Consider the following 576,716-nt stretch of genomic DNA (forward strand, 5'->3'; position numbering starts at 1 on the left):
TCAAAGTCACACAATGAATGACACAGCCCTCAAAAGAGCCAATGAATATCACACTTGAGAAATTAATTTGTAGATTCCATGGGATTAGATTACACATCTGTGCAATTATGGATAGTATCATACAAGGATCAAATTAGGAGACTTAGAGTTTATTCAAACTTTTTACTTTTCAGGTGCAGAAACTGAGATCTTGAGATTTTAATTAACTGTTTTACTTAGAAAAATATCAGTGAGGGGGAAAAGACAGGATTTTTGCTGACTCCAAGCTCCTAGGTTTGTTGCCCTTCCTCCTTACTCCAAAAACCCACACAGTCAGTTTTCAATGGCAAAACCTTTAAAAACTGTGAATTTAATAATTCCTAGCTCTCTGTGCTGCACTGGGAATTGTTCAACTCAAAATCCCGTTAGCTCTGCAGCCGTGTTTTCAAGTCACATGTCCTCAGCTTGCTAAAAATTTCTAGTCTATGAAACACAAAATGAAATGCCAGGATGCTATTTCTGATTGACACTTGAAGCAAGGAAGCAGATTTTATCCATTGGCAAAACCTTATGCTGATAGGGAGAAATTGCTACTGATGAGCTATAAATGTTTGCACAATGCATTGAAGAAGGCTCTGTTTTTTCTATCGATTGGGCTGAGAGGGCTTCCCTTTGGCCTCTACCTTCTAATATTCCAAAATTAGACATTCAGCTTTATTGGAAACCCAACTGTAAATGTAATTGTATTATAGGTATGATTCAGCAAAGAAGAGTAAAAAAAAATGCAAATGGAGGCCAGGAAACACTTGCTTTTTTTGTCAGCTTCTATTTCACCTGTTTCCCTTCACTTGGTATATGTTTTAACACAATTTAATTAAAAAAATATTTCTATAAGTGGTCAAGCTCAGAAATGTATATGAATTAATTTTTTGAGTAAATATTACATGCACAAACCTAATTCAGTAACTGTAAAAAAATTGTTGATCCTCATGTATAATGTAGGACAATAGAGTGTGTTACTCTGAAAGATACAAAGTGTTCATTTAACTTTAAAAAAAATATTTCACATGTATTTTGATATCAACAAACCCTATACCACAGGGAATTCAAGATAAACACCTAAAAATGTAGGTAAAGTATGTCATGTTTAAGTGCGAGCACATATATGAAGCAATGTAAAATTCTGCTTTACTCCTTGGTTAATGAACATAATGGTCAGACTTAAAATAAACAGTTAATTTATATGTTTATCTAACACATTTATATAATATAGAATATTGTTAAATAATACATACTTATATTTCACATATAGTAAATAAGTAATTGAGACTACAGTTGGGCCCTGGCTGGCATAGCTCAGTGGATTGAGCGCAGGCTGCGAACCAAAGTGTCACAGGTTCGATTCCCAGCCAGGGTACATACTTGGGTTGCCGGCCATAACCCCTAGCAACCACACATTAATGTTTCTCTGTTTCTCTCTCTCTCTCTCCCTCTCTCTCTTCCTCCCTCTCTCTCTCTCTCTCCCCCCCCTTCTCTCTCTAAAAGTGAATAAATAAAAAAAATAAAGAATAAAAAAAAATACAATTGGAATCAATTGGAAAGTTCAAAATATAATTGTGTGTACATATATTGATATATATATACTGAGTTAAATATTATCATATATACAAATATATCAATATAAAATGTAAATATCTCAAACAAAAAGATGACACCTTCTTTTTTCCCATTTGATTAACGGATGGGCCATTTGTTCTCCCAATGGTGCAGACACTGAGAGTGCGCAGACAAGACTCTGTGCTTCCAGGGCCAGAAAACAGCCTGGAGTGTTCTTGTTTTAACTCCTCTTTCATTGTCCCGCATTTTCTACTTCTAGCCTTCAGTGTTTTTATGCTAGTTGTTTTCCAAGTTGACTGTGTTTTACTCTTTAAGTCCATGGCATTGTTTGCTGACATAATGAAATGTGATTTACAGCACAATAACCAGCCAACTGGAGAACATATTATCTGGAAACCAGGCATACAGGCAGTAAGGAATGTCAGGATCCACTAAAAATAGGGTTCACGTTTTCAGTTTAGTCATCTTTGTTTGGCATAAAAATCTCTTACGTTAGCTCATTTGTGGGTTGTTGGGTTTTTTTAAGCATAGTGGAGGGAACAATTCAATGGGAAAGTTATTTTTTAAAAACTGGCTTTCTTGGCCCATCAAATTTCAGTGTACGTACATGGTTAATAACCACTTCAAACTGCTATGCCAGGAGAAACGACTCTTCCCTAATTGCCTGCCAAGGCTCGTAAAGCACCTCTGCGTCATTGACAAGTCATTGGCCTACCGATACCATAACTCACATTGAGATTTTCTGGTTCTCACTTTGCTCTCATACTGATGCGTACATCATTGGTTTCTCACCTCACCACACGTGCACACTTAATGCACACGAGCCTGTTACTTTAAATGGTTAAATATATTCCCCTCCACGTGGAGTTTTTTCATTAGGCCGAAACGTTTCATTTTCATATTGGTCTATGGTGACATATGGGTAATGAAACCACTTCGTCTCGGGATGCCAGAATTTTTACAAGATCGCAGCTAATGAGTTCGCTTCCAGCACGGTGTCACGAGGCTCAGTTCTTCTCACGGCAGCGTGTGTCGTCTCTGTTGGTATAGAGGGAATGTAGCACTGTGCCACACTCCTATCGGGACATCTCCGTCATTTTTCCCAGATGACTGCGTGACGCTGAGAAAAAATGTTAACACCTGCCAGTTCTGCCAAATTTCTTCCTCTCGTGCCTCACACTACTAAGATTTACACTCTCTTGAGAGAGCGGAGAGTGTGAAAACCAGGGTGGCTAGACCTCCTGAACTACCTTAAAGGATGGTGGCATTCACCTTCTCTGCTGGGTGGGGAATAGTTTGCAATGTGGTGGGAAACTGTTCCCGCAAGGTGGAAGATTTGCTGGGCCGTGTCAATCCATCATCAGCCCAGGAACCATGGAGACCATCTCCAGGTGTGGCTCGCTCTGCGATCCTGTCAGCCGCCACTTCCTGAGACACGAAGTGACTAAGCAAAGGGGGGAAACTTGGTCAGCGTGTGACCCACGGCTGCCCAAGGTAAATGCCACAAAGAAATGAGTCATTTCTACAAAAATTAGTCCACTTCGGCTGCAGTCTTGTTATATGAACCACAGCTTACGATTCTGATTAGAAAATGTACATTTGGATCATTTTCTAGAAAGTGACTAAGAGGTGATACATGAATTGCATTTGCTTTTGAAAAACATTGTCTGGTGTTTTTTTAGAACTGTACAGCCTGCCATGATAAGCTATTGAATTTACTGCCTGCTTCTACCTCCCAGATCATACGGTTACTCAACAGGCCCATCTAAATGACTAAATGGCAAACAAGGGACTGATCGCAAGCTCGTCTTCTCCATCCAAGATTGTCTCGCTAGCCTCCTGAAGCCAGCCAGTCCCCCCTGGGTTTTGCAGCCAGGACTGCTACAACTCGGCCACATTTTCTCCAGCAGTCACATGAACCTCTTTATTTTTCCAGTTGCTGCGTCATTAAGGGTCATATGCTTGAAATTTTCAAAGGGAGCATTATTCACAGTGACTGAGACAGGGAAACAGCCAAAGTGTCCTTTAACAGATGATTGGGTAAAGAATATGTGGTACTCAGCCACGAGAAAAGATGAAATACTGACCTTTTGCAACAACATGGGTGAATCATGAGAATTTCATACTAAGCCAAATAAGTCAGCCAGAAAAAGTCAAGAACCTTATGATTTCATTCATATGTGTGATATAAAACCGAAAGCAGCAAAGGAACAAATAAGACATACAAACAAACAAAAACTCATGGACGTAGGCAGGGTATGGCAGAAGTGAGGCCTGCTTCAATGCGGCTGGTAGGATAATAATACATGGGTGTAATAATGCACAGTTTTAATTCAAACATGTCACCTAAAATGTCATATGGTATGCTTACGTATGATATTGCTATGTTACCGATCTACATGCTTATGATTTTGTGATAAAAGAGTTTATAATAAAAAAAGGTGCCATTTGAGCCACCATGTATATGGTGACAAAAGGAGATTGGACTTCGGGTGGTGAACACAGTGCGATATACAGATGTTGTAGTATAGAATTGTACATTTGAAACCTATGTAATTTTATTAACCCATGTCACACTAATAAATTTAATTTAAAAATTTTTTTAAACTACAAAAAGAAAAGAAATTGCTGTCAAGCCAGCACTCAGCATTTGTGTGAATGACGTTGTGATATTGTGATTTATAATAAGAAACATATATTTGGTCTTTGTCTCTTTGCTGGCACAGAGCTCTGAAAACTCCTGGAATTTCCTAAAGGCGTCTTTTGTTACATTAATGGGTGACCTGAAGGTGGGAGCTTGTTGCTAGCGGAACCAACCTGGATCAGTCTCCCACCTCCCCACCCCCTCACCCCTGACCTCCAGGGTAAGGTGGAGCTTTCCGGTTAGTGAGCAAGTGGAGAGCTGGGAGAGGGGTGCATGCAGAGAGCACATGGAAGCTTCTTGCCCATTTCTCATGCCTTGCCCTGTGCATCTCTTCAATCTGGCTATTTTTGAGTTATGACTTTTTAAAATAATCCAGTAAGTTAAATGTTTTCTCGGTTCTGTGAGTCATTCTAGCACATTAATCAGACCCGAAGAAGAGGACGCTGGAGCTGCCAACGGTAGCTGATCGGTCAGAAGCACCGGGCACCGGTGATGAACTGGACCAGTGACTGGGAAGGTGGGGCATTCTCGAAGGACTGAGCCCTTAGCCTGGGGCGTCTTCCCGGAGACAGTGTCAGAACTGAATTGAATTGTAGAACCCCAGCTTCTGTCCGGAGACTCACTTGGTGGTTGGGGGAACCCCCGCAACACACATACACCTTGGAATTGGGTACAGAATCAGAGGTGTGCCTTGAGGAGAAAGAACCTGAGACCTAAATGTTGGGAGATTTCCTGTGTGTGGATGTGAGTGGTGGAGAAGGGATTTAAGGAAGGGCCTGGGGAAAAACAAAAGATGCGTGGGCTTCAAAACAATCTGTAATGCAGGGCCAATCTTCCCCCTGATTTGTGTTTAAAATTAAAATAAAATCCCCAAAGTCTAAGACATACACAGCATAAACCCACTGATTCCATACTTGGCTGTCATAGCAACATCAAGTTCCTATCAAGCTATCTCAGCGTTTGCTGTCAATGACTTGCCTAAGGCCTAAGACGTAATTCCCAGGCCAACGGCCTCCCCTCGCCAGTGAAAAAGGCGGCCATTTCCTGCCGGCTGATAGATCGGGCAGAATTTCAGGATCTGAGCTTTTAGTCTTCTCTCCCGCGGTGGCCTCCGGAGAGCAGCGCCTTTGTTCTGGGTTGCTGTGTTTCAGCTCTGCAGCCGCTCTGGCCCTTGGTGAGTGCAGGAACACTGACGCTCACACGTGACAAGCTTTTCTCAATCTTTGCCAGCCTCTCTTGCACACATATAGAGATCTCTACGGTCCTGGGTCCGAGGTCTCCTGGGTCCGGGATCGTGCTCCCACCTCCTGGCAAGTGCAGCTTCCTAAACCCTGTGTCTGTCTGCTAGCAGCTGGTGTCACTGCTTGGAGAAGCTCGACTTCTTTCTCTCTGCTTCTGGACATGCCAAAACGCCCATTTTATGTGGAATAAGATCATGGGCTCCGGGACCTTAATCCCTCCCTGGCCCTTTATGCTTCAGATGTACTCCGGACTTGTTCCCAGGCCTGCTTTGATCCTCCTGCTCACTGCGGGCTTTGTGTCTGAGAAATGCAACGTTTTGTGGACCCTGAAAAGAAAGATTCCCTTGATGCAAACTTAAGACAGAATGTATCTGCTGAAATGGACTCCCCATGGTCAATTGAGAGTCCAAGTTTTATGAATAATAACAGTCTACTGGTAATTTACTGACAGGGGTTCCTCAAGTATTCCGCATACAGGGAGGAGCCTCAGACCAAGCTCTCAGCTGCCCGCACTCCGCCCTGCGTGTTTACAACGTCTGAGCCAACGTGCAGGGAAGCCCCGGTGGCTTCTTCCCACTAATGAACTGAAACTCGCCACATCCAATCAGAACTCTCCCGTGACAACCAATCAGAATGCATAATATCAACCTATCAGGACCGTGTGATTAGGAAAAATGAGAACCCTATGAATTTGGATAGCTCATTTACATAAAATGAACCTGGAGGGGGGGAACTTTCTGTTTAAAGGATGACCTCCCTTCGTCTCAGCCAAGAACCCCTTCAGTTTCCACCAGTGGCTATGTTTCCTCAGTTTGCAAACTGTTTCACATGAATAAAGCCTCTCCATTTCCTAATATTCTTTTGGGGAATTTTGGGTTATACCATCCCCAGCTCATCTGAAGACCTTTGGTGATGCACATAACCCAAATCTATCAATGCGGTCCTGTCCCAGTCCAATTCAAATCTCATTCCTAACTGTAAGATGCTAACTCTTGCCACCCACAGTGAACTTGGTGCAAAAACTTGACATCAGAAACCCTCCCCGAGCATTCGGGAACGCTGCCGCATGGAAACACTGGTTAGCTGTTCTCCCACATCCCTTCCGGAAGGAAGATAGAAGATTTATGGACTTTCAGTGGAATTTTTCCCGACTCCTGGTGACTGGCTAGACAGAAACAGGGAAGATTTATTTTCTGACTGGCCCTCATATGTGCAAGCTCAGTCATCTGCAACCCAGTTAATTAGAAAGGTCAGCGGTGCCTTTTGAGCGAAGCAGAGAACTAGACCTCAGCCAAACTGCAAATGTGCATATTACTGATGAGGTGCTGCACTGAAGCAGGGGCAGGACTAAGAATAACACTGACGCCTGGTTGAGAACCTTTGTGAGAAACTTTTTCAGGCAAAGGAGTGAATGCTACTGCGGGAGAGGTCACTGTCAGCAGCTTCTGCGCAGAATTAATAACCTAACGGGGATGGTACCCGGCTCCGCTGTTCCTGCAGGAGGGGATGGCTGCGTTATGAATAAAGGACCACTGCAGGAAGAGAAAAGAAAAGATGAAGTACGAAATGTTCCCAGCTCATTAACAGACTGTAGCAGAGCATCCGAAAGCTACAAAATGCCACCTAATTTTTTCCTGTAGTGCGGTGAAGGGTACCAAAGCCTTTGGTGTGTTCCAGACACGGTATGAAGGTGATTTGCTATATTATAGAAGTGATATGCCATTGTCCTCTCTTTATGGTTGAGAAAGCAGCAATGCAGAGTAATTAAATACTATGCCCAAGGTCACACAACACGTGTGTTTGAATACTAAGCCCATCTCCCGTGTACCCATTACCACCCACAGCAGATGGGTAAATGTCTTTGCTGCCAGATCATCATACACAAGATTGCCACTTCAAAGCTACTCCTCCATCAGACTTAAATAACAGTGTAAGTTCATGTGACATTAGATTATAATCAAAGCACTAAGACAGTGCCTAGCCCATATTTGTTAAATAATACGACATAGAAATACTATATGAAACTTGAACTTGTAGTTCAGAAACATGAACACAAGTCCATTTGTTCTACTGTAGCCAAATAGATGTTATCTAAACAACTCTACGAAATTTTATTCCATTAGATTACATTCCAATGCAAGAACGACACGTACACTCAGAGCCTCCGCACATTTCTTTATCTGAGAGAACTTGATGAAAACACAAAATTTCTCTAGAACATATCAGGATTTGAGAACAGCAGGAAATTACGCCACTGTTGAAGGTCGCAGTATTTTATGAAGCCCTTTGCCACTGATGGGACTACAGTTTCATCTACAACAGGAAACCCCAACAGAAATATTGCAGCCCATTTGAGCCGCAGGCGCAAAGCTCCACCTTCATTCCCAAGGGGTGTTTGACATATTCCCAGGGACAGCTGTCTGCCCTGGGGGCGAATGAGAACCTTCTAGGAACCCATGTTTGTAAACATGCAGATTCTTAGACCTTCCCTCACAGAACTTCTGCTGCAGCAGGCCTGAGGTGGGGCCTGGGAATCTGCATTTTAACAGACCTCAGTTCCTAACACAGGTGGTCTCATGCCTATTGACTGAGAAAAGAAGATCCTTCTAGAGTATTCTTCACTCCAATTTGGAATGAGTCCCTCAGGTTTGTGCTTGTAGGGCTGTCACAAAGCTTCCCAGCCCAGTCGAGGGTGTTTGAGGTTTTCCCAGATTTTCAAATTGCTGGAGCATTGCTTAAACTGAACCCGGTCTGCATATGATAAGTCCCTAGGGCACACCTGCTCGAGGCTGGCCTTGACAAGCAAGATTGCTGAAGTTCTGTTCAGATGCAGATGTGCTTCCTTTGGTCTGTTCTAGGCTGTTCTCAAAACAGAACTGTGACCTGGAATAATTCAGTGTTTGTACCCTATGCCTTCAACACTTCCAGCTTCAATATGCAAACCACACGTGGGAAACGAGACCTTCTTGGCTAATCAAGATCACCAACTGAGGCACCCAAAGCAGCCTGGTCCTCCTTCCCTTGCTCTGGTCTGAGTTTCTCTCTATTTGCTGCATCAACATATACTTCATCCATTTCCCATTTGGTCAGTACAGTGAAAAGAGTGTAATGTGATACATTTAAACAAACTAACAGATTATATTATCTGGGAGACAGGCTAGAGCTAAGACCAGCAGGTTTTGTCTTGGGTCTCTCACATTGCAAATAAAGTTAATGAATACATTTAAAATATGGTGTCATTTGGAATATGGAGGAAGGCAAAGACATTCATTCCTTCCTCGACTTTTCTGTTATAAAAAATTAAACCCACTTAATTTACTAGTGATCCACTGCTTCTGTTGACAATTCAATGAGGTCATAGAAGGACTTAGCTAACCAATCAGACTTAAGGATTCAACATGGCAAAGCATGGATTCTAAATACATTTTAACTTTTGAAGGAAAATTTGGGAAAACTAAGTAGAATACTAAATAAAATTAAAATCAAACATAAGAATCATAAAAATTGCTTCATTAAACATGAGGTTCCATGACAGTGTATAAAATCGCAATTCCAACCTAAGACCAAGTACTTACTGCCCTGACCAGTGTGGCTCAGTCACTTGGGCATCATACCACAAGGCCAAGGTCACCAGTTTGATCCCCCTTCGGGGCACATACAAGATACAACAGATTGACGTTTCTCTTGCACATCAATGTTTCTCTCCCACTCTTCCCCCCCCCTTCCCCTCTATCTAAAAATAAATAAATAAAATATTTTTTTAAGATGGACACTAGAGCCAAGCCAGGTTCTCAGGGGAAAGAGAAAACCAGTTCTCCCGATAAACTCTAGAAGGAAACAGACTTACCATATTTTAGAACATCTACAATGACCTCACACTATCCACCATGATTAACACTTCAATATATCATGAAATAGTAGCAGTTCAGGCAGGACAAGATAAAGGGGAGGAATGGAAGATCCCATAATTTTTAGATAATTTTGTGTCATTAGAATCATTCGAACTTCGGCTCTGTCTTTGGATTCAGACATAACTAGAAGCCTTGGCTTCTTAGTAATAAATCATTTCACTATAACTTTCCATCTTCACAATTATAATTAACACTTAAACCTTAAGGGATGCCAATGGGTTATTCTTTTTTAGGTAGCATGGATTAGTTCAACAGGATCTTTTTATACACAAAACCTTATAAACTCCAAGGAATCATTCTAACTGCACTCACTCTAACAAGATAGGAGGATATTGGGAAGGGGAGAGAGTAAGTGGTCTTGTAACCTCTAAAACAAGTAATTGTACGTGTCACCTACTGTCTCCAACAGCATAAGGCCTCATTGTAATGTAGGGCTTGCCACATGGTCCAGTTTCAGCAACAGTGGCTTTAACTATCTCAACAATGAAGAGCAGAAGTGCGGTTCATATTGAACAAGATTCATCAGGAGCTAACGCATAATCCCAGCTCAAGGGCAGAATTCTCAGCGTCATTATACCTTTAGGACAATTCATGTTGCTTTGCCTTGGAAGTCTCTCCTTTGGGCTGGGATGCCAATTTCTGAAGAGATCTTGGTTGTCTGTGGAGACTAGGAGAAGGAACACAGGGAGTCCTCCACAGAACCTTCCACCTTAAAGTGAGATAGGTCTGGATTATATGCCTTTGACACATCAGCACAAATATGGGGCTCAAAACTGACACAATGTGAGTAATAACAGGATGTTAACTGCCATCGATCATTTGCTCACAGCCAACCACGACACTCAGCTCTTTGCTGTGTCAATGCAATACACTTCTGTGTTTCTCTCAGCTCCTGCTTCCCCATGCGGACAATGGATATGATAATAATAATATATGTCTATAAGTCTATGGTGAAGATGAAATGAGACTGCAAGGAAAAGCACTTGGCAAACACTCAAGCCCCAGGTCATTCTTAAGCAGTAATGATGCAAAATCAAATGTTTTTTCTTTTCTGTGCATATCTTTCAGTAAATAAGTAATTGGCCCTACCCAAGTATACAGAAGCCTTAAGAATCACTACAAATGAGAATTCCTACATTCTGTGAGAGAGACCAAGTAACAACCTGTTTGTTTGAGCTTCTGATAAATATAATTAGCAGAGTTGTTAGATGTATTTTGGAGACTTTTGCCATTGACAGAAGGGTGGCTGGAAAGCCAACCCTCCGGACTGTTCATCTGCAGAACACGTATGAAGTGGTGGATTCCCCAGCCTCCTCTCTCTCCCCCGGTGTTCCAAGCCACACTAGCCTTGTGTGTCCTGGTGGCAGACACTTCTCTTCACTTAAGTAATACCTCAGTTTAAGGTCCTTTTAACAAGAAGAAGAGAACCACTGACCCCATTCCAGACTACATCAGACCCCTCCGTTAAACTCTCTCATAGCATTTTGTGTTTTCTTTCACTGTACTTAGTGTCACTGATGAATAACAATGATTTGTGTGATTCTTTCATTAATGTCTGCCTCTTCTCCCACATAAGCTCATTAGTAGAAAGCATGACTGCTGAATTCACCGTTCTTCCAAGCCAGAGCCTAGTGCAGGGTTTGGCACACAGGAGAAGCTGCTCAAATATTCGGTGCTTTAATGGAGAGGGGGAGCCTAAAGCCAGATCCTCTGATCCCACAGCCAGGGTTCACTTGACTGCCAAAACAACGGCTCTAAGTCTTACCTAAGATGCTCCAACCCTGCAGAACCAGAAATTCCCAGGGCTGAAGAAGTCTGTACTTCCTGGTGGTGGCCACGTTGTGGACCGAGAGCAGGAACCATGGCACTGTGCCCACACGTGCACCGGCTCTAACCCCCAACAACATGCTGCTAAACAGAGGATCCAGAATCCTGGTGTTGTTACTGCCTACGCTCTGCTCAGTGCTGGAAGGGAAAACCCTCCAATCTGTCCCGTATGGTGTCAAGGAAGCAAATATTAAAACAATTCTCATATCTTTGCATACAATATATACTGCGAAATATTTTTCTCGAACTATAAATCATATGCATTAGAAAATAACAAAACTTAAAGCGTACTGCTAAATGCAAGAAGCCAGTCTGGATAGTCTGCATACTATACGATTCAAATTGTATGACGTTTTGGAAAGGCAAAGCTATAGAGATAGTAAAATGACCAGTGGCTGGCTGCCAAGTCCTGGGGGTGGGGTAGGGGGGTAGGGGCAAGGAGAGAGTGATGAATAGGTGGAGCACGAGGAATTTTTAGGGTGATGAAATTGTTCTGTTTGAAACTGTAATGGTGGGTACATGACATCACACATTTGTTAAAACCTGTGGGAGCAGAAAAAGAAATTTCTTCCTGCCCTTCTAAATTCTTATAGCTGGACTAATCATCAAGTTCACATAAGACAATAAGGGGAAATGATGGAATTTAATATGTATGTACATACAAGAGTGTCATGAGAACGGGGGTCCAAGGACAGATTGGGCAGTTACGGGCCATATGCCATCTTGAGCTGAGGAGGAGGGCGGTGGGGGTAGGGGGATTGTGATTCAGGATTTCATAGGGCAGGAAGGCAATTCACAAGGAGAGAGAAACACAAATATTTGGTAAATGAATGTTGGCTGGGCCATCTTTTAAATCAGGACACAGAGAGCAGTTTGATCCAATGGCCCCAGCTAGGCTCCTCCTCGTCCTCCGTCACACCTGGTTCACGTGAAACTGTACTCATTGATGATGGCGGCTCCCTTCTTGGAGCAGGTCCTCCCGTGGATTCTTTTAGGCAGTTAGGGGGAGTATCAACAGTTCTTCCTCAGTCTTTTGTTTCTGAAAAATACCCAGCTTAACATAATCAATATCCCAAAAGGTACATTTTAGTGTGGCAAATTCTGCTTCCCCTCAATCCGGAGAACCATACAACTCAGAAAATGAGCCCTAATGTGAACTATGGACCACTGTTAATAAGCATGTATCAATCAATACCGGTTCATTAAATATAAAAAAGGAACCACGCTACTGCAAAATGGTAATAGTAGGAGAAATAATAGGGAAAATATAAAGGGTAGGAGTAGAGTGGGTATAAAGAACTCTTACTTGCTCGATTACTCTGTAAATCTAAAACTGGATTTTTTAAAAGCCCCCCCCCCCAAATCAAAACATAACAAAAACAGTAACTGTGGGAGTGGAACTCAGCCGCAATCCCTGCCTTCGTATTTCCTGAGTGGGCACTGTGGGGGAACACCCAGCTAAGGATTTTCAGACACCTCCTCATTTGGCCCTGACAACACTGCTGGAGGGTTGAGAGACCTGAGAATAAGTGCAGTTGAGCCCTTGTGCAAGGAGACATGACCAACCAGTCACCAGGTTTCAAACGTGGGCCTGGGCTACCTCAAAGCCCCTACATTCACCAACTGTGTGAACCTGCTTCAGTTTACATCCTTGTAGTTGCTTTTGCCCAAGCACGAAACAAGTGCATTACTACAGAGTTCAATCGATAACTAGAAAGCCAAAATGATTAGACTATGATAACACAGGATCAGATGAAAAGATTCTCACCATCAGTCAATGCCTACAGATAAGCCAGGGACACACACACACACACACACACACACACACACACACACAGTGAGACAAACATCTGAGAGCGTTAAGTGGCGATGAGTGTCTGGCGAACAATAGCATAATGGCTTTAGCACGAAATCACCGTTCAAATGCTGAAATAATGTTCTAGGCCCAAGATGGAGCCAGTCCTGCCTGGGGTACCACATCCCCAAAACAAAACTTAATTTTTGTTTCCTTGTAGATAGTCCCCTAACCAGGAACACATTATACCCACTCAGGGAGTCCCCGAAATCCAAGCCAACGCTGGGCCTTCTCACCTCAGACAAGGTTCACTGTGCGGCCCCAGCCAATCAGATATTTTCCACGTCTCTTCCCTGTCCTTTATTTTTGTCCTGTAGAAGCTTCCTGCCTGCTGTCCCATTTTTCAGTTCTCTGAAAGGGGACTATGTCCTTCATGAAGTGTTCAATAAAGTTTGTTCACATCATCTAAGTTGTCTTCTTTAATCATTTTTAACACAAATAAATCAATCATGAGAACATTGATGCATGCGCTGAACCTACAATATTTTGCTTTAAAACCAAACTATTTTTCAAATGCAATAATAAAAGGCCAGTAAAAAGAGAAAAAAAACAAGGAACCATCAGAGATTCAAAGAGATTTAAGGGCTCTATGAACCTAACAATGTGAGGCTCATACGGATTATTGTTCCAACAAACTATTTGAACATGGAATGAACATTATATGATGCTAAGTAATTATGAAGTTTTAGGTGTGGTAATTTTATTAAAATTAAGATTTAAGGCCCTGGCTGGCATAGCTCAGTGGATTGAGTGCGGGCTGCGAACCAAAGTGTCACAGGTTCGATTCCCAGTCAGGGTACATGCCTGGGTTGCAGGCCATGACCCCCAGCAACCGCCCATTAATGTTTCTCTCCCTCTCTTTCTCCCTCCCTTCCCTCTCTAAAACTAAATAAATAAAATCTTTAAAAAAAATTAAGATTTAAAAAACTGTCAAAACCATTGAATAAATGGTAGGTGCAACATAGACAGGGGGAGGTTAAGAATAGTATAGGAAATGTTGAAGCCAAAGAACTTATATGCACGACCCATGGACACGAACTAAGGAGGGAGGAATGCTGGTGGGAGGGGGGATGCAGGGCAGAGAGGAATAAAGGGGAGAAAAAAGAATGGGACAACTGCAATAGCATAATCAATAAAACATACTTAAAAAAACGACCGTGGACAAAAAAGGGGCCACATACGAAACCTGACAAGCTCAGGGGAGGCTGCATGGTGGGCCTTACAAACTCAGAGGCCAAAAGTCGCCACAGAGGGTGGTCTGAACACAAAAATTTCAAACTAAAAGCTGGTCATGGTGGGTCATCACGTCCTAGGCCTGTAGCTTCTGTTGACAAAGGTCAGCCTTTACCTTTGAAATAGTGTGTTGTTTTTGTGGATCTAAGATAGCATACCTTGGAAATGTCAGAGTAATCTCCTTCTCTGGACTCCTGAAGGCACAATCACAGGTACCAGAGCACGGAGCCTGGAATACTCCTCACGGTCATTTTCTTATCCACCTACCATCTCTGTGTGCTGTGAATGGCAATCATTAGCGAGCCCGTGTCCCCAATGTAAAAAGTAGTATGTGTCTCTCCGTTTCACTCTGTATCCAGTCCCAGAGATTTTCCTGCTTTACTTCCACCTCCCTCCCTCACCTACCACCCATGGATTTAATATAACCAACCCTCCTACATCTTCTCCTTTGATTCTAACAGATAAACTGCAAAACTTCTGTTCTTCGAAGCATTTTCTCAATCTGTTGAAATTTTGCTTCTCGGCAATTTTTGCTAGTTTGACTCAAATAAATTCTTATTAGACTTTTCCTTAGGCTGGGTGTCCTTTCACCTACACTATTAAAGGTAAACCTAATAGATACGCATTATGTCTGGGATTGACTTCAAACAAATTTGAAGAGGAATGAAGATTGGGTGCAGGTCAAATTAAAATTGTCTGCGAAGTGATAATTATATAATTGTCAGAGCAAAGTGATGGATACGTGGAGTTTTTATTACATTACTCTCTCTCTCTTTGAATATGTTTGAAATTTTCCATTATGAAAGGTTCTTCTTAAGTTTATTATCCGGCTTTAGTTCTAGCAATTACCTAACCTCATGCCTACTTTCATTTTATAAATATAAATATGAATATTAATTATGAACTAATGACTGAAATTAAAATAATTATACAAAGGATAATTAAAGTTATATCACCTACACTCATTTTCACTCTGATGGTTTTGATAACTCATGCCCTTTCCTTTCTGTGAACACTTCCAGGCGCCAGCCCACACGAGTCCTCACTGTGGCCCCTCCGTCCAGACCCTCTAACCATCTATTTCCTCCAAGCTCCTGCGGCTGGAAAAGGGTGTCCCCGGCAGAAGGGACAAGTGCAGGGAGCACCTTTACCTGTTGATGATTTCTTTCCCCTCAACAGGGGGCCAGAATGAACTCTGGGTTCCTGGGGGCTGCTCTGAATTCAGTCAAGGTCTCCTCCACCCCTACTCGCCACTCACTGCCATGGATACCAAGCCTCAGACCTGGGCGATCCAGAGGATCTGACTAGAGTCTGTGCCATCCCCCGCTGTGTTCAGATGGTAGTTCTTCATGTGTGATATCTGGGAAGGATGACCTCAAGGACTCTGAGCAATTCATAAGAAACGTATGGAGGAAAAGGAGGCTCTACCTCCTTCCCAAACAGAACTAGAACATTCTTGTCTAGCCACAGGGAGATACTGGCCCGGGGCTGATGCCAAGCAGGAAGAAACAGTGGAAATTCCCTCTTCCCAGTGACAACAGTATAAGCCAAGCACCTTCATGGAGTCTAATTTCAGGGGCCAGTGCATTCTCTTGTTGCAGAAATCTCTTTGACAGTGACGCCCTAGGCTTGCCCGGACGTGGAAGGATCACAGCAGTCTGGAGCCCGCGCCATGGGCTCTCCCTGGATTGCAAAGTGTGGTTTTGTCTCATATAGAGCACGTATAAATAAACATGCAGCTCATTCTGTTTCCAGAGGTGACAAGGGGTGAGTGTGCTTATCTGTTACCCTCATTCCCTCAAGGAATCCCTCACTTGGTGGAAGAAAATTTCCACAGACAAGTTAAATGAACGTTTCAACTTTGGTTGATTTATTCAACCAGCTGTTAAGGCATTCTTTTGAAACTCTTATCACTTACTTGTGGGGTTTTGGCTGTTGGTATTCAAAACATTCCACATGCCCGCCTTCATTTGCCTTTTCACAAATTCGTGAAGGTGTCTGGGGAATTGCACTAAGCCCAGTGATGCAAAATTCTGAAGGTCAGGGAGTATATCACTTCATGCTTAAACAACGATCCTGCAAGGCACAGAGCAAAATATTGATTATGCAAATTAACAAGTGCATATTATCTATGTCGCTGTTGCAGAATATTTAACTGAGGTCCAGGGGAAGCAGGTTCTGGTCCCATCGTGTCCACTCAAAAACTGTTTCATGCCAGGTAACTTACTAACTTCCTAGCAGCCTCTGTAACATAAGCGATGCCGGTTAGATGAGTATTGACAATCATTCAAAATCTCACATTCAATGAACTTGTTATTACCTTAATAACCTCTCACCTTGTAACTATTTTGTTTTCTCTGGGATGATAAAGATTTGAAACACGATATTAAGCTTCTGTGGGGTGGGAAAAAGAATTTGTTTTTCTACCCTTTACGTTTTTCTGGCTGGACTCATAATCAAGTTAACATGAGACAGATATACAGAAGAAAATGACCAGATTTGTTAAATATATACACGTGAGGGTTTCCTAAGAATATGGAGACCCAAGGAAAGATCAGTTATGACTCTTATGCCATCTTTAACTAAAGAAAAGGAAGTGGGGCAGGTGGGTGGGGGTGCAGTTTGAGACCTTACAGGGCAGAAAGACAATTCACACGGAGACAGAAATGCAAATGTTTGCTGCATAAATGTTTGCTGGGCCGTTGTTAACAATGAGACACACTGAGGACTTTGATCAAATGGGCCTGGCTGGGTTCCTCCCTATCACACTAGTCCATATCAAATTCTGCTTATCTATGATGCTACCTCCCTTCCCGAAGCAGGTCCCGTACTAAATCCTTTTAAGTAGTTAGGGGGAAGATCAAAGTTGTGTGTGCGTGTATTGAATCTTTTGTTCCTTAAAAATAACCATCTTAAAATAATCAATATCCTAGGAAAGGCAGATTTGAGAGTGGAAGACTCTACTTCTCCTGACTTCTAAGAGACGACCTCCAACGAGAACTCCAATAGGCTGTTTCATGCATGGGGAGCTTGATGTGAAAAATGGCCATTTGTCCAGGACACTCCCTTCCTGAGGTTGGCTCCACTGAAAACACCACATTACAGATCAGAGGTGGCTTAATGAACTTAGGATCAGAACATATGCCATGTAATTCTGAAAATCAGCTTCCTTCAATCTAACACGGCTTGTTAGGCTTCAGCCAATATAGAAATATAGCGATTCAGATTCTCCACATTCATCAAGAGAACCAGAGAATTCTCTTCTGATGAATGCCAGAGAAATGCCTTTAATACTCATTTCCCGCTCTGTAACACCTGGGACCCACCAACAGCAACATTACTTCAACTCTATTATAGATAATTAGATCAAGACTTCTGACACTGTTTGCTTTCTGTTGTACAGCAGACACTGGTGGTGCCCGGCCACATCCCCTGGCTCCCTGGGTTTCATTAGGGCTGTGAAGGACAATTCCATGCAAGTGGCCAGCATCCTCCCTTGAGCCCCACTGTGGCATCTCTCAGATTCAGGACTTTCTCTGAAGTCCCTCAAGGCAGCCCAGCCCACAGTTCTCCCAAACAGGCTGGAGAGGTCAGTTTGCCACCCTCAGATCTGTCTTTTTTGGAACACTGATTATTTCAAGATGGTTATTTTTAAGGAAAAAAAAATTAGGAAGAAACTTTGACCTGCTCATTAACTGCCTAAAAGAATTTAGACAGTGGGCCTTATTTGGGAAGAAACTATCATCATAGGTAAGTAGAATTTAATATAAAATATATGTATGTTTTTTATTTACTACATAAAATTAGTGCAGTTTAATATTGAATTAGGAGGAACCTAGTGAGGCCTGTTTGATCATAGTCCTCTCCGTGTGCCCCATGGTTTCAAGATGGCCCCAAAACGTTTGTTAAGTAAACATGAACTCTTTTCACCTTCTCGTGAATTGCCTTCCTTCCCTTTGACCCAGATTCCAACTCCCCCCTCCTTAGGCCAGAATGACATAGATACCTCATTTTGCCTTATTGTCTTTAGGATTTTCATGCTTATGTACATTCCCTGTGCACACCAGTTAAAACTTGACTTTTCTCTTGTTAAACTGCTATATGTTACTCCAGCTGATGTAGCTCAGTGAATTGACCGCTGGACTGTGAACCAAAGGGCCCATGCCTGGGTGGTGGTGGGGCAAGTCCCCAGTAGGCGACATGTGAGAGGCAACCACACACTGATGTTTCTCTCTCGCTTTCTCCCTCCCTTCACCTCTCTCTGAAAATGAGAGTTTTCTTTAAAAAAAAAAGAAAGAAAGAAAGAAAATTGCTGCATGTCATTTGAATTATTCCACCACTCAGGACAACTAAGGTGGGAAGGGGGGCATCCTTCCATCCCCTACAAGGCACAGTTTGGAAGTACCTGGTGCAAAACCACCTCTCAGCGCAGCCCTCCACCAACAGAAGATAGGACAAGTGCCCCAGCCACCCTGTCCTTAGATGAAACATCTCTGATGTGAACTCTACAAAGTAACCCTGAAAAGGGCTCCACCAGAAACAACCTCCAGTTGTCAGGAGAGGCAGCCAACTCAATAATTCACCATTTTCCCTACATGATGTCTAAGCCCCCTACTTCCTCGCTCCTACTAGTGGGGTTAAATCCCAAGTAAACTACGTGTGCCCACATCTTTCTCTCAGGCTCTGTTTCCGGGGAGACTTAAATGAAGTCAGTCTTCTTGATGTTGACTGGAAGGCCCTTCATTCTCACCAGCAAGATTCTCTAAGTTCACAGTCCCCTTAAGAGAAAGATTTTTATTAACTTTTCCCCCCAATTTTGAAATCGCCTCTGGGGTGGTATATGCATCTCCCTGATGGGTAGGCAGAATGTGCCAGCCCAAAATATGTCTCTTTGGCATAGGGATTATTTTGAACTAAAATTAACATTTTTGATACTTTCTGAAACTTACAATAACTGTTTGAACATTAAAAGAGTAAATATATTTGCACTCATCAAATACAAAAATAAATTTACATTTCCAAAACCAAAATTCTCTCAACAGTTCTTAAGGAAATTTTATTTATATTATGACTTTGCTTTCATCTGATTTTTTTTCTTAATGAATTGTTTCACCTTTAAATAAATGACTTTGATACAAACTACTAATAGTGCCCTACATTTGCATAACATTTTCAAGTACTGAAATTACTTTAACTTAAATTTTTTAACTGAGTCTCAGAAAAAACTTCGTGAAGTTATGATAATACCCTGTTTTACAAATGAGGAAACCAAGGCCACGTTGCTAGTAAGTAGCAGTGCCAGTGTTCAAATCTAGATCTTCCAACTCCAAGTTCAATAATAAGCCATTTGTCCCTTAAGTATTAACATTTCCTTAAAGAATAGCTTAAAAAATCACTTCAAACATCTCACAGAGTGAAATAGAAGCTACTTGTCAGCAGCTTCTGAAAGCAAGCAAGAAAGAAAGAGAGAGAGGTGTGGGGAAGAGAGAGCAAGGAAGGAGGGAAGGAAGAAAGGATGGAAAGAAGGAGGGAAGGAAAGAAGGATGGAAAGAAGGAGGGAAGGAAGAAGGGAAGGAGGGGAAAAATGGAAAAAGTAGCCCCTCCTTCATGGAATGAACAACAGAAACAATAGCTATGCCAATTCATCAAGAAGCGACACTGGTCACCTTCCAGGTGCCTAGACCCCAAGAAAGATGGCTTTATTGGGTGTGAAACACAAATAGCAACCTGATAAAACATGAAAGCTTTAAAGAACTCATTTTGATTTTTTGATTTATCAAATCGGTGACCCATAAAGCCAAAAATTCCTCTAAAGTAGAATTTGACATAATACACTATAATAATTCTGAAGGGACTATTAGGGTTTATCAAATTCATGGCATTCTGCATTTGCCCAACAGACTAGAGCAAATCTTAGCAACATGCTGCTCAGGACAGAAGTGACCATTGATCAACGACACCAGGTGGTGGGGTGCTAAGGCTGGAGCCCTAGACAGATGTCTCCTGTGGTTCCACCTGGAGTTCCACCTGACCTGCTTCTGTATGGTGATCTTACCTTTGCTGTGCTCCTGTCTTATCACTAGCAGTTATATTTTAGGAAGCAGATCACTGTTCCTTGCATAAAATATATTTGTGACCTAGTAAATTAGTAAATGACTTAAGATCACTTGACACCTCCAAGATAATATTATTGGAGAGCATTTACATTGTTGATACAGAGAGGTACGCCCCTTGGAATCACGAAAATCCAGGACCATTTCTTAGTAGCAAAAAAATGAAAGTGGAACTGTGGTAAAAGGAAAATAAACATGGTTAAATGAATCTTGACTGAAGGGGAGGACATGTGTGCTAAAGCTTTGTCTTAGTTGAAAACTGGCATCTCACCTTCACCTTCTATAAGCCATTGATCAAGGCTCTCTCTTCCATGATGCAATAATAAACTCTATTGACAAAGCTCAGAATTTCTATAAACTAATACAAAACAAAAAAACTTTCCAAAAAACACACCCATCCCTCTCTTTTAATAATATACTGAGTTGTTTAAATATTTTAGGAGTTTGGTATTTAATTCTAAAATCCAATGAGTTGTTGTTCCTTTCCTTCTTTTCCTTTTGAAAAATTTAACCAAAAGTCCAGTAAGTGGGGCACAGCAAACTAGACAAACAGGCCAGCAGGGTGGGGCATGGAGAGCTGAATGGCCCAGCTCGGGGCAGCAGGGACTGAAGGGCATGAGGACATCTGTGTAGGAAGGCTACGCAGAGTGAGGTGTCAGAGCCTAGAGGAGTGAGAGGTCAGACCTACAGAAGGATGATCTACACAGGGTATCAGGGCCCAAGCAGGGTGAGGAGAGCATCCATGTAGAGCAGGGGGAGCAACAGGGGCATTGGAGATTTGGTGATCAGATAAGTATACAGATTCAGTGTAATTGGAACCCCTCCCTGTCAGAGAAGGAAGATACAAATATTGAAATACAAAAAAGTAGAACTCAGTGGTGTCGGGTTGAAATCGAAGGTATTATTGGTATGAATACATTGATATCAATATAGATGTAGAGATGAGAGAGAGAGATAAAGTAAGATAAATATATGTGTATGCATATTATCACATATTCCTTAGTTTTGCTTTCTGAGACACTCTGGAAGCAGTGACACCTCAATAGCAACAAACACAGTAAGCGCCCAAATCTTGGCTTCTAAATACTATTCTCACTAAAAGGAAGCAGGACTCCATTGAAGAATGACCAGTTCTAGGGTGGGACAGTGAAAGTATAAGATGAACCTAAAATGTTTTGTTTTGCTGGACAGTAAAGTAATGCTCAAAGAATAATGGAGACATCAAAAAAATATAAAGACACCCCCTGGCTGGTGTAGCTCAGTGGATTGAGCGCAGGCTGCAAACCAAAGTGTCGCAGGTTCGATTCCCAGTCAGGGTACATACCTGGGTTGTAGGCCACGGCCCCCAGCAACTGCACATTGATGTTTCTCTCTCTCTCTTTCTCCCTCCCTTCCCTCCCTAAAAATAAATAAAAATAAAATCTTTAAATATATATATATATATATAAAGACAAAGTGTCCCCCACAACATTTTTAGCATCAAAGTAAATGATGACAGTAGTGGATTTTAGTCCACTAAATAAAATAGTAGACCATGAGTCTATAAAGAAATAAACAAATAAATGAATAATTTGAAAGTTTGAAGAATAAGATATTTGCATTGCTTTAAAGTACCTCACCATGAAATACTTATTATTTGCAAAGGAAGAAAAAGCACTTTACTGTGAAGAAACCTGGCAGACACCACCTCACCCTCGTCATCAAACCTAACATCATCGGTACCTCGATGAGCCACAATCCTGCACCACGGACAGGATGCAGGTGCAGAAGGCTGCTTCACTCCTGTGATACTCCTTCCAAAGGTGCCTGAATTCAGCCATGAGGTAAAAGTAGACGAATCCAGATGAAAAGACATTCCACGAAATAAGTAGCCCATGCACTTCAAAAGTCAAAGTTATGAAGTTCAAGGACAGTTTGGGAACTGTCCTAAACCTACAGAGGTCAAAGAAACAGGACCACTCAAAGATCTAAACTGGGTCAGTACATTGTAAAGGGACTAATTGGGACACCTGGTGAGACTGGAGTGAGACTGAGAATGAGACGAGAGTTACACACCGGGTGTCAACCTCCTGATTTTGACGTCTCTATTGTGGTTCTGCGGCAGCAGGTCTTGGCCCGGAGTCATGGGACATCATGCCATCAAGTTGTTTTCAAACGGATTGAGGGTCATACAAACGTTCTCTGTACTATTCCTGCAACTTCCTGTAATTTCGTGTTTGTAAACCAAAAGATTTAACCTAGTGAATTGTTATAAATATTTGGTATATATTTTTTAAAGATTTTATTTATTTATTTTTAGAGAGGGTAGGGAGAGAGAGAGAGAGAGAGAGAGAAACATCAATGTGCAGTTGCTGGGGGCCGTGGCCTGCAACCCAGGCATGTGCCCTGACTGGGAATCGAACCTGCGACACTTTGGTTCACAGCCTGAGCTCAATCCACTGAGCTACGCCAGCCAGGGCCAAATATTTGGTATATATTAATGAGAGTACCAAATACATGAACTTTAATTTCCATAAAATAAAACAAATAAGTATAACTTGTAAGAGACCCAAACTTTTGCTGATGTCCTTAGCCTAAACACTACCTTGAGCTTTGATTTAAAAAACTAATTAAAACAAATAAAAATGCATTGATTTATCGTGTGATATAAATAAGAAAAAAGAATGGGGAGGAATTGAATGTATTAAATTTGACTTAGCTATTATCTATCCCCTGACCCACCCCTAAGAAGCTGAGGAAATCATTCAGTGGAGTGCAGTTCTATTTAGCTTTTAGCTTTGCAAAATTAGATCTGTGGAAGTTCTTCTTTTGATCACCCTGGGTTATTTTCACACAGATTTGACTATGAAACAAACAAGTTTCGCATCAAATCGAAATGAAGAAGGAGAGAATTTCAGGGCTGAAGAATATATAACCTTTCTCTTTTGTATAAAAATTAAGCATATGTATAATTTTTTAAAATGTGACTCAATAATTAAATTTCACGGGTAGCATTTGCCTCATCATCCCAGTAATTGACAACTGGTAAAAATAAAGTTGCAGATTGCCACCCCAGCTTGCCAAGTCTGAGGTGGCTGTTCCAGAATGGTGTTTTCTCCTGAATATACTAATGTTATCTCAGCCCACATGTGATTACACTTCATCACTTTTCAATTGGTCTTTCTTAAGCAATTATATTTAATAGGCACATGTCCCTTGGTCATAGGGGGCACATTGTGTGTGATGAAAAAGGGAACGGACAAGGTCAAGAGCCAGATCTGCCACAATCCACCGATGACTTTGAACAAATCACTTGACCTCAGTATGTTCCAGTTTTCACTCCCATAAAATTAGAATATCAAACAAGACAATGTCTAATGTTCCTTTGAAATTGTTTTCTATCTTCTTTATGTGCATTCAAGATATTGTCTTAACTAAACTGTAAATGAGTGAGTCTAATTTCTTTTTCATTTTCTCACAGTGCCTGGTACCTAGTCCTTTATTCATTTGTGTTTTGTTTTGGGGGTTTGTGGGGAGTGTTTTCTTATCATAAGGCCTCATGCATATCAACAAACTGTCAGTATTCTATCTTAAATTTGTAGGAATTTTTTCCAGCAGGGTGTAGAAATGATATGCTCTGTTACTGCATGATAGTTCAGTGTTTCAGTTTATGGTTGCAGTTTCACACCTGCTAAGGACATGTATCCTTTACTGGGAGTGATGAAAGCCTGCTACACTTCAAACATCTCTGTTTGTCTTCTCACAGGCATACCCAAGGACCAACTCAGTAATGTAAATCGTGTTAGCAATTCAAGCTATTTATAGGACCCCAATGAATCAGGAAACATAGTAGAAGCATATCTATTATAGAAGCAGTGCATGAAATCCATAAAACGTAGAATTTCTATAAAAGATGCCATTGCTACTTCAATATGTACCTAAATTAATTTGCTTATTATGGCTTTTTTTTTTAGCAATAACAATTTAATTTTCTTGGAAATTAAAAATTTAAGTATTGGTTTGGAACAAATGAGCTATGACTTATGTTATAATTATTTGAATTTTTAATAGTTATTAATGTATATAATTTATGTTTTTTATTTCATTATGTGAATTGTTTGCAGAATATAAGCTTTTAACAATGTGGTAAAATGAATAGAGGGTTGCTAAGTAATGTAGCTTACCTTCCATAAGTCAACTTTCTCAGAAATTTAATGTCAAACATGAAGAGCTCATACCCTGACTGATACAGCTCAGTGGATTGGGTGTCACTTTGCAAAGCAATTCCTGGTCAGGGTGTATGCCTGGGTTGTGGGTTTGGTGCCCAGTGAGGGTGCACACAGGAGACAACCCATCGATGCTTCTCATTCACATCAATGTTTCTCTCCCTGCTTTCTTCCCTCCCTCCCCTTCTCTCTAGAAATAAATAAATAAAATATTTCTAAAATGAAGAGCTCTTTGTAACGTTAGATAAAATGTTGCTTTTAAAAATAATAGCTATCTTCTCTTCTTCAAAGAATCCACTTGATACAAATGGATTTTGGAAAATCCAACAAGCAGTAAATCCTAAAAGTCTCTATGAGCATTAAGTTGACACAGGCACAAACACACCGGTAAGATTCCAGTGATAATAATTTATAAGAATTTGTTTATATTAAAGCTAAATTAAGCCTTAATATAAATTAAGGCACAATACTGCATTAAGGCACAATAATGTAAGCATTCTTCTCAGTGTGGTTTTATGAAGAGGAAGATCCTTATGGAAATTTGAAGTACTTGGTCTAAATTTGAAGTACAAAGTCTAAATTTCATTTACCTATTTCTATTTAAAAATTAAAGTATAAAATCTGAACAATAATTAAGAGAAAAATAACACTTCCATTAATAGATGAAAGAAGAACCTATGACAGTAATATAATATAATTAATATAATTACTATAATATAGATACTTTTCTTTTAAGTACTTTGGAAAATTATTCCTATCAATTTATCTTGGAGTTCAGTCAAAATCTTCACCAAAATATAACCAGCTATATTAGCACAATAGAACAAACTCCTGTTCTCTGGGTCACATTCTAGCTCCTTATTCAGAATGCTCGCTGCTATACTCAGAAAAACTACATACACTGGTAACTTTAATGTTCTAAAAAAAAAATCCTAAAAATTGTGACAAATCAAATGGGAAAAGATATTCACAAGTAGTATTCGCTATGATTATTGAAATGCAGATGGGTTAGGGACCAAACAGAATAAATAAATCAAGACTCTAAACTCAAATGCATGGCACACAATGGACCGATCTCTCACACTTCAGAGTCCTTATGTCCAAAATGCTTGAAGAATTTTACAACCTAGATGCTAACAGTCAGTGACTCCTAGAAATACAAGTAGCATTTTCTTTTTTTTTTTTTTTCAGGGAAAAACAGTTAAGATACCAAATAGTTAGTAAGGAATAGTCACCCATTAAATTATAACTATAGGGTTGTTTGGTAAGGGTTGGGGGATCCATTTGTCCCTGTGACAATTCCAGAATATGAACTAACTAAAAAACTTTAAGGCAATTGGGAGGAGCTTAGACATTGGTATATATTTGGAAACCCTATGAAACCACACAAATGTAGTCAGAGTCTATAAACACCAGAGATTATTTGCAAAAAGCAATGAAGTCATACCAGGAATGATTACAATACAGCAAGCATGGCTTAGGAGCTCATTCCTGCCTTTTCATGCCTGTAACCACAGTAAGGGCACAGGATCCCAGCACAAAAGAAGTGCTCTCCAAATATTGGTTCAATCAAAAAATGAATGAACCTCAATCTCAAATTTGTAGGCTTTTTCCTTCTTGAAGGAAAAAATCAGAACAGAACTTGTTGTCCTGTGTCTGTCTCAGCATTTCTCATTTCCCTTTCTGTCCATTCCTCATTTTGTGCTTTCCTGGACTTCCAGAAACTTCTGCTCATACCAGGCAGATAAGCACAGTATGACAGAGAAATGTGCATTCCAGTCCTTGATCACTTAGGGTAAATTATGATTGTTTCAATTTTGTTGACCTTTGGGAAGCCAATTTAAAACATGTATAATCTTTGTCCTCTACAAACCAACAGTTTTTGGTCAACACTTATTAAAATGTGTTAAAGATCCTGTTTTCACAAGATTCATAACACTAATGAATTCATCAATCCCATTATCATACATCTTTCTGTAAATGTCAACAGGACGTAGCCGACAAGGTCATGGCCATTGAACATAAGTTCATGAATGTACACATTTGTTCTCGACAGGAGTCATCTATGGGCAACCATGGACTGTCCATGCTCCTGTTGCTGAAATGTCAATAATTGCTACAATTTTCATATCATCAAAATTATCAAGCATCTATGCATATTTTAGATATTTACATGGCTATTTTTATTACTTTATCAACACCCTATTTCTGAAAATGGTTTAAAACACTATATTTTAACATTTTTCAATATTTACTCTTATTTGAGACTCATGAGTGTTTTCACACACATTGCTAGGTGGGGTTTCTTAGAGTCCAAGGCTGAGGTAGGGATCCTTATGCAAGTGATTTACTGAAGGAGTGTTTCAGAAGAAACTTGTAAGGACATGAAGACACAGAATACAGTGAGGGTGACGCAAAGCGTAGTTGTGGTTTCAGCTGAAGTCTAGTCTCCGCCTGATGCCATAAGGAGTTGGGGAATGAGTGACAGCATAAAAATTGCCCTACTTTGAAGCAAAGGGGTGGGTTGGGCAGCTGTGGCCTTTAGCAGCAAAAGCTCACAGCAGCTGCAGGTAGTCACACAGGCCTCGAAGAAGGTTTCTTTTATGACATTTAATTTTACAAAGAGCCCTGGTAGAGTAATTCAATTGGTTAGAGTGTTGTCCCAATACGCCAAGGTTGCGGGTTTGATCCCCAGTCAGGGCACATACAAGAGGCAAGCACTGAATGGATGAGTAAGTGGAACAGCAAGTTGATGTTTCTCACTCTAGCTCCAGGGTTAATTTTAAAAAAGAAAACTTCATGAAACATTTTATGAAAGAGAAATAGAACTTCCTATGGATTGATGGCTGAGCTTTGTTGTCTCAGTAGTATAAATAAGAATCATATTTTCAGTATGTAAATATTGTATGTAAAACTGCAGAATTTGGTAACCCACCACTGGACAACTGAAAAATTATAAAGCAGATGAAAGCAGAATGCTTACATCGTGCTTGTAAGAAAACCTTAAATTCCAAACACAGCCTTATCCCAGGAATTCAATTCTGGAGATCGCATTTTATAAATGATATCCACTGTGCAAATTTCAGTAGATGTTGCAACTCGCACATTTTGATGTCACAGATAGTGGTGATTTAGGAAAGTTCTGTTTCATGTACGTCAACAGCAGACTTGCCAGGACGGGTAGAAGTTCTGCTTTCACCGGGGTAAGCCCTCCCTTCATGAAAGGTCATGGCCCACTTTGGCAATGACCCACTTTGGCAATGACCCTTCTTAGGAGAGTGCACTACTACGTGAAGTTAGATCGATTTGGCAATGCAGACCTTACTTACTTACCTCAAACCTGTTCTCTGACTTCTGGTCCTCCTCCATCTTTTTCATTCTTACATCTTACATTTAGTGTCTTGCAGGTTCCATCATGCCTTCTTCCCTGCTCATTTTCCACGCCATAGAGGGCTTGTTTCTCTTTCACAGGGATGACTATTATAGAAGCAAGACAACCTCCCAGGAGGCTCAAAGGGCTGAAAGAATCAGAAACCGCCCTGTGTCTTTCCCTCTTGTGCTTGTATACATTTATGGCTCTGGCCATCATCTGGAGACAGTTATGTACAGGTATCAAGGCTACTCTCGGGTCTTCCTTGTCACCTTCTCAACATGGACTAGTGGATGGGAACAAAGGTCGGGTAGGCTGACACGTGCTCAACTTACAGGGTTACTGAGGAACATGGATCATCTATAGGCTTGCGTATGGCTGCCTTAACCTGGAGACAATAAATGAAGATCAAGGATAAATACATAGAGCTTTCAAAAAAGGAAGAGGGCAACTAGTGACCACTGATAGCACATATCTAAGAATAAAATGCGATGCAGCTCCTGATAAAGCCTCCTATCTGATCTTAAAAACTTGGAAATATCCAAACTTTACAGGAGAATGTAGACTACTTTGTGAAGAAATGAGTACCAAGACTGCTACGGGAGAGCTACAGAGGCTCACAAGCCACAGCCAAGAATTGGCAGAGACCCATCAAATGTTCCCAAACAGCTAGTAGGGGAGGATTTGAGGTCAGATAAAAGGTGCGCCCTTTTCATGAATCACGGAGGGTGGAGTTGGAGAAGGATAAGTGCAGACTTGAACTTGGGGGTTGGGAATGTTCTTCTCTAAGCAGTCAGCATCACTGGGGCACCAAGCCAGGGTTGAAATTCATCTGTTCCCTTTTTTCAGAGATCTTCATTTCAATCTGTTTCATTTGGAATCTAATCTATGGCATAGCTTTTTAATTTAATACAATTTTCTCTGTACAAGCCTTGGCTCTATTTGGGAAAATACTAGAAAGTTCTTTGGGGCTTTTTTTTTTTTTAGCAGTTCATGAGTCCCTTTGAAAATTACTTCAAAATATTTTTTATCTTAAATTCCCACTGGCAGGTTACATATCAAGCAATTGTATTTCCCTTTTACCGATTCTGTGTCCTAGAAGCACTTCATGATCAGCAACGCTAAATGACTTGTACCATGATATTTCTTACTTCTGGGTCCACTTAAACTGTTCCCTCTTCCTGGAAGTTTCCCACCCCCACTCCAGTCTCTCTAGTCACACACCACACAGGAAGCCTTCCCCAGTGACCCCAAAGTGGGTAGGAACAGCTCATCAACACAGCATTGTATTATAATAACCTGTTTATGTTATTCCTTTCTGACAGGAAGTGAATGCCTTGAGATCTCTCCCGTCTAGCATCATGATTGACAGACTGTAGGTGCTCAATAAATTTGTATGGCGTGAATGCATCCTAATTAATGAATACAGAATGAATGCATAAATAAGCAGTATGAACAAGAAGCTTCTGTGAGAGGGGCTAAGAAAGATGACAGTTTATTTAGTTAACCAAGAAAGCTGCAGGCTAAGTGCTCTTTTTGTTTTCTTAAATAAATAAGGTCGTCTACAGTTTGTCGACTGCAGATAAAAGTCATTACTCTCCTGTCAGGTTCCATCTAGACCCCGTAGAGACAAACCCAGAGCGCCCACCAAAGCTGTCCAGTGCCTAGAGCATTACCTGACCTGCTGTAATTGTTCAGATTATTAACTGCATGGAAAACATCCAGAAAATTTAGGATTATCACAAGGAGCGTTGGAGGGAGCTGAGGGTGGTGTCGCTAACTCTTGACCTGCCCAGGGAGAAGAGCAGCAAAAGAAGCCTGAAATCCAGCAATTCCACTCCCAGGCATTCACCCAAGAGAGATGCATCAATAAACCAACGGACGAATGAAGAAACAACGTGGGGTATATCGATTCAAAGGAACATTATTTGGCCATAAAAAAGGAATCAAGTGCAGATACATGCTACCACAGGGATGGACTTTGGAAACATTCTGCTGAGTGAGAGAAGTAGGTTACAAACAACACATATTTATTATTCCATTCATATGAATTGTCCAGAACAGGGAAATGTCTAGACAGAAAGTACATTAGCAGCCACTTAAAGCTAGAGAGAGGGAAGTGGGGGCGACAGCTAAAGGACATGAGGTTTCTTTCAGAAGTGATGAAAATGTGCTAATATTGACTGTAGTGGTGGTTATACATGTGTGTGACTACACTCATACCATTGAACTGTATTGCTTTTTTTTTTAACTGTATTGCTGTTAATTGGGTTAACTGTATGGTATATAAATTATCCTCCAATGAAGCTGTTTAAAACTAGAGAATGACAGAGACAGAGAATGCTGAAACCACCTGAGACTAAAGACTGCCTGTCAGGATTCTCCCAATGCGTTAACGAGATTCATTTCAGGTATTTGCGTCCCCGAATGTGTCCCAGGCTGGGCCCTCATGTCTACCTAATTAATTTTCCAGGACCAGATAAGAGCTCACTAATACTCAGCCTGTTTTAGCCAACTGTCCCACTGTGAACTTGTGTGTACATGAAAAAATTCAGGTCCAAGCCAGATCCATAGCTCCCATACCAAGCTCGCCTGTACTGAGTGCTCATTATGTGCCAAGCTCTTAGCATATGTCATTTCTAAGCCTCATCATAGCCCCAGGAAGTAAGTTATGTTGCTTCATTTTATAGAGGAAGGTACGAGGCTGAGCTTGACTAATGGCCATGGTGTCATTATGTGGGAGCGGATACACCCAGGTTTAAGGGATATGCGTGATTCACAATACTTGTGTTCTGTTCACCATGTGTGTCCTGGAGGCCTAGTGTGGTGGCTGGAAATGCATAGTACCAACATGAGACAGGAGGCACGGTGGGAGAGTAGGGAATGCCTGATGAAGACAAATAACCTGATTCAGTGCTCCAGCGTGGAGCAGCGAGGTGAGAATCCCGTTTTAAAATCTTGCCGTAATGGCCTGGGCAATGACAAACAGTCCTCTTGGGTCTGGGGCTACTCAAGCTGTCTGCTTGAAGAGGAAGCTTTTAAATCTTGTTCTAGCTAAGCAAACAATTGCTTCCTCCCAGGTCAGTTCCTTCTGAGAAAGACCTGCGCTTCTGTTCCTAATCCCAGCTGTCAGTCCTAGTCCGACAACGTTTGGTGCATCTCCAAAGCCCCATATACTTCCCTGGGTTCAAATACCAGGCCGTGGGTGTCATACATGATGCGCGTTGGTACGCAGACATAAGAGGCGTCACTCAAGTTTTATCCCCCAGGTCGCCTCCTGTTATTTTCACGTAAGAATGTCTGAGGACGCTCTCCATTCCGCTGCGTCTCTCTCTGCCACGCCCCTCCCTGCCACACCCCTCTCTCATCTGCTTTGGTACACTTTTACCAAGACACTGCCTTCCATACACCCCTTCTGGCAATTTTGAAAGTAAACTGGCCACTTTCTTACCATTTGATCCCCCATGAAATGCAAGCTCCTTCTTGTTTGTAATAGTCTAGAATACTAAATCAAATCCAGCTTTGCTGTCATCTATGATGATAGCATGTGGTTCTTCCCTCTCATCTCCCTTTCTCCTCCAAACTCAGTCACTTCTACTATCAGAAAAGGAGAAAAGGTTACCTCCAGACAAATGAGAGCAAGCATGTCAACTAGATTATTAAAAGACTCACACAAGGACACACGGAAAGAGAGGCGGGGATCTCTGGAAGCCGCAGCTGACACAGACTCGCCAGGAAATGCATACCAGACTAACTTCTATTAGATAAGTGTGGCTGGTGTGGCATTTTTGGACCTTAACTGGGCGTATGATAAGACGCTCATGATACTTTTATGGACAAGCTATATTGGGTTAGGGAAGAACATAATTAGATATGTCAGAGCTGCCTGGATAATTATAATAAAAACATCACAACTGGAAAGGGAACCCTCACTCATCGCTGGTGGGAATGCAAACTGGAACAGCCACTCTGGAAAACAGTCTGGCAGTTCCTCAGCAAATTAAGAATAGAGCTACCATATGACCCAGCAACCCCATTCCTGGGTATCTACCTGAAAAACTCAAAAACATTTATTTGCAAAGATATATGCACCCCTCTGGTCATGGCAGCATTGTTCATGGTGGCCAAGACATGGAGACAACCAAAGTGCCCTTCAACAGTGGCTTGGATAAAGAAGACGTGGTTCATTTACACAGTGGAACACTCCTCAGCCATAAAAAAAGATGCAGTATTGCCACGTGCAACAACATGGATGGACCTTGAAAATATTATGCTATGTGAAATGAGTCAGTCAGAAAAGGCTAAGAATCATGTGACTTCACTCATGTGTGGAATATATTATAAAACTGAAACTCATGGACACAGATAGCATTGTGCAGGTTGCCAGAGGGAAAGGGGTGAGGGGTCTCAGGGTGGAGGGGGCTTAATTTATGGTGACAGAAGATGGTTTGACTTTGGGTGGTGGGCACACAGTACAATATACAGATCTTGTATCATACACATGTACACTTGAAACCTTTATGATACTATTAACCAGTATCACCCCAATAAATTTAACTTAAAAATGTTGTGATTTAAAAAAAAATTACAACTGAAGGGTACTTAATAATCTTATCTTCAGAAACTTGCAAGAAAATGCCTCAGCGTACCTAATTTTGCGGTGACTTCAAAGTGTGTAAAGTAAGATTTTAAAATGATCTCAGTAGATAATAACACAATGTTATTACCAAAATAATTTTAAAATATATGAGGTTAACCAAGAATTATAAATATATATATATATATATATTTAAGATTGTATATATTATAATACATCTGTATCAGGAAAGAATGTACTATAGAAATCATGCAAACTTACACCCTCATCACCGCCACCTGGACCCATGCCGTCCATTAAGGTGGACCCCAGCCGATGTGGCTACTGAGCACTTCAACTGTGTCTGCTTTGAACTGAGATGAGCTGTCAATGTAAAATGCACATCAAACTTGGATGACAAAGTATACAAAAAGGATGTCAAATGTCTCATTAATAAATGTGACACTGATTGCATGTTCAAATGATAATATTCTGCATACATTAAGTAACAGAAAATATATTATTAAAATTAAATCCACTTTTTTCCCTTTATTTTTATTATCGGCACTATTAAAGATGCCCCCATTTTCCCTCTATTGCCCACCTCCACCTGGCCACCGCCCCCTCTTCCCTTTGGCGATTGCTTGTTTTTGTGTGTGTGTGTGTGGTTACAAAAAAAAGTTTAAAATTATCTATGTGGTTGGCATCATATTTCTGTTGGCTGCACTTATTACACCAGCATGGCAACCTTATTGGGCCCTCTATCTGGTTCGAGTTAGTCACCTAGGAAGCCTGGATTCCCAGCTCATCCCTCATCACCCATCACCTGGAACACCCTGTCTGACTCCACCTCCTACTCTCCACAAATCCTGAATCCCTCTCATTGCTCCTGTGGAACAAGCCGTGGTCTGTCATGAGCCATGAACCCCACCCATCACCTCCAATCTGTGCATTTCCTTCATCCTCTTGCTCTAACTCAGGACTCCTCAAACGCGTCTGTGCATCAGAATCACCTTGGGAGATTTAAATAGACCAGGGCCCAGGCCCCATCTTCAGAATGTCCAATCAGAACCTCTGCTGTGGAGACAAGGCTTCTAAAGGTTTTAATAGCTCACCCAGATGATTTAAATGCACAGCTGAAACGGAGAACCACTCATTAAATCAGCCTCAACCTCCCACCTACGCCAACGCTGCGCCTGTGCTGATGATCGTGGCTGGAGAAACCCAGGCAAGGTGCTGCGCAACTCCCCAAATTAAAGACTGCAAACCGAAAGTGGATCTTTAAAGCTGTTCCGAAATCTGACCATTTCCCCTTGTCTAGTCACTAGCCTTACTTCCTAGAGAACTATCCTTCTCCAGCTTCGGTCTCGGCCCATGACCTTGCTTCCCATATAAGGGAGAAAATAGAAAACAATAGTAAAGACCTTCCATTAGCTCCCTTCACCACACATACCCACCTGCCTGCGCAGGTGTTCGTACATATGCCTGTCCCCGCCCCGTGACTATACTTCAGCCTGTCTGACAGGACGTCGCGTGATGATCAAAATGTTCTAAGCTCGTTCTGTCTGGTATTTCCATCACTAGTCATGTGTGGCTATTAAGCATTTGAAATAGGCTATAGCACAACTAAGAAAGTAAATTTCAAATTCTATTTAATTTTAAATTGATCCAAATGCAAACAGCTACCTGTGGCTAGGAGCACCTGTACAGGGCAATGGAGCCATAGATGTTGGTCCCAGGTAACACCAGCTCCTCCAACTGTCTCGGGTGCCCATTGCCTCTTACCTACTCCAGGACGTTGTCTCAGCAATCAGCCCCTCTCCGCTGCTTCAGCCATTTTTCTTTGTTACCAGATCATTCCTCTCACCGTAATAATATATTGTAATATCTTCCATTAGTAAAAAAATCTTCTCTTATATTCCCCTTTAGCCACCGTACAATCTCCTTGCCCCTTGAACAGCGAAAGTCCTCTAAAGAGTACTTTATAATTGCTGGCTTAAATTTCTCTCCCCAACACCTTCTTGAGCCCATGCCAAGCATACTTCTGATTCCAGCACTCCCTGAACCAGGTTTTTGATGTCACCAGGGACCTCACCGTCACTGTTGGTTCTTGATCTCGGTCATTCCCTGGTAAACATCTGAAAATGGGCCTCATACCCAGAGAGGAAAGAAAGACCGAAGAAAGGCAGGCCGCTCCAGACTGGTAGATGGCAGGTTTAATCAACAAAGGAGCTTACTTACAAGGCTGGTCCCGGGAAGCACAAATCTCTGCACCCACCCACCAAAATCTTAAAACTTTACGTAGTGTCCTTAATGGCATTCCGTCACATAGGCAGTCCAGATGGTCTCAGCGATGCCTTTCTCTCTCAAGGCTGCGTCCTTGGTGTGGCGGCTAGTGTGGGAAGAATGGGCGGAACGTACATACCAAGGAGGGGAGTAGATGAGGAGCCTCTGATTGCCGGTCCAGCTCTCAGGTCAGCCAGTGGTCACGTCCTCTAAACAGCATCCTCCAACAATCACTACATCCACTAGGGTCCTTATGTCATTTGATGCATCTGCAGCATTTATCTCCGTCATCACTCTCCCCTCATGGAGCCCCTTCCTCACCTGGGCTCTTGGAACCCCCTTTCCCACTTCTCTGTCTGCTTCACTTGTTCTTCCTTCTCTGCTCGGTTTCCTAGTTCCTGCTCTTAATATTGAAGGTGGAAGAAAACACACAATATTTTCAATACATTATGCTTTATTACTTCAAGAAAGGTAAAAATGCAACTGAAATGCAAAAAGGAGGTGTGTGCCGTGTATGGAAAAGGTGCTGTGACTGATCACACATGTCAAAAGTGGTTTGCAAAGTTTCGTGCTGGAGATTTCTCACTGGATGATGTTCCATGGTTGGATTGCCCAGTTGAAGTTGATAGCAATCAAATCGAGACATTAACTGAGAATAATCAGCATCGATTACCATGTGAGTGGTATATCTTATATTTGACATATGCAAAATATCCAAATCAATACAGTTATTGGTGAAAATGAAAAGTATGTATTTCATTTTTTGGACAAAGCCACACGAAATTTTTGGCCAACCCAATATTTTCTGATTTACTTGATTATTTTTATCTCTCTTCACTTAGTAGTTGCTCATTAAATATTTGTTGAATAAGGGGATAAAAATGACATATTCATTTGCAGAAAGACATTCAAACTTCACCATTGCAAGGACTCTGCCAACTATAGCCTACATGCCACAGCTGACAAAATCAAATGTTTAGGCTTCAGAAGAGAACAGAGGCTTAAAGGGACACTACATATATGTTTTGAAAGTTCTAAAGCAGCCTCCTATGGAAGAAAGTGAAATTATCCTTTGTATTTAGCATTACTACATATGGCAGAATTGAGACTAAGGAATAGAAAGGAATAGAAGCTAAATTTTAGCTTGATAGAACAACAACAACAAAATTCTTGTAACATGTTTTCTCCTGAAGGTGTATCCCAATAATAGAAAATGAAGAAGCACAAGCCAAATAATTGTTTCAAGAATATTGCAGGCACCTGTGTTTGTGGGAGGATCAGACAGGTGATTTCTGAGTTGAGTTCTAACTCTAAGTTTCTAGAAGGATAAAGCAACTTTAGATTTTTTTAGAAATGTACTACTTCGTAAAGTAGTAGTAGCCCATCTCCTTGGCCCACCGTTTTCATGACTCAGGTCTGGTGAGATCAGCAGACCCGGGAAGCAACACAAAATGAGATGAGAACAGGAATTCAAGGGAACTAAGGGCGAAGCGTGGCCAATGCATGGTCACATGACCGCAGGCAAGTTACTGCACTTCTCTGGGTGGCCGATGGGTCTTCATCAAATGAAAGGCTTGGCCTATGTGAGTACCAGACTCTCTTCAGTTCTGAACACTGTAATCCTAGGTTCTTCTTCAACTCCCTGGAAAAGACAGAGAGTTGGAGGTGAAAAGGCTCAGTCGCAGGTTATTATGGGATGGTGGAGGAAGCACCCAAGCATGTTCAGATTGAGGAAAGTTGTGTTAAATCAGATCTTTCCTTAACAGAGACGTTCAGAAATGAAACAGAAAGTGCTCTGAGCCAGCCACTCAGCATCTTCTCTTCAAGTGTGACAGGTGAGCACTCCAGACTTGAAAAATCCAGGTGAAATTGCTTATCACTCCCGGGGGACCAGCAAAGCTCTAAGTTGTCCTGTGCTTTGGTTCATGGAGACTCAATCTTACACATTATCGCTGAAGACAAATTCCAAAGAGAAGTAAGCCTTTGAGTGAACACACATCCAGTGCTCGCTTGAGCTTTTCTTCACCGTAATTGAAAACATCTATCTCATGGCTGCCTTCTAGGTGTTGCCTTATTGAGACAGCATTAGAAGCACAGTTTCTAATACCGTGGTCTACCTTCTTTTACACAGAGCCTGCATATGGCTTTTGGGGTTGTTTAGAGATTTTTGGTGGAAAAGCACCCAATAATGTTGATAGAATCTGATCTTTTTAACATAAAATCTCCCAGATGCTCCCAAGTAGTTGAGGCTGAAATAGTACAAGTGAGTTTAAGCAAATCCATTTTCTAAGGTTTAAGCTGGGGTTGATGCTGGGGCTTGAGGAAAACCAAAATTTGCGTTTCACCATTTTTTCCCAGTTTATTTCCATCTCATTCTACCCTTCCTTTGCAAAAGGAAGTGGGCCTGCCTGCTTTTGCTTTTAATGTGGTCAGTATCTCTTACCAGGCTTCCCAAACCCACCAGAACATGGCGATTCCTTGGACTCCTGACCTTGCAAGGTTTAGATAACAGAATCTGTTTTCACTGACAGCTGAAAAACAGAAATAACCTCATTGCTTTTCTGACCAGGCTCCCTAAACCTTTCCCTTCTTTTTCTTTTTGGTCCAATAATGAGGGCTGACAGGGATGCTTGACACCATTAGCAATAAATGAATTTTTCAATAAGGACTAACAGAGTAAAGCTATAGACATTCAGATTTATGTGTTTATTTTTTACTTAGAGAGTTCTCTATCTCCTTATGCTTTTGCTCTCTATGTATACTGTATGAGACATTTCAGCAAAATCTTCTTAAAATTGATCCAATACCTGTCTCCTTCAATTCTCCTTCTTGAATCTCTTTACTCATCTTCATACAGGCCCTGTGTATTTCTTCAGGGCCACTGTCCCCGAAGATTAAGGCAGTGCAGTGAGCTCAAGTCTTATCCCGAGGCTTATCTTTGGAAATGTAGCAGTTCTTCCTCTTTTTCTCGTAGGAAAAATGAGAGAAAGTCACAAATGTGAATCCGATTCTGTCCCATTTCTGCCCGAAACTGGGAAGAAGCTAGCCATATACTTGCATGTTTATATGATAAAAATTCAAACGCTCTCCTCCAGTATCTTCCATATAGCACACATTTTAACTCCTACTTTCAACATTCAGCATGCTTTTTTATGGCATGTGTTATGCCCTACTTCAAAATGTCTGTCTGCCTAATATTTCTACTTCTTCCTTTATTAATTTATCTTCAGGGTCATTCATAGAAACACCGTTCAATGGAAAGAACCCATCTGCTGTGATAAAAATGTATGCTATAAACCTTCATTTCCACAAAGGTCTTAAAGAAGAAATCTGCCCTGGCTGGTGTAGGTCAGTGGATTGAGTGCGGGCTGTGAATCAAAGTGTCACAGGTTCAACTCCCAGTCAGGGTACATGCCTGGGTTGCAGGCCATGACCCCAGTGGAGGCCACGTGAGAGGCAACCACACATTGATGTTTCTCTCTCTCTCTCTTTCTCCCTCCCTTCCCTCTCTGAAAATAAACAAATAAAATCTAAAAATTAAAAAAAAAAAAGAAATCCAAGAGTCCACTAGCATGCCTTCAAAGCAGAGCCCCCTAAAGCTTGCTTTGTTTACTGCATTGAATCTAAACAGTTGACGCTATAAATAAAAACAAAAACAGAAATGGGGGAGAGAGAGGGATGCTGCATAAACAGGTCCTTTCTTTAAAACTGAAAAAGGCATGATAGCATTTTAAAAGGGTTGTAGGCATTCTAAAGTCAAGATATTTGTTAAGTTCTGTTTAACCACTTATTTCTCAAACTTATTTGATTACGGAGCACTTGCCATGTACGTATGTACACTTAGTCCCAGGGTTCTACAGCACGCAGTTTGGAAATTGTGCTAGAAGATGTTATTCATTTTTCAAAAATTATCACTCCAGTGCATCATGTGTTGGAAGATAACCTTGAATAATAAATATAATGCACTTCTTTCTCAGACAGTATTTACTGCGGTATTGAGGGTTCACCTCACAAATATTAAATCTCCATATGGCTATTTGGTTCTCAGTGGGTAAATGCAAGAAAACACGGCTGTGCTTTTGTAACATCATGTCAACATCACCTGAACAGTTTTCCTCTCCTCTGTTCGGAATAAACCACCAATCACCACAGAAAGCTACCGCAGCCACATCTCCAACATTCATCACTCCTTGTCCTTTCCTTCAATCTTCATTCGCCATGTTCAAGTTTCTTCCTGTTGCATGTACGTTTGATCCCTAGAACAAACTCAACATTTTATTTATGATTTCCATTATTTGAAAAAAATGTAATTGATGGTGTCCAGGTGAGACAGAACTGGGTGCAAATCCCTCCTTCTCCCCCCCTTTCTGTCTGGGACAATGTCTTGCCTCCTCATTTGCGACAAGGAAGGTTAACCCAACACAAGCCTCAAGTACCCATGAATTTTTCACAACCTTTTGACAGGTCCCATCTAGGGTCCCAGCTGGAAGTTCTCACAGGCCTTTCCCTATTCTTTCTGACCCTAACTTTTTCATCTCCAAATGTCCCTGAACTTCCCCTCCACCACCACTGATGGACCACCATCCCGAAAACGGCAGAGCATGTCAGACGCACAAGGAGACCTGCAGTGAGTAGCCTCGTGCTGCTGCCCACTTGGCTGACTCAAACTCCTCAGCCTCTCAAACGCCAACATGCCCGCCCTGCTGCTAGGTCCCGCTCATCAGCCCCAGCATGAACACGCGATACATTTACACGGTCCTTCCACAGGGAATCCTCCTTCTTGCTGCCTTTATTCTTCTCTTTGAGTTTGTTATCAGATCTCCTGGGGGGAGGGGAATCCCTCTTCCTGAAATCCCTAATTTACCCATCCATGTGCTAGAGGTCTGTAACTCTAATTTTCTTTTGATAAATTTACATATATACACATAAATGCTTCATACCGAATTGTGCTTACTGAAGCGTGTTTTTCACCAGGCCTTGTTCCCAGATATTTTTCTTGCATAAACACTTCCAGTGGAGCAAGTGTGTCCGTGGAAGTGCAAAAAGGTTTGATTGATCCGCCAATACTAAACACTTTCATTCCTATGACTAATATTTCCTTCAAATGCAATAAATTCACATAGATGAAAAGATGTTCATTAAGAGATATGGCAAAATTGGATGCTTGCTTCAGGACAAAGGTTGTCCATCGAATGACTGTGAAGTCTTTATTTATGTGTTGGTCAGCGTGTGTGTTTATCATTCAGGATGCTGCTCATTTACCAAATGTGTTCATGAGGACTCAGGGCTTACCCTCTGCAACCTTCCTATTTATCTTAGGTTTAGGTAACACTTCTCTGGCTACAGCCTTCACTTGGATTTTGAGAGTTGAGCCGCTCATCAAACACTGTGGAACTTTCTCTCTCCTTACAGGGCAGAACATAAGGACAATCCTGAGGTATGATTTGTGTGGCAATAATGAGGGCACTGGTGTGTACCCTCCTTGGCCTTGATGTTTGTCAACAGTGAGTGGTGGCAGTGGCACCACGGCACGGTGACTCCTGGGGAGAGCTGTAGCTTCCTGCTCCGGGGCATTACACACTCTGTGGCCATTCTGCAGGAGGTGGGCGGTCCCATCTAATCCGCTCGGCACCTCTGGCAAGCAGCCTTTGCAAGCCCTGGGCCTCCTGCACACAGGGTACGTATCTTTCACGCCCTTGGAAAGGGTCAGACTTCTGCCTAATTCTTAGCAGATTGTTTAATTCTAAAACTCCATCCCTTTCTCCCCCACTCCAGGCAGCATGTTGCGATACAAATGCATAACCTGATATAAGGCTAATTTTGAGCCTTTCATTAAATTCTAAAAAAAAAAAAATGTGAAACACTCACAAATGTGGAACTCTCAATAGCAACTTATTACTTATGGACTCACCTAAGTAACACTGGGTTGTGAGTCACAGTGCAAAATGGCAGCCCTGGTTGCAGTCAAGACTATCTGGGTCACTTCAGTGACAGCTATGTGGAATCACTGCTCTCTCAAGAAGAGTGACTTCTGTTGCACACCAGGCCCTGTGCTAGGTGCCTTCCCACCTTGTTGAAGACATTTCACCCACCTGATGAAGACATTTCGGAAACAGATGCTCTGGTGGGTCCCATGACTATTTCCAAAACTGACACAGAGTGGTCAAGCTTTCTCAAAGCTCGATACCCTTCCCGCCAGTGCATGTTGCTGCCCAGGTGCTGAGGTTCTCTGAAGAAGCAAATCCTACTTCTGGATTGATTTTCACACTTCCTGCCTCTGGGGTTGGCGTGAATGTCCTGTTTCTCTCTCCTCCCTCCTTCTTCCCTTTTACTCCATAAAATATAGGAATATTCTTTTAAACTAGTCCTTGTGGCAACCTTGGAATCACGATTCTTCAAATGAGTTATATAAACCAGCTGCCAAAGTGGTCTTTGTGTAAACATATAGTTTTGATGTCCCATAGAGTTGCGACCAAAATACACTAAGCCTGTCTGTAAACTATCACTTATTTGAATCTAAAGGTTGTCACTGAAGTAGCTTCGTGTAGTGATTGCAGAGTAAAGACAAATTTTAAAAGTACTGCATTGTTTGAAAACATATGGACACCTCATGGGTGCACTACTGAAGTAAAGACCCGTGACTGAAGTAGTAACTTAAGAAAAAAAGCAAAGTAAAATGTCGCATCCTCTGTCTACACGCAAGTCTGGAATGCATCGATAGTTCAGTGTAGATGTGTTAAATGCTATTTATTCATTTCAAAATGTGTCTATTCACTAAAAAGAAAAAAATCTTATATAGTGAAAAAAAACTGCACCCATCCTTGGGAGAAAGGATTTTATTGTGAAACGCTTGATTGCTCTTTAGTTTAAGACTTCTGTAGATACTGAAGGCTGCTATCAAGAGAAAGAAATGAATAACACCCTTGCATCTTGGAGAAGGTAGAAAGAGGTGAGACGGAATGAAACTCAGGATCTACTTACTTGTGGTCCACAGAGAGGAATCGGCATGAGGTTCTGGAAGGCAAGACAGGTTAAGGAGCACATTCAACTCTCAAATAAGTCACAGTGTCTGCCATTACAGCTAACATCCAGCCGGGGAGCACCTCTGTAGAAGGTACCATCATTCCCAGCACTACTGGAAGTCTGGAGTAGCCTTGTAATCCAAATATTCAACCAGGAACAACTAAAAGAACCACTCTGGTTACCTAGGAAGCACTCTGGTTTTAAAAGGGCATAAATAAAAGGTGGGAAAAAATCCGCTCTGAAGGATGGATAGGAGAGTAGCTTAAAAGTGTCAGAATAATTTTAGGGGTTCTGTTACGGACTGAATTGTGTTCTCCCCCGGGTTCACACGGGAACCCTAATTTCTGTTATCTCAGAACATGCCTGTGTTTGGGGAAAAGGCTTTTAAAGAGGTCATTAAGTTAAAACGAGGTCATCAGCGTAGACCTGAATCCAAGCTGATCAGTGTCGTTGTAAGATTAGGGCATCCAGAGAGGCGCCCAGTGTGCTCAGTCACCCAGCCAGCTGAGGACACAGCAAGAGGGTGGCCGCTTGTAAGCCAAGGAGAGAGGCTTTGGAGACATCCAACCCTGTAAACACCTGAATCTTGGACTTCAACTTCCTGGAACTGGGAGAAAATAAATGTATGTTGCTTAAACCACCCTGTCAGTGGTATTTTGTTACAGCGGTTCTAGCAAACTAGTACAAATTTTTAATGTCAACACGAGTTTAATATTTGATAAAGTTTTCTAGAGAAAAATGTAACAGGCCATTTTATTTCTGTTCAGAGCCAGACGATCCTGGAAGAGATAAACTAGCTGCTGGGGATCACGGTGCAAGGTCGATCGATGCCTGATGCAGAGAAAATAGAACTGTTCCCAAATTTCTATTTTTTTTCCTAATGAAATGAATGCTCTTCCCATTGAAATGGCGGAAGAACCATTGGCCATTGGCCATTGGTAAGTAAGGTTAGAGATCAATGATAGGATCACAGAGCAAGTCCCAGCTGCCCCAAAATCAGGGTTTGTTGTTTGCTGATTCATGCCCCTCTCCCAGATTCATAAGTTGAAATTCATGTGTTGATATCCTAATCCTTCATACCTCAGAATATGACTCTATTTGGAGACGGGGTCTTTAAAGGGGTCATTAAAGTGAGGCCATTGGGTTGAACCTGAATCCAGTATGACTGGTGCCCTTACAGGAGAGATCGGGACACACACTCCCGCCGAGGGAATACCATGTGAAGACATGGAGAAGGCCATGTGCAAGTGCAGGAGAGAGGCCTCAGAAATAGCCAACCCCACCGACACCTTGACCTCAGACCTCCAGCCTCCAGACCTGCTGGGCAATAAACTTCTGTCGTTTAAGCCCCCGGTCCGTGGTACTTTGCTATGGCAGCCCTAGCAAACCAACACAGGGCTCCCCTTTCGGCTTAGGCTGAGATGGTTTGGGGTGACATTTGTGCGGCAGAGATAACATCCTACACATAAGAGAACAGAGCTGGGGCTCCCAGCACTGTGCATAATACAGAGCTGGGAGGACTGATGGCGAGTGTGACCAATCTGAGTTGGCAAAATGGAATGGTGATGTTAGGCTGCACATGGAGATGGACCACAGACTGCTCTGTGCCGCAGCGGCTGGACCCTGGCAGAGTATGATAAACAGAACCAGGACACAGTCAGGGGGCCTTGGCTGAGCCTTGAAAGAGACCGGAGACCATGCCCTCTGCACAGCAGATGAAGGAAGGGTCTGTGTTACTTTGTGAGGAGAGGACTCCAGAGGCAGAAGCAGCTCAAAAACTGCTAGCAAATAGGGAAAGATGTGCAGCGTGGAAAAGGTTTATCTGCTTGGTCACAGGGGTGCAAGCACATCTGGGGGGGGCGGGGTTAAGAAAAGGGAGTGAGATGAGAACTGTAGAGAAACCAGAACAGTCCACAGACAGAATGCCCTACCTGAAGGGATAACAGACATCTCTGGAGTTGAGGCATTCAGGCCGAAGTTGGGAATGTTGTGGAACTATCAAGCCAACTGGTGGTGGGCCCTTTCGTGGGGTTCTAACTAGGGATGTTCCTTTATTTCCCCTCGGGAAATCTGAAAGATATCTCAGGGCAGGAAATGGCATTAAGTGCAGACCAGAGATAGTGGCTGAGAAGTAAAAGCCATCAGATCTCTGAGTGGTCATGGAACCGGAGAAAATGTAAAGACGGCCCATTGTTCTGACAGTCAGCCGCCAATCAGCTTCCCCGTGAGCACATCTTGTCCAGGGAATGTGAGAGTGCGGTGAAATCCAACAGTGGAAAGGGAAACCACTAAATCTAACAACTTTTATTTTTATAGATTATAACCTCCCTATATTTGTGAATTGTGTGCTCAATAAAAGTCCCTTACTCTTAAAAATTGCTTCCTCCCTTCCTCCCTCCCAGAGCTGGCTTTGTGGGCCTGCCACCTGTGTAGTCGCACAGAGCCCTGTGTTTCGAAGAGCCCCGTGGTTGGCTTAGCAATCTGGGTCACCAACTTAAAATTCTTAATGTTGGAGGAAAGGGGTCCTGCCTTTTCGCGTTGCACTAGACCCCACAAAATTTGTGGCTGGTCCTGCTCCCTCTCCACCTTCAAGCCGTACTTCTCTTTGCATTCAGATGGTTTCAACTGCTCATACAAACCCGGGACACTCTGGGAATTACGGTGCTGGGTAAGTGTGTTTGGGAAGCAACTGGGTTTTGCTGCCACGTAGGTTTTTCCCTGCTGTACCAACTTCATGTCATTTGCTTACTGTTAGATTTGGGAGTTCCTTAGTTCCAGTTTCCTGGCTTATATAAGTGGGAATAATAATAGCAAGGTCCTCATTGGCTTGTGTAGGAAGTATTATAAATGACATAAGGCATGTAAATAAATACTGCATTTTAACAAATATTTATTATTTGGGGAAGACTTTCAAAGGACACTCAGGAAAAAGTAACCCAAGGGTCAGCGTTGGATGGGGTGGGAGGGGAAGAAAAGCACTTGTAGGGAAGCTAGCAGACAAACGCGGCCTTCTCAGGAAGGAAGCCCCCTCCCCCGGCTGAGCCAAGACCACACGCTTTCCCTCCCACTAGCCCCACTGTAGCCTGAGGCTTAGTGACTGACGCTCCTTCAGGTCAAGGGGCGGGACTACATCCGGATAATTCTAGATCATTCTAGACACAATAAAGAACAAGGAAATAAATCCTATGGAGAAAATAGAGTAATAAATGAGATTGGAGGAAAAAAAAAGGACCGAGTTGGAGGTCAGAAGTTCTTGGTTACGGTGGTCAAATAAGAAGCATCTTTACAGACCCTTTCCCTTTTAACTTTCACTCCCCCCCACCTCTGATGTTTGTTCCATCCCCCATGACCAAAAAAAAAAGAAAAAAGAAAAAAGAAAAAATCCCCGTTGACCCGCCGCTTCTCTTAAGGACCGCCCCCCCATAATCTTAACAATTAAACAAATAAAAAATTTTAAACCTTTCTTTCAAGGGTAAGTAAATGGGTCGTCAGCTTCTTCACTAGGTCCGGCTCCTTTCTCCTTTGGTTCGTTCTAAAGATAGAAATTCCAGGTTGCTCGTATGCTTTTGGAGGGGGGATGAGGCGTCTGCTTTCTCAACCAGCGAAGAGCGCATTCCATTTCCTTTAAGCTCATCTCGTCCCCATTCCCTTTCAAAAACGCCTCCACTTCGCCAAATTGAGACACAAGTCGAAAGGAGGATAAAAACGCACCCCAGCAACAGCCCTTTCTACGGCATCCCCGAAAGGCCTGCGGGGTCAGATGAGTCAAGCTCACGGGAACGAGCGGGGAGCGCTCCCGACTTTTTTTAGAGCCCAGACGTCCTACGACTCACCTTCCCCTGCTCCAGCACTGCCCCTCTCCTGGCCCCAGACTCCCCCACCCATTGCTCCCGGGGCCCAGGTGGCCGGCGGCATTGGAAGCGCGCAGGGTGCTGGAGGAGCTGGGGGCGCTGCACCTGTGGGCGCCTGGGCCGGGGGCTCCTCCCGGCCGGAGCGCGCGCAGCTCCCCGCCGCCTCCGCTAGGGGTCTCTCTCGGGTGCCGAGCGGGTTGGGCGGGATCAGCTGACTCCCGGGGCTGGAAGCCCTGCAGCCCCGCTCCGGCTCCGTCAGTTTGCTCGGCAGCGGTGGGAGAGAGCACCAGGAGCAGCGCGATCGCTGGGGCCACCTGAGACCGCGACCGCGGCAGCAGCAGTGGCAGAGCAAGGGCGCGGCGGACTTCACTCGCACAGTAGCGCACTAGGTGCCCCGCGCAGGGTCGCGATGCTGCCCGGTTTGGCACTGGCCCTGCTGGCCGCCTGGACGGTTCAGGCTCTGGAGGTGGGTGCCGCCCTTCGGAATGGGGGGAGGGGGCACAGTGTGGAGCCGATCTTCCCCAAGTCTTTAATCCACAGAAGCAGGGTGGGGGGCAGTTGAAGAAAGCCTTTTCCCTTCCGCGCTCAACGCCCCACTTTCGGGAGCTCTGCGCATCCCTGCCTTCGGCCCAACCCTGTCCTGGGGACACGAGAGGGAGAGGGCGAGGGCGAGACGTCGGACTCCCAGGTCCGCGCCACTCTGGGGCGAGCAGAGGAGGCGATCCTGAGCACCGATCCCGACTCAGTCCCTGCCTCTTGGCCCGGGGCTGGTGCCTGGAGTAGGGACTACAGACATCCAGATGAAGCACGTGGAGTAAAACCGAAAATGCAGCGCCCCTGTATCGGTCCCCAAATCGTAATCTCTGCCCTTCCCCTACTCGCGGGCCCTGTGGAGGAGGAGTCGGGACGGCTAGGAAAGCTGCCTCCCTCCCCCCACTTCCCTTCGCCTTTTCCGCCCCGTTTCACCTTCCCTTTGCATCCCCACCACCCTGTCCCTGCCCCATCTTCTCTGCCTTCTCCTCTTGGCGGCTACTCACGGCAGCCTCCTAAGTGCGACCCCTATCAGGGTCGCGCACCACCTTCTGCAGGCAAACTTTGTACATTTCTGCGTCTCCCTTTTGTGTTAAGTTCGGGGAGATGGGAGGGGTCGGAGACCCGCGGCCACCTCGCACCTTCCCCAAGCCTGGACGTCCCGGGCGTTCTCTTGCACCTTCAGCTTCTGGAGAAGGAGAATGTCCCCGGGAACAAAAGCCGCGACCGCCTTCGCCAGCCCGGGGCGCGGTGGACTGAGCCTCATTAGTCTGTGCGCCACCGAGGCTGTCGCGCGACTCCCTACCCTGGTGCTGCTCCTCAGTCCCCGAAGGGGCTGGGGCTCTCTGGGGCCGCTTCCCACCCCCCATCCCCTCTGAGACTTGCTAATTCTGTGCGGGGCTGTTAAGTCTTTAGTGAGAAATACACGGAGAGCGGGGTGTGCGGAGTCACGAGCTCTCCTTTCCTGTGCATCAAAGGAGGCGTTTGTCTGATTAGGGCGAGGCCTCCTCCTTGGCAGCACTGGGCACTCTGGTGTAGAACCCCTTGGGGGCGCGGGCTGTTGAGGAGGGTCCTCCGAGTCTTTTTTTTAGGGTGCAGATAAAAGGATTGAATTGAGTGAAGATTAAGACGGAGAAGATGGCGCCTCTGCAGTGCAGCAAAGAAAAGCTGTGTGGAGGCTGCAGCCTGGTGAAATGCACCCACCACTAGGTGTATAACAAGTCTTCCCCATTTACCCAACTCTGGAACATTCCGCTAATGCTTGTGCAAAATGACTATTTTTCCTTTTATCTAAAGATGCTTAGAGAAGTTTGTTTGCGTGACAGTCGGGGCAGAGGAGTTGTATTTTGCATTGGTGGGTTCCCGTCAGGTATTTTACCACTTTGCAATCTCCCCTCCCCTTTTTTCCCCCTCCTGTGCCCCTACCTCATGGTAATTTTCCAAAGAAACAATTTCCAGACCAGTGTTTTTCTGCAGTTTCACTGAGACTATACAGACTATCAAACCATTACAGTTTTTTAGTCCCTAATTTATAGGGTCATTGAACTTTCTCTCCTCATGTCTTTTACCTACAAGTAGCTCAGAAAGTGACTTAGGGCTAGTTAAGACAAATTGTTTGAAGAATTAAAGAATCTGGTTTTCGATATTTAAAAAAAAACATTTAATTAAGGGAATTGTCATTTCTCCCATGACTTAAATTTACTCCTACATTTATTTTTTCATGATTATTTTACCATATTTAAAAACACAAATCAAGTAATTAAAGTCATACCATAACCTTTATAGTTGAAGCTTTTGTCAAAAAAAATATTAACTCTACTGAGCAATTATTTTTTCTGTATAAAAAGAGGCAGCATGTAAGAAAATGTAATTCAGTGCATTTTTTAGCCTATTGATTGCATTTCTTTGCTCTTTATGCCATCTTTTTGACGTGCTTACTGGTTACAGTCAGCTCCTGCAAAGGGTGGAGGTGAGATTCACATTAGTCCATTTTTCCAAGCGTGGCTGGAACAGTGGTATTTCACTGTAATGAGGTTTGAGGGGGCTTACCCAGCTGTATCTGTGTCCACTGAAAAGATAAATTATGACTTGACTGTCTTTTGTAGGGCTCAGAAAATAGGTCTGCTGCAGGTGTCTCTAAAAGAGAAACCAATAAGGGCAGTGATCATGGGACCTCAGCTTTTGGTGGAAGTGTTATTCCATGGGTTGATGATTTTGCCTGGTGTTTCAATAGAGGATGAGTTTGTTTGTTTCTTTTTTTTAAAGCCCCGACATTTATTCTTAATTCCTTAAACCTGCTTCTCCTTAAAGTTGTATTTTCCTATATTGGGAGGTTTAACCTCATCACAGTTATATAATTTGATAGTGGTGCCAATGCATGGATTGTAGAAACCTATCCATACAGACGAGTACCGCCTTAAAGGCAGACACCTGCACGCAGGATAGTGAAGCCAGGATTTGATGGTGAATCTATGAGGAGTTTCTTGCGAATCAGTGGAAAGTCATGATAACCAGCAGGGCACAAAAGCTTCTCTTTTGTCACCCTAACCAGCAGAGGCGCCTAATGGCACTTCAGGCGCTATTAGGACGGCAGACAAGTACTCCAGAGAGACTGAAGATCCCTGGCTCTGGCAGGAAATGAAAAGGAGCGTGCAACCAAAGAGATCACAAGGTTAAGTTAGGAATAACCGATTGAAAAATGAACAGAATGTGGTGCATTGACTATGGGTGTGTAGGAAAACTGGGTTCATCAATGGACAAGGCTTTCTCCCTGTCTCTGAAGGATCCCTGTGTTAACAGTACTGTTTATGGCTGACTAGAGGCTTCCATACAGATATTTGGGTGAAGATGTCTGTGTCAGTCATTCTATAAGTCAGCGCATCTATTATGTACTTTTTTTAATGAGATCACTAAGCTACCACTGAAGAAGTATGATCGGATTCTGTAGAAATGTGCCTTCTGTTTGTGCAAGTGTAATCTAGGTGGAGACAAGTATTAATGACCTTAAGAGACTTACAGAGCACCTACCATAATAGATTCTTTGATCTCCGCCTTGTTATATCAAGTATGGAGTGCAAAGATAAACCTTGTCAACGTGCTTTAGATGCAGAGTTCCAGGATGTAAGATTTAGTTGGTATACACGTCATTACTTCCCATCCTCACTCCACCTCGCAGGAAGTTTACAGAATAAGATAGGCACAAGATTCATTATAAAAGACGATAGAAAATGTTAAGTACCAGGAGGAAAGTACAGATTAATTGGGACTCTGAGGAAAAGTGTATATTTAAAGAAAAAATAATGACAATAGAGTGAGGTGATCCTGGATGTCTTAAGCATCTGTTCGGGATGTAGTTTTTGCTATAAGTCTGCCGGGCAACTGCTTAGCTTGCTGCCTGCTGAGCAGCCCGGCACCAAGGCATAGACAAGAGTCACACACAGGAATGATTCTGTTTATTTAGCTTTTATTGAATGCAGGTTCACTCAAAGGAGAGCATCAACATACGTTAATATCCTACTCACACTCTAACAGTCTAAGAGGAATATAACACACACACACAGCAGTGAATGGGGGGTAATGAATCCGAGTCCCAGAGTCTCAGTCTGCAGGTCCCAAAGACAGCACGGTGGGCAAGGGTGTTGTCAATGTCTTTCAAGGAAGGATCTCCAGAGCCAGGTGGGCAGCAGGGCAGATGAAGTCCTCAGTCCAGCAGGGCAGAGCCTTTGGCAGCCAGTGCCAAGGGAGATCAGCACGGCAGGGGGCAGCACTCCGGTGTGTGGAGCTCGGCTGGCTCAGCAGTGGTCCGGAGCCTGCCTCAGTTATACCTTGAAAGTGGTGCACTCCACCCTTCTGGGTCTTTTCGATAAATATCGTGGCACTCCTGATGCCAAGTGGGGAACCTGCCCGGGAGCCTACCTATGGGTGGTCCTGCTCTGCAGACGTGGCTGTTCTGATCATTCGTGTAGTTATTAGGTGTGTCTCCTTGCCAGATGAGTCTGCTCAGACTTGGGTAGTTTCCCTCTTGAACTACAGTGTCATGGCTGACGGACAGCCATTTTGGTTGACATGAGTGATTCCACTTTGTTTTGCATACTTTATGATATCTTGACCAGACCAATGCCGTTTTATCACTCCTGCTCGCCACACTGGAGAGTTAGTAGTTCCTTTTCAGCCAGGTCTGTATGCTGGTTTGGGGGGTGGAAGGTAAGCTATTTTGTTTACATGCCTCTCTCCACATTACCCCTCCCAGACAGACACACAGACTCCGTCTGTATCTGACCCGGGGGGGTGGGCGGGGCCTTTGTCTTCACCTTCCACCCCGCCCCCACCACTCCGACAGATTAGAGCGAGTCAGGCCGATAAGGTCCTTTAACAACAAAAGGTGAGCAAATGTGGGAGGTGATTTCATGAATCTCTCCATCTGCTCTTTAGTAGGGGCATTTTTATTGATCCTCTTTTTGGGGCCAAGTCGTGTCCCACAGCTCCTAAGATACCATGATGAAGAAAACAGCATTTTCCTTCATGAAGCTTCCAGTCTAGTGGGGAAGACGGACCATACAGGAATGATTATAAATGTATATTCGTGAATTATGACAGATGCCAAGACGGAGAGGAAAAGTGTAGGGAACATCCTGGAAAGGAGTGGGAAATTGAGGGGTCTAAGGTAAGGGGCTGCAAGCAGGGTCTGAGACCTCTGTATTTTCAGTAAGACCTTGACTCAGGAAGGACATGACAGAAAAAAGGGGTTCACTGGGCAGCAACAAGGAAGGTGGGGAAAATTAACTTTTTTTTTTGGTGGGTTATTTTTTACCTCTCTGTGGTCAACTTGACTATGAGATGGTTTCCTTTTCTTAGTGGGTTCTCAGATACAGGTATCTGGAGTGGGATTGCTGCTGAATGTTATTTGCAAACCTTGGGGGATGGTGTCACGCCGCGTCTCCCAGCCAGGGTGCAGGTACGCTTTCCTGAGTGATGGGAAGGAGACTAGGGGTGGCAGGTGCAGGAAGCTAAGGTGAAAGAATGCACACGCCCCCTCAATGAGTAGTGAGTTTAAGGAATACAATGCCTGTTACTCAAATTGTTTTTTGTTATAAAAAGAAAAGCAAACAGTACCTAACCCCTCCAATTGAATTTGCAAATGAAATCCATACTGAAGAGGAAAATGTTATGTAACTGTTTCTTCAGTTTAATGTGGAGAGCTTAAGAAATAACCATTTCAGGGAGGACACTGGTGTTTTTCTATGAAAAAATATTTAGTGAATTTTCCTTTTCAGGTTAATTTTGGTGAATCTGGTACTGTTTTAGAAGTAGAACTCTACTGAAAACTGAATTTAAAGCAATTAAAGGAATTTCATTAAAAAAAAAGAAAAAAGCCTGGTTATGTTCATCAGTTTATAGTTCTATGAAAAAATGATGCTTGATGCTTAATGGTTTCCTTAGCTGTTTAAACTGGGGTGGATATAGAGGATTTAGGTTCACACAAGTGAAATCTTAGTTGGCAAAAAGGAAGCTAAGAGGCCATTTTATTTAGATTTAGTGTGTGTGGCTACATTTTTTTTAGAGCGTGCAATAGAGATTTAGCTTGAACTTTTGCTAGGATTATAGTATTTTATCATAAAAGGTAGTCATTGAAATGGGGAACATGAGAGGTCTTTAAAAGCTCAGCAATGTGGAAAGTGTGGAATTGTTCCCACATTTGCCTTGTTGATTTCGATGCCAGTGAGATGTCTGAGTCACTGAGTTTCTCACGTGCCCCTCACTGATCTAGAAGAAGGGGGACCGGGGCAAGATTGGTTGGGTGTAAACCTCGGCTTCGTCGCTTTTGAGCTACTGACTAGGGGCTAGCGCTCTGCCTGTATTTTTTTTCTTGTAAAATGAGGATAATAAAGTTTATGGTTGTTGAGGATAATTGGGGTAACACATATGTAAAATACCTGAAACAGTGTGTGAGTTACTATACATGTAACATGGTGGCATGTTGTCAGCACTGAGTTAGTTATTACACTTTCTTTAATAATGATAATGATGTAAAATGGATATATTTAAGTCACACATAGTTGAAAGTTTAAACAAATTATGAGTTTTCACTTATTGACTAATACATTTAATAACCAGGTAAGACTGTTACAGGAAATTGGCAAATATGTTCTCTGTAAGAACAAATGAATTTGGCTTACATTAAAAAATAGCATGGTGCAGATAAAATTTTTATAATACGTGTTGCAAAACTTTATTTATTAAATATGTATAGTTTATATTTCAGTTGGCTTTTGGTTAAACATTAAAGTCATTCATGCTCATTAGAAATTTTAAACCGCACATAAATGGCTAAAAAGCAAAGAGTTTTTATGCAAATGGGGAAGACCTGTTTTGAATGCATGCATACTGGCAACTTGCCATGCATCCTAATATTGCTGCCTCGATTATTAACTCAGCTATTAGATGACTGTCGGCTATGCGCAGGGACCTACGAACAAGCTTGGTTTACTTTTCGGCAAAACCTTTTCTAGAAAAATGAATAAACAAGCTTTGCCAATCTGGGCAGAAGTGAAAGATTTCCTGTGCCAGCAAGAGATGTTTGGTCTTGGAATGGAAGCTTGAAATGATCTTCACCAGAATATGAGGAAACCAGAAAACAGACGGCTTGAGAATACCGCGCTTCTGGAAGGCACGTGTTCTCGAAATCAGATGAATGACACCTCTGGTCAGAGGACCGCTATCGCACCTTTTACGCTGCATAGTGAGCTACTACTTAACTGAAAGACTTAAAGCTAACATATCTTCGCTCACTATAAAAGAAGAGGTTTTCAAGCTCGATTTCTGTATCAGGCCAAGGATATTCGAGAGTACAGGAAATTGGTGTTGCTGTGGTTCAAGTGTGGGACACACTGAAGAATCAACAACCAAAGGCCCAAGGAATCTCTGGGCGTTTGTCACACCAATTCATGTATTTATTGCTGTCCTGATCAATCAAAAAAAAGAAAAGTGGGTTTAAGTGGGAGGCTGTAATTATTGCATGCTTATAATAAGCATCCTGCCCGGAGTAGAGATACAAGGAGGAAAGAATTAGATGGTATCACAACCGCATATATAAGGGCCACCGAACAGAGATAAAGAATAATCAGCAAGATAAACATGTCAAAAAAAGGGAAAGAATGATAAGCCTGTTTTGTGGACGAACAAATTCTAGAATTCTGAAGGTCTTATTAGTGATGGGCACCAGTGTTTGTGTCTCTTAATTTCCAGATGGTCTTTCGTTTTGATTTTTCTTCCCAAGTTCAGATGATTTTTAGCTGAGACATTTGGTTGAGCTAAAAAAAGTTACTTTCTTTGGTGATGTGTTGATATGAAATTGTTATTTATTTATTTTTAGAGAGAGGGGAAGGGAAGGGGAAAGAGAGGGAGAGAAACATCAGCACGTGTGTTGCCTCTTGCACACTCCCCACCGGGGACTTTGGCCCGAAACACAGGCAGGTGCCCTGACTGGAAATAGAACCAGTGACCCTTCAGTTCTCAGGCCAGTGCTCAATCCACCGAGCCACACCAGCCAGGGCTACCCTTAAAGGATAGTAAGAGAATAAGAGATCTGCTGTACCAAGAGAAGTCATTTGTGTTAAGTGAAGAAATGCATTGTTACTCTTGTGGCTTTGTTAACTTTCAGAGCTTTAATGACTACCATAGTTTGACCTAATGGAGACACTTTACTGGAAGAAAAATGAGATTTAATCCCACCCACAAGCAAGATTTGTGTACTTTAGACTTGACCTCTTTACTCTTTTACCACAAACTCATTTGTTTAGTTTTTTCATGTCTGCACGTGCTTGATTACAATAAAATTACTGAGGCAACACAATTTTTATTTTTAGTCAAAAATAAAGAAACTAGTATTTTTAATGAGGCTTAATTAGTCCAAAAAGGGACTTTTTATATCTGTTCCGCCTGTTGGATGCACTTTCAAAGGCATAATTACTGTTTTTATAAATAACCACGACTTGCTTTGTAATGGAATTAATAGACACACATGATACAGACAGATGTTCACTATTTCCTAGCCATATTTATTGATTTTTTCATCTTTCAGAGAATCTGCATTTACTTGGAAGGTTGAGCATCTAAAACTGATGTAATTGTTTTATAAAATCTTAGCTTCAGAGACTACATTAAAACCTATCCCATGAAAAGTGGTACTTTTGAGCAAATATCCCCAATACTGACACTCTTAATTGCTTATTATGCTTTGTTTAAAACAACTACAGTTTCATCATTGCAGAGTGTTGGTTTGAAGATATAGGAGATGCGTTCTTAACTTAAGAAGCTGCCACAAAAACACACATACACAAGCTAATTATTCTAAGAATCATTCACAGATATTTAAGTAAATTAACAATTTAAAATTAAAATCAGGTTTCTACGGAAAAATTACCAGCTTATTTTTATACAGAGAAACCTAGATTGTTATGGGCACACCCAGAAAAGGGAATCCACTCCTTCATTTAACAAATATTTCTAAGGCTCCTTGCCCTCATGGGGGCTTACAGTATAGTAAGGGGCAGATAAATAGGAAGTAGTGGAGGACTTGGAACGTATTAAATTGGTTATGGGGTCTGCCACGTGGAAGTCTGTTGCGGGGTGATAGCTTATGTGGTATTGCCAGGAAAGGTCTCTGATCTGGTCACCACCCCAGGGTAAACTTTGACATTGGGAGGAGAGACTCTATTAGCTGGGGATAGTGCGTCTGCTCTGGAATGGTTAAATACTAAAAAATGGTGAGGGAGAGAAGTTAATATAGATTGTGATCACAGTTTCTTACAGTTTATTTCATCACCACAATGCCTTACACTTACTAAATTTTTGACAGATATTTTCAGTGAGTGCTTGAGCAGCTTTACATGGTGGTGGTAAAGAATTATGTGCTTGATTCTTGAAAGTTGAGTTCATTTCTCTTATATTTAAAAAAAAAAGTGAAAGACACCTAATTCCAAAAGAGGAAAGTTAGAGAGGAAATTAAGCCTTTTAAATTTAGTTTTCATCTTCTAGAACATTTTATTGTGAAAAGGTTTTATAAATGTTGTCAGTAACTTAATAATGACCAGTTATATACACCTCTTATTTCAGAAATTGGTCCAACAGAGAAACACCTCATTCTTGAAATATTTTATCCATGCTCTAATTGGCTGAGACACTTTCAGTTGAGGGTCCCTGGAAATGATTTTGTTTGAATGATATAGTGGATTTTAGGAAGAAAATGTTGAGTATTGGACTTCCATGGGATGGTCATCAAAATGAAAATTTTATTATCGTCGTCTTTTTTTTGGTTTGCTGCTTTTTTGCCATTTTACAGCTCATATTTATATTTTACTTCAATGTGAACTAGGGTTAAAATTGGCCCTGTAAGAAAAAAATTGAGTTGTTATTTCCTTTCTCTAAAAGAATTGTGCTTTTTGAGTTCAGATGTTTGAAGCCAATGCCCCTATGTGCTATGACCTTGACAGGCATTGAAAATCTAATTGAGGTCATTAGGATTAGCCTTGCATCTTGCTAGTGTTTCCTGAGGCTTGTTTGATGTTTGGAATAGTGTTAAATCTTCTTACACCACAGAACTTAGGAAATTTAAATCCAAGAAAAGTACTTTAAGTCAATTTTTTAAAATCTTACAGTTGCTGGGTGTTGAGGTTCTTGGCTAACTGATAGGGTGTTTGAATGTGAAGGAGTTTATACATTGCCGTCGGTTTCAGGAATTGTGACAGTCTCTGCTTCCAAGAGTACATCTGTCATAAAACTGCAGTTTGGGGATTATTACATACCTGTTCAGTGATGTATGAGGGGAGGAAATCCTCTGAGGGCAGCCGCGTGACCGGATGGCTGAAACGCAGTGGAAGCAAAGCTGCTGGATAGAGATGTCATTAAGACAGTGCGGGTCCCTGGAACTAGGCACAGAGTAATTTATCAGCATGGTCATTCGAGATATCCAGGACAAAGATAATGAATTCGGTGTCAGGGAAAGCATACTTAATCAAGATAGAATGCAGACCTATCTTGTTCCTGGGCAATGCCTTTCCTTGACTGTATTTGTCATTTGAATATTTCACTTCAACTTTTGTGAGCTGGACGGAAAGGTCAAATTTGAGTCATTGCGCATTTTCCGAGTCATATTGTAAGGAGAACAGGTGGGAAGTGTTCTGTTTGGAGTATTTCTTATATGTATATGTTATTAGTTGTAGTTACAGATTTCATAAATAGCCAAGAGCAAAAAATGTTCATATAAGTTCTTCTTCATGGAGAGAAAAAAAAGACACTGGTTAAAACAGCATTCTAAGTGTCCCAGGTTCGATTTCCAGCCAGGGTACATTCCTGGGTTGCAGGCCATAACCCCCAGCAACCACACATTGATGTCTCTCTCTCTCTCTCTCTCTCTCTATCTCTATCTCTCTCTATCTCTATCTCCCTCCCTTCCCTCCTAAAAATAAATAAATAAAATCTTTAAAAAAAAAACAGCATTCTAAAGCTTTCTTACAATGTGTTGCATTATTTATACTTTTTAAAAATAGATTACTTATTTATTTATTTTTACAGAGGAAAGGGAGAGAGAAAGAGGGAGGGAGGGAGAGAGAGAGAAGGAGGGAGGGAGGGAGAGAGAGAGAGAGAAACATCAATGTGTGGTTGGTGGGGGCTATGGCCTGCAACCTAGGCATGTGCCCTGACTGGGAATCGAACCTGGATGCCTGGTCTGCAGTCTGAGCTCAATCCACTGAGCTACGCCAGCCAGGGCTTTTTTTTTTTTTTTGCATTATTTATACTTTTTAAAAAATCAGACACATGACCTCATGGTTTGTTTGCTCATTCATCTCAGAGTGGGACCCGTAAAACATAGATCGATTATTCTGTTAGGAGACGAGGGGAAGGTTTAATGAAGGATGTTTAATTGGATATTTAAATTATGTATTCCTCTGTTCTGTTTCTGCTCCAGGATTTTTCTGGGCATTTGTGATTAACTTCTGTGATATTGAGACTGATTTAGAGTTATGGTTTTTTTTTAATTAAATTTGTCTGTGTAACATGGGTTAATAACATTATATAAATTTTAGGTGTACAACTTTAAAGTACAACATCCGTACACTCCATTGCATATTTTTTATTGTTAACTTATCTCATTGTATTTTTCTCCCCCTTACCTTAATTTTTTTTAGACCTCATTTATTTTATGGACATATACCAGATGCCTTCTGTGTTTCAGTCACAGGAGCCTTGGTATTTAAGTAGGGCTGTGAGTAAAAAGAGAAGTAATTCAGTTTGTGCCTTGAAGGATTTTGTGCCCTGATGGGGAAGAGATGCAGAAGTAATTAAGCACAGGCTACAATGAAAGAATGTGAGTGTGCAAGTCTTCATAGCAAAGACAGGCAGCATTGGAACTGGTTTTCAAGGATGATTGGAGGTTAACTAGAGCAGGGTAGGGCTTCCAGACAGACTGCACAGTGAAGGTATAGAGATTGAACATGGGAAGCTAGGAAAATATATGGGTAGCAGAGATGGTGTAAACTGTGGGAGATTCAGGGCTTTGAAGTCTTGATGAGTTGAGCTTTGTTTTCTCAGCAGTGTTGTACTGTTAAGTGTTCCTATAGTAGGGGTAGCCATTGATGACAGTGGTTCAATCAGTTAGGTTTAGGAGACTTTGCAGAACTTCTCAATGTCTGCTTAATCTCTAGTGGGACGGTAGCACCTAGCTGCAAGGGAGGCTGGTACATACAGTTTATTAGCTGAAAGCATATACCACCAGGAATACATTCCAGGTTTTCTTCTGAAGGATACAGGAGAGAGAGAGGATTTTAGGTGACAGTTGTCATTCTGGGATGTAGAGGAAATGAATAGATTAATAACTATTCTACTCACATATAAAAGCAGAACAGAAGTCAGAATAAAATATATGATCTTAGGGGATTTGAACCTAACCAAAGGAAGGTATTCCCGATGAGTAATTACAGTAGGTTTTGGAGATTTGCCCACTTCTTTGCTAGCTAAGCATGTAGGAAGCACATCTTTGGGGAGCAGTGGAGGAGGAGATGGGGAATGCTTTTTTATTTTTACGGCAGAAACACCCAACAGTTGAGCTTTCACGCTGTCTGATTGTAACCAAGATGGTTTAGACTGTGTTTCTGTGAAATGCTTCCAATCAGAATGATGGAAAAAGAAATTATCCCACTAGCTCTGTGGATAGTGTCAGTTTACTCTCCCTGCCAGTAAACTATCTTTCATTTGATCTTGACACTTCCCTAAAGCAACTTTGTTGTGCTTGTTCTTTGAAAGGAATAGCAGATAAAACAAGCTTTGAGGTTTTCAGAAAAGCATGATACAGAGAACCTCTTGTAAGGGAGATTTGTCTCCATGTTCAGCAACTTTTGTGTTGCTACACAGCCCGTGTTCACCTGTGTTATTAAAGCAGAGTGGAAGGAATTAAGGGAAAGGGGAAAATGAACCAATATAAATATGTTAAAATATTTATATCAGTAAAAAGAGGACTGCCATTTTAAAACTTATTACCTATTGTTTATTTCAGTTATTTTATAAGTGGTCAAATGAAAATATTGTAATTGTTTATTTCAATTATTTTATATGTGGTTAAATAAAAATATTGTAATGAAAGTATGTGGTGAAACAAAGATGTGGGGAAAACCTAGAGTCCTGAACTTCATGTAATCATCAGCATCACAGAGTGTTTGGAGTTGATACTACCTGAAGATTTATTTAAAAGATGTCTGAATAGTTTGACATATTATGCGGGATGTTACCAAAAAGGAAATGTCTAAACTATTATGTATGGTTCCTTGAAAACCACTCTTAGTTTTATTTTCTGAATATTTTTTGAACTCTTTGTTCTCTTTAAGAGTAATCAAAAGCTAAGTCCAAGTCTGACCCTCTTAGATCTTGGCATTTCTTTTTATTTTGAATGTCTATGAAGAAAATATATTGTCTTCTCATTTTTTTAATACCGCCTTCAGAAAAACAGTTGCCAGTTCTTATGTCTCTGGAATACTTATACCGAGAAAGAGTAGACAATATTTGTTTGAATGTATACTTCCTATTATGCTGGTCACATTTTGAAATTATACCTTTTTTCTCATAAGAATAGGTGATAATTATATCATGTAAGCAAAAATTTTAAAAATTAGATCAAGTTTGAAAATATAGGAAAATTGTGTTCTTTAATTCCTGCACCATTTCCTAATAGTCATAAAGCTTACCTACTTTGACAATTAAAAACATCCCCTAAGATCATATATCTTATTCTGACTTCTGTTCTGCTTTTATGTATGTGAAAATCTTTGACGTAGTTACTGGCCAATAATGAAAGACCAATTCGAAATGGGTGTGCCTTTAGCTGGCTCTGGATTACAGAGTTAGCTTGCTTTATTGATTTTATAGGTAATTAGGAAGTTGATTTTATAGGCAATTAGAGGTATGTCTTTACTTAAGAACACCTCATTGAAAAAGTTGGCAGTCCAAGAACGTGTGCAGGGAAGGATATCTGAGTATTCGTGTACTCACTCTCGACTTACCTGACTCCTATGAATATTTTATTGAGTCTGTCCATAGTCGGTTGCATTTCTAAGTAAACAGGCTCTCTAGAAACCATCCCTGCTTCTATGATCATTACAAGTACATTAAATAAATTGATACGGATTTTAGTAATTAGTGGAAAAGTTTCTAATTAGTTGTCAGTGAAATGTGGTCCGTCCATGCAAGTTCATTTTAGTTGTTTCTATTAAATTCAAAAGTGTTTTCTAAAAAAGATTGTAATCCTCTTTATGAAGTAAACAAAATTATATATTCAATTTAAAGGAAACTGAAAACAGGATACAAGTGCCTGTGTAAAGGCTACATCCATTCAGAATGCTACTTCAAGCCTGCTGTTGGTAATTAAGATTTAGCCCTAGAGTAAACGAAGTCATATTGATTGTTTTCGGCCCAATGTTATTTGCTATTGATTCATTGTTAGTGAGTAAAATAAGAGAACACAAGCGTGACTTTAAAACAGCCGTTTTTAAGTCGTATTTTATTTAAGCTCCAAGGCCCAAGAGTGAGGAGCCAGGGAGTGGCAGTGCTCCATTCACAAGGTGTCCTTTCTTCTCCGAGTTGCCCTGGGCTCCACTGAATGCCTGCGCCCGACCCTGAAGCAACACTGTCCAACAAAAGTATAAATGGGACCGAGTGTAATTTAAAATTTTCTAAGTAGCCACATAGGGGAGTAAAAGCAACGAGTTAAATTAATTTAATTTTTATTGCATTCAGTAAACCCAAAATATTTCAGCATGTGATCATTACATAAATTATTAATGAAATTTATTACAGTCTCTCTTTTTTTGTAATTTTATGTCTTCAAAATTTTACCTGGAGAGAATGTTTTCATTCGGACTAGCCACATTTCAAGTACCCAGTTGCCACATGTGGCTAGTGGCTGCCATATTGGACAGTGCAGCTTTGGAAGGGCCAACTCAACCTATTACTGTCCAGGAAAGTAATCATAGGTTTTGGGGCAGGTAGTATCCATAAGACCCTTTTAAGCCTCATTTTGCAGATGAAGAAACTGGGATCGGGAGACACTAAGTTGCCTAATATTTCTTGAACAGTCAGGGTCTGCCCTCTGACTTCCAGTCTCTTTCTTCAACAGTCTGACTCTTGCTTTTTCTGTTCCATGTTGCTGTGCCCACTTCTGTGTGTACTGGTGTTAAGGGGTTTGCTATCAGCTAAACAGCGAGCCAGTGGCCTAAAGAAAATCTGGCCCACTACGGAAGGCATGACCTCATCTGGACAAATTTCTGTTCTGCGGCTGGCTAAACACAGTTACCGTGCATATCTAGATCTATCTGTGGAAGAGTAATAGGAGATGACGCTGGGGCTAGTGATCAGTTTGTCTTTTTAGGTGTGGGCCCTGTCGGGAGACAGTTGGGGGCACCCCTTGGGACCCAGGGCATGTGAGTCTGAATGGTGGTTGAGCTGTCAGCTGCCCACTGAAAGGAGAGGTTGGCAGGGCGTTCGTTACTCTACACATCGTGTGGTCTGTTCCTGGGAACCCTGGGGTTAAGCTTTCTGTTTTCTTTCATTTTTTGGAAGGCTGCCCGACTGTGCCCATAGTTCTTGCCCAATTATACTTAAAAGTCTGATATTTTCTGACAACTTAAGCCCAGTCTTTTCTGGCATGTTATTTTCAGAAGGTAAGCAAATGTGGGAAGCATTGTGCACGGTATGGTGGGTTGGGAAGGCGGGGGTGAGAGACCCCTGTGCTCCCGGGATGGCAGCTGCTCTCAGTATGGGTTTTGCAAGAGGAAACTGAACTGGAGGGAGAACTTGCAGAGTTGGAAGTCGTTTTCCAGGTCACTCCTGAAACACTTGTCAGCCTGGATTGCTGTCGGTTGTGTGAAGGTGCTTTCTTTGAAGGGCGTGTAAGTGTATTCATGTGACTTAGGTTTAGTGATTTTAGATTTAGTGTTAAACGGAACAACGTTTCTATGTGAACCTTAAGACTTCTCATCTGCAGCCAGACTTTCCCCACAGAGGCACGGCGGATGTTCGAGTTAAGCGTGCACTGCATTGTCTTTCTGTTCTTTCATGAAGACAGTTGCATTTTGCAAATGCTGGTGCATGGGACAGTACTTAAAAGGAGGGAGTTGAAAGGACAGGGGTATCTGCGTTTCTTTTGGCAGTTGTCTCGTATATTTTGAAAAATTGTCTTTAAACTTTAAAAAAATCCACCTAAATTTTCTAGCAGTTTTACCTTCATTTTTCACAGTAAATCTAACCAAGTGGAATGGAAGTTTAGAACTTCCAAATGTTTGGGGGAGGAGTCATTTGTAAAATTATATGTAAGGAGATTTTTTGAATTAGAAAAGTATAATGTTACAAATGCATTGTAGGTAGCTTAGAGAAAATATGCATAATTTATTGCCCATTTTGTATCCTGCATTTTATTTCTTCACAGTAAATCTCATGCCATTATAAGCTCTTTGTAAATATAAGTTTTCATGGAGACATGAATCTGTTTAGGGCAACGAGGACTATGTAATTGTAGATTTGTGGGTTTTCGTGTTTGGCATTTCCAACCCCAAATTAGGCTGGAAGTGATGATGTAGGGAAGGATTGTGTGCCAAAAACTCGTTAATACTGTAGGTATTGAATGATCTAAATTGCTGCTCTTGAGGAGCGTTTATTAACACGGTGATCCCTCAACTGTAATGTAGCAGTACCAAAAGAAAACGAGATGAACGGAAAACGTAAAGATGAACAAAGATACATCAGGAAAGCCTCACTTCGCAATGAAATCTGTCCTCTTACTTTAGTAATTCCGTGATCCTTCCTGTAGGAAAAAGTTGCACCGTGAGAAGGGTTAGGACACGCAAACACCGCCAGGGCTCCAACACAGACACCAGTGGAATCACCGTTCGTTGACTAGAGCCATTTAATGGAAGCAGTAGCGGGGTTAGGTGATTCCACAAATGTCAGTTAAGTGCCTCCTTCCGCTTTCTCCTGGTGTTACGTGATTAAAAAGTACGTCAGGAACGTGTGGTATATGAAGTCCCCAAAGGTCCGACTCTGTAGCCACCGACAGATCTAGATGTGTCTTTCAGTTTAGCAATGCGTGTTGAGATGCCACTTCCATAGGACCCTCTGCAGGGTCATGTGGAGCTCCTCCCGCCAGACCCTTGAAATCTTTGCTCATTTATTTGGTCTATTAACTAGTTTTATATAACTCTATTTCCTGTTACTGGTTTTGGGAGAAAAGACTATGTTGTTTATTCTTCACGTATTTAAAATAAATACGATCCTGTAAGTATAGAATGAATAAACCCCACCCCCAGGAGTGCAAACCTTTTTTCCTTTGTCTTCTCATGTCTCCACAGTTTGCTGCTCTTTGTTAAAGTGGATTAGAAGTGGATGTATAATTTAATAAAGTGTATTTCACTTTGTCAAAGTGGATATAGGCGATGATACAGGCCTGTTTCTTTGTGGGATTTACATCTTTTTTTGTGAAATCCCGCCTCCCATACCCCCAGGTCAAAATATTAACATGAAATAAAATTTATATGCCTTTTCTCATGCTGATCTGTCATTCGTCAGTTTAATTTGCATTGCCCTAGTTCTGAACCTAAGAGGGTAGAGGAAAACCTTTTTTTTTTTTTTTCATTTTCTCTAAGTATTCCAGCTGGCAGGAACAGAAATGCAGAGGCTGTGAGGAGACAGCCTGCTGAGGTGTCTGAGAAGGTACTCGAACTGTTACAATCACCTCAACAGTTATGGGTACATAATTTATCAATGGCAGTTCACTCTGATGAGCCGTTTGTTAAAACTAATGGTAAATATACATCCATACTGAGTTTACTCAGTCGTGGAGAAGTATGTATGTTTTGATAAAGAGGAATTTATGGAAGGCATTCTGTATGCTGAACATTTAAAAGACCTCTTAGGGTGTATAATAATTCATCTTTGCCTGTGCATTTGAAAATTTTAGGACAGGAGAAATACTGTCTTACAGTTATTTTAGGTTTGTTGTGAGCTTTTTTGGTCCCAACCGAAAGAAACTTGCATGAGAAGCTTGGCAGTTAGTCATGTCATATTGTGATTTGTTAGTTCTGGATTAAACACCTCTATTTCTGGCCTGTGTAAAAATAGGCACTTTCTTGGCTTTTGTCGTAATAATAATAATCAGGTGTGTCGCTCTTCCTCAGAGCCAGGCGCTGTTGGAAGTGTTTTTTGCACAATCCTCGACCACAGCCCAGCAAGTGTCTGCCGTTTTCCCCATTTCGTGTATCGAGCAGGTTTCATGTTTCAACCCGCTTCAGACTTTGTCTTCAGTTCATTTCTCCTGCCTCCAGCGAAATGGAATGATGGGTGGAGTCCATCCTGTGTTTCCTCCTGGCCTGGGCGGTTAGCTCCTGGAGGAAGTAAAAGATAACAGTGCCTACGTGATAAGAAACAGGACAGAACTGCTTGGGCTTCAGTTCCTGGCTGCCTCTCCCTCCCTCCCGCCACCCTCACCTGCTCCGATGCAGAGCACTGACTGTCCACACGACCTCTTCTCTCCCTTCCACAAAACTCCTTCCATCCTGATCTCTTTTTTTAACCCCAAATAAAATAATCCAGGCTGTAGATACTGGAGTCACCCAGGTCTTGGATGTGAGTCACAGTTCTTTCAATAACTGGAGTTATAACCACAGGAACAGGACTTAACTTCCTCAAAGCTAGATTTCCATATCTGCAAAGTATCTGGAAATAGGTTGGTTGGGAGAAGAGTCAAGCTAAGAGTAAGTTACAAAACCCAGAGCTGGGCCCGTAGTAGTCGGCCCCGAATGAATAATGGCTCTGATTTTCATTGTAAGGCTCTTTGTAGCATCTCTTCTCGGACCCTTCAGAACTGTCCTTGACCCCCGCAAAGACGCAGGGGCTGCGGCAAATGCCCCGCTGCCTGCGGCTCTGCCCTGCCCAGCTTCACGTTTCAGTGATATCGAATGGCTGGAAGGCTTTCCCATCTCAACATTTCATCAGTGACATTTTTGATCTCTGAAAACAGGACTGACTTGAAATGCTGCATCAACTTTGTAGCCTGGTCGTTAAGAGTTGAACATGTCTTTGGACCCAGAAGAAAACCCACTCGGAAAGGAATCTAAGGAATGTCCAGGACGCAGCTCTCTGGCTCGTCCACTTTCCTGCCCCTCCTAGCTCTGCCCCTCCTTGACATTTTCAGCAGGGACCCTGCACGAGTGACAGCCTTGGCTGCTGGGACCAGCTGGAGACAGCCGCCCGAATTCCTGGCTGCTATCTTGCAAACATTTTTGAAAACAAAGGGATTGTTTACCATATACGGAAGGGGACGGGTGGAGGAGGTAATTGGGATCTTTCTGAAGGGACCTGTGGCTTCTAACACCTGCAGAAGCTTCTTGAAATGGTAGTCATCGGGACTGGCAGCTGGACCTGCTCACACACAGCGTCGACTGTGTTAGAAATGTGCACCGCTGTTCACATTTTATTGGTGCACTTCTCGACTGAGCTCATGCTGACAGTAGATTCAGGAGACAGTCACCATGGACCTTGGGTGCTTAGATTTCAAGGGACGCTTAGATTTCCCTAATTCACAAAAGGTGAATTGAATGGGGCGGTCTGTTTTTCATTTGGAGGAGTTTTATCTTAGGGTGGGGAGTCCATCCGGATGGGGAGAGACTGAATGTTTGAAGACAAACCCCAGAGGCCGCCGGGTTTTTGATGTCTGGATTCTAGGATAGACTTTCCCTCTTCTCCGTTTCTTCCTTCTGACCCAGCCATTGTGAGGCCCTATCAGGTGTTCGCCCTGCGGTCCGGTTACACCCACATCCTGTAGCTGGATCCGCGTGCTTTGAGGCCGACTTAGCACGGATTAATTTAACAGTTGCTCTGTGAACACAGATGCTCGCTGCCGGTTATTTCTAATAAATTGATCAAGCTACATGAAACATGTTTTTCTTCTCTCAGTCCTGTCTTCCTAGGAAGCTGTAGACCGCTAAAGTAAAACTAAAAGGCTTATGACTAAAATTAGTGTATTATATTTAAAACCCTTTGCTTCACACTCAGTATGACATGCTCCTTTGTGGAGTTTCTAGGCAGGTGCTTATTTATAAAACAAGGCTTATATAAATGGTGGTGTTCAAATGTTATACCAGTCTCTGTTTTGGCAGCTTGACCTTTCACAGTAACTAAAAAATATATATTTTTTACACTGAGAAAAGAACCAGCTACGGTTTGCGTGCTGGTAGCAGTGCGTCAAGTGAAGTGAGTCCGCATGCAGCGGACCAGGCCCCAGGTAGCGACGCGAAAGTGCACGGAAGAGAAAACCAAGTTGCAGTTTGTCGGGGAGGCAGCGATGCAGGGAGGGGTGTTTATAAGTACAGGACAATTAGCACAACCATTTTGAAGTCATTCTGGGAACATCGTTAGGTAAGAATAGCCTGAAAAAAATCTAAAGAAACGCGTAAAGGTGTAGAAATGAAAACTGTGCAGCACATGCAAAGACAAGGTAATGGGGCCAAATGGAAGCCTTGACATACACTTGTGTGTGAGACATTAGTGTGGGAGGAAGGTGGTTTTCCACGTGGTGGGGGTGGGGGGGATGAATAGTGTCGGGCTCTCTGTCCCTAGAAAGAAGCTCGGGAGTTATCTATAGAGTACAGTGAACCAAATTTCTTTATTCTGCAAAGTGTTGTTACAATAAACACTCAAAACCACTAAATATGAACATCTTAAGAGAAAAAACAAGCAGATTACTTAAAAAAACTTTTATTATGAAAAAATTAAAACATACCAAAGAGAATAATGTGATGAACCTCCCCAGGTACCTGTCACCCAGCCTCAGAAATTAAAAACTTATTATCAACTTTATTATTTATTATTATTTTGTTTTATCTGTAACTGCCCCCTCCCATTCTCCATTTCCTCACTGGGTTATTTTTTAAACATTTGGTTATATAAGCTTATTCATATGTATCCAATTATGAGCCGCTAAAAGAATTGAAAAGAACAGGAAAAAAACCAAAAGAATTTAACAGATATTCAGAAAAAAATAGACATAACCGGTAAACCTATGATGATATGATTACTGACCAGAGAAATTAAATCAAAATTAAAACATAACATTTTTTAGCCATCTGGTTGTCAGAGACTAAACAGCCCTTCCCAGAATTGGCAAGAATGTGAAGAGACACATTTTCTTCTACTGTCAATGGCACAAAAATTTTCAAGAGCAGTTACTCAAAACTTGATGTGTGTTCTTCCCAGTGGAGCAACCCCAGGAATTAGTGCCACCATGTGTTGTGTAAGTGCCCACAGATGAGGACCCTGCCGGTGCACTGTTTGTATCAGTGAAACACATCTTGCTCACCGTTAGTACCACGCTGGAGTATGACACCATCAGAAATGAAAAATAGTGTTAAGTGAAAAAAAAAGAATTTGCAGAAAACAAGTGTAATAAGTTAAGAAAATTTTAATACATAAAACAAAGTTTACGTGCATAGAACACATCTGAAACATTCAAATAAATCGAACAAAATTTGCCTGTGGGTGGTGAGATGGATCGGAGGGGAGGGCAGCACCTGTTTACTTTGTACGTCATCGCCTTCTGCAAGTGAATCGTTGGAATTGGAAGCAGACCCTTGAGAGGCGTCCCACCGCGTGTTGGATTTATAACTCCCCGTGTCTGTCACTCCTGGTAGGCGATCCAGCAGTTTCTATGCAGTTGTCCCCAAAGATAACTGCCACTCCGTTTAGAGCATCTCTCGTTTAAGAAGACGTGTACCTTGATGTGATATTTAGAATTCCCCCAGTTGTTCTTCCAAGGAGCAACACTTCTACAGAGTTGAAAATAGCAAGTTTTATTGAATCATAAAACTAGGTCATTTCCGTGAATTTCATCTATTTCCATGGGTAACTGGTTCTCCTATCAAGACTCGCTTTTGAAAGTAGTGGAAATGGGAATCATTACTTCAGGCTTATTTGAGCTGCCTTGAGCATCAAAAAGTAACTCCTTCAATCCAGAATTTCTAGTGTCGGTGTTTGTAATACCACTCCTCAAATTGGCACTGACGCCAACTATGAACTTAGGCTAAAGCTGAAGAAAACAGTTTGATGGAAGTACTCTCTCTCCCACTGAACTTACACTGAGATTTGTTACATTTTCTGCATTTTAACCCAGAAAGTTACGGAAAAAGATTGGCTGTGATAAATATATTTGTCTTCATCTTATTTTATATTTCTTAACAAGTAGAAATTATAACTGGCTTTTTAACTTACGGTTTTATGTAGACCTTTCCGAGTTAATAATGAATGTTTTAATGACTATTTGCATATGGGAGATTAAAGTAAAAGGCACACTGCTTAAGAAGAAATTGTGTAGTATCATGCTGAACTAAAACAGTTCATGAAGATGGCATCAGGGATGATGTCAACCAAATGTGAAATACAGAGAACACTTTCTAATTTACAAAGATGTTTGTAACACAAAGACTCATTTACTCCTTTCTTTACATCTTCATGAGAAAGGCAGGGCAAATACTATCTCCAAGTAAAACGAACAAAGTTAGATTCAGTGCAGCTGCCTAATTTGCTCCAAATCGTAGTGAACCATAGGGCTGCGGCAGGAGCCCTGGCACCGGCTACTTGATGGGGAAGGGACTCAACCAGGGGGCCTCTGTGTGGCTCCAGGGGTGAAGTCAGAAAGGTTAGTAGTAACCAGTGACTTTCGATTTTCAAAACATCCTTATTTTTGAAGGCATTGTTGCTACTTACCTCCTTTTAGGCTTACATATTAAGTATTAAACATTGAAGCATTTTCCTGTTTCAAAATTGATTTTCGGTCTCATTTTATGGATCCAAACTGTTACCAGAATTCATTCCCATTCCACATAAGTTCTAAAAGTCGGAGGTTATGGCAAGTAAAATGATACTGAATTTTTCTAGAGCTGTCTTTGACCTTCAATAAAAATTTTTAAAGTCCTTATAACTGCAGTGATTTAAAAAAAATTCAGCCTCTTTTTTAAATAAAAATCTGGTATCAACTCTTTCACAATAAGATGAGCCTATTACTGAAATATAGGCAAATCTTCTTTCTGTGTGATGCTGAGTGACACCATCTTCGTTTTGACTAGGGAGACATCCAACAGGACTGAAACGGTTCTGCAGAAAAGTGACTGTGGCACTCGGTGGAAGTGAGCACAGGATCCGCCCTTCTGAGAAGTGTGGGTCCCTGCAGGAAAGCCGCTTCCACGTTCCTAGCAAAGCCCAGGACCATCGGAGGCGCCAGACTAGGGATGTCTGGTGATACAGCCTTTTAACTTTCCCTAGCCCTCACCATGCTCGGCCCAGTCACCATGGTATCTTGCCTGTTCAGGATGGACCCTGCCAGCTTTAGGGAAGCCCGTGGAAGTATTTATCACACCACTTATACCCCCACGCAGGTTACAGAGAAACATCAGCATCACCTCTTAGCAGTTGCAAAAACTCCTGTTGTCTGTACCCCATCAGCCAGACCTACCATCTGGTGCCGTTCCTTATCCTTCCAGCTCACAGCCTTGTCTGTGGTCCCACAGGGTGACCGGGTGTCACACGCGTGCTCCTGGCCTACAACGGGAGGTCAGCACCCTGGGCATTCACAATTGGGTTGTCGATGAGGGCTCGGCTGTCTGCAGGTCAGAGGCCTCCCTCAGATCCAGCAAAGCAATTCACTGCCTTTCTGAATTCTTGAATGCTCTATTTATCAAACTTTTTTCATTTTTAATATTTCATGGTTTATGCTATTACAGTTGTCCCAGTTTCCTCCCTTTGCCCCCCTCCACCCAGCCTGCCCCCACACTTCCATAGTCACTCCCCACACTGCTGTCCATGTCCGTGGGTCCTTCATGTATGTTCTTTGGCTAATCCCTTCACCTTCTTCCAGCAGTATTTGTAAAACTCTTGATGCAGTAACGTGTTTCTTTTTGAAAATTCACTTTTTTCTTCTCAGTGTCTCTATCTGTAAAGTAGGAGTTATTAGAAAAGTACTTAAGTTCCAGGGCTGTTGAGAGTATTAAATAATACAGCTTGTAGGACATAATATATGCTCAATAAATACATATTATTATTGCTATTGCTGGAAGCCAGCACTGGTAATTGGCTCGTGACATTTGCCAGACATTTCGGTGACTCTGCCCGTGTACAAACCCATGTTTGTAAGTTACAGCATGCAACCTTGACGTGCCAGCCTTGTCCCCAAAGGACAAGAGCTGAGTTATCCATGACCCTGCCTTGCAGATAGATCTATTGTTTAGTAGAAGATTAAAAGCTGTCTATTATCTTTCCATAGAGAATAGGTTTATCTTGCTTTTGTTGCTTTCTTTTTTTCTTGTAATGTGGCTGTGGCCAGAGTGTAGGCAAAATCAGGAAATTGTGAAATACTCTCTCAGGCTACTCACAAAACATTAACATTCAAGTTAGCTCGTGGCTTTTACAAACTTCCAAGGCTCAGATAATGGACAGATGATAATGTCATTTTCTTCAAGTTTTATTAGACTCTTGGTATTTGCCACTTTGAATTTACATGTCATCATTAGCATCTCCGGTTTTGCTCCTTAAACAATTTACATGCTCATGTAATCCCTACACTGTTCCTCTGAGGAAGGTACTACCCTTTTGTCCCCTAATTTGCAGATGAGGAACTGAAACCATGGCCGTGCATCCAGGATCACAGTTACGTGTTAGAACTCAAGTCCGTGCAGTTGGATTCCAAATCCCCCATCTTCCTGCTCTAGAACCGTCTGTGTAAATAAATTGTGTTCTTAGGCTTGGGAACAACCACACCCCAGGATGTTTGCTGTATTTGCTGCCATCCTTGCCATTGGCAAGTTGAGTGCAAGTGAGAGGAAAGTCTGAATTGACACCCGCATCAGATCCCCACAAAAAAGTGGTGTTGAAACCAGATTTTTAAGGGTGTTATGCTACCCACCCACTGAGTCGCTGCCTAACAGGTTTCCTAAAACTGGTTAGCTTACAATCGTTCTCACTGTGGCGCAGATGCAGTAGGCTTTGGATTTGTGGGCATCTGAACTGTTTTCCTGACTCGAGCTGTTTTCTGGAGGCCTGGTTTGGAGGAAGTGGTTAGTAAGGATGAAATCACGGGTAACCTGGGGTGAATTTTGACCAGCAGTTCCTTAGGATCTGTCCTTCCTCCCCAACCCTGACGCTGGGCTTTGGGTTCAGGAATTTCCATAAGGACATTGGCTTACCACACCCAGGCTGAGGTGGTCCATTGTTGCCTCTTAACCTGGCCCCACTGCCTGTGATCCAGGCCTGCATAGCACAGCTTTGCTCCGTGCCCGGTGGTGGTTGGGTCAGTTCTGTGTTGACTCTGTTGGCTCGCCCACCAAGGATGGAAGCTCTGACGTGTGGATCCATGTGGGTCCCTTGTGGTCTCTGCGGCAACAGTTTGCTGATGGCAGGGAACATTCCACAGCCACTGATGTCACTGCAGGTGATGGGAGCCAGCTCTCGCACAGATACAAACAGTCCAATTAGAGGAGCTGGCACTGAGTGTATCAGCTGTTTGAGTGAGTTCTGTGAAGGAGACGTTGTTCGAAGTGCGTGTTTGGGTAAGGTGGAACTCTGGCTTCAGACAGTGTTATCCTTTTGTAAGTCACAACATTGTCAAAGCTTATAACTCCCAAAGTACGGATGAGGTTTCCAAATTATTTGGTTTAACTATTTAATTGGTTGGTCTGTGAAATGCAAGTCCCTCACTCAGGTGATAATTTCTCTTCATAAAACACTCTTGCGCTGCCTGTAAATTCAGTTTAGTAAAATGCTTCTCATGGAATGTGCATTGAATTTCTAGAAACTGTGGCTGCTTTTAAAAGCTGGTAACTTGCAAGAACTGCTCCTGGACTAAGTCCATAATTCTCAAAGTTGTGTCCTAGGGGTGGGCCCGGCAATACATTCAACAATCCCTCTGGTTGATTCTGATGGAAGGTAAAGTTAGATAACCATTAAAATGTTGACCAGGGTTTGAGTTTCTAGAAGAAACAACCCTTTGTATCTTCCACAAGGTACACGATTTTTTACACGATTATTTGATGCTGTGTTTCCTTTGAAATGAATGTAGATTTACATGATAGAATGGATTCTTCTTCAAGGTCAAGGAAGATACATTTTTGGTTCTTCTGTCCTTCTTTTAAATTATTTGGTTTTGTGCGTTTACAGATCTTTTGCTTTACTTACTTCTCACTCTTACCTTGCATTACGTTGAGCGTCATGTAGGCCCTGCAGTTGGATACTGATGTTGAAGTGTATAGACTCCACCTGAAGCCGTGGTTCCAAGGAACACAGTGTGCACACCAGCTTAAGGGCCACAGTCTTTCCTCCTGGTCACCTTCTTGCTCGCCAAGAAAATAACCTTCCTTTTCCTTTCCTTTGACCAGATAGTCAGTTTCCTTTCTGAGTCACTTCTGTTTTGTGTTTGCAGTTTATAAATATCAAGTAACAGACACGTTATTGTTATCTCCATTGGAAACTCTCCACTGACAAATTATTTATGTAACTGAATGTTGTTTTATAAGTTGTCTTAATCCTTTCGTTTAAGTACACCCTTTGGTCCTTTAGCATGTATAATATTTGTGCATTGTTTACATAATCTGTTCACTTTTCAAGGGAATTTTGGAAGACTTTTTATTATGGAAAATTTCAAATATAGATCTTACCCAGCTTGAACAATTGACTGCATTTTGCTGTTCTGGTTTCAGCACACCACACACACAGGCACGCCCACTTTTTGGTTTTCCGTAGTCTTTTAAGGGGAGTCCCAAACATTGTGTTATTTCACCGGTAAACATTTCTGCACGTAGGTTTCTAAAATAATTTGATGAAAGATTTTATTATTATAATAGTATAGATCAGCAAAAGCCCACCTGATACTAGTCCATGTTCTGGAATTTAGACAATCTTTGTAAACTACATTATAGCTCTTAGAAGTTTTCTAAATTATTCATTAAAGCCACAAAAAATAGCTATCAGACTACTCTCGCGGAAGAGGAAGATGAGTTCCCTGGGACAGCTCTCTGTTTATTACACAAATGCCTATTTTACTTCATTAATAAAATCCCAGGGACAGCCATGACTCATACCCACTAAAAGAAGGAGCAGAAATAAGACACCCTGGGGATTCTATTTTATTTTACCCCTGGGACTGGTGACCAGAATATTTTTACATTGTTGCTAAGTAACCTTTCTAAAACTCTGGCTTATATTATTTGAATTTAGGGAGATACAGATTTAATTCTGCCTAGAGCTTCCAAGTGAGAAGTTGCAGCTCCTAAGACTTGTCAGGTTTTGGTGTCTCCAGTTCTTCTCTCGCCCGGCTGGGGATGTGTCCTGGTGACACTGAGCTGGCCCTCGGCTCTGCAGCCCCTCCCCCACTGGCTTTGTTTGTGACAGTGAAGATTATCTTGCCGCCACTTCAGAAACACTTGATGTGTGAGTTCTACTTCTAACATTTTGAATCAAAGTGTAAGGCCCAGGTTCTCACTTGGGTTTGAAACAAGGGCAGCATAACCCATTTTTTTTCGAACAAATATATGGCAGGGATAGGACCTCAATCTATAAATAGATTTTTAAAAAAACCTATCTGCTTTCACTGAAACCTTAAAAAACCTGTTTCCTTATTCGACTTGCCCTCAAATGCTGAGGCACCGCGAAGGACCCCAGGCTTCCCAAGAGCGCAGTTGGAAAATCAGCGGTCCAAGGGGTCTTGATGGATGTAGCCAGGGAAGACAGATTTGCCTTGCAGTCAGGGCCAAGGCTTGATCCTACGTTAGAAACCAGCTTTGTTTTTTCAGGAAATAACCAGCCTGTGTTCTAGGTTCATTGCTTATAAGTTGCTCAAGGCTTAGATATAGGAAGTAAGTAATCACACCTTTTTACAGGAACCTTCCTCCTAAAATAAAGTAGACGGGCTGCTCTTTAAACACCCACATTTTGAAATTATTTATGAATCAAATTGGCATCGTTGCTGCAGATGAGTTATAGAAGATAGACTTCATACAATTCAAATTTCAGTTCTTAGGGGGCAGAGCATTGCACTCAACTTACTGAGAATCTCAACAAACTTGTGCACATTCAAAAATAACATTCTCTGGAAAATCGAGTAAAATCATCAAACCATCTATTTTGTGAAGGCTTTTTTTTTATTTCTAAAAGATTTGTTGGGATCTCCTGATGATTGTATATGTTATGGGCGCACATGTGAGTTTGTGTGTGTGACTCAGAGAGGCACTGGGGTGCAGGATGAGAGGTTCTCACGTGCCTGTGACAGCACTATTTCTCCGAGACAAAGCGGCATTTTCCTACCTCTCTTTTCCCTGTCGCTTCCTCCTGAGTAGTGCACAGCATTCCTGGCGTGGTGAAGCGAGGAAGCTGGAAGTCTTCTGGAGTGAGAAGAGGGGAAGGCAGGCAGAGCTCTGTACCTCTGTCCAGTATATTCCAGGTAAGGCTTGCGGCCGACCTCCCGTTGGAGGACTGGCCCTTTGGCAAGTGCAAATAGGTACTTACTTAAAGATGAGTGTGAGGGAACAGCTGAGGATGTTGGCTTCTCTAGGAACTTTGCCTTTTTCCTGATGCTGTGACTGAGAAAATGGAAAAAGGGAAATGTGGGGTGGTTAACGTGAAAGAAGTCTATGTGAAGTAATTGGATTGAATTAGCATTGTATGAAGGAGAATATGTCTGGATTTCATGGTTCTACGATTACTAGCGGGGAGGAAGTATCAAGTTAAATTATTTATGTTTGTTATGTACTCGAATGTCTAAGTTACAGAAATCATGCACCTTTTGTAGCTGTTGTTAATCCCTGTTCCTTCCCTGATAGGCTGGGGAGGTCTTGAATTCCTAGGGAGGAAGTCAGGGGCAGCTGGAGAGGTCAGTCATTCGCCAGCTTTACCTTCTTGATAAACTGAGAATTTAAGAAGGTAATTCTAACCCTGCTTTATCTTTGGCTACTATCTGATTATGCACACAGCGTAATTATAATAAGGGATAATACAATACCTCTTGCTGTCTATTCACTATCAGGAAATGAGCACTATTATATACATACAGAGAGGTATGGCGAAATGTTAAAAATGGTGAATGATTTTGTTAGGATCTTATTGAAAGTGGAGTGGTAAAAAAATTTATTTTTACTCTCGTGGGTGCCTTAGATATTTGGAAACATTTGGGTTATAAGAAATACCAAGCGTCTTGACTCGAAGGAAATGCTCAGCAGATTTTGTGAGGAGGTTTTTGTAAATCTCATTGAAAACGTAGAGTTTCTTCCTGAATGTTGACTTATTCGTAAGAGAATTTTACAAAGTAATTATGGAAAATTATTATTATCACTGTTCTGGGGAAAGGGGTTGGGAACTGAAGGGAGCAAATGAATGGGTCTGTATTTTCTCATAGTCACACATAGAAATCACACTCTGTGTTTTCTTGTAGAATCTAGTAGAAAATTGCTGTGAAAAGCAAATTGTTTTGAAAAGAAAAGCATTCACACTTTGCATTAACTAATAAGGGCAGGAAAGTCCCATAGGAAGAATTTCAAGAGTGAATTAATATTTTTAAATTCTGCTTCAGAAAATGGCCTTAATCTTACTCACCACGTTGCTTGATTACCTAGTAAATTAATTATGTGGTCTCTTAAGCTGACTTTTAATTGATTTGCAGCCACGGTTGTCTTATTTGCAGGTATTCATAAGATTGATGGTTTCATATGGATTATTATCAGTAATTTTGTTTAGCAGTTTCTGTTAGGATGATACTCCTTAGAGGGAATAAAATATGGGCTAGACACTGAAGCAAATATGTAAATAATCACAGACAGGCATACATTGCTTTTCCTCCTAACACTGATTTCCTTAACGCCTTTGGAAATTCTTGCAAGGGAATGCCAACATTGGTGAAGTCTGTCAGAGGTTGAATGTCATTTTAGAGGTGCCTGAAATCAGGATCATTAACCAAGTTAAGTTCTAGATCAGAGCGTGGAAGAGAGATTTACCTATCATCTTGTCAGCTGTAACCGATCTGTGTTTTAGTGGAGGAAAAATTTTATACATGGGTTCCTGCTGGTTTGATATTGACAGGAGAGCATTTTCCTTTATGCTAATGGTTAATCAGTGATAGCCAAAGAGATGTGGAACAAGGGTGTACACATAATCCTTAGTCTAGTGATTCATCTCCCTAGTAATTGTAATGAATAATTAAGACATTCAAAGTTAATCTGGAACTAGCATCACACAAACACAAGGCTACTCCTAAAATCAAGATGCTATGGCACATGTGTTAATAAAAATTGCAAATGACATATTAACAGGTCCCTTCCGATTGCTCAGTACTATCAGATGTTTTATCTTCTCTTTGACATTGAGTTTCAACAATGAGGTATATGCAGTGAACTTTATAGTGAACTGTATAGAATACTTGAACTAGAAAGATAGCTCACTTATTCATTTATTCACTTTCTCATGTCAAATAAAGCCCGTTCTTGATCTACTTTGACTTTAGGGATCTTTGCACTTAGAATTTAACATAGGTACTCAAGGAGGATTCTGTTGTAAAGGAACACAAATTATTTTCCTTATAAATGGCCTGAAAACTCAAAATACCATATGCCACAACATAATTTACTGTTTTTAAAAACTAAATTACAGTAACCAAATATTCATATGTTCCCTGGGGAAGCACTATGTCAGAGGATTCAGGATTGCGAAAATAAAGGCGGGTTTCATAGCCTGCGTAATGGACATGTAAAGTCACGTGGACGTTCAGGAGTAGGAGAGGTTGTTGTGTAATGTCAGGGAGAACTCAATTTCTTAAGAGGAGCAGCTTTTGTATTTCCTACTAAAAGTAATTCAGTGCACAGGGGCCTTGTTCCTTTTGTAGATTTTAGTGTGACTGAGTTTCAGTTTGCTGAATTATCTAATGGGGACACGGTATACATTTAATTGCAGGGGTGAGCTGAAATCAAGAGTTCTGGCGTATGGCATACATAATACCAATTCACTTATTTTTCCCTTAAACTGAATAATTTTGGAAGAACCTCAAATACCCAATAAGAGTCACAACTTCTTACCGTGGCAAAGCAGTTTTACCTTGAGTTTGTTTGTTTATTTTTAACTTTCCCTTTTAACGGCCCTTTTTTACGAGATTAATCTTTTATCTAGTGGCTAGAGAGTTGAGCAGTCATCTAAATAGATGGTCAACTTATTTATTTATCGCTATTTAATGTGGTGAGGGGTTTTTTTGCAATGTTTTTTATTGTTTTAGAAAATAAGACCTGGATAGAAAACCCTGACTATATCACCATCCCTTGTGAAGTAGAGACCCAGGTCTGTATACTGTATGCATTGGGTGTGCATTACACTAATATTTCTCACTGCTGAGAACAGTTAGTTGGGTCTCTCCAGCGACTTGAATTAGATATTAGTTCAAGTCAGTTGTCAATAAATCAGGCTTTATAATTAGAGGAGCTTCTTATGATTGGGTATTTTTCTCAGTTATTACTGAGTATCTCTTTGCTATGAAATGTCCTTCTATGCTTCAATTTTACTAAGTACAGTAGACATTTTCTTATTTCCCTTTCTATTTAAGCATGCTTCCATTACACAGTTGATGTCTCTGTAAGAGTTTAATGATCTTTGTTTCTGGCTAACTACATCGCTCTAGACTCAATTGTTTTTAAGGGGAAACGAATTTATAGGACAACTAACTATAAAGTATAAAATGGAGACATTTTGTTGGAAAACCTGGGTGCTCCTTGGGTAAATAATGAAGTGTTTTATTTTACAGGCCTTTTCACTATTTTATTGATAATATAAATTTATACCACCCAGGAATAGGTATACTCAAAGGAAAATCATAGAATGTATTCTTAGTCATGAACCCCCGTCTAAAAGATGGTTTTGCCTGTTGCAAGGAGAACATTTTCCTGCTTTGCTCTTTTCTGTGATGGCGAGGGAGGAAGGAAGCAAGCCCTACCGCTAAAAATACGAACTGCTAAGAAGTGAAGCCCTCATGTTGAAGCTCACATATTTGTGCTGTCCAGACATGACACATTTAGGAACAGGAACCTGCCTGCAGCATAATCTTCGCCAAACAATTGAGTCATTTCTAAGTATGTTAATGTTAAAGGATGTCCTGTGGAATGTCCTGAATATCTAAAGCAAGTCATCTTGAGGATTTTTGGAGTTATGTAAAATACAGGGAGGGACTTGATTCTAAGAGCCTCTCTCCAGGATTCAAAGGCAAGTGTTAGTGGGTGTGTTTTTCAGTTATAAGCCACTGTTTTTAGAATAAGCATGTCACCTCATGAAAAAAAAATCCTTGCTTTTCCCCGCAAAGTTTCCTCATCCCTTGAAAATTGAGTGGGATGCTACCACCAGAGAAACCCTAAGTAACTTGATCTTCAAACGGGAACTTAAAACAAGGAAGTTTTCTTTCTTTAGCCAAAAGTTCAGCAACTTTTGGCTAAATCTGACCAGTGAATAACTATGGGGTCCTAATTGTGGCATTTGTTTTTCTAAAACAACAATACAGATTCTATTGTCTTACCCATTACAGAATGGTATGCTCTGTCTAATTTTGTCAGTGAATGTACCCTTCATAGAATTGCAGTCTCTTATTTCCAATTGGAAGTGTAACTACTCTGACTTTTGCATGATGTTGGACCGTTTTCTAGCCTCTTTAAGAGGGGAAATTCACATCACACTTTAATATGTCATTTGAGAAGAATGGTATTTAAGGAGTAGTGAGGTTCTGGGTATTATGTCATCCTTTACTCACTGGGTGCTTTCCGCTTCACCGTAGATGAGCTCCCAGTTTTGCAAAACAGGTGGAACTGTCTCTGAAGGTCATCTGAGGCCCTTCCCTTTGTAGAAAGATAAACGCAGTTTAGGAGCCCGGCCAACGTCTCTCTCACGTGTGTGAAAGTGGGGAAATCAGAAGTGATGTGTATTATGTGTTGTAAAATCAGTGTTAATAACTCATGGTCTGTACTGTGCAAACAAAAGCACTGATTTTCTTCTCCCCTCGAGTGTGTGCATCAGTTCAGAGTTCTGACATCCAGGTCTTCTGCCTTTTCTTTTCTCAGTTCTTATTAACTGGTTGTTTTTACTTAGTACTACTTCATTGAATTTTACAAATGTGATTTGGGGAATCCAGGGATGTGAGTTAAGTACATACACCTGCCATCAGCCTTCTCACATGTTTTTCCTCCCAAATGAAAATCTAAGTAGCTTTTTTTTAAACAAATCACTTTGATTCCCTTTACCTGTATAATTTAAAAGGCAAAAGACATGGAGTTTTGCATTGCATTCAGACCTCATAAAGTTCCTGAGTTTTACTTTATTACATGTTTCTTTTGAAATATCTGGGGCACTTGGGAGCACGTCTTCACTCTCAGCATTTCTTTTCTTGCTCTGTATTTTATACGTGGTATCCTGTATTGCCTGGAGCCCAGTCTGATGCTTTGTCATGATCAGTTCCCCGGGCACCTGGTAGCAGCCACGGCTGTTGTTTCCTTTTCCGGCTTGTTTTTGGTTTATTTACTTTGTGGCACTCAAAATGACCAGGTTAAATTTTGCTCCGTCATCCATTTCACATTTTTTAAAACGTTTTCTTTGTTTCAAATTCTTTTCAAAATATGTTAAATGAGCTACAGTGTAAACCTTGGTGTAAATACAGTTAAACTGGCATCATTATTGTAGGATTTTTTCCAGATCCTTCATTCAGTATCCAAATTAAAGGATCCGTTTCCCATATCTGTTTGACTGTAGAATTTCTCCCATCACCACGAAATAACTCTTACCATCTTTTGGAAACTGTTTTTGAGAACACTAGTTTAGAGATTTAGTGAAACATATATTAATACTTTGAGAAATATGTGTTAAACTCCACTGGGCCACTTTGAGTATACGTTATTTAGCGATATATTTAACAGTTTATGGGTATGAGCATGCATCAGAAACATTGTCTATAGGCGAGCTCATTATTTTTTTAAAAAGCAAATTTATTGCTGTGGCTAAACAGACAAACCAAAAAATTCTTAACATCTTGAAATTTGCTACATCTCCTTAACCCATTTGTGCATCTAAACTGTCAGAATGGACATCATGAACCTTACATTAGACGTTTTGGAAAAAAAAGCCCAAGTTGCCATTAAACCTGCATCATGAGTTAAAATATTTCAATGGTTTAAAAATACCCTGAGACTTGGTGAGTCAGCGCCGCCCAGGGGAGCTTGCAGGTTGTGGCTGGGAGTGAGGACTCCCGGGCCGCACTGTTGTGAGTAGTTTGTCTCTCCTGGAGACCACTTGGCAGGCAGATGTCTTACAGATAAATGAGGAAAGATTGTCTGTTTCAAGTGGCATCAGACATTCTTTCAACCAGTGTGTCATAGCTAGTTATACAGTCAGCATTTTACTTAGAGCAGAAAATCCTCTCTCAGGATCCCTGAAGCAGAAGCAGACATCTTTGTGAAGATGACGCTCTGGAGACTTCAAGGGCTGTGTATTCATTAGTTCGGCCTCTACCTGTCTCAGGCAGGCTCTCCTGTCGGAGCTCCCTCCTCCTCCCTGCCAGACACTAGCTGAGTCAATATGGCTAGTTCTTTAAAAAAAAAAAAATGCTTTCTATCCATTCGAGGTGCATTCGTGAATTTTAATCCTCGCAGTAACCTGTTGTGGGTGAGAATGTTAATGTATCTATTTTAGAGATTTAAAAACATCTCTGAAGTTAAGAGGTTTTCCCCTAACACTCAGTAAGTGTTAGATACAGAATTTGACCTTTTCCTTTGGATTCAAAGGTTCATATTGGTACTTTCAGGTGGGGTTTCCCTCAACCGTCACCTCGTACAGGCACCCTGAACCGTCCATAAGTCCCTTGAGGTCTCCAGAGCTACAGTGTAGTGAAGTGATGGATAAGACCAGGTTCATTGTTGCAGGTACAGGACATGAAGAAGTTTCTGGAAACATTTTTTTTAGTCCTGTCTCTTTATATTGTTTTTATGTAACTTGTTAGTATACACTTGTTATTCCAGTAGAGTTAATAAATTATACGGTGGCATTCCAGTGGTTTGGCCCTCTCATCCTTTCACTAAGCATTTATTATGAAATGATTGGCTAGAATTAAAAAGGCTTCACCCAGGGAGGCCTGGATTTCTCAGTCTTAGAACTCTAGTTATGAGTGCTTGATCCTGTTCTCTCGAGACTTTTGCCCGGAAGCAGTTACCACCTCTTTCGTGTGTCTGTGTGTAGGTTGGGTAAATGAACCACAGAGACTTCTCCATGGATAGGCTACTGTTACAGATCAATCCACAAAGTTAATACAGTCAAGTTAATTTTTATTACTATATACAAAGTAATTATGGGTCAATTCGGGGGGTATCCTACTAGTTACTTTTGATATCCCAGGTACCTTTAAAAAATTAGTGTGTATATATATATATATACATACTTGCATCTGTGCAAAGCAAGCTATATTTTATAGAATTTATGTATTTATAATTTTTACATTATTTCAGTTGGATTAGTTTACAATGTGTTCTGGGAGGAAATCTATTCAGTTCAACCAATATTTGAGTACCAGTATTGTTCTATTACCCTAGAAATAGAGATGGGTACGTCCTGACTTCTTCACCCTAGGGAAAAGCATAGATTAGGGCTTTTGACCTAGGCACTATTGATATTTTGGGCCCAAAAGTCCTTAATTCGGGGGGAGCCTGAGGAAGGCTGCCCTGTGCATTGTGGGATGTTTAGTAGCATCCCTCGCGTCTTCCTACCAAAAGCGGCACCCAAGTTGCGACCAGTACCCTAGAAACAGTTCACGGACCTCAAAAACACAAGGTGGCTTACAATCCCTTTGGGTGAACAGGTTTTTCTCGGTGCGTAGCTAACAACACGGGAAAGACTACTGCGGGTTGCATAAAGCCCCTCTTGTTGAAGCCCGGCCGTGCGCATGAAAGATATTTGGCCGTGCATGTGGATATTTGAGGGTGTCCCTCCGTCAGGCTAGAATAGTTCAGTGTTAGCTGTACATACACACCACTCCCTCTTTAGAAACAAGCCACGCCTGTAAAACACCTTTTAGCAAATCTGAAAAGGTACCTCCATTCTAATTATTTAAGTCGTATTACTTCGAGTTATATACCATGAGCAGCTGGATTAAAGAGAGATGCCGGAACTCGCTTGCTGACTTGTGCGTGTTTCTGTGTGTGTGTGTGTGTGTGTGTGTGTGTGTGATCACAGCTGTGTACTTCTGGTTTATTTGAACTGATTTGTTTAAAAATGTGCTTATGTAAACACTCCATGTTTGATCTCGTGGTAGAACATAAATTTTTCCAACAGAATGTAACGCCCCTCTTCCGCAAGAGCAGGATGTAGATTGCATTGCGTGCTCTTTCTCTGTTCTAGGGCTTATTCCTCTGGAGACAAGCCAGACAGGCATCGCTGTGGTGCAGGAAAGGACTCGCGGTGCGAGATTCCGGCGCATTCTTTCCCCAGGTTACGTCGGCACGGTGTGCCGTGACAGAACAGCAGCCCTGCGTGGCTCCATTAAACATCTGCTCATTTTGAAAATTAAAATAATGTTCCGTCACTCAAGGCAATGAAACATGCATGGATGGATATACCATGTTGACTACGAGAACCCCTGGTGTGGCGTGGGGCACACAGCAGGAGTGGCAGAACGGGATGTTTGCTAATAAATTACGAAAGCAGCGCTAGTATGATGATTTGCCTTTCTTCTTCCATCTCTTCGGGACAAACTTGAAGCTCTAGCGTTGATGTGTGTATGCGGAATCCTATTGCTGTTAGCTGGAAAGGTACTGCACTCATTCTCCACCACCACCACCAGCCCACGTGTTCTCATCCTGAAATTTACAAGCCCCATAGCCTTCTCCATTTCCGCCCTCTCTGCCATGGTTCTGCTTCTGGTGTTAAAGCTTACGCTGGCTGCGGCCTCTGCTGAGCACGTCTCCCTTTCCCTAACCCCCCCCCCCCCCCCCCGGGGTTGACTTCCTCATTATTCATTCTAGGCCCAGTGCCTTGGGTCCACAGTATCTTTAGAGACCCAAGAAAATGTCTCCACTTTAATTTCTTTTAAAAGCAGAAGAAAAAATTACTGGAATAATGAATATAGACGAATGAAGCTAGCTTGAATCATAGCCATCTTTATACCAACACAGCCCTACAATAACAGCTCCTAATATTTTTGTAGCTAGGAAAGGGCCCAGGAAGGATGTCACGCACCGTAGCATCCTCCTCGGACACAAATGGGACGCTGCCCTTGTTGCTCTCTTTGAAATGCGACCGTTGCTCCCATGGCCATGGACAGTTCTTACAAATTCTAGGTCATTCACACCTAACCCTGCCCCTGTCTTCCACTCCTCCTCTCCCACACTCACCCTGTGTACATATTTTGTGTTGACTTTGGTCTACCCACACTGTGCAAACTCCCGTCTTCTTCCTCCTCCTCCACGTCAAACCAGGCACAGCGTTGTCACTTCAATACCTTTTTTGTTAGTAAGTGGGGCCTCCTTATTTTTGTCCCCGCCATTGTCTGTCCACTGAAGTCAGGGATGTCCAGGTCACACCTGCATCTCCAGTCCCAGATGTGCTCAGTGCCTGAGAAATGGTTATCTCACGGTAAGGCATCAAGCCAGAAGTTTCCTGAAACTTAACCCAGGAATCAAACAACTCTGAAACCGTGTCTGTTTGAAGTGGGAAGGACAAGTGTTTGATAACCACCAGCATAGCTGTCCAACAATTAGTTTTCTGTCTCTTCGACCTAGTATTTTCAGGTGTATTTTTTTACACGCGCCTTCGCTTGAGGGGTTAGGTTACACTGAAATCTCGGAGAATCAGTTTCATGCCGCCGAGGGCTTTTGGCTGCAGGCATTTTTTAAATAGTTGATTGGATGCTCTATTAAAGAAGTCTGGCTCTGCCCGCTGCTGTCTGTGCCATTCTTGGAGTCCAGTGAGATAATCTGATTTTTTTAAATGCCGCCTGCATTGCAAATGATGCACCTCTCAGGAATGTGTTATCAGAGAGTCAGGAAATGAACATTGAAGCTTATTGAGCCACAAAGATTATAAGCTACCTTGCTTTTTTGTACCCTTTTTTTTTTTTTTTTGAGGAGGATCCTGAAGTTCTTAAACAAGTTGAGCTGTAACTGGTATTTGGGAATTGGGAGAGACGGGGTGGGGTGGGGTGTGGGTGCTGCGTCTTCTTTTTTTCATGTTAGGAAATTACTCTCCTGGTGCCACAATAAAAAAATCTCACAGGTATGCTAAGTTAGAAATTATTTTGTATGATTCCACGCCTTTGTCAGGAATTACATTTTCTGCATTCTACTTTACTGTTGTTCTTTTTCATGCCAGGCATTCCTTAATGCTTTCCATAAATATTTACTGAGTGCTTGAATGTGGGGGGAAGATAGAGACACAGTAGTAAAGGGCAAAAAGGATCTCAGGTGAACGGCGAAGCAGTAACTCTCATCTTGTTTGCATTTACATTAAATATTTTGTTTTAAAGAACTAGGAATCCATGTTCCACTCACTTGAAGTGTTTAGGTACTCTTTTCTTCTACTCTGACAGCTGGGACATAGATGAGTACTTACAGGTGGTGCCATCAACTCCATCCTCGTCGTGACGCATATCCTGCACACTGTTACCCGTGCCACTCTCACATGCCTTCATGTGGATCACATCTGGGCTCCTTGAATTCTGTCCTCACTTAGAGCTAACGAAACTGACTCACACCCTTTCCTGTGCCCTTTTAAGGTTGACACAGTACCTTAGGAGGCTCCCACAGAAGGGTAAAGTAAGTCTCTATAAAACCCAGAGAAGAGATGGTAACACTCCTCTTTGGATCCTGTCTGGAGTCACAGCTGAAAAAACAAAAGAAAAGAAAAGAAATTGACTCAGATGTTGTATCACTGAAACTGACATTTGAACTCAGTGGAAGAGAAAACTCTAATATGGTTTATTTTGGCTCCTGGTCATCTATTATTTCTGTAACTTTTTTTATGTAGCCAAGAAAGTAGAAATAGTGTCTTCACTATTACCTTACCTTCAGAATTATTTTCTCCAATGTATTGTAGTTCCCAACAGTCTTGATTCCACGGGGAAGGCAGTTTGAAAAATTCTTAGTGTGTCTTAGGGCTGCAGAGGGGCAAGCTCCTTTGAGAAGTGCCTTGGTGCCTTATTTAAGAAGGATAATCTACCCACGCTTATCAAGCAAATAGCCTGAAACTTGAACCTTGAGTATTCTTCAGTGTTATAACCCTGAAAAATAATCTTGGCTTACACTAAAGAGATAAGGTAACAGAATACAATTTTAACAATGAACAGGGATGCTATTTGAAAGTTACTGTAGATTTTTTTCTCATCCACTTAATATTCTCTCTGAATTTCTATTATGTTTGTAAAGCGGTTTTCTCATATGCCACAAGTCCTAGTAATAAAAATACAATAGTACGAGGAGTTATAAGCAGATGGGAAAAGAAGAGAAGTAAATATTATGCAACTCGAAGCGGAAATAAACCAGTGGATATAATGTAAATATCCTTTCTGCTTATCAAAAATAAATAGTTCATGTTTTCTTCCTGAAATAGTTTTGTAAATATTCTGAAAATAGAAAAGTTCTCAGAGACCATGAAGTCTTTGATCCACTTCATATGTGGATATTTGAACTCTTACTCCATATAACGTACTTGTTTATAATCTTTCTTGTTCCAGCGCACCGCAGGTGACTGCTTACTGTCAATACATGGATGTGGATGTGTGTGCATATGTGTCTGTGTATGAAGAAACAAGATCAGGAAGTAAATCGTAAACATATGAGTTCTCTGTCTCCATTACCTTTCATGGAGCACATTCTTTTATTATTATTATTATTATTATTATTTCATTGTTGTTCAAGTACAGTTGTCTGCATTTACCCCCCACCACTCCCCTCCCACCCCAGCCCTCCCCACCTCCCTCCCCTGCTTCCACCCTCCCCTCTGGTTTTGTCCATGTGTCCTTTATAGTTGTTCCTGAAACCCTTCTCCCCTCCCCCCATTCTCCCCTCCCATCTCCCCTCCCCCCATTATCCCCTCCCACCTCCCCTCTGCGTGGAGTAAATTCTTTTCTTCCCTCTTCTTTCTCTTCCCACTCACCTGGGGTCACCTCTCAGGTGACTTGCTTTAAAGATTTTTCAGGAACTTTTTTCATGAATTTTGCTAATTATTATTCCTCCCCTTATGATCTTCTTGTACTACTAACTGAAAATCTAATGACGAGGACAGGCTGCTATCATCTTACAGACCGGAGCTCGTGGGCCCATGCTGAAATGTATAAGTGCCTTGAATGTGGCATGACGACAGCATGCCAGCTGACTCTCAGAGTGTTTTCACTGCTCCTTCTCAGGATTGTAGGAAATCATATGCGAAGGATTTCTGGGAGGGTTTAGTAAGGCTGAAGTTGATGTGTCTGCCCCTCATCCTCTTGACAGCCGCTCTGAGATTCTCATGTACACTGAAAAATGGTATTATATCTTAACTCGCTTGGAAAAATTAGGATTATTAGGGTGCATGCCATTTAATACTAGAAATTATAAGGATATTAGACGATATGGACATTCTGGAGTGTGTCAGGCCCAGGTATGTATGCTGGCTTCCTCACTGCAGCCCAAGACTAGGAATCCCAGTCACCCCTATTGTAGCCCTCATTGTCCCTCCACCTACTGGGTTTCACGATAGCCTGAAGCTGGTTAGAGACTGTAAAGGGAAACAGACACACTTCTGAGCTGACAAAGGGTAGAGAACTATGCTCTCTTTCCCCTTGTCTAAGGAGTATGGGCAACTCTAAGATGTAGATGTGTGAGTGTGACCCTACTGTACACGATCTCACTGAATGATAAAGTGGTTCCATTTATAAACCTGCTACCTCTCCTGGAAGCTTGTATTCCATTTACCCCGCCCACAGCTTGTTCGCAGATCCGTGCTCCCCTCTCCATCTGCTGATCCCTGGTGCTCTGTGTTGTCCATTGTGTGCACTGGGAGTGGGTCAGCACGGCGGTGGGTGAATGAGAAGAAATGAAGAGGGAAAAAGAGAACTGAAAAACTTTTCAATTTTCCCTTATTTGGTGCCTTGGACATGTTAGCGTAAGCTTTATGTGCTAGAAAATCCATTGGAGGTGCTCCAGATGAAGCGAAAGTCCGTTTTAGAGCAGTGTCATTGGATAGTGATGACTATGACACTGCATTAAAGATAAGTGCATCTTTCAGGCGATGGGAGGCATCACAAATGTCATGGCAACATCCACAGTCTTAATATTAAAAAGAGGAATAGTCCTACCAACTCAGCTTGCAAATTAGGTGGGGATAGTAAGTTCCAATGCAGTAAAATAAATTCTATTTTTAGCTCGTAACTCTTCTGCTTGTGTGGCTGTGTCTGTGCAATACGCCCAAGTGATGCTGAGGGTTTAATTTTGGGACTTGTTTGGTGCCTCATGGGCAAAATCGACTTTCATCTCAATATGCGGCGTCACATGGCTGAAGTGCTTGACCCAACGACATTCCAGAGCTCCTTGCGTCCCCCTTTCTCACCCCACCCTCTTCTCTGCAGACACATCTCATCAACCTCCTGGAGTGGGCTGGGCCTGGGACTGTGTGTGGCAAGAACCTTCCCTGCTTTGTTCCTTGGATTTCAACAAGCACATACTGTTTGGTGGACTGTGATGTTACTAGTGGTGGGGAACTTTGCATGTCCCTTGCCTGGAGAAGTGTCATTAGAACAAGAGTTTTTTGTATTCATGTAACCACAGGTAGACTGAATGGGAGGAGGTTCTGTCTAACAGCATTCGACGCTTCGGATTTCAAACATGCCCTTTGAAAAACATATTGAGTGAAAACATACATTTAATTTTTAAAACCCTATGCATTTAAATAAGTTGCTTATTACTTACGGATGTATAAAAAAAAGAAAGAAAAGTTAAGTCCACAATACCAGTCAGATTTAGAGACGGCAACAATTGAGTGCCCTCCCCTTAAAAGTGACAGTGCATGTGTCGGGAGCAGCGTCTCACTTTCCCCTTTAGGGGATAAAACGAAGAGCATGTGGTTCATATGCCACAGCTGGGCCTTTTCCTCATCTGATCCCTGCCTCTTACAATACATAAAATACTAACTATTTGTCCTGTTGCTGGGTACAAATCTGCTGATCTGTGCCAATTGAACCAGTTGAAGTCCTGACTTCCCAGAGTTTAGAAAAAGAGTAAGATTATTTTTGTACATTGTGCTAAATGCTGTTTTCTTTTTTAACAAAGAGCCAACAGCAGCAACATCAACAAAAGAAGATGACGAGGTAGCAACATGTGTACGAGAAGATTAATAAAAGACAAACGGGCCGCTTTTTGACATGAACATAATTTATTATTTTGTTGTGAATTTTGTACTGGCCTGTGTGTGCCATATTTAGGGCAGCAATGTTCAATAGAAATACAGTGTTGGCCACATGTGTAATTAAAAATTTCCTGGGAGCCACATTAAAAAAAATAAAAGTACAAAGTTGGAATTAATTTTAGTGGTACATTTTATTTAACTGTGTGATATAATCAGTCAGCATATACAAATTTTTAATAAGGTAATTTAAACATGTCTTTCATACTAAGTCACTATAATCTCAATTGCGACACTAAATTTTTATCAGAAAATAATGATATTTAGAAGTTCATAAAATGATAGAAAAGATTTGCTTATCCAAGTTGTTTCAAACATGCTGAAAGTTTTTCAATAATAGGATTGAAATAAGTTTTTAAATTTAAGCTTACATTACCATGAAATCAAATGAACAACTCAGTTTCTCATGCGAACTAACTACATTTCAAGTGCTTAGAAGCCAGGTCGAGCATACTCAACAGTATAGTGATCTCCTTAAACTAAGGAAGGAAGGAGAGTTTTCAGGAATGCACGGCTCTGAAGGAATGCAGAAGGGAGCAGAAGAGTTCTGACCATGGATAGGCATACGGCCCATAGGCTAAAAATAGAAAAGACAGAAACAAGTTAGTATTTGGGAGGCAAGCGCTTCACAAGCTGTGTGGGGCTGAAATCCAGGTTCCGATGGGGGAGCGGACCCAGGGGTGAGAGTTTCACACAAAATTTCATTTGAGCCCAAGCTCCTACTGCTTGAAAATTTTTTAAAGCTTTTAAGCTCATCTAACTTCCCACCGGATTGAGGGACCATTTCTGAAATCCTGATAGGTGGGTGTCCATCTGTTTAAGGGGCTCCCTGGCGGGACTCAGCGTCTCCTGAGGTTCCTTCACTACCACTCTGAATCACTGTTGTTCTTATTTAAGGCTATTCCTTCAGATGTTGTCTTCCTCGTGTTACCCTATTTTCTTTAAAGGCTGATGAAATTTGAAAAAAGGTGGAGATTTACTAGGCAAGAAAAGGAGCCTTAAAAATAACCCCTGTTATTTCTGTTGGCACGTTGAACTTGAACTGCTAACCTCCAGAAATAAATTCCTGTTGTATAAGCAAAAAAAAAAAAAAAAAGATAAAATTTGTCCTGATAAAATTTTTTCCCCTCCAGAGTAGCCTTTTTAGTGCTTATCTAAAAAAATGTGAGTGCTACATCATTCTAGATGTGACTGGGCACACCAAGATTTCCCATGATCACCCAGGGCCCTCCTCTTTGTAAAGCATAAAGATGCATAAGCTTTTTTTTTCCTTAAAATTTTTATGGGTTTATTTCTGGGCTCTGTTCTGCTCCATTGATCTATGTGTCTGGTTTTATGCCACTATCAGGCTGTTTTGGTTACTATGGTCTTATAGTATATTTTGATATTAGGTAGCGTCATGCCTCCAGCTTTGTTCTTCTTTCTCAGAATTGCTCTTGCGCTTGCTACACGGGGATTTTGTGGTTCCATATAAATTTTTGAAATATTTGTTCTAGTTCTGTGAAATACGTCATTGGAATCTTGATAAGAATTGGGTTATTTCTATAGATTGCTTTCGGTAACATGGACATTTTAATGATGTTAGTTCTTCCTGTCCATGAACATGGATGTGCCTCCACTTATTTGTGTCTTCAGTTTCTTTCTTCGGTGTCTTATAATTTTCCAGTTCAGGTCTTTTACATCCTTGGTTAGATTTATTCCTAGGTATTTGATTCTTTTTTAAGCAATCGTGAGTGGGATTGCCTTCTTAATTTCCATTTCTGATAGGTCATTATTGGCATATAAAAATGCAACTGATGTTAATTTTGTATCCTGCTACTTTACTGAATTCATTTATCAGTTCTAGTAGTTTCTTGGTGGAATCTTTAGGGTTCTTTATGTAGAGTATCATGTCTTCTGCAAATAAAGGCAGTTTTACTTATTCCTTTCCAAATGGAATGCCTTTTATTTCTTCTTGTTTGATTGCTGTGGCTAGGACTTCCAGTACTATGTTGAATAAGAGAGGTGAAAGCAGACATCCCTGTCTTGTTCCTGATCTTAAGGGGAACGCTTATAGGTTTTGCCCATTGAGTAGGATACTGGCAGTAGGTTTGTCATATATGGCCTTTATTATGTTTAGGTATATTCACTCTATTCCCACTTTGCTTAGAGTTTTTATCATAAATGGGTGCTGGATTTTATCAAATGCTTTCTCAGCACCTTTACAGTCAATTAATATTTGACAAGAGGCAAGCACATACAATGGGCTAAAGGTAGTTTATTCAGTAAATGCTGTTGGGGAAATTGGACAGATACGTGCAGAAAAATGAAAGTAGACCACCTTCTTACACCACACACAAGAATAAAATCAGAATGTATTAAAGACTTAAGTGTTAGACCTAAACCATTAAAATCCCAGAAGAAACATAGGCAGTAAAATCTTGGACGTTACTCATAGCAATATTTTATCTGACGTATCTCCTCAGGCAAGTGAAACAAAAGAAAAAATAAACAAAAGGGACTACATCAAACTAAAAAGTTTTTGCACAGTAAAGGAAATTATCAACAAAATAAAAAGACAACCCATGGAACGGGAGCACATATTCACTGATACGTCTGATAAGGGGTTAATATCCAAAATTTCTAAAGAACTTATAAAACTCAACACCAAAACAACAACCAATTAAAAAATGGGCAAAGGACCTGAATAGATACTTCTCCCAAGAGGACATACAGGGCCAATAGACATATGAAAAGCTGCTGAAGGTCCCTAATCATCAGAGAAATGCAAATTAAAACCACAATGAAATATCATCTCGTACTTGCCAGAATGGGGGTATCATCAATAAATCAACAAAGAACAAGCGCTGGTGAGGATGTGGAGAGAGGGGAATCCTCGTGCACTGTTGGTGGGAGTGTATTCTGCTGCAGCCACTGTCAAAGGCAGTATGGTCTCGCCTCAAGAAATTAAAAATGCATCTGCCTTTTGACCCAGCAATTCCACTTGGGGGGATATACCTGGAGAAATCCAAAACATGAATTCGAAAAAACCTAAGCACTCCTATATTCATTGCAGCGTTTTTTACAATCACTAAGATATGGAAGCAGTGTGTGTCCATCAGTAGATGGGTGGATAAAATAACAACAGGACATTTACACAGTGGAATTCTACTCAGCTATAAAAAGGGAGAAAACTTTACCTTTTGAGACAGCATGGATGGACCTGGAAAACATGCTAAGTGAAATAAGCCAGTCAGATGAAGACAAATACCATATGATCTCACTCCTATGTGGAATCTAATGAATAAACTGAACTAACACGGAAAATAGAGACAGACTCATAGTTATTGAGCAAGGATGGGTTAGGGGGTGGAGAAATCCAGCAAAAAAGAAAAAGGACCAGACAACAGGGTGGTGATTGTGGGGGTGGGCAGTATAAGGGGAATAAATAGTAATGGAAAAAATATAACGAAAAAATATTTTTAAAAAAACAGAAAAAGAAAAATCTTATGGAACTACTACCCAGTTGTATCTTTTCTGTCTTATCCTGCTTCAAAAAAATTATTTCAAGCAAAATACAGGATCTTGTGTATACTTAAAAAATTCATGTGAAAAATTTCTACCTTCTGAATTAATTTGCAGCCCTGACACTGTTACTTAATATTAGTTATTCCAATCAAATACATGTCTGTATTAGTTTCTCTTAGTATAATAATGTTTCAAAGCCACAACCCAGTCCAAAATTCAGTGGCTTAAATAACCATTTATTATATCTCACAGGCCTGTGGGTCAGCTGATCTTGGTTGAGCTTGGTTAGAAAACAATAGAACTATAGACACTCAACACGTATAGAATATCTCTTGTGTCTGAGATGGAGAGGAGTGATGATAGAATGTGGATTTTCTGTACTGCATTATGTGCTGCATGGTATGCCTGAGCTGTTACAACTCGTGGAGACCACGCTGGAAAAAATGTTCATTTGTTTCCATGAATACCATTCAAACCAGCATCTTGGCGGAGCCCAGTTTCCAAGTCCTCCAGCATTTTAGCAACACGACTGATATGCAGTAACTCTAGAAGGAGGTTTTAGGAAACACATTGGCATTCGAGATGTGCTGAAACTGAACTGTTAGTAAACTGTGCCTGTTGATTACACACTATACCTGTAGGTCTGTAGGAAGTGTATATTGGGTTGGCCAAAAACTTTGCTTTTATTCTGTAAGAGCCTCTAGTAAATAAACGCACGGTTGTCTCTAACTTAATTTGAAACAGTTTTGTTAGATTGTATTGTGACAGCTGCATATCAGTGTGTATTTTTTGAAAAAAATTATCAGTATTGGTGAGTTTTTGTGTAGACATTTTAATATTGAAGATGGAAGATAATATGCAATATTTTTGGCATATGATGCTTTAAATATTTCAAGAAAGGTGAAAACGCAACTGAGAAGAAAAGAAAAGATTTGTGCAGAGTATGGAGAAGGTACTGAGACTGATCAAATGTGTCAAAAGTGGTTTGCGAAGTTTCGTGCAGGAGATGTCTCGCTGGATGGTGATGCTCCACCGTCAGGTAGACCAGCTGGAGTTGACAGTGATCAAACTGAGACATTAATTGAGAACAATCAACGTTATACCATGTGGGAGATAGCTGATAGACTCAAAATATCCAAATCAATAAAGTAATTGGTGAAAATGAACAAAGTATCTTTTATTTTACAAAAAAAAATGGACTTTTTGGCCAACCCAGTGTATGCTTATGGGATATACATAAGTAAGCATATGCTTTCTGTTGAAAAATTAGAAAATACAGCTTAAATAAGCTAACAGGTGATGAATGTCCATTAACAGCTAGAATGTTGGCAGCTCTGGACCCTACTCTTCACACTCGATTGGCTTCTTCTGATTTAAGGAAAAAACTAATTTGGAAGAAAGTTTTGCATTTGCACGTCAGGGTAGATTTCATAAAGAGGAGAAGCTGCCCAAAGTTAGTAAATGTTAACATCTAGTGGTTTAAATTTAAGAAATGCAGGTTAAACATTTGAACTGTGGATTTGCTTCCCCTTTTACTTACTCTAAAAGCGTATTTTTAGAAGCCAGTAACAAAGAACTGCAATATACTGCCACAGCAGGGAGGAAACATTGTTTGACAGTAACATTCAAGATTTAAACATAAAAGCCTGAGAACTACTAGCTGGAATGTCCACTGACCTAATGTGAAAAGAGAAAGCATGGTCTTGGGTGGCAGTAACAGCCTCGGAGGATTTTGAGCCTTTCTAGTTACCTAAGTAGGAGCGAAGGTGACTTACCTTTGTTTTTCTGAGAGCCAATGAGATAGCAGAAGGAAAGGCCTAAGCAGACACTGCTGTTTTTGCCCATCACTCTTTTTGTAAGTCTGTGTTTACAAGGTGAAGACTGGAGAGATATAGTAATATTGAGAAAACCAAAATAGTAAAAAAGTGATGCTACTGTCTGTTTCTGTACGGTGGCTGCATGAAACCTGCTAGTAAAACTTACAATGAAAGAGACGAAACTTACAAGAAAGATGAAATGAAAGAGAGAAGCCATTTCTCCACCAATGATGTTGAAACGAATTTGGCTGTTACCAACGTGAGAGCACATTCGACCCAATTACACATGGTACAGTACATATATGATATATACATATCATATATATATATATATATATGCATGTAGGAAATGAACATTAATTGTATTGAAAACTGCTTTCTAAGCAAATAGTTTGTTGGAAGGAGTTTAGGCAGCCTCCTATTTGTGGGTCCCCCTGTAAGAGTTAACTTGTATCAATACCAGCAGAGGCCATGTATTCCTCAAGGAGTGATAACTTGTCATTTGAAACCAGGTCAACAGTGTCAGATTTCAAGGAGTGAAGTATGTGGATTAGTTCCCTGAAAGGAATGTTTCTCTACTCGCTTTTGTGGCAAATCAATTTTAGGCTGAAATTTGAGCTCTGAAATAGTCCTGTGACATAGTGGACCTGAGGAAGGTGACCGGCTGCATGCAGGTAAGTTAAGGCTGTGTGCAGTTTCGGTGGCCATATTGCATTTTCTGTATGCTTTGACTCGCTGCGGCATGCCTTCTCACCACAGATACATGCACATGCATGCACACACACACACACACACACACACGGAAACCTTGGAAAACTGCAGCTTTCTTTTTGTTCATTTGAGTGTCAGCCTGATCACGTCAACAACACCCTTGACCGAGCAGGTCCAGCTCCTGTCTCTGCTTCCTCATGATTGTGTTGCCTGAGACAAAGCCTGGCCGGAGCCTTTTCCTTCTCAGAGTCGGGATGGATGACTTTGCAGACTCTTCCAGTTCTGTGATTCTAACTTTAATGTGAGTTCGCCTCGTAGATAAAAGGGGCAGTGGCAGACGCTCTGATGTGCTCACGGTGCAGGCAGGGCATTAAAAGGAAAATGATACAGATAACTCTGATAACTCTGTTCCTTTAGAGAATGAAAATTTGTTTATGTTAAACAGTAAGTGTTTCTTACTTTTGAAAGAGGTTCACTCTCAAATCAGTTAATTGCATTGAAAATGGAAAATTTATTTTAACATGAAGTTGAAAAGTATGTATTTTAGCGGGGTATCCTAGAATTCTGCCCAGGTTAAGGGAAAACTGTATTTATGGCAGGAAACCACAGTTGTGATAGAAATAATATCACTGTTTTTTTTTTAAAAAAAATGCTATACAAGCGTCCGACCCTGAAGAAACAGTGAACTGATAAAATGTACCGAATGCTTCCCTCTGTGAGGCCAGCTATTCAGACCAACGAGAAGTCAGTTTAAATGCAGAAACCAGATGGTTTTCATCAGCTACAGACCTTAAAATGACATAAATCCACAGAGGCAGCTAAGCTATGGATCCGTGCCTTCTCCTCGCAGGGGGAGCCTTTTCGGCCAGGGAAACAGAGAGCTCCTTGTTCCCTCTCCCTCTTCCTCGGGACTGAGTGGGGAGGAATGCGGCCCAGCCTGCTCTAGAAGGAATTTTGATCTCCTTGATGATAATAAAGAGAAACTTTGGGGGGAAAGGGAATACCCAGTTTGAAAGCCAGCTGGAGAAGCTGGCTTTGCATTTGTAAACTGCAGCAATATCAGCTGTCTGTTTTCTAGTTTGTCTGTGCAGTGTGGCCTAGATTAGGTATATATGTTTATTTTAATTTCCTCTTAAGCCATGTTTTAGCTAACTTTCCTAGGAAAGTCCATTTTCCCTGTGACCCTAAAATATTCTTCTGGTAGCAGACGAGTGTTTTAAAGATGCGCAGCGTGCCCTGGCTGGTGTAGTTCAGTGGGTTCAGCGCGGGCTGCGAACCAAAGTGTCACAGGTTCGATTCCCAGTCAGGCCACATACCTGGGTTGCAGGCCACTGCCCCCAGCAACCACACATTGATGTTTCTCTCTCTCTCTCTCTCTCCCCCTTCCCTCTCTAAAAATAATAAATACAAATCTTTAAAAAAAAGATGTGCAGCGTTATGAGGCATAATACCTACATCTGTGTAGTTCAGAACATTCTGTAAATAGCCTCTTGATTTTGAGGCCACGTGTGGACACTCCATTGTTTTAGCCAGTTATTTTGTTCATTGTCACTGAACACTGTGTTCCCATGGGAAAGCATCTTTAGTCTCATGATGCCAGTGGAAAGTCATTCAATTTACAAGGACCGTCTTCATCTTCAGTCTCTCAGAAAGGCATAGACTGTGAATGGCTGGCTGCTGCAGGGTTCCTTCCAGTCTTCTAGGTGTCTTCTCAGATGTCTGCGAAGTAACCTTGAGTTGCCTTAGATAGTGTCAAGATGAAAACGAAAGTAAATCGTAATCGTTACTCAAGTGGTTATATGTCCCATCTCTTCAAGCTTTTGTATTTCTTTTCCATTAAAAGGGAAAACGGTTTCTGAAAAGTTAGAAATAATTATCTCTAGGATGACTTAGACAGAGTATGCATTTTAACTGGCAGCAAAGAACTTACACTAGGACACAAATATTTCCATTTTAAGAGTGTCCGTATTAACAGGACCCAGATAGGACCATGTGCATGATATATTAAGCATTTTCTGTGGGGATTCATTCGGTAAAAGAGATGTGAGTACACCTCCTGGGCCTGTGGATGGCTCAGCATCACCTCCTGTATGGTCATCCTGGGCTGGCGATGGGCCAGAGAGTGGACCGCCCCTGGCAACCGGGCTGTTTCTCAAATGGCTTAGGTGTTTTTATTTAATTAACTTAGCCAATGACGCAACTGGGTTATGTTACTTGAAACATGGAATTCTCTGCAGGCGTCCTTCACTACGAAGAGAAAAGCTTCTGGTTCGGTTGGTATCTCGCAGAAGATTGCTCTGATCTTCTTGTTCACGTGCCGTGTTGGTCTGGGAAAGAGTTTTTGACTGCTAAGCGTTTTTGTGATTTAAGTATTTATCTGTAAAGGACTTTTTGTAAAGTCAAATGTAACAGCTGTATACATGTAGCCCATTTTTAAAAATAATTTTTAAAAATTTACTTTTAGAGAGAGGGGAAGGGAGGAAGAAAGAGAGAAGATATCAAGGTGTGGGAGATACCTACATCAATTGGTTGCCTCTCGCACACCCCAAACTGGCAACCAGCCCCACCACCCAGGCATGTGCCCTGACTGGGAATCAAACCTGCCACCTCTCGGTTAGCAGGCCAGAGCTCAGTCCACTGAGCCACACCAGCCAGGGCCGTACAGTCCATTTTTAAATTTCTAATGTAATAATTTGCCCTAATTATTGAAGAATCAAAGTTTGAACTATTAAACAATCTCCACTTTAAGAAAACTGGGCATGTTAATGATTACTATCCTCCATACATATATTTTTTAAAGTTACTATTAGATCCCATCTTGTGGAAAACCCCAAAGGAACTGAAACATACTTTTCCTGGTCTGAACTCCCACTGGTGACAATGAAGAGCATGAGGCAGTTAAAGATGTTCTTTAGTAATATTATTACCAGACTAAAGGGGTCTGTTTGCCTGTGTGCACCAGAGCCCACTCAGACACGGACAGGAGTTTGCAGCCAAGAAAGTAAGGGTTTCTTGGTCGAGGACATGGCACCAATCCTGGAGTCACAGGTAAGCTGTGACTCAAAGACCTGGCTCTCTGACGGCTTCCAGGAGTCGGATTATATAGTGGCAGATTTATATGGGGCAAATCATTCATCGTGGTGGATCAAGGATTTGGGTCCTGGGCTCTGCTGATTGGTTGGGGCCTGGGTAGGGGGCTGCTGATCTTTGAGTCAGGTCCTTGCATCAGCTGTGGCACTGCTCTGTCTGATTTTGTGAGGGTGTGGTCCTTGGGGTTGTTCTGCTTTCAAGGGCCTGGGGCTGAAACGTAACCCGAGTCAAGATGTCCTCTGTAGTTCAACTGTAACTCTGCTTCTATGGTCAGAAGACCTGCGACTTCATTCTTAAGACAGTTGGATGTTCCGTGCGGGGGAGCTATGGAATGACAAGGAGGTAGAAACTGTAGTGAACAGATTGTAGAGAATCCGAGGTATTGAAATTCTGAGGTGCAGGGGGGGAATTCAGTCAATGAAGTAATTGCCAGCTGTAACAGAAGATCATTAATCTCTCTGCTCCCTTAGAGATAAGGTACCAAGGCTCTGTGGAGATCGGAAATCGTTGGGGCAGGAATGAGCGTGAGCGGAATATAACACCACGGGGGCTGCAATGGCGATTCCATGCTGCAGTGTGAATTCCTTGAGGGCAAGGCCCATATTTTATATATAAATAAATTAAATGTGCATATTTCATATATTATAAATATACGTCTTATCCTCTGTAGCATTGAATTTAGGACCTTACCTCTTGTTGTCTGATTGTTATTTGTCTTTCTTGCAGTGTTGTTATCTTACTACTTACTTCAATAGAATGGACAAAGTTGGTATTCTGATTTCTAGGATCAAGGCGTTGGATTCTCTCTTATTCCCTCGGGAAAGCTGTTGAAACTGAAGTTTATAGAGCATTTCTCTTAGGCTGCTTCTTTGCATGTGTGGGAGAATGAGCCTCTTGGTTTCTGGCTTAGAAATCGAGGGAGGTGGCAAGGGGCCCAAACTGGGGAGCTGGGAGGTCCCAGCTATTCCTGGGGACGATCCAGTACTGTGGCCTCGCTGCTGTTTGCGACATCTGGCAACGTAGGGGGCACAGGCTGCGTTAATTGAATATGCCTGACAAAGCAGAACTGCAAATGCAGCAAATGTTCCCTGGAATATGGTTTTAAAGATTTTGCCAAGAGTTTTTGCACTCAGGTCAGTGATAGGACTCAGCTGGGGTCAGGGCCAGATAGTTTTTCAAAGGACGTAAACCCTCGGTTGTGGTTGGACAAAATACGAATGAAGATGACTGGAACGGACAGATGTTTGCTCTATTTTTACATTTCTGTGGGAAGAAATGTCAGGAAGCCGTTTTCTTTAACTGAAATCTCTCCGTGCAATTTCAGGAGTTTTTTTTTCCGTCTTGTGAACAATTTTTAGAAATGATACAAGTTATTACAGAATCACCCAGCTCTTCGCTGCCCGAATGGCTTCTGCTGGTAGTTAACCCTCCCTGGCCTGGACGGTGCACAGCTCCCCAGCAGCTGCAGTTAACAAGGGAGGAATTGTTTTGTTGCACGTGTCTTTTGATTCCTTGGTTTCAAATAACAGTTTTGCTCCTGTTGGTTTAATTTTCATCTCTTGCTCATTCCTTTTTTTTTCTTTCTATGAGAACCCATTAAGTGAGGTAGGACAGATATTTTGGTTCTCCCATTTTCCCTTTTTAAAATATGTACGTGAAGGTAATACCTGTGCACAGAAGGGTTTGGAAGGGTTGAAGGGCACGCTTTCCCGGGTTCCTTCCCTGAAATGGTACATTGGCTGCAGTCAGAATAGCTGAGAACTACTGAGAGCTCACGGCACAGTAGGTGGGCGCTGTGCTGGGCTCAGGCACAGACCTTTTTGACTCCCTGCACTGTGGTTGGGAAGATGGGACCCCAGCACCCCTAACCTACTCTGGAGAGCTGAGACCGTGATAACCAGGAAGTGTTATGGGTGGGAAATGGCTGAACTGCCAACAGAGCCACATCTGGGCATGGTAAAAAAACAAAACAACAACAACAAAAACCAGCAGTTTGTTCAGATAATTAGAATGTAGTCACTTGCTCACTAATGGTGCACACTGACACTGCACCTTCAGCTCTGTCAGGTGACACACGACATGACCCCCAGACCTGGTCACCGGGACTGGGCATTGTTCTTTGTGTAAATCAGCTGGAGGTTATTGTGAGGTTGTGTTTTTCTTCAGAGTGAGTATATTTATTTCAGAAAAGCATCTTATTTTATCATCAGAACTTTTCAGAAGGCACCACAAAATCTGTCCTGGGGGCATGTATAATCCTTACAGTGAATAGATTCCTCTAAATATTACTAATTTCACTTTTCCATGCAAAAAAACCCAGTAAGCACTGTATTGCAGGTGGTTGGAGATGTATGTAGCATACATAATAATTCACTGCAAGGAATGCCGAAGGCGGGGCTAATGTGCAATTGAGAACTAGCAAGAACAGAACTGGTTTTGCTATTGTTGCCTATTTCCACAGCCCCCTTGACAGCCCTTCCCCCAGCCTCTGCCCCAGAACTGCAGATCCCTATCACTAACCAAGACCTGTTTTTTTTCAGGTGCCCACTGATGGCAATGCTGGCCTGCTTGCAGAACCCCAGGTGGCCATGTTTTGTGGCAAACTGAACATGCACATGAATGTGCAGAATGGGAAGTGGGAGCCAGATCCATCAGGGACCAAAACGTGCATTGGCACCAAGGAGGGCATACTGCAGTACTGCCAGGAGGTAAGACCCTGCTGGTGGCTATGTTGGACCACATGCTTTTACTCATTTTTTAACTTACATGCTTGCATTTTATCTCTTACAATGAAAAATCTTTGTTCCTAATGATTCACTACACTATTAATGATATGTATACTTGCTTTACTTTACCATATGCATAAATGTTTTTAAAAACTCTGTAATATCATGACCATCGTTAAAACAACTAAGATTTCAGACATCTCGGCATGTCCTTTTATCTTCAGAATATATCTCACTACAGCTGCACAAAGTATTGTGTGCAAAAGACACTAGAATTAAGTTTCTCTATTTCTGTTACCAAGTGGATATATTTAGTTCCTTTATTTTTGTTTGTGTTGTTTTTCCCTCCTTATTAATTTTCCTTTTTGAAAATGTAAAGTGTTTACACTATTAAAACATTGAACCAGTAAAGGTGATACTCAGAAATGCCATTTGTCACCTGTCCTCTACTGATAAACAGTTCCATGGTCCTCGATTTACCCTTCTTGCAAAACAGAATATTTATTTTTTTCTTTTCTTTTATAACAAACGTAGCTTACAGTAAGCACTGTTCTGCTCTTTGCTTTTTTTACTTAAATTTCATCCTTAGTATAATTTTTCCTACTTTCCTTTCTGTTATTGTACTGTGGATTCCTTCCTTATGAATTCAGTTTAAAATAACTGGAGTCCCAGGCATTTTGTTCCTCACTCAGTAGACACTTACCGGGTCTAAGATATATGGTTATTTGTGTTTTAAGCACATTTAAGGGAATTAATCTTACGCAGTTTAGAAACGCAAAATCCCTTACTCTTCATATCATATAGCAAGATAGCCTGGCAATATTTTTTTTGTTGCTATAATCTTTTATGTACTAGGAAATTTCTTTTAGCCTTCTTGGCTCCAAAATGACTATGTAATGAATTACATATGATGCATATGTATAGATAGATACAGATATAGACACGCAGACACACATAAGTATATATACACCCACACACATAGGTATATATAATTTTAAGGTAGCATTCTAGGAAAAAACAATCTCTAGGCCCTTGCCAAGTAATTCAGTTGGTTAGAGTTGTCTCGAAATGCCAAGGTTGTGGGTTCGATCCCTAGTCAGGGCACATACAAGAATCAACCAATGAATGCATAAATAAGACAATAAATCCATGTTTCTCTCTCTTTCTAAGTCAATAAAAAAAAGAAAGGACAGTTTCTAAATATTAACTTTCATGTTTTGAGAATTAGCAAGAACAGAACTATTTTTGGTATAAATACATTGTAACATTTTATTCCATATCAGGTAATTTTTATCTTGAAGGAAAATGAATTGTGATGTAAAAAGGTAATTCTTTATATTTAAGTAGAAATAACTAGTATAAGTGATATTTATATGTCTTCTTATAAACATTCTGCTTGTAATTAGGGATTGATAATTAATCCACTTTTGCCCCTTTAGGGCATTTCTGAAACATACTCTTTGGAAATAACTTTCACCGTCTCCTGAAGAGTCCCTCTAGTATAATGTTACACATAACATGATTTTGGCAAATTGAAACTCCATGTGTGCATGCTTATTATAGGTGTTTGACATCACTTCATTTTTCTGGATATAAATACAGATTGTGCATTCTGAATGTTAAATATAATTTTTTCAAAGAAAGGCTAGAACTCAAATTTAGTTCATGACATTGACTACATCGTCCTTTCTCTTGAATGGCTCTTTTGATATGCATATCATAGTTTGCATTTAAGTTTTTCCTCCATTTGTTATGAACAGTCAAATGTTTTTGCATTTGTGTGATGATTCTATAACAATTGCTCTTTTTGACCCTGAGACTGACCTTGACTCCTGCTCCACTTAGAGATCCCACTAAGGCCTGGGCAGCCTCACTTCCTCTTTTCCTTATTGTTTGTCCCCGGGCTGAGCCACCGAGTGGTCATTCCCAGCCCCAGATTGCCAGATCATCAGTGACCATTGGGTGAGAGGGTAGGAAAGTGAGCGTCTTTGGTTGTTTCTCGTTTGTTTTGCAATTCTGGCGTTTTCTGCCTTGCTCAGCTCACCACCCACGGAGGTCTTATAGAATGATGCACACAGGCCCGTCTTAAGATGGTCATTAGACACACAGTAGATGGGAGAAGTTAAGAAAGGGCCAGAACACCAGGTCTTATTAGCCCTTTTAATGAATTTGATCTTTATTCCATAACAACACGAAGTCACTGATGGTATTTTTTTAAAAGAAAGAATAACTACAAATTTACGTTTTGAAAAGAGAAGGTCGCCCTCCTGCTTTGTCACTCTGTGCCCATACCTAGTTTCTCATTCCCATCGGGGGCCCCCCTGCCGGGGCCCCCACCCTGTGCTGGGCAGCGCAGTAGTCACGAGCCACACGTGCGTGCGTGGGACACCCTGGCGTGTGCTGCACGTGTACATTAGGTGCCGTATTTCAAAGATTGGCACGGAAAGAAAGTTAAAATGCCACATTAATGATTTATATCTATTTCATGTTGAAATATTCCATATATAGTGTTAAAGTATTATGCGTATGTGTTACTAAATGATAAATATCTATGTTATTAAAATGAATTTCACCTTTTTCATTTTACTTCTTAATGTGACTACTATGGAATTTAAAATGACGTGGGCATATGTTTCCATTATATTATGTTGTCATTGAACTGTGCTGCCCGCCCCACCCCCACCCCCCCGCCCCACTACCACACGGCACCCGTGACTCTGGGCTGTAGGGGTCTTCGGATGTCTTTTTTTTATGTTTTTAAAGATTTTATGTATTTATTTTTAGAGAGGGAAGGGAGGGAGAGAGAGAGATAGAGAGAGAAACATCAATGTGCGGTTGCTGGGAGTTATGGCCTGCAACCCAGGCATGTACCCTGACTGGCAATCGAACCTGCGACACTTTGGTTCGCAGCCCGAGCTCAATCCACTGAGCTACGCCAGCCAGGGCCGGGTCTTCGGATGTCTTGATCTGACAGGTGGGAGAGGGAAAGTGGAGAGACCCCCCCTCCCCCAGGTGGTTGGGAGTCAGGCTTGTGTGGGTCCTTTTTAATACATCTCTCATTAAAAACATTTTAGTAGAACACAAGGCCTGCTCCTAAAGAGAGATCTAAAGGGAGAGAAAGGTTTGTAAAGTAATTCTAGCACTCGAGTAACTGACAGTGGCGATGACGGCACACGGCCGAGGTGAAGACGATGCTAGTACTTTTTCTTGAGCATGAACCAAGTGTCAGCTACCTTGTCAAGTGCGTGCTGTCGTTACGCCCTTATCCTTGTAGGGTGGAATCCTGGGAAGGAACCTGGGGTAATCGCAGCAGTTTAGGGGAGCAGAGGGAAAGAACGCCATCCACGGAGGAGGAGTCGTGGCTGGAGACCTGGGACCAGACCTAGGAGATGCTGTGTGCTGGAAGTCAAGCCAGGTTGATTCGTAAATGGGGGAGGTGATGAGAGTTCAGGTGTGATGCACATCGAATGTGGTGGACTTACAGTTTTCGACAAGGCAAAATCAGGACTCTCTTGCAAAATGAACACACAACAAAGATTTCATTCAGCACGTTCATTAATGAGGTATCTTGTTAGATATTAAAGCTGGTCCAGTTTGACTTGGAGAGATGGAAAGTCTTTCCCAACAGACTTCACTCACAGAGCTACGAACACTCACCTGAGTTATGTTGCATGGGGCAGGAAACACAGGCACTGCCCTCTGTCCCTGCGGTGTTCACCCTCCCAGAGCCATAAAAGAGCCCAGCCGGGCAATCAGAGGAACACACCCTGTAGAATCAATCAAGACACTTTTCCTGGAAGACAACGCCTGATTTTACTGCTGGGGTACCCAGTAAACTCTTCTGTCCCTTTCTAAGTTTTGGACATATTCTTCTAATGAGGCAAATGAAAGATCATTGTTGATCTTTGGGATAATCGTTTCAGTGGAGCAGAAGTCAAACTGCTGAGGATTACAGGAGGAGTACATGAATGGGCAGTGAAGACATCTGTGGATTCATTAAGGAAAGACCTAGAAGCCAAGAACTCGAGGGCAATTCAAGGAAAAGGGAAAGGCTTGGCTTTTTGTTGTGTCTTTGTTTTTTAAAGGGAAGGACCTTAAGCTAAAGGAAACTGAAACTTAATTGCGGGAAGACCGGATGTCGGTCAAAAGAAAACTAGGCTCTGGTATCTGGAGAGAAATGGAGTCCAGTGGATAAGTGATTGGCTGAGTCTTGACAAAGGAGAGGGGAGAAAAGGAAAGGAAAAGAAGGGGAAAGGAGGGGAAATAGTGAGGAGGGTTAATGATACAGCGTGTGGTAGTGTATAGAATTTCAGTGAAGACCTACAGAAAGTAGTTCCTCAGAGAGTGGAGCTAAGACTCGGTGCTGCCAGGAATTTCTCTGTTGGGGTCTCTCTCTCTCGTTTTCTGCTAATCCCTTCACCTTTAGGGCCGCCTGCTGCTGAGATGGCCCTCCTCAAGGAGGCCAGGAGAGGCGGCAGCCGATAGCTCTGGGAGTGTGTCATCCTAGCCCAGCCTCCCAACTGCATTATGCCAACCTGCAGTGTGACTCCAAGAAGGGATTCTGGTTGGCCCTGCTTTTGGTCACACATCTGCCTTCAGCACAAATACTGGGACTGGCCCGCATTGGCCATGTGGGTGTGTGGCCTATTTGACAGCCGGGTCTGAGCCGTATGGTGGGGGAGACGGGCTCTTGGGAGTAAGGGGATGAAGGTGGCATGGGGCAAAGTAGAACTGTGAGCACAGTCCGACACAGTGGGGTTAGAAACACAGTGCGTTAGAAAAGCCTTACAGGGTGGAGAGCGGGAGCCAGCTTTGGGGAGAGTGTGCTTGCAGAGGAAGGGGGAGTGGATGTTTATTCAGAACTTTGAAACAATGTTTGACTTTTCTGTTGAATGGTGCATCCTGAATAACATACAATACTCCTTGTTGATATTTTAGGGTCTTCCTCCCACTTCTCACTCTGTCGCTGTGCTGATTTTTTATACACAATGAGAAATAAAGAACAGTTTTTGTTTGTAAGGTTGAATTTGATGTGTGTCGCTGGAAAATGTTTATGTCCTTTTATTCCTTTTTTTTTAGCACCATGTTTTATTTTAGACAGTGTTGATTGAGTCCCTGCTAGGAAGGCCACAGATAATATTCACAAATTTTCAACTTCCTCTCCCAGGTTTTGTAAATTATATTACTTTCATAATTCCAATGTCGTAACACAATAATCTGCTCTCTTGGCATAAATCCCCATAGTTGTAAGTTCTGCCTTTACCTGGAGTCGTTGTTCACAGCCAGTCCTTTCGCCAAAGCATCCCTATTCCTGTATCAGTTATTTTTATTCATTTCTTGGACGTCTGTCATTTCAGTTATTTCCAGAAGTTGTCATTCTTATTGAACAGTGACTCAATCAGATGTAGAATTCCAGATTGATGAGCATTTTTGTGCAGGAAGATATTTATTCCCTGTATTCAGTCATCTACCACCATGCCAATTCCTGTTAAAAATAGGTATAGAAACCGTGTCTGTTTGTGACTATTTATAGTGCTCCTCATTTACCGATGGTCTGCCTCCCAATAGTGAAGGACACATTTTTTTTTCTCTTCGTACTCACTCCGTCCCTCTTCTGCCCCAAACACAGATGTTTTAGAGGCAGGTGGCTGAGTTGGGGAAGCAGCCGTTTGTAGTCTGTGGACCTAGGCTAGAAGAAAACCCACTGAACTCATGACCATGACCTCATTTTGACCTTTTGCTAACTAGTGTAGCTTACTTGTTAAATTTGTTTTTTCAAAGGATGCTCTGTATAAGCTGCCAGTTGTATCTGTTGTCGCTTAACTTAATTTGACGTGTCAAGTAATATTTTAGTGAATCATCTGGTCACTTTGTAGTCTCGTGTTGCTCTCAGTTGGCAGTCCTTGCCATCGTTGTGCTGTTGTTACTATGAACGCCGTACTTCAGCCCCCTGATTTCTCCTGTCCTATCATGAGTCAAGGGCAAAGTTAGAGAGCAAAAAGAAAAATTGAGTCTTTTACCTTTGTCCCTGGTTATAAACCCATATAAAGTTTTATTGGGAGCATAGCTCGACACTTAAGGTTTAAATGAAGTATTTGTTTAATCTGCATTTTATCTCAAATCCTCCACATTCCAGACACCTATATATTCTTCCCCTTTTTTCCCCAGAAATAATGGCTGTGCTTCTGCCCTGTCGTCGTTCTGACATTTGCCTTCCTTCGTACTTGACTGTGTTATTGGCACAGTCAGCGCCGCTTGAGGGATGGTCTTTTGTCACTTTATCAAGTGTGGAGCGAAAGCTGCCCCGTGCAGACGTGTGTGAAGACATGCTTGTGCACATGTGTCCTCCCCCCGCCAGTTCTTACACAGAAGCCCTGACCTATAATGCGGTGGTGTTTGCACGTGGGGCCTTCAGGCCAGGTGAGGTCATGAAGGTGGGCCCTCCTGGTGGGATGGGTGCCCCTAGGAGAAGAGACACCAGAGAGCCCGCAGAGAGTTTCTCTCTCCCCCTGCTCACACAGGAGGTAACGTGGGGACACACAGAGAAGGTGGCCGGGCCTTCCGCCCGCCAACCAAGAAGGGAGCTCTCACCAGAGCGCGGTCATGCAGCGCCTTGATCTCAGACTTCCCGCCTCCAGATTTCTGAGCACACTCATTTCTGCTGCGTAAGCCGCCCAGTCTGCGGTCATCTGTCATGGCAGCCTGAGCCAGCACTAGGACCTACTGTGGGTTCTAGGGGCAAAAGGATTACAGACTCAGAGCATCTCTGGGAGCAACTGTTCCTAGAGGTCATGCCTTGCAAAGCATTTGTCTGAAACTCAGCTCTGACCCAGCATGCACTTGTGGCTGTTCGTTTGCTCGCTGCTGCGGACGGCCTGCCGTCTGTCGGCGTGGGGGTTTCAGGGTGGGGGCAGCGGCTCTGCTTCCCTCTCTGCACTGGGACAGCATCCCCGCAGACGGGTTTGCGGTTTCCTTCTGCAGGGACTGTTTCCTCCCATTAATGGGGTTCTAAAGACGTTTTTAGGGGAGACTTTGGGAGCATCTTGGCCCAAAGTCCAGAGTTGCCCTGAATTTATTTTTATCTACTTATGCAAGTGGTATGATCATCACTCAATGGTACAGCCATAAACATATGCATGCCTAAATATTCTTAAGCGTGCTCAGTGATCACTAAGTCTGCTCTCCGAAAGCGCGAGGCAAGTCCTAGATTATTCTTTATGTGCCCCTGAGGTAGGAGGTTCCATCGTGGGCTGTTGACGAGCTAAGCCTTCCAGCAGTTACACCCTTCCGGCAGTCTGGGTTGAACCTGAGACTTGCTTTACCCAGCAGAATGGTGTGGAGGTGACGCCGGTTCAGTTCTGGGTCGAAACCTTAAAACGTTGGAGAAGTGTCTCTTTGCATGCTCTGGGAAGACAGCTGTGTGGAGAAGCCCAGGCAGAAGGAAGGGATGCTGTCATTCGTCGCCCCGCCGAGCTGTGCCCGGCCAGGTAGGATCTTTCAGCCTCCCAGGTCGTGCTCCCGCGGACACTGCCATGAGAAGAAAGACTGCTCGGTCAGCACCCCAGAAGTGTGAGAAACTGTGGATTATGATGCACTTGCTAGCTCCCACGGCTTCCAGGGGTCCTTGCCTCTCTCCTCGTATTCATGGCCACCTGCAGTCTCCTCTCACACTGCCAGGCTGCCACTGTGGGTGACCAACGAGATATTGCAGAAATGGTGCTGCATGTGACTTCTGAGGCTAGCTCAGAAAAGACACGTGGCTTCGGCCTTGCACGACTTACGCTGTGGCGGAAGCCAGCTGCCATGCCCTGAGGACACTCAGGAGCACTGTGGAGAGGCGCGTGTGTGAGGAATGGAAGCCTCCTGCCGACAGTTGGCTCTAGCCTGACGGGCGTGCGAACAGACCACTTGGAAGTGGATCTTGTAGCGCAGCCAGCTCTCATGGGACCATGGCTGACATCTGACTGCACCCCTGGAAAAGCCAGGATCCCTCAGCTTAGCCACTTCCAGATTTCTAACCCACAGTAACTGTGTGCGATGAGAAATACTTATTATTTGAAGCCATTAAGGTTTGGGATAGTTTGTGGATAATAATAGATGACCACAACAGACATGCCCTCGATTATTATTTCCCCCTGTGGTCCTTTAATAGAAAATAGCTCCTTTCCTCTGTTTTGTATGAGATGGAGAAAGTGCTGCCATCGTGAAAACAACTTGAAAATAACAATAAATTATTCATCACTTAACAGCTTAAAGTGGCCACTTGCCTTAATGAACTGTTTTAGTATCCAAACATTGACCAAAGGAACTAGCAGTCTCATAAATATAAATAGAACAACACTAGGGTAATATTCCTCTGGAAACATATACTAAAACTTAGGGACAGAAAAGAAGATCTTCAGGTTTTATTGTCCTCTTGAATGAAATGAGGGTTTTTTTTTCTTTAAAAAAGTTTTATTTAAACTAAGGGCTTTAGGATGGGAAAAGAAAAAAATTAGAAGTGTATTTCAGTTCTTCATTGATTTAGCAAATATTTATTGAGTGCATTCAGAATAGTATTTTGTGTCATATTTGCTCGGCTGATGAGGAACTTACATAAGTATATGATTAGATAAATTGAAAACAGCATTTAGAAAAGTGAAAAGTTGGAGTGATGCTATAAGAGGGTCTTAATTATAACTCTGGGAGTTTGGAGTCTGATTCTGGAGGTAAGAAAGAGCTCCAGCAAGGGGTTGATACCCAAAATATATAAAGAATTCCTACAACTCAACACCAAAAATAAGCAATCCAATTAAAAAATGGTCGGAGGACCTGAACAGACACTTCTTCCAAGAAGATATATAAATATATGAAAAGTTGTTCCACTACACTAGCCATTAGGGAAATGCAAATCAACACTAGAATGAGATACCACCTCACACCTGTTAGCGTAGCTATTGTTAGCAGGACAGGTAGTAACTAGTGTTGGAGAAGCTGCGGAGGAAAAGGAGCCTTCGTCTCATTCACGGATGGTGGGAATGTGGACTTGTACGGCCACCATGGAAAACAGTATGGAGATTCCTCAGAAAATTAAAAATACAGCTACCATATGACCCAGTAACCCCTCTCCTGGGTATCTACCTGAAAAAATTTGAAAATACTAATTCACAAAGATATGTGCACCCCCACGCCCATTGCAGTGTTACTCACTGTGGCCAACACATGGAAACAACCGAAGCGTCCTTGCATAGAAGACTGGATAAAGAAGACGTGGTCTGTATACACAATGGGACACTCCTCAGCTGTAAGAGAAGAGGAAATACCGCCATTTGTGACAACATGGATGGGCCTTGAGAATATTATGCCAAGCGAAATAAGTCAGACAGAAAAAGCTAGGAACCATACAATTTCACTCATGGGGGATATAAACGGAAACCATCGACACAGACCAGTGTGGTGTGGTTACCAGAGGGCAGGGGGCAGCCGGGTAGTAAAAGGACAGAGGGGGTCAAATGTATGGTGATGGAAGGAGATCTGACTTTGGGTGGCAAACACGCAATATACAGACGATGTATTCAAACCTATATAATGTTATTAACCCGTGCCATCCCAATAAATGTAATAAAAATAAGAGTTGTGGGACTGTTTCTCGTGTGAGTGTTTTCTGGTCAAAACACTGTTAGAAGTATCAGCCTGTTATCCAAAGATAGGTTAGATTGGGGAGAGAAGGGAATTCAAATCTGGAGATGTTAGTGCAAAAAGGAATGTGAAAGATCATCCTGCTTGTGCACCGGGTTGTGTACAAGTTGCCGTGATGAGGGAGCCCCTGGGGTCAAGTGCGGTGAAGGGGCAACATGGGCCTTACTATCCGACAGACCTCCCTTCAAACCTAGCCTTTGCTCTTTGTCACCTGAGTGATGCAGAGATGCCTAACCAGTCCTAGCCCTCCCTGTATGGCAAGAGCACAGAGGTGTGTTGTAGTTTAAAACTGTCAAATTAAAGGAGAAATTGTATAAGCTCCAGCACTGTTCTTTTTTCTTTTTTTAAGGAGAGTACTTAAAACAGGCTCTGCCCCCTCTCCCTCCCTAACCTTCAGAGCACGTTGCATGAGGTAGGGGCGTGCAGCAGGTGCCTACAGCTCTGCGAACACCCTGGAGAGCAGCTCCCCGGAGGGAGTTTGGAACAGGTTAAGCCTATGGGTGAATGTGGCTTTGTTCATCACCGCTTCTGTGAGATAATGGGTGTGCTCTCTTTTCCTAAGTGTTTTCTTTTCCACGGCAAACAATGTATGTTCGCTCTGCTTCTTTAACCTTCTTGCTGTGAATGAACAGTTGTTTTGTCTGTGAACTAACAAGATCACCAGACAAAGCATTCCAGCACCTGAACAAAACAAAAACTGTTTGATGAGCTGAATCAAGCCATTTTCTTTGCTCAGCTTTCCACTCTAAAATATATAACCAGACATGGAATTCGCAGACAAGAATTGTTTCTCAACCTTGTTTTCATTCCACAGTAGGATGGAGTTAAAACTCATTTAGAAAACAGACAACAATGCAACCTTTTTGATCTAACCAACTCAGAGAGCATACCGCCCCCCACTGTGCTGTGGCAAAGCCGAGGTGCACCCTTGACCTCTAAGGTTTTGCTGTGTGTGCATCCACCTTTGTAGGCTTAAAACCGACCCACTAATTACAGGCACGTAAACATTGGTTTGGGAAAGATTCAGAAATTCCTATCAGGTGAAACAATTTTTGTATCAAGGTATTTGTCTATCTACATATGAGAACAGATATGTTTTATGCATTAATGATCTGTATAAATATAGAAATTGCTTGCACAAACCACAGTATTTAGAGATAAGTGAGATGAAAACCAATTGGGACTTTTTTTTACAGTTATTATTTAATCAAATTGGTGTTTGATTCAACATTTCTTCTTTTTATCTCATTCCTAAAAGCATGCTCAATTATTACAGATTTGCAGTCATACTATACTTCTGTAATTGACATTTTATTAAAAAGTAAGAAAACTGGCAAAAATTGACAGAATGAGAATCTGGGCTATCTGTGTGCACACGTGTGTGTGTTTTCACATTTGTGTTTTCACTATCTATTTTGGTGGACCCCTCCCCCCCACAGTTTGTTGCTTCCCTGCCTTCAGCACATGGGAATAAAACGGATAGCAAGCATGGTTCATGGGCGGTATTTTCCAAGTCTGAGTACATATGTGTGTATATATAACACGATACACTTACATACAATGTGAGCGATAGACTTGGGTCTGATTATTGGGAAATCAGCTCGTGCCTCCCATGCAGCACTTTCTGGCCCTGGCTTCAGGTTGTCATTGTGCAAACACAGCACCGCTCGTAAGTCCCATTGTTACGGCCCATTATGACCGTGGCGTTTCATCAGCTGCACATTGTGGCTCAGCACCTCATTAAATCGTGAGCAGAGAAGTTTTCGGTCAGTTTCCAGTTCTCTTCCTCAATGAAATTAGTTATTTTGCTTCCAGTATCCCTCATGATTAAAAGCATTTATGTTGAAAACAGTTCGATAGGGTTTTTCTTTGTTTTCGGAAAATTTTAAAGGAGAAAGTGCCTCATTTTAACCCAGAAACAGGGAGTGTATTGTCTGGCACATCCTTTGTTACAGTGTAGCTACCGAAGTGTAAGTAGTTTGAGACTCACCCTTAAGGGAGTGCTCAGGAGTGGCGCCCCCTTTCTGTCAAATCCCACCGCTGTCGGGCTCGTCTTCTGGGAAACGGGGCAACTGCCCACTGGCAGAGGGTCACGTGACTGTCTACACATAAACCAGTTGCAATGGTTCTGGCACATAGTAAACCCTCAATTATTATATATGTTCCTTATTCTCCTCTTGGATATCTTCTTTGACAAAGAAATTAGTGCATGAAAGCTCTCAGAGGACACTGTCCCATACTTAGGCTACCTCTACACCATTTTGCTGTAGAGTTTTTGATTCTTTCATGTTTATGTTCACGCGTGCCAACTGCAGTCATGCATATACAATTGGGATCTTGGTTGGTGTTGTATTTGTTTTGTTCTCTTGGAATGTAAATTTAGAAATGCAACTCTTCCCGCTGGGCTAGTTTTTACTTTTCATTCTTTAATTCAAAACTTCAAGCATGCATACAAAGTAGAAAGAATCGTAGAATGAAGGCCCCGTGTCACTATCACTCAGCTTCTGTGATGATCACATCTAGTCAGGCGGGTTCCCGCATGAGCCTGGCACGCAGGTGCTTTATCCTACCCTGCTCGAGGCGGGGGTGAGTTTTGGCCAGCCGCCTGCCTGTGCAGACTATTGCCTGTTGCTTTTGCAGAGCTGTAAATTCTAAATCTGCTAAAGGGAATGTTACTGATTGACTTCCTGTGTATTTAAAGTGCCATTTTATTAACACAACATAATTGCTAGCACTTTTTTTTTTCATAAAAAGAAATATCCTTGAGAATCTGTTTAAAAATTGATTTCAAACGTTGAAAGACTAGAAAGAACTGTTAAGTAAATTATTTTCAGAATTAATAACAATTCCCATTAACTGCTTTTTGGGCTTTTCCTAGCTGCACTTGGTTTTGTGTTCTTGAAATATCCTTGGTCTTTTGGAATTTAGTTGTATGTAAATAGAGCTTTTGGCATTAATCCTTTATTCCAGGTGGCTTGTTTGCAAAGGGTTTTCAAGGGTGCCCCTGCTTGCTCTTAATACTGGAAATAGAGGAAAGTTTCTATAGGAGAACTCTGACAATGTAGGTCTCAAAGAAATATTTTCATATTTCTGTGTATATAACCACATGTTCTTGGCTTTCTTAAATATCATCAGTTTTTTTCTTTGCTATACGTATTTAACAACTTAAATGTCATCTTGTTGGAGATTAATATATTTCCAATTTGGATAGACAGAGAGGAAAAAAAGACTTTAGTTTTTTTTAACTTAGAATGAAAAAAATGTTCTGATGGTAATCAAATTTTAAGGTATTTTTCTCCAGTGAGCAAAACTACTTATGCTACCAGCTGTAACCTTCTAATACGAATGTCAGATAGTTTCTGGTTTACCGGACTCCTTGCTGTTAGCATTTGGAATTGCTCCAACACTCTTTTTAAAAACAGCAGCATGTTTCTATGGCCAGTGGAGTAGGCGGTTTCTCAGGTGCCTGGACCAACGGGCTGGGCCCTTTTAGCCTAAATGAGAGCCTGACTCTTGATTCTTCCCAAGCATCTTCCTCAGCTGTGTAAATTATTAACATTTATCTACAGCTTCTTACCTAGGATGCCGCTGTTCATATAAGTTGACACATCATATTTGGAAGGATAATATTAGAAGACACTGAGATGCTGGGTTTTCTCAAACAGCTCGTAATCCAACTCTAATCTTCTACTATTTAGATTATCTTATTTAGGAGATAACATTGATAATACCCAGTGGGAGAGGAATATATGCTGACTTTCCTTCCCAGAATGGATTCTGAACTTACCCAGAAATATTCATTAGCTATGTATCAGCAACTTCCTGTGTTATCACAGTGTTGGCCATTTCTGAGGGAACACAGAAATGAACCATACTGTCCCTGCCTTCAAGGAGGGTTTAGTCTGATAGGGCAGGAAGGCACGTTGAGTGTCAAGAGAAGGCAAACAGTGGTGGGTGATCAGGGAAATGTGGTCCGATAAAATGCTTTGGACACAGACATTGAAGATTCGTGAACCTACATTGGAGCTAGGCCTTTTCCCAGGGTTTTGTTCAAAATAAAGCTAGCAAAGTAGCTTATGTTTGAAAGGGGGGCTGATGAAGGGGACCTGTCACGCCTCCCCGGGGTAACAGATAATCAGGCAGCCCCTGTCTGATCTTTCTCTTGTCTGTCTGTCTGTCTCAGCTACAAGGCTCTCTCATCTTAGTTCTTCCTCTGCATATCTTCCTGGTCTCCTGTGGTAGACCAGCTGCGTCTTCCAGATGCCTTGTTCTTCCTCACCCGCCTGCCGTCTGTCTGGCCTTGACTTACCCTGCCTGCCGGTTGGGTGTCGCCCTCATCTAGCTAGAGCCTGTGTGTGCTGCTAGCTCAGAACTCTTGAAGAAGAGGATGCAGTGTACCCTTTGCTTTCTGGTGGCTGGAATCAGCTACCAGGATGGCGCTGCAAAGTTCAAGTACTCACTAAGGAGTTTTCCTGCAGAGGACTGGGGGCGGGGGCTCCGCGGGGGGGGGGGGGAGGGGGCGGGGCTCCGAAGCTTTCTGAGAGCCTTACAGCAAAGATAATGAATGCGGGGCGCCATAGGGAGGTGACGGGGTGCCAGATTGTGTTTTCTGCGCTTCAGTAAAGCGCAGGGGGGAAGGCGGTACAGCTCTGTACTTAACGCGAATGTGAGACACACTGTGATAAACACCAGAAAGCATTCCTGCAGGAGGCTGGAGGGGTCAGCATTGTCGTTCAGAGGCTTGTCCTTGTGGGAGGGCCCCAGTGGGCGTCAGGTGTGCGGTGTTGTGTAAGTCTTAAGAGAAGAGGGTGTTTGAAGCGCAGTGTATGTATTTATTCCATGACTGGACCGCGCAGCTAAAATTTAGGAAGATTTGTAGGAACTGAGGACAGTTTGCTTTTCTAGGAACTGACCCAGCCCTAGATTTGCTGCTTCTTTAAGTTTTTACTAATATAATTTTGTAATTATCCCAAGTCTTTTTTTAGTAACCAAGGAAATAGTTACTGATAATTGGGGTTGGAAAACATGCCAAGTAGCTAAAGGAACTCGTGTCCTTGTTTCCTGTGTTATGATTTGAGACGCAGCAAAGAAAATAGAAGACATTGAGCTGATGCTTGTAATTTACGGTGAAAGTTGGGGCCTTACAGCCACAAGCACATTTGTGTGGCAAATTTTTTAAATTTTTACTCTTGCGGAAAACTATGAGCTAAGCTCTTGTTCCCAACATAAAGTGCTCATTTGTCTTTGGTCATGTACTGGAACTGCTTAATTAAACAAACAAACAAACAAACAAAAACTAGGTACCTAGTACTTGGGATTTTTGTCAGAGACTCAAACATTTTTTTCATTATGTTCTTTCTTCTGTCGTTTGCTTTCCGAGTTGGGGGTTGCTTGTATCATGTGATCCCTTCTACTGGGACAGGCTGTGTTTCACAAGAAATGTGGTGACTTTGATTGTCGATGCCCCTCCCCCCTTTTAAATAAACATTAATTGAGAACAACACGATTTTATTGTCTCTGGCAGACCCAAGTTAGTGACTGCTTGTCTCTGAATAATAAAAGTAGGTGGGGCCAGTTGAAGTTACTGCCGCCATCCCATCCCAGGGCGGTGGGTGAACCGTGCCTGGGGTGTCCGTGGTTCGGATTCTGTAATCTCGTCCATCTGCAGAGGAACCGTGGCTGTTCACGAGAGGAAAGTTGTTGAAAAGCAGGACATTACACGTATACCCTAGATTTTTGTGGTGGGAACTAAGGCAGATTCTGTGTTTTTGCTGATCACTTCTTGCAGCTCGGATGATCTTGAGGAGGGAGGTGCTGTTCCCAGAAAATTAGCACGGGAATAAGTCACTGCCCTGTTGTGGCAGCGGTTACCCCAGGACACTGACGATGGGACGCCTCGTGAACCAGGGATCCTGTTTGCCCGCTTATCAGTTTGTAGCGTGCACACCGAGGTTTTGGTTTTGTGTCGAAAAGAAGACAGTGTGACTTGACTGCCTGCCACCGGGTTTGTAGAAAACCGAATGCTCCTGGGAAAATTCTCAGCAGGGCAGTATTTCTGTGAAGTGGCAGCTGGAACCCTTTTAGAAAAAGGCAGTAACTCACACTTTACTGCACATAAAGTCTTGTCCCTCAGGGCGAATTCTCTCGTGTCATAGCGTTTATGACTCATGAGTGCTGTGCTTTTGTGATACAATAAACAAGGAAAGGTGGTGGGAGAATTCTATTCCTGTGCAAAGAACCACTTCACCTGTCATCATAGAGAAAGAGGCCATGGGGTTATTAAATTTTTAGTGGCACTTTTCAAGTGGAGCATTATCGGAGGCTGAAATGCACGCACTGTAGTGCCGAGATACTTAAGTACAAAATAAAATGAAGGGACGGGAGCCGCTGCCATTGGGAGCTAAGGCCCTGGCGTTGTTTCCGAACAATAACTTTCTCCATCCCCTCCCCATGATGCTGACTTAGGTATCTCTTTGCGTGTGTGTTCTCATAGCACATGCTTTCCACACGGAATTCACCCTGCGTGACACTGATCAGTGCCTTATTTTTTATGTTTTTTAAGCAGACTCTTTTTTAGAGCAGTGTAGGTCCACAGCAGAATGGGGAGGACAGTATAAGACATTTCCCACTAACGCCCTGCCCCCGACACACACTCTCAGCCTCCCCGTCGGCAAGGGCCCCACCAGAGCGGGGCACTGGTTACCATCGTTGACTCTGCATTGACACCTCCTCACCCAAAGTCCATAGTTTATGTCAGGGGCCACCAAGTTTGGGCCGTGTATGTGTTCACCATTGTAGTGTCCTATCGAATAATCTCACTGCCCCTAGAAGCCTCTGTGCTCCTCCTACTCACTCATCCGAACCCCCTGCCTCCGGCAACCACTGATCTCGCACTGTCTCCATAGATTTGCCTTTTCCAGAACGTCATATAGTTCAGCGGTCCCCAGCCTTTTTGGCACCAGGGATCAGTTTCACGGAAGATAATTTTTCCACAGAGTAGGGCGGTGGGGGGGGGGAGCAGGAGGTGGAGCTCAGGCAGTGAGGCGGGTGGCTGGGGAGCCCTGATATATTTGGAATCACACAGCATGACGCCTTCACAGATTGGCTTCTTTCACCAGTGCTAGAGGGGAAGGGACTCCCCTCTACCCTTCTTGAGTTCTCACTGCTAGGCTACTACTAAAATGGGCAAAACACAGGACAGGAAGATCCCAAGTTGGATTACTTGTACACGGGAGAATTAAAAGGGTAATTCTCCGTGAGAGAAGAGTTGTACAAATGAAATTTTACATAAAGAAACAGTACATCATTGGGGAATCTGACCAGACAAGGAGCTAGGTTTTGGGAGCCACAGTCAAGGACTGAAGTAGAATGTGGGCGCAGGGCAGTAAATTACTAAAATTCCCAAGGGTTTGTGTGTATGGGCCTCTGAGCTCTGGAGTCTTTACCTCTGGTGACCAGGCTGTGTCCGCCTGAGTCCCTGTGCTTTTTAGGCCTTTTCTAGCTTGGAAGGCACCTTTCACATGGGGATTCGTTTTCTGCATTCAGAGTCAGAGAGCTTCTGCTTCTGCCACTGCTGCTTCTGTTGCTGCTGCTGCTTCTGTTGCTGCTGCTGCTGCTTGTCAGGTTATTTTAATCCACAATAATTAATATGCCATTGTGAGATATTTGGGGACGGAGTGCTCTGTGCCCCAATGCATTGAAGGCTCCTCCGTGGCTTTTCATGATTTAATAGCTCGTGTCTTTTGAGCGCTGAGCGACCCATTGTCTGCATGTACCATGGATTCAATGTCTTATTTTTTTTAACTGATTTATCTCAGGGCTGGGACTAACGGGAAGTAAGTGAGGCACTCAGGAATAAAGATTAAATAATAGTTTAGTACTATATTTTAAAATATCGAAACCAGCGTAAAATTTTCAATGAACGAAGTATCAACATTTTGATGAAGATAGGATCCAGGCAGGCCTCTCTGAATGTCCCTGGCAGGCAGTCATCAGCAAACCTCCTTGCAGCCGTGTCCTCCACTGGGGGCATCGTCTTCTTGCTCTGAAACCTGGTTCTGCCCCAAAGACACTGCTGCCCGCGCAGCCTCTCAGGTAGACAGACGTGCTTTTCCCACAGTCCTCATGGAATTGTGCCAGGAGATGGGGGTGTCCTCCTTCCTCCACATTTCCACCTCCAAACCCGTCTTCTCTCCTCCCTAAAACGTCTCCCGCCCCAACTTTGAAGTACACCCTCTCCTTGTTGGTCATCTGGAGCTGACCTTCATCCTCAACAGCGTTCTCTGTCATCTCGGAAGGTTTGGGCTCCTGGCTTCCTGGCTTCCCAACAACTGCCCCTTCTGTGATTCTTAAGTGATTTTACTATGAACCTCGAAGATGCTTCCCCTAGTCCAGTGTCTCAACTCCTTGGTTATCATTCCTCCAGCCATCTTGCTTTCATCAGCCATTCTCTCTGACGGTCGTGTCACGCCACACGCGATGGCCAAATACTGGGACTTCTCCCAAATCACAGTATCGACCGTCAGACACTATGTACTACTTCCAGTCACTTCACTTTCTCTGGTAGCTTTATGCTAAAATCCCGTAATCTACACCGCATGCTACAGCCTTTTTGTCGTGTTTCCCCCCATCCTGTTCTCCCTTCCCTCCCGTCTCGATTTCATGGCCCATCATTCTAAACACCCCTAGCTGTCTCAGCTCTCTTAATTGTACTTCTCTGGCAGACTAGTACTGCTGGTGAAATGCAAGATTTTTGTAAGGGACAACTCTTGGTAGAAAAAATTGTTTTTAAAGATTTTACTTATTTTTAGCGAGTGAAAGGGAGGGAGAAAGAGAGGGAGAAACATCAATGTGTGGTTGCCTCTCATGTGTCCTGTACTAGGGACCTGGCCCAAAACCCAGGCATGTACCCTGACTGGGAATTGGGCCGGTGACCTTTTGGTTTGCAGTCCATTGCTCAGTCCACTGAGCCACACTAGCTGGAGCTAGAAATATGTGATATTTTCTTTCAAATACCTACTCATTATTAATAAGCAGAAGAGATTTGATATTTCACAAATATATCTTGGTTGATCCAAATTCCACATTGCATTTCAAGTGCTCAATAAGCACCATGATTTACTGAAAACAGTAAAAAGTAAAGGGCTATAGTTAATTATCAAGGGAAGAAATTCATAAATGCAATTCTTTATCTCAATGACAGACCTGGTAATTGTTTGATGAATTATTTTTATCTAAATTACTTTGAGTAAAGAGGATTTTTGTATAGAAAGTTTGCTATGAATCATATCCTGTGTGTAGAATATTTGCCTACAACCAGTAAGATAGGTCTGGGTTGAATTTCAGTAAAGGTGATATCTCCTGGCAAACCTACCAACTATAACATTTATATAGGACATTATAAAATATAATTCTCCTGTCAGTTTACTTTCCACTGAAAATGACCCCATGCTTGGGGTGGATCCCTTCCTCCTGTTTCTATTTTTATCTCCTCTGGGGAAAAAATAATTTAAGCCTGAATAGGTGCTGTAAAATAATAAAGTCACGTTGTTTAATGTTTTTGAATGAAATGCTTAGATGCTTATCACTTGCATCTTTCCCTTTCCTTTGAATTGCTTCAGCTTGATTGGACCTCAGGGCTTGCTTGAGTGTGGGGGATAGAAACACATTAGAGTAACAGTGGTGGTGAATCAGGTGCTTGCTCAGCCCAGCCCCTGCCTCAGGTAGCAACTGACCCTTTTACTGTGCTCCCCCAGGTGTACCCGGAACTGCAGATCACCAACGTGGTGGAAGCCAACCAGCCAGTGACCATCCAGAACTGGTGCAAGAGGGGCCGCAAGCAGTGCAAGACCCACGGCCACATGGTGATTCCCTACCGCTGCTTAGGTGAGCCCGTCAGCCATGGCCCGGAGCCGTGGGGGTGAAAAAGAAGGATGCTCTGGTTAGCACATGTGCACAGACTCTTCCTTCTTTGTACTGCCACTCTTTGCTGGACTGTAAGGCTTTAAGGTAGCTGGTGTTCTAACAGTACAGGAGATGTATGTGTGAATTTCCTGGCACGGAATGAATTTACCCAGTGTGTTTTTCAAAATTACACATTCTTGGGCTGATCCCAGTTCTGCTGAATGAAAGTGCCTGGTGGTGGAGCCCAGGGATCTTAATTTTAGCAAATTTTGTTGGTGTTTCCCATGTACACTGACTATCTAGACTTGGAGAATTAAGGTCTTGTGTGTTTCCTAGACTTCATACAAGAAACAAGCTAATGGGAAGCTCCAGCATTTTGCTAGTTTCTCAGTCTGTTCCCCACAACACTGGCTGCTCTTCCAGTTTGCCACAGCCGGGAAGTTGGAGTTGGGGAATTTGCTTTTTTTCCTGCTCACATCAAACTAGAGGAAGCAGTTTGATCACTAAGGTTTCAATGTGTGTTTCTCTCACCGATCTAAAATTTTACATTAACTTTTTATTTTGAAAACTGAGTTTTATGTGTTACTATACTTTTTCCCTGTGGAAACACTATCATACTCCATAGTTATTCTGAGCTGGTTGTTAGTCTCTTCCTTGTTGCTATCTGTATATATCCAGGCATTGTGGAAATCGGCAATCTATGACCTGGTGACTAGCGTCTAGATGGTTTCCACAAGTTTATTCAACAGCAGGATGATTGTAAATAAGGGCATAGAGATCTATATAAGGACGGTGTGGACAAATGTGCATATATATTCTGATGACTGCTTATAAAGACTAAAAGGAATTTTTTTAAAGTCCCAGCTGCAAATTTAGAAATTTAAGGATAAGTACTGAAGATTCTGGAGTTCTTTATTGTAATACTTGCTTCAACATGAATGTGATGAGAGTGTGCTGGTTACTGTTCATGCATGTGTATGATTTCAGACATCAGTAAAAAATGGGCATTAGTATGAAGATTTCATCTGGTAGATTTACTGCTACTTACAATACAATTGATGAGGAGAGCTGGAAAAGCAAATTCTTAAACATTTGATAATTCAAGTGTTTCCTCGTTATTCTTCCTTCTTTGCTCCTAAATAATTTACAAGGCCTCTCAAACTATCTTAGTTGTTATACCAAGAGACCATATAATTCAGCACTCGAGCTAAATTACATGGTCTCTTGGTATAAGTTAGGAAGTAATCAAGCATCAGTTAATGAGCCCTTGCTAATGACTTGTTTTCTGTTGGTTCTCACTTGCCCATCTATGAAATGTTTCAAATACATTTTCTTTCCATGCTGAGCTCACTGGGAAGAGGTACTAGGTCTCTGGCTGAGAGTCACTGCGTATGTATGACACGTGGTGTGACACGCTGCAGTTTGTTTCAGGATGAACGCGTGTCCCTTTGCCTAGAACTTGCCGCTTCACAGTTCTGTTCAGAGTCTTTAGAATTAACTAAGAAGGGCAATCCACATGAAGATGGTAATTCACTACCCCGTGCCCCTTAGTTGTGGCTGACGGGCACCTCCCCACCTCTGAAAAGCTCTACTCCATGACAAGAGTCAATTGAAACTCAAGGGGGAAGAAAACACACAGAAAAGGAGCAAGAAATGTTTGGAAAGTCTTCAGATGTAAATGTGAAGTCAGGAGATTTTATGATAATGCTGTGATTGGATAACTGTCAAAACTATTTATTTATTTATTTATTTATTTATTTATTTATTTTTAAAGATTTTATTTATTTATTTTTAGAGAGGGAAGGGAGGGAGAGAGAGAGAGAGAGAGGGAGGGAGGGAGGGAGGGAGGGAGGGAGAGGGAGAGAGGGAGAGAAACATCAATGTGCGGTTGCTGGTGGTTATGGCCTGCAACCCAGGCATGTGCCCTGGCTGGGAATAGAACTTGTGACACTTTGGTTCACAGCCCACGCTCAATCCACTGAGCTATGCCAGCCAGGAAAACAATTTATTTTTATCGTGGTATTCTGTGTTATGCACAATTTAGGGAAGCATCCTAAGTGCTCCCACCCCACAGGCGCCAATACTGAGAGTCAGTGAGGTCGGATCTCTGGCTGTAACTCACACAGCTCAGCAGTAGGGGAGTCAGGAGCGGTGCCACAGGTCTTTCCATTCTTCACCCAACATTCCTGACAGTATTAACACAAAATTGTTTCAGAGCAAACATCCGCCTGATTTACAAAAGCAGATCATAGAGGAAAGGCTGTGATATAGAGGCAGTGTGTAGCACTTTCTTTAAAAACTTACAGCAGATGCTTGTATTTATAAAGGAGACCACCGTGACCCTGAAACAGGATAGACCCCCACCCCACAATGTTTTCCTCCTTCTGGGAGTAATAGACAGCAGCCCTGATGTATTACCTGCCACTGGAACAAAGAATTACTATTTAGTAATAACATAAGTATCCTATAAATGTTCTGGCTGTACCCAACTATATCCTTTAGACAAAAGAGATTATTTTACTGAAGTTAATTCTCAGAAAGGTGCTACCTAGAAAACAAAGTAAAATTGTCCTTTATATTAAGCTTGAATAGAGAAAGATGCTTGTTATATCTGGCATGCGCCCTTCCTGCTCTTTTTATCAGATGTAGGATCTGGCCTTGCTCTGGGTTGTTTTTCTCTAATCCACGTATTTGCCCCGGGCATACTTGCTCTAGGTACCTTGCATCCCTTGTCTAGATGGAGAAAGTGTATTGGGTTGCTGTTGCCATTTTCTTCCCTCGGAGCGAGTGATTTCCCTTGAGAGTGAGTTGGCTTTCTCATTTTACCCCTTGCTTTGGATTGTGCCTCTGGACCCGGAGGATAAGATCTGTCTTAATCATAATAACATTTTATTATTTGTCTCATATGGGATTCAAGCACATCATTATCATTACTCAAGGATAATTTTTTTTTGCAAAGCTTTCAACCCTTTTGCATTTGAATGACTGCTCCCCACCGTGTATTAGATCCTCTTGTGAAATTGATGCCCTTCTGCACTTGTCTCTGGCCAGTGTGGGCAAGGTGCACTGCATTCGCTGAATGACTGTTGATGAATGCGGGCAAAGTCGGGTTCATAAATTAATGCAAAAGAATTAGAAGGCAAAGAATTACAACCTTAACTGTCATTCTACTTCATTTTACATTTAAGGCTTTCTGAACATACAGGTAGTAATGACCAGGAAGCTGTTCAGATATGGTCAGATGAAAAATTGAAGGCATTCAATTCATCTTAATTTTAAAGTGTACTGTTTTTAATAAAACTTGAGAACAAGCAGCTTTGTGTTTTGGACTGCTTGTGGGTGGATTGGCTACAGCTATCTTCTTTATTGTGAAAAGGATATATTCAGATATTCTGACAGATACCGTACCCGAGTAGTTTTGTAATTTATTTATGCTACTACTCAACATTTCTCCTAAGATACATCGTACAGCCAACAGTATTCAAGAGTGTTGTTACATGTGACTTCACCTAATGTTAAGAAAGTGGATGGGGATGGGAGAACATTTTTATCGTAGACCCCAGTGATTTTGTCCGTGCTCACCTGTGCTAGCACAGCGACGCGGCGTGTTAGGGAGTCGCTGCCTGGGACTCCTCCAGGCTCCACGGACCGCTGTGCTCTGCAGATCTGATGCGCGTGAAGTCCTGGAAGGTGCACGTGCCAGGGTTGTGCATACGTACTGTGGGGACGAGGCTTCACGAACTTGGCCTCTGCGCGCCAGAGGGACAGAAATTCCTGCACGTTGTATGCTTTTAAGAACTGTGTGCGTCACGCACTCCTAGCGAATGACCAGAATTACTGGGCACGTCTTCACCGGGGGAGGTTGATCACTGTCCTTGGAGAGAGAGCAGGCTCCTCTCTATGTGGTCCTCCACACGGGACGTTTGAGCGTTCGTTTCATGTTAGTCGTACTTCACAACCAGTTTATAGAGGCTGACTCTCAGCTATTCAAAAGAAACTACGCATGGAAGAGAAATCTTCCCATTGGCGTATCTCCAAACAGTGGAATTACAGGTGATTTTGACTTTATTTAAGCCTTTTCTGTTAGTTTCCAAAATAATTCAGTAGCTTGTATGATCAGAAAAAAAATGGACTATTTAATCAGTCCATAAAATTTTGCATTATCATCAGATAGTAGTTTAAAAAAAGGTCCACCCCCTTGAAAGGGCACACGGAATGATTGTGTTTAGCTTCCGGTAGTTGCATTTTATGCGCTTTATACAGTAGGAGTAAATTCTTATGAGAAAACATTTTTTAAAAAGCATGCTGCCTAATCAAAAGAACCGTCTGCATTGTTGTGGTCAAGCACCTTTAAGCAGCATTAATCATTGCTGGGGTTTTTTTTTTTTTTTGAAAGATCCTTGATCTTGCTTAATTTTTTCTCTTCAAATTTGCATCTGGGAGCTACATTTGTTTCAGGGAGGATTGTAGAATGGGAAGAAATTGCATTTATCTTCTGGGTGGGGGAGGACTCTTATTTGGTTGGGCAGGAAAACCTGTAGAAAGTGATTTTTTCTAGGTAGGTCACCCACCAAAACCAGTGATTAAACCTCCTTCCTCCCTCTCCCATTTCCCTGTTGGCCCCCAAATAATTGGCTCCCGCTTGATTCGTGTTGTAAAGTTGAAAAGATTGGGGTGTTTCTTTTTTCAATAAATCAAACTTAGGAGAGAAAAATTTAGTGATGTTTATTGGCTCCAACTCCAATTTAGTTTTATCTTCTCATTTTTAACCATTGTACCTGTTAGTATGTAAGCCCTCTTGCTGGGACTTTTAACAAGGTATGTTTTTTCTGGGATAAGAATTATAATAGTGTGAATGATGTACTGAGTTGAATCTTTAATTTCGTCTTTGTTTTTAAACTGGAGATGTATTCCAGCGTCATTAAGGAGCATGGGTCATTCATTTTTGAAAATTTGCTCTTACGCCCTGTGGGTGTGCTCTGTTGTCACTGTTTTATTAAAGCAGAAAATGCACCTGTGCAGGTCCCAGGTGATAGGCATTAAAGGAAGAAACCCCAGTGTATTTGCCATGGTATCGTTTCACTCCTCAGCGACGCACTGCAAAGTGAATGATGACATTCATGGACATCTCTTTTGTGGAACTTGCTAAGAATTGCAGTGGTGTGCTTAAAATAAACCTCTCTGAATACGAATATGATACATGCTCATCATAGGAAGTTTAGAAAATGAAACCACTACCCAGATATAACAGCCAGAACCATTCAGTGTCCTTCTAGTATATGTTCTTCTGCACATATTTTTTGCTCTTATTATTTTTAACATTATGTGATTCTTATCTCCTGGTTTATGACCTATTTTTTTACACTTACCATTTTTATAATCCTTTATTCATGAAACTGAATAGTCTTGGAAAGCATGCATTTTAAACTAGCATCACACCAGACACGACAATGTGTTTATTCCTTATTTTTGGTTATTTATGTAACTTTCGGTATGTTGTTGTGGTGATTTGTTATTGTGGGGGCTAAAAAAAAATAAGACTTCCTCCTCCCCCCCAAGTTCTTCTAGATGGGCTAAAAATCAAATGAACAGAGACAAAAGGAGAAAATCAAACTTGAATTCGTGTGAATGGGGAATTTATATATGCATGAAAACTCCAAAGAGAATGAGATAAATTTGACAATTTATCGTTTTGGACAAAGGGGGATTAGGGCTCTGAGATTTCCCAGTGAGAATGGGTGATTCCCAGGTAGGAGGAAAAGCGGATCACACAGGGCAGGTAAACTTTTGCTGGGCAATCCAGAAACAGTGGGGTGGGGTTAATGTGGTACACAGGCTCCTTTTCAAGCCCCCTCTCACCAGGCCCGATTCCTGTGAGGCAGCAAAGGCAAACACCCTAATATTTCTTTCCTGGAGTAGCTGTTTCCCTCCTGAATCTCTTAGGTGGGAAAGGGGAAGGGTCAAAGGTTCCTTCTGAGATTTTTCTTAATGACCAGCTTAAACAAATCGATATCCCAAAAGACACAAAACTTGATAAATCATTATAAATGGTTTATAAATGATGCTATGGCAAACATCATTGTTCTTTTTTATACTCAGTCATTAGCTGAATGTCTTGCAAATCTTCTACTTGCCTTAATACAATAAGTGTGCTATTTAATTCCATCTGAAAACTAAGTGTTAGTATATACTGAGTTTAAAGACACTCTTATATTTAGTTACATTTTTAAATTGCCGAGTAAAAAACTCATGATTTCTATTATTGGTTAGTCATAGAGGGACTATTTAAAATCATTTTTTCTCTAAATTTCCATCTTGGGAAACACTCTGTTGACTGTTTACAGAGAAATAAATCCTGCAAAAATGATTAATGATTTATACACTCATTGTGTAAGCATTTATTGACCTGTGTGTATGGCCAGGAAGATGGGTGCAACCGCCCCTCCTCCGTCAGAGTCTCACTCTGGTGGTGGGGAAAGCAGGACTCCAGCCGAGGACTTGAAGGCAGGCTTAGCACGAAGCGGCATCTGAGCGCAGATTTCAAGGACGGGGGCAAGGATTGAGACTATTAAAGTTTAGGTGTCTAAGGGGGAAGAGGATGAGCAGAGGTGGGACCTTAAAGGGCAGGTGTGGATGAAACATGGTTCATTGTCTTCAGGAGGAAGAGGTAATTGGTCATAATAGGGTAGCAGTTTTTCAGAAGTGTTGTTGTTTCCATTTATAATAGATAGCCCTGTCTTATTATTTTTAATTTAACATCCTGTCTAAAGACTTATTTTCAGGCTGGGACTAAGTAGGTACTTCCTTTATATACACCCATGGCACTTCTGCTTTTTTGGCAACTGAGATTAGAATTTTTGAGGGTAAGTCTTTTTTTTAACTAAAAATTCAATCATTAAAAAAAGGTGAGTAGAAATGCAGGCATCACCTGCCGGTTATTCACACTTTGCCGTTTTTATATGAAATACCAGCACTGTTGGGGTTGAAGTACTGGTTGTGTGTGTGTGTGTGTGTGTGTGTGTGCATGCTTTCTCCAAGAGAAAGTGGAATATGAACATAAAAAAATTGAGATGATTATAGGCTATCCCTACAAGGGAATTATGACCCCCGTATTTACTGTTATCTCAACTCATGAAAAGCATATTTTGAGCTTAGTTTCCTTTACATGTTCCTCTTACAGTGCATATATATGTATGTGTATATGAATATATATGTATGTTTATATGCATATATATGTATGTGTATGTATGTACACACACACACACACAAGCAGACACTGGTGTCCAAGAAGTAAAAAAGTCACACATAACTTAAATTGCACGTACTCACACTGTCATCTACTTTATCAACAAAAGATAAAAACACCTCTTGGTTTAATAACACATTAGCTGAATACAATGGACATACACTATTTTGGTTTTTAATTTCATTCTCTAAACATTTGCAGTTGATACTGTCACAGCAGACCTGTGATGGTCAGAAACACTGATTTTTTGGTACCAGCTGGTAAACAGCTGCTCTCTGGTTGTATCTGCATAATTCAATCTTGGAAGTCATTAGCTTGCTGTTTTAACACAAATTGGATATGAAGAGCCGTGACACTTCCAGATAACCTCAAGCTGTGTCTTTTGTCATGAAATTTTCTCTCTTTTCCTGATGTAAATGATTACAAGTGATTATAGTTGGGAATCAAGAAATTTGACATTCTCAGAGTTCTGGGTTTATTCCGGCAACTTCTAGCCCCTTCCTCAGGCAGCGTATTGCTTTGCCATCACCTCCTACCGCCCCCACCGCCTCCCACAGAGAAGGGAAGCAGCTTTTCCCTTTTGTCTTTAGAACGGAGCATTCCCCCAAGCAAGCAACACCCTTGAGATCCTGTTTTGATTTTGTTTATCGGTCTAGTAAGTAAATACTTTTCCAGAGGGCCATAATACAAAACACAGTTTGTGTATAATGAAAGTTGTGCAAGATTTTGGGGGGATTTAGGGCCCCATGTTTCATGCCACATGAATAATTATGACCAAAGAATATAAAATGTAAGGGGAAAAGTCAGAGCAGCACAGACAGTTATTACTATGGTTCTTGGGGCGGGAAAGTGGCTTCAGCCTCTTATAAAAAATGGAATTCACTGACTTAACTTAAGCTCTTGCCATGAAACCCTAGTGTTCATTATATTTTAATTATGAACTACATTTTTAAAAAGTTACGTAAATAATATGTAAAATATGCGAGGTATAAACTGAATGCCATCACAAATCATAGGAAATTTTTGACATATTTCTTTCCTAAGAAAGAAACTAAGAAATATTTTTGTGGTCTAAAAAGTTTTCAGTTTTAATGTGATTTAGGTATAGGATGTCCTTATATCTTCAAATAATACTTATGAAAGCATAACTGTTTATTGTAAAGGGAAGAGTTCATTATATCAGGAGTCCTTGAAGTGAAATTAGGGAAACTGATTTTTCTCAAGTATTTTAATACAACTTAAAAAAGTAACGTGATGTTTATCCTCCGTGCAAGAACTGACTGGAATGCACTGAGGAGGAGAGTGTGCCGGTGGAAGCCGCGTGACTCTGAGAAGTGACCCAGAGATGACAGTGAATCTCTAGCCCGAGTTAAGATGTATTTCAGTTTCAGGATCCAAGTGTGTTATGAAATTCTCGGGGTTAGTGCCTGACGCAGAATGCTCTCAGGTATTTGTTTTACTGTAGAGTCTAGGGATAAATTCTGGGTTTGTTTGTTTTTTTTTTTCTTTCTTATCACAGCAGTCACTGAGTGGCTTCATTACACTTTCCCTCTCTTTCAGTTCCCTTGATAAATTTCAGCTGCTGCTTGTGACTGTCCCAGGAGTCTTTTTCCTCCCCCTGTCATTGAGTCTCAAGCTTTAGCTTTGAAACCTAATGGTGAAGGGAAGTCGCAAGGCAGCAGCTGTGCCTCAGTCTGGAGAGCGGCCAGGCCAGATTGGAGGGAGAGGGGGAGGGGATCAGGGGGAGGGGGCAGTCCCCAGGAAAACACGGGCTCTGATGGACTTGCCGGTCCTGAGAGAGGCTTTAGAGTTCTGTTGCGGAGTTTGGAAAAGAGACAAGACTGACAGCTGCATCACAAGTGAGAAAAGTTTTAAAGTGGGGCAAGGATTAACTTGAGAAAAAGAAACACTAAAAGCTAAAAAATGTACAAATAGTTGTAAGCTTAAAAAAAAGAAAACGTCATATATTGGATAGTCAGCATAGACTGCCCTGGATGGGTGGTGGGGAGGAAAGGGAAGAGATCAGATGGGAGATTTCACCTTCCTTAGTGGGGAGACTGTAAGGCGGACAAATAAGCGATAGCTATTTAAACGCAGAGTTTAGAAACGTGGGGATGTATGGCACCAGAGACAACTAAGTAAGATGGCAGTGAATGATTTTTATTACCTCTTCTTGCCACAGAGAAATTTACCAGGTAGGTCTGTGGTGAAATAAGTTGAATATAAGGTTTCCAGGCATATTTTTAATCTGGAAAATTTCTTTTAAAATTAAAAGTTGGGTTTGGCTGGGGTGAGGGAGCAGTAGGAGGAAAATGCAGACAACTATAATTGAACAATAAAATATTTTTTTAAAAAAGAAAAAAAATTGGGAAAATAATCCTAAAATTGGTCATCAAAGGCAGGAAAAGGTAGCATTATTTTAGAATCACTGCCTTATTTTTCTTACATTTTTATGAATTGTGAATTACAACTTAATGATTAGTTTCTATACTAATTTCAACCAAGTTATCACCGGGGCCTCCATATTACCTGGGCCATTGGGAGTTGGCCAGGTCAGGTGAATGTTAATGAAGTCCAGTTCTAGTCAATGTAGAAAATGATTTCCAATCATTATCACTGCCCCAGCACTTTCTTGCTTTTAATTTATAGCCTTAACTTGGATATATTAGGCTCTATTTCTCTCTCTCATTTGTCATAAAAGTTATGACAGATAATCAGTGTTTGAGTTGATCTTGTCAATGCTCATTTGAAATAATTAATATGTGATACTGTGATTTATACTAATAAAAGTATATATTTGGTCATTCAGCTTCCCCAAACCATTGGAATTTTCTAAGTGTTGAGAGGGATAAAGGTGTCTTTTATTAACTTAAGGAAGTGGCTTTTGAACAGCACCTAAGGGTGGGGCTAGTTGTCCGTGGTGCCAAGCACTCACGTGATCACAAGGTTGGAACTTTCCGTCTTACTCTCCAGCCTGCAAGGACAGGAGAGGGTCTTGAGACTGAAGCAGTACTGGCGGTCAATGATTTAATCTGTCACGCCTGTGGAATAAAGCCTCCATAAAAGCCCAAAAAGATTCAGTTTAGAAAAAATTGCTATTAAAGAGGTGTCTTTATTTTGCTGTCTGACTCGAGTTGGGTAAAGCTCAGCTGTAATATCAGAGAGCTGAGTTGTTTCTGCATTATATATCAGCCTCACAGGATACTTGCTTTTCCTTGGGTAGAAGGTACGATCATACACATACGAGGTTACCTTTCTATGTATTCTATAGAATTCAGGGCAGAGTTTCGCTATTTTAGATGTGGAGGTTTGTCCTTTTGGTCATTGTTCCTCTACAACATGCTTATCTTCTCGAATAATTTAGTGGTGGGTGTTTGTTCTGGGACCCAAAGTCAACAGGGTTAAAAGCAGATTCCTAAGCCCTGGCTGGCGTAGTTCAGTGGATTGAGCGCGGGCTGCAAACCAAAGTATCACAGGTTCGATTCCCAGTCAGGGTACATGCCTGCGTTGTAGGCCATAACCCCCAGCAACTGCACATTGATGTTTCTCTCTCTCTCTCTATCTCCCTCCCTTCTCTCTCTAAAAATAAATAACTCGTAATAAATAAATCTTAAAAAAAAATAAAAAGCAGACTCCTCCTCCCCAGAAGTTTCCCCCCAACCACAAATCTCTTTAAATTTCCAGTCCTATTTAATAAAGCACTTTATCATCAGTTGGCATGAATGTTTTACGCCAGATGTGGGAATCTGTAAGAACAGGAGTTAGGGAGACAGTAGTGTGAGCTGGAGCAAACAATAGAAGCTTCTGGAAGAGAGTGAGGCATGATATGGATTCCAAGACGTATGTAGAGAAAATGAAAAGATATGAATTAGAAAATGTATATTGGGGAATTCCCGGGGACAGTGGTTTGTGTTGGTACTGTTGGTACATAATGTTGGAAAATTAGAGTAGAACCAAGATGGTTCATTAGTTAAATTTGGAATCGTATCAAATTCACATTTTTTATTTATAAAGACATTACATTCACTGGGTTATTTCTTTTATGTGGTGTCCAGAAAAAATAGCTGAACATTCAACATGGTTTTGTTTATCTTGTACATGTCATGAATATGCTGAAACCCCCTTTAAGATACACACATACCTGCTTTCTTAGTGCTTGCTACAGTGTGTATTCTATGCCTCAGGATAAATTCTTTCTTTTTTTTTTTAAGATTTTACCTATTTATTTTTAGAGAGGGAAGGGAAGGAGAAAGAGAAAGCGAGAGAAACATCAATGTGTGGTTGCTGGGGGCCGTGGCCTGCAACCCAGACATGTACCCTGACTGGGAGGATAAATTCTTTCATTATTTCTGTTCTTTTAATAGATAATCCAGTGGGATTAGGGGAAACACTGCTTATGCTCTGGAGTAACATTTTCATAAACAGTAGTGACCTGGTAGTATAGCTCCTCGTCATCTGTGAACTTCAATAGCAAACACATACGAAGGTGGCAGGTGGGGAGAAGGGTTTACAATTAGAGGGCTTTGAGGGCCTGATGAGAGGAAAGAATAATTGGAGAGCTGTGTGGGGAATAGACGGTACATGGTGCTGAGCACTAAGAGGCATTCTGGCAGTGCCTGTAAATGTAGAAATAATTGTTTTTGTGTCTGAAATGGAAGTGCTATGAAAATTGGGACTTTGGTTTTATTCACTGAAATATCCCCCAAGCTTTGAGCCTGTTGGGGCACATAGTAGGTATTTCATAAGTGCAAATCAAATGAATGAATGGAGGCCTTCGCTGAACACCGTAAAAAAGAAGGCACATCAGAAGGAGAAATAGCATAACAACCAGGAGGGCAAAGTGTGTAAAGCATCAATTTCACGTCCCTGAAAGAATCTCCGAGATTACGGTAACTGCGGTACATGTGTGCCGTATTGACCCACAGAGGAAGGGCAGGTTTTCTTTTGCAAGAAAGAAGTTAACAGGCATCTCAGATTAGGAAGAAGCTCCACCTTTTCAGATCTAAATAAAAGCACATTGAACTCTTATCTGCAGGCAGTAGGGTCTAACCTACCCTGCGTGTGTCTAGCTGAAAGCCAGTATACACCAGTGGCATCTGTGTTGAGAGATGAAACACGTTCTTAGATTAGTTTATAAGTTTCATTATCCTTAATTCTAATGATAAAGGATTGTTTTAGCAAACCCACTTTTAAATATTATTTGTAGGGGTAATGGAGTTTATAAGATTGTTTCAGGTTCATATGTTATACCTTAAGAGTTAAGTAATATTTCTGTATGCTGTTTATTCCGATATTTAAATGTCTTTATTAAATGACATGAATGTGGTGTTTAGTACATGCTTGATGAGTAGATTTTAAGTACTCCCCTTCTAGAGGCTTAAATCTTTTCATTGTATTAAATTTTGGGACAATCCTATTCATTCATTCATTCATTCATTCATTGCACACATTTTCAAGAATGTTACCCAGCTAGAGTTCCCTAAATCTTCGCCTTCAGTGTTAACTACTTTGCCAGAATATGGTACAGCCTTGTTTTGTCCTTAAAGGTGTGGCTGTCACTGGAGATCCCCTTCTTTGTTGCATGACATCTGGATCAGCTCCGTGTTGCTGGATTTCGGTGAGGTCATGTGACTCCTGCCTCTTTATTGGAAACTTAGTCTTAATTGCCAGCGAAAGCCTTAGGATATTCTAAATTCTCTCAGCATATTTTATATAACAGGCTCATGTTCAGTATGCCAAGACTTTATCCTATGTTTTGTCATTTAAATAATTCGAGTTTACTTTTTCCCTCACCTTTGTTCTCATTGGAAGATTTTAGGCAAAATTCTGAATTGAGTCTAAATTCATGGGTACCGATGCCCCTATTTTGTTCAGTACGTTCTATGTCCTCATTGTATCTGATCTTTGTATGTTGGTCTGTAGACCCTTTATTTCATGTATCAGTAGTTATTAGCCAACTCATACTTCCCTATTCATGGCGACCCAGGGCCCTCCTATAAGTCACCTGACCTTGTTATCCATGCCCTTAATTTCCGCTGCTACTCTCCCCACTCACAGCTGTGCCTCCTGATGTGGCTTGCAGTCCGCCTTCTCTACTTTCTCTGTCTCACCTCCAACTCTCTGAGTCAGCTGGTACCAGGCGTCCATCTCTTCAGCTGCAGGGAGTGAGCCCCGCGCTGCCCTTCAGGCTGTCAGATCCCTGGGGTCCCTCCTTACCTCCTCAGTGGTGTCTAAGCCTGTTGATCACTGCCTCCTCCTGATGCCGTAATCATGCTGCTACTTCCATTTTTCTCTCTGCTGACTCTCACTTTCTTTCCTTGGCTCCTTTGTTTTGAAACCCGCGCAAGAAACCCTCAGTATTGGTATTTTGTAGATATCCTCCTGGGCCGTTCATTGTCTCACAATGCTCATACCGCCTGGGAAATCTCATGGGTGCAGGTCTTTCCCAAAGGCCTGGCTTGAGGGTTCCTGAGTCATTCTCTCCAAGCCAGGCCTCCAGGATTTACGGGTCATGGGACTCGATGTGACTCCCAGAGTATTGATAGTTAACCATAGCTTGGAAGGGTAAGAGCGTGCAGAGTAGGCTAGTAATGCACAGGGTTGGTTACTGGCTCACGTGAGCATTTCATCTCAGATGTGTGCCAGTCTTCCTATCAATAAGTGGTCAATTTTAATGACACATGAGCAAGGGATATGTCTATCTCATTTTCCACTGTTGGTTTATTGTATCATTTGTGATAAGAATCCGTTTTAGGCAAAGGATAAGATTGTTTTCAGCTTTTTTAAGGTTCCCTGGGCCTTTGACTTCCCTGCATAAGAATTAATTGGATTTAAATGAGCTCAGTGGAGAAACCCTGCTATTGATGCAGAAGTATACCGCATACTGGGATACCGCCATAATCTAGGGCTTTGTTGCGTTGCTTCACTTTTCCTGCCAGTTAAGGATAACTAGTATGCAAGAATAACATGAACCAGGCTTAAACCCCTAGGAGGTATTCATGTACGCATTTAAAGAAATAAGGATAAGCAAGTAAGCATAATCCTCACTTAAAATTTGACTTTAAAAAGCATAAAAATGCTTTTTAAGTATAAACTTCCTTGCAAAACGTATGTTTTTATGTAGACAGGATCTCAGTGCTAGGATTAGCATCATACAGGATTAGCATCTTACAATGTAGGATCTATAACTAGCAGGAGATTTACACCTGGGAAGAAGCAAATTGAATCACCTGAAAACAAAATATCAAAAACCATCCTAATAAAGGAGAGTCAATGAAACATACTTAAATGAGTAAAGTATGATCAGATAAGATGGTCTTAGTGTTACAGAACAACAGGGGCAAAGGGGGGGCCTGGGGTGATATACTGTTACCCAAAAGGAACCCCCCAGGTTCATTATGTTCGCCGCCTTATAGGAAAGACATTTCTCAATGCCAGAGATTCGTGAAAAGGAAAGGAAATGTTTATTTAATGCTATATAGACTTAAAGTAGTGACCTAATGTCTTCATCAAAATACCAAAGTCCCTTAAAACACCCACAAACACCCACAGTCCTTCCTTCCCCCTTTGCCCAGTCTGGGGTACCGTATCTCAGGAAAAGAAATAGAAGTCCTTGGCTCAGGCAGCCCCCAGTTCTTCCCAGTAATCCGTCTCGTCTGGTAGGCCTCCCTCGGTTCCTGGCACCGTCAGCTGTGTCGCCGGGATCTCTGCTAAAGCTGCGTAGTGGTTCTCTCTCTTCAATGGCCGAGGGAGTCCCCACTCTGGCAAAGCTGCATGGCTGTGGGAGTCTCCACTCTGCCAAAACCGCGTAGTTTCCCCTCCAATGACCACTGAGTCTGGGTTTAAATCCCCGAGCCAATGTTCCTCTGCAGCCCCATTTCTGACTCCTCTCACAACTAGCTACACGTGCCCGCACTGCCATATCCTTCCAGCTTTACTGGGCTGCCATCGAGAGTCTGGGCAGGCGTGGCCCCATGTCATGGAGCCAATCTTCTCTAAGCTCCCATGTAGGCGCTGTAACTCGGGGGACCTGCCCTCAGTTACATCTTGGTGGGGAAGTTACTTCCATCCCCCTGGCTCAGAGTGTCGCCACAGCTATTTAACATATCTATGTAACCAGTTAAAGGTTATAGATATGTTAAATGACCACACCAGAGGTTAGCTGCAAAGCTGTTGCTATGTAAAACAGCTCTCAATGGCCCTGCTCCATATGTCCCTTCCCCCAGCTCACACCTGTGGGGGAGGGGTGAGGACATCCTAATATTTCCTGCACACCCTGAGTTCCGGATGCCATTCCAAATCCCTATTTGGGCCCCCCCGCTCCTAGCTGTACCCTGTAACATTAGCAAGTTCTCAGACATTCCAGCAAACATACACTTGTTCGAGTCCGTGAATGCCCATTTGCACATGGGAACTGTTATCAAAGATGGACTTATTTGGTATGACAGCTGGCTCTTCCAGTCATCAGCCCTGTTTGCCCAACAGGGTGGCCCCCTATATATGGTCTTAAAAGACACATCTTCTAAGGACCTATATAAATAGCCAGCTACCCTGTTATAGAAGTTTAAAACGGAAGGCTTTGAGATATCCAGACAGTTTGAACATCAACCAAAAATGAAACATCTGGAATTATTGTGTAATGGCATGAGTGTGAAGGATGTCAGGTCGAGAGAGGGAACTGACCTCCGGCTTCTTGTAACTGGAAGAAAGGCAGACACGCCTTCCTCCCGGGTGACCTGGAGGTAAAGTCTTCATCAGACCGTTAAATGGGTCACCTTCAGCTTACGCAATGGAGGTCTCACGGCCTGTTAGCCTGATTGCATTATTAGAAGGTCTGGTTTTAGCCAGAAAATCACTGACACTTTTCTTAGAAGATTCTAATAGACATTCTTACCAAACATCTGAAGTCTTTCCTTAGCCATTTCCCCTAAACCACAACATTTCCGGGAATGAAGTCTGATTTTTTTCTCTCATCTCTGTTTAATTCATCTTTATAACTTTACGTGGAAGACTGAAACTGTATTACTTGGAATGAGAGCTACTCTACAATACTGCTTGTGATTATAAGCTTGAATCACACGACATTTCCTTGTTTATAAATGTTAAATCTGAAATGAGAGATTTCCTTCTTCGGACACTTTTTGTGTGCCGTCTATGTGCTACAGGGCTGTACATTGAAAAACTAGGGAAGGTTGAGTTGGAGTTAAGGCCTCAGCTTCTGCATGCCTGGAATGCTTGCCCTTCAAGCTCTTTGCTTCCTGGAGTGGTCAAGTGAGGGTGGAGTTCTCAGCAACTCTGGATTGTTGACCCAGAAGACACTCAGGTAATGGAATGGGCTTTGGCAGAGTTCCAGGGCTTTTCTGGCTAAGGAGGGGCAGGAGAGGAGGGCGGGGCTGCTGTGTCCAGAGGGCTGGAACTCCTCTGAGGTTGTCTGAGGCCTAAATGCACCTTCTCTGGACACCTTTGCTTTATTGCTTCCGAGAATTCTAAACTCCAGCATCCATAAATAGGCTGCGGCTGGGAGTGACACATTTAGATGATTCTGCATCTAAACAAACATGTTCACTCTTTGCCTGGTGTGTAAAATTTGAGTGGCACTTGTGCTTTGTTAGAAAGGAACAGACGTTTTCATTATAAAATCCAGTGGAGCAGAACAGGAGCAAAGTGGGCATAAATTTTCATCTACATCCATGATGGAAGATGCCGTGATAAAAGAAGATGGCTGGGTTCGAGAGTGGCTGTGTTCTGTTCTAATGTGTGACACGGGGGACTTTGTCAACGCAGCCATCGTTTTTTAATATTTATTGAGGAAGGAAGGCTCTGATCAGTAGTCTCAAACTGCAAATATTTTTAATAGACCTTAGATTTTCTTGGGGTTTGTTTTAAGTTATCCTTACACAGATTTCCGGTACCCCCTTTATTATCAAGTCCACTATTTATGTGTTAAAATGTGGGCTTTCCTGTTCCATTACTGCAGAGGTTCACAGTAATTTTCTCAGCTTTTGCTTGTGAGAATCAGCTGGTACAGACAGCAGCTCCGTTGGGCCAGGCCAAGACGCCGTCGTAAGGCACCGGATTGGAGAAATGGCGTCAGAATTTTCCAGGGGAGAGTCTTCTGCCACATAGTTTGTGAGATGCCTTTTGGAAGCCTTCGTGTAATTTCCTGCCCCAAGTCTCCTTCCATAAAAGTCCAGAAATTCAATTATTTCGGCTCTCTCAGGAGTGATAACCCCTGGCTAATTGATTTACAATAATTAAACTAACCCTTGTTTACAAATCTGAGTGGCAGTTTCTGAGTCCGCGGTGACAGCGGGAGAGAGTCGACCTCAGCTGGGATCCATCCCCATCGAACAGATTACGTGATTTCTGAAACAGCTCAAAGTGGAGCTGCGTAATTCCTGAAACATTCTCATTGAAGAACTTAATGAGTCGTGTATATTTATTATATTTTTTATTCTATTAGACATTGTGTCACTCTTCCTTAGGTTAGTGTCATAGGTACAATGACAGAACTCTGATTTCCCATGTTTTAACAAAGCCTTAGGGAATCTAGGCCTTGTTTACTTAGGATATCAGAGTAAAAGGTTGTACTCAATTTCAGATATCATATTGAAATTATTTCCTGGCTAACTCTTTTGTTAAATGTCATGATCATTTTTTTTTTTCATTCTGTTTATCTACTTCCCTTTGTTCTGCATAGTTCAGCATCTTTTAGGATATTATCTTTTTCTTCTGAGAAGATTTGAGTTGGAAAAACCCTCGAAATAGAGAACATTTATCCTTCTGATCGTTCAGAGTTAATGTCATCATCTCCTAAATCTAGAGAGCTCAAGTCCAGGCTCTGTAGAAGAGACCCCAGAGGGACACTTCATAGTTTCCCAGGAGCACAGCGTGGCTGCTGGGCCTGAGGAGAGAAGTTGGCTGGAACAACTGAGTCCGGGCACCACGAGCAGGGGGGATGGTGGCTGGTCATAAGCACAAGTGATGAATGTACACGCTAAGGGTCCTGTGCTAGACAGGCAGGAAGTTGGAATGTGGGCAGTGACACCTCCTCTGTTAACCGTAGCCAGTGATGAAGACCCCAGGGACATGGGTCAGGATGAGGAGTGGCAGGAGAAGAGATGAGCAGGAGGAGAAGTAGAGGGAATAGTTTGTGCTCGGGAAGTAGTTTCCTGGAGTTCAGAATTTCAGAACATTTCTGCGTGTGGCATGATCTGAGGAATAGCCTCAGGAATGGGGGTTGTTTCAGTGGAATAGAGGCATAACCTGTGCGGGTAGGGACACGAATTAGTGACACATATTCATAGAAGCATAGCACAGTGGGAAAGGGGACCTGGGTTTTACATACACGTCGAATTTGTTCACCGGTGCCACCATTTGGGTTGGGCTCCCTCAACATGTTGAATATTGGTTCTTTTCCTTCTCTTGCTTCTGCATAAGATAGATTATGACCCACTGAGGAATTGCTTATTGTTCTTTGGGTGCATTCCAGAATGTGATGGTCAGCTGGCACTTGATTCTAATCTATTACATTTGCTAAAACCAGTACCTTCTTAAGTGGGTGACCAGCAAAGGAATGGAAATCAATGGTAAGGTCAATGGGGAGAGTCGAGCTGGTCATTAAATCCTTAGGCGTGGGTGATATATCTGAGTGAGAAAGTGAGATCAGAAAGTAGGGGACAGTCTTACTTTATAATCAAAATTATTAAAAGATGAGTCAGGCCCTGGCTGGCGTAGCTCAGTGGATTGAGCGCGGGCTGGGAACCAAAGTGTCCCAGGTTCGATTCCCAGCCAGGGCACATGCCTGGGTTGCAGGCCATAACCCCCAGCAACCGCACATTGATGCCTGCCTCCCTCTCTCTCTCTCTCTCTCTTTCTCTCTCTCTCTCTCTCTCTCTCTCTCTCCCCCTCCCTCCTTCCCTAAAAATAAATAAATAAAAATATTGTAAAAGATGAGTCAGTGAGCGGGTACGAACAATTTGTTTAAAATAGAAAATGGGAAAACAAGTGCTATGTCTGTTCGTGGAAAGTTAGAGGAAAAGGCTGAATTTAAGGCAGAAAATAATACGGTAGAGCGGACAGTGAACTCGAGGGCTGACAGGAGACTTAGGCGTTTTTATTGCTGTTGACCTTGAAAGAGGAGTTGCAGGAGATTGCTGGCGCAGGGTCAGATGGCACTGGGTTGGAGAGAACAGTCAGGGTTTTGGAAATGAAGGTCTGCGCGTCTTCGGAGAAGTTCATCTGGGAAAGTGCTCCTTCCTGTCTTGATTATAGCCTACCTCACACGTGGCTCTCTGAATACGGCGTGTGGAAAAAACATGCTGTGTATTTTTACCTCTCTGTGTAATTTAAGGTTTTGGTAATAACCGGTGGTTCTCTTGCCTCACTGCATCAGCCTGATTGGTATTTTGTTAGCAATTATGTGGCTTTTTAAAAGCCCCATATATAACCCTAATTAATTGCATCTTGAAAATCGATCAAACTATGAATTTCTTAATAAGTCAGAAGGAAAGGAAGTAGTAGGAGAATGCAGCCAGTGAGGATACTTGTGAAAGTGGAGAATTTAAGGTGGTATCCCTATAATTCTGCCTTTCGGCTTTTCTCTCAGAATGTGGAAGACTGAGCTAGGCTGAAGATAAGAAGGTTTAGATGTACAGGGAACCTTATTTGCATTTCTACATCTGAATGAATTGCACACTGGTACATACAAATTATAGTATGAGCACGGCAGTAAGAGAAATGAGGGAAGAGGGACAATGTGCTGATAGTTAGGGTTAATGGTAGTAACATTAAATTCTAGTGATTTCCTTCCCAATGGTCAAAATGTATGGTATTCCGATAGCATGGGGAACTGTGCATACATTCTTCCCAGTGAATTCAAGCTTACTGTTTATTTCTCAGTTTAAGCCAGTATCTTTATATTCAAATTTCCCCCCATCGCCTCAACTTGTCCATGTTCTACTCATCACTCCTTGAAAGGTATTCCCGATGTCTAAAATTCGCCCAACGCTAGTGTAACGGGCAACCGCCTTGTTGAGCTCCTGTGCTTTGTTCCTTTGTTTCCCATATAAGGTAGCTAGACCTAACTTCCACATTTAGCTTCTGTAACCTCGCTTCCCCACGTAGGTAGGAAGCCTGGGGCTATTTAAATCCCAGAAGGTCAGAGTTCGGGGCTTAGAATTTGGGGTTTCTCCTCTGAGCCCACATGCGTAATAAAGGATCGTGCTCCGCCATCTCTCCTGTGTGTGTTATTTTCTGCAACACTAGTACAGCCCAGTGGCGGCCACCTGCTAGCCCCACGTGCCCCTGAGACATGCTGGTGCAGACCGACCTGTGCTGTGCGTGTAACATGCACGCCAGACGCTGAAGAGTTAGTCTGGCAGAAGGTGGGGCTGATGTAGACTGTCTCATGAATAATTTTTTACATTGATTGAGTGCTGAAATGATAGTATTTAGGACATACTGGTTTCAATAAAGCATATTACTAAAATTAATTTTACCCCCTTTTTTTTTACTTGTTTAATGTGGCTGCTGGAATTTAAAACCACGTAGCCTGCATTTTATTTCTGTTGGATTGTGCGGCTCGGTGCTCCCCTTAGGTTGGTGCAGGGTTGTTATGTCTCGGTCTGTCATATCCTTCGTGGGACTGGGTACAGTGATATTCAGCAAAACTGAGCGGTAGCAGAGATGTTCTCTCAAAATTAAACCAAACTGTGTTCGGTTTCCATTTGTATTCTTGCCCCTCATCCTGTTTGAATCTCCCTGGCCAGGAGGCACTGTTACCAGCCTCTCTTTTTCATGTAAGGAGATCACTGCATTTTCCCGATCATCCATTATGTTGTTTTCTCCTCTCCGGCTTCAAACATACAACTCTTTCTATTGTACCTTATTGTGTGTCTTCTATGACTAAAGAAACAAAAGGTGAAACAGGAGCAACATGTGTTAAAAGGTACCCAATCCTTGAGGTGGTGCCAAAGTGACAAATCCGTTGGGACAGTGCTCACAGGCGTATGGAGAGGCTTGAAAGGACAGACCCTGCGAAATGCTTAGGTTGGTCAAGTTCACGAAGACAGAGTGGAGGGAGTGCTGGCGGCCAGTGGGCGGGGGCGGAGGGAGGGGACTGGGGACCCGTTGTTAATGGGTTTACAGTTTCCGTTTTGCAAGATGAAAAGAGCAGATGGTACAACGATGTGAATGTACTTACCATGACCGAACTGTATGTACACTTTAAACAATGGTTAAGATGGTAAATTTTATGTCATGTGTACTTTACCATGATTAAAAGAAAAAGACAAACCATCTAAAAAGTGTCTCATAATGCAATCACCTGTAACTTAAAAAAAAAAAACAACACCTTAGTAGTAAGATCAGTTATAATGAATGATCTTAAGTAGACCCTGGCTACCTGAGGGAACAGTTGAATGGAGTCACTTGGGAGCTTGTTAGAACGGCTGAATCAGTCCCACTGTATACGTGTCCAATCAGAGACTGCGTTCTAACAAGATCCCTAGGTGATTCGGGTGCAAGTTATAGCGCCAGAAGCCCTGCTCAAACCATCATTTCTCAAAGTGTGGTCCATGAGCCACCTGAATTGGAATCCCCCTGGGGAGCTCTGTTTTCGGGCCCTACCAGCACACCAAGAGGAGGACCAGATGCTGGGGCTGGAGGGAGGCTGCTCTCTGGGCTGATCAAGCATCTCGTGTGACTCTGAAGCACGTTAGAACTTGAGAAGCCCATGCATGACCTGGAAAGATTTAACCACCCTTTTTTTTGTAACTCCCATCTTTTTTTTAAATATGTGCTTGATTGCTTTTTTTTTTAAAGATTTCATTTATTTTATTTTTAGAGAGGGAAGGGAGGGAGAAAGAGAGAGAGAAACATCAATGTGCGGTTGCTGGGGGCCGTGGCCTACAACCCAGGCATGTACCCTGACTGGGAATCGAACCTGCGACACTTTGGTTTGCAGCCCGTGCTCAATCCATTGAGCTATGCCAGCCAGGGCTTGTAACTCCATCTTTTAACTGATCTTGGAATCATTACAAAGATGAATAACAAAGAGTGTCCATTATTAATAAAATCAAGAATATGAGTAATAATTGATGCAATAGAAAAGAAAAAGCGCCTAGAATTTAACCAGCCTTGAGTTGGGTGGTGAGGAGGCCACGCTGCAGAGTCTGTGGAATAGTGGACCCTTCCCTGGAGCAGTGAGCACTACAACAGTGTTGGCCTGGTTTTGTGAGCCCTGCAGAAACCCCGTCGGGCCCGAGAGCCCTCGTGTGTGAAAGGGAATTGAATTCTGCGTCGGTTCTGTTTACATTGCTGAGGCAAGGTTAAACTTGAGAAACAAAGAGTTTCCTTTACTATTAATGGATATGTGATTATTCTGAAATTCTTGAAGTTCCTAAAACACTTTAAATGCTACATATCACACATGTTATAGAGTAAGAGAAGATTTGCCAAGAAAATCTAAAACCAGGGTTTGGGTAGTTATTATTGACCCCAGGAAGGGAAACCCTGATCAGTAGGATCTTTTGAACCTGAGTTCTTCTCAGCTATGGTAATTTCATGGCCATTTTTTTTTTGAAGGCCAGGATGTTGATGGAGAACCAAAGAGGTATGTCCCTATTATACTGAGATTTTATGTGGAAGCTTGAAAATTTTTTAAAGTAGACGTAACGTTTTTTCAGTAAAGATTTACAAAAGAAAAAAAATGGAGAGGATAGTCCAGAGAGTTTTTATAATACTACCCACCGAGTTTCCCATTATTAATGTCTTACCTTAATACAGTTGGTTTGAAAGGAAGACCACAGAGATAAAGTGTCCTTTTTGTCATCTATCAAGGGCACGTATTATCAATGTGATACGTCACTGTTGATGTTGATGTTGACCTTGGTCACCTGGCTTGGAGTACTGTTTGTCAGGTTTCTCCTCTGTAAAGTTACACTTCTTACCCATGGCCTGCTTTAGTCTCTGTTAGAGAGAGGGGAGGGGAAGGAGAAAGAGAGGAAGAGAAACTCATGTGTGGTTGCCTCTCACATGGCCCCTACTAGGGACCTGGCCCACAACCCAGGCATGTGCCCTGACTGGGAATCAAACTAGCAGCCCTTTGGTTTGCAGCCTGCACTCAATCCACTGAGCTACATACACCAGCCAGGGCTCATAAATATTTTTTTATGCTTTGAGTTATAATCTGTTGTTACTTTATGCATATCATTGCTCAAATTAATATCTATGTGTGTATCAATGAGTTTATCCACTAGGATTAAATTATCCACTGGGTGCCAAATTTTCTGGTGGGTGGCCTAAACAGGAACATGATTTTTCATTATGATACTTACGTTATTTTCATTTGTTTTACTTGAATTCTGTTAAGAATTTTTTATGCAGGAAGATCACCCAAATCAACAGACGGTTTGTTTCAGAAATAAAAGTGTGCATGGCTCTGCATGGAAGGGTACATACCATTGTTTTTTTTAATACTAAAAAACTATTTTCAGAGCATTTTAGTTTCACAGAAAAATGGAGTGGAAAATACGGAGGTCTTATCTATTTCCTGTCATATCATAGATTTTTAAGAATAGTTCTGTTAGAATTAAAAAGCGAGAAAACAAACCATGTTAAACTAAGTGTGAGGAAAGGCTCATTATAATTTTACCACTCTTTAATTCATTATAATTTTAAAACACACGTTTGCATTTTAATTGCTTGAAAATGTTGATGTGTAGCATTCTAGTATGTTTCATCCATTTCGAAGATACCATAAATCAGACAGGGCTGTGAAACCACAGAGTCGTTCTGAATTTTGTTTTAATGTTAGAGTACAACGAGTTTCCTAGTTTGACATTAATCCTGAGGGTTTATTGAATAACCAGCATTAATCTTTTAAAAAGCAATCTCGTGTTGGGCGACATATATGTCTTGGCTGTGCCCAACACGAGAGATGTAGGAGCGTATTTACAATATTAAACAAAATGTCATTTTGCAAATTAAAAAATTCAAATATCCTTTTATAAATTAATGCAATATATCTTCTTTTGGTGAACAGCAGATTTCACCAAGGTAAATACCTTTCCGTGACTTTGGCTTTGCATTAGAAATAGCCAGTTCTCAGCAGTTTGGCCTAAGGGCAAGTAAAACAAGACAAAGACACAGTTTTTGCCAGGAGACTCTTCCAGCCTGAGGCTGAGAGTATCTGATATCTGCTCCTGGTTGAGTCATGCACCAATTCAATAGCCTTGGGCTGGGTATGCAATCTTTATAGTAATTACTTATAGAATAGAAAAATGTCACTTAGTATTTCCAACATGTGTAAGTAAGTATAGCAATCCGGTTTGACTGGCCTGAGCTACTCACCCAGGCAGGCATCTTCAGACCCTCGGTCACTTCATTCTTCTTGTGGCCTGAAAAATGGGGGTGCCTCGGGTGCTGGGTGTTCTTGGTGACAGCTTCAGTTCATTTCCGGTCCTGAGAAACCGTGAGGAGCCCACCTGGGGAGAGTGGATGGGCTTTGGAGAAGATCGTGTTTATTTTCTGTTCTCCATCTTACCTAAGTTTCAGGTGTTTTGTTTTCTTGCTTTTGATATTTTATAGTATTCCACATAAAAGGAAAAGGAAAATGGGACCCCACTTGCATTATTCTGTATTTCCTTAGAATTTTTATCTTCATGTTTATCTCTGGGTCCCTTGGTCTTCATGTCCTCGGGGTGGGTGTCCTCAGACACATTTCTTGGCAGGCACTTCTCACCTGGGAAGTGGGGTTTGTATGATACGAGGCTCATCACACAGCCGTCGTGGAGCTGAGATGCAGTGGTGCGTGTGGAGCATCTGCCACCGTCCCCACCACACAGCACCCTGCAGTCCCCGGGGCACTGTGTCTCCTGACGCTCTGTAACTCACTCGTGCTACATGCCTCACCGGCTGATTTAAGGAGTGATAACAAGATGAGAGGTTCTTCGTCCCAGTGATGTGCTTAGATTTTTATCTACGTATTATTTCTAAAGTAAGTACTTAAATATCATGAGACATCTTGTATGTGTCAGCTACACACAGACTGAAGTTTAAAATGCTTTTATGGAAAGAGAGCTTTCAAGAACCCCGTTATATGAAGTAGCTGAAAAGGTTTTGTCTTCTCCATCTTTAGGGTCTTTCTCGCTTTTTGTTGCATTTCAGAAAGCTTCGTGTAGCATCTTATGAAAAAAAACATTCTTGCATGTGCGGGTGAGTGAACAGTTTGTATTCTCAGCTTGTGTGGAGTCTCTGGTTGAAATCTGGTCTCGTGGGTCCTGCCTGAAGGTTGGCAGTGCCCTGCTCGGTGGTCACCCTGCCCTCATCCTGCCATTCACTAGTCCATTCTCCACCAAAGTAAAGCGTTCGTCCGGAAGACAGACTTGAGCATGCCGTTCGTGTTTCAGATATCTTTGGGCCTCTCTTGTGTACAAAATGGTACCCAAAGCAAACGCTCAGACTCTACAACACACTTCTCAGTCTCATTTCCTTCTGGACTCGCTCTCCTGCTTGCCTCGCGCTCCAGCCACAGTGGACTTCTGCTTCTGCCTCTTCTGCAAATGCACTTCATCCTTTCTTCATTCTCTCTGTGCACAGGAGGTCCCCTCATTTTAAAGTGCCTTTTGCCTGACATCCATCCATCCATCCACCCCGTCACCCACCCTCCCAACCAGGTCATGTTTGCTAGACCTGGGTCAGGGATGAGGACTAGAATGTTAAACAAGGCGGACACGACTGTCCTGACACCTTGGAATTTCATTCATTCTCCACATGGCATGCTCCTGCTCATCCATTCAGACTCTACTTTTGGGGTTTGTCCCTGTGCACCCAAGCAGGTTTGTTCACTCTGCTGACCCAGTGCTTTCCTTCATTTCTGTTACAGCTTTTAACCTCTTCATTCATGAAGACACTTATTGCCTACTGTGTGCAGAACCTATGCAAAAAGTTAGGCGTATGCCTAACTAGTGAACAAGACAAATAAAAATGTAGCTCACAGAATGCATGTTATATTGTAGTTGTTCAACTTTCACCCTCACATGAATGGGACTTCTTATAGGACTTCATGTGATACCTTTGTATCTGCAGTACCACCAATGCTCACAATAGTTTGCAGGATACACATTTTCTTTGCAAATACAGCAAAAGTTGAAGCAGTTTATATAATTTAATTGAATTAAACCCCGTGTATATATGTGTGTGTGTGTGCGGTTACATATATAAACATATACTACACGTGCATATATAGGTTTTGTTTAGGAAGTAGGCAAATGTTAAATTTGATTTTTTTATTTCTTAAAAGATTTTATTTATTTTTATTTGTTTATTTTTGTCCAAATACAGTTTTCTCCATTTTCTCTTCACCCCACCCATCCCCACCTCCCACCCTCAATCCTATCCTGCTTTGGCTTTGTCCACGTGCTAGTTACAAATAGATTAAAGTGTCTAAGGAGGAGAGATGGGCAAGTACTCAGAGTGATTCTGCTCCAGTGGTTGCCTAGACAATGTCAACTGCAATCGAATGGCTGCTCTTCTGTGATTGACTTTAAACTCAGGGATTCCTACTCAGTAAAGATTTTACGTAAAATACGTAGGAAGTATTTTAACCATGAAGGGTGAGGTGGCAAAGAACTGGGCTGCTGAGGACACAGGACTCCACATTCGACAGGTGCCAGCTTCCCTGGGTCGATGATTTCATCATCCAAACACCCGATTGACTTCTCCGACTCGTCCTAGCCCGTCCTTTCTTGACACGGTCTCTGTGATAAGGACACTGTGATGCGGACAGAATGACACGAGGCCGTTTTCTTCGCTTGCAGTTGGCGAGTTCGTGAGTGACGCCCTCCTCGTGCCCGACAAGTGCAAGTTCCTGCACCAGGAGAGGATGGACATCTGCGAAACCCACCTTCACTGGCACACCGTCGCCAAAGAGGTACCAGTCCGCGCCTTCTTTCTCTTTTAAAGCAACGGCGTTTCACAGGGTATTTCGCGGTGACTGCTGTGTGGATGAATAAGTTCTTTTTTTTTTTTTTGGTATTAGAAAATAAATCCTATCCGTGAGTATTTGTAAAGAGTCAAAAACAGGGCCTGTTTTGATTCATTATGTATCCATGCCATATTTTATAAATTAAAAACTCTAATTGTATGTTCTCTAGAGTGGGAAGTGTACCTTTTCCTCAAACTATTTTTGTTTACCTGTTGTTTCCTTTGTCACATGCAACGTTGTAATGATTTAACTGTGTTTTCTATTACTTAACTGGGGTATATGGCAGTAGCTTGTCCAGTACCAACATGAAAACCAGTGAGCGTTCAGGTCCTAAGTTAAACCTCCCAGGTCTGTGTTCGCCATGCCCGGCCACCACCTTCATTTTTCCAGAGTGGGTGAGTGCGTGGCATCAGCTTAGCCTTGGCTAACTCCTGCGTATGGCAAATCTGATGAAAGACATGCGACCGTTAGCACAAATGTCATTTTTTTTTATATTATACCCTTCAAAATGTCTTTTCCTTTTGATATGCAAGTACAGTGTGTGTGTGTGTGTGTGTGTGTGTGTGTGTGTGTGTGTGTGTGGTGTTATCAGCCCCCTAGAATGAGGCTCCTTAATCCAGCGCAGTGGGGCTGAAATGGGGGCAGTTTGGCCCCCATCCCTCCTCAGGACCGCGTGCCGGTGGAGGCATCTTTGGCTGTCACAGCAGAAAGGAGCACTGCTGATGCTGCTGTTGGTGCTCAAAGGCCAGAGTCTGCCGAACACTCATCCGTGACCAGGACAGCGTCTTCTCCCTCTTCCACTCCCCGCCTCCCCCACATTGTCTGGTCCCAAGCTTCAGTGTTCCTGAGCTTGATAAACCCTGACCCCCCTCCGTTTAGCCATTGGGTCATACACAGCCTTAAGGCTGTTCAGCGAAAAACACCACTTAGGATTGAGCATTAATTTTGTCTTTAATAAAGTCATGTGCTCTCATTTACTGCAGGACAGAATTTTCTTTGTACAAAAATATGTTTGGGGGCTTATTGATCTTCAGAAAACAAACCAGATAATTTTAAAGCCCTGCTATCCATCCGATAACCTCATTTTTCATTTCTCCTTGAATTTTCACAAACTTTTTTGTTGCTATGAAATGAAAATTACCTAATTCCTATGAGGTCAAAATGCACTCTGATATTTTCATTGTTTGCCTGCCTATGCGTGTTGAAATATTAGTCTTTCCTCTGTTATCAGTGGATGCCTTCAGAGCTTTGTGTTACTCTGGATTTGTGCAAATTTAGCAAATCCCAGAAAAGCAAAAAGACCTCGAAAGAGAAATGTCTCAGTGACTGTATTTTCTGATTTATAGCAAAGAGTTAATTTTTTCTCTTCCCAAGAGTTATTCTGGAAGTGAGCCAAGAGTTAGAATTTCTAGACTAAGATTTAAGTGAGTGAAACTGCCATCCGTAAGAGGTTGAAGTGAGTTGGGGGTGTACGGGGAGCACCCCTTCTTCCTGATGCACTCAGGAAGCCAGAAAGCATTGATTCTCTGGTATCTCTTCACTGGGATAGGCCTCTTCTGAACCTTATGTCCCTATTGGTTTCCACTCGTATTGTGGGGGTTTTTTTCTATTTGTATAGTATAACAAGTCATCCTTATTCAGTAAGTAATCAAGTTCAAATTATGGGTACCAGAGTAGCCTGAGCTAAAGAAATGATCGTGCAAGGGAGATCCACTCAAAGAGCAAATGATGCATTTCATTGTTTCAGTAACAACATTGGTTCCTGTGGATGCGTGTGCTGATTATTATTATATTTGGGTTTTCTCACAAAGAAAAACACCTCCCCTCCCGCTCTCACCGTTTCCTGCTTGCCTCGTCTAGACCTGCAGTGAGAAGAGCACCAACTTGCACGACTACGGCATGCTGCTGCCCTGTGGCATCGACAAGTTCCGAGGGGTGGAGTTCGTATGTTGCCCGCTGGCCGAGGAGAGTGACAGTGTCGACTCGGCAGACGCCGAGGAGGATGACTCGGATGTCTGGTGGGGTGGAGCCGACACAGACTACGCGGATGGGAGGTGAGGTGGCCTTTGTGTTCAGGATTTCACAGATGCCGAACCACGAGCATACAGTTCTGGTTCTTGTACCGCTGTATCTTTCTGCTTCTCATTAGGAGAGTCTCTGCCCACTCCCATCAAAGTTTGCTTTTGTAGAAAACAATCTAAGCACGAAGTTCTGTTATGTAGGGTCTAGCGTTTCATTTTAATATTGTCGATCCAACATCACTGAAGCAATTTTAACTGTTTTAATCTCAAGTGTTGGGATCGACATTTCACTGATAGTGTGTCACCAGTAGTTCCACGGAGAATGAAAATCTGAGTGAGAGACGTGATGGTCTCTTTTGATTTGTAATTTAGAAAGTTTTTAAAAGATTTTATTTATTTATTTTTAGAGAGGGCAGGGAGGGAGGGAGAAAGAGAGAGAGAGAGAGAGAGAAACATCAATGTGCGGTTGCTGGGGGTTATGGCCTGCAACCCAGGCATGTGCCCTGTGACTGGGAATCAAACCTGCGACACTTTGGTTCGCAGCCCGAGCTCAATCCACTGAGCTACACCAGCCAGGGTAGAAATTTTTTAAAATAGTGTTTTGGGATTATTTTATCCATCATTAGCTAAATCTGAATTTTTGTTAAGAAAGGTTTTGTTTTGCTTTTTTTGTGGGGGGAGAGTGGGTTTCTTTTTATGAGGCTTTTTTTTTTTTTGCCTCTCATTATCCTTCCCTTTGAATGAAGTCAGAGGCATTTATAAATGTTTCCTAAAGTTCTCTGTCTTTGGTTTCCTGGCTGTTAGGAAATATATTTCTACCTCTTATTCTTTGGGATCATAGTCCCATAACTTAATAGATTCTTACTTTAAATTAAAGGCAAATGTCTACATTCAGATCATAAAATTATAAAACCAGACTCTTTGGATGAGCACAGCCATCTGGCTCACCCATCAGTTTCATGCCCTGGCATCCTCCAGGGGTGATGGTGATTGCATCGCTTCTCTCTTTCCTTTGGTATCCTCTCAGATGTCCCCTAGCGTCACAGATTTCTGAATAGAAGAGTAAATATGACTTATAAGGATTTGAGTTATTAATGTAAAGTTTTCTGGCTTCTGTATACATGGGCATAGATGCTCTTACATTTTATACAATTTAAAAAATTATTTCACAAAAATACAAATATATTTTACAAATGCATAAGGATCTGCGTGCACGGAGGAGCCCTAATTGCCATTTCTCGTCAGTTAATGAGGGCAGGCTCCTCTTCAGTGGCCATTGCCCAACTTTTCCGTCACTTTTTTTTTTTTTAGTTAAGCTATTTTGTGCTTCTTCTTAGGTTTAGAAAAACGGGTTCAATGTGGCAGAACATAAAGCTAAACAAGTAAATTTTAAAGAATGAGAGAAACAAGGAAAAGTCAACTTCATGCAAGCAGTATTTATCTGTAGTCATAAAAGTTTGAATCTTAAGGAGTACAATTCTTCTCGCAGGGCAGGGAGCGTCCGTGAGAGTCGGGTTTGCCCACGGGACCGTGTCAGAGCTTTTCCCACGGAGCTCACTGGCTGTATCCTGGGCCGTGGCTGGTCCCCTCACCTGTATTCCATGAGCCGGTTGTAGAAATGTCCATGGGTTCTAATTTAATTGCCATTGTTTCTAAACGTTGGAGTTGCCCAGCTCTTACTGTTTTTATAGCTTTTTGATATTCTTTCTTGGTCATAGCTAGATTTGAAAGTCTCGGCGTGACTTGAACAAAGTCCTGGTCCACGGGGCTCTTGCTACCTGAAGCCAGTGAACCAGTCTTACAAAGTGAAATTTTAATCGTTTGGCCATTTTCTCTGTTCGGAGTCCGTTGCATATGTGACTGCTTCCCATTCGACTGAATTGAGCGTATACTTAGCAAACGAACCAAATAATGGCAAGTAAACCAGGAGAGCTCCATGGTTGCTATGAAAATTATGGGAAACTAGTTGTGTGCTTGTAACCTTGAATCAAGTTTGGTGACCCACCACTCATGACCATTCATATATCAGGACTTTTAGAACTATAAATGGGTACTCTTGCTTTATCTTGAGTGACACACTTTTACCAGGCCCCTTCTCTAATTCAGTACGTTTTTAAACATCTTGTAAAACCCACTTTTAAAAAAGATTTTATTTATTTATTTTTTTAGAAAGGGAAGGGAGGGGGGAAAGAGAGAGAGAGAGAAACATCAATGTGCGGTTGCTGGGGGTCACGGCCTGCAACCCAGCATGTGCCCTGACTGCGAATCAAACCTGCGACACTTTGGTTCACAGCCCGTGCTCAATCCACTGAGCTATGCCAGCCAGGGCTAAAACCCACTTTTTATTGGGAACTGATTTCAATGTGTCTGATCTTTTCCTCCTGCACCTCTTCCAAATTACCAACTATACCTAAAGCATCACTAACATCATCTTATGAAACCCACTCAGAGGCCCCTTCCTTTCCTGCACCCTTTACTTGTCCTGGAAAGAGACCCAACAGGGCTTCCGGTTCTGGCCTCAAGCCTCCCTTACTGTCACTCAGTGATTACACCGAGTTTGATATCCATCTCTGGTTATACCACTGTCTGTCCTCTTTGTTGCAGTCACCAGACTATAGGACACTAGTTTATTATTCTTTAACACCATTTTTCTTTCTTTTGATGTACTATGTTACCTACTACTAGGACAATTATACACTTTATTAGTGAAGCCAGATTTGACACTAGGACCACAGTCATAAGCTAAGGGCCCCAGACAAAGGAGGTCATTACGATGACCTTTCCTGTCTCATATCACCATCCAAGTTGATAGTCAGTTGACACGCTAGCCAGCTCCTTCCTGGTTACCTTCATTCATATTGCATTTCTGCCGTCTGCTACACAGTCAGGCCTTGGACTCTGTCATTACTTAAAAATACTGTACCTGTTGGGTTTCCAGCCCTGACATTCCTCTCGGACCATAGTCTTCTGATCTTGAACCTAAAACACTCATCAGGTCCACTGATTTTTATCCTTCTCTCATAACCCTCCTCTAATTAAGGCTTTTAGTCCATTAGTTTTTTAAAGTCATTTCTAACCAGGAGGGGCTCAGTAGATAATCATTTTTATGTATTTCTTCAAATATCCTGGACTTGTGGATACCTTCATATTTTCTAAATATATCTTCTCAATCTTGTTTATATGGGGAAAATTAATTTCTCTCTTTAATCGCTGTTGAGTTTTCTAAGGTTGATGTATCAAGTCATGTAACCCAACCAGTTAAATCCATTTCTTATTCATGTTGGCACGTCAGCTGGTCTCCTAATGTTACTAGATGCGCCTAATGATTCCTATTGGATGACTTACCACCTTCCACCTTGCAGCTGATGCGAGCCCCATTTATTTCCCGTGGTTCCCAGCACACTCTCCCTCATGCTCCACAGATGACCCCTTTGCGGTCCATCCATCGTGAATTTGCACCAGGGCGCCTGGCATTTGGTAGTTGCTCGGCGCTTGTTTGCTGAGTAAAATAACCAGCTTTGTTCTCTACCGCAACATCTCTCAGGACCTTCTTCTATCCCTTTGTTTTCCATCTTTCCTTTCATGATTATTTATATCTGAACTCTGGATCGCCTCCTTTACCTTTCTTGCATACCTTTACAAATTTATTTAAGACTATTTTTAGTACAGTTTTAGGTTCACAGCAAAACTGGGCAGAAGGTACAGAGATTTTCTTAATCCTTCCTGCCTCCACACATGCGTACCTCCCCCATAATCAACTCCCCTCAGCTCAGTGGTGCGTTTGTTAACAATTGATGAGCCTACACCATAATCATCCAAAGTCCACAGTGTTTACATTATGGTTCACTCTTGGTGTGTGCATTCTGTGAGTTTGAACAAATATATAATGACATGTATCCATCATTAGAGTATCAAACAGTATTATCACTAAAAGTCCTCTGTATTCCACCTATTTATCCCTCCTACCTTCTCGCCCCTGTCAACTACTGATATTTTTATTATCTTCCTAGTTTTACCTTTTCCTGAGTGTCACATAGTTGGGATCATACAGTTTTGAGTTTTTTCAGATTGGGTTCTTTCATGTAGTAATACGTGTTGAAGTTTCTTCCACATCTTTCCATTGCCTGCATGGGCCGCAGTTTATTTATTTGTCCACCCACTGAAGGACATCTTCGTTGCTTCCAAGTTTTGGCGATTATGAGTAAAGCTGCTATGAACATCTATGTGCAGGCGTGTGCTGCCTTCTGAACTGCCACTGCCTGCACTCAGATTATCCTCTGACTCCCACTAGACTAATTCTTTGGTTACTCCTGATCACATTGGTGCTTCACTTTCTTCTGTTACCCTTGTTACCCTTGTACTTTTTTGTACTCTTACAGGACTCATTCATACCTTGACTTATATTCCCATAACTTGGAATTCATTCTGCCGGCCTACAAGCCATTGTTTACTATCTTCCAAAATAATTCCCCAGGACTTAATAATGTCCCTATTATATGTTTCCACTCCTATTAATACTTGGTAGGAAATATCTGATGGTCCCTGAGTCCTGTGACAAAGTCCAAACTCTCCAGCAGGGCATTCTGAATTCTCATTACTGGGCCCTACCTGCATTCTCAGCCTTTCATATGTACCCCACCTTCTCTGCCGACACCCCAAAACCAGTGGCCTTTTCTTTCTCTGGGTTCTTGTGCCTACCTTTCTGCCCCTTCTGAAATGTTTTTTTTCCTTTTTATTAAAAGGTGTTCATGTCCATAAAGATATTTATCAATTTTAAACTGCTATATCTTATCACAACCTGTAAAATAATACATATTTTTTTAGTGTTCATCCAAACGGATACATTATTTTCTGACATACCCCTTGAAACACTTTGCCTCCCTAGGGTGCCCTTGCTCTTCCTTTGTGATCTTCTTAAAATACCTGTTTATACTGTGGCATCTCTTCTAATTATTTGTGATCATATCTTTTTTATATGCTGGAATCCAAACTATAATTTGTGTACTGGGTATGCCTTACATTGGCTTTCTAGAATTATTAGCCACATTGAATTGTTTGCCCTTACATTTTTTCATGGCTTTTGGAAAGGACTTTCGGGCCCATAAATGGATGTTATAGAACCTCTTGTGTTTTAGTTCAGACCTGTCTAGTAGAAATATCACGTAAGCCACGTATGAACTTTAACATTTTCAAATAGGTACATTTTAAACCATGAAAAGGAACTGGTGAATTTAATTTTAATAATGTATTTTACTTAATATATTCAGCATATTATCATTTCAACCTGTAACCACTAGGAACAAGTTTTTGAGATATTCCACATTCTTTCCCTGTTTGTTTCTTTCATACTAGGCCTTCGAAATCTAGCAAATATTTTATACGTACAGCACCTCTCATTTCGAACTGGCCACATTTCCGCTGCTTAATAGTCCTAGGTGTTTAGTGGCCACTGGACTGGACAGTGTAGCTGTAGATACTTGAAATTTCTAATCACTCTCTATTTTCCATTGAAGCAAATGGTTTATACAGCCCAGCCATATGTTCTAAGGTTGAACTCTGAATTTGTATTAGGTTTTGTAATGGTTCATGTATTTAAGATTTAAAATAATTGGTTTGAACGAAATATAAGTGGGGTATCTGGTCACTTACATCACTGCATTTTTGAACCTGTTTTTCTGTTCGCCCTGCGGGCAGGTGTGCCCTGCATTCCCTCCTGGCAAAGCCAGTGGGCAAAGTGAGAGGTGGTGTAGCACCGACCCACACCCAAGCTGGGCACCTGCCAGGGGGTGGCTTCCTAGTTCCGGAACCCAGCCCTCCTGGGGCACTTGAAATGCAGAATAGACTAGTATTTAACACGTCACTTAAACACCCCTTGGCAACTTTGTGACAATTTTGAAGTTAGGAAAAATAAGGGGAACTCAGATCCTCTTGGAACGGAATTTGACCCAGAGTTGAATACACTTTTATTGGTTGGTGGGTAATGAGATTTGATACGATAGGAAGTGCTTTCATATTGCTAATGAGACATTCAGAGAAACCTCCTTGTGGGATGAGCTTTTTTATCACCTCCTTAAAAGATTCAGTATGGACAAATCATGCATTATTCCCAAAATTCACTTGTGAATAAGTCAGCATTTACTTTTCCAGTGCTATAGTGATCAGGTTTTCAGATCATCTTAAAATACCTACCCGTGCCGTTGGTAATGTAGCTTCCTTATGTTAACATACACAGATTCCAGTCAGGGTGGGTTAGAATTTTTCCACGGGACAATTGTTTTGGAAAACGAACTTGTAAGTTACAATCCAGCCACATATCCAGTGTAGCCTTGGGATGGATCTGGAAGGGTGAGTTTGCCCTACTTGGAACTGCAGAACTTGGCCTGAACCACAGGGGTTCTTGAGTGTATGGAGCAAATGACATGGGGGAGAACCTCCAGTTCTTCATAACAGCGCTTTTCCTCTTGGGCTCTTGGGAGTAGGTCATCACATTTTTTTCAAAGCAGAATCTCACATATGTTTCCGTGTTCTTACGGCTGCAGACATGAGTGAGAAAGTGCTAAGAGGAAACCTAATGTATCTTCCTAGATAATTAAGTGGTATTTTTTTCCTTTCAATTAAAAAAAGAGGCAGAGAACTGCTTAAGATAGGTCTGAATGAATGATTGATTTTGACTGCTTCTTACTCATACCCTTCTTTGAGGCTTGTGCAGGTGTGTTTGTGTTTTTGTAGCTCAGGAGAGTTTTCTTTAGTTCATTAAGGTTTTATCTCGATTGTGTGTGTGTGCAAATGTGCACATGTGGGGACACACAATGCCCTAGAATGTTCACTGGGTCCAGTCAGCTGGAACCAGTCCTCTCGCCCATCACCGTACCGGAAGAGCTAGCCCACCTTCAGTGATTTACAGACACAGGAATAAAGGGACAGTGAGAAACAACTTCATTTAGAAACTTTAATAAGAATTAATATTGGGGAGGGTTGGGTGGAGGGGCTGGAACGGGAGTAGGGGGCAGAAAACTGTACTTGAACAATGATTGAAATAAAAAAAAAAGAATTAATACTGTAAGCATTTTAATTTGAATTAAAATTTAAATATAGTAAATCTAGATATTTATTCCATCTTTTGCTGGCTATGAAGGTGGGAATTTTCGAAATGGGCAATATCTTTGAATGCAACTGCTAATCACCTGCCGTGCATGAACCTGGAAATAGATCAATGTTATAAACTCCAATTCCACACTTCAGATGTATCTTTTAAGTTCTAGTTTATCGTTTTTCTTAGTCTTTTTCTTTCACTTGTATTTTCACTTGGTAATTGTAAAAAGAAGTCAATATTTGTAAAACTTTTTTTGAGATGTCATAATTTTGTTGAAGAGAGAAAATCCATTTTTTGTCCATAATTGCAAAATACTTTCACGTTTGGATTTATACATCTCTATAAGCCTATCAGAACATACCCCAGGCATTTGTATGTCTATGTTGGTTCTTTCCTTCTAGTCACTTTTATAGACATTTCTGCTTGTAATATTTGTCCACTTCTGACCTGGGTCAAAAAATTCCGTTGCACAAACACAATAAGATTTATTGCACAAGTATCATAAAAAAAGAAAAAATATTGTCAATGGTTGGTTCCTGGTTTCCATAAAATATTGAATGATGTCATCCTTCCTGTTGAATAACTAAATGCATGAGAATACTGGGTTTTCTTTGTGTTCTTAAAAATACGTTGCTCAGTTTCTGAGCTTGAGAAAATCCATCCAGGATATCAATATCTGAAAAATGGTCTGAGGTTTTGCTTATGTGGTCAATTTCATCCATCTTCTGATTTATCTAATAGTTGTGAAATATCCCCTGTCAATGTTCACCTGTTTGCCGGTGTGGAAAATGAACCTCTTTGATTTTCAGTTATATTCAGTGAAAGTCTCTGGCTTCTCATCTACCTTCTTGAAAGATCATGCAGTGTTTTAGGAATACAGTAATTAAACTGTAATAACTTCTCTCTTACATCATCAGCAATCCCTTTCTTCTTCTACTGTCATATTATTTGGTCCTCTACCACAGTTGGAAATAGTTCACGAATAACCATAAGTCTCGAGGAATGGCGGAATTAGGAAAACATTGTCCCTCCAAATCTTAGGTGTATAAAAAGCATCACTGGACTGGAATGATAATAGCAAGATAAAGTTTTATTTAACTTTTAAAAAGTAAAATTTTCCTGTAGAGTGTAAAAGTCAGAAATGTCAACCGTACAAGTAGTTAAAATGTTCAAAATGAAGCTCAGAAGGTAACGTGTCCAGTGAACCCTGATGGTGTTCCCGGAGTTAACAGTATATCCTGCCTATCAGCAGTTTACATTTGCTATGCGAACTGCGTGTCTTTATCCATTAAGATCTTTGGCCTAATTTTCTACAGGGCTGTGCTCAACAAATATTAGAGTTGAATTGAATTGGCATTCCCATCAAATGCATACACAAACATAATTGGTAACTCAAGGTTAAACTAATTGCACTTTATAACAAAAATTGCTAGGGAATATCATTCCAGACAAGCAATAATTAAGGGAAATTGCATCAGGAATCTCTAAAGCTACAAACACTGAAGAATTCTGGGACCTCTGGAATATTTATTACAACTGCCTGGCCCCTTTACTGTAGTTACTGCCTGGATATTTTTTTTCATTGCTTCAAAAGTGAAGTAAAATAGAATAAAATAAAATTGGACTTATAAGTGAAAGTAAGATTCATCTACATTTGAACTTTGGCTAAAAGTGCATTCTTAGAGTGGCTTTCTTATTTATACCAGTAAGCATTTTTTTGTTCCCTTGTGTCAAATCGGAGCTCTTTATTAAAATAACAGCAGGCAGAAATTTCAGGAAGCACAAGTTATAGTCATGAGACTAGATGAACTCCATTAGCTTTTGGCAGGCATGGTGTGATTTAAAAGATGGATAAATAAACATCATTGTGGAGCAGTGGTTCTCAACTGAGGGCAGTTCTGCTGCCCAAGGGACCTTTGTAACTGTCTGCAGACGTTTTTAGTTGCCAGTACTTGGTATGGGGTGGGGGGTGCTCCTCGTATTTGATGGGTAGAGACCAGGGACGTTGCTAACCATCCCACACTACAAAGGACAGCACTATAACAAAGAAAGGTTGAGAAACTGGTTTAGAAGACTAGAAAGCTAGGGAAAGTTTGTTTTTTTTTTTAGTTTTCCATTCCAAGCTTTTGTCTCACTGTGATCTCTCATGAATAGAAAAACGGATAACCCAGGAATATGTGTCTTGAATAGAGCTTTTGTGCAGATGGAAGTGTTTGAGATCAAAACAAGCCTTCCAAACATAACTGTGTGTGTGTGGTATGTGCCTGTGAGTCAGCTCTAGCTCCTGGCGACCCTGTGAGTAAGCGCTGTCCACAGTGTCCTGTTGCCTTCAGCCTCCCTCGGCGACTGTAGACCTAAACCTATGGCTTTGATGGAATCAGTCAACCTCATGTTTGGTCTTCCTTTTTTTTTTTTTGCTGCCCTCTATTTTTCCCAGCATTGCTGTCTTTTACAAAGTACCCTGCTTTCTCAGGATGCGCCCAAAGTAGGACAGCTTCAGTTTTGTCATCTTCTTGCCTCCAGCAACATTTTAGGCTTAATTTGCTCTAAGACCCATTTTGTTTATCTTTTGATGACCAGGGTATCCAGGGAGCTTTCCTGACACCATATTTTTAATGAATCCATTTTTTTCATATGAGTCTTCACTGTCCAACTTTCACATCCATACATCATAATTGAGAATATGAGGGTATCGATGATCTTAGCCTTGCGTCTATTGACACATCTTTGCTCTTGGTGATTTTTCTTGATTCTTCTATTTCTGCCCTACCAAGTCTCAGGCTTTTCTTGATTTCTTGACTACAGCCTGCATTTGAATTGATGCCTGAACCGAGATCAACAGTGTCTTCATTGTCTTTGTTAAAGTTGTACATTTCTTCTGTTGTCATGACTTTTGCCTCCTTGATGTTCAAATACAGTCCAAGGCTCTGCCCCATACAACTGAACAGGTGTGCTGAGACAGGAAATCAAAGCATCTCTACCTACTACACAGACACAGGGAGCCTGCCAAAGTTAAGAGACAAAGAAATATGGCCCAAGTGAAGGAACAGAACAGAAACCCCAGAAAAAGAACTAAGCAATGCAGAGATAGCTAACCTATCAGAGACAAAGTTTAAAACATAGGTGGGCAGAATGCTCAAAGATCTTTTTGAATATGGCAAAAGCATAAGGGGAGAAATGAAGGCTATACTAAGGAAAATAAAGAAAAATCCACAGGAAACCAGCAGTGAAGGGAAGGAAGCTGGGATTCAAAAGTGTTTGGAACATAAGGAAGAACAGTCAACCAGAACAAAATGAAGAAACAAGAATTTTTAAAAGTGAAGGGAGGTTAAGAAGACTCTGGGACATTTCCAAAAGTGCCAACATCTAAATCATAGGGTTGCCAGAAAGAGAAGAAGAAGAGCAAGAAATTGAAAACTTGTTAGAAAAAAATAGTAAAAGAGAACTTCCCCAATTTGGCGAAGGAAATAGTCAAGTCATACAAGTCCAAGTAACAGAGAGAGTCCCAAACAAGTTGAACCCAAAGAGATCCATACCAAGACACATCCTAATTAAAATGCCAAGGTTAAAGATAGAGAATCTTAAAAGCAGCAAGAGAAAGGCTGAGAGCTAGTTACCCGTAAAGGAGTTTCCATAAGGCTATCAACTAATTTCCCAAAAGAAACTTTGCAGGCCAGAAGGGACTAGCAAGAAGTATACAGTGATGAAAAGCGAGGACCTACAACTAAGATTACTCTATCCAGCAAAGCTATCATTTAGAATTGGAGGACAGATAAAGTGCTTCCTAAACAAGGGAAAGCTAAAGGAGTTCCTCATCGCCAAGCCTTTATTATATGAAATGTTAAAGGGTCTTATTGAAGAAAAAGAAGGTCAAAACTATGAACATGAAAATGACTACAAACTCAACTATCAACAACTGAATGTAAAAAACAAACTAAGCAAATAACTAGAACAGGAATAGAATCATAGATATAGAGATCATTTAGAGGTTTATCACCTGGGGGAAGGAGGAAATGGAGGGAAAGATGCAGGGATTTAGAAGCATAATTGAGTGGGTACAAAATAGACTGGGGAGGGTTAAGAATAGTGTAGTAAGTGGAAAAGCCAAAGATCTTATATGCACAGCCCATGGACATGAAATAACTGGGGGATCACTGGAGGAAATGGGGGTATCAGACAGAGGGGGCAAAGGGGAAAAATTGGGACAACCGTAATAGCATAATTAGTAAAATAAGCTTATGAAAAGCCAAACACAGTCCTGCTTTGGCACTTACTTTCTTTCACTTTCATCAGCAGAGGTATTTCTCAAATCCCTGCCACTTTGTGCCAGTCAGATGAGGTCAGTTGCATATCTTAAGTAAATGATATTTCTTCCACCAGTTTTCACTCTTCCTCCCTCGGAGGAGTTTAGCCCAGTTGGTCATACATGTTCTGTGTCCATATTAAACCAATAGGAAGATAAAATGCACCCTTGTCTGACACCTGCCTATAGGAAAGCACTCAGTCTCTCAGTATTTATTATGCACCAGGACAGTCAGGTGCTCAGGTACGCCCACTGCTGTCGCAGCAACCCATAGCTTTTCATGACTGCCACTGCCAAAGGCTTCAGTGTAGTCCGTAAAACCTAGACTGACCTGAAATTCTTTAGAGCATGTCAGTAGCCAGTGAACATTCATCTTGAGTGTGTCTCTTGCTTTTCCGAATCCAGCTTGAACAGCCCACATTTCTTGCTCCGTATAAGTAGTAGAAGCCTTTGTTGCATCACCTTCAGCATCTCTTTCCTTGGGTGGGAAACAGGAGCAGTAGTCCTAGAGTTACTGCATTCCTTGGCATCTCCTTTCCTGAAGATCGAGATTTTTGTTGACCATTTCCAGCCTGTAGGCCATTGTTCTGTTTTCCATATATGACACATTCTTGGTAGGGTTTTGACAGACTCAGTCTTGGACCTGAAATAATTCTATCAGTATTCCATCAACCCCATGATTTATTTATGTATAACTGCATCCAGAGGTTAAAATACTTTCATCAAAATGTGCTCATATGATGGATGATAAAGGCTTCTTATATGTACCTGATTACTTCATTGATTCTAATCATTATGCCAGATATTTTTCTTTTTATTAGTATACTGCTATCCATTTTGACTGCAATAAATGCAAACCTATTTTCTGACACAAATCAGTCATATTTTAAAATATGTGGTGTACGTAGAGGCATGGAAGACTGTCTCCACTTGAAATATTTTTCCATTACATGTAATTACAAAAATGTTGAAAATATGATAACTTTCAGAAGATTTTAGCTCTCGGAAAAATCACCTATTAATTTAACTTTATTGTAAGTTTACTGTTTCTTTTTGTTTTTGTTTTTGTTCATATGTATGTTTTTATTTAGTTGTGGCTAAAATGTAAATTTTTATGTTTAAATATTTTAAAGACTTTTAATTAAAATCCTTTTAATTGTGTATGTTTCTTCAAAGTTTATTCATGCATGTCACCATTGTCAGACGTTTTTGTTGCTCTTTTATGACATTTGTGAAACCATGGTTTTTAATTCTTTAAGGAATTCAGGTTTTCTTCCATATTCCATAATAATTGTTTTACACGTAGATTTCCAAAAGTAGGATTTGGGGATTAAAAGATGTGAATCTTTTCTCATCACTAAAAGTATAACTCAATAATGTTTATGCCCATTTACAGTGAGTTAGCAATAGTAGATGCATTTATTTTGTCAAGCCTACTAACCTGTCCTGGATGACTTAGAATTGTTATTAAATAATGTGACCCCTTTTTCACACCCTCAACCTTTCAGGGTTTTCTCTATGGTAAGTTACATAAAGATATTCATTGAGTAGGTTTTATGGTCTTTTATACCCTTCTACAGCTAATCTTGGGTAGTAATAATTACAGGTATTATGTAGCCTTATTATGGCAAACCACTTTCTGAACACCTTGCATATGTTAACCCATTTAATGTCTGTAGCTTTTTTTATATGTCTTAGTTATTTGTAGAATGATTTAATGTGTTTTATTTGGGCTTTTCCAAAACTAGGAATAGATTTGTGCTGATATAGCTGTACTTGAAGGTGTAATTTTTTTTCTTGTGCCAAGTAAAAATTACAGGTATTTCAGATGTAAAATTCAGCAGCACCTCCTACAGATTCTTATTCCATTAATTCTGCATTCATGAAACATTGTTAATAATTTGTATTTGTCTTACCTAACCACATTTCTTCAATTTTACCTGAAGAACACATATAAATCATAACTTTAAAAACAATTAATTTATTCACCTTTGAGCATAAAAAAATCTCAGTCAATAAATAATCTTGATTGAATGATTCATAATGTATTTGAGGGAAGTGAAAAATGCTTGACTTTTACTGATATTATGGTACATGTTGATTCCACGCTGTTTAATCCGCCCTAGTAATGAGCCTTCAGGAGGATGGGGGGGTGGGTAGAGTCTAAAACTTTAGATTAGTTTAGTACAGAAGAAGAATATCAAGAGGAAAAAAGTACGTTGTGATATATGCCTAAAAAAGGGCCAGACTTTGCAAAGGGCTAACTTATTCCCCTTGAAAAACGTGACTTAACCTAGAATTCCTAAAGCCAGTGAGTTGTCTCTCTTCACTTGCTTGTTCGGGAGTAGGGGGTTGGAGTTCCTGGGGGGACAGAGAATTTATAGACCCCACTTCTACATGAGCTGAGGTCTATTCAATCTTATTCTCCTATAAAGGAAAGAAAGGTATCTTCATTATTAGTGTGCAAAGTGTTCCATAGAGATGTGTATATTTTGGTAGAGAATGGGATTGTTACAAACATAGAGAAATCTGTATGTAAATTATGTCTCTCTTTGATCAATAAATAGACTGTGTGAATGTATTGTTGATTTGGTCATTATTGGAATCAAATAAGATAAGGACAGAGTTAGTGATGCAGCGTGTAAGCCCATCATGTTGAATCTATATCTATGGAGGGGAAGTGTTAACCCAGTAACTCAACCCAAGGCACCATGTCAATATACAGATCATAACAATGGTAAACTCACTCTGCATTGAAGGCAGTTGTGTCTGTGGCTTCGTTGGAAGCTGTTGATGGAGTTCTAGTGTGACAGGAATGTGGTTCACAGTGGCTTCAGCTATCTTTCCTGTGAGAACTTGCAGCACAATGAATACAAGACACAGCCACAACTATTGGGGACATTTTTCTGTCCTACACATGAGCGTGGTTATGAGGTTGTTTTATTCATTTAAGCCCTCTGGGGAGCTGGAACTCAACGTTTGTTTCAGAAACACAGAGGGCTGCTAATAACGCTGCGTGCAGCCCCTTTCCAGCCATTTCCCAGAAGCTCGAGCAGAGACTCGCACAAGCTGATGCTCAGCATAAGGGATGAAATCTTGATCGTGATCATTGTTGCAGTGGGCATTAAAAAAGTCTTATTAAAGCTTGATTTGTGAGTGGCACTCGGCTTGGTATAGTTGAAAGCCCATTTAAGTGTGGTCTGTGTGCTCCACGAACTTTTCTCAGAAAACAACCACCAATTGTGTGTGCAGCGTGCATCTTCCAAATACATTGTTCTTGGTGAGCACTGGTGATTGAGTCACGGGATCAGTTACACCCCCGCTGCCTTCCGGTTAGCCTGTGATGCAGAAACATGCTTAGCCGTCACTGAGCTCACACTCTTGTGCGAACGTGTGCCCATCAGTGGGTCAGTATTGTTTTCTGTTTTTAAAACGGGTCACGAGAAAGTTTCTTTGTTTGTTGTTTAGATAGAGAGTTACTTGACTTTTTTCTGTTTGCATCTCTGGAGTTAAACTCCTTTGGATATATGATCATCTTTCAGCTGCTTTTCTGCTTGCATTGTAAATGGTATTAACTGCTCAAGCGGGGGTGGGGGGTTACTTCAGGGGATTACAAAGCGAACCTTAGAAGTGATAAATCACAGCCTTCACTCTCTGCCAGTGGATGAGTCAAGAAAGATTGGATCTGAGGAACCCATTTATGGCGTTGCAAAGCAACAGTCACGATGCTGGGTTGGCAGCTCCCAGCACGGTTTGAGGCTGTAACTGTATCCCTGACTCTTGTACTTAAATGAGGAAACTAATTTGAAAATGATGAATAGGGGAGTAGCAGAAGCTTGCATTTTCTCTTGAGGGGACTGGCTGCCAACTTTAATAAAAAATGCTGAGTTTCTGTATTTAATTATCTTGGACCGCATGGATGTCAAGAAGAAAAACAAAACACTTTAATAGCCTTAACCAGATTACAGATGTGTGGCCAAACCAGTGGGCTTTATTTTGGTTTCCGAGCAGGTGATGGCTGGAAGCGGGATGCCTTTGAAGTGCCGGGTTGGGTCGCTGCCATCTGAGCTGCATCTGGCAATGGCAGTGAGCACCACCTTTGCTTAGAGACCTAATAGTACAAGCTGCCTGAGAAACCATTCACTCATAAGAGTTATTTGGAGAGTTGGATTGTGCAATGCTGAGACTTTTACACCCTTAAGACATGAAAGGTCTCTCTTTACCTGCCTAGTGTCTTTTAATTAAACTCACTCAATTTTCCAGATTATGCACAGATCCTCGTGATTATAAGTGGTTTCTGGCAGTAGTATCCTCAGATCCAAATCCCTTGTTGAAACCAACATCTGGAAATTATCTTCACTGGAAAACCTCTAGTTTAATTTAGATGAACTTCACCATAGTTACATGTAAAGGTAGCCCTTACAATTCTGTATTTATTTATTTTGTGTTTTTTCCCCTTTGCCTCAAGATGCACATATTAGCATATCATGCCCAAAGAGGTCTCCTTTACTTGATAACAGTAAATGGCATGCTGGATCTTTATGTGGAAGTTGATTTTACATAAATCAGCTTCCAGAAGCCCTAACATAGGAGGTCGAAGTGGAGTGTGTGATATCTCTCTCTCTCAGTCTACACGAATAGCAGGAGCTTATCACAAAGAACTCAGCAAAATTTTAATAAGCAATGTTTCCTTAGTCAAATCAGTCCCCCGCCCCCACTACCCGCCACCCATTATCTCACGCCGTCAAATAGATAAGCTTCCTTTTGGCATAATGACTAATCACCCACCTCTGGTTTGATGATTCATGGTTATTATAACATGTTCCTCTTTAATTAGATCTTTTAGAAGTATTGTACGCCTTGTAATTATTATAATCAATAATAGTAGATAATGACTCCTTAAGCACTTTCTGTTCTAGATGAGGTTGAGAATATTATTAAAATAGGTTTTGGTGGTAAACAGGTAATGATACTGTTTTTTTTTATGAATTGAAGAGTGTAGGAGTTCTTTTTGTTTTAGGGAAGCAAAAAATATTAGAAAATATGATTTCCTGGGATAGGAAAATTGTGTGATTGTGTTGGGCTCTTTTGAGTTTTTTAAATTGAACACCAGCAGGTATTCAAATAGCAGCAAAGTCATTCTACTTTTAACTTCTGTATATTTAAAGACCTTCAATTTTATATTTACATTGTGTTTCAGAAACGGTTTTTGAAGAATCATAGTATCTTAAACTTTACTAATAAGCAAGGGAAGTCACATCAAAGTTTGAATCTTTAGCCTTCTGGAACATGCTGTTCATTTGTTTTCTTCTTAGTATTTGTACATCCTTTGAGTGTTCATCAGGAACCTCGGGGGTTGCAGGAGAATTTCAGAGTTACTGTTACGGGAAAATCAGAGCCGTGGCGTCACCTGACGTGCATGTGGAAGCACTTTGGTTTTAGGGAAATGTTTACAAGGTGGTTACAAGATGGCAACATTGCATTTGAAGTGGTTTAATGGGTTAGAATGAATCAGAGGAATGGGAAGCTGAGAGAGACCACACTTTTATGGCATCCCCGAATCCCTAGCCCACTTAGAGTCCGGCCTCCTGTACAACGCGCACTCAGGGCTGAGACACACTTAGCAAATCCTCTGGACAGACCGTGCATAACAAGGTAGCCTGACTTCCATTTGGGACTGGTCTTTCGCAGCATATGCTTTGGTAAACAGATTCTGTATGCCCTATTTCTGTCTCAAATACCAGAGTATCTAGAACATTTGTGATCTTGAGCCATGACTCTGAAATAGGACTGAGTATGCTTTTGCTCTGTCATTGGTATTAGTTAGCAGACAAGTAAGGTAGTATTCATCATAGCCTCTTTGTCTGCCTAACGCGGGTACCAGGGCAGACAGGCCCAGCTGGCCTCTGGGCTCAGGAATGTAAACTTTCATAGGACAGAAATGTCCGTATAAAGCACCATAAGGTTAATAAGCCCTTCAAACCCATTATCTTTGCCATTTCTCAGAAGCTGTCTTTCCCACGCCACTCTCATTTTCATTCCCATCCTGTCTTTTCTATACATTTTCGCACAGGGCTTTGGAGGTCTTTTTGTTCTTTTGTTTTCAGCTTTCCTGCCATCGTTTTATTTTTGCTTTGTTCTGTTTTTAAACCCTTGTGCCTTAAAGTCCTGACTCTGGTTATGTGTTTTGGATTATTATTTCCTTTACTGGCCCTTTCTCCTGGGTTGCTGTAATCTTGCCCTTGATATTAAATCCCAGTTTTCCTTCAAGTACGCCAAGGTCTCTTTCTCCTGCTCAGACTCTGCTTGGATATTTTATAGGCATTTGAATCCTGACATGTCCAAAAGAGAGTTCGTGTCTCCCACCCTGCCTGGCCTCCACCTCGGTTCTCTCAGAGCTGATCTTTTTCATTAATGCCCCCAACCCTCCCTTAGGAATTAGACCTGGGACTCATACTGTCGCTTCCACCAATCCAGTTCTGGATTTGTGTGCTTCCTTCCATCCTTTTCCGTACAGTAGGCCCCCCCCCCACCTTATCCACAGTCCAATGTTCTAAAAATATGAAATGGAAAGTTTAAGAAATAATTCATGAGTTCTATATCACACACCACTCTGAGTACCTCATTTCATTTCATCACGTAGACATTGGATTGTCTCACATCATCACAGGAAGGGTGAGCACAGTGCAGTGTTTTGAGGGAGAGACCTCATTCTCACAACTTTGATTACAGTATGTTGTTATAATTGTTCTATTTTATTACTTTATTGCTTAATCTCTTACTGTGCCTAAGTTATAAGTTAAACGTTTTCATAGGCACATATATATAGGACAAAATGTTGCATAGGATTTGATCCTGTCTGTGGTTTCAGGCCTCCACTGGGGAGCTTGGAGTATAGCCCCTGTGGTTTGCGGGGTGGGGGAGGGGGCTGGCTGTTACACAAGCCAAGTCTGAACTACCATTCTTTCGTGCTGGAGTTACTGCAATGTCCTACTAATTTCTGCCGGCACTGTCTCTCTCCTGTACACCCACCCTTTCCCCCATGCGCACCTTATGTCTGCACAGCAGCCAGGATGTGGTGTGAGTTGTCTGTGTAAAGCTGATCATGAACCCCCCTCCCCACCAGGTTAAGCTGTGCCACTGGTTCCTAGTACCCAACACACAGAGAGAAATCAGCGAAACCTTTTGTTGGGATGCAGAGGATATTGTTAATGGAAACAATTACCAACACGGGCTTTGTGCCAGACCTTTGTCTACGTGCTTTTGAAGGATTGTTCAAGTACAAAAATTTAATTGAGTAAACTTGAAGATCTCATTGGCTTTATTGAAGAATGCATGCATCAGGCAGCATCCCATCTAGTGAATAGAGAGGCGCTCCAGAGCTCCCTGGCATGGAAGGCTTTCATAGGCACCAGCTGGGCAGGAGGAGACAGTTGTTAGCCAAAAGAAGGAACTGTTTGAAGCAAGGTTACTTTCCTTTAGGGATCAGCGGGGATCAGGCAGATTGCCTCTGTTTTTTGCAAGGGAGGACGGGTGGGAGGGGCAGAGCAATGGTGGATGGAGAGGGCCCACACCACAGTTACCTGGTTGTTACGTACCACAAAATTCCAGACCGACCAATTAAGATCACATTCCTGGAGAAGGCTGAAACCACAGTTAGGTCAGATATGAAGTCTAGGTTCCTTGTCGTGGGCAGTAGCCTAAGTAACTGAGCCTTTGGTGGTCTCTTCAGCAGCATTAACAGATTTGACCCAGCTCCTCTCTGCCTCTCCAGTGTCACCCGTGCCTCTGTTTCCCCCTGCGGACTCCACATCATGCTAGTCAACCAGGGGAGCGTCCCCGCCCTCCCCCAAGACTGACGAGTCTCTCCCAGGGATCTGGGGTCATCACCACCCTTAGCTTCCCTGCAGTCTTTTCAGGATGAACTCCCCCAACCACTGTTTTCAAAACTCCATCCCCCCAATAGTCTCAATCAGCCTGTTTCATTGGTCCTGACACCAGTAAGACCTTTTAGTATTTTCTTGGCCTACCTGTCTGTCTCTCCCCCAATAGAATGCAAGCTGCCTGGGGGCACGGACCTCACCCGTTTCTCTTTCAGAGCCTCAGGCCAGCAGAATGCTTGGTGCACAGTCAGTACCCGCCGGCATTTGTTCGGTGAATGACTTTTCTTATCCTGTTGTTTTAAACATAGTAGAATGTTCCTGACGATGCTCTTGAATCAGTACTAGAAAATGTCTTCTCAGGGAATTTTCACACAGAACAGCTTGAATTACGCTTAGGGGTAAGGAGGGGAAGCCAGGAGGAAGAGGCTGGAGTGTGTTTCCAGTGGCACAGGGACCTATCAGTGGCGCAGAAAGTGAGCAGCCGTCTGGCCTGCTGTCTGTGGTCTTTCAAGCACGGTAGCTCTTTGGTTTCGGAAAACGAAAATTGGCGGTGCTGTTTGCTTAATGGGAATAGCATACAGTGCATCCTGGGTTTGTGTGCCTGTGGCGCAGATTTCCAGTCCTGCCTCTGCAGCCGTGTGCTGGAGGCCTCGACAGCAGCGTCTTCAGCATCTGAAATCCATCATCGTTGCAGCTGAAACCAGGAACTCCATTCCTGGCCACCCATTCCCCCAGCTGCATCCTTTGTCACTGTTGGCAACCGCTCTCCGCCCCGTCTCTCCTTGTCGAAGCATCTGCTTCATCCTCTCACTCTCCCCTTCACCCAGGTGGTCACCGGTTCTGTGTGATGTTTGCTCAAAGCTCTCGCTTCCCTCATCACCCTTGGCCGGGCTTTCTGAACATGGTCTTCCTGAGCGCCTTCCCCTTCCACCTGTCCGTGCACCCCCTCCCCCGTCTGTCCTTCATCCTTCTGCCAGCTCATATGTACTGAAATACAACTAACATTGCCATTCTTCTGTTTAAAGCTTCTCTAGGAAATAGACTAGATCACTAGTAGATAAGGACAATCTTATTCTTTTCTTAAAAGAGGGTTCCTTCCATTTGGAGCCGTATCTGCTAACCCTGGTGCCCACCCTCCACCTCCAGATGCTGCAGACGCTTTATGTATTCTCAGGTGCGGTGGCCTGGTCCTGCAGTGCCCCTTCACCACCCTCCCCTCTGCAGATGTTCGCCCATCCATCAGCCTCCCGTCACCTGTTACCTTCTCGGCCTGTCCCTCCAGGGCCCCATGTTCACAGACTCCCCTTTTTCAGTCCATTCCAGTTCATGTGCACCTCCTGCACAATCCCGCTTGATGCGTGTTTGTGTGTCCATCTCTGTAGGACTCTAAGGCCGTGGTCTGCAGTTGGAACTTGACTAGGCATGGTGCCTGACAAAGAATAGTTCTTCCTGGCTGGTGTGGATCTGGATTGAGTACCAGCCTGCAAACCAAAGGGTCACTGGTTCAATTCCCAGTCAGGGCACTTGCCTGGGTTGCGGGCCAGGTCCCCTGGTGGTGGGGGGGGCATGCAAGAGGGGAGTTTCTCTCCCTGTCTTTCTCCCTCCCTTCTCCTCTCTCTAAAAATAAATAAGTAAAATTTCTAAAGAAAAAAAGAATAGGTCCTCATGAATTATTTTTGTGAAATAATAAACACTAAGGAAAACATTGTATATGAAGAACAAATGCTACTTTTTAAAAAATCTAGTAACATAAAAAGAAAAATAATTATTTGAATAAATACAAATTTGAGCTCTAAGGTAATAACAGCAAGCAGGTACAGTACTGAGTCCTTACCATGTGCTTAACGTACATTGATGGATCACAGAATCTCCTGAGGTAGGTAGTATCATCCCATTTTAAGGATGGAGAAACTAAGTCACAGCCAAATAAGTCGCTTGCTCACAGTCTCATCCGTGCTGGTGGGTGGCTTCTGAAAATGTTCTCTTAACTACCACACCGTACCCCTCTCTAGGGACCCAGAGAACTGAACATTCAGGTGACTCCATTGGAACTGGAGTGGAACTTGCAGTGGAACTTTTGCTTGAGCAAAAGAAAAGAATTCACAAAAAAACAAAACACATGTTACCAGTCATTTAACCCAAAAAGTAAAGCACTTCACCTTCATTTCTTTGCCCTGTACCTTCTAAGTTTGTCGTATAAGGAGTATTGATGCTTGATATTTATTCCACAGATTTCTCAGATATCAACTACAGATACTTTTAAAAATATACTTCCCAAGGCAAGGAATTGGGCTTGTTGGATGAGGAAAAAGTTGGCTCACTAATTAAAAATGAACTAAAAGTTTTACCTCTGCAAACATGCATTCCCAAAATATTTTCATATAACAGTAGCAAGCTGTGCTTATCCTTACCTGTGTCTTATCTTGACCATATGATTGAAAATGCCTATTTCAAACTCATGGAAGAGAGGCCAGGGGGCCTTTGTGAGTTGTTCTCTTAAGGATAAATGGCACTTGGTACCACCTGAGGATGGGCAGAGGTATCTCAGTCTTCCTGGGATTGGGGCCCTGCTGAGACAAGGTGTCCCTACAGGTTCTGAAATGTATTAAGGGGAGCAGAGTTTGGTGTCATTGTTGCCCCCCACCAGGTAGAAGCACTGTTTCACGAAAGTGGTGAGTGAGCCCACAGCTTCTGTAACAGCTTCTCTCCTTCCTAAGGAAGAGGTCCCTTCACACGTGGCTTCCAAGGAGGGGTGAGGCTGGTGTCTTACCGTGTGGCTCTTGTAGAGGGCTAGTTAGCCATTTCATACACAAGCTGCCTATAGGTCTGTGAGTCCCTGTGTGTACTGACACTGGAAAAGGCTGCTGGGCACACGGCTTTTGCTAAAATGGCCTTTTTCAGGGAATCGTATACTCTCTTTAAAAATTGTAAGTTCTCCCAACTCCCCACTCCAACCTGCCTTATCTAGCTTTCCTGCTTTTATTTGCTTCATAGTACTTAAAATGTGCTAGTATAACATCTTTGCTTTGGTTACTTATATCCCCCCCACCCCCGCAATAAATGCCAAGAGGACAGGGAATTTTCTCTGGTTTTTTTTTCCCCAGCAGTAACTTAAGTGTGTGGAACAGGACCCTCTGGACCCTAGTACACACTCAAATATGTTAAATGGCTCAAAATCATATATTTCTAACTCTCCGCCCAGAATGTATGCAGATCACCTGTCCTTCACAGCAGCCAAACCTTTAGATGTGAGGAATTGGCTCGTTTAAAATTTTCTGGCACAGCATCTAATGAAGCAAGATTTTTTAAATGACTCTGAAACTTTTTATCACTTTAGATACTTGCTTCATAAAACTGTCAGGAAAAGAACCTGCTTTTGAGTATAGATGGCTTTTCTTGCCTCCAAGATAGTCTTTAAAAAAAAAAAGCAATTTAGCTTTTTACTATAATTATATTCCACGCATAATATTTCTTAAGTCTTGCCAGAATATCATTTCCCCCCTTTCAACAAACCTTTTATGATTTAAAGTAAAGTGCAGACAGCAATCACATTAAATACTTCGGTCTGTATCTCTGAAATCGAAGGACATTTTTCGACAGAGCCCACATGTCATCCTATCACCCACAAAATTAGCAATAATTTCTGAGGAGCAGATACAGGAGTCACGGGCAGATTTTCCCTGAGCTCCGGACATGGCCGCTGCGGCTTGTTGGCTCACCGCAGACTCTGTTCTGTTCTGTCCGCCACCAGGCTCAGGGGCTGACACCCCCGGTGCTCCGGGCTCAGGACACACCTCTCTGCATCTGACACCTCCGGGCTGGAGAAGCTCTGCGGCGTTTCCTGTCAACTGCCCCATCCTGGGTCGTAGAGGGATTATTTATATTGTCCCCATTTTTCTCTATTGCTGGAACATTCTTCTTCCTGTGAACATATACTGACGTAGCGGAGGAAAAAAATTGTTCAGGTGGTGTGCCCAGGGGCTCCTGGTTTACAGCGGGGCTTGGCCACGCTTCTTGTCTCTTGGTTCAGTGTGTCCTGTGCTTCCGAAGTTCACTGATTTGATCAGGGCAGAGTTTATGGGTCTGCATGGACAGGAGTTGATTTTGTACTGAACTACCTGTTTTATAACCTTCCTGAAGTTTGCTTTCACGCCTGGCAGCTTTTAGTGAGTACAGTTCGTCGTCGTCTTGGAGTTGGCGAGGGTCTTGGTGGCCAGTCCACACACGAATTTAACGCTGGATTCTGTGGTGTTCTGTTGATATCATTGTGCCATGTGGTACTGGAATTCTGAAAACATCTGTAACATTGTTTGTTTTGTTTGTTTATACTGTAGAGATGAAGGGATTTTGTGTTCTCTTAAGATCCGTCCTAGAAATAACTAGCATCCGACTCTCCCGTGTTCTCTAATGAAGAAGAAAGTCTGGCTGTGTGTGTGATTGTCATGGGGCCTCTCCGTTCCGAGTGTTCTGGAGGCATGTATTCAGCGGTATTCGGTTATGTTAGCATTAATTTATTTAACACGTGTTTTGGGGGCACATTTCATGTGTCAGGTGCTGCTCAGGTACTCTGGGAGGGGGGGTGGGGCTTTGCTTTGGCCTTCCGTAGTCCCGGTTGTTAATCTGATGTCCTTCTAAGTTCATAAGTTCATTTCACATACAAACCCACCTGTTCCTCATCACAGCCCTGTGGATGAAGGTGCTTCTTAGAAGTTTTCCATTCACTGGTGAGGATAAGGAGGCATAGGTAGGTTAAGTAACTTGCTCAAGGTCACAGCACCAGGATCTGGATCCAGACCTTCTGGCATCAGAGTTTGTATTTCTCACCATTGGCCTCGCTGCCAGAGCCCTCGCCTTTTGCCGGCTCCGAAGGAGGCCAGAGGCAGGGATCGCTGTGGTTTCTGCTCTAGAATTTGAGCACTTGGACATCCTAGAGGCCTTTCGCTTGGTTTCACTGTATGTCTTTTGTTTCTAATCAGGACAAAGCACAGCCTCACCCCAGCGCATAGTCCACCCCCTACGCCAGGAGTCAGCGCACTTTCTGTAAATGTAAAGGGCCAGAGAGTAAACGGTTTAGGCTCTGCAGATCACAGGTCACGTGCCGTTTCTGTTCGATCTTCCTTTTCTTTTTTCTTTCTTTCCAATTTTTTGAGAGTGTAAAGACCACCCCTCGCCAAAGTGTAACACTCCTGTGAGTGCTATCAGCACGGAGGAATGCCTGTTTTCAAAGTGGATACAAGTAGAATCAGATGGTGTGTCCCCATGCGTGTGTGACTTCCAAAGGGGCCTTTCATGGGGAGAGAGACCGGGGTGTTTGTTCCATTGGCTGGTTGGTTGGTTGTTTGGTTGGTTTGGTTTTTGCTTAGCTCTCCCCATCTTGATACACTAGAGAATAAGCTTCTTTTATGTTTTCTCACATATTCTGGCAACATGTAGTTTTCTCAGTTTAACAACAGTAATTCATCTGGGATACAATGACTTACTCAAGCCTTGCACCACCCAGGTTAAACGGGCAGCTGTTAGAATTGGGGCACAGAAGGTGAGAGCTGTCTGTTTACCTTTTTTTTAAAAATGCTTTCTTTTGTCTCTACTCCCAACGCTGGGTGACGGTCCCTTTTCTCCACCAACACAGGAGTGTCTGAGCATCTTCCCGTTGACACCTGCCCTCCGGCTTTCCGTAGTTGGTCCTCACACCTGGGGGGCCCAGACAGCTGTTGCATTTTCACTGTCCCTCCTCCCCGCAGGTGGTTAGGTCTCCTGATTGTCCCATTCACAGAAACCACGGGAGTCAGAGCTTTTGCCCGGCCATTTCCTCTCCTTTGTCCTACAAAAGGGGAAGAAAAAAACATCAGTCTTTCCAGAGGCTATGAAAGGAGACAGCCTTTTTAGGGAATGCAAAGGGCGAATCCTGTTGTGCGACTTAAACAAAAAGCAATTAAAACTGGTATGTGACAAAAATCTTTCACTATCTAAAGGGAACATCAAGGAAGTTCCAGCGAGGTCAGACCTTATTTAGGAATACAAGGAGAGTCACCTTTGTGATAGAGTGGATCTTTCACCACCTGAAGTCTCACCTGCTGACACAGACTTTTATTATCAGTGATTTATTTCCTCATGGTAATGTCCCTTTGACCCTGCGCCTCCTTATTAAACTCGGATACTTCTGAGATGGTCAGCATTTTCAGACACCCCTCCTCCTTTAGAAATTTTCCCCTCCTCTGTTGGAAGGGTTTCTCGTGACTGGAATTTGAAAGCTGGAGAGGCCATCTACTGCAAATTGACAGAGGTCAAAATGTGGGAATGGGATAGGAATGGCTCCTGGATTCCCAAGGGATTCTTGTACTGTGAGTTGTTGGGTTGTTGATAAAGAGATTTCTTTCTGACACGCAGCCCTGCATTTCGGTACACGGGCCCCTTGTCTTCGTTTTCTGGTGCTGTGAGTGGCTTTTCCAGAACAGACTCACCTCAGGCCCACACAGAACAAAGGTTTCCAGCCACTGAAGAGAAGGTGGCAAAAGGAATTTTCCCCCTTTCTGTCTTCCCTGCTGTTTATGAAAACTCCGACGGGCAGTTGCAATGCTGGCATGTTTGGCATTAAAACATATCTTTGTGCTACAGTCTCCCTAGGGTTCGAACAGATAACTGGATTCATGGACCTCTGAATTTAATTCCAGAAATCAAAGCGATGGTAATAAGAACTGGACCTGCGTTCTCTTAGGCTTAGTGATTTAATTCCTCTGCCAGTGGAACTATTATTATGTGTCTCTGTTCCTTGTTACTGTGCCAGTGAATTGCTCAGGCAGATGTAGTGATGGAGACGGGCATAAACTCTTTCGATCTTGTTTGTGGCTACACACTTACCAGAATGCCGGTCACGTTAACACAGCTGTTTTAGTAAGCATGTTTTCTGTTAGGAACTTCAAGTACGATATTCAGGTCATGACAAGATTGAGGGAGGTTCCGGGGGGTACCCAGGGTCATGTTCTCTCCTTCCCACCCAGAAGCACATTGGTGGCTTAACCCAGGGTCCCAGCCTTGCCTGTCACTATATTCATGCTTCAAGGACACGCGCACACTTCGTGGTGTAGGAAGAATACTGGTTTCATTTCGTTTTTCTCACTGGCTTTATCCAGACTTTTCACTGAATTTGGAGAACTAACCGGCACTGGTGTTTATGATTTCATTGACTACAAAAGAGGCCTCACACACAAACTGATGCCGTGCGTGGGTTATCTTTGTGCACAAGTAGTATGACGTTGAGATTCCATACAACAACAGTGAGACAGAAGTACACGGGGTGACATTTGGGGCATCTCCACAGCCGTTAAGTTCAGGATTCTTTTGAGGTGTTGCTTGCAGTGGTGGTAGGCTTCTTGTGCAGGCCGGCAAGACACCAGTGATTTGCACCCTGTCTCTAAAGAGAGTGAAGGCTCATGCCATCTGGTGACCGATGCCAGTGTTCTCTCCTCCTCTTTGCCTACCTGTGTCTGGTGGCAGTCAGATTTCAGACGCGTTAGGGAAAGAGAACAGGTTTCCGTGGTGTAGGAAATGCTAAAGTAATCTATTAAAGTCTTCTGTATTGACACTTCATTTATTAATGCACTAATAGTGCATTAATGTTACTGGGTTTAATAAGTTTCTCCTTACTCTTTTTTTTTTTAGACACATGCTTCGCCTTCTTTGCATGTGTGTGTTTGTTTATTAGCCTTTGCATCATACTTATGTAACCAGAATTAGAAAGGCACTCCACAGGGGTCATCCATATTTTATTGACCTTTCATATACAAAAGTTCTTTAAATGCTGAGTTAGTAAGGAAATTCCACTTTGTGCTATAACCCTGCACATATCTTTTCCTTTTTTACCCTTAGTAAAATTGGTTGAGGGTGTTCTGTCAGACTTTCAGTTTTTTGTGGGGTTTTTTTTTTTAATTTTGTTTATTTATTTTTAGAGAGGGGGAAGGAAGGGAGAAAGAAAGGGAGAGAAACATCAGTGTGTGGTTGCCCCTTGTGTGCTCCCCTCAGGGGACCTGGCCCCCAACCTAGGCATGTGCCCTGACTGGGAATTGAACCAGCGACCCTTAGGTTCAAAAGTTGACACTCTATCCACCCAGCCATCACCAGTCAGGGCAAGACTTTCACTTTTTGAAAGACTTTCTCCATCTTCCTTACTGTCTTCCTAGAGCATGGAAACCTGTTCTGTTTCCCCAGTTCATTTGAAGTCTACTTTTCTGTGCCATGCCGACCTCACACGAGTATTCCAGGCTCCGGGTTGTGTCTGACACAAACTCTCCCTGCTCCTCTCCCTTCCTCATCCGTATGCCTCCCCTCAGTCAGCCCTGGGGTAGCTTTTCTCCTCTGCTGTTTCTTTTCTCTGGGGACATTCACATGTCAGATGGCAGCCCACAGTCCTGTTCTGTGGTGCTTTCAAGTCGGACCCAGGGCAGATGCTCTGCTGTGCCGAAGCTCCTCCACCACCTCCATCCACATCTCTTTCCCGGATTGGTTTCCTCACCTAACTGAAGAGGAACCATCTATGTCTCCTGTCTGCCCAGATGGTGTGTGATAGGTTTCCGCCGTTTACCACTCACATTCCTGTCTAATTTACCATCGTTCACGTGCTCTTGACTGTGTCTGCACCAGCAGGGATGTGATGGCCACAAGGACGCCGTCCTCAGACTTCATCATGTGGTTACAGACACGCCTTTCTTTTACCACCCGGATTTGCTGGTTTATGACTCACCACATTACATCACGATAAACATATATTTAATGCCATAAATATTATTCCTGGTCCCCTCCCCGAGTATACTGTGATTGACCAGGTGTTGTCCCGGTATTGCATATTTCAGTGGTTCTCAGAACATCGCTCCCTGGCCACCAGCATCCGCATCGCCTGGGAGCTTGTTAGAAACGCAGATTTTCAGGCCACGTCCCAGACTCCTGACTCAGAAACTCTGGGCACGGTGCTTTGGGTCTGTGCTTTAATAAGCTTTCCAGGTGATTCTGATACTGAGAGAAATGTACAAGCCACTGAAAATACCTGAGAGCCTACAAGGAGCACAATTCATACCACTAAGGAACACAGTTATTCCTTCAGTAGGCACTGGGTATTGCAGATTTGTTTAAGCCAGCTTCTCCTTTGCCCATCGCTTCTAATTTAAACCTTCAATAGCCACATTTGAATCGGTTTCTATCTACACTTCCTGAGCAGTCACCATGCAGATGCTGTGTGGCGTTTTCATACGCATTTTGAGAAATCATCCCTGTAACACAACTAACTCCATTCGGTACTCCCTCCCTCACATTTAATAGACTTTTTTTTAACAGAATGTTTAGGTTTATAGACAAATCGAGCAGGGAGCAGAGAGTTCCCCTCTACTCCCTCTTCACGGGCCCCCACCCCGCATTTCCACTGTTAACATTCTGCATTCTGCAGTGTTTTGGGTCCAGTATTGACACGTGCTTGTTAACTAAAGCTCATAGTTCACGTTAGAGTCCACTTTCCGTGTTCTGTCAGTTTTGACACATGCATGATGTTGTGGGTCCCCCGTTAAGAGCAGTTGACAGAGTGATAAACTGCCCTAAAAAGCCCTGAGTTCTGCCTCTTGATCCCTCCTCTCCCACCCTGTGCCCCAGGCCAATGATGGTCTCCATAATTTTGCCTTTTTCAGAATGTCAGAGAGTTGGAATTATGGTCTCCTTGTTCTGTGGCCACATAAACTAAGCACAGTTGTGGGCAAGGGTTAAAATGTTACAGACCTACTCTGCTGGGATCATACTTTGACCTGCTGGCTTCATACGTGTTTTTAAAGGAGTTTTTAAGTTGCTTTTTAGAGAGAGCAAGAGAGAGAGAGAGAGGCAGAGAGAGAGACATTGATTTGTTATTCTACTTACTTATGTATTCATTGGTTGATTCTTGTATGTGCCCCAAGCAGAAATCGAACCCTCAATCGTGACTTATAAGGAGGGCACTCTCTCCAACCTGGTCACCTGGCAGGGCCTCGTGTGTGTTCTCAAATTTCCAAAATTCCTGCCGTTGGCTTTTTTCTTTGCTGACATTTGTTTAAATAACCGTTACTGTTGCGTCTCTTTCCTGCTCCAGTGAAGACAAAGTCGTGGAAGTAACGGAGGAGGAGGAAGTGGCTGAGGTCGAGGAAGAAGATGCCGAGGACGACGAGGACGACGAGGATGGTGAAGAGGCCGAGGAAGATGCCGAGGAACCCTATGAAGAGACCACGGAGAGAACCACCAGCATCGCCACGACCACCACCACCACCACAGAGTCTGTAGAAGAGGTGGTCCGAGGTAATGCACCGTTTCCTGGGATTCCCTTTCTCGGGGAGAAGGAAGACATCCTAGCAAAGTTTGAAATTACTATCCAGTCTCTTACCACTGTCTTCCCAACCAAAACTGAAATTCAAAACAAGTCCTCTGCTTGTTGAACTCTTTGTGGTTAACCTGGAGCAGCCCGCCAGTCCATTGCAAAGAAGGCGAGGTCCTGATAAGGCAGCCTGTCCTGTACCTTGCCCGTGCTGCTTGGTGGACCCCAGCTTGCTCTTCAGCCACGCTGTTTAACCCAACATCGTGTCCTGTGACAGAGGCTGTGAGTTAGCTGGCCCCCTTGGTGTTCCCCTGGCAGGGGGTGTGGGTACCCTCAGTGGTCTGTCCCCCCTTTCTCCACCTAGGCTCTGAGCTCCTTGGGGGCAAGGACTGGATTTTACCTAGTAACAGGCAGAAGAGTGAGTGCCCAGCTTGTAGAACATTTTCAATCAGTCTTAGTTGAGTGAGTAGTCCCAATCAGATTTCATTAAAGACGGAACAGGATATGTGGTGAGTATCACGTTATTTTTTGCTGTGAAATTTAACTTGGTTGATTTGTGGTGTCTTCACTTTATTGGGAAGTGACAGCGCCTTCTTGGAGAGGTTGACTTTGTTTTTCTGCTTAATGAATATTCCTACTGGGAATGATGTGAGCTGAATGAACTAAAAGACTTCCTTTTTGTCTCAATGAAATAAAGGCAAGCATCGAGTTTTCAGTAAACAATGAAATATTATTATAGCAACTAGTAAACTCTGGGGTTGAGTTTCTTGAAGAGTGGTTATATGTTTTATAGATAGTATAAAAGTCTTGTAATTAGATCGAATGAATGTGGAGGGAGTTATTGAGGTTCAATGTACTACAAATACTTATAATGTCTACCCACAAATGTTACAACAGTGTAAATCTTCCTGTCACTTTTTATTAAGGTAAAATTATTCCAACTCTGTTGTTACATTTTGGAGCTTAAAATGGGATACTTTGCTCAGCCTCAGAGAGATTCCTAATGATCACTGTCGTCTCTTCTCTTCATTGTATTTTATGACTTTATTGAGGCATAATTTTCATATAGAATTCACTTATTTGTAGTGTATAAGCGTGTTGTTCCGTGGCTTTAATAAATTTACTACCTGTGCAGCATCATCATAAATAATCCAGTCTCGGAACATTTTCATCACCTTAGTAAGATCCCTCCCACCTATCCATAGTTAATCCTTGTTCTCACCACCAGCCCTAAGCAGCAACTCTCTGTTTTATGTCTCTACAGATTTGCCTTTTCCAGATATTTAGCATAAGTGGGATTATGCATGGTCTTTTGGTGTTTGGCTTCTTTTACTCAACAGAGTGTTTTTGAGATTTTGCATTTCTGTAACTCATAGCTTTTACAACTCACATGGTTCTGTGATGAACACTCAGAGTTAGCTGAAAACATTGTAAGTGTTGCATATTCTCTTTTTTTAAGATTTTATTTATTTATTTTTAGAGAGGGAAGGGAGGGAGGGAGAGAGAGAGAGAAAGAGAGAGAGAGAGAGAGACATCAATGTGCAGTTGCTGGGGGTTATGGCCTGCAACCCAGGCATGTACCCTGGCTGGGAATCGAACCTGCGACACTTTGGTTCGCAGCCCGCGCTCAATCCACTGAGCTATGCCAGGCAGGGCTACGTATTCTTTTTTAAAAAGGAAGATAGGTCATCCAAGATGGACTGTTTATCATTCCCAGTTGATGACCACATTAGTGCTTGTGCAAGTAGATGTACATGTACGTAAATGTCCCTTTGAGCCACTGTTTTTAAATGCCCATGAGTCCTTTCCCACAGTCGTTTTCACACGCCCAGTAGGATTTTCTGTGGCAGATCTGGCCAAATGTACTTCTCGGCTTCCATTTTCCTAGTAGGGAAAGAAAATTTTCAGGGCTTTTCCTTTTGAAACCTACAGGGCATGTGATGTGACTACAAATGACAACAACTTGTAATCCGTAGTAGGATCGAAGTTCTTGTGGTCTCCATCCAGATAGCTGCTTGTATAGTCATTAATGTCCACAGCTTTGTCATCGGCTTTTGGAGCCCCTGTTTGGTTTGAGCCATTTGCCAGGCTCAGTGGATCAGAAGAGGAGGACACACTGGATAGCTGGCCCTCTCGGATATTAAAATCTAGTATAAGATACAAGTCAGAGAAAGACAAAGGCATCTGCATTGTATAAAGTATGGGCCCAGAACCTGCTTCAAAGCAGAAAAGAGGGACCAGAGAAGGGGCCGAAAGGGCATCTGAAGTGGCATTGGAAGGGCTGGCGGTGGGTGCCCCAGTGGCTGTTGCCATAGAGTACTTCAGTGTCTGTAGGAACGGCAAGGCCACAGTGGTGCCGTCAGAAGGTACGTGGCAAGTATAGCCATTAATGGAGGGTGATCAGTTCAGGACCTACCATGTTTCTGGGAGAAACAGTGAAGAGATTTTGCGTTGATGTTACTGCTGGGGGTGGGAGGTGAACAGAAATGGACATAACCCAGCCAGGGCCGTCAGAGCACACCACATAGACATAAGACGTAAGTCCACACTCCAGACCAAGAGGGAATCCTCTTGCGATAACGGTCTTGTTATGTTTGCTTCAAGTTTTTTCTTTAAATGAAGCATTATTAGTTCCTAAGATGGAAATGGAGGTATATAGGTTTATAGCATTTTCCATAGAGAGACAAAGGCAATGAAAAGAGAACGTGCTTCTTCTAAAAATCTCCAGGTTAGCGATACAACAAGAAACTAGCCTTAAAAGATAAGTTAACAATATTGGTGGCAAGAAGAGAATAAAAGCAACCTTCTAAGGGCTTATACCTGGGAACTGAGAGGCACCAATCGTTAATAGCAGAAATAGAAGAGCCTTCAGCGGGAATTCACCCACCCCCAGCTAAGACTCCTAAGGCAGACAAAGCCTGTAGTCGAGGCAAGTCTTTCTTGGAAAGGAGGCCTAAGAGGAGGACCGTATTATAGTATACTGTGTCCGTGTCAAAGCATGTTCTGTGTTCCCAACTAACTCCAGTAGGGAACAAATTTTGGGTGGTAACACGGACGGGGCCACATTCTCTTCCTTCGCTGGCGTGGGAGGGGAGTTACGGGGCTCCCCTGACGAAGAGCAAGGCCAGTGGCTCACTGGATAAAATTCTAATTACACGTGGCCTGCTCCTGTGCCTAAAATAAAAGTCAGAAGGGGCTCATAATCTAGTTTTTGGTGTTAATGTTTCAGTGCCTGAGAGAAAATGTGATTTACAGCCCTAGTTAATAAGAAAATTGTTTCTTCATTACCAACATATTGCTACTAATCTGAGACCTTAATGGGCCTCATAAAAAAAAAACCTGAATACTTTTATAACCAGTTAAAATGTGAAAGACATAGGCAGAGGGAAGGAAAATATAAGATGCTTCGGCAGGGTCATAAATTTCCAGCTGTTTTGTATTAGAATCAATGACATTAAACTGGAAGGTGTCAGTTCTAACCGTGCTAACTGATTCCAGAGGAGAAAGGCATTACTTGAACGTGAGCACTCTGCAGCATCCATCTGGCTTTAGCGTTCACTGGTTTCGGTGGTTAAAAAATAGCTGGGATGTTGATCTAATGGACCAAGCCAATACCAATTTGAATAGAACAATAGTGTAGTTAGACACTTGCGCCCAATTTTTGTGTTTTGAGAAGGGATGACACTTCATATACCCAAAACATCAGGGTAATTTCTGACTCAATCGCAAGCTCTAAACTGTGATTAAACATGGGTATTGTAATAAATGACATAATCCTTGATTTAATCTAGCCTGTTTGGTCCATCCAGCCCAACTCTGCCTTTTCCCTTATGTTTGTTTATTCAGCAAATAGTCATATGCCCTTGCGGGTTGCTACACACTTTGTACTGTGTCGTGGCGGATTGGGCTGGCATTCTCGTGCTTTCAGAATCACCACTCTGCTTGCCCTTTAAGGAGGTGGTTCTCTCTTTGAATCCCTGTAACTCTGCTGTGTGTTGGAAGTATTACTTCCCCATTTAAAGTCAAGGCAACGAAGGCCAAGAGACATTTTTTCAAAATGGCCCATGGTCACAAAGCCGATAAGGGGTCAGGATTTAGACCCAGATGAGCCAGGTGTTTCTGTCACACTAACATCAAAATGTTACCTTTTTGTTTATAAATACACACTATTTCCGTTTAACCTGTGCTCCCCTATACGAGTGCATTCCTTTGCGATGGGCACGTATTCGTGTTCCTGTTATTTCACACGGAGCATAACGACCAGGGGCGGCAAACCGTGGCCATGGGCTGTATGTGTTTTCCAAACAGAGGGCTGTGTTCAGACACAGCTCCCCCCCGCCCGTTTCCGTGCCATCGGCGGCCGCATTCATGCTGTAGGGGCAGAGTGGGGTAGACACCATACAACCCGCTAAGCTAAAAAGGTTTACTATCTGGACCTTTATGAAGAAAAAAAAAAAACACCTCTGATTCTGACCATTAGAAAAATACTATGAAGTTCTTTATATTTCAGATACTACCACACCAAGTTAATGTCGTTAAGGTGGTTTTATTATGGTTAGAGGAAGAGTACTATAGAACCTGAGAGAGGATTTATAATCATTGCATGGCCTTGGGCCAGTTTTGTGACCTTGGTAAGTCCCTTTCACATGTGTGATGTAGGTGGTGGTGTGGCGTTGCATGTTTGTTGTAAGAAGCACTTTAGATGATCGGTGTTAGGTACTGACTGTATGCCTGGCATATGGTGTTCCAGCTTGTTTTATACGAACGGGCTGCCCAGAGTCAAGTCCGGGCTGCACAATCTGCTGAATGTGTAAATTTGCATCAAATTATGTAACCTCTAGGCCTCATTGCTTCCCTCTGTAAAATGGGGTGTAATATTACCTCATTTTAGTCATTTTGTGAGGGTTAACTGAAACGATCCATGGGAAGCACTTAGCACACTTACAGGTAAATAGTAAGTGCTCAGCGAGCAAGGTGCTGTGGTTGTCATGGTTACGAGCATTATTCTGCTCCTCCAAAGAACTAATGTCTGCCGGGAACTGGAAATGCCAACAGATTGCCATTTGAATTATAACAGGCATAAAGGTGACCTCCATTTTATTGGTGTAACAGCTGATGTTCATAGACCTATGTGAAGAATAAAAAAGCAGTTTAAAATTGGTCTGTGGATTAAAATTTTATGAATATATATTGCATATTAAAATATCTGCAGTTAAATTTCATGTCCTCCTGAAAAGTGAACCAAGATTGTATCCAGTGCCACCGCATTTCCAGGTAGTGTTTCATTTCTTACAGGTATTCAAACCTCTGGAGAAAGTTTATTTATTAAATGGACAGAGACACTGATGTAGGTGGCCCTTTAAGCATCTCATATGATGACGACACTCAGAAGTTTGATATAAATGTCCGTTGCCTTGGGCTAGGTGACGGAACTCCACAGAATTAAATTACTGCTCTCCTGCCTCCAGCAACTATGGATCTGGGAGAAGTACCGTGTGATTTACTGCTGTTCCTCCCGCCAGCATCTTCCGGCCCTCCTGGGTATTGGCTGCGGCACTGGTGGCTGGGGGCACAGGATAATGAACAAGGTGGCTCACTCAGGTGGCTTCCAGCCACGTCTGCACACCCACTCCTAGGGAGAAACAAGTCTGTCCGACCTGGCCGGGAAGGAAGTTTGGCAGCACAGTGGATGGAAAGTGCTCAGCCTAGAGACAGAAGTTCTAACTAAGGCATCACCGAGTAGGTAGCATTTTGATGATTTTTAAAAGAGAATAAGGATTTGCCAGTTAAGGGGGCACCAAATAGAAAGACTCCAAGAAGTCATAAATCAGCAGCTTGCATTGATCTCAAGGGTAGAGGAAACAAAGCTTAGCCTGGTTCTCACATCTCTGATGTTACCTGTCTGTAATGGGCGTGATGCTTTATAAGGTGCCCTGTTCACTGATAGGATTCTAGCTTATCGTTCATATTTAACTTTTCACAGAGTTTGGGGAAGACTGTGACCTTGACTTGCTGAGAGCATGAAAATGCTCTCATTCTTTCATTGGAGGTCTCGGAGCAGCACACTGCCCCCAGATGAATTCAAAACTCCACGGAGCACTGGGGAATGGGGTACCGGGCTAATGGCTGCTCCCTTTCGAGCGAGCCTTTGCCTCTGTGTTGTGAGTAAGGGCAGCAAGATCCAGTCCTGTTCCTGGACCAGGATGTCGAGAGGACCAGTGCCAGCAGCAGGCAGAGGCGTGACAGGGGGCGGCCTTTGTTTGTGCCCTGTGGCACCGCAGCTGTGCATGTTGAGGTGTTTGACGGACTCTTTGACAGAGACCCTGTGACACAGTTGGAAGGTCCCAGGTTAGAAAGCCCACTGAGACAGAGAAGTTAGTTAAAATGTGAGAGTGAGGAACAGGGCCGTGTAAAAAATTCTGTGTGTGTATGTACATTTATAATTTTCTGGTTTTCTACTATCACATTTATTGATATACTGTTTGCACACCATACAGTATAGAATTAATAGTTTAATATATTCACATAGATCTGCATTTCCCCATAGAAAATTATGTTTTTCAACTTCATGTTGCTGGAACTATTACATGGCTAGGAGTGCTTACTTTCCATCCTCCATTACTACACTGTTTTGTTTGTGTCAGGGTGCCTTAATGTTAGAATAATGGAAATGATTAGCTGAAGGCATTTTAACACAATTATGTCTGCATTTATTAAAAATAAAAAGAAACATTTGCAGTCCAATTCAATTAAAAGCCAAAAACTAGATTTAAAAAAAAAAACAAACCAGTCTCTCGTCTTCCCCCAGAAAAATATACAAATGCCTCAGACACAACAATTGTATGCATCTGCACAATACATAGCTGGCAATTAAGAAAGAAATCAAATCTAATAAAAGAAGTCCAGCCGATGAGAGAACAGTTCACTGAAACATGCACGTCATTTTCAGAGACACGCCTTTTTACTGATCCCTGTCTGACTGGCGAGTGGAGGCTCGTATTCCTTGGTCCAAGGGGCAGAGTTGTGTGTGGATCTTCGTGGAAATCTTTAGTTCCCTTACGGAAAAGTATGTTCTGGAGTTCCTCATCACCGAGAACATAAATAAATTTGAGAAAAAGAAGTTACCCCACTCTCCTAGTTACAACCTAAACACCTATTTCTGTTCACCTCGAACCGTGTGGCCCTCCTGAAAATTCGTATTTGGCTTCCATGTCTGACCTTTTGTGATTATGTTAGAACAATGTGAGAAGTCAAGGAAAGGCAAAACGGTGACCGAATGTCACAGAGAAATGCTGTTGAAGAAAACCCTTCAGCCTTCAAGACAGTGGCCAGATTTTTAAAATCACGAGACTCTAAAAGTGGTCAAAGGAGTTTGAAATAGAAGAATCGTTAAAGGTGCACGGTACTTAGTGCACAGTGGTAAGATCGTTCCGCCACAGTTCTCTGCCTCTTTTCCTTAAATGAGTACATGTGCTTGGGTGAACACACTTGTTGAGACAGGCAATGAAAGTGGTAAAGAACATGGGTGGAAATTTCATATTGCTGTCACGTGAAAGTGCCTGATATTTCGTGATCGAAGCAAAGACAGACCTGTTGGCCAGCCCTCATGATTGTATCTGTTCTGGAATTTAATAGCATGTGCTCCCCAGGGCTTCTGAGGTGTCGGTGACAACTGCACCATGGTCTGTTTCATGAGTGTGCAGAATTCCTCAAATGCAACGTGGCCCTTCTGCCGTTTTCCCGAGTGGGGTCAGGGCTTCCCGCCCTCAGCATTACTCGTGTTTGGGCCGGACAAGTCTCTGAAGTGGGCTTGCCTTGTTCATTGCAGGCTGCTGAGCAGCATCCTTGGCCTCTACCCACTGGCTGCCAGTAGCATCCCCAGTTGTGACAACCAAAAATGTCTCTACTCATTACTGGTTGTTCCCTGGGAGGGGACAAGAGCAAATCTCTCTGGTCGCAAACCACTGGGCCATGACATGGAGATCTACGTTGATGTCTGCCTTTAAATATATGAGCAGAGAGGACACAATACCGTCGCCCATCTTCAGTGTCAGCTGTGACACTTATCAGCACTTTGCACCTTGTAGGTAGCCGGTGAACACTTTTTAAATTGGAGAATAAGTAAAATAAACAAAACATCGGCTAAAAGCAAAGTTGATAAATCCTCAAATAGTAAGATTAAAACCATTTGATAAGATTTGGTGTAGTTTTATAGCTCACAGAGACAAATCAGCTTACAGTGTTTATTTGTTAAATACTGCGCATGCATATTTGCTATGTAGGTCGTGAGAGGCAGAGAAAGCTGCCTTTCCAGTTTTGTGTTTTATCCTTCTCAAAGAAATGCATTCTCCCCAGTACACTGTAATAAAATAGCAAATGGTGGCTAGCATCCATGTAGTGACCAGGGACAGTGCTCTTCTCGGCTGGAAGCTACCCATCGTTTCCACTGGGTACCACTACGGGAGGCCAGTTCACATGGCGAGGCGGACACTCCCAGCATCCTCCAGAAAAGGACATGGAGGAACAGGACCATCCTTCCAGCCCAACTCTCATGTCCAGAAGCACCCTGTTTTTGCAGTAACAGAAATGCCATGTCATTCTTCCTTTACAGAGAGGTGGTATAAAAGAGGTAAATTCCAAACCGAGTGATCTTTCCTCAATGGCCAACTTTCTTTTTTATTTTTCCCAATAAAAAATAGAAGCTTTAATATCTCTAATAGTCTGGCATGTTATAAGAACAATATTACGTAAATTCAGATTTCTGAGTCTGAGTTTTTGTAGACTTAAATATGAGTAAGAAAATTAAGGTACTATTGGTATTGGATTTAAGGCAAAAGTATTAAAGCTGTTTTAGTGTGGCTTAAAGACAGATATTCAAGGCAAAATTAAGTTTATATATATATATATATATACACACACACACACATATACCCATATATACATATATACACACACACACACATATTTGAATCTTACAATTCCACCAATATATGTTATATCCCTCACTTCCCAAATTTATGTGCACTTCTTTTTGTAAGCCAAAACCTATGCAACCTTTTTACTAATTCTTTTCCTCTGGTCTTTTTAGAGAGTGATTGAAACCCTATATGTCTACTTCTAACACGTCAACTGTATATGAAAGCTGTGATTGACCACGGTGCTTCTCAGACATTAATGTCCATGCACGTCACCTGAGGCACTTGCCTAACACAGATCCTGAGCCCGTCAGTCTGGAGTGGGTCTGGAGTCCCGGGCGACGCTGGCCCTGGTGGTCCTTGGACCTCTCCTCCAGGAGTGGTCTTTAGTAGCTTTTCATGTCCCCCATCCCGGGCAAGTTTAGGAAGCTGAGGCAGAAAGTAAGAAACCAAAAAAAGGGAACACCTTCCTTTTCTACGGTGTTGTTCTTGATATATTATCAAATGTCACCAAGTGTGAAAGAATCCTGGTATTTCAGCTCACCAAGCAATTTCGTAAAGATTCAACTGCGGAGACCAAGCAAATTAGAAAACTCGTAGAATTTCCCTACGTACGTAATTGTTACTAGTGTGACTTGTGCCTCGTTTCCTCTCATTGGTGTGGTACAGCCGACTCCTGCTCACCTGTAAAAGTTGATTATTAAAATAGTGAAGACTTTTGTGAGCCACAGCCAGTGATAGCTTAATATACCAATGGTGGGAGTATTGACACCATGGAAATTGGCAAACAATATAAATCAGAGTGTTTTCTTTTTCTGGAGACAACCCGTTTCCGAGCACTCCCAGCCTCCGAGTCAGTAAGAAAAATGACTTTCTCTTACTTCCAACAAAGGGCATGACATCCTGTCTTATTCTAAGTTTAGAGCTTCTTGTAACACTGTGTTGGGCTTCAGACGAGCCACATAGCTTAGAGGAAAAAAACAAGTTTATTCCCACAACAAACAGGAAACAAAAGGGTCAGGAAGTCATGGTAATGATTTGGGGGAATGCTCGCCAGCACCGGGGTACTGATTAGTAGTCTAAATACTTTGCATGTACCTCTCCTCAGGTGGCGTTTTATAAATAACCTCTCACCGGGGAAGGATGGGAGAATCAGGTCAGGTATAATTGGAGTGACAGATGTATTGGATAGCCTGAGAGAATCAACAGAACTCAGTAAAAAAACAAGTCAACTGCGCATATCTTCCAGAGACTTCCGTGACAAATGAGCACCCGTCAGTGGCACTGAGGCGGTGATTTCATTACAAGCACAGCTGTTCCCATCATTTGTTTATATATTGCAGCCCATGTTTGAGGCTTATGTGAGATTTGCCATAGACTGTAGTTGAAGCTTGCTTGCTTGGTTTTACATGCCTGTTTTTAGTAAAATATGATTGATTAGTAGGTAATAAATATCTGACAATTTATTGCCCTGGTCATGTATAGAGGAATTTCTGTTGGATGTGTTTTTAATAACTAGTTTATCATATTTGCAAACACATTATAAATTCTCTTTTCTATTAAAAGTACATGCATCTACTATTGTGAAGAAGAAAAATTCTCAAAAAATAACTACTTTTTTAGTATGTTAACTTTTTAAAATTTTCATCCATAAGAATCAAACCCAGATTTGACTACTTATTCTTCAACAGAATACAAGGTCTGTAAGATTGGTTCGAGTAACTTAAGCTCCTGAAGTTTCCACCTGAAGTTTCCTGAAGTTTTATAGCACTGTTAGAATTGTAGCAATAACTTCATCAAGCTAAACACTAAAGTTGAATAAATGGTATTGAGGTCATTTGTTTTCATTTTTAATGGGTATACTAAGTAGCTAGATATATAAACATCTATTTGATATATTTAAATAAGCATATTTAGAAGATTTCAGTACTCATCATTTTCATTTTATTTTATTGCTGAAACCAAAAGGCTGACTTATTATGAGATCAATCTGTGTTTGTCTTCTTTCATTTGCCCTTCCTACTTTAAACTTGCAAAATACGTAATTTTAAATCAAGGAGCATTGATATTTTGTACTATGTATGAGATTTAATGGTGCATATATTCTTTTTTTTTTAAGATTTTATTTATTTTCAGAGAGGGAAGGGAGGGAGACAGAGAGAGAGAAACATCAATGTGCAGTTGCTGGGGGTTATGGCCTGCAACCCAGGCATGTACCCTGGCTGGGAATCGAACCTGCGACACTTTGATTCCCAGCCTGCGCTCGATCCACTGAGCTATGCCAGCCAGGGCGCATATATTCTTACAGCCTTTGGAGAAACTATGCTTCATAATTTTTTTTTGTTTTTTTCACAATATGAGAATATATAATTCCTAGCATTCTGTAAATACCTCTAGTTTGATAATTAGTTGGATTATCCAAGTGGTTGCTTTTTCAAAATTTACACATTTAAGCTTTGTGCATGCATTTCATGTAATACAAGCTTTTATTTTACAGACATTCCTATGGTCTGAGAATAATTAAAATTCAGTTATTAAAAAATGAAATAATAATAAGCTTTACATTATTCTAAAATTATGCTTCAGCTAGTGTTTTATTTAAAGCTAATTATTGCTAATCTGTTGACTTTGCTGTTTAAAATGACATTATAACTATTGTGTATTTGAACATGAGGATTTTCTCCATTTTTCCCACTTTCACAGCTGTCTTCATGCTGAATTTTTTTTAAGTATAAAATTAGCGTTCTTATTTTGGTTGTCCACAAAAAAAAAATTGCTTCAATTTCAAATCCATTCAGAGTTAATTTTTTGTGCTTAAGCATCATTTTTTGGACAGTGAATTACATAATCATTTTATGTAATGTAGGAAGCCCTAGCTCCACTTCTGGCTTCTGTTTGGATAATAATGATTTCCACAAAGTGGAACGGAGTGTTTAAACAGCACAAATCTCAGCAAGGACCTACCTTACAAAGATCTAAAAATGCATAGGGACTTTATTTCAGCTCATTCTGCTTTGTGTACCCTAGCATTTCAGTTTATTAATGGTCTTTTGTCTCGAAGGATGAATGGAGCTGTTAGAGAGAAGAGATAAGCCTTCCCTGCCAGCAGAATTTACACAGATGACTATTAGGAATCATATCTGGGCTCTTAAAAGTTTAAGAGTTAAATATGAATAAACGAAGATTATTGTTCCTTAGATGTCCATGGAAGTCTGGGGCTGCGTTTCCAGCTAACTTTAAACATTCTTTCTGAGAAATATCCCTGCTTCTATTATTCTGGGCAAATTTTTTGCTTCTTTATTATATACAACGTTTACTCTGGATAGAAAGAAAGAAAGGTGAATTAGGATTCAAAAGTAAATTTAGCAAATGATCTCAAACCGTGAGTTTTCATTTATTATTTTAGGTTTTGAGAAGAGAATGAAGATGTGAAAAGGGAAATGCAGTTTCAATTTTCCAACGACTTTTGTTTCAGTTCATAGTAACAAAAGGTCTAACTTTACATCCTCTACAGTTAGTGGGTGATATTATAAATAAGCTTCCACTGCGTGGTTACAGTAATCAAAATGAGACACATTTTCACTGAAATTTTTAGTGATTTTTGTAGATTAGGAAGAAATTTTTCCATTAAAAAGAAGTAACATAAATGTAAGCACTTAAACTCTCTTGAGGTTTTTTTTTTCCAGAATTTTTTTTCATGTAGCTTATAAATTGTATATTTCAGGACTCAATGCTTTGAAACTCTTCTACTTAGTTAAAATCTTGATTGGATAGATTTCCTGGTATTTTCCCATTGCCAGAAGGTAATTTAAATGAAAGTTTCTTAAACTGAGATTGATAGCCCTTTATGGTGAAGCAACAAGAGATTCAGGCAAGAGACAAGATTAGAATTCTAATGCAAATTGAACTACTAGCATTCATTCCTCTTATATGTTTTTTAATGTGAGGGGTTTTTATTTTTCATTTGAGGGGGAGATGCTTGTAGATTCATCTGCAGTGAAAGAATTAGTACAGAGACATCCTTGCTGGTTTCTAACTGCAGATAGAGAATTTCCCATCTGCAGTGCAGCATCACAACTAGGAAGGTGGCAGTGACCACGCACACTTCTTCAGCCCAAGTGTGTGCTGCTTCTCCTCCCTGCGGAGAGGCATTGGCCTTCTCTACTTACCAAGACCTTGTGTGAAAAAAAAGTACCAGCATAACACTGCACCAGTGCTGACCCCACCACGTCCATCCCTCCACCTCTCCCAGACCAAGCAAAGTTTATTTTTAAGTACGTGGATAATTTTTCCAAAACCATAAAGAGTTAGAGAAGAGGTCCGAGAGATCAGACACTTGTGTGCCCTACAGTAGAGTAGACATAGAAACATGAGTGAGAGGTGGAAAGTGATTCATTTCACTCAGAGTGCACCCTGAAATCAGCGGAACTGCCCTAGGAAGTTTGGGTTCTAGCCACAGTCAGAAGGAAAGTGATGGGAAACCACCAGGTTAATGGTTGATCAGTGATGCTGATAATTGGAGGAAAAAAAAGGAGATACCCATTCTTGCCTATCTGGTCTCACTCTGGTACCGGGCCGCTGGGTCCACTGCTCCACGTCCTCGGATCAGAACCAGTTGGACAGTGTGATCCCCTTTGAGAGGTTCCAAAGTGACAGGGACACATTTTTACCCCTGTTCTTCCAGGCTCACCTATGTCTCCTCCTCAATACATTATGTATTTGACATTAGATTGTCATACACTTATACCAGCTCTGACCTCACACCGTGGGATTGATCACTATTGCCCACAATGTCCGCACACACCCAAGTCAGGAAACTGCTTGGGGCCATTTCAGGTCAGGAGTTTAGCAGCCACAATAATGTCACAAGTGCCCATGAAACATTCCACAAATGGAGACTGTCACTTTTAGCTTTTTTTTTTTGATTGATGAATTAAGACTCTGGTGATTCCAGCAAGACATGTGGGCCCATCGTGTAGTTCTTTGTATTTACATAGTTGGCATATAAATGGACTTAGAGTTCTGGATGCTTTTCGTTGTTGATTGGAGCTGTACAAATTAGTTCTAACAAAGGGTTTCATAGCCATTTAGAAAGAGACACAAGAAAAATAAAATGAATATAATATAAAATGAATGTGCCATTATGTTTCACACTTGGTACAGGAAAACAACAATGTATCATAATGTCATTTGACTTCTGGATCACCTTCAAAATATGTGTAATTATTTGTACTTCAAGTCAAGGCATTCACTTATTAAAGAGAACCAGATATTTGCAAGAAATTTTTTGTGTGTGTCTCCTAACCAGACGCAAATTACCTTTAAGTAGTTTGAAGTTATTTTTTTAAAAAGTTTATTTTCTCATAGTGAAGAAATGTTTTGATGTGCAGGTACCTTGAGACACTTAATATTGATCTAAAAACAGCTGAAATATTTGTTCACCTCTAGCTGGAATCCTCTTATTGCTACTGAGAGCTAAACTCATTAAACCAGGTATGAATGCATTGCTTTGTTTCGGAGGTAATTCTAAAGCCCCGCTAGGTCATTAAATTCCTCAGTGAATGTTTAGCAGATGCTGCCTTACAAACCCAGCGCAAGTCACCGCTGGGAGAACTAATGCGTTACAGAAGTAAGCGTGTACATGAACCGTGAGCCAGTACCTTTTCATGCTAAATGTGGTTCCCCACGTCTCCTCTGATTAGAGGTGTGCTCTGAACAAGCCGAGACGGGGCCATGCCGAGCAATGATCTCCCGCTGGTACTTTGATGTGACCGAAGGGAAGTGCGCCCCGTTCTTTTACGGCGGATGTGGCGGCAACAGAAACAACTTTGACACAGAGGAGTACTGCATGGCCGTGTGTGGCAGCGTCAGTAAGTGGACCTTCCTCGAGCCTGGCCACCTTTCGTCTTTCTCGCCACTGACTCTGCTCCCTGTAACAGATTGGTTTTCCTGATTCTTGGGGACGGGTCTGTGCTGCCACTAACCCCATTCCTGTCGGCCGCTCTAACTGCCAGCATCTCCTCCAGTGTGTTTCCCATGAGCTCCCATCTCCGTCTCTCTCTCTACTCAAGCATGGCCGTGGGCGTGTTCTTTGACTGGTGTGGTGCACACATCTTGCAATTTCTGGGACTATTGAGTGTTTCTCTTTAAGCCACGCTGGAGTTGCTGTTTTGTCTTCTCAGCTGTTCTGCAAATGTATACATATGTGTTTGTCCGTGTACATGTGTGTTCAGGTCTGTGCATGTGCACTACATGTGCAAATAAGGTTTACCACTGGAAGCCAGGCTGACGATGCTTCGGTTGCATTGGTAAGGCATATTTGCTATGATGAGTACTTGGGATGTGTTTCATAACGTGGGATGTTAATTGTGGTGGCAAGGGCCTGGGTCTGCGTTGAGCACACACACGCACGGCAAATGTCGCGGTCGGAGGAGTGTCCCTGGGGCCCCAGAGCTCACACATGGACATTTGCAAAGTGCTCATGTCTTCTCTTGGAAGTAAAAGAAAACTCTTGCCTTAACATTGGAAATCTTCCATGAAATAAGGTTTAGGGAGTTGGGGAAGGAACGTTGAACTTGAAACTTTCCATGACTCTGGGGGATAAATAAATGAAGTCATGATGACTTAAATGCGAGCTGAAACTTCTTCCACAAAGGTAGTCCTCAGAAAGTAGTACCCCAGACGTACGGGACTTTGTTCCCAATTAGCCTTCCAGGTTACATTCCCAGTTTCGTTTTATTTACTTTGTGTTCATGAGTCAGAAGCTTGAACTGCTCAAGAAATGCTTACTCACCTGGATCAATGAAAGATTAAATGCAACAATTGTTCATTGTTTTATTGGAGTGACTCCTGCCGTTTCTCCTTGGTCTTTGGAAGGGTGAGTCCCCATTTCCTGCCCGGGACTTTCAGGGATTATATGAACGGTTTTCCGGTGTGATCATAGGATTAGGCCACACAAAAACAGGACCTGCACCATTAAGACCTTCTATCGTGAAGCCTGGCATCCAAGTGGCATCGGATGGAAAGTTCCTGCGGGTGTCTGGTGTAGGAGATGACTCCACCTGGGCCCTGTGGGAGAACAGGTGTAGGAAGGGTAACTCTCAGGCATCTCTTCCTGGCTCTGATTGGGTGGTTGCCCCTTCTAGCTCAAACAACTCCTTTCTTTAGTTTCAGACAAAGAAGTTAATTAGGTCAGGTAACATGGAGCACAATGGGGGCTCTCTTGCCTGGACCCTCTTGAACAAAGGGCGTTTGTTAAAGGGATTCTGACTGGTGTGGCTGCTGGGGGAAATTTTCTGGCATTTTCCCTGAGGTGAATTTTTTTTCTTGGAGTGTAAATATGGGTGCATGTAACATATAAAAGGTTTTTTTTTAATTATTAGCAGTGACGAATTTGCCTCAAGTGTTGGAAACACCCCCCCAAAATTTTTTTTAAATAAACCTGCAGCAGCCCCTGCACACACCCTCTCCTTTTGATCAGTTTGGTTTGAGCCAGGCCTGGAGCGAGCAGCGGACCCACAGGTCAGGTGCAGTCTCTGGAGGTGCCCTTGATGGCACACTTTTTTTGCTGAGATTTGTAAAAGGTACCTGCTCTCAAGAAAGATGTAATGGATAAGCCAGGCAGTACTTTGTTTTAGGGAAAGTGGGTTACAGAATGATTTATCAAGTAGCAAACATGAGAGGCTGCAGGTCACTTAGGAAGGTGGGCAGATACGTGAAGAGTAAAGGCTCGACATAGAGCCAGAGCCGAGAGCAAGAAGCCGGCTGCCCTGTGAGCAGGTGAAACAGCCGAGTTTCCCTGGAGAACAGAGGGGAGGGGATTGGTGATGCTGGACACTAAGGAGGGAGAATGGGAGCAAGAAATGCTTCCACAGGCTACTTGGGTGTCCTATCAGAGACACCCAAGAACCCGCATTCTAATATCCAGCATTCTAAGATGTTATTGTGGAAATATATCTTATGCTTTTATATGTTGACTTTGGTTGCATGCTGGGGCCAAAACTCAGGACATTTGCTTAGCTTTTGTACAGAATTCCGTGATTTTGTTTTTGTTTTTCCCTTTGGTTAGTGGAATCGTGTGAGTGAGTTTCAGCCATCATCCGCATGTTTCAATTTTTGTTTTTAGTTATGTTCTTTTATTTTCTCCATAGTGTCCCAAAGTTTACTCAAGACTGCCCCGGAGCTTCTTCCCCAAGATGCTGGTAAACGTATGTTGTAAATCCCATGGGGGCCGCGGGGAGGGGAGAAGGACATTGCATGGCTGGATTTTAAGTCCAGCATCCTCACCTTCTGTGCATGGTTCTGTGTTTCTTGAACTTCCTACCTGTCTTTTTAATAAGATGTCTGTTTCCATTTCCTTGCTCATAATTACGTCTGATTTTGCCAGACAACCTCAGACGTCCAGCTAAGGGCCTCGATTAAGCTGCTTCTATTTCCAGTCAGTTTCCTTTGTAGTTAGCATGGTTCTGTCAACTACGGTATATACAACATGATTATTGTTTTTTATTTGGCATTGCTGTTTTATTACCTACGACTCACAGATGCCACAGTTTAACAAGAGGCTATGTTTATAAGTGACTTGCTTCCCAGGGAAAAAATATTTCGTGTTCAATACATTGTACTAACTGAGGGCACTAAGGCACATGCACTGGCTCCAGGTGTGTGTCGTAAGACAGCTGTCACCCTTAAGGAGGTGAAAGGCCACTTCAGAATGCAGAACCATCTCTGCCACCTGTCCCCGAGTGCGCACTAGTGGGACACGGTCATTAAGATGTAGAGAAAGAGCTTCCTCTGAAGAAGTATGATGTCAGCCTACCGTACAGTGTGTGTATTTCGTAATGATTGCAGCTGGCATACCAGTCTCTCTTGGTTTAAAAATGTGGTGCCAGACTCACAGCTACTCATTTTTAAATTTGGATGACATCCAGAAATGGACTAATCCAGTGTTAGGTTAGGGAAGGTGTGCACTATTCATGTTTGTGACTGCTGCAAGAAGGCACCGACCTTCCGTTGTAGCTTAGATATTATGAAAATTAGCATTTCTTGTTTGTTTGATGGTGGTAACATTGGTTAATAAAATTATATAGGTTTCGGGTGCCCAGTTTTATAACACATCATCTGTGTATGGTATTGTGTGTTCACCAAGTCAGGCCCCATTCCATCAGCGTATAGACCCCCCTCCACCCTGTTCTGCCTCCCCAACCCCTTTTCCCTCCGGTAATCACCAGAAAATTCGCATTTTCCTATGTTATCCTGAAAAAAAATCTAGTCTCAAAATTGATGAGACCGATTATCTTTTTTTAAGAAAAAAAGATCAATTATAGTTGGAGAGCTGTGTAATTTACAAAAGATGCTATCATAGAAAAGTTTTTTAATGGCCTCCATGAGATTCAAATGCATTCAAATTAGGTATAACTGTTGAAGGATGTGGTTTTTTACTGTCACAACCAACGTATTTCCTATGATTGTGAAACAACATTCTTTCTAAGAACATGGAAAGTATCGGGAGTGAGTAGACAGAGAAGGACTGGGGAGAACTGCAGAAATGACACTGTCAGTTTGATAAGACATCGATCTGTGGGGCGTGTTGGGTTTCACTCGGCATTTTCATGGGTCATTTATTTTTCCCAGGAATACTCGGTGGGCATTTACCTCACTCCCTTTTTGCACATGGGAACATGAGGCTTTAAGAGCTTAGTGACTTTTCTTCCCCAGCCATCAAAAGTGGCAGGGCCAGGTTTGAAACTGAAATGCTATTCTGGCTGCGCTCCATATTCCAAATGGGCAAGTGGCTGGTTCCGACATTGTTTTCTAGATTAGGAAAAATTACATTTGAGGTTCAGATGCACATTTCAGGGATATAGAAGGTAGTAAAAATTGGATGAAATATATTAAAAACACTTTTTGTAAATGCCATGACTATAGCACGCCTCAATGAATTGAATGTCTTTCTCATCCTCTTACAAAACAATATATTTTTTACTTTAAGTTCTATTTTATATTATTATGGCATATAAAAATAATTGTGTATTCCCTTTGTCATTAATTAATGGAAATGGACATCATCCCTTGATAACTTTATTTTCTTCAAGTACTCGCGTTCTCAACTCCTCCAGAAAGAGATTGAAAATTTTTTGTAATATCCCCTTTCCCAGTAGTTTTCTCCCTCTGTTTGTAGTGTGTTTGGGATCCTGACACTCTAGCAGTTATGTTTTCTTATCTACCTACAGAGACTCTTCAATCACAGCAAGTGAAGGGTTTTGCAGCGTTAGTACAAACAGACTGGAGAAAGCGTATAATTTTTAGTTATTTATAGCCTGGGCAGCTATACCGTCTTATTTATAGCAAAGCTGCACTTTTGAATTGAAAAAGTCATGGTCATCTGGAGGTCAAATGCAGACAGCAGGCTGGCATTGGAGAACGTGAGCCAGGACTGGAAAGGGGAACGGGCCCCTTTGATTCAGCAACTTGGGCTCGCACTGGGCCCCTCCACCAACCCCAGGGCGCCCTCGTCAACCTGGTGAGAGGGAATCTCTTTTCATAGAGGTGGTCGACAGTTTTACGGGTTTCTCAGTCCGAGTTACTTCCGATTACATAAAAAATGTGAACTGAGACAGAAAATGCTTTTTAGTTACACTGATATAAAATTGCACATATTAGAGAAAAATGTGTGATGGTCTGCATTTGAAGTACAATAATTTTCCTGTCAAGACTTATTATTATAATTAGATATTTCTAGATTTTTAGTCTTTGTCATAAAAAAAAAACTTGGAACATTGCAATTTTAAGGGACACCTAATTTGGGGGGTTTGTATCATAGGTAATAATTAAGCTATTGATAGCAAGCATAGAGATGTGATGCTAAGAGCTTTCGTTTTACAAATAAACTTAGGGATTTGAATCCTTTTGAAAATCCCTTTCCCATTTGGGGTAAAGAATCTCGTGAGACCTGAATGGTTTCTGACGTCACTTTTTCGTCTGCCCATTTGGGTTGGAAACAGTGCAAGAGTTTCACACTCAGCCTGCCCGTGCAGTCTTTGTGAACAGTGACATTAATACACACGCATTTAATTGATTAGTTTGTTTCAGATGAGAGTATGATCTGTGTGTGTGTGTGTGTGTGTGTGTGTGTGGTATTCTCCCCATCAGACTGCCTCTCAGGTGGCATTTAATCTCACAAAGAATATCATGTGCATTTTGAGTCAGCCAACTGCTATACCAAGGGGTGTGACCAAAGAGAATGACAAATGACCCATCTTGCTCCTTTTCTTGGGGTGAGTTGTGGTATAAACAACACCTGCAGCAAGGTCTCAGCTTCTGCATTATTGATGTTTAGGGTTGGATAACTCCCTGTTGTGGGTGCCTGGAGCATGCAGATCAGCATCCCCGGCCTCTCCCCACTGCATGCCAGTAACACCACCCCAGCTGTGATAACTGCAAATACCTCTAGACTTTGCCAAATGTGCTCTCATTGGGCGGTAAACAAAATCACCCCCTTTTGAGAACCTCTGACCTTGACTATTAGTGTGCCCACGTCTGATTCAGAAATAAAACCAGGCTGACGAAAACATGTACTCTTCCCATACACTGGAAGGCACGTTGAAATGTTAGAATGTCCGAAGTGTCCAGTTCTCCACCAATGTTTATGAAATTGAATGTGTGAGGCCACTATCGTAACCCTGGATATTGGCAAGTTAAGGTAGAAGTTGCTCTTCTGACTTTTTGTTAGAGGCCTCACCCTTTTCCTACTCTACTGTAAGAACTGTTAGGGAAGCAGAGAATAAATCAGCAGGCCCCTGGGGTAGAAGTGGGTGTTCGCCGCACACCACCGCATCCTCCTCTCTCTGCGTCTTCCTGGTTTCACAGAATCCCAGCACCTGCTAGAGAACAGCCGTACGTAGAGCTACCACGTAGCCTTGCTTACCCAGGTTCCCTGGCTTCTAGGATGTAGCTTGGGATTGTGTTTATGGCCACAGGTTCTTTGTAAAAGTGTAGATCTGGCCTCATGCAGGATTGGGGAAGCAATAAAAACTGATGTCTGCTCACATCCACATGGCCCACACAGAATGTACTGGTCATCTTCCAGGGAATGTATCAAATCAGGCCAAACCACCATCCCAAGTTCTAAGGTTGTTGCCTCAGAAGCAGACAATCTGCAAACTGTGGATGGCTCACCGTGTGGCCTTGGAGTGGAATGTGCCACCCTAGCCCAGAGTTGTGCTGTCATCACATCAAGGCCATTCAGTCTTTGGCCGGACTTGAACCATTACTCTTAATCCCACGTGTTTGTTCTTCCGATTGTGAAACAGCAACGCTTAGTTTCCATTAACCACCTTCCCGAACACTAAGAGAACGGTGATGTTTTTATAAAAGAGCTAAGCATTACTAAAAACAATTAAAAGCATTAACAGATGTGGTGGTACATTAAATTATATGTCCCATCAGTGCCAACAAAACCTGTTAGATTATCGGGTATGAGATGCTGCATCTCCGGCGTCCAGGAGTGGTCAGGACGAGAAGGTCTGAGCCGCCACGGTGAGAAACCCCACCACGGAAAACTGTTGATTTGCTCTGCAAACCAGCATTTAAAAAGAAAAAATACTAAGCTTATTTACTCAGAACAGTAAAAAAAAAAAAAAAAACAATGCTTATTATATATGTGCTGTATTCTTTAGCTATTTCCAAAGAAGAGTAAGCAGTTTAAGGAAGGGTCAGCAGAAGTTTTCTTTAAAAGGCCAGATAGTCAATACTTTAGGTTTTTGTAGATCACATGGTCTCTGTTAACATGTATTCAACTCGGTCGTTGTAGCTTGGTAGTAGCCACAGCTGGCTGACAAGTGACTAGATACGGCTGTGTCCAATAAATCATGGTTTACAAAAGCAGGCCAGCAGGCCAGCCTCTGGTTTAATAAAACCATTACTCCTGAGCCCAGGATGAGCTGGTGATGAGCTAGGTATTTTAAAGGACACCAGGAGAGTAAATCAAATACCCTGCTTTCAGTAACTTGACAGTTTGGTTGATGAGATGAGATCAGACCCAAGTATGAGATGGAATTAAATAACAATGTAAAATAAAATATACAAGCATAGGCAAGGCTTGCTGTGGAAGGCTGGAATAAAACGAAATTGGTTTTATCCTGAAGACCTCCATAGAGGTTAACAGTTCACCTGGCTTTGACTGCTACAGCTTCTATGAAAGCGGACAATGTTGAAGGTTTTGACTTTTTGAACTCATCGGTTGAGTGCTGAGCAGCTGCGACAGGTCCTCCCCCTACGATCCATCATTAACGAAGTTGGAAATTGCTTCCAGCATATTGAGAAAAAAAAAAACAACCCAAGATGAAGAAGGTCTAGATGCCAGTCCTTACCACTGTTGCTTCACACACATATTTTGGATTCAGACTTCAAAAGATGCTTTTCAATTGTGGTGCCCTGTGTTCAGTGGGATGTAGATATTAAATAAAAATAACACCAGCATCCATTCTCACTACGCTCATTTCATAGATTTGACAAAACTCCCATGTCAGTGCGTGCCCGTAAGACATAAAAAAGAAATGCGGGCCGGCTGGGGCAGAGTAAACACAGCATAGATTACATTTTTATTACGTGTGTCCACATGATGCATTGAGAGTCCGCCAGCCACGACCACTTGGGCTGCCGGAGAATGATCCGAGGGCATACCGGGGAACGCGCCTTTGTTCTTTCTGTGTTTGGAGAGTGCGTAACCCCATTTAAGGATCACAGCCTATTTTCACATTACAAATGGTTCCCCCAACTCGGATGTGGTGGTGGTGATAGATCTTGGGGTTTCGCGTGCATTAGGGATTTTTGCTGTTGCAGAATTAGAGACGTGTGGAACCCTTGTTTCCAAACAAGAAAAGTCGAGGTGGCAGTCCGCAGAGCTCTGCCAGGTTTTGAGATTAAATTTTCACACAAAATTGTTCTTTACAGGTTTATGGTTCACCTGTATATAAATTACCCCCATTGCCACCTCTCCTATAAATCACAGCCATTTCAAGTGACAGTGTTGCTAGCTTAGTATAAAATCGCATTTTCAGTGATGAGGCAAGGACTTACATAGGTCTTAATTTACTTTCATTTTCTATTGTCATTGCTATGGAGGTAATACATCGCCTTTCTGCTGGCAAAAGGAGACTAATCGGATTTTCTCGTTAGAATCTAATGTTAGTATATTGACTAGATGCCATGTATGGGCTTCTGTGAAGGGAAACATTTGCCTCGTGGCTTGACGTCGGTGTTTGCAGTTGTTACTATTTGAAGGTGGGATTATTCTCTTTTGGCATCCTGAGCCCATTTATGACTACAAATTTATGTGTCGCCCTAGACATTGAAGGAAGCCAACCAATAGCAAAGTCATTGGGGCAATTTTTCATGATGTCTGTGGTTGGGGACACCGTGTTCTTTGTTGTCTTTGGTGCGAATGTGAAATGGAATACCATGTGGTGATTGTACAGTCAGACCTGAAATGGGCATCTGGTGTGTGGACGCTCCCATCTGATGTTGTGTCCGATACAGGGGCCCTGCAAACGGGCAAGGAGCGGGACTTCCACTGCAGCCCGCAGATGATACCCATTCCCACCTCGTTTTGAAGTAACCTCCCTTATCATGATAAAGGGGAAGCAGGAACGGAAATGCTTTGCTGGCATCGAGTCCCCAGTCATGGCAGTGTATTGTGTGACAGGAACACTGGGAACAGTACCAGGATTCATTAATACACTGGAAGCAAAGCTGCTCCTCTTCACCCTCCACCTCCCCCCCCAAAAAAAAATCGAGCCCTGGCAGGTGCTACGCAGAGATGACAATGGGAAGTGGAAGTGTTGTGACAAGTGTCGGTGCATCATTTCTAAAACTGAAATGAGCCCTCACGCATGAGAAAACCGTATCTCCCTTAGTGTTTGGTTACCTGTGGTTTAGGTAACAGCGTTTTGTGGTAACGGGGTGAATCTGATCCTTCTCATCTGTGTTGGGGGGGTAGGGTCGGGGGGACACGTAGTGAGAACCCCTCACCACCTCCCTGCCACTTTTCCAAGCCGCCTTCCCCTTTGTGTTTTCCTCTTTAAAGCTCTCCTTCTGACAGCTTTGTGCCTTAGCAGGCGGATCCTTTAAAGCACATGTTTGCTCTTCACTAAAGCAACCCACGCGGGCCCTGCCTCTCTCACTACTTGTCTCCCTTGCTCCTTCAGCTCAGCCACGTGGACCTCGCCCATCCTGGAATTTTCCAGCCACACTCACCTCTCAGGGCCTTTGTGCGAGTTTCTCCATCTGCCTGCCCTGTTCTTGCAGCGGGTGCCTGGAAAGGGGGGCTGTTCTGTAGACGTTGCCACAGTGAGACCCAGCCTGGCCACTGTCTTTCTCCTCCACCCCCCGCCCCCGGCCCTCCTGATTCCTCTCAGCACTGCTCTATTTCTCTTCTTCTCCATAATACGGGTCACGTATTAACCATGTGAATTCCTATTTCGTGAGATGGTTGTTTCTTTCACTAGAACACAACTCCACAAAGACAAGGGTCTTTGTTGGCTCACTGGTTTCTTCCCCACGCCTCACGTAGAGTAGAAGCTGTCATTTCCCTTGGGGGAATGAAGGAATGAGCAGTCTCTCTGAAGGCAGCCTAGTCCACCTGTGGGCTACTGGCTCAGCCTCTCAGATACCTCTGACCTCCCAGGGTTGCACAGAAAAAATGGGATGCAGCTTATATCAAAAGCATTTCTCATCCAGAATTGTCCCAAGCTTTTGGAAGCAGGGTGTTCGTTCTTCTTGAGGCAGTAACGTGCTGTGAATAGAACTAGTTTGCTGTTGTATTTTTTCACGTGGTATTAGGGGCAGACGCCCATGCTGTGTATAAATGGTATACCTCCCACAGTATGCTACCAAGCTGTTATGAGACTAAGAACATTGGTAGGAAGGTCATCCAAGAGTCAAAGACACACGTAGATGATGGTGGGAGTGCTGTTTAGGACTTAGTAGCTAGCAGTCGAAATCTAGAACTAAAAATGCTTAACCCTGAGTTTTAAGTCTCGTTTTGTTTGGAAAGGTGACTGTACCCAGCAAACTTGTTTGCGGAAAGAATGAATGAGCATGTCCAAACAGGGGCTGAGGGCTGGCAGATTATTCAGTCTCAAGGGCTATGGGACCTTTCCCTTTGACCCTAGTTTCATAATCCTGCTTCTGGTGAGCACTGGCTGGAGGTGGTTTGCCAGGTGGCCTACAAAGCAGGAGCAGCCTGGAAAACAGGCCGACAGACACCATAGCAAAGTATGTTTTGGGCCAGTTCACGTTGTTCATTAACCAAAACAGACCCTTTCCAATGCCCTAGACACGTCCGTGGACTATCCCTTTCTGCTCTAAATATTAACTTTACAGCCTGTTGGTGGTTTTCCGAATCCCAAATTCAGATTTATTTCTCTGTATCTGGGGATGTGAGTATGCTAGATGAAGAGTATTTCCCCTCTGTGCAGTATATGTAACAGGGTAGTTTTTCTTCTCCCCACACGTTAAAGGGGAACGTGTGTGGAGTGACTCACACAGTAGGCCCTCATGAAGGGAGGCTTTATGATTTGACCAACTGGGAAATCTGGGCCCATATCCCAGTATCCAGGGCACCTCAGAGGTGTCTGAACAGTATAAACTGCCTTGTGGAAGTTTTACAAACAACACAAAAATGAACCCTCCTGAAGCCAATCTGTCTTCACTTTCCAAGTGGTTCAGGTGACCCCGGTGACCGCCAGGCCCAGCTCCCTGTTCCTCTGTGCCCGGGAACATGCTCTGATACTCCCTGAGCCTGTCCCTTCCCGAGGGAGCTGCCTTGAAAGTGTCAGGGCATAGCGTGCGGGCTTTCCTGCCCCCACCACCATCCTTGTTGTGATGTCTCTGGTCTAGCGCAGACTTGACCACCCAGTGGCAGCCAGTCCTGGTATGACAGTGTCTTCCCATGTAGGAATATTGGAGAAATAGAAGATGAGTTGTCTGCACAAACTCCTCCTTAAAATGTTCTCCCCGTCCTCCTCACCAGCTGCAGGGTAGTGGTCATGAAATGCTAAATTCATTTTGAAAATATCGAGATGTGTCACCCTTCCCCTCTCCTTGACGGGATAGCGATCCGGTTTGCTGGCTGATACGAACACAAGAAAACTTCACTCACACTGATTGAGATGCATTATTAGTGTGAATGGTGAAAATGTTTGAATAAAGGATGGGAAGAGAGACAGCTCCCCTTGAGGTTCTCAGCTGGAGGAGCAGAGGTCACTAACAAGGATTGTACTCTAAAAAGAAAAATAGCTTGACAGAATGGAATAAGTGTGTAACACGGCTTTGTATTTATTTCCACATGCTTAAAAAATGTTTGATATGTGAAATATTCTTTTTTTAAGATTTTATTTATTTATTTTTAGAGAGGGAAGGGAGGGAGATAGAGAGAAACATCAACGTGTGGTTGCTGGGGGTTATAGCCTGCAACCCAGGCATGTACCCTGGCTGGGAATCGAACCTGGGACATTTTGGTTCCCAGCCCACGCTCAATCCACTGAGCTACGCCAGCCAGGGCTGATACATGAAATATTCTTAATCTTGTTAAATGTACTTCACGTGCTCGTGTCTTTATTATTTTCTTCTCAATATTGTAAAACTGTATTTCAGCGTAGGCTAACGAGGCTCAGGTTTTAGTGTCTTCCTCCTTTCCATAACAGTAGACAATATTTGCAAATCATAAGTGTTGGAGAGCCTTTCTACTTATATAGTAAGTTTTATAATTCCACTCCTCCAGAGAGGGTGCCATGATAAGATGAACACGCTTACGGCCCCTGGCCATCCTGATCAGGGAATATAGCCCCAGACATTTTTATTTATGTAAATGTAAAATTTGATTTGCCTAATTTTGTCATTCTGCCAGATTATTCTGTGCCAAAAAGAATTTTAACTTGTTCTCCCTTGAGCTGTACCAGTGATGATGATTAAAACCATGGGAAATGAATTTTAAAATGCTAAATGCTATTTCCATTATAAGTTGGGAAAACGATTAACTCAGACATTCTTGTTTAGTGATTTGCTTGAGTTGCAGGAAGATATTTACCTTTGTTTATTTTGCTTGTGTGTTTTTTGTGTTTTTACAAAAACAAGATTTTACATGGAAAATTACCTTTTAGTCTTAGAATTAAGAACTTATTTTTAATAATTGCAGTCTTTTATGCGGGTTATACAGAAAATTTCTTAGGAAAAAAATCCACATTTTTTTCTGCAGTTGGTACTTCACGGTCCTGTGCGTAATTTATTTTCAGTGGATTTGAAAGAAAAGTAGCTCATTTTTCAGTGGCGGTGTAAGTTCCCCATTTTGAGTTAGGATATAGTAAGCTAAGGCGGAAGGAAGTGTGCCTACAGGAGGCCGTCTTTCTGCAGGGTGACTGACGTGTGGTGTGGCTCTCCCTCTCCTGATGCTCCCAGTCACTGGTGTGATAGGCGAGGACACCGGAACACAGAGTACTTGTTACAGCCCTGGGCCTCAGCGTGGCTAAGTCTGAAATCAAGCTGGGCCCAACTGCAAAGCTCATGCTCCTGCCTTTCTTCTTCCTTTTGCTGTTGAAATAACCTCTCCCTTGTCTACTAAACAAAACTGGGGACAGATGTTTTTCAGTATGTATGCCCTGTACCAATCCCAGACCAACTGACTCCAAATCCACTGGTGGGGTTGTAAGGGGTGGACACAGAAGTATTGGAGAAAAAAAGTCAGGAATATGTCCCACATCCTTCCTTGCCCTTGAAAACCCGAATAGATACCTTAACTGCTCTTATTTTTTTAATAATTATTAAGCAGTGATTGGAATAGAAGGAACGAAACCAGAATGAATGTTTCTCTTTAATGATAATATTTAATTGTGTAACAAAAAAGCCTCTGGTTTTGGTGCAAATCTTGGGGCCAATGGAATCTTAACATTCCAGGTGTTTTTTTAAAGCATGTATAAAAGACATTGATCTTAGAGTTTAGTTTCAAAATCATATAACCATAAATTCTTCTCATTCAAGTCTTTTTGGAAGTTTTGTATTTCAAATATAATAGTCCAGTAATTAGAGAAGATTAGTGAAGAATACTTAGAACATTAGGGAGACTTGAATTATCTTTTGAATAAAAAACAAATTGATTTGGCCTGAGAACATAGTTGCAAACATCTATTTTTATTCTATTGGGGGGGGTTGGTTGATTTAGCTTCTTCTTTATATCAAAATATTTTTAACTTAAAAAAATAAGCTCATAAATGCTCTGAATTCTTACTAGAATTCTGATCTGATCTTTTGGAAAACTGCTTGCATAGGCATTATGATTCACTCAGCATGTGAATTAAGACATTTTTGTTTTATAATGCACACTCCAATTTTATGGGTATTTACGTTTCCACATAATATAGCAGTATATGTTGCAATTCAGTAATATTGCTCAGAGGTATTATTGGAATTCAGAATAGAAATCACTTCCTTTTTGACAACTAGTCGTATGAATCAGTTGACTATGGCCAAATTTGTGGAAGTAGAAAGTTTCTTTTATGATTTCAAAAATTCATTTATTAACTTTTTGAGTTTGGTAGTGTTTAAAATGTTTTTTTCAGAAAAGACGGTGTGTAATCAAGCTATCTAAAACAGAAAATGTAGAGTGTAGGATTTACCTTTACTCTGGTGCAATTATTCTACAGTAGACTAATTTTGAGATTTCTTTGGCTTTTGTAGGAATCTTAAGGCATAGTATTGATGATACATCATTTACTTTCAAGATTACAAAAATTAATTTCGCAAAGCCTAGGCATTAGGACGCCATGTCTGTATTAAGTACCAACTGTTTTTGCTCCATGCCTGCTTGTTTTGCAAAGGATTTTAAGTATAATATTATAATCACTAAAGGGACTATTTTCAAGACTTTCCTTCACCTGATTCTTGAAAGGGGTGACACTCATCTTAGGTGCTGGGCAGTGTCTCGTGGTATCCTCTTAAACAGCATTAACATCTTGTGTGTGCGTCTGTACTAAACTCTTTGTTCTGGAATAAACGAAAACTATGGCTTTCTTTGAAATGACTGGATAGTCTGCTTCTCTTTCTCAGACCTTCTTCCCTTCTACTTGTAGTTCCTACCACAGCAGCCAGCACCCCTGACGCCGTTGACAAGTACCTGGAGACCCCTGGCGATGAGAATGAACATGCCCACTTCCAGAAAGCCAAAGAGAGGTTGGAGGCCAAGCACCGCGAGAGAATGTCCCAGGTACTGTGGCTCGTCCGTGCTTCAGCCCCTGCAGCGAAGGGAAAATCGGGTCTTGCCTCTGCCTCAAATCTCCTTGGCGGCCCAATGGCAGATGAATATCTAGGGGTGGGGGAGGTCTTTCATTTTATCCAGATCCTTAAAGACATAGTCTTAATGTTAAATATTTGCTGTAGGGTATTGATTGGGAGGGCCGGGTTGTATGCTCTTGAGCATCCCACCTAGGAAAGATCCAAGCGTTGGAAGTATAATACGGTTTTGGAAGCAGAAATTCAGTGTTTACAACATTCTCAATGCTTTTATTGTTCTATATGTAGAGGACCTGTAACCATCATGTTAAAAATTAAAACCCATTAAAACATTCTTTAGTTACCATTAAAGAACATTTTTGTATTAAGCAGCTGATTATTATATCTTTGATCCAGTCATTTCTTACAGTGCTCATTCATAGGACTATAGAAACTTACAACTGAAGTGAAACATAATAATCATTTCATCTAGTTCCATATGTTTTTTTAAGATCGAGATGGGTCATTAGTAGACTACAGTAATCATGCCTTTTTATTTCTGTCTTTTTCTGGCAATCTGGCATCTGAGACCTTACTAACCCTGCAGAGGCTGTCCCTCTGGGGCGAGCCAGTTCTGAGAGGTAGCAAATGATTAGTCTGTAAACACACCTTTCCATTACAAACCAACCACTCAAAATCTGCACCCCAACTACCTTTTTTCTTTGGGCTCTTGCACTGTAGGCGACTAGCAACCTGCCCTACTTGCCTCAAGCCTGGGTACCAGGCACCTAAGGACTGACAGCCCCCGTACCCCAGAACCCACCCGAGTCACCCAAATCCGTCAGTCCTAAACTTGCTGAGCCACTTGACCCTGCCTGGCTCCGCCCTTGTCTCACAAACCACAATAAAGGATAAAGGTTGTGTCTGTGTTTTTTTTTTCTCACTTTCCCTGCCTCCTGAGCGACCCTTGTGCTTGCCCATGTGACCTGTTGGAAACTGTGTGTTCGTTGATAGCCGTCTCCTGGTGTATTGGCCTCACTACACCTGAATAACAATAGAACCTATGTTTTGAAACATACAACTACTGATGTATCTATAGGCACAACACAACAGAACACAATTCCTTTCTTTTGTTTGTTTTTTAAGAGAGGGACCACAATACTTGGACTACTTAGGGATAAACATCAAGGGGAAGAGAAGCGGAATCATAATGCTTGGGCTCTGGAATACAATATGCCGTTCTGGTTGTCGGCCTTCATGGAACCCCAGATGCGAGCTGAGCTACAAAGCTAGCTGTAGTGGAAGAGTGAGGTTTCCCCTGAGGCTGGCTCTTGAAAACTAGGGGTTTTCTGTAGGAAAGACACAGGTTGATGTGTCGTCTTTGTTTAAAAATCAAGGATGACTGTGAGTTGTATCCATTACCACTGAGATGATGTCCTTTAAACTTAAACTCTATCTCACTTCCTGTCTTTGAAGGCTTCAGGTGCTTCCCGCCACCCTCAAAGCTCGTATCTGGGACAAGAAAAAAAAAAAAATAACAAGACTAAATACTGAACACTCAACTAGGCATTCCCAGTGCCTGTCCTCACAGCCCAACCCCCGGCACCCCAGCTTCAGGCTTCCTGCTTTTTCTCCCACCCCCAACTGCTGCCATCATATTGGCAGCATTAAACAGCCATTGGCCTCTGCTCTGCACGTGCTCACGTTGTCTTGGCCTTCCTGTCACCATCAGCACTAACTTCCTCTGGAAACGCCCTTCCACTCTCCCTCACATTGGCAAGTCCCACCCACTCCTCATACCCCACGTAGTCCTCGGAATGGGGCAGGCAGTCATTGCTCTTGCGTTTCATTCAGTTCTGTGTGTTTGATCCTTAATTTTATCAGTGATTGTTTTATATCTATCACGGTCAGTCTAGAAAGTATCCAGCCATGTACTATGAAAAATGGAGACATTTCTTGAAGAAGATACAAGAAACATTGTACATATGACAGTGATGCCTTGGTTCCCTTTGAAGTGGGCACCTTGGGTCCTCACACAGTTCTCCCAGTCGTCACCAGGTGCCCCATTGTATTTTCCTGAATCTTATCGATTATATGAAATCTCTTCCCTTTCAAAGGTGATTTTAGTTTTGGGAAAATCCAGAAGTCATAGGGCACCAAATCTGGGCTGTAGGAGGGTTGAGTTACCTGGGTGATTTGATGTGTCACAAAAAACTCTGCACTAGACATGATGCATAAGCAGGCATATTGTTGTGATGAAGCTGCCCATCACCAGTGGCCCGTAGCTGTGGCTTTCTGAATCATGTGAATAGTTCCCACAGAGGAATGTTCAAGCTTAGCAAGCAAAATTTTGTTCAAGCAAATTTTGATACAGATTCGTTGTTGTGCTCACTCATTTTGAATGTGACAGCCACACAGTACACATGCTCACTCAATGGCATCTACCACCCCCACTGACTAGTACAGTGAAGTCATCATTGTTCATGCATGTGCATTCCAGTCCACTCTTCTTTGCTGCCAGGTTACATCAATGTCATGCAAACCATTCTCATTATATTAACAATGGCTTTGACTTTTTCTAGACAGACCCCGTATATATAAAGTCTTATCTTCCCAGCTGAATTGTAAACTTTTAGTCCCTGTGAGTTTATATGTCACTTTACTAACCTTGCATTTCTTATTTGAACTCAGTCATTATTTTTAAAAACTGTAAATCCTACATTGTTTTTTCTCAGTGCCTTTGTTGTTTTGATCTCATTAAGATAATTGAGCTCAAATACTCTATTAGTTTTAGACATTATTAATCTCTCCTAGAGTAGTAACTTAATTTTATTTTAGCATATCTATTTAACCCATGATTTAGTGCATCTTCATTTTAATAGATTTTCTTCATCTTTTAGTCATTAGTTATATGAGATAATTTAAGGGATGTTATCCTGGATCAGAGAATGCAATCTGCTGGATTCCAGAGGTCATAAGGAAGTGAGGCTGCCTCCATAATCTATGGTACTGAATTCTGGGGGCTCTTCGACTTTGAATTTGCCTGCCTCTTAAATCTCTCCGTGTTAGTTGTCCATCGTCTCCGTGTGAAACAACCAAGTCATTGAAGATCCATAAATCCTGAAGACGCTGGTAGTTTTGTGCATACAGTGGGAAATTTCTTTATAAGAATATAGGCAGCAACCACCTGAGAATTTTTAATTTAAAAAAGCAGTCCTTTTAATTACTTGTAGTTTTTGTTGTTTTCTTATAAATACAGAGGATTTTGTTTATTTTGGTTTTTTGTTGTGGTGGTTCATGGTAATGCTGAACTTGTCAATTTCTGTTGTTATATATTACAAATAGTATCTAGCAAATAGAAGATGCCAAACAGTTTAGAAGTACTTTTAATAGTTATGAACTTCCCAGTTTTATTGTTCCCTTAAAAAGTTCTTTAAAATAAAAGTTGACCTTGCTCTAAGTATATTATTTTTAAGATAGGCATCAACACCTCAGAATGGCCCTTCCTGTCATCACCAAATATAAATAAAATTGGTTCATCTGCTGGATTTGCCACTTTATAGGAGCCAACTGGGCCACAGGGGACAAAAGCGTGGTCTTTAGAGCCCCAAAGAGCTTGGTGTATATCTTTCCTTTTCCATCTTTTCCCTGCATGACCTTGTGCAGGGAAACTGCTTAACTGGTTTCGAAAACGGGGATGACCGTGCCTAACTCATGGTCTGTTGTGAGGGACCAATGAAATGAGATAGATTGTGTAAAGCACTCAACACTGGACCTGGTGTGTATAAGGTCAGCAGTAATATTAGCTATTACCCACTACCTCGCTGGAAGACACTGTTCGGAGGGAGGTGTGTATCTTTCAGTAGGGACATTATAGGTGGATTGTTTTATTTGTGAGGGTATAGGATATTATTAAATTTCTCTGAAAATCAGCATTTTATTTCATGTTTCTAGAAACGTTTATTTTCAGTTTACTGGCTAAATAAATCTTAAGTATTCCATGATTTCTCTTTCTTAAAGTTGTAATCTCAGATTCTGATTATACACAATGAAACTGGAAACATTTCAATATAATATGGAAAATCATCTTGTTACATTCTAGTAAAACATTTGACATCCCTCACAACTAATTTTGAGACTCCTGTCTAAAGAATACATAAGAGGATAGTGCCACTGTGAACGTTCTTGAAGCAGGAAATTAAAATATTTTTAATGCAAGGCTTATCTCTCCTCCATAAAAGCAAAGGTGGTCTTCAGCAGACCCCCGCGCACTAGTGCTCTTTGTTAGCTCAGAGACACCAGAACATCTGGGACGGTATGTTTCTTTTCTTTTGTGTTCTCTTCTTTTCATAGCAGTGGGGCATTTTTCCCAGTTCGGCTATGAACTTTTTAGGTCATTTTTAATACGCTTGTCAAATGCAGTTGAGAATATATTTCATTACATTCGGTGCATAATATCGTGAAAACAACACAGTATGCTTGTCCTGTATCTTATCCAACCAGTCAATGTGAGCATACAATGAAGTATCTCATTAAAAACCCACATGGTGATTTGATGTTTGATGCGGTGTTATCTCATAGCACTTGCCTGTCAGTGGTTATTTACTCCAAGCCTCCCTTTTTTTGTGATCTTGAAGGATGTCAGGGAAATCAGTTCCTTAGGGATAAACACCTATAAATAACCAGCTCTTACAGAACAGAAATCAAGTCGTCTCGTGGTTTGGAAATCCACACAGTATGCAAGTAAACATCTGTCACCAGGCCTGCATTTTGCTTACTTGATCTTTCTGGCCTTCCTTTTACCTAGCTCGGGTATGAGTTGCACTGAAGAAAAAAACACACAACAACAACAACAAAAAACACTAGTTGACACCAAGTAGTACACTTGAAAGGCCGCTGTAGGTGGGCAAGATTTTCAAGGCTTTTTTTTTTCCAGCAACTGCAGACTTTTCCTCTGCATTCAGATCAATGAGAGAACTTGTCTCAGGGAAATGCTAGGTGAACAGCAAGGCTGAGAGGAGGAAACTTTATCTTTCTACAAAATGGTTTAGCCTGGTGGTCATTAAATTAGTGTTACTTGCCGAGAATACATTGTACTGCATTCAGAACATATATGGACTCTCGGGGAATTTTAGGGGGATGTAGGGCTCTGTTGCTGTTCATGGTGTGGGTTGGTAAGCAGAGGGCTCTGATTACCCATCACCCCTTCAGTGGGGTGGATCTCGGGGTTTCTGGCAGCAGAAGTATCCTTTTCTTTCCTCCAGTATGTGCTGCTTGTTGGCACTCTGTTCGTGGCATGTCTACACACGTGTGAAGTGTTGTATGTGATCCCCACCACACTCTTTGAAATTTTATAACTTGCTTTCCCAAAAGACTGAAACCAGGGTTTCAACTGAATGTTGGAAGACCTTGTTCAGGAAATAGGTGTCCTTTATGAGTTGTCAATGTTTGTGCTCACCAAGTAAAATGACCTTCCGCCATTTCTCAGGAAAAGAAAAAAAGACGACGTTTGTTTCAGAGGGCCATATTGCTGAAATGAATTTGAATATTTATGTTCAATACACTACGGGGATAGATTTACATCTTAGTGGGAGATCAAAGAGTATTGAAACAAACACTGGAATGTGATCATTGTGTCAAGTGTCAAGTATAGAAGAAAAACCAATCTAGCTCATTAAATCTGTATTTGAAAACAAGAACTATGATTTTAAATTTAAATGTCTTCCTGTTTTTGTAGGTCATGAGAGAGTGGGAAGAGGCAGAACGTCAAGCAAAGAACTTGCCCAAAGCGGATAAGAAAGCAGTTATCCAGGTAAAAGCTGAGCCCGTTCTCACCGAGAGGCGCCGGCCAGCACCCCCGCCCCGTTCATAAAGTGCCCTCCACACTCCGGTGTGATTATTCAGATTACTGCTCATCGTTGTCCAGTAATGGAGCTGCTCAAACCCTGCCTTATGTTTGTTCCCAGTTAGCTCAGGTCATCGTTCTTCTCCGTAAAACTCCTACTGCAACTCGCAGTCTACTTTTCAATCAAGAGTCTGTCTTTTTGGTGGCCATAATCTTCTGCTGCTTCTTCCCCTGGCAAAAATTATGTAATAATTACAATGTTGAACGGCAGCTCCTTTCAAAATTATCTTAAGTAAATACGATATTATCATGGTCGTTTTCTTAAATTAAAATACTTTGAATAAAAGAGGAATATTTTTTAATATGCAGTGTAATTTAGAGTTTCAAAAAGACATAAATTGCCCTGGCTGGTGTGGCTTAGTAGATTGCATGCTGGTCTGTGAACCGAAGGGTCACTGGTTCGATTCCCAGTCAGGGCACGTGCCTGGGTTGCAGGCCAGGTCCCCAGTAGGGGATGCTTAAGAGGCAACAGCACATTGATGTTTCTCTCACTCTCTTTCTCCTTCCCTTCCCCTCTTTCTAAATATAAATGAATAAAATCTTTTAAAAAATAAATAAATAAATATGTTTATCCTAAATTATGGTTAGTCAAAGCAGTCTTCAAAGACCGTGTAAAATATTGATTGACAATGAGAAATTAAGTGTCGAGATAGGGTCCAGGAAAGGGAGTAACCCATAAAACATGCTGTATTGGTCCGAAGGCTGGAATGACGATGAAGTCTTTGAATGAAATGAAATTTGATGTCCCTTTTCAATGACTCGAGCACACTGCCCCATCCAGCTTGCTCAGTTCCCGAATGACACGTGCATGTGTTTGCAATGGCAGCATTTCCAGGAGAAAGTGGAGTCTCTGGAGCAGGAAGCCGCCAACGAGAGGCAGCAGCTGGTGGAGACTCACATGGCCCGCGTGGAGGCCATGCTCAACGACCGCCGCCGCCTGGCCCTGGAGAACTACATCACTGCCCTGCAGGCTGTTCCCCCGCGGGTAGGTCTGGCCTCACGGCTCACTTCGGTGCACAGCCTGGGCAGCGGGCCTGGGGGCTCTGGGCTCCGAAGGCCATGCATGAGGAGGCAGTCTGGGGAAAAGCTGTGAGCACATTTCATTGTTCAGAGCTTCGACCTGAGTCCCTTCATTCCTTCTGGAAGGTTAAAGGGCCGCGGGGCAGCTGCCTCCACAGGGCTGTCTCAGCACAGCAGACACGCTTTTCTGCACAAGAGTCGGGCAGGCTTCCCAGGGACTCGGAGGGCGAGGCCTGACTCAGGGGGGTTGGCCAGGGATGGTGGCCTCTCGTGGTAGAGTTGAAATCAGGGAACCACTTTGGATGGAACCTACCCCAGCCCCCTCGTCATACGTGATTTAGGCAAGACTGTACCTACAACTTCATTAAACGGTCTTCTCAATGAATAGGGAAGACCCAATTACATGCTGCCTCTAAGAAACTCACTTCAAATGGAAAGACAAAGAGGTGAAACAAAAACCCAAGGGTGGAAACAAGGATAACACTCATCAAAACAAAGCTAGAATAGTTCAGTTCATAGCAGACGGTAAGTCTCAACTTTTCTTGACCACGTATGAGGTCAAGAAAAGTTGAGATTAGGCCAAGTTTTAAGGATTTTTAGTGGAATAAGAGAGACTAGAACCAGAATTTCCTGCTCAGAGTAGCAGCCACAGTCTCTGGAGCAGCCCTAGTCTGTCATGCCATCAGCAGCAAGGAGCCCTGTGTGCGATTTTCGGTAATAAATGCCCACCAAGGCTTCCCGAGCAATGCAAGTACAGATTCCCTCAGTGAGGCTTTGTGGGAGAAGTTAATTTGGAATTAGCAATATTCTGGAGGTGAATGTGTATACAGTAGGCCTACTTGCACTGTCCATGATGAAGCAAAGGGTACCGAAATCTCTGACTCGGGAATTGTGGGTTGGTCTGTTTCTCGTGCGACTCGATTAGGTTTTGCTTCGTGTCTTAGGGACAGAAACGTTCAGGGTTGTTACGTGCTCTTTCATGCCCCCTTAGTCATCATCAAACACCCTTCTTTATCCCCACTACTCTCTTTTGCTCTGAAATACTGTCTGATATTAATTAAGCTATTCGAGCTCTGTTTTGATTCATGTCATCATAGTGTATCCTCTTCCCATCCTTGTACTTGTGTTTTACTTCTGTCTTTATATGTGAAATGGATTTCTTAGAGGCAGCATGTAATTGGGTCTTTTCTTTAACTGAGAACACTGTTTAATGAAGTTGTAGGTACAGTTATACCTAAATCTATCATCTTGCTCTTTGTTTTCCATTCATCCCATCTGTGTTTATTTCTTTTTTTTTCTTTTTTGCCACCTTTTGCACTAATTGAATATATTTTTATAATTCTAGTTTATGTCCTTGGTTGCCTTTGTAGCTATAACTCTTTATTTTGCTAATTTAGTGTTTGCTTTGGGGTGTATAGAAAATATTTTTAACTTTTCACAACGATACACCACTTCACGTACATTATAAGAAACTTGCAATAAGCAGAAAAGTGCTTCCAATTCCAAGTTCCTGTCTTTGGCCTGTGGTTGTCACAGTTTCTTCACTGTATGTCATGGTTATTTTTCTTGAAACATTGTTATTTTCTTTTAAAGGAAGCGGGTATAAGGGCAATAAATGATAATGGAAAAATACCATTTAAAAAAGTTTTAAGTAATTAGAAAAATACTTATATACCTATGTAGTTACATTCCTGGTGCTCTTCATTCGCTGCGTAGGCCCACCTGGGATCATTTTTCTCCTGCCTGCATGACATCCTTTAAAACTTCTTTCAGTGCGTGTAGATTGTTGTTGTTGTTTTTTTAATAATAACGATGCTCCATTGTTCACTTACTTGCATTGTTTCCAAAAAGAGTACGACATCATCCTTTTCTTTGTCTCTGAAAATAATATATCTTTATCTTTCCACTTTTAAGATTTTTGTTTATAGTAATTTTGAATAGTTCAATTATTATATGCTATGTTGTATTTCAATCTGGCTATTTTTTTGTCTTATACATTGTAGTTTTCATATCTGTTTTTTCACACCTTTTATATCCCTACTTACCTTTTTTGAACTTATAAGATGCATTATAGTAATTCCTTTCATGTCCTTGGTTGCTACTTGTAACATCTGTGTGACTTTTGGGTTCATTCTGATTAATTTTTCTTTCTTATGTGTATTATTTTTCTGCATCATTTTATGCCTAGTAATTTTTTATTGTGTGTCAGACATTGTAAATTGTACCTTTTTGAATGCTGGGAATCTTTGTATACCTGGAACTAACTATTCTTGAGCCTTGTTCTGCAGTGTAGTTAAATTACTTGGAAACAATTTTGCTTTTAAGATTTGTTAGGTGGGATCAGAGCAGTTACCAGCTTATGACTTGTTATTCCCCAGTACTGAGGCAAGAGCCTTCTGAGTAATCTGCCATGATGTTGAGTTTTCCCACATAGGTGGTAGAAGTAGGTACCATTCCTAGCCCTGTGTGAACATCAGACACTGTTACTTCTAATCCTTTTGAATGATTTTTGTTCTGTGGCCTTGATTAGTTTTGTACATTCATGCACTGATCATTAGTCAGCTACATTCTCAAGAGGCATCGTCTGCATGCAAATGTCTGGGTTCTCTCTGAGTCACTCCCTCCTCTCCAGTACGCTCTGCTGAGCCTGCTGGCCGCCTTCGTCTGTCCAGACCCTCACTCCATATCTTCAGCTCCGGAGTCCGCCAGGCCCTGCCGGGGTTCCCATTCCGGGGGCCACAGCCCAGAAACTCACGACAGTCAGCTTAGGCATTTGTAGGGCTCACCTCATTTGTTTCCCATTGTTCACTGTCCTTCATCTGATGTCTAATACATTGTTGAAACATAATCCTTTATTTTTTTTCTCTTTTTCGGTCATTACAAGTGACCGATGAATCTGTTGGTTCTTTCTTGATCTTGGAGGGAAGTGGCAGCCTGTGTGTACATTATGTAACTAAACCAAAAAGCCAACCGTTTGCCCTGATTCCTTTCATCATTTTGGTTTTTCTTTCTATTGTGAAGTTATAGTACAGAAAGCTTTGAGGAGCCATACGAGAGCTCCTGGGACTCTTCCAGATAGCAAAATAGTATTGGCCCTGTTCTGCTGGTGACGTCACTGAGATCGAGTGGCTGGTCCAGGGTGACACCACTGGCAGTGGACAGGGTGGAGCCGTGGGTCACAGTTGACCACTGTCTGCTTTCTCACTAGACCATGCTTCCTCTCCGAACAGAAAGCTTTTGAAAAAGAAGGCTCACATTAGCATTTTTATTTTCTATTCAGAAAAAAAGTATCTGTTGCTGCTCAGTAAAATTCCATTTGTCTCTTCAGAGAAAAAGTCCTGTGCTTACTCTCTTTTTTGAGAGAACTCAGGGTCGGGAGGCGGGGCCATCCGGATCCTTTGCCAGAGCAGGGCAGGGTCATGGGTGTTGAGACCAGAATGGTAATAGCTGACATTTAGTAAAGCATTTCAGCTAAAGTCCAGTCTCTGAAGTACCATCATTGCTCAGTGGTCATTGATAGAGCAAACATAAGATGAGGACTGCACGGAGCCTTCCACCAGTACACACTTCCCATCTTTCAGGTCAGCCCCTCGGCCAGCCCTGGAAAGACAGCCACAGGAAGGACATGGGCTGAAGCTTCAGTGCTCTCCAGGGGATGTTTTCAGACTGGTCATAATCACGCTTGTTCTGGGCCTGGTGGTCACTTCGTGTAGAATTAGATAGCGTGTTTATTTGGAATTAAAATTAACAACTGGATTAGGAAGAACTGTTTTACTGTGAAAAAATATCCAGTTGTTGTTGATTGATCCAGGGGTTCCTGTTGAATTCTCACCTAGACATGGGCAGTGCTCTCCCGTGTACTGGCAGCTGGAGGCGGGGAGTCACAGGCCTGGGGTTGTGGCCTTACCTGTCATCTCTCTGCAGTTCCCGTCTTTGTCTGCCTGCTTTATTTAAATATGAACATACAGCTTGAGAAGGCACTTAGCTCTGTACTTGGGAAAATGCGAGACACTGAATGGATCAAAAAACTACAGTACATTTACACAAAGGAATTCTATGCAGCAGCAAGGAAGAAGGAGCCCCTACCCTTTGCAACAGCTTGGATGGAGCTGGAAAGCATTATGCTAAGTGAAATAAGCCAGGCAGTGAAAGACAAATACCATATGATCTCACCTTGAACAGGAACCTAAACAACAAAACAAAGAAACAAGCAAAATATAACCAAAGACACTGAAATAGAAGACAGACTGACAGTGGCCAGAGGGGAGAGAAGAGGGAATTTCAGGGGAGAAAGGGCAGAGTTTACAGGAACAAATTTAAAGGACACATGGACAAAAACTAGGGGGAGAGTGGTAAAGGGAGGGAAGTGGGGAGGGTTGGGTGGGTGGGCTGGAATGGGAGTAAAAGGGAGAAAACTGTACTTGAACAATGATTAAAATTAAAAAAAAGAAAATGCGAGAAACTTCTAAATCCCTCTTTGAAGACTTTTATATATTGCTATTGAAAAACATAAATCAAAAGCTCACCAGTTATTGTCTATGGAAGGTCACATCTTGTACTGGAGCCATCGATAGATATGTACCAGGTCTCCCTCCTAGTTAACAGTGCCTAGACAATATGAAACACTCAGTAAAAGCTGAATATAAAGAAATAAATTAGACTAAGTGTTTTTAATAGATTCTGTAGCTGATATTACCTTCAGAGTAATTATCCCTTTAGCCCTAACTTCATTCTACCATATAGTCCCAAACTTTGCAAACATGAAAATCTGAAACAACGTGGATATTTTTCCCACCGTATCTTTGAAGCTCAGGCTTCACCCACACTTTCGTCTGTATTGAACCCAAGCATGGAAGTCCTGCAGGATGGTGCTTTGTTCAGCTGAAGTTCCTTGTTCTGCCGTGAATTTCATGTGTGAGTCCCCACAGTTCCTTTTTGATTAATTACGAGCCTCCAGCTGGTGTACTCAGTGGCCAGTGTAAAAGTGCATTGTTTGAATCATATTTAGAAATATCTATATGTTTTTCTAAATATTACAATAGTTAAAAGCAGTTTTACTTTCTCAGGAATAAAAATATACCCAGAATGAACTCTTCATCTGTTGAGAGCTAATGAGTCTGCTAAGGACCAGGCCACTGAATTTACTTTTCCAAAAGTTTCCCTGGAAAATCAAGGAGTTAGATTCCCTGTCCCCCCAAAATAAGTTCCTTGCCCCCGCAAAAGTTAAATTCCTCTTCAAAGGTGCAGCCCACATGGTTCAACTGTGGAGACCTTCAATCTACCAAACTTAAGTACTACTTGAACCTATATTATCATCATTTAACAACCAGTCCTATACTTCTGGCTTCTTACTTCCTCAGAGCTCATATTCAGCTCCTACGGCCGCATGAAATATGGAGGAAACACTAGCAAAGTACTACCTGACGCTGCCTTCCTGCCACTGTCAGGGTTCCACTTCACAGAAGGGGAGGAGCCCATGAGGCTGCCTGCCTGGTCAACATCCTGAAGAGCAATTAGACTTAAACAGGGTCCTGCGTAGTTAAACTAAAGGCTGTATAGAATTTCTATTTAAAATAAACTTTCCATGGTAGGCTCAGGTCTGGAGAGCCTTTGGAGCTCTTAACTAGCAAGACTTGAAATGTGTTCAAGATGAGAAATGAATGACCATATCTTAGATTTTGGAGTTTTGACTGATACTTGGTCTAAATCTTTCTGTCAAACAACATCCTGATTATTTTTGTGTGTTCCTCTCTGGCCGTCTCTGTGCCTGTGTGTCACACATAGTAGTGCCGTTCCGTGTTTTCCCAGGTTCTCATGGTGGCCGCGTCGTGTCCAAATAAAGTTAATTTCCTGCCTATAGCTGCTGCTTCACATTCAGACTCAACATTTAATGGAGAAAAACATTGTCTGTGTCTTTAGCACCTGTGCTTTTTTTTTGTTCTCATTTCTGATTAGTTCAGCCACGTGTTGAATTTTCCTGAGGTTCCTGAAAACTTCTTCATAGAAATCTTTGGTCAAACATGAATGGACTGATTCGTGAGACTTACCATTAAGGAGTATGTTTTTGTCCCTCTGGTGGGGTTTGGTTCAACACTATTTGGTGAATTCTAGCAATAGGGCAACAGATGCTGAATAAGAAGCAGTCACTGGAGAAAAGAAAGGACAGTTACTCATGGGTGTATTGTGACAGGCACACTAGTGAATGCCTAGGGAGGTTCCATCGTTCTTTAGCCAACGTGAATGTTGGTGCAACTCTAAGTTGTGTAAAGCAAAAGTGAAAGTGAGGTGCTTGACTTGGCTATTTCAGTTTTTATACGATGTTGCTAACTGTCCTCTTGTACAACCCTTCATTTTCTGCTCATCACTTTCGGGCGCAAAAGACATATGAAGCATTTGTAGGATATACGCAGATAGCATAGATTTCCCAGGTAAGTCTCGTACATCTGCTCCTCAGTATAATGGGTGGTGAATAAGCTGAAAATCTTTTGCCTAGGGTCTAACATGCGATTGCACTGAGGCAGGTCAGTACTAAGATGTTTAAAGATGTTCTAGTCTCAAATTTTTGATAGAAATTTTGTAAAGCTGATCAAAATATACTTACAAGACTGGGAGGTTGAAAATCATCTTTGAGAAATGTAAATAATTATGCTATGCTTCATATTAATTATTCATTCAGCATTCATTTATTCTAAGTTGAGACTTGAAAAACTGGTGAACACAGGGCAACTCAGTAACTTGAGAACATTTAAAGACAGACCAGCAACAAACAGTAGGTGAAGAGGAAAAAATGGAGAATTAGCATTTATTGAACAAAATCCTATAAATTCTGCTGAGTGGTGGGCGTGCTATTTCGGCAGTGCCTCTCAGTATTACCTCCTTACCTTCCTTGAATCTTTACCAAGCTTAATACACAAGCAGATCTTGATAAAGATCAGCAGTTAAGTTTGTAGCCAGAGACACTAGTGCTGTCTGTTTTAAAATTGAATTAAGTTAAATAGAAAATTAAGAAGTATGTAAGAAAGGCATTAGCTTGGAAGCTGTCCTGTGCCTCTGAGACCACATACATCACCCAGATTCCCTCCAGAGCAGAACCCTGCTGGGTCACAGGCTTCAGAGTTGAAATGGCTCTCCCCGAGGTGCTGTGAAAACGTACAGCGCCACGATATCAGATTTCATTCCAGCAAAGGCTTTGTATATATATTCATATCTATTTTCATTTCACCTTTGAACATGAGAACATAAATATTTTCATTGTTCTACAAATGCACAGCATGTTATTTAATGACCCAGTGTTCACTGAGCTGTCCAGGGTTACAGGAATCAGCCCTAAAGAACAGAGAGCAACCAGGGATCTTCTTCCTAGAAATGTGTGTGTTGCACACACAGTTACACATGGGTTTCCAAGAATTTGCTCATTCTGTGAAGCTCATCTGTGGATCAGTTGAAAGATCCCAGGTAATACTTGGGTTTCTATAAGCTTTATCTTGAGTTTTTTAATATTGATATTTTTAGTACATCAGGGCCCTGTGGTTAGGTAGAGGAAGAGGAGAGGGTGAAATTGGAAGAAGTTTAGATGTAAATGTCTTTGCAAATGGTAACCAGGTAGAGGGTGCAGAAAGCAAAAATGCCAAAATCCAACTTACGAATACACACAACTACAGCATGTGATTGCGACCCTCTCTGAAGAAATCAAGACTGTGTCACAGCTGCCATTTGTCAGGCGGTCAGGCCCATCTGACAGACCTTCCCAAAGCTCTGTGGTATTTTGAAACATCTGTCGTTTACACCTCTCCTGCGACCCTGTCTGTCGGGCTTTGCCGTCTGGGTCGTGTTCATAATCCTGTCCATCGTTCAGAGCTTCAGCATGTTTCGCTGCTTGACCACACAACAATTTAAGACGTAAGGCTGCACGGTTTCCAGCGCTTCTTTGCTGTCAAGTCAGCTGATCTTAGCTCTAGATCCAGAGTGTGTTCAAGTTACTCCAGAAACATAAATCACAGGGCTTGGGCCAGGTCCTAAATTCGGTTCTTTATGGTGCCTTCCGTAATTTAGAGCTGCTGTGATCTCTGTAGCTAGAGGAAAAACTATTACCTCTGTGCTCGGGGCTCTGACACCAAATGTGGGGGGAGGGGGGGTGTTCTCTCACATTAAAGAACTCCGCCACTGCCTAGAGTGAGCACAGACCCCACAGGTTCAGGGCGGAGTCCCACAGGACTGCCCCCATTTCAGAAGCCAGTTGCAAGTCCCAAGTCATCCCTCCCTCCCCCTCTCTCTAACAATAAGTAAATAAAATGTTTTTTTAAAAGATAAACACAGGTGTCATGCAAAGGTTCCTGTGGAAGCTGAATGTTTGCTTCTTGTTTTGTTTTGTTTTGTTTTGTTTTTGTTGTTGTGGGGGCTGTTATTTTGCTTTGTTTTCAGAATTTTTTCTTGCAGTAGTAAGGGATCTGAAAACTATAAATCAGAGTTCCCAGCCTCCTCCCTGGGTTTGGTAATTTACTAGAACAACTCACAGAACTCAGATAAATGCTTCCCCTAACCCTTAGTGATTTATTAAGAAGGATGGAACTCAGGAACAGCCAGACAGAACAGATGCACAGGCAAGGGGGGGTGGAGCTTGCGTGCCCTCTCTGGGCACATCATCTACACTGCATCCCAACCTATTGACCCACAGAAACACTTTGTATAACAAAAGATGCTCCTGTCACTCCTTTCACTCAGTGATGTGCAGTTCTTGGTACTGCACATCAGGGGCTGGGAGCAGAGACCCAGTATGCGTTTCCTATATGTCACGGTAACCAAAATAAATTATTTCTGAGAACTAACAAAATGTTCTGAAAAAAAAAAATGCAACCCACCAGCTTCGACTGAATGTCACTAATCAGTAAGTGACAAGATAAGAACCACACTTCTTTTCTACATTGTTTAGTAGACTGTAAACACCTGTCTTTAATTCCCAGGTTTGCCATCTATAGAACCTGGAACCTGGAACAAGTGATTTAATTAAAAGAAGTCTCTCTTTATCTGCAAATTGGGTTTAACTCCTACTCTCGTAGTTAACATTGTTCTAGCTTCCGTTAGACGTATTTAGAAAAACGGAAGGATTAATTGAAGGTTGCAATGAAATTGCAAAGTAGAAACATATCTTCCACCCTACAAATAGAAAGAGTAAAGTATATTGTTAGGACAGAATCTATGGAGGCTTCGGTGTGACGTTCCTATTAGGAAGTCATCTGTCTGTTTCCATAGGGAGGAGGGAAGGGATGGATGGGAGATGACCTCCTGTTTGCCTGGGTGCTGCTGTGTTCTCCTGCATCACAAAACCAGAGCCAAGTGGTAACCTGGGCGTGCTAGGAACGGATGGAGCTAGTACATACATATTCTCAACCCCTGAGAAACACTGATGGGCAGAGGGGGTGGAGAGCAAGAATGTACTGCCATTTCCTGAGTTGCTTTCTCAAGACTTCTGTATTCAACTTGGCCTAGAATTGTTTTGCCTTCTCATACTAATTTTAATAACTACAAAAATCATTCCACTGCTGGGACTATACCCTAAGAATCCTAAAGCACCAATCCAAAAGAACCTATGCACCCCCACGTTCATAGCAATGTTATTTACGATAGCCAAGTTCTGGAAGCAGCTCAAGTGCCCATCAGTAGGTGAGTGGATCAAAAAACTGTGGTACATTTACACAATAGAATACTATGCAGCAGAAAGAAAGAAGGAGCTCCTACCTTTCGCAACAGCATGGATGGAACTGGAGAGCATTATGCTAAGTGAAATAAGCCAGGGGGCAAAAGACAAATACCATATGATCTCACCTATAAGAGGAACTTAGTCAACAAAACAAACAAATGAGCAAAATAGAACCAGAGGCATGGAAACGAGGAACAGACCGAAAGGGACCAGAGAGGAGCGGGCAAGGGATAAGGGAGAAAAGAGGGGAAAAGGCGCAGTGAAAGAACAAGTACAGTATAAACGGTCCATGGACATGGACAACAGAGTTAGGGATTGAGTGGGATGGGGGATAGCAACGGGGGAAATTGGGACAACTGTAATGGAACAATAATAAAAATAATAAAAATGAAGATGTAAAAGAATCATTTCATTGCTCTTCTGGGAAAAGGAATATACCATAGGTGAATTTTGCAGTGGACTTTAAAAGTCTAGCTCAGCTCCTAGGGTTAAAGATAAACAGAGACGCCCTGGCTGCTGTGGCTTGGTGAGTTGGACATTGTCATGCGAACCAAAAGGCCGCCTGTACGATTCCCTCTATTCCCTGTCAGGGCACATGCCTGGGCTGAGGCCCAGGTCCCCAGTTGGGGGCATGAAAGAGACAACTGATTTATGTTTTTCTTGCACATCAATATTTCTCTCCTTGCCTTCCCATCTCTCTAAAAATAAATAAAATACTTTTTTTTTTCAGAGAAACAAACACGGGTTTGATGCTAAGGAAGCGTCCCTGAATGCTTGGTCCTTGTTTTGTTTTGTTTTGTTTGGGAGGGGGTGTGTTTTGAGTGTGAGGGGGCTATTACTTTGCTTTGTTTTCAGAATCTTTTCTCGCAATAGTGAGGCTCCATGTGAAATGCTGAAGGCCAACACGGCCGATTAAACTCAACGGAGCCCACCTCAAGCAGAAAGAGGCTTAACTCTCCCTTGGTGTGTTTTTTCAATCTGCACACAGAGATTTTGTACATTCTATTCATATGCTCAAGATTTCTTGAAATCCGAGGTGTAGAGCTGTGAAAATAATGGCCCTGAACCTATTTTTGAAAACAGGAGAGAATTGCTTTTTCGTGGTTGGTGATTAACTTCCCCAGTCACGGGGGTGGAAACCACTGGGGTGCAATTTAATGCTTCAGGAGAGGGCTTTCCGAATCACTCCCTCGTGACCCGGAGAGGTGAGGGTGCTCCCCATCGAGTGAGTCATTTTCTCCCTCCTCCTGGGCAGGATTTCACCCCCGGCTTCTCAAGGCTCTTGACAGATCATTGCTTCCCATTAGGAAACGGTTTAAGGCACAAGTGTCTTCTGATAAGATGCCAGATTTCTAGATCAAGCATAAAAACCACCGAGGGAGGACCATCGAGCTCAGCAGTCCTGTTTCAAAGTGCCTCCCACGTGAGCCGTGGGATGAAAAGCTGCGCATGCAGATGTGACAGGCATTGAGTCAGTGAGATGTGTGTGCTTGATACTAAGTCCAGGGACAGCAAACTTACGGAATTGCCTAAAAGAGCAAAGTGGGAAAGGCAATACCTCTGAGAAGCGGGGAAACTAATTTTTAAAAAATCTGTCATAGGTAAAGGCCATAAAATTTCCTTCAAAATTGCATACTTGAACCTCATATCAAAACCCACGCCATAGAAAGGGTCTTCTGAAATTAATGAATTGAATCTTCCTGTCAACACCAGTGTGAATGCGCTACAGGGTCTGTTAAATATTTGGGGGGAAATATTGGGCCAGGAACTGTGCCAGCAGCCAAAGACAGGTTCGACTCTAATTCTAAAATGAGAACGTGGTTCATAATCCAAAATGTAAATCTCCAGGTTAAGTCTGTTTGCCGGTTAAATCTAATCCATTCCAGTAATGCCTATTCTTAATTCTTGAAGAAATTTCTTCTTTAAAATGAATTTTTCAAACGCAGTATGATTGTGAATTTAGTGCAGTCTGAAAAATATCCAGTCAGATGCAAATGCATACTTTGTAATTATGAATAAACACTCTTTCCGAAACACTAGTGACAATAAATGGGATTGAATATAATTAGTCCCTGGGGTGGTTCTTCCCCTTTTATTTCTGGTGGGGGTTTTTTTCTTTCTTATTTATACATATAAATGTATACATAAATATGTATACATAAATGTATACATATATTTTTTGGAATAAGTTTTATAATGATTAGACATTCAATGCCAATAAAACCAGATTTTAATGTTTATACATAAAATATTTAAGTTGTGAAATAAGGGAAATTTAGCAGAAAAAGTGTTATTACTAGTCTCAGAAGATTTTATGATTTGAGAATGATTGAAATTATACACATAGAGAATAAAAACATGTTTTTAAATTCAGTTACTATCAATAGCTTTATGATCTACTAAATTCTTAATGCTTATTTTTCTAATATTAACAATCCTTTCAAATGTAAGTATTGTGAAAATAGTAAGTTGCTTTAAGAAATACATTTCTATATGGATACCAGGTATATTTTCCCTATCATTTCTATGTGAGTGTTCTTGTGTTTTTAATTAAAATTTTAAGAAATTCCTTTGTCCTGGGGAAATGAATGAAATAAAACTCCCTAAGCAAATGAGATTCTCTGCTATTCTGTGATACATAATTCAGTTCTAGAGATAACTAGTTTTAAACCTTGGGAATCTGTATTATGGCTAAAAGTTGTGAAGACAATTGTTCTTTTTTTCTTTAATGAAATGTGCATGAATCACATACCAAAGGTAGGACTGTGTGTGTGTGTGTGCGTGTGTGTTATCCAGAGAAAATGAAAATTAAAAAGTGTAGGGAAATGTTACCTATTTTTCTTAACTAAAAATATTTATTTTTTTTCTGAGGTGTAGGCCTAACCACCGTTTTGTCTGGTATGATTTCTGCCTACTCCAACATAAGAGCTAATCTGATTTTTGTATTTTTCATCTCTAAGCATAATTCTTAGAAATGTGTTGGCCTGATTAAATCAGCTGGGCAGAGAACCCTGTAATTCATTTATTGAGGGACACGGTGATGTCTTTCTGCATCATCTCATGTCCTGAGGCGCAGGCATTAGGAAGAAAAGGTTTGTGTTTGCATAGAGGCACACACAGTGCACATCTGAGCTCACATAAACAAGGATGAGGTCATTGCTTCCTCTTAGGGCCCATTGTTTCTGCAGGAGCTTTGTTCCCTGGTGGAAGAGCAGAAGCCAGTGCTGGGGCCTGGGGAGCCAGGATTGCCCAGCGAGCTAGTGTTCATTGTCATTCGGGAGGGATTTTGAGTGGGGGACATTTGGAAAGCATATAAGAAACGCGGGTATTAAATGAGATAAGCTATTTTAAACAAGTGAGCATACTCACCATTTAATTATCCATCTTCGTAAAAGATAAAGATGGATTTAGAACCGGAATCTGTGAATGTCACGTAAGCCTAACTTTGAGCTAATGCCTTTAATTCATTTTCCAGTAATCCTACACGGATTGACCGAGGACCTCCCTATCTTGCCATTTCCCCTCCCTACAATCTCCCTACAATTAGCCAAAGCGTGGTGGCAGTGTCAGAAACCGAGGGCAGTAATTGAGGGATTGAACAAGCGAAGGGGTTTTCAGAACGATTGAGAGAAGATATTAACATGTCTCAGAATGTTATCTGAGCTTCTGAGAACTGGAAGTCCAGGCAAGAACTCTTAGAACATTACTCTGTTTTTAGCCATTCAGTTATGTATTTCTGTTTTCAGCACTGTAAGTTAGTTACTTCGTGGAATTGTCTTTAGCTTGCCCCTCGGAGAGCTTCCTTGAAAGGCAGGATCACTAGTGATGAGGAGACTGGGCTCTGGAGCCTGCGAGTTGGGCTACCTGCTCTTGTTTCACCACTACCAGCCAGCTCTGCGACTGAGTATGTAACCAGTGTCTAGCCCTCGGTGCCTTGTTGGCTCCCTCTGTGAAGCAGCGTGAGCCCCTGCACCTGTCCTGGGGTTGATGGGAAGATTTGATGAGTCACTGTGCCTAAAGCGCTTCAAACACAGTCTCACAGTCTCATTCCTATTAGCAGTCGATAAGTTTTAACTGTTACTGTTTAGCAGAGAGAAAAGCGAGGGGGGTGGGGGGTGGGAGCAAGTAGTGAGTAGAAGAAATAAGTGTGTATTCAGTACCTGCTGTGGACTAAGCATTATGCTTGATAACTAACACAGACCACTTTTAATATGCACACTATAGGAGAGATACTGCTGTCTTAATTGCACAGATGAGCACATTGAAGCTTACCTAATTCTGAGACTCATTCATTTTAAAGTTGATGTTTACATTAATAATGAGCTTATGGGCATGGGTATTGTTTGTGATGGTTGTAGGAGAAATTGCGTTTCCAGTTTCTAATTTGAGCTTTAGCTTAATGCAGTCATGCCCAAGGCCATCGGAGCCATTATATCCTGGTGCACACTCCTCGTGGTTGTGGTGGCAGCTCCTCCAGGGCAAAGTGCCTCATTGGAGGCGTTGATAGGTGACTATTTGCTCCCCATCCTCCCCCCTCAAAAAAACAGAAGAAGAAGAGAAAGTTATGGTGTAAAGTAATCTTTACATTTCATTGAAGTATTTTTTACATGATTTCTTTTTTAAAAATTCTTCAAACAATAAAGCCCTTTCAAGGAAAATAAATGAAGCAGAGCAACGGAGGGAGCATGGAGACAGCTGCGTAAAGGAGGGGCAGGGACATCATGAATAAACACAATTAGTTGCAACCCTTTTTGTCTCCAGCTCTGAAAGTATAATTGCAATAGTACTAGAGGGAGTTTTTAGGCCTCGGTTTCAATAACAAGCAAGCATCGAGGGTATGTACTATCCTGATTGCACAGTTGTGCATACAAAATATCCCTCACATTCAGCAAATAGTCAGCCCTTAACTACTGACCTTTTACAAATTACCTTTTTCAAATTAGTGCATGCAAATGTATCATCTTTTAAGTACATATCTACATACTTTGTCAATTGTCACCTCTTACTGCCGTTCTTTTAAAATTGAAAAGACCATTCTCTGATTTTCTGTCATTTCAACCATATATCACAGTGCAAGTGGGAATGACACATGGCCAAAAGCCATGTGACAAGCTTTGATGTCTGCCGCTGTTGAAGTTATGGAGAAGAATAAAAGAAATAAGTAAGGCAGAGTGCGGGCTGCGAACCAAAGTATCGCAGGTTCGATTCCCAGTCAGGGTACATGCCTGGGTTGCAGGCCATGACCCCCAGCAACTGCACATTGATGTTTCTCTCTCTCTCTTTCTCCCTCCCTTCCCTCTCTAAAAATAAATAAATAAAATCTTAAAAAAAAAAAAGAAAGCAGGCAGAGGAGCACAGGTTTATTTTCTTATGATTGTATTTATTTATTTGTTTTCTTAAGCATAGGAGTGTGGCCTGGGGAGGACATTAAGCCAGCTACTCAGCACAGAGCATCCTCTCTGAGCCAGGCATCCGGATCATGTGATTCCTGATAAAGAAAAACCAAACCTGGTTCTCAAAGATCTCACGGTTGAAGAGGGCAGTCAGAAACATAAGTAATTTAATAGGTTTTGTTAAGTGCAAAATCTATTGTGTGGCCTTTCATGGTTATCTGCGTGGCCTCTCATGGGAGCCCAGAGCAAGACCACTCATACCTGGGATGTCAGAGAGGTGACCCCTAGTTAAACCAGCAAAAAAGAGATGGGGAGTCACAACCCATAAGCTCTTGCAACTCCTACCTCCGACCCCGTCCCCATGTCTGGGAATAAATTCTGTACCTTCCAACAGATTTTCAAGGTGCCCAGGACTCATTACTTAATACTGACTGAGTTTATCCAACTGACCGAAATTCTGTTCTTGATACGAACTTCCATTGTTTTTTTTTGGGGGGGGGGGTGTTTTAATGAAGAAAAAATATGTATCTTTGGAAATCATTATAAAATCACATATTCAATGGAATCGTTGAAGACAAAAGAGGTCTTGTCCTTTGTTCTAACGAGAATGAATGTTTTCAAGTAAGGTTGGAATTAAAATGGAAACAGCTAGAAAAATATAGAAGCACTTAAGAAGAAATTGAGTTGTTGCTGAAAGCATTAGAATCCAATAGCGTAGGAAGAATTTAATTAAATTTCCAAGTAAAGTAACTACAGTTTCACGTTGGAAAATTTAATGTCTCTTAGAGCTTATCAATTATTTCTTGGCCTACAAATTAGCAGTGGTTAAGTTGCCTTTTATTTTCCTCGTTTTGATTATTATACTGTTACATGCTGCCTACGGTGGGATCATTCGTGCACCATTACTGCCGAGATAACCATTAAGACTGTGCGTTAGTCCTGTGGCCGCATGGGCCTCTGTGTATATGGCTGAGAAGAGGGAAGGACCAAACTTAAATCCAGCACATCCACAGTCAACGCCCCTCCTACAGCAGAATGCTGCTATGTGAAAAGAAAGTGTTGATTCCGGAGGACAGTCATCATATACACCAAATATTAAATGACCTTTTAGAAATGCAAAGTGACCCGTGGACTAAGCAGTTGCCCTTTAACAAAGGAATGGGATTAATGTTTAGAATGGGGAATTGCAAAGAGAGGGCTCACAACGCTTTCACACCGTGGGGGATCGATGAGTGGGACCTCTGACCCGGAGCCACCGGAAGAAGCAGTATTTTTGCACAAAGTTGACTTTTTTTTTTCTTCTCATTTCTCCCCAACAGCCTCGTCACGTGTTCAACATGCTGAAGAAGTATGTCCGTGCCGAACAGAAAGACAGACAGCACACCCTGAAGCACTTCGAACACGTGCGCATGGTGGACCCAAAGAAAGCTGCTCAGATCCGGTCCCAGGTCAGCACAAAGGGTGGGATCGCCTGCAGCCTTGGCCATCCTGTATTCTTGGCCTCTGAGTCGGAGCGTTCGGAGCGTTCCTTATTCCCAGGGTAGCTATGGGTGTTGGGCGGCTACTCTTTAATACCTGGTAAATTCTAAAGGCTTGACTTAGAGCAACATGGGGTTTGGCAGCTTCTGAATTATTAATAAGGAACATAAAAAATCTTCAGCGTCTACTGCTACTGATTCTCAAAGGAGCCATTTAAATCTCTGATGACTAAAATGACAAAAACAAAAAGTATATAAAGCAAAACCTCTCAAATTGGTTCAACTAAATCGTGGAAGGCAGTCAGACACTCACAATGCTTGGGAGTAATGTGAGCCTGTCATAAACATGTTTTATGCTTCTCCATTCCCAAAGGCTGACAACTGGCATCTACTGCTGGAAATCTGAAACTGTACATTTCTTTCAACAGAAGAATTTAAAATACATCTATACTTCATTTCATGAAATATCCAGTCAAATTAAAACGTATTCTCACCTATTTACAAATTTGCAAAGCAATGTAATTAGAACATCAGAGGTTATTTAGGGACCTCAGTATTAAGAACTAGAGTTGGATGCAATGATCTTTCTAATTGGCTCTGCATTTTATGGTTGCAAACATACAATACAAGGGGAAGTTAAGAGCAGCTCTAAAGTGAGGGAACAAACAGGGATAGAAGAAGGAGAATAAGGAAGCCCTTTCAGGTTAAAAGTCTCAGCAGCGTTTTCCCAGTTTCATTTTGAAGTTTGTATCTGCCTGTGATGCTTGGTAAGGAAAAGAAGGTCCTCACTCCAGAGATGGTTTACCTGGCCCTGTCCCCTTTGGTGCAGGTGATGACACACCTCCGTGTGATTTACGAGCGCATGAACCAGTCTCTCTCCCTGCTCTACAATGTCCCTGCGGTGGCCGAGGAGATTCAGGATGAAGTTGGTAAGTAAGCTGTCCTTCCAGTGCCATGCATAGCCACATGTTTCGCTCCTGTAGCAGCCAATCCGAGAACAAGTCCGTCTGCGTCAGCGATCACCAGTGTCCTTGCGTGTGGAAGGGGAAAGAGCAAATTCCTTTGAAATAAAACTGTGGGGAATGGAGCGCTCACCTACCTGAGCAATTGCATCAGGTCTTAACTATTCATTCTTGCAAAAGTTGGGGAAGACGACGTATGGTATGTTTGTGCAGTGACGAGCCATTTATTGGCTTTTACTTGTCAACAGTTTTCTTCTAATTTTGTCAGTCTTGTAAATATCACCTTAGGGTGCTTTGATACTTTACAATGTAATGAAGACAACCATCTTTTCATCTTTTAATGCTTTATTGTCATAAGCTTTGAGAGGCATTATATCCCCCATTTCATAGATGAAGGAGCTCAAACTTACAATTTAAGAAGCTCTCTTGACTATGTCACACACATCCTAAGTAGCACAGCAAAAGCACAAAACTTCGACTTCTTACTTTGAGGTTATTGTTATGTTCAATAACTCACATCTTTCTTGGAACCCCTCCCTCGCCCCCCTGCCCACGATAGCCATGATGATTGTCTGAACCACATCGTTGTTTAAACATAATTAAATGATTTGCCCACTGTCTTCTATGAAGCTTTTATTTTGAAGTAATTGTACACTCATAAGAAGTTGGAAACATAATACAAAGTCCATGGTGCACTTCACCCGCATTCCTCAATAGCAGCATCTTTCAAACTATGATACATTTTCAAAACCAGGGAATTGACATGTGTGCCCAGTATCTTTTATGACCTTAGTTGTCCTAATGACATCCTTAATATTTCATATAAGTTCTCCCATCTCTGGTTTTCCTGGAGAAGGGAGTGAAGTATCACATAATTCTTCACAAAGCCCCCAAGTGCCCATATCTATTTAACTTTACCTCACAGAAGTACATAGATGGCAATTACTCCAGTGAATCTTTCAACATAAAAGAAATGTATGTAGCCCTGGAGAGACGATGCATAAACTCTCAGCAAATAAGCAATATGTATGTGTGATGTCTCTCTCTCTCCGTAGGGACAGCGTATCTGAAATCCAAACAGCCAGGGTGTTGTGGATGGGTAGACTCATAAGCATTCCTCCTTTCAGTTGTCCAAAACACCTCTTGGCTTGCGTTTTCTATCTTGTGCCGAAGCTGTTCCACTCTTTCTTTTCTAACATACTGCCTTGTAAATGTTGTTTGTATTATTATCAGTCAGGTGTTTGACAGGTATCAGAGGATGACGGTCTGATTAGTACTGTGTATGAACAAACCTAATCAAGTCTACCTCGGGTTACATGCACTGAAAAGAAATTGTATCATCCAAGCTTTTGTGCAAAAGGGGAGCTCGGTGCTGAGCAAGCTCTTAGGAGGGTAGTCAGGAGAGCTTTCAGTCTACACTGTGGATTGGAGGCAGGATTTCCAATCAATTTTTAACTCAATATATTAAGTTTCTGTAAGAACGAAATATTCTTGTTACATGTATTTGTAGGATAGAAATGTGTAAGGATTCTTTAAAATAGTGTAGTTTAAATACGTACAAGAAAATCTTTCAACAAGTTGTAAAGGGACAAAAATCAAAGAAATCATCACATTCTTACAAACTGAAGCTCACATCTTCTAGATGAATGTATCTTTGCCTTATAGCTCTCGTAACAAGCTTCTTTCATGGGTATGTGACTTAATCGAGGGGTTGCCAGTGATCCCGAACTGTAGAGGCATCATAAGCCTCTGCGAAGGACTAGACAGTCGATGACCACTAGGAATTCACTCTCACCCAGTAATTGTGGTTGACTCCTTCTACTTAAATTACCAGGACTTTGTATTCAGCCAGAGAGGACTAAAACAGTGGCCACTGATGAGTCATCCGTCCACAGAACAGATGGTGATTCAGATATCTGGAGTGTTACAGAATGCCTAAGAATAGGGCCACACAGTAAGCTTCAAATCTCAGTGACGGGAGGATCTTTAGAACCATTGGAATCACTCAGATTGTTGGAATCATGGAGTTTTCTTTTAAAAAGAGAAATGCTCAACTGTTAAGTTGGATTAGCAGCACGTTATTTTTAACGTTTTTGTCTTTGTCGATATACTAGACACCGAATCCTGAAAGATAATCTTTTTAAAAAAATCTTTCTGGCCTCCATTTTTAAATGGCTGTTTCCAAAAGAAAGAGAGGCTTGCAATAATGAACTTCCATTAAATAGGCGTGTGCACCATTTGTGCTCCTAACAAAGTTCAAGAAGAGAGAGAGCTCCCTGGGGAGAGTGGCTTTTATGGACTGTGATGTTAGTCGTCTTCTGTGGTGGTTCTTCATCTGAAAGAACATTTAAAAAGAACTCACTTTCAAAGTAGGAATATCCATAAAACAAGATTGGCATGGGTGCTGATTGTTTAAGCTGCGGGCATTTGGAAGTTCTTTGTAGTATTCTTTTTACTTTTATGTTTGAAATTTTGCGTGACAGGTGGTGTTTTCTAGCTTACTTTCTAAATAGGATCTCCACAGGTTTCTTCTAATTTATATCTTGTGCATTTAATAGTTTCTAATGAAATGCTGCGTCATTAGTCTGACCTGTGCTCATCTGCCTTTTTGTGTATAGTCAAACTTTAGGTTTGGAGTCAGTTCTGTGCCGACAGGAAAGACGATAAAATTCAGAGCTGCAGGCAGAAGGACAAGATCTGAAAGGACCTATAAATGCATGCCTTTTATGTAAAAGTCTGGGCCAGTAGATGTGGGCAATTAGGATGTGTTCATGCAGTCAAACAGCTACATTCAATGGAGAGAAATACAATGGTGTAATTAAACAAGGGTAGCAAGTGCTCTTGAGATGAAGCGTTACCCCAGTCTGAGGAACTGCCAGCATCTTTAGCGATGCAGGTGTATCTGCTGCAGTTAATGTATGCTCCCATTCGGGTAGAATTCTCTGTTGTGGATGAATAAAGAAGCTAGCCACACTCGAAAGAAGGAAGTGCAAGCGTGGGAATTGCCATCAAATTACTGAGAACAGCAGGGTGTAACTGACGAGAGCATAGAATCCATCGGAATTCCGTTCACAAACTAGACCCAAATTCATAGGTCTGATAGCCCGTCTATCGAGTCCTGGTGACATATGCCGCTGGTTCTCACACATTTCTCAAACTACACTCATTGTGTATGGAGAACTCATTTGTGCTTCTGGAAATTTACTCATTCTACAGTTTTAACTCTGAGTTCTCCCAGTTGTCCTATACTTATCCATGGTGCCTTTCTTTCCCTCTCCCACGATTTCTTCTAAATCTCAAGGCATCTATATTCTGCCCCTGGCGTTCATGTGATCCCTGTCCTGTACACTCTCCACCCCACTTCAGAGCCTTGTCCCTCCCTCATGGGTTTCACGAGGCTCCAACCACTAGCCATTCTGCCTCCTGTTGCTCCACGGCCCTTTCTACCCAAATTCTTCCTCTTCAGGGCTGCCCCACGTTCCCAGCTTAAGTTCAAGTAAAACTTGTACATGGTTCTTTCTTGCTTGAGACGCACTCTTCAGTACTCAACAGAAAAGCCCATGCTCCTATAAACTTTTGACTGATTTGCATAGAGAACGGGAGGGAAGAGCTGGCATTTGAGTGACAGCCAAGTAGCGAAGCAATGAGTGTCTGTTACTGAGGATGTTGACGGTCCAAGTTCTTTAAAAAAGTTCACCCTGAAGGTCGAGGGCCATAACATAGAGATGTGGCTCATGGTTTGGGGGGAAATTGTGGACTGGCCTTCATTTCACAACCCATTCACGGAACTAAGCCCTGGAGCACTGGGCCATGTCCACTTCAAGTGGGGTTTTCTTGTAATCCACACAAATGCACACACATGAGCCAGTGACAACACTGGTGAATTCTGTCATAGCACCCCCTATCTACAGTCGAAGGAACTGGACTTTAGAGAAAGATCAGTAACCTGCCCTTAAGAGACAGTTAAAGTGATGAAACTGGAATCGGGGCCAAGATTGGCACAAGTCCAAAACTCACGCCCCTTATGCTCTCCATTCTCCTCTGTCAGGTAGAATTTCCTTCTCGTTAGCCTTAGTGTCTAAGGCACTGTGTATCCACCTGTAATGCAGTGCTCTGCTTGGTGCTTCATTATTTGCTTGCATGTCCTCCAGCACCCGCTCCTTTGAGCTCTTCCAGGCCGTGTCCTGGTCATCTTTGCATCCTCAGGATCCAGCAGAGGCCCTGCTGCTTTCTAGGTGTCAGAGTAATCACAGACAAGGTTGAAGTAACTGCCCGGACTGCGGAGTAGGTGCTTCTCAGTTTGATCAGGTGGGCCCCCGGAACCCTAAAGATGCTTGAGCTCCTTCCTCAGCGCAAGCACAGTGTGGCACACGGCAAATCTTCCCACGGCCACAGCATTCTCTGAAGCCCTGTTTGATCGAGCCAACACAATGGGTGCAGTCGACAAAGCCATCAAAAGAAAGAATAAAGCCAAAGTTCTGAGGGCCGTCATTAGTAACATTTTCTAATTGTTGTGTGTCATATCCCTGACACTCTGTTGTTTGGTCATCTGCCCAGGTCCCATGCTTGGACACTTGATGTTTTAAGTGCATCGTCTGGTTGGACGGTCCTGACTGCCACAGGCTACAGCTGTTTGTTCCATGTGTCTCACTAGTCTGTGCGATCATCCAAACTGCCCTGTTAGTTTTACAAAAACTTGCCTTTTGTTAATAACAATTTTTCAGTTAAGTTTGAATTATTATGTGTAGGTTCCCAAGCACAGTTATTTATTAATGTTTTCCTTTAAAAAAAACAAAAGTTATTTGCATGCAAATTACAAAGTTTTCTTACAAAGGAGGCTTAAGGCATCGTTTGTAAAGGGGAACAAAATCCCCTTATTCACTTAAAGTAGCTGCTTTTTATTCAACAAATGATAGAATCATTATTTGAAGGAAAATATACCTCCTCTTTGGTGTCCGTGTTCTTTTTCATCACCTCTGACCCCTTCAAAAGGGCAGAATCCCTTGGTTTCCACTGTTGTGTGGCTCTACCTTCGCTTTGTCAAACTGCTGTTTCAAAACGATGGGACTTTTTTGCCCTCCGTTGTCTTCCTTAAATCTATGCTAAACAGATTCTGTTTTCCTCTCTCTATTGGCACCAAGGTTATTTATCAAAGTGCTTCATTTTGCAGCTACCTCAAGGCTAAAAATACCGTAGCTCTCCATTCAGAGGCGGCTACTTCACAGAACGCTCTAAGGGCAAATTTATGAGAAAGACGGTAGGAAGGAAAGGGGGTGGGAGGCATCGTTGTTTCCTACCCCGTTTTCTTCTCTCAGCATTCAAAATTAATCAAAACCATGAATTATTATAAACCAGATGTTGGAAGGCTCTCTGGCAGAGCCCGTCCATGGTGAATGGGGCAGGATTGAAATACATGGCAGGGGATCAAGGAGCTTGCGCTAATGAACGAAGGCTCAGAATTTTTTATTCCCCTGGACTGTAGCCTCTTGATAAAATTTTCTGCTCTTCGGGAGAAAACACAGCATGCCGACTTCAAGAACAGTGTTTCCATTCTCTGTTCTTAATAAATCTATTGGTTTGGGGATTGCATGAATTCAAAGTAGTCTGTGTTTAAACTAGACTATTTACAGCACTAGCCAGTTGAACGAAGTGGAACATTCATTACTACTGAGAATTTTAAGTATCCTTATGTTTAATTGTTACGCGAGGAATGGTATCAGCCTGAAAAGAAATTGTAAACGTGAAGAGGGAGTTGTTAACCTATTCTGCCTTTATTCTTTGTTTTTCATAAAAAAAATTACGTTTGAGGGTATGTAGATTTTATATTTTACAGCTGATTTAAGTATTTGGAAACAAGAACATTTATTTATATCATACGTTACCGAAGACGTGTTTCTTCTCTGGTTTTATGGTAGTTTTGATGCTCCTTTTCATATTTGCTGCAGTATTGTTACCTGCATTACAGATATGACCAAGGTTTGTTTGCTTACCTCTACATGCATACTGCCCCCCTATTAGCAGAACAGCTAACTCTTCCATAATACAACCACTGATTTTATTTATCTTTTTACTAAGGTACAGTTGACCTGTGACACTGTGCTGGTTTCACATATGACGTGGTGATTCGGTGTTTCTGTGCGCTGTGAGAGGGTCACCACAGTGAGGCCGGCTGACATCTGTCTCTTTACATAGGTACCAACGTATTGTTTTTCTTGTTCGAGGACTTGGAGGATCTACTCTCTTCGCAACTTTCAAATATGTAATACAGCACCATTCACTGTAGTCACCAACCTGCACCTGCATGCCCGTGACTTACTTATTTCATAGCTGGCAGTTGGTCCCTTTCGGTCCCCTTGCCCATTTCGCCTCCCCTCCCACCAGCCTATTCTCTGTTATCTATGAGCTTGGCTTCTGTTCGCTTGTTCATTACCATTGTTTTTTAGATTCTACATGTGAGTGAGATCATATGATATCCCTCTGTATCTGCCTGATTTGTTTTACTTAGCACAGTGCCCTCAAGGTCTATCTGTCGTCACAGGTGGCAAGATTTTCTCGTTTTTAGGGCTGAGTGGAATTCCTCTGTGTGCGTGCAGCGCATTTTCTTCCTCCGTTCACCATCCGTCGCTGGACTCGTGGGTTGTTGTCATATCTCAGCTGTTGTTAATACTGCCGCAGTGAACATCGGGGTGCGTGTACCTTTCAGAACCAGTGTTTTTGTTTTCCTCAGATAACCCAGAAGTAGAATTACTGGATCATATGGTAGATCTATTTTTAATTTTTTGAGGAACCCCCATGGTGTTTTCTGTAGTGTCTGCCCAAATTCATATTCCCACCAACTGTGCACACGTGTTCCCTTTCCTCCACGTGCGTGCCAACACTTGCTCCTCCTGGTTTTCATTCGCGTATTTCTGATGATTTGTGGCGTTGAGCATCTTTTCATGTGTGTGTTGGCCATCTCCATGTCTTCTTTGGAAAAATGTCTACTAAGACCTTTGGCCCATTTTTAATCAAGTTTTTGTTTTGTTTTACTTTGCTGTTGTGTTGTATGGATGCATTCTTTATATATTTTGGATATTAAACCTCTTTCAGATATATGATTTGCAAATGTTTCGTCCCATTCAGTACTGTGCCTTTTCATTTTGTTGATTTCTTCTGCTATGCAGAAGCTTTTTTAGTGTGATGTGGTTTCACTTATTTATTTCTGCTTTTGTTGCCTTTGCTTTTGAAGTTGGGTCCAAAAATTCAATACCAAGATCAGTGTCAAGGCCCTTACCACCTATATTTTCTTCTAAGAGTTTTGTGGTGTTAGGTCTTACATTCAAGCGTTCAATCCATTTGGAGTTCATTTTTGTGTATTGTGTAAGACAGTGGTCCAGTTTCATTCCTTTGCATGTAGCTGTCCAGTTTTTCCAACACTAGTGGTTGAAGAGACTGTCCTTTTCCCATTGTACATTCTTAGCTCCTTTGTCGTAAATTAATCGACCATATGTGAGGGTTTATTTGTGGGCTCTGTGTTTCGTTCCATGGATCTATATGCCTGTTTTTAGGCCAGTACCATACTGTTTTGATCACTATAGCTTTTTAGTGTAGTTGGAAATTAGGGAGCATGATGCCTCTAGCCTTTCTTCTTCCTCAAGAGTGCTTTGGCTATTCAGGGTCTTTTGTGATACCAAAGAAACTCTTATTTATAAACGAGAAAATGAAAACGTGTTTTCAAGTGAACCTAATTATAAGCATTTTAATCTTCACAATTGGAAAGTGTATTACAACACTAGCACACAAGTTTTCTCATTTGTTGACTGCCATGTGCATATGCCCCTAAACAGCAAGATATTGACCTGTCTACACCAGTGAGTTCATACTTGACACCCAACTGGTCTGTAAAATCTTAGGAGGTCACAGCCCGTAAGCATGTAACTCGCCCACAGTAGCTGGCTTAGTGCTTTGTGTATATTTAGTACTCTCTATACATTTTTGGATGTGATAGTCAAGCCATCTTCTTTCTTTAGGAGTTTAGGTATTGAATCTATGGATGCAGTGATGTGTCATCCAGATAATCTGTGCAAGTCATCAGTAAGGTCCTTTAAAAGTTCGCATTTCATATGACATATAGTAATTATTGACATAAATGATGTGTGAAAACAACATCGGTTTTTCTGAACGATGTCTATAGTTTTCCCTTCTGGAAAATAGATATTTTCTGAATTTCGAATCCATAATTGTAAAGGAAAAGTCATTCCTTTGACAATATTAAAAAGAATGCACTCTCTGGTTAGAAAGAAGATTAAAGGTTTCATTTAACACAAATAAGCATCATCTGTATTGTTCTGGCAGACAAATTAGAGACATTAATATACATAAATCTGTGTGGTGTATTGATCTTGTGATCCAAATGAATACCCACAATCATCAGATGGTTTAAATATCAGCCATATTGCTCACTTCACACCATTGTGGGGGCTTACTGTGGATTATTTTTTCTATCTAAATAAGTAAGTGGGATCTATTCAAATCTTTTGCCTACTTTTTAATTGGATTCTTTACCTTTTTATTATTGAGTTGTAAGAGTTATTTATATATTCTGGGTACTGGGCTCTTAACAAATATATGATTTAAAAATATTTTCTTCCTTTCCATAGGTCGCCTTTTCACTTTCACTGTCTTTATGTCACTTGAACACACAAAACTTTAAAACTTTGATCAAGTTCAATATCACCTGTTTGTCGTTGGTGCTTTTGCTTTGGTGTTATATTTAAGACCCATTGCCCAACTCATGGTCAAAAAGATTTATGCCTATGCTTCTTTCTACAAGTTTTACAGTTTAGCTCCAACAGTTAGAACTTTGATTCATTTTTAGTTAATTGTGGTATGAAGTAAGGATCCACCTTCATTCCTTTGCATTTGGATATCACAAGTCCCAGCACCATTTATTGCAAAAGACTATCTATCCTTTCTGCCTCAGGTGGTCATGGTACCACTGTTTAAAATTAGTTGACCGGAGATACAGAGGTTTATTTCTTGACTCCTAGTTCTATTATTTTATCTATATGTTGATCCTTATTACAGTACCACACTGTTTGGATTACTGTAGCTTTGTAGATTCTTTTCTCAAGATTTCAAGATTGTTTTGACTATTTTAGGTGTTTTGCTTTTCCATATGAAGTTTCGGGGGCGGGGGTTTCCCCTAGTTCTGCAAAATAAAAGCAAGGGAGTTGGTATTTTAATGGGAATTGCATTGGATCTGTAGGTCAATTTGGGGACTATTACTATTATAATTTTTTAATGAAGTTTTTATAACACTGTAACTGTTTGAACAGATATCCACTATAAGATGATTCCACTTGACCTTATTGAGGAAGGCTAATATTTAGAAGTGGCAGGAAAACTGATTTAGCACACTGTCACTTAATAGTCTGAATTTTGGCGAGATTCGAGTAAATGTCTTTGTAAGCTTTGCATTGACTCATGACTATGACAAATCAGTAGTTTTGCCTGTTTTTGTGCCATTCTCTAATGGGGTGGGGGGAGCGGGTGCATTCCCACCATGTGGGCGAAATCTGAGGCAGTGCCTCCCACAGGCTCTGCTGATTTCTGGGATGATTCAGTGCAGTTCTGGGCTGTTGGTTTTTTAATTAACTCACCAGCGTTTACGTATGGCCCTGTAATTTGAATCAAAAGCCAAAAAGGAATCCTAGCTAAAATGACTGGGGAGGGAAGTCAGACCACAGTGGTGGCTGCTAGACTGCCTCCTGGCATGGAACCCTGCAGCAGATGTGTCCTGGTTTTATTTTTGTGGCGTCTTGGGAACGGCCGATGATTTCAGCCTGGGACAAGGGCCCTGGTTATTTTTTTTTTTCATAAGCAGCTGCCTGCAGGGTTCATATTTTAAAAAAAGAGAATAAAAATGGTAGCGATAGGCGCCATCCTAAGTACAGAGATACATTCAAACTGAGACGAGTTTTGAAATACATCCACAAAGACTAACCGGGAAGGAGAAGACTATGCTCATTCCCATGTGAGACAGTTTGGAAGGAATGCTAATTTGCATCTTGCCACTCAACTCAAATAAATATCGCAATGTATTCACCAGATAGGCCCCATCACTCTGGTTAACTGTTCTCCTGTCATACATACTGGGGACTACTTTAGAAAGTCAGTCACAGACAGTGGGAAATAATATCTCATCAAAACTAAGTGATCAGCCCTGGCTGGCGTAGCTCAGTGGATTGAGCACGGGCTGCGAACCAAAGCATCACAGGTTCGATTCCCAGTCAGGGCACATGCCTGGGTTGCAGGCCATGGCCCCCAACAACCGCACATTGATGTTTCTCTCTCTCTCTTTCTCTCTCCCTTCCCTCTCTAAAACTAAATAAATAAAATCTTAAAAAAAAAACTAAGTGATCAATCTATTAACTTGTTTCAGATTATGAGCTGGGTGTCCAAAGGAATGTTGGCTCCATACAAATCCCAACACTGTTCAGAGAGAGTCTCGTGGACTTGGGGCGAGAAAGAGATGGTCAAAGGACCAAGACCAGGTTGTTGCTTTTATTTCAACCGCTGTTGACACATCTGTTGACCTAAGATGGTAGATATTAAATAACTTGTATAGGGTGTTGGGGTTTTTTTAAAATATTTTATTTATTGATTTTTAGAGAGGGAAGGGAGGGAGAAAGAAAGAGAGAGAAACATCAATGTGCGGTTGCTGGGGGTCATGGCCTGCAACCCAGGCATGTACCCTGACTGGGAATCGAACCTGCGACACTTTGGTTCGCAGCCCACATTCAATCCACTGAGCTACACCAGCCAGGGCGGGTGTTGGTTTTTTATGAATATTCATTTACATGTGTCACAGAAACTTGAGCTAAGTCCTGTTTATTTCTTTGAAACAGCAAAAAAGGAGCTCTTGTATCGTCTTGTACAAGTCTCTGTCTTTACTTTTGCTTTGCGTAGCATTTAGATGGGCCTGCCCAGCCCTTGGGAGCAGATAGAGGGACTGTGTGTTCAGCTTCCTCTTGACCATTGGACTTGATAAAGCTGCCCCTAAGGCTAGTAGACTCCAGAGACATTATTCTTCTAGAAGGAAGAAAGGGCAGCTGCGTGTCTCCAGCCACTCGCGAGCAAGCGGCAGCCTGAGCCAGCCTGGCCTTAGCAAACTATCCATTTCTTCTCTCCCAGAGGCTGTGAGGGCGAAGCGGAGCTCACTCAGAGGCTGCAGCTTCGGAAGCTTTGCCAGGTTGTGAAGGAACTTCCTGGGGCATGAGGGGGGTTACAAAAGGGAACATATCATATTAATATGAGTTTACTTATTAGCATTTCATACCGTTTTTAATTAGGAAACTAGAAGCAAACCAAATTTCACATTCAAGGTTTGGGGCATAGGGTATGGGAAGTTGAGAGATTGCTGTGTGAAATTCTAAATTATTTATTCTTTTTGCAAAATCTGGTCTTTCTATTTTGTTGATGGTTACTGAGCCTTGAAAGAATTAAAATGGGTTTACTCTCAAATGAGAATCAATAAGTTGGATATAATGGAACGTTGCCAAACATGCCCTGTTTGATGTGACATACAGTGAAAAAAGTATCATATATGTAGCTGGACTTGAAAGTATTAATCACTCATAATATGACCATTCTTTGTTACATTAAAACTTTTTTGCGCCTAGCTCTGGATGGTGTAGCTCAGTGGATTGAGTGCAGGCCGCAGACCAAAGGGTCGCAGTGTCGATACCCTATCAGGGCACAAGCCTGTGTTGCAGGCCATGTCCCCAGTGAGGACCACGTGAGAGGCAACCACACACTGCTGTCTCTCTGCCTCTCTTTCTCCCTCCCTTCCTCCCCTCTCTCTAAAAATAAATAAACAAAATCTTTTAAAAAAAACTTTTTTGTGCCACATGATAATGACAAAATGCACTTCTTGCTGTTTATAAGTTTCCAATAATACCAATATATGAAACTTTATTAATAGGTATAGTTAATAGCTACAATTTTTAAATTGGGACCGTTTCCTAATATCAAACTTTTGTTAAATAAAGGGAAAACTGACTTTGCTGTTCCCACTGGGATATCACTGGGCAAACATGTTAGTCCTCAGTCACCGCTCTGCTGATGTGTAAGCAGTGTTAGACGGTTTCAGAAGCATCCATATGGTGCTCGCTTCGGCAGCACATACACACTACATCGGAACGATACAGGAACGGTTAACAGGGCTCCTGCACACAGATGAGATGCCGATTCGTGATATGTCCCCTATTTTTTATTGTGATTGTACAAGTAGTCTAGGGTAACAATTTACAGCAACTGAAAGTAGAATGGTGGTTGTCAGGGCCTGGGGTGAGGGGTGGTGGCGGATGGATGGGGAGTTAGTGTTTAAGGGTACAGTTTCTGTTTGGGGAGATGGAAAAAGTTCTGGAGATGGATGGCGGTGGTGGTCGCACGGCACTGTAAATGTACTTGATGCCACTGAGCTGCAAACTTGAACATGGTTAAAATATGAGGTTTATGTTATTTATCTATATCTACCACAGTAAAAAAGGGTTCGTGTGTGTGTGTGTCTGTGTGTGTGCATGTCTGTACTCCTTGCTATATTCACTTCTATATTATATTCACAGGAGTGACTATAGCAAGGGGATCCCAGAATTCATCAAGGAGATTGAATCTCCAAAAGTATTTCTTAAATGCCCAGCATATGTCGGATTCTGTGCTCGTCACCAGATACACTCACCGCCCAAGTACAGGGCACAGTCTTTCCCCCTCTAATTTAGAATCTGCTTGGGGGGACTCTGGGTAAATGCAGCTGAGAAAGAGGCTGCACTCAATAGGCTGAGGAGTGCGGGTCGCCATGTCTCTAAGCAGCAGGTACTATCCTCTGACAGCCACTCCCTACAGCCACCATCGCTCACTGGAGATTATTAGAGAAGGTGGAACCTTAGTTCCAAATGGTTCTGCCATGTTGTTTCAGAGGCTCAGGGGGACTGTGACATATGCCCAAGGTCACACATCTGGTTAAGTAGACTAAAGACCGAATCTATTCTGATGTCTCTGGTATTTGTTCCACCTCCCTGCTGATGCCAAGTCAAACAAAACTGGGTATTGGAATCTATTTATTCAGTTTAGCAACTTTTCGTTGAAAATGTTACAGATTTCAGAAATGTCCCTCTTAGAATTATTACTCAGCAATAAGAGGCTTCTTAATGATGACCCTGGTTCACTGAAAAAGATAATTTTTAGTAGTCATAGAGGAGAAGATGAACATATTTTTGTAATTAAAAGTACAGATCAAAACATAATTTTTTAAATTATCCAGTTGATAGTTTTAAAAAACTTGTCATACACTGTTATGACATGAGTAAAGGAAAGGGAGATTTCAGAAGCTACTGATCAGTTTATGGGTATAACCTTTTTATGGGACTACTTGACTCTGCCTAAACAAATAAAATGTGAAGTCTTTTCTAATTCAGCACCGTTTTCCTGTGGATATACGGAACACCTGTGGACAGAGGCACTTCTGAGTGCCCCTGGATACCCCTCAGTATCAGTATCTTTGGATCAGCATTTACTACTTTTAAATAACTGTAAAGACAAATGTTGTACAACAGACTTAGTTTCTCTTTCTCAGCCTCCTGTTTAGTGTATATTGCTCTCAGTTTGGGGTTCAATGCCTCTAAAATTAAAAGGAAATTAAATGCAACATTTCAGGAAACTCAAGTGGAAATGACCTAAGCCACCAGTCTGAGTATAATCCGTGAAACTATTAGGTCATCTGTTTTCTTCTCCCACAGTTTTATATTCTATTATAACCCTACAGCTCTCAAGTTCTGTGGAATTCTGGTAACAAAGAAGGAAATACTTCCAGATACACCATTGCTGTCCTCCCCTCCTCTTTGTTAGGGTAGTCGGTGTCAGTCACATGAGTTCTGCAAGTTCTTGGCAATTTTTTTTAATACTGAGAACAAACCTTTGGAGCAATCCAACCAAATGTAAGTGTTTTGAGGATAATGACTTTAGTATAAATAGCCCCTCAGTTTTCTGCTAAGAATCAGCCTTGAGCACTTTCCAAGCTGTTGTTGGCAATATCAGTTGTTACGAGGAGACCAGAGGGGAAAAGCAGCTGTTTCAAGAAAAGTAGGAAAGGGATGGGGCTACAGTTAGTATCTTTTTAGATATGGGAGGCCTGCCAGAATGAATTTAGAGTTCATAGGCTAAGCCTACTTCATGCCCCTCACCTTCCTTTAGGCAGAAACCTGATTTCTCAACACTTGAGTGCCTCCTTCCCATCTTAAGGGGGAAGCCTTCTTATACCTAAAGTACCTGCTTCAGGTATAAGAAGAGGAATTAAGGCGTGACAGTCTGGATATACTACAATAAAACACAAGTATTCCCCGCCCCCCAAAAAAGGCCCAAGTAGCCTATCTATTGATTAACATGGCACCCATATGTAAGACAAATATTGTATGAAAATATGAGAGACCCGGCTTCCTCGATCTCTTTGATGTGAGATGAAGAGATGGGTCCCTCCCCTCACTCAGTGTGGCCCTGGGTCCACTGTGCTGCTGCTAACCCCTCCTCAGCGGAACAGGAGGGTGGAGGAACCAGACCTCAGTTTCCAGATTAAGGATTCTGGGTGATTTCCTGGCTTGATCGAACTCAGAGACTCTGACCACGCCATAAAAATGGTCGAGGCCCAAGGTGTGCAACACGCCTTGCCAAGACCCTTCAGAAATCAAAGGAGGTCTTCACACACTTGAGTGTGGAAAAATATAATGCTTTTTCTTTAAAAAAAAAAACTCAGCAGAATTGGGAGCCCTCTGTGGAGAACTGAGTGTCGATATTTTAGATTTACGGAAGGCCTCGCTAATCCTGGCTTTAGGTCCTTGGAACCTACTAATGCATGGGGAACTCCAGTGTGATGCGCTGATGAACCGCAGTCGTGCCTTGAGCCTTCTGAGCTGCCCTGTGTGATTTCTGCACCTTTGTGTCTCTGGCCAGCAGGCAGAGAGGAGTGTCTGGCATGTGCTGCCGTCTTTGGTTTGGTTGCTGTAAGTGGTAGGATGTGAAAGACAGCTGAGAGCCCATCTGAAATTCTCCCAGGGAGAAACGCACTCCCTGTGGAAGTAGTTCTGGAAGCCATTTGTTGCTTCTGAACATGTTCTTGGGGCCAAGTGAAGCACAATAATTTATTAGAGGGACTGTTATTTTAAAAATTCAGGATTTAGGCTCAATTTAGGCTCCAATTCCTGGGCCTAAAAATTCAGATTCTCAGACCTACAGAAATCTTCATTTTCCTTATCTCCCCAGAGGACTATCCAGAAGTTTTAAAACTCATGATTATATGAAATAGCAAAAATATACAGATTCTTAGAAATTTGGATTATGTTTATAATGGTCTTGAACAAAGAATAGCAGTTATCATTGAAAATTAATATATTCTGGTAAATTAGGCATGTGCATTTTTAGTGGTGCTTATTTCCAAAGCTGTGATTATATAAAATATTTATTTAGATGTGACGGAGTCGATGGCTATACTTTATTTATCCAAGCTGAGAAATAGACAGTACGAACATAGGGCAGGCTTCAATCAGCAAATGTCACACTTTATAACATTTCCCCATTTGCTATTTTATTTGCTCTTCCAGAAATTGTAAATCTACCCTGTTTACCAAAATTCTTTCCTCCCTCTTCAGATTCTTTGTATTATTAATACTGGAGTTGGACTGAAATTATCCATTTAGACTCTCTTCAATTTCAAAATGATACTATTTTCATAAGGGATGAAGGGAAAAATCAACAAAATATGCCTAAAGTTGTCAACCTTATGAATGACAAACAGTAAAAGCTTCCTCTTGGAGAATTATCACAGAGCCTAATGTTAGCTTGGGAAGCATGTGTCTTCTTAGAGAACTGACAAAAAAAAACTACCAAGGAAGGGCATGCTGAGTACCAAGGTGCTGTTAAATAGTAGCGTGCATATTTTGTGGGTTATGCAGGAAAGCAAATGAGATCCTTGTGCTTCTTGAAGTACCTCATATAGTGACTTGGTACAGAAATCATATTTAATCACCTCTTGTCCCTCCCCCACCCCAAATGAAAAGAGCACGTAACTGGAAGTGTCCGGGACACATGGAGAAACTGTCACTTGGAATTTTTTCTCCTAATTCTGGAAGCTGGGAGTCCAAGGTCAAGGTCTTCACAGGTTGGGTCTCTCCCAGGGCCTCTCTCCCTGGCTTGCAGATGGCCACCTTGCTGTGTCCTCACGCAGCCTTTTCTCTGTGCGTGAGTGAGAGAGCTGTCTGTCATCTCTTGGTTTTCCAGCCCTGTTGGGTGAAGGTCCCACCCTTAAGACTTTGTATAACTTTAATTACCTCTTCAAAGGTCCTGTCTTCAAGTACAGTTACATTAGCCTTAGGGCTTCAACATATGAATTTGGGGAGGAACACAATTCAGTCCGTAACAGTGGGCTACACTGAATAGACCTAATGTAACCGCTCTCCCGTATTCATCACCCATCATCTGTTTAGTGCATGCGGGTGGTTTCTTTATCCCCAGAAAGTCAAAGGAGGCCACGAAAGATACCTTTCCTGCCCCTGCACCCTGTCTCTGCAGCCGGGTTTCACCTTAGCAGCCTTCAGCGCCTTCACTCTGCCTGTATGAACTTCAAACTGAAGACCTCTTTGGTATATAAAGCATATACTTAACTCAAAGATGGATTTTTTTTTGCTTTATTTTTTTTTTAATTTTTTTAAACATCAATCTTTTTTTAAATATTTTATTTATTTATTTTTTAGAGAGGGAAGGGAGGGAGAAAGAAAGAGAGACAGAAACATCAATGTGCAGTTGCTGGGGGTTATAGCCTGCAACCCAGGCATGTGCCCTGACTGGGAATCGAACCTGCGACGCTTTGGTTCGCAGCCTGCACTTAATCCACTGAGCTACGCCAGCCAGGCCTGATGGATTTTTAAAACTTGTCTTTTTACTAATTTATCTATACTCTTTTAGACTCCTGGAGAATTTTCTTGTTAAGATCAGCTTGTCCAGTATGAACCCCAAAATGAAACTGATGTGCTGAATTCTACAGATGACTCCAGCTGCCCCCGCTCCACTCAGTTTCCCAGCTGAGCGTAGGTCCGACAGCAGTCTCCGTTCTGGCATCAGAGGCTGTCGTGTCATCGCCCTGGAGTTAGTAAAACTTCAACCAGCCAGGCATTGGTCATGCATTTCGCTGCCAGGGACAGCTCAGCTTCTGGCTTCTTGCAGAGGATATGACGTAACCTCAGTGTGTTTGACACTGAGGCCCTTCCACTTCCTTGCTGAGCTTGAGAGTTGACAGCTGGCGTCCCAAATTCCCATGGTCTTAGCAGGACAAGACACGGAGCCGTTGATGGTCAAGAGAGGCAGGTGGGTGGTGTTCCCTCCAGAAGAGTCTTGGAAGACAGCAGCTGAGAGCTGCAGCAAAGGAGCATTTAGTCGCACCTGAAACATTCTGGTGTTTAGAGGGTGAGCACCTCTGTGTTCATGGGGATACATTAAACTCTTAGACTAGAGTTATTTTATTCCAGTCCCCTATCTGCATGTCCTAGCCTTGGATGAAGAGCTCACTAAGAAACCACACTCTGCTCCAGTACAGTTATTATAGCCAAGAGTGGTTATCCTATCAGCAAATAGTGAATACTCACTTATAGACAGTGTATAATGTCCTAGGGAGGCTGTAACAAATTACTACAGACTGGGTGGCCTTAAACAATAGTTCACTCTCTTCATCCATATCAGTCCGGAGGCTAGAAATAAAAAATCAGGAGCCCCACAGGCTACTCTCCCTCTGAGGACTCTGAAAGAGAATCTATTCCATTTCTCTCGTGTTTCTGGTGCTGCCACCATCCTTGGCCTTCCTTTAGCTTATAGATGCATCCCTCCCATCTCTGCCTCCATCCTCGGGTAGCATTCTCCCCTTGTCTCTAGCCCCGTGTGTCTTTTCCAGTGTGATCATGAGTCCACCTTTCTGCATTAGGGTCTGCCTTCCTCCATAGTGGCTTCAGGTCCTATCTCAGCCTAGTGTGGTCTCATCTTTGCCTGATTACAGGAGCAGAGATCCCGCTTCCAGATGAGGTCACGTTCACGGGTGCTGGGGATTCGGACTTCAACATATCTTTGGGGAGACACGATTCAACCCATAACAGGCCGTTTCTTTTTCTTTCCCTTCACTTCCACGAATATGAAGAATTGTCCAAGTTTCTTTCGGAAACATTATCAAATTTAAGCCAAAGGACTACTTGTCTTGAATTGATGACCTCTTCCTTTAAAAAAGTAATTTTCATATTTAATTGTACAAATTGTGAAAGGCTTTAAATGCTTTACATTTGCTGGAAGCTGATTAATGAGTAAATTAGTAAACCGTGGGTGTTTAATTAGCCAGGTTTAATTAATGTTTACTGCACTTGGAAGATGAAAAGACATGTATAAATGCACCATAATGTGAGTCATTTTTTAATTTGTTGTTGAAGCTTTGAGTACGTTTGAGTAAAGATCACTTATATCACTAGAAAAAAAGGAGCTGTTAGGGCACTGTGGTAATTAGTAGAGAAGGGCTCTAAATTCTGAGGTGAATTAATTACGTATCACCGAAGATGACTGTGTTTCAATACTATATATTTAGAGAAAGGGAAGTATATTTTTATCTGATTCTGTTTACAGTAAAGACTAGAAATCTCAGATCAAAATTAATAATTATATAGAGTATCATAATTTTGGATGAAGTCTGGGTTTTTGCCCTTTTTTTTCTTTTGTCCTGAGTTGAGACTTTTTCAGGGCAGGGTAAAGGTGAAGAAAGGTTAACTGTGCTGAGATGAAAATAACACTTTTAAGCAACATTTTTAAAGAAAGGAAGCTGCTAGAAATTCTTGTAAATTTTCTTTTTTTATTTTTAAAGATTTTATTTGTTTATTTTTAGAGAGGGGGAAGGAGGGAGAAAGAGAGGAAGAGTAACATCAGTGTGTGGTTGCATCTCGTGTGCCCCCTACTGGGGACCTGGCCCACAACCCACGCATGTGCCCTCACTGGGAATCGAACCAGTGACCCTTTGGCTTGCAGGCCAGTGCTCAAAGTCACTGTGTCACTCCAGCCAGGGAAAATTCTTGTACATTTTCAACTGGAAAAACATCAGGGGCTTGGATGAGGTCTGGTGCTGAGACTGGGAAGTGATCAGAAGGAAAGACTAGGGTAAGATCTCCCATACGAGGCCAGAAGCTGAGCATCATGGAAAACAGTGGAAGGAGTTGGTTGTCCAGTCCTGGTGACGAAGAGACCAATCTCGTTCCCAGCACGTTCAGTGGAACACACCTTCTGGCACCAGGATCCGTGGTTCACAGTCATCTTAAAGCAGAGTTGGTTCTGCTCTATTTTCCATCTCCTACACCCATTTTCTCCTTTGTTCTTTGCAGAATAAAAAAAAAAATAAGGTTGCCTTTTTAAATCACCCTATGGATTCTAATATTGAAATGATTTTAGAAAACAAAATGAAACTTTTTTATTTAATCTCTATTGCATTTTTTCCATTACCATTCAGTCCTCTTTATACCCCCTCCCCCCAGCATTCACCACACTGTCGTCCATGTCCATGAGCCCTTTTTCCTTTTTGCTCAGTCCCCCACCCCCAGCTCTCATCCCGCTCTCCATCTGTGAGTCTGTCCCCATTTTCCTTGTTCAGTTTGTTCATTGGATTCCACGTGTGAGGGAAACCATAAGGACCCCATGACTCTTTATTTGGGTATGAACTACCCTGCCTCCTCCCTGCAGTTCTTAACAATAACCGCCACTCTGATGTTATTGTTAAGCACCGCTGTGAGACACTGTGAAGAATGTTCATCAAAGATGTGGCACTTCACTGTGGGTGGAACTATTCATTCTCTAGCAGAATTCGATATACAATAAATCCCTAAGGGGGAATCTAATGAGGGATTTTTTCCAAAAACCCCTGCAAAATTCTTCTAGAATCCGGAAAACTCCCATTTTCGTTCCAGTGCTTCCCTGTGGGCCGACTCAGTGCAGACATGAGCCCTCCGGGCCCCTGCTCTCCGCGGCTCCAGACGTCCTCACTGGGGTGTGTTGGAACGTTGCACATTCAGCGTGTCTCAGGGAAACCTGTGTTTCTGCCCTTTGTTTGTTCTTCTGTTGGGCCAAGCTCAGATCAAGAATGAAAGTACTACCAGCCACCCGATATCATCTGCACCCTGTTCCGTTACAACCTCCCTCCGCACCACCCTACCATCCAAGGAACACTGTGCTTCCTTGTATCTCGTCCTTCGATGTCTGTCTGGCTTTATCACTCCAGTACCCGCTTTTACCCACAATCTCCTCCCTTGTGCTTTAAGGTCAACATGTTGCTTAAGTGTCTTGTAATACCCAGATCTCCCCTCCATTCCGGTTTTTTTTTACTTTATAATTTACCTGTTAATGAACTGCTGGCTCCTCAGCCCGTAGAATGCCATCATCTGGATTCTGCTAATTGTGCATACTCCTGGTGCGGGTGAGCGTCCCCTTTTGCCCCATTTCCCATGAACTTAAAGTTCTGGCTTCTTTTTGAGCTGCTTCCTGTTCACTTATCTGTGTCCCAACAACCAGCAGCGTCCCAGCTTGTGACAAGTTCATCCTCTGTGCTTTCGTGCATGCACTTCTGTGTACTGTGACAGCCTTGTCTCTTCCCTAGCAAATCTATAGTAGCACTATCCCCAGCTCAAAACTCCAAGCTTTTTTTTCTCATGTTTGTACTGTTTACCTGTTTCTCCTATGTTCTTTGCAGAACAAAAAAAATAAGGTTGCTTTTATTTTTATCACCCCTTGGATGCTAATATTGATGATTTAAGGAAAAAAAGACCCAAAACTCTTTTTGTATTGATTTAATCTTTATTGTATGGAAATTTTTTTATGCCCATCTTTCCTCAGGGCCATGAGCTCTGAGTAAAAAATAAAAAAACCCTTGTTATTTCCTGCACTAGCCTGGAAGATGGTAGATGGTTGGATTACTAAAATGATGTTATTTTTCCTGGCTCCAGATTATTCTCGTTCAAATGCATCCTTTGAGCTTCTCCCGCTCCTCTGCACTGTTAGTGCCTCCCTGAACACAGACCCTTTCCGTCCACCTCCAAGCCCTGAAAGCCAAGCACTTCCTGTCACCAGGTTCGGTTTCCCCATGCAGGGTTAAGTGAAAGCGAGAATCAGCTAATGCAGAAGAGAAAGAACCATTGCTCTTCTAGGATTGTGCTCAGCAGAGCAAGTTGTGTGTTAAAGAAAACACAAACAGGCCAGTGTGCAGAAGAGCATGGAAAGTTGGTGTGGGTTTCTTTTAATCTGCATAAATAGGCATTTACGACGAACTATCGTGTATACAAGCATGCTGTGATTGCTACAGGACCAGGCACTCATCCTCCCTTGCGTATATTCATATATTTATATGTGTGCTGATCTTATCCACACTTGCCTGGTCCTCTTACAATTACCAGCAGAAACCTTTAGACTCTTTGAGTGAAATTAACTGTGGATGGATGTTGAAAATTTTACTTTCTACTGTGTGCTAACTGGCCCTGCTAACCAATACTGTACATCCTTCTAAAGATAAAATTCCATTGATTAAGCATTTATCAGAGATGAATCAATTAGAAGGCACTTTCTTCATAGCATGGCAGAGAATGAATGCTCACTGTTGAGAAGGTCGCGATTTCCTATCCCTTTGGTTTCCTTTGGTCCACCCAGCATATCTGTTACCCAGGTGAAACAGACACTGGTTTGGGAAAGGTGCTGAGCAGGCAGGACCAGCCCTTCACAGTGTGTAGGTTGTACAGGACCCCGCTGTCGGGGCATCAGTCAGACTCCCTCCTTCTTCAAGTGCATCTGAGGGTACGAGTTGAAGCTGAAATCCAGTCTGCAGATAGCTTGACAGGCCCACGTGCCCTGTATGTGACTCACTCCAAAGAAAGCAGCATGTGGGCCAGTAAGGGCCTCATCAGAAGTAAAGGTGATGTTTTCATCTCTGCCTGCTCTCCCTTAATTGGTGCAGAGCTCAGGTGGAGAAAGGGGGCATTGTGGATGGATGCCCAGAACACCCACCCCGACGCCATCAGCAAAGGCTCTGGGAGAGAATGGGCTCAGATTGTATAAAATCACCTGAATGACTCTGGCTCTATTAAAAAATATGCAAAGGTAGTACAGCTTTCATTTGAGTATTTTTCAAAAATAGTCTTCCTCACTTTATTCTCTTAGGCTCACTGAAAGCATCAGCACTTTTTTTAAGATTTTATTTATTTATTTTTAAAGAGGGAAGGGAGGAAAGAGGGAGAGAGAGACACACACACACACACACACACACACACACACACACATCAATATGTGGTTGCTGGGAGCCATGGCCTACAACCCAGGCATGTGCCCCGACTGGGAATCGAACCTGCAATGCTTTGGTTCACAGCCTGCGTTCAATCCACTGAGCTATACCAGCCAGGGCGCATCAGCACTTTTTAAAAATGTGATATTGACCCAGGTAGGTAGAGCAAATCTCAGGTTTTATTTCGTTTTTCCAATTTACTCTGTATTTGAAGACTTAGTTGGAAGTAAAAACAAACAAACCAAAAAATGCACCAACTATGCAGAACAACCTATCAGAAAATTGAAAAATACGTACTGTAGAATGAAACACAAAAAAAATTCACCGTGATTCCATCTCTGTGTCCTCAAACCTGGTACTGCCAATCCCAAGAGCCTCTGCATGCTTAGTAACCTCACAAAATTTATTCCCATCAACCACAGTCATAAAAACTAGATCATAAAGTGATAAAAGGAAGAGATGAAATAATCAATTCTGTAAAAGATAAAATTTTTTAACATATTACTCTTGGTTTTCTCTGGTGATGACATTGCAAGTGAATTATTCTTTTGTTTTATACATTTTTTTCACTGAATTTATGCTGCTCTTGCAGTTGGTGCCAGCTGTTATATTTTTATATGAAAGAGGAATCCCAGTGAAGTCTTCGCTTATGCCACAGGGGTGGACTCTTAAAGACAGGTTTGCAGAGGGAATTCCACTTGATGATAATTAGTCTGGAACTCTTTGAGCTTAGCCATAAAAGCACACGTCTCTCCACTAGCCCAAGACAGCCAGTTTTCCCTCCAGCATGTGAAGAGACCACCGTTTCCTGGGGTGAGAACCACAGGTGATAACTGACTTACGTTTCAGGAATATGAAACATAAAAACCACATTCAATTTTATTTTAACTTGCACGGTACATGTAGCTTGTATCTGTTTATGTTAATGGTCACGGGTGCGTGTTCACTATATATGTCACCCAGAGGAGAAACCCAGATGTACACAGGTTAAAGCTGGCACTACAGTGTTAGCCCCACAGTACGGAACTTTTTTTTTAAGAGAATTCTTTTTTTTTTTAAGATTTAATTTATTTATTTTAAGAGAAGGAAGGGAGGGAGAAAGAGAGAGAGAGAAAAACATCAATGTGCGGTTGCTGAGAGCTGTGGCCTGCAACCCAGGCATGTACCCTGACTGGGAATCGAACCTGCGACATTTTGGTTCGCCGCCTGCACTCAATGCACTGAGCTACGCCAGCCAGGGCGGAACTTCTTATTTTAATACAATTCCAGACCCAAAGAAAAGTTCTGAAAATACTACATAAAATTCCTAGTTTAAGTAACTCACAGACGATGGGGCCTTTACACATAAATTCTTCATTGTGTATTTCCTTAAAACAAGGCTATTTATTTATGTGTGTGAATTATAATCTCAACGCGGCCACACTTTCAAAATCCTTCCTATCGTAAATACACTGTGCGTTTTTCATGTAAACTTTAGAAGACTTTTCCCCTCGGGACTGCATAGGCTCCCGACTACCCAGGCAGAACTGGGACTCCTGATGTAGTCAGAAATAGGATCAGGATCTCCCATTGGCACATGTTCCACAAGTAAACACGGGGAAGGAACCCTTTCATCTGCTCATAGCCCCCGGCCTGACTGGCGTTTATCTTGATTTCTGACTGATGCCATTGGTAGAACTAAGTTGTTTGATCCGCGTTGTTTACAAGTCAAAAGGAAACCTGTCTTAAATGAAAAGGGACATTCTCCATACCCTCGGTCTTCAGCCAGGCCAGGGAAACCTCAGGAAAAGGTCACTTGCAGTAAGGAACATTCTCACGGTGATGTGTCGCCACGTCTGTATGCCCTGCAGGACACTTTGTTGCCGTAAGTAGACAAAGCATGCTCCATTGAAAGGCCGTGTCCAAGAAACTATGAAAGAAAAATAAACCCAGGTACAGGCAGGGGGACTGAATTTTAAGACTGAGAGATCTCCAAGATTGATAGTGTAGCTAAAAATAAGAGCTCTGACCCAATTTTCCGGAGGTCAAAATAAAAACTAGATTTGTGGAACAGCATTGCTCTGTGATCTGATGTCTATAAAAATGTCCCCCAAGTTAGCAAATGTGACAGCACCCCCCACTCGTGGCCACTGAAGTCATCCAGTCCCTGTACCCCGATGGACAAGGCTATTTGGGATGACTGCGTATGCAGGTTCAACCATGTAAACAACGCAGGATCCCAAGGCATCTAAATTACCTTCAATTCAACTCCAAATCGTCAGAGTGTAGTGACAGTTCCTGTAGCTATCATAGCTATGCCCGTCTTCCAGACAGAGCAAGGGCAACCTAAAGGAGACAGGTGCTCGGAGGGGAGCTGCGGGTGCGGAAGGGCTGTCAGAGGGGAGGTGACAGGTAAGGCCTCGCTCAGAGAAGGGAACAGAGCGGCGTGTGGTCGTCGTACACTGGGGAACCACCTGGCTTTGCAGCCCTGCTCTGCCATCCGGAAGCTCCGATTCTGGACTGTGGCTAAAACCTCTGACCTTGGTTTCCTCCTAGGAAGAAAACAATACCATTGCATTCATCCCTTTCTAAATCTATCAGAAACAATGTATGCAAAACAGGATGCTCGTGACGATGGATATGTATATACTTCTATAATGGTTACTAATCAGATGAAATACCCATGTTCTCCCCCCCGCCAAAAAAAAAAAAAAAAAAAAAAAAAACGGGATTTTTCATGGAATCATGAGAAGGTTGCATTAGGAATTGGGATACTTGGGTTCACATCTCAGTTCTGCCACTTGATAACTTGAAATGTATTTCTCAAGATGGAAGTTGTCATGAGAAAATTTGCTCAAGTATCCATGGGGGTGGTAATCCCACCGTAGAGACCATAGTGGATATCAAATGAACTAATGCACGTAAAAAGGCCACAGAAGAAGACGGTGTCACTAGTACAGTTGGTCTCATGCTGTCAAGGTGTCCCGGCATGACACAGTTCATGGGACTGCTGTCCCACGCATCAAAATATCTTAATGCCCACCCCCCGCCCCCAGGCCAGCATGTCAAACAGCTTCTGCTCCGTTGATCTCTCAGTGAGTCCGCTCCTTGAAGGACATTTTGCTCAGCAGCTAGGGCTGGTCCCCAGTGCGGGAGAGCCCAGCCGTGTGAGCGTGCGTCCTGGTGCCCTCCTCACTCTCACGTACAGGCTTTCCTCAGAGTCTTGAGGAACACTGACCGTCTCCTGAGCACCTCCCTGCGCTGGCTCCTGTTTCATTTCCTGCCTGACAGATGGTCTGACAAAAAAAGAAAATTCATAAGGAGTCTTCCCTTCCCTGTGGCGTTCTGGTTCAGAAATGTTATCTTGAGCGATAGCTTCAAGGGTTTGGGTTCTGCAGACAGGACACTGAGGTGCTTCGGGGGAAGGTGTCCTCTGGCAAAGTTGTTTCTTGGCCACTCTCATTTCTCACACCTTGTTTTGGTGTGAGCCCTGCTTTTTTGTGAAGGGGAGAGCTGAGTCTGCTGTGTTGTGATGCCTGTGTAAGACCTGTGGTCAGACAATAATGGGCTTAAGGATTGCCTGGGGGTGACGTGAACCGGCAGAGTCTGTGTCCCTGGCCCTGGGTGGGGCCTGAGATTCTGCCTCTCCACAAGCTCGCATAGGAGGCCCACGGAGCAGGAGTGCAGATGACAGGGTTCCAAGGGAAGGGACGCAGGCTTGGGGAGTTTCGGGGGCCATGGACGTTATGTAGAAGGAACAGTGTGGCATTTACATGCTGAGTCCTGGATGAGACATGCACAGAACTGTGGCTGAAAAATTAAATGTGGCCCTGGATGACGTGGCTCAGTGGAATGAGCGCGGGCCTGCAAACCAAAGGGTCACTGGTTCGATTCCCAGTCGGGGCATATGGCTGGGTTGTGGGCCAGGTATCCGGTCAGGGGGCGCATGAGAGGCAACCACACATTGATGTTTCTTTCCTTCTCTTTCTCCCTTTCTTCCCTTCTCTATAGAAATAAATAAATAAAATCTTTTTTAAAAAAATTAAATCTGATCGCATTGTACCAGTGCGGGCAAAGTGCCTACAATGAATGACAGATTTATAGTAGAGCTTCCTGATAAAAAAAAAATTGCGTCCCTTTTAGAAATACTTCCAGTGCGGCTGTGGCAGCTGTGGGGGACACGGCAGAAAGTGCCTTGTACAGAGGGGCTATCCTCTGTCCTTTCAAATGGACAAGTAAGTGTTTATTTAAAAAACAAGAATTGGTCATATGAGAATCTCCTGTTAGATAAGGTGGAAAGGGAATTTCCACTTTGGGGAAAGGTTGTTGACAAATACTCATCTTTGTACCAGGAAACAGAAGAATCAGAAAAAAAATTAATAACAGCAATGTGGCTTCAATCCTGCTCCCCAAAAGAAAAAGCAGCAAGCCTGGGGTCGTCAGGTTCCCTCCAGTCTCCCTTTCAGACCTTTGCTAGCTGTGTTTCACCCGAGAGAAGGCTGAGACCCAGCCTCCCCCCACGACTGGGAAATTGCCCTCCCCACCACCGATGAGTCTAGAGGATGTGAGAGGTCACCCAATGATTACAACCAAAGCTTGTAAAAGACCACCGGTGTAGCGCCTGTCAACTTTATTTTTCTTGAAATCTATAAGGGGGCAGTTCAATTTTTAGAAGGAGTTTGACTAGTGGATGAAAAATTAAGAGACGAAGATTAGAATTCATCTGTTTCCCATGTAGCAGCTCTCTTATGAGGCTGTTTCTCTGCAAAATCATGGAAGTCTATTGCTTCTACAAAAACAAAATTGTTTAGTCATTGGAAGATGAAATTGCTATTGGGTGTTTCTTTTGATGTTAGTTTCTTTAAAATAGTTTACAGATTTTCAGTGACGGCTAAGTGATGAAGTACTTTTGTCCTCTTTGCTATGGAGTATGCCTGATATACATCCTCAACATACTTGTACAAGGGCAAGGTGGTGGGGCTTTTGCTGGATGTTTAGTATTTGACATTAAATATCTGTTATTGTTTAAACTATGGATTAAATATTACCATCATTGAACTCAGTTAAATATTTCTACTCTTAATGGCAAAGCTCATGTGCCTGGGTATTATAAAAGAAAATAATTAACTCCAGAGGTAAGACAGCAGTTGGCAAATGCAGGTGCTTGAAAGCTTTGGAAATCCCCAGTATTTGCCACCAAAGCATTTTAATAAAATGTTGCATTAATTTGGGTAAAAAAGATCATCCATCAGGGCCACCAACATAGAAGTGTGGCTTCTGTGTGATTAGTCTCACCACAGATTTCAAAGATAAGGTCCCACTCAGAATGAGCAATGACATAATCATATTTGGCTCTGGATTTTTTTTTATCACAGGCGGAATTGCCTGGTGCCAATTGCGTTAGCCACTGGTAAAATCCTGAGCCCTTAATAATATCAAGAGGTAGCTGGCTGCCTTGGACTGTTCAAAATTGAATCCTACCCCAGCTAATGGAAATCCATCATTTCCACCCTCTTTTTGTCCCTTAAAACCACACTGGTTTTTATTTTTCCCGGGTGAGATCGCCGGAGGTGGCGGCGTCTGAATCTGCTGTGTTTGATTGAGATGGGAATGTGGGTTTCCGCTAGTTTGCACCAAAAATAAAAGCCTAAGTGCTTTTCACTCTGCCCTAAATAAATACCATTTCTTGAATATTTCGTTCTCTCATGTTCTGAAAATGAATATAATAATATACCAGGAAAATTAATCATTGTGGGACTCAACATTCAAATGGCCTTTTGGAAGAAATTTCCTGCCAACCGTGTAAGGAAGGGATAAAAGAGAAAAGGCAGCCCTACAATTTGCCGCAACCCGAGATGCCCTGGATAGTGTACGAAGGACAATGTGAGGCTGTCCTCTCTGACGGTCACCCACTCGACCTTTTTACTTCCATGGCTGAGATGGGCACAGCCCTCCTCCCAGCTCCCATGGGAAATGCCTGTTCGAGGGGACAAAAGCAATCACCAGTCAATGGGGCTAGTGTGGTTAAGTTCAGCTGGCTTGCAAACCTGTAACAGTGGAACATGTCACGGAACAGAGGTGTGCTGATCTTGCCTGGTTTCTCCATTTGCGTGAGCATTCCAGGGATGAGACTAGGAGGGAGCCCCCTCGTCGTGCTGTGGAGGCTGGAGACGTGGGGGCTCTTGCGGGAGGCTGGTGTCCTGCCTAACCCACCCTTGTCCCCTGCCATAGTCAATGGCACCTCTACCTTGTCTCCTGGGCTTCTGGTGACTAGCTATAAACTGGAGGTTCCAGCCACTTCCTCCTTGGGTTCTGTTAATCTCCAGTGGCTCACAGGACACAGAGAAACATTTTACTTACTAGATAGATCACTGGTTTATTATAAAAGGTTATAACTCAGAAACAGCCAAAGGGAAGAGTTGCATAAGGCGAGGTATGAGGAAGGGGCACTGAGCTTCCATGCCCTGTCCAGGGCATCGCTCCCCCAGCACCTCCGCCTGTTCACCCGCTTGGAACCTCTCCAAACCCGTCCTTTGCGGTTTTTATGGAGGTGTCAGCCAGTAAACAGGCATGATTGATTAGATCATTGGCGGTTGGTGATTGAACTCAATCTTCAGCCCCTCCCCTCTCCCTGGAGGTCTGGAAGAGGGGAAATGAAGCTCCAGCCCTCTAATCACCTGGTTGGTTCTTAAGGGGATTTCTTCCAAAAATCATGTCATTAGCATAACGAAAGGCACCTTTACAGCCCTCAGCAGTTAAGGAATTCCAAGGGTTCTAGGAACTCTGCCAATAAACAATATACATTGTTCATTGTAAATCACAGTATCACAGGTGTGTACAGCGAAGAGCTGCGAGCCTCACGGGTAGAAAGATAAAGTGGGCCCAGATCACAGAGGGCCTCCAGCACCTGGCTAAGTCGTTGGGCTCAAGTCAGTAGAAACCGAGGAGCCACTGAAATGGGAGGAGCCATTTCTCAGTATCAGGAAAAGGCCTGGGGAACAGAGAGAGGTAAATATTAGAATAGGGCGGCAATGAGGAGACTGTTACAGTTATCCAGGCAAAAAGTAACGATGCTTTAAGGCGGCCAGTGGAAAAGAGTGAGAAATGAAAAAGAGAAAGAGAGAGAGAATGCAGAAATAGAACTTAAAAGTTGACAGTATTGTAAGCATGGGACACAAAGAAAGAGACAGAGTCCCAGGTAGTGCTGAAAGTTCCGTACCTGTGGCTGGAAGAACAGCTCTGCCGTGACTAGAACACGGGCCTTGAGCACAGTTTTGTACCTCCCAAGTTCACGGAAGATCTATGTTAATGGGGCCGGCAAACAGTTAGAAATGTGTGAGCTGGAGTGGGAGGGAGAAGTCACAGCTGGGGAGATACATTTCTGAATCATCCAAAGGGAGGGGGTCCTTCAGTTTCAGAATGGATGGGGTTTCTACAGGGAGAATTCCAGAAACAAAAGATACAAGAGAACATGATAGGGATGAAGAGATTAGAAAAGGAGAACAGGAAGGCTTACGCTGAGAAGTCACGAGGAACAGAGTGAGTAACTGTGAGTGCACGACAAAGGGAAAACACCCTCAGGTGGGGAAGGAGGGTGAGTTATGAGAGTGCTGCGAAGGCCCCGGGAGCAACCTGGTGCCCGGTGGCGCCGATCACAGATCACGGTGACTGTTACGTCCTCTCAAGATGAAGCATAAGCACCAAAAATTATTCCAGAAGATTTTTCTTTAGTATTTCATGTCCTTAACAGTCACAGGCATAAGATTTATATTAAAGAAGTGCCCACGTAATGTATTGAAGCAGACTCTGGCTAAGTTACGAGCTATCACCTGTGACTCTGTACGACGTGAAAAAGTTGGAAGAAATGTGATGGGGGCCTTTGTCTGTACGGGAAAGGTCATCGCAAGCTTCAAGGATTGAACTTTAGAGCAGTCTGCAGTGAACGGGTGTATATTACAACTCAAATTAGACTTCAGAAGAACTGATCTGCTTCGGATTTCATCATTTAAAATAATATCTTACAATAAAACCAACTCCTTGTAAGGATGTTAATCTCATGCTTTAATGCTGTTCTGTCAAATAGTTTCAATAGATATATTTGAAAAGAATTTTAATTTTTCAGGTAAATTTTTTTGCTGACTTAAAAGAGAATGTGAAGGGTGGTAGTAAAATATTACAAATCAAATTTAAACCCCGATTTTATTTCCTTTCTTGGTACATTGATAATTTTCTCTATTTTCTACATTGACTAGTTTGAAATACATAATACCATAAACTCTCGGCGGAGATATCTTTAGAAAATGAGATATTCTGATTAATATTGTTAATAACATAGTTCCTATATATGAACATCTACTTTTGAAAAATATATCACACAGAAAAACTGGGTGAATCTTTGGCAACACATAGGAGATTCGTACATCTTGTGATGCCCTGTTTTTGAAGCAGTAGTTACACTTGACGCACAGTTGTATTGCAAGCTCTTCTTTTCTGTTAAAATGCATGTCAGTAACGGAATGTATAATCTGGGAATGCTCGGTGGTCTACAAGAACTTAGCTGCTCTGATAAGGAGGTCACTGGTAGCATTTGTGGAGAAGAGGAGCAGCAGAGGATTAAGGCGAGGGTATCTGCTCTGAGATCACCTGAGACATGTTGGGAGGGAGGGGTGTTTAGCCCTCGGAAAAGGAGGCTGGAGCAGAGTTTCCTGTGTGTAAGGCCACACTCAGAGGGCAAGGGGACTGTTTCTCTGGTCACCATGAACATAGGTCATGCCGCACAGGGAGCCTTTGGGGAAGACAGGCTCGGCCAAGACGAAACCGTGAGAGCTGCTCAAGACGGGAGCAGGCCGCCTGTCAGTCAGGCTGCTCTGGTCCTTGCACGTGTTCAAGGAAGGGCGAGGGATTCGCTGGGTGTGTCCTTGGGCTTGAAAGAAATGTGCCTTGCTCACTGCCACCACTCCACCAAAGCATGCTGTCAGTCCCCCGGTGATCACAGGGTACTGGGAGAATCTGTCAGAGGAGAACATGACCAGCTAGTTCTCCAGGAGTCTCACCACTGGAAGGAGCATCAGCCCAGGTCTCAGCCATTCTCCTGGGCTCACAGCCCGTCTTGGGCACTACCTGGCTATGAGTTTGCACAAGTGGCTGAACTACCATGTGCCTCAGTTTTCACATCTGTAAAATGGAGGTGATAACGGTGCCGCCTCATGGCTCTCTGAGCTCATACGTGCTTTGTTTTATTGCAGATGAGCTGCTGCAGAAAGAGCAGAACTACTCGGATGATGTCTTGGCCAACATGATCAGTGAACCGAGAATCAGTTATGGAAATGATGCTCTCATGCCGTCTTTGACCGAAACCAAAACCACCGTGGAGCTCCTCCCCGTGAATGAAGAGTTCAGCCTGGACGATCTCCAGCCCTGGCATCCCTTTGCGGTTGACTCTGTGCCCGCCAATACAGAGAACGAAGGTAAGAGGCTGGGAGGGAGTGAGACCATTCTGGCCTTCATACAGCTCTCTAGTGCCCTGAAGGGAGACTTCCGATAAGAGTTTTTAGAAGACTTTCTCATTGAGAGTTATTTTGTCGATTCTAGAATGAAAGCACACAATTCAATTGTGTTCACGAGACAGTGGCCTGGAGTGTGCACTTTCGAAGAAGATAGACGGGTGATAGAATTGTGGAGGTGGCAGTTCACAAGTGAAGAGAGAAATTTCAGCGGGGTCTGCATCAATGGAGATTTGAAAGGCCCCCAAATAGTTTTTATCTTGGTTGCTTATTCTAGTGCATTAAATATCAGATTCCGTTAAATGTTGAAGGCAAAGACAGAGAACCACTTATGACATAATTTTGCTTAAGAGTTCCACAATTTTGTATTTAGAAAGTGAACTATAAGGCAGCTGTCAAAATTAAAATGCACATTTGTCTAAGTATTTTTTTCTAAGTGTTCAGAGAAGTAAAATCTTTGTCTAAAAATTGTACATTAGCTAATATGCTTTCTTTCATATTTCTTAGCAGAAATGCTCAAATAATGTCTATTTAGGAAAGAGCATTTTTCAGGTTTGTTAAAATTCCATATCAATTTTACATGTTCAAAAGTATAAAATTTTGAACACATGACACCCTAATTTTGAGATACTAGCAGCATATTTCTGAAGAGCACAGCAGGATTTTACCTGTGATTTTCTTTGGTGAACTGGCAACTTTTGATGTTGGTAATATTTGTAATATGGACATTTGTAGTATGGGTAACTGAAAATGTAGTCAAGCACTCCTCAGATTAGTTCTGAGTCCAACGTAAGACCTTTTTATGCACCACAGAGCTTTTTTTTAAAAGAACCATCGCAGAAAATGATCATCTAGACCATTTTCATAACATGAGTTATCACCCCAAATTGGTTTCATTAATTTCAAAAAGGGAACCTTATAGTGTTAATACCAGTTATGAAAAGCAATGTCATTTATGACATAAAATAATTTAGACTTTATTATTTGTAAAAATAATCCTTACATGGAGGGAAGATTGTAAGGACTTTAGTTATGACAAACCAGGGTAACTTGCTTATTAAAGTAATTTTTATAGGTGGAGACAGTGTGGCCATTGAAAATCCTCATTGTGCCGTGTCTGATGAGAATTGTGTGTGGAAGGTGTCCAGTCTCGTTTGTGAATTGAATGTACATGAGGTTCCCTCTTTTCCCTTAGAACGCTGGGCTGATTGAGAGGCAGGTAACATGCTGAAGTCTAACACACTTTTCTGATCAACAGTCACTGTCCTTAATGCCCTTTATACCACATAATGTTAAGTGTGTGGTGTGTCATTTATGTCCAAGAGTTAGCTTTTTATGAAAAAAAAAAATGAATATAGAGATTACACTTATTTTTATAAAGAATTACCTAGCAAGTTCTCATGATTTGAGACCTTTTCATTTTTTCAAATATATAGTTTCTATAAATGAAATGTTTCCATTTAATATTTGCCATTATTGAACCATGAAACATACTTCAGCACCTACCTACATCATTTTTATGAACACACACACACAGATATGGAGACTAAAAATTACTATTTTATTTATGGTACAGTTTGAGGAAAGAGATTTAGAAAGCCAAAGGAATCTACACCAGTAGCAGACTCAACTGAATTTATAGGAATGACTGTGTTTGTTTGTTATAATACTTGGAACTTCTCTTCAGTGTTGTGAATTCAGAGACACTGTACATGTGCAGAGTTTAGAAAGAATCAAAGACACTAACGTCCTGCTTATGTTAATTTTTCAAGTGTAACAAATACAGTGGAATACAACAAGCCTACTGCCACACAGCACACTGCAGAATAACAAAACGTGTATCGTCCTAGAAGAGATCACATTTCCTGAATTTCAAATTTTTCCTTTACTTTCTCACTCTGCAAGATACTAAGAGCTTAACTGCTTTATATATGAACATCAACCGGCATATTTCCTTGGCGTCTTTAATGAGGTCCATTTAAATGGGCATTTGTCATATTAATAGTGGAAATAATGCCAACAATTAAATAAATCTGCCTTTATATGCCCTAGACATTTTATCCTGACTTAGATGATCTCCATTAAAATTACATGCATTTTATTAAGCAAGCTGCTTCTGTCAAAGATTTTCAACAGTAGTCAAACTGATCCATTTTGGTGAGGAAGAAAATGGAAGGATTGTTCCTTTTAAGACAAAATAATAAGGAGGAACTATATCACCAAAGCGCCTTCCTAAATAAATCCTAATGCCATCGGGATCCCCCTCCTTCCCCTCCTCTTGTCAAATAATCCAAAAAAATAAATTCAGATTAACTCCACTGGATTTCCCCAAGATGATCACTTTGGGGAAGGCAAGAACAATCTGATTGGAGATACCCAGAACTACAATGGACTAAGCACCTCTGTTCGGATGTGGACTCCAAGAGCAGTCTGTGATCATCGGGCTCGGATTCCTAGCAGCGCACACAAGTGTGGGAAAACACACACACACACACACACACACACACACACACGGCCCTCGGGTGTTGCCAAGATGTCCGGTTCGGCAAAGTCCCCGGATTGAATGCCTCTGGATTCCTGACCCAGACAATGCTGTTGCCTTGCCCAGGCCTCCTCAGAAGAACTTGTATTGTTGTTAAATAAAGATCTGTTACTGACAAACAGGAAAATCTTATATAAAAGAAGTATTGGAAGCAATAATATTTAAGATCTCAGAGGCTGAGTTCTGGTTCTTGCTGTCATCTGACCCAGCACCCCTTTTATAACATTTCAAAAAGCCTTCTTAATAAGAAATCTTAAAATAAAAGGGGCTGACAGATGCAGGGGGCGGGGGCAGTCACTCAAAGGGAGGTGATGTGCAGTAAGTGTTTCAGCATGTAAGTGTCAGGGCATGACTGCTGGACGGAACAGCAGCCGGGTCAGGCGTCTGTCCCACGTGGATGTGACAAATGCAGGTGCGTGCTGCTCCAGGCTGATTCCACCGTTTGGGCTCTACGAGCAAACGGACGTGATTTCCTAAAATAGTGAATAACTCCCAGGAAGGCTATAAATAAAACAGTCTTCCTCCCTGTTTCCCCGGTGGTAAGCTCCTGGAATATCCAGGTTTCAGTAAAACACTGTGCAGAAATGCTTTGTGTCTGTTTATGAAACTGAGTTCAGTTCTGGACTCAAGTAATCATAAATACAAGGAATTGTATAGGGTGCATTGGAGGCACTGCCGTGTGCCTGGCGCCTAACATCCCCGCTCCCCACCTACCGAAAGCCAATAGTGCCCTCCCTCCTCCAGTCACGGGGCGACCAAAACCACCTCCACACCACCCCACCCCCACCCCCTTGAATGATGGGGATCAGAGTTTACATTCCAGCTGTGCTGCGTGCTGCAGGCCGGTGACACAGCCTCTCTGACTCTTTCCTAGTCTTTAAAAAAGTAGTTGATAGTAACTCCTGACTAAAAACAGGCTGTGAGCATGAAATGCGATGGCAGGTAAAGCTCTTAGCAAAGTGCCCACAACACAGCGCATGTTTAGTGGTAGCTTTTTGTCCCCCCCAAATAGAACCAGGATCTTTTTAGAGAGGTTTTACCCGCTTGTCTCAAGGAGAGCAACTCAATGGCCCGAACAGTATATCCCTCAAGTTAACGACTACAACACGCTATATACAGGGTGTGACAAAAGTAGGTTTACCAGTGTGAAACAGAGTCTGTTCTTGTATTATGATTTATTAATTATTACATTATTTTATACCAACACCTGTAAACCTAAATCTTGCCCTTTCTGTCCTACTCCTCTCCCTATTCTCCCTCTTTTCAGAGCCCTGTTTCTTGTTAATCTGACAGACATGTGCCCACACACGCAACTATTGAAAATACATGGAATTCTCAAAGGATTTCCTGTCATTGTTCATGCAGCCCTTATCATGACAGCTTCAAACATTTACCAAAAATGTCTTGTGTCTCTTAAGAACAATCAGTGAAGTCCAAACAGAGGGTCAGAAACCCAGGCATTCTTTTAACTTACATTGAAAAAGTAAGCATATCACAAACACCATTTTCCAGTATTTTAGCTTCTTCAACCAGCTGCAGTCTGCCTGCAGAGATTTTGATTCTGGTTTTTTTTTTCCAATCCACCAAACGTCACTGGCTACACTGAAGTGAAGCTGTTGTTTATAACACTGTTTTTCTCATGGATCATGAAATCATGTGGCTGGAAGCGTTTGTGTTAATAGCATTTGGGTCTGTTCATTTTTATGACTTCCTGAGCAGGCCAGCCAGGAAGGTCAACGTGGAATGCAGAAAGCCTTTGTGGCCAGCAGGCAGCTTCTGTGTATGTGACACACACATAAAATACAATAGCGTTCTTAACGAGGCGCAGCGTGTCTTGTAAGACTGCGTGTACATACTTGCAAAGTGAAGTTGCCTTCTGCTCTATTTTTACTTGGCCACAAAAAAAGCCATGAACAAATCACTGCCGGTAATGAAACTGGGGTTTAATAAAGTCTTTCATTAAACCTGAAATCCAGTCCTCCTCAGGCCCTTCTTTGTGTAAAGCTGCTGAATACTCCATCATTTCGGGCCAGTGGGGAGGCCGTGAGAGGCCGCATTTAGCGTAGAATTGGTCTATTACAAGCAGCGCTAGAACTAACAGACTCAAAAATCCCAGAATTTCAATCATTCTGTTTCCTCTTGTAGGGAAGGATTTGATTCAAAGCTTGCTGAAGGCAGGAAAAGAACACATTGCTGGTTTAGCTTTAACTCTTTAGGGTGATCTCTTTCTTATTTTGATTTACTAAAGAGCCAAGGTAAAATATTTGAGCACTATGAAGTCACCTTCTAGTTTAACAAATAGTCCACTTGAAAACTTAGCAGGTATTTGCTGTAGTTGAGAAATAGTGCAGTACTTTGTCTTGTCGGTGTGTATTCTTTTTTTTTCAATAATGTCATAATTGTCTTTTCAAAAATATATCAGTGTCTGCCCACTGAACACAAGAGTTAGTTAATTTTTCAATATTAATTCATACTGAGTCAGCCTCAAACTGTTAACGCGGGGTAGGGATTAAGTAACTAAAACTATTATTGTTTTTTACCTTCCTAAAAAACAAAAGGTTTTATTACTGTTTTCAAACAATACACATACCTTGAAAAAAAGGAGACAAATGTATAGGAGTAGTCATTTCACCCAGCCATTTATAGGAATAGTTATTTCACCCGGAAATAACTCATGATAGTTGTTGTTGTTGTTGTTGTTGTTGTGTGTGTGTGTGTGTGTGTGCTTATACCTTTTGGACTTTTTTCTGTGCGCAGTCCATGCTTTTCCGTACTCCCTGCAGTGATTGGGGAATAGTGCTTCGTCAGTTATGAGGTTCTCTCGCGTGTCTGCACATCTGAGCCCCGGGAGAGCCGTGTTGATTTGGGCCCAATCTGAGAATCGGGAGGAATGCGGTTGCCCAGGGTCCCAGGAAGTAAGTGGTGGCATTACAGTGGACCCCGAGGCTGGACCAGCTTTTCAGACCGTGTTTAAACTCCAGGCTCAGCTGTGTCCCTCCGAGTCTCACACCGCCCCGATGATTTGACCACTGGCCAGTGTGATCACCCCTTGGTTACTCTTGGCTGCGAGTGCACCTTCGTACGACCTTATCTTTGGTCGCGGCACCATTTGGGGCCCTTGTAAGGAAACTCAAACAGTACAGTAATTTTTCAATAACTCCATTTTACGAGGAGTAATGAAGTCTCTTACTCTCTGTGATTGCAGATGGGGTGGAGGGAAGATGAAATACAGAGAAGCTATATTGTTCAAGTGTCTTCATCTAATACACCAGTGAAGTATTGGGGGTTACTCATGCTCATAACAATAGTTGTTGTAGAATATTTCATAAATAGGGTAGTTCATAAATGTGATTTCATAGTATTTGAGAGTTTCTGAAACGGGTTTTAAATGTTTGTTGTTGTTGTTGTTGTTGTTGTTGTTTCTCACTACCGTTAGAAGTTGTCGATGTTATTTTTAGTTTGCACATGAAGAAAGAGCCTCGGAAGTGGCCAGCTGCCCAAAATCACGGGCACTGTCACAGTCAGGTTGACCTGTCTGCACCTTCCTTTCCCCTGTACCGTCCCACCGTCTGCGTGGGGAAGAACCAAGCCACGTTGCTCTTCTGACTCATCCAAATGCCTTAGTATTCTCAGATACATTACTTTCTCACATTTTGAAGGCTTGGCATGCGGTCACTTTCTTTGTCCTCACCGTTCCCACCAACGTGTGACATTCCAAATTGATTTGGGTTCATAGTCCCACCTTGCGTGTCTGGGCCGTGCCCGTCATAGACCCGTGTGCTCTGACCAAAACCGCTGGTCCAAAAGCCATCCGTCCGGCACTCCCCGGGACTCCTTTGCTCATGCCGCCTTACCCTCCCCCCTTTCTGTTTCCCAGGCCTTGCCCAAGGGCCCTTCCCCCTCTCTCGGCTTCATTTGCCCCTTGTCCGTTTATTAGTCCTAAAAGTTTTGTTTCTCTCCCTCGCCTGTTTCTTCGAAGACCCGTGAGTGTTTAAGTTCAAGTCAACATTTCTGAGAACCAGAAGCACTTTGGAAGTAGCAGTCGATGGGGAACAATGGTGGCCACTGCCATGCCGCCTGCACTGTGTGCGTTGGGCCAGACCCAGAACACTCACTCACACAGGAAACACTGAGAAGGACAGCAAATACGAGAGGGAGTATCCACATTTCACACATTTCAGCCGTATGTCATCTATTTAAATCAGCCTTTACAGAGGGAGGCACTGACCGACTGACTTTTTGGTTTATCTCTTTTACCCTCCAACTGGGAACAAATTTGACTCACTAAAAGGCAGACGACGCAGTAAAACTTCTCTCCCGATAAATGCATCTTCGAGTTTCCCCTGGAGATTTAATGGAGTCCTTTTATAGCTAATTCAACTGTAAAATAAGATAAGGTTGGACAGTGGTAAAAGGAGGTATCTTGAAGGTTTTCTGCCGGGCTGGGTATAACAGATTTTATTTCTGATCCAAAGACAAGAAACCGCCTGTAAACTTGCTGGGCGGGGGGATCCACACACCCCCCAGCCCCGCTCTGACGCTGCTGCGTGCCCTGGAGAGTGCTTTGTGAGCGGACTAAGGGGCGGGATGGGCACCAAAGAGCCATCAGCCTTTGGTGAAGTGGTCCCCCACTCCCGACGCTCAGGATTAACTCGCTGTGGTTCTTTTCCAGCTGCTCCTTTTTATAACTTGTGTATTGCACATGCTTTTCCCTGCTCTGTGTTCAGGAGCCTCAACTTACCATCTCGATTTGTCTCGTTTGCTTTCCGTGCCTCTTGCTTCCCGTGCCCAGTCGAGCCCGTGGACGCCCGCCCTGCCGCCGACCGAGGACTGACCACTCGACCAGGTACAGCCCCGGGGGGCCGTGTGCCTCTCAGCATCTTTCGCTTGAGCTTGAGCAGACTCCGTTCCCTTTCCTCCTCCGTCGCGTCTCCAAAATGCGTAGATCGAAACGACTTGGAAACCAAACTTTTTTTTAATTCCCTTTTTGCTTTTCCTTATGCTTCATTTCTTAAGGTGTTTCTTTTTTCTTTCTGATCTTTCCTTTTCAAACACTAAGAGAGCCCTTCCCACTTTTTTTTTCTTGATCTTTCTAAGTGGAGAGGATGCTAGAGAGAGTCTGCTCATCCTCAGGAATGGGAGCCTGCCCAGAGGCGGCTGTGTCTGGCGGCACCTGGGTCGCTGCAGTACGTGCCTCTTCCTTTCTCCCTGGGGTCCCGACGGTCCTTTTCTAACCGAACTGGGCTCCGACTTCAACCAGTTCCTCCAGAAGACGCAATTTTCTAAAAATACCAGAATTCTCCACAGCCCAGAAATGTTCACATTTCCTCTGCTGTAGGTTGTATATTCTTATTCTCAGTGAGTGACAAAAATAGCACAATAGATGCACGTGCATAATTTTGCATACAAGTCCTTTATTTCTCTTACTGCTTACAATTCCCATTAGCACCAACATAGACACTTCTTTTTTGTTTATCCACAGTTTCCCAAGCATTGAGCAAAAGCATTTTTTTGCTCTGTGTCCTGTGCTTAGGCCGAGTCTCAGACTTAGTGTTGAAAATACTCTCGCCCCACCACAGGGCATGTGCACACCTGACTTCGACTCCCTACAGGAGCTCACCCACCTGACAGTAGGTAGTGTTGTCAGTGACTCAAAAAGAGCAGAGAAGTTACTGAATTAACAAATCTCTGTGTCCTGGGAGACTTGCCTCCTAACAGGGCACACCTTTGCATATTTATTTTCTTCTTTAGCCTTCTAATGTCCCGGTGCCATACTCAAGGAACAGGAAATGAACCTCGTTTGAAGAGGTTAACACAGAAAAGCCTGGTTCAGATAGAGTCAGCCATGAGGCCCGGAGCACACCCCGCCTCTCTCGCAGGCTCTGGCTGCTTCTGGCCCCAGCCACAGTCCCCGAGGACAACTCCGAGTCTGACTCGTGGTGTCTCTGTGCCTTGGCACTGGGAGGCACAAGGCAGCAGGGACTGGGGAATGACACGTCTTGACAGCAGATCTCCCTGATTTTATGAATCTCTGTCTGGAGGGCTTCTCAGAGGCACTTAAATTAGAGTAAATCAGACACGGCTTTGGCTCTCTTAATGTCCTCCTGATGGCCAGTGTCACACAAGGGACTGTCAAGGAGCCAGCAGCTGCCATTCCCATCCTGTTTGGCCCACTGGTGGGGCCCAAGGTGGAGGGTCGGTTTCATTCTAACTGCAACTGAGACCAGACCAGGTGGGTCATTTGCCAAAGGCCTTTTTTTCAGTGCTCTCTACTTTATTTTTTTTTAAAGATGATCTGCATCAACAAGCATAAAATGTGAGTTAAATTTTTTTTAGGTCTCTTACATGGGACACACTAGGCTATGTTCCTGTTGAAATATCCAGGATAAGGTGATACCACCAAAGTCGATTTTTTAAAATCTAACATGAAGGAGACTTTTTGACATACTGTCGAACAAACACATTCTGTTTTAAGCAGAGAGCTAAAGAATAGTTAGATGTAACATGTAGATGGAAAGAAGGCCTCCCTAAAGTCTTTGTTATAGTAATAGCAATACTCCATTTTGATATTTCACAAAGATAGATGCATTCAATGCTGTGGAAGGTTAAGTAAGAAATTAAGTTAAGTCCCTTGCTCAGAGGAGCTTGAAACGGCATTGAAGGGGGATACACAGCATCTGTATATCCAGAAAGACGAGCTGGACATGGAAAGGCAGGGAGATCCAGAGGACATAAAGTATGAGTATGAACCCCGATGTCTGACATGAGCAGGTCGGGCACTGACAGAGGGCATGTTAACCAGCCACGTGCCGGGGGTGAGCTCTGAGAAAGGGTTGGGAATGATCTGAGGCACAGCCGCTGGTGAAGAGGGAGTGGTTCTGTGCAGAGGAGGGCACAGCCCGGGCCAAGCTGCTTTCCTTACGTGGCGTCCCCCGGTCGAAGAAGCCGTAGATGGGGAAGAAGGCTCAGTCGTGAAGTGAGGAGGATCCATGCTCATGAATAGCTGCAGTTGCTGGATATGCATACAGACCATATAGATGGACTATAGTTTTGTGTTTCTAGTGAGTCTGCTGAGGATTTGGAGCCATTTCTCCCCGTCTTGTAGCATTAGTTTTGGTTCTTCCATCAGCACACTTCATAAGACTGCGGGCTTCAGTCAAAGATGCCGTGTTATATCTTCAGGTTTTGCACACTCAGAAACCCGCCCCAGAATTGTCCTATCAGCACATTGTTCTTGAATAATCTGTTGTCACTCCGAAACACGTCAAGGAAGGGTTTTGTACCATCACCACCGAGGACGGTGCCTCCCCCCTCCTGGACTTGCATGTCTGAAACACCGAGGCGCTGTCACTCCTAGAACGTAGGGTCTGACAGGGAATACTGTGGCACTATCGGGGCTGGTTTCTGAGCAGAGTGGCCATTGCAGCTCCCCCCGCGAGGCTCGTTTCCAGAGAAAAAAATGGATTGGGAAGGACAAGTTACACCATTTGACCAGAATAAAGGAGAAAAACACACTGGCAGCCTCTTCACGGGGGTGGAAAGCAAACCTTTCCACTGTAATTTATCGCCAACCTTCTCCAGTCTTCATGAAGGAAACCGGGTCCTTGACCCCAAGCTGTGTGAGAGGCCTCGCGGAGGGCGCGCCTCCCTTGGCCCTCCAGTGCCCAGCAGGCTCTCCGCACTCACCGGGACTTAGAAACCTGAGGTCCAACCTGGGGTCAGCACAACCCAGAACACGCCTCCGGTGAGCCCACGAGCAAAGGTCCCTGCGGCTTATTCAGATCTACCCATCGCGTCTTATTACATGCCATATCAGCTTATTATCATGGATGTTCTCTTATGTGCACGCTTGTTGTTTTTTCTCTCCTTTGAGTGAGAGTTGCTTAATGCATAGAAAGTCTTTTCAGTAAATGATTGTACGTGCTGTACAGAAATGAGCTAGCAGGAGCGCTTTCTGCTGAAAGTCTCAAACTATGGAGCTATAATTATCTGTTATACTGCCTTGATGCGTGAATTTGAGGTTTTTTTAACCATTAAAAGTGTTCTTGGTATTTTCAGAAATGGCTTTTCAGAAAAAGCTTTTAAATCTTTGAGTGGGGAGCTGATTTCTTACTTATTTTTTATGTGATTATTTGGTCTCACAAATCTAAAAGAAAAAACTATTCGAGTTTTTTTTTTAATCTCAGAAATATAATATTAACTATTGGATTGCTATACCCTAAACAGAAAAAAAAAGACAGATGAGATATGAAATTACTGTGGTTCTGCAAGGATCTCAGATTTAAAAGGGGTTATAGAAAGCTAAAAATGTACAACTGGTAAGAAACAAGAATGTTGATGTTGCAGTCCAATAAAACTTTGTGTCAGAATGATTAGAGTCCAAACAAGGTGAAACTTAGGATAAAGTGCTCATAATTTTAAAGAAAGGAAGTGAGGACAGACAGCCATGCTACTCACTCTCGGGACAGAGCTGGGGATGGGGGCGGGGGGGCGGGGACAGTCAGTGAGAGCACTGGGTAAAAGATGAAAGAAAGGGAACCTGTCGCACCTTGATTGTCCTTCTGTCTTTCATGTTTCTATTAAAGGGACCGACCTTCTTATAAAAGGAAGTGAGAACCCAAGATAGATCAAGATAAGAAAGGAAACCACTAGTCCCTTGTATTAGTTATCTGTTGCTGTGTAACAAATAACCCCATGACTTAGCAACTTAAAACAACAGGCATTTAGTGTCTTGCTATCACTGTAATGCCCCGAATGTTAAGCGTGGTTCAGCGGGTGCTTCTGGCCCAGGCTCTCTCGGGAGGTAGGTTGCTCTCGGGAGATTGCACTCAAGACCCCTGCCAGGGCTGCAGTCATCTGATGGCGGGAGGCTGGCCTGAGGCAGTTGGGTCTGTTTCCAAGATGGCTCACCCCCATGGCTGTGGGCAGACCACCTCAGTACCCACCATGGAGCCCTTTTATCGGGCTGTTTGCATGTCCACACATGGCCGCTGGCTTTCTCCAGACCAAGAGAAAGTCTAGAAAGGAAGACGCAATGCCTCTTATGACCTAGCCTTCGAAGTCATCCACCATCACTGTCACCGTATTCTCCGTTTATTAGAAGCAAGCCAGTGCATCCAGTCCACACCCAAGGGAAGGGAGCCCATCTCACCTCCTGAAGAGCAGAGTGCAGATGTGGGGGTATATTTTTACGCTGTCCTCTCTCTCTACCCAAGTTCAAATCATTATGACCCAAATCACAGGCCAAGAGAACCTGGGGTGAAATCACAGAACTGTTCTCCATGATTCTCAAAGAACCTAGGGAACAGAAGAGCTGGGAAAATAGGACTAAGAGGCTGTAGTTCTGATGAGCAGAAGGGAAAGTAGGCAGCACCACAGTCTGCAAGCAGGTGTGGGTTGATGCTGATCTTGAGTCTGTTTTCGGACCACTTGAGGGCCGGAAACTTGGTAAGCAACTGGACAAGGGATGGGTGATAGGGCCTAACCGGCATGGGTCCCCAAGGTCATGGGCAGCTGTCCTCCATTCCTTTCTGATAGGCTGTGCCGTTGGACCAGCACATCACATGCTGTGGACAGCATGCTTCTCTGTTTCAGCCAGGTGTGTGACAAGTTTCTCAGTGCTTTGTAGACAAGACAGGAAGGGGGACTAAATGAAGAGCAAGACATTAGGTCCCATAGGAGCTGAAGGAACCGGGAATGTGTAACCTGAGTAGGAGGAAGATCAGCAGGACCGACGTGGCCAGTCCTTGGGCGTCCGATCTGTTCCAGGCTATGGTACAGACGGGAAGATTGGGCTTGCTGTCCGCTGAACAGGCTCAGAGAAATGACAGGACACTGATTTGGGCCTAATAATGGAAGAGAGGCTCTTCTCCAGGCAAAGCTGTGCGAAAACAGGCCATCCTTTTGTTCATGCTGGAGCTGCGAGTTGGCCTTTGGTGGGGAACCCCCGAGGGCAGATGATGTTAAAAGCCCTTCTCATCCTAAAATTTTGGCATTTGCTATTTAAATACAATGTAGAAATTTATACTTTGTAGTTTTGTGGAGGGGTTTTGTTTAAAAAAATGAGTTTGCATTTTGTTGGTAAGCTTCAAATTATTTCAAAAACAAAATGCGTTGTAATAATTAGTGGAAGAATCATCTAACAACGTAGAGAGAAGGAAGAGTCTGTTAGTCCCGAAGACGCCTCCCTGAGAGGGCCTGCTCCGGCTCTTGAAAGTGTGCACCATGGCTCCTTATCGGCGACGAGCCAGTGACACTTCGAGTCTGTCCCTAAATCACTCAGCTAGATACACGGTAGGGCTTTTACAATGCCTCACTGCATAAATACATGTGCATAATTTATTTATAATGGGAACACAGCCTCAAAGTAGCAGTTTTGTTCTACCAGGTAATTGATGTTCATCTTTAAAGGCTTTTATTTTTTTTTCTGAAGGAATTGTGAGCACATGCTAGAAGACATACAGTAAACTAAGCAATAAGCCCCTAAAACAAGCCAGCATACTCTAGAAACAAAGATTTGCCCATCCCCCAACTGACATTTAACTTCTGTTTTTACCCATTAAAAATTATATATATATAATTATATATATATGTGAGTATATATATATAGTGTTTATATATGACATATATACATACATGTATATATACATATATAAACTATATAGAGTGTTTAAAAGCAATAGAAGCCTTAACTTCAGATTTCTTTAATCTTTAAGTCTCTTTTGTTTAAAATATGTGGTGGTGGTGGTGAAGGATTTATATATGTAGCATGTCATTCCTCTGGGAAAAAATCACTAGTCTATGTTCATCTAACTCCGAGCCTAGAAAGAGTCTTTGGTGGCCGTTGTGTCGTGGCGTCACTGCCCACGGAGGCAGCACGTGGCCTGTGGTGCGGGTCGTAACTAAACGCCTCTGGTGCCCTGCAGGTTCGGGGCTGACGAATATCAAGACGGAAGAGATCTCGGAAGTGAAGATGGACGCGGAGTTCCGGCACGACTCGGGATACGAGGTTCATCATCAAAAACTGGTGCGTGAAACAACCTGCCCCTTCCTGCTCTCTGTCTTGCCAGATGGCTTCTCAACGCCCGTTCACCCTGTGCCCCACGTCCAGCTAAGGAAAAGATGAGAAACAAAAATACAACACCTGTTTATAGGATCGTCATGGAAACATGAAGAAAGAGAGGTTCTTTCTGTCTAGTTCTTTGGTCTGCAAAGCCGCTAAGCCCACCCTGGGCTAAGAGTAAAATTGATGTTTATGATAGCAGCCAGGCTGATTAACTTCCATTCTATTTTTTTAGGAAAACAGGTTTATAATATATTTATTTGAAGGACCAAAATCTCAAACACGTGCAAACACTACTTGGCTTCATGGAACACTTTATTCTGGCCATCATCGGCTCAAGGGCACGTTTTGTGATGATTCCTTCGCTGCCCCCTCTCATCCTCCCTTCCTGCCTGTCCCCGGCTCCCTTGCTTTAAGTCCTCTCTCGGGGGCGGGATCGGGGGGTTGGGGGGGGGGCAGGATCTCCGAGTCCCTCCGAGGCGAGCGACGCTGCAGGCCGTTCCCAGCAGTGCTGATGGTTACAGGCTGAGCCGGGAAAACCGCAGCTTCCTTTTCAGACAAAATCACCACCCCCTACTTTCCCCCCCCCCCCAAAAAATACTGGAATTAGAGGAAATCAAAAAGCAGCCATTTCCATTGCAGGCAGCTCTAGTCATTATGTAAAAACCCTTTACCAAAAAGCTCCAGATAAATCCTGATTTATGTTAGGGCTCCTTCCATCTTATCAGTAAGCACAGTAAGAGGGTTCGATGAATACAGGAGACAATTTTATCACACATTCAGTGGTGAACAAGAAATGATAGTAAAATTATCATAACAATATTTGAGAAGGGCTTGCTCAGGCTCTTATTTTTGTTTTAGTTTGTGTGTGGTTTTTATTTTTTCTTTCAAGGGGAATTTTATCTTTCCAATATTTATAAGTAAAATTCATACATCCGGCTATTAAGCTCCAAAAGAAATGCTTTTAATGTATTGCTTACACCTCGACTTTTCACTCTGAATAATTAATTGGAGCAAATCAAAAACTGACTCAAGATCCAGATTTTCATTTTTAACTCCCATAATTTTGTTTTGTAAAAGGACATTCAGCTTTTTGGAGCATGGTTTTCACTGGCAAGTTGATCCAGGAGAGTTATTGTAGAATCAGGGACGTTCTTGAGGGGGCTGATGCTGAAGCGCTCACAGGAAGAACTGGGGGGGGGCCACCAAAGACCGGGAGCTGCTGGGGCGGAGCGCTGAAGATTAATGTGTCGATGTGCATTTTCTGGGGCCCCTGTCATAAAAGTCCGTCGCTGCAATTACAGTGACTCCTGTAACGCGACAGTGACGAATGGCAGCGGCAGCAGTTAGGAGACTCCGCTCCCGCCGCTGAACCCCTTGATAAGATAATGCACTATAATTAGTGCAATGAATATTACAAAATTACAGTATTTTCTTAAAGGCATAGGAAGATGTCCAGGCTTGCATTTCTTGCTGATTACCTCACACTTGTCTCACTAGCTAATTAATGATTTGCTTTTTATAAATATGTGAAGCTAGCAAATTCTGTAGAAGTGAAATATTTATGAACAGCTACTAATTGTGGTGCAAAGAGACCATGAGTCAAACTCGTAGTTTGCTGTATGTTATATTGCTCCTTCAGATTGCTAGAACGAGGGTTTTAGTTATGAAAATCTGTCATTTTACATGATCAAATCTGTCTTGATACTAAATGAAAATAGGAGTTAGGAGACTATTTTCCTTAAACTTGTACAGCACATTGTAGTCATTAGGCCAATGACCTGGCATGAGATCATCTCCTTATAGAAAAAGATGGCCCTGGCTGGCGTAGCTCAGTGGATTGATCGCGGGCTGCGAACCAAAGTGTCGCAGATTCGATTCCCATTCAGGGCACATGCGTGGGTTGCAGGCCACGGCCCCCAGCAACCGCACATTGATGTTCCTCTCTCTCTCTCTATCTCCCTCCCTTCCCTCTCTAAAAATAAATAAATAAAATTAAAAAAAAAAGAAAAAGATGATAAAAGTTGCAGTTTACATTTATAGTTCTATTTAAAAGTAGTTACATTTAGAAAAGAGTAACTTGTTTTTGTAAACACTAGGAAGACTTGTAGTACAACAAATGTATCCTACTGAAAAAATTCCTTCTGTACAAGGGTCTCCAGATTCTTTTTATATTTAATCCAAGTAAATAGCAAGTTTAGTTGGGTTTCTGGAGACAACATGTTAAGAAAGCATGAGTTCTTGTGACTTACGAAAAATTCTGACATACTACTTCCCTTTGAAAACAACTGTCTTTTAAACATGCTTCTCAGGGTTAATTAGTGTCCTGCTGAGTTACTGTGGCTAACAGTGGGTAGCAAGATGTCTTTTGTCTTTTGTTTGACTGCTTTGTTTTGGAACGCTTACTCCTGTGTACCGAGGTCCCTCTAAGGAAGGTAGGGCGTCTGCGGGCGTAGTTTCCATGCCCCAGGTCTCCCCATGTTAAACCTGCCGGGCCTGGGAAGATGCTCACCTCCTTTTATAATCAGGATCCATGCTTTCACAGCTTTTGATAGATTCAGTCTATCATCCCACCTCCTACCGAATGTGTCACTTGTCAAAGGGTTTCGGGTCCTTCTTGGCTTCTGTTTTGCTTCCCTAGGGACATGTTGGGGGGAAAGTAGCCTTGCTAGCCCCACCTGCCACACATTGTAGACTGTTCTGTGGACTACAAATGTCATTCTTAGTTACGTAGGATGTGTGATTTTTTTTTCAAGTATACACCAAAAAATGGCGTGACCAACAACTCAAATTATAGCATGAGATAAGCTGAATATACCGATACTTTACATATGCCTCATCATAACGTCTTCTGCGGTGACAATCCCTTTTCTGAATTGTTTTCAAGGTGTTCTTTGCGGAAGATGTGGGTTCAAACAAAGGTGCCATCATTGGACTCATGGTGGGCGGTGTTGTCATAGCAACAGTGATTGTCATCACCTTGGTGATGCTGAAGAAGAAACAGTACACGTCCATCCATCATGGTGTGGTGGAGGTAGGTAACCGTGGCTGCGTGTGTGCAGGTGGGAGTTAAGGACCAGAAGGGGATATCTTTGCTTGGCGTTAGACTAAGGACCATCCGTGCATCTCTTCTTTTTTGTTTGTTTTTATTTTAATCATTGTTCAAGTACAGTTTTCTCCCTTTTACTCCCATTCCAGCCCACCCACCCAACCCTCCCCACTTCCCTCCCTTTACCACCCTCCCCCTAGTTTTTGTCCATGTGTCCTCCAAATTTGTTCCTGTAAACCCTACCCATTCCCCCCTGAAATTCCCTCTTCTCTCCCCTCTGGTCACTGTCAGACTATCCCCTATTTCAGTGTCCGTGCATCTCTTCATTGAGAAAAATCTGTATTCCTGCCTGGGGCTCTCCAGTTGCAGCTCTTGTCTTTTCTTTTCTTTTTGAGAATTTTTTTTCTTTTATTGTTGTTCTTTTATTTTCCCACCACCACTTTTTCCCCTGCCCTGCCCACCCCCACCATCAATCCCTCTTGCCTTTGGCTTTGTCCATGGGTCTTTTTATACATGTTCCTTGACTACCCTTTCCCTTCTTTACTCTGTTATCTCCCTCCCCTCTGGTGACTGTCCATTTGTTCTTTATTTCAGTGTCTCTGGTTCAATTTTGCTTCCTTGTTTGTTTTGTTGATTAGCCCCAACTTATAGGTGAGATCATATGGTATTTGTCTTTCACCACCTGGCTCATTTCACTTAGCATAAAGCCCTCCAGTTCCACCCATGCTGTTTCTTACTTTGGTTTTTATTCCTTCTGACATAAGTACCATGACCAGGGCATCGGGGTAGTGCAATGCTACATCGACTTCTTATCATTTGTATTGAAATACCAAAATACTAACGATAATGCCTGGCTTTAAAAAGTGTAATTACCCTCAAGCATTTAAAAGAAAAGAAAAAATATGGCAGAACTTAAAAAGGAAAAAGGAAGTGGAAGGCTGCTTTTTTCCAAATAAAAATCTAAACACACTTATTCCCGGATTTTGTGTGTGTCTTAAAGAGCCTGATCTCTACCTAAAACCAGGTAATAGTAAAGAATAATTTTCAGTGAAGAGTCTTAGCTTTAAAGTTTTGCAAATAATCATACCAGACAACTGAGCAGAGCATGCAAGGTTATTCAAGGTGTTCAGCCTGTGACCCTGCACTTCTTACCTGAAACATCCGAGGTCCGAGCCAGCAGTGCAGGTGCACGGGAGGTAGAGAGAGGACCCTCCCGGGACGGTCACAGTCACTGCACAGCGATGCCCTTGAGGCCGTCTCTGCCCACGGGCCAGTCTCTGGCCAGCGTGTCTGTGGACAGCACAGAGGCAGTGGGTCACGCCAAAGCAGAGTGAGCTACAAGATGGAAATGGGACTTCTTAAACCCATAATACAAAGTATTAAAAAGTAAAATCTATAAGTATTAAAGTATTAAATCTATAAGTATTAAAAAGTAAAATCTATAAGTAAGTTCTTTGTATGCTTTTAAAGTGCAGTTGGGGGCAGGGGACCTCGTGGTATGTGTAAGTCCTTAGGAAACAATAGGAGAAGGAGTGTCCGTTCGTCTAGTGAGGCATTGAATTGTTAGAGATGAAAGCCATCCTGGTGACCAGACGGCTCCTCTCATTTTATAGATGAGAAAAGAGGCCCAGACTGAAGCGGAAGTGTTTGCCCAATGTCGAGCCAAGTAGGGCCAAGGTCAAAGTACACATTTCCCCACATCCTCTCCATTGTTTTTTCCTTCAGAGAAAAGCCCAGGTGTTCCCAGCGAGTTAAATTTCTCACTAACCCCAAGGAAACGAGCCCCAAACCCCACGTCTGGTTGTCGGGGAGCGGGAACAGCTTCAATGTACTTACTAGATCTGTGCAGAGCCAGGCACCTCACTCTGTCCAGCCTCTAAAATCTCCAGGCCACTTGCTCGCAGAAGCTACTGATGGAAATTGGCTTTGTATCTTATTTTCTCTGTCCATATGGGGGGCAGGGGGTGGAGGTGCTAAAAAGCAAAGAAATGAATGAATCCAGGGAACGAGTGACAGAATGTGAAAGAACTGAGTGATTGAGAGTCTGGAGTGTGAGCACATAAAATCAGCAATGACGATGTCATCAGATCTGGGGGGTTGCTCTTTTTATAATAGTGCTTCTGAGCTCGGGTCCTTCCAAACAGCATGCAATGCAGTATCGCTGGCACCAGTTCGTCTCATTCCTACTCAGAACAGTTTTGCTTGGGTTTTCATTGTAATCCCAGGTTTGGGCAAAGAAAAGGTTTTACCTACTTGAGTAATTCAAAAACCCTTATTTTAATTTCTTTACTATAATTGCATTTTAATCATCTTGGACTGATATATCCATCCCAGAGGCAGCTTCCTCTTACCAAAGTGCCTGTCTTTGGTGACAAAGGCCACACACAGTATAAGACCTCACTTAATGTCATCGACAGTTTAAACAACGTGACGAAATGAGTGTTCGCAGTAGGTTAACCTGTGGGAGCGAGAGCTAGGCTCCCGTGGCACCTCAGCGACTTGGTGACGGAGCAGTGTGACCTCCCTGCTAGTGCTGCCATCACAAAGCTGCAGGCTGGGGGCTTCAGCCACAGACGTTCAGTTCACCTCCGCATGATTCTGGGGGCCAGAAGTCCGAGACCAAGGGCTCCTGGATGGAGCGTACGTGGCCTTCCCTGTGCCTTTGCCCCGCCTCCCTCTGTGCATGTCCGTGTGCTAACCACCACCCCTGTTTGTAAGGACTCCAGAATTACCGGATTCAGGTTTACCCTAGTCATCTCATTTAACCTTAATGACCTCTTGAAAGACCCTGTCTCTAAATACAATTGTATGGTGTCACAGGGACGGGCGGTTAGGACTTTAATGCATGAATTGGAGGGGGATACAGTTCAGCCCATCACAGAGCTCAGTAACGTTGCACAGGAAAGGGCGGCCTCTCCCAGGACGGACCAGGTGCTTGTTGGAAAGGGCTCATCCCCGGGCCCCACCTCAGACTTTCCCAATAGAAGGCTGGGGACCTGAGTGTTGAAAATTTTTCTGACTGAATCAGACATTCGAGGATCGTCTAAGTATCTCTTCTTTGGAAAAAAAAAAACCCATAGACAACTAGTTCTCTGCGGTTATGCCTTTGAAGGCTATAAAGAAGACTTAAAGGCATAATCATAGCTACCCAAGTTAAATGTTTCTTTTCGTTACCAAGAAAAGTCTCCTGGGACATGGAAGATGAGAAAAGTTGACACTTCAACACAGATTCGGGCGGGCTGGGTGGGGGAGGAAATAATGTTTAAGCCAAGAGACATCCTTAAAGAAACAAAATTATAGGGAGGGCCGTTCTTCTGCTCTTCTTTTGATATTCGTTTTTCTAGCTGCTTGCCAGCAACCAGAAACCTCTCTAGACTGAATGTCCCGCCTCGCATGTGTTTCTGAAGAACCGCTTTCTCGGGCGCCTTGTTGAGCTGTGACACAGTGTTGGGCCCAAACTTCATCTACGGTGTTGTCCCCCATCCCTGCCCTTTAAGGAAGTTAGAGTCTAGCGGGGGTGGTCGAACTTGAACACGGAGAGCTGCAAGCCAGCCTAGGCACCGAGGTTATCTCACCTGGGCCAGGTGAGGCAGCGTGCTGAGGGGTCACAGCGCACCACTTCTCCAAGAGCGTACCTGAGTCTGCACCGCGTGCAAGTGCTCCTCCTGCACAGCGTTCTCCGCCTGCCTCTGCAGGCTTGCCCCCTCAAGTGCCCGTGGACAGGTGCATTCCCAGCTCCGACTCACCTGCTCTGATTAGTGAGTAACCCCACCTCCCTAAGGACAGAAAGGGATACATGAATATTTCCGGCGGACTGGCTAGAGTCTGTCGGGACAGCGTACAGGGCACTTCACGCCGTCGGTCCTGAAGAAGTCGTGAGAAGGCACTGGTGCCCGGGAAACCTCCCCTTCTCCGAGTGGGAGACCCTGACAGAAGGGGACAGAAATGCAGAAATGAACTGGAGCCTGGTATTTTTATTCACAGAGTTGTTACCAGAGGGACATGAGCAGTTGCCGGGTTTGGTTTTTAAAAACTAAGCAGTAAACATTGACTTAGTGATTGGTTGCCCGTAAGGCCAAAGATTCATTCTGTGAGCCATTAACCACGGTTTCCCAAGGAGATCCCTACGCCTTGTTTGTGCCGCAAGCAGTGACACGGTGGCCCTCTGCTGTACTGCTTCCCAAATGTGCCGCCCTCCGTGGTGGCCGGGCAGCCTGGCTCCGGCTGAGTTATCCACTGTTGCTCGTGTTTGAATCTGCAAAGCCCAAAGCCCATCGACCCCGGGTTCTGTTTGGTAGCAGATGGTACTTTTCTGCACTGATGTCAATTGACAGTGGATACTTGCAAATATATATTGTAGCTCTTTCCAGTCCTCCTAAATGGAGTCCTCGCCTTCAAGGGGAGAGGGGACTAGGGCAGATGTTGTTTAAGGGCACAAACTTGAGTAGTAGAAAGGCCCTAGAGATCTGATGCACCGGCTAGTAAACATAGACAATAGTGTAATCATCAAACTTGCACAGAGACTAGAACTTAATTATTCCAACCACCAGAAAGAAAAGATAATTCTCTAACATGATAGAGGCACTAATTATCACCACAATGGCAATTATATGACAGTGAATAAATATATCCAATTAACATGTACACCTTAAATTTGCATAGTTGTATGTCAACTATATTTCCATTTTCAAAAATTAAGGGGAGGAGGACACAAATTCTTGATTATAGGGTGGAAAACATTTTTCTTCGCAGAGCTGTTGTCTGGAACACCAGAAGGCTCTCCACACCCCCAGCCATCTCGCTGTCGGCCTAAACAAGAAGAGAAGTAGTAGCTGGTTTAGCTTTCCGTAGCGTTATGGCGTGTGCCTTTTTCTGATGCACGTGCCATCGTGCTGGTGACACTCTAAAAACACTCTGGCCTCGGGGGTCCTCTCGTCCTGGCAGGAGGGCGGCACTCACGAGGTGTTGCAGGACAGCGGGACCGAACGGGCAGGTGAAAAGGGGAAGTGGAGGTGAGGACAAGTGAGACTGGACTCAGAATCCCCATGTGTCCCAAAGCCAACAGCAGGGCGAGACATTGGAAGGTTAGGGGGGACACATCAGACATGATGGTGAAGGCAGAGCGAAGGTTCCAGAGCCCACCTGAAGACTACTTCCTCAATGGGGGCATCAAACGTAACCCCTTATCAAGAGATCGGATGACAATGAAGGAAAGAAACCTGTACACAGCTGAGCAAAAAGCGATGCTGGATGAAGGATGAATGGGGGGTTGGAAACCTGGCTGCTCTTTGCTTTGCTTTCATTTTTCTGCCCAGTTACTGCCTCCTTTACGTTCTCCCTCTCTGTCGTCATCACGTACATTTTAGTTCATCTTCTCTGCTTATCCATGTGGAGGATCTGAAATGGAACGTTGCAGGGGTCGGGATTTAGTTGTTCGATCTAACTCGGTGCCACGCTTTAAAGAGGCACCGTCAACACACATCTGCTGGTGGCCGTCCAGCATGCGATTAAAGCGTGGTGTTCGCTGGCTTAAGGTGCCTTTCAGACTACAGACCGTGTGTGACGGTTGAGCTGTAAATTCCCCTGGACGCAGTGAAGGGATAAGTGGTTCCAAAGAGTCTAGTTGGGAGAGAGAGGAGTAGGAAGAGTATGCAGAGGTTCTCCCCAAGGCTCTGTTAGGAGGAGGCGGCTCTGGCTGTGTGGGCTCAGCCGAGACTGAAGGCCAGCTGTATGCAGTCAGGCCCCCTGGGCTCTCAGGAAGACCAGGAGCCGAACGCAGACACCACAGATCATGCCGCTGCCATGCAATTCAGTCCGGGAGGGAATGTTCAGAGGTGGCGTGCATGCTTATTTTCATCTCAGCTAGTGACAGCCATCCCTGCTGACATCACGGTGCTATCGTTCCTTCCAGAACAAGCACTCCTGGCCCCAACTCCCCCCAGCTCTGCTTTAAGGGACATAGTATTAAGGTGCTCGTCTGCACAGGGGACAGTGGGCTGGCAGGCGTGTGTGGTTTCGTGGTGGCCCACACAGTGCTGCTGCTTAGCCGTGAGTGACAGGTTGCTGAGCCTGTTGGAGAAGAAGGCTCTGCCTTGGCCCAAGCCCTCCCTTCAGTGATGGGTTTATCCATGAACATGGGGGTTCATGTCTCACATTTTGTTTCCAGGGCATTGGGGATAAAGAAAGCTACAATTTGTACTCCCTGGGTGCCATTTTGTAACAATGACCCTTTTCCCTGGAGCTTCCAGGCCCCCGGAGGTCTGAAGGCTGCGTCCCCCGTGGCAGGAATGGTGACACAGGAGCCACCTCCTGGTGGCCAGGGACAGAGGAGGAGCAAGTAGAAAAGGGGCCGTGACGAAAGAGGAGGGTTAGCTGCCTGGGTTTCACGCCAGCCCCCGAGCCTCACATTTCTGGCAGGGCTCTCTAAAGCTCTTGGCTTTGGGCTTCGGAGGGGACATAAACTGTTGAATTGTCGGGTGTCCCTCTGCACATGATGAACACGGATGACGGCGGACAGTGGGTGGGAGGGGGTTGCTGCGGCCCCCGGAGCACATGCAGCTATGATACCTCGGTGTTCCAGCACCATTGTGGTTTTCCTGCACTCGGAAACGCGGCAGCTGTGGCTGGATCTCCGCAGCCAGGCTTCTTTTTCACCTTGACATTCTCTGCCATGTCAGTTAGGGGCTGGCACAGAGCAGGGATGCCCAGGTTTGAGTAACACACTGCTGCTGACGGGAAAACAGGCGGTTATTCCCGTGAGGCTGGTGACGCTGAGCGTCCATTCGAACAGTGTCCTCTGCGGGTCACGGTAACTGACCCCAGGGGTGCCGGAGCATACTGACAAATCCTCTTTTCCGTTTTACTGAGCCGTCATCGACATATAATGTATTAGTTTTGCTTGCACGACATGATTTGATACATGTGTAAGTTGTGAAACGATTACCGCAGTAAGTGTAGCCAACATCCATCACCTGAGGAGTTTTTTCTTGTAATGAGAACTTTTAAGACCTGCTCTCTTAGCAACTCTCAAGTACACAGGAGAGTGCTGCTAATGCGAGTCGCCACGGTGCACATTACGTCCCCACGGCCTGACTTGCTCTGTAACTGGAAGTTCGTATCCTTCACCCGCTTCGCCCGCCCCCAACCTCTGGTCCGTGGCAACCACCACACTGTTCTCCGTATCTGAGTTTGGGGTTGCTTTAGATTCCACATATAATTCATATCATCCAGTTTTCTTCTTTCTCGTTTTTCACTTAGCATAGTGGCCTCAAGGTCCATCCGTGTTATCACAAAGGATAAGATTTCCTTCTTCATGGTTGAATAATTGTGTGTGTGTGTGTGTGTGTGTGTGCCACATTTTTGCTGTTCACTTATCCGTCGATGGATACTTAGGTTGTTTTCATGTCTTGGCTATTGTAAATAACGCAGCAACAAACAGGGGTGCAGATATATTTTTAACACTGTGGAGTCATTTCCTTCTGATAAACACCCAGAAGTGAAGTTGCTGGGTCGCGCGGTGGCTATTTTTAGTTTATTGAGGAACCTCCGTACTGTTCCCCACAGTGGCCACAACACCAGTTCTTCAGTCCCGGTTATTCATTAGACGGTGTGGCCTCGTCACGGTGTCACATCGAGCCCCCTCCCCAGACACCGTGTCTTAGCACCAGCAACACGCCTACTCTGCTCTTTTTCTTCCATTGGGCAGCAGTGGGACAGCACTTGGAGCTTAATGTCGCTTTGCAGCCCTCAGCCGTGGGGGACAGGCCTGCAGTATTTTCCTGGAAATCGTGTGGGGAGCCCTTTGCCATCGTGCGCAGAGCAGAAAGATCGCCTTGAAGGAAAAACCGTCTTCTGCACTCTGCCTCCTAACTTCTCTTTGGAAAATGGGCTTCTGCATTCTGGTTACACTGGTGTTGCTTTTTTTTTTTTTCCTTCATCTTCCGGTGGTTTTGCGGAAGAGAAATTTTAAAAAGAGTGACAAGCGCCAGTTTTTATTCCTTTAGCAGAGAGTTAGGTACTCCGCCTTTTCTGTGCACTCGGAGAGGCAGAGCGGATAGACGAGACCCCACAGGACAGGGCGCACGCCTCGCCCAGGGTGAGAGGCTGCATCACAGGCTTCCCCACAGCTGAGTCCTAACAGTGACGCTGGGGTGGGGTGAGCGCAACAAGTTTACAGTTGCTGGCCTAATGTTAGAGGTAAGGCACTGCGTCCACAGAGGGTCTATTTTTAAACCTTTAGCAGGAAATACTTCTGTAGTACCTTAGTGCTCACTTTTTTAAAAGAAAAAGAAAAGATAATCTAATCTAAAGTGGCATGTCCTTGTTACGTTTTTCTTTCTTTTTCTGTGCCAAATGAGAACCCCGTTGATGTATATATATTGTCATTTTGATTGAAAGAGCCTCCGACCTTTCTTCATCACTTTGCATTTAGCAAAAACAAGGACAGATTAAACCTGGGAAGGTAGCACAGTCCAGATTGGAGCGTCTCCCAGGAGACTTTGCAGGATTTCTCTTCCTGATACTCTGGGGTTTTTTCTAGTTTCCCCTACACTTTCAAGTAAAGCAGTCTTCCATCGTGGGGTTTTTTCGGGTGTATCTTTCGAGCCAACAGGGAAGAGGAAAACATAAATTTTCTGCCCTGTATGTATCATCTAGTTCTTGTTGAGTTGGGGAAGCAAGGGAAGAGCACGTCAAGGTTTGAAGCGCCACCTGGTGGCCAGATGGAGCATCTGCGTGACTGATGGGCACAGGGCTCTGCTCCAGGTGTCCGCGTGCAGAAGACAGAAGATAGTGGGTAGTCCGCCATCCTGAAATTATCATCTGACAGCTTCTCCACGTGCACTCTTTAAAGGTTGGGGTTTTTTACTCCGTTTTCCTTGTGCTTGCTTTTCAGGTTGACGCCGCTGTGACCCCAGAGGAGCGCCACCTCTCCAAGATGCAGCAGAACGGCTACGAAAACCCAACCTACAAGTTCTTCGAGCAGATGCAGAACTAGACCAACCGCCACAGCAGCCTCCGAAGTTGGACAGCGGAACCATTGCTTCACGACCCATCGGTGTTCATTTATAGAATATTGTGGAAAGGAACCAGCCCTTCTGTTTTATTACTCACTCATTACCGCCTTTCGACAGCTGTGCTGTAACACAAGTAGATGCCTGAACTTGAATTTAACACACGAATCAGCAATGTATTCTCTCCCTTTACATTTTGGTCTCCACACTACATCATTAATGGTTTTTGTGTACTGTAAAGAACTTAGCTGTTATCAGACTAGTGCATGATTAGATTTCTCTCCTGATTATTTATCACGTAGCCCCTTAGCCGGTTGTATATTATTCTTGTGGTTTGTGACCCAGTTAAGTCCTACTTGAAATATGCTTTAAGAATCGATGGGGGACGCTTCGTGTGGACGTGGGAGTTTAGCTGCTTCTCTTGCCTAAGTATTCTTTTCCTGATCACTATGCATTCTAGAGTTCAACACTTCCGAGTATTCCACGTGACTTAGAGGACTTTCTCCGTGACTGCGTTTTCCTGTACAGATTGCTGCTTCTGCTCTCTTTGTGACATGGGAACTATGAGGATACACATTTATTTCTTTGTGCCTGTTTTATGTGCACACATTAGGCATTCAGAATTGAAATTTTTTTGGTCCATGTATCTTTGGATCTTTGATAAATAAAAGAATCCCTGTTCCTTGTAAGCACTTTTATCGGTGGGGGGAGGGGGGTGGGGGGGAGGGACTGCTCCGCTGGTCTCAAATTACCACGAATTCTCCCTCAAAAAAAAATTTCTGCAGGATGATTGTACAGTCATTGCTTATGACCATATAGCTTTCTACACTGTATTACATAAATAAATTAAATAAAATAACCCTGGGCAAGAGTTTTCTTTGAAGAATGAGGGTGGACGTGAACTATTCAGAGGGATTTTGGGGGGGAAAGAGGCAGGTTTCGTGCCCTTTAGCCGGTCTGACACATTTTCTCTGCGATGCCAAAAAAAACTGAAAGGGAAAGGGCGAAATCAGGGAATGGGGACAGCATGCCTGGGCAAACCCTTCTTTGAGATTTGTCTTCTTCAATTTGTATAAAATGGTGTTTTCATGTAAATAAAAACGTTCCTGGAGGAGCGCCGTTGTGCTGGTGTGAGTGATTCCACGGCGAAAACCGGTGGAGGAGTCGGTCTTCTGAGGACCGGCGAGGAGCCTCGCGGACTCTGGCGCTGGGCGTGCACGGCGGCTGGTGTCGCACGTCGGAGATGGAGAGTGTGGGGCCCGCGCACATCCCCCGGTGCTGGTAACATGCCTCCCCGGCCCAACTCCACTTTTATTCGGTCCAAAGCATTCTGCTGCCATATCTTGGTCCTCAGGTTTGTCCGTGTCTCAGTCCATCTCATGAATGTTTACCTATTTTTCACAGACTGGGTAGCTTCTAAACGGCATCAATTTGTCTCATAGTTCTCGAGACTAGAAGTCCAAGATCAGGGTGCGGGTTCCGGGAAGGCTCTTCCAGACCTCAGACTCCTCCTCGAATCCACGTCGTAGAAGGAGTAAGGGACCTTCTGGAGCTGCTTTTTTAAGTCACCAATCCCCTTAATGAGGATTCCACCCCCATAACCTAGTCAGTCCAAAGCCCCCACCTAATTCCATCACATTGGGCATCAGTATCTCAACACAGGAATTTGGGGGGCATGCAAACATTCTAATGAACCGTAACAGTCTCAAATAAGAAAGAGAAAAGTTTTAGGGAGATGAAAATTAAGTCCAGCTGACAGCCAGTTTTCTATAAAACAGTATTTCTGGGCCCTGACACTATTGATGTAGTTTGTAAGGAATAATTTCTTGCAGGGAAATGAGGGTTGAGGAAGGGGGCGAGGAGGGGTGGCTGTCTTATACATTGTAGGATGCTTAGCAGCATCTCTGTCCTCCACCCACCAAATGACAGTAGCACCTCCCAGTTATGATCATCAAAAGTGTCTTCCCACATTGCCAGGTGTCCAATGTCCCTTAAGGGGGCAAAATCACCCCCATTTGAGAACCAACGTTCTATATCCATTTTAACACGAAGTCATATGTACGTGATCTTTAAGTTGGGGATAGCAGCCTACCCAACGGCTAACCCAGAGGTCTAGGGACACGCCGGCTGCTGTTGTGCAGTGCTGTGCCTGGTACCAGGTGAGCAGGGGGATGAGCCAGCACGTTTTAGCTTTCCATTGCAACCTCTCCAACTGCAACGAAACCGTTGCATCACATCACTGTGCACGGTGAGCAGGCTCGGTTAAAATGCGTCTGAGCGGTCCCACCCTCATGAGAACAAATCGTCCTCTTGCCCTGTTAAGGGGCAGTTAGACAGGACTGCCCCCTGAGGGTGTGGAGCCCGAGACAGTGTCCGTGCATAAGCTGCAGCTCTGTTTCGCCTGACCCAGAGAGAGGTGGCTAACAAGGCAAAATTAGCCCCGATAAAACGATTCCCAATGACACTAACGAAATGAAATCCAACTTTCCCAAATACAGCATGTTTCGGGATCCCAGGCCAGCCTTCAATCTCAGGAACTGCAAGGTTTAGATTTGGTCATTAATGAAAAAAAATTAAAAGTACATATATGTTACAATTATGAAAAGTTAATGCCTTATACCCCTGGTTCTCAAAGAGAGGTGTATTGAAAGGGTCCTCCACCTGGTCGGGGGAATAATCAATGGGTAACTGACACACAACCAAAGTGTCATCAAATAGGATTATAGCAGTAGTGACCCAAGCCAAAGACGAATGAGGTTTGGGGGCAGGGGGTGGGGGCAGTTTGATGTGATCCACCTTATGGGTGAGGCTTGGCATCTCAATACAGTTTTAATTTTTATTTTGTCTTATTATAAGTAAAGTCAGTTACCTTTTCATATGCTCAAGGGCCATTTCATACCCCTCCAAATTCTTTGTTTATGTCTTTAGCGCTGGCTTTGAAGTCTGCCTCGTTCTCATGATTGCAAACCCTCTGTCTGCTGTTTCCATTGGCCCGATAAGTCTTTATCTTATCCCTTATATTCCACCCTCTGTTTTCAGCTTCGCGTTTTAAGTGCGTGTCTGTCTTGCACAAGGACAGGATTGGGTTTCCGCTCTGTGAGCCAGTTGGAAAATCTTTTCACAGGCAAGTTGGGCCTACTCAGTGGTGTGGTGTGACTGCTGTGTTTGCCCCCTATTCTGTCATGCCTTGTATTTCATGTGGTAATTGCTGAGTGTGTCACATTTCCTGTGCCCCAATGTGGGGATGGCTCTTGGTGAGCATATATGAGCGTGTGTGTGTGTGTGTGTGTGTGTTTTATAGGAAGCTTTGTATTTTCATTCTAGTGGTTACTTTTGCACTAATCCTTTTTGTAGTGCTCTTAACCTCTTTTTCCTTAAGTAACCTTTTTCTGTCTTTTCTAAGTGTTATGTACGGGCTTCCTACCTCCCACCTCCCCAGCAGTCCATGTTCTTTCTCTGCTTTCCCTCTTTTCTCTCTCCTCCCATTTTTTCCGTTGCATCTGCTCTACATGCAACCTACTTTCTTCAGCCCAGGAGCGCACCCTGTTTTAGTCTGAGCTCCTCGATCCAATAAGGGAAATGAAACTCGCTGTCCATCCTTCGTTCCCAGGCATCCTTTGCTTGGATGCGGCTCACCCTCCCAGAAATTCCCCTGCAGCAACCGCCCGTGTGTACGGTATTCCTGCAGTTCCAGCAAATTCAGAACTGATTTTCTGTCACTTAAAGCTGGAAAGGCAGCTTGTTTTTCCTTCAGTTTCTTGAAACTGCTGCTCCATGCTGTTTCCTTGCTTTGTATGTTATTTTTGAGAAATCCGAAGCCAATCTAATTCTGGCCTTTGCAAGTTTTTTTTTTTTTTTTTCATTTTTAGCCTAGAGGATCTGAGATTTTTTTTTTTCTGTATTTTTACAGTGTACTCATTTTACCAAGCGGTGTTTCAGAGTTGATTATTTGTGGTCAGTTTTCCTAAGTACTCCCGTTTTCCAAGCCCTTTCCATAAGCAGAGTCGGTTCATTTGTATCTGGAACTGGCTCTTAGAGTTTGATACTCTGTTCCATTATTTGTTTTTTCTTCTTCAGAGACAGCAATAATGGGAACTTTGCAGCCTCCTTTGCTTCGTTTCCATTTCAACCTCCTTCTCTCTGATCCTTTTTATTTTCTTTATCTTTGTTTTCATTTCCTTGGCTGTTTTCCTTCTTTTATTCAATATCCTTTATTAAGTTTTTATTTGAACCCTTTGGGCACTTTATAATTGCTCTTCATCACTGATACAGTTATATGATTTTCTTCTATTTCCTAAGTTCCATCAGCTCTCGTTTGTTTTCTTTCTTTGTTTTTTTTCCCCTTGACATCTCTGTTAGTTTTTGTATTCTGATTCAGGGTATTATCCCTCCCCCCAAATGCACGTTGAAGAATTTTTACTTAATACTGAGTGTTGTGTTACCACTTTTCTTCAAACGTAGGGTTGCTGGGGATGGAAGGAGACTTGGCCAGCCGAGAATCTTTTATTCACACCTTGGAGCGTTTTGCGGTCCTTGTCTGAGGAAATGGCCTGTCGTTTTCCGCTCCTGTTCATTCCGCAGGGCAGGTGCCTCGTGCCGCATTCTCCTGCCTGTTCTGCTGCCTTCTGTGAGTGTCCTTCACGGATGGCTGGGGCAGGGAGAGGAGGGAAGGAGCTGACGTGTGGTCCTCCTCCTGTTTTCTGGAGGAGCCTTCATTTGCTTTTTTTTTTCCCTTTGCTACCAGTCTCCCAGGACACCCCCCCCCCCTTCTCCATGGACCCTGACGACCCCCAGGAGCTCCCGTCTGAATCTCTGGTCCTGCACACTCCGGCCCCTGTCCATAGCCAGGGCTCTCGGTGTTACTATTTTTGTATACAGGGTCCGGCACAAATAATGCCCCTTTTTATTAGAAAATGTGTAACATCGTAATATCACACTCACGCACACCAGATGACAGTTTAGGTGAAATGTTCAAATGAAAACTATAAATTACTACACCCGTATTATTACCCTACCAACCACACTCAAGCAGGCCTTACTTCTGCCAGACCCTGGATATTGTTTCCTTTCTCTTTCCGGGGTGGCTTTGTCTGCTTTTTCTCCAAGGGTCCTACTCCGCTCCCCTCTCCCAGGGATTTTCAGGCTCCTTGCCCCTGATTTCCGCAGGCCTTGGCGTGTGGTGGCTGCAGCCGGCCGGCAGGGGGCGCACTGTCGGCATTTCTGTAGTTTTGTTTGATTGCTCTACTTACAAGTCATTTGCGGACTCAGTGTCTCCTCCTCTTAGCAGTGCTGAAGAGGGAGGTTTACCACCATTACTAGCAAACCCCCACACTCATATGTTTTAAAGCTCCCCCGGGTGATTCTAATCTGCAGCCACGGAGAGCAACTGTTTATTATAACACACTGTGCTTTTTAATCCATTTTATTAAAATATTTATGACATATTGTCTCCAAAGTCCTTTGTCTTCCTGGCCATGACTGTGTCCTTTGCCTCCTACCTGCATCCTCCATGGGGTGCCATTCTTCAGATCTGTGTTTCCCAACGGCCTCTCTCACTCACCTGCACCGAATTACCGGCATGCCCTGCCCCCCACCCCGCATGCAATTTCCTGGACCCCATCTATACTACACCTCGCAACCCCACCATGGTTGTATAAGCCAGGAAATGTCAAGAGCTGCTGCTTTGGATGGTGGACCTCAAGGTTCTGCCCTCAGCTTTGTCTTCTGTGCACCAGCTCCGAGTAACCTCAGCCACATGGAAAATGCTAGTTATAACTGTGCAAAGCAAAAGCTCAAACTCGACCTTTTCCCTGAGCCGCAAGCTCAAATTCCTATATTTATTTTAATAACATGTTTTAGTAAATGCAGAAAATACCTAATGCAGCAGAAAAAAGGATTCACTCATAATCCCTTCATTCACACAGAAATAGTGTTAATACTTTTATATATACAAGGCCTAACCAGAAAATGTCCAGCCATTGTTAACATAACAAGAGCATTTTGCACGGTGTCCATGTAACCTGGCAGCCAAGGAGAGTGGACTGGGATGCGCATGTGTGAACAATGACGACTCCACTGTCCTAGTCAATGGGGAGAGGTAGATGCTGTTGAGTGAGCATATGTACTGTGTGGCCGTCACATTCAAAACGACTGAGCTAGTAGAGGAACAAATCTGCATCAAATTTTGCGTTAAATTTGAACATTCTTCGGCAGAAACTGGAAACTATTTGAATGATTCAGAAGGCCAGAGCTATGAACACCTGGTGATTGGCAGCTTCATCACGCCAATGTGTCTGCTCTTGCATCATGTCTCATGCAGAGGAGTTTCTGGTGACACATCAAATCACCCAGGGGACTCAGCCCCTCTACAGTGCAGATTTGGTGCCCGGCAACTTCTGGCCTTTCCCAAAACTAAAATCACCTTGGAAAGGGAAGAGATTCCAGACTGTTGATGAGATTCAGGAGAATATCACAGGGCTGCTGATGGTGATTGGGAGAACTGTGTGAGGTCCAAACGTGCCTACTTCGAAGGGAACTGAGGTGTCATTGTCCTATGTACAACGCTTCTTGTATCTTGTATCTTGTATCTTCTTCAGTAAATGTCTCCATTTTTCATAGTGCATGGCCAGATACTTTCAGACAGTCCTCATACACTCCCAGCACATAGTCACGTAACTCACTTGCTCTTTTTTCACATCTTGAAACCCATACCCTGCTGCGTTAATGGCTGTACATTTTCATGGCATTTTAAAAAATTTCTTAAACCAATCATTTTAATGACAGCATAAGGGCATTCATTTTTTTGGAATTTTTTTTTACTATTTTGAATAATGTTTAAACCAATTTCTTTAAGGGCAAAATGCTGTTCTCTTCAGTTTTTGTTTTTTAATAAGAGGGAATTTGGTATCTGCTTCAAGAAAGCAGACTTTTGAGTCAGGCTCTGCCCCCTGGGGCCTTGGTTTCTTCATTCGTAAAATAAGACGACAGGACTTCACACTGCACTGAAGAGAGTTAAATTTGTTAATGCACAGAGTGTTTAGAATATTGTCTGATATGTAATAAATAGCATATAGATGTTACCTATTCAGGAGAGGGTCCAGGAAGTAGAGGGTATTTTTCATTCTTTTCTCTTTATTCATAACACCAAACAGACTTCAAAAGAGGACGCTCCCACTCCATCGGCCCTCTCGTTACTTGGGTAATGCCGTGCATTGCCACGTCGAAATGAAAAAAGAAAGACAAGTTTTGGCCAAACCATGCGCACCGTCTTCCCATTAGGCTGGTCACTCAGGAATAATCCTCTTGTGGAGGATTCTGAAAGGTCCCTGAGCCTGTTCCCTTTCATTCCCTCTCCTTCATCCCCAAACACAAGGGCCAGACGGTGGTGTGATTTTCTGCATAGAGGAAAAATTGGAGCACAAAATAACTTATGTAATCCCCTTGCTTGGATTAGGTACATCCTACGGAATACATTTGCAAATCAAATCAAAATATGAAGCTCCACGTGGCTATTAAAGCAACCAAAACGGTCCTCCACCCATCTCTTGGGCAAGTGACCAGCTCTGATACTAACTTAGCAGGCAGTGATGCTTCATGGCGAACGACATTCTTTCTGAAAAGGCTTTACAGTGGATTGCAAAGTAAATGACTCATTGTCAGTAAGTTTTCTGGGATGACCAAATCTTCTTGGAGAACCTGTTTTATGTGCTCTGGAGCAAATGACAGTTTTTTTAACTACCCTGAACAGAGTTTTTCCTAGTCCAAACTACTTCCCCAAACTCTGAACCTCTTCAGTGAACGTGAACTCCCCACCTTCCGTGCGTGAGACGGCCGCAGCTGCATCACCTCGGCTGGCCCACTCACTTAACAACAGCTCGTGAGTACCTCCTGTGTGCACTTAGATAATGCCCAGGACCAAAAGATGCCACGGTTTAAAAACGAACAACAGAGAAACCCACCACATTCCACTCATTAATATGTTACAAGTTAAGTCCCCGTGTAACCATGACCACCCCAACAGTGATTGCACACTAGCAGTTTTTATTTTGCCACAAATCTGCAGTCTGGATAGGCTCAGTGGGGAAGGCTTGTGTCTGCCCCACACAGAACTGAGGGCCGCTCAGCCAAGGGCTGGAGGATCTGTTTCCCAGACGGCACACTCACGTGGCTGCCAGGCTGGTGCCAGCTGTCAGATTGGGTGTTCAGTGGGGAGCCTCAGTTTCCCTCCACATATGCTTCTTCATGTGACCTGGGCTTTCTCATAGCGTGGTGGCAGGGTTCTAAGGGTGGATATCCCAAAAGAGGGGGCTGAAACTCACCTTTTTTGCCCCAGTTTCAGAAGTTCCGTGACATCACTTCTGTCATACTTAATTCGTGGAGATAGTCCTGAGGGTCTACTCAGATCAAAGGATGGGCACATAGACTCCATCTCATGATGAGAAGCATGTCAAAGAACTTGTGAATATGTGTTAAAACCACCGCATTAGGAAACATATGTTTTATTACAGTAAGTAGAGACGACGGCCAATCCCCTTTCCTGATCTGCCTAGCACAATTGACGAGTAATGGAAGTCTGCTGAAGGCACACAAGGATGTGTCTTCATTCCCATGGGTAGGAATGGGCGATTTCCGTTTCTATTTTTGAGTATGGGCCTGCCTCCTGAACTGGATTCCTTGTTGCCTGTGGATATTTCCATGCAAATGCAGGGAGGAACAAAAGTAGTGTCACAGTTGGCTGCATGAAAAACAATACAATGGATAATAATACAAGGGTAAACTGTGTCTCTACTTTTGCCCCACCCTGTATTTAACAGATGCCACACACTTAACATCTTCGACATCAAACCCTACATGTCTTGCTTCCTCTGTAGCTCTTCCCTTCTCAATAAATGACAATTCCATTCTTCCAGTTGTTTAGGTAAAAAATCACAACCCCCTGGTTATCCATTCATCTTATTTCTATAACTTCTTTAGGTCATTGATCAAATGTCACCATTTGATGATGTTTTTCCTGACCATGCTGGTTCAAACTTAGCTCCCTCCTGGCCCCCAGCATTTCCTACACCCCTTCCTTCCACCATTTTTCCCCTTGGCACCATCTTATTTTTATTTACTTATTGCCCTCCTCTCACTACAATGTAAACTCCATAAAGGCAGGATGGTTGGTTTTTCTTTGTTGTTGTTGTTTTTTAATTTATTTTTTGTTTTTGTTTTTGTCTGTCTGGTTCACTGATGAATTCTTAGTGCTGGAACGGAGCCTCACATGGGATGCTTGCTCAATGAGCATTTGCTGAGTCAGTGAATGAATGTGTGTGGTCACCTTTGGGCAACTAGCAGAGAAGTATCAAGAAGGAGGAGGAATGGAAGGGGAATGACCTGTGCAAATACTATATAGAAACTAAAGAGAACCACCCTGGCTGGTGTGGCTCAGTGGATTGATTGTGTGGCCTTGTGAACCAAAAGGTCACTGGTTCAATTCCCAATTGGGGCACATGCTTGGGTTGTGGGCCAGGTCCCCAGTGGGGGGCATGAGAGAGGCAGCCACACACTGATGTTTCTCTCCCTCTCTACCTCCTTCCCTTCCCTTCTCTCTACAATAAATAAATAAATAAAGTCTTTTAGAAAAAGAGAGAACCAATGGAACTGTGTATCTTGTTTTGTTCGCTCCAGATCCAGTTCATAAACTAAATAACTTTACTATTTACATCACAGTAAGTTGGCAAGGCCTACATAAAGCGTCTTTTCCTTCATCCTTTCCCCTATGGTAGTTTCTCCCACATGGGCGCAGGGGCCATGGGCTGAGCGGGCCTGGCAGAGGAAATAGGCGTCGGATAAGTTTCTGTGGCGAAAAGCAAGCTCCTAAATTGCCTCATCGTTTTTATTCATCCTTCCAAACCAGACAGCTTTATCTACGGCCAGCAATCCTTTCCCATCAAGCAATACAGAGCCAACAATGAGAATAGGAAAGCAATCATTTGATGAAAATTACACCTATTACAGAAGAATTTTACTTCCACTTAGGAATTATGATAAAAGCTTCGGTGAATTGCACCATGAAATATAGGTACTTAATAGGAGAGAGAGAAATGACAAACTCAGAGCAGTAGAAGCACCTCAGAAGTATTCCACCGAAGGCTCACAGAGCACAGAATTTTTAATAAGCTGCAGGAAAGCAGGAAGCACAATTCGGGCCGAGCGAAATGAGCTCCTGGAAAGGACACCTCGCCACTTGCAGTGTGTATTTATAATCACGCATCTGCTGTCTCCAGCGTCGTTCTGAGCTCAGGCTACTCATAAAAACCCTGCGTGTATGGAAGACAGCTTCTTCCTCAAATAGACAGATAGTCTAAAAACACTGAGCTCTGAGCGAAGACCTCAGCACTGCCCCCTCCGAGCTCTCCCTGACGGAGGCCAACGCGCATGCAGGGCCTGGCCTGGGGCCTCCCCGGAGAGCCTCTAAAAATGTCCCTGGCTAAGGATTTTGTACCTTTACCTCGGGAGAAGAGGAGTGTATCACACTTGACTTTACGGCTGTCTGGGAAACGTGGATGAAGAAGTAGCACCTACGTGCCCAAGCTCCTTCTCTCACTCTAGTTACCAACATGCTTCCCAAGTGTTTAAGATCAAAACATATTTTTAAATAGTTTTTGAATTTTTCAGTTGCAGTTGACATACAACATTATCTGAGTTTCAGGTGTACGACACAGTAATTAGACATTTATATAATTGATGAAGTGATTCCCCTCGATAAGTCTTGTACCTACCTGGCCCCGTGCGTAGTTATCACAATATTACTGACTGCACTCCCCATGCCTGTGTTTATAACTGGCAACTTGTACATTTTTTAAAAAATTTTATTTATTTATTTTTTAGAGAGGGAAGGGAGGGAGATAGAGAGAGAGAGAGAAACATCAATGTGCGGTTGCTGGGGGCCATGGCCTGCAACCCAGGCATGTGCCCTGACTGGGAATCAAACCTGCAACACTTTGGTTTGCAGCCCGTGCTCAATCCACTGAGCTACGCCAGCCAGGGCACAACTTCTACATCTAATTCCTTTTTCATTTTCACACCTCTCTTCAACCCCTCTCCCATCCAGCACCATCAAAATGTTCTCTGTATCTGTGAGTCTGTTTCTGTTTCACTTGCTTGTTTATTTTGTCTTTTAGACTCCACATAAAAGTGAAATCATGTGTTACTTGTCTTTCTCTGCCTGGCTTACCTCACTTAGTACCACGCCCTCTGGGTCCATCCCTCTTGTCACAACTGGCAAGATTTCCTTCTTTATTTGTGGCTGAGTGATGCAGGGTGGGCAAAATTAGGTGTACAGTTGTTCGTATGGAAAATAATACAATAATTAATGATAATACAAGTTCACTGTGCTTTGCACACTCACAACTTGCCCTGCCCTGTATCCCTTTGTATAAATGCACCGCCTCGTCTTCACCCATTTGTCTGCCGATGAACACTCAGGCTGCTTCCACGTCTTATCTTCGGTAAATAACGCTGCAATGGACATGGGGAAGCATATGAAAGATAAAAAAGTATTAGAGGTAAAGGGGCACTAGAGGTCATTTAAATGGATTCCTGCATTTGACCGGACAGGAAACTGAAGTCCAACTCCACGAGGTGACTTCCCTGCAGCTCATGGGCGTGTGAGAAGGGCCACTCAGTTCTCCCCTGCTCCCACCACCAGCTCCCACGGACACCTGTTCTTTTTCTCCCCAAGCCTGCGTCTGAGGGCTCAGAAACAGGAGAATCTCGTCTTCCTCCTGCTGCGTAGGAAAAACCCCATTCTTACCCCCCCCGTGTGCTTCTCTCTTGTGGGTCTCCTTTGTCACTCACACAGAACACCTCACTTCTCGTGCTTCTAGACACTGAGTGTGTGCAGGGTTTTCCCTACCCCGAGCCTTTCTCTGTGGCACCAGCTGGGTGTCCCACCACTTAACTCAGCTCGGACACTACCGGAGATGGTGTCGGACCCCACAGGTTAGGGCTCAGTTCCATAAGGTGGTTCCCCACCTCCACACACGCACACTCTTCAGACACCAGTGGGAAGCCCAGATTATCACCATGCTTCTGGCTGATCGGCTATATACATAAGAGGCTTCAGTGACCTCCTTCTTGGGTTCAAAAAATCTGCTAGAGCTGCTGGCAGAGCTCAGGGAAATACTCACTTAGGCCTAGTAGTTTATTAAAGCATGATAAAGGATGCAGCTGGACAGCCAGACAAAGAGATACACAAGGCAAGGTCTGGGAAGGTCCAGAGCATAGGAGGAGCTTCGGTCCTCCTGGAGTGGGGGCGCATCACACTTCTGGTGCCAATGTGTTCTGCCTCCTGAAAGCTCCTCCAGACTGAGACCCTTGCGAGTTTGTGGAGGGCTCCACATATAGGCATGGTCAAATATTAACTCCATTTCCAGCCCCTCTCCCCTCTCTGGAGAAGGGGTGGTGGGGCCGGCTGGGGGAGTGAAAATCCCAAGCTTCTTATCACAGCCTATTGGTCTTTCTGGAGACCAGCCCCCATGTCAGAGCCACCCAGCGGGCCACCCACACTCACCTCAACAAAACAAAAGATGTTCTTATTGATCACTTGGCAAATTGCAAAGGTGTCAGGATCTCTGTGCCAGGAACCAGGGTCAGAGATCAATGCCTATGTATTTATGTATTTATTTTCTCACAGCCTCTAATACCACCCCTTAATTCGAAGTCTTGGTTCCACCAAAACTCTGAGCTGTCTCCTGCCTGTGGTCCCCAGCTGCTGTTCCCCCAGCCCAGTGGTTTTTGCAGAGCACCACCCAACCCCCCAGTGGGGCCAGGGAACCTTTCCAACAGCATGAGGGCGCTCTCACCAGGAGAGATAACCCGTGTGGCAGAGGGAGCCAGGGGGCACTGTTTGGCTTTCCTCCCCAGTGCCATATGGGACAAGGCGTGTGCTCCTCTTCACTGCAGTTAATGTTGGACTGGCAAGGCCAAACTCATCTTAAACGGCACACCCACGCTGTGTAAACACATTTTGTATTGCTTCCACATTATGTCAGAAAAAGGCTAACTTCAAGGGGCTAATCAAGTATAATGGAGACTCACCTCTTTCCGTGAGGCCACACTGAGAGGGGACTGAAATAATTCTGCTACATTATCGTCATGCTGTGAAGCTCCCCACACCACCCCCCACAGAGCGAACTATGTACATATGATTTTGTTGAGTCAAGGGACTGAGCTTATGTTCCCAGTTTTCACCGTGATGTACGGCAGGGCATGACATTGCTGGCAGAGCCATGCAGAACAGCGTGGGGCTCAAAGCTGCTCCTGATCATTACCGCAAGGATTTTTGTGAAAGAAAAAAACCCTCTGATTTGCACAATAGTCTTGTCTAAAAGGCAAAAACTCAGGGACAAATAGGAAAGAAAACACATATCGTGGTGGTGTTCTCCCCTCTTGTTTCCAGAATATTAAAGGAAGGATTCTGCTGTCTCAGTTCAAACACAGCTGGGGGTGCATGCCCGTGGGGCTCAGCTGCGGTGGGCAGGCGGACACTTCCATTGTTCCTGCACTGCTGAGAGGTGCTTACGTCCTTGGCTTCGCCTTTCAGAGGTCCGGGCTAGGAGGGATCGTCCTCAGCAGGTCCCTGGGACGACCGGGGAGAGACCACGGCAGCAGGCTGCCTAGTGCTGCCCAACGCTTCTGTCTGGTGATTGTTCTCACGGCAGCCTGTGGGTTTGCAGAAAAGAAACAGAATTCTCTCCTTCAAGGGACAGCTAGAGGGAATTTTTTCTTTTTCCTGTCCTAGAAAGCAGACAATTTTCTGACATCAGAAAACTTCGAGAAAAAGCAAAAACAGAAGCAAACAAAACCAACAACCAAACACTGAGCAGCACACAGATATTTTCTTGAAAACACATGCACACACATCCAATGGCCCTGTATAAAAGAAACCAGAATTAAAGCCCCCCAAAATGGTCCAGTGCATTATGATGCAAATTGCTCTGGCACCGACATTACCAGTATATCTGCATTTTAATAAATGAATGTAAATGCTATCAATGTGTCCACCCGATCATTCATTTTTTATTGTTTATGCTAATGGCTGTTGTGAGTGCTGGATTAGTTGCCTTTTAATGCCCAGAGGCAAAAAGATGAAAATATTATGATGGAAGTAATGGATGAAAGAGCACCCTGCTGCTTGCAGTTTCCAACACAGAACTGATTTTTGTCTTCATGTATTGCTGCCTTTGCCGGTTTAACCGTTTTGACAATAACGGATCTCTATTCCACCGAGACATTTCCCAAGCAATCCAATATCTCTGGTGTAATGTATTTCTCTCTGCCATTCTCTGAGTCACTCCTAAAATTTCCTAAGATTACAGATAAGTGTGGCCAGTGTATTTGGTTCACGACACACAACTCTATTTAATTTTCATATACAATGGTGGATTTATCTAAGGATAATAAAACAACAGGACAATAAATATTATTCTTGGTTAAACCTGGCAAAGATTGAAGGAGAACAGGGTGAAGGATCTAGGCTTGCAGACCAGCCAGGACTTGGAGAATATTTACTCTGGCTGCCCAGTGGACGAGGCGCTCTGGTTTGGCCTGAGAAAATACTGGATCGTACCCACACAACAAGAGTAATGCTTCCTGTCGAGGAAAGAGAGGAAAACTTGTCAGGCAAGAATGGCCTCATTAGATCTTGTCTTTTCTTTCCCTGTGGCAGCATGGAGTCTTCAAAAAGCAATGCAGACATTGCAAAAGTTCATGAAGTTAATTATCTGTTCTCAGCTGCCACGGTGGAGTCCTTTTAGATGAAATTCTGATGGGCCAGAGGCCCAGGTTGCCTCCACCACACACAGCCCAGTGACTCCCAATCATGTTGCTGGCAGCGAGGTTCTGATGGGTATTTGAACAACACGGACATCACACCACAAAGGGTTCCTTTCCCTTTTAGGGTTTGTTTTGTTTTGTGTTTTGAATAAGAAGAGGGTAGTATGGTAAGTATAAAGGTCTTAGAGATGCCACATGTGCTCCTTCCAAATAAATCTTTTCCAGTCTAAATAGCAAATTGATCCTTGAACTTTTTACATTTGGCTTGTTCCTTCATTTCTTCCATCAAGAAAACCAAGGCACAGCCTGCCAACAAATCTCTGTGAGCGGGAAAGGTCAGCACGAAACTGCTAATGGATTTTTCTCGTACTCCCCAATGGAGAACCTCTCAAAAGAGATTTGCCTCTTGTCATGGAAAACACGAAGCCATCCTTGCGTTTGCCATTGATTTGAGAGACAGCTGAAATGGATGGCACTGACCCTAAACCAACAGCTCCCTGTACAGTGCCGCATGCACACCCACGCACACCCACGCACGCACGCACACACCCCCCCAGCAAAACAAGGCTGAAGAAGTGCAGTGACAAGAACCCATGCACTAGAAATGTGACTCTCCAAAAAAATTGTGGGGTTTTTAAGATACAGTCACCATATCTAAGTATTATGAAAATCGCCAAAACAAACCAGAGGCTAGACTTTGAAACCATGTTAAAATACATGTCTATGTTGAACGTACGTTTAGCTATTACATATATATATATACACACATATATATGTATATATATGTGTATATATATATATTTACTTTTTTATTATACAGGAATAGTATCAACTAAAAAGGCGCTGAACCTCACATTCAGTATATAGGGTGCACCAGCATGAGGTAGAGATTTGGATTATTAATGTTAGCCCCTGGTAAGATTCTGAGAGTTCTCTTTTTTAAGGTTTTTTGGTTATTTTACTTACTTACTTACTTATTTACTTATCTATTATTGTTGACAACGTTACAAATGCCCCCCAATTCACCCCCCTGTTTCCCCTCCAGCAATTAATACAGGACGAGCCAGTGTTCTGAGCCCCAGGTTAACACGCTGTCAGGAGGCATTGAGCCCCCAACGCTCTGGAGAAGGAAGCACCCAGACAGCTGAAAGCGGGGTGCTGGAAAGCAGGGTGCTGGAAAGAGAGCCCATCTCTCAGGGCTGCCTGTTATGAGTAGATGCCTCTTTTTTTCCCTCTTTTCCTGAGTGCAGACATGGAGACCTGATGAGAGGACACAGAAGAGTACAGCAATGGCACCATCAGCCTGGATACATGTTACGTTTGAAACGGTACTATGTTCCCCGATTTTGATCACTGTGCTATAATTCTGTGTAAGATGTGAACATTAGGGAAGCTGAGTGGAAGTTATATGGAGTCCTCTGTCCTGCTTTTGCACCTTTTTGTGGGTCTGAAAGTCTTGCCAAGTAAAAGGCTAAAAGCCAGTGCTGCATGCGCAGGACTGTAAAAAGCAGTTGTCAGAGACGCATAGAAGTCCAGAGTCAGCTCGACCTTGTCTCCTTCTAGAACGGCTATCGAGATAACCCTTGTGGCCCCTGTCATTACTTATAAAAAGTCCAATGCCCTCCTGGGGACTCAATAACTATGGCCAGTGAAAACCTCAAGGTGTCACAATTTAAACCAATGTAGATTAAAATGACACAAAACATAAACTCAGACAAGAGTTCATCAAGAACAACACAGTTTGCCAGATGACCCGGAGACCGAGAAGGAAAAGCTAAATTCATTGTGGACATGCATTTTATCAGCAGCGCTGGAGGGGAAATTTGGCCCAGAATGAAAGGAAATGGATATCTTTGGGCTCCTATGCTTTTTACACGGTCTTTATAATTCACTTCTGACAAATTTGCTTATTTTTAGTCGCTCCTCATTTCCCCCTGAGTTCACTAATGTTGCATTTGCATTAATGTTCCTCATCCCTATAACATGGCAATAATGTTAAAAAATTGCATAAAGTACTTTAACATTTACTTTTTAATTTATAGTATTAGTCTTTTATTATCAATACTATTATTTTTACTTGATTTTTAAAATAAAAGTCAATAAAATGTATTTGTTAAGCAAACAAATACATTTTATCCTACATACTCATACAGACATACCATGTTTCCTGGCATTCTCAATTTTCCTTTTCTTTTTTTTTAAAGATTTTATTTACTTATTTATTTTTAGAGAGGGAAGGGAGGGAGATAGAGAGAGAGAAACATCAATGTGCGGTTGCTGGGGGTCATGGCCTGCAACCCAGGCATGTACCCTGACTGGGAATCGAACCTGCAACACTTTGGTTTGCAGCCCACGCTCAATCCACTGAGCTACACCAGCCAGGGCTTCAATTTTCTAATTATTAAAAGTTTATAACTAACACTAAATTCCTGTTCTTTTGCCCCAAATTGTGGCCCCAAAAGTCATCTGGGAATAGGAAAAGTGGTGAGTATAGAGGTTGGAGGAAAAAACAAAACTTTTATAACATTTTCCAAACATTTGGACAGCAAAAGGATTTTCATGTTCTTTTTGAAACACACGTAGGCAATAAATGAATGAACGGATGAATAGATGACATTTCCAAAGGTTTGCTCCAGGGAGACACTAAGGTGAGGGTGGGGGCAACTGGAAGAGGAAGGGCTGCCTGAACTGCCCAGTCTGGTCCAGACTTGCAGAGAATTGACAAGGGAGAAGGCATTTGTCACGAGCGTATGTTTATGATGTGGCCTTTCCTGTGAGTCAGCTGGGCCACTGCTCTGCTAGCTGCCTGCTGAGCAGCCCCGCACCGAGGAATAGACAAGAGTCACACGCGGTAACTAAACTGTTTATTCAGCTTTTATTGAATGCAGGCTCACTCAAAGTAGAACATTAACATACATTAATATCTGACTCACATTCTAACCATAGGGGATGATGAGCCCAAGTCCCAGAGTCTCGGTCTGCAGGTCTGGGAGACAGCACTATGGGCAAGGGACTTGTCAGCATCTTTCAAAGAAGGATCTCCGGAGCCAGGTGGCCAGCAGGGCAGACGAAGTCCTCAGTCCAGCAGGGCAGAGCCTCCGGTGGCCGAGGCAAAGGAAGACCAGCGTGGCATGGAGCAGTGCTCTGGTGTGTGGAGCTCGGGGGTCTCAGCGGTGGTCTGGAACTTGCCCCAATTATACCGTGAAAGTGGTATGTACCCCACCCTTCTGGGTCTTTTTGATACATGTCTCAGCACCCCTGATGCCAAGTGGGGAGTATGCCCAGGAGCCCATGGGTGGTGCACGGTTGTTCTGCTTAACACCCCCGCTGGCAGGTGTGGAATTTCCCCAGGAGCCTCTCTGTGGGGGGTCCCTCTCTGCAGACCTGTCTGCTCCAATCACAGGCACAGGTGTCTTAGGTGTGTCTCCTTGCCAGACGAGTCTGTTCGGACCACCTGGGCAGATATCTTAAATGTGTCCCCTTGCCAGGTGTGTCTCTCCTGACTGCAGTTTCCCTCTTGTACCAAAGTGTCATGGCTGACAGGCAGCCATCCCGGTTGACACGAGTGACTGCGCTTTGCTTTGTGCACTCTATGCCATCTCGATCGGACCACTGCCATTGTACTGGTCCTGCTCTCCACTATACGACAAGACACAGCAAGGAAACACAGATGTTCTCAGACAACACGAGCCAAAGGACGAAATTATAAGCAGAGAAACTGCCAATCAGCAAAATATTTGGAAAACTAGAATTTCTAGCCATGTGAATATTCTGCTTAATTAACCTTAATCAGATTTGGATCAACAGTTTTGTTTTGTTTTTCATCAACAACATTTAATTCTTATTAAATAAAATTTGGTCTTTGTTTAGCTATTTAATAGAACACTGAGAACTAACAATGCTTTTGTGTGATCCGTTTCCCCATGTAACAAATACTCATTGAAAACTTACTGTATTCCAGGCATGGAATAAACAAAATCGCCAAAATGCCTGCCTGGTGGACTTCCCATTCTCGTGTTAGTGCAGCAAGCATCAGTTGCCACAGAGGTGTTCAGAGGTGACTTTTAATTTCTTTCAGTTCGGGGACTCGAACAAGTGTTGAGAAGTGTGAGCCTTCTCCCTTTAAGTTAAAGAAATACAATTTTAAAAAAAAAGAAATACAATTTTTGAACATACACATGCAATTTAGTTTATCTCAATATCAACTGTGACTATTGTTGCCACACCCTCTGAGATTTCAGAGCTTTTGCTCTGTTTGTTGAGCTCTGAACCTATAATTCATAGATTTATTAAAACAAGATGCAGACAGATAAACACTGGGCTACATAAATTAATTCCAGATTATTTCAAAGAACCACTGAGCTTTGTCCTAGAATGCTAATGGTTACGTGTGATAAATAACGACAGAAACCCACTGACCTTTGTTTTCCTTGAGTCAGATTGTTGAATGCCCTGGCATATCTCATTGATTGTTCATGCCTTGGAGTATGAAACTGGGTTAAATTCTATTCTAATACACAAAGTCACGCTTTTTAACAGAATGCCATTATGAGTTGCACCAAAAAAATACTGGCTTCCGCCAAAACAAGAAAATGCTTCATTAAGTTATGTAGATCTTAGGAGAGCCATGTTTAGAAGGCACAGCTTTGGGATACTTAAATACATCATTTTTAGCAAAAAGGAAAAAAAAAGCAGACAACATTTAGATAACAGGATAATTAAGAAGCACACTTGGTTGCTGAGTTGTTTTGTCATGAAATTAGGTACTCACATTTCTGTAGCACAGAAAAAAGAAATTTATTTACCACTAAATCAAATTTATTCGCCACTAAAAATCCATTTGCATTTTAAAGTAAGGAAGAACTGGCGATCTTTCCAGGGACTGTGCAACTTCATCCTGAGTCAGGTTCCCCTGGTAGGAATACAAATGAATCCCGCAGGCCAAGGGAGCAGTGGAGGGAAAGAGAGGAGGAGACGGTGAAGATCACCAAACACCAAGCTACCGACTTTAAACCAGCCTGCGATTCCCCTCTTACTGTAGCCGTTGCAAGGATTTTGTCCCCAGCAGCAGACAACGGTGCTGCCCCGAGGGTAACTCCCTCCATCTCCCTTTCTCAGCGGGGCCACTAACGTAAAAGCTACTGCTCCCCCGGGGCGGGGCGAGTTTTGAAGAGTAAGTAAGGCTTTATGGAAATGTCGACTACTCTAAGTATGTCTTTGACACCAAGTACTGTCTGAATGTGATGGTCACAAAAGTAAAGAAAATGAAGAAGAAATATCAGAAGAAAGGAAGGTAAGTAAGGAGGAAAGGAGAGAGGGAGGATGCTTCCTGTTCTGTATATACTGTAAACTGTAGCCTTCTCCCCTCCCCCTCAAGTCCCCCACCCCGCGCTGAGTGAGGAAAGGAAGTGACCGGCCTAACTAAGCTGGCAATTCCATTACTTTCCTAAAAATCATCACCTTATTTAGGATGCCTATAACCAAAACCAAGTGTTTTCTTGTCATTTTTTAGAAACTCCCTAACAGTTGATCCATTACACTTCTCGACCTTGGTTTTCGTAGCCCAGTTTCTTTGGTTTGGATGGACTATTCAATGATCAGGAGACCCCTCATAGACGCAATGCCAGACTCCTCTGTTTGATCAAACTGTGATGAGTTAATGACTTCACAAAAAAGTGTTCTAACCCAAGCCTCCCCGGGCACACGGACTTCTTCACTGAATAATATTTTCATACTTGGAGAAGAATAACAAAAATGGAACTTTAAAAATATTGGATTTCCTTCCTTGTCATCCTAGCCGAAAGCTCTTAATTCTCCGTAGAGTTTTAAAGGAAATAAGCAAGTATAAATCACCTGCCTGACTAAACTTAACCTTCACACACTTAGTGGGCTGGGTAGGGATGGTTTTTTCTGATTAAGATTGTGCGTTTCCCCTGCAGCGGCCAGTGAATAATTAGCCAGTGGAAGCGAGGCAGAAAGCTGGTCTGCAGGCGGGGCTGGGTGACCTTGAATAAGCCTTGCCCTTTGCTTTCAAATTCGGTATCACTAAAGTAAGGGAAGGAAACTCCCAGAAGCCTTCTGAGATGGAAGTGGAGTGGGGACTGGGGCAGAAGCACAGGATTTCTGCTAAGGCCGTTGGAAGCGGGCAGTGGAAGATCAAAAGGAGTTGCCTGTTAACACACTGAGGTTAGGCAGGACTAAATTCCAGTTACTGCTTATCCTTGTTAATGGGAAATGTAAGTTGTAAACTCAGCAAGTATCACACAGGTTTTCAAAACAAGTTATCCATCTTGATTAAAAATAGGAAAAAATGAGTTCTTGTGGCTATATTGCTCAAAAACAAGTTTTCTCAAACAATACTACTAATATGTGGGTTATAATTCCTTGTTAGAAGTACTGTCTTATAACACGTTTAACGGCATCTCTGGTAAACCCATCTACCCACCAGATGCTAACACCTGCTCCCCAGCCACCACAGCCAAGAATGTCTCCATGCAATGGAAAGTGTCCCTTGGAGGGCAAAATCACCCCTGATCGAAACCACTTACTTTGTTTTTGTTTTACAGATAAGGAGCCACTTACAATACTTTAATATCTGTGTGAAGCTCTCTGGTCCAAACTTCTGATGTTTTGACGTAGCCCATGAGGCATCTAAAGGTTCTCATGGGAGAGTCTGTCTCTTTAAAAGAGGCTTCCAAGCATCTGGGAATATGATAAGTGTACTAGGCTTGAATGTTTGGAGAGGCAATGCTAGCCCTTGGACAGAGATCATGTATTTCCTATTTATGCTACATACCAGCTCCTAGCATGGTGTTGGCACATGCTATGCTCTCAGTAAGTACTTGGGTGGATGGATGGATGGATGGGTTGATGGATGGATGGATGAAAAAGTAAAATAATAAGGAAATCTACCTAGGGAGACACAGATTTATTTTCTTTGGGTTTGTCTAGGTACATACCAGGTCTCTTTTACCTGCATCAATTTACTGCAAAGAGCGTCCTAGTGATCCAGGAGAATTAATGTATCTGACTCTAAAAGAAAATTCCACCAATTTCTGAAGTGGTACTTAAATGACCAGGAACCGCTGTTATACTTTGGGCTTTTCATCCATTCTACAATAAATAATGCTGCTGCTGCTGCTGCTGCTGCTGCTAGGTTGAGAATTAAATCAGCCACGGCTCTAGTCATGAGAAGCAATGCATACCAATAGGCACATAAAAGCACCAAGGTGTAAAAATCTCTTCTGCAATCTGCATTACTCTGTGCCTTTGCTCCGCCATCTGGGGACAAAGAGCCGAAGGTGGGCCAGCTGTAGGTGTGATAAAATGCAAGCTTCTCAAAGAAAGCTCTCAGCTCAGATTGCACGGAGCTTCCAGGGCTGCCTGAGGCCTATAAACGCAAATTCCTTCTCCACAACAGTAATTTAATCTGCCATCGTCTATTGTGGTTGGCCAAGTTTGCCTAAATTACCCCTTCTGTGACGCTGAAACTTGACCTTGTGGATTTGTTTTTGGAAAATTCTTTTTGTAGTCTGAGATCAGTTGGTTTCCAGTTTGGAGATATCATCTTTATACTATATAAATAAACAGACTTCTGAGAAAATACCCCCAGGCTCAGTGGGCTTGGACTTTTCCTCAACAACAAAGTCGAAGCCTGTAGGGGGGCTAGGGATAGGCCGTTCCTGATGTTTCGATTTTGTGGGAGGTATTTTTATTGCTACAAAAGTAAGTAGAATATCCCCCACTGGTCCCAGCTACCATGGCCCCTTCCTTAATAGATCCTGCCAACATTCCCTCTCTTCTGTGAGGAAAAGCCGCTCACATCAGGACTGTTCGGCTCCCGCCGATGAATGTCTCATAGGGACCTTCTGCTTCCTGGAAATCACTGCCTGTCTAACTCAGGCAAGAAGAGATCGCCTATGATTATTTTCGAGGGCACCTTGTGCTCAGCCGGCCAAGCCAAGAAGAGGACGTAACCATCCCTTTCAAGGACCAAAATTGAGTACCGAGGCAGAGATGGCCAAAAAAAGAAAGAAAAGAAAGAAAGCGTTTAGAGCATTGGGAATGTGAAAAAAAATAATTTAAACTTCTAATAGGGTTGCCTCCTGCCTCTGTGCAAAAGGCCAGCGCTGCATGACCCGGCAGCGTCTCCAGCTCCCTCTGTGCATTGTGCCCCGAAGCTCAAAGACGAGTAAGACCAGGAGAGCAGTCCCTGATCCTCCAAGATTTAAAATGCAGATGTGTGGTGGTGGAGAAATAAGAATTGTGAATAAATAACAACACAGCAGGCAGAGTCTGGTGGCACAAATGCCCTAATGGCTCTAAGATCCAGTGATGCAAAAACATATGCATGTTTTAGGGGGGGAAGAATGGCTTCGTGGCATCTGAAATGGATCTTGAACAATGGATTGGGGTCGCACAGGAAGAAATGGATGTGTGTGGGGGGGAGGGGAGGGAGGACTGTGTTTCGTGTGATACAGAAAAGGAGCAAAGCACAAGTGTGGACAGAGCTCCGGAGTAGGACCAAGAACAGGAAGAAGTCATGTCTCACTGGGACATCACATCATGCAGGGTCCATTGAAGAGAGGAAAATCACATCAGCTCTCTTGACAAAGAGAAGTTAATGTAACGGGTGGAAAAATTGGGACACCTGTAATTGAACAATAAAAAAAGAAGATAACGTAAAGAACGGTTAATGAACATGAAATTCGGGACTAGGGGTGGGAAGGCAGGGCTGGGCTGCTGACCCTCACGGACACCCGGGGCACAGGGAGGGACTGTGCACCCTTATGCACGTGATGGTATGTATCTCTAAGATGGCGAATGTGTCCAAAACATTACAGTAGTTGGAAAAACATTGGAAAATTGGAAAGTAGGTATACTAAAATTCACAATGTTATTTTAAATTTAAATAACTTCTTATAACTGAAACCTAGTTTACTATAAGCTTATATCAGTTTAAGGTGATACAAAATTATTCAAGATTATCCCTTGAACAGGAGAAGTGGTTGAATAGGGCAATTCTCTCCATTGAAAATGAAAGAAGTGAAGAAGTAGGTTTTGAAAATACTTTTAGGAGTTTGTTTCTATTAAAGCCAGCGGAGTTTTTGTTTTGTTTTGGTTTGGTTTGTTTTTGGTTTGTGTGTTTGTTTTGTTTTGTTTTGTTGCCTCAGTCTCTGGTGTGGATCAACATGGTCTCCAAAATGTTGATATTTTGCTCATCATGGTTTGTTGCATTTAAGTTTGATTTTAAAAATACTGTATTAGAATCTAATGTATCTGCATTCCTAAGAATTTTGGTGCGCCCTGGAATTGTGTGTCTGAGGCGAAGCCGCACCTCACCCTGGCCCCTGCCCGATGGAGAGATACCAGGAGAACTCCGAGTTATCACTGCTGAGGTGAGAAGTGCTCCTAGGAGCAGATAGCCAGAGGGCAGCACCCAGGAGACACGCCGGAGGGAACAGTCTCCAGCCCCGTGGTGCCCCTCTACCACCCCCTATGGGTAGAGTCTAACAGGGATCCTGCAAGCAAGGCAGAGGTGCAGGTCGCAGACTGTGGACCCAGCACCACAAAGTCAATTACAAGGGTAGGTGCACAGCTAACTTAGGAACTGGCACACAGGTGAGCTCCTCTAGTTGGACCCTGAAGGATAAATAGGATAATAATAATCACTTTTCAGGATTGTGCTAAGCTCTTAACAAATGTCACAGAGTTAATACATGAAAATGTCCAAAGTCCAACCTAGTTCAATCTCATCCCCAAGCACATGCCCTCAACCACTATGGCATCGTGCAGAAGGAGACGGCATTTCAGGCAGAGCAAACAGAATAGAGCAGGGCAAAAATGACATAGTGTATGATGGAAACAAGTGGTCAGTGTTAATATATAACTAACATTATACAGTAATATAACATTAATATAACTATTTTAGTTACATTAGTTTTAACATATTAGTTATATTAATGTTAAGATAATTAATGTTATCAAACATCTATTATATGCCCAGCATTTTACTCTTTCATAAAAATTTATTTTATTTTTTATTTTTAGGTTCTTTGCTTTATTCCCATTTTGCAAATGGGGAAAGTAAACCATAGAGTATTAATTAAGTTTGCCCAGGGTTATTCAACTCATAGATGGAACAACCAGAATACAGACACAGACATTCGGCCCCAGAGCTTTTCCTCTTATTCACCAGCCACACTACCTCCCATAGAACAGAAAATAAACATGATGTGAAAAATGGGGAAGAATTTGGTCATGGAGGCCATCCTAAGGTGCATGGGCTTTATTCTCTCTACGAAAGGGGTCTGCCAAAGCATTTTAAACAGTATCAGTTTTGTATTTTGGATGAATCACACTGAGTCCAATTTAAAGGATGGATTTTAAATACACAAATAGGAATTGGAGAAACCGTTGGGAAGCTACTGGGAAGATTCAATGAGCAATGCGGAGAGTACTGACAGTAAAAGCTGAGAACAGAAAACATGGTTAAGAGACGAGGTATTTTCGACACTAATGATTGAATGTGGGTGATGAAGGACAGGGAAGAATAATAGACTACCAAAGTGTCCTTTGGGTGGTCAGTAGATGTATGTGCCATCCCCTGATAGAAATATCAGATGAGGAACAGTCCAGTGCAGTGGGTTAGCTGCTTTCTTGCACCATCTGAGTTATCGGGAGATTTGAGCATATGGAGAAGTGTAAGGCAAGCCAAGTCCATATTTTCTTGGCTATTGAGTGCCAGCTAAGGAATTTTAACTCGACTTTATTGGAAATAAAAACTCAAGCTTTGCTAGAACTGAGAAGGGTCTGACATTTTACTGTACTTTTCAGCCAACAAGTTATCCTTCCACAATTTCACAGATGTGGACAGGAGACACAAGACTCCTGGGTCAGAGACAAAGCACTCTGTTACTCACAGCATTTGCATCAGTTCCCCAAGACCCAAGTCTCAAAGGACAGTGTGAAGAGAGCCAGACAACACCTGTATAAGCAACAGAGTGTATTAAAGAGCCCAAAGCATAGGGAACCCATGTATTTTATAATGAACACTAAGCAAACTTGCTTCTTTGCTCCACAGGGAGATACTAGCTTTATCTTTCAAAGCTAAGCAAACCCTCCCTTCGCTCTGGAAGGAGACACTATCTTCAGCTTCCAAGCCAAACATCCTAGACAAGAAAGACTAGAACAAAGACAGCTCTGCTCACATGACATGCAGAAATGTGAGAGGCCTATGGAGATGTGTTTCTCAATAATTACCAGTAACTATTTTTCCCATTTCCAAGTGCCTTTATAGAAATCTTGGCTTTGGTTTGGCAAGCACATGACATGAAAATAAGGAGAAATAATTAAAGTGGATTGACAAACAGAATGTGTAGTAATAGCTAACATAAACTAGGTAGATAAATTCACTGGCAAATAGAGGGGCAATCATAAATGCAGATTCCAGCAAACCAGCTCTGCAGTGCTTTGGGAAATGAGACGCAGGGGGCCAAGAACAGACTGCAAAACAGATGCTACTTATCTCCAGAAGAAAGAACAAAAGAATTTAGAGGTGATTTGCTTTTTGGGACTGACATTTGCAGTTCCGTCTGCACCAGGAGAATATACCAGAAATTGAAGACCAGTGATTCATATCCTGGCTGCAAAGATACTGCATTAAATTTAGGATTAGAATGGATTTTAATGAGAGATAATAATCTCATCTTCTATTCACACCTGCCTGACTGAAAGAGTCTTTGCATACATCATCTTACACGCTTTCAATCAGCGAGAGATCAATATAATAAGCGAATCCAGGAGGCTCACAAGGAGCTGAGAGAGAAAGGTTTCTCCTCTCTTTTGCTGGAAAAAGCCACAAACTTTTGCTGAGACTGATGTTGCTAGGCAACCACTAACTTCTTCTATAGGCTTTGGAACTAGATATTCTTGCTCTCTAATAGAAAGAAATCTCAGAATGAAGGCACGGTACAGAGAGAAATGATTTGCTGGTTAATGGTGGTGAACTTGCCTACACCACGGGGGTCACTGGTCATTGGGTTAGCTCCAAGGAAAGTCATGGGTCCAAGGCAGAGCTTATGCACATCACATTTTGGAAGTTTTTTTAAAAAACTTGTCTACACAGCTGTAAAATTTGATTTGCCTTTCAGAAATCATCAATCAAGCAAACGTAATCACAGCATGGCCCCTGGAGAAACCTATGTGACAATGCTGAAGTAATATAAGATAAAAGAGTTCAGCTACCTCTCCGTCTGCCCCAGTTTTTTATTACAGTTGGGAAGCATAAGGAGAGAAAGAAAGCAGAAGGTCAACCCCCTCTGGGCCATGGATTATTTAAGAAAATAAGAAGAGTGAATATTAAAGCAACTCAAAACTCTATCCCCAAATATTAAACTCAGCCCAGTTACATGCTTCTTTCTCTCCCAGTAATATCCAGCAGCATGTACACAGGCAAAGAAAAAAGGAATGATTTTCTGTGGCTGTGGATTTATGAAATTGGTTGTACTAAAGGGAGAGAAGGGTGTCATTTGTAATTATTTGTGATTGTAATTATGAACTCAAACATCCAAGCTGGGTAAGAAGGTGAAACCAGGAAAGAGAGAGAGTCAGTGAATTGAATCTTTTATGCTAGATAGCAAAATTGATCACAATTCTTTGCATCTCCTTCTGGCAAGAGGTGGAATTCATTTTCAAGCTCTGTAAATCTCTACTGGCATCACGACTTGCTTTGATTCATAGCAGGAGAGATGTGCAAGACCCAAACCTACAGACCTCAACAGCCTTGAATGCTTTTTCTTCCGTTGATTTTGGAACTCTCAATATTACACATACAGAAGCCCATGCTGGCCTGTGAAGAAGCCGCGTGGCGAGATCTCGGTCATCCCAGTAGTTCCAGTTAACCCAGTTGAGACTATCATAAACCAGGTGGTCTAGCCACCCCAACTGCTGACCACAGATGCCTGGGAAAGCACACACAGCCAGGAGATCAGCTGGGCTGGGCCAAGAGTTGAAGAACCTCCCAGATGATCCTGGTGCCGACTGTCAACATAGAGAATCATGAGCTAGATAAATGGCTTCTTGTGTGAAGCCACTAGGTTTTGGAAGAGTCGGTTATGTAGCAAAAGCTAACTTTTATATCTTAATGAGAGAAAAGCATTGTTTCCATGGGGTGTTTTAAGCAAGTGAGCTATACAACTCAGGAGTTGTGTTGGAGAATAGGAGGTCTGAACTCGTAGTATTCACAGTAAAGGGTCTGTTGAAGACAAGGTCCAGACCATTTGCACTCTTGGCCGTGTGGCTAAGAGACAGTAGACGGGAAAAGTCTTTGGGAATGGGGAGGTTAAAAACACTTAGAAGTTACAGATTCATCGCATATTAACATCAGCAAGCACGATGATAAGAGTAGGGATAGAGAAGTTTGGGTGTCAAGGGCAAGCAAAAAAAATAGTGAATCATCAAAGTGACAGTAAAGTGGGGGCAGATGGTAGAAAAGCCAGATGCCACAGGCTGAAAGGGAGGGGGGGATTCTGTGAATGGACAGTGAACTGATGGTCTGTGATTGGCATTGGAAGGTAAGAGAACACACACTTAGACACTGACTGGCCTGAGGTATGGGGTGGGGAAAAGTGAATATCCTGTGCCTGAGAGGCATGCAGACACAGCAGTATCCTCCGAGGACACAGTCGGTGTGAGAGAGGGGAAATCAAGCCTGTGAAAAGGATGACAACGAGAGGAAAGAGATGAGAACTGGGCATGGAAGTCTTGCTCGGCTGCAGAGGCAACTAACCCCTCATGCTCGAGGGGGTGACACGTGTAAGGTTAGGCCACATGTTCCCAGGGCTGGACCCGGGATCTCAGAGCAGCGCGGGTGTGGTCTGTGACTGCACAGCCCTGGGGACCAGACTGTGTGATGAAGATGTGAGGCCAAGAGCCCTGGCTGGCGTAGCTCAGTGGATTGAGCGCAGGCTGTGAACTAAAGCATCGCAGGTTCGATTCCCAGTCAGGGCACATGCCTGAGTTGCAGGCCATGGCCCCCAGCAACTGCACATTGATGTTTCTCTCTCTCTCTCTTTATCCCTCCCTTCCCTCTCTAAAAATAAATAAATAAAATCTTTTTTTAAAAAAATGATGTGAGTCCCAGAGCTCGCTGGAATAGAGATGGGGTCAGAGGAGGAAGAGGGCTGCGGCTGTGTCTCAGAGACGGGGTCTATGAGCCAACTGAAAACAGGAGTACAGAAGTGGACTTCAGGACACAGTCCCCAGTGACAGTTCTAGAAGCTTAATGTAAAAAAAACCCCATAGGTTTGGAGAATTAAATGATAAAATATGCCACATAAATGAGGTTCTTATTCACAGAAAGACTGAGAAGTGGGCCGAGAGAACTCCCGCAGGAACTCAGTCTACACAGGACATTAAAGTGTGATGGGGAAAATGAAAACCTTACCGGACACGAACTGAGATGAAGAATAAGGCGCTTATTCGACCTCTCAGGGGGTGTGCCACGCGGTGGGGAAGAACACTTCAAGGAGCTACTGTTGATGGGTGTAGGGGTGAGACAAGGCCCCGAAACCACCTTCTAAGGAGAGTAGATGTGGTTATCGGCACCGTTTACTTAGTGACGTGGGTGCACAAGTTTGGGGCCAAAGCTCAGCTGCATGGAAGAATAGCAAAGACACTGAACACAGACCCCCACGTTCCCTCTCCTTTTCCTTTCCCTTCACAGCACTTGGCCCCCCCTTTACCTGTGTTGGAAAATATTTAAAGAATGTTGGAAAGGGTGCCAGACTTAGTATCCTGTGTGTAATACCCACGTCTCCAACTGGCTCTGGCTTGTGGTGGCTTGTTTCCACAGCCCGGTGGCGTTTCCAAGTCCATCCGGAGGCTACTGTGAACACTGGGCTGGGTAAACTCTGAGGAGTGACATCTTCCCTGGCTCTTGACAGTCTGAAACAGAGATGGTCAATGCGCTCCACTCAGGGGACGTTACAGAATGACTCTTTTGAGGAAACAGACCTCCATTTTCAATCTCTGAAACAGAAGTAAATCTCTGAGATGATGATCAGGGTTTTCTTGGGGTTTTTTTTTAAGTTTTTATTTACTTATTTTCAGAGAGAGGGGAAGGGACGGAGAAGGAGAGGGAGAGAAACATCGGTGTGAGAGAGAAACGTCAGATGGCTGCCTCTCGCACACCCCCAACCAAGGACCTGACCTGCAACTCGTGTATATGCCCTGACTGAGAATCAAACCAGTGACCTTTTGGTTCACAGGCCAGCACTCAATCCACTGAGCCACTCCAGCCAGGGTGATAATCAGGTTTTAATTTTGATATTTCACCTGATAGTCAAGGTCTGGCTTGGTGCAAGGAGTTCCTCCGTCTCTATCCTCTGAGTGCCAAAAAGGTTTTTTGTATGATTATATACTTCTGCTGGGCCCACCATCCAACCAGTGCACCGCTTATGGACTGTCTCCTCCATCAGAATGCAAGCTGTGTGGGGCCAGAGATCCCTGAAGCATCCCTCCAAACTACACCAGTGTTGCCTGGCATTTAAACAGTCCTCAATAAATATTTGTTGAATGAATGAATGAATGAATGAGTAAAAACACAAATGAATAACGTATCAAGCAAGTTTTTGAGGATCTTTATCTGTATGACACCTCGCAACCATGTTTAGGGAAGACGCTGGATGACATAAATCCAGTTTTGTCTAGCACTGTGCCTAACATAGAGATCGCTCAACATTTGATACTGTCCTGAGCACTATCTTCATCAACACTGTCATCTACAACAAGCCAGGCACTCAGTTAAGCACTGCGTAGTCATTATAGTTTATTCAGTCTCTAACCCTTTAGGAACCCTGGAAAAAGTAAGGAGGTAGCATTATTTTCATTTCAGAGGTCAGAAGCTGGAATTTGGGGGAAGAAGCTGTAGCCTGTTCATCTCTATGGCAACTCTCAGACTGGGTTTCCCGCTGAGATCCGCAAACCCCAGAGGTTGTCTGGATGTCCCTGAGGGACCCCCACGGGGAAGGAGAGGATCGGAACACACTGAGCCCTTTTCTCCCACTTCAGTTATTTGTTTTTCCTATTGAGTTTCTACACCATTTTCACTGAGGGAAGAATTCTAGAATCTGTCGAGGCCCTAACAGTCAATGCTGTGAAGTTAAGACTAATTAGAAGCAGAGGACAGACCCTAGATATGAGTAATATGAAAGGACTTAGTGATCTTCACACATTGGTTATTTGTGTTACTTATGTGAATAAATCTAACAGTTGAGTGTTATGTTCCCACATAAAAGGCAGCAGAATTATGTGGTACAGGTGGGGAGAGAAGGTAGGCCTACCTCAACCACTGCTGGGAGGCCACCTGCTATCCTGGACAACAAAAGGGGAACACAAAAGACGATAAAAATGAAGCCCCCCCCCCAAGCACACTTACGCTTGCTTATATAATTGAGACACAATAGACCTTAAAAGGGCATGCAAATTAAGTGTCCCCTTTAGAGTTTAGAGTAGGGACATGAGCAAATATAATAGAATGATGAGAAAACACTTTCTCCGGAGCAATTACCTAAAAACTTAGCTCCATTTGCATTTCCCAGAAACATTTGACAGAAAAACCTTGAGAGGCAGTTTCTTCCCCCTAGAGAGTTATCAGGTGGCAGAAGGGGAGCGTGGGGGAGAAATTGAAGAACGAGTGCCAGGAGACAGAGTTATCAAGGCGTAGGAGGTGCTAAATGGAAGAAGCAGGGAGGAATCCACAAAAATTGTATCAAAAATTAAAAAACATTGATGCCATGTAGAACAGTTGATTAACTAAGTGCAAAATCACCCGTAAACCCAAATCCCCCTGTACCAAATCCCTGGGTCAGGGAAGCTGAAACACAGATTGCTCACTCTTGACAGGGAGTATACAACCTACCCCTCAAAAGTGACAATGACATTGGATTAATTTCTCCCCTAGTAGGCCAAACATTGATTCCAACACATGGGTCCTTGACAAGGAAGACCTGACCCGAAAAGCTTGAGTCACTGTGCTGAGATGTGTTAACCTGCAAGAAACACCTCCAGGATAAGGCAGGACACCAAAATGCAGAAGATGCAGAATGAATAAGACAGCCAGCTTTTATGTCAGTCTGAGCAACTCAGTCAAAGCTGGAATTAAGACTTCTGGCCAAGATGGAGGCATAAGTAGATTGCTTTGCTTCCTTGCACAACCAAAAGAAGGACAACAACCAATTTAAAAACAAAACACAACCAGAACTTCCATAAAATTGAACTGAATGGTAACTCATTGGTAACCACAGGTAACCAACTCATTGGTAGTCTAAGAAAAAGAAGAAGATTAAAAATATGAACAGTAAAATGACAACAAACTCACAACTGTCAACAACCAAACCTAAATAAAACAAAAAAAACAACACTAAGCAAACAGCTGGAACAGGAACAGAATCACAAAAATGGAGATCATATGGAGGGTTACCGGGATGGTGGGGAAGGGAGGAAAATGGGAGGAAAAATACAGGGAATAAGAAGCATAAATGGTAGGTACAAAGTAGACAGGGGGAGGTTAAAATCGTATAGGAAATGGAGAAGCCAGAGAACTTAAATGTACAACCCATGGACATGAAATAAGGGGTGGGGGGCCGAAAATGCTGGTAGGCAGGGGGTACAGGGTGGAGGAGGATAGAGGGGAGAAAAAACTGGGACAACTCTAACAACATAATCAATAAAATACACTTTTAAAAAGCTGGAGTTAAAATTCATTCATTCATTTAATTCATTCAATTCATTAAGTTAGAAACTGAGATAAATGTTACAGACACAAAGATGAATGACATGGTCTAGGTGCTCAAGGACCATATTCGGAGAGGCATTTGGCTGGTACTATGACAGAGGGTTGAGCAGAAGATGGGCAACGGGTCCCTGCGGTCGGAGAGACCCAGGTTCATGTTCTAGGTCTGCCAGTTCCCAGCTGTACACACTTTGCTAAAATCTCCCTTCGCCTCAGTGTGGAAAGGGATTGTTCCTCCTTCTCAGGGCTGTTTTCAAGACTTTTGTGCCAATGTGTAGAAGGTTCTCAGCGCTGACCTGAAAGCATAGCAATTTCTAAAAAATAAAAAGTGGCATTTTATTCTTTACTGTTATGTAGAGTATGTTGAGAACACAGAAAATGGTCATGTAGGTGGTTTTTCTTTCTCTCTTGGGAGATCCTGCTCTTAGTCTATAGTTAACAGCTGCCAAGATACACACAGTAAAAAGGGGCTGAACCACCTCCATGGATTTGAACAACAAATACCCAGTGTCCACGGTTAATGACAGTGCCACAGGGTAAAACAACACCACCCAGGGTTACGCCAGAATAACAGGCCAACAGTCACTGCGTGGGTCCTTTTTCACAAGCCTCTGATGTATATTAACCCATCTTTTGCCACATTGCCCATTGTATCCTAACACTGGAGCTTTAGGAACCTACAATTGAATTCTGTTTAAAAGAAGGCCGCTCTCTTCCTTTGTCACATCAAAGGGTGGAGGAAACTTCCCAAAGGAAAGGCTTCAAAAATACCCTCATTTTAGATCACTCCAATACAGGCAAGAGAGGGTCTCAATAAGCAACTGTAATGAACGGCAGCCTCTGGACATCCTGTCAAAACTGTCATCCTCTGATGGCACCTACCCCCCGTTCACTCTCAGGTCATTATTTCTCAGTCTCTGATGGTGACAGAATTGAATTTCAAGAGCTCTCTGAACGAGTCACGTGGGCAAGGAACAAGTAATGGCATCCCAAGGCACAATGGCTCTTTCAGGAGTGGCTCACGGGGCTCAGAAGAAAGGGAAAGGCCCCCTGGACTGTGTCAGAGAAGCGGGCTCGGCTGGGGCCAGCCACGCTCTGCTGTGTGCCTCGGGCAAGTCCCCCTTTGTTTCCTCCCTAGGTTGTGCTCCTTACACAAGGGAACCACGTCCAATGGCCTTCTCCCCTCCTCACGGGGGATGTTGTGTCTGTGGGTTGCATGGTTCCAAAGGCTAACTCGAAGTAAAAAGGACACGTTGTTGGTAATGTTCACTAGAAAGTGAGGAGCTCAAATAATGTGTCTGCATCTCTCGGAGTCGCTTAGGTCTGCTTCTCTCTCTCTTCGTGGTTATTCCATCCGTTCCATCCTCCCTGTAAAGGACTGCTGTCTTTGCACACACAAGCCAAGGTCGATTTATCATAAAGTTAATGAAGCTGAAGGATCTCTCACTGCAGGGCCTCGTCCCAATAAGTATTCTATTTCACACTCCGTTGTGTGTCTGTGTGTGAAGAGAATTCTGGATCTGCTCCTGCCCAGGAAGCGTGTGTTGCCATGGCTTACACATTTCATGGTTCACGCACCTTTCACTTCTGCAGCACAGCCCCAAATTTAAATGGCCTGCACCCCTGGAGCCTAAAAGAAGTTAGATAGAAGTTGTTTAAAAAAAAACAAAAAAACAAGTGGATTTTACTTTTTAGAGCTGTTTTAGGTTTACAGAAAAATTGGGCAAAAAGTAGTGAGAGTCCCCATACCCCCTTTCCTCCCACACACGGTTCCCTGCATTTTGAGCACCTCACACTGGTGTGGTCCATTTGTTACAACTGAACCAAAATTGCTCTGGTATTATTAACTGATATCCATAGTTTGCATGAGGGCTCACTCTTTGCGTTAGATAGAGTTTTTGAGTGTCAGTTCCAAGTTCCTAGAGGAGAAAATCCAATGGGCTTCATTGCGTAGGTATTCACCAGAGCAGGGTGCCGGGGTGGGGGTGGGGTGAGATTGCAGGGTCTGCCGCCCACTCGGCAGGGCTGAGGACAGGTTCTGGGAGGTGGGAGCGGGGCCATGGCCGTAAGTGAGAGTATCACACACACAGAGGATGCTGCCCCCTGCAATGCACTTGAAAAAATTTTTCTCCCATCCTTCATTTCTGTCTGAGTGGGTCAAAATTATTTCTAAGAATTCATCTGGTTTCTGCTTGATGCCCTTCTTAATATTCTGAGATTTGATACTTAAAGTCAAAGGTTGACCAGCTAAAGGAAAAGATTAGTACAATGCTCTGGTCAGGGTTAGGGGGATATGAAAATAATAAAGCAAAAACGGAGCACAGTTTTGAGATTTGAGTTGTCTCTCACTCCACCCAGAACCAGAATGACTCAATAAAATGTCTTTACTCATCAGGACAGTCCCATACAGAGTCTCCTCCCTTTCTGACGAGGGCACAAAACTGACTCTTGGTGTATGTTTGTGTCCTGTGGTAGACTGAAGAAGAGTCCCCCAAAGGCATCTGCGTCCTAACTCCTAGAATCTGAGGATGCGTTAGTAAGTGTGGCGGGGGGGAATTAAGGTGGCAGATAGAATTAAGGTTGCTAATCAGCTGGTCTTAAAATAGGTTATCCTGGTTTACCCAGGTGAGTCCAGTGAATCACAAACATCTTTAAAAGTGGAAGAAAGAGACTAAAGAAATCAGTGTCAGAGGGCTGAGACATGGGCAAGACTTGACTAGCCATTGCCGGCTTTAAAGATGGAAGGAGGTCATGAGCCCAGCAATTCAGGCAGCCTCCAGAAGCTGCAAAAGGCAAGAAAACAGACTCCTTTGAGCACGGGCTGCAAACCAAAGTGTCACAGGTTCGATTCCCAGTCAGGGTACATGCCTAGGTTGCAGGCCATGACCCCCAGCAACCGCACATTGATATTTCTCTCTCTCTCTCCCTCCCTTCCTCTCTAAAAATAAAGAAATAAAAAAGAAAGAAAACAGACTCCTGCCTAGAACCCCCCAGAAAAAAAACCCAGTCATGCCAACACTCTGACCCACAGCTCAATGAGACCCACATTAGACCTTTCACCTCCAGACTGTAAGATAATAACTTTGTGTTGTTTTCATTCACTAAATTTGTGGTATTTTGTTATAGCAGCAAAAGGAAACTCATACAGTCCCCAGCACTTGGCTATCCCTATGGTTGTTTTATTCCAGGGAGTTGAAGAAATAAGACCCCAGAGAGCAGGGACACTTCAATGCCTAGGTCCCCTGTCAGTCCCACACCCTCCAGTGCATTGCTCCCCACACACGAAACCCTCAGGAAATACAAACTGAGTCCTAACTTTCATGTAAACGCAGCTCAGCATGGTGTGGGAATGTGGAAAACACGAACGCCATTGCTTACCAACTTTCTCTGCTCTCCAATATGTTTTAGTCGGAATTTCTGAACACTGACATAAAGGGAAAAGACTGATATTCGAAATTCTCCTTTCAAGGCACAGCTCACCCATTCTGCCCATGTTTTTGGAATTTAGCAGACTGAATTATTTATGACAGCTGGCACAACGAAAATTATTAGTTCTAGCCAGCTCCAGAATATTAAAGTCCCTAGAGACAGAAATTCAATTCAGCAAAGACTTCTGTCTGCTGTGACATCTTTGAGCCCAGGGAAAATAATAACACAGATGTACAAGAATACCCAAATTTTTAAAAATTATAAAACAAAATGAAGCCAAAGGAAACATAATAAAATACATAACTCTCAGAGCCAAATCATTCTAATTTTAAGAAAGGAGAAAATTGTTTTTATTTATTTTTAAAGACCTTTCTATTCTGAATACTATTCATCATGTAAGTCACACGAAATGAAAAGCCGAGATTGGGAGATTTTCCTGAAATAAGCTCTACAGAATCTGAAGAGTCCCAGGCGCCGTGGTGGGGGCGGGGCGGGGTCCTCAGGAAAAAGCCTCCGTAGCCTCAGCGCACACTCCAGCGCAGTCGGAGAGCGGGCTGTTCTGACTGTAAGATGCTGCTCTCCCAAGGGGCAGTGCACGGAAAATCACCACTGTCTGGGCTGATTTTCAGCGGTTTGTGGGATTTGAAACTCTGTTTCTATGGGGCTCCCTGGGTTCCAGGACAGGCCTACCCAGTTTTGAAGGGAAGGGAGAGTGACGTCGGCGCTGGACCGAGGAAGCTCATCTGTTTCCCACTGCCAAACGTTTTTGCATGTAAGTCATCCGTGGGGTTTTTAATTTTCCAAGAGAGGTCCCAGCTTCGACCAAAGCTTGAATACGTAAAAGTCATAAGGTGTTACTCAGTACACAAAGTATACTCCTTGCACACTAAGTGTGGACTCTCCTGCCCAGGCCATGACTTTACACATCTCTCCATAACTTCCTGTTGTTGGTTGAGCTGAGTCACCAAAACCAGACACCTATGTTGAAGTCCTAACCTCGGGTACAAGTGGATACAAGTTTGGAAATAGGACCTTCGAGGGTATAATCAAATTAAAGTGAAGTCGTACGGGATGGAGATGAGCCGTGTTCTGAGGACTGGTCTCCTTATAAGAATGTGAAGACACAGGGACACAGGGACACACAGCGGGGAGACCACGAGATGCTGCAGGCGGTGATCTGGTTGCCAACCAGGAAACCGCGAGGACTGTCGGCAAGCGCCAGAGGCTAGGAGAGAGGCAGGGAGCAGGCTCTTCTTCAGGGGCTCCAGAGAGCACCAGCCTTGCTAAGCCCTTGATGTCAGCACTCTGATCTTCATAACTTGTAAGAGGATATATTTCCATTGTTTTAAAGCCATCCCTGTTTGTGACCATTTGTTCCAGCCGTCATAGGAAATGAATACACTTTCAACTGGGGATTACTTCAGCATTTGTTTAAAGTCAGTTTCTGGTCGTTTCCAGCAGAACCCTCTGAAGGAATTATTATTGTTACCACTCCCAGTGAAAGTGGAGCTCTCTTCTGTAATTGCTGACAAACGAGTAAGCTCATGAATATGTGCTCTGTTCTTGCGCCAGCACACACAGGGCGTGGCTGTGGGAACCCAAAGGAGAAAGCATGGGCCAACTGTTCAGACTGATTTTTACCACACCCACAAGTCCTCTTGCCTCAGGTCACCACACGTGATGTGCACGATTTAATACACAAGGCATTGTGTAGAGACATTCCCCACCACCATAGATTTGTGAAATTATTATGCACTCATGGTGTGCTATGCATCAGTGCATACCACCAGTGTTCACACAAGGAGTTAAGACGGTTACCAAAGTGAAACTGGATAAGAGTATTCAGTATTTTTAAAAAAACAAAGTTCACGCCTTAAAAATTTTTATTAATCCCACTCGTAATTGGTAGAACTTGGTTTGCATATTTATCTTGGGAGACTCTGGCTTAGAGCAATCTGTTCATTCTAAGGATCTTATTTGAATGTGTGGCCTGGAGCTTGTAGGGAGGACCCAAAAAAGGAAGTAATGAATCTTTGCAAGTTATTTAAGTGCTACTTTTGCAAAATTGAACAGAGGAATGGATTCCACCCAGCAACCAGGGGGTCAAGGGTCTGCTCCCTTTCTGAGAACGGTGTGGGGGTAGTCCAAAGGAGCTTTGAACACGTGTCTCGGAAGGACACTTCCTCAGAGGCTCTTCCTACCATCACTGGCACCAAACACTTGGCAACAGCCTCTGCGGACCCAGATGTGCTCAGCACCGAGTCTGGAAACGGTCCCCGTGTACAGTGACTATGCGGTCTGAGTCAGCGCCGACCTCTGACCTCAGTGCTGTGTGTGTGGCATATTTGATATGTCTTTCAATGGAGCAATTTTCTTTTGGCCCCATCCTTTCCTTTAGTTATGAAATCTCTCTCCTCCGTTTGTTACCGCTTGGGGTGCTGTATTCAAGAACAGGACTTGGTGGTTACTCGGTTGTCGATTTACTTGTAGCAAGTCAGGGAGACGGGATTCGTATCCAAAGCTCCGCCTCCTCAGGGAGAGACAGCCGTTGCATATATACACTATTTGGTTGATTACATGTTGATTTCTTCTTTGCAAGAATTGTACTGAGTTTCTGTCCGCTCATCCCGTGTACTGCTGTATCTGCAGAATACTGCGCTGTATTTTACCATTTAGGAAGAAATAACATTTAGAACTGCTCAGACCTTGAGACCCTTGTCCTAGCTATCATTTTGAAGGAATTCTCCTTGAAAGAGAAGCCCATACTCCCACATCTCTTGTTTATACCTCAATCCATGGCAATCTGGCTTTCCAAGAACCTCTCCTTCCATTATTCCATGAAAGCTCTCATCGGCATTGGCAAAGCTGCCTTAACTACCAGACTGAAAGTTTTCCTTGGGATCTCCCTTGACCTCACAGAGGCACTTCACCTTCTCCCCTGGACTGTTTCTCCTCTCCTGGCTTCTGCAGCCCCACGCTCCCTCCGTTCTGACACTCATTCCTAGCCTCCTTGCAAAGCCCGTCTTGTATCTCTCTTTGATGTTTGTGTCTTAATGCAGCTTCATCCTGACTCTCCTCCCTTTCTATGAACTCTTCCTGGGTGTCCTCCTCTAAATCTATGGCTCTAATCAAATCTAATTTCCCTTACTATTTCTCTCCTGTCAGCTCCAGACTCCTTTGTCTCCAGCTGTCCGTGGCACCCAACATGCAACTCGAAAAGCACCACACACACAAAACTCGTGTCCTCTCCTGCCACACCCCACCTGACACATTTCCTGGGATTCCTGTCTGAGGCACTCTTCCAGGTAATGCGAATAAGGCAAGGAATGGAACAGCCAGACACCCACCTTTACAGAGTTGTATCCTAGTTGGAGAAAATGACTAAATACATACACTACTAACTAAGCATGTGAAACATCAGGTGGGAGAAAGGGCTGGGGAGAACATAGAGCAAAGCGAGCGGCAGGTCAAGGGCAACAGAGGGGTGTGTTTTAGACGGTGCTGAGGAACATCCTGGCTGATGGCATCTGAGCAGCAAGCAGAAGCAAGGGAGGGATGCAGCCAGGTGAGCAGCTCAGAGAAGACTCTTCTGGGCAGAGGAAGATGCCGCTGAGGGGACAGCATGGCAGGCTGGTTGGGCTTGGAAGCCCAAGGCATTCTGAGTGGCTGGCCCTGAGGGGGCCAGGGGAGAGCGGGAGTGTGAAAGGTCAGAGAAGCAGCACAGAGCCTCGCAATGCAGGACCGTGTTAGGCTGCAGCAGGACCTTGGATTTTATTTGTATGGACACCCAGAAGCCATTGTGGATGTGATCTGACTTACGTTTTCAAATTATTATTCTGCCTACAGAATAGTAACATGGAGAAGAATCTGCAGGGCGGGGTGATACCTCAGGATCCAGTCAGGAAATAGAACCCTCCCCCCTAGGTATTTCTGGATGACCCTGATTGGAGCAATAAACAAAGGGGGTGTTCTTTTTCCTCCCCCTTATTTCTCAGCCTCTTTCTAGTGCCCGGCATTATCAGGACTGGCAGGAAGTCAGGAGGCCAAGGAGAAACACAGTGTGTGCAGAGCAGAACCCAGAGAACTTAGGGATGAAATAAAACATAAGTCTAAGTCCAATATCGGTGGATTACATAAATACGAATAGATTGTTTTCAATAGAAAGGAACATGACTGTGGCTCTGAGCACTGGCTCAGGTATTACGGGTTCAGATATGCGTCTTGGGGGTTCTCTGGGCCACTACGGATCCAGGCATCACATTCAGAGCACCTAGACAGGAGACGGGGTGGCATCAACTCCAGCGCCCTTTGTCACAATTGTTCTGACCTCTCATGGACCTGAACAGTGCCAAACGGCCACCTCCAGTTGCAAAGAAGACCAGGGATGTGAGCGCTGGTCTTCCCTCTGCTCTAACGGATGCTGGCGGGAGAGCAGGGTGGAGGAGCCAGTTGTTGAGGTAGACAGTAGTGACCGCCGTACAATCCAAGGGGGTCCAGCTTTTGAATCTTAAGAGTGGGGCATTCTGTGAGTGATGCAGCGAATAAGGTTCCTAAACCGAAATACTTCTCACGTAAAAGAAGCTTCTACTTGGCTCTTTCACAGGCAGTAGATTCTAACAGTCTCACCTGGCTGGTGAGCGCATAAAATGTAGCTAGTCTGAATTCAAGTGTGCTCCCAGTATAGACCTCAGACCCCAAATCTGTAACACAGATAAAAGTTTTAATATCTCATCACTCATTTCTTATGCTGGTTACATGGTGAAATGATATTTTGGATCTATTATAAAAATGGATTTTGCCTATTCCTTCTTACTTTGCTTAATGTGACTGCTAAAGATATTTAAATTACATCTGCATTCACATTGTATTTCTATTGGGCAATGCTGCGCTGGACCATTGAATGACCCTCCCTTTCTCTAAGGAGAGTCCCTAATCTCCCGCCTCTAAGCCAGCTTTTCCTCTCCTGAGGATACTGGTTTTCTGAGTCTGGGAAGACTTTACCAAAGTGCATCTCCATGATCTCTGTTGGTCTGGTAGCTCAAAGAGGTATATTCCCAGTGATAGTCTGAAAAAAACAACCCACATCCTCTTCACCAGAAAGTAGACATAACCCTTGTATACATTTCAAGCTGAAGTAGATAAGAACAGTTATAAAAACGAGGAATTCAAGGAAAAGATTCAAGTGAAGAGTCGAATTATTCAACATCAGTAATACCCCAAGGCTATCAAATGAAACAATCTAAGTAGCTGGTGGGAGGGGGAATCCTAATTTAACTGACATCTTCATTTTTTTTTCATTAGATGCAAGAAATCATTAAATTCCAATTTGTTACAAGCTTCGCCACAACTTCACATTAAAAAATGTCTTCAGTGACTCTGGCAAGAAAATGGATGAGCTGCAATGTGAATTCTGTGCTCAATCTGCTGTCAGTCTGCAGAAGGCAGAATAGCATCCCCCACAGACGTCCATGTCTTAATCCCCAGAACCTGTCACCATGTCACCTTATATGGCAAAGGGACTTTACAGGTATGATTACATCAGTGACTTTGAAATCAGGAGATTATTCTGGACACTTTGGGTAGGCCCAGTCTAATCTCATAGGTTCTTAAACTGGAGAACCTTTCCCAGCTGGAGCCACAGGGAGATGTGGCTACAGAAAAAAGGGCCCAAGTGAAACAACACTGATGCCCTTGAAGAAGGAGGAAGGGCCATGAGCCAGTGAACATGTGTGGCCTCTCAAGTCTGGAAATATGCAAGGAATAGATGCTCCCCCAGACCCCCTCCCCGGAAGGAAAGCAGCCCCACTGACACCCTGGGTTCAGCCCAGCTGACCCACGTCACGTCCCAGCTCTCACCGCCAGGGCTGTAAAATTGTGAACTGTGCTCTTTTAAAGCACTGAGTTTGTCGAAGTTTGTTCCAGCAGCGATCGAAAACTAATATACGGCCCAAAGAGTTAAATGTTCAAACAATAATGTAAGCATTGATTTTTGAGAATATAGTTACCCATAAAACATTTTACCCTTATAAAAATGCTCACCAGCCTCCACTCCAGCTATCAGAGCTGGAAGTGATGGAGGGACCAGTTTATGAGAAATTATTCTAATGTGAATAATGTGATATTCTCCTCTGTCCCCAGCCCCTCCCCCACGAACAGGAACACACACAAAAAGGGCCCTGCTAGCGTTTCCCAGCGAATTAAAAACAGATTTTCCACCTCTGCTGTTCCCTCTTCTCAAATAATATATAGCACTAAGGTGAGGGAAGGTAGTAAGATTTTTTTTTATCTTCATGCTTATACCTTATTTTTACTAGCTTGTAGATTGGTTTCTTATGCCTTACAATTTTTCACCGTTTCTTATTAACATTACAGCAGTCAATCTGCCCATTCCTGTTAACTTAATGGTAAGTAAACGTTATTGTACTTAAACTACCAATGCCTTGCTCAACATCTTTTGTCTGTGTATGGAAATGTGTCTGCACAAGAGAATTTTGCTGTCAACAACAGAAGCAAAAAAAAGCTATGTACTTTGTCTGTAGAATAGGCGAAGTTGAACAAGTTCCTAAATGGTAAACTATTACCTGCTTCATAAGCAAGAGTTTATTTGAAAATTCAGCACTGGGTTGACATGAGGAATCACAGAGAACAGCCAAACATCATCAGGGGTAAGGGGGAGAAACGATAAGGGGATATCTGTCTATTATTAAGGTTTCTCTCACCATTCCTCTTTCAGACTGCAGGAAGACTGAGAGTATTTAGGGTAGCTCTGACTAATGTAACCGAAAGTCCTTAGGCCTTTCAGTCGGTAAGTGGGTCCGAATCAAATAACTCAAAGCTTATGCGTGTAAGTGTGGGGATTCCAGCACGTCACCCGTAACTCTGAGGGGCCCCGGTCGTGATGGGGGAGTTTCCTGTGTGGCCCTCTGACAGTTCCTCCTCGCCCTGTGTCAGGTCTCCCTGAACTGCCTCATTCCTGCGCCCCAAGACGTGACCCACGAACCACTGACGCAAGGCCGCAGTGTATGAAGGATTAGGATGGTTAAAAAAAAAAACCCGCCCCAAATGGAGTTGTTTATGCTAAGCTCCATGTCATTAAATCAAGATTTAACTTAGAATTCTGGCTCTTCCAGAAATGGAATCTTAAACCAGTCGGTTAGGCGCCTCCTGATCAATAATAGTTAGGAAATCTGCCTGGAAGGTCCCTGATGTCCCATCTCCTAAAGGCAAGTAAACTAGCAATAATGGGTCTGTTTTATTTGCTCGTGTGCTTTGGGCCGGGCGTAACTCCCTTGTTTCTGGCTCCCTTCTATCTCATTTCGTGCATCTCCTCAGACCTCCCTTCTGTCTGCTGGACTGGCTGCCACCTGATTTGAATTGACTCTGCTGAAATAAACTCTTCGGTGTCAACGATGCCTCCGTCTATCTTCTATCAGTTCAAAAGAGAAGGGTTTGCAAGGGGCAGAATTGGGCAGCACCGATCCTAAGGCTGGAGCATCGTTTTCTGCCCCAGGGACGGTCGGGCTGACTGTCTCTCCTCCAGCCTTCCGCTCTGCCGTCAGGTCCCTCCCACCTCCCCTCCCGGCCCTCCCTAAGCTCCAGGGATCTCACACCGACTCCTGCTGGTCAAAGGAAGCGCACATAGCAGTGCCAGGTTAGGTCACTCTCTTCTTCGGCTGCCTTGGTCACCTTCTCTCTCATCCAGACTGGTCCCCGTCATTTTGTTTTATAACCAAAGGGTGTGGTGAGTAGTTTTTCTAAACCGAAGAATAAAATTTTCCATGAGGTGAATTCTGCTCTGCCTATTGACTAGCTGAGGTTTTCCTTTAATGATCGTATTTTTCTTCCCCCTGTAATATAGAATATATTTCTTCTATTTTTGTTGTGCAAGCCCACACATAGTTGCATTAATGCGGGAAGTCGGTTTTAACAAAATGCTATCACAGCACACTGGAAAGTGGCCCTCACCATCCAGCATGAAAGGGCTTTTAGCAGGAAGAGAGCACTGGGTCAGACACTAACTGCATGCTAGGCCCTGATAGGCGGCCGAAAAAAGGCAACTCAGAATAAAATATTTCTCTACTCCTGCATCACATACATGGAAATGGCAACTTCTGAGTATATCCAGAATTCTTTTTTTTAAAGATTTTTTATTTATTTATTTTTAGAGAAGGAAGGGCAGGAGGGGGAGAGAGAGAGAGAGAAACATCAATGTGCAGTTGCTGGGGGCCGTGGCTTGCAACCCAGGCCTGTGCCCTGGCTGGGAATTGAACCTGTGATGCTTTGGTTCTCAGCCCAAGCTCAATCCACTGAGCTATGTCAGCCAGGGCATATCCAGAGTTCTTAATTTCCCATTATAGGTTAGGTCTGTTTTCTCAAGTATGTACAGTCTACGGACAACTGGATTAAAATAACCTGTACTTCTTAAAAATGTGTATTACTGCCTGGGGCCTGCCTGTCCAAATGAATCAGAATTTTCAAGGATGGGACCTAGGAACATGTATTTCTGAAATATCAATGCAATTTTTATGGCTGGTCAGACTTAAGAACTGTATGCAGAGTAAAGTACCGTAACTACATAGACTAACCATTGAGCATTCCGGTAAACATAAGGCATCCCTGGCACACAGTGTTCCCTGGAATAAAAAAGAGGCGTCAAAACAAAGAGTAACTGTACAGGGGGGAACCTGACAAATGCTTCCTCAGCTGGGTGGTCAAGGTCAACATCAACAGTAATGAGTTCCGTTGTTAGTGTGCACCTTTATATGATGCAATGAAGACAGCGCTTTACCTCTGTGGTCTTCCCCTCGAAACCCATAATCCTGGTCTAATTGTGAGAAAAACATCAGACAAATCTCAGCTGAAGAATATTCTACAAAATCACTAATGAATACCCGTCAAAACGGTCAAGGTCACGGAAAACAAGGAAAATCTGAGAACCGGCACCGCTAAGAGAAACCTCAGGAGACGTGATGACTCAATGGAATGTGGTTTCTGGATGGGATTCCTGGAATAGAAAACACAGACATTGGGGAAAACTAAAGAAATTCAGAGAAAGCATGGACTTTAGTTAATAGGGATATACGAACACTGGCTCACTAATTGTAGCAGATGTACCGTGTTACTGGAAAGGCTAACAGAGGAACTGGGGTGTGGAGTGTAGGGAAGCTCGCTGCACTACGCCTTCCGAGTTTTTCTGTGATCTAAACCAGTTCTAAATGTAATAGTTCATTTAAAACTTTTCTTTTTTTCATGGGAGTCAACATAAAGAAGATTGATCTAGGCTGCTGTGTTGGCATCCTTTCTAAAAACCAACTACCTAGTCCATCAATTAAAACTCCATGACATGCAGGTAAATATCATTAAGAGGAGAAAATTGATCACATGAAGGCCATCAAAGGTGTATACCACCAGTAGGTTTATTCCTTCTGTACGGTTGACCCACAGGGCTGCCATGGCGTACAATTTCAAGGGTTCTCTTTACACGAAGGAGAAGTGAGGGAAAAGCGTCCCTACAGAACTGTGAGGCAGCAAAGACTTTCCCTCCACCCTCCCAGCTCCAATAGCTGAGTCTACGAAATAAACTGACAACAGGTAGATGCGCAGGAGAAAAGGTCTACAGGTTTTTATCTTTTAGTATTATGTGTACAGAGGTATAACAGAGAAAACAATAAATTCCCCCAAACCAATGATATTTGAGAGCTTATAGACCATCTTCATAGCAGCAGGGGAGTGGTGAAAACCACGTAAATGAGAGTGAATGACTTTTATGAAAGATAAGTGGGCCCTTGGAAGAACAGATGGGAGATGTGATAACTTGTGACGAAGTTTGTCTGAGTGTGGTGTCAATGTCTAGTCCCTTCCTTGTGATAAGAGCCAGTCTTCCTGGCTGATGGAACTCCCCAGAAAGGGGGTTTACGGCAATTGAGTTCCTTTGGAGGACCTGCCTTTAGGCAGCTGGGCAGTTTTGAGAAAGTCTTCCCCTGAACTTGCTGTTGTTCAAGTGCTTTCAACTCAAAGTAATTGACACACCCAAGCAGCGTACTTCGTGGTAGTACTGCTCGAACTCCTTCAGAACACAATGCGAGTACCTCTGGAATTGTTCTCACTGCTGGCCAGTGTACCCACTGCAAGTAGAAATCACTGGCGCAATTACACCTCTAGTGGGTAACATGTACGGGGGACGATAGATACATTCAAGTAGGGGGCAACTGGTGTGCCGGGTGTACCTCTCAAGGGACTCTGCCAAGAACAAAGAACACCCCCAAATGCCTCTGCTCCCCACACCACTAATCCTCTTTCCTTATCAGTAAGTACCGTATTCACCTTCTCAACCTACAGCACACCGCTTTTCTCCATCAGTACCTGTTCACTGCTCTCTCTCCTCCGCAACTTTTAGATAATTTAGTCTCCTCTAAATGAGATCCCACTCCTCACCACTCGGGTCAGAATGAGAAGAGAGGAGAAAGAGGAAAAGCCCTGGAGGACCTTTCTCTCTCCAGCCCCCAGCACATCTGTGGTTACACTGGAGCAAGCACTTACCGGCTTGCTTACAAGAAACTTGCTAAATTTACTGAAAATTTGCAAATTGATTGTTAAACTATTTTATAAGCAATTTAGCTTTTTTTTTACTTACATAACAGATGTTTATTTTCTCACAATCCTGAACCAATTAAGCCTTAAATTATCATGGATGGAGTATTATGCTTGAAAATCAGCAAACACTAAAAATGGAGCTTCATTTCCCCCCTAGTACTTTCCATCACACCTTATTTCACAAATGGATGAAATAAGACCTCAGAGACCTGCTCTGCTCCTCAGGTCCTTGTAAAGGCCTACGGGGATTTCCTCTGAAGCATAGAAGACCGGAGGGTTGTTTTTGTTTCTTTGGTTGTTTTTTTTTTATCACGGAAGACCCATTGTCTTAGGAAACAGCCCTATCTCCATTGTCTTGGTCAAGGTCTTTTGGTCTCAAGAAACTGAGTCTCAGTCTTGATAGCGCAGAAAAAGACGTAGACTTGAAGCAGCAACTGAAAGGACACAGAAGAATCTCAGATACAGCAACGCATGAAGTACACAGTCTGACGTGAGGGTGTTCTGGAAGCCCAGCAGGGCTCCATCGCTAGGAGTCCCCTGATTGGCCGGTCTGTCGTGCAATTAGCCACCAACTGCAGAATCTCCTAGTAAGCACGACTGCCCCGCCCTTTGTAAGGTCAAAGTTCACACAAGGTAGCACTCTGAAACCTGGCCAGCACCACTGCCTATCAGATTGACGGCTTGTTTTCTTTCCTTGCAGGGTCTTGATGGAAATAGATGCCCTATTTTGGAAACAGATGTCTCAAAAGCGGAGCTCTTACTTGAGTGACAGGAGAGGTAGAGGAGAAACTATCAAATTATACAACTCTCCTTAACAGGTTGGGAATGGTTAGAAACTGGAGAAATTTCATGGCAATCATACAGTCCCTAGTACATGACAGGCAATGGGGTTAGACAGCCAGGATAAAGGGTTTGTCAAGGATCAATGTTTTATGAATTCATTGTTTTGTAAGCAGCTTATGACTTAAAGGGAAATAAAGGATAACAGCATGCTGTAGATCAAGCCCTGGGAGCCTGAAAAAAGTCAGGCTAAGTTCAGAGGTTGCACTGCGGATGGTCCTTGTCTTCCAGGGCTCCTACTAACCCCCTGACGTCCTCCTTCCCTCTCTGGTCCAAGGAGCCACTTCCAGCTCAGGGGGAGGCTGGAAGCCTTGTTTCTTTCAAAGACAGCAAGTGGAGGCCAGAGAGACTGTGGGCTCTAATTTCATTTTTTTAAGAAAAATGTACTTCTGGTTCCCTAAATGGACAACCTAAAAAACATCACATACACAAAATATTACAAAGGGTGGCTCTGTATTCTAATATTATTTATATTGAATTACTCTTCCTAGGTAGTCAGATTCCCTGGGCTGGTTGTTGAACCTAAAGCCTAACATTGTTACTCTGGGGAAATACACTTCAAATTAAACCACCAGATTGCAGCTAGTTCTTTCAAACAAACTGTGTCCAATCACCCGGCCACCAGAACTCAGACTGTTGGTCAGGGTGGGCTCAACTCCACTGATCTCCCCTTTCTCCCCTTGTAAGTACACCTGCAAGTTACAGGAAACAGGACATTGACCCTGAGAAGGGAATCATAAATTATTGTGGCAAATTAACCGACTTCTTGACCGAAGACTTCCCAAATGTAGAGGGCTTCCTATACACATATGAATGTAGTTCTGTTTTTATTTTCCTTGTTTAACTGTAAACGTAAAAAAAAAGTTATGAAGAGCATGGCTGTGAAAATTATGGATTTACAGCCAATGTATTCAATATCTAACACTTCAAAAATAATGTTATAAGTGAGTTTCACTGATGAAAACAGCTAATGTGGAAATAAACTCCATCCATCTAAGCTGTGCTGGTTGCTGCCTCCTTCTAGCACCTGCTGAGTTCTTTTTGTGTTTGTGTGATGAACGCAAGCAGCCAGCTGCTCCTAATCCCTAAATTACAGAGTTTACAGAAAACAAGAGACATGTGGGGCAAGAACACAGGGCGAAAGTGTTGCTGCCAGCACTCCGTGTATTCACTAGATTGCTAGAAGTCGCTCACACACATTTCCGAGCACCACTCTTACTGTAGTTTAGCTGTGGGGATATACCAGTGACAAAAAAAGATACATCTCCTGCTCACCATCCTGAAGAAGGAGTTATAGCTAACATTTATGTAACACTTACTAGTTTCAGGGTTGTTCTTGGCATTTTCTTATGTTAAACTCATTTCATTGACCCTGTCAAGTAGGTATTATTAGAATCTCCACTTCAGATATGAGGAAACTGAGGTATAGAGAATTTAAAATGGGAACCACATAATCTGACTAGTGAGTATATAATTTTAAACCTATGTAAGGTCTCTGAAGGAAAGTACCACCGTTGACTCATTTCAAGCTGAGAAACCTCGGATCACAGATGATTCCCTGTTCTGCCAGATCGGAAAGGTGTGCTACGTACGACGTTGCTTCAGTCCTCAGAAGAATCAGTCAAAGAGAGGGGAACTGTCTCCCAGACTTAGAATGCCACAACTCCCTTCTGCATCTCCTTCGGCCATTGCCCCAAGATGAAACGTCACAAGTCATGGCCTTCCTGTTTCTGAAAAAAACATCTACGGGATTGATGTCTGAGTGATGTGTCAGCCATTTTTAGATACTACTATAGAAACTTCTCTGTAGGAAAATGATTTTCATATTTTCAGAGAGGCCAAACAGTCCATTTGAGTTTTACCCTGCAGCCATGATGGACGGGCATGCATTGGGAACATAGTACCTGGGTAAAGAGTTCTAATGTGGCCATGGGAGAGACCGTTTTTCCCCATTAGAGCTAAGTGGTACCTTTGTCCCATCGGCATTGTGCTCTCATCAGCCAGGCTCACCGGACCAGCTCAGACGCTAAATGCTGTTTCCACGGCAGAGTCTAACTCTTGACGAAATGTGCACACGCAGATATTAATTGTGCCAACTTGACTGGATCAAAGGAAACCAATGTTTGGTTAAACGTTATTTCTGGGTGTGTCCGTGAGGGTGTTTCTGGGTGAGATCAGCCCTTGAATTGGTGGACTCCGTTGAGCACGTCGCTTTCCCCAGTGTGGGTGGGCATCATCCAGTCCTTGGAGCTCCTAAACAGGCAAAATGCAGAGCAGGGGAGAATTCACCCCTGTCTTGACTGACTGAGCTGAGACACTACTGGTCTCCTCTGCCCTTGGGCTGTGACCTCCACCACCAGCTCTTCTGGTGCTCAGGCCTTCACACGCAGACTGAGCTGCAGCAGTGGCTCCCCTGGGTCTCCAGCTGGCAGGGGGCAGATCACGTGACTTCTCAGCCTCCCTAACCGTGTGAGCTAATTCCTCACAAAAACATATAGATATGTGTATAGATGTATATATATAGATGTGTGTGTGTGTGCACCAGGTATATCTATATACCCAGGTATATATGGCCCTGCCTAATATACCGGGGAAATGACAATCACCTTCTCTCACTTTGGAAACCACAATATAGTGACTGTGAAAAAGCTGAGCTTTGTACTTGGGATCGGGAAAGAATCAATCCGTCAGCATCCTGGCAAGTATTTCTGCTGGTTAGGAGATCTCAACCAGGTGTTTTCTGGAAAGTTTTAGATTGAACTCCAGGAAAGTTTAAAAGAGTCAAGCCTACACTATTACTTTTCTTTTGTATCGCTCTGAAGAAGAATGCCTGTAGTATTTGCTATTTACAAACCTGTGATGCTTAAAAAAAAAACTGGCCTATTACAGAAACAGTTTAGCCTTGTGGTTTCAACTTACCACACGTAATTGATTAATTAATTTGCAGTCTTGATTTTAATGAGATAAAGGAGAATGAGAAAAAGAATTCAAAAGAATGAGAAAAATCCCTGCTGAGCTTATGGCATAGAAGTTATAAAAAGGTTTAGGATACATCTAATTAATTAATTGTAATTACTAGAGTTATAAAAACTTCAGTGTCTTGGAAGCTTCATTTATCAGATAATTGATGTATTTAGAGAGGCAATCAAATATTTAAACTGCAGTTTAAATTATTCCAAGAAGTTTAAGTTTGTAGATGAAACCAAGGATTAAAGGCCCCTATCTTAATTGCTAGAGCTTATATAATAAATCACCACAACCAGAGAGGCTTAAAACAACAGAAATGTATTGTCTGTGAGTTCTGGAGGCTGGAAGACAGAATAAAGCTGCAGGGACATGTTCCTGCTGCAGTTGCTAGGAGAGAACCTATCCTCACCTCTTCTAGCTCCTGCCGGCCCCTGGTGGTCCCTGGTGGTCCCTGGCGGTCCCTGGCTTGTGGCATCATCACTCTGATCTCTGCCTCTGTCTTTACCTGGTCCTCTTCTCTGTGTGCCCTCTTCTGTCTCCGTAAGGACACCCTCGCCTTGTCCTGCCCTAACCTAGGGCAAGGATCCTATCTTCATCCTGACCTCAATTTCACCTGCAAGAGCCTGTTTCCAAACAAGGTCACATTTCGCATTTTGAGGTCCCCTGTGGACATGAACTGGGGGGAAGGCTCCATGACTGTTAACATTTGTGAGACTTACCAGTAGGATAATATAATAAGATTTGTAATGTAAAGATTACGAGGAGCAAGGTCTTTGGCAGTGTTTCTTGAACACGCTAATTATTAAAGTGCAAACTAAGGTAACCTGCACTCATGTCCCTCTCAGGGTCGCCAACCACATCAACACAAAATGGCCTTTCCATGAAAAAGACTCGGGCTTTTCCTCCCTTGTATCCTGCTCTGCCACTTCTCTCTGAAGAGAGCAGAGTCTCTGCCCGACTTTCGCCCAGACTGAGAAATCCTGGGCAGAATGAACACGTGTCCTGGAGAAACAGCTTAAGAACAGGGCTCCGTGTCCAAGGACGGAAGAACACCCCGAGCACCAGGTGGCGCAGCTCCAAGGAACACAGCTGCAAACACGATCCCCCGTAGAGCCAAAGATATATTCCTTAGCTAATTAGAGGAAAGGAGGCCACAACAAAAACATGGTTCAGCAGTTTTTGTTATTTTTAGAGTCTTTAGGAAGCAGAATTATAAGGGGGAAATGATTTTTGGATTTAAAAAAGTCTCAGCTACCTGCAGCATGTCTTCCCAAAGTCAAATGACCCCAAGCAGCAGTGAGCTCCGTCCAGACGTCTCCAGTGTTGGCTTTCATGTCACTGCCTGATGCTGGGGGCTCAAGGCAGAAAGCTGTACGTCTGAGGCCTGCCCACTGGGAAAATTCCAGATTTCCTTTCCTTCCTACAGACACGTTACAGCAAAACTCTAGCAGAAATGGTGCGCGGCATGTCTGTCTCCTGGCGCTGGTCTGCCATCAGGCCGGGTAGGTAATGAGGGTGCTTCTGTTGGAAGGGAAGATTAGACACCACGCAGAAGCCCCACTCGGCTTAGAGCTTCATACATTCAAACAGCCCAACAACAACAATTCTTGATGGCTGAGTTCCTGAAGGAAGCCTACTTAAAACAGTGTTCCCCCGTGAGAAGTAAGCTTCCATTCTAACATCCACTGTCTGTGGCTTTTCAAATGTACAGCTTTTTCAGGCAATTATGTCATTTCTCTGCTAATATCCTCATTCTTTGAGAAGACTGGACGACAAATTCTTAGATGTGCAGGTGTAGTTGCAAGTTATGTCTTTAGAAACATTACTGTTCTTTACTGAACAGTCTCAGAACAAAATAACGAGCGTGCGTGAGACAGGCCCTCTCCTCCGAAGAGCTCACAGCACTCTATATGGGATGCTAGAATAGATTTCAGACTGGAGTGGGGAGAAGGAGAAAGTACAAAAAATAGAAACTTGAATGGGTGTAGTGATGGGAGAGAATTTTCTAGGAACAGAAAGAAAAATACGATGTTATAAATAAATCAAAATGCAAATAGCAGGCTAACAGGTGTTTTCAAATAAAAAGCAAAGAATAATAGAAACAGTTAATAGTCTTGGTTCATAAAGAGCCAGAAATCAATGAGAAAATATTGATGGGCCATTACAATTGAGCAAAAGGACTTGAACAGGCATTTCCCAAATGGAAAAAAAAAAGATTAAAAATATGTGAATCAATATTCAACATTATTAATGTAAAAGACATCCATCACAGAAACCATTTCCAGCTATCAGCAGGCACAGATGTACATACATCAGTTACTAAGTACTACTCTGAGCTTTGTATCTGCCAGATACTTAACACTTGCAACAACTCAATAATAGTAGTATTATTATGACCCTCGTTTTACAAATGAGGAAACTGAGACACAGAAATGTAAGTAATTTAACAAGATCACATGGCCAGTAATTGGCTGGGCTGGCTCTGAATCCAATATTCTGGTTCTCTGCCCGTGGTCTTAACCATTAGGTTATTCCCTGCTGAGTACAAGCAATAGACTGAATGTTTGTGTCCCCTCTAAATGTATATGTTGAAATTCTAACCCCCAATATGATGGTATGAGGAGGTGAGTGTTTGGGAGGTAATTAGGTCATGAGAGCGGAGCCCCCACAAATGGAATGAGCGCTCTTACAAAAGGGGCCCTAGAGAGCTCTCTCACCTTCTTTCCCATGTAAAGACAAAACGAGAAGTCGGCAGTCCGCAATCCTGAGCAGGGTCCTCATCAGACCCTGACCGTGATGGCACCCTGACTTCCAGCCTCCAGAACTGTGAGAAGTGAACGTCTGCTGTTTATAAGCCGCCTGGTCTGATATTCTGGGACAGAGCCTGCACTGAGTCAGACAGTGCCATTAGGGACCGCGAAACACCATCTCCTGGACAGTTGGCTGGCAGGCAAGTTGGTACAATTGTTATAGTAGATACAATGGAGCAGTGGCTTTGTGTACAAGTTCTGAAACATTTTTGCATGGATTAAGGGTTTTTTTTTGTTTAAAAAAAAAATGAAGGCCTTGATGACAATGAACGGCATAATTGCTGAAGGAAAGGAACCCCGTTGGCAAGCAACCACGGCACCAGAAGTAAACGCAGAGAAAGGGGTCTCCGTCCCGGGCCAGGGTGCTGACGAAGCAGGTGCGGAGGAAGCACGGAGAAGTGGAGGACTGAACGTGGGTAACTGAGGGACTCCCACTGGGTGGCCGCCTCTGCTCAGCACCACTGGATGTGAAGTTGCTGGCAGAAGGATGATTGTGGGAAGAGGGTGAGAACCCTCAGAAAGAAGACACCTACTAAGAAAGGCTCCTGGTGGCTTATTGGGCTCAAATTTAAAACAAAATGACAAAAACAACAACAACAAAAAACCCTCAAAAAACCAGAGCCTAGCAGCCATTTCTACACAGGGGCCTCTCACACAAACTGCATTTCAGAAGCCCGTCCTGAACTGCCTGCCTGCCCTGTGTTCCTGCCCTCTGAGTCAGCCCTTATGAAAGAGTTCATGGAATCCCATTTCAACCAATGGGACTGGACTGAGGCTTCCCTCACAGAAGCAAAGCTGCGCAGTTTCGACCAACGAGAGTGGCTCTATTTTGGCCAGTCAGGAATGTGCCTTTTGGACCAATCCAGCTGGAATGATTTGGGCTTCTCATCTGCATGAGGACAGACCAATCAGGAACCAGGAGTGGGGACCTCTATCCGTATAAGCCAGCTCCCCTCTGGCTCTGGAAGCACCCTTTCCCTCTGCACCAAAGACGGAGGACTGTGTCTCCCTGGCTGAGCAGAAGCACCAAAGATGCCTCACCAGAGCAGAGCAGAGCAGAGCAGAGCAGCTCATGCAAGAACAAACCAGCAGGAGTGCAGCAGCACTGTCTAGCCAGAGAGAGGGCCTGGCCCCAGGGCTGGCTCACCGCTCTGTTGTTTTCATAGCCATGCTACATGACAATTGAGATTTTGCACAAAGTGGTTTCCTTCTTTACCACACCCTAAATTGGGGGTTCCTGTTGGTGTTGAATTGATGCCAATGACTGTCGACTGACAAGGGGGAGCGAGGATGTGTAGTGTAATCACTGCATAGGTCTGGCAGGGAAGCAGAAGAGATTAACCTAAGTGTTTATTAAATGCAGAGAGATAAACTTTAAAGCAGGCAATGGAAATTTTCAATGGATTTGGGTTTGGTGGTGGGTTACGGCAGCCTCTGTGTCATTTTGGACGCAGAAGTTGGATTGAAGACAGAGGCAGGGATCCAAGGTTTAGAGCTGATGGGAAATCAAGGGGAAAAAAGGAAAAAAGACATGAGGATTACTGAGAATATCAGCATCGTGCTGGACTGTCAGATCATGATTCAGGGTAAATGTCAGGAAATGGCCCGCAGGAAGACCTTACAGAAACCCTGAAGGTTAACCTGTGTGAATTGTTGCAGTGGGAATTCTTGAAGCACCACTGAAATTGTCAGGGAACATATCACTATTCTTATAGAAAGCCAAGCATTTAGGAGAAGAAAATGGAAGAAACTTTCTTATTGTCTCTCTAACTTTAGCATTAGCTGGGAAACCGGCTTTCTCTTACTTGATGGAGAAAGCATTGCTTGCTTCCTCCAATACTAACTACAGATATGGTCAACGACACATACAAGACACAGAGTATCTGAATCAGCCCAAACAGTTTTCTCATGCCCATTTGAAGTCAATTCTCTGTCCCCTCCCTCTGGCCTGATCTGCTTTCCACTATTGTATATCATCTGACTGTGCTAGAAAGTCATGTAAATTAATAATATAGTAGGTACTTTCTTGTTCTGGCTTCCTTCCCCCAGCATAGTGTTTTAAAAATGCATCCATGTTGGGTGTACCAATAGTTTATTCCCTTTTACTGATGAAAAGGTTTCCACTATGTGAATATCACAGTTTGTTGACTCAATTACTTCTTGATGGATACCTGGGACTTTTCCAGTTTGGGGCCATTAATTAAACTGCTGTGGACATTTGTGTGTAAGTTGTGTTAAGGATGTGTTTTATTTCTCTTGAGTAAAATGCAGCAGTGGAATTGGTGGGTCTTATGTAAAGTATACGAGCCTGGAAGAAGTCCAGACATTGTTAATATAATGAGAGTGCTTTGCGTGGCATTGATGTAACCTGGCAGCCAAGGAGAGTGGACTGGAATGTGCATGTGTGAACAAGGAAGACTTCACTGTACTAGTCAGTGGGGGCGGTAGATGCTGTTGAGTGAGCATGTGTACTGTGTGGCCATCACAGTGAAAATGACTGAACGAGTAGAGCAGTGAGTCTGCATCAAATTTTGCGCTAAGCTTGAACATTCCTCCACGGAAACTATTTCAATGATTCAGAAGGCTGCAGCTATGAGCAACTGGTGATTGGCAGCTTCATCATGACAATATGCCTGCTCGTGAATCACATCTCATGCAGAGTTTTTTGGCAAAACATCAAATCACCCAGGTGACTCAGCCCCACTACAGCCCAGATTTGGTGCCCTGTGACTTCTGGCTTTTCCTAAAACTAAAATCATCTTTGAAAGGGAAGGATTTCAGACCATCAATGAGATTCAGGAAAATATGACAGGGCAGCTGATAGCAATTGGGAGAACTGTGTGAGGTCTCAAGGTGCCTTTTGAATGGGACTGAGGTGTCATTGTCCTGTGTATAATATTTCTTGCATCTTCTTCAATAAATGTCTCTGTTTTTCATGTTATATGTCTAAAAACCTCTGAACAGGCCTCATATGTTTAACTTTATAGGAAATTACCAAATTTTTTCCAAAGTAGTTGTACCATACTTTTTAAAAACTTTTTCTCGATTTTGAATTATGGTAAAATACACACAACATACAGTTTACTATATTAAGCATTTTAAAGTGGACAGTCCAGCAGTGTTAAGTACATTCTCATTGTTGTCAACCAATCCCCAGACCTCTTTTCACTTTGAAAAACTGCAACTCTGTGTCCATTAGACAACTCCCCAGAATCCTCTGCCCCAGCCCCTAGCATCCACCATTTCACCTTCTGTCTCCACTAATTTGACCACTCTAGGCACTTTGTATGAATAGACTCATACAATATTTGTCTCTTTTGTCTTATTTCACTTAGCATATAAAGTCCTCCAGTTTCATTCATGTTTCCTTTGTCTTTAGGTCTGAGTAATACTCCATGGTATGCATAGACCGCACATTTATCTATTCACCCACTCGTGGACCCTTGGATTGTTTCTATTGTTTGGCTGCTGTAAAATAAATAATGCTGCTAAGAACATGGGTATACAGATATCTGTTCAAAAGTCTGATTTTAATTCTTTTGGCTATATACCCAGAAGTGGAATTGCTAGTTTATATAGTAAAAATATTTTTAATTCTTAAGGAACCACCATACTGTCTTTCATACTGACTGTACCAGTTTACATTCCCACCCACAGTGCACAAGGGCTTCAATTTCTCTGCATCCCCCTCAACACTGGCTAGTTTCTGTTGTTTTTTTTTTAAGACTTTATTCATTTTTAGAGAGAGAGGGGAAGAAAGGGAGAGAAGCATCAATGTGTGGTTGCCTCTCACGTGTCCCCTACTGGGGACCTGGGCTGCAACCCAGGCATGTGCCTTGGACTGGGAATCGAACCAGTGACCCCATGTTTTGCAGGCTGGAGGTTAATCACTGAGCCACACAAGTTGGGGCTTGTTTTTGTTCATAGCCATCCTAATGGGTGTGAGGTAGTATCTCATTGTGGCTTCCATTTGCATTTCCCTAATGATTAGTGATGTTGAGCATCTTTCAATGTGCTGGTTTGGCCATTTGTATATCTTCTTTGGAGAAATGTTTATTCCGGTCATTTGCCCATTTTTTAATTGGCCCAAAGATGGCAGATGGTAGATTTCAGCCAGTGCTGGATTCCATTTGTCAAGTATGTGAGAAAGAGGAAAAGCAAGGGAGGTGAGGGCATTGAAAGGGTTTTCCATAATGTCATTTAAGAGACCAGGGGAGCTGTGAACACAGAAAAGGGGTGGAAGACAAATGAGAAAGTTGTCGTCAGATCAAGGAAATGGAGATCTGAATGCGACTGGGGATGCTGGAATTTACAGGGCAAGTGAGCCCGAAATATAGACAGTAGTGGTATGAACATAACAGGCTTGAAATGAGATGGTAGATGTAGCAATGTTAGCCAATTAAGTCTGGCCATGACACTGAGTGGTTCAAGCAGAGTGGAAGTCAAGAAACTGGGGAGGCTGGGGAGGGCCGGTGTTATGGTGTTAACTGGGACACTTACGGAGATTTCACTTACTGCTTTATTATGGGAAACTTTTAAAATCTACAAAGCAGAGAAAGGGGTATAATAAACTTGCATGTATACATCACCATCTGCAACAATTATCAACTCATGGCCAATCTTCTTTTATCATTGGAAGAAAATCCAGACACCCCATCTTCACATCTGTGAATATATGAAAATGCATCAGTGAAAAACAAGGACTCTTTTTAAAAACACACCCATGTTACCTCGTCACATCTAACAACTAACAATAACTACATAACGTCCGATCAGTCCCACTGATGGTTAAAGTTGTGGGGCATCATGACAGGAGTCGAGGTGGAGATAAACATTGATTCCCAAGACATAAGGAGAAGTGACAGAGGTGACAGCAATAAAGGGGACCAAAGTAGAAGGAAGAATATCAAGTCGGGCGTCTAAGCCTCAGAGGTGCAGGTGAGACCCCCCAGCTCCCTCCACGTCCACCCAACCTCCACGAAAGGTGGAGAACTGGTTTGGGAATGGCCACGAGAAGCAAAGAGGAAAACTCCGAGTCTCATACTCTCCCCCTCCGCTACAAGGAGTATAACAACAGGAAATGGTCTCCACTTGAGAGACCTGAAGAGACAGGAGTGTCCACTGGATGAGCCATATTTCTGGCGAATTCAGGAAACGAAAGAAACGTTTATCAAAGCGGCTGAATGTATGAGTATCTACCGGCTGGCTGCAGACCTGAAGAGAGGTGAGAATGAGGAGTGTAGAGAATTAAGTTAGATTTATGGGAGGCATGTTCTGAAGAAGACGCGATGAGGGTGACAACACATCCCCAGTTTCCCAAGACTCCCCAGTTTCTGTCTATCACCCTGACATTCAATTTAGTAAGGATCCAGGTTCAGACTGAGTCAGGGGACCTCCTTAGACATAAAGGGTGACTGAAGAAGTCTGTTCTCTTGGCAGCAACTGAGTGGGCAAGGATGTGCGGCTCGGTGGGATGTATTCTGTTCTCGCTCCATGAAATCTTGAGGTGACTACGCCCTGCAGCGCCGATATCTTGTGCCTGGGATGGGCTTTGCTCCACCAGTGAGGGCACTGGAAGTCAGGCGTGCTGAACTTTTGACCCAGGAATTCTGCAGCTAAAAATTTCTCCCTGAAGGGAAAATGAATACTGCAGATAAAGATTATTTACCAAACATGTTCATTCCCATATTGTTTATAACAACCTGAACTCCCCAGAATAAATCCAAGAATAATTAACCATCTTTAAATGACATAATTCTACTTCTTTCCAGGAGAACAAGCTACATAAAATTGTCCACGCATGAAATGCTTGAGTCTCAAATAAACGCATGCAATTCTCAGCATCTGTCATTGTGACCTTTCGTTTGAGACTTCTATTCGACACCATCTAAATACCTATGAAAAGAGGCTTTGATAATATCAGTGAATCTAAAGTGCTTGTCAGTTTTTTAACTTTCTATTTTTCTTGAGCTTATTTTAATGCATATTTTTCTAATTACAAATGTATACTTTTTAAATTTATTGATATAAAACTGCTCAAAATTCTTATTCATGATTTTAAATTCCTTATATTTTTGTTCTTTTTCTCTTTTATTTGATCCAGCTCTAGTTTTTTGGCTCCCTTTGTTCTTTATTGTTTTATATCTTTCATTTCTGTTTATACTTTTATTTCTGTCCTTATACTTACCTTATTGATTTATCTAGCTCTTGAGATAACTTCTTAATTCGTTCCTTTTCGGTCTTTCTTGTTTCTTAAATAAATGTATTTAAGAGAATACATTTTCTTCTAAATATAGATATTTGCATCCCACACATTTTTATATACCATCCTTTAATTATCATTCAGTTCTGTGTATTTTATAATTCTCCTTTGAGAATTCTTCTTGGAGTATATTTTTAGAATTGTAGTCATCTGGGTATTTTTTAAGTGATTTTATTGTTCATTTCTCATTTAATTGAATTATAATGAGAGCACATGGTCTGTATCACATTGTCCCTGATGTTCACTGAAATTTCTTAGTGATCCAGTGAGTTACTTTGGCCATTTATTTTACCCACTGCCAGGGGCCTCATTGCACGGAGGTGCCCCTGGAGACATGGCTGTTCAGATGCTGGCTGCTGGGTGTCCTGTTGTCATGCATCTCCTGTCCCAGGGCCTCTGTCCTCAGAGACACCCTAGTGTCAAGCAGTGGTCACCAGCAGAAAATCTATTCTGGAGGCAGAGGATCCACACCTCTGCCTTTGCTTCAACAATGAGCTAACTCTGGCCTGTGTCTTTTGTGAGCAGTTTACCCTCAGACAAAGCTCCTAGCTCTTTCTGCCCACGGTCCTGGGCCTTCAGCTCACTCTGCTTCTGCCAGTTCCCAGTCTACGTGGCTCTTGATTTCGTGAGCCTAACTACGTCTTCTTTTTTTTTTAATTTATTCTTTACTGCTGCTGTGTGTTTGGAATAAAAGGAAAGTCCAAAAGACTGGTGAGCACCCACTTGAATAGAAATTCTGTATTAATTCAGGATCAAAGGATTTAAAGGAAAAATATGGTTTGAATGGTTGGGATATTTTATTGTAGTCTTTCGAAAGTATGAAAAGGCATAGTAACCACATTCTCTGATAAATAAGAGTTTTAAACAACAATTATTTGTGTCCGGTGGCTCATAGATGATATTTTAAAAGACTTTACAGAGAAGCATCCCACCAAACATTTCATTAAGTGTGTTGTGATTTTGTTCTTTGTGAAAACTGGACTTATGTCCAGACTCACAGTCTTTTCATTTTCTCGAGAACATCAACAACCAATGAGGAAAAGTGAAACTTCGAAGGGCAAACACTGTGCCAAACCAGTAGTGGCAGGTACAGCAGGCAGCAGAAAAACAGAACATCAGAAGGTGAGGGATGTTATTCCTTGGAGGTTGCTAGGGTAATGGAGGGGTATCTTGGTTGGTTGGTTTGTTTGTTTTTTGTAGCAATCGGTTATGGGTAGAAAAAAAATCCACATCACAAGGAATAATGTTTTTTTTTCTAAAAACATATTTTTAGTTTTAACTTCATTCCGTTTCAAAATCTCTCTGGGTATGAAGCTCTTGACAGTTACTCCCACAAAATCCATGCTGAGGTGCAAACATTCCTTGAAATATGCATTTCTTACGCTAAATTTAATGAAATATAAGACTCTAAATTTTAAAGCCCTGGCTGGTGTAGCTCAGTGGATTGAGCGCAGGCTGGGAACCAAAGTGTCGCAGGTTCAATTCCCAGTTAGGGCACATGCCTGGGTTGCAGGCCATGGCCCCCAGCAACCGCACATTGATGTTTCTCTCTCTCTCTCTCTCTCTTCCCCCCTCTCTCTCCCTCCTTTCCCTCTCTAAAAATAAATAAATAAATAAATAAAATATTTTAAAAATATATACAGTGCTAAATCTTTTTTTAAAAAGACTAAATTTTAAAACATTAATACAATGTTTTAAAATATTTGTGCATAACTCAAAGCCTTATGTTTGAGAAGTTTTCAGGCCAGAGTTTATCATACTGAAGTCTGGCTTGCTAGCCTATCAGCGACACTGAAGTGTGCACGTGGAGTTGAACCACATTAGCGGAGCTGCTGCTCAGCTACCAGGAGGCAGGGAGCAGCGAATGAAATCACTGCGCGGCTACTGGTCCCCGTTGTGAGGAGGCTAGTGTGATCTTAAACTCTTTCGTTTTCTTGCAGAGTACTTCAGAGTTATTTTTTTAACCAGTAAGCTGTGTGTTTCTGTATGTTGCCAATTAAAAGAACTTGGGTCCTTATTTCAAAACCAGCTTAGTGGATGGTGTGGGCATGCAAGTCCAGATACAGACACACGCGCGTTCATGACACATACATTGGCTGAGAGAGCTCTGTGAATTACCATCCCAAGCCTGGTTCTCTTAGCAGAGGCTTTATAGGTTTTTTTTTACATCCCTGTTTTTAGCTGTAGAATTGCTAATTGTGCAAAGAGTGTTATAAAATTGCTTTCTTGACATAAAGAGGAGCAGGAAGCCCATAAGCGCCGCATACTGAAAGCCAAATTATAGCAGCACTTTGGGGAAAAAGTGTGCTGTGAGGGCGGGAGCACCGGCTCTGGAACCCGGTAGGTCCCGACTGGACCCTGGCTCTGCCACTGACCCACAGTGCAAATGTGGGGCCTTTGTGCACCTCCCTCTGTGGCCGTCCTTACACGTAAGGCGAAGGTGACCTCTCGCCTGCACACTTGTGCAACGTCCATGCTCTCTGACAATGACACAGCCAGAATCTAAGACAGCAACGGCATTAGAATTAGAAAATATGAGGACATATAAATTTGAAAATAACGTTTGAAAGCAAGTAATCTGTCACGTAATCACAAGAGGAGAATCGTGATGGTTGCAGCCAATCACACCAATGCTATTCTCCTATGCAAAAGTTGGTCAGAGATGGTCATATGACTCAATTTTAGCCAATGAGATGGAGAGGAAAGTCTGCTGGGGGCTTCTGGAAAGGAGTTTACTCCCGAAATGAAAAAGGTGAAGGTGAGTAAGCTCTTTTTGGTCCTGCCTCCTCCCTTCCTTCTCGGAATGCCTGTGTGAGGAGGTGATGCAGGGCGCCACGGCAGCCACTTGCTGACGCAGCGTGACAGTGTCGCTGACCTGCTGGGGATGACAGAGCAGAAAGAGAGAAAGAGCCTGGGTCCTTGATGACACGGTCGAACCCCTGCACCAGCCTTGGAATTGCTAACCTCCAGACAGTGAATACATGCAATGAAAAAACTTTGGTCATTTAAAAAAATGAACTTCAAATTTAAAGCAACACCTGGAGGGCAAGTCCCAATGTACACACTGAAAAGCCGAGTTAAAAATCCCTGACAACGAGAGCATTTGAGATCTTGCTCTTCTGCGTATGCCGTCAGTTTGGCTCAAATAAACTCCTATACAACTTCTAAAAAAAAAAAGCAAAGAATCTCTCACAATGGTAAAAACTGATAGTACACCGAAAACCAACACTGGCATGCAGCCAGATACCTGTATCCCAAAGGTGCGCCACAATCTGTAAGAAAGATGAGGTTGAAATAGAAAAATTCATCCATGGTCCTCTCTCTGCCCTAGCCCAGGAGGCACTTGCAGTACCTCCCAGAACCACCTCCCCAGGTCCCCTGCTCTCAACCCTTCACTGCTATCCCTGGACAGGGAACAAGGACATAAACCCAGTCCCCCTGAGAGTCAAGTTCTTTCCCCAGCCATGAAACTTGCTTTGTTCTTCACATGCATGTCCACCCATTTCCCACTCAAAGTCTGACTAGCAGTTAAAGTGGTGATCATCATCATCATCACAGCAGCCCACGAATCAGGGAATGTTGTCATCAGTTGTATAGGTGAAGAAACCAAACCCTGGTCTGCCTGCCTCCAAATTTTATGAGAATAAAATTAGCTTTCTATCTTGTTTTGTAAATAATTGTTAATTTGGGGTATTCTTCTTTCTAGAAGCCAAACCTAGAAGATGAAGCATCTCTTTTTTCTTTTCTTTCTTGCTCTCTCTCTCTCTTTTTTTTTTTGAGGGCCTCATCTTTTCTAAAGCTGACTTTATATGGTCCCTGTTCCTCTTATCTTTCTTTCAAAATTACTTTTTTTAAAAAGCCAGCTTCTGTTAACCTCAACAGTTTTTGCACGTCTCCAGTTGGGCTGAACTTTCACTTTTGAATGCTATTTCCAGAGAGAACCTTTCTGTCTTTTCTGTACATCTTTGCTTTGGCACCCCTTTTACATCTGATCTTTTAAAAACTATGAGCTTATTTATATCCTGCCCCATTTGGAAAAGGATGGAAGATGACTGCTTAGAGATCTTAGACAGTGTTATTCTCAAGAAGCCCAAATATGTCTTGGCTACGCCTTGGCCAGGTGTGATCTGAATCATCCTAAACACACAGGTACTCATGTTATTCTCGTAGCCCTTTAGAAAAGCAGGTTTTACCAACTTGCTAAGTAACGAGGGCACCTTCTCAAGCCGTATATTTAATTTTTCAAATACGAGGTAAGCTTTATTCTTTTAAAACATTTTATTTATTTATTTTTAGAGAGAGGGGTAGTGGGAGAGAGGGAGAAAAATACTGATTGGTTGCCCCTTGCATGCCCCAAACTGGGGACCTGGCCTGCAACCCAGGCATGTGCCCTGACTGGAAATTGACCTGGTGACCTTTCAGTTTGCAGGACGATGCCCAGCCCACTGAGCCACACCAGCCAGGGCAGCTTTATTTTATAACAGTTGCGGATTTACAGAAAAATTGCACCAATAATACAGAGAATCCAGGTAGGTCTACATGCTCTACACTCCGTTTCCCCTTATTAATATCTTACATGGATTAGTATGGCAACTTATCACAACCAGTGAACCAGTAGTGACACAATATTATTAAATCAAGTCCAGCTTTTCATGCATTTCATTCAAATGGCTTCATTCATTTTCCCTACTGATTCCCTGTTTTTGATTTCAGTGACTTTATTGTAAATTTTATTTTTTTTCCTGTTTGGTTTACCCTTAATTGCTATTCTTTCTCTAGTTTCCTAAGGTAGGAGCTTAGGTTATTTTTAGATATTTTCTTCCAATATATGCACTTAATGCTATAAATTTTCCTCTAAGTACTGCTTTCACTGCATCCAAAGAATTTTTAAAAGTTGTGTTTTTATTTTCATTTAGTTCAAAATATTGTATCTCTTAAGACTTCATCTTTCATCCATAACTTATTTAGGACTGTGTTGCTTAATTTCCAAACATTGGGGGATTTTCCATCTGTCTTTCTGTTGTTCATTTCTAGTTTAATTCTATTGTGATCTGAGAACATACTTTGTACAGTTTCTTGTCTTTCGTTTTTATTTGTGCTGTGTGTTCCGTGGTCCATCTGGGAACATGTTCTGTGTAAGCTTGAGAAGAACGTGCATTCTGTTGCTTAGATAAAGAATTCTGTGACTGTCAGTTACATCCAGTTGACTGGTGGTGCTGTCAGGTCATACATCCTTGCTGATTTTCCGACTACTTGAACTATTATTTACTCAGAGAGAGGAGTTTTGAAGTCTCCAACTACAATACTGGATTTGTCTGTTTCTCCTTGAAGTTCTACCAGTTTTTGCCACATGTATTTTGCCACATGTATTTTGTTGCTAGGTACATAAACATTAAAATTGATTTTGTCTTCTTAGAGAAATGACTCCTTTATCTTTTTTAAATATTTTATTTATTTATTTGTAGAGAGAGGGGAAGGGAGGGAGAAAGATAACAATGTGCAAGAGATTGCCTCTCACATGCCCCCAACTGGGAACCGGGCCCACAACCCAGGCGTGTGCCCTGACTGGGAATTGAACCAGGGTCCTTTTGCAGGCCAGAGCTCAATCCACTGAGCCACAGCAGCCAGGACTCCTTTATCTTTAAATAATGTTTTGTCTGAAGTTAATATTTTTAAATATTAATTTAAAACTCCATCTTTTTTAAAAAATTGTTAATATGGCATACCTTTCTCCATTTTTCATACTATTAATCTGAGTCTCTATATTTAAAGCAGGTTTCTTGGAGACAGCATATAGCTGTCTTTTTTTTAATCTACTTTGACCATATTTGTCTTTTAACTCAAACATCTAGACCATTCCCATTTAAAGGGACTATTGATATAGGTAGATTAATGTCCACCATGTTTGTAACTCTTTTCTATTGTTGCTTTTGGCCTTTCTTTCCCCCTCTTTTTCTCCCTCTGATTTTAATGGGTATTTTATATGATTTCATTTTACCTCCTCTCTTAGCATATCAATTATACTTCTAATGTTTTAGTGGTGACTCTAGAGCTAGCAGCATACATTTTAACTAATCTAAGTTGATCTTCAGATGACATTACTCCACTTCACACGTGGTACAAACACTTTATAACAGATTATTTTCCATTCTTCCCTCTTATCCCTTGTGACATGTCTGCCATTCATTTCACTTGCCCATATAATCCTTCAAAACACTGTTACCACAATTACTTAAAAAAATAATTTCTCCCTGGCAGACGTAGCTCAGTGGATTGAGCGCAGGCTGCAAACCAAAGCATCGCAGGTTCGATTCCCAGCCAGGGCACATGCTTGGGTTGCAGGCCACGGCCCCCAGCAACCGCACATTGATGTTTCTCTCCCTCTCTCTCTCCCTCCCTTCCCTCTCCAAAAATAAATAAATAAGATCTTTAAAAATAATAATAATTTCTCATAGCTTAAGAATGAGCAAAATCAAAGATTATACTTTAATGCTTTCATCCTGTCTCCTTCTTTATGCAGCTCTAAGCTTCTGGCCAATACCATCTTCCTTCCCCATGAAGACCTTCTTTACACATTTCTCATAGAGCCTGTCTGCTGGCATTGAATCTCCTCCGTTTTTGTTTATCTGTGGGAGTCTTTATTTCTCCTTATTTTCTAAAGGGTTTTTTTGTGGGATATAGAATTCTAGGTTGGTGGGGGGTTTCCTGTCAATACTTCAAATATTTCACCCTGCTCATGTTACCGAACAGCAAGTGGGGCCCCGATGTCCACCGCCACCCTCTAGGCAAAATTCTGGGGGCAGAGGTTTGATGATTCAATGTTGGAGTGTGCTTAAAGTTTACCGTGATTGTAGGTGCCAAAGGCTTCAGATTCCTCCAAGTGTCCTTATTTTTATCTCCTTTGTTGCCTCTGGGTTTCCTTAGATTCCTCTGATCGAGTCTGCAGCTTGCAGCTCTTCGTTTCCTAAGAAGGTATCAAAAGGAAACACAAGGAATCAAAAATACTGAACAGCGTTCCACTGTTATTATACAGGAGCACTACCAGTGTGCTGGCAAGCTGCGGGGGAAGGGAAGCGTTCTGGAATCTTAGAGTGAATCCCAAGTGTTTCAGTGGGCTTGTGTCCCTGGGCTGAAATCTTCACAAATGTTTCCTATCTTGCCTGCCTTCTTTAAAAAAAAGAAAAAGATTTTATTTATTTATTTTTAGAGAGAGGGGAAGGGAGGGAGGAAGAGAGGGAGAGAAACATCAATGTGCAGTTGCCTCTCACATGCCCCCAACTGGAAGCCTGGCCCATAACCCAGGCAAATGCCTTAACAGGGAATCAAATCAGTGACCTTTTGCTTCATAAACCAGCACTCAATCCACTGAGCCACGCCAGCCAGGGCTGTTGGCCTCCTTCTTAAGTGAGAAAGCTAGAGGCGTGGGAGAATCGTCCCTCTCCAGTTGACACAAGTCTCTGGTCAAGTCTTTTCCACTGAAGAGCTCTTCTTCGTTATGGAGAACTCTCAGGGCGCGCGTCATACCGGTTACTCTGTCTCTCCCTGCCTGCGCCAGCAGGGGGTCTTTCTTGGTTCTGCATCAGGAGAACCTGGTGGGGCTTCCTGGAGGTGAAACCCATGACAGAGTGGGGGTCCCCCTTAGACGGGGCCCCAGAGTTTTTAACTCCCACCCAGTTCACAGCAGCCTTTAGCAGTTAAAACCACCAGTGAGGTGTTGCTACCAGTTCGCAGCTCCGCCAGCCCCCGTTGGAGTGGAGCGGCTATTGCCTAGGACTCCGTACGCATCCGCAGGGATTCTGTGCGGCAGTGTACCCTGTACTGCAGCTCTCCGATGCGTCCAGGAAAAGTCCTACCTCCCCAGTTTGTTCAGCATTTCTTTATTGTGAAGACAGGAGTGACAACTTCCAAACTTTTCACGTGTCAGACCTGGAACTAGAAATCCTCCAAATATTTAATTTTAGTTATTTTATTCTTCTAAACTCAAGACGAAGAAGCTGTGAATGTGACATAATATCCCCACAGTAATGATTCAGCCCCAGTGTGGGCGGAAATATTTTCAACTCGCCGTAGTACCATATCCCAAAATAAGCATGAACATCTCCTGTCAGAATGCACAGCGTTAGGCCAAGAGTTTCGTGCTGTCAGGAATGTGTCGCTGGTGTGCTTGTCGCCTTTAGACAGCCATCCCCACTGCCAGGGGCCCTGCTTTTCCTTTCTGTCTCTCCTGCCCTCCACACTCCGTGCTGACTGTTATTCACTCAGACTGTTCACGGGGATGTGCCGGCAGCTCCTGGAGTCACGCAGTACTCTTATGTGTTTCATTAAGCTCTTTCCTACTGTGATATAAAACCTAATTGTTTCATCTTTTGTTGCATTTTCTGTGAACTTGGAAGCTTAAATCTCCTTGTCTCATTGTAAACAGACCTTGGAATTTGAGTTGAAAGCATGAGAACTGATACTATGGTGCAAGGTTTACAGAGGCGCACGCACACACACAGTGTTCGAGGTAAAAAAAATATTTTCTTACCCTCATCGGAGGATATGTTATATTGGTTTTGTTTTATTGATTTTACAGGGAGGAAGAGAGAGAGAGAGAGAGAGAGAGAGAGAGAGAGAGAGAAACATTGATGTGAGAGAAACACTGATGATCAGTTGCCTCCTGCAGGTGCCCTGGCTAGGGATAGAACTTGCAACCTGGCTATGTGCCCTGACCGGGAATTGAACCCGCAACCTGCAACCTTTTAGTTCCAGGATGACACTCCAACCAGCTGAGAGACCTATCCAGGGCAAGGTAAAAAAAAAAAATATTGTAATGCAATACTTTTTTCCCAGTGAACGCAAAATCATCCCCGATGAACAAATCTAAAACTTATAAACGACACTGGAAGCGGTATATTATCTTGTCTAAAGGCTGCAAGTCCTTCATATATGGGTCAAGCATGGAACCAACTCTTTAATTGCTCACAGCACCACGAAGACAGGTCACAGTCTTTGATAGGACTCTACTCAAGGGTCAGGGGTCACAGAAAGTAATTTCAGTGTAATAGACATGCAATTTTACTTTAGCTATCAATGGATAGTGCTGCTCTCAGCAATACAGACAAGAGTTATCCTTACCGGGTGCGCTGGCCCCACCTGCCCGAGGACAGAGAGTATTTAATGCTGCCCTGAGAGTACCCTTGGGCTTGTCTCCTGACATTAGTGTCCCATCTTACCAGCAGGAGATCTACACAACAAACTAGGATCCATCAGAACTAGGATCCTCCCTCAATTTTCCTCCTGAATGGTTTAGATTCCAAGCCAACCTAAGGACCGAATTATCAGTCCTAATTCCTTCCTGTAGAATCCATTTCTTCCTGGGATAATTGAAGGGAAGAGCATCCCCTTTGTTCCACAGAAGCCGTGGCTACAGGGCTCTGGGTTTGTCCTAGAGGCTCCGTGGGAAATTGCATCAGTGCACATCACTACCCCAGCAGAACATTTCTCCAAATGAGGGTGATTCTGCTTCAGTAGCCCCACAAGCAGCACAGCGCAGTCCAGGTGGAGCGCCATCTGGCCAGTGTAGTTCCCTCTCCGTGTGAGGTGAACATCGGGCTTCATGTGGTTTTTGCCAACATCAAGTCTCGGTTCCTGTTCACTTCTGAACAGCTTCTGAAATGGCAGAAACACCAAAAACAAGATACACACGCTCCAGAAGAAGGAGCGGATCAGAGGCACAGTGTGGTTCCAACTCGAACAGAGCAATGTGACTCTCTACAAATGCCACCCTGCTGGAACTCCTCCCCTCTCCTCCGCTCCCCTCCCCTCTCCTCCCTCTCTCTTTCTCTCTCTCTCTCCCCACTTATTATCACACAAGCTGTTCTACACCTTGAGGCACTCCTCTTCCAGTTTAACATATCTGCTTAATATATGCACAGCCAAATAATCCCTTCTGCTGGTTTCCCCAGAAAGGAGGCCTCAGATATATTCAGGTCTTCACTAGCTGCGAGGTTCCCACCAGTGTGACTGTCCTGAAATTACTGAAAACAAATTGTAGTTAGGGCGCCGCCTTAGGCTAACTTTGTCCTCTATTTTGGCAGATCAGCACCAGTCACTGATAAAGACATCGAGATTTCAGTGGTCTTAAAAATAAGGACAGATCTACGAGATGTTTATCAGGTTAAATGCAGTTAGCTTAAGAACACTCCTTTCTTCTTTGATGATATCCTTATTACCTCTTTCTCTCTGTTAATATGTTATTCTTTTATTAATTTATGATACAATCATGTGTTGTTTTTTAAATTTCTGGTTTGGCAAAATAGAAGTTTAAGACCGTGAGTCAGATCCCTCGAGCTGTGGTTTTGTGGGTGTGTTGTCATTTGCTCGTTGTGTTCCTCTGAGACATTTGTACTGAAGTCCTCACCACAGAACGTACTGCAGAATGTGGCTGTGTTAGAGATAAGATTAGTAAATAGGTACTTAAAATAAGGTCATTAGATTGGACACTGGCCCAATAAGACTGGTGTCTTCATAAGAAGAGGAGATTAGGGACAGACACACACAGAGGGACAACCATGTGAGAACACAAGGAGAAGGTAGCCATGTGCAAGCCAAGGAGACAGGCCTCAGAAGAAACCAGCCCTGCTGACACCTTGACCTTGAACTGTGGCCCGCAGAACTGTGAGAACATAAATTTCTGTAGTCTAAGCCACCAGTCAGTGGTACTTTGTTGCGGCAGCCCTCGCAAACTAATACACAGTTGTGTGTATGGTTTTCATAATTTTTCTCTTCCATGAAATCCTCAAATTTTAGGAATCTCATCTCAATTTAACATGGGTCAGTTTGCCTTTGTACAGGGTCACCGAATGCTTCTTTTCTATCTCCGAGCACAGAGGAGACATTTAATATTCATAGAAAACTTCTGATACAAAAAAATCCCAGAAAGATTACAGGGAATATTAATTAATTAAGAAAATTAACACACACCCAGCACACCAACTGGCCACTACCTTATCGTCAATAGTAAACCCAAATTTGAGAAACGAGATTCATTGGACAGATTTTCTTCACTATGACCATTCTTCTTTATAGATTTTATTCTGTGAACAGGAGTTATTTCCTCTCTCTCTCTCCTTTTCATTCTTCATTTCACCCCTGTGACTGTATTATTGTCCCACTCAAGGGGATTTCTCTCTCTGCATCCTCCACGAGGTGAAGTTACCTCACAGAAACTTTCTGGGAACCCACTGTCTTCCTAGCCACCTGGTCAAGGGGTCCCATTTGCAAGCAAGTCCTGGTCAAGGTCATGAAAACCTAGATCCCCTCTGTGTCTTGAAAACCCATTGCTTGGTTCCACTGCCTGTTTGTGCGATGCCTGTGGGCGTGCCAAGAGCTTGATCTGCCCAGTTCTCCATCTCAGGCCAGAGGGCCTCGCTCTGGGTGCTGCGGCCCTCGACCCAGTGTTCCATCCCCTAGAGCAGGCAATGGTGATGAAGGGTTGCCCTGTCCGGATTTCCTCCGACAGGATTCCAAATGCACGTTGTCCTCTATGCTCATCACTATCACTAGTTCCCAGGTTTAACACAGGAACAATAGTTCTTAGTGGATGTGTTTAGTTCTGGCTTTCGGACCAACGACATCTCAGAGTATTGAGCTGGGTATCCTCCAACTTTGCAAAAACCTTCTCCTCGATGAGGGCATCCAGGACCTTGTGATGGAAAATTGACTTTAAACAGGCTAGGTTACCTACTTTTAGGCAGAACAACAACAACAAAGAATAGTTATTTTTTTTAAGCAAGGTACAAGGCAATGTATAATCTTAATTAGGAAAATCGCCTTCACATCGAGTGTGACAACAGGAAAGGTCTAAGGAGGAGTTTCTCCTTGAAATTCGTGGTCCGGTGGAGGCAGGCTTCCCAGCGGAGCACGGAGCACGTTTGCGGAACCTCCGCTGCAGCACCGCCCACTTGCGAATCTCACAACAGGCGCAGTGGGGAGCGTGAATGGATACATCTGCTGGCTGCCCTGCACAGCTGAACGACATCAGAAAGCAGATGTTTTCCAGTTTCAGAAAAATACCCCGTACATGCTTGTTGATAAGCAGGTTTTAGCTATACTTAAGTGCCTTTACCTTGCCGGGTAAAATAACACGAAAAGATACAGGAATCCCTAAACAGCTGCTAAAACGCCAGGGCATATTTAGTGTTCACTGCGGAACTATAAAGGTACCCGGGCAGACATTCCTAGTTGAACTTCTATTACTTTTCAGGCACTCGGAACCGTTCATTCCCACTTCTTTTAATAAACAACGTCGTCCTTGCTGCGGACTTCTGTTTCCTGTCCCGACTTTCTGCAGGAAGAGTCCACCAGCCCGTTGCTGCAAATGTAGCCTGAAGAGGTCTCTTAGACTAAAGGCTCAAACCGCCTCCATGCACCCCGGGCCGTTCCGAGCATGGGAGGATTAACGGGCTCTGTCATTGCAAAGAGCAGCAATATTAGCAGCCTCCAAACTCATTATAGGTTTGTTTGTTTGTGCGCTGACTCATACAAGATCAGATAAATGCGTTCACTCAGTCGCTCTGATTCCCAGAATTGAATTCAGATGTTTTGCCTTGTTCCCACCCCTAATTTAGCAGCATCCCTCAAAATATATGCTTCTTTTTGATTGGGCTGTATTATTAGATGTACATCTTCCTCCCTGGGTTGCCTTACGGCAGATGTGTGAGATACCTTTGCCATAGTGACATCAACTGGGAAAAGCTGGAACTGGAACCTCTAGGCATCATCACAGAGACCGCCAAATTCGTATTTTTCTACATTACTGGCAAGTACTACTCAAATAATCCTTGTATAAATACCACAAAGATATATCCCAGCTGCATTTGAAGGATTTTATCGATTGCGATATAAATAATAAAAATACTTTTTTATTATTATAAAAATAACCACAAGAACAAATCAGTCCATATTTTTTGCCTTGTACTTGGAAAACATACTGGCAATACGGATAGGATTCTTCAGTTGGCTTTCTCATTTTTTAAAAGTAGATTTTGAGCCCTGCCTGGTGTGGCTCAGTGGATGGGACGCCGGCCTGTGAACTGAAAGGTCGCCAGTTCGATTCCCTGTCAGGCGTGATCGATTCCCACGGCTGTGGGCTGGGTCCCCAGTTGGGGGCGTGCAAGAGGCAAACATTTGAACCATTTGATGGTTCTCACACCGATGTTTCTCTCACTGTTTCACCCTCCCTTCCCCTCTGAAAATAAATTAAAAACATATTTTTAAAAAGTAATGTTGAAATAAGTTTATTATTAAATTAATAGGCAATTCATGCTTAATGCTTTCAGATAAACTTTATTGGAGTAATTTATTAGGAAAATAAATATTTTATGAGATATGTAAAGCATTAACAGCGCAAGAGGACTACAAACATGCCTGAATCGTGGGTGTGGTCTGTCTCCCGGGAATTCACAATACTACTGACCCCTTTACAATGCAGTTGCATAAGGCCCACAACATGTAGGCTGTGTTAATTGCCATAAAACAATCCTTCAGTTCCTCATTTGGTATTGATCTTGCTAAAAAGTCCTACACGTAGACCTCCCAGACACATTGCTCAGCTCCCCTCATCTTCTCTCTTCCTTTCTGGGCCCAAAACAACGACAAAATTTTATTTTATTATACGAAACAACTCAAGTCTTCTCGAATCCTTCCCTTAAACTCAGTTCTTGGTCTTTCTCCACACACCCAAGTCATAAAGCTTCTGAAGAGAGGAGAGAGACCTGTCTTTCTTAAAAGTTAGCTGTGATGAAAAAAATCACATACATAAATACATGTGATTGACATGTATGAGTAAAGATATACACACCTCAAAGTAAAATTTTTTTTAATCCTCATCAGATTATATGTTTTTATTGATGAGAGAGGGGGAGAGAGGGAGGGGGGAGAGAGAGAGAGGGGGAGAGAGAGAGACATCGATGTGTGAGAGAAACATCAACCAGTCACCTCCCGCATGCAGCCCAGCTGGGGATTGAACCGGCAGCCTAGGTATGTGCCCCGACTGAGGATTGAACCCAAAACCTTTTGGTGTTTGGGACGATGCTCCATCCAAATGAACCACTTGTCCAGGTGTCAAAGTAAAATAGTTGAATGCTAAGCCATAACCCATTTTCCCCTTAATAAAATATTGTTTATACATTCCATCAGTTAATCTGCAATATCATCTTCATAGGTTGAATATTTATAGGTTTCCGTAATAAACTTAAACAACATTCTCTTGTAGAAAGTGCTTTTTTTAAATATTTTATTTATTTATTTTAGAGAGGGAAGGGACGGGGGGAGAGAGAGAGAGAGAGAGGGAGAGAGAGGGAGAGAGAGAGAGAGAGAAACATCAATGTGAGGTTGCTGGGGGTTATGGCCTGCAACCCAGGAATGTACCCTGGCTGGGAATCGAACCTGGGACACTAGAAAGTGCTTTTTACACAGGGGTGTAAACTACGGCAGAGGGAATATAGTTAATGATATTATAGTAACTGTGGAGCCAGGTGGGTATTGGAAATACCAGGGCAACACTTCATAAAATATATGATTGTCTAACCACTGTGTCAAACACTTGAAAACTAACACGAAATAATATTGAATGTAAACTGTAAATGAGAAACAAAATTTAAAGTTCTATTTAGAAAAGTAATGTTTTTTTGTGTATATAGTTTGTTCTATCACACATCTGTGTAAGCAGCTGGAGCTATTATTCTTGGGTTTGGGGAGAGCTCAAGTCTAGGCGGTATGATTTACGACGGCACAGACGGGTTGTAAGGTCAGAGGCAGCTAACGTGAGGTCGGAGAAAGGAAGGGCGTCTAGGAAGTACTGAGTCCAGAAAGTAGGGGCCATTGAGGACGGGGGGAGATCAGGTGTAATTTCAAAGAAAGTGTGTGCGAGGAGAGGGTGGTCGACTCAGGACAAAAAAAAGATAAGATTTCTGTCCGGCAGAAAAGTGGGAAGGAAAGGAAGGTTTAAGAGAAAACCTTCTCTATCAGAGGGAACAGAATGAAGAAAGACATTCTGTTCGTGCTCTCCCCCCAACAGAGGCACTAACTTGATCTTCTAGCTCTCAATTTTAGGGGAGTGGAAAAAATAGAAAGATTTACTTCTCCTGAAGTATCCAGGGTCTGGAGTAAAGATTTCCAAAGCACAGTATGGCTCCTTCAGATTTCTAGGGCAGCTATTTAGCAAGCTGAGATGACCACTGAGTTTCAGAAGGAGCATTCCCAGCTTCCACGATGGATCCCATTTACTCTCGACAGGTCCCACAGGGTGATGCAAGTTCAACTACCTCTCATCTGAGAGAGAACGCTTGGGAGCATTCTGTTACAAAGATATTGCCATTGACTTGAACACCAAATAGCCATAGGAAATTCTGCTATCTTCACAGGCAAGGCTCAATGTAGAAAACAACATTGATTTTTATCTTCTTACTTTGATTTATCTTCGCAAACATATGTGGCCTTACTTATTTCTGAAGAGGGATGCGCCAAGCTAATTTTTACACAGGCAATGAATATGAGGGAGAATTTTGTTTTCAGCAGGATGAAAACTTATTAAGTCCATATCATGGAATATTTTAGCCCTAAATCCATCCAGGTGAATGTTTTCGCCTCTGAAAGTTTTCTAACTCATTGGCTAAATTCTTCTGAAGCTCACTGCCCTCAAATAGTTCATTGCTTTGCTTCCTTAGTGAAATTTAACAAGAAGTTGTCCTAAGAATTCTGCTTGACAGCTGCTTTTTTTCAGCTTACGAAACAAGAAAGGTTAATATGAGTTTTGAGTCCCCGAATAATATCTTAGCTGGAGGGTAATCCTGCCATTTCTGGAACACGGTGCACCAAAAATCCTGACTCAAACAGTAAAAGACCACAGCTCAGAGGACCTGCTCCGAGTTCTCAAACCCAGACCAGGGGTGTCAATCAACACGTTTCCATAATGAAATGTGGGGTCAATCAATGCACAACCTAAACTTTCTATTCAGGAAAAATAGTTGAATGCAAAAGAGTTTCTACAAAATTACTTCCTAGATTGATTTTAAAAGGCATGCATGAAAACCAAATATAGTATGGAAAAGAATTAAGCATTAAAGTGATGAAAAGCCGTTTACCGTTGTGACACCCCCATCACCCAAACATGAATCACTACACTGACCCTCGTCTGTGTTACCACACATACTTCTAAAGAAAAAAAAAAAACCACACACACACTATTTTATTGTGTTTTGTGTCAGAAAGATATTTCTTGAAAATCAATAAATGGAAATGATTTGTTAACCAAGTGGACAAATATGTGAACCATAATATCATTTCTGGTATTTTGTATCGACTTTTACAAATGAACACCCCTCTGTTATGTTGATGATGCCCGCAATGACAGAGCCAAGTTTCAGTGGCATCACATCCTAAGCAGCCACAGTGCAATACAGTTCTCCAGTGAGCCATTTTTCTAATCTGTAAAACAGGGCGAGAAGGTGCCGTTCACTGTGTGTTCTGAGGACCAATGCCGCAAAAAAAGCGTTTCCTGTGCTTTGTGGGGTGTTTCACGCTTGTTTTCCTCTCATATATGTCTGACGCTGTGCCCCAATTTTCCACTCATTGAAGGGTGACCCACCTTCATATTACCCATAACCTTCAATCCCCTTGCTGTCCAACAGGACCCCCCACAACATGCAAATACTTGAACAAAACCCAAAACCTTTTACATCTCATGGAAATGGTCCTAGATTAGGCACCAGGAGTCCAGGTTCTAGCTTGGCTCTGTCCCTGGCATTCTGGGTAAGCCTCATCGAATTACTTCACCTCTTTCAACATTGCTTCTCCGTTTTAAAGAAATGGAAATCAAAATGATGAAATGTAGTTTCATCCCAGTGCAAAGATTTAAGGGTTTGATAACATGTACTGTTGGAGAGCATGTGTAGAAACAGGCGAGGGTTCTCTGCCCTTGTTCATGGGGGGATGAATTAATTCTGCCACACCATTAGGGGGCAACGTGGCAACATGTGGGTAGGGAGGGAGGAGGAAGGGGCTGGAGTGGAAAGTCAGTGTAAGATGAGTAAATTAGCTGTGCCTTGCTATGTAACAAATCACCACAACCTCACATCTACTGCCTCTAGTTACCTCCTGGGTCCTCTGCTCAGCTAGCTCTGTCTTCATCTGGAGACTTAATTAAACAACATAAAAACAAGGCTTCCAACCTCCCTTGGATTGTTGGCAGAATTCATTTCCTTGCATTTGTAGGGCTGAGGTCACGCTGTCTTGCTAGTTGTCAGTGGGGGACCGGTCTAATCTCCCCCAGGCATGTCCTTGTCCCAGGGCCTCCTCCACACGTCCTGCCCCTCTTCTGATCTGCCTGACCTCAACAAAGGCCCAGTCCCTTTGAAGGTCTCCCCTGGTTTTATCAGGCCTCCCTGGGTGATCTCCTTATTGATAGCTCAAAATCAGCTGATTGGTAACATAAGCACAGGGGCGATCCCATCGTATTTAACAGGCTTGGCTGGTCCTCAGAAGAGGGGGACTGTGCCCTGACTGGGGTGGCTCTGCTGGCTGGGAGTCGTCCTGCAAACTGAAAGGTCACCATTTCGATTGTGGTCAGGGCACACGTGTGGGCTGCAGGTTGGGTCCCCATTTGGGGTGCGTACCAATCGGTGTTTCTTTCCCACATGGATGCTTCTCTCCCTGTCTTTCCCCCTCCCTTCCCCTCTGTATAGAATCAATAAAAGAAAAAAGAAAGGGATTGTACAAGCCATAGACCCCAGGCCCCAGGGGTGGAAATCTTGGGGCTGTCGTAGAATCCTGCCTGCACAGGGAAGCAGGAAGACCAATGCGTGGGGGTGACAGAAGGAAGGGGGTTGAGGACACAGCCCAAATGGGGAAGTGTTTTACCAAGAAGAATCAACCTAGTGGATCTTTCCTCCCACTTCCTTTTTGTCTGCCTCCCTTTCTTCCTCCCCTCCTCTCCCAAATTGTTAGGACCCATGCCCAACCCAAATAATCCTTGCCTCTTCTCTTCACGGCCAAGTTCCTACTCACTTTGTTACTTGCCTGTACCAGGCGGGTTAACAATCAAATTGTGTTTTGATACAGGACACCAAGACATTAAACCTAACACTGACTGCGTACCTCAGTGGCCATCCTGCAGGACCCCACCCTCCCTCCTCCGAGGACATCACGGCCACCACCAGGAGCTCGGCACAGCCTGGCAGTCTCTCCTCCCCTGTATCCAGCTAGCCTGGGAATCAGGCAGTAGGGAAGAAACGCCTTGCTTGCCCAGATATCTGATAAGGCACAGTATTGACCTAAATTAAATAGGTTTAATATTGTGGAGAAAAGTTGATTAAAAATTTTAGAAACTGTTAAAACAGAGAAAGCCATTATTAATTATAATACTATAAAGTCTAATTACTTTTCAAAACTTTGTGAAAGGCTAAAGTATTATATTTGTAGAAATGGGCATTTTTTACGGAATCGAATTCAGATCTGAGATGTATTCTTGACACAATGGGGTTGACAAAGGACTGTTCCCAATATCACCGAGAGTACAGCCACAGACGACAGCTCCTTGTCCACACAGGTTGACATGGGAAGAAACGTCACAAGTAAGTACAAGACAATATTCGAAGAAAAACTGTGGCCACGCTGCCATATTTCCAAGGTACTTCCTCATTCATTTATCTTCTCCTGCTCTTTCCTCCACTATTTACTAACCATCGTCAGAGCTTAGATTTCGAAGTGAAGTGGTAAACCAGAAAGAATCAAGCTCCAAACTCCTTCATTGGACTGGCTTCCGGTCCAAGGAAGGAGGGAGTGGCGTGAATGCCCCTCCTCTGTAATTTGAGATTTAAGTGTAAATCTCTACTCCAGTATTTAAGAATTATGAGTGCACAACCCCCCTTTTGGAGCAAACTATATAAAATACAGCATGCAATGCTTTTGAGCAAACAGTATGTAAAATATGCAAATAAGTACATCAATAGCATTGAATCCATGCACCCTTTTTTGTAAGAGGATGTGAACTTGTAAATGACATTGCCTCATCTCAGATCATTGGTTTTGAGAAAGTTTCTCCATGGTAGTTTTTTAAAAGTTCTTTATATTATGGAAAGTTTCATATATGCATAACAGAACGAATGGGATGCATGATGAACCCTCACCTACCCATCACCCAGCTTCAATGGTTTTCAACACACGGCTTTAAAAAAATCTATAGCCCACTCACTGAAATATTTAAAGCAAATGCTAGATAGCACACTATTTCGTTTTTAACTATTTCCATACACATTTCTAAGAGATAAACTTCCTTCTTCTCCTTTTCCTTCCTTTCCACCTTTCTTTCCTTCCTTCCTCCCTCCCTGCCCTGTTCCTTCCCTCCTTATGACCATAGGTTATTAACACACTTAAAAAATTTAACAGTGATTCCTTAATATTTTAAAATATCCAGTTTCAAATTTCCCTGGTTGTCTCGATTTTTTAAGTTTAATTATTGAAAACAGGATCTAAACAAGACCACTAGTTTCATTTGATTTTAAAAAATATCTCAATGTATGTCAGTTCTATGTCAATTGAAAAAATAAGACTCAGTCTCTTTAATCTGTGCACTCTCCTTTTCTTCTGTAATTGATTTTTTTCTCATTACTTTTTTTGTACTTATGTTGTCTTTATTTGTATCTTGCTGATTGCATCCATGTCATGACAATTTCTCTGGTGCCTGTATTGCCTATAAGCTGGTACCTACATCTGGGGGATTTATCAGATTCAGACTCCATTTAATTTTTGGCAAGAAGAGTCAATACATCACATTACACAGTACATAGCTAGTCTTCTCTCCTTTTGTGATCGGATTGATCCGTGCATTCGAGGATTATTTATTCTTTTATCAAATGTCTCACCCACTTTCCACCGAGAGTTTTAGCGGCTGTTGGTGACGATTGCCTAGATCCATTATCTTACTGACAGTATTTTGTGAAACTTTATTGACTTACATAAATTTAGAGGTGGAAAAGAAAAATGTAATGTAAGCTTCTCACTTTGGATAAGACAATATAAAAGCCAGGAGAAATGAGATATGCAAAGTTTGCAATTCTTTGCCAAATGTGTTCAACATGACAGCAATTTCTATTGAGACAGACTTACTCCTCATTGAAAGCCCAGGCACTAGCTTCAAGTCTAGCTTGCCCTTATATGAGTGACCCTGATGGAACTGTCCAACCACTCTATGCCTCAATTTCTTCATTTGTAAAATGGGTACTAGTCCCTACTTCAAACAGTTAAGTGAGAATGCACATACAGTGCTTGACACGATGTAAGTGATCAGAATTAGCCATTATTCAGTCATTCAGTCATTCAACAATATGTGGTCATTTTTATAACCTTCTGTCATTTCGTCATTAAATGACATGAGCACCAATTCCAAAAATGGAGAACTGGATTTCTGGAGGGTAGTGCTTCTTCTCCAGGCCCCTATGCTTATTTAGCAAGTTGCTTTCACATACATCTTTATTTAATCCTCTCAATAGATCTGTGCTGTAGGCAAATGGGTCTACTGTCCTAGCTTTGAAAGGATATGGAGTAGAAAGGCTAAATGACTTGCCCTAAATTTCATATCTAGGTAGTGGCAAATCTGGGACTTACAACCTATTTCATCTGGCTCTTTCCTTAACGCACTGCCTTACATATTCTCTGTACTTTGGTATTCTACATTCATTTGATTGATTAGTGGATATCAAGCTAACGGCATATTTTCTCACTTAAAGAACTTTCTGTTAAATAAAAATATGCTCTCCACTTTAAAATCAGAGAGCTGAAGAATCCAACTATGGGGCTCTAAACGCATAGCTTTTCCTTTAACCACTATGTCACACAAACACTGTGGTTCGACTACACGATAACCAGTTGACCAGATTGTGAATCGAAGGTGCGTCATACCAACGTTAGCAATTTCCCCTTTAGTACAGGCAATGGTAGAACAAATCTTTTGCACAGATTTCTAAGTAAGTGAATTAAAGAGTTGTTCATAGATGTAGCTAATAATTTATTATCTTGAAATGTTGTTCTATTTATATTACCTGTAGAGTTAGCACAGGAGTTATTTGTCATGAAGTAAACCCCCCAAATCAATGACTGTATGAGCAGATATGAAAGTGCTTTTTTGAGATGACAGAAATTTGCATACATGATTAACATCGACACCCTCGTTCAATTGAAAGTGACGCTCATTATTTAACGACAAAATATTCTAAATCCGTGTGTGGTCTGCAGGTGAGTGTCATTCTGTGAACTGTTATGTGTCCACAGGGACCTAAGAACAGACACTGAGACAATTATAGCAATTTGACAGAGTAATCTTCTGTCTGTGGAACCTAGTATTTTTTTAAAAGTGGGTATTTTTACCTTTTAAATTTCATTTCTCTAATAACTCAGGTTTAAACTTTACTGTAATTTACATAGCCACACACAGACCCATTTTAAATGTAAATTTAAATGAATTTTCGCAAACTTGTCCATCCATGTAATCAACAGAGCAAAATGTAGGATGTGGTCACCAAGCCTCAAAACCCCCTTGGGCTCAGCCTGTTTTTATTGCTGAGCGGTATTTCCATTGTATGAATATACCACAGTTTGTTCAGTCACCTGTTGAAAGACATTTGGGGGCCATTATGAATCATGTGATTGTATTATAAACATTAGTGCAGACGACTTTCAGTGGATTTCTTTCTTAGCTAAATGCCTAGGATTGGAATTGCTGGGTTGTGACAAAAATGTGTTCAACAATTCCAAAGCAGTGTGCTATTTTACAATTTAACCAGCAACATGTGTGATCTTCATTTGTCATGGCCCATGCTTGGTGTGAGACTTTTCACTTTTAGCAGTTGTAATGGGTATTTAGTGATACCGAATTTGCTTCCTGATGACTAATAATGCTAAACAACTTTTCATACGCTTACTGGCTATTTGTGTATATATAGTTTTGAAGTGTCTGTTCAAATCTTTTGGCCACACATTATTGCACTGTCTTAAAGAGTTCCATATGTATTTTTAAAGAGCTTTGTAAGATATATGTATTGCCAAGTATTTTTCCCAATGTTTTGACTTTTTAGAGTATCTTTCAAAAAACAAAGGTTTTTTAAAAAATGTAGACATCTATTTCATTTATTTTTACTTTGCTTTTTTGTCTTAACTAAAAAATACTGGCCTACTCCAAAGTCATGAAAACTTCTGCTTCATTTCTTTAAGTTTCAGAGTTTTTGCTTTTAAGGTTGATGACCCCTTTAATTGAATTTTTATGTGATATGAGGTAAGAATTGATGTTCATTTTTCTCTGTAAATATATCCTTGTTCTACCACTTATTTTAAAAACTATGGAATTATCTTGGCACCTATCAAAAATCAATAGGCCATGTAAGTGTGAATCTATTTCTGGTTTCTAGTCTGTTCACTGGTTCATGTCTATCTTTATCTCAGTGCTACACCTCTATTACTTTAAGTAGCAAAGCTTTATATAAATAGTACAAGTTCTGTACTTTTTTCTTTTTCAAATTGTTTTGGCTATTCTGGGTCATCTGCATTTTCACATAAATTTTATAACCAGTTTGTTTACAAAAATGACTGCCAGAATTTTTAGTTAAATTGCATTATTTATATGCCAATTTAGGGACAATTAACATTCATAAGAGTCTTCCAATTCACAATTGTGATATATCTCCATCCAGTTAGCTTTTCTTTCATTTCTTACCAATTTATGTGGTTTTCACTGGACACATTGGATAAGTCTTACACAAACTTGGTTGTATTTGTCCCTAATTATTTTTTCTAATTCCACTGTAAATGGTAGCTTTTACACTTCCATTTCCAATTACGTGTTGCTAGCATGTAGAAACAAAAGTGAGTTTTGTATATTGAACTCATACCTTACTAACCTCACTTACTATAGTTTACCTCTTTTTTTTTGCCTTTTCAACATGTTTGATCGTGTCTTCTGCACAGAGTTTAATCTTACAATATTTATGCTTTTCCTCTTTCTTGCTTTATTTCACAGGTTGGATCTTCAGTACAGGATTAAGTAGAAATGGTGACAGGTACCTCTTTGCCTTCCCCAGCCTGGAAGAAAACCAAACCCTTATGCATGATGCTAGCTGCAGGTTTCAGCTCCTCTCTGCCAGGTTAAGGAGGCTCCCTCCTAATTCTGGTTTGCTCCTTTTTTATCATCAATGGATGCTGAACTTCATTACACAGGTTCTCTGCACCCACTGAGAGGCCCCTGTTCCCACACCCCTGTACTGTTAATTCGGTGAATTACATCAATTTTAAAAATTCTGGTAATTGATATTTAAAAACCATTTTAACTTTGGTAAAATACACATGAAGTTACCATTTTAATCATGTTTAAGTGTATCATTCCCTATCGTTAAGTACACTTACTGTCATGCAACCTAGCTCCACAGCTGTTTCATCTGGCGTAACTGAAACTATCCATTCAACAGCTCTCCATTTCCCCCTTCCCCTTTTCATTCATTTTCTTTTACAAAAATTTCAATCTGTGACCAATGGGAAATAAAAAGGCCCTTCACTTCAGAAAACTTTAAAAGCCATGTGCTAAATCAGTTGGTTTACTAGAAATAAAAAGCAAACATTTTTAACGTGTGCTTGGCTTGCGAATGAAGCTTTAGTCCTACACACACAAAAAATCAGTGTCTGGGGAGAACAAATACACATCACTAGTTTCCTGACAGTTTCATCACTTTGAACCAGGTAAAATTAAACTGTGTTCTTAAAGCAATTTATCTCACTCAAAGCCTAATTTCTTTTTTAAGTACACCCAAGTCTGACCACTGCTTGACTATCAACCAAAGAGTAAGTCATCTTCTCCTGTCTTCTGGGATTCCTCTCCACTCAGTCCTGGCCGAAGCATCTTGGTGTTACTTAGCCAACACAGACAAGCTATTACTATGTTTTTAATTAAAAAAAAAAAAAAAAAAAAAGATAAGACCTGACTAGGAATTTCTAGTTTAGTGATCATTGGCTCACCTTTTAACAAGCACCCATCTTAGCATTTCTTCTGTTATTCTACAATGGTTTGGCTTCGTGGACAAGATTTCATTCATTTTTTTTTAAAGACTAAACTCTATCACCCAGTTTCAGTTCATGGAGTCGGTGCTTCACAAACTGGCCGTGTTAAGGTGTGAGGGGATGATACGGACATCGGATGTGGACTGCCACGTGTTCATCCAGCCGCGTGTCCCTGGGATGTGAGACTCTATGGTTGCAGAAATAAAACTTCTAACAGCACAGAAATATACTGTATAATAGTTTTATTTTTCTCATTTTACTATTTTTACATTTTATGCACAAATATTTTTATCTGAGTAAAAATAGAAAATAACTGTTTTATGTAAAATTACAAAAAAAATAAAAACCACAAAGAAATACATAATTGTTATTATGACAGTATAAGTGTCTTTATTTAAAGAGTAAAAATGTATGCAAAAATCCTCCTCCCTTTTACAAAAAATTGAGAATTTTTTTTCTGGCAGCAAGTGAAATATCACTGAATATCAATATTTTTACACCCTGTAGATATGAAGACATTAAGTTAGTCACAGGTTGTTTTGCAATTATGAATTTAAAAATATTTTTGTGCTATTTCAAAGATACACTAGTTCCTCTTAAAAGGCAGTAGCATAAAATGATGAATATGTAAAAGAGCAAACCTCGCAAAAAATATCTGGAGGTACAATCCTTTAAAGAAATATCATACTTGAATTTCACCATTAATCAGAGGAGAAAAACAACTAAACAGTTTTTCCTAATTAATTGACACAGACTGACACAAAAATGAATGTGATAAGTTGATTCATGTGAGGATCGGCCACACACAGCAATTCTGCCTAGTTTGATTTTCTGGTGCCAACACACACTTCCAAACTTTAAGCTAGCTAGATACCCATGAAAGTGGCTCAATGAGAACCTTATGTGGAAAATAAGTTTTAAAACAAAAGTGAACACTTCATTATTCTTATACTTATAAGGTACAAAAGATGACCAAAATTTTTATCTTTCATCCTCTGAATATATTATAAATTCTCCTGTGGAAAATTCATTCATAAAAACATAACGAAGAATGAATAGTGTGAATTATATTTTCTTTCATAATCTTTTAATAAGGGAAAAAGACTACCTGACTTTCTGATAACTGAACTTCAGTAAGGACAATGAAAATAGTTCATGTAAGTTGAGACAAAGTAACAGAAGTTTTTGAATCAACTGGGGAGATTAGTCTCATTACTTTACCTATGTTATGGTGCATAAAATGAGAAAGAGAGGCAAAGAAGAAGAGCACCCGATCACATGTGAGAATCATCTCTGTTCAAATTATGAGAAATAAAAACTGCTCAGGGAAGAAAAGGGACAGAATGAGCGTGTATACGTGTGTGTGTGTGTGTGTGTGTGTGTGTGAGAGAGAGAGTGTTTAAAACATCTGAGGAATGTTTAAAGGGAAAAAAATAGTTTGATTTTAGGAATCTAAAATAAATGTAGGTGTTCCTTGCCTTAAAATATATATATATACCTATAAAGGAAATCTGCCATGCTGGCTAAAATTTTAACATAATGTCACCCAAAAAGTATTTTAAAAGTCAAGCATTTCAAGGTCTTGATAATATACCAGAATAGTATACTTCATTTTTTTTAAATTATAAGTGACTTGTCAACTCCCCAGGCCATAAATGGATGGTGCAAAATCTTCTTTTTAGCTGTTTGTTATCTGAAACTAGAGCTTCTGTGTATTATTTCATAGTGCTAGTCTACTCAGGTATTCTTCCAATCACTACACCTAATAATTGTCAGTCTATTTGGTATGTGTTTATAAAAAGATAAAAATGGGAAGTTATAAATTTTATTCTTTTTTAGCTATTCACTGCAGGGTCTTCAAGGACTTACTACAGTAATATAAACAAACCAACATTACACTTGTAGTCCTACAGCACAGCACTTAAAAGTTATTTGAGGTTATCAGACGAGGAGATCACGGATCCCTCCTCTCCTCCTTGTTCCTAAGAGCCCTGCATCCTGTGGTTCATTCCAAACCTCTCTTTAGTATTGTTGACCTTGCCTGTATCACCGTGGCCATCTCCTGCTAGTTAGTCAAAAGCATTAACTCTCTTATAAAGCTGTTTAGAGGGATGAATTTAAAGTAAATGGTGAGGGAGAAGGTGCATAAAAGAATATTTGAGAATCAATCTTCCGCCACAAGAGGATTAGAAGTTATGTGCCAGTATCTCATATCAGGATTTATACAAACCTTAAAACAAACAACAATACAAAAACCAAAGCAAGATAAGTGAGCGAGCGAGCAAGCAAGCAAAAAAGAAAGATATTTCTAGCCACTTCTTTTAGTGTTAGCTTGTGGTAAGTAAAGAATTTCATATATATGAATTATTTAATATCTTAAGATTTATAAAGATGAATTATTACCTTTTGAAATATCTTTCGAGTACTGTCTTCCTATATGTGTGTACCTATATATATAGGAAATAATCAAATGGACATGTACATAGATATTTATATACTCACACACACAAATATTCAAAAGGAAAAAATTAAATAAATGGGAAATTTTGTTTTAAGACTGCCTGTACTGGAGGTCAAAATTTCCTTTTTACTATTACTATTTGCAAGTAATTTACTAATATCTTGAAAGGTCAAGTACTGCTGACTGATTTAAAGTCTTCATTTCATCAGAAACACAATGACTATATAAACTGCTTTGCATAATAATCGGCACTAAAGGGTAATTTTTAAAAAACAGAGAGAAGCCAAACCAAAACAAGCCAACTTTTGGCTGAGTTATACCTTCTTGGTTTTTTTTTTAAATCTCTGACAGGAAAAACAGAGATCATTTCAAATTTTTTGTAATAGTTGGTTTATTAGAATTAAACGCCTCTAAGAATAATTTAAATTATTGGCCTGACATTATGACTAATCTACACAGAAATCCTTAAACCTGGCTTGAGTTAAGCCAGATTTCGACCTGGATCTCCCTCTCCAGCACTGCTCTTCTGCCAGTCCAAACTGCTTTGTGTCCTCCGTTTGCAAATCCATACAGTACTTTAATAACCTGATACTGTTCGTTTAGCATTTTATTGTTATATATTTATTTGATAAGACTGTTTTAGCTCTGCTTGACGAGGTGAAACAGGCACACATGCTTTAGCTGTTAAAATTCCACATTCCGGTTCTATGCAAAGAAAGCAACATCTAAAGCAGCAGAGAGGGGAAACAGTTATATTTTCAAAAATAGTTAAGCCAGATTGTTCCCTGGAGATACTTCATTTATTTTTCATCCTCAGATGCTACTGGCAATTTTTGGTAGGGCTAGGCATTAATACTGACCAGTTTAGCTTTCCTGGCTGTTAACAAATTATCCACAATGAACCTGCCTTCATACTGAAGCCATTGTGGTGACCTTTTAACATATACATATTCTAAAATATATGCTCAAAGTAAAAAGATCCAAATTCACAAGAGTATGAAATATTTATAAAAAAATCATGCATCAGATTGTACAGTCTAGAAATAAAAGATTCAAATTCAGTAATAAAGGTAAGAGCAATCAATACTTGCTCTAGCATTTAAGAAAGACCTCGAAACCCCAGAAGGTCCTGGGCTCAGTTATCCTTTTCTGTCTGCAGAGAAGCCGTAGCCAGGGCTACTGCCGTGACTGGCTGGGCAATTCCATGGAGCTGCATCTTCGCAAGTTTCTTCTGTTCACATTCTGTGACCAATCGGTTCAACTCTGCGGCACTGTATCCAATAAGAGTCTTCAAGTCACAGACAAACTTGTATACAAATCTTTTGCCTTGAACTTTACAAATCATGTCCCCATCATAGTAATATCTTTAAAAAGAGAAAAACACATGAGCACTGTATAAAAAAACAACAAGTTTGGACTTCTTACAATATTTCACAGACTCTTCCGTAAGCAGAACACTCAGCAGAGCACTGCACATGCCGTAACGGCAACTTCCACTGAAGTTACATAGAAATATTTGATGTTGCCATCCCAGGAAACTTCAGGGCATTATTTATTAAAATTCCAATGCTCAGTACTCCAAAACATTATATACTAAATTTCAAAGCATATTTTCCACACTTAGTATAAAACACTGATTTAAAAATAAACATTATTAAACTAAATAAAAAACCTTCGGAGCAGTAATAGAACCTATGAACAAGGGCTTAGAGTCAGCATCCTATCTCCTTTGTGCCCAGAAGAAAGCCACCAGATCTCTAATCTTTTATCCCTCATCTATAAAAGGTTAAAAACAGTACTTACTCTCCTGAACTGTTGAGGATTAAAAGGATTATTGTTGCAAAATGCTTAAGCACACAATAACTGGCAAACAGTCCTGTATTAAACAGGTGCCATGCCGATGATTAAGAGTCCATATAGAAGGAAGGAATTTTTAATGTACACAGTCTATGGAGTGCTGAAATGTCTACTTCTTTTCTGTCTTGAACAAAATCCTGTATTGGGTAACCTTCCCTTCACTTTTATCATGTTAGTATGTGAAGGCTTTCCTTTCAGAGAAATTCTCCAAATCTAATAGGGAACCTCAAAAGTAAGGAAAAGGGCTAGAAGAGACAATACAAAAAAAAAAAAAACACCATGTAATGGGATGTCACTAAGAAACTATGTTTCTGAACCTTACATTGGTTCCATTTGTGGAAAACACTCTAGAACAGCAACTTCCAACCTTTTTCATCTCATGGGACACACAAACTAATTACTAAAATTCTGTGGCACACCAAAAATACGTTTTTTGCTGGTATGACAAAAAAACAGGTATAATTTCAATTCCTTCACACTGGACCACCAGTGTGCTGACTGTTGTCGTCTGTTTATGTGACCACCTAAGGTGAAAGAGGTCAGTGACGCTGACTCAAATAGTCAGGTACTGCAGGCTGTAAGAACACTTGTAGCACCGACCGAAAATTTCTGTTCTAGGAGGCTAGTTTATTGCTGCTTTCTTTGGAGATGGAAATAGAGCAGGATTTACATTTAGTTGGGAAAACAGACTTTATTTACCACTTTGTACTGCCCATTCCAATAACAGGAAGAAAAAAGTTCAGTGAAGACTTCTGGGCTGGCAGACTGTGAGACCTTTATTTTAACATAATACTGCCCACTGGCACCCATTTGATGGAGAGCTGTTAGTGATTTATGACAAGAGGATCATTTGTAAAAGTACCAATGGTATAAACTAACATACATGGGAGAATTCTGTTACAAAAGTCACTCAGTTTGAGTCCATTAATGAAACGACTGACGCATACACAGAAAATCACGTCCTCTTTCCCTAAATGTAGAAGAGTCGTGTTCACTTTCCCAGTAAGAGATGTAACACACTGGGTGTGGCCTTGTGCTTCCTTCTGTGCCCATACGCTAATACCGAAGGCAGATCTCAGTGCACAAACCTCCAAATGCTTGTCATTCAGTGTAAACGCTACTGGCATTTCAGTTTCTTAAGAGAAGTTCTACATGTTAGGCTGTAATAAACAGACACTTGAGAAAAAAGAAGAAAAAAAGAAAGTAGCTTTGTATTTCAAGGGGGAAACTAAGGTGGTATAATCTAGCATTTCTTGGTAAGAGGTGATAAAAAGTACATACACCTAAGTTTTAATTTTACCTAACACTTCCTTCAATTCATTAGATAAATCACACAACCACGTAATGGTTCATTCCATTTGTTCCCCTCTAAAATGAAGTGAAAGGTACACAATACTTGTATTTTCATGAACATAATTTCTTCCTTTTTTTTAAACTTTTTTTAACCTTTTAAATTGTGAAATATATCACCAACTAAAAGGACAGAAATGTGAACAGCTCCGTGACTGATGACAACGTGCACATTCACCCGTGAGCCCCGAGTCGGGCCAGGAAACTGCTGCCAGGACCCAGAGTCCCGGGCACGGCCCCTCCCCGCCATCACTCCCCCTGCCCAGGGGTGAACACAATCCTGTCTCCTGACAGCAATTTCAGTGCTGTCGCTTCCATTCTTGTCACCCAAACATGCATCTCAATGCTGTAATTTAGTTTTCCTGTTTTTTTTTTTAAACTTGACTCTATCGATACATTCATATAGTCCACGAATAAGTCTGCATTGTTTTTTGGGGGTCTGGATTTTTACTGAATATTATATTTATGAAGTTCACCCATTATCAGTGCTTGGAACAATATTTCATTCTCACGGGTACACAGTTTATTTTCCTCTACTGTGTATTCACTCTACTCAATTTTATTTATTCACTCTACCTTTGACAGGTATGAGTACACTGCGCATCCCCAAAGTTCATGTATGCTATGTCATTTTCACAAAAAACCCTGCATGAGTCCCTGATTTCACTAACCAAAAACATCCGAAGAATATTTTCACTTTTACGAAAAAAAGCAAAAGAGCTAAGTGTGTAGCATTTGTTTCCCAGCAAGCCATTAGAGAGGCGGCATGCACTCCAAGCAGCGACCCTGCCCAGCCCCTTCCCCGGGAACTAAACTCAGCCTCTCCACATCAAGCTGCACCTGCTCTGAACTCTCTGTAAGCATCTGTGCTCTGCATATTTATTCTGTACATTCCTGCTTTTACTGCATGCCACTGTTATATTAGATTTTATGTTATTTGATACAATTTGGTAGGTTATTTTGGGGTCTGGGAACACTTAGAAATGTTTCTATATAAGCTGATGGTAATTGCTTCTTCATTTGATGCCAGGTCAGCTTATGAAAGGCTTTTCTGGACCACTGTACTTTCAGAGAGTGGGAGAAACCTGTATCTGGGTAGTTTCCAGTTTTTACATGTTATCAATAATTTTGTTATGAGCATTATGGTGTGGATATATGCATGCATTTTTATTTGTTAAATAGTTAAGAGACAAACTGCTGGCTTACAAGTTATAATTTACATTCCCACCAAAAGTGTAGAAGCATTCCCATTGCTCCGTACCCTCACTAACCCTCCTGGTACTGGTAATCATCTTGTTTTAGCCATCGGAGGTTGTGTGTTGCACCATTTTATTGTGGTTTTAAATTGCATTTCCCTAATTACTAATAACCTCTACATATATTTATTGGCCACCTGAAAAAAATCTCTGAAATGTCTATTTAAGTTTCTTGTTCATTTTTTCTCTTTTTCCTAACAATTTGTAAGAGTTCTTTAGATATTCCAAGTATAACTCTTACATCAGATACACGTGGCCTGTTTTTCACTCTCTTGCTGGGTTCTGATGACCAGAAGTTCTTAATTTAAAAGTAGCCGTATTTTCTGATCCTTTCTTTTTTATTTTTAAGTGAATTTTTGAAAAGATTTTATTCATTTATCTTTAGAGAAACGGGAAGGGAGGGAGAAAGAGAGGGAGAGAAACACTGATGTCTGGGTGCCTCTTGCATGGCCCCCAACTGGGGTTCCAGCCCACAACCCAGGCATGTGCCCTGACTGGGAATCGAACCAGTCATGTTCAAACCAACGACCCTTTGATTTGCAGGCCTGTACTCAATCCACTCAGCCACACCAGCCAGGGCTGATCCTTTCTACTAGGCTTAATGTTTTTGGTTTTGTTCAATGTCTTTCCTATCAAAGTCCTAAAGGTATTTCCAGATGCTTTCCTATTTTATTTCTGACATTTAGAGCCACAAGCTCCACAGAATTGATTTTTAGCAAGACATGTTTTCCTTTTTCCCCATACAGATGTCAGCTGTCCCAACACACTTACTGAAAAGTAGGTTTTGTCATCATGTCCTCTCCCCATTTTCATTTTAAAATCAAACACTCCTATATTTTCTTGCTTCTGTTTGGGCTACCTATTCTAATCTAGGGTCGATTTGACTCTCGTAAGCACACAGCACACTGTTTTAGTTTCATTGCTGTAGCTTTATAGTGAGTCTCAACATCCCATACAGCAAGACTTCTCACCTTACTAATCTTCTTCAGGTTACTGTGGTGCATTACATTCCCATATAAATTTTGTAATTATCTTGTCAAGTTCTATGAAAAAAAGCTTATTCAGATGGTTACTGCATTGCAACTTAGGTCAATCTAGGAAGAACTGATACCTTAATTGTTAGTTCGAATAATGCATTTGTAATTTTGAGGGGATTTGTATGTACACAATAATATCAACTGTCAAAACTGGCAGTGTTAATTCTGATTATACTCAGGGTTTTTAGTTAGCTGGCAAAATGTTTGAGACTGAATAAATGACAAACACACTGAAAATAAAGCATTTTAGTTATTTATGAACACTAAGGAAAACAAAAGGACATTCTAGAAAAGAAAAATAATCACAGTGGACTATGTAGTAGTTCTTGCAACAGCCATGATCCCATAACGAGGAACACTGATCTGAACACAATTCCCATGTAGTCAGAGTGGGACGAGTGGACAAAAGGGTGTGTGTGTGTGGTGGTAAGAGGCAGAGCATCCTCTCTTGCTGTGCAACTCAGATGCAAAGTCCAAGGAAACAAGAAGTAGCAGTAAAAATGTTACTTAGAAATACAGAAGTAAATTGCGGAACTACTTCACTACATTCACTCTTCAAAAAAAAGAAATAATTCTATGATACTCCTACATATTCTACTTCCCAGATACTTAAATGCACACACTGAATGTCCATCACTGTAGTGAACATAATTTCTTATAGTAATTACATCAAAAAATTTCATACTATGTAGAGGAAATTATAAATAAGTTTATTCCATTCCAATTCTATCGATGTGAAGGTTGGATATTCAGATTTAGGCCACTGTAAGGGGGGGGGGGGAATGGGCCATCATTTTGCATCTAATTATAAAAATAGACAATATCTGTATATTTGCTAAAGTTTACACTCAGTTCAGCAATGTAAATAACAGTATCTTTATCTGTTATGTAAATGATAGAAACCTCAAAGATGTTTCTATCATTAAAACCAACATGTTTGGTTTTTTTTTTAATAACATTTTTTTTCTTAAGATTTTATTTATTTATATTTTTAGGGAGGGAAGTGGGGGGAGGGAGAGAGAGAGAGAGAGAGAGACAGACAGACAGACAGACATCAATGTGCGGTTGCTGGGGGTTATGGCCTGCAACCCAGGAATGTACCCTAGCTGGGAATCGAACCTGGGACACTTTGGTTCCCAGCCCGTGCTCGATCCACTGAGCTACGCCAGCCAGCGCACATGTTTGGTTTTAAACAGAGGAGCATATGCTTTTAAATCAGATAAATAAAAACAATAACTCTTTCCCGTTAGGCTATCAGCAGATTTCTCAGCAGTAAGGTGGCAGGCCAGGAGGGCGTGGAATGATATTTAAAATATTCAAAGATAAGAACTGCCAGCTGCCAAGAATAATCTACCCAGCAGTTAACCTTCAGGTGTAAAGGATAAAGAGAAGCTTTCCCTGATAAAAACAAATCTTAAAAAAAACTCTATGTACCTCAAAATTATCACTAAAGATATTCTTAAGAAGTCATTTTTAACAGTAGTGTGAAAAATTTTAGCTGTTTTTATATATAACAAAAACAATACTTTTATAATAAAACAAGTATTTTAACACCACTACATAACAATGTTTACACTTAGAATAAGAAGTCATTTTTTTAGAAAGTCTTAATATTTATTTTAAAAAGTAATAAACGCTCACCTTAATGCACGACTGAGTTTCTCATAGTTCATTGTAGGTTTATTTTTACGTTGTCCCCATTTTTGTGCAACCAGTTCAGGCTGATTGAGCTTAAACTCGCCTTCGTCACCAACCCAAGAAATGCAGTCTCGAGCATCCTTGTCAGTAAGAAGTTCGAGCAAAAACTGCCACAGCTGAATTTGGCCATTGTTTCCTAAATCGACAGGGACAAGCAGTGCATTAACAGAGGGTAAAAGACAACAGACAGCCTCTCTGGTCCCTGTCTCAGCCGTGCTAAAAGCACAGGTGCTTTTTCAAATGCTGTCTGAGCACTACCAGAGAAACGGTCCATACTCACACTTTCATAGAGTGAAATTAAACTCAATACACATAATTTGACAAATTTTATCTGGTGACGATAATGCAAAAATACCTGTTCTGTTCCCTGGTGAGCTTCTATCTTCTCCTGAAATCCTGGGAGCTCTTTGTACTTTGGCTGCCTTTGCACTACTGTTTATACCTTTAATTGTAGTTGGTGTAGCAGACTGAACTGACGCTGGAATAATCTGGACAGCTGCAAAGAAAGACAAGGGAAAAACTGCTTTCTCTTCTAACACAAGCATTTTAAAAAACCGCAGAAAGACATAAAATGCAATTAGTTTAACTAATGCCCCTCTACTTACATCAACAAAAGGCCTCATTTTAAAATGCCTTAATCCACAACAGTTTAGAACAAAATTTCAAAAAGTTTCAAGGATAAGGCATCATATCATGCTTGCTCATGAATCTCAACTTAGTGCATAAGACTTGGTCTTCTTATTTTTGAAATAACTCAGTGATGTATACAGAGATATAAAATATTTGATCACTGAAAATGCTTTATCAGATGTTGGGAAAACATGGACAAATGTGAACTCGCATTCCACTACTGATGAGAATCCAAATGTATACCACCAGTTTGAAGAAAAAAACTGGTACGACCTAGTAAGGCTGAAAAGGTCGATACTTACAACCAGAAAATTTCAGGTACATTCCGACAAATACTTATTCAATGATACGTTCACTGAAGTTTAATATACAGCAGTAAAAATGAATGAAATAGAGCTCTAAGTATCAATAAGGGTAGGTCTCATAACTTTTAAGTAAAAATGCAAGTTATAAAAGGATATGAATAGTATATTACCATTTTTCCCAAAAAGTTTAAACATGCAAAACAACACTATAAAGTGTTTATGGTTACATAGTTGGTAAAAATATAAAATATGCATAGAATAATAAGAAACACCCAATTCAGGATAGCCATTTAAAATGGGATCTGCCACAGGCAAACTTTATATATAAAGATTTCTTTCTTTATAGTGCATGGTGTTATACTTACTGTACACAGATGTTGGTTATAGCTTATTTCTTTGTGTATCTAAAATACTTCATAAATATTTAAAAATTAGTTTATCTTTTTACTACCTTGCAGTACTGAATAAAGGAAACATTTCATATTGATAAATGCACCATATGTTATGGGTAGGAATACTCACGTTGATCGATTGTAACTATCTCATTCATCTGCTGTTCTTGGCTTGCCAATACATCTGAAAAAAAACACAAACATTTTTGGTTTCATTTAAAACCAGAAATGCAAACCCCAATCCAGTAAAATTGAACTTAACAGACATGATTCTTTCGAAAGAAACACAATTACAACCAAAACTAACCAAGCAAAAAAAGCAAAACATCAATTGAAACTTATTGGCATGATAACTTTAAAAATTTCTTTTTAGAGTTCATTATACAGAGAACCATGGTTTTTAAAATGTAAATATCTACAGCTAAATCTATTTATCTATCTATAAAAAACCATGTGAAACACGGAAAAATAGCAGAGATGAGAATATACACCACACTGAAATTATTTAAATATACATTCTTCACTAAAAAAGCTCCCTGAAGATTATCAGAGAAATCATAATTTAATAATCTATTCTAATAGCCACTTTTAAATAAAATTTTTAAATTTGACAACGCTTTTTCAAGACAGCTAAATTTTCAATAACTGATAACTGTCCTAAGGGTCACAAATGAACTAGATTATTTAACAGGTCTACAAATACAGCTTCCAAACCTAAGAGTTACATCATAAAAGGCCCCAATATATAATCCCTTAGAGAACCATTCATTACTCATCTACTGCTGTTCTTTACCTCTCAAACAAGAGGTACACTTCCCAGTCTCTACTACTTTAGCCTATTTACTGCCCATTATTGCCTGGAAGCATCTTGAAATTGAAATTGTACCAACCAACAATCATCTGTGTACAGAGACCTGGGACCTGGGCTCCCAACACAGTGCTACTTAGGGTGCCGTGCAAGGACCCAGTTCTACACACACACACACAGCTGGAAAGGGCTAGAGGACCAAAAAGAAGTCTGAATCCTACTTGTCAGGTGGGAGTTTTCTTTGGGGGTCCTGCGCTTGGGGGTTTAAACAATGATATGAAACTAGCCTCAGATGGATCTGGGTTCTGGTCTGAACATTCATGCATTGGCTGTGTAACTTTGGTTGTCATTCAACCAGTAAGAACATTAAGAATTCCTCATGTTTATATGCAGTATCCCGTAACTGCCACCTCATGAGGTGGCCCTGAGGATTAGAGGAAAATGCTTTTAAGAAGCACAGTGCCTGAAAGAGTTTAACTTTTCAGCAAACTGAAGGTGCTACTGTTTTATCCAGATTCCTAGTTCCGAGAATTCTCCCCAAGGACTGTTGTCTCTCTTGAAGAAAAATCCATGCTTTGTGTTTGTGGCAGATTTCCCCCTGAAAATTTTATAAAAGTACCTTGAAGAGGCAAAGTGCAATTGAAATGGAAATTGTTCCAATGGTGACTATAAATGAACAAAGGAGCCCTAGCCTAAAAAGAGGCAAAACAGAGAGTCACCATCACATAGTACAGATGTGACCAACCCATAACACTAGCTTCTAAGTCCTGATTCTCAGTTTTGTCTGTTTTCCAGGAACTCTCAAAATAGAAGGCAAAACATGGAAAGAGAGGGGTTTTTGAAAGCTTGGCATAAGACCATTCAGGCACTCTAAATATCATATTCCTCTGTGACTTGCAGCCTTAATATAGAGATTAAATTAAGAAAATACACATAAAACTCTTAGCACAGCCTTACACAGTTAATAAATGTTAAGTATTATTGTTGTTATCAATAAGCAATTACAATAACCAAGTTATAAAGAAATAAAATTAAGTTACAATGTAAACAGATAATAACTCCAACTTATACATTTTCGAAGAAGCTCCAGATGACTCCAGAGAATTTCTCCCCGAGGGACTCGCTGAAAAAAATCTTCTTGGTTGAGGCTGCATAATTCTCGTCCTGAAATGCTGAGTGTGCTGAAGTCTATATCAGTCATGCTGAATTCCTTCATTACCCAAACTACCCAGTGCAAGACCTGGTCTGTGGACCACTGTATAGGATCTAAAAAGAAAAATAGTACCATTAGCCTAGTTTCATCTTAGGTATTATATACATTTTTAGTTAACTTGTCAACATACATACACAGAGAAAATCCAGACAGCTTCCCCCTGTCCAAGTAGGTCAAGTTAGCTCAGCGTATAAAGTAAAAAATATTTTTATGTTATACTTTCACTTTAGCTCCTTTTCAATTTCTTAATCTAAATTTTTGATGGATTCATATGGTTCTGTGTCCATTAGTCTGAAATTTTCTCAAGAAAAGCAAAACGCAAAATTGTTCTTCAGTGGGCCAAATGGAATGAAATATGTGATTTCCCTGGAGGAAGTTATCCAAGTTTAAAAGTTCATCTTGTAACCCTGGCTGGTGTGGCTCAGTGGATTGAGAGCTGGCCTGCAAACCAATGATCAACAGTTCAAGTCCCAGTCAGGGCATGTGCCTGGGTTCCAGGCCAGGTCTCCAGTAGGGGGCGCATGAGAGGCAACCACACACTGATGTTTCTCTTCCTCTCTTTCTCCCCTTCCCCTGTCTAAAAATAAATAAATAAAATCTTTATAAAAAATGTTTATCTTGTAGCAGTGTATAACTTGGTACACTAGAAGAAAGTAAAAACCAAAGGGGTTTCTATGGAGCTAGGCTTACTATCCAAAAAGTGAACAATGTAGTCATTCCTTCTTCTTACTGCTTCTTACAAAAAGCTGGTTGCTCCTGCATTTACCCTTACCATACAACATGCGAAATGCCTGTTTAGTCAACTGTCTTCTCCTAAAATACATTAAGGTCTTAAAACAAGAACGGTGTCTCGTAAATCATTCTATGATGCCTTGTGCATATATTTGTTCAATCTACAAAAGGAGAATCCAAATAATTTCATTTCCTCATTGTTTTTTACTAATTAAATTCAAAAATGAAAAAAATGGCCAACACGTAAAAATATATTTCATCGTTGTATTCCTGACCTAATAGACCTAACACAGCACTCTACTCATAGAACTTGAATAAACACGAGCTGAATTAATTTTGGTATAGGTATTAATGCATGGAGATGATCTATCCAAATAATACTGATTATATGCCATCAAGATACATGTTATTCAATAAGAAATTAGATGGGAAAAAATAACATTTAGGTACTTAATCAGGAGCCAATATACACTAAAATCAATCAACATAAGGATACAGGACTAACAGCCAAAGAATTGATTTTTTTCCTGTGATTTTTTCAGGAGGATTCTGAGAAGATGGCAGAGAAACTGAAAATTTTTTTTCTGAATTAAAAATCACTAAAATCAATTATAGAACAAAAGCAAAAATCCATTAATATTTTCAGTAAAAACAAGAGATCCCCATGGACCCCGAAATACATTTGGGTGAAGATAAAGCAGTAACCACAAGACCTCCATGGTGTGCGCATCTGTGCAGGAGAAAGCACAGGGGGCGTAAAGGCACATCTGACACACCATCCACTGTGAGCATGGAAAACCCGAACACAGCCGGAGGTATCCATTAAAAGCACAACAGGCCAAAGTGAAAGGAGCAGCTCGAAGCAGTTTTGCCCAACCCAACAGCAGCTGAATACAAATGTCTGGTAAGGCTTAGGGGCTGGAGCAGTGCAGCACCTGTTGAGTTTTTCAAATTGAGCCAAAACCACTTCTAGAGAGTGGACCACAATGAGGAGAAACTGGTGGGAGTGGAATTGAAAGTGAGGAGCACAGAACACCAAGGGAAAGGAAAGAACAGGTCCAGGTAAAAGTGGAGTAAGGGAACATAAAGGAACTGAGAAAGCAAGCAGCTCTATGAAAACAAGAGAAGAGGGGGTGTGGCTCATTAGAAAAACTATGCAAACCACACTTCCCCTTAAAAGTCCAAGAATGCTCACTTTACATAAACAAAAAAAGTAGCAAATCAAAGTAGAAGAAAAACAGAAATAGTCTGGTTTGTTTGCTAAAATAATATCAGGACTTCTGGTTTAACATTACTAATTGGCCATGCATGTTCTCCTTGCCTTTTTTCTAAGAACCCAGTACAGTGATAGTAAAGTCATTTTTAAGAGATGTAAACTCATAGGAATATAAGTAGGAAATGTCAGAAATGATTTGGGAGATTTCCACAAATTTTTTGAAGATAATAACCAGAATGAAAATCCAGCAAAGTAGGAAAAGCTATAACCTCAAAGATCTATCAAGGAGGATACCAATAAAAAATGAAAGTATTCCTGCCTACAGAACCCCCTCATTGGCTTAGGTCCTGGTGGCTCCAGGAAGCAGGAGAGGTTTAAGTGGGAAATGTGGAGGTAGATGTAAAGTATGCTGAGAACCTCCAGGGCCTCTCCTTCATTCTCAGGAGCCACCTGAAGGAAAGCAACCACACATAGGTGGACTCCAGAACACTTTAGATCTGGGAGAGACATGAAGCAGATACTGAGATAACAACTGACCTCAGTAAGAAAAGTGTAAAAACTAAAGAGCGAAACCCTCCCTATCTCCCTGTTTTCCATGCCCCTTTCCATTTCCAGAATGTAGCATTCACTTACACATTAACTGCAAATCCTCATGTCAACCTTACACTCTTGACAAGTGTTTGGCTAATTCCAGGTAAGTTGAAGAGACCCAAGAAACACACCTATACACAATGACATTTGAAAATCTTTTAATGAGCCTTGGCTGGTGTGGCTCAGTGGACTGAGCACTGCCCTGCGATGCAAAGGGTCACCGGTTCTGTTCCCAGTCAGGGTACATGCCTGGGTGGCAGGCTGGATCCCCAGTTGGGGGCACACAAGAGGCAACCACACATTGATATTTCTCTTCCTTTCTTCCTCCCTCCCTTCCCCTCTCTCTAGAAAATAAATGAATAAAATATTTTTAAAAAGGAAAGTCTCTGTGCAACGTGTTTAAAAAAAAAAAGAAAATCTTTTAATGAAAGAACCACTATCCCAACTTAACCAGTGTATAGTGAGCAAATCCCTTACAGAACTTCAAACTAATTCACTTTAAAATTATTCCCTTTTAAATATAAATAGATGGTCAAATGTAATGATATTTGAGAGGCTGAAATCAAACCATGAGAAAAATAAACAGAAAAAACAAACAGGAGAAAGAAGAAATAATGCAATAAAAAACTGAAAAAACAACTTACCCCTCAATTATAATATACTCAGAAAACATATGTCTATAAAATAAGATCAGAAAGCCATGGAAAAGCAACAACCAAAAATAAAGAGACCTTATAAAGTAAAAATAAAAATCAGATAGGTTGCAATATAAAGACAAAACAATTGACAGAAGGCAGTACAAATAGACATGAAGATGAAAAATGGAAGAAACCCAGGAAATTGAACAGTTCTAGAAAAAAACACAGAAACAAAGGGTACTTATCAAAATAATAATGCAGAAAGATTCTCCAGAACTGAAGGGACTGTCTGATTAGCACTGTCTAATAGGAAATACAATACAAGCCACTATGTACTTTTTAAAATTTCTAGTAGCTACATTTACAAAAATGGAAAAAACAGCTCTGGCTGGTGTGGCTCAGTGGATTGAGCATGGGCCTGTGAACCAAAGGGCCGCCCCCTGGATTCCCAGTCAGAGCACATGCTTGGGTTGTGGGCCAGGTCCCCAGTAGGGGGTGCTTGAGAGGCAACCACATACTGATGTTTCTCTCCCTCTCTAAAAATAAATAAATAAAATCTTTAAAGAGAGAGAGAGAAAAACAGGTGAAATTCATTTCAATAATAATTTCATTTAACTTAATATATCCAAATGTTATCATTTCAACATATAATCAATGTAAAAATAAAAAGATTCTACATTCTTCCCTTTTTTGTATGGGGTATTTTACATTTACAGTACATTTCAATTCAGACCAGGCACATTTCAAGTGCTCACATGAGACTAGTGGCTACTACATTGGGCAATACGACAGACTGAAATTCTACACTACAGAGAATAAATTTACAGCAAATAAAAAAGATCGACACTCCACTAACCAAGATAAAGACCAGAGATAGAGAGATCTTAACAGCTTCCAGAAGGAAAACGGAGTATCAAAAGAACTAGAATCAGAATGCCCCCTTAACATCCCACACTGTAACAAAATGGAACAGGGTCATCAAAACTGATTTTTCAACTTAATATTCGATATACCCAAACTATTAATCATAGCAAAATAAAGACATTTTCAAATATGTGAAGTATTGTCCCACAAGAAAGGAAAAAAAAAAACAACTATTTACTTCTCATGTGCCCTTTCTTAAGGAACCTATAAAAAGAGAATGAGCCCTGGCTGGTGTGGCTCAGGGTACTGAGTGCCGGCCTGCCAACCGAAAGGTCACTGGTTAGATTCCCAGTCAGGGCACAAGCCTGGGTTGCAGGCTAGGTCCCCAGTAGGGGGCATGTGAGAGGCAACCAATCAATCCATGTATCTTTCGCACATAGATGTTTCCTTCCCTTCTCCTTCTCTAAAATAAATAAAATCTTTAAAAAGATAATTAGAGAATAAAACTAAAAAAAGGAAAATATGAGACCCAGGGGACATTGGGGGATACAGGACTGCAAAGAAGAATGTTCAGGTGTGTCCTAAGATGACGGCTCTATGGCATATCTAGAAAAATATCCAACCCAGAGGTAGAGAAGAATCTGGGAAAAACAGGCGCAAAACAGACCAATGAAAATGAAATAAAGAAAGGCTTGGTGTAAATAGAAATCTAACTGGGGGCATGGCCACACCATGCAGAGTTGTACACTTGAAACCTGTACAGTTTTGCGAACCAATGTCATCCCAATAAAGTCAATTAAAAAAAAATCTAACTAAAAAACGAGTCAACTTGGAACTTTAGAAAAACTAAAAGTATAAACATAATCACAGTAGTACAAAAACAAATCAATTCTCTAATGCACACAATGACTAATGACAAACAAAAGTTACGTAACAATATTAACAAAATGGGGAAAGATAAGGTTTTGTTTTTGCAGGGGAGAGAAGTATAAGAGAACTAAACCTCATCTCCTCTAACAGGAAGTTAATAGTAATTAAAAGCAGTCAAGTGAAATGTGGCTGAGACCAGGGAGCAGGAATGAAGAAAAGCCACGTTAGGGAACAACAGTTTTTCCTATGACTTTGTTTAAACCAGACTTGAAAGATACGTAATAAATGACAGACCTCTCCCACGGGGGATGGGTGGGAACTGAAAAAAGTAATCTCAGCATATTCATCTTTTCAATATTCCTATTTAATAAAAAACAAAAACATATTTACTCTAATCTTACTTTTAGTAAATTTTAACATTCCCCATAACTCAATTTGGGCAGACTTCTAACTACTATAATTTCATTAGGTTCTTCACAGATATTTAATGTAAAATAATAAAAAAAATTAAAAAAAAAAGAAAGTTCTGAAGAACGTAAAAATAAAGGAAATGACCTATGAGTAGATATAAATATGCATGAATATATCAAGAGGAGGCCCTAAGGTCCTCTCGAGGTATCAAACTGATGTGTGTAAAGTGAAGTTTAGAACATTTTCCAGCGTGGATCAGTATTTCAAAGAGATTTGAAGTACCTACGACCAATTAACCACATTTAAATTTTGCACAGAATTAAGCAAGTAGCAAAAAAAATTAATCTTAGGTGCAGAATAGAAACCTGAAACAGTAATTTCCAATGAAAACATTAATCATTTCTAAAACTTTCTGGAAGGTAACAATTTCATAAGAAAAATCACAAATGATATTTTGAAGTCTCTCTATACCTAAATAAATCTCAAATGTCTTAAAAGAGCTTCATTCTGATAATATTCTTTGTAGGAACTCTGAGTCAGAGTTTATAATCTGGCTATCTACAATTCATTTTTATACATTCCATTCCATAAAAGATTCTACTATTGAAGAGTTCTTGTTAAAAGTCTAGCAAACTCTAGAAAATATCACTTCAAATGTTTTTACGCTGCCTTCTTTCATTCTTAGCATTCTCCTCTAAGAGATGACTCCCAACTTACTAAGGTCAGGAACACCATTTATACCAGCTTCAGATGTCAAAAGTGAGTTAATAGCTTCATCCCATCTCCGAGGAAAGGCTAGCTCCCACCATTCGAGCTAAGCTCTTTTATGTTGTGCTTCAATCAATGATCCTGCTCCTTGCTTATTTAATCTCACCTCCTGCCGGTTCCATACCACACATCTACAAATGCACTCGTCACCACCAACTCCTGAATCTCCAATACTATTTATTCCTCTAGCACTATTTCCCAAAAAGTTAATATTCAATTTTCTCCACTTCTTTAATGTTTATTTCTATTAGTTCAGCTTTGTCTCCACCTATACAGTTTCTTTTATCTAAATCTACCATGAGCCTCTGATCACCATATTTAGTATCTATTACTCAGTCAGCATTCTTTGAGTTTCTCAGTGGCATTCGGACTTTTTATCATCTAAAACTCTTTCTGAGTTTCAATAACACTATATACTGTTCTCATTTTCCTTCTCTCTCTTCAGTTATTCCATTTCTCCCTTCCTTTTCCTAAACTCTAATAATTGACAAAGTCCAGGAACCAGCCTTCATTGTTGTGTTCTTTTCCATTTTATCTCTCTCCTTCAGAGACTGCATATACTTTTATGGCTTTCGTACAAATTCAATGTGACTGAGTCCCAGACAATATCTTTATCCCAGTTCCAATCCTGTGTACCCGAAACTACTTTCTGGCTACTTCCAGTTCAGTATGTACTACTTCAAAATCACTTACTATCAACACTTGTCCTTGACAAATCCAATACCAGACTTCCCTACCAACTGGCCACTGAGCTCTGGAAGGCATGGACTGACTTTACTGAGCACCATCAAAAGCCCACCATTGAATACAGTGCCTGGCACGCACAGTTCACAAACTATGTAATGGAGATGCAACCAATACTTACCAATATTATAGCCCTAGATGCCAAGATTTCGAAGTCACATGAACACTTAAATTTTATCTCTCTACCCTGGTATAATCTTATCAGTCAGTTGCTTAGTCCTATCACTGCTTTGACCTTCTTCTTTCTACACCCGTGGGAATGAGTTAATCCAGGCTAACCTAGATATTATCACCTAGCCACACTTAAAACTATAAGACTAATGTTTTCCCTTCACTCTCTCTACCTGTTCCAACTTGTCATACGCCACTGCCACATTCATTTTCAACTGTAAATTCCATTAATCAAAAATAGTTGTATAATGCTACAAAATAACTTCTTATCTACTATACTTCCTCACTGCTCAAGCATACTCCCCCTTCCCAGCTTTATACATACTTTTCCTGTCAGGAACGTCCTTCTGTGTCCAGTAATTTCTCTGTAATAAACCCTTTCCTCATTTCCCCCCAGGCCACTGGGGGGATGAGAGGGTGACCTCTCTGAGATGCTAATGGCACGTTTCCTTTATACCAGTTACTGACAGCTTAAAAATGTTACCATTATGGCAATTATCTCTTTTTATCTACCTTCACTCTCTTCAACTTCACTGTGAACACCCTAACGGTAGAAAAATTTTTTAATACAATTGTAGGCCGTATAATGACATTTTGGTCAACCATGGACTGCATTTACAACAGGGCCCCATAAGAGTATAATGGAGCTGAAAAACTCCTGTCACCCAGTGATGCTGTAACCATCACGACACTGCAGTGCACAGACTGCAAAAATCAACAGGCTGTGGTGGAGATGGCAAATAGTTTAATCTGGGTGTAGGAGAGGAGGACGTTGAGGAGCTCCTAGAGGTGGTTCCTGAGGAACTGATTAATGAGGAGTTGCTGGAACTGGAAGGAGGAACACAAAGCTATAGAAGGGGCAAGAGGAAAGGAAACTGTAGAAGGAAAATGGACAGTAGGAGTTTAGCAGGAGCATCTGCAGACTTCAACAAGCTCCTTTAAAAAATCTGAAAACATGGACCCCAACACTGGGAGGTTTTCATAACAGAGGAATGTTCATGGTGCATTATGTGCTTACAAACAAATCTATGATAAAAACCGCCACCAAAACAACAAGCAAACCACTGTGGACCTATTTCTGGAAAGAGTGACACCCCCCCACAGAGCCTCGGGCAGGTGCCGAGCAGAAGCACAGCTTCTCTGGAGCTGTTCCAGAGAAGGCGTGGTTATCAAAGATGACGGCTGCCGGTGTGTTACTTATTGCCCCTGAGAACCTTCCAGTGGGATTTGAAACATGGAGGTGGAAGACAGTGGTATGGACAATTCTGACTCTGTGTAGGCCTAGGGTAATGGATGTGTTTGTCCTAGTTTCTAGCAAAAGTTTAAAAAGTAGAAACAACAACAACAAAAAGTTTAAAAGCTTATAAAATGAGGATCTAAAGAAAACGTTTTTGTACAGCTGTACAATTTGTGTTTTCAGCTAAGTGCTATGACAAAAGAGCTGAAAAGTTAGAAAAAATTTAAAGTTTATAAATTAAAAAGATACAGTAATTTATTACTAAGGTTAATTTATTGACAAAATGAAACTTTGTTTTGGTAAATTTAGTGTGCCCTGAGTGTACAGTGATTACAAAGTCTACAGCAGTGGACTACTGCTTGCTAGGCCTTCACATTCACTCACCACTCACCCACCGACTCACCCAGACCACTTTTCTGTCCCGCACACCCCACTCATGGAAAGTGCTCTCTCTATTCAGGTATCTCATTTTTACCTTTTATACCTAACTTTTACTGTAGCTTTTCTATGTTTATATAAACAAATGTTTACCATTATATTACAACTGCCTACAGGGCTCAGTACAGTAAAATGATATACATGTTTACATCCTAGGAGCAACAGGCTATACTATATAGTCTAGGTGAGCAGTAGGCTCTACCACATAGGTTTGTGTATCTGTGCTCTATGTTCGTACAATGACAAAACTGCCTAACAATGCATTTCTAAGAACATATCCAGATTGTTAAGTGAAAGACAATTGTATTTCTTTGCATTCCTAGTACCCAGGACAGTATTTATCCATCATGTGTTATGGTCAAAAAAAAAAACTTCCTGAAAATTCTACATTTAAAACAGATTATAACTTACCCTAGTATCTTCCATGTCAAGCTTAGTTCTTATTATTCTACCTAGCATGTAATTATGCTTCTTCTTACCATAGGGTATCCCAAGGCGCTCCTGCTCTTTCCTGTAACCTTCCAGCGCGGCAGCCCATCTTGTCACTTGTTCCGAGGTCTCATCTGAAATGGTGGTAATGTGCTTTGTGCCATCGAGAGTTATCACTTGGGCTTCCTCAACAAGATGTGCTTCTGCTTCAGCATGGTGAGCGTCTGGATCAATAACTACTTCAACCGTTTCCGCAGGTTTAACAATTTCAAGGATGTTCAGCTTTGGTTCAATTCCTTAACAGTAAATTTAAAAAAATGTTTAAATGAAAACACAAAAGTCACTAACAAAATTTAGTTTACTTTATATGTTCTCAAATGATAGAGCAAAACTCCATTTTAAATATGTTCAGCAATATAGCTAGAAAATTCAACAGATTCCTATTAAATGATAAAAATGATTCCATAGAACTTTGGTAGTTTAGATAATAGTGTTATATTAATTAATGTTTTCTGATTTTGGTAACTGTACTGTGGTCTTTTAAAAAAATTCCTTGTTTTTGGGAAACACACACATTGATGTATTTAGGAATAGAAGCGGATTATATCTGCAACTTAGTTGTAAACAGGTAAAAAAAAATGTGGGAACAAGGAGGAGAATAAAGCAACCTCTTCACAAATTCCCCTTTTTGTGCTGCACTGCAGAGATAAGATCTCCTTGCAGTGGTGGTTCCTGATGTGACGTAGGCCCAGGATCCTTGGCATGGGCCTTCTATTGAGAATGGGTTAAGAGGGGATAAGGGGGCACATGGCATCCACTTTTGGCTGCTGTGTTTCACTGAAAAGGCATCATGGTTCCAGATGGCAGGCAGGGAGGGCAGCAGCTTCCTGGGCCGCCCAGCAGTGTGGTTTGGCTGAGGCCTTCTTAGAAAGCCAACCGGAACCTGTTCTTCTAGTCATCTCTCTGATCCTGTTACTTACTACTCCACAATATATCCCTTCCCGATTAAACTAGGTAGAATGTGTTACACTATCTGCTTCACCTTGACAGATAAAATAATTAAATCAAAAGCATGAATATTTGTCTAGAATATTGCAGTAACTTAGATAACCATCTAAAATACCCAAAACTTATAAAAATTGAGTTGCCATATTAGAAAAACACAAGTAAAGTTTTAAATAACTACACTAATATTAACTTACCTTGGTAAGAAATTACCTGTACACTAAGCTGTACAGTTCCATCTGTCTTTACTCCTTGGTCAAATAAACTTCGTTCTGGATCAAGCTAATAAACATGGTGAAAATGAGTAACATTATTTTTACATAATCATCTGATTTAGCAAAAATGATGTACCAAATGGACTTAACTACTGAAGCATACTAATTAAATTATAAGAGCACACTTAATATATCAGTTGTCATATCATTTAATTCTCTGACAAAATTTAAAATATTTTAACCACTGTGTCAGTAATTAAGGATAACATAAAGAACAGAATTTATTTTAAATGAAAGTTTTCTCTAGCTCAGGATTCTAGTTTAGGATTTTAAATAATGCCAAAAGGCAACTTTTATTCTGTACAAGTATTTAACATAGAAATAATGTAATTTATCTGTCATGAAAAAGCAAGGGTGTTTAATTAGTGGGGACAATTTAAATAAATTAATATAATATTTGCTGTATCTTCTTTGTGACCAATGACACAATTTAAGATCACAGTTAATGCTACATCTCAAAGTTAATGCTACATCTGATCACAAAATTAATAAGGAACTAATGAGTTCACTACCTGACCTAGATAAGAACATCTTTAATCATAATTCTATATCCTTTAAATCAGTGCTTTTCCTCTTTCCTATCGCCTCATCATGAATATATTTCACACAATGACAAACCGATGACAAAAAGTAATTCTGACTTTCAGATATTTTCTGTCACTAGTTTAAAAATAGGCTTCCACTATAATTATCTTGAAAAATGAAGAGCTCTATGTGTCTATATGTCATACAGCTGGAGGTACAAAGCTCTCCACTCTCATTCCCAAGAGTTTAGTCAATATTGTAGTTACCATACAAACAGATTTTCTAACATTAAAGATGTCATATGTGTAAAGCCTAAAACCATAAGTGACTATACATCTAACTTAATCAGGGATAAGACAAACTGTGTAACCCTGCAAACACAGAGGTCAAACTTGGCAGTTTCACTCAATATAACAGTCTCTTTCTGACACTTCATTAAAAATTCTCCTAATATCAAGATTTCTCCCCTCTCCAGTAGACACTGAAATTATCCACTAGAAGTGATGGCATGTGCAACTCTGAAACTGAGCTCTCAGGTACTGAATACACTAATTAGTTCAGTAAGCCTGGAACAAGAACAAAACTCAAGCATGATATTTGATCTTGGGTAATACTCCTCCAACAATGCAACTCAGCTGTTCCATCAGCTTTGAAGTCAACATTCACCTGAAAATACAAAGGCAGTACCACAAGCAGCAAGCATTCTGACTCCAAATGACTATTTGCATTAGCTGACATGGAGAACAGAAGTTGCTATTCATAACCTCTTTGAGAGGGCTGGGGTGAAGGAAGAGTGCAAAGTGCCTTAGATCCAAGGCTAGCTCTAAATTCTGTAACACTATGAATTATGCATATTTCCATTTAATCAACAAATATTTTTTGAAAATCTATGATAGGCTGGGTACTTTACAGGTCACATTTCAATCTGGTTAGACCAAGTGCCATAAAAGCAGCAACAAATGTTAAAGTTGAAAGACAAGAGATTAAGTCAGATTCCCTTTTATGTTAGATATGAGAACAATTAATGACACTGAGTTATTCAATACAAACTTTCTTAAAAGTCTGCCTTAAATAACTGAAGGATTTTGAAGTCACAGAGGCCTGGGTTCAAATTCCACTGCACTCCTGTATAGCAGCTAAACACTGGGAAACTATTTAACCTTTTTAAATATCAGTTTCTATATCTGCAGAGTATGATTAAGAAAAGGCTGACACAGACTGATGTAAAGATCAACCCACTGAGCTACATCAGCCTACACTACTTCACCAATTTTTAATGGCTGCCTTGAATTCCAATCTATAGAACTTATTTACCTAATCCCCTGTTTTTGGAACATTTGAGTTATTTTCAGTGTCTGCATAACCATGCAATGAGCATCTCACATGTACACCTTTGCTCACACAGGAGAACATTTCAACTTATTGTATATCAAAATCTTGTTTCAGCCCTGGCTGGTGTGGATCAGTGGATTGAGGGCCGGCCTGTAAACTGAAAAGTTGCCAGTTCTAGTCCCAGTCAGGGCACATGCCTGGGTAGTGGGACAGGTCCCCAACTGGAGGTGTGCGAGAGGCAACTAATTGATGTATCTCTCACATGTTGATGCTTCTCTCCCTCCCTTTCCCTCTCTTTAACAGTAAATAAATAAAATCTTTTTAAAAAATCTTGTTTCAAAATAGTAGGTGTATGATTTTAATTTTAAAAAAATGAAAGCAAAAGTTCTATAATACACATGAGGAGGAGAAAAATAAAGAATAAGATAAACCAAACAATCCAAAAGATTAGTATAAGTTAATATTACAAACAGTATAGGAGAAAATGGGGGCCATCTGTAGTAGTGTCAACAATAAAAAATAAAAATTAAAAAATAAAAACAGTATAAAACTCAAGCATATGATCAAGGGAAGTCTGGAGAAACTATTTGAGCAATCCTATCTAGGCTACTACCTTTTATATATTAAAATATGCTGCAAACAATATACTGCTATAATACCACCAATGGTAAAATCCTATTGCAATCAGCTACAAGAAATGTAATGCTGGACATGGGAATTCTTGTCCAAAATTTACCGCTGAAAGGTAATGTAAAAATCATTTGGTAAAATTATCTCATTTTAAAAATGAGGAAAATAATGCATAAAGATATTAAAAGCTAGTTACAAATAGGGTGAGGAGTGCACACTTCTCCAGCTTCCAAAGTCAGCATGCTTCCCACTACTCTGGTTGGCTCTAATCCAGATTTAAACTTTCCATTTTATATTTGTGAGAGTAAAAAAATGTTTGATTTAATACTCAACTTTTTTTATAAGTGAGATTTTATTGGTTGTTCTGAAGGTAAGTATACTGACATTTCAATTTGTACACAATTCTTAACATATGTACCAAACATGTAAAATCATGTAGTTATGATTCTTTTCTGAAGTTATTCCAGTGACTTTCCAGCTTAAAATTTGGGGACTAATTCCTTATCTTATTAAGGATACTCTTATGTATCAAGTACCAATATCTGCAAATGCTGATACGCTGTTACATCAAAGCCTGACTAATTCACAATTTAATATATATACTACATAATCGAATTTTCAATCTTTTACAGCACATTAACGAAGTTACTAGGAAAACTGGACTACCACGACAAGATGTTACAGAGTACACAAAGTTCTGATGGGGGGGAGCCAAGATCAAGGAGTGGTTTTCTTTAGGAAACACTTCTACCAAAAACTTGAGAATAGAAGTAATTTAAAATGTTCGAGACATAGTAAATGCACAACTGACTCCAAATTGCCATTTAGTATGCTTTGTGTTATAGGATATAAAAACTACCCCCATCTATGGAATGTTTAGCTGGCACCCAAGACAATCAAAGCCTCCCATATTCAATATCCCACTATTTTCTTGTTGTACCAAAAAGTAAACAACCAGCAAATGATTTCACCTCTTAAAAAAATCATTTACACTTAAAAAAATGGGATGAGGTGGAATTCCCTCCTTCTTAAAAATGTTTCTAGAGCTACTAAAAAACTTGCATTTACAAAATAGTTGATAAAAATATTCCTCTGGATTGTACAAGAAGGGAGACAGGGACCACTGATAAGACATGATATATGATATTAATCAGACTTGGCTTCTTTTTCTCCTGCTTCATCCGAGGCTGGACTCTCGTTTTTAGTTTCTCCGTTTTCCACAGGTAGGTCTCCCTTAGGCTCCTGGTTAGCCACTTCGGCCTGTTTTTCCTTTGCTCCCCTTTTCCCTTTCGTTTGCACCTTTTTGTCTGCAGACTTGTCCTTTCCTGCCGCCTTTTTTGGCTTGGTTTCCACTTTTGCAGGAGCAGGTTTAGCTGACAACCTCGCAGATCTCCTCTTGGGCTCTTCCTTCGCCGCCCCCTCGGCGGAGCTGACCTTCCTCTTGGGGATCGTGGCAGTGGGGCAGGCGCATGCCGGGTGCCTGAGAGCAGCGCTGCGCAGGCAACCTTCACAGACCTGGACTGCCTGGCTGATACTAATACTCAATCTTTTAAATATAATTTTAAATGAAGAAGATTTTGCCAAAGGAAGTCTCTTTGTGTCTAACTGCTTCAACTTTACAATGACACGGATCAAACACAGTTACAGATAACTACACTGCTTTAGGGGAGCCCAGCTGCCATGTCGCGGGGAGCCCTACAGAGAAGCCCGTGTGGTGAAGTGAATGGTCCTGTCAGCAGCATCGTGAGTGACCTTGGAAAGAGATATGCTAGCCCCAGTCAACTCTTCAGATGAAGACAGCTTGGACTGACAGCTACAGAGATTAAAGGCCAACGACAACAACAAAATATTTCTAATGCAGACTTAAATGCTAAAACATAAATCTTAAAAAAAATAGATTACCTGGATATCTTGTAGGCATATTTCATGAGCATCCAAGGAACACTGTAGTCTTGGTTCTAGTAGTTTCTTTAAATTGCCTATTGGCTCATTGATGTCTATGGCCTGGCTTACACATTCAGCTGGGGTGTAGGTTTGTTCTACAATGCTAAATGTTAAAGGATATAATGGTTAACAATTACATTTTACCCTGAAAACTAAAGTAACAATATGCCCAAACCAAAACTGAATACCAGAAAACGTATGTCTGGTCTTTGAAACTTGTTTCTGCACAGACACACCACTCACGGTGGCAGTGGCAGGTTCATTACCAGTCAGTGCTGCCCAACGGCACACTGAACTGCACGAAGAAACGCTAGCTTGAGATTTAGAGCACCGCTGCAAATCTCCCAGCCCCATATACAAACATACACACGTACATAGGCAATCCCCCTTCCCAACATAAATACAACTAAATGAATGCAAGTTTTGATATGAAAATACAAATTATAAAATATTTTCCACTTATTCTAATCTGAAAACTACTGGTTATAATCAGCATAGTTCCACATTAAAAAAATTCTTCCTTTAAAAGTCTCTTAGGGCTCTTCTGTATTATTATTTCATGCTTTAAATTCTATGGTACTGTAAATTCCTTAAAGGTAAAATCATGGGCAAATAATTCTACATATCCTTGGTAAATCCTCACTTGGGGCCAAAGAAAAGACAGATAACATGTAAAATTTGTTGAATTGGTAAATCTGGAATTCAAGTTTCATAACATGTTTAATTTAAATGATTTAAATCTCATTTGTAGTTGTCAAAAACAGTATGTACGTAACAATTTGTCAAGTTCCATTTTTACATAAATTTCTAGTATAATGTGATGTACATGATATTCAATGAATATGTATTGCCTAAATTCCTTCCAAAACTTCTAAAATTTATAAAATAGGCCACTCATGATTGAAAACATATCATTTTAAATTATTATAAATTATTAGTATTATTAGTTAGGATAGAATAATTGGGTCTTTTGGCTAAGTATTTTTATTAAATTCTTCAGCTGTAGCCCCATGGGCTATATTTTTCTTTTTTTGTAACAATGATTCTTTTTTAAAAACTAGATGACACTTTTTTACATAAACTCAACATTTAAAACATATAAGAATATTTTGCTGCCACCATTTAAACCTTGGGAGAGTTAATACAAAAATATGAATCATCAGTTTCTCTTGAAAAAGTCTGGATGATCCCATCACGGGACCTGAATTCCTACACAGCAGCAATCTGCTACGCTGGCTAGCTGCTCCCTTTACACAGCCACTCCCCGGGTCAGCAGAGTCACTACCAACCTCTTACCGGACACAGGCAATACGGCCAAGTTTTTCTGTAAAGGGCCAAACAGTAGAAACTTTAGGCTTCGTGGACCATTTGTGTGTGTGTATATATAAAAATAAATATGTGCATATCAGGCTCCAAGAAGCCCGAATAGTCCTCATACCCTTTCAGAGTTCCCTCCACATTCTACCAAGGGTGGACTGTGTGACCAAAAGACTAAGGCAGATGCGACATGCTGCTTCTCAAATTAAGTTATGTAGAACAACAGCATGGCTTCCACTTTGGTGAGTACGCTCTCTCGGGACATTTGCTCTAGGGGAGGCTAGCTGCCATGTCACGAGCAGCCCTACAGAGAAGCCTGTGTGGTGAAGTGAACAGTCCTGCCACCAGTATCGTGAGTGACCTCGGAAACAGATACTCTAGCCCCAGTCAACTCTTCAGATGAATACAGCCCAGGCTGACAGCTTAACTGCTGGAATGCCCTGAGCCAGAACTAAGTTCTGGGGTAATCTGTTACATGAATGAATGAATGAATGAATGAATGAAAATATACATATACGTATCAAAATTAAAAGAGAGGTACAGTCTCTATTGTCTCTTCTCCTGGGGAAAATAGCATATTCAAACATTCTGAAACCCTCCATTAAAAATTTAAGGTCTCTCGAGCAGTCATGACCTTTGCTGTCAGGAAAGTATTCCCATGCCAAGGCATGGTGGCAGAGGACAGGACTGAAGACAACTAAAATAGGGTTTGTCTTATCAGGTAGAGCCAGCCTTCTCCTCTGAGAAGAGGTGGTAGCACGGGTAACCACAGCCCGCTGGCAGAAAACACTGGCAGAAAACATGGGGAGTTGTGAAACAACTGGTATAAATCTCGATTACAACAGACGAGTGAGTTCTAAAGATCTGTTGTAGAACACTGTGCTTATTGTTAGCTATGCAGTATGGGGCACTCAAAAAGTTGTTGAGGGTAGATCTCATATGAAGTGTTCTTATAATAAAACAAAACTTGAAAAATTAAGGTCCTAAATCTCAGCTACACTCTCAACACTCAGCATCCTATTCAACTTTAGTAATTTGGTCCATTTGCACTGAAGTTGTTCTAAACTTTATTACTATACAGAAGCCCTCCACTACTTACTCTTTCGTTCGTTTTACCCTCAGCAGACTAGCTCATCTCCTGAGTTACAGAGTCAAGTAGGAACATTAGTCTTAATCTTCCTCAACCTTCTTCCTGACTTCCAAACCTCTAGTTTTACCCACATTCTCCCCTTGGATTCTGAACTTACAAACACTGCCCTCCTTCCAAGAACTAACATCTTTCACTACGCTACAGGCTTAGTGCTGTGCACATAATTAATCACACTTGTATGCCTCCTCAAATACACTGTGGCCTCTATGAGGGCAGGTTACTGTCTCACATACACTCCTGACAGTTCACAGCAGTTACTTATAAATATCTGTTAAATAGTTCATGCTGTGGATTAAACTCTTTAGAAAATAAAAGTTACCAGCATTAATGAAAGAAAAAAGAATCAAACAGGGTCCAACAGGATAAAAACCATCACAATCAACTGCCTGATAATTACTAGCTATGTATACAACTATCTTTAGTTACCAATTCATTGTCAGAAGAAACAAAATACATTATCCCCCCAAGTGCTAACTTCAGTTGAAAAAAGTAACACCCCTAAAAAACTTTGGTGTGATTCTTAATTTCAATGAGGTATGCTGATCATATAAAAGGCGGTAAATTCAGATAACACCAACCTTTCTTCTGTGCACTCTGGCTTCTCTGTCCCATCAATCTCAATTTCTATCAGCTCTTCCGCTTCTCTTTTTGTCATGGTTGAAGTGTTTCAAAAGCTCAGCCCTGTAAGAGTTAAATTTTAAGACATTTTGAAATTATCTGCATAAACAAATGCTACACAAGAAGTAGAGACTCAATTCAAATAAAAGCAGAGGGCAAATAGAAGAGGAGGAGGTAATTTTCACAATAAAAGAAAATCCACAAATTATATTGATAAACCATAGCTTTTGTTAGATTGTGCTTACTACTTTGACATGAACCCTTCAGTATTCTATTGGACTTATTGGGATTTCTTTTCAGCCAATCTTAGTTAAGTAAATTAACTCGACTTACTCTAAAATGAAGTGAAAGGTTATGTCAACTATATTACAGCAACTTCAATGTAAGATTCAAATCTGCAGCTTAAAAAAATCAACATGGAGATGAAGCACAATTGTTCAGCTAAAAGCTGTACTCTATTAGAATAAATGATGCACTTTATTAGCATTGTACTGATAGAGTGGTATAAAATTAAGGTTAATCCTAGTTATGATTTGTGTTACAAATTACAGTATTTTGTAAGTGCCAGTATAATATTCTAAAGTAGCAAAATAAAGTAACCAAATAGTTACCAATTTGCACTTTATTATAGTAATTCATTACTGTAGAGCTAGGAAAGTAATACAGTCTTCCACTTTAGAAAGGGCTGTACCTCTCCCTAGGTGTCAACATCTCCAACTACTGGGAAGCTGGTTTTCTGACAACTTAGTCCAGAATTAGCTGGCATCCAAATCCAGATGGCCTGGTACAAACATGGTCTGATTTTTCCCATGTTATTAAGGTTGTTTTTACATGTCCCCTATAAGAAGGAAGAGGGTGAGGTTCTGCACTAGAATATACACCATTCACGTCCAGCAGACTTTTGTTTGGGATAATGAAAGAATGAAAACTTTTCTTTTCTCTGACCTTGGTCTAGTAAGTCTTTTCTTTCCCCAGTGAAGTCTATTCCTGAAGACACTAAGTGTAAAACTGTGGAATTCATTCTGAGCACTACAGAAAAACAGGTGGTGTCCTGTAGGACAACATCAGGTCCACCTGGTTAAAGGCTTACTTGTTTGTTTATAGATGTACACAAAATATTTTGAAAAGTACCTCACCCTTAGTTGGCACTCTATCAAACTGTGTTGAAAAAACAAATACTGTAAGAACTATCACACACCATATACGAGTATCTTCAACAGATAGGCTATAGAGTGAAAAAAGATATTTCCAATATGTAAGTGACAAGAGAATAACTGGAATAGGCAGTAAACTCCCACAAACTGATAACAACCCCTCAAAAGTCGGGAAAAATTAGAAAGGCAGGTAAAGCATAACAGAAGGAAATACACAAAAATAAAAACCAAAATGGCTAAGGATATGAAGATATATTCAAATTCAAATCATTCAAAAATGCAATGCAAAACAAGGAGCTACCACTTTATACCATGTGTATGTGGAAAATCAGAATGCTGAATACTGAAAAGAATTAGCAGGGACAGGAGTCCTCTGCCTCTGCTCACAGAGTACAGACAGGTTGGGTTATTCTAGTGTTGCTTATAAGCATCGAGGATGCTTATACCTATGACCCAGCAGTGTTGCCCTTGGACCAGCATTTCAGAGTCTCACATTGATGGGTAGGCATGTTCAGAGAAGCTCTGTTGGTGAGGGCTGAAGGCTGCAGTCCACGGAAAAGTATCCGTGGTAGGAAAGCATTGCCATACAAGAAAACGTGAAGGAGGCACACACCGTGGAACTTTAGGAGTACTGAAGTTAAAAAGAAGGAAGTAATGTACATGCACATACACACACACACAAAATCATAAAAACTGTTGTATACTGAAAAAAAGTGAGAAACAGTAAGGTTTACAGCAAAACAAAACTTTAAAAGATGTTTATGTTTTATTTTCAGGGCCTGCAAGGAGGTCTCCTTTCCTCTCTGTAACAAATTAAAAAAAAAAAGATTAGAAAACAAGTGAATTTTCTCAGAATTTTGGAAAATATAAAAAAGCCTAGAGGAACTAAGCAGAGGCTGAGAAATGGCCTTGAAGGTTACGTGCAATTCCCCATAATATAACCACTAAACAGGAAAATGTTGAAGAAAAATGCATCCTGTCATCTTCCAAAAAAGTTATATATAGATCGGTCCCTAGAAGGTGCCAGATAAAGAACCCCAAATACTTTAGGAAAAAATACTCATGGACTCTAAATTGATCCCTTTCTCTTTCTCTCTCAGTTCTTTAAATTTAGCTTTGAAAGCAAGAAAGAGATTTGGAAAATTGCCCAAATCTTTGATATTACAACTTGAGTGGATTTTAGCTCTTTTACTGGAATCAGGATTCTTTTTCAAAACTTCAAATGGAGAAGAGAACATTGATTGGAGCTGTTCCCTCAAAGGGTTGGTCCAGTCACCCTGGTTTCTTTAGATTCAGTCTAACCTGGGGTTCAGAAAGCTTCACAAAATGGATATAGACTAAATTTTAATTAGTCCAGAAAAGATGAGTGTTCCTTAAAATAGGTATATTTAATATTCTCTTTTAGAGTCACAGTTAAACTTGAGGATTTTCTTTTTCATTGGAACACATTTTCCCAATATTTATATGTAATATAAATCTATCTTTAACAATATATATTAAATACATATCTTACATAGTATGTATATTAAATACATATAAATATATAAGTACAATCTGGGAGTACCTATCTGATTGCACATTTTCTCAAACTACAAAAAAAACCACGTTTAAGTACCAGAAAAAATTTAAAAAACATTTTTGTTTTTAAAAATAAAGTCAGCAGTTAAGAAAGATAAAACACATGTATTTGTGTGTGTGTGGGGGGGAAGCAAGTGTAGAGAAAGATTAACAATTGATGACTTTCCCTCCTACTTGGTGAAGGTGTTCACTGTATAATCTTATTGTTTAATTTTTCTATTTTTTTATAGATTTGAAGTTTTATATAAAAGTTGGAGGGAAGTAAATAGTTTTAATGTAGTATTCAGCCCCCAAATGCATTTATGAGTAGCCTCAATACAGCCCCTAGCTCAGTATTTATTTTCTTACTTCAATACTATGCATCCCTCGTAACACATAGTCCCGTATAAGCAATCCAGGTGTAATTGACTTAAGTCCACCTAGTGTCAAAGTATGTCTGAAAATACGTCAGCTTGGAACGTCTGGATCAAACCCTGAGAGGGATATTCCCTTTACTTAGTACTAGTACGCAAAGAGCTGATCAGTGTCTTCTGAAGCGTAAGATAACCCGGTACTAAGAACGTTATCACTGCCCAGTTCTCCACTTGCTCCAGTGAGCCCTTCTAAATCTTTGCTCCTCCCACGGGCCAGACTCACTGCGTGTATTTCTAAATCACGACTCATTATCTTGCAATGCAGTATGAGGCAGTCTTCCCTGCCGTTAACCTAATCAAACCAGGATCCCTAAATACAAACACGCGAAAACAGCTTATCTCCCAGCACACGACAAACTTAAAAAGTTGGCAAACTATATTAACCCATCGTTTTCCCCATGCCTTAATGCCTCCCTTTAAAAATAAACCCAGTGGATTCTACATACACTAATAAATGGCTGTGATGCAACTACGGGGCAATTCTGGAAAAAGAACAACAACAACGGGATTTGAAGTGTGAGCGAATCGCTGAGTCGCCAGACTAGTTTTACACTGTCCTTTGAAATCCCGGAGCGTCAGGATCACATCCTGAGCGTGGACACTGAGGACCAAGGCGGACAGTCGCCTAGGGAACAGTGAGGGAAAAGAGCGGCGAAAGGTGACGGGAACAGCCCGGGCCCCGCGGGCGCGCGGCTTCCCAGAGCCCGGCGCCGCGCGCCCCCCGCCCCTCCCCTCCCCTCCCCGCACAGCCTCCCTGCCCCTCCCCACCCGGCTCCCTCAAGTCTCCACGAACGGAAATGGGAGTCACTGCGCCGGGGACCAGCGGAAACAAAACACAGAAGCGGCTGCGGGGGGGCCGCTTTGGGGAGAAGGCCCCGGAACGAAGCCGGCCCGCGCGGGCCCGCGCTCCCCTCCTCTCCGCGGCCACACTCACCCGCTCCGGAATCGACCCGGTCGCCCCGCCCGCGCTCCAGAGCCGGCAGAGAACAGCAGTGGCACGAGCTCCACGTGCAGCGTCTCTCCGGTAAAACCTGCAGCTCCCGCGACTCGAAGTGTGAGGCCCCTGGGCCCTTCCCGCGGAATCGGCTTAGAAACTCCAAACCCCCTCCCGCCTCCCAGGCACCCTCGGGTCCGGGACTACAACTCCCAGCAGCTTGCGCGAAACGAACGCCCGAGGCTACGGAGGCTCACGAGGCACAAGGGAGCACAACGCCCCAGCCCGCTTTGTTTTACACTCTTGTCACTTTGTCCGTACGTTCATACACCTCAACAACCCAAAGAACAGGACTGCTGACTCGGGGAGGGAGGGACTCAACTGAGGGACAGGACTGTGAAGTGCGCATGCGTGCGCCGTAAGGTTTCCAAGAGGAAAAAAGAGATCAAATTAGGAGGACAAAAGATGGCGGAGGACTCGCTGGGGGACCCGGAAGCACTTACCCTCTACTTCCTCTTATTTGCCTTCTACCTCACCTAGAGCCGTCCGGTCGCGGACTGTCTCCGAGACGCTTCCTGTCCGGTGAGTGCCGACCGACTGAAACGGCAGCCCATAATGCATTGCGATGGCGGGTAGGCGGGTGGGGGCGGAGCCAGGGCCGGAAGTAGGACGGTGGCGGCGGTGGTGGCTCTGGCAGCTCCGGACTGAGTGCAAGGTGATTGGGAGGGTAGCTGGACTTGCTGGGCCTCTTAGAACACCGATTCTCAATTTGTTCACCGGGTTGGGCTGCCTAGTACCTCTGCCCTTTTTGAGAAAGCAGTTTTCTTGCCCGGGCACCTTCACGGCCTGGCCCGAGGTCACTGCGGATCTTGGCGCTTTTAGGCCTTGGAGTTTGCCCTTGGCTCGATGTGTATAGCTTTGTTAATGTAACACCCGCTCTCAGGGCAAGCGGGGGTGGTGCGGATTGCACGGACGCGGGAGTTTCGTGGGCCCGCAATCGGGCTGGGGCAGCCCAAGGTCAAGCTCGTGTGGCAGGTCTGCAGCCAGGCCTGCCCAACCTGGGCGTGCGGGAAATTGTTCTTAACTGTTTAAAGCAGAACATGCCGCATGACAGGTAAAAGAGTGGTAGCCAACGTAAAATTTTGCAGCCCACTTAAAAATGTCGATAGTGCTAAAACATGGTTAGACAGAAGTGTTTTTATACACTTACTTTCCTTGCACAACCCTACATCGCAACAGTCCTAAGCTGCGTGGGGCGGAGGGGGTGCTTGAACTAGCAGAGAGGCCAGAGTGCGCGTGCGAACACGAGGTTTCCAGGAGGGAAAGAGGGCCAGATAAGCAGATTGTGAATTGACTTAGAGGATATGTGTTGAAGAGGCAGAGAAAGGACTGCCCTTTTGGCTGGTCAGTCATCACTGTAAACAGGAGAACCATGCTGCTTCTGCGCTTGCCGTACCCTTTTCTTGTTGCCTTCCCGGATCTTTTCTATGTCAGATCTCTGTCACAGGCTCTTGTGACAGTCCATAGTACTGGAATAGAGAACTCATCATAATTGGGATTTTGACACCTCTTTGTGTAATAGCGTGTCTTCAGCGGGCCAGTGGACAGCCCACACTCACTATATATTTAATCCATGGTAAAAAATGAAAAGGGGGATAAAGAAAAAACCCGGTTTTGATAGATTATGTGTTCATTTTTTAAACAAGTTGAATTTGAGGGCCCTAAAGGACTTACTAAGGGATGTGAGCTGTTGTATGTATAAGTTAGAATTTCAGGAAAAAGAATAAAATTAGAGATGTATTTTGGGAATCATTAGTACTTAGATGATGGAAATCGAAAAAATGAAAATGGATTTTACTCTTGTTGCCATAGGAATAAGATGATTTTTACAATCAGAGCAAATTAACTGTGGGACTATGAGCAATTTAATAACCTTCCTTAGACAGAGCTTTATTACCTGTAACAAAGAAGTAAAGAAGTAAGAGCACCTTGCTTTAATTCTTAAGGGAAGTGCCATAAGGGTGCAAGGACAGACTATATGAGGTCAGTCCAGAAGGTATCCAGCCATGTGATTTTTTGAAAACTAGAGACATTTATTGAAGAAGATCCAAGAAACATTGTACACAGGACAATGATGCCTCAGTCCCCTTCAAAGTAGGCACCTTGGGACCTCACACAGTTCTCCAAGCTCCCATCAGCTGCCCTGTCATATATTCATGAATCTCCTCAATGGTCTGAAATCTTTTCCCTTTCAAAGGTGATTTTAGTTTTGGGAAAGGCCAGAAGTCACAGGGTGCCAAATCCGGGCTGTAGTAGGGCTGAGTCACCTGGGTGATTTGATGTTTCACCAGAAACTCTGCACAAGATGTTATGCTTAAGCAGGTGCATTGTTGTGATGAAGCTGCCAGTCACCAGCTGCCCATAGCTGCGGCCTTCTGAATCATCGAAATAGTTTCCACAGAGGAATGTTCAAGTTTAATGCAAAATTCAATGCAGATTTGTTGCTGTACTTGCTCAGTCATTTCGAATGGGAGAGCCACACAGTGCACATGCTCACTCAATAGCATTTACCACGCCCACTGACTAGTGCAGTGAAGTCATTGTTTACGCATACGCATTCCAGTCCACTTTCCTTGGCTACCAAGTTACATAGGTGTGCAAACCATTCTTGTTATATTAACAATGGCTGGACTTTTTCTGGATACACCTTGTAGATGAAAGTACTTCATGAAATACCTAGGGCTGAACAAACACTAGATAACCTTATTGCTGAGTGTTAAGCATGTCCTTAAGTTGCCAGAAAGGAATATACACATTGAGTTGCATTATTTTAAAAATATGTTTGTGTCCAGTCGGATTCTACCTTGGACTAGGTGCTTACCTCTAAACCTCAGTTTCTGTATGTGTAAAATGGGAATGGTAATAAGGAGCAGCTTAAGGTCATTTGTTGTTTGCATGGAGTCTTTTCTCACGTATTTTTCTCTGATGTGGTATAAGAGTGGTATATGATGAATTATTTAATTTCTTCAAATAGTTTGCTTTCATCCTGGCAGGGGAGAAGGGTATTTTGTTGATGTATAATTCCTTTTGGTAGTTTCTATATGCTATTTCAGGGTTCCTCCACTTTGCCACTATTGATATTTTGGACCAGACAGTTCTTTGTTGTGGGAAGGCCGTTGTTGCTACAGGATGTTTGGCAGCATGCCTGGCTTTTACCCACTAGGTGTCGGTAACATGCCATTGGGAAAAACCAAAAATGTCTTTAGACATTGCCAAACACCCCACCCCTATTTGAGAACTGTGCTACTCTACTCTCCTGTAGGTTAGTGCTTCTCAGACTCTCAGTGGTAAAGGACTCCCCACCCCAACCTCTGTGGATACTTTTGAAGAATACAATACAAATGAATTACCAGAAAAATTGTACAAAAGATAAAACAATGAAGACATACAAAATCAAACATTAATTTTTTGATAAAGTTAATACGCCAAAGTGCTCAAAAGTTTTTAAATGCTTATTCCCAATTTTTGTATTAATGTTAGATCAGTGACAGTTTCTATACTACCACTGGTCCACAGGCCAGAGTTTGAACAGCAGTAGTATAACTTAATGGAGTCCAGTGTCAGGGTGACAGTGACTATTGTTTTGTTATTGTTAGGTAATTTGCAGGGGGAGGAATCATGTTAGTGTTAGCATGTCAGGTTTTCCCTTTATCTTTAAGGTTCAGAAATTTTACCAGGCTATTTTGAGGTGTGACTCTCATCGTTGGTCTAATGCACAGTCTGATAAGCCCTTTCACTGTAGTAGAATCACCCTTTCTTAATCTGAGGATGTTTCTCCTAATTATGTCTTCCTTTTGGAATTCCTGTTTTCATATATTTGTCATAGTTTGGATTTTTTTTGCCTTTGATCTTTCAAGACACTAAATGAGGTCTCAACTGAGATTATCCCCTAATTTATCTACTGAAATTTTTACTTAGAAAAGTATGTCTCTTAGCTTCAACAAGTCTATGGACTTGGAAGTCTTCAAGTCCTTATTTTTAAAAATCAGACTTTCATCTCCTTTCCAAATTCTAACTCGTTAATTCAGATGTACTGTGTGGTTTTCTCTCTTTTGTTGGGAGATTTCCTTGCTGGTTCTTTTGGTTCTTGCTGGTTCTTGCAGTTGTAATAGGCAGAGCAGTTTCTCCCTCTGCGAGTCTGTGAAGTAGACACTTACAGGTTGTCAATCTTGACTGAGCAAACGGTCTGCAGTGTCCCTGCCCAGCTCTCCTTTGAAGGGTCAGGGTGGTTTTTTCCTGCTGCTGGTGGGCAGTCTTCTAACATCCTAGCTGACTTCCCCCTGATCTGAGACTACGTTCATGGAGAAGAAACACCCCAGTCTGTGTGCCGCACTTTCTGCGTGTGGCTGGTGGGGCTGCAACAGGCCTGAGTTCCTAGCCGCTTCTAGGTCATGGGGCCTTTTGGTTGAGTAGTGAAACTTGCAGTGGGCAGGGGAGGGCGGTATGGAGCTGGGGTCAGCTGACTGTTGGCACTGACTCGATTCTGGTGTGCTTGAAGTTCTGTAGCAATGAAGAGAATTAGATTCCCACTATGTGATGTGCTTAGAGGTATTTTACAGTCGTATACATATTAAAGTATATTAACATTCTGGTGCTTGTTTTCAGTCACAGAATCACCATGATTCTTCAGAGACTCTCCAGGTTCTCCTCGGCCGTTCAGTCTGCGGTCTCAGTCTATCTGAGGAGGAATATTGGCGTGACAGCAGTGGCATTTAAGGAGCTTGATCCTGTACAGAAACTCTTCGTGGACAAGATTAGAGAATACAAAACTAAGCGACAGTAAGTGGGTCGATAATCAGCCATGATGTAAATATAAATAATCAAAAGTATGTAAGTTTTGAGGTGGTAATAAAATTAATTACTTGGTGTTTCAAAGTGTCTAAGACCTTCACTGAGCTGATCCCTGGCGTAGAGGTTCATCAGTGCGTCAAAAGAAGGAAACAAGATTCAGTCCCAAATTTACCTTTTTTACATGGGCTTCAAGGCAGAATCCCATTAAATATATTGCTATTTTAGATACGTCCGTATTCTAATGTCATTTGTTATAAACTAGAGTCAATTTGTAGAGGTACGAAGGATCTTGGAAATCATTAAGGAACTATACAGTAGTTCCCCTTTATCTGTGGTTTCACTTTCTGGGCGTTCAGTTACCTGTGGTCAACCAGGGTCCAAAAATATTGAATGGAAAATTCCAGAAATAATTCATAAGTTTTAAATTGCAGGTCATTCTGAGTAGCGTGGAGAACTCTCTCACTGTCCTGCACTGTCTGGCCTGGGAGGCGAAACACCTCCTTGTTTAGTGTGTCTGTGCCGGGTTCTCTACCTGCCGTTTAGCCCCTTCACAGCCATCTTTATTGTTGCATCAGTTGTCAGACCACATTCACAGAACCTTTGCCAAAGTATATTGTTATAGTTATTCCATTTTACCATCGTTGTTGATTCTAACATCCTGATTTTAGGGAAATGTATAAACAGCGTTTTTTCTTTATTTTTTTCTTATTCTTACATATTTCTGGGTATATCAAAAGACAGAAGACTCTGAAATGGTATAAAGCAGGTCCAGGAAGAACATGATTACAGTACCACACAGTTTTAGAGATGAATAATGACCTTAGTCATCATCAAGTTCAACCCACAAGTCTTTGAAAAAGTGGTATACATCAGTTCCTAGTTCCATTTTTTTTTTAAGATTTTACTTATTTCTGGAGACAGGGGAAGGGAGGGACAAAGTGAGGGGGAGAAACATCAATGCGTGGTTGCCTCTTGTATGCCCCCAACTGGGGACCCGACCCACAACCCAGGCATATGCCCCCAGTGGGAATCAAAACTGGTGACCCTTTGGTTCGCAGACTGACACTCAGTCCACTGAGCCACACCGGCCAGGGCCTAGTTCCACTTTTTAAAAAATTTAGTTGTCTACCATGTGCAAAGCAGTGGGCCGTGAATTGTGATGGGCCACAAAGAAAGAAGCCATACTGCATTTACACAATATTCTTAATATCCGCTAAGGGTAGAAAGTTTGTAAGCAAGTAGATATACTGTAAGGTAAGATGCTGACTGAGAGAGGGGCGCATTCAGTGTTTGGGGTGTTCATAAGAAAGTTATGCATCTTCCCAGCTAGGGGCATTTTAGAAGGCGTGCTAGAGTGAAGGTTTTATCTGGGATTTGAAGGCAGTGTTGGAGGTCATCCATCCCTCTTGAGAATTTCATGGTCAGCTATGTGTAATCTTCCCACTTGAAAAAAAAGTGAAGAATTCACTCACATGATTTTGCTTATGGCGTGAAAGGGTGCTCAGACCCACAGAAAGCCATTCATGGACAGTCCCAGCAGGGGTCTGCCTGAGGTCACGAACAACTGGTGTGAACAGTGGACAGATAAATGGGGCGGGAGGAGGCTGTCTTTAGGAGGACAGAGTGATGGGAGCTAAGGTATGGAAACCAGAAAGCCCATTTAGGGGATTGTGTGATGCTGCATCCCGAGGCTGCAGGGCATGAAGAGTGCAGGGAGCAGTACAGGTAGAATGGGGTTAGAATGAGAGATTGTCAAAGGCCTTGATTATAGACTGAACAATTAAAATATATGAAAGGCATTTATGAGAAGTAAAAGTTGTTTGAGCAGGATGGTGAGGTGGAACAAGATTGCTATTAGGAAGATAATTTTAATCACGGTGTATTGGGAAACTTGGGGTGAGAAAAGAAGGAAGATAGACATGTTAGAAAAATGTGATAATATGCCCTGGCTGGTGTGGTTCAGTGGTTTGAGTGCCAGCCTGTGGACCGAAAGGTCACTGATTCGATTCCCCGTCAGGGCACATGCCTGGGTCGCGGTCAGGGGAGTGCAAGAGGCAACTAATCTATGTGGCTCTCACACATGTTTCTCTCCCTTTCTCCCTCCTTTCCCCTGTCTCTAAAAAAATAAATAAAATCTTAAAGAAAGAAAAATGTTATGATGTAAGCATTGGTTGATGAGAAGCTCGTCTTTACAGCAGCGGGACTATAAAAGTGACAGGTCAGAACACTGCGAGTTTTGAGACTGGGCCACTGACAAGGTTGGTTGTTACTGGAACTAAGGAGGAAGAGGGTGAAGGGATTAAAATGAAGACAGTATTAGAAACGTACAACCTTATTCATGGTGGCCCCATTTCATACATGAGAAAACTGAGGCTAAAAATTTAGAATTTGCCTAAAATCACACTGGTCAGTAAGCAGGTGTACAGGGTGGTGGGGAACTGGAGTGTCTTCTGTCCTCGGGTATTGTGGCATCGTAGTATTAACGCTGTTTGCACTTTAACTGTCCTTAAAAGCTTGTCCAGTGAGAAGTCAGTGCTTAGGTATGCTCTGAACCTAAGGAGTCTGGTTCATTTGTGCAGACAGCGGCGTGCAGTGTTCTGAGCATGCATGCTGGGCTGGGGTCCAGCTCTGCCACCTACTCGCTCTATGACCTTGGGCAGGCTATTTAACCTCTGTGCCTCGGGTTCCTCATTGTAAGATGGGGATGATAATAACCATCTGTATCACAGGATGTTTGAAAGAGTAAGTGGTTCAGTAAATTAGCATGCCTGGTGCTTTCTTTTTAAGTGAAATAAATAAATCTCCCTTGAGTTTCTGCTTTAACCCTGTCACCATCTAGAGCAAGATGGGCTGGGCGTCTTATAGTCAGTCGAGGAGTTAGAGTATGTGTGGCTCCGTTACGTCACAAGCGTACATATTAAAGCTGTAACAGCCTCCACCTAGCAGTAACCAGTCTATTGGTGAGACTGGTTGGATCTTCTCAAAGCAGTTTCTAAAACTTGTGGATCCCAGAGCTGGAAAACAGTACACCAGAGTATGTGGTTGAAGGCTCCATCAAGAACTGCATTGTATATGTATTTTAGTAAAGATTCACATGCTACTCTTTAAATTCTAATGAATTGTAATTAAGCTTAAGTAAAAATTGTTTCTCTTTTCCACTTAGCCACATTTCTCGTGCTAATAGTGGCTAGTGGCTACCATATTACACAGCAGAGATATAGAACATTTCCGCCATCAGAGAAAGTTTTAATAAGTTCTTAAATTAGAGCTCTGTCGTGCCCTGGCTGGTGTGGCTCAGTGGATTGAGTGCCAGCCTGTGAACCAACAGACCGCTGGTTCGATTCCCAGTCAGGGCACATGCCTGGGTTGTGGGCCAAGTCCCCACTGTGGGGTGCAAGAGGCAGCCACACACTGATGTCTCTCTCCCTCTTGTTCTCCCTCCCTTCCTGTCTAGAAATGGATGGAGTCTTTGAAGGGAAAAAAAAAAAGCTATTTCTATGTTTTTGATGAAAACTCTGCAACATAAGTAAGACCCTATGCCTTTATTATAGGCGTGTGTGAAAATATTACCCTTGATGGAATTTTCACTTGTAAATCTTGTTGTTGTTCATTGACAGGCAGGCAGTAACATGACAAACACAGAGGAGTTTGTGCAGAGAATTAAGTAAATGTAATTGGCCTCATTTCCAGTCCATGGTGCTATATTTACTTTCCCAGAGTGCATCTCTAATTTTGTCACTTTATTGTGTAGCAAATAAAATACAAACTCCCAGGCTTAACATTTCAGGCTTCCCATGGTCTGGGTCCTGCTGGCTTTCCATCTAAACTGCTTAATAGTCCCACATAAAGCCAGCGCTTTAGCTCCTCCACATCTTTGCTTTTCAGTCTTGGAATGTCTCAAAATAAAACCTGTCCCAAATGCATGATTTATCACAAACGTCATTTTTTTAAATGAAAATTTTTTTTTCTGATTAGCTTAGCAAAAGTGCTCTCTCCTCAACGTGAGTAGCTTTTTGTTAAACCATGCCTCTGAAGCTATCACATAACTCCCTTAGAGCATAAATATTTGTGAACGGGTTATTTTTTTCTTCTAAATGGCAGAACCTCTCAGGGTGGGAAATTATTTTGGTTTTGTGAGCTGGTGCACAAGATGGGTTTTCGCCTGCTCGTTTCCAGGTCGTCTGGAGGACCCGTTGACACTGGCCCAGAGTACCAGCAGGACTTGGAGCGGGAGCTGTTTAAGCTCAAGCAGATGTTTGGGAAAGCAGACATGAATGCGTTCCCTGACTTCAAATTTGAAGGTAAGTCTCTTTAGTCACGGATTCGTTCTTGTGGAGATCCTTTTAAGAGGAAACTAAGTGTACTTACTTGGATATTTGAGAGGATAAATGTCAGTTAGACGTGGATTTAGTGGGACAGGGATGTGTGCGTGGGAATCTCCGGGACGAGTGTCTGCCATCGGTGCAGGAGATCATGGAACATGGAGGTTAAATGATGCGGCTCTGAAATCAAACGCCCTGGTCTTGAGTCCTGACAGTATCACTTAGGAGCTGTGTGATCTCAGGTAGATAACTGGTACCTGTTTCCCACCTACATTGGGGGAGAATTATGTCTTTCCCATGTGGTTGTTTTATTACATGATATATGTACAGTCAATGGCCTGGCTCGTAGTAAATGCTGAATGAATCTTTGGCAATTGTTACATTTCCCTGCAGATGTTTAGAAACATCAGATATTCACTAAAAACAATCAGAAGATCAATGAATTAAATATTGAAGTCTTCTCAATAAGGTATTTCATTGCAGCATGGCTAAGCTAACTTTTTTTCCTCTTCTTAGATCCCAAATTCGAAGTCATCGATAAACCCCAGTCCTGAAGAAATGTAAATTTTATCTGGTAATTTTCACTCGATAAGTTGTGCAAGTGGTCAGAAGTACCGGAGTAAACATACATTTCAACAGCTGTCGGATGTACTTTAATTCTGATTCCAAATAAATTATTTGATGACATTGGGTGTATGCTTGAGTGCATTGGATTCTGTGTCTTAGCATTGTTTGTAAACCTTCTCGTTTGGCTATAACAAAGCAGATGGAGAACTTGGATTAACCGGGTACACTGCGTATACCCTGCGAGACTCCTCTCCGTGTGCAGGGCCTCCTTTCCTCTGTGGAGGCTTGCTGCCCGGGGGGAGCCACCTGACCTCAGGGATGTCTGCCGCCGAGGGACGCCACACTAGAACGTAAAGAAGCAGTTTCTAAATTCTTCATCCCAGGCCTTTCAGGAAATTCAGGTGTCATTTTGAATGTCCTCTGTGTTTTAAGCTCCATCTCCTCCGATAGTAAATGCCCTTTCCGTAGGAACCCAGGTCCCTCCTCTTCCCTTGGAGTTAGTGGTCGCAGCCTATTGCAGTGCTGTGCAGGGGGGAGGGGAAGCCGAGGGCCGGTGGAGAGGGCGCCAGCAAAGGAGAGTCCCTTGTGACGATCAAGCTGCGTGGTGTGGTTTTGCCCAAGTGATGGAGTCTCCAGCAGCTATGCCCTGGGCAAGTGACATAGTAGGCATGTCGAAATCTCGGTAACTAGAGAGCTCTCACGCTGTAAAACAAAAGGAAAAACAGCCGTGCCTTTTCATATCTGACAGTCTTTCTGCCTTGTGGCAATAAATACGGGTCCTAATAAGCCTTTAAAGGTTTTCTTTAAAAATGTGAAGTCAAAAACAGCCTTCGTTATGGGTTTAGTTCACTTCAGAAAAGGAATATATTTTTACTATGCCATGCCATACTGAGAAGTTTGTTTTTCAAAAGATCCACAAATATTTTCTAGTGGTATAGGTAGGAAGACAGTCCAATTTTCAAATGAAGCTAAGCAATGACAGACAGTTCAGTCGGACTACTTTTATTTGCATAACTGTAGGCATTGAAACAGAAGGTGCTGTGTAGTTACGGCTCCCTTTAGAAGTGGTCAAGGTGGCCAGGTGCTCAGGTCCTTCTCCGGCCTCCCCTGAATCAGTCTTCCCCAGCACCGGGCAGACAGGCCGCCTGGGCTCTGCAGGGCCAGTTTCAGGAAGGAGGGACTAACCCCTTCAGTGCGTGCTTCACCTCCTTTTCTGTTCCCCTCCCTCCTCCCCTCCCCCCCCTCCCTCCCCTACTCAGTCGAGTTGGGTTTTACCTTCTATAATCTCACACTTGGTTTTTTATACAGTCTTTTTATCTGTCTTGCAACTAATGGAGTTGGCTTGAACATCCCAATCTCTTCATTCATTATGTAAACAGAAGGATTCTATTTGGGAGTGATGGCAAGAATACTACCCAAAGCACCCCCCTCCTGTGCTCTACATCACGGGACCGTGCATTTATAGTACACTCTGCTAGGGAAGTGCTCTCTCTTTTCCAGCTGAGTGCTGTGGTGGTGCTTTGAGCCCTGGCTGTTGCCCAAAGCCTTACCTTCCTCAGGCCCCTCCCTCTTTGTGGTGAGGCTGCCCCAACTGCACACTCCAGCCTTTACCTGTCACTGCAGCACTGGTGCCTTCTCGCCCTGCACTGACCATTTGGGACCACCTTGTGTGTTTATAGCAAAGGACCTCAACCTTTTACGCTTTTAGCTGTTTAAAACGGCTTTTTTTTTTCTCCCATGCCAGGTGTTCTGGGCTAAATTGTGTTCTAAACTTCATTGAAGCTGAAACTCCTAGAACCTCACAATGTGATTATATTTGGAGATAAGATTAAGTTAAAATGAGGCCATTGGGGTGGGCCGGAACCAGCCTGACTGCTGTCGTCGGAAGAGGAGATTTGAATTGAAGGGGGGTGCAGAGCACTGGAAAGGGACATGCGTCTGTTGTCAGCCAGTGCTGCCCTTAGTAACAACCACCGAGGGCTGCCGACCGAGGCTGGCTGTGCTGATTTACAGTGACTTAATTTCGGACTTCGTTCGTTTTTAACTGTCACTGTTTCCGACTGTTGCTGCTCGTGGTGTTGCAGGCCTGTAAGTGCCAGCTTTCGAGGACGCTTACTCGTCACGGGAAACACCTTTGCCCAAGAAACCATGGGAAAATGGGGGCTTCCCTGCCCTTGCTGTTGACCTTGATATCTTGTCTCCAACTCTCGCCCTGCTCGAAGAACTATGTCCTTCTTGGCAGGTGCCTTCAACTTTTGGAAGTGATTTTCTTTAAAATTCCCATTTGTGTTAGGGGTAAGCTGGAGAATAAACTTCAATTTTGACAAACTCGTTCTCACGCAATTTGGACAGCTCATTCTGCCATTCCTTTCCTCGTCGTTGCCAACCCGTCCACACACACTTCAGTACTCAGGGACTTGCGTGTTGGGGTAAAGGGCATGTGGCAGGGGTAATGATTTCAGGACAGCAGCACTGTCTCTTCATGAACACTGAGGGAGTATTTGTACCCAAATGAAGGTGTTCTCTAGAAAGGTAGTGCATTTGTCTTCAGTCTTCAAGGCAACAGAGAACATCCCAGTCAACATTCTGTTACATGAGTATATTTTTATGCATGAAACTTTCCTAGTTGTCTTTGATGTATATAATTCCAAAATTTAGAAAAAGATTTCTTGACCTATAGTGATTTCAGTATAAATCACGGTAGTGGAATATTCGAAAGGAAAGTGAGTTCGAGAACGAAGAGTTAAGTGGCAGGGGCAACTTAAGAAATCCAACTACAGATCTTAGAAATTCTTAAATCTTTACCACCTTTAAGACGCACTTAAGAAAAATGAGGGGGAAAAATGCAAAAAAAGTAAAAGCACTTGAAAGTACATTCAATGTTAAAAACAAAAATGGAAGTTTAAAGCAGTTGAGAGAAGTTCAACAGGTCCTTTGTTGATAAAAGTATTCACTTGTTTTTTTATTTTAAATTTATTTTTAGACAGGGAAAGGGAGGGAGAGAAAGGGTGAGAAGCATCAATGTGTGGTTGCCTCTCAAGCGCCCCCTACTGGGGTCCACAACCCAGGCCTGTGCCCTGACTGGGAATTGAACTGGCAACCCTTTGGTTCATAGTCTAGCGCTCAGTCCACTGAGCCACACCAGCCAGGGCATCAAGTCAGTGCTTTAAATGGTGTGAGGGAAGGGTCTAGATTTAGTTTCTGAGAGCATTTTCTTAGAAAGTAGTAAGATATTTTAAATTCTAATATGTCTTAATTAGTACATTTAAAAAATTTGGTCAAATAAAATATGGCATATATTTAAAAGTAATATTAAAGAGAAAGCATCAACAAATAAGAATTATGGTTTACCTGGAATTTCCTGACCAGTTGTAACTACTAAAAGCATCTCAATCCTTTAAAAACAAGAAACACAGGATGGAAAATGAAATTTTAAAACTTGAAAATTGGAAAAATATGTGGTCCTTTAAAGAACTATGTGGAAATGGATGCCTAACTAAAGAGTAGGACAAGAACATAATTTCTGTTCAGGCTTGATTCATGGAACAATAATTTGGGAACTTTGCATAAAATAAATGAGTGATTATAACTGTAGAATACAATGTTTTCTTAATATTCTAACTAAATCTTTAGAGAAATTTTATTAATAAGTATTCTTTAAATTGCCCTTTCATTGAGCATTTAGTGGATACTGACTACACATGAGATACCATTTAACACTTTGGGGCGTATCAAGATGCATAAAACATTCTTCTTCCCCAAATGCTTCCACATAGTGGTGCCAGATACGTGCATACATAAGTGTATTATAAGATAAAAACCAAGTGCTATGAAAATTCACAGAAGCTACTTCCAGCAGGGAAATGAGGGAGTGCTTCACAGAGAAGGTGGAATTTGAGATGTCCCTTAATGTCCTTACTTGCATTTGATGGGTGTCCAAGGCAACCAGAAAGAAACAGTAGAACAGATGGATTGTAACCATAAAATAAGATGTGTATGTGTGGGGGTGGGGAGGGCCTTGATTCCAGGCTAAGGAATTTAGTCTCTAGTAATGGACTATGTAAATAAAGAGTGAAAGGTTTTTAGGAAAAGGAAGGGAGAAAGGGGAGAAGGGAGTTACATGGTTGAAGAGAATAATACACCCTCTTCCTCTCCCCCCCAACAATCAGGTTCTGGAGTGGGGAAGGGAGGAGCAATTGGTGGAGCAATGCTATGATCCCTCGGGGTGTGAAGCTGTAGCTTCCTGGTGAAGCAAACAGGCTCATGCTCCCCAGTTTATTAAGCTCAATGTCTAATTCCCTTTGCTCCTTTTTTCTCATTAATATGAGCTAACTACCTATGGTAACAAGACTAGGGAGGGCTTAATGGGCCAGAGATTACTGAGGTGGGTAAGGTACAAGAGAAATGTAAATGTAAGGGGGAGGTAAGGTACGAGAGGATTGTAAAATGTAAAAGAAGGAATGTTGGGAGCAGGGAAAAAGACATCTCTACATGAGACGTCCTGCATCAGGTGGGCCTGGGTCATGCAAGCCCCGATTCCTCACTTAGCTGTATGAACTTGGCAGTCGACCCTTGTTCTCAGTTTCCTCACCTGTGAAATAGGATGTAGCCCACTTCACACTGTTGAGATGAAGGACATGTTACATACCCTCTCCTCCATCCACCCCCGCCTCTGACATGTATAAAGTGTTCCATAAATAGTTGTGGCTTTTTATTTTCAGAGATTTTTCCTTTTCAGTGTTTGAGAGGTGGGCATGCATCCAGACTGAGATGATGAGATTCCAAACTCAGGCAGCTACAAACTAGCCTTATAACTGCAGATGGTAAGACGGTGTAGTTTCCTGGGCTTGACTGAACAATAGGTGGATGACTCTTCCCCTGTGCTGTTAAATGGGGCTGAAAAGTTTAAGAAGTTCAGCTATTTTTGTTAATGTAGCCTCCCGTAAAACAAAACCATGTGTGAGACGAAGGAAGTTTCTTTGCAAAGATGTACTGAAAAACAACCAATTGTTCCAGGTGTGGTTATGTCAAACCCTCAACTAAAAATAAACCCAGTTACAACAGCAACAATAGTAGTTAAAACAAAACAAGACTTGCTCTTAATGATTCTAGAGCCCAAACCCTTATATAACACAACTTGGTTGCAGGAAAATAAAGTCAAAGTGCTCCAAGAATGACAATGGGATTTTACCAGTTGTCAGTGCTCAAGTCCCTCCAAGAAAGGCTGTTGGAAACACAAGCCCAGACACAGGTGGACATACTTTCACCAATTGGAAAATGAGTGCTCAGTACTATAGCCCTTGCGTGGAAGAAAGCATTCTTCACACAGTTTTTACTTAGCTGCATACAATAATTTAAGGTAATGTATAATATGTATTTGACAAAATATTGGATGTTAACACTGTATAAGGTGAGTCCTCTAGCCTCTGCGGCTTAGAAGTTTTGCGTCTATTCGTAAAACTAAGGTGCTACATATTTTCCCCCACAAAATGGATTTGTGTCATCAAATTGAAGAAGTCGATCTTGTGTGCAGGTAGGTAAGCCTGAAGAGGCATCTCTGCGACTCACGTGACCCCTTGGCAATGCAAGACAAAAGCATTTCCCAAACTAAAGCAAACGAAAGCGTGGGCAACACTTGGCCTAATGTCTTACAAAAACTTATAGGGTTTTTTTGTTTTGTTTTTTCAGTGCTTCACCATCGGGAGTTGGGAAACTGTGTGTGTGTGGGCCGGATCCTCTCCGCCTGCTGTTTTTGTAAGCCAAGCCGCACTGGAACGCAGACTCAGCCATTTGTTTATTACCGTCTGTGGCTGCTCTCATGCGACAATGGCAGAGTTGATTAGTTATAACAGGGACCATATGGCTTGTGTGGCTTAACATCTGTACCTGGCACTTTACAGGAAATGTCTGAAGGGGACTGATGAGAAGCCTTGAATGCCACAAACCCGGGGGGGCAGAGGGGGGACGGTCTGACTATAGGGGTCATCCCAGGGACCTGGTGTCCAGGCATGTGCTGGACGCTCAGTGAGTGCTCAATCCACTTGTGCAGTGAATCCCAAGCATTTGCTTTACTTACTGAGCAGAAGGAATCGACTCCTTTCAAAGCAGCTTAACCTTGTTCAAAGTTGTCAAAGGTGGCAAGTGACCTTTTCATCCAGATTTACCGAGAACCCTAACCATATTTTATTATGAATGAATCAAAACAAATTGTAATTACGCTTTTAACATAATCTAACTGCTCTTACTATTAAATGAATTGTTGGAATTTTCACTTTGTAGCACTAGCTGGAGGCCCTTGTGATTAATCAGTTGAGAAACCAGTTGATTAGACCCATTTTTCATGTCAGCCACCATTTCTCTTGTGCTCCCTGTAGCCGGGGGGGATGGATGCCAGGTTCAGGGAGCCATGGTGAACTCTTTCAATGCCTTTCTTTTACTTGTCAAACACTTCTCCCCTCCTGTGCATGGCTTTGTGATTGTCAGGACTGGCAATCCACTGACCATGAGAGCAAGGGACTCAGCCCAGAACGAAATTTCCCTGCACGGTTTTTAGGGACAGAGATGTGAAGTCACCGTCCCACAGGGAAAGGTGTGTGGAGGCTCCGGTGGCAAGCTGATGTCAAGGTCACTGATCCTCTTCAAAGGGGTTTCAGGGGAAGGGACTAGCAACAAGCAGGTGTGGGGATGAAATAAGACACTTGGGTCTGGGTTTGACTCACAGAGTGAGCTCTGGTCACGAGGTATTTTCCTTCACGTTGCTTTTGGTTCTCAGAAACGAAAGTAAACAGTACAAACCCTTGGGTATAAGACTCACTCCCACTACCTCCCTTTTGTGGATAAACGAGCAGCAGAATAAGGATTGTATTAGGGGAGAAAAGAGGATTCCAGTGGAAATGAGACCAGAGTTTCCTTCTGCATCTGTCAGAGTATTTCTGAACCGTCCGAGTCAGACTCTTGCAGAGAGGGCGCGTGCAGGTTGTATTTGCATGCTCTGGATTAATTTCACAAACAGTATATGATAGACTTCAGTAACTTCCTCTAGAAGTTGAGACAGTTAACATTTAACAAACCCCAGAATATTAAAACGTATTTTGATTTTTTTAACTCAGTCCAGACAGAAGAAGCCAGACTGTATTTTAGGGAGTGACAGAACTATTTGTTTTTTTTTTCTTTTAAATAGTTTTTTTATTTTTTCAATTCAAGTTGATATACAATATATTAGTTTCAGGTGTGCAGCATAAGGATTAAACATTTATATAACTTATGTATGATCACAATATTAGTAACTATACTCCCTATGTTGTACTTTACATCCCCATGGCTATTTTGTAACTACGAATTTCAATCCCTTCCCCTTTTTACCCATCCCTCCAACCCCCCTCCTATCTGGCAACCAGCAAAATGTTCTCCGTATCTACATCTATCCGTTTGTTTCTGTTTTGTTATATTTTGTTTTTTTAAGATTCCACATATAAGTAAACTCATACAGTATTTGTCATTCTCTGAGTTATTTCACTCAGCACAGTACCCTCTGGGTCCATCCGTGTTGTGGCAGATGGCCAAGATTTCATTCTTTTTTACGCCTGAGTCATATTTCGTTGTATACATGCACCAGTTCTTTATCCATTCATCTATTGATGAGCACTTAGGTTGCTCCCACATCTTGGCTATTGCGATTAATGCTGCAGTGAACATACGGACACACATCTTTGCAAATTAGTGGTGTCTTCGGATAAATACCCAGAAGTGGAATTGCTGGGTTGTCTCTTGTTATACATAGCCTCTGCTTCAAAGTCTATTTTGTCTGGTATACACAAGCTTTGTCGTTGTTGTTGTTGTTGTTTCTGTTTTCATGAAATGTCTTTTTCCATCCCTTCACTTTCAGTCTGTGTGTATCTTTTGATCTAAAGTGAGAAATTTGTAGATAGCATATGTAAGGGGCTTGTTTTCTTTTTCATTCAGCCACCCTATGTCTTCGGATTGGAATATTTAATCCATTTATATTTAAAGTAATTGTTGATAGTTGTTACCATTTTATTATTCGTATTTTTATTTTTTTCTTCTCCTCCTTCCTCTTCTTCTTCTTTCCTCTTCTTCCTCTCCTCCTCCTCCTCCTTCTCTTCCCCCTCCTCCTTCTCTTCCTCCTCCGCCTTCTCCTCCTCCTTCTCCTAGTCCCTCTAACACTTCTGTAATACTGGTTTGGTGGTGATAACTTTTAACTTTTAACTGTTAACCGTTAACTTTTTCTTGCCTGGGAAGCTCTATCTGTCCTTCCATTCTAAATAATAGCTTTGCTGGGTAGAGTAATCTTAGCTGTAGTTCCTTGCTTTTCACCACTTAGAGTATTCCATGCCAGTCCCTTCTGACCCTCAGAGTTTCTGTTGACAGATCAGCTGACAGTCCCTTGTAGACAACTAACTGCTTTTCTCTTGCAGCTTTTTAGATTCTCTCTGTCTTTACCTTTGCCTTTTTAATTGTGATGTGTCTTGGTGGGGTCCTCTTTGGTTTATCTTGTTTGAGACTCTCTGCACTTCCTTGGCTTCTATGTTTATTTTCTTCACCAGCTTGGGGAAGTCTTTTGTTATTATTTTTTCAAATAGGTTTCAATTTCTTGCTCTCTCTCTTCTTCCAGTACCCCTATGATGCGAATGTTAGTGCACTCGATGTTGTCCCAGAGCTCCCTTAAACTAGCGTCATTTTTTTGGATTCTTTTTTCTTTTTGCTGTTATGATAGGGCATTTTCTGGTTCCTTATCTTCCAAATCGCTGATTCAGTCTTCTGCTTCATCTAATTTATTTTTGATTCCTGCTAATGTATTCATTTTGGTTATTGTAGTCTTCATTTCTGACTGGCTCTTTCTGTTTTCTCTCACCATTTTATGTTTCTTATCTTTTCACTGAAGTTCTCACTGAGATTACTGGGCATTCTTATAACCAGTGTTTTTTTTTTTAAATTTTATTTATTTATTTTTAGAGAGGGAAGGGAGGGAGATAGAGAGAGAGAGAGAGAAACATCAATGTGTGGTTGTTGGGGGTTATGGCCTGCAACCCTGGCATGTACCCTGGCTGGGAATCGAACCTGGGACACTTTGGTTCCCAGCCCGAGCTCCATCCACTGAGCTACACCAGCCAGGGCTATAACCAGTGTTTTGAACCCTGCATCTGGTAGATTGCTTGTCTTCGTTTTGTTTACTTCTTTTTCTGGAGTTTTGTTCTGCACTTTCATTTGGCATTTGATTCTCTCCATCGCTTCATTTTGGCAGCCTCCATGTGTTTGTTTCTACGTATTAGGCAGAGCTGCAATGTCTCCCAGTCTTGATAGAGTGGCCTTAGGTAATAGGTCTCCTGTAGGGACCAGTGGTGCAATCTCCCTAGTCACCTGAGCTGGGTGCTCCAGGTATGTTCCTTGTGTGGAATTTATGTGCTCTCCTATTGTAGTTGAGGGATTGCTGTTGGCATGTCAATGGGAGGGACTGATTGGCTGTGAGGACTGACCGACCATGACTACAGTGGAGCAGCTGTTGTGCACAGGCTGATTGTATGCAGCAGATCTGCTTTGGCAGGGATCTGGTGTCTGCCAAGTCTGTCCATTCACTGCCTCGTTTGTGAAGGTGGTTGGGTGGTGGTCTGGCGTGGTTGGAAGCTGGCCACTGGGTGTGCTGGTTCAGGGCCACTTGGTGTGAGCCACAAGATGATCTGTAGATGACTGCCACTTTGCTGGGCTTGGAGATGCCTGGGAGAGGCTAAGCTGCATGCTGAGGCTGGCTGTCACTAGTGTTGGGCTTGGGGTTGCTTAGCAAGAGGCACAGGGCATGCCAAGACCAACATGTCTGGAGTTTATGAACCTTTGAGAGATTTTAGGAAAGTTTGCACCATGAGCCAAGACAGGCTATTTGTATGGAAAAGCCACTGGAAGCGGCTTGGTCAGGCCCGGAAGTCGGGTGGCCTGGTCTCAGACTCACCAGGGCAAGGTGAGCGGAGACTCAGATACACCTGCCAGCTCTGTGGTGGGGCGGGCTAAGCAAAGGAACAATGGCGCTGCCCACGCCTTTGTCTGGGAGAAAGCTGCCCCTCCAGCTTTTGCCCTGATGCCAGACTACTCAGTTTCCGTACGTCCTTCAGTGCTGCTGACCCAGCACTCACTGGAGCTCAGAGTGAATGAGTCCTAGGAAGTCCATGTGTGGGCTTTTACGAGGAATGCCTGGGACTCTAGAAGCTCTTTGTTGCACTGAGCCACAATCCCTGCTGGTTTTCACAGCCAGGAGTTATGGGGGCTTCTCTTCCCGGCACTGGAACCTTGGGCTCGATGCCTGGTGTGGGGCTGTGCCCCTTGCTCCTCAGCGGGGACCTCTGTAGATGAGACACCCCTCCTGATTTTTAACTGCCACATATGGGTGTGGGACCAGCCCGTCCTGCATCTCTGCCCCTCCTCCAGTCTGCAGTGGTTTCTGCATATCCTTACTTACAGGACTTCTCTTCAGCTAGACTTCAGGTGGTTTTCAGTGGTGGTGGTTCTTTACTTTAGTTGTAGTTTTGCTGTGGTCGTGGGAGGAGGCAAGTACAGCATTTACTCACTCCGCCATCTTGACCGGAAGCCCCGAACTATTTGTTTAAAATAACAATTTCAAGTGATTTAGTGTTTACAAAACTTTTAATGAAATACCAACTTCATCTCCTTATGTACCTCTTTGCAAATGTAAGACAAAGCAGAGTTTTATAATCTTTAAATAACTTGTGTAACAACTGTGGTACTGGTGTTTCTCAAAGGGGAATTCTTTTAAATTATAAAGGATTTTGAGTGCTTGAAATCCTATGAAAAGAAAGAAAAAACCAAGTTTAAATATACTGTATTAACTTATGTTTAAAGGAATATACAAGCCCTATGAGTATTAAGCTACATCCACTATAAGAATCTTATAGGTACAAACCAGCATATATTGAATTACATATATCTTATGGGGAACTAAATAATTAAATACTAGGAGACGTGGTCTTTTCAAATGTGCCTAAAGAGTAAAGAATTGGGAGTGGGAATTAAAGCAGGAGCACTTCCGTGTGTGCTAGGTGCATCCTAGAGCATCTAGTGGATGGGGGGCAGGGGTGTGGCTAAGCATCCTCCAGTGCACGGGACAGCCCTCCCGAAGCACAGAACTGTGTGGGATCATTAAGGCTTCATTACATGAGCATCATAAGAAAATGTCGACAGTGCCAAGGTTGAGAAACCCTGTTCCAGGGCAAAACTACAATTGGATGAGGGCAACTGAGAGGGAGACAAAGAAAAAGTAAAAGGCATTTGTTCTTCCAACTCAGCCCCAAGGTGTTGCTTACTGCTTGGTGAAATGAGAGTATTTTACTCCACACTCAAAGAATGTTTTCCACAAATGGTAGGAACAAATATGGAGTGTTACATATTGCTTGTTGGCCAATTAAAGAATGATATGCTTTTGGTATAGTGAACTACACAGTAAAATGACTTCTGTGACTGACAATTCTGGAGTGGACAATCTGAAACATTTTTGATTTAAAAAACTCTACAGAACAGTTTGTGGGTGTTCAACATTAGTGTCCATCAGAATGACTTAAACGTGTTTAAATCACTGCTGATTGTGCCCCAGGCCACGCTCTAATGAGAGAAAATCTAAGGCAGTACTAAGGAATTCAGAGAACCAGTGCTCCATTTCTTGAGAAAGGGTTCAGGCTTCTGAAAACATTGGAAACCTCCCTCCCCCTACTGTCTTTCTGAAAAATAATCTAGAAAGCCGAATTTCTATCCAAAGAGCTACAATATCTGATCGATGTGTTTTCTGCTTCGCTGTATGTACGAATGCAGAAGTACACTAGGCCCAAATATCTCAATGATGTTCCCTTAGCCATCTCAGTTAGAGAATTGCATCATTTCAAGGATTTCTGAGATGCTTCTTCCAGCAACAGCAGAGGATATTCTACATTCTTTAAATTTCTGAGTGCTCTAACTAACCAAAGGAGCGTCCTGGGACCACAGATCCGCGGACCACCTGACCAAGTGAGTTGCTTGGTCAAGCTGACAAAATCGAGATGCCTGGTTCTCAGCTTTGCCACTGGAATCCTGTGACAACCAGTGTCTCAAGTTCCTCGCCTGTACAATAGAGCCGATCATCTCAGCCCTAATGATACCAAGAGACTGACCAATACTGGGAAATGCCGCAAGAAAAAATGATGGTGTGGTAAAGCCTCCTTGCTGTGCAGGTGCCGGCAACTTTGTCATGCCTCCGCAGACAGGGAGGGAAGCTGACATGTATCCAGCTCCTTCTAAAGCCCAGTGGCAGACACTAGTACAAGGTATGTTAGAAGTGAAAATCCATCCCTTCCACATAGTGACTTCAGGTCCTTGCCCTATTCCCTAAACAAATCCATTCTATAAATATGCCTTAAAAATACTCACATTTTCACTCATTGTGGTGGCTTTGGCTGCAGAACTGCTCTTCCTGTTTGTGGAATAAAAGAAACAACATTTATTACCTGATCACTTGCAGTTCTAAAACACACACCCTGTCACTTAATGTTACCTTGGTACATTTTCTCAACAGGAAGATGAACCTTTATCACAGCCAGGTGCAATAAAAAGCCAGAAATCCCAACTGAATGTCTTACATTTACAGACAATATTCACGGAAAAAGCCATGCTATCAGTGTGTGGGGGAAGCCCTGTACCTAGTTGTGACCTAGGGCTAATATACTACGGGTTTTTGTGGAATGAGCAAAACAGAGACTTACTAACTTGTAATGTATCGATTTAGTAACATTTAGCATTTTGAAAGCTTGAGATTATAGTCTCAAATTTCACTTTTTTCCATGGAAAGAAATATTTATGTGGTGACTATGCTTTTTAGCTGAACTGTGTCCCCCTCACCCCCCTGATATCACATGTTAAGGACCCAACCCCCAGCACCTCGTCACATGATCATATTTGAAGACAGGGTCTTTAAAGAGGTATTAGATTAAGATGAGGGGACCAGGGTGGCCCTAACCCAATATGACTGGTGTCCTCACGAGAAGAGGAAATTCAGACGCACACAGACAGAAGATGTGCAGACACAGGGAGAAGGCCACCTGTCAGCCAAGAGCAAAGCCCAGGACAGGTACCTCCCTCCCTCCCAGCCCTCAAAATGGTTCCAGAATCCTATCACTTTGCAACATCTCCAACACCACTGCTTTGGACCCCGCCGCTGTTTTGTCTAGATTGCTGAATCATCTCTTAAGTGGTCTCCCTGCCTCCCCACCCTTGATCACCTTGTAGTTTATTCTCAATAGAGCAGCCACTGTGAGATTTTAGAATTAAGGCGATGCCATTCCTCTGCCCATCCAGAACCAAAGCCAAACTCCTCACAACTGTCTAGAAAGGGCTCCATATAATCTGGCCCCCGCTACTTTTGCATAGGCATCTCCTATTCTGTTGTCCTCACTCTGCTCCAGTGACACTGGTCCCCCTGATGTTCCTGATATTCCAGGCATCCCTGGCCTCGAGATCTTGCCATTTGTTCTCTCCACTCACCCTGAACACTCTTCCCTGGGATGTCTGCATGACTAACTCCCTCGGCTCCTTCAGGTCTTTTTCAAACGTCACCACCTCAGTGAGGCGTTCCCTAACCATGACCACGTACAAGGACAATCTCCACTCTTACCCCGTGATTCTCTCTTCTCTTGTCTGCTTTGCTTTTCTCCAGAATTCTTATTAAAATCCGACGCAATTGTTTCCTTTCTGCCTTTCTCTCCTAGAATGTAAGCTCCACAGAGCAGAGAGGCTTTTGACCTGTTTCGGTTACAGCTGGATCACTAGTCCGGGGGACCGTTGTTGGGCACAGAATCGGTGCTTAATTAAATGTGAACATGACTGTTGAGTCAAATTTTACTTGGAAGATTTCAGTTTAGCAAATTACAGCAAATACATTCTTTAAAGCAGTTCTACGGAAATGCCTACGAGGTCAAATTAATAAATGCATTTCTTCTGTAGATAATTAAACATCACAAGTAGGCAGGAGGCCTGAAGTGGGGTGTATTTCTTGATGAACTTGAGTCACAGTTACTTCCCATAGGATTGAAAACCTTCACAAATAACTCATCTTCCCACTTTTGACTTTAAACAGATGATTAACAGAAAATTAGTTGATATGGGAGAAAAGCATGCATTTTAAAAAAGTATACTTACTGGAAGGAGGTTTCTTCTACAAAAGAATAAGTATATATCATTAGTACAAGGGTTCATATGGCATGATACAGATTCATATACAAATGAGTTTAAGCTTAATTTCTTTTTCTCAGTCTTCTCACTTGCCAACATCTGTACCTTCTAACTCAAGGGTCGGTAAACTTTTTCTGTAAAGGGCCACATGGCAAAATTTTAGGCTTTGTGGGCCAAGAGGTGAAATTAAGGATATTTTGTAGGTAATTTTATAACAAGAGAAAATAAAGTTCCAAAATTTTTACCAATAAAATTTTAACTACAATAATAAAGTCTTGTGTTGGCTAAACAGAAAAACAGTTCTTTGCGGGACAGATAATATTTCTCTTAATTGGGGTTCAAAGTTAGTGCTCTTATTATCAAATAGATTGCAAATGTTCATCTGTGAAAACCATTCTTATCTCACGGGCCATAAAAGCACGGGTGGCAGGCCAGATTTGGTCCACAGGTTGTAGTTTGCCAACCCCTGTCCAGAATGCAAGTTCTAGAAAATGATTCCCTTAGATTTTCTGTTAGATGAAAATGGAAGTGACATTCTTAGCTAATGAACTACTAATACCCATATCACGTCTTTAATTCAGTGTTTTAAGAAAAAAATTGTTTACCAAATCTTTTAAAAATACATATATATATTCTTTGCAAGTAGAGATAAAGATGATAAGAATTTTGAGCAATCTGTCATCTGTATTTTCACTGGTGACCAGCAGAGGGACTCAGCCAACTCCATTCATAAAGTTACACTGGACTAGATTGTAGAACCATGCAAATAAATGAACAAGTATTATTCATTCACAGAATAATTCTTAATTATGAAGGATATCACTGAAACCATGTTCATGGAAACATTTCTTGCTAATATCTACTTATAGGCATTATTAGAAACTCTGTTTAAATTTGTTTTATTTTGGTATAAAATGTTTTTTTTTAACCTAAACTCCCAAATTAATGTTCACTGTGAAACAGCAAATCTAAAACTGATTTATGCTGTATTAACATGTATTATTCCATTCAAAATTCTACCTTATACACTAATCCCAATGGACTTCATGGAGTTCTACAGTTTTTGAGCTCTCAGATAATTTTAAAGACCAAGGAGAAAGGAACTGCATTAAGGGAATAAAAAAAGATGATTTTTCAATCTCACACTTTTACATCCTATTACCAAATGGGGAGTTAGAATTGCAAGAGGGCTAAACGTGAAGAACTATAAACTTAAACTTTGTTTATAGTTCTCCAACTCAACAGGTTTCTAGCTTTTACCGAACGATTCTTTTCAGATGTGCTAAATTTGACGTTCAACATTCCACTATTCTCAACTGATAAAACAGTTCACAGATTTATTTCAAAGCAATTTCTCATCATATAAGTAGAAATCCATTTACCACTTCAGGTACACAATTCCTAACTTAAAAGGATCTTCAACACATGTAAATGTACTATAAACATCCTTCTACGCTGACTGTCTCTTGGTACCCCGGGTATCACTGGGCTCTGCCGTTCCGTGGTGTCTCCTGGAATACTGGACCAAGGCAGCTCTGCCTGTCCTCCCTCCATCTGCCAAGGTGCTTCATGACTCACCTGCCTGTCATCTTGGGTATTTCTACTACAGAAAAAGCAATGAAACAACATTCTCCCAAGTTTGCTAGAGCTTCTTAAGAGAAACTGTGTCTCATTAAAAACAACAACAAAAACAACACATAGCCCTGGCTGGCGTAGCTCAGTGGATTGAGCGCAGGCTGCAAACCAAAGTGTCACAGGTTCGATTCCCAGCCAGGGCACATGCCTGGGTTGCAGGCCACGGCCCCCAGAAACCGCACATGGATGTTTCTCTCTCTCTATCTCCCTCCTTCCCTCTCTAAAAATAAATAAATAAAATCTTTAAAAAAAACCCCAAAGACAAAAAACCTCCATATTCACAGGAATTTGTCTAGCAGAAGGTGAGATTCACTTACTTGAAAAGTAGCCTTTCCTCTGAGCGTAGCACACGCCAAGGCCACAAACAGAAATCACCAAGGCCACAATTACTACAGCTGCTATGATGCCACTTATGTTGAGATCATCTGGAATGCAAAATAAGCCACGCATGAATTGATGTCAAAGAGACGGGCAGATGGAGACATTCAACTGGAAAAGCTCGAAAAAACTCCTGTTTGCAGCTATACCATAAGTGTGGGTAATTGCATGCTTCCAAAGTCTGTTCAGCCAACACACTTCTAGGACGTGATTCAAAATTGAATGAAAATATAAAAACTATGTTTGGCAAGACTTTTCAATTTTAAAAAGTTCTATGGTCCAGAAATAACATGTGTGGTATTCTCTTGCATTCATTTGGACATGCAATCATTTATAAGATTAAATACCAGATTGGAAGCAATTTTTGAAGTTCAGGGAGCTCAAGTATTCTACTACCACCCTCCCCCAACCCCAACTTTTACTTAAAATTCTTCTACGTCATCATCTGTGTCAATTTCACCAATTATGGAAAATTTACCCAGCCCTGAAGACAGCCCATGACGCTGTTTTCTATAAAATTTAATGTCAGAAACACACTTGGATTTATATGGGCTTGAGTGGACATGTGTATGTATGTATACGCCATTACATATAGGCCATTAAACTGTCATTCCAGTCAATTTAAAATGAATTCAATTCCCTCAAAACTTCTTCCTGTTGCTATTAAATAATCTCTCCTCTAACCTAATACAACTGGATTTTTTGGACCCAAGTTTGAAATCATTACCAGATTACCAACTTGTGAGGTTTGTTTTTATTTTTTCCGGATACTGATTCTCTTGCCCAAGAATTAGATTATTAACACCCCAAAGTTAATATTTTTCCAGTTTTGAACTGCATCAAAAGTACTCTCAAGTTTCTAATAAAATGATGAACATGAGAGAAAGAACTATGCAACAAATTATTAGATATATGTTATATGCTTCAATAACACGATTTACTACCACACTCTGGGTACGGCCTCCAGCTATGTGTGAATCCATGCAGCATTTAATTTGGACCATATTTCTCCATCTTGTCCATGAGGATGTCATGCGCCACCCTCTCCTGTCATTTAGATACTTCCTATGTTCTGATTAGCATGTGAGTTATCTGTGATTTGTAAAGGAGCGATTCCTCAAAGGAGTCTCATGCAAAAGCAAGTATTAATTAGGATATTACCACATTGTTTGGTAATATTAGAAAATATTAGGGATGACTTTTCTGAATAGTAATTTTAGATATTTTAAAGCGGTGCTTATTTTGGGAAAGATTTTTAAAAATATATTATATAAGTGAGCCTGCTTTTCATAAAAGCATCCTGTTTCCAAGTTTTTTCCTCATCCCAAGTGTTATTAATTTTCCCAGATACTACTGAAATATCAACGGACTTTTTTAAGGAAACATGACAAATCTTCTGAAAGATTGAGTAATTTGACCAGAGTAGAAAACATTAATTATTGCTTGGTATAAACTCAATTCATATTTACTTGAGTATTGGAAGGTCACTGAACTGTAGCTATTGATTTACTTGGAAAAATAACAGAAAAGAGGGAAAATTCACTAATATAATGTAAAGCAAATTAAATTAATAACTAAATGATACTCCTGAGAACCAAACTGTGTCTACTATATCCTTTGTAGTGGCCAGTGAGTTTGGAAGGATTCAACCTAGGGGCTATTATATGACCAAAAAAAAAAGTCCTATAGTTTGCCAATGATCTTGACATCTATGAAGGATTCAAGCAAAAGGCAAATCCTGACAAAAAAACAAAAAACTGTCTTATCCTATCAGTGCTAAGTCAGGGTATAAATTTTATTTTCTTTTCTTTAATGAAACAGAAGCAATAAGGCTCATATGTTAGAGATAAGTTGTTTTCAGCCAATTTCCCATTTACTGTGAGATACTGAGCAAGTCATATAACCATCTTATACTTCACTAAAGAGAAAACATAAACCACATATGAAAACATTTTGTGTTCTTTGTTAGAAAAACAAGCCACTGTAAAAGTAAGGCACCCTCACTCTAAATAACAGGAAAGGAACCCAACTGCCAGAATGCTGTGTGGTGTGATCTTCCAGAGATCATCAGCAAATTCACGATTCACTTTCTTTCTCTACTTCAAAAAGAACTTAAGAACAGTTAACGGATTCTGCTTTTGGTTACAAGTTATTAATGATAATTCAAAAAGAAAACTGAACATGCAATTTCATGCGTTCGTGTGCATTTCAAATTATATTAATTAATCAAATTATTTGATTATAATTTAATCAAATTATATTAATTCCAAACGAACGGCGTAAAATACTTAGGAGCAATGGGTGAGCATTAAACGAACTACTTCTAACCTTTAAACTAACTTACATCAGAAAGAGTAGATATGTGGAAATCACGATCAAATTAGAGTGGTATGACTAGCAAAACACAAACTATTCAATTTTAACTTACTGCATGCTAGGAAACTGAACTAGAATGTCAAAACCATAACATCACAGAATTACTTCATAAGATGCAGCTAAATTAGGCATTAACATTAAACATGGCCACTTAAAGAAAACATAAATAGTAATCCTATACGTGGTACAAGGTGACAGTACAAACCGTGAGGACAGCGTGTGACTGAAGTTAGGGCAACACTGGTCTGTGCTCATTTTTATAACGTGTTCTAATGGTTTTTCGTGATGATAATTCCAAAGCAGCACTGAGAGAGCGTTTCCAGTAATTTAAGCAAATGCTTATGTTGGACCATCAACGTCAACACCTGGATGAATGTGGTGGTAATATATATCCCCGAATCTAAAAACCACCTGAAATTCAAACTTACTACTGAATATGTCATACTTTAGGATATCCTGAAGTCTAATAAGAGTATTATTTTCTTCAGAAACTAATGCTGAGTGTAACTGCACGTAGACAATACACATTACTGCACACATACCTGCATACCTGTAAGCACAGTGGAAAAGTGAATTTCTGACTCCACCAAACCCCGAACCAAAGGGGAACCCTTAGTCTTGCGCTTCAGGGTACAGCCCTCCCAAGTGACCTTTCACCTCTTGGGTACCACCTCAGCTCTCCCTTCTCTGTTACACAGCCATTTTCAAAACACATGGCTTTCACCAAAGGAAGAATTAAACCAAGTTATTAAAAAATAAAATGAAAAAATAATATGATCGTTCTGAAACATAATCTGAAAAGATTCTCAAGCACTTATTTTATTGGGTTCTAAGCAACTTATTTTGCATACTGTGATATATGGCAGTTCACTTTACAGTGACTTAGATCCGTAGTTTATATTCAACATGCCTTTTTGAGAAGCTACTTTGCAATAATTGTTAAGCATAGTATTTCAGAAGACCAACAAAATTATCAACAACCTGATAACAAGTTCAAGTGTCACTTACAGAGTGCTCATAATATGCTGGTGCTACTCTAACACTTTCAACTATTATTTCCTCTTCATAACAGCTCTGTGAGGATGATATATTACTACTTCCATTTTGGGGAGACTGAGGCACAGAGGTTAAATAATTTGCCCAAAAGTATGCAGCTAGTACATGGCAGAGCTGGAATTTGAACCCCCATACAGAGTCCTTGAACTTGAGTAATTTACAGGGCTCAGCTTTTATCTGAAAAAGGATTGCTCTGATGAGAATAGTGTCAAAACAATTATTTGAAAGATTCAAAAATTTGTAAAGTGCCCTGGCTGGTGTGGCTCAGTGGATGGAGCATGGGCCTGTGAACCAAAGGGTCACCAGTTCAGCCGGGGCACATGCATGGGTTGCAGGCCAGGTCCCCATTAGGGGGCGCAAGAGGCAACCACACATTGATGTTCCCCTCTTCCTCCAGTCCTCTCTAAAAGTAAATAAATAAAATCTTTTAAAAAATTAAAAATTAAAAAAAAATGTGTAAAGTGTAATGCTAAAAATTCTTGGCTTGTTTGGGACATGGATAAAAAACGTCTTTGCTGCTTGCAACACATTGTATCTAGCTAGTTTTAAACATTCCCTCCCATTTATGCTCCCATCACTCCGCCCTTTCCCACCCCAGCTTCCGCCCGACAACTTGCACTTAACTGCAAGCCCTTTGTTCCTCCCAACAGTTCGCCTTACCTACTTGCATTCGCTTCCCAGGGCACCTGCGAGATCCGACGGAATTACGGGCTTCGCAGGAATATTCGCCGCTGTCCAGTTTTGAAACAGTATTGAATTGCTGGGATTTTGTGGAAGAAAAAAATGGATGTATTTTTTTTAGCAATACAACTGTAAGAAGACTCCTAAAATAACCATGTCCTGTGAATTTTTGTGTTAAGTTGGTCTTCCTTTTTCAATGACTTAAGCCTTCGTATTTTTTTTGCTATGAATTCAAAAATCTTCCATACCTTCAAAGAGTAAATAGCTAGGTCTCCTGTTTGATAGAGAAAGACTTATGGAGAAGTATCTTTTTTTTTGCGTGTGACACTGTGAAAAATAGTTCAGTTACAAAAGCAGTGGGCATTTTTTAAAGTTATAGCACCTTGTAGTATTTAGTATTCTAGGTATTTCTAATTCTCCAAGGAAATACCATTTGTAAGTGAAGGACTTCTTGGCCTCAAAGGGCTGATACACTTTCCAAAGTCACAAGTGACGTTAGTGCAGCAGCAAATATTAACACTTCCTCTAAAGCCCTAGTTATCACCAGCAATAACGTGGAGCCTAGGAAAATCATAGTTGATGTGGTTCACAGGATTATGAATTCTGTCGGTTGTAGGATTTTTGAAAATCCTGAAGACATAAAGTCCAGCCCTTGCTCCTTCCACTCCCTGCTAAAGATAAGACTTCGATATAATAGGTTTTGTATTTGATATTAGTTTTATTTCCCTGGGGGATTTCATGAAGGAAGGAAGGAAGGAAGGAGACAGGGAGGGCGGGAGGTGGAAATATAGGAAAGGACAGAAAAGAAGATGGAAAGGAAGGCAGGAAGGCAGTCCAACAGATTAAAAGGAAGATAGGAAGGAAGGAGAGAATGTAGGAAGCAGGAAGAGAGGGAGGAAGGGAGGAAAGAAGGGAGGGAGAGAAGGAAAGAAGGAGGGAGGAAGGAAGGAAAGGAAGAAGGGAGGAAGGAAGGAAGGGGAGAAGGGAGTAAGGGAGGAAAGAAGGAAGGAAGAGAGGAGAGAGGAGGGAGGGAGGGAAGGAGAGAAGGGAGGAGGAAGGGAGGAAGGAAGGAAAGAAGGAAGGAAGGAGGGAGGGAGAGGAGGAGGGGAGGGAGGGAGGAGAGAAGGAGGGGATGAATGCAGTGGGTCTTGCACTTGGTAGAGGACTCTGCCAGGACCAGTGCAGAGGGTCACAGGGGCTGATCTTTCTTCCAGTGTGCTCGCTCGTGCCACACCCTCACAACCACAGCGGTCCCTGCTGATGGCACCCACAAGAGCCACAACCTCTAAGGGCCACCCTCATTGACTTTGATCTTCATGCAACAGTATGTTCCTAAAAATAGCCGAGGTTTTTCTTTACGTGCTCCTTTCCTCTCTCACTTTTCCTTACCCACTACCCACCTACTTCTTCTTTCTGTATACTTCAGCATACTGAGATGAAAGCTTTCCCTAGTTAATTTTAACTCTATGGAACCCTCTCTGACCCCACCCCGCAAGCCAGAATACTTTTAAAATATTCACCATGGGCTCAAGGTTAAGGTTATGCATCAACAATCAGTGACATAAAAACAAGGATCTCCCAGCACATTATAATTGGTAATCAAAAGGAAGTCACCATCCTCCCCCGACTGGTGCCTTGGTGGCTCATTTCTCAGAAATCAACCCAGTTTTACCCTTGACACCACAAGACACTTCAAGCCGTCAGGCTAACTGAGGAAAGTGAATCTATGTCATCTCAGACTTGCTTTGGGGCTTTTATCACCTGCTCTGAGAAAAAATAAATTTGAAAAGTAAATATAGCAAAGTGTGACGGCAGGTTTTCTGCCCACTTTCTCAGTGTGGAGTCACTGGGACCTGCTGACCCAGCCTGCTGACGCCCAGAGGGTGGGGTGGGGCCTTCCTCAGGGAGTAGCTTCATCACTGGTGTGCTTTGTTTTCTAGTCACTTTATCACTATCCTGTTATTTCCCAGAAGATCTAGATTTTAAATGTCATCATGCACTTGTTGATTGAAAGCATATAAGGGAACATACTCTCCTTGTAAAATTCATCAAAATTATTATTGCCATGCCTTTAACATTTTTTTGTTAATAGTTGTGATAGTGATTCTGCATTATTGAAAATCAGACATTTTTTCATTTATGTTATAGTTCTTTGAATAAAAAAAAGTTTCAAGCTTAATGATCTTTATTTTTACTTCCATCTCTCCCCTGAAAAGTAGACAAAGAAAAAGAAAAATACTTTTATTTTTAGATGTCATTAACTTTAAAGAGCTTATTTGTAGGTTTCCATCAGCATTCCTAGAAAGGCTTTTCAATCAATCAGAATATCTGGGCAAAATCTAAAGTCATAGATTCGTAAGTCCCTGAGTCCGTTGTTGCTGATCTAGTTATGGAAGAATTTAAGGGCAGAGACATCCCTATCATAGGTGGGCAGTAGTCACTACCCCTAAACGGCTGGTACTGGGGCAAGGGCACGCCCTGCCCCTGCGCGGAGTGTCTGTGCATGTCCCTGACGTTGTAAATATGCGGCTGCACTCGCTGCCCTTCCAGGCCAGGAAGGCAGCTGCGCCGGTGAGCTACCTGCTCCGCGGTCATGAATCAGACCCGCTCTCCTTCAGTCACGGTGCAGACTGCGCTTCGTGTGTGCAGCTCCCCAGTCCCCCGTGTGATCCTCCCGCCGCCTGCAGCAGCCCTTCCCCCCACTTCTCTGCACATGCACCCCCACGTTCCTGCTGCCCTCGCCTCTCTCCACTTAACAAGCAGTGGTATCAACCTTCTATTCTGTATCATTTCAGCTCCAATAATTCTTTTCCTCCAAATCCAGAACAGTTACGAGGCCAAGGCTTGCCATGCTCTCACCAGAGTTCCAGATTTTGTATTCACTGTGTACGAGCTGTTGGTGCTTTGGGCGTCAAGCTCTGGACTCCCTAACAAACGGATGCCATCCTTAAACCACGTGTACTCAGGGGCCGGATTCGCCTCTCTGTCTTGACATCGCAGCTCCACCACGGTTCCGCTCAGAGCAGAGTTGGGAATTTCACAGGACGGAACTCCTGGCGCCACTGAGGGACAGAAGTCAGACGGTACTGGTTATCTCTAAGCTAAACAAGGGTTGTAACAGCCAGGTGGAGGTGTATCAGGTGCCTATGACAGGGACCAGCTACTTGTTCAAAAGGCCTATTGCCTTTCTTCACGGGCACGCAGCTAGACCACGTTTGCCAGCTCCCTTGCTGCCAGACGGGGTCACAGGCACGAGTTCTGTGCCATTTCCAGGCCCGATCCACACAAGCCTCCTGTGTGATTCTCCATTCACTCACTCCCCCACCCCCTCCCGCTACCAGGCAGGTGTCAATACCCGTGGTGATCTCAGAAAGCCATGTATTGAAGATATCAGACAGAGGATATCATGTATTTCGTTGGGTCTCTAATAATTTCATGAAGTGGAATAATATAGCTCCACTCCTACAATCCCTGCCCCAACCGTTAATACTTGACCTACATGAGAAACTTCTAATATGTAAAGTCACTCACTGAGAGTGCTTTTCTCTGATAACAGCAAGCATTTTATTAGCTAATATAACAACTGTTCTTCTTTACATGAATAATCTCTACTTTTCTCCTTGCCAGTGGTTTAATGTTTTATTACCAAGTACATTCAAAAGAAGTCAAACCTGAGTATATTTTTCAGGCCCAGTACTCAAACGAACATCCTATTGTGCCTAGAACTGGCCAAACTCGAGAACACCTGAGTTAGATGGTTCCAGGGATTATTCTGGTCCCAGGGATTTATAAAGTAAACCAGACTTTACTAGGTAACTTAAATCCAGGAACACCCAGAATTCTAAGTGGTAGGCAGACTTTTAACAGGGTCCTTCAAGTTCCCTAGCCCAGGTATATATACACTTTCTCTCATTTATTCCATCTGTCACTGGTCTAGGTACCACTCTGAAGGGATTCTGGAGATGCGGTTAAGGTCCCAAATCTACTGTCTTTACGATTGGAGCTGACCTAATCCATGACTCCTTTAAAAGTGGTTTTCTCTGACTGGTCACAAAAGGGAAAATGAAAGATTCAAAGCACAAGAGCGGTTAGACATTCTTTTTTTGAACTGAAGATGCAGCCTGGTGAACCCCTAGGCAGAAAACCACGGCCTTGTCATGCTGGACTTCTGATCTCCAGAACTGTGGGCTCAGAAATGCTGCTAAGGTTTTTATGCTGCTAAGGTTGTGATCGCTTGTTATGTAGCAATAGGAAGCGAATACACCAGCTGATTCTCCTGCAAGGCTTTCTGAATTTCTTCTATACGAGCACATCACTAGTGTTTTAGAAAGAGCCTGGACTGTGTAGAAAAGCCGAGATGTCATTCCCCTTGCTTGGTAGTTTACATTAACATCTGTGAAGGGGCACAGCTCATGTTCCTTTACCCATAGTAATTGAGACAAGTTGCCGCACTGCCCCCAGGGCTGGGTGATGGGGATCAGGGTGGGAACAGCAATCACACAGTTATGAGCACATCACCTAACACTTCCAGAGTGACGGTATCCTCTTCCAGCCTTGGGCCTTGCTCAGAGGGGGTACTAACTTCACAGCGGTATTTCCCAGCATCATTTCTTGTGACATTTTTGATCCTGATGTTGAAATCCAGCATCTGAGCTCGATCTTTAAAATCACCTGTTAGGAAAAGAAGAAAACAATGCTGATAACGCAAGTAACTTTCTATGTGCTACCTTCCTCAAATCACTTTATTCAGTCACCAGAGCATTTATTTTCCCAGTGATAAACACAATTTAAAAATTTAAAAACTGTATGTGGGTGCTGCTATTTCAAAGTTCTTTTTTAGAATGACATAGTATTGACAAAAGAACACTTAGTCCCATATTCCCATATGTTAAAGAATTCAACCCTCCTTTCTGCCTCATACCCTCGCCAGGATGCTTACAGAAAAGATTCCTGTCTTCGAAAGACACTGGGTAGCCTTGTTGAATTAGCTGGAACGGTAACTTTCTGTGCTGAGTAGAGGCCCATATGATACTCCACAAAAGAAAAGGTAAGGGCATCTTTAAAACATTCCTTTGGTTAGTTTTTAATAGTAATGTTTATAGAATTAAAATAGCATTTCGTATAATGTTCAAGTGCCAGAACTGGCAACCGTAGAAAGTTCCAGTAAGGACAGCTATGCTACTGGCCCCTTGAAGTCTGCAGCCTTATATTGACAGACAAGGACCAGAGGGATATATTAAATTTACTGTAAATTTTAAACATTTCTTCGCTTATATAATTCTTGAAAATTAAAAAACATACAGTATTTTAAAATAACATGTTTAAGCCCTGGCTGGCGTAGCTCAGTGGATTGAGCGCGGGCTGGGAACCAAAGTGTCCCAGGTTCGATTCCCAGCCAGGGTACATTCCTGGGTTGCAGGCCGTAACCCCCAGCAACCGCACATTGATGTCTGTCTGTCTGTCTGTCTGTCTCTCTCTCCCTCCCTCCCTCCCCTCTCTAAAAATAAATAAATAAAATCTTAAAAAAAATAACATGTTTAATATACTTGTTAAATTATACTTCCAACTTTAAAAAAATTTGCAATGGCCAATTTCAAGCATACACAGAATCAGACAGTATAGTAAGGTGAACCTCAGTGTACCCATTGCCCAGCTAACAGTAATTAGTGCTTGGCCTATCTTACCGTATCTGCCCTCCCAAGGCTTTTACCCATCACAATCAGCACTTTAAACAATAGCTCATCACATTCTCAACAGGAAGAATAGGAAGTAGAAATATAAGACAAATAACAATTGAAAAAAAGAAAACACTGGGTGAAGGCAGTTGTATCTACCCTCCTATAATTCTTAACTCCCTGTGTGTTTCACAGATGGCCTAACTTTCTGATGGAGACGTGGAAATGTGGTCCAGTTACTAGAACTGAACGGTGACTATCCGTTCCCAACTTGGCACCATCTTGCCTTCCTTTCCCTTGACAGTTGAACCTACTGGGCCGTAAGAACAAGCTCATTTTCCACCCTCTGGGACTGAGCTGAGAAACGAAGGGTCCAGGGCCTTGGTGGAGTTCACCGACTTCTGTTTTGTGTTCCCCGTTTTGGGGGTTGTATCCTAGGTCTCAGCCACTCCCTGCTGGTTTCATCTCATACCAAAACTCATTTTCTGTAGTCAGCTGCGTCCTGATCTCATTCAAAACTAAAGGATACCGGATGCACTTGGTGTTTGTTCTCTTGCTCTCACCAGGAATCTGCAGCTTCTTACCTTTAAGAGCCTGTTCATAGTAGACAAAGGAGACACTCTCCCCCAGTTTCTTCCACTCTAGCCTGGAATCCATGGTCTTCTTTAGGTACTGACAGGTTAGAACAGCCTCTAGGGACGACAACAAAAATACTTGCTTAGTGTCCCTCTCAAATTATATTTTACTTAATTAAGCAGTACATTTTTAACCTCAAGTTATTCCTTTGTATTTCTTTCTTTTTTAAAAAAAGATTTTCTTTATTTACTTTTTAGAGAGAGGGAGAGAAAGGAAGAAAGAGAGATAGAGAAACATCAATGTGTATGAGAAACATCCCTCAGTTGCCTCTTGCACTCTCCAAACTGGGGACCTGGCCCACAACCCAGGCATGAGCCCTGACTGGGAATTGAACTGGTGACCCTTCGGTTCACAGGCAGGTGCTCAATCTGCTGAGACACACCATCGAGGGCTATCCTTTTGTATTTCTATTCATTCATTCATTTCCTTATTTCCTTCCTTCTTTCCTTCCTTCCTTTATAATTTCCCTCAACATGTACCATGCTGGCTTAACCCAAAGATAAATTGAAAGCATTATAGCTCTTCCACATAATAATTGTGTGACACTTTGTTACTTTCCCCAGACCTTAAACATCAGTTACTACTTGTAAAATAAGATAGTATCTCAAAATCTTGTGAATCTTCAAATACAATAATATATGTGCACAGTACTTTAAAATGGCAGCAATGATTAATTACTTATTTAACTTTTTCCAGTCTCAGGATTCACGGATTATACAGCTTAGAAAACGAGGCAAATGAGACCCTGTAATTTCAGTCCAGCGTGATACGGGCCAGGACAGAAGTAAGCAGAGAGCACATCACACCTAGTACCTGAGAGAGGCACCGAGTCCAGCCCAGGCCATGCTGTGGAAACCCACACATGTCCCCTCAACAGGCTACGTTCTCCCTCAGATCCCTTCCATGATAGCCCTCTCTGGGAATGCGCTGATACAAACCCAATATTGTCTTCTAACAAATTGTTGATTCTTACCTCTTACCTCAATCCAGATAAATTATGTTAAAATTCTTTCCATACCTTTGATTTTGATGTTAAATGAATTTAATGACATTTTAAAAAAGAATTCAGGATATTACATGATACGGTACATTATATAATATGATACTCTCCTGGGTTTTTTACAAAATAAACATAGATGTGAACAGAAAGCCTGAATAAATATGCATGAAAATATTAACCCAGGGATGATTTCCGTGAGACAGAATTATGATTTTTCTTTTTGTTTATATATAGTTTCTAATGTTTTTTAGTTCCACATATGTAGCTAGAAGTATAGAAGTAGCATAAAAGGTAATGAAAAATAGAAAGTAGGATAAAGAAAGGCAAGGGGAAAAAATCCAGAGCTGTTTACAAAGATGCCTAAAGTTTTACAAGCAGGTTTTACATTACAGAGAGACATCACTTTAGAGGCGTGTTTACAATCATACTGCAAAGACAAATGTGTGCTGAGGAACTGGTCTGAGGAAATACAGCTCTATTCTGTTATTAAGGAGAGTGGGTGGCGACCTTCCGGAGTCTTGAGTTTCAGATAGGTTTCCTTCCCGTAGACGGAGTTTCCAACAATTAAACACACACCCACACTCATTTTTAGCCCATACTCCTAGGTCTTAGGAATAAATGTATACTCACTTGTTTCACGTATTTAAATGGATACACACACACACACTTGGTGAATTCTTCCTAATTTCTATCCTCATTGCTCTATGGAGGAGCTTGGTAGAAATTATATTTGGAAACGTAACTGATGTTCCTAAAAGCAGCTGACTCCACTCCAGCCTCATTTGCACTGACTATGTAAACTGTGGAGAGATCATCTATCCAACTTATCTAAAATACACTGAGGACTTAATGTGTGCCTGGCATTGTCTGGAGCTAGGTCAGTGAGCAACATAGAGATCTCTGCCCTTTTGGATCTTACAGTTTGCAGGGGCTCAGGGACACAAGAAACGACATAAAGTAAATTATATAGTATGTGAGGAGGTGGTAAGTGTTATGGATGTAGGTCAGAGTACAGATTGTTTGGAAGTGCCAGGGACAAGGGTGCAATTAAAAAAAGTAAGGCAGAATTCACCTAATTTAGAGGGTGACATTTGAGCAAAGACTTAAATGAGGGAATTAAATTTATTAGAATTCGAACTAGAATTCCCTAGAACTTGAATTTAGAATGTACCATGTGGTTCTCTGGGAGTGCTCCAAGCAAGGGACTAACCAGCCTGTGTCCGGACCCTAAGGTGCTAACACCACACCCCCCGGAACTGGGAGTCTACTCACAGTGAATCTACTAGAATCTACTAGAATCATGGAGTCAACATCTAAGGACAACAAACCAAGTAAACTTAAAAGCTAACGATCGTGGACTCTTTTCTTTTCTCAGCCAAAATTTGACACTGAAGGCCAGCAGAATTCTGCAGCTGAGCCTCAGGGTTATTATGCCACCACAGTAGTTTAAAGGAGTGAGCCTGCTGCCAAATACCAAGTGTGTGACATTGTGCAAGTCACTTAAGCTTTTTTTTGAACCCTACAGTCAGTCACATCTGTAAAATGAAAAAAAGGAGTACTCGTCTCATGAGGTTGTTGGAAGGATTAAATGAGAACACACACACACACACACACACACACACACACTTGGGTGCACATGGTACTCTGCATATAGTACCTGCTCCATCAATGGTCACTATTACCTTCTTACATGAGGAACTTCTCTTAGTTGTAGCTGTAAGCTTGCCTTGGCGTGACAGAAACCCACACTTTACACCATCACAAATTTACCTAAAAGCCACTCAGATTTAAACTATAATTTCCCTCTGAGACAGCAAAGAAAATAATACAGATATTTTCTCAAAATAAGGTATATTGAGAGAAAAATGCACCAAGTTTTTCCATTAAGATCATTTTAATTTCCACGAAAATGTTTCATTTGGATTGAGAAAAGGTAATTTTTTGTTTTGATAAAGCATTAGCAACAACTATTGCTACACTATGAATTCTAATTTTTCTAGGATTCTGTACTGCTGACTTCTGATTTTCCTTTCTGTGCTGAAGTTGAACATCAAAATCCTATATAATGCAAGAAGAAAGTTGATACTACCAAAGTAGTTGGGAGGAATTGCTTGCAATGACCTCTGTGGAGAAAAGCATGCTATTAAACCCTTATTTATAGCTCTTAGGGTTGGGCACTCCCTACATAAGCCTGTTCATATAATTTATAAGCCTGACTGAGCTGCCTTTGTTTCAGTATTATTCTATGGAAAGTGGCACCACTGTGGGAAGTGATACAGAACAGCAGTACTGAAAAGAAGGAATTTGTTCATAATCTATTGACATCAGAGAAATAGAGACAGAAAACGGAATGAACTGGATGGACCACACATATCCACAAATCCTAAAATAGTTTAGGCTGCAAGTACCATGAAGTTACTGCAAACAATATGCTAAAACTAAACTGTGGAAGAAGACAAATTTATTTTTATTTCATGATTTCATGAAGAACCAAGTTGGAATGATTGGGGCACATATAAAATGGAATCAAAATGTAATTCTTAATTAAAAGGAGCAGAGGTAAAACAGAAAGGTAAAAAAATACCCATTTGATTAATGATTAAGATAAATTATAGAATGATTTTTCTATTGTAAACACAAAACACACATTAAAAAGTAATGTTAAGTGGTACAGGGTTTTAGTTTGGAGTGATGGAAATGTTTTGAACCTGGATAGAGGAAGTGGTTGCACAATTGTGAATGTACTCAATGCCACTAAATTGTTCGCTTTAACATGGGAGATTTTATGTTATGTGAATTTTGCCTCAATAAGTTTTTAAAAAGTAATGTAAGACTACAGAATATAACTTTGGTATTCTATAATAACTCAGATATCACGGCACAGGGTCTAGAGGGCAGGGATGGATAAATATCCGTGGTATCCAACTGGACCTAATGGGAAGAACCTCCAGGAAAGGAAAATGCAGGAGAAATGAACACTTCCTTTGTCCCGCCGGAACACCCTCGCCCTCTTGCTCTCACTGCGCTCACTCTTTCGGCTGTTCCCGCGTCTTTGGCATCTCATCCAGCCCTGTTTATCCTTCCTATCTCTTCCCATTAAAACTAAGCCACAATAAGAGTCAGTATTTCATTAGCTTAATCATGTAAAATGTTAGGACCTCCTAAGTACTTAGGTAACGTGTTATTAAGTGATGTTATTTTTGAATGACAGGCTGACTCTCACTATAGCACATTTTTCTGTACTGAACACGTACATAGAACACAATGTGCCGGGCACCACTGTAAGCACTGCTTAAATACTAATCCGTTTAATTCCTCCCCATCCCAGTCCTCTTCTATAAATTTGTCTCTTTCCTTGAAATCTCTCTCTCCAACTCCAGACACCTGAGACATGCCTGAAGAAAAGGATCACACATTCAGGACTGGTTCCTTAAGTGTTTACCATTTCTGCCTTAACGAAGCACTGCGTTCAAGAGAGAGCCGTTCTTGCATGTTCCTAGTGTTACGTGATCCAGGCAAACGAGCCTTGAGAAAAGTAGCGGGCAGTCGACATTTGAGGTAAACTCACCAAAAGCCTTTATAAAGTTTTGGTTATTAGAACCTTTAAAAATATTGTAAATTGTGGTAAAAGACACATACTTTGAATTTAATGCCTTTACAATTTTTAACTGTACAATTTAACAGCGATGTTAAATATAGTCACATTGGTTGGCAACCAATCTCCAGAATGTTCTCATTTTGCAAAACTAGAACTTGATACCCATTTAACCCAAACTCTCCCTAATAAATATTTTGAAGCTACAATAAATAACAAAACGGCACCCCCAAAATAGGCTATGTTAATGCTATCTTAAGTACATTAAGTAGCAGGAGGTCTGCAGTAAATCTCTATTTACTGTATCTCGCTGGCTGGAAACTCTGCAAGATCTCCATCTCCCAGTTTCACAGATTAGATTTGCTACGTTGCAGATAATTTATGTAATCAGAGGCCTTCTTTTTACATCAGGTGTTTCATCGTAAGTCCAAGATTCCCCCCAGGAGGTGCGGAAAGGGCACGGTGGAAATGGCATTTCAGGCAGAAGAATGAGTGTGGGGTGAGGGTCCCGACAAACAGAAAAACAACGTCGTGTGACATGCCCTCGAGTCACTCAGACAACACAGTCCTGGGAAATCAGTAAGGCACTCTACCTTGATACTCTATTGCTGTGATTACTTGATGATCTTTTGGGGTAGAAAATCCATAGGCTCTATGATCTGGAAAATTAAAACAGATAAAATAATTAAAATAGTGCAAAAGATAATTTTTAACTGTTTGGGATGCGATAGTAAAGAAAATGGGCCTCAAGGTTGGTGACAGTTTCATATAATTCTTAACACCTAAGGTCTAAGATATCAAAAATAAGAAGAACCCAGCCAGACCATTAGAGTTTATATGTCTCTTCCATTCTGCCCTGTGGGTCTCCCCTCGGAGCAGCACCCACTCATCTATCAGGGCCCCCTCCCCGCAGACAGCACGCTCTCACAGTCTCACTGTTAACAAGTGCATGTCTTTCAGCTAATATGGACTCTAGGGCCAAAGGGTATTGTCCCCCAAATAAAAACTAGTAATTTTTAGCACCTCGTTCAAGAGTACAAATTGCTTTGGGAACTTATCTCTGACTACACCTGCATCATGAGGAAATAAGTCATTAGGTACACCGTGATGATGATGATGATGATGGTTATGTCATCATTCCCATGATCTTACACAGAATTTTCATTTTGAAAAGTGCTTATATATATAAGCACTTTTTAATATATAAAACATATATATATATATGTTTTATTCTATAAAACTCAACATTCAAAGTAACCTGGTGTGCTAGGTACTACTTTCTTTTAAATTTTTTATAGTTTATTTTTCAAAGACAGTTGGTATACAATATTCTGTTTCAGGTATACAACATAGTTACTAGACATTCATATGTCTTATGATTAGACATACTAAGACTTGAACAACCAAGTAGCAGAACCAGGAATTAAACCCTTGTAATTCACTCTTTGATATGTATCACTTTGTGTTACGGATGTCACTCTACTGTGCAGGGTAATGACCATGTTTAAAAATTATTTAAATCACTTCCTATAAGTATACGTCTCTGAAATACAAATGCTACTAGGGAAAGATTTTTACCCGTTGTATTCTCCAATATAGATTGAACACCTAGAACAGTGCCTGGCATAAGCAAGACACAATAAATATTTGCTAAATGAATAAATAACACCACTCGGGATTGTATACTAATGAGAGGAATCCAGTGAATGGGGTCCGATCACGCCAACACTAATGAAGGGTTCCTAAAGGCAAACAATTCCTTCCTTTCCATTCCTTCCCTTCCATTCCTTTGGGGAAGGTGTTATAAGTATACGATATTGAATTGAATTAATTAATTACTTCAAAATCAGAACACAAAGCATTGTTATTACTTATCTTAAGTAAACAATTTAGGTAAAACAATCCAACTGCTGTCCTTTATTATTTATCTCTAAAATCATGTATGAAATAAGCTAAGACCAAATTAGACTGAGTGCAAAAATCTAAAAAAGGCTATTTCTTGCCCTGGCCAGTGTGGTTCAGGTGGTTGGGCGTTGTTCTGCAAGGCAAATGTGGTTCAATTCCCAGTCAGGGCACCTGCCTGGGTTGCAGGTTCAGTCCCTGCAGGGTGTGCACAAGAGGCAACCAATCAATGATTCTCTCTCACATCAATGTTTCTCTTCCTCTCTTTCTCCCTCCCTTCCCCTCTCTCTAAAAATAAATAAATAGCCCTGGCTAGTGTAGCTCACTGGATTGAGTGCGGGCTGCAAACCAAAGCATTGCAGGTTCGATTCCCAGTCAGGGCACATGCTTGGGTTGCAGGCCATGGCCCCCAGCAACCACACATTGATGTTTCTCTCTCTCTCTCTCTCTCTCCCTCCTTTCCCTCTCTAAACATAAATAAATAAATAATTAAAAATTTTTTTAAATAAATAAAATAAAAATAAAGGTTATTTCTTGAATATATTTCTGTAATTTACTCTGTTCATGTCATCATCTGTCTTCTGTCTTCATAAGATATACAGACCCTGTTTTCACCGGGGGAAAAATGACCTCTCTGCTGCCACATTCCAAGGACAGTTTGCCGTGTTTTATCGGACTTGTTCTCTCTGTGACACCAGCCTCTGTTGACTTCCTTGGGTTGTGTGATATGACTCCCTCCTAGTCTTATTACTGTCGAGCCCTTGTGCGTTCTTCCTCCTTGGTCTTCCCATCCATCCATCTATCCATCCATCAACTGCTTTTCTAACTCAACTAACTTTCTATAAAATCTCTTATGCTCATTGAGTCAACCACCATTTCTTTGCTCCAAAGTCCTAAATCTGTATCTCCAGCTCTAATTTCTTAAGATTAAATCCATGAACTCTTTCTACAGGATATCTGTATTTCCATTTCCAACAAGAATCACAAACTCATAGGCAAAAATAAACTCATATGTTTACCCCCAAACTTTGTTTTCTTTCTACAAATCCCATCATGGTGAAGGGCGCCACAATCCACATGGTCACTCATGCCAGAAACTCAGGTGTCGCCCATGATATAACATCATCCCATCCATTCACTCGCCAGTTTCCATCTGTAGACTGAGGACTGTATGTCATCCAGGACAATGTTTTGGAATATTTGCCTTCCCCCACTGTCCACATTACTGGGAAGGCAGCCCAGTGCTCTTTGCCTTAGGAGAGGATATAGGCAGCTAAATCCAGAGAGAAACAGGGTACTTCTTCCCTTCCACATTTAGAAACCTTGGTCATAAGGGAAATGGAAACAACTCATAGCACATGCAAACATTAAAAAAAAAAATCATACCTTCTCCCAAGCCTTGCGGTAAAGAGAAGGAAGTGAGCTGGAGAACCTGGATCTTAATGGGCTCTTGAGAAAGAACGGTAGATAACACTTGACTTCGATGTTAGGCAACATTCACGGTGCTCTACAAACGTTAACATTTAACTCTCACAACAATTCTCTGTAGCAATTTAACTCTCACAACAATTCTCAATAAACATGGTAGGAGGGTACCATGTTTATTCATATTTTTCCTCAGGTGGGGAAACAGAGGCACAGACAGGGTAAGAAACTTGACTGTGGCTATATAAGTAGTAAATGGTTCAGTTGGGATTTCCAAAGCCCACATCACTGGGCCCCACATCATGCCCCCCACATCATGCCCCCCAAAGCTGAACTTTGAGGAAGGATTTCATAATTAACAACGATGTCAGGCAGAAAGTCCCACAAGTCTAATGGAGATGGGATATGTTGGGAATTGGTGGTGAGAATGAGGGCGAAGGACTACCTCCAAGGCACAACAGGAAGGGGGAGGCTATGACGCTGTGACTGGGGAAGCAGGACAATACGGCAGTCTCAGAGGGGAGGCGCTAGACCAGGGCTTCTCAATCTTGGCACCGTTGACAGCTGGGGCTGGATCATTCTTTGTTGTGGATCCTGTGCATTGATGTTTCGCACGATTCCTGGCTTCTTCCCACCAGATGCTGGTAACATCCACGCCCCCCACACCAACCCAACTCCTAACAACCAAAAATGTTTCTAGACATGGCCAAATGTCCCCTAAAGATACAGAGGCATACCTGACTGAAAACCATGGCTCTAGGTTTACAACTAGTCGGGTTTTGTGGTAGGCAGTTAGGCAGACACAAGCAGAACAAGAACAATAGGCCAGGTACCAAAGGTCACCAGGGCGGAAGACTGGCAAAGGCTAGCAGCAGGCAAAACCGGGAAAACAAGGACCTCATCCCCAGGGTGACCTTTCCTCCCCTAGCATATTTTTGGTCATGCAGTTGTAACCCTGCCCTGACATTTCCTCCCGTGGGGTCTTGCTAGCCATATGGTAGACTCCTTGGAGGCCAGAAGAGTGCCTCATTTCACTCGCATGCCCTTGCATGACCTCTCCCTTAAGCATTAACCCCTACAAATTACATCTAAGCCTCCGCTGCATTGCAGCTCCAGGCCCAGAAAAGCAGCAAGACCAGACAAATGATGCCATCCATGGTTGACATCAGGACCAGCTGCACTGACTACTGACCCCCTGCCCGGGTACTGACCAGTCAGTGGAGACCTTGACCTTGAGGAGACACCTGAAAAGCTGATGAATCTTTTATTGGAATCCTCCCCTGAAACCTCCAGATAAATACTGTGAAGACCAAGGACCCAGTGGGCCTTCCCTCCTGGGAGCCCACACCTTTCCCCTCCCCTTCTTGTTCCCAACAGGGCGCTACCTTTACCATTTTTCTCCTAAGCTCCAAGGGCCCTTCTTTTGCCTCTAGAATTTGTTTCCTGAATGCATTTCTTTTACTGTTCACTTCTACCTCTGCGACTTTCTAAGTAAACTTTCTCTTATAGTTTGAGTCTTGGCTCTGAATTCAAGCACTGAGGTTGCGGAACCAAGGTGCGGTCTGACTCTACTGGTCTAATACTTGGTGTTGTTGTTTTGGCCGCCACCAACAGTTGGAAGAACCAGACACAGAAATAAACAAGTAGATCAAAGGAGGGCAAAGAACCATGAATTCAAGGATTTTGAAAGTTCCTATGAGAAATCCTATCAGAACTTTTTAAAAAAAAAGATTTTATTTACTTTTAGAGAGAGAGGGGAAGGAAGAGAGAAAGAGAGGGAGAGAAACATCAGTGTATGAGAGACCTGTCAGTCAGTTGCCTCTCACACACCCCCAACCTGGGACCCCGCCTGCAACCCAAGGCACGTGCCCTAGCTGGGAATCCAACTGGTGACCAACCTTTCAGTTTGCAGGCCAGTGCTCAATCCACGGAGCCACACCCACCAGGGCTCCTATCATAACTCTTTAACCATGAAATAATCTATTACACTTTTGGGAAGGAAAGAAATATGTTTCAAACAACATTGCATTCTTTTGTGGATTTATTATCTATATGGCCATTAACATGTAAATTAGTCTTTCACTGTGCTAGACTTTATCACCTCTAAAGCATACACACTATTCTGAATATTTTCTTCTCTTTTCTCTCCCTTAGCAGCCTGGGAAACAAATCTAACTATGAAAAAAAAACCCCTCAAAAATCCATAGGCCTCAAAATTCCCCTGTCAAACATCAGTCAACTATTCAGGCTCTATATTTCTAATTTGTAAACATCTTTATTAGGGAAATTGGCAAACCTAGTGTCTACACAAAGAGCGTACGACTGGACTGACAGCTTTTACTGGCAGCTGTAAATACACTTGTACAAGTGACCCATGTGGTTCAGTTTTAGAGGGGTGTCAGAGCCACCAAAGAATAATTTCAAAATAACTGTTTTGCTTATGATTTTCAAAACCATGAAGGGGAGGTCTAAGCAACCTTTTTAAATATCCTTTCCTTGCTTTCCATACACTTCTGTCACATACCGGAACATGCCCTGTGTTCCTCTGTGTTCCACACCCACCCCTTTGTGCCTTTCTATTCAAGCTGCTCTCTCCTTCCCCACTTTTGTTTTGCAGCGGCCAGAGGGAGGGTCCAGAGCTTCAGAGAGCAGAGCGAGGGAAGAGACAAAGCTGGCCAAATCCGATTCCTCTTAAGCGAGCTGGAGAAAAGACAGGGCCTCGTGTGTCCTTGCTGCATTATACCTACATTTAAATGATAAGATTTTTTTTTTTTTTTGCCAGTGATTCTGATTCCAAACCATCACTCTGTGAAACTTTCAAAGCACACTTTGAAAAAGTGTCTTTTCTCCCTTGGCAACATGTAAATGAATGCTCTCAAAGAAATTCCAATTAGGACTGGTCTTTCTTGTCATTTTAAAACTATTTTAGTACTTTTTAGACAAAACAGTGAAAACTCATATTCCCTAGAAACCAAAGTCTGAGCAAAATAGGAAAAGATCATCTTTGTTCCCTCCACATCATCATGTCTTTGAACTTGCAAACGCCGCGGTGTCCACCGAGAGTGTTTATTTTCTCTGGGAGGCTGGGGCCTTCTCTCCAGAGTCTGAGGCTGGCAGATTAGAACGAGGTTAAGTCACTGCCATCCTTTTCAGTTTTTCTCCTTGCTTAAACTTCCTCTGAGAAAAATTTCTTAAGTTTCCAAAAATCACTTTAAAAGTTCTACGGAAAATAACAGCTTTTAACTTCATATTTTATTAAGTCCCTCATAATTTTTATTGTGTATATATTTGAACAGAAAACAATGTGTCCCAGACACTAAAAAGAGTGAGAATTGGTTGAATTGGCCAAACTATAAAGGCAACAAAAAAATTTTTAAATGAGGATTAGTTTTAATGAATTAATAAATAGGTCATATTTCTTGGTGGCTAAACACTTATTTCTGTGATTTTAATAAGTATCTTCTCCTAGGTGCCTTTCTTCCTCTAATTCTATTCACTTCAAGGTTTGCTTCTAATTAAGTAAAAATAGTTAAAATGTGTGGTTACTTATGTTGAACTTATTCAAGAAGAAGCTCTAAATCTTTTTTAAAAATACTTATTTATTGTGAGATTTCTACCTTGGTTCAGAAGCCTTCCTAGTCTTGGAATTCAGTTTTAATTTTTTAAAACTTGCACTCAGTAACTCTTCTCATGAAAACAAAATGTTGGACTTTGTATAAACATTTCGCTAACAGATGTTAGGAATTGTCTCTGTTGGCTGCTTTCTTAAACTGATTTTTTTTCCTCCAATTTTCCAGAACAAGTTATAGGAAAACAAATAAAATTGTCCTGTACGTCTGCTGACTGAGGTCAACAATTGTCTTAAAATTAGCTAGAAAACATCTTTAATGTTTTGGAAGTGTGCCAGAACCGTTGGCAGAGGTTCATAAAATGAAGTTACGAGATGATTATCTCCAAACTAACACTCCCAGTCAAGTCCAACAAAACCTTTGTTTCTGCACCTCCCCACCTGGAAGAATGAAAGTTCTGCTATTGTCTATCCCTTATCGAAAATAATCTGGTTTGACTAAAAATAAATACTCACACTGCCACAATTTCTAAAGTTACTATAATTGTGTTAACACTTTTAACTTAAAACATACTTAGGAAAAATTGACATGTTATAGAGGTTTTTTGTTTGGTTTTAAAATATCTTACAGAGACTGCCATGTGCACAAACAAGTTATGAAAACTGGTTATAAATTAGGTCATAAATTTTCAAAAATAAAAATTGATAGCCATGTGGTTTTGATAATCACCGATATCCAGTTATACTAACCACTGTAAAAAGATGCACAGGGCTAGCAGTAACAAAGTAATACCACCCGGTGCTTATTATGGACAAATATTTATATGAGTAGAAAGTAATCCAATGAAGTAGGAACCAGGAGTTAGATAATACACTCATCTATCACACTATCATTTAACTATAGTAGGTCTAGAGAGAGGGGAGGAAGAGGAGGAGAGGAAGACAGACATACAGACAACACATGTCCTTCTGGTCTCTCAAACTGGACATTCTGGCCCTTCCTCTTTTTTTTTTTTTTTTTTGCTGTTTGATATGATTTCTTTTATTTTCTTCTTTTTTTTAAATATATTTTATTGATTATGCTATTACAGTTGTCCCATTTCCCCCCTTCTCTCCCCTCCACCCTGTACCCCTGTACCCCCCTCCCACCCACATTTCCCCCTTTAGTTCATGTCCATGTGTCATACTTATGAGTTCTTTAGTTTCTACATTTCCCGTAGTATTCTTGCCCTCCCCCTATCTATTTTCAACCTACATTCTATGCTACTTATTCTCTATACCTTTTCCCCCTCTCTCCTCCTCCCAACCCCCTGCTGCTAACCCTCCATGTGCCCTCCATTTCTGTGGTTCTGTTCCTGTTCTAATTGTTTACTTAGTTTCTTTTGGTTTTGCTTTAGGTGTGGTTGTTAATATTTGTGAGTTTGCTGTCCTTTTACTATACATGTCTTTTCTTTATCTTCTTTTCTTAGATAAGTCCCTTTAGCATTTCATAAAATAAGGGCTTGGTGATGATGAACTCCTTTAACTTGACCTTATCTGAGAAGCACTTTATCTGCCCTTCCATTCTAAATGAGAGCTTTGCTGGATAGAGCAATCTGGGATGTAGGTCCTTGTCTTTCATGACTTGGAATATTTCTTTCCAGCCCCTTCTTGCCTGTAAGGTCTCTTTGGAGAAATCAGCTGACAGTCTGATGGGAACTCCTTTGTAGGTTACTGTCCCCTTACCTCTTGCTGCTTCTAGGATTCTCTCCTTCATTTTTACCTTGGCTAATGTAATTATGATGTGCCTTGGTGTGTTTCTTCTTGGGTCCAACTTCTTTGGGGCTCTCTGAGCTTCTTGGATTTCTTGGAAGACTGTTCCCTTTGCCAGATTGGGGAAGTTCTCCTTTATTATTTGTTCAAATACATGCTCAATCTGTTGCTTTTCCCCTTCTGGTTCTGGTACCCCTATAATTCGGATATTGGAACGTTTAAAGGTGTCTTGGATGCTCTTAATCTTTTCCTCAATTTTTTGAATTCTTATTTCATCATGCTTTCCTGCTTGGTTGATTCTATCTTCCTTCTGGTCCACTGTATTGTTTTGAGACTCATATTCCTTCCTTTCATTATTGGCTCTCCTCCGCGTGTCTTCCTGCATCTGTTTTATGGTAATCTGCATTCTTTCATCTAAATTGCGTCCAAAATCAACCAGTTCCGTGAGCTTTCTGATCACCGGTGTTTTGAACTGCGCATCTGATAGATTGGCTAATTCTTGGTTGCCCAAAAGGATGAGTCCTGGGGGACTGATCTGCTCTGTTGAAAACATATATTTTTTTTTTTCCCGTCTCTCCTTTTTTTTTCCGGTCTGGTGGCTCTTGTTATGGTGGGGGGCGGAGCCTTAGGTGCTCACCGGGGCTGGGCACCCCGGTCGCTAGATTGTGACGTTATATGTGGGGGCGGGGCGGGGCGGGGCGGGGCGGGAGCGGGAGCAGGGCGGGAGAAAACAATGGCGGTAGTTCCGTTCTCCTGGACTCAGACCCGTGTCTGGGCTTCCGGGCCGCGAGTTCTGCCCTGGTCCACAATCGCTGCCCCTCTGGGTCTGCCAGCCGCAGCTTGCGTACTCAGGGATCACTGCTGCCTTCTTGCGCCCCCGGATGGCTTTTGCGCCGATTTCGCGCCAAACCTTCCCCCGACCTCCGCGCGCCGGCCACCAGAGCCAGCCCCGCGCCCGCCTGGCTTGTCTTCTCCTACCAGTCCGGATGAACGCGTCTACTTCAACTTCTTGGCTGCCCGACTTCCATTCAGATAAATCCTCTGCCGGATCTGGGTGTTATTCTGATAGTAAATTATTGTTGTAAATTATTGGTTTTCTAATCTTGGTTGTACGAGGACGTACGGTGCGTCCACCTATTCCTCCATCTTGCCGGAAGTCTCCCCTTCCTCTTAATGAGACATTGAGACCCTGTTTTCGGAGAAAGAGAAGCCACATCGAAGTGCAAGGAAAAAGAAAAGATGTGTGTGACTTTAGAACTACCCGTGGCTGACGTCCTGGTGAGTTCATGATGGCCTAAAGAATTTAAGGGTGATTTGACTATGAATAAATTTTCCCTTAAGAACCTAACATCTAAGTACAATGTGACTCCACTGTGTTAACGTCCTCATTTGACAGATGGGAGGATGGAGAGAGGTTAAGTAGCTTGCTCAAGGTCACAGCGCTAGAAAGCAGGGAAGCCGAGATGTGTGTCTAAATCTAGTGAGTCTGGCTCTGCAGAACACACCCTCCCTTCTCAAATTAGTGCCAGGCTTTGTCAGAGAGTAGTAGAGCCAACGCAACACTGCCAGACACTCTGCAAATGGCTGCACGTCTATTTTCAAGCCTTAGGGTTGCAACGGTATCATCAGGGAGCATATAACCCACTGCCATCTTCAGCAGAGAACGTGTTCGTGGGCAAATGTTTATGGTGAATGAACTGATCTGGATAAACCTTGCAGGCTTATTATAACTACAGAGAAGTTTTATGCCCCCTCTCCTTTTCTGGACTTTTAATCATTTAAGAAAGATAACTGGTGTTTCAGAACTGAGTATAAAGTTGTTTTCATATAAGTTACATGCATTAAGGAAATTTTCAGGGTATTCTGTTACCCGAATAACTGGACAATTAAAATTTTGTGTGATATTAGATAGAGATGAGTAAGTTAATTTCTTACAGTATAATAAATTCTCACAATTTTCAAAGAAATGTCCTTCTGCAAGTCTTCAAATGCTTAACTGTGGCCAATAGCATCGGAAGGCCGTCAATGGTTGAACTTCTCACCAGGCAGTCCCCAGTAGGAAATAAAAGAATCTATTTCAGTTTTTTGAGAACATTCACTGATAGTCTTCAAGTGACAATCTCAGCCAAAGACCATTCTTTTACCAGCAGTATGAACTATAGATTTTAAATACATAACAGTCAACTCAAATCCAGTAGACTCTCAAGACAAAACGAAGAAATGTCATCATCCAAAATTGGTGCCAATAAGAATCCCATACTCAATGGAAGGCAATCTATGTTCTAATTGGTTCTTCCTAAGATTAAGGTGCTAAGAAACAATGGCCCTAACACTTAATTACTGTGAAATAAAAAACTGTTACTAAAGATGTCAGATATAAATATCTGCACATGATGTATTGGTGAAGAGCACTAAAATGGGAGAGAAAGATTACACACCCGAGGGCCTCTCCTCACTAACTGTCCCATGCGGTGTGGGTTGTGTCTCGGGCCCATGGTTATAGTGAAGATGGTGCATCAGGCTTTGAGACTTCGGTGCCATTTTAATTTAAGGTCATTCATTGCCCTTTAATGTAACATTTTAATTACTAACTCCTGACCTCAACCTCATTATGGTTTTTCAAGACTAAAAATCCAGAACCAACACAAGTATTCGATAGTTATATTTCTCAACAGAAATTACCATATTAATATACTTGTCAAATAAATAATTTTTGAGGGCAAGCACTTTAAATGATCTCTCCAGAGTTTTGATCAGCCCTGGGCAAACAGCTAAGACCAAGTTTCTGAATCTGGGGTCTTGATCTCCGGTTCTGAATCAGCAAAGTGCGGGAATCTGGGAATCCCTGCACCAAACGACCTCTAACAGCTGATTCACAGATGACTTGGTGGCTGCCTGGCTGGGGAGGAGAAAGATAGTTACTCCAAAGTCATCTGATATTTATAAAGCCACTTAAGCAACAAATGTGAGAAGACGGCACTCCACCACCTAGTAAGTGCTTTCTGCTCCTCCCACAGGACACGGATGTCTGCTTTAAGTTCTGTTTATACTTTCAGATTTTTATTTCCTGGTCTTGCTAAGTGAATTTTGGGAATCACAACAATTTAACGCAGCAAAAGTTTTTACTTTTTGAAAGCATGAGCATGCAGTTATGAATACAAATTGTGTTTTACAGAGATTAGTATGAAAAGTATCAAAAAGATTCTCTAATATCACCAATTGGTTAAATGTATAATCTGCAAATGAAGTTATCTTTGCATCGCTCGAATGAAGATAGAGCACTGCTAATGTTTTCAATCTTTTTCTGAATTAGAAATGTTATAAATATAATGAATAGACACACAAGGGGAGGCAGACCAGCCAGGAATTTAATGAGGCGTAAGCTTTGGGGATCTCACAGCACGGGCACCTCCCAAGGCCCAGTGGTGAGGTGGGAAGGGCCTAGCTAATGTAAGCGCATTTTGCAAAATTTGAGAGAATGAAATTTTTTGTTGAATTTTTCTTAGAGAGGGTTCCCATAGTCCATCTCTGCTCATGAGTATGGACCTCTCCTTATTAATGAGTCTAGTTAGCTTTCTAGATTTGATCACTGTCAATAAAGAAAGTGGTCCCCAATAGTCCGTTATCTGAGAGTTCAACCTTTAAAATACTGAAAATTGTGTATGACCAACAACTTACTGCTTGCCTGCTCTCATGGCCCTGCTGTGTCTCAATCTCAGTTCTCAAAATATGAATGGTATGAATCTTATTTTGCAACTCTCCCGTTTGATGCTTCACAAAAACGTTAGCCCTTCTATTTGGCACATGGCTTATTAATTAACTTCTATGACCATAAATGCTTCCAGAAGAGATTAGAAAACTAAAGAAAGTCCTCCCATTTATTGTTGCTTCATGTTTCCTTTGATTAGTCTTCAGGAAGCCAAAGGAAGAAATATCATTTATTTTGAAGGGTAGACCATAGAAACAACGGTTTGGCATTGTTTAATGGTTGTATTTTACTACTGTCAGGGAAGATTGCTCGGAATTACTTACTCCAATTTCTTGTGCGCTCTAAATCCAAGGACTAGAATCTCCCTTTTCTTCTGGGAAAGAATTTTCTGACTCAGTCTTTTACTTCAGAACTGGTCCTACCTCATTCAACTGTGAGCCAACACCAAAGTGTGATTTTTAAGGTCAGTCAACTAAACCAGTAAAAGAAATGACTTAATGAACATCTGAGGTTTGGCCTGAATGCTTGTGTCCCCCACCCCAATTCATATGTTGAAATCCAAACCCCCAATGGAATGGGTTTAGGGGGCAGGGCCTTTGGGAAGTGAGTGGGTCAGGAGAATGGAACCCTCACAAATGGGATGAGTACCCTTAATATTTTTTTTACATTTTATTTATTTATTTTCAGAGAGAAGGGAAGAGAGGGAGAAAGAGAGGGATAGAAATACTGGTGTGTGATAGATACATCAATCAGTTGCCTCTCACACATCCCCAATTCGGAACCTGACCTGCAACCCAGGTACATGCTCTGACTGGGAATTGAACCAGCAACCTTTCAGTTTACAGGCTGGCAATCAATCCACTGAGCCACACCAGCCAGGGTGGGATTAGCGCCCCTATGAAACAGACTTCAGAGAGCTCTCTCCACCTCTAAACTATGTGAGGATACAAGGAGAAGTTGGAGTCTGAAACCAGGAAACCAGATTCAGCAGACATAAAGTCTGCCAGGGCTTCAATCTCAGACTCTCAGCTTCCAGAAATGTGAGAAACGAATGTTTGATTTTGAACCACCTGGGCTGTGCGTATTTTTGTTACAGCAGCTAAACTAAGAAAACCTGCGCTCATACATCCAATCAGAGCTGCACGATGAAATGGTCAAAATGAGTATGAGCTACCAGAGATACCATTTTTGCAACTTATTCAGATCAAGTATTAAAAAGATAGCCTAAGGTGTTTGTGCCCAAATATGCCAGGCAAAAGTCTAATCGTCATAACATAATTCAGGCAAAGTGGCTGTTTTGACATCCTGTATCACACGAGGATGACTGAATGTATGACGGAATCCTCCAGGTAATTTAAATCATGTAGAGTCAGTCATGGCACTTCAGTTTCTGACGAGTCGGTATCAGAACTGGCTCCTTACCCACTGGATAAAGAATGAAATAGTACTGTACCACCAACACCACCATTTTCAACAGCTTGGTTTTTTGACTAAATATTATCTGAAATCAAACAAAAAAAGCAACATTAAAGTAAAGATGGGCACCTGGCTGTTTTAACTCAGTGGATTGAGCGTGGGCTGCAAACCAAGGGGTAGCTGGTTCGATTCCCAGTCAGGGCACGGGTTGTGGGCTGGGTCCCTGGCGGGGGCTACGTGAGAGGCAACCACATATTGATGTTTCTCTCCCTCTCTTTCTCCCTCCCTTCATTTCTCTCTAAAAATAAATAAATGAAATCTTTAAAGAAAAAAAAATAAAGTACAGATGGGCGAGGAAAGGGCAGTCCATGATAAATGTGGCCTGAAAGTCTACTACAGATGAAAACAGAATCAGTCTTTGTCTTCAGGAAGTCACAAATGTAGAGCAGAGATGACCTGGCTCAGTTGAAAACCCAGTGCTACGAATTACTAGTCACACAGCCACAGGCAAGGCACAGCGTTAACCTTCCAGACGTTAGTTTTCACTTAGATGAGATGAACCAGCCTCCTATGGGTTGTTAAGATTAAACAAAGTACATAATTGCTTAGCCGAGTTCCTGGCACACAGCAGATTCTCTGTAAGTATTCATTCCTCATCCCTCTCCTCTAACTCCTCGTGCTTTTTATGCAGTATGGTGATGCAAATTTAGCTTCATAAGTGATTCCACAATAATTATGTATTAGGATGGACTGGAAGGATAGAGGAAGGCTAGTTAGGGTTACATTTTTTTCTTCCTTTTGGAAATGATGAGCCTGAACTTCTTTATTATAGTGGTTGCGTGAAGTGGGAAGCCCTGGGTTTGAATTCCGTTTCCTTTTGGTCCTTGCTATGGAGTGTTTGGGACAGTTACAGCCTCTTCGGGCTGTGCTTCATCATGTGGCTCCTGTCCTTCCAGCCTCCCCCTCCATCGCTGCCTGTCACGGGGCCTCTGCTCAAGTCACCCATGATGGACGGGCACCCCTTGTGCTTTGCACTCATAGTCCTTGGCAGGCTCCATTCCCTCTGCCTGGACTCTCCTCCCTCCAGCACTCCCCTGACAAAGAGTGAACTTCCATGTATAATTAATATCTCGCTCAATTGTCGGGATGGGTAAAGTCTTCCCCAGCCCTTCTGCCCTTCCATACCTAGTCCGCCCTTCCTCCATCCGACACAGCTCTTTTTATAGGCCTTTATTTAAATTACAAACTATGGACCTGGCTGGTGTAGCTCAGTGGACTGAGTGCTGGCCTGCGAACCAAAGGGTCACCAGCTCAATTCCCAGTCAGGGCACATCACTGGGTTGTGGGCCAGGTCCCCAGTGGGGGGTGCACAAGAGGCAAGCACACATTGATGTTTCTCTCCCTCTCTTTCTCCCTCCCTTCCCCTCTCTCTAAAAATAAATAAATAAAATCTTTAAATTACAAACTACCTTTGACATATCTGTTTCTTCCACTGGATACTGTCAGGTACATGTTAGAAACTGACACGTTTGCGCCTACATCATGCTTAACACACACTAGGACCCCTAATAAACTCAATTAAAAAACACACAATAGGAGATAATTAAATGTCTGTTGTGAACAAAACAAAATGTTTTGTCTTCAAATTGGATGCAAAAACTTCTTTTACTGTATTTTATATGTGGTATAACTCTATTTATGTGTAATATAAAATGTTTTAAATAAAATATAAACAATGTATTTTTAAATCTACCCTAATACTTGGCATACTGGACCCACACATAATACTACTTGAATTAAAATAAAGTATTAAGCTTTAGTTATACTTTAACACTTCTTTGATAATATTAAAAGGTTTGTGGCCTCTTGCACAAAAATCTAAAAGTAATTTTGACACTGCATTGCCCTAAACTATCCTCACCCTAACTACACATAAGAGGAAAATGACAATCATTTTTAGTGAAATGTGTGTGCACATGCACACAGTTCTTCCAATTCTGTAGTCATCATTTTAACATTGTTAAATATTAAACCACTTATTTTTTTTCTCATATCAGCTAAAAATAAACTTCAAAAAGGGAAAGCTGGTTCCCTACAGTAAGAATATACAATAAATTTCCAGTCTTCATCTGCTACAAACCAAAGAACTTAGTGTGGTGGTGAAATACATGTAATTTGCATTCCTTTATTTTAATTGGTTGGTTCTCCACACTATCAGGAACCCCTTTTGTAATAAAATTTTGATGCCCCCTTCACCATCCTAAAACAAAACTTAATAGATAATGGATCACTTTATATTTTTATATGTATATGCATATGTGTATGTATGGGTATGTATATAGCTATATATAAAATTTGGAAAACTAAGTATGACATTCCTTTAATATTAAAGAGAAATGAAGAAATATAACTTGTAGCAAAATAATATATATTTTAACTTATAAATGCTTACATAGTATTAGAAGATACAACAAAGTCAGATATTAGTCTATTCTTATAATGTTAAAGAGATTTAAGAGAAAAAAAACAGAAGCCATTCCAAATAGCACAAGAAAAATGAACAGAACTACTGTACACATTAGACTAGAAACTAGCATAGTTATTTATACATTAAGGCTGTGTGAGACAGAATTGTGTTTATAGGTAAAAAATAGTGTAAGTTACAGGCTGAGATAGTTCTACAGTTTTCACTTACATGAACAGGCCGTGGGATCTGGGAAAGTCTTGCAGGATGAAGGATGAGGGGCACAGGGCGATTCTTTATTCTGCAATGTCACCTGGCGCACAGGGTATCAGCACTGGTCCCTGCCCCGCAAACGCACAGCGCCCACCGCTCACTGTGACAGTCTGTCCACCCAAACTCCACAGCACCCCCTGGGCACTAACTCACATTCTGGTGGGAGTTCCCTATTTAATGACTTAAACACATACTCATCTAACAGATACACAAAAAAGTTTTAATTATAAAATGAGAGCTTTCTCCACCTATACAGCTGTTGTAACATTGATATTCCTTAATTTTTTTAAAAGCAAAGCTTATGGTCTATGCTATAGTCCACTGGTGGTACTCGTTCTTAATTTTTTAAGAGTAAAACCTACGGTCTACATTATAGGCATTACTTGTTCTCAAAACGATGGAAGAAAAAGGGGCCCATACCACACCTGACAAGCACAGGGGAGGCCTGTATGAGAGGCCCTGAAAATTCAGAAACTAAAAGTAACCACGTAGGATGGTCTGAATATAAAAATTCTTAATGAAAAGCAAGTCACGTCCTATGCCTGTAGCTTCCCTGCCAAAGGTCAATCATCACCTTAAGTGAGTCTCTTTATTATCTTTTTGTGTGTAAGACAACACACCTTTGAAAGGTCAGCACAATCTCCTTTTCTAGATAGCTTAGGGCACAATTTCCCACCACACCAGAGCACACCAGAGCACAGGAGGCCTTACTGTTATCCTCTTTTTTTTTTTTAAGATTTTATTTATTTTTAGAGAGAGGGAAGGGAATGAGGAAGAGAGGGAAACATCAGTGTGTCGTTGCCTCTCAAGCGCCGCTTACTGGGGACCTGGCCCGAAACCCAGGCAAGTGCCCTCACTGGGAATCCAACTGGAGACCCTTTGGTTCACAGGTGGGCATTCAATCCCCTGAGCCACACCAGCCAGGGCTGACTGTTACCTTGTCCAAAACCCATCTCCATGTGCTTTAAATGTTAATTTTTCTTTTACCCACGAAGGTAAAAGAAGTTAAGTCTCTCCCTTTTACTTTTTATCCAGTCCCAAAGATCTCCTCACTTTTCTTTATCCCATCCCTTTAATCTACCACCAATGGATTTCATGTAATGCCTCCCCCACCCCCCCCACCCCCCACCGGGTCTCCTCATTCGATTTTATTGTATAAAATTAGCTGCACAATTGCCGTTCTCAGGGAGCATTTCTCAACCCATTGAGATTTTCCTTCACCGCAGATGTCGTCAGTTTGATTCAAATAAACTCATAAAAATTCTCTACAGGTTTGGACGTTTCTTGTATCAACACAACAAAACTACAAAGGAAGTACCGGAGAGGACACAAGATTTATTCAAGGCCTCTTCTGTGCCATTTGGAGGCTTTTCAATTTTGTTATGTTCTGTCTTACCTCTCCTGACTTAATTACTCACTGCTGTAAATCAAAGCCTAATGTAATTCTTCCTACTCACAATAGGCTGTGTTTCAAAGGATAACGTTTCCAGCTAAGAAACACTTAACGACTGTTAGTGAGTTTAACTGTGTGATAACTGGGGTCTCTTAAGTCTCCTTATCTGTCAAGAACAGTGTGCCTAAAGATGCTTCATTTTGTTCAAGCACGTTCTATCGCACTTTTATGTGATTTTAAAGCTCTCCCATCTAAATCTTTAATAAAAATCTTTGGAAATGCAAACCTACCATGAACTTGTAATTCAGTTTTCCCTATCTTCAGAGATGTAACACAGAGACTCACATTAACTCAGCGATAAGTGCCAGAAGCCTAATTAGGAATCCCGGACTCAACATTCTGAATGAGTCCCAAATACTTTCTGACGGATCCTGTTCCCATGGAAACTAAAGTTGGGAAGTAGTAAAAGACAAGAGAAATTACAGAGTGGTACCAAATCAATTAGCTAGAAGATAAAACATCCTTGGGTCCCACTATCAGATAACACAAAGCGATTTAAAAATAATACATATACCAAATCTAAGAAGTGCATGATATATAACAATCTGTATTTCTGCTTAAGACAAATTAATGTTCTTCTTTTAATGTTAATTTTTAGAAACAAGGCCAGAAAATGATGGGGACTCCTTCTATGTCCCTTTTAAATGATCTGTGATGCCATTAAGGTGACTAAATTTGATAATAAATCCCTCACAAAGTTGGATGTGCTCATATTTGGATATTTTTCCCATTTACTTAAATAGTATTTTCAGATCATGCATTATTTATTATAGGCTTACTACAGCTTACCCTTCAGGTTAATATTACTTCAAATTCAATTTGAGTTGGGAATGTGGAAGGCACTTATATATGTTTAGAGATAAGCACACTTCAAACAAACTAAACGTCAAAAAGTGTTTTAATAACTCATTAAGAGAATTAAAATATTGTCCACAACCTAAACAGAACATTCAAATTATCTTCTTATTATGATAGAAAAGTCATCTTCACCGCGTGCTGATGCTAAACCGATAAATAAGAGTCTCCCTCTCTCTTCTCCTTGGGGCTGTTTCACACTGCTGAAGTGAACCCCAGAAAATGCCTTCCTGTGCCCTAAAACCTCCACAGCCCTACCTTTCCGTACACTTTTCAAGTATGTTTGTCTTCCATATAGGAAAACTGAGATTTGGAGTCAGCCGTTCTAACTTCTTCAGATCCAGCCTCTGTGTATCCCTCTAAACATTCTAAACTTCTGTTTCTCATTTATGAAACTGTAACAAAAACAGTTCAAGGTACCACAAAGGGATGTTAACGTGAGAGTTAAGGAATGTAATTCCTGTAAAAGTCGACTCTGAAGTTCCACTGTCAAATAAATATACTTTGGAATATAGTTTAGCCCTGGCTGGGTAGCTCAGTTGGTTGGAGCATCGACCCAATACACCAAGGTTGCAGGTCTGATCCCGGTCAGGGTACTTACAAGAATCAACTAATGAGTGTGCACACAGATGGAACAGCAAATCAGTCTTTCTCTCTCTCTCTCTCTCTCTCCCCCGACCCTCGCTCTCCCTCTTCCACCCTTCTGCTCGCTCTCTCTAAAAACCAGTCAATAAAATTTTTTAAAAAAGAAATACAGTTTACTAAATTAACCATTTAAGGGGATTCTGCCCACCATCCCAGTCAGCGAGAACACACCTGTGTCGCCCTGCAAGGGAAAAACTGTTGAGATGGTTCCAGGTAAAAGATGAGACTCTATTGTCCTCTGAAAAGAAACATTTATACCAGCCCTGGCTGGTGTAGCTCAGTGGATTGAGTGTGGGCTGGGAACCAAAGTGTCACAGGTTCGATTCCCAGCCAGGGTACATTCCTGGGTTGCAGGCCATAACCCCCAGCAACCGCACATTGATGCCTCTCTCTCTCTCTCTCCCTCCCTCCCTTCCCTCTCTAAAAATAAAAATAAAATCTTAAAAAAAAAAGAGTAATTAAAAAAAAGAAACATTTATACCTAACACACTCATTGGTGAGATAACTTTGCTCTAGAAAGGAGGCATTTTTGTACTGCATTTCCAAAATTATTTGTCCTTTTTATTTTCTGATAACTAGAAACACACGTCTGCAGACATCCCCGCCCTCATAAGGACAAGGGCTGGCGAGGCACTAGGCTGCTTCCGAGGGCAGCGAACGGCCCCCATTTCTTCCACTCTTTCCCCACAACCAGTCTTCTCTAGGGATCCTCACAGCTCTGGCGTCTCCGGGGTCAAAGGAACTATGGGAAATTAAATCATATAAAAACTCATTTGAAACTTGATAATAAGTTATTAATGACACAGATCTGAACGTTAAATGAATATTTTAGAAAGTGTGGGTAATTCTGAAGTGGGTTTAAGCTGGTATGTCCAATGTCAGACACACTCTCACCCTATAGGAAGCCTGCAAGTATTTCCTGCTGTTGTTTACGAAAGCCAGACAGCTGACCAGTCTTGATCAAACCAGTCTCCATTAAACAAACACAGAGAAACAATTTTTAGGAATTTAATCAACACTCTTTTACATGTACCTTTTCTTGCCATCCAAGAGTAGCCCAATAAAGCTGAGATTCTTGGGAGGTCCCTACTCTTGGCATTTGTCTACAACTCTTGGGATGATACCCTTAGTGTGAGGTGATGAGTCACCTGCATCCAGGCAAATTCTCTCAGGCTCATGAGCAGGTTGCACTACCCCACAAGAAGATATTATGATGACTGGATGAGAATGCCTAGGAGAACCATCTTTGGTGTGAAAAAAAAGATCCCCTTTCCCAGCCTTGTCTTCTTATTTCTCTTTACAAACTGCTGCCTGTTGTGGGCACGGATTGCTGTGACATCAGTGAGTGTCAGAAGAGGTGAGGCAAGACGGCAGCTCCCTGCTCCAGAGAGCTCCTCTACAGTTTTCCAACATCCGTTCTGTGCCACATCTTGTGTAACTCGTCAGGAGGTACTGTTGGATTCATCTGAGTGTTTAACCAATGTTAACTAACTAACTCAAGGACATATCAAGCCATCATCAAAGTTTCTCTGAACTCTAAAAGGCAGACCACTCTACATTCCCTGTAACTCTGTGGACGCCATGGTTAATCAGGAGGGAGGGAATTCTAAAACCAGTTCAACTCTTCATTCACTAGAGACTATTCAATTTGTATGTGTCCTGAGATTTTTATTACTAAAAATTTATGTAATTTTATGAAGCCCAAAAACAAATAAACAAACATGACACTCCACTACTTATATCTACGTAACTGATCAGTAAAGAACCGCTATGTGCCAGGCACTGCGCTAGAGACACAAAGGTGTGTTGCCTCCGTCTCCAACAAACTCCCAGTGCAGACTGGCACTTTTCCCTAAAAGTGCCATAAGGGAACCGGGAGCATGCCAGGAGCACTGGGAGTGCAGCACGCAGTAGATTTTGGCTTTGAAGGATGCGTGAGTTGGGAAGGCTTCTGAGAAGAGGTACGGGATATTGGAGTTAGACCTTCACAGAGGAACTGCATTTGGCCACATGGAGAATGACAACAATGCAGAGAAAGATGAGGTTGGAAAGGAGAAACACATGGAGGTAAAATGGCAGAGATGTTCACTCCCTTATACACACACACACACGGGGCACTCAAGAACCTGACTGGTTCTGGGACCAAAAGCATTCAATATATGGAGCCAACGGACAGTGATCCCATGGGTCCAATCAGCTGATGTAGAATTTTTGGCATTTTTTAAAATATGGCTTGCTGTGTGTTTAAATGATTGGACTAAAAGATTAATTCATGAATATTGGATGAAATAATTAGCATCTATTTACACTCCAGTTATTGTTTATGCCATTGTGTCAGTCCTATTTCTGATTAGAATCCCTTTCTATTTCAAAGTGTTTCTAGAGCATTTTTTAGAACATTAGCGCCACTCTCCATTTTCAAATTTAGCACTTTCCCAGTAGTTCAACATGTTCCCTTTTTATTTGTGGCCCTGCCTTCCTTGGTCTCCCTTCCAAACAGCTCCAGCTTGCACTTGTCTGTCAATCGTACTGCTGCTGGGTCTCTGTCCTCCCCAGGTGTTGGTCCTCACCCTCTTCGTTGGCCCAGTTCATCGGGTCTGGGTTGCAATTTCTCCCCCTGCAGATTTGCTCACTGGTTTGGGAGCCTATTTCCCTGTGTCTTGTTCTGTCATTTTGTTTCACCACTTACTTTTGGTGGTTTTAACTAGAAAGCAGCCCCTACTGCACGTTGGCCCAGGGTTTTAAAAGCCTCAGCAAGATGTTACCATTAGTCCTGTTTGTGAGATCTAGCCTTGGGTTGCTGTTTACTATTAAAAATAAATATTTGGGGGGAGGCGAAGAATGCTGTATATATGATTTGTCATGCTGAAAGGTGCAGAACAGTAAGCACGGTAAATTTAGATTTTAACTTTTCTTCTTATAGAAAAAACTATACTATATACACTGTAACTATATTTTTTCCTCCCAATTTTGGGGGAACTATATGCAAGAAACGTATGAGTGGTTACCGGTGAGGAGTGGAGAAGTCGGAGGGCTGGAAAGGAGACATGGGTTGGAATTCACCATGGACGTGTATTATTTTTAAACACGTAAGTAAAGGCGTGTAACAATCATCTATTTTTGCCTTTGGCTATGTCCATAATAAACTAAGTTTTTTCAGCGAGAGCAAAGCTAAAATTAAGAACAGCAGGTGACACCGAGACCAAATGAGAGGGAGCGGGCTGGAAGCCCCTCCCACAGAGGCAAGAGGCCCAGTGCGCTTCCCCACTCCTGCCAGATGTGAAGGCAGATCCGTCCCAGACTGCCCCTGCGAGAAATTCTGAAACCTCAAACAAAACAAAATCCAACAAAACCAATAAAAACTTGATGCTAATGGCAGAAGAAAGAGGGAGAGAAACGCAAGTTAAGAACCACAACTCCAAGGACACCCGCTCAAGACTCCTTGGGCCAAGGCAGTAGAGAGCTCACACTGTAGCTCTTTTTTAAAAAAATATATATATATTTTATTTATTCATTTTTAGAGAGGGAAGGGGAAGGAGAAAAACATCAATGTGTAGTTGCCTCTTGTGTGTCTCCTACTGGGCACCTGGCCCAAAACCCAGGCACGTACCCTGACTGAGAATCGAACTGGTGACCCTTTGGTTCGCAGGCCCACTCCATCAATCCACTGAGCCACACCAGCTGGTGCTCACACTGTAGCTCTTGAAATGTTCACAGGACTTGGTCCAGTGTAGTTCTCTGTATATACAATGTAAGAACAGTTCCAAATGGACATTTCTGACCTCGCTGGCCTAAAGCCTGGAGATGCTGAAAGTAGAGGTTTGTGGTCCTGTCAGCAGGAGTTCATTCTCTCATTCTCTCCTCTCTCCCTTTCTCAGTCCATCTCTCTGTATCTCTCTCTCTGTATCTCTCTCTCTCTCTCATACATTCACACACTTAGTAACACAGATGACCACTCTTCTCTCCATCAACACAAATCATATACCCGCCTAACACTGGGTGCGCCAACACTGGGAAACACTTGACACTGAAGGCGGACAAACCCAGGAGTGGGAGGGAAAGAGAATAACATTGAATGAAGTGACCAAAAGACCTACAGTTTCATGTTTATATATTCAGAACTGAACAAGAAGTCAGAAACATAGCAGACACAATTAAAAGATTCCTCAAAAACCAGAACAATTTCCCTCAAATCATTGATTAAATTGAACTAACTACATTTCAAATATAAGAGGGGGACCCCCCAAAACCCACGAGTTTATTTATTTAAAAAATGTGTATTTATTTTTACATGTTTAAACTTCAGTCACCTTCAAAGTACTCTCCACTCTAGGCAATACAGATATCGAGACATTTTCCACTGCTCAAAACAGTTTTAGAACTCATTGACTTTGATGCTTCTGTGGTTTTTCTGTTTCACCTCTTACATATAGGCAAAACATTTCCCTTTGAGGGGTTTTTTCATCTGGGAAAACAAAAAAAATAGTCACCTAGGGTAAGAGCGATTGAATAAGGAGGGTGGGGCACACAGGTCCTGTTGTTTTTTTTTGTCCAAAAACTACTCAATACTCAGCGTGGTGTGGGCAGATGCACTCGGAAATCACCCATCATGAAAAGGGCAAATGTGCTGAAAGAGTCTTCAAAAAAAATTTTACTGAAGCTGAACACAGCCTCTCACAACAACACCAGCTGGTACTCTGAACAGATGGGTTCCTAGAACACTCACCTAGCAGGGGAAGCCTGTTATGTAAGAGGCCTGCCCTCCAGAAGATAACTCCAGATATTAGGGGGATCTCCCCTTGTATAACAAGTATCTGTGGGTATACGTTTAAGTGTGTGTGTGTGTATTTCAATAAACTATAGAAAGGAAATATGAATTGCTGGACCACTCCAGTCACACACACCCAGTCTCTCCACTTCAACTGCCCGCCCACCCATCCTGCCCATCCTCCACCCACTGTGTTCTCTTTTTGAACTGCAAATCTGAAGGAAACTCGGGGTTTAAAAGCATTTAATGGCTTCTCCCTGCCTTTAGACAAATTCAAAATGGTAAATGTGTCCCACAGGGTCCTCCAGCACACGGTTGCTGCCTTCGGCCCTCCCCTGTCCCTGTGCCTGGCAGAGAGGGACTTCTGTCCCCTCACACTCTCCCTGCTCGTCATGCCTGCGGCCAGCTGTGCGCTGGTCCCTCCAGCTGAACCGGCTCCTCCCCCTCTACCTGGCGAGCATACTCTTCTTACAGGCAGACATGGATACCAATATAGATGGTATGTTCTGTAATAGAACTTTAAAAAACACATTTTTAAAACAAAGTCTTAAAATAATAAAAGTGAGTAAAACAAGCAACTTAAATTAGTATAATACTTATGAAACAACCCCATTTTTTGTCTTTGGCGATGACTCCCATATATGCAGCAAGCCCATTATAAGTGACAATGTGAGTATTTCATTACAATGCCCCCAAGTTTGAACCAAGAATTTGGTACCAGTTTTCTAAGTGTGCTATACACTTGTGTATTAAATGTGCACACATTTAATTCTTCCTAATCACCACAAGAGAAATTTCTCAATGTTTGCTCACCACTGTGGGAAAAGTGTTCGGTTAGCAGTAGGTGCAAATCTATAAATGTTGAGTAGATGGGAAGGGGCTGAGCTAGAGTGGATAAAAGAAATGTACTGTGAGCCCTGGCTGGCGTAGCTCAGTGGATTGAGTGCGGGCTGCGAACCAAAGCATCGCAGGTTCGATTCCCAGTCAGGGCACATGCCTGGGTTGCAGGCCATGACCCCCAGCAACCGCACATTGATGTTTTTCTCTCTATCTCTTTCTCCCTCCCTTCCCTCTCTAAAAAATGAATAAATAAAATCTTTAAAACAAAAAGAAATGTACTGTGGTCACCACCATGACACATGGGTCAACTGACACACACACACGGCAAATACCTTGTTCGGGTCACAAGGCTAGAAGGTGAGCCCAGCCCTGGCAGGGGTGGCTCTGCTGGGTGAGACACCACAAACTGAAAGGTCGCCAATTTGATTCCCCAGTCGGGGGTGCAGGCCTGGGTGGCAGGTTTAGTCCCTGGTTGGGGTGTGTACAGAAGGCAACCGATCGATGTTTCTCTCCGGCATCAATGTTTCTCTCCCTTGGTTTCTCCCTCCCTCCCCTCTCTGTAAAATCAAAGTGTTTTAAAAATTTAAAAAATAAAAGAAAGTGAGCACAGAGTTCAGCATCAGACTTGTTCTTTACCCTTACACCATGCAATCTGAAATACAACTCATGAAAATATAGACATATACAACCCCAGGAATTATGATTTAAAAGTTATGGTTGCTTCATGGGATCTAGAATATTCTTGGCCACAATACTGATTACACTGTGGCTGTGCATATCCAAATTGGGGTTGGTGTGACAGGCAGAATAATGGTCCCTCAAAGATGTCCACGTCTTAGTCTCAGGACCCTGTACGCATGTTACCTTACCTGGTAAGTAGAAAATAAAGTTGTAGATAGAACCAAAGTTGCTAACCAGCTGACCTGAGATGAGCAGACTACCCAGGATTACCTCAGTAGGCCCCATGCAGTTTGCAAGGGTCCTTCCGAGTGGAAGAGACAGGCAGGGGAGAGAGAACCAGAGGTGCGGCAGCCTGGCATTGCCAGCTTTGACTCTGGAGGGATGGACATCAATGGGTGGCCTCTAGAAGCTGGAAAAGGCATGAAAACAGTTTCTCTAGAACCTCCCGAAGGAACGCTGCCCTTCCCACACCCTGATTTTAGCCCAAGTGACACCTATTTTAGACGTCTAACCTCCAGAACTTCAAGGTAATAAATTTGTGTTAATCAAACGTGCAGTGATTTGTCACTACAGCAAGAAGAAACTAATATAGCTGGGTTGTATTTCTGAGTTCTTGCCTTGTTAACAGTAACACCTTCCAAGAAAACACTCCCTGGTTTTAAGTTGTTTAATGTTTCCTTTTTCTGCTTTTGCCAAAGAAAGCGCTTGACCCCAATTCTGACTCTTCCTTCACACCCTCACCCTCATTTCCCTCAAAACATCAGCCTGGCAGGACAACTAACATGAAGTATGGACTCTGCATTACTGCCACTCTGTTGCTATGAGATGAGAAGAATTGATGTTTATTTATTTTTTAAAAAGATTTTATTTATTTTATTTCTAGACAGAGGAGAGGGGAGGCAGAAAGAGAGGGAGAGAAAGATCCATGTGTGGTTGCCTTTCACATGCCCCTTACTGGGGACCTGGCCCGCAACCCACGCATGTGCCCTGACTGGGAATCGAACCAGCGACCCTTTGATTCACAGGCTGGTACTCAACCCACTGAGCCACACCAACCAGGGCTGATATTTTAAATAATGGCCTTTACTGTTTTGTGCTGGTCTGACTTCAACAAGGTAGGGCTGCTTGCCAACAACAGAAGCGGACCTTGTGTTTACAGTCTGAAACATCTTCTCCATCTGAAAGGCCCGCAGGAGGGAGCCAGTGTGACGGACACATGGGTAGAGCAAGCACATGTATAGTCCCACGGGCTCCTCTCCCTGAACTGCTTCTGTGGAGGGATCATGAGTCATCTCAGCCACAGGGAACTCACCGTTCTCTTTATGCTGATGGTTTTGTTTTCACTTATTTTTTAAGAAAAAAATTTTTAAAGATTTTTATTTATTTCTAGAGAGAGGGAAGGGAGGAAGAGAAACATCAATGTGTGAGAAAAACATCGACTGGTTGCCTTTCGCACGTGTCCCCATTTGGACCTGCAACCCAAGCACGGGCCCTGATCAGGAATCGAACCAGTGACCTTTCACTTTGCGGGGAGACACCCAACAAACTGAGCCGCACCAGTAAGGGCTTGTCTTCTTCTTAACGTCATTGTTGTCACAGCCTCAAAATGGGTATTGGTCTACCAGCCAGTCCACTCTGACCCTTCTGTTCAACAGATAATAAGAGCAGTTCTCTTCAGCACACGCACTGTGAAGCTTGGTTTTTAACAGTGCTAACAGAGGGCAGAAAGGATTTTCTCAGTTGCCGGGAGTGTGGTTTGGGTCAGTTCCACCCCGCAGGAGGGCCCTTGCGAGTTTACAGAAAATCCCACCCCACAGTCCTCACCAGTCGATGAGCGATCACAGATGATCCAGGCCAAGTGGCCTGGCTTGCGTTCTAGCCCGGACCTGAGGACCCCAGGCTGCTACCAGCCATGCAGAGTTAAGAGCAGCCCACAGGTCTCATTCACCCTCAACTCCTCGACTCTTTTGGAAGATTCCAGAATGCATGACCTTCTCTTCCCCTCTCCTCCCCCATACTAAACTTTATTTACTTCTTTTGTTTTCTGAGGCATCGAGCTTAAATGTCACTTCAGAGAAAACGGACACCTTAGGGCTTCATGATTTAAAATACCGTCACTCATTTCCTCCAGTGTCCTCCGTCCACTCCACCTCACCCCCTTCCTACCAAAGCAACAGGCATACGTTTACACCCACTATTAACCAGGAGCTCTGCTCAGCACTGGACCTCCCGTGGTGAGCAAGCATCAAGAAATTCTCTCCCTTATGGAGCTTCCATTTTGCTGAGAAATAAAAATATAATTCAACTAAACACACAAATAAATGTCCATACAGCAATAGATATACTAAAAACATAGTTTAAATAACAGCAGTAACAACAAAAATCTTCCAGACTATGAAGACACACGGCAATAAAAGGAAGAATGGAGTCAGCATGACATTATACATGGTACTATTGGGACAAAAGAGTGGTACAGTGTTGGGAACTGCCCTGCATGGTTTCAGAAGCTGTAACCAACCCCCCCCGCCCCCCATGGCTAAGGCTGAGGGAGTGACCTTGGACCGTAAGCCACTAAGGAAGCAAAGCTTATCTCCCTGGCAGGAGTGCTGCTTCTGCTCCTTTTACTTCACTCTGCCTGGCCCCCAGTGCTTGGTCGGTTAGCCAATGATGGGTAAGATTCCCCAAAGGGGGCAATAGCCTAAGACAGGCACGATCATGTGGGAGGCCCCCAGGGAAGGACTTTGGGGGACACAGCAAAAGGGGGCGAGGGACCCCTGCCCCTCGGCTTTGACATAGCCTGAGTCCTCATTCTGTCTTTGAGAAGTCTCCTAATCTCTTGGCTGCCTTACTTCCCCTGCCTGACTTAAGCCTGAAACAATGGCAGAGGGCAGTGCAGCCCTGTGCTGGAAAGTGCGAGTTCCCAGGCAATCAGGCCTAAGAAAGAATATGCAAAATCCTGTGAAACCTGCTTTGTTTAGAATGCTCTCAATTAAATGATAAGGGTCCAAGCAAGAAGTAAGTTTGTTCCTCAAAGTTTTATCTGACCCTGACTCAAAATAGGCCCTCAGAGCTCTTTGGTATCTATAGTTTGATCCTTACTGCCAATGATTAATGAGCTTTATCTGTATTCCTGTGCAAAGGAACCCAATAAAAGCCCATTGAGGAACAGGCTCCTGGCCCTTCTCTTTTGAGAGATTGGCCACCTTTCCTCCCCAAGCAGATCCTGTGTTGGTAGACTTATTCTCATCTGCAGCTGGGGCAGGGTGGGGGGGCAGCCCTACAGGCAGACCCCCCCCCCATAGTACAGTTATATTTGGGTGAATATAATTAGAGCTTAAGCAAGCCACTAATTCTACTAAATCTACTTCATTCTTTTCTTGAGTAAAGATGGCCAAAGAGTTAAGCACTGAGATAGAAAGAAGTCCAGGTATCTATGAAAATCTCTCAGCCTTTAAATCCCAGTTCCATCTCTTTCCAGCCTAGATAAGTGAGCTTAGACAAGGAACTTAGCTTCTCTCTATAAGCTGAAAATACATTCTTTCTCATGCACTTGTAGAGACCTTAAAAACAGAATACACAAGAAAGTCCTTAGAACAGTGCCTTCATTACACTGTCTTTGGATCTGGACATAAAACCAGAGTGGATAGATCACAAACAGGACTATAGAGTGAAACTTAGCCCTGAACAACATTCATGTTTTCAACAACAGCCTAACAGCAATGAGCATACCAACTGCCCAGACTTGGGTTTCCAATACTATTCTCCAGTAAGAGGAACCAGGGTTCTTTGGAGATGTGGCTGATTCAAGGACTACAGCAGGAAATATACAAGATCAGCCTGGAGCTTTTGTGGTCCCAGAAAGTAAAGAAATGCTGAAAACAAAAGTGTGTGTGTGTGTGTGTGTGTGTGTGTGATGGGGCCATGTCACAGGGGCAGAGGAACCAACGGTAACCACTCCCAGCGACCAAATCGAAAGTAACCTGAGCACTAAAATTAATAAAATAGTATCAGACGATAAATCAAAGTAGAAAATAAATGTTCATGAATGCACACTGACATAAGAATGAATGAATGAATGAATGAATGAATAGTGGAGGGGGAGTAGGTATGTCTCTCAAACAGAAGAATTCCAAATAACTTATGGAGATGCTCCATCCTCAAGGATGTGGAGTGTAACTCATCTTTCTTAAGTGTGATTTGTATATAACGACTTTCCTTGAAAAAAATACAGGATGGACAGAGGGATAAAGGGATGACCTGTGGGAGAAACCTGACACATATTACCGCCGTCAGGTGAGAAGGGCTCACAGTAGCAGAGATAAGTCATGTTCACAGTATGCACCCTGAAGATGATGTGACGGAAATGCCACTTTCACTCTGTGCTCTTCCTCCAGAAACCCCCATTAACTCAAGTCTAGTTCTTAAAAAAAAAAAAAAAAAAAAACAGAGAAATACTAATTGAGAGGCATTGTACAAAATAAGTCACTGGGACACCTCAAATCTGTCAAGGTCATATAAAAAACAAGGGAAGTCTGAGAAACTGTCGCTGCTAAGAGGAGGCGAAGGAAACATGACTATCACATGTAACGAGGTATCCTGGATGAAATCCTGGAACAGCAAAAAGGAGACATTAGGTAAGAATGCAGGAAATCTGAACAAGGTGTGGGCTTTAGCGCACAATAATATATTAATATTGGTTCACTAATTGGAACAAATGTATCATACTAATGTAAAAATGTTAATAATAAGAGAAAGTGGGTGTAGTATAATATAATTCTCTATACTATCTTAGCAATTTTTTAAACCTAAACTATTATAAAATAAAAGTGTTTATGTAAAAAAAAGACAAAGAAAAGAAAACATTCTTGCCATGCTAGACCTTTTCGCACCCAAGGAACAATGTAAAAAGATCCCTGCACACTTTCACATCAATTCCCTATAGGAGTCACGGTGGGAAGAGCCCAAGTGTTAGATTTACCCAAAGCCCGAGGAAGAAGTTATTCTGCCCATTCCTCCAAGCCTCTGCAGGTTGTCTCTTGGCTACAATTTCACACTTAGGGTGTATCGGTTCTATTCTGACTACTGAATGAGAATAGCAGAATAAAACGGTTTTCTCCGTTTCAAACCAGTGACAAGTCTATCCTAAAGTCACAATCTTTTTTATTTGACATTTCGGATGGTCAACAAACCCGTAACTTTCTCAGGAGTTTCGTTACAATTCCTCCAGCCTGCCTCTTTGTTGCCTTTCAGCATTCGCTCATTTTGTTTCTCTGTGCCTTCAACATGCCACCAATTGATATTTCAAAATTACATAATGGTTTGATTTTTGAAGCCTTGCCTTCCCAGTTTGATTTTTCTATTATATATAGGTCAGCACGGGTCCCTTCTTTGAGACAACCCGCACCTGCCTCGCTCCCTACCGGACAAAGCTCACATCACGTTGAGCTGAGCAACAACACTCACTTCGGCAATGAGCGTGCCAGAAAAAGTGGTATTGTGGCATCAGACGCTTTTGCCCGGCAGGTTATTTTAACTATTATATTGCCAGAATTTGAATAACAACTCCTTCTACTTTTTTTTAAGAAAAAGAAAGAGAAACAACCAAAAGGAAAACCAAAAGAAAAAGGACTTCATTGCTTAAGTGCTTCTAAGATCTAGTGTAATTCCTTAAATAGGAAACGTTCCCGGGATTTTGAATCTCCTGAGCCCAGAATCCTTGAAAATTCTGTTTAGAACCATCCTGTGAAAGTGGTTTGGGGTCGCGCTCCTGCCTTCCACCGATACTCAAATAATTCAGCTTCAGCATCTTTCTAACAATCGTCCGCTCGGGCGTCCCCTTGAGGGCACGGCGGCTGGCTAGGGTCCCCAGACCAGACTTGAACTTACTGGAGATGTGCTTGTGGAGAGAATAAAAGTAACTCTGACTCAGCAGACGAATTCCCCGCACCCCAGCCGCACAAGTGCCCCGCACACTCCCGACACGCCGGGGGCCCTCGGGATTACGCCTCTGCCCCGCGCGCCCGCACTCGGTGTGGCGGGCGCCCGCCTCCAGCTGATGCCATCTTGGGACCTTAGCATCTTGAAGGAGTTAGTGAGATCTGCCTTCTGGTCACGTCCCCTGTGTCTTTGAAAACTTAACCCAACTTTTCCAGGAGATAAGAACCTGCTGGCGTGGACCCCTGATGTTCTCTAACTAGAACTGACCAGATCAGATGGTACCGACAATAAACAGAAGCCTCGGCCCCCCGCGCCCGCCCCCCGCGCGCGCGCGCGCCCGCCCCGCGGATGCCCCGATTCCCCGCCGGCAGGGTGCGGAGTCCGCTGCCCCGCGGCGGACCCTCTGCCCGGAGCCGCAGACAGCCCCCCGCGAGCGCCGCTCCTGGCGCCGGAGGGCTAGGGGACCGGGTCCCAGTGCCAGCGGGTAGGAGACTGCAGGTACCCGACAACTTACAGCCCAGGGCGGCTACGAGGTAGCGCAGCAGCAGCAGCAGCAGGCGGGGGCCGCTCCTTCTCGCCATCTTCCCCGGCCGAGGTGGCTGCTCCGCGGAGGCTGAGGTTCCGGCGGCCGGAGCGCGGGAGGCCGAGAGGGCCCCCCCGAACTTCTGGGGTTGGGGGGAGGAGAGACTCGTGGAGCCCTGGAAGGGGAGGAGGTGGGAGGGGACTGACCGACCCTGCGGCGACGTCAGTTTCTCCCGGCTTGGGGCGCTTGCTCCGCTGGCCGCCTAAGGCAGGTCTCCCCTAGCCCTGGGATGGGGGGGGGGGGGGGCGGGGGTCTGGGCCTTTTTGGAGGGGGGGGTCGGGGGAGGGCGGTTACAGGGGGCGGGCGGTGGAAGCCGGACGAGGTGTCGGCTGGGTCCTACTGAGGGGGCTGGAGGAGGGGAGGAGTGCAAGGGAAGCCCCGCTGGGTCGTCCCCCACCCCCGCGCCGCCGGGATTGATCGGCTTTGTGTCTGGTCCTGCGCGGGGCTGCCAGCTGTCCTCCGGGCGAGGAGCCGGGGCGGGAGGCGCGGCCCCCGGGGGCGGGGTGGGGCGCGCCGGGTTGCTGCAACTCCTGTCTTCTCCCTCCGGGCCACAGAACTTTTTGGGTTTGCAGCCTAAAGGTCCAGATTTTTGGAAATTCTCTGGCGTGGAGCGAAGCAGTCGAGGTGGCGCTCCTGGGAGAGGGGGTTTGCCGGATTTGCCTTGGACACGAGGGTTAAAAAAAAAAAAGAAAAAACGATCAAGATTCGAGCTGGAAGGCAGGCGTCAGATTTTAGCAATAGCCTTGGGCCTTTTTGCGTGTAAGCATTTTGCCTCTCGGAGAGTTAAGCTGTGTTCTGTGTCCTTTGCTTTTTACGTGTTGCAGTTGGAAGTTCATCTAACAGTGTGAAATATTTATCATGTTTCTTTTTAGTTACATAACTGCCGCCTGTTTTCCACATGTTAAAACTCTACAGCTGCCCTTTGTCAGGTTTATTTTTGGCCTACTGTATTTTTAAAAGAGAAACCCATTATGCACGCTCTGTTGCGTGCTTTAAAATTGACCCACACTTGTATTGCCCACACCACAAAGGCTAAACGGGCAATCTTTGTCTTTGCTCCTAGGGACCAAAAATGTCTGGTGCATTTAAGATTATGGACAGGTCTGGGAAAAGGCCATTCCCAAGAAAAGAAATTGTTAGACATCTTTTTTTTTTTTCCTTCAAAGGTAGGAAAACGGATGAAGTTCTGTATAGAAGACAGTGGGTTTAATGGCGTGCACACACAGAATTTGGCTAACTCACTGGACAAAGGTGACCAGAGTTTAGACATGCAGAGCTGTGAGGAATGAGGCATCTCTCCTGTTTCCTTGGTGACCGTGGCTAAAGCTTAGTGCCCAGAAAGGAATGTCAAAAGGGCAAAACTGTCAGGGGTCATACTGCAGAAAAGTAAGAAGGGGCACGGATTTAACAACAGACTTGCTCCAGTTTTTCTGGGCTGTAACAGGAAAGATGCTGTACTTTACAAGAAAGGTAGTTGGCATCTTCTTATTCTTGCCACAACTATGTGTCTTTTGTTCCTCCCTAAAGATACACACACACACACAAAGACGTATTTTAAAAATGTTCTGTGACAGCCTATGTGAATAACTGATTAACTCAGTTATTTACTTGTCGTCCCGGCAAGGCATTTGTCAAATAGCTACAATGTGCTGGATGCTGGTGGACACTGATGAACAATGCCGTGTTTTTGCTGCTGATAAGCTCACAGTCTGGAGGAGAGAGAGAGAATCCCGTCTGGAAAGACCTCTAATACCACTTGCTAAGTGTTATGGAGGTCAGAAAGTAATAACAGCTGGTTTTTGTTGAGTGCTGTGTCAATGGTGGTCAGAAGAGTGCAGTATCTAATTCCCCAACAACTCAGGACGGGAGAAAATGTTATTCTTACTTTACAGATGAGAAAAACTCGCCGAGAGATGCGAAATGGTGCAACTGTGCAGGAACCTTATTTTCTTTAACTTTGATTTTTTCCCTTTGATTCAAACCGGCCCCATCCAGTGTCCTGACTCACCCACCTCCCTCTCCCTTGCTTAATCACTACCCCCTTCGGAACCATGAGGTTTTGGTCAGCCTCCAGTAGTCTTAGAAACGAGGTCCTGGATCCCTTCACTATTGAGACAGAGTTTGCAATCAAATTAAATGTAGTATCTTGGCCTCCGTTGCATTTTAGCTCCAGACCCAGCAAAGCAGGACCATCACACAAAACAGATTCTTGGGAAGCTGGACAGAACCACTCCATGGCTGATGTCAGGACCAGGTGCAATGATCCATTACCCCCTACCCTAGCACCAACCAGTCAGTGGAGACCACCACCCTAACTCTATTAGTCACCAGGATAGATGATTTTCCCCCCTTATTTAATCCATCGCCGGAAGCCATTGGGGAGCCAGGTCTTTGAGCAGTAGCTTGCTTGTGACTCTGGGCATAGTGCCATCTCCTTTTTAATAAATCCTCACTTTCTTGGCTGCGAACTCATGTTCATGTCTTATTTGGCTTTGATGCATACAGGCAGACAGACCCTTTTCTTCTAGTAACAATGGCTTGTTCAAGGTCAAGAATAAGAGGGTATACTTCTGTTGCAGCTCAGGAAACCATTGGGATTGACTGAAGAAATAAGTGTAAATATCATCAGCGTGGTCTAGAACCATAATCACCAAGGTTGTCTGCTCCTCAGAATCCCCTAGAATCCTTAAATATGATTCTCTGCTTCAAGTTATGTGAAAGTTCTGAATCCCAGAAGTTTCTATCTCTGGGGCACCCATGGAGCTGTATGTGTAACAAGCACCCGGCTGATTCTGATGCAGCCAGTCCAGGGACTGGTGTTTGAGGACCATTCTAGAAGACAGGAGAAGCTACGAGAGCAAATGCATGAGAGCAATTAGGGAAAATGTGAACATTTTCCTAGAGATAAATCTGAGAAAATAACTACAGTAAGAGGTAAGAAAAAGACCCTTAAAAAAAAAAAAATGAATCTATACACAGTCGTTCCACTCTTCACAAAAATTAACTCAATATCGATCACCAACCCAGAACTATAAAATTTCTAGAAGATAGTAGAGGAGAAAATCTAGATGACCTTGTGTCTGATGACAACTTTTTATTTTTTTAATTTATTTTTAATCATAGCTGACATACAATATTGTATTGGTTCCAGGTGTACAACATGGGGATTACAGAGTGATCATCACTTTAAGTCTAGTGTACCTGTAGCACCGTACATGGTTATCACAGTATTACTGGCTATCTACCATCTGCTGCACTTTACGTCCCCATGACTGTTGTCATCATTGGAAGTTTGTGCTTCTCAATCCCCTTTACCTTTTCCCCTCATCTTCCCATCCCCTTTGACTCTGTGCTCTCCAAAGGACAATTTGAAGGGAATTGAATAGAAGACAAAGCATAGACTGGGAGAAAGTATTTGCAAAACTCTATCTGATAAGAGACTGTTATCCAAATATACAAGTAACTTTTAAAACTCAACAATAAGAAAGCAAATAACCTGATTAAAACATGGGCCAAAGATCTTAACAGACACCTCACCAAAGAAGATGGCAAATAAACATATGAAAACATACTTTATATCATATGTCATCAGAGAAATGTAAATTAAAACAACATTAAGATACACTCCTATTATTAGAATGGGCAAAATACAGAACATTGACAAAACCAAATGCTAACGAGGATATAGAACAAAAGGAATTCTCATTCATTGCTAGTGGAAATGCAAAATGGTACAACCACTTTGAAAGACAATGTGTTAGTTTCTTAGAAAACTGAACATATTTTTACTACACAACCCAGCAATCACAGTCTGGTATTTACCTAAAGGAGTTGAAAATTTATGTACCTACAAAACCCCCCACACAAATGTTTATAATAGCTTTATTCTTGCCAAAACTTGGAACCAACCAAGATATCCTTCAGTAGATGAGTGGATAAACTGTGGTACCTCTGGACAATGAAATAATATTCAGAGCTAGAGAGAAATGAGCTATCAAGCCCAGAAAAGACATGAAGGAAACATAAATGCATATTACTAAGTGAAAGAGACCAATATGAAAAGGATATGTACGGTATGATTCCACCTCTATGACATACTGCAAAACTCAAAACTTTGGAGGCCGTACAAAGATCAGTGGCTGTCAGGGAGCAGGAGAGAGCAAAAGACGAATATGCAAAGCACAGAGGATTTTTAGGCCAGTGAAATGATTCTGTAGGGCACTACAGAGGTGGATGCATGCCATTGTACGTTTGTCCACACCCACAGAATGCACAAAACCAAGAGTGAACTCTAAGATAAACTATGGACTCTTCGTAATGCTATGCCAGTGTAGGTTCATCAATTGTAACAAATGTACCACTCTGGTGAGTGAGGTTGGCAACAGAGGATGCCGGGGTCCAGCTTCAGCAGGGTCTCAGGGTCCCCGAAGAGTGCACGGCTAAGGGAAGTGACTGAAGCGAGACACCCAGTGGGGTGCCAGAGGACAGCCAGGCTTTTGGGCCCCGGCTGACTCACCGAGAAGAATCAATCTTTGTTTTTTATAGGGGAGGGTATACAACATTCAATGCATAGTGTGATTATTAAAACAGGAACGGTTACCACAGAAACAATTTCTAAAAACACAAAAGGTTTCACAGATCAATCATGTTAAACAAAAAAATAAAAAGTACAGGAGGTCCCACAGATCAACCATATTAAACAAAGGTTATTTTGACCAAGAGGGTCATTAATCAGAAGCTGTACGGGCACAATCTTTCAGGTGCCAGTTAGTAAGTAGGCGTCTATAAAGATTCTAGGGATTGGTCTAAATTAAAAGGGGGCAAGGAGTGATTTGTAGGTATATAGGAATCAACTATTATCCATTGAGGTTAAATTTATCTTGGTTAGATAACTGGGTTTTTTTGCCTACGTTTTTTGATTTATACATCTTGGGGGGACAATGTTTTGTGTTCATTTCCATGTATTGAGATTATTATTTTCAACTAGAACTCCTTGCTTCTTCTATACACTCCTGTCCAGGGTGTGGGAGCGGTAGTGACTCTAATAAATCTTAAGCTTTTAAGTGGCGACTCCCTAAGAAACGTTCCTAGCAACAGCTTCCTTCAGCGTTGGGGCAGTTGGTCTGCCCATAGTTCAATGTTGTCCGTAACTTCCCAGGTGGGGGAAGCAGGCAGCATTAGGGTTGCTAGGGGTCTCTATTCTGTGGTCAGCAAGTCATTTGGTGCAGAATCAGAGGCATCGTGCAGATTTTTTGTTATAACACACAGGTATCTAAAAATCCCACCCCCTATCGCTAGCAGGGACAGGCATACAGGAGGAGACAGACAGGAGATCCGACCACAGTCGCCTCTGCTGTGCAGATGCGTCTCACCCGTCCCGACTGTGTCAAAGGTCAGCTGTTGGTCAGCTCCTGACAAGGGGAGACTGCGCATGCACAGGGGCAGGAAGACTAGGGGAAATCTTTACCTCCTGCTTAATGTTGCTGTGAACCTGAAACTGCTCTAAAAATTAAAGTCTAATAACAAAATTGAAAGAAACAAAGTGGAAAAATACAATAAAAATAAATGAAAAAACAAACAGACAAACAAACAAAAGAAGACCTACAGGAAGAACATAAGAAAGAGCAGTCAAAAAAGTATGAGAAGAACTAGGAGAGAATCAGGAATCAAATGTGCAGGTGTTAATAGTGCTGAGTGCTTTAAAAAAAAAAAAAGGATTGAGCATTGTCTCCTGCATTTACATAATACTTGAGGGCGTTGACCACTTAGGCAATAGACAAAGCCAGCAGTAAATCAACTTGCAGAAAATGTTTACAGACTTGTGTTCTGTAGTTAATAAGGTATAAAACTAGTGCATGAGATAAAAACCTAATGAAATGGTTACAAACATCAGCCCCAGGACAGTGAAAGGAACAGCAGTAGTTCATACTGCTTCACGAATGAGTGGTGGGAAGGTGCTTTTGCTATTGCTCTGCTCGTCAGAATCCCCACCCCAGGAGCAGGGGGCAAGTTGTAGGGGAGTCTCTCGAGACCATCCCAGCCTCCAGGATCACACTGTCCCTCCCCCACCCGCCACAAGTCATAATCACTTTCACTCTGACACTAAAAGCGGTTTTGTCGAGTAAACATAATTGGGGACTTGGTGTTTTAGGACATCTTACCGTTTTTCAGTCTCTCCTCCCACTCTAATTCTAAATTTGAAGTAATGTCACGGGGTGTGGAGGCACTTGCCCCAAACGAGCCGCGCAGAGAAGGGCTGCGTTTAAACGGAGTGACTTCTCACAACAGGTCCGCTTCGGCATTTCCGTGTCGGGTGGGTTATTTTTCCTCTTGGGTATGGAGAAGGTGCTGGAACGTGTGCCCACACTCTGCAATTTAGAGAAAAGAGGAGGAAAAAAGTCTTCCGTTTTCAAAACCACGCAATTCCCAAGTGTCTCTCATGTACATTTGAAACTCCTGTAGATAGAACTTAAAGTCTTTTTTTTTTAAGATTTTATTTATTTTTTATTTTTTAGGGAGGGAAGGGGGGGAGAGAGAGAGAAAGAGACATTAATGTGCGGTTGCTGGGGGTTATGGCCCGCAACCCAGGAAGGTACCCTGGCTGGGAATCGAACCTGGGACACTTTGGTTCCCAGCCCGCGCTCATAGAACTTAAAGTCTTTAACCAATGGGGTTCTCCTTGCATACGTCTCCCTCATCATTATTTTCTCAGGTCATTTTCTGGAATAAGCCTGATTTCAGGAGTCCATCTGATATGCCCACAAGCACACTCCTGCTTGGGCTCAAACCACAGCTCTTCCCAGGCAAATAAACCTGTTCAGAGAAGCTCCCAGTGATGCCAGCACATAGCCGGCGGCATTCTCCCTAAGTGACATCTTCCTTCCAGTCCATTACAACAGTTCAGCGCTCTAAACTTTCGTCCAAGAAGAGGGGAAAATACAGCCTCCCCTGCTTCTGATGACTACATGCAGGATCATTCCTTCTTTCATGTTCTTTTCCAAATTACTTCGCATCACTCAGGTGCGCCCACCTGCCTATTAAGTGAAGTCCACTGGCAATCAGTGAAATCATTACTAATGCTTTCTTTTTTAAAGATTAATAGTTAGTTTTTTATTGAATGACAATTAGAAATTTCGTAGAGAATTAGATAACAGGAAAATGATTTTTTAAGTGGAATTTACTTGGGGGAGGAGGTAGCATTTATCAAACACTGGCATGGGCAAGCACCCATTTCTCTAGAAGCCTGGAACCATAACAACTAAAATGTGGGGACAATCTAGAGGTGATGTCTGACTCCACCCACTTCCTACATAACCCTTTCCCTCATTTCACACTTAAGGATGGTGAGCCCCCAAATGGTGAAATGAGATCACACAGCAAAATAAAAGAGCCGGGCCTGGAATGAACACTAATTCTGTCTTTCCTCTGCAGTCCCCAAATCAGCACAGAGCCCTCGACATTGTCTGGGAGTGGATTTGCCATTTCCTATGTAACTTGACTCAAGTTGTAACTGATTTTTCCCTAGAGGTCCCTGGCCAAGGACAACTACACTTAATGCATGTCCTTAATCGTGTAAGGAATGGGGAGGATAAGAACTCTCCATTGGACTGCAGTTTAACTCAATGTCTTGGATCTGGGGTGAGGCAGCTAGGAGGGGAGGGTGCTGGAAGGATTTGGGAAACGTGCAGTGATTCTTCCATTTGGTCGCTGCTGTCCCCATCACTCCTAAAGACAATGGTGATATCAAACGTTGATATTGCCCTGGCTGGCATAGCTCAGTGGATTGAGCACAGGCTGCGAACCAAAGTGTCGCAGGTTCGATTCCCAGTCAGGGTACATGCCTGGGTTGCAGGCCATGGCCCCCAGCAACCGCACATTGATGTTTCTCTCTCTCTCACTCTTTCTCCCTTCCTTCCCTCTCTAAAAATAAATTAAAAAAATATATTTTTAAAAATGTTGATATTTGTTAGGTAGCATGTGCCCGGTACTGTGGAAAGCACTTGCAGGCATTATCTAGTAAACAACTTTGTGAGGAGGTACTATCGACTATCTTACAGATTAGAACAAAGCCTTTGAACACTTAAGCCCCTGACCTAGGACCAGGCATCTGTGAAATAACTGAGCCAGATTTAAATCCAGGTTTATCTGATTTCCAAGACCCATGTTCTTACCCACTAAGGCAGCAGTCCCCAACATTTTTGGCACCAGGGACTGGTTTTATGGAAGACAGTTTTTCCATGGACAGGAAAAGGGGGGAGGGAGTGGAGAAGGACAGTGGGCAGAGCTAAGGTAAGCTTTGCTCACGAGGTTGGAGGTTCGAGCCCCAGGCCGCTGCTGGTCCTCTCCTGGCAGGCCTTGGGGGTTGGGGACCCCTGCACTAAGGTATCCAAAAAGATGGACTCCAGGAAATAGTTTTTTTCCCTTCTAAGGAGAAGAAAAGGCCACATGAAGGTCGGCATTTGATCTCTGCAATGACAATGTCATCTTCATTTGTTTGACACTTGAGATTTTCCAAATCTGCTTATATGCATTTTCTCTTTGGATCTGCAACAACCCAGTGAGGGATCCGGGGAAAGGCCTGACTCTGCGTGTTGTAATAACCCCACTTATAACTGACAGACATCAGTAGGTACTTGATAAACTCCAGACACCAAAGCAGGAGAAGACTCTCGCTTCTGCATGGTCAGCATTCGGTTACTCTGAGTGACCAGCTGGGTGGAACGCAGCCTGGGCACAGGGGAAGCATGCTGTGGGAGTCTGGCTGGCGCGACAGGCTCCTATGTCTCTGTCTGGTTTCAGAGGAGCCTCAGAGACTTGGTGACCTCCCCACGCTCACACAGTTAGTGACCCCAGACCACTGTCTCTGAAGACCCTGCTATAGCCCATCCCCTTGCTTCAGCTATCCGCCATGTCACTCCTTAGCGTACATGGCTCAAGCCTGGATCTGTCTTTTTCACTCCAAGTCTGTTTTCCTTGCTTTTTAGAACATCTCGACCTAGATGCACCACTCAACATCAATTACAATTCATTTAAAAATTTTAAAATTACAATCAAGTCCAAAGTTGAACTGATCTCATTACCTCTCCACCCCCCTCATTTTCTCCACCTTCCCTCCCCCTCCTTCTCTTCCATTCTTTCTGTCTTCCATTAACCGATGTGAAATAAGCACCTACTGTAGACCAGCCATTGTGCTAACGGCTGGAGGCACAATTATGTGCAATCACAGGCAAAGTCCCATCGTGTGCAGATGTAGGTGAGGGGGACAGACATCCATCAGGCAAAGCAAGCGTGTACACCAGGGGAGGTATTCATAAGGCACTTACCTAGTTGGGAGGTCAGGGAGAGCTTCTCTCAGGGAGCACCACTGAGGCTGAAATAGGAAGGAGCTAGGAGGAGAAAGGTGGAAGAAGGGTCTGTGAAAAGGGACATCATGTGAAAGGCCTGGGCAGTGGAGTGCCACCGCTTAAAACCTTCAGCGACTTCCAGCAGCTTTTAGGATAAAAGCAGCATACACAGTAGTTCCCCTGTATCCACACTGTTGCCTTCCATGGTTTCAGTTACCCTCAGTGTACTGTGGTCTGAAAATATTAAATGGAAAATTCCAGAAATAAACAATTTGTGAATCATATGTTGTGTGCCGTTCTGAGTAACGTGATAAAAATCACTCATGGTTTCTCTCCATTCCACCCAGGATGTGAGTCATCCCCTTGTCCAGAGTATCCAAACTGTATATGCAACCCACTTATTTGTTAGCCACTTAACGGCCTCTGGGTTCTCAGGTCATCTGTCTCAGTATTGCAGTGTTTGTGTTCAAGTAACTCATTTCTACTTAATAATGGCCCCAAAGTGCAAGAGTAGTGATGCTGGCAGTTGCAATGTGCCCAAGTGAAAAGACTATATATATGTATGTATGTGTGTGTGTGAGAGAGAGATGGTTTGGTACTATCTGAGGTATCAGGCATTTGCTGCAGGTCTTGGAATGTATCCCCCATGGACAAGGGAGGGACCACTCAGTATCAGAGCTTCATTATTTTTTTCTATTATGCTCCCATGGGGCTTTGCACATACTGTTCCCTCTTTGCACTTGGGTCTTTATTCTTTTTTTTCCTTCAGTATTATCTAGCATTTACTGAGTAATTGCGAAGCACTTTACATATTACTGAATTTAGTCCTTCTAATAATCATATTAAACAAAGAAATCTGTTGTTTCCATTTTACAGATGAAGTCATTGGGACAAGGGGATGGAGTGACAGGCCCAGAATCATAAGAGCTGGTGAGTGGCAGGAGGAGGTTTGGAAGGGCACCTGGCTGACCCCAGATTCAATGTGCTTCGCTTATGTTCACTGCTCCTCGTCCACCCCCATTCCATCTGGTCCAGGCTGGCGTATCCCTCTGTCTCTGCTCAACTGCCACTTCTTTAGGAAATGGCCCTGCTCTTCCCGACTGGATCAGATCCAATTACTACCAGCCTTCACTATGCCCTTCCTCTCTGACCTCATAACTGGGATTTTACGTTCAATCTCTCACAACCAGTAACCAGCACTATGCTGTGGGCTCCATAAAGGCAGAGTCCATCTAACGTTTGGCTTATTGTTCTATTCTCTTTGCCTCATGAAGTGCTTATCAGTTAGTAAATGCTCAGTAAATATTTCAGTACTGGATGAATATATAGATCTATATATTTCTGACAAGAGTCTGATTGTTCTGTATGGTTTTCTAACCTAGTGTCTTAGTTGTGGTTGCTTAGTTCTGGTTGCTCAAGGTACCACAGACTGGGTGACATATAAACAGCAGAAATGTATTTCTCATGGTCTGGAGGCTGGAAGTGGAAGATCAGGATGCTGGCATGACTGAGAGCCAGTGAGTGCCCTCTCGCTTCTGGTTGCAGGAAGCTGACTTCTCTTAGTGTCCTCCCATGGCAGGGAGAGAGTAGCCAGCTCCCTGGGCTTTTCTTATATAGGCACTAATCCCATTCAGGAGGCCTCAGTCCTCATGATCTGATCTCCTCCCAAAGGCCCGCACCTCCAAATATAATCACACTGCAATTAGGATTTCAGCATATGAATCGAGTTTCGCAGGGACACAGACATTCAGTCTACAACACCCAACAATATCTTTTTTAAGTCAACAGTGCTTTTAAACTCCAATATCTCTTTATGGCAATCTCATGGCAAAGTGCTCTATTTCCATTATCTCCTTTGGTTCTGCATATGAAGGAAAAGAGTTGGACTGAGGTCCAATAAATTTCTCCAGGACACCCAGCTGGTCAACAACACAGGATTCCAGGTCTGTTTCTATCTACAGCCTTCACTCTGTAACACTACCCTGTTACCACCACTCTTCTCACCATCTTTCCAAGTCAGCCAATCTACTGCAATGCACACACACACACATCAAATACAACTCAACAGCAAAAGAAAACCCAACCCAACAATCCAATTAAAAAATGGGGAGAGGACTTGAATAGACACTTTTCCAAGGAAGACATACAGATGGCCAACAAGTATATGAACAGATGCTTACCGTCATTAGTTGTAAGGGAAACACAAATCAAAACCACAAGGAGATATCACCTCACACCTAGTAGAATGACTATTATCAATAAGACAAGAAATAACAAGTCTTGGAGGAAATATGGACAAAAGGGAACCCTTACACAATGCTTGTGGAAATGTAAACTGGTGGAGCCACTATGGTGGATAGTGGGGAGGTTCCTCAAAAGAAAAAAAGAAAGAAAGAAAAAAAGAATAGTGCTACCATGTGACTCAGCAATCTCTCTTCTGGGTATATATGCAAAAAAATCATTCATAAAGATATATGTAGCCCTATGTTCATTGCAGCTTTATTCACAACAGCATGGATAAATGGCTAAAAAAGATATGGTACATATATACAATGGACTACTACTCGGCCATTAAAAATGAAATATTGCCATTTGCAACAGCATGGGTGGATCTTGAGAGTATTGTCGTGAAATAAGTCAAATGGAAAAGGAGAAGAACCATATGACTTCACTTATGGGAGATACAAAACAGAAAGCAACACATGAATAAAACACAGACTAATTCACAGATCCAACAGTATGGTGGTTACCAGAGGGGACGTGGGGATGGAAGGAGGAGGGAGAAGGATAAAGGAGGTCAAACACACGGTGGTGGGAGGAGATGAGACTTCAGGCGGTGAGCACACAACAGAGTGTAACAATCTTGTATCATTACGAACTGACACACCTGAACTTTATAGGATGTTATTAGCCAATGTTATCCCAGCAAATTTAATTTTAGAAAAAAGGAAGCGATGAAGTACATCCACATATACTTGTGCTCTTGTCTAATTATTTCCTTGGGATAGTTGGTGAGTAAAAAAATCAGGCAAAGTTTGAAGTTTCAGATTCAAATGGCCAAACTGGCAACAAGAACCCTTAGGTCTTTAGTAGTGGATTTTATTCCCTGCTTATTCACCAAGAGAGTATTCCTGTTGTTGTGCCAAAAAAGAAAAACGTGACTAAAAAATATTTTTGCACTTTGGTTAATTTGTTGTGGAATACAAAAGAAAAAAAAAAGATTGAGCCCACTGTAGCCCTTTTTATCTGGGTCTAGTCCTCGGGCATTGCTCTGAAGTTCAGAGTTTGGTCTGTACTCCCAATTAATGAAGATAAATAGGAGAACATGTAGCAAAAACGTAGGTTGTTTCATGTTTATTATGGACACTGCACACATTTTTCTCTGATATATCTGCATAAACCTTCAATTTCCTTGCATAATCAATTTTTAATGCTGATGAAACTTTATACCTGGAATAACTTTTCTTACCAGCATCTCAAGTGTGTTATTTCATCTTCAAGATCTTTGGGAAGGGGTCAGAGAACACGGACAAACTTGATTTACCTTGCTACAGCAAACATGGGATCAGATGGACAAGGAACAGAATGATGCCTTTTCACTCCCAAAGATTTGGGAATTCCACTGTGTTCTTGGATCTGTCCCCTGTAAACCAGATGGATAGTTTTAAGTCTTTCCAGAACGTTCTTTTTGGCCCTGCTGACTGGAAGAGCAGCAGAGGATGAACAATTAGTTCCACAACTGATAACAAAGTGACTGCATTCTGTCTGCCACACAGGCTAAGATTTATGTCTCTCTGGAGAAGTCACATTTTTTCCCCCCATAGGATAGCCTTTAAAATCCTCTCAATGCTTCACTGAATTTTAAGGCTTGCTTAGTGCCTTACAGATGTGAGTGCTCCTAGGAATTGGAACAGTTTTAAATAAAATATATACATATGCATATACGCACATATATGTATATATATGCTTTTTGTGGAGTGTAATATTATAAAGCTGTCCAGGCTGTGGTTCCTTGAAGTGCTGGGAATCCTCCCAAGGACACAAGTTCAGATGCAAGTCTGCTGGCTTGGAGCCAGCGAACACAATGGTGGGGAGAGCGGAGACTGGAAATGGCTCCCGAAGTGGCTGCTGGTTAATGAGCAGGAGACGGCGGTTAGAGCCCGTGGAGGAAACGACCATCCTTGTCACTCCTTCCTGGAACAGGGACGGCACACCCTGGAGGACTGAAAATGAAAGGTGGAGATATACTGGTCATTCCAGAAACAATATTTGTTTTCCTAGAGACATTCTTAGACAAACCACCTCTGGAACTTGGGTTTCTCACGTATGGAAAACGGGACTGAGTTTGTGGCTGTGAACGCATTTTCAACTATGAAACTATGTTTTATGTTGGAGTCTTAAAATTCAGAAATGGCAAATAAACAAGTCTTCTAATGGCCATGCCATACGATATTGCTGCTAGGAAGCTGTCCGCATAATAAGCAAACCATCTCCAACGACTACAGGTACTTTTCTTTCTCCTCTTGCCTCCCACCTCCCAACCTGCCACTGAAAACACACACACACATTCTCTGACTCTATGAGTAGTTTAAAATATACTTAATTTTATCCTAGTAAGTCAAGCCTGTTGGAATAGAAAGGGAAGTAGGAAGCTAAAAGAAAGAGATGCCTTGATTATGGTGTTCGAGTTAGAGTTTATAAAACTGTCTTTCTTCTCTCTTCTGATTTTCTCCTTATCACTTCTCTCCCCTCTCTTCCCCTCCCCCTCTTTCTGCACTCAAACACTTCAAGATGTCGACTGAGATTCTTAATTAAGAAAAAGCTACGGGTATGTAGCCAAATCTCTCCACAGCATTTTTCAATGAGGAGAGCTGTGGCTTTTGGCCTAACTTGACCTCAGTCTTTGTTAATAGTTTAGAATGAAAGAGAATTTGGCTGTCTGTTGTCAGAGCCCCTCTGGAAACCCCCCAAAATAATGTCTCAGCTGGAATTCGGACCCACTCAGCAGGTCCAAGTTTCTTCCCCTTGTCTCCTGCTAGTAGGGGGAAAAGTGATGAGAATAATAATGGAAACTTTGTGGTACTGAAACTCTCTCCAGTTTCAACCTCAAAAGTTTTAGTGAAGTAGAATTCATCTTTTATGGAAGAAAACGCCATTTAAAAATACTCAGAAAAATAAGGGTTATGAAAATGTCATAGTATCTGACTTATTAAAATACTTCAGGAAAATATAGAAGGAGCAAATGTGGCAACGGGTTAATCTAGGAAGTGGGTAATTGGCATTTGTTATACTATTTTTTCTTCTTTTTTCCAGTAAGGCTGAAATGTGTCACCCACATTTCAAAATTTCATACCTATAACAAAGAAAGTTAATGAAAAATCAAACTCATCTTCATAAATAAGAACCAAAGTATATTAAATGAATTTGGTATTTTTTCCCCATGCTAACTCACTGGCTTCTTCAAAATAGTGAAATAGATAAAACCTCTTTACTATGCTACTGGGTCCGAGAGAAAGGATCACTGTCAAAACAAGCTTAATTTTACAGAGACCTGTACCTCCGACTGAGAGTCAGAAGGCCAGTTCATTGAGGGAAGAAACACAGACATTCCTCTTCATTGTTGTCACCTTGTCCTTTCCAGCCAGGTCTAACACCCCTGCTCTGGAGCAGAAAAAGAGCAAAGGAATGGGAACGATGGGAGCCAAGGCAGCCGGACACAACTTCATGGGGATTTCACTTGCTCAGGAGAAGTAAATAACACTGACCTTTCTCAACAAATGAACAGACAGACAGACAGACAGAAAAATGACACCCAGTCCTAAGTTTAAAAAATATTATTGGTAACTTTTAAGAAAGAGACTGGCATGGGCAGGACTTGGGAGAGAGGGGTGGGGAAACTCAGCTGCTCTTTAGGGTCTGGGCACGCTTTCTCCCACTTACACGGTAACTTCGTGTTTCCTGACCCAGGAGAGGATCGTCCACGGGACTGTAAAGCAGTGCTTCCCAGACTCCAACGGCCACTGGAAGCGACACGAGATCTTGTTAAAATGCAGATTGTGATCCAGAGGGTCTGAGGTGAGGCCGAGTGTCTGCATTTCAAACAAGCTCCCTTGCCTTGACTGGTATGGCTCAGTAGATTGAGTGCCAGCCTGTGAAGTAAGGGGTCACTGGTTCGATTCCCAGTCAGGGCACATGCCTGGGCTGCGAGCCATGTCCCCAGTACAGGGTGCATGAGAGGCAACCACACATTGATGTTTCTCTCCCTCCATTCCCCTTTAAAAATAAAGACAAACAATATGGTGGTGCTGCTGATCAGAGGAAAGAACAAGGGGATATTCCAATGGAATTGAATAGCTTACATCCCTTCCTGCTACTGACAATAAGGGCGATTGCTCATCCTACATTTTCTTACCATGTAAGTCTGAATATTCCAGGCCACGAATTCTCAGTGGGTACAATATTGTTCCCCAAAGGGAGGAAATTATTTGATGAAAGTAAAAAAAAAAAAAAAAGCTTAAACAGATACACAGTATATCAATGGCACAGAAAATACATGGGGGCTTTTAAGAAAATGTCTAAAAGCAAAACTACTCAAGGAACGTACAATGAGAAAAAGTTTGAGAACCACTGCTCTGAACTATTATGAAATCTTGAGAGACTGGTGCAAGTAAAAATCAGTCAGCCAGCTCGTTTATAAATTAAAGAGTCAGTTATCAACATTTGGGATATCTTACTGTTACGGAACAAAAGTGGGGTTTGGCTGCCTGCCACCACTCACAGGCAAATCCCAAAGACAAAGGGCGGTGGGTAGGGAAGAGGTCTTTACTGAAGTGTGGTACAGTTTCGGAGGACGGGTGAGCTCCCTAACTCCAGGCTCATCTCTTCCGTATAACACACACAAAGCCCATTTATTCTCAGGAAGGGTAAGCCCAAAACAATGCCCAGAATTCCTATTCCCTCCTATTTGTCCTCTGGAGCTCCAGGTGGCTAAGCAGGGTACTGTCCAGCCTCACGGGCCTTCCTGGGGTCCAGCACTGCCACTACCCTGTGGCTTCTGGGACTGGTTTCCAGGGCCTGCAAGTTCCTGCAAACCCTGGCCTCCACGTCTGTGCTGGGGGTTCCGGAGGAAGAGAGTGTGTTTCTCTCTCCCCTTGTTTTAAATTTCTCAGTGCAAAGTTCTGTGGGCTCTAGGAGGAGGGCGGTGGGGGACAGCCAATCCTTTTCCTATGCTAGACTGATGGGTTAGCACCTCCCCCTGTGATGAGGACACGGGCTTGCAGTGTCCGCAGTGTTATGGATGAGACGATATAATTCACACAGACTACTGAGTCCTGTGGAGGAAAAGGGATGGCTCAACTTCTCTCTCAAGGGGAGAGCAAGCCTTGGAGTGCCTTGGCCACCCTCTCAAGAGGAGAATGCCTGGACCCTCGCCTCAAGAAGTTTTACTGGATTCAATTTGCACAGGAATACAGGGTGTATACGTAAAGCTCATTAATCATTATCAGGAAGTAAGGATCAAACAATAGATGACATACAAAGAACTCTGAGGGCCTATTTTGAGTCAGGGTCAGATAGCTGAATGGCCATAATACTTTGGGGAACAAACTCACTTCCTGCTTGGACCCTTATCATTTAATAGAGAACATCCTAAACAAAGCAGGTTTCACAGGATTTTATATATTCTTTCTTAGCCCTGATCACCCTAGGGAACCCACCCTTTCCAGCGCAGGGTGGCACCCACCACCAGATTGTTTCAGGCTTAAGTCAGGTAGGGGAAGTAAGGCAGCCAAGAGATTAGGAGACTTCTTACAGACAGAATGAGGACTCAGGCTGTGTCAAAGGTGAGGATCGAGGGTCCATCATCCCTTTTCTGTAGCCCCTAAGTCCTTCCCTGGGGCCCTCCATGATTGTACCTGTCTTAGGCTGTCCCTTCCTTGAGGAATCTTACCCATTATTGGCTAACTGATCAAGCACTGGGGGCCAGGCAGGGTGAAGTTGAAGAGGCAGAGGCACCACCTCTGACTGGGAGATAAGCTTTGTCTCCTTAGTGGCTTATGGTCCGAAGGTTGCTCACTCAGCCTTAACCATGGGGGGGTACAGCTCCTGAAACCAGGCAGGGCAGTTCCCAACATCCCGGCCACCATGTTGACCTTTACAGTAGACATGGGGCTGATCCTCTGGTCCCACCTTCAATCAGGGACCAGAAGGAGGTAGGAGGGCTTTTCCCTTTGTCCATCACTCTCTAGCTTTGCACAGACTCCATGCAGGGCTGCCTTCTGCTGCGTTTGTGGAGGCAGGGGTAAAGAAATCTGTCATCGGCACCCACGCTAGCAGTGTGCAGCTTCACCCTTGTTCTCTTGGTGTTTCCTGTGACCTCTCTCTCGCGCCGGGGCCTGGCCAGGCACTGGTATCTTTACTACCTAGATTCTCAAATTTTCATTGACAAATGAGACAACACACTGGGTTGAATTTCACAGTGTTTCAAGCATCTGAATATTGTAGATTGCAAAGGAAAGGGATGAGAATAAAATGCACAGTGATTACCAGAGGTGATTTATACCAACAAGAAAACTAACCTAAGTTGAACACAAACCAGATTATAAATAACTGACAGATTTAAAACTGAGATTATAAATACACTCCTCCCTTTTCTTTCAGTGTTTTACATGTTCACTGCTAAGTACATTTTCTGTACTCTTCATCCATTCTATGTATAACTTTTTCTAAGTACGGTATGAGTCCCTTTAGTTGTTACACACTTGATACAGAAAACTTTAAAATAAATAACACATAGTTTTGACTAACTGTGGACATGCACTAAACTACTTCCTATGCCCAAGTGGCTAGGCTGACAACCGATTGCAACGCAAAGAGGCCGCTGCCTTCTGCTAGGTTAGGGAGCCCAGCAAAGGCTTGTTGTGTCTCCATGTGACGTGGAGTGAAAAACCACCCAAGTCTGGAACCAGTCCCAGGAGGTGCGGAGTATGATGATGCCAGTGACAATACCTGAGCTTATTAACTGCACCTGTCAGTGCCTATATGTATTAACTATTTTAATCTTCCCCATGTGCTATGAGGCAGGTATTATAATTACTCCAATTTTTCATATGATTCATTGGAAACATTAAGTGCAAATAAACTTTTAAAAGTCAAGGGCTAGGAACTGGAGAGGAAGGATTTAAATGTAAGCAGCTTGACCCTGGAGCCTATGATGTCTTTTTTTTTTATTCTTTATATATATTTTCTTCCTTCCTTCCTCTTTTTCCTTCCTTCCTTCCTTCCTTCCTTCCTGCCTTCCTTCCTGCCTTCCTTCCTTCCTTCCTTCCTTCCTCTCTCCCTCTCTACCTTCCTTTCTTTTCTTTCTTTCTTCTGTTACAGTTGTCTCAATTTTTCCATCTTCCCTCCCCTACCCAGCACCCCCCACCCCCTGCTCCCACAGTCAATTCCCACACTGTTGTCCATATCCTTGGGTTATTCACACATGTTCTTTGACCGATCTCTTCCCATCATTCTGCCTCTCCCCATACCACTCCCCGGCAGCTGTTAGTCTGTTCCACGTTTCCATGTCTCTGGTTCTGTTTTGCTCACTAGTTTATTTTGTTCATTAGATTCCTCTTATAAGTGAGATCATACAGCATTTTTCTTTCACTGACAGGCTTATTTCACTTAGCATAATTGCCTTCAGTTCTGGAAGAAGGTAGGAATTCCTTCTTCTTTCCTTGTGCTGCATAGTATTCCATTGTGTGAATGTACCACAGTTTTTCTAATCCATTCATCTATTAATGGGCACTTAGACTGTTTCCAGCACGTGGCTATTGTAATAGTGCTGCTATGAACAGAGGAGTGCATAAGTTCTTTTGAATTGGTGGTGTTCCGGGATGTGTAGGGTGTATTCCCAGCAATGGAATCACTCACTGGGTCTAAAGGCAGCATTCTTTTAGAAGCCATTTCTGCTGGTCACACCCAGCAGGGGTGCTTTTGGGTTGTCAGGACCCAGCTTGTGTCCTCTCCCCAAGGCACAGTCAAGATTGATGACAAGAGACAGGCAAGTGTTATGATTGTAAGGTTGGTAGTAATGTGCTTTCTTTCATTCCTGAATTTAGCGATTTGTATTTTCTTTTTGGGGGGGGGCAGTGGTCAGTCTACCTAAAGGTTTGTCAATTTTGTTTATCTTTTCAAAGAAACAGCTTTTGGCTTCATTGATTTTCTCTATTGCTTTTCTGTTCTCTATTTCATTAGTCTCTGCTCTAATCTTTATTTCCTTTCTTATGCTAGCTTTGTGTTCTTCTTATTCTAGTTCCTTAATGTATACAGTTAGCTATTGACTTGAAATATTTTTTTTTAATTTTGTTTCTTTTTAATTGTTGTTCAAGTACAGTTTTTCTGCCTTTTACCCCAGACTTGAAATATTTTTTAATGTAAGCATTTGCAGCTTAAATTTAGGAAGTAATGGGAATTATCTTTGGCCTGCAGAATAATATAATAGAACCCCACCAGTAAGAACGTATTACACTTTTTCTTGGATGCTTTAACTTAGTCTCTGATTCTATGACCAGACACATTCAGCATGCACCAGTTAAATTCATAAACTCCAGCAGGGCTTTTGTTTTAATAGTGACAGTCATCGAAAAGAGTTCATGTAGTTTTTAATTTTGAAGGATGACTTATTTGATGACAATTGTGAAACATTCTCAAACCTGTCACGTCTAGTAATTCTGCCATCTGAGAAATTGTTACTGGCATTTGCAAGCACGGCAAAAATTTAATAAACTGTCGCCAAACCATTTGCTTGTTTGCATGCCAAGGTTTCCTTCCCCACATCACATGCAGCGTCCTGCTGCCAACAGTTATCAAAATACTCCCACAGTTGTCACAGAGAGAATTGTTCAGGGAGTTACTATTTCTTTATTCTCCTTGTCCCCGCATTTCACTGCCTGGCTACTTCCACATGGAGATTTATTTGAATAACCTGACTAATGTCAGATGGGAGCAGTTTATTAAATAGTAGATTGAAAAATAAGAATATCTGAGATACAGCTGTAGAGCTGTAGACACGGAATGCGGCAAGAATGGAAAAGGTGACTTGTGTACTTTTTTCTCTGTGTTCCCAATGTCTGAATTTTTATAGAGAGAATATGTTGTTTGTGCCATGTGAAAAACACAAAATGTTAAAACTGTTAAGAGAGCAGGAATCTAAAGGAAAGCACCGAGAAGGGCCTATTTAGGTCAGCTCATTCTGATGGAACATACGTCAATGTGCAGTACAAGCTTTTATAACAGGATTTGGAGGCAAAATCCAGCTTTGAACCAAAGATGGATAAGAAGCCGAAATTACTGGCTTTGAATTTGCATATTATGTGATGACTCCAACAGGTGAATGCCAGGCCAGGTTGAAAAGCTTTTGCATATGAACCAAGAAAGGTTTTTCTTGAGAAGAAGGAAGAAAGGTGGAAGATTAAATGTTGTAACTTTGGTCCTCAATCACAAATTCAAAGATGCATGAAAAGTGTAGCCTTTTACCACTATGATGATACTGGCAACCATCATGTAGCATGAATGTACATCTGCTTTGGTCATGTGTGTTAATAGCTTTGATGGGCACTTTGGCAGCACCTATAGATATTTTGCATGCATGTACTCTTAACCGAACAATTCTACTGCTGGGAACCAACTCTGGGTACTTAAATACCAGTACACAGATCTCAGATAGACAGATGCTTACCACAGCAAAATATTTCAAATATTCTAGGCATATGTGAGAGAATGTACGGTTAAGTAAACATAGTTTGACTTGTGCAAGGTCACGAGGTTAGGAAGTAGAGACCTGGGAACTAACTGAGGCTTGATTCCCTCATCATACTGCATTTTGTGAGTTAGTCGGTGGATATCAGGGGCTTTTGGGTGATCAGGACTCTGCTTTTATGTTCTCCAGAGAAGGTCAAGATTGGATGGTGCAGAGAGGAGTAAGGGCAGTCAAGAAATAAGGAATAAGACAGGGGAAGTCAGCAGTTTAAAACAGGGAAAAATGCCCTGGTTGGTGTAGCTCAATGGTTTGAGTGTGGGCTGAACCAAAGGGTTGCCAGTTCGATTCCCAGTCAGGGCACATGCCTGGGTTGCTACCAGGTCCCTGGTGGGGGATGTGCAAGAGGCAACCACACATTGATGTTTCTCTCTCTCCTCTCCCTCTCTTCCCCTCTTTCTAGAAATAAATAAATAAAATCTTTATTAAAAAGTGGGAAAAATGTTATGCATAATTAAGGGAGGATTCTGGAGGAAGGTATTTTGTGTCACCAAAAGAGCATCACCTTAGCGAATTCTCGTCCCTCTCACGGGAGCCAGGAACCCCCATCTTAAAAGACCCCAAGTGTACTTCTGGGTCGTCTCACAGGGTTTCTTGCTGTGAAATAGGGTGGGGGAGGGGCAGCTGAAGGAAAAGCTGAAGAATCTATCTGTTCCTTTTCATCAAAAGCATCCATATTAACATGTGTTTGAGGGATTAGTACATCTTTGAAACCCTAAACAAGTGGAGGGGAATTCTTGCAGTGCTCACAAAACTATGAAAGGAGGGATCTGGTGCGGCCGCTGCAGCGTGGGATGGTTCAGAGCATTTTGGAGAGCACATGCCAGCTCCAGGAGTCCTGGCATTTTCCGCATTCCCTGGCGTTTCCGATGATCTCAGATGCCACATAGCATTCTGTGTGACCTTGAGCCAAATACTGCTCCTTCTGTAACTCATCTTCGTGCTGTAGTAAACGAGGGGGTGGAACAAATGGCCTCTATCATCCGTAATCCCTTCAACTTGTGATTTAATTTATAACTTTCCAGACTCACTGAATTATTCATAGCTTAATAAATATTATTTGGCATTCCTTAATGAGGGTAATAACATTCAAACTGACTTTCTTAACTCAATTTACACGCACACACTTTTTTTTTTTTGTAAAATGAAACTGAAAATATTGCCCATGAAAAACTCTATACCTTGGTGACTGGGATCCTGAGTTCTCTCTTTACTATTGGGAGAGAACTGGTAAGATTTTCTTGAGGTGTGAGGAGGAAAGGATGGTTTAAGGCAGAGTGGTAGCAGAAGAAGTGGTAGCAGAAGTAAACTATGTGTCCATCTTTGTATTTGACTGCATTTCATTTCTCCAGAAACCCAAGACACACACACACACACACACACTCTCTCTCTCTCTCTCTCTCTCTCTCCTGTCATATCTACCCATTAAGGAGCTGCTAAGGAATGATGTTGAAGTGAAGGTAGCACTTAGCGCCAGGGTATCATATACTAATAGAAAAGCCACTGGTTGCACCTGCCTTTTCCTCCCACTTCCCAGGAGTGGCATGTCCACCCTCACCTGTCAGGCCAGGTGGCCGTGGAGGATGTTGAGCCCTGATATGACTGATACATGCATGTGTGTCATCTTTAATTATGCAGGGAATGTAAAATGCATAGCAAGTACTTCTCTCATTACTTGATTTCTGAAATACAGCTTATTTCATGTGCTCTATGGACTTCCAATGATAGGGAACATGACTGAGAGTCCCAGTTAGCCTAGCTCTGAAATCCATCACCGTGTTTGCTCAGCGGCCACGCCACCACCTGGTCCCTGCCGCCCCCACCCCTGTGCTGCCGTCCCCAAAGACTGAGTGTGGTGGGATACTAAGGTACGTCTGCTCCTGGGCCCCTGGGGCCCCTCTGATGGTTGACTTTGGCTCAAGGACACTCCACGCCCCCTTCTCCCCAATGAATCTTCAGGCTGCATAGGTCGTGAAGAATGCCTCCACTCTATCTTCCTTTCTTCCGCATTTCACGGGGGGTCAGCTTCACCTGGCTTCTTCACCTTTTCTTTCACAGGTACTCCCCGTGATAAAATCCTTACCCATTAAGTCTGTCTATATTTGAGTTGGCAGAGAGGCATGAAGAACTGTCAACGATACACAAGAAATCAGTAACAGTGGTATTGTGTGGGAGGTTTTGGTAAGAACTTGTAAATGTGGAAAAGAGCTGGGGAGAGACTTTTCACTGGGCATCTTACAATATATTTTTTATTTTACCACCAAGTGCATGTATAACAATTTGAAAATGTAAAATCAAGTAATTGGATGAAAACACATGAATTTGAGGATGAAGAGAGCATGTGCTTCGGAGATTGCTCTGAGTTTGAGCTTCAGCTCATCTTCGTGAGTTTAGGAAAGTTACTGAGTGCTGGTGGATTTTTTACTGTCTAGACAAATATTTTAATTTTGACTTTTTAAAGTTTTTTTTTAAGTACAATTGACATTCAATATGTTAGTTTCAGGTGTACAGCAGAGTGGTTAGACACGCACATATAACTTATGAAGTGACCCCACCGCCCATACTGTATCCATATTTCGCCATACAAAGTGATTACATCACAGGGTGGGGCAAAATATGTTTACAGTTGTGAGTATGTGGAAGTTTAATCTTGTACTATTACTTATTATTTTTCACACAAACAACTGTAGAGTCACTCTTGCCCCATCCTGTATCAGTGACTATGTTCCCTGTGCTGCCCTTTCTGTCCCGTGACTATTGTGTGAGGGCCAATCCGTACGTCTTCATCCCTTCCCCGCGTTCACCCGTCCCCCTCACCAATCACAACCCCCCAACCTGGCAACCATGAGTTTGTTCTCTGCATCTATGAGTCTGTTTGGTTTGTTCATTCATTTCGTTTTTCGATGCCACGTGTGAGTGAATTCATGTGGTCTTTGCCTTTCTCTGTCTGACTTATTGCACTTCGCACATACCCTCCCGGTTCCTCCACATGCTGCAAATGGTTAAGATTCCATCCTTTGTTGAGGCCTATGGATTCTTGATATCAGTGGATCGCTTTCCTGCCTCAAGGAGAATTCTGTAACTGAAAACACTAGCTTCCCGCAGAAGGCGCACACCTGCCACTGCCCACGGGCTTGCCCATGGGACTTGCTGGGGACGGGACACAGGGAGGCCGGGCAGGAGGTGGGCCTGAGCGGAAGCTTTCACGATCCCATGCACAGAGTCGTCCCGGCTCTCCTTTCCCTCCGCCATGGAAGTCCCAAGGAGGGGCTGCTTCCACAGCTTGGGTCCTGGAATGAAATTGTAGAGGCTCTGCCGGCCTGTCGCTGCTGCCGCTGACGTGCATTGGGAGCTACTCAAACTTCTGTGGTTGAAAACCACTGCGGTGATTCCCTCAACTTTTCATTTTTTTAAAATTTCAGACTAGCCCTGGCTGGCGTAGCTCAGCGGATTGAGCACGGGCTGCGAACCAGTGTCGCTGGCTCGATTCCCAGTCAGGGTACATGCCTGGGTTGCAGGCCATGACCCCCAGCAACCACACATTGATGTTTCTCTCTATCTCCCTCCCTTCCCTCTCTAAAAAAATAAATAAATAAAATATTAAAAAATTTTTCAGAATAAAGTTGAAAGAACAGTACCTCACTTAACTTCACCAATTGTTAACATTTTGCCACATTTGCTTAATTTATCTTGCTCCCTCTCTCCATACAGAATCCCTAGTTTTGCTAAACGATCTGAGAGGTGGTTACAGGCATAATGATAGTGGGTCCTGAAATAGCTCAACATTATATGCTAAGAATAAGGACCTTGTCCTGTATGGCCACAAGGCTACTATCATATCCAGTAAACGTAACCTTGAGATGATAACATTCAGTATGCAGTTCATGTTTAAATTTCCTTCACAATGATATCCTTTGTAAATCCTTTTTCTTTCTCATCCAAGCAAGGCTCACACACAGCTACCAATCATATGTCTCTTCAGTCTCCTTCCCTTCAGAACAGCTCTCTGAACTGTTTTGGTCCATCTTTCATGAAGCTTATTATGTTCGATGAGTTCAAGTCAGTTGTTTTGTTGAATGTATCATCCTCTGGATTTATCTGGTTTCTCTTCCTCACGATTCTTTGGATTCACACTAAACATTCATGGTGTGAATACTACATAAGTTGTTTGTGTCACTACCAGGGGGTACAAATGTCAAGACTGTCCCATTTTAGTGATGACAAGTTTGATGACTTCGTTAAGGTGGTGCCCATCAGATTTCTTCTTTGCAGTTTCCTTTATCCCTCTGCGTTTGCTCAGTAACCTGGGGGATGATATGTAGGGACTGAGGACCTTGGTATCCAGCAAACTTTCCCCATTGGTTTCAGCATCCATAGATGATCCCCTCCTGGATCAATTGTTACACTGGTAGTGGCAGAAGTGCGATTCTATTATTCCCACTCTATTATTATCTGACATTCTTTGTGTAAAGAGAACTTCCTCTCCACGCTCCACTCCCATTTATTTTTGAGTATCATCATGGACTCATGGATTTTTAATATATATGTTATAATTCTTCATCATTATTCTGTTATTTAAATGGTCCTAAATTTGTACGCTCAGAGAGCCCCCTTCAAGATGTATTCTGGGTCCTTTTAACATGTTTTTGCCTGTCATTATTTTTCTTGCTTTCTGGTACAATAAGGTATTCCAGGCTCATCTTAGATATTTGCTGCCACTGACCCGATTCTTTTTATTTGGGAGAGAGATTGAGAGAGTGACATTACGATTTGGGGAGAAGGTTGACAAAGAAGAAGGCAAGAAGGGAGATTTGGAGCAAGGAAATACTTGGGGGAACTGCTGGCCAAAGTTCTACCGTGGGGAGGTCTCCTGAGCCCTCCAAATTGGAATTTCCTCTCCTGGAAAATGGGGATCATTATGCCTATTGTGTGAGCTGGTTGTGAGAATTAATGGACACAACTGGTTGACATATGTTCAATATTTGTTGGACATTATTACTAACATCCTTCCAACGAAGTAAGTTTCTGATACTTGTGACTTTCAAATACTGCTCCCAAGGTGATTTATGATAACCTTGCTTCAATTTATGTTCTGAGGCTTTGTTTAAATATCACTCTAAACGTCCTGAAGGCAACTAGATGGGGTTAAATGGAGACAGACTCTAAAACACTGGTATAACAACGAGCTTTCCACGGAATAATTGCATGCAAATTTAAGGAGAAAGCAAACACCATACATACACACCACATATGTGTATGTGTGTGTGTGTGTGTGTCTCTGTTTCCTGGTTTCAAATAGGATCATAACTGAGAGGCGACCTAGTGAAATGTGGACTAGGTTTAAATCCAAGCTTGGCCTCTTACAGTTCTCACTTTAAAAGTGAGGATTATTACACCTTCCCCTGCAGTTGTTGTGAACAAAAATTCAGGCCGCGGAGACCGATCTAACTAGGCCTGGGGGTCTTTTAAAATTCCAGTTTTATAATTGACATACAACACTGTTTAGGTTTAAGGTATACAGCACAAACACGAGGTACATGTTGCAAAGTCATAAATACAGTATGTTTAATTAACATCCTGATAGAGTTTAGTTAACTCCTGAAGGAGTTTAACTTTTAGAGTTATCAAAAATTTTTCTCCCTTGTAATGAGAAGTTTCAGGACTTAACTTAGCAACTTTCAAATATACACGATAGCATTGTTAATTACAGTCACCATGTTCCACACTGCAACTCCTGTACTTTTATCTCACAACTGGAAGTTTGTGCCTTACAACCATTTAGCCCAGTTCCTCTCCTCACATCCTTCTTACAGCATTTGTTCCTTGGCAAGTGCTTCCCCCTGGTGGTGGTATATTCCCATTGCAAATCAAAGAGCAGAGGGGAAAGGACATGGGCTGAATTCGTAAATTTACAGGCCTCTAGAAAAGGCACACCATTAAACAACTTTGAGTAAAAGCATTTCCACACTTTACCTACGGAATGCATACTTAAACAGCAATAACATCCAAGTATGACAAAGGAAATGTTGCTCTGCAACATTTTGCAAGGGCATTTGTTCATTCATTCATTCGACAAATATCTATTAAGTGAACAAGAGACAATATGGCTAAGTAAATGGGAGCACCCGGACGCAGACCCGCTTCAGCCGACCTAAAAACTCACCCTTGAAAAACCGAGACTTAAACCACGAGCTAGAATATGTCATCGATGTGGAGAGCCGGTCTGACCATGAAAGCAAGAGTAAACGGAAGTTATCCTTTCCCAATGTTTCTCCCCACAAGTATTCTTTACGATAAGCAAGCGCTTCGTCCAATCGGCCGGGCTCGAACTCGCGGACGACGGAGGCTGATCACGCGTATCCGAAGCAGCCTCTCCAAAAGAAACGCTTGTTTCCTGCAGAGCCTGCGGGGTGGAGGACCGGTCTCGGCAGCGTTCAGCACCTCTCGGTCCCACTCAGCGCCCCGGCTACGTGCCCCAGCTTTAGTTGCCAGACTTCCGGCGATTGCTCCTAGGCGAGCCGCGAACCCGCCGCCTGCAGGCGGCGCACGGCCCGAGAGCCGGGCCCGGAACGGAACTGTCCGACGGAATCCGCGGCACGCGCTCAGAGTTTCCGGGGGACGGAGGACAGAGGAGGACCAGGTTGTGCACGGCGGTATCTACTGCCGGGACCGAGACAATGGGCACCGTGGTCTGGGCGCTGCGGCTCGGGCGGGCCACCCCGGGTGGCAGGGCTGGCTGGCGTGAGTTGCGGCGGCCCTGGGGACCAGCGGCGAGGTTCAGAGGATGGTGTCTTCCCGGAATGGGCCAGGGGCGGGTCCTGGGAGGTTCCACGGGGCTCAGGCTGGGAAGGCTCTTTAGGTCTTGGTTGCATCCGCCACCCCCTCCTGGCCTCTGGCGTACAGATGCCAGGGCTTTAAGGGGTCTGGGAGGTAGGGGGCCGGGTGGTTGGAGGACCTTGGGGCATCTCTGGGAAGGAGCGCATGTCTCGGTGCAACATATCCTTATTTACCCGTTGGAATACTCGTACCTGCCTTGCTAAATCCTGTTGTTTGGGGTTTGTTAAATAGCGTTTCTCGCTCTAGATACTGGTAATTTTGGCGTAGGACCTCCGATCTCCTGGAATTTTTTTTGTCCCCAGAATCTTATCAAAGCGACGACTTTACTCACCTTCCCAATGGCTGCTCTAGTTTTGACCCCACTTCCTGGTTACTTTTTGCCCCTTATTGTAAATCACAGACTGGAATACGACAGAGGAAACCAGTGGGAAATAGAACTCTCTTGGTGAAAGCGCGAAGTTGAATTAAAGGCTTGGATCTTGACTTGTTGGCGTTTTATTGATTAATATTAGAAAGTAGTTCACCGTTACTACTGAACGCATTTTGATGAGCGACTTTACAATTCTGTCGCTTCCTTTCCTTGTAGGAAGACGGTGATGCGAACGGGAGTAGGACAGCATGGGGCTGGCACTATGTCATTCATTTCTTTTGCGTTCGTATTTATTGTCATTTCTACACAGGATTTATAGCAACATCACCAGCCTCTGAGCTGTCAGCGACCCAACTGATAGAAATGCAGAATGATCTCTTTAATAAAGAGAAAAACAGGCAGTTATCACTAACTCCCCGGACCGAGAAGATTGAAGTTAAACACGTTGGGAAAACGGACCCTGGCACTCTGTTTGTGATGAATAAAAACATTTCAACACCTTATAGTTGTGCCATGCGTGAGTAACCTGAATCAGGACGCCGTTTTGCCTGTTTTTACCTAAGCTGTGTGGGAGGGCCGGTGCAGAGGAGACTAGGTGCTGTAATCGAGCTCTGCGTGTCCCAGAGGTCTCTTCCGTCTGGCATCTTACAGTCTGTCCTCTGCCGCGTTAGCACTCAATTGAGGGTACAATGGGTCTTGCAGGGTTGGTACTGTAATGCAGATTGTGCTGGTATTGGTTTGAATATGCTAAATATAGGGTGTTAAAATTGTTTTGGAAAGATCTGAAAACAGTGGTACTACTAGCTTGTCCCTTGTAGCCAGTACACTGGTGTAATGGGAACAGTCACCGTGAGGGTCTCGTTAAAGGATTCTGGGGTAGAGTTACTACTACCCTGGCTTCAGGAGACAAGCTGTATTTTGGCTTCTTTCCTTTTTAGTCTTTATAACCTAGCTTAAATCGTTTATGTGCTTACACTTCCCTCTGTGTGTGATGTGTTGTTTGCATGTAAACAACATATGCATGTGCGGTAAGTGTGTGAGTGGAAATGTGCATGGGGTGAGTGTGACTGGGGTGAAAATGTCTGTTGTGTTTATATCTTAAAGGAGAAACTGTGTACCATGTGTGCTTTGGTATGGAAATGAAGGGAACAAGGCCTTTATATTCTTGATCAAAATGCTTGTATAGAAGCTTTGGTAGAACTGGTAATATTTAAATTTAGGAAGCCTCCACTCCAAAGAGATATATACCCACATTCTCACACATGTATATGATTAACTGCATTGTTCACACTTTTGGAAGAACTCAGTCAAGATTCCATTTAAGTGACAACTTTAGTTATCAGCTTAAGCTGGTCTACAAAGCACACACTCTCAATGTTTATTTACTTGGCCATCTGAATTAGTATTTATGATAAGTGTTACTTGTTTTTTGAGCAGTTGTTGACCCTCGGCTATATGATAGGTGTTAGATTACAGAGGAGGATAAAAGAAGCTCAGGCCTTTCAGGAGCTTTATTCACATCACATAACCTCTATGTCATGGAGAGATGAATGGAGTTCTGAAGCACACTCAGCATGACCTCCACCCTGAGACTTGCTTGTCATTGACACCTTCAGCCATTCAGTGGGCTTATGTTGAATATCTTTTGTATTCCTGGCCTGGTGTTAGTCTCTGGATATACTGATGAGTGAGCAAGAATAGACATGATCCCTGCCTTTATGGAACAGATGTAGTAGCTGATGATTTAGACCCTGTAGTTTGATCACTTCTTTGTGTACCTGAAAACCATCTAATTAAGGAAGTAAGAGGTCATTTGGGAGCAAGACCCCAAACACCTAGAACAGACTTACTGTGGAAGTATAGCTGTACATTTTTCCTTCTAAGTGGTGTGTGCATGTATCTGAATATGTCCATGTTTCTATTCTATGAATATTTAGAAGTTACTCTTGGCAAGTTGTTTGATTAATTAATGGTTACCAAATTAATTTCAAACTAGATTTAACCTTAGTGAGTTTTGCAAATGGTTTGGTTAATTTTGGTAATAATCAACAATATATCGGGGGTGTTGGGTATTATTTTTTTATTGGTTACAGAGGTATATGTAATACTTTCGTCTCAAAAAAAAAAAAAGACCACTTGCAGAATCTTGCCTTTTTGTTGTTTTATTTCTTAATGTAGCACTTAAACATGCAGCTTTTTGCTTTGAGTTTGGCTAGATTTTGACCTTCGATCTATTTTAAATTCCTAGATTTAAGTGAGTGGTACTGCAAGAAGTCCATTCTGGCTCTTGTGGACGGACAGCCGTGGGACATGTACAAGCCTTTGACCAAGTCCTGTGAAATTAAATTTCTTACTTTCAAAGATCATGATCCAGGGGAAGTTAATAAGGTACTTCTGTCTCCATAATTTCCCTCCCCCTCGCTCACTCCCAGTTTTTTCCTTCTCCTTTTTATTGAAACCTCTTTTCTCTGGAGTATGAAATGTGCAAATATACAAATAGCCAAGGTGAAGTGGACTATACTAGATTGTGTTTTACTTGTTAGATTAGGCATTTTCACAGTTCAGATAATAACTAGTAGCGTCCATTTCTCCGTATTTTGGTTTCAGAAAACAATGTGGCATGCCTTGTACATTTGTATCTTTGTTCAACTGACACTTATTGATCACTCTCTATATTAGTGATTTCAGTCCCACAGCTACTGATGGAATTCAGCCTTGGACCATCTTCTCTAGATTATTAAACATTTTAAACTCTCTCTGCCCCCTCACCCCCCTTTTCAAATACTAAAGTCTTCCTTAATAGTCCTGTAAGAGTTTTATTAAGTGACATAACCCTTAGTCATGTCATTTACCCCTAAGGAACTCGCCTACACGATAACTGTTCGTGTACCTTTCCAGGACCTGCGTGATCTGACCTCAGCCTGTGCTTGAGCCTCACCTTCCACTGCAGCTTCCCACTCCCACTTTGCTCCCGCCATGCTGAAGGGCTTGGTCACAAATGGTTTATCCTCTCTTACCCTACTTGCTTGTGCTGATGCTCTTCCGTCAACTCTGCGTATTTTCTTTCTTCCCGATTAAAATCCTGTTTGTCTTTCACAGTTCAATTAAAATGCTTTCTGCTCTGTAGAACCTTCTTAGTGTCTTCTTGTCAAAAGTAATTTCTCTTTTCTCCAGGGCCTCAAAACACTCGGCCGATGTCTTTAGATACAATATTTTCATTTAAATTCTAGATACAATATTGAGTTTAAATTTAATTTTTAATATTTAATTTTAATTTGACTCTGTGAAGACAGGGATCATGTCCCTTAGGGGACCCTGTCCTCAGCTGACAAATAGTAGGTACTTAATAATATTTGTTGAAATGAAACACTTAAATAAGAAAATTATAGACAAGATATTGGGTTGACCGAAAAGTCTGTATAGTTTTTTCCCATAAAATAAATGTCACATTTTTCATTTTTACCAGTAACTTTATTGATTTGGATATTTTGAGTGTGTTGGTTATTTGCCACATGGTATAATGTTGGTTGTTCTCAGTTAATGTCTCAATTTGATCAGTCTCAACTTTAACTTGTCTGCCTGACTGTGGAGCATGGCCCGGCGAGAACTCTCCAGTATGAAACTTCACAAACCACTTTTGACATGCTAGATCAGTCAGCACCTTCTCCATATAATGCACGGATTTTCTTTCTTTCTTTTTTTTTTTTTTTTTGCATTTCAGTTGCATTTTTGCCTTTCTTGAAATAAGAAAGTATAATATGCCAAAAATGTTGTGTATCTTCTTCCATCTTCAATAATAAAATGGCTGCATGAAAATTCACCAATTTTGATAATTTTTTAAATGCATGCTGATATGACAGCTGTCACAATAGAATCTAACAAAATTGTATCATATGAAGTTAAACACAACTAAGCACTACTAGAGCCATCATATGGAAAAAAACAAACTTTTCGGTCAAGCCAATGGTAGTAATAGCCACTGTTGAATATTTACTGGGTATTGGACATTGTTGTAGGTGGCGTGTAGGTATTAACTCATTTAACCCTCATAAAAATAAAATAGGTGCTGTCGTCTCCATTTTCCAGATAAATAAACTGAAGCAAAGAGAGATTTACTTAACCAGGGTTACCAGTTTTGGAAGTGGTGGAGCCTGGATTTGAATACAGGCATTCTGTCTCTGGAGTTACACAGACATTTCAAACACTTATATAGTATAGATAGAGAAGTACATTTTGCTACTTGCTTGTAAGGCCTGTGTTTAAACTTATTTTTAGTGCTGGTGAGGAATGTGGTTGTGTAGAGTATTTTCTGGAACAGTGTTCCACACACAACCAAGTGAGCCCACTCTCATCCTCAGATGTGGAGAAGAGCTGGTAAAAGTCAAGTGCCCAGTTATAGTAGTGCTAGTGTGGGACACAAGGTGGACACGCATGTGCAGGACTTGTGTTTCTCGGTGACTCTGAGAAAGTCACTGCACGGATGCCTGTATCAGGCACGTCGGTGAATCAAAGTATAGGATAGGATAGGAGTCATAAATAATTCTCGAAAGTTGAGTTTTCCTTCCATATTTGTATGTGTACAGACAGGTATATATTAATATGTTTATTTTACTTTGGCACATGTTTGCTAGCAAGTTAACTTTATCCTGGGTTAAAAATAAAGTTGCTGCAAGACAATAAAACTGTTCGTTGACAAACATTATGGTGTCTGATACCTTGCACAGAAGCATTGCCAGCACTGCGACGGTGGCGTTTCACTCGGTCCAGGCAATGTCACAGCCTGATGGTCATTATCGGTGTGCGCGGAGGGTGGACGGATAACTGGGGAATATTTCCTAAGTCAAAGTCAGCCTCAATTTTAATGTTGAATAGGCTGCGGTGAACCTTAGTGTACATGTTTGTGTCTGTTTTCTTTTTCCAGGCTTATTGGCGTTCTTGTGCCATGATGATGGGCTGTGTGGTCGAGAGGGCGTTCAAAGATGAATATGTGGTCAGTTTGGTCAGAGCTCCAGAAGTTCCGGGTAATGTGCGCACACATACATATCAATGTACTTTTTGTAATCTTTGAATATATTGGTACCTGTTTTTGATGTTGTATAGAGTTCGTTTCTAATTTAATCTAGTGTAAATTACAATCATACATGCACTCCATTTATTGTGGGTACCAAAATCCATCTTATTTAATTATGGATGTCAATAATTAATGTCATAGAATTAGTGGAGAATGGTTCTCTTGAATGTGAATTTCATGTAATTACATTGTCTCACTGTTTATTTCTTACCACTTTAAGCATTTATTTCCAAATTGAATACGTGGAGGATGAGGAAATAGGAGCATCAATAGACTTCTGGACAAAGCTCTGCTTAGGTTGTGTTACTCACCAGAAATGGCCATGACTCTGGAGAGGGATGTCATTTTGGGGAAATGGGAAAGTTCATACTTTTGGTAATTTTGCTAAAACTAGGATTTTACAACAGTGTAGTAGGATCACATTTAAATTTTTAAAAACGTAGAATATGAAGAAACAAGAGTGTGGTGTGATCATGGGAAAGCAAAGGAAAACAAGGAAATATGCGACCATGAAGCGAATGCTTAGTCTGAGAGATCAGAGGCTTAAAGAAAAGATAGATTAAAACCTAAAAAGAAAGAAAAGAAAGATCCTAGTGCACTCAAGGAGAGAGAAGTCCCCCAATAATTTTCCTGCTTATTCTTCCAATATAACACACAACTGGGCCCACCTTACCATGTCCTGGTTGATACCAGCTTTATCAACTTTTCCATCAAGGCTAAACTGGACTTAGTGCAGTCAGTGATGGACTGTCTCTATGCCAAGTGTATCCCTTGTATAACCGACTGTGTGATGGCTGAAATTGAGAAATTGGGGCAGAAGTATTGAGTGGCTCGAAGGATCGCCAAGGATCCAAGATTTGAACGATTACCATGTTCACACAAAGGAACCTATGCAGATGACTGTTTAGTACAGAGAGAAACTCAGCACAAGTGTTACGTTGTGGCCACAGTTGACCTGGTCCTTAAAGGAAGAATCAGGAAGATCCCCGGAGTTCCCGTCATGTACTTTTCTAATCATAGGTACAACATCGAGTGGATGCCAGATGATTATGGAGCCCCTCGGTTCTAATGCTTAAAGGATGAAGTCCCTTTGCTTTCCTTCAACCAGCTTTCTCTGTGGCCAGTTTACTAAACGTGCTACAGAGGGAGTTGTTGCTGCTGCACTCACCACTTGCTCTGTTACGTGCTGAGTATGGTTAAATACACGCACTTTTTGATGTTGCTGTGAAAGTGATATTTTCTACCATTTTAATATTTGCTACATCTTTTTTAAATCTGAAGCTGCCTCTTTTTTTAAAAGATTTTATTTAGTTATTTTTAGAGAGGGAAGGGAGGGAGAAAGAGAGAGAAACATCAATGTGCGGTTGCTGGGGGCTGTGGCCTGCAACCCAGGTATGTGGCCTGACTGGGAATCGAACCTGCGACACTTTGGTTTGCAGCCCTTGCTCAATCCACTGAGCTACGCCAGCCAGGGGTTTGCTACATCTTTTTGTAAGTCAGATGACTGCTCACAAAAAAAATGTAGAATAGGTACAACCAAAAATATTTGAAAAGCTTCATAAAGGATTTTAAGAACAAAACAACAGAAATAAACACACGTAGGAGATACCAAAAAAACTCACCATCTCATGTCCATGTAGTCATTTATCTCCTTGTTAAATAGCTTGTTGTTTTGGGATTTCTGTAACTGGTGACTGACATCTATAGTGATTACATTTATGAGGAAAACTTGAATGCTTCAAAAATGCTGGTGATTTTGTGTTAATAGTAGGTGAGTGAGTTTTTTGGATGGGAGAGATTAGGCAGAGCTCTGGCAAGCTCCTGGGACACTGGTAGCATTTTTATGATTTGTAGAGTTCGGAGAGATCACTAACGCTTGTTCTCTGGTTAAAATATTCAGTTGTTGCTAATTGGTAACTTTCTAGCCTTACAGATTTGATTTTAATTTTTATTTTGGTTGGATTTACAGTGATCGCTGGAGCCTTCTGCTATGATGTAGTTTTGGATCAGAGACTTGATGAGTGGGTGCCAACAAAAGTAAGTAAGCTCTTTGGAGTATTAATTCTAGAGTCTGATTTTCTTTGGCAGAGCGATTCCTATGTTGGTGTTATCGAATGGTGCTGCATGTGGAGGGTATTTAAAAGAATCTGTTTATCTGTCTGTCTGTCTGTCTGTGTTGTTGCTTTTTCAGTGTATTTAAGATAGAGACGTGAATGGAGGCACTCACAAGAGCATGGTCAATTGTATGGAAGAGTGATGTCCTGCTTGACCTTTTCTCGTAATCCTTTCTGACTTGTACTGTTCCTTCTGTTCCTTAAGATACTGGTTTTCAGTAAGACCAGAATATAAAATATGGAAGCTTAACTTGGCTGACTTTGTGGTGGGGGGCCTGGAGCCTTAGACTTGGATCCCCCAAGTACAGTCTGAAAACCATTGCCCAACCCTTTAGCCTGTTGCACACTGTGAGATCCCCCTGTGTGCCAGGGTCACATTGAGTGTGGGGGTGGGGGGAGTGTATGTAGGGGGAGCTAAAGAATCAGATTTTGACAAATCTAACCCCAATAGCAACAAACTAGCAGAAAAACAGACTTCTTGTGGATGGTCACCCTTTGTAGTGCGGTGCTCCTGGTTGCTCAGGACTTGGGGAGCAACAAGGCCTGGCTAACAAGGACAACCTAGTTCAGATGCTGTGGTGGGGTGGGGTGCCCATGGCTTTTAGAACTCAAGCCTTGAGACTCAGTTATGATTGGGAAGAAGAGGCAAGTGCCTAATTCTTAATGAAGCAAAAGTGTATGTCCTGCAGATCGGGGGTCTAGCAATCAGAAAAGGTGGTGTAGCATACTGTTTGATTGGCTCCACTGTGTACGTTTTTCACATTTTAGTATCTCTGAACATAAATGTTTCTTATAGTAGTTGGCCTCTTATGATTATAATTGGTAGTGTTTTTTCCTTAGTGGTACATCTTAGATTTAGTGAAATACTGTTATTCCGAAAAGCAAGACTTTAAAGCAGATCTAGGTTAAATTGTGGCTGTGGAAGTTATTTCCTTTATAATCACACCCATATTACTTAATACTGAGAGGGAAAGAGGGAAACAGGAAGGGAGACAGAAAGGAAGAGAGGTGGAGTGAGGGTGAGGAGGAAGTGCAAGGAAGGAATGGGAACCTTTTCTTCAGTGTGTTTGGATTTGTGTCAGTATAACTTCTTCCTTTCCAAATATGCCCCCAGATTGAAGAAGAGATTCTTAATTGAAGGAATTAAGTAAAACTAGCAAGATCAGGATTCAACTCTCATTACCTATGCAACTTGCTCCCTCCTTTTCCTTTTTTAAAGATAAAACTTTAAAAAAATGTCCTAGACTAGATAATAGCTGGCCCCACAGGATTGGGTGGGCAGCTTAGAGAAAGGAGGGGAGAGTTAAATTCCACCACAGCTATGCTAAACCATGGGTGTAGGTTTGTAATGCAGTCACCTACCCCTTCAAGAAGGGAGAAGTTATTTCATGCAAAAAGAAGTCTAAAGATAGGAAGGAAGTTTATGGAAAGATCTTTATTATAAAAATTATTTGCCTAGTAGTGATCAATCTTTTCTGTATTAGTAATTAGTTATAGTATGAAAACCTAATTATAGTTTTTATTAAAAATGTTATGAAAATTGTTAATGTGTATTATTAATCATTTTAATTGTGTAAAGATGATATTTTCATTAAATAGAAATTTATAATATTCGAGCAGGACAAGGACGACATTACATTTCCTAGGGAAACTATCTGAATCACATAAACAACAATTTTTTCCGCATGTGTTTAAAAAGCTTAATTATAGCCCTGGCTGGTGTAGCTCAGTGGATTGAGCATAGTCCTATGAACCAAAGGGTCACTAGTTCAATTCCCAGTCAGGGCACATGCCTGGGTCCCCAGTAGGGGGCATGAGAGAGGCAACCACACATTGATGTTTCTCTCCCTCTCTTTCTCCTTCCCTTCGTTTCTCCCTAAAAATAAATAAATAAAAAGTGTTTAAAAAATTAAGAAGCTTGATTTTACTAAGTGTAAATAGATTTTTGTGTCTTACTACTTATTTATTAGCATTTCTACTTGTTACATCATTTTAGTAATCATATATAAAGTTGTGTAATTTGAATGAAATATGTATTAAAATTTCTTTGTAAGGTTAATAACTATTATGAATTAACTGTTAATGCAGGCTGATATCTGAATTACAAGTAAATTGCAAGCTTTATACTTCGTAGAGTTGGGAGAAAATACTCATCTTATAGTTAGTGGCCCAAATATTTAATTATTGCAAATTAATAATGTTCTTTTCTGACAAGTTTGCTTTGCTTTTATTTTAGATTTATAATATTAAGCACATAAATTACATAATCTACCTTATGTTGAAATACTTTTAAGTAAATTGTTATAAATATTAATACTTTTCATTTTTAAGGAGAACCTACGTTCTTTAACAAAAGATGCTCATGTTTTAATTTATAAAGATCTTCCATTTGAAACTCTGGAAGTTGATGCAAAAGTGGCATTAGAAATATTTCAACACAACAAGTAAGTTTTGGCTTCTCTTAAAGCAAGATTGAAACTCCCAAAGTTACATGTAATGAAGAAAATTCAGTTCTTTTTTAAACATTTAACCTTTATTTTATTTTTTATCCATTATCAGAAAATTCAGCTCTTAAGAATTTTTATATTCTGACTGCTGTAGCTCAGTAGGTTGGGCGTTGTCCTGCAAACTGAAAGGTCTCTGCTTCAGTTCTTGGTCAGGGCACCTGCCTGGGTTGTGGGCCAGATCCTCGGTTGGGCTGAGGGCATGCGAGAAGCAACCGATCAGTGTTCCTCTCCCACCGTGTTGATGTTTCTCTCCTTTCTTTCTCCTTCTCCCCCTCTCTAAAAATAAAGAAATAAAACCTTTAAAAAAAAGAATTTTTTATATTCTTAAAAGCTGAACATAAAAATTCAGAAACAAGCCTAAGTAAAAGCAAATTTAGTTGGAAAAAAGCTAAAAAATAAAAAGTGAGCTTCTAACAGATATATTTTATAATAGATATATTCTCTGGTTAGTTCCTGAAAGCCTCCTTAACTGATACTGTGGCTTGGCATTTTTCAAAATGGTGTGCCCCAGGAATGTTCTTCCACATGATATTAATCAATATGCTGAAAAACATGTACTGTGTTTGACTGAATTTGGAGAATGGTGGCGTAAAAAAATTTACTCACATTCACTCTGAAGCCTCCCAAAATAGATACTGAAACAATAATTTTCAAATGCATTAACCTGTGTAACTCTTGTTCTTGAAGCACATTTTGTTGCAGCATATCCTGGAACCAGTGTACTTAGAAACCATTAGGAGTAGACTGTTTTAACTGAAGTAGAGTGAAAGTAGAACTGCAGAACCAAACTGCCACTGAGTCTTTAAGAAAATTCCTTGGACTATCAGAGCATGTCGGGTCACCGTGCCAAAATTCTAGGGTCTGCTGGCCAACGGAAATATAATGTGAGCCATCTTTAAATTTCCTAGAGGCTACATTAAAAATTTAAAAAAGGTCGAAGTTAATTTTAACCATAAATTTTATTTAAACAGTATATTTAAAATGTCATCGTTTCCACATTAAAAATGCTGATGATACTGTATAGTCTGCTTCTCGTACTAGGTCTTCAGAATGCGGCGTGTGCTGTATACCGAGGCACGTCTCAGTCAGGGCTAACCACATTTAAGTGTTCCACAGCTGCCGTATTGGACAGCGCTCTAGACTCTCACGCCGCAGGCACTAGGACTTTTCTTTCTCCTACTCCGCTGTCCAAGTCCAGCAGGGGCTTGTAGGACTTCGGTATCTTAGCTGAATGTGTGGGGGAGGGAGGGGATGGTTTGGGGGTAAGTTCGAGGGCACAGAAGAGTTTTGGATGGTTCACAGTAGATCTGTGATCAGGCCTTGGCTTTGGCTCTTACAGGTGGGTCAGGAGTTGTAGATATTCATGGGAATTGTCTCCCTCAGTAATGCTTGGGGCGGGGTGTAGGGGGAGCTCTGGCAGAAGGGGTGTGGCAGTAAGGGGATGTTCTGGAGTAAGCTGGCATTTCCCAGCCTTGCCACGGGCTCACGTAATGTTTGTTTAGCACTCTGGTGAGACTAGACAAGGGTCTGGGGAGTAAGTGGTGGAGTTAGGGTTTGAACCTGGGCTGTGCGGTTCCACCTCTGCTGTTAGCTATACTGACAAGATGGGGTAGATTTGGGAAACATTTAGGTGGAATTGGCATGACTTGGTATGACCTGCATGTGGAGGGTGTAGTAGGAGGAGCAGGAATTAAGGAAATCTCCCAAGTTTTTCTCTTGGACACGTGGGTGTTTGGTGGTGTCATTTACAAAGCCAGGGACATGCAAACTAAGCTCTTTCATTCCTAAGCTAGGAGTAAGAACAAGTTTGGTGGGGAAAGAGGGGGTAACTCTTTGTTCACTTTGAGGGTTTGGGAGTTTAAAGTGCCCGTGGAACACCCCAGTGGATGTTTAGTAGGGTCTTGGATACACAGGTTGGGGCTCAGCAGAGGTGCATGAGTTAGAAGCAGAGATGTGGACGGTGCACACGTGTAAGTGGTCATTCACGCTGTGCAAACCAAGGAGCTAGCCCAGGGAGGGCGCGTAGAGTGAAAAGAAGGCCTGGGACACAGTCTTTGAAGGGCAGAAAAAGAGGAGAGTGGCCTGAGAGCTGAAATAATAAGCATTTTGGGAAGCGGAGGCGAGCGGTGCTGAGGGAAGGAAATGAGGACCCAGAGTGTCGGTCAGGTTGGTCCCAGGGAGGCTCCTGTGGCTGTGGTGAGACACCGGTGGGGTCCAGAGGCCGTGGGCGGGTGGAAGACTGGGGCGTGGGCGGGAGGTGAGGAAGAGCAGGCTCCAAATGTGAGCGTCCTTTCCAAAGCCGTGACTGTAACAGGGAGGGAAAGGGTTCCTTTAAACATCTTTTTGCATATTTATAATTAAAGTTTATTTCTTTGCTGTGCTTTTTAGGTATAAAATAGATCTCATAGAAGAGAAGGCATCTCAGAACCCTGAGAGAATAGTCACGCTGCACAGGTAAGTAAAAATAAAAAAGTTGGCTGCCATGCTAATTTATAGTAAGGTGTGGCTTTATTATATTTACTATGTTATATTATTGTGTATAGTGGACAACTTAAAAAGATGAACTTGTATCTTAATTTGTTATTCTCATTGCCTTATTTTCTGTTGCTTTGTTTGTCGTTTTCGTATAGTACTAATTGGAAGCCTTAAATTACCTTCAGGAACAGTAGCGGCTTCTGTTCCTCATTTTATCATTACTTTTATTTCTGCATTTCAAGTGCAGAAAATCATTGTTTAGAAGTGTAATTTTTAAGAGATAATTTTGAAATTGAGGAAAATATTATTATGAATTGCACGTGGTGATTCGTGTGTGTGCAGAAATACGCATTCTGACCGATAGGTTACTGCCGATAGTGCCTGCAGGTAAGTTGAACTGGAGCGTGCTTTCCGACGCAAGGATGCGCGAGGTGGGACAGTGCGCCACGCAGAGTCGACTTCGTGGTCTGTGCCTGTCTACGCAGCCTCGTGTTCGGTTGGTTTGGACTAAACTCGTTTCCTCTCGAAAGCTGCTCTGTTTCTGGACACGATCTGTCATGCGTGCTGAGTTCCGAGCTCTGTCGCAGTGAGTTGTAAGGTTGTAGGTTGTCAGTTTTAGACCGTAGATCCACGTGATGGCACGATTCTTCAGTGGATTCTTAAAAATCCTAATTATGTGATCAATGATAATTTAGAAAAAGGTTCACTCGAGTTTAGTTGTCCAAGTTTTAGCCTCTCACTTCGGATTTTTGTGCCGTGGCTGTTAGAGACCGCACGGAGCCGCGCGGAGTGTTCTGACCGGAGATGTAGCGGAGAAGAGAACCAATAGACTCTTCCCCCCAATGTGTGTAGTACATCATTGGATGTCCAGGTTTTCATTGTTTGTTTTCAAAATCAAACCAGATTGGGCGACTTCATCGATGTGACGGAGGGCCCTCTCATTCCGAGAACGAGTGTGTGTTTCCAGTTCGCGGTGTCGGCGGCTCACGGTCTCCCGGGCCCCGGCTCCAGTCTCGTGCGAAGGTTCCAGGGCCTCTCTCTGCCTGTGCACTTAAGAGTAAGTCAAGTTCAGGTTTCAGCCCGTTCTGTTTGGGTGTGTTGTGAGTCTAGTCTTGATTTTATACCGGTTTGAAAGACATAACATTTTAATTTCATTCAGTTTTGACACTAATGTTTTATGAACTCAGGTGTATGATTTCAAAAGAGTTATTCCCAGGATGTAACCAGATAACTCATAGAAGAAACATTAGCTGAAACACTTAAATCACATTGAGACAGAATTTTCAACTTTTCAAATTAGTACAGGAGAGGGTGCGTTGCTAAGACCTGTGGGGATGCCCTTTGGCCTTCCTTTTGGCATGCTCTCCCCCCTGGTTTTGATGGTCTGCTCATGGCCCAGGGCCTGTCTATATGCTACCTTTTTTCCCTCCTCTAATCCACTTTGTAAGCATTTCGCCTCATTTAAGTACTGCCCAACTGATTATGTGTTTGTTTTGTTTAAAAACCTGTATAAAGACTTCGCTGCTTTTATTTTAACTTTACTGATTTATTTAATTCATATTAAATCTCTTCCTTTCAAGGCACATGTTACGATATGGAATAAGCTATTGGAGAGGTCTCAGAAATTGGTAAGTGTTTTCGACAGCTAAGAGTACTCTTCTACAAAGGAGTATTCATTGAAATTAAGCAACAACAAAAAAAGAAAAGGAAAAGAAAGAAAGTAGTTGTCTCAACAGCAAAAGCAGTTTTGTAATTGTTTATCCCAATAATATTTTGGCAAGAGAAAAATTATAGTTTGTAATTCTCTTTTGATTTTATTTGTTAATCTTATGGAAATGATACTATAGAACTGGAAGAGAAATAAGAATACTACTAAATAGTAGTAATATTTTTGGAGATTGTAATTGTGTTACTTAGGTATTATGATAATTTTCTTGTGTGCTTAATGAACATTTTAAAGATTAAGACTTGTCAGATATATTGTAAATCTGCCTTTACTGTTGACATATTAAATGCACAAATGTCCTGAAATGTCCTGAAAAATCAAATTTGAACGCTTCTGTTTTCGTAGTTTACACTGTCGTCCGCATTTAGATTTCGTTAGTAGGAATGATTACATTTCTTGACCACAGCCACCTTGTTCACCCTTCATAGGTTGGGTGTCCGTCTTTCACTGCAGTGACCTGAGAGCCGTGCCATGTGACCCAGCCTCACAAGCCCTTCCCAGGTTCCCCGATTTTCCACTCTGACCCCGCTTGCAGACACACTGCTCAGCACGCATCAGACTGATCTTCAAGTCTATTTCTTAATGACAGTTCTTCTATCCAATTCCATTTCCCACTTTCCTCTCTGTTTACATCCTGCTCATTCCTCAGTACTTCGCCCGAGTCTCACCTTCTCCCTGACACACTCGGAGTAATTGCTACCAAATATCCATTCATACAACTTCTGCATGATTCTATACCTCCTCACACTATTTTCTGTTTGTTGTTGCTATTCCATCTACATTCAGTTCATTAACCCATACAGGGCTTGTTGTATACGCATGACCCCAAATTTTGAACCAACACTTGGCACACAGGGTGGGGGGTTGCCTAATAAATATTTATTGATTGTGTTTATGGTGATGTTTATACCCAGTCTATATTAATGACTGTACAGGTAGGATTTATTGTTTAGGTACTGCTTAGCCATAATAGTCTTGTGTAAAGTTTATGTAATTTTTTTCACAATAAGAAAGTATATTTGAATAAATGGAATAGCATTGTCTCTTTGGTTGGTAACAATCATTTTAGAAGAAGAAATTAGTATAAATTCGGGGAAGCTCAAGAAGTGATAAAAACTGAATACTTTACAGCAAGGGAAAATGCAGAAAAATAACAGAGACAGTAACCTAGAATACCTAGTAGAAATCAGTGAGTAGCTGTTTTCGAAACATTAATTGTGGTTCAGGTTTCTTCTTCCTGTCCCTGTTGCTTCTCTGAGGAGAGTAGGCTATACATATGGTCCACTGATGCAGTTAACACAGACTTACTGAGTGGTTTGTGCCCTAACCGGGGTGCAAAAATGAACAAAACCTGCCGACCTCCAGGCAGTTGCTTTACTGGGGTACCTGGACACGAGCACACAGTTCAGGTGTGCACGTGGGCCTCTGGCATGCAGAGGAGGCGGGCCCAACCAAGCTGGGGGCTTGGTTAAGGGAGGTTCCCAGGAATTGATGCCTTCTACTTGAGCTGCTTTTAAAGGATGAATGAAAGGGCCGGGCAGATAATTTGCTGGGGGACGGGTGGGGAGTTATCTCAGGAGACGCTGCTTGCATAGAGGCGTGGAGGAAGGGAGAGTGTGTGAATGTCAGATGAATCTGCATGTATGGTCACATGTGGGGTGGGTGAAGAGTCCAAAGAAGTTTGTTGTAAACAGTATGAAGGGCTCACCTTCCATAATGTAGAATTTGCAGTGCCCTCCTGAAGGTGGTTGGGGGTAACTGGAGAATTTTAACAAGAAAGCGACCTGCTGGGCACTGTTCCTGTTTAAAAGCTTGTTCTGGGTCAGTGGGGATGTTGGCTGCAAGTGAAGTCGGCCCTCTTATTAGGGGCATAGAGATGATGACTTTCTAAAGTTCGGCGTGGCAGTGAGAGTGGCTGTGCTTGAATGTGCAGGGGACAGAACCGTGGCAGCGGGGCGAGCCCTTCACTGAAACGAGGGGTGCAGGAGATGGAGCAGGTCTTGGGGCGATAAGGAAGACAGGTTTGCCCTGTTTCTTTGATGTGTCTGAGTGACACAGAATAGAAGTACAGCAGTTTGTGTCCTTCATTTAACCTTGTTTTGTAACATGGATGAGATGCTGAACAGTTTCTTTCTATGTGCTTTGGCTTAAAGTCGCAGAACCTGTTGACGATGTTAAGTGAGGACTTACTGTATGGACATACAGATAGACACCTGTTTGTACTACACCCGTAATGTACTGTGTTCAAAACAGAATTTTACCTCCCAACAAAATAGATGGATTTAAAATACCTTGTTGCAGCACTGCTGGTAGTTTCCATACACCAATGATTCATTTTATAGATGAAAAATAAAATGACAAACTGGAGAAACCTAGATATATGCCTTGGGTTATATTTTTAATGGAATTGTTGTACTTGATAGTTTAGATTGGATACTTGGCCTTGTATGTTTTCTTCTCTTCCTACCTACCTTTCTGTCATAATTGCTATTGAAGGAGAAAGACAAAGGTCATTGTAAGAGATGGACTGTGGAATGGTTTTAAGTGGTGGGTGAAGGATCAAAGTAAATGTTTATGAGAAAAGTAAAGCTGTTCGTATTTTTACAGGTAACTGAAGATCAAAATAAACCTACAGAGGAAAGTTCATCTACCTAGTAACTTCCTAAAATTTAAATACATTTTGTGTATAGTAAATTAAAATAAAAGTTTTTTTATGTAATGTTTGTGTGTGCTTATAAAGATTAACTGTCTTCTCTCTCTGAGATTTATACTGATGATTACTCCCCCCCGCCCTTAAAGAATACAACAACTTACATTGTTCACAGTAAAGATTTCACACAGAAACAAGCCTGTCCCCTCACACTCCCCAGATGTGACACCTGTGATATGTTTTCTTCTTTTGGTCTTTTCTACACATACACATTTACATGTGCAAATACAAATGTAATCTTTTAAAACCAAAATAGGATCACACTAATTTGCATTTTTCATTATTTTGAAGTGGTGCAGTAAACACCCTGTGCAAAGTGGCAGGTGTTTGTTTTATGCACAGATAGATTCACTGAGTGTTTACCGAGTTGACTGCTTCTTACGTACTGGCCGTTTCTCATAGAACCTTTCCATTTAACCCTCACAACCAACCCGTTGAGAAGGTGTCCCCGTGTGGTAATGAGGATGCTGGAACCGGGAGCCGGTGATTTCACTCACGTGCTCTCTCGTTGCCCCTCTGTGCTGCCCACGTGCCAGGACGTCTGTAGGGAGGGGTTTCTGGTACCGGAGTCATTGACAGATGCCACCCGGTCCCAGCCCATCAATGACAGTCCCAACAACAGCATCTGAGAGTTCCTGTTTCCCCATTCCTTGGGCAGGTCTTGATTATCAGCCTTTTAAAAATATTTTGCCAAAATTTTTTTTCCCATTCCAGTCTGAGCGCTTTGGTTTCTGGGCTTTGTGCACAGGTTTCGTCTGAAGGTATATTCCCTTTGCTGCTTGTGGATTCATACTTGAGTCTTTTCCCCTTGACTGTATCAAGAAACACAGAAAATACTTGACCACCTATTTGGAAATTCATCATGTTTTTTGGCCTCTTGCCCTGCTTGAACGCCCACTGTTCAGTGACTTCCCCCACTGTATGGATCTTCATTTCACTACGTAGCAGAGAGAAACTTAATTTTCTAACTTTCTTTGGGACTAGGGCTCAGACAGGTATCTAAGTTTCACCAGCTAGACACCCCTGTGTGACATTTGGAATTGACACTGTGAAAACAGAGTGGCACCTGGGATCCACATTGTTGGGATCAGCTACACGTGGCTTTCAAGGTGGTCTTGGCAGAGGTTCCGAGGTTCTGTGCCTCCGTGCAGACCCTGGGGCCAGCCGTGCTCAGGAGCTTTCCCCCTGCAGCGGTTCTGTGATGTAACATTTGTCAGAGCTGTGTCATCTGATCTCTGAGCCTGGGACTTGTGAGCCATTGGTTTTTGGCTTAAAATTGCTAGAGCAGATCCTGTTGTTTGCAACCGAGAATACTGGCGTATAGCGGGTACCCCAATTTAACCACTTTTAACCTTTTCCCTTACTTCAGATCCTTTTGTTTTTAAGGAAAATGGCACCTGTCCATTGAAAATCTTCACATCATTTGCTTCCAAGAAGAAACACTATCCTATTACTGCAGATGCTTGTCCATCATTTACCCTTTATGATTTATGTTCTATAATATTTTCTGTTTTAAAATTAAACATAATCAGGTTCATGATACATACCCTTTTGCAACTTGTTTTAATTGCTCAGCATTATGTTTTCACATTTAGCACGTTGGTACATGTTAGTATATGTGCAGAGATGGTTGACACATGTAGAGCTCTATAGTATTCTGTTTACCATATGCTGTGTGATATATCTCATGATTAATTCATTCTCATTGATAACCATTGAGGATGGTCTTGACTTTTTAGCATTATAAACAGCACTGCAGAAAGTATTCTTGTGTATGTTTCTTTGTGTATCATTTGACAGTTGCTCTAGAGTATGCAGAAGCAGAAATGCATTTTCAGCCGTACTAAATACTAGTCTCCAGATAGTTGACTCTCCATCAGCAGTGTGGTAGTTCCCGTTTCCCCACTCCCTCCGCGTGTCATCGTCAGACCTTCAAACGTTTGGGCGGTGGGATGTATGTGACCCTATCTCCTGTAACTCGGTCTGTTTTACATTGACCGTGTAGTGAGGACGAGCATGTCTTCATGTGTTTCCCAATGAAATTCCTCCTCCTGTGAGTTACCAGTTTATAGCCTTTGCCCAGTTTTTAAAAATTGGGTCTTTGGTCCTTTCATATTAATTGGGTCTCTTTATATATTCAGAAAGTTGAACTTTCGTCACTGCAAATATTTTCTTTGGTCTGGCTTATCTTTTAACTTTGTTTACACTGTCTTTAATTTTAATGTGGACAAATTACCCTTCTTTTCCTTTGTGATTTTTATGTGTGTGTTCAAGAAATGTAAGAAAGCCTTCCTTAACTTGAGGTAATAAGGCATTTTTCTTTATTTTTAAAATATTTTAAAGTCTTTTTTGTATTTCTTGAATTTACTTTAATTTGACATGTAGAGTGAGGTAAGGGATCGAACTATGAGTCCTCCCCTCCCCCACCTGGGTAGTCAGTTATTCTGTGTCATTTCTTTTCTTCCTACTCTTAGTGGTGGCGCCCCACCATCATACATCCAATCCCTGTAACTGTCTGGCAGGCCTGCTGGCCCATTCACTGTCGCCGAACCACTGTCACAGTTTTAATTATCAGCTTTATAACGTTTTGACTTCTGGTGTGGTGAGTCCTTATTCTCCTTTTTTAAAATTGGCATTGTTATTGTAGGATCAGCTTGTCAACTTCTGAGGGGCGTGTCTTAAAATCATTTTTTTCTGCTATATTTCAATGGTAATTTTTTTTTTCCTTTCAACTTTTCATGTCATGTTTTAGGTTTCTCTCTCTCTCTCTCTCTCTCTCTCTCTCTGTCTCTCTCTTTTTAATTCTCATACAAGGACATGCCCATTGATTTTAGAGAGAGGGGAAGGGAAGGAGAGAGAGAGGGACAGAGATGTCAGTGTGAGAGAGAAACATCGATTGGCTGCCTGTCCTATGCACCTCGATTGGAGATGGAACCCACAGCCCAGACATGTGCCCTGAGTGGCATCCAACCCGCAGCTCCCCAGTTAATGGGACCACACGCTCCAACTAACTGAGCCACATTGGCCAGGGCTAGATTTTCTCTTTAAAAAAGAATTTAGGAACCTTCCCCTACCTTAAATCCATTCTACAATGATTATGGATTTGTGACAATTTCCCCTTGTAATTAAATCATTTGTTCATTATGTTTTGAGAGTATTTTTGTTAGTATTGTGTATTTTGGTTTGGGATTTTTATAACTTGCTGGCAAGTTGTACTTTTTTATCATTAAATAAAGATACTCTGTATACCTAATAGTGTTTTCCCATACTTAATCTGGTTTCTGTAATCTATTTTTTCTTTAATCTGGTTCTATTATTATATTAAATGTATGTTAGTATTTACCTGGTATATATTTTTCTATCCCTTTTCAACTTTTCTTAAGGTCATTATGTTTTAAGTTTTGTTTTTTTTTTTTTTGTAAACAGCATAAAACTTACTTTCTGTTTAAACCTAGTCTTGGAATTACTATCTTTTAAGTCAGTTTAATTCATGTACAATTTACTGTGATGACCACTTCTTTGCATTCTTTTTTTTCTCTTCCCCCCCTTATTTCCTCTTCCTTTTTCTATTTTATATATTATATAGTCTGTTTCTGTTCTTTTACTATATAGTCTCCCATTTATAGGTGTACCATTATTTTATCAGTCCCTGTTGATGGTTGATTTTTAGTTTTTTTCTATTAAAATAATATTTCACTTAGTAAAGTTTTATATATGTGATTCTACCCATGTACTAGATCTATAATATAAATTCTTATAGGTGATCCTTTTGATCAAAGGAGTATATGTCTTTTAAGTATTGATAAATAATAGATAATATCCTTTTAAAAATAAATGTATTCAGTGAGCAGATTTTAGAGTTCATACATGGTTAAATTCATTGAAAAGGAAAATCTTTAATTTTAGAGGATTACTAAATTACTTCTAAGGAATGTTACTTCTAAGGCTCTCAAAGTTGGGTGTTATGTCAAGTCTGCCTGTGGAGATAAAAGACAAATTTTCATATCTATATATATTGTTAATTTTTACTTTTTGATTTTGGAGACAGAAAGGGAGCAAGAGAGAGAGAAACACTGATTTGTTGTCCCACTGATTTATGCATTCATTGGTTGATTCTTGTACGTATCCTGACCAGGGATTGAACCTGCAGCCTCGTCATATTGGCATGAATTTCCAGCCACCTGAGCTACCTGGCCAGGGCTTCCTATTTATATATTTTTAATTATGGAACTTCTTAGAGTGAATATGGAGATTGTCATCTTGATTTGCAGAAATTAGGAAAAGCCAAAGCATTGCTGGAGCCGTCTGTAATGAGCCCATACAAGTCAACTTGGAACAACAATCACTGAAGCTGGGACATACTCATGTGCCAGGTACAGCTAGTCTCCAGCATCAGAACAGGCTGTGGTTCCAAAGTCAGTGGAGACTTGGATACATTTTCCCATTCCACTTCTGCAGCTGAGAGCAAGGCCCTGAGCTGAGTGAAACAGAAAAGTTTAAAATGGTGTTTGTTTCTTTCAGAAGCTCGTGATCTAGAAGAGGACAATGCGTACAAAATTAAAATGTGGGGCAACATGGGAAGCACTTTCGTAGGGGAGCTACACACTGTACTTTGGGAGAACAGAGGAGAAAGATCATTTCTGGGTGGGATCCTTTGCAGAGTTATCTTCTGTGTGCCTGGCATGGCCTAAGGGGTTAGAAGTTGCTGAGCCGACAGCATTTGGGAAAGGGTAGGATTTTCCCAAGTGGAGACTGGGTATGATGATTCGTAAAGCTTTGGCAGCTCGGGGGTGGGAGGGTGAGATACTTGGCAGCGATATTTTGTGATTGTTTTATTAACCAATGCACTCTTTCCAAGGCAGGACCTGTCACCCAGTCCCTTCTCATTGATCTTCCCTAACTACTGCTTTCAGCAGGAGCTTGTAGTTTGGGTCTCCATAGTACCTGGCCATTGAGCGGCTGCAGCTGGTGGTGGAGCACAGGGCAGCTAGTTTTGGTGGGGGACTTTCAAGTCGGGTGGATTTTATTAAAATAGGTAGGATATTTTTGGTGGGGAGGGATAACCGGGCCCAAAATTGAATTGCTGCCATCCCCAAAGAGGTCAATGACAGGGCATCTCATCACTTCATGCACGTCACAGAACCTCTCATTATACAGTGAATGGGGTGTAAACTGAGATGAAATTTGTATGGGTTCTGCTGAGCACCATTCCTATTTGCCATATCAGCAGTAGTACTGGGTGTAAACCAGCTTCTCCGAGTTGGTGTATGCACCACTTGCATTGGGATCACCTGGTTAGCCTGGTAAAAGGTAGTCTCTGCGCTCCGTTACAGAGTCAGACTCTCTGGGGCGGGAGCCTGGGAACCTGCACCCTGACCAGTCTCCAAGGTGAGAATCACTGCTGTGGCTCTTCAGTTATATGTAGAACTCTTCGGTATCTATTTGTTATAATGAACTTTTATTCAGCAGAAATCACCTCTTTGAGCCTATTGGTATAAAGCACAGGTGGCAAACACAAGGCCTGCTGGCCAAATCTGGCCCTCCACCTTGTTTTATCCGGCCTGACACCTTGTTTCTACCCTGCGGCAGCACCGAGCTCTCACTTAACTGTTAAGGAGTAGTTACATCTACACAGCCCTAAATTACATTCGGCCCTTTGAAGGCAACGGCGAGGCTGATGTGGCCCCTGGTGAAAATGAATTTGACACCCCTGGAAAGCGAAATGTTCACTGGATTTAAATTCATTTCTGTTTTTACAGTTGAACTTGGAATAATAGCATTGTTTTGAGTCAGTAAATGTTTGGGATAAGAATGTGCAAAATCGCGTCCTCTGGTACAGGCATTCACACGGCAAGAGAAATGATGATGCGGTGTGTTAAGTGCTAGTGAACTGGGAAATCACTGGGCACTGCAAGGAAGGGTGATTGAAGATAGAGAAGCTGTTGTTGGGATGATAATTGAGAAATCCACCTCAAAAAACATCTATTACTGAGGTGGTTAGGAATATGTGTTAGCCAGGGGAAGACTAGTGCTGGAACACTCAGACCTGTTAAAACCACAGTAACGGGAAAGAAAAGTCCCCTTTATGTGGACATTATTTCCTCATCCTTATTGTTGGGAGGGGATCTGAACTCCCAAGTGGAGAGCTGAACTCCTACGTGTAAGTTTTATCTGTTGGTTCCACTGTTTTCTAGTCATTAGTGGTTGAGAACCACATGAGCTTTTTTTGGTTACTTCCCATTTACGGACTGTTTATTTTCTTTAGGCTGCCTTTTTGAGTTCTTCCACTTTCTTTGAGGTACTGGTTGTCTTTTATTTTCAGAAAGATTCTAATACAGCATGTTTTCTATCTATTCTTCAATCCCCTGACTTCACTGTTTTCTTCCTTATTCTTCTATTTTTTTTTTTTTTTTAGCTGTTGGGTTTTTGAAGCTGCTGATGGTGAAGAGGAAAGGCCTCCAGTTCAGAAGGTTTGGGGGAAAGTGGGTCACACCCTAGACAAGCCCCTTGACATTCCTCAATTCTTACAAAAGACACCATGTTCTGCACGCTTGAGTGCCTCGCTCGGTCCAGTGGTGTGCGCACAGAACTGGGTTCTTCTTGCTTTCCCTCTCCTCCGCAGAACCCACCTTTTCTTCAGCCACCCTTAGTTTGTCACTGAAAAGTACATGCACACACAAAGTCACACAACTCATGGCTACTTAACCCTTCCTCCAACCCCGAAACACACCCAGTCTTATGCTCCAAGGGTTTTTGGAATGGCTGAGTATACTGGTCAGGAGGACTCCATCAAATACCGGGGGATCGGGAACTAGAAGCCTAGGAGTGCTGTGTATCCGTGAAAACCCAGTGACCCTGGCATTATCTAGGTTCCCTGGGATGACAGCATGGATTGTGGAGAGATTGGAGCTAGTATGTCCTTGGGGAGATCTGCTACGGTAGATGTTTGATTTACGTGATTGAAACAGTTATAATGAACAGAGTTTTCAAGCTCGTGTTTGTTTAACACTTAATGCATAATAGATATTGTGCTCTTTTTAATTTTATTTTTCAATTACAGTTGACGTTCGGTATTATTTTGTATTAGTTACAGGTGTACACCACAACAGTTATATAACTTAGGAAGTGATCTCTCTGATAATTCTAGTACCCACCTGGCACCATACACAGCTATTACAGATACTGCGCTCCTTCTGTGCCTTATTTCATTTTAGTCTACCACCCTTAGGAGATATACACTCCTCATTTTACTGATGAGGAAACTGAGGCTTAGAGAGATGAGCTCGCTTAAGTTTCATGTAGTGCATTCTAGTGCTCTTCAAATAAGACATTTCCCAGCACACTTGTTCTTAGTCATAGCATTCTGATGGGCATAGCTTTCCATTACCCAGCAAGCAGGGGTCTGAAGAACTGGGACTGGAAGCAAGGACTCCTCTTATAGATAAACAGTGGGGAGAAAATGAATAGTCCAAAGCAGCAGCCTTGAAAGTGACTCGCCTACATGGGGGCTCCATAGGGCCAAACGGTCATTCCCAGGGTTAAGAAGGGAACTGACCACAGCAGCACAAACAACTTGAACAGAAACTGGCCTATGCCAAGGGGTGCCCTTTGTGAGAGTATGGCCTAGGGGTCAGGAATGTTCCCCTGGGGGCTTGCATAATTTCTTCCCATTGTCTTTGTACATGTGTAACTAACTTCTGAAATTACAGATTGTACCTTGCAACAGGCCACAACAAAATTATTTTTAATAACTAAAGGCTCGAGATTTATTTGGTCATAGTGCATAACTGCCAGAATGTTGAGAAGAGCTGCTAATACACTGAATATGCTAACAATTACAATTGGCTGTGTATTTGTAAGTGATACAGTTCATTATGGAGAAACATTGCAAAGAGGTCCAAACCTTGACAATGCTGTCAGATCATTAGCTTTTCTTTAACAAAGTGGGAGGGCTCGTTCTTGGGTTGTTTTTACTATAACATTAATGTAGCACTTTATATTTTACAAAATAGCTCTCTCCCTTGTGTGAACATCACATCAACCTTGTAGAGTGTTAGCCCGGTTCTGTGGATGAAGAAACAAGCTTAGAGAAGAAAAGTGAATTCTCTGACCTGATGGCATTATTATGTGGCTCAGCTCTTGAATCTAGGTTTGAGACTTAATTTCAAATACGAAATTTTTCAACCAAGTCTTTGTGTCTTGTAGAAAAAAGACAATGAGTTAGTCCTCAGACATCATTTATGTGCTGATTGTTAAAAATACTTCCTTTAAAAAAATACAAATTCCGTATAACACCCTTTCAGTTTTCTAAGATTCAAATAAAAACATTATTTTTAAAAATTTATTTTTAATGATAGCTAGCATGCACTATTTTATTAGTTTCAAGTATACAACATAGCGATTAGACATTTATATACATTATAAAGTGATCACCACAGTGAGTCTAGTACCCATCTAGCACCTTACATAGTTATTATAACATTACTAACTATATTTTCTATATTGTACTGTATATCCCTGGGACTATTTTTATAGCTTGTAATTTGTATAAAAGTATTAATTTTAAATTAAAGTTATCCAAACAAATTATTACATGGAGGAAATACCAATTTCTAAATCTTAAAAAAAGAATGTTTCTAGACAATCCATGATATTACTGGAGGATTGTAGTTCTTCTAATTTCTAACAACAAAGATATTCTAGAAATTTGTTTCAGAATGTCTTTAGTTCATATGTCTTTCAGTTGAAGCCTTAAGAGTGCTTATTAACAGTTACAATGAACAAACCATAACTTAGAATTAACAATGACAAGAATACATTTTCCTTAAAAGGTAAGAACAAAGACCTGTGCTTGAAGATTAAAGGAAAAGTGTTCACATTCAGAATGCTGCTGATAAATCTTTTAATGATCCAACTCTTAAAACTTGACTTAAGGTGGAGTGGCCCAGGACCCAGATTATGATGAACACACATTAAAATGAAGCCTCGAGTCTAAGTTTCTCCAGCAGGGTGACTCACGCTGCTCTGTCATCCTCCCACAGCGCCAATCTGTTCCGTGCGAATGCTAGTAACAGGCACCGTACCCTGTTAATGCTAACATGTAGGAGTCAGTCGGAGGCAAAAACCCCTATCACGATTAGCATTAACAGCATACAGCCTACAGCAAGCTTCCAGCACTCAGAGGACAAGGCCCACAGAATTCAAACCACGGGTTTCCCCTTCCTGGTCTGCACCGCCTGCAAGAGGAAGAGAGAGATGGTTGTGTACGCGCCGGGAGTTGTCAAGTTGTTGGATAGATATAAATCTTCCCTCTTTGTAAAGGAAAGAGCTTATTAAATCCTAGCAAGTAATTTCTGGAAAAGGGTAGAGAAATTGGCAATGAAAAGATTTTTTTTACCTTTCAGCACATTTAAATATTTTAAAAATTCTATTCTGTAGTTCTTATTTACCCATGTGTATCATCTTTAAAATGAAACAAAACCACTCTTCCAAGTCCCCGAATGCTACAATGCAAAGGGGGAGGAATCTTGAATTCTCACACAATATTATCTTTTCTGATTTATATCTCTCCTGGGAACTAAGCAATCTAAGTAAAAGGCCAAAATAGTCAAAATAGTCCTTAGGATTTATGAAAAAGCTGAATTAACTGGTTGAGGTTTCATCTTTATTATTTTTTTCAGGAACAGAATGCACGCCATGAAGGGCCTGGCCTCCAAGAAACGACCCCATCCTACAACCTCCCCACCTGCTGTTTAGAGATTGCTCTGGGGAAAGCGCTGGCGGGGGCTTTGGTTTTGAGCTACGCACAGGAAGTGTGACTTAAAGAGTGCTGTGTCTCAAAATACTTGCCTCCAGCAGAGAGTAGATTCAAACTAAGAAAAAGATGAATTTGCTACTTCCTGTTAAGGTATGATTTTACTCTCAGATAAATGACGTTTCTCCCACCGCTTCTGGTTTCGGTGTTCCTCCAGCAGAACCTAGAAGTTAAAAGGACTACTCGTCTGTGGTCTCTTCCAGTACAAGAGGGGAATCACCGCTTTTGTTCACTCATGAAACCGGCTAGATGTGAGATTATGATTAAGTTCAAACGAAATGTATAAAGTTAAAAATTCCCCAATGAATAAATTTTTTGACAGGGCAGAATACCGTGGTTTGGAAATTCCCAGACCAAGGAAATATATTCTTACCGATAGTGATTTTGAAAAAAAATTTCTGTTTTCTGAGATGAATTAGTTTAATGATCAAGGGCTTTGAATTAAATGATGTCAATTCAGGATTTTGGTTCTTACTGATTTTCAGTCAGTAATGAGAGCAACAATAAGGACTTTTCCCCCTCCACACAGTACTTTGGCCAATATAAATATTCAAGAAATATACATTAATATCCTAATGTTAGTTTTTCCTGAAACTATATATATATTTAGTTAACTATAGATAGATAGATAATTCAATTCTCCTGAACCAATATAGTATAATTCAATCTCCTCTTAAAGAGATGTGCCTGATTTGTATTTAAAGTGAATTGCTTGCATATTATTCAACCCATAAATTTTTCTCCTTTTCTTTAAAGGTGATATTCAAACACAGGTATTCAAAGAAATACATTTAGTGCGATAATTGGGTTTTTCTCTTTGATCTTTTGTTACTGTTCCTGGGCATTGCCCGGTCAGAGGGCTCCGAAGAAGGACAAGTGTTTTCCGCAATGTGCTAATCTGTGTTAAAACTTGTAAAGCTTTTATTTTTTTTTATTGGATCAGGTTAACGGTTTGCTGGAATAAAAAAGCATCACACAGGCCCCCCTTTGCTCTCAATGCCCCAACAAAAACTGTGATACTGTGTCACCTAGACCACTCAGGCACGGAGAAGCCCCACAGCTGCAGGGACAAAGGAGCAGTTTGTCTGCATAGACTGCACAGTCTTACATCTCATTGAAAGCCTGGTGGAGGACAAACAGTAACCCCCATGAAGAGAGTGAAAGAGGAAATACTCCAGAATAGTTGTATGGGAAGTCCACTCAGTAGCCTTGTGGACATTGGAACGGCCTTTATTACCGCTGCTCAGTGGTGAAGCTGCGCTCACTTTCGGCAAGAGACTGGGCTTGCAAGGAGGACTCGAGAACTGCTGGGTATCGGGTGGAATCACAGACAACAACAGCTTGTCTGTCTATTAGCCAAGCCATTGGGCAGAGGTAATGTCATGAGGTAATAAGAAGCGAAGTGGCTTTTTTTTTTTTGGAATCACTACAGCCACTCGGCTGGTCGAGAAGAGTTATACACAATTTAGACCCAGCCATCAACATGCATGATGGCCGCTAACCATTTGATAAGCACATGACAAGCATAATTTGCAATGCATAGCAAGTCAAGAGAAATTTAAGTGGGTTCTACCAAATAGAGCGGGGGTCTTGGCTAATTCTGAAGACATACGCCCTGACTCCACAGTATGAAATACTCATCACCAATAGAAGCTTTACTATCGCACAGTCCTTTTCAGTAGTTGAGGACAGGCATATCAAAGTACCTGTAGTACTTGAAAGAATTCATGACTCTGGAATTGAGTGTCAAAACCGTGCCTTCTTACCTTGAACGAAAATCTGTCAAGATGACATCCTAGATAAACAACAATAGCAGATAACTTTCATGACGTGGCAAGTCTGCTCTCCCTCTGGCCCTGAGGACTGCACTGCAGGCAGCACTAGGGGGAGTTTTCCTTAAACTATTCTTTTCTGAAGGATGACCTTGTTAGAGGGGGGCCTATGATTTCAGTATATCCTTTTATTCTTATCTTTCTGACTAGTCAGGAAAGATGTTATCAGCAACATATTCATAGCAGAACGAGTCCTAAGTTTGTCACTAAGGATCTCTTTTCATATATGAATTGCATGTTACATCCTTCCACAGCTTTATGAATTTCTCTATTCTCTAATTTTGCTGTTTATTTTCGGTACTGACCACTTAATATTTGCTTACCACAAAAACTGTATGCCATGGTTTCATGTCAAAACCAAGCCATCATATGACTCCCCTTATTTTATTCACCCTGAAATGTACCAATAATTGGAAGCTAATAATTAATTGTCACAAAGTTAATATTCACCTGTTTCTACTGAAAAACATGATCCTATATTGATGTAGTTATACAAATTCTAGCTCCAAATCCATTCTAGGTGAAAAGTAATGTAATTATGCTTTTGAAAATTGAAGTGGTTGTTTAGGTAATTTTCTTGACATATTTTCCCCTTGTTATTTAATCTGTTTTGTAATCTCTCTTTTATTGGTAAAATATAAAAATTAAAATGGGATTCAATGTTGATTGCTAACAGCAACTTAGCCTACAATTAATTGCATAGGAAAGCTGTCTCTGGCCTTCCCATTTTGATTCCCGATATTCTTAAATTGCTGTTTGGACCGGGTCATGACAGTAGGCAGCGAAGATTGATGCAGGTGTCTAGAAATTAAGGTCCTGAGAAAACCTGGACGTGCCATAGATGCTCTTGGGAACGACAGTTTCTTGGTTACCTCTTTGGACCTGGAGTCAGAAGATGAAGGCGACTGCAAACGTGCTGCCCCAAGACCTGCTCCTCTGAACTTCTGCGTCTGTCACGCTGCTTCCCTCCCCTTCTGCCTGGTCTGAGTGTCTTACCAGGCCCACCCTCTCCTCTGGGAGGGACAACCGGGGTGGCAGGTGAGGTTTCAGGTGAGCTTGTTCTTGAAATGCAAGTCGTTATTTGGAGAGGGGGGGTAAGGGTGCTGCCAAAGCCCCTGCGACTGACACACAACTTGGCCTTGTTTATAGGCTAGTTAGCGAGTCATCTTTGAAAGTGGAGGTCAAGGACTGAGGCCCAGGGCTGCAGGGTGGGTAAGTTTCAACGGGGATAGAGAGTGATTTCGAGGGAAGATGAGGACAGACCCCCAAATAGTTTGAGAGCTTATCTTTTCCATGCCCCCCCATAAGATAAACACAAATTAAGACTTTGAAACAATATAACCTAAGTTTTAGTTTAGTTCTCTGTGTTTTGGCCTCTCTGCATGGTATAAAACCTCACTGTTGAATTTCTCAGTAATTCTTTATAAAGAGCTTCAATAGTTTCTGACCAAAAGAAACATTTGGGTGAGTGGTTTTCTGAAGTGTGTTTATTCCTGTAAAGTTTTTTTTAACTGCATGTTTTCTGTAGAATAGGATTGTTCTGTGTTATATTGCAGTAACTGATCTTAAAGTTGAGTCAACTGCACTGTCAGAAAATGGGGCAGAGTAACATATTTCTTCTTGAATTCACAGGAGTTCCATGGCTAAGAAGGGGTGGGTGGTATGGCCTGCTACTCCATGAGATGGGAACTAATTGGGGCTGTATCCTTCTTCTAAAAAAAAAAAAAAAGTAAAATAGATTGTTCTGTAGAAATAACCCATATCCTGACCTCTTGGAGAATAAGGTTACTTTACATTTAAGAAAAATTCCCTGGATAAGCCATCGCTGGGAAAAAATTACAAACTCGCTGTAGCATATTTTTGCTCCACAAAAATTTCACAACCCTTCTCTTGACAGTTCTATTTAAGAATTCTTTAACAAAAATACCTACTATTCCAAAATAAGAGCTTTTTATTGAAGAGACTGCTTCTGCTTTGCACATGAAATGGCTCTAATGCCACATACCTTTCTATATTTTGAAGTTCAGAAAATGAGTGTTTTAAAAGATACATGCCAGTAATATGTTAACACATGAAACTAAGTGTGACATACTTTTGAACTGTCTCAGAAGAAAGCTAATGTGGGTGTCCCAGGGTCACTGGGGAAACATACTGAGTGACTATTTAATTGTGAATGCACAAATGAGGAGGGATTTTGGCCTTAGAGGACTGTGGTGCTTTTTTTCAATTTTAAAACTGGGATGTTTTTACTGAAACAACTTGTGCAGCTTATTTACAAACCAAATAACCTGCCCATCGTTTCATTGTGGACAATGATTAATTCCTTCACTGTTCGGATAAGGCTTTGGAAAAACATGGGTTAAAAATATCCGGCCCCTGCCCCAGTCGCCCAGTTCTGCGACCTGGACCAGTGTGGGGAGGGGAGGGGCGGGGCCAAAGGACTTCCCCAACAGCCTGGCCTCAGGCTGGCTCAGCTTCAGGCCTGAAACTTTGGGAAAATGTTATCAAACGGATAAAAAGGGGCAGGAAGGGGAGAGCTGGGGGTGGGGTGGGGTGGGATGGGGTGGGGAGATACAGCCTATTGCTGTAAACCCTGGCTATTCATTCATATTTTATAGTTACACAAAAGGTTGTTCATGTGCCTAGCAACTTCACATTTTTAATACCACATTTCCATGGGAGAATTTTAGTAATTTTCTCTTTTTCATTTATAATTTATATCCAATACCCTTTCTGCCCTGCCCCCACCCCTTGGAAAACAGAAGCTGGACGGCAGTTAGAAACTCTGGAGTGTCTGCCACCCTTCAGAAGTCAGCTTTTCTAGGACACCGCCTCTGTGCACTCGACTCTGCAGCGTTTATTCTTGATACTGAATTTCAGTGGCACGCCTCCTTAGGACCTTAGCATGTGTAACTTGTGTGTTAGTTACATGTGCAGATACATTTGGCATCATAGGGAAAACAATCCTTTTTCCTATTTCTACAAGCCACAGTTCATTTTTTTTTTCTATTTCTGTGCACCAAAATGGCCCCAAGCAAGGAAGAATTTGTATGTTGAGAGTGACGTGAGCAAGTGCTGGGAACAGAAGTTGGTTTTGCCTGTTTAAAATTAGTTTACTCGGGACGTTGGCCCTGTGCTACCAGGCGGACACCACGCTGTTTACTCCTTACACCCGCGTAGTGTTTCCCTGGGTGCCTCACCGCCCCCGAGGGTTCAGGGTGGTGCTCCTTAACTGCATCTGCTCTCTAGATGCAACTGCATGCACACACTGAGCCACTAATGTGCCTACTTCAGATCGCTCCTCACCTAGGGACTCACCCGCCTTGCCTTATTTCTCTTTCTCTTGCAGACAGCCAGCTCCTGGAGGCGAGTTCCCTTCAGCTCCTGGCGTGCCCCTCCCTGAGGTGGTTGGCTAGTCCTCTCTCCATCTGCTCTCAGAGCAGTGCTCACTGCACGGCAGTGTTTGAGTGAGGTTGTAACTAACAGTTGGATCCCTGGAGAACTAGCCTAGCAGAAGCTTACAAAGGTGGAAATAGACTAGTGAGGTTTGTGGGTATTCTAGGTTAGTGATGGACTGTTTACATTTATAGAGTCCTCCAGGTGTGGTCGTTACCGGATGAAGATGGAACGTACCACCAGAAATAACCCTTGGAGGCTGTAGGTGACGATTAGCCTCCGTTGCTGTTTTTTAAAAACACACTTGGATGCCATGATCCTGCGTTTTCATTGTGCAGGAGAACGCCCTTATTCTTAGGAGATGCATGCGAAAGCATGCAGAGGTGAGATGCCAAGTCTGCATATAGGCACAGACGTAGAGAGAGAGATGGACAGGGACAGACAGAAATCTAACAAATGTGACAAATGTAACAATGAGTGGACCTAGTGAAAGGCCTGGTGGTGTTATTCTGCTGTTTTCAAGTTGCCTGGGTTCCATTCCGGATCACAGCAGTGCTACTGGCTGTGTGGTATTTGATCATTTAAGTCTCCTTTTAACCTCTTTAAATCTAAGTTGCTTCTCTAAAAATGGAGATGATATAGAACCTACCCAAAAGGTCACTGTGAAGATGAACTGACACAATGACTACAGCAGCTAGGCCCACTTTTGGGGTTCAGTGGCTGTCAGCCACGGCACTAAGGCCATTGGTCACAAACACCTGCTGTGTGCCTGTAAGTGTCTGCACACCTATCACATGTTGCACTTGTTTTAAAAGTACGAGTCAAGGTGCATTTCCTACTGTGTAACTCAATCATCATATAAATTAGACGTTATTGAAAAACTCGTGCCAAACCAAAGTGGTTCTTTGGTCTCCTAATCTCTAAATAGGACTAAGTAACTGCTAAAAATTATACCAAAATGTTTCCTTGGAAATCATTACTTTTTCTTTGGGTTAAAGAGAAAAACCCATTCTGAAACTGTTAACAACTCTTTAAAGCCAGACAATTTCCTACGTTGTCGAGAATTTTTAGAGAGCACCTTTACGTACGCACTTGACTTCCCCAGCTGTGTTTGCGTGTCTCACTTTCCAGACAGCTTTCATGAACTAGACAACACCAGAAGTGCATCCCAATAACTGCCAACATGTACACAGGGCACCTCCTGGGCCAGGCACTAGTTTGTCCCTTGATACACACAAACGCGCTTGTTCCCTGCAACAGGCCTAACGATGAGTGTTACACAGTAACCCTCTCTGTTTACACCTGGGGCAGTGCGGCTCGGACAAGGGAACTACCAGGTTAACACTGGCAGGGAAGGTAGGGCTGGGGCACAGGGCTGGGGCACAGGGCTGGGGCGCAGACCTGAGCGGTGTGCTGGCCTGGTGGTGGCCGAGCAGCACCGAGGAGCACAGCACTATGTTAAGACCGCCAGGAACCTCTACTGTGTATGGACCACTCTCACGTATGGAGAAATGGCACAAATGTCACAGTGTATCATTCACCTTATCCAAACACAGCGTCACAATGCCATTACGTCAGCTGTTTGATATTCTCCAGTCCTGTTTCTTCTGCTGTTGCCTTAACCCCGTGCACCCACCGGTGGGTATTGTCTTTCAGAATGGGCTCAGATACTCACAATCTGCCGAAAAACCATGCTGCCTGACCAATGTTAAGCCTCATGTCCTGGTGAGGATGTCACTGTGTATAAAGGTAGGAACTGTGCCTTTTGGTTCAGAGGGGTCTTCAGAGTTGTGAGTGAGCACACTGACCCGCTCACACATGTGATATGTTGATTTGAGGATAAACCTGCTTTGGGGGTGGTTTTGCTCAAGGTCCTGAATATTGTAAGCCCAAAGACAAGATTAAGTGTTTCATGGTGGGTGAGAATTACATGGCACTGATAAGATTAAAAGTGTTACATTTCCTTAGGAGTCTGAGATAAAAAGAATATGTATAGTCAGTGAAAAGGTGGGATCAAGAGACACTTTTAGGCCCTGGCTGGCATAGCTCAGTGGATTGAGTGCGGGCTGCAAACCAAAGTGTCGCAGGTTCGATTCCCAGCCAGGGCACATGCCTGGGTTGCAGGCCATGGCCCCCAGCAACCACACATGGATGTTTCTCTCTCTCTCTATCTCCCTCCTTCCCTCTCTAAAAATAAATAAATAAAATCTTTAAAAAAAAAAGAATATTTAAAAAAAAAAAGAGACACTTTTAAAATTTAATATTTTTCTTTGGGAAAAAAAATATCTCACAGTTTTCTCATTCCACCTAATTGCAGCAACCATGTGGCAGTTTTGGGGCCAGTAAGATCCGTGGGAGACAAGCACTCTGCAGTCAGTGATGCCGGCCCCTACTTGCTCTAACCATCCGAACACAGCGAACACGAGTTCGCCGAGTCCAGCTGTGTCTCAGGAGGCATATATATAGGAAAGTGAGGTGAAGTGTCAGTCATACTGGAATTACAGAATTTCATCAGTTCAAGGGACTTTAGCGATGACTCAGCCCCAGCCCCCCATTTTAGAGATGTGAAAACCGAGGCACAGGAATGTGCACGGAGTTGGGACCAGAAACCTGCCCCGCTTCTTGGGCCAGTGCTCCTCTGCTTTGTGGGCTGGGAGCCTAACATCAATGCAGACAAGTTCTTAAAATCAGTCATTTCAGCAAAAAAGCAATAGCTAATGACTCACAAAAATGTAGAGACACCCATGAGTCAAAGACAGAGGAGCTTCGTCTAGGTGCAAGGTGAAAGGTCCACACACCACCCTACCATTCAACCCACTCAACATTTCAGTCCTCTTAGGCTTGCAAAGGGATAATGAAACTCCAGCCCCAGGAGGGTCGTGGCTGAAACTTAAGGAAGCCCGGAGCCCACTGGCATGAATGCAAAACTGTGTGTAAGGATGCACTTAAAGTTTTTTGGGGAAAAGCATGGATATTCTCTATTAGATTGGAGGTAGGAAAAATGGAGTGAAGAACTGTTACTCTAAAATGAAAAACCTCCTTTCAATGGAATGGTAGATCTTAGTCATGACATAAAATAGCTGATGAAAAACTTTTCAAAAGTTAAAACCTAGGGCCCTTTTGGGGTGTATTTTTTTTTTTTTTGATTCACAGAAGACTGATTGGATGAGTTGTGAAGAAAGATGAAAGTTATTTATTTTCCATGTTTGCCACTGGAAAGGAAAGAATGGCCAAATTCGCAGCACATTCTAACTAGTCTAAGTATTTATGTCACTGCATTAGACATGATGTAAAATCGCAGGGCCATGTCCTGTTCGTCTTTCCTCTCACACTCACGTTCAGGAGCGTAGGGCTCACTCCCTTCTATCCCCTCTCCCGAGTCCAGGATAGCGTCTGGCCCAGGCAGACAGATGATGGCCTTCCCATAAAGCTTCTTTATGGGACACAGAAGCTGACCCCACCGTATGAGGGAACTTGGTTATTATTGGCCTTTATGGAGCAGTCCTTGCAGCAGAAGTAATTACTGAACGGGCTTTGGCCCTCTGAAAGAAATCAGGGACGCAGCCAAGTAATTGAAGTGAGCCTGTGTGGAGAGACCAAAGGCCTGTGGTCTACCCCTTCTGCCCCCCATACTCCGCATCCCACATCCGTACCCAAAAGCAGGCTTTATCCTGAGGACCTAGTGACCTCACTAGAGAAAACACAAATTCTCTAAGCCACAAGTCCTCATGCCGCGGCGAAATGGGGATAACACCACCTACCTGCCCATTTCCTATTATTGTGGCTATCAAATTAGACAATAGGCAGGAAATTGCCGTGGCAACTTTTTAGCTTATATTACTGTTCACATAGATAAGCAATTAAATGCTTTATACATACCTATTTAAAAGACCAGTCCCGTGATTATTAAAAGCTCAGCGACCTCATTCATTTAGATCACATATTACATTGAAGATATAGAAGAGACACTGCTTCAGAGCAATGAATGGAGATACTAAGGAGTAACTTAGGCTTGAAATAGCTACGTAATTAATTTCATGCGGAAAGTATATCTCCACTTAACCTCATTTGACACAAAATATAAACTAAATGAAATACCCTTGGCCTCCTCAAATCACATGGGATCCTGGATCCTCTGTATAATGTTAAAGAAGTAACTTTACTTTTTTGGGCCTCCGGTACTCATTTTTAAGGATGGGATCCTCACTTATACCCTTGTCAGGTGTCAGTTTCAGCAATTTCAGGTTACACTTTGTTCATAATCATCCCGATATTCCTGCTAGGCTGTAAAATGTGGAAGATTGACACTCACCAGGGTTTTGAGAGAATCAAGAAAGATAATCAGTGTGCTCTAACAGTGCACCCTGGCATAATGGAAGCCAATACATACAGAAGCTCATTGAACTTTTGCAAAGTCTACACGTATATTAATTGAAAATATGACATCTAGTATGTTATGATTCTAACTTTTTATAAAATTCGAGTATAGTATTAGTTACTTTTCAGGAGAAAATAGAAAACACACACGTTTTCAAGGCAATCCCATCTGACCCCCCCTGCCCCTAAGTGTGTTCTGCATGCACACTCGTCTGGTCGCTCCAGTAGCTAAGCTGGTCTCACGCCAGGTTGTAGGTATCCCCTCTCCCAACTAAGGAAACAGCGGAGAAGCTGAGTGCAAGGTCTTTAGCGCCTTCCGTTCTCCCAGGAACCCTTCCCGAGCGACGTCCTGTCCTGGGTGAGGTCCCACGGACAGTGCCCCTCAGTCTGGGGCCGGGCCGGGCACTTGGCAGCCACGTGCGCTCCACCCCATCCCCCGCCCCAGACGCTGGCTGGCTGGCTGCCTGCCTGCCGCTTCTCGGCTGGTGAAAGAAGAAGAGGGCAGGCGGAGGGCCGGGGCAAATCCGCGTACCTGCCGGACTGGAGCGTCCTCCTTTCCTCCCCACGCTGGTGTGCTGGGGACTCTGCTCCATGTCCACTGCTGTCCCGGGCTGGAGGCGCCCGCCCCGACGTGGCGAGTCGCACTGCGCCCTGGCTGGCTGCGCACAGGAAGCCCGCGCCTGCGAACGTGCGACCCTTTTATAACCCGCTTGTGACTTGTGACTCATAACCGACCAGGCGCCTTTTCTGTAAACCCCCACCCCTCGCCCCCCTCCTGCCTGTTCTTGGAACCTACAGCTTGAAAAACTTTTTTCTTTTTAAAGGAAAAGTCGAAAAAGCCCAGTGCCCGGAGGATTGTTGGTTTTCCCCTTTTTCTTTCTCGTGGGTCATTCTGTCTGTCTTTTTTTTTTTTTTTTAATCTACATGTGCGGTGTACTTTCCTGTCCCCGTGCTACAAGGCTTGGACTCCAACCTTTGTTCTTAATGAAAAGGAAACGCATTCAAATGCGCTTCCAAGACCGGTGGAGGGGAAGTAGCACTTTTTGCAAGTGGGTGGCGGGGGTGTCTTTACACAACCCTTGCGGAGGAGAAAGAGGGAGCCTCCCCCACGGAATCAGCTGAGACAAACTCCCGAGCGGAGGAAGAAAAGGCCAAGAGACTCCACCACGTGACCCCTCCCATCTTTATCTTCAAGAGTCAGCGTGTGATTTGGCATGTGTGCGTGGGGCTTGGGCACATTCGTGCCTCGCCTGTTACCCACACTTATACTTGGGGGTGCTAGAGTATAGCACTCCAAGCTTCCTTAAGTTTGGCCACACCAACATTCCTTCTCATCCCTGGGACATATTCTTGGAGCATATATGACTTCATTCATTTTTAACTTGGGCTTCATCATCTCCTTCTCTCCATTCTCATGGAGAATGCTCTCCCCCATTCTCTCAGAAAAGGGGAGGGCATTTCCCTGGAGCAGGTCATTTGACACATTGGATAAAAATGGATACAGTAGATCTAAAACCACGGCATGTTTAGATTGCCTGCCTAGTTCAGTAACTCATTCTTGAGCCTTGGGTCAATAAACTTTTAGACCTGAAGGACAAAGAAAAAACTATGGGTGGGGCTGGGGGAGAAGGGGACGAAGGGGAGGAGAAGAGGAAGGAATGTCAAGAATGGACTTAGCATCCTCACCCTGTGTCTCACGCTTTTCTTTTCGGTAGATAAGATGGGGCCACAGCTGGATTCCAGCACAGGTCTCTGAAACTTGGATCTGCAGCCCAAAGATGAAAGACATTTTAGAATCATTTGTATTAAGCTGATGTCAGAAAATGAGTTTCCAGAACCCATAAGTGCATATCAGAACACACAGCCCTTAACTTAGAGGTGACCCAGGTTAAGGCACTTGGGAGCATTTAAAGACCCTCTGTTCTTCAGGCTTGTGTTTTCCCTCTTCACTGTCATTGAAAAAAGAATGATGACAGGTAACATTTGTAAAGCAGCCACCATGTGCCAGGCCCTGTTCTAAAACTCCTTAGATCTATGGACTCTTTTCATCCTCACTACCGTCATGGGAGGGAGGGACATGGAGGCACAGAGAGATTAAACACTTTGCTTTAGGTTGCTGTTAGTAGTGGGGCTGGTATTCAGAAGACCCAGTTCAGCCCTGGATGTACAGCTCCGTAGCACAGTCTCGCTGCCTGCAGAGAGACGCCGTATCCAGGAGCTGGAGAAGGGCAGTCGGCTGTGCGGGAAGGAGTCATGATCCCCACCAGGGAGAGCCATACCTCTCTGCTGGTTAAAGACACCTGCAAAGCCTTTCCAAGGGAAAGAGAAATTTCCCTTTTCTCATATGAGGTCCTAGTTTGGGACACCTAGTACAGTGGACAGATACATGGTTTTTTGGAGTCCAACCAACTTGCATTTTATACTAGTTCTAGCTGTGAGGCCTGGGGCTTAACCTCCCTGTGTCTCAGTTTCCTCATTTGTAGACTGAGGATAACAATGTCTTCCACTGGGGATTGCTATGGAGTGAATTGTGGCCCTGCCCCCAATTTGTGTATTGAAGCCCTACCCCCTAATTTGACTGTATTAGTGTATAGGGCCTGTGAGGAGGTGATCAAGGTTAAATGAGTTTGTAAGAGGGGGTTCTAATCTCTTATTAAAGAGAGGTAGAGACCCTGGAGCCCCCTCACTTTGCACAGTCCCACAAACAAGAGGTCATGCGAGTACATAATGGGATGGTGGCTGCCTCCAAGCAAGGAAGAGAGCTCTCACCAAATACTGAATTCTGCCTGACCTTGATCTTGAATTTTCCAGCCACCAGGACTGAGAAAATAAGAGCTTGGTGTTTAAGTCATCCACCTATGCCCTTTTGTTATTATAGATAATGATGAACAGGTTGTGGCAGCTGGTGCAACTGCCTATCAATGAAGAAGCCTTGCTGAAAACACCATAAGTTCATGAAATTCTGCAATAATCCACAATGATCACAGGGAACAGTTAGGAACCAGCCTGTCATTTCTCTCCTTAAAAAAATTAATCATGGAAAAATAATATAAAAAAAGTCACCAGAGAGTTGGTACTAAACACATCTTGAAGCTCAGCCTGTTGGAAGAATATGAGAGACACATTTCTCAGAGTGGATAATACTTTTTAGATGGTGGTTGAAGAAACAGACCAACATTTGAGGACGGACCAGCTTATTTAATGTAGCACACTCTTCACTCTGCTGGACAGTAAAATGGAGCTAATTCCTTACTCTGTGAACTTGTGGATACTCTCTGTCCCTGAAGATGACTCGGGCTGGGTCAGCTTCCTCTAGACCCACCACTGGCACAACCACAATTAATGCCCGAGGCTGAAAATGTTGCCTCATAGATGTTCAAACTCAATAAATAATGTTTGTTTTATTTTTCAATCACAAAGCACCAGAAGCTGTTGTTGTTTTTTTTTTTCCTATCCTAATTTAATTTAATTTTATTCCTTTCACTGTCTATAACATTCTGGAAGCTCAAGCCTGGAGTCTGTGTTTTTCTCACCCACATTTCTGTGAATGGTGGACTGGGTTGGGTGTATGGGACACTTGCAAATGCTGGGATGCCTTTCCCTTCCAGGGCTAAAGGAGGGGCTGTTGTTTGTTTAAATCTTTTTTTTTTTTTTTTTTTTTTTAAATCAAAGGAATGCAGTTTACAGACTACAGAGAATTAACCTTGCATCTGCATCTTTCAGGTTCAGCCACTCCCAAAGCCCAGGGGGATGAAGTCACCCCTCTGAGTACCAGAGCAGTGCTGATTGTGGTGAGTTACAGGCTGTGATTGGCTGTGTCCTAATTCTAATCACTTGTACGTACCAATTGTCTCATGAGAAGCTGCCTTCCGTAGATAACTTCTTTCATAACCTTAATGGTTAAACTTTTTCGGTAATGACTTTGTTGTTGTTGTTGCTTTGTTCTAGGCCCATTTCTTCTTCTTCTTCTTTTTTTTTTTTATGTTTTGGGAAGCCTTGTCAGTCTGTTGGAAAGTTTCATGCAATGGAGAAAAAATGAAGGTCTCAGGACTGAACTTAGATTCTGAAAATGTTTTGGTTTATGAACAATGATGGCAGGGAACCGTTCTGTCTACTATCATCACATGCAGAGAGAATTCGTCTCCCCTCCCGCCGCGTGGCACTCACTTCATTCAGTATCTGGCCTCCGCCGTGCTCTTATCTCTGCTGGCCTGGCCTGCTGCTCTCAGCTTCGGTTGGTGAACTGATGAGTCACTCACAGTAAATCACTCTCCACTGTCTTCTTTTTTTTTCTTCCTAAAATGTCCAGGAAGAGTTCTGCAGAAGTGTCCGATATATTTGATATTAGTGGACAGAGCTTTAGGCGTGCTGATTTCTCCCTTGTCTTTTGAACACAGCTTTTCGTTGGAGCTCCACATACTTGTTCTTCCACAAAATCTTCCCTGACTTCTCCAGCCTTCAGCGTCTAAACTTTTTGTCCCAACTCTGTCATTAACTTTTGTATTTAATATTGTACTTACCACTCAATTTCATTATTTAGCCACATTATCATTGTTTATTTTGGACTTGCTAATGAAAAATGGAACATCTTCCAGAATTCAATTCATGTTTATTTTTTAAAAAGACTTTTTCTTTATTCCTTGAGAGGGAGGAAGGGAGGGAGAAAGAGAGGGAGAGAAACATTGATGTGCAAAAGAACCATCGATTGGTTGCCTCTTGCACGCTCCCAGCTGGGGACTGGGCCTGCAACCCGGGCATGTGCCCTGATCAGGAATCAAACCCATGACCTTTCAGTTTGTGGGAGGACGCCTAACCCATTGAGCCACACCAGTCAGGGCTCAACTCACGTTTTAGTTACAGCATTACTGTTCTTCATGATACTTAGTCTGAGACTTAGTGTTAAGCACGAATTATTAATAAGGCCTCAATTAAACTAACTTTCTCAGAGACCAGGGCCAACAGAAGGGTAGCAAGTATATATATTTGAAGGTAACCTAAAGAGGGATGCAATTTTGAGTCAACCAATTGAGGGTCTATGGATGCTAATAAAGCATTTAGAATATACTAAAGTATTTTGCAGATTACTATCATATATGTATGCACATTCATAAAAATCCATTGACTCATGAATGCCTTTATTTAAAGAAGAGCAGAAATTAATTTTCACGTTCCGAAGTTCAGAGCTTTTGATTTATGTGGCCAAATTCATTCCTCTCTTGTCTTGCCCATCTCAGTAATTGGTGCCACCATCTACTTTATTACTCAAGCACCCCTGATTTCTTGCTTTCTCTTGCCCCACATATTCCACTTATTAAAAATTCTATAGACTGTACCTCTAAACCATACCTAACCCCACCGACTTCTGTTCATTTCCACTGCTACCACCCTAGTCCAAGCCACCCTCCTCTTTTGCTTAGTCAACCGTCTTGGTCCCCCTTTTCCCTCCCATAGTGCATACAGAGCCAGGGTGATCTTTTAGAAACCTAACTGAAATGTTACATCCTTACCCAAAACTCTTCAATAATTTGCCATTGCACTCGGAAGGAATTCCAGTCTTCCCACTTGGTCTGCCAAGTCCTATAGCTGGGTCCCACTTCCCTTTTGGACCTCATCTTGTATAAATTGCCCATTCTTAACTAGATTTCAGCCACAATGGCCTTATTTTTATTTCTGGAATTCATTGAGCCTGCCTGTATCTTAAGAATTTGTATACTATGACCACTGTGCTCCTTCTGTTTATGTTCTCCAAACAGTAAGAGGGAACCTACCGAGAAGATAAGCAAACAGAACTTTCAGGTGGACACTTGCTAACCCTGGCATTTTAGGGGAATAAACTTCACTGTTGCCAGTAGAATAGAAGTGCCCCTCTAGTGATTAAGCCAGGCAAGAAACCCACATGACTTCTCTCAAAGGTAAACACTTTAGAGTATCTTTACGAATCATTTGGGTTCTTTGTGAGGAATGGTGACCCAAAGGAGGTCAAGGCTGAGTCATGAGAGAGACCTGAGGAATATAGCTAGAGAAAGATCAGAATCCTGTGCTAAAAAAAAAAAAGAATCCTGTGCTACCACATAGGCAAACTACGTCAAAGCGTCAAAGCAGAGCAAGTAAGTATCCATGGTGCTAGAGCATCAGTTCTGAGGCCCCGGGTCACTGCTGTTCCCAGTGCTGGCCCTCCACGCCAAGAATTAGCGCATCTTACAACACACCGCAGGAGTCTATCTGAAGCCCCACAGAAAACCTTGGTGCTCAGAGACAGAAACTGTCTTTCCCTTAGGCTAAACTAGTTTTCACCAAGTGACCATTTTTATCTCCGAGGTATTGGCAAGATAATAGATCCAATGCTAGCATTCCTTGAAGGCAAATTTAAACACTGTGTTAGTCAGGGTTCTCAAGAAAAACAGAACCCAATGTTCACAGCAGCACAATTTATAATAGCCAAGTGTTGGAAGCAACCTAGGTGCCCATCAGTAAATGAATGGATCAAAAAACTGTGGTACATTTGCACAATGGAATTCTATGCAGCAGAAAGAAAGAAGGAGCTCCTACCCTTTGCAACAGCATGGATGGAACTGGAAAACATTATGCTAAGTAAAATAAGACAGGTGGTGAAAGACAAATACCATATGATTTCACCTTTAACGGGAACCTAAACAACAGAACAAACAAACAAAATATAACCAAAGACACTGAAATAGAGGACAGGCTGACAGTGACCAGAGGGGAGAGGGGAGGGAATTTCGGGGGGAAAGGGGAAGGGTTTACTGGAACAAGTATTATAAAGGACACATGGACAAAAACTAGGGGAGGGGGTGGGAATGGAAGGGAGGTGGGGAGAACTGAGAGGGTGGGCTGGGATGGGAGTAAAGAAAACCATACTGGAACAACAATTAAAATAAAATAAAATAAAATAAATAAAAAGAAAAACAGAACCCAATGTATGTACAACCATACATTGTATGTATAAGTAAGTGCATATGTATAAGTAAATGTATATATGTGAGAGAGATTTATTTTAAGGAATTTTCTCATGTGATGGCAGAGGCTGACACATCTGAAGTTTGTGGGGTAGACCAGCTGACCGGAGAGCCGGAGAAGACCTGCTGATGTTGCAGTTTGAGTCTGTAGGCGGTATGTTGGCTGAATTCCTGTTTCTTCTGGGGGAGGTCAGTAAGACCTTCTACGGATTAGATGAAGTCCCGCCACATTATGGACAGTCATCTGCTTTACTCAAAGGCTACTGATTTAAATGCTAATTTCATTAAAAAAATACCTTCACATAAATACCTAAAATAGTTTTTGACCAAATATCTGGATCCTGTGGCCTAGCCAACTGGAAACATAAAATTAGCCATCACAAGTGGCTTGAATTTAGGCCATACAAATTTCTTCTTACTTCCCAATTCAAACACAGGTTCCCAAGTTGGTCGTGGGAAATCCCTGTGTGTTTGTGCTCACAAGGAGGATTACGGATTGTGGTGGGGAAGGTCTTTGATGCTCCTCACCCCATATACCAACAACATACTGCTAGAATGTCTTTAGAAGGGAATATCACAAAGACATCTAAACCGAGTCAAGTCCTCAGCGAGTGGCAAACCAGAGAGGCACTGCTTTCTATACGCTGCTCACCTCCGGGATGTCACACTATGCAGTGGTGATATTCCCTCATGATGAGGTTTTAATGGTAAGACCTCTGTCCCCATCAGGTACCTCTGAGGACTCAGGTAGCACTCTGTCCATGAGGTGCCCCACAGAGGTCTGCTGTTGGGAACCGCCCTGCCTGGTATCAGAAGCTGTAACCCCCACCAAGGCTAAGGCTGAGGGAGTGGCCTTGGACCATAAGCCAGCAAGGAGACAAAAGCTTATCTCCCTGGCAGGAGCACTGCTTCTGCTGCTTCATTCATAACTGAACCCCAATGCTTGGTCGGTTAGCCAGTGATGGGTAAGATTCCCCAAGGGGGGAATGATCTAAGACAGGCATGATCACATGGGATGCCCCCAAGAAAGGACTTTGGGGGCTACAGCAAAAGGGGGTGATGGACCTTCGCCCCTTGTCTTTGACATAGCCTGAGTCCTCATCATCTGGGAGGAAATCTCCTTATCTCTTGGCTGCCTTAGTTCCCTTGCTCCACCTAAGCCTGAAACAATGACAGGGTGGTGCAGCACTGTGCTGAAAAGGGCGGGTTCCCTGGGTGATCAGGCCTAAGAAAGAATATGTAAAATCCTGTGAAACCTGCTTTGTTTAGAATGCTCTCAGTTGAATGATAAGGGTCCAAGGCAGAAGTAAGTTTGTTCCTCAAAGTTTTACAGCTTTTTGACCCTGACTCAAAATAGGCCCTCAGACTTCCTGGTTATCTATTGTTTGATCCTTACTTCCTAGCAATGAGTAATGAGTTTTACCTGAATTCTTATGCAAACAAAAACAATAAAAAGCATCTCCGGAGGGGGAACGGGGCACTCTCCCCACCAGAGAGAGTGGCTATTTCCTTCCTACTTCCCCACAGGACTTGGTTGTCTCTGTGCATGTTTTTCTCAAGTGTTGACAAGCCATCCACAGTGTTCTGCGGTCACCGCCGGCAGGTGATCGCATCAGTCCGCCCCCTCCCATTCCCATGGTTAGTATGTAGTTGTCATAGTTTCTTTTTTTAAAGCAAAAATTTATTCCTTTAAAAGTTATTCAACATCGTACTCTTCTCTCTCATTATGTATAATATACATATGCACAGAAAAATGCAAGGATGGTAATAAACAAAAGCTTCCATATAATAGAAAAGGACTAATAACTATAGAATTACTTTTAGATAATCTGCCCTCAGTGTAAAAAATAATAATTCTTTGACTTTTGAATATTCCGCTCAGGGAGAAAAAGTTTCACCTTATTAATTCTTTTAATTCTTGAGTACCTGTTAATGTGCTTTTCTGCTGCTGCTTGTCATGCTCTTGGTTTAAGTGAAACAACAAGGACTCCTGACTTCGGGAAGTACTAAAATTCTTACTGCTTATAATTTCTTGTTGGCTCTTTTTTTTTTTTTTTTAATACTGCATTGTCACTTTTGTTAATAAAATAGCTCAAGCTACATTTGTCATTTGATAGTAAGACCAATCATCTCTAACAAGAATTTTCAATATTGCCTTCCTCAGAACAGATGCTAAATTCAGAGAGAGAGCAGTGTCAGGTGTCCTTGACACCCAGTTCATCCTTGATTCTTCCCAGAGGGTTTGTAGGGAGTGCTAATGGTTTAATCCCTCACCTTACACAAGGAGGATGCCGTAAACATTGAAATATATTTGGTAAGTTCCATATTTTTAAATTAGCTCAATGATATTCTAAGTGCTAGTCTACAGTTTAGACACAAACATGGGAAGTCAGTGAATTTTAAGGTAGCTAGAAAGTATACATACAAATGTGTTCCAGTGATATATATCTTTTGCTTTAGGATGGGTAGAAATATACTCATACTCATGTGCAAGAACTGACACAAAGGTTCAACAGAATTATCTGAAATTTCACTTCTCGATTAAAATATACTTGTCCATTAGTGTCTTTTGTGGCTCATACTTGAGGGATGAAATTGCAAAGTCCTAAAGATTTGTCAATGTGTTTGCAGTCTGCAAAATATTTTCAAATACATAATGATGCTTTATCATTATCTGAGTTCTTTTTTTTTTTTAAAGATTTACTTATTTATTTTTAGAGAGGGAAGGGAGGGAGAAAGAGAGAGTGAGAGAAACATGAATGTGCAGTTGCTGGGGATCACGGCCTGCAACCCATGCATGTACCCTGACTGGGAATCGAAACTGCGACACTTATCTGAGTTCTCAAAAAATAATAATAACATTTACGTTACCCCAAGAAAGAACACATACATATATATATTCTCTCTTCTCCATTTTGTATCATTCCATTACTGTAATCCATCAATTCAAGCCTTTAGTGAGGTGGCTCCTACTTCCCCTTCGTGCTGCTAGAAGCCTCTCCCATAAGTTACAGACTAATAACTGTATATTTTGAAAGAGACATCTAAGAAAAGCCACCTGAGAACCACAGAGGAAAGGGCTGCACCAAGACTCTGAGGCCCAGACTTCACAGGAATATTTCAGTCCATAAACAAATGTCTTCCTGATAGTCAGTAGACGGCTAATCCAAGATCAACACAAGAAGCAGATGACTTCTGGGAGCAGACTACCAACCTACGACCATTGGAAAGATAATTATTAACATGGGGTAAATTAGACTGTTAGAAAAATCTGCCTGACTACTTTTTAAGTTTTAGCCACTCTTCTTGGTAATCTAGATTTGACGGTCTTAAGTCTTAAAGTCCTTTGTTGCTTTCTTCTTGTTTTTCTAAATGTTCACTCTTGCTGTGTTTACATGATGTCTTTACCGCTGTCCTTGGAAATTATTTTCACAAATTACGCTACTTAAGAAATGATATAAAAGAATTCAGAAAGCTCTACTCCCATGGGGTCAATTTGTAGAAAACAGAAGATCCATATGATGTACTTTGTTTTGTATATTTGGGTTTGAAACCATGCAAATGAAGATACATAAAACAAAAATAACTCAATTAGGAAATGCAATAACAAAAAAATTGAAAGCAAATTAAACAAGTGAACTTAATTATGTACCAAGTTAGTAGCAAACAAAATGAAATTATTACAGGGGGTTTTTAACAAAATAATTGGACTACATATCCCCTGGGGGATATTTATATCATATAAAGAAAAGGTGTGAATACATTCATCTATAAACAACATTTGCCTCCTGGGAGGAATAAATTGTGTGCAAACACTAATACAATCTTTCAGGGAGTTAAATATCTTGGCACAATGCATCTCCCGGGCGAGTGTTCAAGCATGAACAACAATATCCAGGACAGGCTACATGGTCTGTTTTGTTTTTTTTTTAAGACTTTATATTTTAGAGCAGTTTTAGGGTCACAGCAAAATTGAGAAGAAGGCACAGAGATTTCACAAATAACTGCTGTCTCTTCACATGCATAGCCCCCCCCCCCCGCCCCATTATCCACATCCCCCACCAGGGTGGTGCATTTGTTGTGACTGATGAACCAGCACTGACACATCATAGCCATTCCAAATCCATAGTTAACCTTAGTTCACTCTTAGTGTTGGACATGCTGTGGGTTTAGTCAAACACATGGCATGTTTCTGCCATTACAGTATCACTCAGGGTATTTTCACTGCCATAAAAATCCTCTGCGCTCTTCCTACTCATCCCTGCCCCCCACTCCAACCCCTGGCTACCGCTGATCTTTATAATGTCCCCGTAGTTTTGGCTTTTCCAGAACGTCATATATTTGGAATTGTATAGTATGTAGCCTTTTCAGATTGGCTACTTTCACTTAGTAATATGTATTTAAAATTACTCAATGTCTTTTCATGGCTTGATGCTCATTTCTTTTAAACCCTGAATGTTCCATTGTCTGGATACGCTACGGTTTCTCCATTCAAGTACTGAAGGACCGCTTGGTTGCTTCCAAGTTTGGAAATTATGAATAAAGCTGCTATAAGCATCTGTGTGCAAGTTTTTGTTGGGACATATATTTTCAGTTCTTTTGGGTAAATACCAAGGAGCATGATTCCTGGATTGCATGGTAAAAGTATACTTAGTTTTGTAAGACACTGCCAAAGAGGCTGTTCCTTTTTGCAGTCCCACCAGCAATAAATAAGAGTTCCTGTCGCTCCACATCCTTGCCAGCACCTGGTGTTGTCAGAGTTCTGGGTTTTGGACATTCTATTACATGTGAAGTAATATCTTGTTTTAATTTGCATTTCCCTAATGACGTATGATGTGGAGCATCTTTTCATATACTTACTAGCCATTTGCACATCATTTCTGGTGACCTGTCTGTTAAAGTCTTTGCCCCATTTTTGAATCAGATTGCTTATTTTCTCATTGTTGAATTTTAATAGTTCTTCGTATGTTTTGTATAACAGCCTTTCACCAGCTATGTCTTTTGCAAATATTTTATCCCAGTCCATGGCTTGTCTTCTCATTTCCTTGATGTATTTTACATAGTAGAAGTGTTTGCTCTAAATGAAGTTCAGCTTGCCAATTATTTCTTTCATGGATTGTGCCTTTGGTGTGTATCTAAGAAGTCATTACCATACTCAATATCACCTAAGGTTTTTTCTTTATTACCTTCTAGGTGTTTTATAGTTTTGCATTTTACATTCAGGTCTATGACCCATTTTGAGTTAATTTTTTGTGTACATTGCATATTCTTAAATTAAAAAAATTTGTTAGGCAACAGGCAAATTTTTTTTTAAAGATTTTATTCATTTATTTTTAGAGAGGGAAGGGAGGGGGAGGAAAGAGAGAGAGAGAGAGAGAGAGAGAGAGAGAGAGAGAGAGAGAGAAACATCAATGTGCGGTTGCTGGGGGTTATGGCCTGCAACCCAGGCATGTACCCTGGCTGGGAATCAAACCTGGGACACTTTGGTTCCCAGCCCACACTCAGGCCACTGAGCTATGCCAGCCATGGCTGGCAATAGGCAAATTTTATTCTAGGAATAGCTACCTGTGTAAGTATGACACTTCTGGGGGTCATAAGAAGCCTAGTACCACGAAGGTAGTAAGATCATTTTTTGTGTTATGCCAGTGATGGAGGCTACGTGTGCCCCTTCTTCCTACAGCTGATAGCCCTTCAGTTTTACTGCTCCTGTGTCTCTAGGCTGTGTGAATAAGGGTTCTGGATGCACTATGGAATTTTCTGTCATTGTTCTTATTCTCTTCCCATTACTACATTGCTGTCTTGTGTAACAAAGCTTTTGCTTTAATTTATCAGAGTGTTAAGTGCCTTCACTTCCTCTCATCAAAATTACCTAGTGGAGTGAGGTCCAAGCATTTGGTTGACCACAGTTGGCTGCTTTAAGCACTAGGCTATAGTTGGTTTCTGTGGAGTCAATGATTTAATAACACCAAACCTACTGGATTGGTGTTTATTGGGGGAAATTCATGAGCACATCGGCATTAGCAGATGGAAAAGATTTTTTTTGTTGCCATTCACACTTGAGGCAGGTCACAGTGACCCAATAGGAGATGTATTCTGTGGGAGTGACACTGACTCCTGGTCTATGAGGCTGTGTCATGATTTGGGGAGCAGTTGCCATTTTTCTGATGTGATCTGTGGGGCCAGGGTCTCAGCCTTATCGTGGCAGATATAGGATATAATGAGCTAGTGACAGCGTTCATTACATTAGCCTTCATCGTTGGGGAAGCATAATCCTCTTTCCCCATAGAGCCATGCCTATAGATCTGGAATAACAATTATTGCGTTCCATTACATGTTTGTCTTTCACTATATGGGGTGGAGGGCAGGGAATGTGTTTTATTTATTAATCTTGTGGTTTTATCACCTGGTAGGTGTATTGCCTGTTTGGAGCCTATGCTTAATATGATTTGATGGTTTACAAGTGAATAATCCATCTTTCTACCCACTCAGGCCAGAAGCTTGGAGATGGTTCTTAATGTCTCTTTAATCCCCCTATTGAATTAGCCATCTAGTCCATTTCTTCTTAAATATCTTTTATATCTGTCTTCCACTCTCCATCCTCACTGTCATGAAGTTGGTTTTCATAATTGTTCACTGGTACCATTTCAAGGCCAATTGTTCACCCAGTTCTATCCTTCTGTCATTAGTTTACCACGTGGCCATGGGGATGAGGTTTTAAACATGTACATTTGATCATATCGTTTCATCCCGAAAAGACGTGAATGACTTTGAAAGACCTTATGTGGCATACAAGATTTCTCATGATCTGCGCATTTCTCTGTAAATCCTCATCTGTGCTGAACCACTTGCTCTTCATTCATGGAAAGCTCTGCATCTACATCTTGATCACAAGGTACTGGTGATAGGCCTTCAGGGCAGAAATATTATTAAGGTATGATTCCTAACTTCATTGGATTCCTAGTTGACCATCAAAGGCTTTTAAATATTATAACTGTTATAATAAAATTGACTATAAGAGCTATATAAGCACCTGAAAAAATATGTAACTGATATCAGGGGATACAATTGTCAGGAACAGTCTTCTAGGCAATAATATATGAGACATCTGAAAGGATAAGTAGGAATTGGCCAGGTAAAAAAGGAAAGGTAGATTTTGTGTTTTTAAGTTAGAGGGAACTTTTCCTTGTTAGGGAAAATGGTTGTGTGAGACTGTGTGTATGAATGGGGTTGTGATAAGACTGCAATTAATGGAAGGAGCTATGTTAGGAATTATCTTGTGTACCAGGTTAAGGTGTTTGGATTTTGTGTTCAGGGTGGTGAAGAATTAATAAAAAATGTGAATGTGTAAGTGGCATGACCATATTTGTGTTTTAGGGAAAAAATTCTGTGATGAATCTAATTAATGAATTGGAGTCAAGCAAGAATGGAGACAGCAGAAGACCTTGATAATGATCCACTTGGTAAATTATGGGAACCTGAATTGAGTCAGTAGCAGGGAGTCAGAGAAGGTATACATGTGAAGGGCAGGAATAGTAGTACTTGATGCCTGACCATGTGGGTCAAGAAGGATGAGTCAAGGATGGTCCTTAGGTTTCTAGTTTGGGAGAAGAGAAAAACAGACACAAAAAAATATGAAAATGGTATAGGAGAAAGTCACATTGAACTAAGATGTTTATTGGACATCCAAGTGGAGATATGAGCACACAATGAGATATAGTATTATAGTATTCTGGAGCATAGAGCATTGATTTTGTTTTTTTATGTGTATATATAGTTTGCAGCCACTAGCATATAGCTGCCTTGGAGATTATATGATATGAATTAGGAAAAGTGTGAGTGGAGAACAGAAGAGCTGAGAACAGAGGCCTGTTCAAAGGCCTGAGAACCTCAATCCTTAAAAGATGATTGAAGGAAGGGAAAAAGTAGAGGGGCAAGAAAGTTAGGAGGAAAACCCATGAAAGGTTCTTGAAAGCCAACTGAGAAGAAAATTCTGTGACAGAAGGAGATGTTCTTGAGAGTTAGGTGCGGCAGGGAAGTCAAATAACATAAAAATAAAAAAAAAAAACCCTTTGAATCTGGCAACAAGAAGGCCTTTGATGATGTTGATGAGAGAGAAGCGAGGCTAGAAATGGGCTTCCGGCAGTGGGTGCAAGAGCAGCAAGAGCAGGCAGGCGCTTACAAAGCAGGGACTGAAAGTGCAGACAACTTTTTCATTTAGGAAGTAGCTGAGCCGTGAAGTGAATGATGTAGGGTTGTAGCTGCAAGAACCAAGAGGGTAAAGGAGCAAGGCTTTTCAAACAGAAAACATGTTAATACTTATATGCTGAATGGAAAGAGCTAGAAAGACAGGGAGGGCTAGAGGTACAGTCAACAAGGGGTAGTCAATATAACAATATCCCTAAAGACATGAAGGAAGCATTAGATATAGAGCTTAGGGAAAAATACGTAACCAGAATTTTCCAGGGAAAATTGTAGCCGAGAAATAGGGAGATGAGAGCTTAAAAGACCTACATATGAATACTGAAGTCATTTGGAAAAAAGGTACATTTCACTTATTTTGTTACAATCCAAGGAAAAATGTCAACATTTTTTCCCTGAGAGTGAAAATATGGAATGTAAAAATGTTAAACTAATAGAAAATATCTAAATACAAAACATAAGATAATATTAGTAACAACTGAGAAGTAGTGATGGCTGGGATGAGGATTAAATATGTTCTAAGTTAGGTGAGGTAGCCGAAAAGATCCTGACTAGCTCCCACACTGAGATGTCACTTCCTCCATAAAATGTTCTTGAAGAGCTTAATCAAGGTGGGGTCTCTTCTGTGCACTTCCATAGCACCTTTTGCCTTTCCATAACTGCCCTTAACATATTGAGTTGTAAATATCTGTTCACTTGCTTACATTTCACCCAGATTTTAAGTAATGTTTGAAGGACTAGGTTTCTCTTTTTTGCCATTTGATTTTAAATCCCATCGCAGTGGTGTGTACAGACTAAGAGCTCAATGCATATTTGTTGACTAAATATATCAGTTTCACTCTTGATCTTGATTTGGATTTATCAATTTAAAAAATGAGCATAATAATAACTATAAATTGAATTTTCAAAAATAACAATTTTTTTCTATCTACTAGGGATTAGTATAGATAGCTGAATCATATGGTAAGTAGTACACAATAAATAATTACCAAAACAGCAATAAAGGATAGATGAATATGAAATATATAAATGATAAGATACTTATGAGTTAAACTCCTTTATTAAAAGTACAAAACTTTCATGTAGAATTTTTAAAAGTCAACAGGATAATCTTTAGAAAAAGATACTACTCAAGCGATAATTATCTAAAAAGTTAAAAGAATGAGCAAAGGCCAATGCAAACAAGAAGAAAACTGGCATCCAAAGCAAAACAGTGACCAAATTGTACTGGTAAAAGGTAAAATTCATATTTTGCCATCCCTTTTCCATTTATCTTTACTCCTTTATGTATGTGTGTATTTAGTTAGTGAGTTATTGCTATTGTATTTTACATATTGCAGACACCCTATTCTTTCACTAATAACCACTTAAATCATGTACACTAGATATTATCGATTTTTATATCCTATAAACAGAGACTATGTTCATAAAACATTAGAACACGACTACATAGTAGAACACACAAAATCTATCTGTTATTTAAAAAAGCAGAAAGTTTATAGGACACAGTCCCTGAACACATGTAGGAAAACAGAAATTAACAATATAAGTTTGATTTAAAGACCCAATCACTTGGAAAAAAATTATCCTAAGTAACTTCAGTGTCTAGAGGAAAGCAAAAGTGCAATTACAGGATGTCTGGAGTAGAGTGACAACCAGAAAAGTAAGACTGGACTAAAGAATTTTACATGTGTTATTTAATAAATAAGGAAAATGAGGATTAGACAGGCTGTGTTAGTGTAAGAAGTTATAAGAGGGCACTGTAAGGAAGTTAAGAACATCAGTAGGACAGAAAAGGAAGATTAAAGCAGAAAATTATGAATTTAAAAACAAATTCTGATATATACCTTCAAAACACAAGGAATCAATTACTAGACAAATTTCAATCGAAACAACATAAACAATAACAGCAATACAGAGGGAGGGAGGGAAGGAGGGAGGGAGGGACAGAGGAAGGGAGGGAGGGAAAGAGGAAGGGAGGGAGGGAGGGACAGAGGAAGGGAGGGAGAGGGAGAGAGAGACATTATAAATTTATAAATGAAAATGGTTATAACTACTAAGTACGAAGTTTCATTATTACAGTGGTAATAATTCTCTCCATAATTATTTATAAATCTAATATATTTCAATTAAAGTTGTAAAGCTTTTGCAGGGAGAGATTTGACAAATGATTATAAAGTCACCTATAAAACTAATATTTTAAAATTTGAAAAACATTTTTTGCTGATATAGCTCCTAGGACAAGGGATATAAAGGAAAAAATAAACAAATGGAACTATATCAAATTAAAAAGCTTCTGCACTGCTAAAGAAATCATCAGCAAAATGAAGTGGGAAGCAACATATGGGAGAACATATTTGCCAATGATACATTGGATACACACACAATCCAATTAAACAATGGGCAAAGGACCTGAACAGACATTTCTCCAAGGAGGACTTACAGATGGCCATATGAAAAGATGCTCAACATCACTAGCCATCAGAAAGATGCAAATTAAAAGCACAATGAGCTATCACCTCACACCTGTCAGAATGGTGATCATTAATAAATCAACAAACAGTAAGCGCTGGCAAGAATGCAGAGAAAGGGAACCCCAGTACACTGTAGGTGGGAAAGCAGACTGGTGCAGCCACTGTGGAAAATAGTATGGAATTTCCTCAAAATATTAAAAATGAACTGCCTTTTGACCTAGCTATCCTACTGCTGGGAATATACCCTAAGAATCCCAAATCACCAATTCCAAAAAACTTAAGAACCCCTCCATTCATAGCAGCACTATTTACAATAGCCAAGTACTGGAAACAGCCTAAGTGCTGGTCAGTAAATGAGTGGACCAAAAAACTGCTACATTTACACAATTAAATACTACGCAGGAGCAAGAAAGGAGAAACTCCTACCTTTTGTGACAGCATAGATGGATCTGGGGGATATTATGCTAAGTGAAATAAGCCAGTTGTTTGATGAAAGACAAATACCATATGATCTCACCTATAAGAGAAATCTAAAGAACAAAATAAACTAATGAGCAAAACAGAACCAGAGGCATGGAAACATGGAACAGACTAACAGCGAGCAGAGGGACATGGGGAGGGGGATAATGGTGGAAAGAAGGGGAAGGGACAAGTCAAAGAACATGTATGAATGACCCATGACATGAACAACAGTGTGGGGATTGACTGTGGGAGTGGTGGGGTGGGCTGGGTGGAGGAGGGCAAAGGGGGAAAAATTGGGACAACTGAAATAGAATAACAAAAAGTTTAAAAAAATAAAAAAATAAGGAAAGTTGAAAACCCAGTAAAATAAAGTATTTGATTAAACATGCCAATACGTAAAAATTGGTTTAAAAAGTAAGAAAATGATAAAAATTGCAGGATGTGGTTACTTCCAGATGCGTGTGTGGGATGGACAGACAGGAAAATAGGATGGGAGGACATTGGTAGACATCAGTTAATGTTCTTGTCGTGGGCCGAGTGATGGATTAATGGGTATCCATTTCATTATCAAGCAACCATAGAATAAATGCTCAATACTCACATACATGAAGTAAGGTAGATCTAGTGCAATAACTCTGATTGATCAAGAATTATGATTAACCCAATTTCATGTACCTAAGGCTCATTGTGAAAATTTACTGAGAGAAAATAGCTAAAGAAAATTTTGTACAAGAATAACGTGTGTGTACGTGGAGGGGGGGGGCATTTAGAAGTAGGACTTACATTCCTTGGTATTAAAATGTACCATGAAGCTACAGTAGTAAGAGTAGTGTACTTTTTGTCCAGGAATACACAGTTGATCTGAGGAAACAGAGTAGGAAGTCCAGAAATAGATGCGTGGGTGTTTGTGTGTGTTCCAGTCAATAACATAATGAAGAGAATTTAGCATAGTGCACCTGGATCACCTAGTTCTCAACAGATATTTTTCTTATCTTCATTAACTTGACACTTCAAATCAATGTAAGAATAAATCAATTAAAAATTATATTGAGACAGTTGCTGAAAACTCAGAAAAAGATGAAATTTCATCCTTTATCCCATGATAACTAAAATAGATTCCAATTGGATGAGCTGTCTAAAGAGAAAAGGAAAACAGAGATATTAAAAAACAATGTGAGCCAATAGCTATATAATCAAGGAGAATGTGAAAGGCTTTCTCAGTGTACTGTCAGAGAAGAAAACAAAAAGACTCGATCCTTGCCTCTTCTGTTAAACAAAATCCTTCCTCTAGGATTTTGCGGGTAGTTGCCTTCAGGAAATCTTGGTCTTCTTCAAAGAGATTTGCTTTTTCCGTGGGGAGATATGACTGTTTTTCTCATTTATCCTTGAGGTTCAATCCGTGAAAAAGGACAGTTATGAGGGAGCTACAGTCTGAAACACATAGACTCTTTTACTTGGCACGTTCAAGTTCTTTCTTCATTTTAGAAAGATTTCCTGTATTATATCCTTGAATATTTTTAACAAAAATGATTTTGTTGGATTTAGGAAGACCGATAAATATCACCCATTTCTTTCCCTCCCAAACTTGAAAGCAAGAAAGGAGTAAGACCCAGCAGACAGACTTACTGAAGTTTAATATGTTGTCTTTATTATTTGTAGGCTGGAAACAATGACTGGTGGACTGAGGCCCCATGGATTGATGGCATCTCCTGAATTAGACAGATTTGCCCCCCTTGTCTCATGCCTCTCAGACAGCCCTCTCACTTGCTCCTCGATGGAGAGCAGACCGTGCCTCTCTACAAGCTGGCGGACCAGAAGCAAGGGCCAAGCATATCCAGTCCTTGATTCCAGATTCTCTCATCAGATAAATCACTCGGTCCCTGGAGGGAATGAGTTGAAAGGACAGAGTAAAGATGAAATTGTTGTTCCATATTTTTTCCTGTAAGAGAATTGAGTGGAGCTTCTCTCCTGTTGATAAAAGGACAAGGCAAGGGGAATAGGAGGTTGACAAAGACCCTTTGCTTGACCAGCCCTTAGTCAGGCTCCTGAGACTTCTCGTAAGCCCATCTGTGCCCTTCCTTGTAAAACCCAGTTTTAGAAAGAATCTTGCTAAGTCAGTTTCACCAGAACCAGCCTGACCCTCGGGATATCCTCACCCTTCAGATTCCTCACCCTTCACCATCCTCCAGGGGACATCTGGTTACCCGGGCCTGTGTTCAGCAAAGGATCCTTTTGGGTCGGGTTAGTCAGAATCCTCTGTACCCTGGCTTTCCTCTTGGTAATTTCCCATTCACCGACCCCTCCCCTGCTCCTTGACAATAAATTCCCACGTACTCATGCTGCGTTGGAAGTTGACCCCAATCTCTCTCCCCCACTGCAAAGTCCCATTCTGGTGGTCCCTATGCCTGATGCAATGGTCCTGAATAAAGTCTGCCTTACCATGTTTACACGTGTAATTGAATATTTTTTCATATGATTATCTCCACATTATTTGGGGAGGGGGCGTGGTTTCCTACTTCAGATATCAATTATGCCAGACTAGCTTTACCTGGATTTCATCCCTTTTAGTTTTCCTCTGATTGTCTGAGTCTTTGTCTTTTTCATCTGTCTTCACTGTGACCATTTCCAACCTTCCTCCCTGCTAATTATTCAATCTGCAGCCACGTGTAGTACATTTCCTGCTTTTAAACATGTATTCATTAGGCCTTTGATAATATTGTTATCAATATTAGGTCCTCAAATTGTTTTATTAAACCTGCAATCTTCTCATGTCATCAGAAACAATCTATGAGCATTTTTGTTAGTGTTGTAAATAATTTGAAGCACTTTGGAAAATTTTCTCTTTTGCGACATATATATGGTATATGTTTTTCTTGTTTTCTTCCTGCCAGTTCTCCCCCGTCTCCCCCAATCCTTTCTTCTCTCCATCCCTGCCTTCCTTGCTGTCTGTCTTCCTTTCTTCGTGGAGCTTGCATGCTTGCAGTGCCATTCCTTCTTCTGGCTTACTCATGGTTGGGTGGCTGTGCTCAGAAATTTTATTTGATCTGATAGAATGTGGGAGGATTCTTACATCCCTTTCTACCATACCTTTGACTTATTTACTTCCTCCACTGCTTTGCAGATTGGGTACTGGGTTTTTTTTTGTGTGTGATCTATCTACTTTTTTTTAAAAAGAAAGATTTTTATCTATTTTTAGAGACAGGGAAAAGGAAGAAAATAGGGAAAGAAACATCTGTGTGAGAGATAAACCTTGGTTAGTTGCCTCTCTCACACCCCCAGCCAGTGATCTGGCCTGAAACCCAGGCATGTGCCTTGACTGGGAATCAAACTGGTGACCTTTTGGTCTGTGGAATGATGCCCAATTCACTGAGCCACACCAGTCAGGGCCATCTACTTTTGGAAGCGCTGAAGCACAGTGGCAACCTGGTGAAACAGCTCAGTTAAGGGGGTGTGGTGCTGTTGTTGGAAGACCTGAGCTCTGTTATGATATCCAAGATGGTATAAACCAGTGGAAACATGCCAAGACCCACTCACCCAGATAGGGGTTGGAGTCCATCCCTGGGGGAGAATTACTTTGTATTTCAGGTGGGATCTGCGGTTTGGGGTGGGTAGCTCTGGATTTTGTTTCCTGGTACTTTTTCACCAATATCTCTCTAGAAGTCATTTGTTGTATTCCCGAGTCAGAAGAGGGGAAAGATGATAGCTTCACCACTCTGTACTTAGATATAGGGTGTGGTCCGTAAGGTGTCCCTTCCTTCCACTAAAGATATCTGTGCCCTAATCCCCCAAACCTGTGAATATGTGATGTTACATGACAAAGGGGACTTTGCAGATGTAATTAAGGTTCCTGGCCATAAAATCAGGAGATTATTTTGGATTATTCAAGAGTGTCCAATCTAATCACATAAACAGTTAAAAGCAGAGAACTTTCTTTAATTATATTTTATTGATTGTGCTATTACAGTTGTCCCCATATTTCCCACTTTGCCTCCCTCCACCCAGCACCCTTCCTCACTCAGGCAATCCCTTCACCATTGTTCAAGTCCATGCGTCGTGTTGTATAAGTTGTTTGACTACTCCATTTCCTATCCCATACTCTGTAACTACCTACGTGCACTTCTGAATCCCCTCACCTCTTCACCCATTCCCCTACACCCTGCTCCCATCTGGCAACCATCAAAATGCCCTCTGTATCCACAATTCTGTCTCAGTTCTTGTTTGCTTAGTTTGTTTTTTAGATTAAATTGTTGATAGGTATGTATTTATTGCCATTTTATTGTTTATTGTATTGATTTTCTTCTTGTTCTTAAATAAGTCCCTTTAACATTTTCATATACTAATGGTTTGGTGATGATGAACTCCTTTAGTTTTTTCTGGTCCAGGAAGCTCTTATCTGCCCTTTGATTTTAAATGATATCTTTGCTGGGTAGAGCAATCTTGGCTGTAGGTCCCTGCTTTTCATGACTTTGAATATTTCTTGCCAGTCCCTTCTAGCCTGCAAAATTTGTTTTGAGAAATCAGCTGACAGGCTTATGGGATCTACCCTGTAGGTAACTAACTGCTTTTCTCTTGCTGTTTTAAGATTCTCTCTTTATCTTTAACCTTTGGCATTTTAACTACAATGTGAATGGAGTGGGCCTCATTGCATCTATTTTGATTGGCACTCTCTATGCTTTCTGGACATGCATGTTTATTTCCTTCCCAAAATTAGGGAAGTTTTCTTTCATTATGTTTTCAAAGAGATTTCCAATTTCTTGCTCTTTCTCTGCTCCTTCTGGCACTCCTATGATGTGAATGTCAGACCTCTTGAAGTTATTCCTGAGGTGTCTTACACTAGCCTCATTTTTTTTTTTTTTGATTCTTTTTCCTTCTTGTTGTTCTGACTGGATGTTTTTGCTTACTTATGTTCCACATCATTGACTTGAGGTTTGGCTTCCTTCACTATACTGTTGTTTCCCTGTAAATTGTTCATTTCAAATAGTGTATCCTTCATTTCCGACTGGATCTTTCATATATTGTTGAGGTCCTCACAAAGTTCCTTGAGCATCATTAAAACCAGTGTTTTTAACTCTGCATCTGAGAGATTGCTTATCTCCATTTCACTTAGCTCTTTTTCTGGAGTTTTGATCTGTTTTTTCATTTGGGCCATGCTCTTTGTCTTCTTGTTTTGTCAGCTTCCCTGTGTTTGTGTCTATGTATTAGGTAGAGCTGCTTTGACTCCATATCTTGGTAGTATGCCCTAATGTAGTAGGTGTCCTGTAGGGTCCAGTGGTACTGCCTCTTTTATCATCCAAGCTGGGTATTTGAGGTGTTCCCTTTGTGTGGGCTGAGTACACCTTCCTTTTATAGTTGAAACTTGGTTGTCGTTGGCAGGTCAATGAGAGGGATTTACCCAGACAGTCAGTTGGTAGGATTGGGTGTGACCACTGACCACCAACCTCTGTCCTCCATGGATAATCAGCTGTGCAGGGACAGGATGGTGGTGTTTTGATGTCGTCTGTAGCCGCCCACTGGGTGCACAGGCCCTGGGACTTCCTGGGTGGTGCAGGCCAATGTCAGCCCCAACCTGTGTTTTGCCCAGGACCACCCTGCCTGAACTATAGAGCAGTGTGAGATTGCTGCTACTTGTGCTAGGCTTAGAGATTCCCAGGCAAGGCCAAACTGTGAATCTAGGCTGCTGCTAGTGCTGTGCCTAGGGCCACTTAGCAAGAAGCTGGGGGCTGGGACCTCATTCAGGCCAGCTGTTGCTTGTTTGGAACGATTTATGAAGTTGTGAAGCATGGGCCAAGACCAGCCAATCATATGGGTAAGCTACTGTAAACAGCTATAAGTTGGGTGGGACAAATAGTGTTAGCCAGGTTGATGAAGTCCCAGATGTGGAACCCATCTGCTACCTTTCTGTCTGAGAGAAAGCTGTTCCCCATTTCTCACCTTGATGCCAGACACTTCAATTCCTCCCCATATGCCACTGGTGCCTGCTACTTTCAAGCTGCTACTCCAGTGCTGGAGCTCAGAAGGAGTAAGTTCTTGTCTTGGTTCTTTAAGAGGAACTGCTTGGGATTTCAGGAATTTCTTCCACTGACTCAATCCCTACTGATTTTTGCAGTCAGATAGGGGGACTTATCTTCATGGCTGGTGACCTGGTATGGGGCTGGGACTCCTTGCTCTTGAGCTATCCCTCCTGAATTTTTATCTACCACATGTGGGTGTGACCAGCTTGTTCTGCATATCTGCCCCTCTTGTCAGTCTGTATGGATTTGGTTTATTTAATTCTGTAGTTGTAAAATTTCCATTCAACTTCTGCTGTTCCATTCAATTTCTGCTGTTTCTGAGTGACAGTTGTTCTGTAGTTTAGTTGTAATTTTGATGTGGTTGTGCAAAGAGGCAAGTCTTGTTTACTTATGTTGCCATCTTGACTAAAAGTCTGATAATTTTATCCAGAGAACTTTCTGTAGCTGGAGGAAGAAGACTTGTGTTAATCAAAAGTCAAAGGCATTCAAAATATGTGGAGGACTCAAGGGGAAGCTGCTGGTTTGAAGATGGAGGGGGCAACAAGAAAAATTTAGGTGGCTTTAAGGAGAGGAGAGAGAGGCTCCTGGCTGATAGCCAACAAGGAAACAGGGACATCAGTCCTGCAGCCCAAGTAACTGAATTCTGTCAACAGCCTGAATGACCTTGGAAAGAGACGCTCCTTAGGAACCTCCAGAGAAAGTCCAGCTCACCAAACACTTGATCTCAGGCTGTGAAAACAGGGCCCATAGGAACCAGCTGAGCTCACTGGACTCCTGACCCACAGAACTGTGAGAAAATAAATGTGTGTTGTTTCAGTCTGCTAAATGTATGGTTATTTGTTATGGCAGCAGTAGAAAACTGACACGTGGGGGTATTAGAAATGTTATAGTTTTGAAGACTGATTGGCCTATGATTGGTATGTGAGGGGGTAGATCTAGGACTTACATGCCATGCTGACCGCTTCTGCTTTGAGTTCTTTCTCTTGCTAACTTTTTTAGAGGAGTTGATATTTTTAGTTTTTGCCCTTGTTTGAGTACTACTGGTAAACTTATTTTGTTATTTTTGAAATGTGTGCTTTAATTCACGTGGTATTGGAAGAGAGAGAATCAGTAGGATAGATTGATTCAGCTGTCTGAATCCTGAAATTTCTTGCTCATTGAGTCTTTAGAAATTAGACTGAGGGAAGATTCCATGAGTCTAGAATTAAAAAAAAATTATCAAAAATAAGGGCTATTTATAAATAAAATAAATGTGTGTGTGTGTGTGTGTGTGTGTGTGTGTGGGCTCACACGTGTGTGAGATTGTTGGGGACAGCCCTGCCTGGTATCAGAAGCTGTAACCCCCACCAAGGCTAAGGCTGAGGGAATGACCTTGGACCATAAGCCAGCAAGGAGACAAAAGCTTATCTCCCTGGCAGGAGCACTGCTTCTGCTGCTTCATTCATAACTGAACCCCAATGCTTGGTCGGTTAGCCAGTGACGGGTAAGATTCCCCAAGGGGGGAACAATCTAAGACAGGCACGATCACGTGGGAAGCCCCCAAGGAAGGCCTTTGTGGGCTACAGCAAAAAGGGGTGATGGACCCTCGCTCCTCGGCTTTGACATAGCCTGAGTCCTCATCATCTGGGAGAAAATCTCCTTATCTCTTGGTTGCCTTAGTTCCCGTGCTCCACCTAAGCCTGAAACAATGACAGGGTGGTGCAGCTCTGTGCTGAAAAGGGCGGGTTCCCTGGGTGATCAGGCCTAAGAAAGAATATGTAAAATCCTGTGAAACCTGCTTTGTTTAGAATGCTCTCAATTAAATGATAAGGGTGCAAGGAAGAAGTAAGTTTGTTCCTGAAAGTTTTTTACAGCTCTTTAGCTATCTGACCCTGACTCAAAATAGGCCCTCAGACTTTCTTGTTATCCATTGTTTGATCCTTACTTCCTGGCAATGAGTAATGAGCTTTTACCTGAATTCTTATGCAAACAAAACCAATAAAAAAGCCTCTCAGGCAGGGGAATGGGGCGCTCTCCCCACCAGAGAGAGGGTGGCCAAGGTGCTCCCCACGTGAGGAGTGGCCCTTATGTTCCTATTCCCCCACAGGTCCTGGTAGTCTCTGTGTATGTTTTTTAGCATGTTTCGATGGACATCTGCAGCCGAGGTGGATACTGCTGGCCAATATCCTCCACATGAGATAGTTAATTTTCTATGTCAACTTGACTGGGCCATGGGGTACTTAGATATTTGCCTGAATATTATTTCAGGGTATATCTGTGGAGTTGTTTGCAGAAGAGACTAGCATTTGAATCCTTAGACTGAGTAAAGCCTGCTGACCTCCCTTGTTTGGGTAGGCATTATCTAATCTGTTGAGGTCCTGAAAAAAAACAAAAAGTAAGGTAAGGGATAATTTGCTCTCTCTGCCTGACTGCAGGAAATAGAACATTGATCTTCTTTTGCCCTTGAAGTGGGACTTACACTGCTGATTCTTTTGGTTCTTAGGACTTTGGACTTAGACTAGAACTATACCACTGACTTTCTCGGGTCTCTAGTTTGCAGACCAAAGATTGTGTGACTTCTCAGCCTCCAAAATAATGTGAGCCAATGTCTTATGTTATCCAATATCTGTCTATCTATCTATCTATCTATCTATCTATTATCTCCTCTTTGTTCTGCTTTTCTGGAGAACCCTGATTAATATAGTGTATATGTATATTTATATGTATACACACATATACCATGATATGCTTTCAGTCCTATTTACACATGAAAGCCAGAAATAGAGGTTATATGAAAAATGGCATTGATATTTTGATAGGGATTGCATTGAATCTACAGATTTCTATGGGTAGTATGGACATTTTAACAATGTTAATTCTTATCCATGAAAACAATATATGCTTCCATTTATTTATACCTTTTCCAGTTTCTTTCTTCAATGTCTTATAATTTTCTGAGTACAGGCCCTTTAGGCCATTTACTTCCTTGGTTAAATGTATTCCTAGTTGTTTTTTTTTTTTATCAAAGTATAAATTGAATTTTTAAATTAATATTTCTGATAGTTTACTATATTGTATAAAATTCAACCAATTTATGAATATTAATTTTTTATTATGCTATGTTACTGAAATCTTTTATCAGTTCTAGTAGATTTTTGGTGGAATCTTTAGGGTTCTCTCTGTATAGTATCATGTGATCTGCAAATAATGGCAGTTTTACTTTGTCCTTACCAATTTGGATGTCTTTTTTATTTATTTTTCTTGTCTGATTTCTGTGGCTAGGGCTTTAATACTATGTTGAATAAAATGGCATAAAAGCAGACACATACATCAATGGAATGGAAGAGAGAGCCCAGAAATAAACCCATGCTTATATGGTCAACTAATCTATGACAAAGGAGTCAAGCACATACAGTGGAGTAAAGATAATCTATTCAATAAATGGTGTTGGGAAAACTGGAGAGATACATACAAAAAGATAAAACTAGACCACATTCTTATACCATATGCAAGAATAAACTCAAAATGAATTAATACTTAAATGTAATATACTAAGTCATAAAACTAGAAGAAAACATAGGCTGTAAACTCTGACATTGCTCTTAGTAATATTTTTGTTGATATATCTCCTTAGGCAAGAGTAACAAGAGCAAAGAACAAACAGGACTACATCAAACTGGGAAGTTCTTACACAGCAAAGGAAACAATTAATGAAACGGAAAGACAACCAACCACCTGGAAGAAGTTATTTGCTAATGGTACATCAAATAAGGTGTTAATATCTAAAGTGTATAAAGAACTCATACAACTTAACAACAAAAACAAACAATCCATTTAAAAAATGGGCAGAGAAACTGAATAAACATATCTCCAAAGAGGACATACAGATAGCCAATAGACATATGAAGAGCTATTTAATGTCACTAATCATCAGAGAAATGCAAATTAAAGCCAAATGAAATACCACCACTCACTTGTCAGATGGCTATCATCCGTAAATCAATAAACAACAAGTGTTGGCAAGGATGTAGGGAAAAGAGAACCCTTGCATGTTGTTGGTGGGAATGCAGATTGGTACAGCCAGTATGGAAAACAGTATAGAAGTTTCTCAAAAAATTAAAAATATAACTGTCTTATGAACCAGAAGTTCTGCTTCTAGGTATTTATCCAATGAAATCCAAAACACTAATTCAGAAAGATATATGCATGCCTATGTACACTGCAGCAATTTTTACAGTAGCCAAGATATGGAAGCAACCCAAATGTTTATCAGTAGAAGGTTGGACAAAGAAGATATGGTACATATATACAATGGAATATTGCTTGGCAATCAAAAAGAATGAAATCTTACCATTTGTGACAACATGGATGGGGTAGTGGATATTATGTGTGAAATATGTCAGCTGAAGACAAATAGCATATGATTTCACTTATATGTGAAGTCTAAGGAGCAAAATAAATGAATGAACAAAACAGAAACAGACTTATAGGTACAGAATGCAAGCTGATGGTTGCCAGGTGGAAGGGGGGTTGGATAGCAGGGTGAAAAGGTGAAGGGGGTAAAATATAATTAGTAGTTACAGAATAGTCACAGGCTTGTAAAGTGCAGCATAGGGCACACAGTCAATAACATTGTAGTACCTGTACACGGTACCAGGTGGGTAGTAGACTTGTCAGAGGGATCACTTTGTAAATTATGTACGTGTCTAATTACTATGCTGTACACCTGAAGCCAATATAAAATGATATTGAATGTTAACTCTTGGGGACCACTTTGTGGGCATCGGAGACTGTAGCCCTGTGGAACAAGACCTTGAGAGAGGCCTGTAAGTCTTGACCGGAGCGCTGGGAATGCATGAGGCAGGCGTGACCTGATGCTAGCACTGAGGCCTCTTTTAAAAAATTAAAAGTTAAAAAAAGGAACGAATTTCTTCAGAAGACCTATAGATTTTATTGTTTTGGTCTTTTAGTTTTTTCATTCCACCACAATTTTCTGGGTGCTCGTCATGTGTCAAATGTAGTACTAGATGTTGAGGAATCAAGGATAAGCAAGGTAGATGTTATCACTAACTTTTTAGAAAGTTTGTGACAGCCCAGGAGAGCAGGTTTGGTTCAATTAAACTAGCAAGGGGGGATTTGTATTGATATGAATACAGTTGAACCAGGTACTCTTTTGCATTTCTGGGATCTACCAGTGTTACTGTTTAAGGGTGTACTGGGAAGTACTGTTACAGAATGGACGGGGGTGAGGGTGAACGGTATACTATTACCGAAAGGGCCCCCCTTTTTCTCTGGTGTTCCCTGCCCCTTACTAAGTTCGCTTTGCCTGCCACCAGAGGAAAGATGTCTCCCTATGCCAGAGATTGGTGAAAAGGAATTACTTAGAGTAATGACTTAATGTCTTCATTAAAATACTAAAATTCTTTAGAATACCCACAGATGCACACAGTCCTTCCTTCTCCCCTTTGCCCAGTCTGTGGTACCGTATCTCAGGAAAAGAAGTAGAAGTCCATGCTTCAGGTTCCCGGCACCATCAGCTGTGTGGCCGCCACGGTCTTCAGTTAATCCAAAGCCATGTGGCACCTTCTCATGGCCCACCAGCAAGAATCCTTTCACCCCTTTTCTTCTAGGAAAAGTCCCTCCTGCTGCCTAAGCCATGTGGCAAAAGGGAGCACCCCAAAGCTGCGTGGTCCCAACCTCTGTCCAAGCTGCGTGGAGATTCCCATCATGGCTGCCACGTCTAAGTTTAAATCCCTGCGCCAATCTTCCTCTGCAGCCCCATTTCTGACTCCTCCCAAAATCAGTTACACCTGCCAGCATTCCTGTATCCTTCCAGCTTTACTGGGCTTCCATAGTAAGTCTGGGCAGGCATGGCCCCATGGCATGGAGCCAATCATCTCCAAGCTCTCACACAGGTGCTGTAACCAGGGGGAGTTGCTTCCCAGTTACATCCTGGGTTGAAGTCATTCCCATCCCCCTGGCTACATATGGCTAGATATGGCTACATATCTATGAAGCCAGCTAAAGGTTATAGCTGTGTTAAATGACCATGCCAGAGGTTAGCTGCAAAGCTGTTGCTGTACCAAACAGCCCTACATGTCCCTGCTCCACGTGTCCCATCCCCCAGCTCACACTGGTGGGGGGTAAAGGCATCATATATATATTTTTCTCTAATATTTCCTAAACACCCTGACCCCATTACAAGTATTATGGACCCCATTCCAAATCCCTATTTGGCCCCCCACCCTTCTTGGGTGCAACCTCTTACAATATCAGTCACTAAATAAATGCTATCAAGTAGAGTACATGAGCATCTAGGGGTATGAAGTAGGAGATTGAACCCAATCGTTACCCAGATGAAGGTTTCTTTGAGGAAACCTACAAGATATATGATTAGGACCTCACTGGTAGATAGGGGAGGCCTGGAGAGGTTGCCAGGCGGAGACAGCAGCAAGCCCGAAGACCTAGAAGATGTAGAGAGTGCAGCAAGGTGGTGTGACTAGTAGGTGCTTTGGATGGTGGGAGGAAGAGGGTGAACTGAGGTTGGACTTGTTGCTGCACAGAAGGTCAGCAGCTGCAGGTGTCACCATTTTGTCAGTCTTGCTCAACTGCCTCGATAACTTGGGGAACAGGGAGGCAAACCTGACTTTTATTTTTTCAGCTCTACCGAGATATAGCTGACATCCAACAGTGTGTAAGTTTGAG

General features: G+C 42.1%; 7 protein-coding genes, 2 non-coding genes and 1 pseudogene across 22 annotated transcripts; 7 read left to right on the top strand and 3 right to left on the bottom strand.

Annotated features, from left to right (window-relative positions):
* Window positions 1-45,678: 45,678 nt before the first annotated feature.
* LOC114489650 (amyloid beta precursor protein) lies at window positions 45,679-290,804 on the top strand. Of its 8 annotated transcripts, XM_036017547.1 has the most exons (19): window positions 94,274-94,278; window positions 98,309-98,312; window positions 99,931-100,098; window positions 119,550-119,679; window positions 146,764-146,876; window positions 148,791-148,984; window positions 178,330-178,532; window positions 193,166-193,333; window positions 195,614-195,670; window positions 207,584-207,717; window positions 213,460-213,534; window positions 214,454-214,612; window positions 231,057-231,185; window positions 232,045-232,144; window positions 263,768-263,989; window positions 271,360-271,413; window positions 277,493-277,593; window positions 280,517-280,663; window positions 289,572-290,548. In XM_036017547.1, exons 3-19 carry the CDS (start codon window positions 99,979-99,981, stop codon window positions 289,671-289,673), a joined length of 2,208 nt encoding a protein of 735 aa, XP_035873440.1. In that variant the 5' UTR covers window positions 94,274-94,278; window positions 98,309-98,312; window positions 99,931-99,978; the 3' UTR covers window positions 289,674-290,548. The 8 variants fall into 8 exon arrangements, with proteins under 8 accessions (XP_028359346.1, XP_028359349.1, XP_035873442.1 ...); XM_028503545.2 differs by lacking the exons at window positions 94,274-94,278; window positions 98,309-98,312 and adding an exon at window positions 45,679-46,197 and having other exon boundaries at window positions 289,572-290,804; XM_036017549.1 differs by lacking the exons at window positions 94,274-94,278; window positions 98,309-98,312; window positions 193,166-193,333 and adding an exon at window positions 45,954-46,197.
* Window positions 84,591-84,712, top strand: LOC114491250. Its single transcript, XR_003684050.1, has one exon. It is a non-coding gene; the product is annotated as a small nucleolar RNA SNORA26 (small nucleolar RNA).
* On the top strand, window positions 244,324-244,431 carry LOC114491199. Its single transcript, XR_003684008.1, has one exon. It is a non-coding gene; the product is annotated as a U6 spliceosomal RNA (small nuclear RNA).
* An 82,845-nt stretch (window positions 290,805-373,649) lies between the features above and the next one.
* On the bottom strand, window positions 373,650-408,883 carry GABPA (GA binding protein transcription factor subunit alpha). 3 transcript variants are annotated; one of them, XM_036017551.1, is made up of 10 exons: window positions 406,916-406,934; window positions 404,158-404,260; window positions 401,071-401,215; window positions 396,604-396,688; window positions 395,452-395,697; window positions 386,151-386,345; window positions 384,402-384,455; window positions 383,300-383,440; window positions 382,888-383,080; window positions 373,650-377,110 (listed from the first exon to the last, which is right to left on the bottom strand). In XM_036017551.1, the coding sequence occupies exons 2-10, from the start codon at window positions 404,232-404,234 to the stop codon at window positions 376,882-376,884; spliced, it is 1,365 nt and encodes a 454-aa protein (XP_035873444.1). In that variant the 5' UTR covers window positions 404,235-404,260; window positions 406,916-406,934; the 3' UTR covers window positions 373,650-376,881. The 3 variants fall into 3 exon arrangements, with proteins under 3 accessions (XP_035873444.1, XP_028359091.1, XP_028359090.1); XM_028503290.2 differs by lacking the exon at window positions 406,916-406,934 and adding an exon at window positions 408,780-408,883 and having other exon boundaries at window positions 374,322-377,110; XM_028503289.2 differs by lacking the exon at window positions 406,916-406,934 and adding an exon at window positions 408,277-408,451 and having other exon boundaries at window positions 374,322-377,110.
* LOC114490643 (non-histone chromosomal protein HMG-14-like) lies at window positions 399,695-400,850 on the bottom strand. The gene is made up of 2 exons (XM_036017377.1): window positions 400,845-400,850; window positions 399,695-400,782 (listed from the first exon to the last, which is right to left on the bottom strand). Exons 1-2 carry the CDS (start codon window positions 400,848-400,850, stop codon window positions 400,315-400,317), a joined length of 474 nt encoding a protein of 157 aa, XP_035873270.1. The 3' UTR covers window positions 399,695-400,314.
* On the top strand, window positions 408,462-418,139 carry ATP5PF (ATP synthase peripheral stalk subunit F6). Of its 4 annotated transcripts, none has more exons than XM_036017552.1 (4): window positions 408,462-408,593; window positions 412,942-413,115; window positions 417,304-417,428; window positions 417,966-418,139. In XM_036017552.1, the coding sequence occupies exons 2-4, from the start codon at window positions 412,955-412,957 to the stop codon at window positions 418,001-418,003; spliced, it is 324 nt and encodes a 107-aa protein (XP_035873445.1). In that variant the 5' UTR covers window positions 408,462-408,593; window positions 412,942-412,954; the 3' UTR covers window positions 418,004-418,139. The 4 variants fall into 4 exon arrangements, with proteins under 4 accessions (XP_035873445.1, XP_028359094.1, XP_028359093.1 ...); XM_028503293.2 differs by lacking the exon at window positions 408,462-408,593 and adding an exon at window positions 408,720-408,858; XM_028503292.2 differs by lacking the exon at window positions 408,462-408,593 and adding an exon at window positions 408,880-408,991.
* Window positions 418,140-427,268: 9,129 nt separating this feature from the next.
* On the bottom strand, window positions 427,269-482,014 carry JAM2 (junctional adhesion molecule 2). The gene is made up of 10 exons (XM_028504661.2): window positions 481,468-482,014; window positions 449,859-449,924; window positions 444,619-444,726; window positions 442,878-443,030; window positions 441,219-441,421; window positions 438,339-438,438; window positions 434,186-434,293; window positions 432,201-432,216; window positions 430,437-430,479; window positions 427,269-428,825 (listed from the first exon to the last, which is right to left on the bottom strand). Exons 1-10 carry the CDS (start codon window positions 481,532-481,534, stop codon window positions 428,793-428,795), a joined length of 897 nt encoding a protein of 298 aa, XP_028360462.1. The 5' UTR covers window positions 481,535-482,014; the 3' UTR covers window positions 427,269-428,792.
* Window positions 481,295-484,001, top strand: LOC118498781 (BAG family molecular chaperone regulator 4-like). Of its 2 annotated transcripts, XR_004901236.1 has the most exons (3): window positions 481,295-481,486; window positions 482,109-482,295; window positions 483,704-484,001. XR_004901236.1 is itself a non-coding variant. In XM_036017554.1 (2 exons), exons 1-2 carry the CDS (start codon window positions 481,302-481,304, stop codon window positions 483,849-483,851), a joined length of 333 nt encoding a protein of 110 aa, XP_035873447.1. In that variant the 5' UTR covers window positions 481,295-481,301; the 3' UTR covers window positions 483,852-484,001. The 2 variants fall into 2 exon arrangements, 1 of the variants encoding a protein (XP_035873447.1); XM_036017554.1 differs by lacking the exon at window positions 482,109-482,295.
* Window positions 484,002-509,267: 25,266 nt separating this feature from the next.
* On the top strand, window positions 509,268-528,252 carry MRPL39 (mitochondrial ribosomal protein L39). The gene is made up of 10 exons (XM_028504502.2): window positions 509,268-509,421; window positions 510,198-510,404; window positions 512,136-512,275; window positions 514,809-514,908; window positions 516,928-516,995; window positions 519,404-519,516; window positions 521,968-522,033; window positions 522,958-523,111; window positions 523,635-523,682; window positions 526,388-528,252. The coding sequence occupies exons 1-10, from the start codon at window positions 509,358-509,360 to the stop codon at window positions 526,433-526,435; spliced, it is 1,008 nt and encodes a 335-aa protein (XP_028360303.1). The 5' UTR covers window positions 509,268-509,357; the 3' UTR covers window positions 526,436-528,252.
* LOC114490493 lies at window positions 514,972-516,221 on the top strand (annotated as a pseudogene).
* Window positions 528,253-576,716: the final 48,464 nt, after the last annotated feature.

The sequence above is a fragment of the Phyllostomus discolor genome, chromosome 2, assembly GCF_004126475.2.
Source record: "Phyllostomus discolor isolate MPI-MPIP mPhyDis1 chromosome 2, mPhyDis1.pri.v3, whole genome shotgun sequence".
NCBI classification, from domain to species: domain Eukaryota; kingdom Metazoa; phylum Chordata; class Mammalia; order Chiroptera; family Phyllostomidae; genus Phyllostomus; species Phyllostomus discolor.

Excerpts from the sequence above, each read along its gene's own strand:
- LOC114489650 (XM_028503545.2), top strand. The coding sequence starts at position 46,141 with ATGCTGCCCGGTTTGGCACTGGCCCTGCTGGCCGCCTGGACGGTTCAG. Across the intron at positions 46,198-99,930 it reads GGACGGTTCAGGCTCTGGAG|GTGCCCACTGATGGCAATGC; the intron begins GTGGGTGCCGCC and ends GTTTTTTTTCAG. Across the intron at positions 231,186-232,044 it reads CTGCTCAGATCCGGTCCCAG|GTGATGACACACCTCCGTGT; the intron begins GTCAGCACAAAG and ends CCTTTGGTGCAG.
- GABPA (XM_036017551.1), bottom strand. The coding sequence starts at position 404,234 with ATGACAAAAAGAGAAGCGGAAGAGCTGATAGAAATTGAGATTGATGGG. Across the intron at positions 383,081-383,299 it reads CTCACCAGGGAACAGAACAG|GAAACAATGGCCAAATTCAG; the intron begins GTATTTTTGCAT and ends CTGTCGATTTAG. Across the intron at positions 377,111-382,887 it reads AAACTCAGTCGTGCATTAAG|ATATTACTATGATGGGGACA; the intron begins GTGAGCGTTTAT and ends CTCTTTTTAAAG.
- ATP5PF (XM_036017552.1), top strand. The coding sequence starts at position 412,955 with ATGATTCTTCAGAGACTCTCCAGGTTCTCCTCGGCCGTTCAGTCTGCG. Across the intron at positions 413,116-417,303 it reads GAATACAAAACTAAGCGACA|GTCGTCTGGAGGACCCGTTG; the intron begins GTAAGTGGGTCG and ends GCTCGTTTCCAG. Across the intron at positions 417,429-417,965 it reads CCCTGACTTCAAATTTGAAG|ATCCCAAATTCGAAGTCATC; the intron begins GTAAGTCTCTTT and ends TCCTCTTCTTAG.
- LOC118498781 (XM_036017554.1), top strand. The coding sequence starts at position 481,302 with ATGCCCCGATTCCCCGCCGGCAGGGTGCGGAGTCCGCTGCCCCGCGGC. Across the intron at positions 481,487-483,703 it reads CAGCCCAGGGCGGCTACGAG|CTCCAGACCCAGCAAAGCAG; the intron begins GTAGCGCAGCAG and ends GTTGCATTTTAG.
- JAM2 (XM_028504661.2), bottom strand. The coding sequence starts at position 481,534 with ATGGCGAGAAGGAGCGGCCCCCGCCTGCTGCTGCTGCTGCTGCGCTAC. Across the intron at positions 449,925-481,467 it reads CCTCGTAGCCGCCCTGGGCT|ATCATAGAGCCTATGGATTT; the intron begins GTAAGTTGTCGG and ends TTAATTTTCCAG. Across the intron at positions 443,031-444,618 it reads CTATGAACAGGCTCTTAAAG|GTGATTTTAAAGATCGAGCT; the intron begins GTAAGAAGCTGC and ends TTTTCCTAACAG.
- MRPL39 (XM_028504502.2), top strand. The coding sequence starts at position 509,358 with ATGGGCACCGTGGTCTGGGCGCTGCGGCTCGGGCGGGCCACCCCGGGT. Across the intron at positions 512,276-514,808 it reads ATCCAGGGGAAGTTAATAAG|GCTTATTGGCGTTCTTGTGC; the intron begins GTACTTCTGTCT and ends TTCTTTTTCCAG. Across the intron at positions 514,909-516,927 it reads CAGAGCTCCAGAAGTTCCGG|TGATCGCTGGAGCCTTCTGC; the intron begins GTAATGTGCGCA and ends TTGGATTTACAG.